Genomic DNA, 504,494 nt, shown 5'->3' with positions numbered 1-504,494 from the left:
GACCCAAAAGGCTGGAGCAATGATGTGTTCCTATTTCCTAAGTCAAGGTGCTAGACCCTCTCCACAGAACGTACTGAGATTATGAAACCATTCCATCAGTAGCAGGAATCATCCATGTCTAACAGAAGGAAGAGGTGGAAGAGGCCAGGAGGAGAGAGTTTCTTTGGAGAGAGGAAGTGGATTGTTGCGGCATTTCCCCTTCCCCTCACCTATGAAAGCCAGTGAGATAGGGGATTCCTCCCTCCTGTCAACCCCAAAGAGAGGGACTTCAAGGGTACAGTTTGGAGGCTTCACAGTGGTCCAGTCTGAATCCTGATACATGCCCAAGAAAGCAAAAAGTGAGAGACTGTGGCCTTGGGGCTGAGGGAACAGAGGAGAGGGGCAGGGCTCTGCACTTTCACTGATGACAAGGACGAGGCAATGGTGAGCTTTCCCAAGGGCCAAGTGGACCCACAGGAGGAAGGCTGCCTAGTGATACTGTCACAGGGACGGCAGGCACGAGGACTGTTTCTAGAACTGAGGCACAGGCTTCCCTGGTGGCTCAGTGCTGAAGAATCCACCTGCCAATGCAGGAGACATGGTTTGATTGTTGGTTGGGGAAGATCCCACATGCCGCAGAGCAACTAAGCTTGTGCATCACAACTATTGACCCCGTACTCTAGAGTCTGGGAACTGCAACTATTCAGCTCACACTACTGAAGACCGGTCACCCTAGAGCCCAACCTTCGCAACAAGAGAACCCATTGCAATGAAAAGCCCACGCACTGCAATGAAGAGTAACCCCCACTAGCCACAACTAAAGAAAAGCCCAAGCAGCAATGAAAACCAAAAATAATTAATTAAAAAAACTTTTTAAAGAGTTGATGCAGCTCCGAGAGAGTCAGAGTAGGAAAGCATTAGGTAAAATTTGTTTTACTGCAAATGAGGACAAATTAACAATGGCAACACTTAAACAAAAAGGAAGTTAATTTCTATCAAGTAAGTATAAGCAAATGAGGGCTGATATGGTGGTTCCACAATCATCAGGGGTCCAGGATACTTCTGTCTTGTTGCCTTGCTATACTCAATACATGGCTTGCACCAAAGGACCCAGCATGGCTCTTCTGGCTCCATCCATTACTTCTGCATTGCAGACAGCTGGAATAAAGGAGAAAAGCAGCCTTTTTGCATTTGAGGACAATTCCCAGAAATTGCAAATATTACTTTCATTTACAAATTATCAGATCGAACATGCTTATAGGCCACAGACAGCTACAAGGCAGGCTGGAAAATGATACTATTCCAAGATTCCATGTGCTCAGCTAGTTGGGGATCCTGAGTAAAAAGGGTAAAACTGATATTGGGAAATAATTGGTAGTCTCTATCACATTGGTAGACTGCCCATGATTAAGAATTGAGATATGAGTCTAGGCATATGAAAGGCATTACCCAGGTCAAAAAAAAATTGTAGGAAGCTTCCATCAAAAGCATTGCCAAGGACTTCCCTGCTGGCTCAGTGGTAAAACAAAAACAAAACATCTGCCTGCCAATGCAGGGGACATGGGCTCGATCCCTGATCTGGGAAGATCCCACATGCCATGGAGCAATTAAGTCCATGCACCACAAGTATGGAGCCTGTGCTCTTGAGCCTGGGAGTCACAGATGCTGAAGCCTACGTACCCTTGAGCTCATGCTCTGCAACGAGAGAAGCCACCGCAGTGAGGAGCCTGTGCACTGCAGCTAGAGTAGCCCCTGTTCTCCACAACCAGAGAGAGACCCTCACAGCAACAAAGACCCAGCACAGCCAAAAATAAATAACTTAAAAAAGCATTGCCAAAAACATTCTCAAAAGCACTCCTCAGTGGGAGAAGGAGAGGGTGGGATGATCTGAGAGAATAGCATTGAAACATATCTATTACCATATGTAAAACAGATGACCAGTGCAAGTCTGATGTATGATGCAGGGCACCTAAACCTGGTGCTCTGGGACAACATGGAGGAATAGGGTGGTGAGGGAGGTGGGAAGGGGGTTCAGGATGGAGGGGACACATGTATACCTATGGCCAATTCATATTGATGTATGGCAAAAACCATCACAATATTATAAAATAATTAACTTCCAATTTAAAAAAAGTCTGAGTGCCAAAGAAATCGATGCTTTTAGACTGTGGTGCTGGAAAAGATTCTTGAGAGTCCCTTGGACTGTTAGCAGATCAAATCAGCTAATCCTAAAGGAAATCAACCCTGAATATTCAAATACCCAACAATTCTGCTCCTAGGTATACACCCAAAATAACTGAAAACGTAACCACACAGAAACTTGTCTGTGAATGTTCCTAGCAGCATTATTAATAATAACTAAGAATTCTGAACAACACAAATGTACATCAACTGATGAATGGACAAACAAAATATGGTATATATCCACAATGGAATATTGTTCAGCCACAAAAGAAAGTACTGATGAAATTTGAAAACATTATGCTAAGTGAAAAAAACAGACACAAAAGGCCATGTATTATATGACCCAATTTACATAAAATATCCAGAATAGGCAAATCCATAGAGATAGAATGTTGATTAGTGGTTGCCAGGGACTAGGGGAAGGAGAAAGTGGAGAGTGACAGCTATGGGTGTGGATTTTCTTTTTGAAGTGATGAAAATGTTCTGGAATTGGTTGTGATTCATTGTAAAACTTTGCGAACATATTAGAAACCATTGAATTGTACACTTTAAGAGGGTAAATTTTATGGCATTTGAATTTTTAAAGTTTAATATATAATACTAGACAGGAAGTTATTAATCCTTCCTGAGATTTCATCCAGAGCTGGGGAAAGAATGAGCCCACAGGCATATCTAAGGGGACAGTGGGAGAAAGAGTTGTTTTTTAATTGTACTCAATAGAGCCCAGTCCTTTCAGTATAATGGTTACATCTGTGAGAGCTCATCTAGGATTCTTTGTATTAAACAGAAGTGATAAAAGTTTTTAAAAGATCACTTGTCATTCGATATTTCAAATTAAAACAATGAGATGCCACCACATACATATGGAATGGCAAAACGCCAAAAAAAACTGACACTACAAATTGCTGGCGAGGATGTGGAGTGGGAGGACTTTTCATTCATTGCTGGTAAAAATGCAAAATGGACAGCCACTTTGGATGACAGTTTGGCAGTGTCTAACAAAAGTATACATTGCCTTACCATATAATCTAGCAATCATGAGGCTAAGAATTTATCCAACTGATTTGAAAACTTATGCACAAAGGAAAGTCTGCATAGGTATGTTTATAGCAGCTTTATTCATAATTCCCAGGAGAAGGGAAGCAATCAAGATGTCCTTCAAGTCAAACTGTGGTACGTACATACAATGGGATATTATTAAGCAATACAAAAGAGCAATCAAGCCACTAAAAGATAAGGTTTAATCTTAATTTTATATTGCTAAGTGAGATTATCTGGAAAAGGCAAAACTGTAAATGAGATGGTAAAAATATCACTGATTGTCAGGTGATTGGAGATAAAGTAGGAGGTGGAATAGGGGATATGAAGCACAGATATTTTTAGGGTCGATAAATTATTATATGTGATACTGTAATTGTGAATACATGTGAATACATTGACATTAGGCACTTGTCAAAATACGTAGAACTTTATAGCATAAAGTGTGAACCTTAATGTGTGCAAAGTTAAAACATTATATAATGTTTTAGATGGTTAGATGTAATGAGGTTAGATGGGATATAAATGTGACTAAACAATCTCCATTACAGATAAATGAAGCAACTTTATTGAAGGGAGTGGGTAGGAAAGGTACCGTCCCAAGTTACTTTGGAAATCAGTGGTCCGTAAGACCTAGGCCCCATCCTCTAGCTGATAAAGTTGTTTCCTTTGGGGGTATAGGTTAACAATTTCAGTGCCACTATACAATACTGGAATTGAACAGTTAAGAAAATGATGGTATATGGTGAGAGCCAGATTTCTCACTGTTGGAGATGGAGGGGCAAGAGGAAGCCAGAGGACCCTAAGGAGACATGATTACCAAATGTAATGTGTATTTTGGATTCTGAAATAAGAAAAGGACATTAATCAATACTGAAGAAATGTGGATAAAGAGCTGACTTTAGTTAATAATCATGAATCAATGTTGGTTCACTAGTTAACAAGTATATTATACCAGTGTGAGATGTTAACAAGGGAAAATGGTGTGTGGGGTTTATGTGAACTCTCTATGACCTTCGCAACTGTTCTGTAAATTTAAATTCTTCTAAATAAAAAGTTTTTTTTGGAAAAAGCATTGTAGAAAATAAGAGTTCCTCAGAACTGTAATTAGAATAATCTAAACTGATATTTTGAAGAAGGTGATAGCAACCCACTCCAGTACTCTTGCCTGGAAAATCCCATGGACAGAGGAGCGTGGTAGGCTGCAGTTCATGGGGTCGCAAAGAGTCGGACACGACTGAGCAACTTCACTTTCACTTTATACTTTCATGCATTAGAGAAGGAAATGGCAACCCACTCCAGTGTTCTTGCCTGGAGAATCCCAGGGACGGCGGAGTCTGGTGGGCTGCCGTCTATGGGGTCACACAGAGTCGGACACAACTGAAGCGACTTAGCAGCAGCAGCAGCAAACTGATGTTTAATCTATTTATGGCAGTATAACAATAAATGAAACGATATTGAATGCTAAAATTTTAAAGAATTAGAGAAAACACAATGAAATACCAATAAGCCATTATTAGGATGACTAAGAATGTTTAAATTTGACAGTGTCAAGTGATGATCTGAAGATGTGGAGACACTGGAACTCTCATGCTGATGGGACTGTAATGTGCTACACATGCTTTGGGAAACTATTTGACTTGTTAACTTATAATAACTTAACTTATAATATATATAATAATATAATATAAATATATATTTATATTTAATATATTTATATGAAAATTTAATATATTTATATAAAAATATAAATATAATAATTTAATAACTTATTCTCTTAAGTTAAACATGCACCAATCCTATGGCCCAACAATTTAATTTCTAGGTGTTTCCCCAAGAGATATAAAAGCATATACATATACAAAGACTTATTGTGAATGTTCGTACAAGTTTTACTCATACTTGCCCAAATCTGTGACTGACTAAACAAAGTGTGGTATTTTTATGTAATGGAGTACTACTCAGAATTAAAAAGGAATAAACCTATTGTATATGCAACAAAGTGTATCAATATAAAAACCATTATACTGAGTGTAGGAAAGACTTGAGGAAAGTCAAATCTAATCTATAGCGATAGAAAGCAGATCAGTGGTTGCTTAAGGCTGAGGATGGGAGGTAAAAACTGAAAAGGGACAAAGGAACAAATGATCACAGTAAGACACAGGCAAAAAGTATTAATGCAAATAAATAAAGGCAATTTAGAATAAAGGGCAAACTGCACAATGCAGACCTTACATTTATATTTATTTATGCACCAATTATAATAATCTAATTCATAAAGCAAAAATATTAAAAAAAAAATAGAGAAATAGAAGTAGGATACTTCATCTCTTTTAGCCTAAGAGATAAAGTTCACAAAATAATAAATAAGCTAAGTAAAACACATACAACAACTTGGAACTGTACACAACCAAAGCAAATAATTATTTTCTTAAGAATCATGCAACATATGACATTCTCTAGTCCTAATGCAAGAAAACTAAAAATCAATGGCAAAACTAGGAGACAAAGAAAAACAAAAAAAATCACCAACTGTTGAATTAAAGAAAAAAATCAAAGAAAAAATTAGAGAATATTGAAAAAATAACAGTAATGAAAACATATTTAAGCTGGTGGTCTAGAGAGAAAAAGATAATATTTATAAATAATTTTAAACACTAATAATCTAACTCAAGAAATTAGAACAAAATAGAATAAATATAAGGGGAACAGAAGGAAAATCTAATTTAAAAATAGAATTTAATGTATTAGAAAGTGAAAAAGGTATAATTAATAAGTAAAAGGGGTTATTTAGAAAGAAAAAAAACCAAGAATCTAATCAAGGGGAAAAGGAGAAAGCACACACACACACACACACACACACACACAAACAAAAAATGTAAAGAAGAATGATAAAAGATAATCTTAGAGTGAACTAAAATAATTATGTCTAATTTGTTTGTTTCAAAATAAAATTATTTTCCAGGGAAGCTTGAATGTCTAATATAAATTTTAGAAAAGAAAAAAAAATCTGATAAAACCACTAAATAGAAAAAAGTTAAATTTTAAAGATTTAGTCAGCTTTCACCAAAAAAAAAAAAAAAAAAAAAAGGCCCTCATGGTTTCCCAGGGGGAATTGAACTAAAATTTTAAGGAACTGCAATGCTTTAAATTTTCTTCTGGAAAATTAAAGAATATTGTTCTATAAATGTATGCATTGAGGTACTCCTTTTTTTCCCCCCGAGATAGCAACAATGGACAAAATACTCAAACACAAAATTAAACAAACATAGCCAGATTAAAAGATGAATCAAATATGTCTTTGCACTGGGAAACAGGACAGTGATACATGAAATGCAAACCTCACCTAAAGAAACTGGCAAACTGGACCCAGAACCTGCCATGGCAGCTGAGAGTTTATCCTTTGCAGGGTTGACTGGGTCTAAACGTAATCATATGTAGTCAAGGTCATGCCCAGAAACCAGAGGCTGTATTAGGGCTCCCCCATCTGTATCAGGAGACTGAAAAATCATTGCCAACTGCTGCCTTACAAGGCTTGCATGAAGCTGTGGTCCTGGGTAGGCATGACCAGGAATTAGACCAAGCTTTCCACCAACAGCTTGGCAGCAAATTTCCATTGCTTCAATATCACCATGGGGTAGGAACCCTGCATTGCTAAATAAGACCTGATTCAGGACCAAGAAGATAGGGTAGAACTACTAGTCTGGCTGGCAAGAGAGTAGAGAAAGGGGAGGGTGGGATAGGGAATGATGGCAAAACAGACATTTTCCAACATACAAAGACTAAAAGAGTGTGTTACCCATTAAATGTGTTCTTTGTCTGTGCTGTCCTTAGTCACTCAGTCATGTCCAACTCTTTGCAGCCCCATGGACTGTAGACCACCATGGGGATTTTCCAGGCAAAAATACTGGAGTGCGTTGCCCCTCCTTCAGGGGATCTTCCCAACCTAGGGATTGAACCCAGATCTCCTGCACTGCACACAGATTCTTTACAGTCTGAGCTACCAGGGAAGCCCAAGGATACTGGAATGGGTAGCCTATCCCTTCTCCAGGGGGGCTTCCCCACCCAGTAATCGAACCAGGGTGTCTTGTGTTGCAGGCAGATTCTTTACCAGCTGAGCTACCTAACAAGAAGAAAGCTGTGGGATTCAAGAAACAATGGTGAACATAGAAATTAATAAACGTGTGGATAAACTTAATTAACTCTAGACTATAAAAGTCATTAACATTCTGTGTATAGAAAAATGAAACATTATGGGAATCAATATTAGGTGGGGTTATATTCAATGGGCGGTTAGCATGTTAAGATTCTTGTTTTATTTGTGACTCTGGGATTTGTATAAGAAAATTGACTAAATATATTTGCTAAAACATCAAGGGCAACCATTAGAAGAAGAGATATACAATCAGCACAGAGGGAGGTAAAAGAATATAGAAAATCTTATTTGTTATGCCATAATAAATTACTACAAACTCAGTAAGTTAAAACAATTGAGGTTTATTCTCTTTGGGTTCTTGAGGCCAGAAGTCCTCAATCAAGGTGTCAGTTGGGCCGTGCTTCTTCTGAAGTGTCTAGGAGAGAAAGCTTCCTTGCATCTTCCAGCTTCTTGTGGCTTTAGGAGTTCCTTTGGCTTGTGGCTACATAACTCCAACCTCTGCCTCCTTCACATGGCCTTCTCTTTTCTCTGTGTCTGTCCCCTGTATGTGTCTTATAAAGACACTTGTCATCAGGTTTAGAGTGCCTCTGGATAATCCTGGTTGGCCTTATCTCAAGACTCTAAACTTGTTTATATCTGTAAAGATCCTTTGTCCAGATGAGGTCACATTCACAGGCTATGAGGGTGAGGAAGTGGTCATGTCTTTTGGGAAGTCACCATTCAACCTACTATAAAGGTTAACTTGTTGTTCAGTCTCTCAATTGTGTGTGAATCTTTGTGACCCCATGGACTGCAGCACGCCAGGCTTCTCTGTCCTTCACCATCTCCTGGAGCTTGCTCAAACTTACGTCCATGGAGTTGGTGATGCCATCCAACTGTCTCATCCTCTGTCATCCCCTTCTCCACCTGCCTTCAATACTTCCCAGCATCAGGGTCTTTTCTAATAAGTTGGCTCTTCACATCAGGTGGCCAAGGTATTGGAGTTTCAGTTTCAGCATCAGTCCTTCCAATGAATATTCAGGACTGATTTTTCTTTAGGATTGACTGGTTGGATCTCCTTGCAGGCCAAGGGACTCTCAAGAGTCTTCTCCAACAGCACAGTTCAGAAGCATCAATTCTTCAGCACTCAGCCTTCTTTTTGGTCCAACTCTCATATCCATACACGACTACTGGAAAAACCATAGCTTTGACTAGATGGACCTTTGTTGGCAAAGTAATGTCTCTGCTTTTTAATATGCTGTCTAGGTTTGTCAGAAGTTAACTTACCTATTAACAAAGACAGAGACTATCAAATTGGATTTTTATAATATAGCTATACACCAATTACAAATCACATATAATGACCAAAAATCAAGGGATTTTTGTATCGTGGTTCCTGGTTCACCTCAGACCATTCATTCTTTGATGACTCATTTCAGCTCTGTATTAGTTCCTCATTCTTCCATCGAAGTTGAACCCTCAGTTTTTATACAGTGACATTAATGCTCAGTTTAAAAACTAGAGTTTCCAACCTCCCTTGTAGCTAAGTATGGTCATATAACAGTTCTGGGTGATAGGAGGTAAGCAGAAGCATATGGCAACTTACAGGAAACTTCTGTGGTTGTTAACCTCCAAAGATGGCCCCCAATAACTCTCCCCCTCCTGTATATGCCACTGTTCACATCAAGAGGTGGAATGTGTCCACTATCACCCTCTTCTTTGGGCTTGTCCTGTGACTGTTTTGACCAGTAGAATGCAGAGAATGGACATTTAGGCACTTCAAAGCTTAGGCTTTAAGAGGATTTGCGCTTTCATTTTCTTCCTCTTCGGATATCCATGCTTGGAGTGATATTTTTTTAAGTGCTATTCATTTTTCAAAAACAGTTTATTTATCTGGCTGCATCAGATCTTGGTTGTGACACTTGGGGCCTCTCATTGCTGTGCTAGGGTTTCTCTCTAGTCGTGCCGTGCGGCCTCAGTAGTTATTGTATGTGGGCTTAGTCGCCCCACTACAGCTTGTAGGATCTTAGTTCCCCAACGGGGGATCGAACCTGTGTTCCTTGCATTGGAAAATGAATTCTTAACCACAAGCACTGGACCACCAGGGAAGTCCCTGGAATGATACATTTTGAATGCAACTTCAATGCTGTGAGGGACCCCAAGCAGCTGTGAGGAAAAGTCCTCAAGGAGGAGAATTGAGGCTTCAGGCCATGGCCCCAGTGAGCTTCTAGATAAAAGCCAGTGGTTGGGGTCACCTTGGATCTATCTTTTGTCCCTGAATGCTGGCCAAGAGCAGGTGAGGCAGAACTGTGGTAGTCTGCTCACAGAATCATGGTGTAGAATAACTTAATAAATTATTGCTGTGTTAAGCCACTAAGTTTTGAGGTGGCTTGTTATGCTTCAGTAGAAAATAAAAACACTTTCCTTAAAATATGGTTATCATCAAAAAGTTGGCAGTCTACAACTTGGAAAAGGACTGTGACAAGAACCCAACCATGCTGGCCCAGGGATCTTACACCTCCAGCCTTCAGAACTGTGACAAATAAATTTCTGTTGTTTATAAGCCTATATACATATATGTATATATATGGTTTTATATATGTGTGTGTATATATATATATATATATATATATATATAACATATATGGTTATCATATGCTCTTTGCCTCTGTTTTTTCCTGTATCCTTCATGTATGTGGGAATATATACATTATAAACAGAGCTGGCTATGAGGTAATCTTAGGACTGTAGGTCATGCAGGAAAAAATAACTTGAAGTATCTCTACTTCATAAAAGGAGCTTCTGTCTTGAATAAGCCTCTCCATTCAAGTTGAACCTAATTCTAACTATATTGACTCATTCTTAGGCACTGCTCAGATGATAACTTTTGCACATTCCCTCAGTTTTTTTTCAATTTGCTTGTTCTTCTGTTTATTTTTAAACTCAATTTTGTTTTATCAAATATACATGTGTATACAGTTTTAAAATCCAAATAACTTGGTAGTTACAGTTCCTCACAAGATGATCGGTATAGCCTCACTAATTCCTTCCTCTAAATCCTATTTCATAAAAACCAGGAGGAGGTTGTGTGGCTCCTAACATAAATGCATGAGAGATCTCTGGTGCAATAGGAAGTGTTCAGGTCCTGATGTGGGAGAAGTGAAAACCCAGAACCGAGCATGGCCGAGCCTCGGGGATGCAAACGGGGCAAGTGGATTGCAGAGACTTTGAGATATACCTTCTGCTCTTCAACATTGTCCTGGGCAGGCTTTGCTCATCTCAACGCCATGGTGAAGCAGGAAAAACAAACAAATAACCAGTGCATACTGTCAGGACTACCAACATAACATCAGAGTAGGCACTCCAGCTAAGCTGTATGGTTAAGAACTGGTTAATAATATGTGCAAACAGACTGGCTAACTCCTTAACGTTCCTTGCTAGGGGAAGAGGGAGACATCAGGTCACAGTCTGCATCCTGTAAGAATGGGTGCATGCTTCAGTCGCGTCCAAGTCTTTGCAACCCTGCTGCTGCTAGGGACTGTCACAGCTACCAGAAGCCTGACCTTAGACTCAGAGCCCCAGACTGTGAAAAAATAAAATTCTATTGTTTAAACCACCCAGTCAGTGGTATTTTGTTATGGCAGTCTGAGCTGACTAGTTTGGTGGGAAAAAAATGGTTAACTCTATTGAAAAAAAAAAAAAATATATATATATATATATTATATATATAAAATGAACTGCAGATGGATTAAAATTTTGGATGGAATGATAAAAAGAGTAAACTAATGAAAGAGGAATAGAAACTTTATAATTTTGGAGAAGAAAAGATTTCTTAAATAAGACCATTAAAGCATAAACCACAGTGTGGGGGGAAAAATGAAGTGACATCCTACAACTTGTGCTAAATTCCATTCATTAGAAATGAGTCAATAGGTCCAGCGCACACTCAAGGAGAGAATTACATGAGTGTCTGAATTCCAGAGGTGGGGATTTAAATGTTGCTTAACAGAACAGAAATAAGCAATCCACATGGGACAAAACGTTACCATCTAATCAATACAAGAAACGGTGCTGAGCCTCACTAGTTAAAACAGCAATTGTTCACCATTTATGCTCCCCATCTGGCTAAAAAAATTTTTTAAGTGATAACATTTAGCACAAGCAAGGGCATGCATGTATTTTCATTCACTGGTGGTGGAAGTGTGAACTGTTAAACTTCTTAGGAAAGCAGTTCATCCAGGTCCTTCAAATATTAAATGACTAAGCACTCCTGTTCATGGCAATCTATTTGATAGAGTACTTAAGTACCAGTACTTAAGAACATAAGTGCAAGGAGGCCTGTTGTAGCATTATTCATGATGGCAAAAAAATAACAGCAAAAAAAACCCCAAACTGGAAACATCCCTAAAAACCTTCAATAAAAGAAACACCGGTGAAATTATAATACATCTACACTGTGAAATAATCTTACCCAGTTCATTTGTTTCTGTTTGAGCTTGGAGAAATGTGTAGAATCACATACACTAAACTATTAATATATATTATCAAAATAGAATTATGGGGGAGGGAGAGTATTAATTTTTAATACATGCTTATATATAATTTGAGTTTTTATTAAAAACATATTACTGTTGTTATTTGCTTTGTTGCTTAGTCACTAAGTCCTGTCTGATTCTTTGTGACCCCCATGGACTATAGCCTGCTAGGCTCCTCTGTCCATGGGATTTCCCAGCCAAGAACACTGGAGTGGGTTGCCATTTCCTTCTCTAGGGGATTTTTCTGACCCAGGAATCTAACCTGTGTCTCCTGCATTGACAGGAGGATTCTTTACCACTGAACCACCAGGGAAGCCCTTTTGTTATTTAGCAAAGATGAAAACTCATTTTTAAAAAAGATAAATTTACATTTCCAGATGAATTAAAATTACTTTGGTGTTTCTCTTAGAATTGAAGTGCATAAATTATTTTCTACCAATCATTTATGCCTTTTTAAAGCTTTATGTAGTCCAAGTCTGACCTGTCTACTATATGTAGAAGGACCTCCCAAGAGTAAAACATTTCATGGTGGTAAGTCAGTTCTTCTGATGAATAACAACAGGGGGAGATTTTTCAGGACTTGGGACGTGGGTCTTCTTTGCACCTGTCAAACCAAACCAAGCAACTGAGTTTTGAAGATTCTATCTTGAAAAACGGGTGGAGCACAAAGCTTTGTGCCATTCTCAGTGAATATCTTTTCTCACAAATGAACTGTTGATGGGAATCAAACAGGAGAGTGTTGGAGGTCATGTGCTTCAGCAAGGCAAAGACCTGGAGCAAAGGAATTCATGGACAAGATGTATGTTTTGTTAGTTGAGTAGAGGGTCCTTCCCACTACCCAGCATGAAGTTATGCAAGGCTGACCCTCTTTTAAATGGTATGGTAGACACTATTGCCTCCCTACCCATTCCTCTCCTTCTTCCTTGGTAACTGAACACAGATTTGGCTCATGTATCTGGTGTTTGTGTATTTCAGAGGAAGATGGACCCCTTTCTAGCCCCAGGGGAGAGTTTTGGTTCATCTTAGCCTATTATGGTATTTATGTTATTTGCCCTTTGTCTTTCATTGGTTAAGAAATAAACAGGCAAATCAATTGCCAATAGGACAGTAGGAAAAATCTTTGAAAATGTTTTTGAGAAAGTTTTCCTACTTTTAAGAAAAGACAAAGGAAGAGAGAGATCCTCTTTTCTCCTTCCTGTCTTGGCAAGAGGTTATTTATCTTGTAATTCTCTTTATTGGCAGTTCATCCCTTTCTCTTTCCTTTCCTTTCATACTTTCCAAAATTAATGACAAATACCAAATCACAGATCCAGGAAGCTCAGAAAACATCAAGCAAAATTTAAAAAACAAAACAGAAAACCACACTACACATAGGCATATCATACCCTAAATGCAGAAATCCAAAGACAAGGAAAAGTCTTGAAAAAAGTCAAAGGGGAAAATAAAAACACCTTACCTAGAGAGGAACAAGGAGAGGAATTACAATGACCTTCTCATCGATACCGTGCAAATAAGAAGAGAATGGACTGATATATTTAAAGTTGGTTTTGCTTTTTTCTTTAAAAGAACACCAACTTGGAATTCTGTTTCTAACAAAATTATCCTTCAAAGTGAAGAGATAAAGACATTGTCTGACAGGCAAAAACTGAGGAAATTCATTGCAATAAATATAAAAAGAAGTTTTTCAGAGAGAAACAACAACCAAAAAAATCAGAAACTTTGATCTGTGTATAAAACATAAGAGCATTGGAGGAGGAAGAAATACAGGTAAAATAAAATATTTTGTTTTCCTTATTTTTAATTGATCTAAAAGCTCACAGTTATTTAAAGGAATAATGGTAACAATGTAATGTTAATGATACCATATGAATAAGTGAAATAAATGCCAGCAACGCATAAGAGATGGGCAGGAAGAATCGGGACTACTCTGTTTTAAGGTGACCAATGACAACCCACTCCAGTATTCTTGCCTGGAGAATCCCATGGAGGGAGGAGCCTGGTAGGCTACAGACCATGATGTTGCAAAGAGTTGGACACGACTGAGCGCCTTCACTTTCCCTGGTGGCTCAGCTGGTAAAGAATCCTCCTGTAATGTGGGAGACCTGGGTTCGATCCCTGGGTTGGGAAGATCCCCTGGAGAACCTGCACTGCGTGTTAAATAGAATAGTGTCATTTGAAGGTAGATTAGATTAGTTAGAAAGGTATATTTAAAACTCTAGAGAAGTTACCAAAAAAAAAAAAAAATGTTTAAGGTATAATTTACTGAGAGAGGAAATAAAATGCTTAATTAAAACTTAAAAATGAAAGAAGGCAGAAAAAGAAGTTTCTGGCAATGAATAGAAAATGGTTACCAACGTATTAATGTTTGGTTGATGTCAACCCAAGTACATCAATGATCACTTTAATATAAATATTTAAACATACAAATTAGAAGACAGAGATTGCCACAGTATGTTAAAAACATGAGACTCAACTATATGTTGTCTACCAAAACACTTTAAACACTCTGATAGGTTAAAAATAGAGGGATAGAGAAAGATATAAGCACTGTGCTAACACTAATCAAAAGAAAGCTGGAATACTATTAATTTCAGACAAAGCTGACTTCAGAATAATAGAAATTATTAGAAGGGTACAACTTAATAATAAAAAGATAAATTGTCTAAGAAGCTATAACAAATGAATAAAGTTATAACAAATGACAACTTATCTACAGACACCCTTCCCAAGGAAATTTAAAACAATTATTTGTACAGTCCTTGAAAAATATGCCCTAATAACCAAATGCACCAAAAAACCTTAAATGACATTCACTAAGTACACTGTTAATAATAATATAAATATTCTGAAACTATCACACACGCACTCAACTATCAAGAGCACTGTCCGGTCATTCAGGGACTTGGGACCAAATGCAAGAGACGGACATAAAAGCTATTAATCATGGACATGACAAGTAACATAGGGTGTGAATAAGATGCTGGGGTGATAGCCAGGAGGAAACACAACTTTGCATAATAAGGTCAGGAAAAACTTCCTAGAGGAAGTAACAACTGAACCATTATTTTTCCTTCAGTTCAGTTCAGTTCAGTCGCTCAGTCGTGTCCGACTCTTTGTGACCCCATGAATCGCAGCACGCTGGGCCTCCCTATCCATCACCAACTCCCAGAGTTTACTCAAACTCATGTCCATCGAGTCAGTGATGCCATCCAACCATCTCATCCTCTGTCGTCCCCTTCTCCTCCTGCCCCCAATCCCTCCCAGCATCAGGGTCTTTTCCATTGAGTCAGCTCTTCGCATCAGGTGGCCAAAGTATTGGAGTTTCAGCTTCAGCATCAGTGCTTCCAATGAACTCCCAGGACTGATCTCCTTTAGGATGGACTGGTTGGATCTCCTTGCCATCCGAGGGACTCTCAAGAGTCTTTGCCAACACCACAGTTCAAAAGCATCAATTTTGCGGCACTCAGTTTTCTTCACCATCCAACTCTCACATCCATACATGACCACTGGAAAAACCATAGCCTTGACCTGACAGACCTCTGTTCACAAAGTAATGTCTCTGCTTTTTAATATGCTATCTAGGTTGGCCATAACTTTCCTTCCAAGGAGTAAGAGTCTTTTAATTTCATGGCTGCAGTCACCATCTGCAGTGATTTTGGAGCCCAGAAAAATAAAAGTCAGCCACTGTCCAGAAAAATAAAAGTCAGCCACTGTTTCCCCATCTATTTGCCATGAAGTGATGGGCCCAGATGCCATGATCTTAGTTTTCTGAATGTTAAGCTTTAAGCCAACTTTTTTACTCTCCTCTTTCACTTTCCTCAAGAGGCTCTTTAGTTCTTCTTTGCTTTCTGCCGTGAGGGTGGTGCCATCTGCATATCTGAGGTTAGTGATATTTCTCCCGGCAATCTTGATTCCAGCTTGTGCTTCCTTCAGCCCAGTGTTTCTCATGATGTTCTCTGCATATAAGTTGAATAAGCAGGGTGACAATATACAACCTTGACGTACTCCTTTTCCTATTTGGAACCAGTTTGTTGTTCCATGTTCAGTTCTAACTGTTGCTTCCTGACCTGCATATAGGTTTCTCAAGAGGCAGGTCAGGTGGTCTGGTTTTCCCATCTCTTGAAGAATTTTCCAGAGTTTATTGTGATCCACACAGTCAAATGCTTTAGCATAGTCAATAAAGCAGAAATAGATGTTTTTCTGGAACTCTCTTGCTTTTTCTATGATCCAATGGATGTTGGCAATTTGATCTCTGGTTCCTCTGCTTTTTCTAAAACCAGCTTGAACATCTGGAAGTTCACAGTTCACATATTGCTGAAGCCTGGCTTGGAGAATTTTGAGCATTACTTTGCTAGTGTGTGAGATGAGTGCAATTGTGTGGTAGTTTGAGCATTGTTTGGCATTGTCTTTCTTTGGGATTGGAATGAAAACTGACCTTTTCCAGTCCTGTGGCCACTGCTGAGTTTTCCAAATTTGCTGGCATATTGAGTGCAGCACTTTCACAGCATCATCTTTCAGGATTTGAAATAGCTCAACTGGAATTCCATCACCTCCACTAGCTTTGTGCGTAGTGATGCTTTCTAAGGCCCACTTGACTTCACATTCCAGAATGTCTGGCTCTAGGTGAGTGATCACACCATCATGATTATTTGGGTCATGAACATCTTTTTTGTACAGTTCTTCTGTGTATTCTTGCCACCTCTTCTTAATGTCTTCTGCTTCTGTTAGGTCCATACCATTTCTGTCCTTTATCGAACCCATCTTTGCATGAAATGTTCCCTTGGTATCTCTAATATTCTTGAAGAGATCTCTAGTTTTTCCCATTCTGTTGTTTTCCTCTATTTTTTGCATAGATCACTGAGGAAAGCTTTCTTATCTCTCCTTGCTATTCTTTGGAACTCTGCATTCAAATGGGAATATCTTTCCTTTTCTCCTTTGCTTTTCACTTCTCTTCTTTTCACAGCTATTTGTAAGGCCTCCTCAGAGAGCCATTTTGCTTTTTTGCATTTCTTTTCCATGTCAGGCTCTCTGTCTACCAGATCTAGTCCTTTAAATCTATTTCTCACTTCCACTGTATAATCATAAGGGATTTGATTTAGGTCATACCTGAATGGTCTAGTGGTTTCCCCTACTTTCTTCAATTTAATTCTGAATTTGGCAATAAGGAGTTCATGATCTGAGCCACAGTCAGCTCCTGGTCTTGTTTTTGCTGACTGTATAGAGCTTCTCCACCTTTGGCTGCAAAGAATATAATCAATCTGATTTTGGTCTTGACCATATGGTGATGTCCATGTGTAGAGTCTTCTCTTGTGTTGTTGGAAGAGGGTGTTTGCTATGACCAGTGCATTCTCTTGGCAAAACTCTATTAGCCTTTGCCCTGCTTCATTCCGTACTCCAAGGCCAAATTTGCCTGTTACTCCAGGTGTTTCTTGACTTCCTACTTTTGCATTCCAGTCCCCTATAATGAAAAGGGCATCCCTTTTGGGTGTTAGTTCTAAAAGGTCTTGTAGGTCTTCATAGAATCGTTCAACTTTAGCTTCTTAAGCATTACTGGTGGGGCATAGGCCTGGATTGCCGTGATATTGAATGGTTTGCCAAACGAACAGAGATCATTCTGTCGTTTTTGAGATTGCATCCAAGTACTGCATTTCAGACTCTTTTGTTGACCCTGATGGCTACTCCATTTCTTCCAGGGGATTCCTGGCCACAGTAGTAGATATAATGGTCACCTGAATTAAATTCACCCATTGCAGTCCATTTTAGTTCGCTGATTCCTAGAATGTCAATGTTCACTCTTGCCATCTCCTGTTTGACCACTTCCAATTTGCCTTGATTCGTGGAACTAACATTCCAGGTTCCTATGCAATATTGCTCTTTATAGCATCAGACCTTGCTTCTATCACCAGTCACATCCACAACTGGGTATTGTTTTTGCTTTGGCTCCATCCCTTCATTCTTTCTGGAGTTATTTCTCCACTGATCTCCAGTAGCATATTGGGCACCTACTGACTTGGGGGGTTCCTCTTTCAGTATCCTATCATTTTGCCTTTTCATACTGTTCATAGGGTTCTCAAGGCAAGAATACTGAAGTATTCTATTTTTCCTTAGGGGTTGAAAAATATATTATTTAATTCTGTCATTCCTGCTGCATGTATTAACTGGAATTCTCAATTAAAAATGTTTCCATCAACTGTTTTGTTGCCTTGAGATAGATTTCAGTATGGCAAAAACCACTAGAATATTGTGAAGTAATTAGCCTCCAACTAATAAAAATAAATGAAAAAAAAAGATAAAGATGAGATAGATTTCATATAGGAATATCAGGACAGATGTTTGACTTTCCCACTTTACTTACCAGTGTTTAAAATAATAATTCTATTCCCTAGATTGCTCCAAAGGTTAATCTCTTAGGGTATTTTATTGTAGAAGTGTTATGACCTCATAGCATTAACACATTTGATATGCTTCAACCCATTGTGGTGGTTTAGTCGCTAATTGTGTCTGACTCTTGTGACCCTATGGACTGTAGCCTGCCAGGCTTCTCTGTCCATAGGATTTTCCAGGCAAGAATACTGGAGCGGGTTGCCATTTCCCTCTCCGGGGAATCTCCTCAACCCAGGTATCAAACCCAGGTCTCCTGCACTGCAGGCAGATTCTTTACAGTTTGAGCTACCAGGGAAGCCTGCATCAACCCATTAAGTTATTATTTTCAAAGCTAAAATTGTCCCATTTTTAAGTTGGCCTCTGTACTTTTTGACAAGACCCTTGTGTTTTTCCCCTATCTTTTAAAAAAATCTTTATTGAATTTGTTACAATATTGCTCCTGCTTTATATTTTGGTTTTTGACCCTAAGACATGTGATATCTTAGGGACCAGGATCAAACCCACCCATTGCATTGGAAGGCAAAGTTTTAACCACTGCCCAGGGAAGTCCCAACCCTTGTGGTTTTCATAGCTTCCTTTCCCCTTTGGCGTGACCAAATGATCCAGGATCATCTTATACATTTCTTGCCCCACACATGGAATCAATCATTTCTCTAAGGAACTTTGGTTCCTTCAAGGGAAGTGATATTTAGAGCATTTCGTAAGTTTTTTTTTTTTTCCATTTATTTTTATTAGTTGGAGGCTAATTACTTTACAATATCGTAATGGTTTTTGTCATACATTGACATGAATCAGCCATGGATTTACATGTGTTCCCCATCCCGATCCCCCCTCCCACCTCCCTCTCTACCCGATCCCTCTGGGTCTTCCCAGTGCACCAGGCCCAAGCACTTGTCTCATGCATCCCACCTGGGCTGGTGATCTGTTTCACCCTAGATAATATACATGTTTCGATGCTGTCCTCTCGAATCATCCCACCCTCGCCTTCTCCCACAGTCTGTTCTGTACATCTGTGTCTCTTTGTCTGTTTTGCATATAGGGTTATCGTTACCATCTTTCTAAATTCCATATATATGTGTTAGTATGCTGTAATGGTCTTTATCTTTCTGGCTTACTTCACTCTGTATAATGGGCTCCAGTTTCATCCATCTCATTAGGACTGGTTCAAATGAATTCTTTTTAACGGCTGAGTAATATTCCATGGTGTATATGTACCACCGCTTCCTTATCCATTCATCTGCTGATGGGCATCTAGGTTGCTTCCATGTCCTGGCTATTATAAACAGTGCTGTGATGAACATTGGGGTGCACGTGTCTCTTTCAGATCTGGTTTCCTCAATGTGTATGCCCAGAAGTGGGATTGCTGGGTCATATGGCAGTTCTATTTCCAGTTTTGAAAAAAAAACTCCTCCACACTGTTCTCCATAGGGGCTGTACTAGTTTGCATTCCCACCAACAGTGTAAGAGGGTTCCCTTTTCTCCACACCCTCTCCAGCCTTTATTGCTTGTAGACTTTTGGATAGCAGCCATCCTGACTGGCGTGTAATGGTACCTCATTGTGGTTTTGATTTGCATTTCTCTGATAAAGGGTGATGTTGAGCATCTTTTCATGTGTCTGTTAGCCATCTGTGTGTCTTCTTTGGAGAAATGTCTGTTTAGTTCTTTGGCCCATTTTCTGATTGGGTCATTTATTTTTCTGGAATTGAGCTGCAGGAGTTGCTTGTATATTTTTGAGATTAATCCTTTGTCTGTTGCTTCGTTTGCTATTATTTTCTCCCAATCTGAGGGCTGTCTTTTCACCTTGCTTATAGTTTCCTTTGTTGTGCAGAAGCTTTTAAGTTTCATTAGGTATTTTGTAAGTTTTTAAATGGCAGTCTCCTATGTCTGGTTTCCCTCTCTTTGAAAGCATTCTCCATCCTTTATGCTGTCTGATGATCTTTCTCTAATACAAATTGTGTCCCATACCTGATGATAATCATCCATGCTACATCATCCTCCACAGTTTCAAGTCTCAGCCCCTTAGACTGGCACACAGGACCCTTGTTTTGGTCTGTCTTTGTGGTTTACTTTCTATCTACCTTTTTAGCCTACTTTCCTGGTCACACTCTGTCTTCCAACCATATCAAAGTATTTTGAAGCTTTCCAACTGAGATGTGCATTTTGTTTTTACAATTACATGCTTGTAACCATTTTCTATTCAATGCCAGAAAATTCTATTTCTACCTTCTTTGGTTTTCATTGATTGTTTTCTGACTATCAATGACAACTGTAGGCAGAAATCAATTTAGCCCTCAGGTGGTTCCTGAGAGGGAGCTAGGGTGTCCCTTCCTCCCATAGCAGCTACAGGCACCCTCCTTGTAGATTCCCAATCCCGCTATTTTATAGTTCTTCTTGACTCACCTTCGCTGAAACAAGACAATGTAAGATAAACACACTCTCACTGGATTACTTATCCCACTTTGCAGAGGTGTGTAAAAGGTACCCCAGCAGTGTTTGCTGAAGTGATTACTTACCTATGTCAATAACAAATGAATCATTGACAAACACAAGTTTGGGCTCATATCTTTACTACAAGATCCACAAAAACAGGGATATTGTTTATCATTTGTTTATCATCAGACCTCCTAACAGCATGTAAACTCCGGGAGGTGCAAGCGAAGGGAAGGGAAGGGAAGGGAACAGGATAGAAACTTGTCTATCCTGTTCATCTCTGAACCTCTACTTAGAACGAGACTGATTCTTCATGTATTGGCTGAAATAAAGAAAGAAAAGATGGAAGGAAGAGTCAAGGGAGGGAGGGATGACGGCAAGGGAAGGGAAGGAAGAGTGAATCTTATTTAGCAGAGCTTTCTCTACTGAAGGTGCTCTGGGCCTAGAGCCACACATAATGCAACTCTAAGATATAAGTGTGTAATTGGCAATGTTGATAGAGGAGATATCGTCTTGCAGACTTCATTTTTAGAGTCAGTTGCACACAGGGACTTCCCTGGTGATCCAGTTGCTAAGATTCTGCATTCCCAATGCAGGGGGCTCAGGTTTGATCCCTGGTCAGGGAACTAGATCCCACTTGCTGCAACTGAGAGTTCACATGCCACAACTAAAGATCATGCATGCTGCAATGAAGATCAAAGATCCTGTGTGCTGCCACCAAATAAATAAACTAATTTAAAAAATAGCCGCACAGGGCTCTGATTTACACTTAGAGCGTTTCAGTGCTGTGCCAAATGTGAAGCTCATGTCCAGGGACTTCACTGCACGAGGCAGCTCCATTAACCTGTGCTCTAGCGAGTCTGTCACCTGCAACCAGTCAGACCAGTGGACGGACCATTCACAGGGATCAATAAATGCTGTCCAGAGAGAGGAAGGACAGCAGTGAGCAAGAGGGACAGAGTTCCTGCCCTCCTAAGGCTTCTGTTCTGGAGTGGAGAGGCATACAGTGAAGAAGGAAACAAAACCGTTTTAGATGGGGGTAAGTTCTGCGGAGAAAGTGAAATCAGACAGGTAGTTACAATAAGGTGTTAGGACTGGGAAGTACGAGGCCCTGTGCAGACTGCAGCGGTGGAGGCAGAGCATCCCAGATGATCTCAGAGGCATCCGCCCTGCCCAACCTCTTCTGTGCTGCTCCTTCCTCCATTCCAGGGGCTTCAGCCGCCATCCGGGTTTACACAGCAGTGCCAACTCCGCTCTTGTGTGGGGCTGCCTGCTCTCACTGCTACTGGGCTGCTGGGAAATCTTACGAGCTCTTCGTCACCTCTCTGTTGCTGCCAGATCCTCCCTCCTCCTGCCACTCCCTCCCACAACTGGACAGGCTCTGTGAATTGTGTCAATAGACCAAGCAGGAGCCCTGGCCATCACTTCACCCTGACCCTCACCGGCACATCATCCAGTCAACACCGAGGCTGATAAATTCGACCTTCTCAGTGTCTCCTCAATTCGGTCATGCCTTCCTGCCCCTACTGCCATGCCCCTATTTCAGGCCATCAGGATTGCACCCCCCCACCCTCAGTGACCACCACCTCTAGCAGCCTCCTGTCACACTGTAGCCACGATGCTATCTGCAAAATGTGAATGTAGAGCTGACTCACTGGAAAAGACCCTGATGCTGGGAAAGACTGAGGACATGAGGAGAAGGGGACAGCAGAGGATGAGATGGTTGGATGGCATCATCGACTCAATGGACGTGAGTTTGAGCAAACTCTAGGAGATAGTGAAGGACAGAGAAGCTAATGTGCTACAGTCCATGCAATCACAAAGATTTGGATGTGACTTAGTGACTAAACAGCAACAAGTCCTGTATGTTCAGATCCCTTCCAGGATGGGGTTAGCATGACCCTCCTGATCTGATTCCCCACCTATCTCCCAAAGAAATCACCTGTTCTTCCTTCCTTCCATTCTATGTGCAGCCACACCAGGCTCCAACCCCCAAATATACCACACACTCTCCTCAATATATATATTCTCCTCAATTAACACCCTCAGTCCTCTTGCCTGGTGAATCCAGTTCCTGACTTAGTCATCACTTCCTGGAGGAGGTTGCCTTGACACCCGCCTCTCGGGCTGAGCTTCACTCCCCACTCTTGGTTCCCACAGTACCCACGCTCTCTCCACTGCCCCAGCGCCCATGCATTTATTTTGGAGGATAGGAGCTGCATCACTCATTGTATTCACAGTGCCTGTCAAGGGCAAGAGAGCTCTACACTGCACCCGAATTGTCCTCTCTAAAAGTGGGGGCAACAATAATACTTACATGTTAGCTGTACTGTGAGGGTTAAATGAGATAATGAGTAGAAAATACCTATCACAGTTAATACATGAAGAGTAAAGGATAGCTATTATTACTAGATGATGTTGCTCACACAGAATTTAAACAAGCATTGACGTTTGAAATGCATCCAGGAAAATGCATAAAATCACATGTGTACAGAGCTTAATGAAATTTCACAAATGAATGCACCCTTGTCATCAGCCCCAGATAGCACTATTTTATTTTTTATTGAAGTATACTTGATTTACAATGATATGATGGTTTCAGGTATACCGAAAAGTGATTCCGTATTTGATGTTGTTCAGTCGCTCAGTTGTGTCCAACTCTTTGAGACCCCCATGGACCACAGCACGCCAGGCTTCCCTGTCCATCACCATCTCCTGGAGTTGGCTCAAACTCATGTCCATTGAGCTGGTGATGCTATCCAATCATCTCATCCTCTGTCATCCCCTTCTCCTCCTGCCTTCAATCTTTCGCAGCATCAGGGTCTTTTCCAATGAGTCAGCTCTTCACATCAGGTGGCCAAAGTATTGGAGCTTCAACTTCAACATCAGTCCTTCCAACAAACATTCAGGGTTGATTTCCTTTAGGATTAACTTGCTTGATCTCCTTGCTGTTCAAAGGACTCTCGAGATTCTACTTTGTGTATACTAGTGTGTATCTGTTTATCCCAAGCTCCTAATATCCCTCACCCCCTTCTCCTTTTAGTAACCATAAGTTGGTTTTTTGTGAGTCTGTTTCTGTTTCTGATTGGTAAGTTCATTTGTATCTCTTTTTTAGATTCTGCATATAAGTGATATCATATATTTGTCTTTGTCTGACTGACTTCGTTTAGTATGATGATTTCTAGGTCCATCCACGTTTCTGCAAATAGGCATTATTTCATTATTTGTTATGGCTAGTACTTCATTGTGTATATGTGCCACATTTTTTTATCCATTCATCTGTTGATGGACATACAGGTTGCTTCCACCTCTTAGTTATTGCAAATAGTGCTGCTATGAACATTGGGGTGCATGTGTCTTTTCAAATTAGAGTTTCCGTCTTTTCAGGATATATGCCCAGGTGTAGGATTACTGGATCATATGTAACTCTATTTTTAGTTTTTTAAGGAACCTCCATGGTCACTACACCAATGTACATGACCACCAACAGCAGACAGCACTTTAAGGTTCAAAGGTTACCTTCTCAGAGAGGCCTTCCGTTATGTCTCGCCCCCTACATAGAACTTATCATCAGACATCCTAAAGAATTTAACTATGTATTTTATACATTATCTATCTCACCTGACTCCAACATAAACTGCAGGAGAATAGGATTTTGAGGCGGGGGATCTATTTTGCTCACTGCTGTATCCTCAGCTCCTAGAACAGCGCGAGACACAGTAGGTGTGCATTCAGAGTGAATGCATAAACGCTTATATTCATTTCTTTAAGATCCCTGGTGCTGCCGGCACTGTCATATCTGAGAAACAGTGCCCTCCCAGGTTAGACAGCGCAGGGCAGGGACTGGCTGCTCCTAAACTGCGCAGGGCACACAGCCCATCCTGCGTGGTCCACCTATGAGTTCTTTATCCTCACTACTCCCTGGCGAGCCTGGTCCACCCCGCCCCAGTTCTATGTGCCTAGTAATTAAAATAAGAATACTATCTACAGCCATCATAATAATCTGGTCCGCCTTCGAGACACTACCGGCCAGGCATCCCTCAAGGGTTCCCCCCCCCCCCCCCCCGGACCTGAAGCACTCCGGGTGGTGGTGGTCCTGCCGCCTCCGCAATGCACCTGGTCAGTCTCCCAGCCAAGAGTTCTGCCTTCCGATGGGTCGCCCATCTGGCTGATGGAGAGTTTTATCATTCACCCCATTTCGTCGGGGGAGAAGCTGAGGCTGAGAAAGGACCCGGTCACTGGGATCTTCTGACTCCGAATCCCGCGGTCTTCGCCACCACGCCCACCCCGACCACGTGCGGTGATTCACCACGGTCGCCTTTGGTTGGTTTCATACCCCTTTCCCCTTCACCAACCATCGCGGCCGGAAAGAATGTGCAGGTGCGGCTCTGGGCTCAGAGCAAACGGCTGAGAGCAGAGTTGCTGCAGAAACAAACGCGTCAGGAACCAGGCGCTGGCGGCAGCAAGAGGGGCCCCTCACACGGGGTGGTCAGGCACACTCAGGGGGCGCGAGGCTTGGCTGAGACCCGGGTGGTGGGAAGGAGCTGGTCCCGCGGGGTACGTGTTGGGGACGGGAAGATGGTAAGGAGGGGTCCACGCGGAAAGAACAGCAAGTACTCAGCCCCTTTTATATCCACTCTCTTGTTTGATCTTACCGCACACTCTGAGGGGGATATTTCGGCCCCATTTTACAGACTGGGAAACAGAGGCCCATAAAGATGAAGATGAAGACTTTTACCGAGTTGGGATTCGAACCCGGCTCTCTGAAATACACTAAGCTGAGGCTCTGTCCAGCCCGCATTCCCCGCCCCCTCCTCTCCCCGCACCGTGGCCTTAACTGGCACGTGCTGGCCCCTCGCGCTCCCCACCTCCCCGCACCGTCCCACCTAGCCCCGCTCGGGGAGGGCAGACTTGGGGCGGAGGCTCTCTCAGGGACCGCGGGAGCCGCAAGGGGCTTGGGGTCCCGGGTTAGAAACCCCTTTAGCCGGCGCGAGGGACCCCGCCGGCGCGCCCCGCCCCGCCCCTTGGGCGGCCGGCCGGAGCTGCCTCTGTCCATGGTCAGAGCAGCCGGGTAATCCGCCTTTCTCTCCGCCCGCCGAGTCCCATTCATATTCTAATCACAGCGCGGCCGGCCCGCGAACGCCCGGCCACTCTATCGGGGCCCGCGCAGACGCAGCCTGCCCCCCGCCCCACTTCCACCGCCAGCCCCCCACCCCCAGCTCCTCGCCACCCCCCCTTTACTGCACTTTACACCCGGCAGAGGAGGGGGGTGCCTGGGAAAACCGCGTCCCCCCCTTCAGACGCCGAGGCTTCTCACCAACTTCGCGGCTGGCTGGGGGCGGGCGCGGGCGGGGGAGGGAGGGAGCAAGGGCCGGAGACACAGACAGACTGACAGACAGGGTTACGGGAAGAGGCGGGGGCTGCGGGGGGTGTCCGAGAGACCAAGGGGGATAGAGACAGAGAAGGGTAGAGCCCCAGGGGGAGACAAAGAGATGAGGGAGCAGGGGCTAGACAGAGACGCAGGCAGCCCAGCCCGGAGAAGACGCGGGAAGAGAGGGACAGAGGGACCGGGGAAGGAGACAGATATTCCCAGAAGACGGAAAGTTCTGGAGGGGATGAGTCAGGCCCCCCGCCCCCTCCCGGCCAAGCGGCCTTGTCGCCGCCCAGGTTGGGGATGGGGCGGGGGTCCTAGGGCCACCGTGCCCCCTCCCCTACCCCCCTCCGCTCTCCACCCTCCCCACGCGTGTCCGTGGATCCCCGTGGCTGGGACAAGGCTTGCTTCATCCCCAAGGCTCCCACTCAAAATCTAACCCGAGACCAAACCTGGGGCGGGGGCCACAAGAGGAGAGGGAAAGGAGTGGGGCCCACTCGTGGCCGCGAAGGCGACTCCCCAGGCTCCTCCGGGTCCCCTGCCGCCGCCCCCCCACCCCACCCCCTTCTCATGCCTGCGCCTTGCCTGGCCGGATCGGGGGAGGGGTAGGCAGAGGGGGAGGGGGCCACATCTAAGCCAATTTTGATTTCGCCTGTAATGAGTGCCGGGCGAAGGCTGGAGAAGGCCTCTGGAACTTTAAATAAGAAAAACGTTGCTAATGCTATAATAGAAGGGGGAAGTCGGAGGGCTGGGATTGCGTCGCTCTGAGCCCCCCTTTTCGGAGGCGGCTTTTCTTATTCAAAACAGGCCCACAATGGGCTTCACAGTGCGCCTCGCCACGGCCCCATCTGACGAACGGCCATTCATCAGGCCGGCTGGCCTATCAATGACATTGCTCCCATCGGGGCTCCTATAAAATGATGCTTTTTCCCATGAAACATCCGCAAACATTTTGACGGGTTTGGCTTTGCCCGGCTGGATCACTGAGTGTCCCCTCTCTGGCTCGCTCTTTCTCGCTCCCCCTTCAAGCTCCTTCCGTTCTCTCTCTCTCTCCTTTCTTCTTTCTCCTTCTGCCTTTTCCTTTCCTTCTTTCTATCCTTTCGTCCCTGCACTCTCTGCGTCTTCCCTTCCCTCCTTCCTCCCTTCCTCCCTGGGCAGCTCTAGCACAGGGGATCCCCAAACATCAGGATTTTTGGGGGGCGCCTGTGCTGTCCATGGGAAGAGCATGCATTGTGGGTTACTGGAGGAACCCGACATGGATTCCACAGGTTAGTCCTGCTGGTGGGGGTTGGGGGTAGACATTGGGAGGGAAAGGAGAGGTAGAAGGGGAACTTCAGAAAGAGTCGCAAAAAGTTCAGAAGGGTCAACTTGACAGTGGAACCCCAGGAAGTAATGGAGCATGCAGAAGTTCTCAATCCCGTGCGATGCGCGATGTGTGTAAGTGGATGCGTGGAAGTGTGTGTGAGTGTGTGTAAACGTGTGATTGTGTGTGTGTAAATGTGTGCGCGCGCGCTGTGAAGTGCGCTTTCGCTTGCCCTGGACATAAAGTTACGTAAAGATTCGCTGGCTCGCGGCGAGCTCGAGGTGCCACTTGCAGAAACTTTGCGAGCCGACCGCCCCCTCCCGGGTCCAGCTCCTCCCCCGGTTTGGGGGTCCCGGAATAGCGGTGCGTTCCGGGGCTGGTGGCTGGGGCCAGGAAGCCGAGCGGAACGCCCCAGAGGCGGGGGAGGGCGACGGCTCTGCACAGCGCCTGGGAGGTGGGGACAGAGGCTCCAACTGGTGGAGAAGCGCAGCTGGAGGGAGCGGCGGAGGCGAGCCCGGTGGTCCTGTGGACTCCGCGCCCGGTCGGGAGGAGGGAGCCCCGGGCAGTCCGAAGTGCGGTGCAGCCTCCTCGTCCGGAAGGAGTACCTGGCGGTGCGTTCTGCTTGGGGACAGTAACTCTACGGAAGAGAACGGGATGCTGCGCGGCTGGCAAGGCCTGGCGCCTGGGTCTGCAAACTGATCGGCACTTTGGGGTCTGTTGGCTGGAGGCGCCAGGTTTGGGGGTCGCGGCCGTCCGTAACCACGGAGAAAGTAAGCCAAGGCATCTTTTACAACGAAAAAGCCCAGCGTCTCGGTTCTTTTTCCAGTAGAGCCTCGCAGCTCTAGTACGTTTGAGGAGCCGCCAAACTTCTAGATCAGAGTTGTGCTCCCTACGCCCCTGTCCAGGTGGAAGAAATTCTCCGGAAATTCACCTCCTCCCTCAGTCGCAAAGAGTCGGGCATGACTTAGCGACTGAACAAGGACAACCCTCAGTTGCAGTCTTCCAACCAGTGCACTCCTATCCCGGCCAGGTTGCAGCCTCGGAGTTTCTTGGAGAGGCAGAAACAGCAGTAAGAGCAGCCTGGGCCGAGACAGCAGCTAGACGCGATGCTTGGGAGAACGCCTACGAGCATCCGCTGCTGGACTTTGCCGCGCGGAGCAACAAGTGCCTTCCAGCCGCTGCCGTCCTTAACACACGCGCCTCTTCCCTGAGCAAATAAACAACACTCGACGGCTTCCCCACCTCCACCTGCAGGCTGGAAATGAATGTGGACTGGGAGTAGGGGTCATTCGGGCATCGCTCCAGATGTTCTTCTTCCCATTCTTGCAGAAAGGTTTCCAGCCCCTCCTAGCTTCTGCTGGGGCCCTGGTGGCCAAGATGCCCACCCACCTCTGGCCAGGGGTATCTTTGATTTTCCAGGAAAATTGTCTATTTCTGATGTAAAGAGATCAAACCTCTCCTTTGCGGTCCCCGCCAAGTGGGTGTGGGCCCCCTGGGAGTGGGATGGGCTGACCCCGGCAGCCTTCCTTACTACATGCAATGACAAATGAAGGCAAGGAGAGCGGTTAGGACTGGCGACCGAGTGCGGGGCCAGCCCTGACCGGGTTCTCTCCGCTGGCGGTAAAGAGGGCGCCCAGAGAGAGAAAGGATCCTTTCCCTCCATACTTCCATGAAAAGTATTTGTGCCACCATGCATGTCCTAGCACCCCAACTTTAGAGATGAATATCCTTGAACAAAAGTAAACCCATGTCAGCATGGTTTGGGGCCAAGTGTTGATATTTGAAAGGGGTCCAAGCAGGACTTGGGGTGTCTGTGCGCCACACCAGCCACAGCCCAGCTGGGGGTTTTAGCAGCCCCCTCAACAGGACTGGAACTTGTCTGTGCGTCCTGGGAGAGCTGCGGGGTTGTGGAGGCCTTCTGTTTTCTGTTCTACCTTGTGGTCATGGAGACACCTTGTCACATTTACTTAATGCAGACACCCTCAACGGGTTCTGAAAACTTTTCTCCCATCCACCAAAGGGAAGGGCGTGGATGGCTAGATGGCCATCCTGAACTCAAAAAGTTCTGGGAAACGGCAGCGAGATGAAATGACACGAGGCGCACCAAGTGACATTCTCCTGGGGGTTTGCAAAACGGACAGCGAGGGAAGTGCAGCTGGCTCGGCGCGGTCCGGTCCAGAACCTTCCCTCACCTCGCTTCCAGAGAACTTAATCCCATTAGCTTTTCTTTGGAGTTTCCCTTGTTATGTAAAGGTTCCTTTCTTCCCAGCTAGCTGGGACCAGCGCTCCTTGAAGCAGTTTGATTCTGCTCCTTTAACGGCAGATTGGGCGCAAATCTAGGGCCCAACCACTAATATTATTGTTAGTATTTCATTCCGAAAGGGCTGGCACAATCGATTAGCAGCAAGTGCTGAGGCGAACTCCGAAGCATCCCGGGCCAGAGAGGCCGGTGGGCCAGGCCTCCGTCCCCTACTCTTAAGAGGAAAATTCCCGCAACGTGCCTCGGGCCCTGCAGGACGGTTTTGCAGGGGCCGGGGCTCTAGTGTTGCGCCCGGGGGCCACTTCAGCGTGACCTGCGGCAACGCATCCCTTTGTCCCGCGCACGGAGCCGGTAATATATTCCTCGAGTTTTCCCCAAATACTCAGCAAGTGTTGGTCTAAGACAATGGCCCCGTCGGAGGAGGTTGGAGAGCCGCCGGCGCGCGCCTCTGGGCCCTGGGCTAGCCCGCCGCCGAGCGCCACAAAGCAGAGCTGGTCTCCCAGGAGCTCCGCGGCGCGGCCGAGCCCGGGGAGGCGGTGGGGGCCTCAGGCGCGCGCGTGGGGCCCGGGACGCGCCGTCCGGCCGGTGCGCTGGTGGCAGTGATATTGTTCCCGGCTCGCGCAGAAGCCCCGCACCGCGCAAAGCCTCGCGGATCCCGGGGTGGCCAGCCGTCCCCACGCGGGCCGCCGCCGCGCCGACGTGTTGGTGGCCTGTGGGTCCAATCCCGGCGGTCCTACCAGGCGAGCGCGCTCAGTTACTCAAGGTGCCTGGAGATTCGAGAACGAGAGGGGGGAAAGTAGGTCGAATTTTAGGCCACAGAGAACTTGTGCAAAGTGGGCCGGGGCCAGGTTGGTCGCCTACGCAACAGAAGAATTGTTTCTTGTTAAACGGGATGGCGCCTTAGCGACGGGCACTGATGAGCCCGACCTAGAGACGTCTGCCTCTACCCGCTTTTCACCCGGAACTCCAAAATCCAGAGCCGCCAACGCACCCCCCGAGCCTGCTTTGAGGCCCCTGGACCACAACGGCGGGAAGGCACTCTGGTCTACAGGCTCCCGGCTCAAAACAAGGCCCGACCTGGCTCCGTGGGCCTGCAGGTGGGGACATTCAGTGGCTTTGGCGTGGGGCAACGGGACAGAGAGCGCCCGGGTGGGACAGGGCTCTAGGCCTCCTCAACCCTCTCCCAGGCACGGCCCTAGGAAAAGAGCCGCCTTCTCTGGCCCTGGGACACGGACTGCGGGCTTGGGGAACAAGGATCCGAGCTCTGAACTTGGCCCTCACGTCCAAACCGGACTGTCTCGCCCTCCTTGGACCTGTGTGTGTGTCCCGTAAAGGAGGCATGCTCGCCCCACCCTCGCCACCTGCCAAGTGCCGGCGTCTGGCTTTGGCACCAGGATCCAGTAAGAGCCGCGCGGTCCCCAGGTCCCCAAGCCGTGTGGCTGCGGCACTAGGCAGCACGGCGTGCAGCCGGGGATCCCGGAGTCCAGCTGGCGACTTGGTGCAAGTGGCCCAGGACAGCGCGCTTTCCCACCCGGCCTGCAGGGCCTGGAGACCCGGAAAAGTTTGCTGTGGCCGCCGCGCGGCTAGGCCCTGGGATTTCCATAGCTGCGCGCGCCCCCCTCCCCAGCGCGTCGCCATGGAGACTGCTGGAAGTTGGTGGTGGAAAACAGACCCAGCGCAAAGCAAAATATTATGAGTGCAGTTGGGGTGACTTCAGGGGGGCAGGGGACCGGAGGGCATGAGCGGGAGCCAGAGGCAGAGGCCGACAACAAAAGGCCGAGTACGCGGAGAGAGGAGTTCGCACGGGGCCTCCCTGCCGCTGTGTGAGACCCGGACCGTCCTGCTTCCCAGAGGCCCCGAGGTCTCTAATTTCTCTCCAGCAGCTACACCTTTTCTCATCCCGCTTGCGCCCCCACCCCGCCACCCCTCCTCCTCCGGGTTCTTGTCCAGCCTCCCTCCCCATCCCAAGGTTAGGCGCCAACTGGGCAGTATGCCCACCCACCCCCCACCCCCCCCCCCTCCCCACGAGCCACAGGCTTTCCAACGTGAAAGGTTCTGGCATTTCTTCCCCAGGACCCGTGGGTCGCCCCGGATGAATTTCTCAGCCCTGCTTCTTAAACGGTATCTGAAACAGTGAGGGGTTAGAATAATGCGGGAAAGAGAAAAGCAGGAGGTGCCTGGTCAGAAATTTTGGAAGACTAGGACGGGTAGTAAAGAGAAGATTCTATGGATTTTTTTTTACTCCTTGTGCAGTGGGGAAAGCTTCAGGTTATAATTCTGTTTGAAGCACTTTGGGGAAATCTTTGAGCTTTTCCAAGATTAATTTTAATTGTCTGTAAAATGAAGGGTTAGACAGCTCCCAGACTGGGATTCTCTGACAAGTTAGACGGATCCTTTTCTACCATGGAGGCCAGGTTACCACTATCCCAACTGTGATCCACTGCACAATTAGGGAATCTCTCCTCAAACTAATAATATACTAAAATAGTTTTTACAAGTCATTTAGGATTTTAAGAGTCAAGAACTTTGGATAACCCCTTTTTAAAGGCCTATGCTTGCCTTTGTCAATTACACCTAAGGAGCATTCCTTAAGGCATTAGGTTTTATGGGGCTGTGCCCAGGGTCGATTTAAGAAACACTAAAATGCCTCTAGGTGATGAAGCCACCATCACAGACCCTCACCTATGCTGGATAAGAAGACACACTGGCCCATGTGACGAGATGCTACCATCAAAAAAACAAAAACAGACTTTACTCTCCATTGCCCAAACTTTTAGGAAGAGATGAGGTTCCTCTCACACCTGGCCACTCCTGGTGATACATTCAGCAGAGGAGTCCTTGCCTTCTCTTCAGATTCTGTGGCCTCATCTGTAAATGAACAGACTGGATATAGAGACTGCCATGGTCTGAGAGTTTGTAGCTCATTCACAGGCCTGTGTGTCTGTGAACTCTGCCTGGGACTTGGCTTATAAAGTCGTTAGTTTATCACACACTGGGCCTCATAGGCGCCCGACAAGAGGGGCATTTTTTGTGACCTGCATCAGGCACAGGGTTTCTCTTCCACTTTCAACACGGCAAGGTAGTGATTCCAAGTCAAGCTGATGCTTGTGTTTGCCTGGTGTCTGTGCAAGAAAAAGACTGAAAAGATATGGAGCAGTGACATCACAAGTTGGATGCCAGAGAGTCAGGTCTCCACTTGCCTAGGCCCCCGATTGCTTGCCCCTGCCTGTTGTACAGGCCTTTGGGGACACTCTTCAGCTGCCCCTGGGGCTCCACGGCTCTGCAGGATAGAAAGGTGTGTGTGTGTGTGTCGGGAGCGGGGGGTGGATCTCTGATGTTTCTTTCCCACTCAGTACGAGATACTTGCAGTTTTATCAAGGTTAGGGGAGAGAGTAACGCAAAGATAATGTGGAGGTGTTGGGTAAAGGTAAAAAAAAATACTTTTGATGAGTTTATCAGAGTTTTTATTTTATTTTATTGAAATTTTAGTCTGTCTCACTCACTGAGCACCTGTTGGGTGGCAGAGCCTGGAGATGAATAAGGCCAAAGTCTTTGCTGTTAGGGACTTGAAAACGTTTTGATGAGGGAAGGTATGGGCACATTTAGAGTGGTGAGCGCTACAAGGGACAGAAAAAGAGAGTCCCCTTGGGGCCTGGAGGAAAGCATGCTCTGTGTTGTTGACTGTCTACCATATGGCAGCCGTGTTTAGGGCATTTTCCCACACATTAGCCATTTATGTGTGTGCTTAGTTGCTCAGTCATGTCCAACTCTCTGCAACCCCATGGACTGTAGCCTGCCAGGCTCCTCTGTCCATGGAATTTTCCAGACAATACTGGAGTGAGTTGCCATCTCTTCCTCCAGGGCATCTTCCTGATTCAGGAAGCAAACCCATGTCTCTTGCATGGGTTGCCATCTCCTATTCCAGGGGATCTTTCCCACCCAGGGATTGAACCTGTGTCTCTTGCATCTCCTGCATTGGCAGGTGGATTCTTTACCACGGGGGCCCTTGGCCACCTAAGGCTGATTACAATTCTGTGTTGTCCCATTTTAGGATGAAAGAGAGTCTGGAACTTCCGCGGGGGCCACAACTAGTACCTGGCAGAGCTAGATCAGAGGCCAGGTTGGGAAAGCCCATTCCCTCTCTCCACCCAGGCTGTCTTAGCTGGACACTCATAGAGTGCTAGGCTGGCGGGGCTTGGTGATGACGCTGGCCACCAGGTGGGATTGAATCCCACTTGGTGAGAAGGGAAATGCATGGATGAAAGTGAAAGAGCAAGGAATGTTGTGCCCTTGCACTCCAGAGAAAACCTCTCGGAAGCTGTCATGTGATCTGGATTTGAAGAGGATTTTAGGTGATGGCAGTGATAGAGAGCAGTGCATCAAAATGGTTGAGAATAGCCTTTGGGTAAATGTTAGCTTGTTTCATTCCTCCATTCAAGAATTCTATGTGTCTTCTATGTGCCTGCCCTGCATCCTGCTAAATGCTGGGCTTAAAAAATGCCATCTCTGTTCCTCTGGAGCATACATTCTAGACAGACAAACAGATAAATACAAAAATAATCTCAGCCAGTGATACATACTATGAAGAGAAAATGTTCTCTAGATGAATGAAGATAGAGCGTGGTAGTGGGTAGGTTGCTGCCTTTTTCACAGGGTGCCCTTCTGCCCCACGGAGCTGTGTGTCTTTGGTCTGGAAGCTTGATATTGCTGGGCTTCAACTTACTTATGGAACTGACAGAATGGTTTGATAGGACTGTTGTGAGTATGCGATGTGAAAGTGGTACTAGGTAGTATATATTCAATAGTTACTATATGTCTTTGATAAGCATTTTAACTTAAATGCATTATCTAAGTAATGCTTACAATAATGCTATGAAGAAGAAACTATTATCACTCACAGTTTGAAGGAAGAAACTAACAGGCTCAAAACAAGAAAGTTTCTGAGCTCTAGAAGCTAAGCTGAGACGCACCTTGACAGCATGGGAAGCAAGATTGATCTTAATTGTGTGTGCTGTAGTTTCCTGGGAAAGAATGCAAGTAATTCATCTAGCTTTTTGTTTTCATTTTTAAAGCTAATGGTTGTCAAATGCCTTTCATATGCCAGTGCTTAGTACTAAGCACTTTAAATTCATTATTAGTTATATTTTAAAATATATATTAGGGGTACTATTATTATCCACTCCATTTTATACATTGGAAAATGAAGGCAGATAAAGGATATCCTCGAAGTGGGTAAGTACCCTAACCAATAAGTATTTCACACTGTTGGTTACAAAGCTGTACTATCTTTTTTCTTCTTTTTTGTTTTAGCAAGGGAGAGGGTTGTGTTAGACAGGATGTCCAATGAAGTACATATCATTTTAGCAAAACATGCTATTATCTCCCCATAAGAAAGTGTAAGAATAGTCCTTTATACTGTGGAGACAAAATTTTAAATTATTGTTGGCAAAAATAGGGACAAAAAAAGGACATCTCTTGGAGAAGGAAATGGTAACCCACTCCAATATTCTTGCCTGGATAAGTCCATGGACAGAGGAGCCTGGCGGGCTGCAGTCCATGGGGTTACATGACTGAGCATGCATGCATGAGGGTAGAGGGAGATGGGTTGGGAGCAATAAACTGGTAGAACTAAAAAAAGGGGACAGCTCTTTACTCCAGATGTGAAATGCACTGTGGGGATTCATTTGAAGTTTAGTTATCATTCATTTTGTCTCTGTGAATGTCTAGGCTTCATTCACGCTCATATATAGACACAACCAAAATATACCAATGAGGCAGAAGCCATTAAGTTCTGTGATTATTTATGTAGCCTTTTGGTAATTTAACAAATGATATATTGCAGCTAGAAGTCATTCACACATATGTGTGTTAATCCGTGACTTCAGGTGGATGTGGATGTGACTTAATGAAAAGGACCTGGGCTTTGCCATCAACAGACCAAGGTTGAAATCTCAGCTCAGTCACTTGCTCGCTGTGTGACCCGGGGAAAATGACCTAGCTTCTCTAAGCCTTGCCTTCCTTATTTTTGTGTGAAAAATCCCCTCCTTACCTTCCAGTGTGCTTCAGAGGATATAAGTGCCCGGGGAGGGGGAGGTTGTTGGGTGAAATAGGTGAAGGGGATTAAGAAATACAAGCTCTGGCTATAAAATGAATAAGTCACAGGGATGTAGTCAATAATAATTGACTGTAATAATTTTGTATGCTGACAGATGGCTACTGGACTTGTCATGGTGATTGTGTGGGAATGTATATGATTGTCGGATCACTGAGTTGTACACTTGAAACTAACAATATTGTATGTCAACTCTACTTCAATAAGAACAAAAAGAGGATATGATGAGATTGTGCACTTTAAGCTTGGCTCCTAGAAATTGCTCAGTAAGTGGCAGATCTTATTATTATTAAAAATAACTATCTGGTCTTTCTCTGCTAAATTCTAGGTGTCTAGTTGGGAAAAGGGGATAAGAATCCTGAAAAAATTTAGATTGTTTCGGCATATCTAGATGTTTTCTGTACTAAGTGTGGTGCGTTGCTCAGCTGCTTCAGTTGTATCCAACTCTCTGCCACCCCATGAACTGTAGCCCACCAGGCTCCTCTGTCCATGGGATTCTCCAGACAAGAATACTGGAGTGAGTTGCCATTTCCTCCTTCAGGCGATCTTCTCAACCCGGGGGTCGAACCCATGTCTTCTTCGTCTCCTCCATTGCAGGTGTATTCTTTACCACTGAGCTACTGGGGGAGCCCCCCAGTAGTCTCAATTCTCGTGTCAGGATAAATAATTCTTTACTAAGAGGATTGGACTGAGGGATTCATGTTATTTTCATTTCTCTACCTTTTCCATGAACAAGGCATTTTCATACTTCTGTTCGCCATGGTTTTACCATTGTGTTTTCCAGTTTGTTAAAGGAAGAGGAAAATGTGTCTTTGTAGAAGCAACACCTGTTGACGGGGATGAGACTCATGGAAGAGAGTTGCATGGCTCTCTCAGAGAAGCCTCTGGTAGAGGTCCTTGCACAATCCCGATGCCCTTTCAGTTCTGGGAGGTGATGGTCCACGTTCTTCATCCACCCCCTCCATACTTGTAGGCATCACTCTTCTAAAGACTGAACCATTTTACACTTGGTTTTCAAGAAGTAAAGAATTCAATTTCAAGTGAGCCTTTCTCTGAAACTCGTTTCAACAGGAAACCGTTTAGTCCTTTTTGCCTTTCTTGCATATTTTTCTACTGTGAGGAGAAAATGTCCATTTGTTCTCTTTCTGTTTTTACAACTTGATTTTATCTACGTTGTGCTTTTTTTAGTTTTTGAACTATTTAGCAGCTTTCTTTAAGAGAGAAAGAGATCACACAAAGCAGAAAAGAATGAAATTTGGCCCTTATGTTCTCACAGGGTCCAAATTTGGGCAACGAGGACTGGATTGACCTGTGCCAGTAGGTTATGTGGTCTCTGTTGTCAGTTCTGATCCTCAGAGCAGAAGTTCTTTAAAATAGGTGTATAGTTTCCGCTTTTGTGGTTGGTGAATCCTCAATGAAATATAAAAGCATAATTTGCCTCTGAGAAATCAAAAATCATTAGCAGACAAGTGAATCTGGATGTGTTGGGTTTATATTGTTGTGATTGTTTCGCTTTAATTTAAGGGGATAATGAGAAAGGCTTTGAAAAGGCTGCAACCCAGAGAAGGTTGTTTAGGGCATAGTGTCCTGCGTGTTTTCTGACTACCGATTTGTGCTAAAGGTCAGCATTGTTTAGACGCAGCCTAAGTGAGATTGGTGAATGCAGCAGGTTTTTATTTAACTGGAAAGGAGAATTACTACTTCATAAGCACTGATCCTCTGAATCCATCGTGTTGAAGGAAATGCACTACCAGTGAACACACAAGTGAACTACTCCTGAACCAGATTTTGGACTGTCATTTGAATAATCTCAAGAGTGATTAGTGATTGCTAATCATGCTGGCAACTAATTTTTGAGGCACAAGTGCATCTGGTGGAGAAACATGTCAACACGTTTGTTTTGAATCTTGTGACCGCTGTGAAGTCATTTCAAGCTAGTATTAGACTTTTGAAGAAGGAAGTGTGTCTTTGAATGTTACAATTACAAGATTTATAATTTTTCAAAAATGAGCGTGGGAGATATTTGAGATATATTGATGGTGTTCCACATCGTCTTTTTTTCCAGATGATTAGTCTAAATTAGTGTTCATGCATGTACTGTATTTATACTTTGTGTACTGCTTCTAAATGCTCGTGGATAAGTGAAATTCCTATTGAAGTTGTTGGTCTTATTAAGTTCCAGAATTGGGCCCATGGCATAAACTCACATCTGTTTATGATGGAATTGATTAATTAAACATTTTGACATGTTTCCTTTGTGGTGTTCAGTTTCACTGCTGATAAAAAATCTAGAGTTGGGGGAGAATTCGAATGCCTCTTTAAGCTCTTTATTCGACCAAAAAAAAAATAACTTATTTTATGTCATCCTTATGCAACTACTAAAACAGCTAAAATTTCTGTTTTTAGCTTTTTTTCTTTTACTTGATGACTTCTTTTATACAACCAAATAGTTTATACATAAAGCATTATTAGGCATCATAAAAAATAACTAACTTTGGCTGAAAAAGCCTTGGGAATTTTACAAGGAAAAAGATTCAAGAGGGTTTGAGGCCCTCAGTTAAAATGTTCAAATTTTTAAACATTGGAAAGAAGATTTCTAAAGTATTGAGCTGTTGTTGTGAGAGAGCCTTTGGTCTCCATGAACTTTTATTTTCGACTCAGTGGGCAAAGTTTTTGAGGTTGCTGTGGTTTGGGTAGGGGACCTTTTCAGAAATGCCAGGCTTTTAGAAAAAAAAAAAAAAAGAAACAAACCCACAGCTTTTCTTCTAATCAAGCCTCTGTTTTAAAGTTTGAAAACTTTGCTGTGATTAGAAGAATGAATTATTTCTCTGTTTCGTTGGGGTTTCCTCTGGGTGCCCAGGCTGAAGAGTGTTCTCCGCCTGTGTTACCTTGCAGGGCACCCCAGAGGCGCTGGGAGCCAGGAGGGCTGCCTGCCTGGATCTGGTCCCTGCCGCACCATACTGGGCCATGAGCATCGCTCAGAGGCAGGCTGAGCCCTGAGCATAGCTGGGAAATCACACTGGGCAGAGGGGGGTCCAGAGAGATCCAAGAGATGAGGAACCTAAAGATAGCATTCCCAGTGGGTCTCTGTTTTGTTTAAAGTTTTTCTTGGTATTGAAAGGTGATTTAAAAAGAAGAAAGGGAAAAAACACACAAAATCCATCTAATTGTACATAGTACCTGGAGACTATATATTGATACATAGATTATTTTCGGGAAGGGAGAGGGAATGACGAGAGAAAGAAGGGAGAAAGAGACAGAGGGAGGAAAGGAGAAAAGTACAGTGAAACTATTTTGGTAATCAATGGCAGGCTGACCTAATGAGCTATTTTCAAAATTATTCGTTGCTTTTTTAACAAAGTGACTCACTTTTTGAAATTGGATGACAGGTTAGTAACATTTATAATATTTTCCAATCACTATGTGAAATGCTGATGCATGTTAACTCATTTAATTCTCGTACCCAACTTGTGGCATTAGTTACCCATCTTGTAGAAGAGGAAATTGAGGTACAGAGAGCCCAGGTAACATCTCCAGGCCAAACAGCTAGTGGCAAATGAAGATTTGAACACCAATTTTTCTGATTTCAGAATCAGGCTGCCTCCTTGCTGCCTAAGACCAGGAGTTAGAAGGAGACCTAGAGGTGTCCATCCTAGCTCACCTGCTCTACTACATAAGGGAGCTCAGGAGGTCAGGTCACCCCTGAACCTGGGGGAGACAGCAGCTCACTCTGCAGTTTCCTGGAGTGCACTGTATGGCTATCCCTGGGCTTCCGGCTGCCATGGGCACCAGGACATGACTTTGGCCAAGGCTGCTGACTGAAGGCAGTCAGGGGCTCCTCCTGTGGGGGTGCCTTCATACCGTGTGTTCCTTTCATCTGAGTTCCACCTGGCACCACTGCTGGGAAGGTATTTCCCGCCTGCCAGTCACTCTGGCCAATTTGACATCTTCCATCATCACAGGCTTCACACCTGTTTACTCTCGGACTGCTTTTCCTTATAATGCACGTGTGCGTGCTCAGTCAAGTCCAACTCTGACTCCACGGACTGCAGCCCAACCAGGCTCCTCTGTCCATAGTATTTTCCAGGCAAGCATACTGGAATGGGTTGCCATTTCATACTCCAGGGGATCTTCCCGAACCAGGGACTGAATCCGTGTCTCCTGCATTGGCAGGCAGATTCTTTGTCACTGCTTGGTTCAGCATAAAAACCTTGGTTGTTAAAATAACAGCCAGCCCCTTCCATTGCATAGCATGTTATCGTTTGCCATCACTGATATAATCATTAACTGCTCTGGCTCTGGAATCCCACAGGCTTAGTAAGAACCGGATTTGCCATGGGCTAGATAATCTGAACTCAGCAAGTCACATGACCGCTCTGAGCCTCAGTTTGCTTGTCAGTAAAGTGGGGCCATGCATAGCACCTACCTTATAGGGTATTGTGAAGATTAAATGAATTAGTGCATATAAAGGGGTCTGCACAGAGCCTTTGCATGTTGTAAAATCTCAATTAACAAAGGGGTTTTGAGGACTTGCTTCTCCTTGAGTCCCTGTAATAACTTCCAAGGCCCTCTTTCCACTCCTTGTCTCTGCCCTCCTCCCAAGACTGCATAGGAGAAGAAAACACTTTCTATAGCACTTCCACTACGTTCAGTCTTTTCAACACATGACCTCCATACGCCTGTGATCTGGGCGGGTTCATTCCCATCCTGTACTTAGGGAAATTACCACTCCGTGGGATTCAATCACGTACATTGATTCATTTTTGTTGTTGCTGTTTAACTGCTAAGTTGTGTCTGACTCTGAGACATTGTAGACTGTAGCCCACCAGGCTCCTCTGTCCATGGGATTTCCCAGGCAAGAATACTGGAGTGGGTTGCCATTTCCTTCTCCAGAGGATCTTCCTGACCCGGACTGAACCTACATCTCCTGCATTGCTTCATACGGCAAGAGTATCCAAACTGAGGTTGTTATGCTACCGAAGCTAATTGTACTTTTTAAAGCCAGGCCATCTCCATGCCAATTAAAAACATACAGTTGCAGGGAAGGGGCTGGGGGTTTCTCTTGTGCCTCAAGTTCTGACGGCCTTAACTTTGCCTCTCAGTGCTCTTACCCACGTGGGCCTACAGTGTACATGCTTCCCATCCTCGTTTTCCCTGTTTCCTTGATGCTTCTTCCTTCCTCAAGATTTCCACCTGTGTCATTCTTCTCTGTGCTTAGTGAAGTGCAAAGCACCTGCCAGAGTGTCTGACACAGTCAGCACTCAGTACGTGTTTATTTAAGATGGTTATCAACACCTGTTTCATACTGTGAGGAATGCTGCATCTCTTTGCCTGCCTTCTAGAAAGCCTGACTCAAGGCTCTGTGCAAGCAAGTCCTTGATAGATTAACCTGCAGATTCACGGAGCCCCTGTGAACCAGGCATGGAGCTGGTGCTTCATTCATTTATTTCTTTCCCTTCCTCTTCTCTCTCCTCATTGATCTGCTCTTCTGTGCCAAGCACTGTCCTAAGAGTGGGGAATCAGGTACAGTCAGCTCTTAAGGAGCTTATTCTCAGGAGCATATTAGTACTAAGTACTAATATTAAGTACTAAGCAGTTTAGTACTAAGTACTAATATTCAGTTCAGTTCAGTTCAGTCGCTCAGTCGTGTCCCACTCTTTGCAACCCCATGAGTCGCAGCACGCCAGGCCTCCCTGTCCATCACCAACTCCTGGAGCTTACTCAAACTCATGCCCATCGAGTCGGTGATGCCATCCAGCCATCTCATCCTCTGTTGTCCCCTTCTCCTCCTGCCCCCAATCCCTCCCAGCATCAGGGTCTTTTCCAATGAGTCAACTCTTCGCATCAGGTGGCCAAAGTATTGGAGTTTCAGCTTCAGCATCAGTCCTTCCAATGAACACCCAGGACTGATCTCCTTTAGGATGGACTGGTTGGATCTCCTTGCAGTCCAAGGGACTCTCAAGAGTCTTCTCCAACACCACAGTTCAAAAACATCAATTTTTCGGCGTTCAGCTTTCTTCACAGTCCAATTCTCACATCCATACATGACCACTGGAAAAACCATAGCCTTGACCAGATGGACCTTTGTTGGCAAAGTAATGTCTCTGCTTTTAGATAAGCTATCTAGGTTGGTCATAACTTTCCTTCTAAGGAGTAAGCGTCTTTTAATTTCATGGCTGCAGTCACCATCCGCAGTGATTTTGGAGCCCAAAAAAATGAAGTCTGACACTGTTTCCACTGTCTCCCCATCTATTTCCCATGAGGTGATGGGACCAGATGCCATGATCTTAGTTTTCTGAATGTTGAGCTTTAAGCCAACTTTTTCACTCTCCTCTTTCACTTTCATCAAGAGGCTTTTCAGTTCCTCTTCACTCTCTGCCATAAGGGTGGTGTCATCTGCATATCTGAGGTTATTGATATTTCTCCCAGCAATCTTGATTCCAGCTTGTGCTTCTTCCAGACCAGCGTTTCTCATGATGTACTCTGCATATAAGTTAAATAAGCAGGGTGACAATATACAGCCTTGACGTACTCCTTTTCCTATTTGGAGCCAGTCTGTTGTTCCAGGTCCAGTTCATTAGGAGCATATTATTCTCCTAATCCTCATAATAACCTCATGGGGTAGATATTTTTAATATAGGAAGAAAATTGAGGTCCATGAGGTTAAGTAATTTTTCCAGGGTTGTGGAGTTTACCTAGTCCTTTTTAAGGGGAGAATTAGAATTAATGCCCTCCTGGCTTCCCAGGTCATTCACCAAGAGATCCAAGTATCAAACAGAATGATAACAGGAAGGAGCTAAAGAGTAATGCTGGGGAGGTGGGCCTGATATAAGAATTATGTAGCTAAGACTTACATAGTGCTTATCATGGAAACACTCTATGTCTCACGATACAAATCCCATGAGGTGTCATTATTACCACTCCCATTTTGCAGATTAAAAAAATTGAGGCTCAAGGAAGTGGAGTTGCTCACCCAAGGTAATCCAGTAAGACAGTCTGACTTGAACCTGGCAGTTGAGCTCATGGTCTGTGTCCTTAACTACTACAATGTTAATTCAAACGAACCAGAAAAGTGCCTCAGACATAAACAGATGCCTGGGACTCATGGTGGTTCCATGTGTCTATAACTTGCTCTGTGCCACCTGCTCTCCAGGTATGCTCTCCCCACTGCTAGAAGTAGAGAGAAAATGACATTTTTACCACCTGGTTATGCAATTATGTACATTAACTCCGGTGTTCTCAGGGATATTTTCAGAGCAGAGAGCTGCTTTTACATTGCGTTTATCTTTGACAGGGGATGGCACTGAACATCTTAGGTTTAGTTTTCTCTAGTCTCCAGAAACTGTTGGTGAATTCAGGATCTGTGAAATGTTGGCATTGGTGTATCCTTGGGCTTCCCTTGCTAATTCTTGTTATGTTGCAAATAATGACATCTTAATTAATCTTTGCTCACTTCAGAGTTTTCTATATTGAGTTTCCCTAAAGTAAGAAGGGGCGGTAACATTTTTGAGCACATATTGTGTGTCTGGTATTATCTTAGTTAGACACAGCTTAGTGCTCACAATGAGACTTTAAGGTGTGTGATTATGGGTCTCATAAGATTGCCGGGAGAAATATCAACTTCAGATATGCCAATGGTACCACTCTAATGGCAAAAAGTAAAGAGGAACCAAAGTGCTGCTTCATGAGGGTGAAAAAGGAGAGTGAAAAAACTGGCTTAAAATTCAACATTCAAAAAACTAAGATCATGGCATTCAGGCCCATCACTTTGTGGCAAGTAGATGGGAAAAAGTAGAAGCAGGGACAGATTTTATTTTCTTGGGCTCTAAAATCACTGTGGATGGAGACTGCAGCCATGACATTAAAAGATGCTTGCTCCTTGAAAGGGAATCTATGACAAACCTAGACAGCATATTTAAAAGCAGAAATATCATATAACTGACAAAGATCCATACAGTCAAAGCTATAGTTTTTCCAATACTTGTGTATAGATGTGAGAATTGAACCATAAAAAAGGCTGAACACTAAAGAATTGATGCTTTCAAGCTGTGGTGCTGGAGAAGACTCTTGAGAGTTCCCTGGACTGTAAGAAGAGCAAACCAGTTAATCCTAAAGGAAATCAACCCTGAATATTCATTGGAAGGACTGATGCTGATGCTGAAGCTCCAGTAATTTGGTCATCTGATGCAAAGAGCTGACTCACTAGAAAAAATCCTGATGCTGAGAAAGACTGAAGGCAAAAGAAGGGGGCAGCATAGGATGAAATGGTTAGATAGCATAGCTGACTCAATAGACATGAATTTGAGCAAACTCCAGGAGACAGTGGAGGTCTGAGGAGCTTGGCATACTGCAGTCCATGGGGTCGCAGAGTTTCACATGACTTAGCAACTGAACAACAACAATAAAACGTAGGTTAACGCTTAGGTTAGAGTTAGCTGGCTTGGTTGCTAGGCTGTGTGATCGTGGGCAAGTCATTGCTCTGATGATGATGTTGACGAGGATGATGGTGCTTGCTTTGAGAGGCAGCATTCCAGGAGATGGCAATAGTGTCACCTTGGACTCACTCACATCATGCAGTGACCGAGACCCCAGCAGATCAAGAAGAGACATGGGACACCGTTGCTATGGCTAGGTCGGATGGGTGGATGCAGTTAGCTAGAAAGAGGACACATTTCTTATCTCTTTTCATCTCATCTGTTCTGACTCAAGCCTTGAAGACTTAAACTCTTTAGCGGCCTCCTACTAGGGGGACATTAGGTGCCAGTTAGCCTGGGACAGTCCTGGTTCACATATAGTGTTTCAGTAGCTCAGTCGTGTCTGACTCTTTGTGACCTCATGGACTGTGTAGCAAGCCAGGCTCCTCTGTCCGTGGAATTCTCTAGGCAAGAATACTAGAGTGGGTAGCCATTTCCTTCTCAAGAGGATCTTCCCGACCCAGGGATCAAACCTGGGTCTCCTGCATTGCAGGCAGATTCTTTACTATCTGAGCCACTGTGGAAGCACCCAGTTTATGTATATGGTCCCAGCAAAATCCTTATCAGCATTGCTTTTCAATATCAGAAGTGTCCAGGTTTAGATGATAAGAGGTATGATCTCATGCTTCCCTTTCCTTCCCCAACTAAGACTGTGTTTAGTTGCCCCTGATGGAGCTGCCCGCAGAGCTGATTTGCTTCTGCCACACTCTGCTCAAAAACTTTTAGAGGTTCTCAACCCTCTACTGAATAGAATCCAGACTCCTTAACCCAGCCCTGAGTATGAAGGCAGGGCTTTTATGTGCTCATACCCCATAGCATCTTACAGAGTGCTAGTTAAACAGGATAGTCTCATTAAACACATGTTGAATTAATACCTGTTCTTGAACGTGTCATTTTCCTGCCAGCTCCAGGGCCTTTGCACATGCTGTTTCTTCTGCCATCCTCCCTCTCTTTACCTGGGGTCGTAATATGTGTCTTCTTACTATTCAGCTGCCAGTTTGATGCTACTTATTCTGAGAAGCTTCTCTGACTCTCATGGGCTAGATCAGACCTTTTTTTTCCCCCTCTCCCCTGGCTTTCTTGGTCATGATATCTCTATTTGTGAGATTATTGAATAGCTGATTCCTGCACTAAATGCTAACGTTCCACAAAGACAGAAACAGTGTCTTCTTCCCTGCTATGTTCCTACTGTCTAGTTCAGTGCCTGTAACAAGTTACCCCATAAAGAGTTGATAAACAGACAGCGGGATGTATGAATGTAAGGCCCCTCGCAGGCTGAGGCTGTCCTTTCTGAGCCAGTGCAGTTCATGTCACCTGATTAAACCCTGCAACAGAATCTTAGCACACTTGGAATACATATGAGGTTCTTACTCCGGCCAGCAAGTCCCTACAAACTTTGGGCTCATCCTAACTTCCTGACCTCATTTCCTTCGGCCTTCCCCCTTCCTCCCTCTCCCCTACCATGCTGGTTTCCCAGCTCTTCCTCACACCCTCAAGCCCCCTCCCACCTCAGGCCTTTGCACTTCAACATCACCTCCTCTGAGAGGCCCTCAGGGTCCCTGCACCTTAAAACCGCGCCCGCATCTTTCTCTATCTTAGGTTCCCTGGCTTCACTCTGTGCTGTAAGTCGTCTTGTTTATTGGTTTTCCTCTGTCTCCACCACAGATTATAAGCTCCCTGAGAGCAGGGACCTTGCTGCATGTTCCCCACTAGAGCCTCAGAGCCTGGCAAACAGTCGGTGCCAAATCACTGTTAGGTGGGCCAGGGATGGAATGAGCGCAGGGCCAGGGTGGGGCTGCCCCTTGGAGGCAGGGACAAGGGCCCCTTCCTGGAACCCAGCGGCCCCTGGGGCAAGGCCTGTGGTGTCGCCATGGCAACCCACTGACCTAGGCGCCCCCACCCTGGAGAGGCCAGGGCTGCCTGCCTCCTGGGCCCACTTCCCACACAAACCTGTGTGTCACCACCGTGGGGAGCCCCGGGGGAGAGAGCAAAGGGGCCGAGACAGAATGAGCCAGAGGAACGCACATCCTGGCCTGAGGGGGCACAGGAGCAGGCCCCGGCGGCGCGGGTCCACTGGTAATGACTGGGGTCTGGGGGAGGGGCGTGAGGGTGCGCCCTGGCACCCCCAGAGGGACCTGGGGCCCCGTCCTCCCTGGGTAGCTCCACGTGTGGCCTGTCAGCTCTTTTATGTAGCATTTCTAAAGCAGTGCGTTCCTAAAATAGGCCCCAGCGCAGCGCCCCAAAAGACTGTTGATAGAAAGAGGATGAATGCCGCCTTCTATTAAAACCCGGTGACACTTTCTAAGTCAGGCGGCGTTTTCCTCAGGTATTGCATAAGTGAAGAACTCCCTGTTCTCACCCCGTTCCTCAGAAACAAAGCTCATCGTGTTATTCCCCCACTGCTTCAAAACCATGGCCGGCTCCCAGCTGCCTGCAGGCGTCTTGGCCTGGGAGAGGGGGCAGTGAGGCCCTTGCAGTCTGCTCCTAACGGAATCCCCCACTTGTCCCCTACCATGCCTTGGGTCACGGGTCAGTGGGTTCTTCACCTTTCCCAGAGCCCATTTTGGGCCTTTGTCCGTGACGGTGGCCCTCTTCCCCAGAACACCCTTCTCTCCTCCTTGCTCTGGCGGATGCCGACCCCTTTAAGGGCCTGGTGAAATTCCCTCCCCCCTACCCTCTGTGAAGCAGCCCAGCTGAGCTGGAAGCCCCCTTTTGTCATCTAGACGTACTCCCGGTTCCCTGCTGGCTTAGCAAGGCGGGGTGCTGGGGTGACAGCCAACAGCACTGGGGTCAGACGTGTAGCGGTGACTTCACCTGGCTTGTCTGACACTCTCTTTCCTCCTTACACGTTGGAGCTGCTCAGGGCTCTGTTTCGGAACTGCTGTGAGGAGGAGAGGGAAAGCAGAGTGACCAGCGTGGGGCAGGCACTCAGTAAAGGCTGTGTGTGTGTGCTCAGTCCCGCGGGTGTGTCTGACTCTTTGCAACAGAGCTCGTCAGGCTCCTCTGTTCATGGGATTTTCCAGGCAAGAATACTGGAGTGGGTTGCCATTTCCTCCATCTTCAGGGAATCTTCCAGACCCAGAGATCAAACCTGCATCTCCTGCATTAGCAGGTGGATTCTTTACCACTGAGCCACCTGGAAAGCCCTCAGTATATGCTTGACTGTCCCCCCACGGCTGCGAGCATCTGGTGGATAGAGACCATGCTTCCCTCATTTTCCCACAAGCCCAGCATGCCAAGTGCTTCACCTGTGTCATTTTAGTTAATTTTTGGAGAAACCTGGGAGGCAGGACTTTAAAAAGGTTCACGAGCCACCTCAATGTTACATAGCTAGTAAGTGGAAGGACTGGGCTTTGAAAGCTAGTTTTTCTCACCACTGGCTCCACATTCTTCCTGGCCTGCCTCTATCTTCTCTTTCATCTTGTACCATCTCCCTGGGGTCACTCTGCATCAGCCATAGACAGGTTCCATAAACAGATCCCTCACGATCCACCTGTGAGCCTTTGTCTCTGTGGTCCCAGGTCTCAGAACCTCAGAAGTCCTCACTCCCTCACCACATTCAGTCTCTGCTCCAGTGCTGTTTCTTCCCAGAGGTCTGAGAAAGGATTTCATCCCCGAGGAAGGATGCCCTGCCCACTGCTCCCTCTTGTTTCATTCACTTCATCACAGCCATCACTGCCAGCTCTGTGCTTGACACCACTCCAGGCTCTTGGGGACGAGGCACCAAACAAGATACTCAGGGTTGTTAGAATTTACATTTTTAAGAAGGAGGGAGATGATGTTGTTCAGTGACTCAGACCTGTCTGCCTCTTTGAGACCCCATGGACTGCAGCACGCCAGGCTTCTCTGTCCTTCACCATCTCCCGGAACTTGCTCAAACTCATGTCCATTGAGTCAATGATACCATCCAACCATCTTGTCCTCTGTGGTCCTCTGTCGTCCCCTTCTCCTCCTGCCTTCAGTCTTTTCCAGCGTCAGGGTCTTTTTCAATGAGTCAGCTCTTTGTATCAGGTAACCACAGTATTGGAGCTTGAGTTTCAGCCTCGGTCCCTCAAATAAATATAAAGGGTTGATTTCCTTTAGGATTTACTGGTTTGATCTCCTTGCTGTCCAAGGGACTCTCAAGAGTCTTCTCCAGCACCACAGTTTGAAAGCATCAATTATTCGGTGCTCAGCCTTCTTTATGGTCCAACTCTCACATCTGTACATGACTATTGGAAAAACCATAGCTTTACTATATAGACCTTTGTTGGCACAGTGATGTCTCTGGTTTTTAGTACACTGTCTAGATTTGTCATAACTTTCCTTCCAAGGAGCAGGCATCTTTTAATTTCATGGCTGCAGTCACCATCTGCAGTGATTTTGGAGCCCAATAAAATAAAATCTGTCACTGTTTCCATTGTTTCCCCCCTCTATTTGCCATGAAGTGACGGAATCAGATGACACAATCTTAATTTTTTGAATACTGGGTTTTAAGCTGAGTGAGGGAAATACATAAAAAGAATGCATAAGAAAACAACATCTTTTCAGGTCCTGAGACCCTCATCCATCAGAAATATCCTGCTGTAATATATTGGTTTCCTGTTAAATAGCTTTTGTCCATCTCTTCTTTTTAAAATTATTTTATTTTATTCTTTTTTTTGGCCACACCACCTGACATGTGGGATCTCAGTTCCCTGACCAGGGATCGAACCCTTGCCCTCTGTACTAGAAGTGTGGAGTCTTAACCACTGGACCACCGGGGAAGTCCCTATTCATTTCTTCTGTTAGAACTTTACACTGAAGACCTCTGACAAGTATTTGCAAAATGAATAGATGGATGGACGAGAGGGAACAACTGGCCTGTGCCTGATCTTGGGTGGCCTTGGGTGCAGTGTCTTGAAGCGGGGTTCCCGGCCAGAGTTTGAAGTCAGGCCACGACAGTGAGAGCACTGAATCCGAGCCACTAGACCACCAGGGCCAGTGGCCAGTGACAAGGCCCTGGCCTATCCTAGAGACAGGAGTGAAACAAGTAATGTGTTTATTAGGAGGAAAAAGGGTACATGCAGACAGACACGCAGGTAGGCTCAGGGAGACAGAGTGGTGGTTTTATGGGGCACTTCTGCTGGGTTTCCTTTGGCCAATCATCTTGCTTTGCCTGGTTCTGAGTCTGTATTGGGTGTATCTTAGGGTCCTCCTCTGTGTGTGTGCACATCTCTTAGCCAAGGTGGATTCTGGGGAGGAGACCTATGGGTAGGTTGGCATCACTCACTACGGGTGGTGCCCCTTCCCCTTTTTGACCTCCAAGGAGCCTTTCTCTGCATGTGTAGTCAGGGAGGTCTCCTTGTCTTCGAGAATGAGGAATGTGTGGTCTTTTATCTTTTATCTGGGCAGGGTCCAGCCTCCTCCATGATCCTGCTGTTATGGAGTTTCTGTCCACAGGGGAGAAACTATTCAGCCTGGGGCCCATCTATCTCCTGCCTCATGCCCAGGAGGATGCAGTGGGAAGAATAAGCATAAGCTTTGGAGCCTGAAGATGTGGGTTTGAATTCTGACTTTAACGCCTTTGAACTGTGTGACCTTGGCCACACCACTGCCAACAGGCCACAGCTCTGTGCAGCTTCCTTATCTGTGCCTACGCACTCAGTCGCTTCAGTTGTGTCTGACTCTTCGTGGCCGGTCAGGCTCCTCTGTCCATGAGATTCTCCAGGCAAGAATACTGGAGTGGGTTGCCATGCCCTCCTCCAGGAGATCTTCCCAACCCAGGAATTGAACTCACATAACCTTTGGCTACTGTATTGCAGGCGAATTCTTTACCGCTGAGCCACTGAGGAAGCCATTCCTTATCTGTAACGTGGTGTAAATTTCTGTCCCATGAGGTTGACTGTGAAGCTCAGATCAGGTTCTCCGTGTCAGGGTGCCCTGTAAACTTCAAGGATTATGTGCCTTTTGACAACCAACGTGGTCGGCCCCTCCTGCCAGGCCAATGTATGTTCGTGAAGCCCTGCTCTGAGTCTTGGACGGGCTTGGATGTGCCATGCCCCCAGTGCAGCTACTTCCCCATTGTTACTTGCTGCTGCTGCAAAGGGAAGCGAGATTTCCTCCTGGGAAGCCCAATAACCATTTAAGGCTCTGCTCAGCCTCATTTTAGGAACTTGAGAAAGTCACTTCAAATTGGGGTTTCCAAATCTCTGATCTGAAGTGGGGAGGCATGAAGATCGGCCTCTAAGGAATATGGGTTAAACTCCCTGTAAGATGAAAAATCTACGAGGCATCCTCATTCCTGCCCATGATCCCAGATGAGTCAGGTGAAAGGATGCTTTGCAGCCCAGGAGCCTATGCTCACAGTCATCAGTAAATCCTGCTGGACACTTAGAGCAAGCCTGGTCCTTCTCAAAAGGTCAGATGGTTTTTATGGATCAAGTATGAGGCAGGTGGAAACAGGAGGTTATCCAAGTGTGAAACAGCTTCTTCAGTGTCCCAGAGCACAGCGCCAATACTGCTGTGCTGATCACAGTATGAGAACTTTTGTTTTTCATATCAATAAATATAGATATTAAGACATATCATATCATATTGTCCTGAGTTTTAATTTATGACTTTTGCACACATGCAAAAACTCACATAGTATCTGGCACATAGTAGGAACTTACTGTTGTTTTTCAAAAAAGTAATGCATTCAACAACATATTTATTACACTATATCTGTGCAGCCAGGCACAGTGCATCTCCTGGGCACAGGTGAACAAAAATGACAGGGTCTCAGCAATCATGAGCTGATGGAGGAGCATCCGCCTTGTTTTTTTGATGGCAACTAGAGGGCAGAAACCAGTCTTATTCATGTTTATATCAGACTCACTTGACTACAGCTTCTTGATCTACATGGGACAAAATACATTTTTGTTGAATTCTTATTTGGAAAATTGCCTTTGATGTGTTGTCCTTTTATGCTGCATGTGGTAGAAAAGAAAGCGATCAGGAAATTCTTTAGACGTGTGGATATGTCTCCTTACACAGTGTGCATTTTTTTATATCATTCATGTCAATAACATAATGTTCGTTGAGGCCAGTCTATGGGAAAAACTTTATACCAGGCACTAGTGGAGAGTCAAGAGAAAGAAAATAAAATGGACTGTGTTCTTAAGATGTTTAGGTTCTAAACTGTGGAGTCTGTTATGTAAAACAAAGGCTTGCAAAGAAACATGTAAATGAACTTAGCAAAACTTGTAATATGTAAGTTGAGTTTTAGCACAAGTTGTAATATAAGGCAGACTGTGATCATTGTTGCAATACTGGCAGTGTGTTCTGGAGACCATATGGGATATGGGATAAGGAGCGCTCAGAGCACACTTGGAGAGACAGCACTGTGGTTATGACCTGAGTGTGAATGCTAATCCTGCCTCTTACCAGCTGGATGACTTTGGACAAGTCATCTAATCTTTCTGAGCCTTAATTTCCTGATCTTTAAAATGGGCTTATTGATAGAACCTATCTTATAGGACTGTTATGAGGATTATGTATTATGGTGTACCAAATGCATTTACATAATGCTTGACCCATAAAAGCTCAGAATATGGTGGCCTTTGTTAAGCCACTTAATCTACAAATGAGGGCTTCCCAGGTGGCTCAGTGGTAAAGAATCCATTTGCCAACACTGAAAACACGGGAAAGGAGTGTTTGACCCCTGGGTTGGGAAGTTTCCTTGGAGGAAGGAATGGCAATCCGCTCCAGTATTCTTACCTGGAAAATCCCATGGACAGAGGAGCCTGGCAGTCTACAGTCCATGGGGCCACAAAGAGTGGGACATGACTGAGCATGCTCACACACACACAATCTACAAATGTATAAGATAGATGAATGCAGTGCTTCATTAAACATTCAATATGCCTGTCATTCTGGTTGATTAATTCTTGATCTTTGTAAAACCATAACCCATTATCAACAGTTTTAAAGTATGTAATGCTTACTTCAGGTGATGAATAGAGGCCTTTCAGTCCTGTGGAGCAACCTGACTTATGAGACATGAGCTGCAGTTGGTACTGTTAAGGGTCCCCCTAGGGAAGAAGACAAACCTCAAAAATCACCTGTGACTCCAAGGCCTGGGGCCTCTATAGATTTTTCAGAATGTTGCGTTCATACAGTCTGGAATGCATGACCTTTGAAGGCTCTGGAAACCCCCATGTCTAGAACAACCCGGCACTGCTTAGATGGTTCTGCCAGACCCAGCACTGCTTAGACCCCGTCTGAACCCTCAGCGCTCACCGAGCCCCACGTGTTCAAACAGACGTTGATTAAATAGAAGATGCCAGAAGCAGGAGAACTGAATGGCTAAAAAATAGAGGAACAGTTTCTCCCAAGAGAGTGCTGAAACAAGTGGGGTCCATTTTGACTAGAAAACAATGAAGACATGTGGCTTCCTCCTGTATCTGACACGTGCCTCAGAGACCAGACCTACTCTGTGCTGCTCCAGGGGGCAAAGCTGGGCAGCAGAGTGGATACACGCTTAAGCTATGGGTCAGAGGGTCCTGAGTGCGGGCAATGGATGGGGGAAAGGAGTACTTGGTGGGATTTCTTCTCTCTCCTCTCTCTCCCTCCTGTAACCTTGCTTTCATCTCTCTCCAGGGTTGGGGTTGGGCAGTGTGGGGGAGAGGGACTGCCCTCAGGACAGCTCTTTCTTGACTTGAATTCTTGTGGATGGTTGTTGCATCTCTTGGCCCACCTGGTGACCAGAGCCAGCTCCTTTCCAGAATGCTGCAGTGAGCTCTTCAGAGAGGGTTCCCCCTCCAGTTGCTGGGGATTCTCACCTGCAAGAATAGGCCCTTTTTGCGGAGTAACAACGATGATAACAAACCTGATTCTGGTACAGGCAAATGGGTGAAAGTGTTCCCTTTTACTGACGAAAGAGAATGGCGGTGTATTTGTGAATGTGTGTGCCCACACACGCGTGAGAGTGAGTAGGTGTGCATACCTAGCTAGGGAGACCAAGGGCTGGGCTCGAACAATAGAAATTGATTTTGGTGGTATGGTTAGGTGGAGGGAGGGACTGCAAATTTCATGGGATGCCATCTGACCTCAGCCACGGCTGTTGCCAGGGAAAATGTGCCAGGACTTGAAAGGGTTGGAAGATCTGAGGAGAGACATTCTGGAGAATTCTGAAAAGAATTCTGGAGATTTGTATCCAGATGTGGTTTTGCATAAGATGTGATGACAAACACCACCCTGTGTCATCACAGCTCCGAAACCCTTGCAAGCTGTTTCTTTCTACGTTGTGAATTTGCTCTCTGGAAGGGGGTAGCGTTTTCATGCTTTGAATCCCTCGCTGTTTGTTTCTACGTTGTGAATTTGCTGTCTGGAAGCGGGTAGCGCTTTAATGCTTTGAATCTCTCGGCTACTCCCTGTTTCCTTAGAAATACCAGATTTCCATATCCTCTTAACAAGCTGGTGCCTGTTCCACTCCTTGGATATTTCTCTGCTACTTATTTACAATTTTGGAAGCAGCTTTTAAAAAAGCAGTTTGTTGAAACATACAATACCCACCAAACCCCGACGTTTCTCTCTGCTGTTGGCACTTGCCTTCCCCTCACTCCATTGCTCAGGAGCCACTGTTAGCCTGGTTTCCTATAACAATATGTTACTAAGTAATGAACTTTTCCTTGGCTCTTTGAATTATGAGGCGTCACATTACTCGATTAAGCTTCAGTTGCTCTCTAGGGAAACTGGAGATGAAAATCCTTACTTCAGAGAGTTGTGGTCAGAATTCAATGAAATATGTTAACATTAAAATAGGGGTTCAGTAAATGCCAGCTCCCGTATTATGAAGAAGGCAGCAGGCAACAGCACTGCTCAAAAGTACACATTCATAGGTGTAATCAGTTCTGCTCTAGATCTAATATGCATCCCCCCGAGTTACCACCATTCTACAGAACTGCACAACAAAAAGTGCAGCATTCACTGGAATAATAAACTAGGGGCACAGCGCTTAAGAACTTTGTCAGCGACGCATGGGGAAAAAGATAGGACCCTAATAAAAAGGAAAGCACAGTTTTACACATGTTAAATGGTTAAGAGGCATATAGATACAATAAGTATGGCACTTGACCTTGAAAAAGACCTTAAATTTGCTTTTGGAAGTGGACTTTGGTAGGGCCACAGCTTGTGTTTTTTGTGAAATGGTGGAACATGGTCTATCTGGGCAGGTGTGGCTCACAACCCATGCCGTAAACTCAAGTAAGCTGGTAGATGTTTGAGGTGTGAGCACGTGTGTCTTTTGCATATTCCTATAGGGCTCAGTTCAGCTATGTGCAGTTTTTACATTCACTTCATGTTTTCTAAGAATGAAATCAAGCAAAGGCAAACAGAAAATTTGTGCTAGGCGCAAATGGTTCCCTAATGTATCACTTGCATTGAACACATTTGTGGTTTCAAAACAAACATTGTAGCAGAACTGATGTACTTAGCTGATGCTGTTGAATGAATGAATGAATGAATAGTGGATGCTCTGGATCATAGAAAAAGCATTACGCTACTTTGTGGAAAGTACATTTGTAGTGTTTGGAATTGGATTTTTTTCTTAAATCCTATGGTCTTTGGGTTTTAAAACTAATGGGGGGACTTCCCTGGTGGTCCAGTGGCTAAGATGCCATGCTCCCAATGCAGGGGACCCGGGATCCATCCCTGGTCAGGGAACTAGATCCCACACGACACAAGTAAAAGTTCACATGCCGCAATGAAGACTGAAGGTCCTGTGTGCCACAACTAAGACCCGGCAGAACCAACTAAATAAATTTAAATAAATAAGATAATAGGTAACTATCACAGACCTTCTGAAGCCTCCTCCTGCAGTGACTTTCAGTCTGGGCTTGGAAGAGCCCCTGCAGGGGTCACTGACAGAGTAGGGGTGGAGGAAGCTGCAAGTTCCCTGCCCTCCTCTTCAACCAGAACCCTCAGGGTTGTATCTGCTTTTCTTTTTGTTTTCTTTTGAATTAAGGGTTCTGCTGCTAATTCACAAGTCTCCAAACCGTCAGTGATTCAGCTGACCAAATTTTGTTTTACAAACTAGTTCTCAGGAATGTATTAATATCTTCTTTTTGAAGAAAGTTAATCCTCAGTGGATACTCAGTTGGTACTAATACTCCAAAATTAATTGAATTTGGCCAAGAAATACTCAAGTGGGCTTTCAAATTACCGTTTTGCCTCCAAGCTACTCAGCAAAGTCTCATCAGCAATGATGCATACTGGGCTTCATGTTGAGTCCAACTCCAGTCTGGGCAGATCTCAGATGAAAGTTGATGGGCATTTAAATCTAGTGCATTGATGATGTTCCTGTCTCTTTGCAAACACCAACAGTGTGATTTTCTTTATTTTTCGTTTTTAGAGAGCTGGATTGAAAGATGTCTCAACGAAAGTGAAAACAAGCGTTATTCCAGCCACACATCTCTGGGGAATGTTTCTAATGATGAAAGTAAGTGCTTAAAACTCAATCTTCCATGACGTCCTGGCTATGGGCTGTATTCTCATGAAGAATGGTGCTTCTGGAATGCTAGACTAGGGCATGTCACCCGAAACAAGAGGCTCTCCAACCGTCTATGAAATACCCAAGCCTTCCTTATAATATCCTCCAGGAGGGAGTTCAATGCATTCAGATGGATGTGGAAACTGAGGCCACAGCAAAAACTTGCTGTTTACACATTCTCATTGTCTGAGTCCCTAAAGACTCCATCTCAGTGATGCTCCAGTGGGAAAATGTGGACTTTGAATGGGAAAGGCCATTCTCTGTAGATATGGATTTAAAGGAGTGTGTCATGGGACTGTTGTTTTAAAGTCACAAATGTCTTTGGTGTTGGAAAGTAACAACTTCTCCTGCATCTTGAACTAGAGAATTGGAATCGATGGGAAGATATTAGCTGCTGTGTTTGCTCCTTTCCTGTGTTATGTCAGGCTAGGGCTTCTGGGTACCTTATATTAAGAGCAGAAGATGACTTGGGACTTGTATTTGCCCCTAAAGCATTGTAAAAAGGGGGCAGCTTATTATAAAGTCATTTCCAACAGGGACAGAATGTCTTTCTTAGTTGGTAAAGTGCATCTCCTTAGTTCAGTTTTCTCAAAGATTCAGGGAATCTTCAGGGAAGATTTAGCCGTACTGTTGTATGTCACAGTAGTTTTCTTTTTCATTGCTGCATAGTACTCCACTGTATGCTTCTACACAGCATACGTATCGATTTACATGTTGACGGATATTTAAACTGCTTTGTTTTTGGCTCTTTAAGCATCTCTGAACATTCTTTTTTAAAGTTTATTTTAATGTGGTAGAGTATGCCTGATGTAAAATTGATCATTTTAACCATATTAAGTATGTAATTCAGTGGCCTTAAGTACTTTCACCTCATTGTGCAACCATCACCACTATCCATCTCCAGAACTTTTTTCATCTCCCCAAACTAAAATTCTGTACCCATTAAACAATAGTTCTCCATCCTCCTTTCCCCCTAGTCCCTAGGGGGACTCTACGTTCTGCTATTCTTTATGAATTTGACTAACTGGAAGAATCTCATATAAGTGGAATCACATAGTATTTGTCCTTTTGTGACTGACTTATTTCACTTGGCATAATATTCATCCATGTTGTAGCATGTATCACACTTTCCTTCCTTTTTAAGGCTGAATGACATTCCACTCTATGTATATACACCACATTTTGTTTATCCATTCATCCATTGATGGACATCTGGGCTATTTCTATTTTTTCGCTACTGTGAATAATGCTGCTATACAGACAGGTGAACAAATAACTGGTTGAGTTCTGCTTTCATTCCTTTTGGATATATAACCGGAAGTGAAATTGCTGGATCATATGGTAATTCCATATTTACTATTTTGAGACACTGCTGTAATTCCATGGTGGCTGCACCATTTTACATTTTCACCAGCAATGTGCTAGAGTTCCAATTTCTCAACATTATTGCTAATATTTGTTATTTTCTGAGTTTTTTTGTAATAGTCATTCTAATGTATAAGGTAGTATCTCATTGTGGTTTTGATTTGTAGTTTCCTAATGATTAGTGATGTTGAGCATCTTTTCATGTACTAAGTGACCATTTGTGTTATGTATACTTTGCAGTAATGCCTATTCAAGTCTTTCAGCCATTTTTGAAACATAGAGCTTGTGAACTTTGAAAATTTAATTTGTTTATTTTTGGCCGTGCTGGGTCTTTGCTGCTGCAGGCAGGCTTTCTCTAGTTGCGGCGAGCGGGGTCTCCTCCCTGGTTGTGGTGCACAGGCTTCTCACTGGGGTGGCTTCTCTTGTTGAGGAGCATGTGGACTCTAGGGTGCACACGGGCTTCAGTAGCTGTGACCCAGGGACACCCCCAGGGCACATGGAATCTTCCAGAACCAAGGATCAAACCTGTGTACCCTGTGTTGGCAGGCGGATTCTCGACCACTGAACCACCAGGGAAGTCCTTTTGATCATTTTTTAAAAATCAGATAGTTTATTTCTGTGGTTGCCGAATTGTGGGAACTTCCCTAATGATTAGTGATATTGAACAGTCTTTCATGTGCTTATTGATTATTTGTTTTATTCTTTGTAGAAATATCTATTTAAGTCTCTCAACTGCTAGTTCTTTATATATTTTGTATGTTAACCCCCTATCAGATATATGTATTGCAAATATTTTTCTCCTGTTCTGTGGGTTGCATTTTACTCTGTTGATTGTGCTTTTTGATGCACAGTTTTCGATTTTAATGTAGTCTAATTTATCTATTTTTTCTTTTTCTTAAATTTATTTATTTTTAATTGAAGGATAATTGCTTTACAGTATTGCCTTGGTTTCTATCAAACATCAATATGAACCAGCCATAGGTTTACCCATGTCCCCTCCCACTTGGACATCTATTTTTTCTTTTATCTGTGCTTTGGTGTCCATATTCAAGAAATCATTGCCAAATCCAATGTCATGAAGGTTTTCCTTTGTTTTCTTCTGAAAGTTTTATAGTTTTAGCTCTTATGTATAGGTCTTTGATTCATTTCGAGTTAATTTTTGGTAACTTTTCACTTTTTTCCCCCTCAGTTTACATCTTTTTAAAATTTCATGTACTTCTGCTCTTATCTCTAGGTTTTCCTCCCTTGCACTTTGAGTTCAATTTTTGCCTTTTTCTGTTGTGAGACAGACACTTAGATCATTGATATTTCAACTTTTTCTAAGCTAGGCATTTAAAGTTATAAAAATTCCTCTAAGTACTACTTAACTGTATCACATAATTTTTCTGGTGTCATACTTTCATTATTGTACAGTCAAACTTATTTTTTAATTCCTATTGTGATTTGTTCTTTTACCCATGATTTATTTAGAAATCTATTGCTTAATTTCTTAAAACTTGGGGATTTCCTTGTTGCCTTTCTACTACTGATTGCTATTATAATTTCACCATGGTCACAGAACATACTCTGTATGACTCCAATGTTTAAAATTAGTAAGACTTGATTTTTGCCCAAACATATGTTCGATTTGGCAAATGCTCACATATGCTTGTAAGGAATGAATATTCTGCCATATTTGGATGGAATATCCTACAGGTATCGATTAGACCAGGTTGGCTAATCATGTTTTTCGGATGTTCCATATCCCTATGGATTTTGATTTTGTCTCTAAGGTACTGAGAGAGGTATTACAGTGTGATTACCTATCTTTTCAGTTTTGTTAATTCCTGCTTTACATGTTTTGAAGTATTCATTTCTTAGAAATTTAGGATTGTTGAATCCTCTTGTTGAAATGATGTCTCTCCTCATATTGGGTTTCCCAGGTAGCTCAGTAGTAAAGAATCCTTCTGCCAATGCAGGAGACACAGGAGACTTGGGTTCGATTCCTGGTTGGAAAAATCCCCTGGAGAAGGAAATGGCAATCCACTCCAATATTCTTGCCTGGAGACTCCTGGACAGAGGAGCCTGGCGGGCTACAGTCCATGGGGTTACAAAGGAGTCACACATGACTTAGAGACCAAACAACAGCATCTCCTTATGTCTAGTAATACTTATTACCTTCATGTCTATTTTATCTGATGTTACTATAACTATACCAACTTTCTTTTTTATTGGGATTGTTGTGGTATATCTTTGCCTTTTTATTTTCAACCTTTCTGAATTCAATATTAAGATTTTTAATATAGTTTTAATAAACCAGTCAGATTATCTTTAACTGGAATATTCAGATCATTTAAATGTAATATAGTTACTTACATAGTTGAGCTTAAATCAGCAAACTTGCTGTTTAGTTTCTATTTCTCCCATCTGACTTTATTTCTTTATTCCTCCCTTGTTCCTTTTTTATGGGGGGGAGGGATTAACACAGTTATATTTTTTTAATTGTTTTTCTCTGCTAACTCTCCAATTAGATGTTCTTTTAGAGTGTTTCACTGAGGGATTACATTCTGCACCCTTCCTTTCATGTCTGCTTCACATGAATCCTTCCCCCACTTCAAATACAGGGCATAAACACTCTCACAGCTTGACCTAATTGAACACTTTTCCAGCATCTGTGCCATTGCTTTAGTGTATTTTACATCTACCTATGTTATAAGCCCTATAAGACATTTTTATCATTGTTTTACACATTAGTCAATATATAATGATATTTATTCACACACTGACCCTTTCCAGGGCTCTTCATCCTTGTCAGCAAGTCTGTGTTTCCATCTTGGATAACTTTTTTCTTTTCCTTCATAGCTTTATTTATTTAGGCTGCAATGTGTGGCATGTGGAATCTTTGTGGGATCCTAGTTCCCTGACACGGGATCAAACCCATGACCCCTGCACTGAGAGCTTAACCAGTGGACACCAGGGAAGCTCAGGGATCATTACTTCTTTAACCCAAAGAAATCCCTTTACTATTTCTGGTAGGGACATATAGAGAAGTGTAGATCATGAAAACCATTGTTATTTCACCTTTATCTCTGAAAGATATTTTTGCTAAATAAAGAATTCTAGTTTGGTAAGATTTTTATTTCCCTTTCAACCCTTTAAAGTTTTCATTGCATGGTTCTCTGGTTTCTAAAAGTTAGTCATCAGACTTAATTTTACTCGTTTGAATGCAGTGTGTCTTTTTGTCTCAGACAAAAAGATATCTGTCTTTAGTTTACAGCAGTTTGATTGTGATGTTCTATCCCAGGTTCAATCCCTGGTCCGGGAACTAGATCCTGCCTGCAGCAACTAAGATCTGGGACAGTCAAATAAGTAAATAAATATTTAAAACATTTCTTACCTCTTAAAAAACAAAACTGTCTCTTCTGTAGTTCCCTGCTCTCAAAGAATTTTCATTCCAGAAAGGAAGCTAAGGCACATGTTTGCATATTTGTAAGGCAAGGTTGTATGTGATAAATTCCACTTGAATTGTGCAGGGTGTTCACTTTGCCATACCAGTTTTGTTCCTGGACTCCAGTATGACCTCACTGGAAGCTTGTTAGAAATGCAGACTCTCAGGCCCACTCCAGACCGACTGAGGCACACTGCATTTTAACAAACCCCCAGGTGATTAGAATGCCTGCTAAAGTTTGGGATCAGTCACACAGTTGGAGAATGACTAGGGAAGGCATCTTGAAGGAAGCAGCATTTGCGTTGGGTCTCCTAGGATCCATGTGGTTCCTTTAAGTTAAGGACTGGGAGGAAAAAACCCACAAGGCGTGTTTTGGACTTGAAGAGTTTCCCACATGGTCTTAAGCAGAGAGATGGAAGGGGCGTGGGGATCAGGACTGGGGAGGAGAGTTTGGGCCGTGTCGGTGAGGGACTTGGATTCTGACGAGGGGTTTGGAGCTGCAGTCACGGTGCCACTGCAGGGGCTGAGTGAGGGGTGTCAGACCCCAGTTTTCAGAAGGCGAGTGTGGTTCTCTGCAGGTGAATTGGAGCCAGGAAGACACTTCAGAGGCTCCCACCTGGTCCAGGTAAGGGGACGAGGCTGAAGCCCGGGGTGATATCAGTGGGACAGAGGGAACTGGACAGACTGGGGTGATGGGATGGGTCCGAAGAGCAGGAACCCAGTGGGATTCCTTGGGATTCCTGTTTCCCTCCATGGGAAACAGAACAAATGACTGCACAGTCCTGTAACCCTGATGGGCCCAAGTCTTCTAGGCTTCAGGTCATTGCTTCCTTAATAGCTAAATCAAATGACTTCGGCCTCTGTCTTAGATCCTGGGCAGATGTCTAGAGTTTTCCCTGTATCTCCAAGAGTTATCAGACTGTGTGTGTGTGAAAGTGTGTCAGTGTGTGTGTGTATGAGTGTGTGTGTGAGTGTGTGTGTGTGTGTGTGTGTGTGTGTATTAGTGACAGTCCATACGAAGTCCTGTTCCTTCTGCTCTTTGACAACTCCTAACACCTAACTGTCAGACCCTTCGGCAGCTCCCTCCCACCTGCCCGGGTGCAACATCCGCTTCCCTTACCCTTCCTAACCCTTCACCAGCTCATTATCCCGGTTACTGACAGACGGTGAAGGATGGTGAAGGAGGCTATTTATACCATGGGGACAGGAAGAGTTGGAATTCAACAGCACAGAGGCATAGAACTGGGGTCACAGTGGGTCACCACTTGATTCAACTCGTCATTAACATTAAAATCCCATCGAATTCCAAGGCTAGAGAGGTGTAAGTTACTTTTCTCTCCCCCCACTCGGCATGTCTGGTTATCATCCAGTTTGGTATTTTCTCACTCCATAAGACAGGGTTCCAGAGAAATGTGGTTAAACTGGTCCACATTCCCATGGAGTTGTAGGCAAAAGCCCCCAGCCCTGCCAAAAGCAGAAAGGCTTTGGGACAGCTCCTAGAGCAAGGACAGGGGCTTAGAGCCAGAGGTCTGGGGTGGGAGGCATGCCACAGAGAGTCTGCCTAGGATGGCTTTCAAAAACTGGATTGCCCATGTGGGATGGACCCTGAAGTGTTAGTCCCGGCTGAACACCTAGGTGCAGCCCTGCAGGCGGGCTTAGGAGGCCCAGTGCTTAGGTTATGATTTAAGACAACCTCCAACTCTTGCCCTTCCTTGGCCTCCATACCCATCATGGGCTGCCTTGTTTTTTTTTTTTTTTTTTTTTAATATTTTCTTGAACATGTCACATGGCATGTGGAATCTTAGTTCCCCAACCAGGGATCGAAGCTTGCATTGGAAGCTCAGAGTCTTAACCACTGGACTGCTAGAGAACTGTCCCTACAGATTGCCGTTTCTGCCCCCTGAGTGTCTATCTGTCCTCTCCTTGTGGAGAATTAGGTAGTTTCTCCTCTGTACGTGAAGCCCACTGCCAAGCCCTTCTGCACCTCCGCTTACTCCCTCCATGGCTGTCAGTCCCTGTGGGGAAAGGAGTGTGTCTGATGGACTGGGCCTCACTTAATATAGAAGGCCTGGGGCATCAGAGGTGCTTATTGAGTGCTTATTAAGTAGTGGGTTTTAGCAAAGCAAAATACTGTACAAAAAAAAAAAAATACTGTACAGCCATGCTAGATTATGGTCTGTATATGTTAATTTACTTTCAGCTTTTGGCACTCCAGGACCATTTTAACTATTTGAAGAGGTTCTTCCTCCTGATATTAACCTCCCCAATAGGATCTTTTAATTTGTTCAAAATTATAGTATTTTTGGATGGATAATTCACAATGATATGGATCTAAAATCAAAATGCCATAAAGGTACTACTGAGAAGTCTTGGTCCCTCCCTGGTCTTCCCTTCTAAGCTTCCTAATGGAAAGCATATTTGTTTATTGTGCATTCTTCAAGCATTTCCAATGTTTATTGTATATTCTTCCAGCATTTGATTTCTTTATGCAAACTAACATTCATATATATGTTCTTTTTTTTTCTCGCCATTTTCCCTTTTCTTGCCACTTTCGTACACACAAAAAATAGCACCTTATATGCACTTTGTTGTGACTAGCTTTTTTCACTATAAATCCTGGAGTGTAAGGATGGAGAGAGCATTCTCATTCTTTTCTTGGTTTTTGTCTCCTTTTTCACAGCTGTGTAGTATTCCACTGTGGTGTCATTTAGCTAACTAGATGAGCCCTGGGCTGTTTGCAACACTTTTGCTGTTATAGCCAAGTTGCAGTGAACAGTCTTGCGTCTGGTCATTTCCCACGTGTGCAGGAGTAGAGGCAGTGTCTGTTCACAGATGCGGGGCTGCTGGTTAAAGGACATGTAGGATTTCAGTGATTCTGTGAGATGTCTTTCCGCATCGGGAGAGGTCATCATTTTGCATTCTCCCTGCAAGATAGGAGTCATCTGTTTCCCACAGTTTCACAGCAGAGTTTTGTGATTGCGGTTTGGATTTTTGCCAATCTGATAAGTGAGAAATGGCATTTTAGTGTACTGTTCATTTTCATTGGAATTGATGATCTTTTCACATTTCAGGAACATTTGCATTTTCCACCAATCGTGTATCTTGTATGTATGTATCTCGTATGTACCACGTGTCTTTTTTTAAAAATATTTATTTATTTAATTTTGGCTGTGCTGGGTCTTCGTTACTGCATGGGCGTTTTCTCTAGTTGTGGTGAGCACCGACCACTCTCTAGTTGCAATGCTCAGGCGTCTCACTGCAGTGGCTTCTCTTGTTGCAGAGCACAGGCTCTAGAACTTGCAGACTCCATTAGTTGCAGCTCCCAGGCTCTACAGGACAGCCTCAAGAATTGTGGCCCACGGGGTTAGCTCTTCCGTGGCATGTGGGATCTTCCGCCATCAGGGATTGAACCTGTGTCTCCTGCATTGGCAGGCAGATTCTTCAACACTGAGCCACCAGGGAAGCCCTCTTTCTGGTTTTATTGGAGCACTTTCTAATAAAAGAGGAGGGAGGTGAGACTGCTGTCTGTGGTATGATTACAATTTTCCCAAGAGAGTACTTACGGTGTGGGTTTTTCCCCCCACATAGAGACTTTAGATTTTTCTCATGTAGTAAAATTTCTCAAAATTTTCTTGTATGGCTTTGGGCTTTGTATCAACATTAGAAAGGCTCTTTCCTGCTCCAAGATTATGAAGGAATTTACCCAGAGGAGGTGAAAGGAAGCAGGTGTGGGGCCCCCTCTGAGCGGTGCTGCCAACATCACAGTCTTGTTTGGGACTTAGCCCCATTCCCACGGGGAGAAGGGTTTGCTGCCAGAGGCTGATGCCCACTGCCAAAGGCCTAGTCCAGGCACCCTGATCATCAGCTGGTGCTCTTTGCAGGGGCTAGAAGGGAAGTAGATAAGGGGGAACGAAATGTTTGGCAGCCCCATTTGTTCCCAACAGGTGAGGTCTGGCCAGGTGCAGCCTGATTAGTATAATGAAAGGAAATAGAATTAGAACTTTGAAGTGAAACTTGAGGCTTACATAAATTTGAACCTTTCCTGGGATTTGAAAAGCAGTAATTAATTTAGAAATGTTCTCCATCCATATTAAATGCTGCCATACCAGCTCTAGGCAAGAAATATTCTAAAATAAAGTTCCCAAATATTGTGAATTCAGCCAGCATAGAGGCAGAAGACAAATGATAGGTAGGTAATACGCTCCCTAAAAGTCTTTAGTTCAGTTCTACAGGTTTGAAGGGAGAATGAGGCTTATAAGTGTTGGGGTTCAGGGAGGTTGGGGTGTCCATTAGCCTGGGTCCCTCTCCTGGCTCCACTGCTAAACTGTATGATGTAAGGTAAATCACTTCACCTCTCTGAGCCTCAGTTTCTTCCTCTGTTAAAGGGGATAATAGTCATAATTAAACCTAACATTAACTAAGCACTAAGAATGTTTCAAGTATTTGATGTTTCACATTCATTAAATTATCCACTGTCTCAGGAAGCTATGACAATTAAATGCAGTAATGTGAAGAGCTTTGCCCAGTACCTGGCACGTTATAAAACCCCAGTGAACATTCCCTGATGAAAGTGAAAGTCTTATTTTCTCAGTTGTGTCCAACTCTGCGACTCCATGGACTGTAGCCTGCCAGCTCCCCTGCCCACGGAATTCTCCAGTAAAGAATACTGGATAACCATTTGCTTCTCCAGGGGATCTTCACGACCCAAGGATTGAACCCATGTCTCCCACATTGCACGCAGACTCTTTACCATCTGGGCCACCAGGGAAGCAGTACTGTTATTTTATATGCTTACTGCAATCAGATGGGTAGACTCAGCTTTTGATTGTGGTATTATCTTAGCCATTTATTCATTCCACAAATACCTTCCATGTGTGGGTATTAGAGATACCATGGCGATTGTGGTCTGTGCCCGCAGAGCTTACAAACCCCCAAGGCAGATGCGCTGGTCAGCATGTAGTGATCGCATGCCGTGACAAGAGCTTTACTAGGGACCAGCCAGGGTGCTGTGGAGCCCAGGGGACAGAGTGGATAGCTGTCCAGGTGGCCGTGGATAACTGCCACACCCAGGCCAGTGGGCAGGCAGGGCAGGGCGGGTGCATACCTCTCTGGGGGGGGTGACAACTGTAACTACCAGGGGCCCTTAGACAGTGCACACGTTGTGCCAGGGGGGTTAGTTAGCTCTCACGGTTAGTGCTTAGAATCGTTATTACCCCTATTTTACAAATAAGGAAACTAAGGCACCAAAAGTTTGTTTGCGGTCACACAGCCAGCAAGTGACGGAGCCAGGATCTGAGCCTGGGCATTTTACTGCCAAGTTAATATTAGGACATAGATCCAGGAGGGGGAGTAGAGGCACTCACCATTGGGAAATGGACCAAGATTCCCTGGATGGGGATATTAGGAATTAAAACTGCAAGTGGGAGCAGAATAGAGGGGCAGAGAGAAGACCAGGCACTGGGCAGCATCTCAGTGGGAGGAATTTTAAGCCAATGTTGCTCTCCGGCTTTGGTAGGACGAGCAGTGTGGGCCTGGAAGGTGGATGGCTCAATGTGGGCTGTGAATGGCTCCAGGAACATTGTCGGCATGGAATTCTGCCTTACAGGGTGAATCTTATTTGGTTTGAAGCATTTCTGCCTGTTAAAATGAAGAGGTACTTGGCAAGGCTAATTCCAAAAGTCTCTATCAACCATGGCTATGTTCATTTTTCTAAAACGTGCTCTCCTGTCCTCTTTGCCTAGCTGACTCCTGCTGCTCCTTCAGATCCCAAGCCTGGGCTTATACCCTGACTCGGTGCTGCCGTAGCTTCTTGGGTCTGCCTTCTCAGCTCTTGCCCAAGACTTACATTTTATTGGCTGACAGTTTGAGCTCAAGAGAGTAGAGACCATGTCTGTTTTTTCTCTCCCTGTAGCCCCTGGCGTGGGGCTGGAACATATGCAATAAATATTTGATGAATGAGTGTATTCCCCAGCACTTCTGGGGAATTAGGATTGAGAGCCATCAGATAAGAGGATGATGCCTGAGTGTGACACACACAGTCTTTGAGGAAAAGATGCTGGGAAAAGTCTTCGAGGAAAAGACCCCAGGGGTCTGGAGGGAAAGTGCCTGCAGAGGTTGGAGGCCTCTGTTTGATGACTGAGCCAAGGGTCTCTGTTGGCTCCGGGTAGACTAGCTCTTGTCTAAATGCTTTCAGTAGCCACCTGATGCCCATCATTGAGGGAAGTCCAGTCTCCATTCATGGGGTGCATGGCTTCCTACAAGTGTTTCAGTCAGTTCAGTCGCTCAATTGTGTCGGACTCTGCGACCCCATGGACTGCAGCACGCCAGGCCTCCCTGTCCATCACCAACTCCCAGAGTTTACTCAAACTCATGTCCATTGAGTCGGTGATGCCATCCAACCATCTCATCCTCTGTTGTCCCCTTCTCCTCCCGCCTTCAATCTTTCCCAGCATCAGGGTCTTTTCAAATGAGTCATTTCTTTGCATCAGATGGCCAAAGTGTTTTAGCCTCATGCAAAGCTTGGTTTCCTTACTTATAAAAGGATATAAAACAACTTCTTAATGCTGTTGGGAGGACCAAAATAAGAGCAAATGAAAAGTAGTATACAGTGCCTGGTTTAAGTACTTAGCTGGTGAATGCTATCAGTATTTTTATGGTCCTCTTTTTAAATGTTTCTAGTATTTTTTTATCATAGTTTGTGATATTTAATCCTCAAACAATCTTTGTGACATCAGTTATGATTTTCAAGTTTTAGGGGAGGGCCCTCCAATGTTAATGAGTCAAGTGACTACTTAGGCTCTCACAGAGTTGAGGATAAAGTTGGAATTCGAACCCAGGTCTGCCTGCCCTCAAAGCCGATTCTCTTACCAGTGGTTGGTATTGGAAATGGGGCCTTAACAAAGTTTAGCTGGGGAAAAAACCTGATGCAATAGAGATAGGTAACCCCTGAATGGGCTTCCCAGGTGGCTCAGTGGTAAAGAATCTGCCTTCTACAGCACAGAGACACAGGAGATGAGGGTTTGACCCGTTTTTCAGGAAGATCCTCTGGATTAGGAAATGGCAACCCATTCCAATATTCTTGCCCGGAAAACTCCATGGACAGAGAAGCCTGGTGGGCTACAATCCATGGTGTTGCAAAGAGTCAGACAGGACTGTGCAACTGAACATACATGCATCCCCTGAACAGGAAGCACTAGGGTATAATCCTGGTATGGGGAAATTTTCTGGCTCCAGACAATGGGCCATTTGCCTTTCCCCTCCCCCATGCCTTTCCTCATTCCGCTTGCCGTCCCCCCGGCCCCGAGCACCCCCTCCCTCAGCATCCCCCTCTCAAAATCTGACCTGTTCCTGTAAGTGTGACTGAGAGAGACAGTGTACAAGCCAGGATGTGTTATGTGACCGTCACTATCCTTAAGTTAGGTGTGTTGTGTGTGTGTGCACTTGGGTGTAAAAGAGAACACTGAAAAAAGACTGGTGGTAGATAGGATAAAGAGTTGCCAACAGTGTGTCCTATTGAGAGGCACTTGGATTTCCAGAGGTTTCCATTTTCCATGTATTTTCCAAATTAAAAAAAAAAGTGTATTATTTTTGCACACAGTAAACAAAGCTGTGTTTTAAATTCGGATCATCTCTTCAAGGTCAGCTCAAATGCCACTTCCTCTTTGGAGCTGTGCTGTCCCCTGCTGTGTGTTTGCCATGCAGGGTCCCTATTAGTGCGGTTGTGTTTGCCCCCCCGTAAATTTTCCCGAGCAGAGAGGCAGCCTCCCTTGCCTGCCTCCTGCAGCAGATTTCAGCTGAACAGAAATGCTCCAAGGCCTGCGAGCCAGAGCAGCCCAGGGCAGCCTTTGCCGTGCAGCTCCGGCACTGATATTTCCCGGCTCTTAGCTCTGTGTCCTGCTGTGAGTCTCTGGCTGTGGATTCTCACTGTGGTGGCCTCTCTTATGGCAGAACACGGGCTCATGGACTCAGTAGCTGTGGTGCACGGGCTCAGCTGCCCCATGGCACATGGGATCTCAGTTCCCAGACCACGGATCAAACCAGAGTCCCCCTCATTGCAACGCGATTCTTAACCACTGGACCACCAGGGAAGTCCCTGAGTTCCTTTCACTCAATCTTCCCTAGTACCTTTCAAGATAGGCATTATTATTATTACCGTCAGGTTAGAGACCAGAGATTGTCTTAAAGCTTGAAGGGGATTACCAGATGTCATAGCACTTCTCCAGCGCCCTTGCACCCCTTCACCTCTTGACCAGGACCTTCAGCCACCTTGCTTCTTGGAAGGTGGCCTGATTTTTCAAGTGCCCACAGTTTTATCCCCTCACCTTCTCCACCCTACCATTGACTTTATCTCACCTTCCTTGACATCTGGTTCCCATCTTTGGCCCAGTCCAGGGTTTGGCTTACTTGTGGTTTCTCTTAGGAAGTCTTTCTTGATTGGCCCTGCTTTTTCATGCCGTCTGGGTTGGCAATATCCTCTCTGCCTACCCATATCACAGCATTTATCACTTCTTATTGAACCTGATTTCTCTTGCTACTGTTTGTCTCTTTTCCCAACCAGACTCTAGGACAAGAGCTTAATTTCTTTATCCTCAGTGTCTAGTTGGCATACATTAGATATATAATGAATTTTTGTTGAATTAATTAACAGGATCCCTTCAATAGCCCTTTAAAATGATTAGGTTTACAAGTGAAGAAAAAATAAAGCCCAGAGGTTGAGGGGTTTTCTCAATCATGGCCAGTAAGGTTTTGAATTTATTTTAGAATATAGATCTTTTGTGACCCACATTGACTGATGTGCTGAAATTTTAAGAAGCAGAGAAAAATAGCTACCCACTCCAGTATTCTTGGGCTTCCCTGGTGGTGCAGCTGGTAAAGAATCCGCCTACAATGTGGGAGACCTGGGTTCAATCCCTGGGTTTGGAAGATCCCCTGGAGAAGGGAAAGGCTACCCACTCCACTATTCTGGAGAATTCTGGAGAATTCCATGGACTCTAGTCCATGGGGTCGCAAGCAATCAGACACAACTGAGTAACTTTCACTTTCAGAGAAAAAAGTCCTGCCAATTCTAGGGGAAACAAAAATGTAAATCATGAGCCAGCACAAGCTGGACAGAGATATATTTAGGTTGTTTATATATTTTTCCTTGTTTAAAAAATGCAATTGCTGTTGTTTTTTAACATAGCCTTCCTTTCAGTTATTTACTTAGTGTAAGTCTTAGGAGTTGAGTTGTGGGGCCAAGTGACTGAATATTTTAGATAGCTGTCAGTATTACTGCAAAATTACTTACCAAACTATTGTACCAGTTACCACTACCTTCAGAGAAATGTGACACTGTCAATTTGACCATTTGCACACTAGCATTGAGGATTATTATTTTTAAAATTTTTGTTCTCAGAGATATAAAGTTGTGCCTCATTATTTTCTTTTTATTTCTTTGTAAACAGTTGAGGTTGAGTATTGTTCTTTGCATCTATTTACCTACGTTCTTATGAGACTCATATGTTCATGTTCCTTTTTGTGCAATTTTTTTAAGATTGTTGAAGACATTTGTGGAAGGCAGACTCAACTATTTAATTAAGTGACAATGGGAGGCATTGGCTGGAGGGAACACAGAGATGAATAAGATACCATCCTGCTTTCTTCTTTTTTAAATTGAGATGTGATTGACATACAAAACACTATATAAAGTTCCAGGTGTATAATATAATAATTCAATACTTGTATATATTACAAAATGATGACCCCAGTAATCTAGTTAACATCCATCATCATATATAGTAACAGAATTTATTTTTCTTGTGATGAGAACTTCTAGGATTTACTGTCTTAGCAATGTTCAGAGAGTACTATTAATTATAGTCACCATGTTGTACGTGACATGCCCACAACTTATTTATTTTATAACTGAAAGTATGTACCTCTTGACTCCTTTCACCACTTTCACCCATCCCCTACCACAGCCCATGGCAACCACCAGTCTCTATCTGTTCTCTTTATTTATAAGTTTTTTGTTGTTCCACATGTAAGTAAAATCATATATTTGTCTTTCTCTGACTTATTTCACTTAGTATAATGCTCTCAAGGTCCATTATTATTGTTGCAAATTACAAGATTTCATTCTTTTTATGGCTGAATAATATTCATGTATCAGTTCAGTTCAGTTGCTCAGTCATGTCCGACTCTTTGCAACCCCATAAACCGCAGCATGCCAGGCCTCCCTGTCCATCACCAACTCCCGGAGTTTATCCAAACTCATCTCCATTGAGTCGGTGATGCCATCCAACCATCTCATCCTCTGTCATCCCCTTCTCCTCCTGCCTTCAATCTTTCCCACCATCAGGGTCTTTTCAAATGAGTCAGCTCTCCACATTGGGTGGCCAAAGTATTGGAGTTTCAGCTTCAACATCAGTGCCTCCAATGAACACTCAGCACTGAGCTCCTTTAGGATGGACTGGTTGGAGCTCCTTGCTGTCCAAGGGACTCTCAAGAGTCTTCTCCAACACCACAGTTCAAAAGCATCAATTCTTCAGTGCTCAGCTTTCTTTATAGTACAACTCTCACATCCATACATGACTACTGGAAAAACCATAGCCTTGATGAGACAGACCTTTGTTTGCAAGGTAATGTCTCTGCTTTTTAATGTGCTGTCTAGGTTGGTCATAACTTTCCTTCCAAGGAGTAAGCATTTTTTAATTTCATGGCTGCAATCAGCATCTGTGGTGATTTTGGAGCCCAGAAAAATAAAGTCAGCCACTGTTTCCACTGTTTCCCCATCTTTTTGCCATGAAGTGATGGGACCAGATGCCATGATCTTAGTTTTCTGAATGTTGACCTTTAAGCCAACTTTTTCACTCTCTTCTTTCACTTTCATCAAGAGGCTCTTTAGTTCTTCTTCCCTTTCTGCCATAAGGGTGGTGTCATCTGCATATCTGAGGTTACTAATATTTCTCCCGGCAATCTTGATTCCAGCTTATGCTTCCTCCAGCCCAGCGTTTCTCATGATGTGTTCTGCATATGAGTTAAATAAGCAGGGTGACAATATACAGCCTTGAAGTACTCCTTTTCCTATTTGGAACCAGTCTTGTTCCATGGCCAGTTCTAACTGTTGCTTCCTGACCTGCATACAGGTTTCTCAAGAGGCAGGTCAGGTGGTCTTGTATTCCCATCTCTTTCAGAATTTTCCACAGTTTATTGTGATCCACACAGTCAAAGGCTTTGGCATAGTCAATAAAGCAGAAGTAGATGTTTTTCTGGAACTCTCTTGCTTTTTCGATGATCCAGCCGATGTTGGCAATTTGATCTCTGGTTCCTCTGCCTTTTCTAAAACCAGCTTGAACATCTGGAAGTTCACAGTTCATGTATTGCTGAAGCCTGCCTTGGAGAATTTTGAGCATCACTTTACGAGCATGTGAGATGAGTGCAATTGTGCGGTAGTCTGAGCATTCCTTGGCATTACCTTTCTTTGGGATTGGAATGAAAACTGATCTTTTATAGTCGTGGGGCCACTGCTGAGTTCTCCAAATTTGCTGACATATTGAGTGCAGCACTTTCACAAAATCATCTTTTAGGATTTGAAATAGCTCAACTGGAATTCCATCACCTCCACTAGCTTTGTTCATAATGATGCTTCCTAAGGTTCACCTGACTTCACATTCCAGGATGTCCGGCTCTAGGTGAGTGTGAGTGGTCATACCTTCGTGATTATCTGGGTCATGAACATCTTTTTTTGTACAGTTCTGTGTATTCTTGCCACCTCTTCTTAATATCTTCTGCTTCTGTTAGGTCCATACCATTCTGTCCTTTATTGAGCCCATCTTTGCATGAGTGTTTTCTTAAAGAGATCTCTAGTCTTTCCCAGTCTATTGTTTTCCTCTATTTCTTTGCACTGATCACTGAGGAAGGCTTTCTTGTCTCTCCTTGCTATTCTTTGGAATTCTGCATTCAAATGGGTATATCTTTCCTTCTCTCCTTTGCTTTTCACTTCTCTTCTTTTCACAGCTATTTATAAGGCCTCCTCAGACAGCCATTTTGGTTTTTTGCATTTCTTTTTCTTGGGGATAGTTTTGTCCCTGTCTCCTGTACAATGTCATGAAGCTCCATCCATAGTTCATCAAGCTCTCTGTCTATCAGATCTAGTCCCTTAAATCTATTTCTCACTTCCACTGTATAGTTATAAGGGATTTGATTTAGGTCATACCTGAATGGTCTAGTGGTTTCCCCCACTTTCTTCAATTAAAGTTTGAATTTGGCAATAAGGAGTTCATGATCTGGGCCACAGTCCACTCCCAGTCTTGTTTTTGCTGACTGTATAGAGCTTCTCCATCTTTGGCTGCAAAGGATATAATCAATCTGATTTCGGTGTTGACCATCTGGTGATGTCCATGTGTAGAGTCTTCTCTTGTGTTGTGAAATATTCATGTGTATATATATATATATATATATATATATATATATGTATGTATAAACTATTTTTTTATCCATTCATCTATGAGTGAACGCTTAGATTGTTTCCATATCTTAGCTGTTGTAAATAGTGCTGCAATAGATGTAGGATTGAAATATCTCTTCTTATTAGTGTTTTCATTTTCTTCAAATAAATACTCAGAATTGCTAGATCATGTGGTAGTTATATTTGAATTTTTTGATGAATCTGCATACCGTTTTCGACAGTGGCTGCACCAATTTACATTCCTACTAGCAGTGCATGAGGATTCTCTTTTCTCCACATCCTCACCAGCACTTGTTGTTTCTTGTCTTTTTGATAACAGTCATCCTAAAAAATGTGAGGTGATCTCTCACCGTGGATTTAATTTTCATTTCCCTGATGGTTAATGATGTTGAGAATCTTTTCAAGTACCTATTGATCGTGTATATATCTCTTGGAAAAAATGTCTATTCAGATCTTCTGCCCATTTTTGAATCAGATTGTTTAGGGGTTGTTGAGTTCTTTATATATTCTGATACTAACTCCTTGTCAGACATATGATTTGCAAATATTTTCTTCCATTCGGTAGGCTGCCTTTTTTGTTGTTGCTATTTCTCTTTGCTGTGCAGAAGATTTTTAGTTTGATGTAATCTCACTTGTCTATTTTTGCTTTTGTTGCCTTTCCTTTGGTATCAAATCCAAAAAAACCACATTGCCAAGTCCTATGTCAAAGTGCTTATTGCCTATGTTTTCTTCTAGGATATTTATAGTTTTAGGTTTTACATTCAAGCCTTTGGTTGATTTTGAGTTAATTTTTTTATATGGTGTAAGTTAGTGGTGCAGTTTAATTCTTTTGCATATTGCTATCCAGTTTTCCCAACACCATTTATTGAAGAGACTGTCCTTTTGCCATTGTGTATTCTTGGCTCCTTTGTCACAAATTACTGACTGTGCATGTGAGTTTATTTCTGGGCCCTCTGTTCTGTTCCATTTATCTGTGTCTGTGTCTGCCGGTGTTCTACTGTTTTGATCACTATAACTTTGTAGTTTAGTTTGAAATCAGGCATCCTTCTTAAGTGGGATCTTCTTAAGCAAGGTACTCAAGTCAGAGAGATGAATGTGGATATGTGTAGAAATAATAGTGTTGTACAGTTCAGATGGTTTTGGAGGCAGGGAAGTGAATAACCAATGAAAAGAGGTTTTATTAACTCAGAAAATTGTCTTATCTCACCAAACAAAGATGCAGAGATTTTTAGGGTTGGTTAATCAGAGGCCCAGCGTGATATTCAGAATCCCCAGGATTTCCCCTTGTCCTTGCTGACTTCCTTGGCATTGAATTTGTCCTCAGACTGCTCTTTTCCCAGTTGAAAGTTTGCTACCTCACTCCAGTTATCATGTCCACTCACAGCCATGTTCAAAAGTGGGCCAAGCCACGGGATCTCTCCTATTTCTTACCCTCTCCTCCCTCCCTCCCTTCCCCTTTCTCCCTCTTTTCTCCTTTCATTTCTTTTCTTTCCTTTCTTCCTTCCTCCCTCCTTCCCTCTCTCTCTCCCTCTTTCTTTCAAAAGCAGACTCCCCCCATCCCACATTTTTGGAGACCAGAAATTTGAAATCAAGGCCCTTTTCCCTTTTTGTTAGGAAAAAAATAACTTTCCCAAAAGCACCACAGGGCTTCTTCTTAATCTGATAGTCCAGATCACCATGTCACATGCCCCACCTAATCCATCATGGGTTAGAGGATATAAAATTACCATGATAGATTTAAGTTGACCAATGTTCATGTCTCTAGGATTTGGAGGGGTGCAATCATACTATTCAGTGATGGAGATAGCTCTTCAAACTATAATGTATTATGTCAAATAAAAATACAAATTGATATAAGATTTTTCTGTAAAAGTCAGTTTCTCCTTTTTTTCTTGTTAAAGTGTGATAAATCTCGTATGTTGAAAAAGCCAAAATGCCCTTGCTCTCAAAGCATCAACATTTGAGGACAATGTAGTCTTTTGAAACTTGGAAGAGGTGAAAGACCCGTGTGGTTTCCTACTGAAGTTCACTCCTTTTTCTTTTAACAGATGAGGAAAAAGAAAATAACAGAGCATCCAAGCCCCACTCCACTCCTGCTACTCTGCAATGGTAAGTTCCATTCTGAGCAAGTTTTCTCTTGATGCGAAGCTCATATAACTGGTCTTCTTGCCAATAGTACAGCATATCAGTTGGAATGTCATAGTAACTTGACCCAATAGCCCATTGCAATCAATTTAATTTTCAGGTGTGTAAAAAATACTCAACTTAGATATAGCCTGGAGATTTAAATTTTCATATTTATTTTATTTGGGAGTAGACTTATTTTCCCAACATCAAAACACTGACAAGGACTGGATTCCACATGGATGTTATTGACTTCAATAGAATCTATTATTTTAATAAATAATGTTGCAGCCAATTATAGAGGCATAGGTCTGTTCTCCCTTACCAATGACCCCTCAATAAATTAATAATTAATTGCAACTATACTACAGTTGGAGCTTCCCTGGTGACTCAGAGAGTAAAGAATCCACTTGCAATGCAGGAGATCTGGGTTCTGTCCCTGGGTCAGGAAGATCCCATAGAGAAGGGAATGGCTACTGGCTCCAGTGTTCTTGCCTCGGAAATCCCATGGACGGAGGAGCTTGGTGGGCTACAGTCCATAGGGTCATGAAAGAGTTGGATGTGACTGAGCGACTAATACTTCATACTATAATTATTTTTTGACATTAATAAAGTGAATACAAATTATCTGCCTGAGTGGCTCTCCCTTTACTATCTGGAATTCCTGGACTTGATGTAACAGTTAATGATGTGGTTTAAGTGTTTGTACTCATGTTTGATACGTACAGGTAAACGCTCCTCTAAGAGCTGGACTTACAAATTATGTTGTAGCTTTGAACACCAAGGCTACAGGAACACTTGACACTCACCCCTCAGAGGATTTTGTCAGTTAAGGGCTATTACTGCTTCTAGCAGTGCAGCCCACAAAGGCGAAGGAAGTGAGGAATTAAGGGGAAGGAGAGAGAAAGGGATGAATCTACTGTGTGCCAGGCTACATGTTAGGCACTTTGTACAAGTCTCTCATTTCATTCTTACAATTCTGTCAAGCTGGTATTGTTATGCCCATTTTACAGATGAGGAAAATAAAGCTTAGGCAGTTAAATCATTTACCCAAATATACACACAGCCATGAAGTGGCAGAGGCAGGAACCTGGCTGGATCCCTTTAACTGCAAAGCCTTTGCTTCAGAAAAAAAGGAAGAGAAAAATCAGGAAAGATGGAGAGACCAGATCAGAAAAGGAAGCAGATGGGCTTTAATGAGCAAATCATATTAGATTCTTTTGACTAATCCACCCACAGGTGAGAGGAAAACAACATTGGGAGAAAGCATTCAGGAATGCAACTCAATCTTCTCCAACAAGAGTCTCAGTAGCTTGTTTTGCTGCAAGGATAGCAAAAGTTGTTCTCAAGAGCTCCATTTCCAGGCTTTTGGGCTGCTTCTTTCAATTTGTCCCTACATTCCTTTTCTCGCTGCATCTGCTGCTTTTTTGCTTTATTTAAAATTCTACTCTACTTCCCTCTTCAAATCTCTCCCCATACCCTTCTGCCCAAATTATGGCCACACAGATTCCCACGATGCCAGCACATTGAGTGAAGGATCAACATAAAAGACTTCGGGAGTGAGAGTTTCTAGAAATGCTAGAAATCAGCAGACACTCTTGGTTTAATCATCTGAACACATTGTACATTTCAGAGTGAAAAATTTGAAAGGCAGCAGAAGAAAATCACCTTGTTCACATCTGTTTTTCTGTGATCTTCTGACATTTGCCTGGCAACAGAGAGACTGTCGATAGTGTAATCTCTTACATCAGACTGCGTGCATGCGTGTTAAGTTGCTCAGTCATGTCCAACTCTTTGCAGCTCTATGGACTGCAGCCCGCCAGGCTCCTCTGTCCATGGGATTCTCCAGGCATGAATACTGTAGTGGGTTGCCATGCCCTTCTCCAGGGGATCTTCCCAACCCAGGGATCAAACCCTCATCTTCTACATCTCCTTCACTGGCAGGGGGTTCTTTACCACTAGTACCACCTGGGGAAGACTGCCAGGAATTAACTCCCAGCTGTGCTTTTCCGTGTGACCTTGGGCAAGGTCGCTCACCTCTCTGTGCTCTCCGTCTGCTCACCTGTAAAACGGGGATGGCAGTAGTATTCTCCTCATAATGTAGTCACAAAGAGAAAATGAGAGAGTATGAACAGTGTCTGGAGAAGAGTGGGTGCTGGATAAACCTTAGCAACTGTGGATCACTCAGCAGGCATCTTCCTTCTGAGTCCCACAAGGACATCCTGGAATAGGGCTTCTCTCCTTCCTGATAAACTCATAGGCAGTTCTCCCACTGCACCTAAGTCTATACAAAATATTTCTTTTTCTAAATAAGAGGTCCCATATGTCATTCCAGAAGAAATTTCATTTTCCAATTCACAAAGCCAGGCAGTGGATTTGTTTTTGTGGGAAAAAAAATCTGTTTTCAGAGCCAAATCAGGTTTGAAAATTTGTAAAATTTAGTCTTATTATTATCAAGAGGCATCAGGTTGTTCAAACCTCAAATTTTCATATTTTTAAGATAGAATTTCAGTCCTTCACTAAATTAAGAAATATTAGCACCTACTGTTTGCTGGCCCCTTTGCTGGTCTTTGCTGACCAAGAATAGGGGCTGATGAAAGAAAAATTTGGGTGACAATTTAAAAAAGTATTAATTATAAATAAATAAACAAGGAATATACTAGAGATAAGCGCAGAGTGAAGAATTAGAATTAGCTGAGATGATAGTATCTCAGAGGCTATTTTAGGTTGAATAGTGAGGGAAAGCTTCCTTAAAGCGGTGACATCTAAGTGGACATTTATGTGACAAGAAGTCCTCACTACACCACGATAGTGTTAAAATCAGGGAAATGTTCTCAGTAGAGGGGACAGTGTGGGTCAGGCTCTCCCAGAGGCAGACCCTGAGCAGAACTATGCGTGCAGGTGGTTTATTAGGGTGCCCAGTATTGACACCACAAGGGTGTAAGGAGGGTTATTGGGCTGCAAGGGGGGCCATGGCAGTGGCGTTGGTGATCCCACAGGGAGTTCTGAGCTGGGGTGGCCCGTCAGGGATAAGCCCTTCAGAGACTAACTGAGGCGATGGATCCGGGCCTTTATTCCTGCACCTCACTCATCACAGCAGGTAGGCAGCCCCCAGGAACAGGGCATAAATTTGGGCGAGGCAGTTCCCTTCCAGTCCTGCGAAGGATGACTCCCCGGGCAAGCTTCAGCCTCAGCAGTCAATCTCTCAGCAGTGGGGAAGGACGCCTCAGTCCTGAAAGGTAACCCAGGCATGCACCGATGGCCTGTTCACTCTCTCCAGGGTGGAGCAGGCGGAGCTTGTTCAGGGAGCTGCAGAAGGTGGTCTGTGTGATGGGAGCTTAGCCAGTAAGGAAGACAGTGACACTGATGAGATGGGATAAGGAGGCAGGGAGACTGTAAACAGCAGGGAAGAAGAAGCAGGACATTTCTCTAAACTTAGGGACAGCTGTTGTTCAGTCACTAAGTTGTGTCCAGCTCTCCGATCCCATGGACTGCAGCATGCCAGGCTTCCCTGTCCTTCACCATCACCCAGAGCTTGCTCAAACTCATGTCCATCGAGTCGGTGATGCCATCCAACTGTCTTATCCTCTGTTGTCCCCTTCTCCTCCTGCCTTCAATCTTTCCCAGCATCAGGGTCTTTTCCAACAAGTTGGCTCTTCACATCAGGTGGCCAAACTACTGGAGTTTCAGATTCAGCATCAGTCATGCCAAGGAATATTCAGGATGGATTCCTTTAGGATTGACTGCTTTGATCTCCTTGCTATTCAAGGGACTCTCAAGAGTCTTCTCCAATAACACAGTTCAAAAGCATCAATTCTTCAGCACTCAGCCTTCTTTGTGGTCCAACTCTCACATCCGTACATGACTACTGGAAAAACAATAGCTTTGATTATATAGACATTTATTTGTCAGCAAAGTGATGTCTCTGCTTTTTAATATGCTGTCTAGGTTGGTCGTAGCTTTTCTTCCAAGGAGCAAGTGTTTTTTAATTTCATGGCTGCAGCCACCGTCCACAGTGATTTTGGAGCCCAGAAAAATAAAGTCTGTCACTGTTTGCATTGATTCCCCACCTATTTGCCATGAAGTGATGGGACAGTCAAGCTCAAAACAATGGTGGAGGATATGTGACCTCTTACATCGAGTTCCACATGAGTAAATTGTTTTAGACCAGAGTTTCAGTATAAAACTTCATCTCTCAGAAGGAACTGAAGACACCCTCCATTTTACAAGGGAAAGTGGCATAGTTTATACTAGGTCCCCTTTCTGCTCTGGCTGCTAAGAAGTCCAGAGCTAAATCTGATGCTAAATTTTCAACCTCTTTCCTTTGTCTAATTTTCTTCTCCTTTTTCTTATTTTGTTAGGTTTTTAGAAGAGGGCAGGATGCAAATAAATTCAACAGATACTCATTTACATTTCAATTTTATTTTCTTTACACAAAATTCATTTCCTTATTGAAAAACAAAAACATTACAGATAAGGTTAAAGTCCTTTCTTCATGTAGTTCCTTCCCTTGTCCTCCAAAGCAACGCTGTTACCAGTGAGAAATATGCGTGTGTGTGGATGTTTGTGCATACATGCATACACGTGTGTGTATATATGTGTTTGTGTGTTTACTGTCCCTTACCTATGCATTTACATCCATATGTACTGATAGGATGGACTTTCCTGGCAGTTCAGATGGTAAAGAATCTGCCTCCAATGCAGGAGACCCAGGTTCAGTCCCTGGGGTCAGGAAGATCCCCTGGAGGAGAGTATGGCAACCCACTCTGGTATTCTTGCCTGGGAAATCCCATGGACAGAGGAGCCTGGTGGGCTACAGTCCATGCAGTCACACAGAGTCTGACATGACTGAGCAGCTAACACACATGTACTGATAGAAGTTTCTGAACTGTTTTTCATTTAGTATTTTCTCCTATATACAAGAATGCAGATATATAACACCAAAAATATAGTTTGGCAGCCTGTCACACAGTCCTGATGCATAGCTGGCTTTCTTCCTCAGCTTGCTGTTCTTTTTGCATATCCTAAGCTATTCCAGATTAGTCCACAAAGAACAGCCTCATTCTAATCACGATGCAGTATTTCATGTAAGACCGAGGCAGAATTCCTTTCACCATTTCCCTCTTTTTTTGAAAAAATTATTTATTTGGCTGCATGGGGTCTTAGTTGAGGCAGGCAGTTTCTTCCCTCCGATTCTTCTGTTGCAGGTCGGGCTTAGTTGCCCTGGGGCATGTGGGATCTTAGTTTCCTGACCAGGGATCAGACAGACACCCACTGCACTGACAAGCAGAGTCTTAACCACTGGACCACCAGGGAAGTCCTGCGATTTCCCTCTGGACATGCATTTAGCTGTATCCAGATCTCACCTTCGCCATTACACGCAGAGCCCCAAAGAACGTCTTCATACGTCCCCTCACACACATGCTGAAGTGTTTCTTCTGCATGGGTATCAGGCAGTGGAAGTGCTGGATGCACAGAAAATGTTCACAGGATTGCAACATTGCCCACTCTAACAGCCTTACCATTTTATATACAGCCTCAGTACAAAATGCTTTAAATAAAAAAGAACGTTGCTCCACGCACGACAGGGCATCTCATCCTTTGAGGCATCTACATCCTTCACATCGTCACCTTTCTCTAAGGGTATTGGGCAGGCCCAGGAAGGGACCCTGGCCTCACCACCCAGGTGGTAGCTGCGGGCCTGACAATGCCCAGCTCTCCCGGGATGCTTGGCTTGTTTCTGATATTGGGTTAGGAGCCATCTGCTACTCTCGCCTTCCCCAGCCTGGCCGCAGCCCCCTCCCCACGGCCCCAGAGACCATCCCCGCTCTAAGCCAAGCTGCCGGAAATAAGCAGGGTCACGTGATCCGGAGGCACCCACCCCCACCCCCAACCCAGCATAAAACAGGCAAATATTGTCAAATGCCTTCCGCCAAACACTTTCCAGCATCCTCGGTCATGAGGTTAGTCAAGCCCAACCCACTGGGGATGCGGAGCCCTGCTGGAATCCTGGCCACACAATAACCTCTATTCACAAGGAGGATTTCAGCCGGGGAAGCAGCCCGTTCCACTGTCCCCGCCGGCTTGCGGCCAGCACATGTGCTCCTCCGCTGCTCCGCCCTCTCGCGCACTTCCCCTGTGGCCGGTGTCACTGGGAGATTCTGTGTGCCGTCAGAGTGGAGACACTTTCCCATCTGCAGTTTCTAGGGAAAGGAAGGCCCTTCCCCAAAGTAGGGGAATGGAAGACCACGCTGTCACTTGCATGGGAGACCTTTTCCTTTCTTTTAAAAAACAAAAATTAGGCTTGGATGATTGCTAGGCTTTCAATATCTCAAATCAATATGAAGCAAGATAAATTTGGTGTTTCTTTTTAAAATGCCCTCAGAGGCCAGAGGTAGAAAATCGGGCTGGGTACTGTTCCAATGCTTTGGCCACCTGATGCAAAGAGCCAACTCACTGAAAAAGACCCTGATGCTGGGAAAGATTGAGGGCAGGAGGAGAAGGGGACGACAGAGGATGAGATGGTTGGAGGGCATCACTGATTCAATGGACATGAGTTTGAGCAAGCTCTGGGAGATGTTGAAGGTTAGGGAAGCCTGGTGTGCAGCAGTCCACGGGGTCACAAATAGTCGGACACAACTAAGCGACTGAACAACAACAAAGCATAACCTTATTTTTTTCCATAATATGAGTTAGACCACCTCTTTCCAGAAAGAAAGGCTAAACATTCTTAGCTGTGAATGTAACCGGAAGTGATAGATAGTGGTGGCATCTAGCCCATGTGATTTAGTCCTGCTAGAAACCCTCACCTAGAGATGGAGAAAGATAAACAGGACAACAGGAAGGGTGTAACCATCTCAGACAATGAGACGCTACGTTGTAGAGCTAGGTTCTTACTTTTAGAAAATATTTTATGCTGTGGGTGAAGGTATAAAATGGTAAAGCCTTTTGAGTGGGCAATTTTGCAATCCCACAAATTAAAAACATGTTAATATATGCATCCACGCCTGGATACTGACATGGAGAGACACTTTCCCAGGTGTGCAAGGGAGCACGTGTGATGTTCTATGCAGTCCTATTTGTAATGGTGAGGTGGAGGTGAGTAGACAGGGACTAGATGGAAAGGGAAGAGTGAAAGGGGTGGTTTATGGTAGAGGATGGTGCCAAAATCTGCTCTGCTGCCCGTCAGGGCCACCAGCACTCTGGCTGCCAGCCCCTAGCCTAGGCCCCAACAGATGGGTTAGCAACACCAAACTTGTGACACTCTCCTATTACACTGCCTGGTTTCTGTGGAAAAAAAAAAAGACTTGATTAATCAAAAAATGAACAGAGTGATTTTGATGCCAGACCGTGGCTAATGCCAGGCCTTTCCGGAATACCAATTCGGTAGCTTGTAGGAGAGAAATGAGATTTGGATTAGATTACTCTAGATTCCGGTCCGGTTGAGTCGTTACAATAGCAGAAATAAATCCCTGATTCAGTCCATGGCTGAGCATTGACCAAACTAAACAGATTGAGCCAATACCCGTGGTGTGCCAGGCTTGCCCCAGCTGATGTCACCAGCTGAGCTCCTTGGACCACATGAATACTTGTAGAGGAGGCTGGACTGTTACCCCTCTTTGAAGAAGAGGAAAACAAAGGGGAGATTCCCAGTCTCACTCTACCCAAGTGGGGGAAATGCCTGACTCCTAAGAAGACCCTCAACCAAGGGAGACGGGGCCAGCCGAGGTCCTGGGAGAAATACCAGGGACCCACCTGAACTTGTGTTTGTCTGAAGACAGTTTAAGTGTTAGTCATTCAGTCATGTCCGACTCTTTGCAACCCCGTGGACTGTAGCCCGCCAGGCTACATGGGATTTTTCTAGGCAAGAATACTGGAATGGGTTGCCATTTCATTCTCCAGGGGATCTTCCCAACCCAGAGATCAAACCCAGGTCTCCAGCATTGCAGGTGGATTCTTTACAATCTGAGGCACCAGGGAAGCCCGTGTTTGTCTACCCAACAGCAAATCTTGATTTTAATGATTCATTTAATAAAATAGATTTGGTGGTTTTATTTGTTTGTTTTGGCCTTTTGAGGAATCTGACTCAAGCCTACCCAGAGCCCACATGAGCCACCATTTTGTACTTAGTTATCATCTGGTGATCGTCCTTCCAACTCTTTGTGACCCCATGCAACATAGTCCATGGAATTCTCCAGGCCAGAATACTGGAGTGGTAGCCTTTCCCTTCTCCAGAGGATCTTCCAAACCCAGGGATTGAACCCAGGTCTCTGGCACTGCAGGCAGATTCTTTACCAACTGAACCACAACGGAAGCTCCTTCCTCAGTGATCAATGCAAAGAAATAGAGGAAAACAATAGAATGGGAAAGACTAGAGATCTCTTCAAGAAAATTAGAGATGCCAAGGGAACATTTCATGCAAAGATAGACTCAATAAAGGACAGAAATGGTATGGACCTAACAGAAGCAGAAGATATTAAGAAGAGGTGGCAAGAATACACAGAAGAACTATACAAAAAAGATGTTCACGACCCAGATAATCACAATGGTGTGATCACTCACCTGGAGCCAGACATTCTGGAGTGTGAAGCCAAGTGGGCCTTAGGAAGCATCACTACGAACAAAGCTAGTGGAGGTGATAAATTCCAGCTGAGCTATTTCAAACCCTAAAAGATGATTCTGTGAAAGTGCTGCACTCAATATGTCAGCAAATTTGGAAAACTCAGCAGTGACCACAGGACTGGAAAAGGTCAGTTTTCATTCCAATCCTAAAGAAAGGCAATAGCAAAGAATGTTCAAACTACTGCACAATTGCACTTATCTCACACGCTAGTAAAGTAATGCTCAAAATTCTCCAAGCCAGGCTTCAGCAATACGTGAACTGTGAACTTCCAGATGTTCAAGCTGGTTTTAGAAAAGGCAGAGGAACCAGAGATCAAATTGCTAACACCCGATGGCTCATAGAAAAAGCAAGAGAGTTCCAGAAAAACATCTATTTCTGCTTTATTGACTATGCCAAAGCCTTTGACTGTGTGGATCACAATAAACTGTGGAAAGTTCTGAAAGAGATGGGAATACAAGACCACCTGACCTGCCTCTTGAGAAACCTGTATGCAGGTCAGGAAGCAACAGTTAGAACTGGAGATGGAACAACAGACTTGTTCCAAATAGGGAAAAGGAGTATGTCAAGGCTGTATATTGTCACCCTGTTTATTCAACTTATATGCAGAGAACATCATGAGAAACACTGGGCTGAAAGAAGCACAAGCTGGAATCAAGATTGCTGGGAGAAATATCAATAACCTCAGATATGCAGATGACACCACTCTTATGACAGAAAGTGAAGAACTAAAGAGCCTCTTGATGAAAGTGAAAGAGGAGAGTGAAAAAGTTGGCTTAAAGCTCAACATTCAGAAAACTAAGAACACGGCATCCGGTCCCATCACTTCATGGCAAATAGATGGGGAAACAGTGGAAACAGTATCAGACTTTATTTTTTTGGGCTCCAAAATCACTGCAGATGGTGACTGTAGCCATGAAATTAAAAGACGCTTACTCCTTGGAAGGAAAGTTATGACCAACATAGACAGCATATTAAAAAGTAGAGACTTTACTTTGTCAACAAAGGTCTGTCTAGACAAGGCTATGGTTTTTTCAGTAGTCGTGTATGGATGTGAGAGTTGGACTATAAAGAAAGCTGAGCCCTGAAGAATTGATGCTCTTGAACTGTGGTGTTGGAGAAGACTCTTGAGAGTCCCTTGGACTGCAAGACCTAACCAGTCCATCCTAATGGAGATCAGTGCTGGGTGTTCTTTGGAGGGACTGATGTTGAAGCTGAAACTCCAGTACTTTGGCCACCTGATGCGAAGAGCTGACTCATTTGAAAAGACCCTGATGCTGGAAAAGATTGAGGGCAGGAGGAGAAGGGGACGATGGAGGTTGAGATGGTTGGATGGCATCACCGGCTCTAGGACATGAGTTTGGGTAAACCCCAGGAGTTGGTGATGGACAGGGAGGCCTGGCGTGCTGCAATCCATGAGGTTGCAAAGAGTCAGACACAACTGAGCGACTGAACTGAACTGATTGTCCTTCCTGGGTTCCCACCTACCTTCTGAGAAACTGTTGGCTTCCTAAAAGCAGAAGTTTGTGTCTCCTTGCACATAGTAGGTGCTCAATAGGTAAACACTGACTTATTGAGTGGATGGATATCAGTCCCTAGCACAGAGTGAGACCTTTATAAGGGTCACCCCTGAGTTCACACTCCACAGCAGGCTTTTCCCAGCCTTGTGATTTGGGGCAAGTCACTTAATCTGCCATCTCTTCCTCCACGTCCTGGTGATAATGTTACCCATTTTGAGGGAATAGCGATAGCAAGTATGAGCATCTCTGGTACAGAGTAGGCACTTGCAAACATATATAAATCAAATCTGTTAATGTAAACAGGTTTCCCTTTGACCACCCAGGTGTTGAAGCTTTTGTAAAAAGTTTTTTGAGGGACTTTCCCTGGCTGTGAGGCATGTGGGATTTAGGTCCCTGACCAGGGATCAAACCTGCATTTGCAGGGGGTGCGGGTTTGATCCCTGGTCAGGGACCTAAGATCCCACATGCCTCAGAGTCAAAAAATAAACATAAAACAGAAACGATGTTGTAACAAACCCGTTAAAGACTTTAAACATAGTCCACATTAAAAAAAAACACACACATTTTTTTTTTAAGTTTTTTGTTTTTTGGATCTGTGCAAAACTTGCTTTTCTTTTCCCCATCCCCATTCTCTTCCTCTTTCTTCCATCCGCTGTTTTACTGACATGTTCAGGGCACAGTGCTAGGAACTACGTTGACTAAATAGGAATGTGATTTGGTCCCAGTCTTCAAAGAGCTTTCAGTCTAAGATGTGAAGCGTTACCTGAATATTCCACAATAACATAGTTACCCTCCATACCGGTAGTTACCCTCCATTGGGTGACTGGCGTATACCAGCTGGAGGGCTGAGGGCTGTGCATGGATTCTTGCTTTACCCTCACAGCAGCCTCGGGAGATGAGTATTGGATACCATCCCCTTCATCTTTACAGATGAAGGAAGTCAGAGTCTGAGGGTTCAGGTAACATACCTGAGACAGTAGCGCTTGTCAGTGATGGAGGAGGATCCACGCTCAGGGACCCCTGATGTGATACTGCTTTCTCTCAATGAAGCTGTGAGAGCCGTGAAAAGATGGGAAGAGCTCTGGAGACCCCCAGGAGGCAGTGAGAGCTTTGGGAGCAGACGATGCAGCTCCTCAAGTAAGATGCTTTCTACAGACATAACTCAGCACTCTACGTATTATCAAATGAATGAATGTGTGAATTTGTCAAGGAAGAAGTTAGTGTTTAGCAGATGGGGCTGGGTGGGAATTAAACATGGCTCTGTGGAAGAGAAATTTCAACTGAGTGTTGAAGAGTGAGGCCCAGAAGAAGGGGTCCCCTCTGGTGGTGGGAAGGCCAGGGAACATGTATAGTAGGGTGGAATGTGGCAAGGTGTGTTTGAGGAGTGGCAGACAGTCCAGGGGTCTGGAGAGAAGTGTCTATGTAGGGGAGTGAGGCCAGAGAAGCTGGAGACAGAGAAGTAGTTAGGGGCCAGAGAGAAGGAGCTGTGGGTGTCGAGGCAAGGAGTTTGGCCTTGTGTGAGAGATAGAGAGGAGTCACTGATGGGACTAGACTATTGTCTGGCTCTGCGTGCTTGATCTGTTTATTTTTCCCACTTTTTTCACAGTCTCAGATCTCTCTGATAACCTCAGTAATAAATTATGATGTTTAGCAAGTTAAAAAAAAAAGAATCGTGGCATCTTTTTGTTGTTCAGTTATTAAGTTGTGTCCAACTCTTTGTCACCCCATCTACTGCAGGACACTAGGCTTCCCTGTCCTCCGCTATCTCCCAGAGTTTGCTTAAATTCATGTCCAGTGAGTCGGTGATGCCATCCAACCATGTCATCCTCTGTCATCCTGTTGTTTTTACTTTTGGTAAAATAGAAGGAAAAAGTTTCTGTCCCAGACACGTCTACAAGGACTTGAGAAACGGAGGCTGGACTGAAAGCTCATGTGAATATACAAGAAAAATAGGTTTAAAATGAGCAGAGGGAGAAATTATGCTACAAGCTGAGACATCTGCTCTTCATTGTAAAGCGCTAATACGAAGCTTCCAGCACGTGCCCTCAGATGCTGTATGCTGAAACTTAGTGAGGAGGCCTTTTGACAATGTATACTGCAGATAATGACTTGTGTTGGCGAGTGGATTGAGGTCATTATCCCTCCATAATAGGATAGGCTCAATTCAAATATGATCAAGTTGTTAAATAGAAGATCAGAAAATGGAAGAAGTAGAATGTTTTTGTGATCATTAAAGAAAAAAAAAAATCCAGGTATAATGGAGTATTGTTCACCACGCCAGACTAATGATGTCCTGTAGAAGTGAGGAGGAAAAGGGGAAATTTCATCAGATATGAAGAGATATAATTAACTGCCTTTCTTTCTGCCATGCCTTGGGCAGGGAAGCTGGCATTCCAATTAGCAACTTCGGTACATGCATGGACCTTCTGCAGTTTGTGAGGAGGTTTGGGGAATGGTGTCATGATGCTATTACTGTAGAAAATCATCAAGCATCAAAGTCACCCTTAACGCCAATTACATCTCTTCGCTCCTAGAGCTTATTAAAATGCTTCATAGTTATAAGCCACCTAGATACCTTGAGGCGAAGAAGCTCCAATAAGGAAAATAAAACATGGATAAGAATGTGGTTATTTTAGAAGGCTGTGGTCTTTGGCAGGTAGCTGCTTCATTAGTTTAGCCTGTGTGAACTGTGACTTACACTCATATGATTCAAACTGTTTGTCGTAGCTATGTTTCAGTTAATGACATGTATTTTAAATTTGATCTCATATTTAATCCTGATTCCATAAATGACTAGATTTAGTGAGCAAACAAGCCACATAAACAACAAATAGAAATTGAGGCACAGGGGCTTAGGTCTTCCCTGGTGGCTCAGAGGTAAAGAATCCCCTTGCAATGCAGGAGACACAGGAAACAAGGGTTCAATCCCTGGATTGGGAAGATCCCCTGGAAAAGGGAATGGCAGCCCACTCCAGTATTCTTGCCTGGAGAATCCCATGAATGGAGCAGCCTGGTAGGCTACAGTCCATAGGATCGCAGAGTCGGATATGACTGAAGTGACTTAGCACAGGGGGTTAAGTGAAGTAACCAGTGAGTAGGGGAGCAGGAATTTACCTGGCAGCCCGTGCCCTTAAGCACCACATTTGGAAGCGTTATCCTCCCCACCCCACCCCCACCAGCCGCCATAACTTGCCTGCTGCTGCTGCTAAGTCGCTTCAGTCGTGTCTGACTCTGTGCGACCCCATAGACGGCAGCCCACCAGGCTCCCCTGTCCCTGGGATTCTCCAGGCAAGAACACTGGAGTGGGTTGCCATTGCCTTCTCCAATGCATGAAAGTAAAAAGTGAAAGTGAAGTCGCTCAGTCATGTCCGACTGTTAGCGACCCCATGGACTGCAGGCCACCAGGCTCCTCCGTCCATGGGATTTTCCAGGCAAGAGTACTGGAGTGGGGTGCCATTGCCTTCTCCAATAACTTGCCTAGTTGGCATTTATTAATCTTGGGGTTGGAGCCCCCTTCCACCCATTCAGCCCAGTTAAACTTGAGGGCTTCCCAAGGTGCTCTCACCCTCCTCACATCTGGAATGAGACCCACACGCTACGTGTTATCTCTGCCCCTTCAGCCTCTCCTTCAGTCCACACTCCATCATTCCCTGCCCCAACTATTACAGTCACTCCAACCTGATCTCATTTGTTCACTCATGCATTTGACAGGCACTAGTGTCAGCCACCATGTGCCAGGCTTCATTAGTCCCCCTTGTCCAACCATCACAGAGGTACTAGGTGAGTTTTCCAGAGAATAAATTCCATCACGGCACTCCCATGCTTTGAAAAGTTAAGCTTCCTCTAATTTTAAAGATCATATGCTTTTTAGAAGATGAATTCCAAATGGTTTAAAGTGCATGTTTGTTGAATGTGTCTACAGATTTTTCTTGCTGAAATTAATTTTAGGAAATCATTAGCAAAGATAAGCAAAAAGTGGTATTTCCCTGCTCTGGGTAGCTGGTTATGCATAAGGTTCCAACTGCCCAGGTTGTTCTTGTGTATGCATTAGGCTGGAAAATGTCCCACAACACAGTGGCCAAAAGAGTTGAAGTAAAGTTTTCTAAGGAAATCCCTTAATGGAACTCTCAATAGTCTAAGATGAAAATTATGACACCTGATTGGGTTGTTTTGTGTTTTTTTTTTAACCTTCTTTTATTCTCAATCTATTGCTGGCAAATACAACATACTAAATTTTCAATTAATGCTAGTTACTACTGTTGATTACATTTTAAATTGAAATATAGTTGATTTACAATATTGTGTTAGTTTCTGGTATACAGCAAAGTAATTCAGTTAAACATATATATTTATTTTCATATTCTCTTTTATTATGGTTTATTACAGGATATTGAATATAGTTCCCTGTAATATACAGTAGGACCTTGTTGTTTGTATGTTTTATATATAATAGTTGGTATTTGCTAATTCCAAACACCTAATTTATCCCTTCCCCACCTTTTTTCCCCTTGGTAACCATAAAATTGTTTTCTATGCCCGTGAGTCTGTTTCTGCTTTGTGAATAAGTTCATCTGTATCGTATTTTAGATTCCACATAAGTAATATCTATGGTATTAGTCTTTTTCTGACTTACTTTACTTAGTATAATATTATAGTCCCTAGGTCCATCCATGTTGCTGCAAATGGCATTATGTCATTCTTTTTTATGGCTGAGTGTATTCCATTGTATTTGATAACATTATTATTATTCCTACAGCATTCTATAAATACCTAGGTCTTCCTGCCTCTGAATATTTTTTTTCAGTTCTCTCAGTACCACTCCGCTGCCTTCTGAAAATAAAACTATCATAGTAACTTATTTTTTTAAATATTTATTTTATTTTTGGCCACGCTGGGTCTTTGTTGCCACTCATGGGCTTTCTTTAGTTGTGGCAAGTGAGGGATGTTCTATGGTTGCTGTGTGAGGGCTTATCATTTCGGTGGCTTCTCTTGTTGCAGAGCACGGGCTCTGGGGCATGTGGGCTTCAGTAGTGGTGAACCGTGGGCTCAGAAGTTGCAGCTCACGGGCTCCAGAGCGTAGGTTCATTAGTTGTGGTGCACAGTTGCCCTGTGGCAAGTGGATGTTCCTGGACCTGGGATCAAACGGGTACCCTTTGCATTGCAAGGTGGATTCTTAACCCCTGGACTATGAGGGAAGCCCTGACAGTTGAGGTTTTATTCTCTCTGTTTCATGCCCAGACGTTGGAGGTCCATGCTTGGAGCCGGTACTTCAGCAGGTCACCAAGGATGCAGGCTTCCTCTTGCTTCTTGCAACCCAGTCTTTATCCTGTGGCTTTGATCCTCAGAGTGGCTGGTCTACATCCGGGCACTGCTTCTGGCTGTGGGCATCCGTGAGCAGCCACTCGGGGCTCACCAGCACAGCTCCACAGCAGAGCTGGTTGCCTCTTGCTGACAGCGCACCCCGCCCACGGCCGACTGTGCCCTTGCAGTTGGTCCCATTCACCCTGATAGCTCAGCTGGTAAAGAACCTGTCTGCAATGCAGGAGACCCCGGTTCGACTCCTGGGTTGGGAAGATCCCCTAGAGAAGGGAAAGGCTATCCACTCCAGTATTCTGGCCTGGAGAATTCCATGGACTATACAGTCCATGGGGTTGCAAAGAGTTGGACACAACTGAGTGACTTTCACTTCACCTGTGGCTGCTACTGGTATCATCTGCCCTGGTATACTTCTTTGCCCCAAGTTTGAGGTCCTGGGTGCTCCCAGAGGGCCTGATGGCAGAGGGGTTGTCTCTCGAAGCAACACCATTCTCATAGTAACTCTTCAGCTCTGGAGGTTGCTAACTCTTATGCCAAGCCATATTCTCTCATGTGGCATTCAAGGATTTTCCGTGCCCCCTCTCCCACAGTTCTCTCCTTGTAGATGCTGCTTTACACACCCCATTCTCTACTCAGACCAGTGTCTCCATCATCCAAAGCTTGTGCCACATCGGTCTCTTATCCTTGCTGTTCTCCTTACCTGGAACCCCCTCCATCTACCATGGCAGAATACCACAGTGGCTCAGAGTGTGAAAAACTCTCCCATGTACTAGCTGCATGACCATAGGGAAATGAATTTCACCCTCTGAGCCTCAGTTTCCTCATCTAAAATATGGGCATAACACTTCCATCATATGATTATTGAGAGATAATCCATACCCAGTGCCTGGCACCTCACAAGAGCTCAACAGATGATACTGTTTTTGTTGTTGTTACAAAGAAGGAACCATAATCATCTGTTCCCACCTTCACAGTAATTTCTGTTTTCCCACCTTCCTCTGTACTTGTGGTTGGGAATTTGTAGTACTTAAATATTCTTATTTCTGTGTGTTATTCTCCCGCAAATAAACTGCAAAGTAAAGTAGGGCATAGATTGTGTCTTATGTCAACACAGGAGCCTACAGGAGGCAGACAGGGAACAGAAAATAGATTGGGTGTAAGAAAAATAGTGAGGAGGGAGGACTCTGGCCAACCCCAGGGTACATGTAACTCTGGCCAATTGTTGTCATGCGGGAATATGGGCCGAGTGCTGCCAGAGCTCAGCCTTTTCAAAAGAAGCCAGAAATCCAGCTTCTTATGTGAAATGTCCTGAATTTTAAAAGTTGGGCCAACACTGTTCAGGCCAAACAAAGAATGTTTGTGAGACCCCACTTTGTGAAAGCTGCATTTTTCAGATGATCCCCATGAGTTTGTGCATAAGCTGGTTGTTTGGACCTTTGAACTTCACTTTTCCAGGGAGACGATACTGTGAATGGCATTGGCAGGCGGGTTCTTTATCACTAGTGCCACCTCAGAAGCCCCTTTATCCACTGTCCACATTCATCAGTTCTCCAAGTACAAACAAGGACCATCCTGTGCACCACGGCATCCCCCGCACATGGTAGGTGATAAGAGATCAATAAATATTTGCTGAAGGAATGTGTGACTGAAACAATCTATCCAGCAAACATTTACTGAGCACCTGCTGTGTACCCAGAAGTCTGCTGGACTTTAAAAATGCAGAAGTGAATCAGACACCACCCCAGCCTCAAGGAATTAGGTTGCCTAGAAGGGATTGCATCAACTATTTCCTGGAACACTTCTAAAAATTGTCAGGCATTACTCAGCGTTCCCCTTCCCGGAAGAAGGGGGAGTGGGTGAGATGGATGACCTGGGACCGGTCAGTCAGCACAGGCGTCTTCACTTGTCCAAGCATCCCTCGGGTTGTTTGGCTGTCTGCGTCATCCACGCACTTGGAATATGAAATGATTGAACTGATTTTTCTCTCAACCACATGTTGCAATGAGCCAAAGGACCACTGCCCTTTCAAGTGGGCACCTTGGGAGGCCGTGTCCTCATTCCTCTTCAGTTACGACAGCGCTGAACCACTTCTTTGGCAAGTGCCCTCAGAGAAAGTTAGAAGCCACTTGAGGACATTTGTTTCATTGCTTTAGCATCATGCCTTATTTCTGACCCCCTAGAAAAAAATCATTGGGAGAAAAGGGTATTCCAGTCACTTAAGCCCTCAAACTTGGTTCCAAGTGACTTGGGATTGTTTCCTAAAATTCAATTCACCATCAAAGGAGAAATATTTTCTGTTGGTGAGTTTATTGAACAGTGTGTGCCTCATTCTCTGATGGCAGCTGGGCTCAAAGAGAAGTCCCCAAATTGTCATGTGCCCCAGCAGTTTTGTTGAAAAAGAGGTTTAACCTTCCAGTGTGTCCATGACAAAGGAGGCTGATTCTTTTGGATGCTTACATCCAAAATGCTTACATACATGCTTTTGTTTTATTTCAATAGTGAAAACTTTTATATTTAGACTTAGCCAACTGGACTCAGTTTAGATGATCCCAATTTTGTTGGCAATATCCAAAGCATCGTAGTCAGGAGCTGGTCGAATATATGCCTTTTCCTCTCCATCAAGTCTAATCAGGGTGTGACCTCAGTCACATAAATGTCATAGAGCTTCTTCACAGGCTGTTTTTAATTTTATTTTTTTAACTTTTTATTTTGTACTGAAAAGTGAAAGTGTTAGTCACTCAGTGGTATCTGACTCTCTGCATCCCCATGGACTGTAGCCCTTCAGGGTCCTCTGTCCATGGAAGTCTCTAGGCAAGAATACTGGAGTGGGTTGCCATTCCCTTCTCCAGGGGATCTTCCTGACTCAGGGGTTGAACCTGGGTCTCCTGCATTGCAGGCAGATTCTTTACCTTCTGACCCACGAGGGAAGCCCCATCTGGGAATGAATAGCAAATTAACAAACAATGTTGTGATAGTTTCTGGTGAAAGTGAAGGGACTCAAGCATACATATACTTACATCCATTCTCCTCCCAAAGAAAGGCAATGGCAACAAATGTTCAAACTACCACACAATTGCACCCATTTCACGCGCTAGCAAAATAATGCTCAAAATTCTCCAAGTGAGGCTTCAACAGTACATGAACCGAGAATATCCAGATGTTCAACTTGGATTTAGAAAAGGCAGAGGAACCAGAGATCAAATTGCCAACATCTGTTGGATCATAGAAAAAGCAAGAGAGTTTCAGAAAAACATCTATTTCTGCTTTATTGACTACACCAAAGCCTTTGACTGAGTGGATCACAACAAACTGTGGAAAATTCTGAAAGAGATGGGAATACCAGACCACCTTACCTACCTGCCTCCTGAGAAATCTGTATGCAAGCCAAGAATGAACAGTTAGAACCAGACATGGAACAACAGACTGGTTCCAAATTGGGAAAAGTATATCAAGGCTGTATATTGTCACCTTGCTTATTTTAACTTATATGCAGAGTACATCATGCAAAATGCCAGGCTGAATGAAACACAAGCTGGAATCAAGATTTCAGGGAGAAATATCAATAACCTCAGATATGCAGATGACACCATCCTTATGGCAATAAGCAAAGAGGAACTAAATATCCTCTTGATGAAAGTGAAAGAGGAGAGTGAAAAAGCTGGCTAAAAATTCAGCATTCAAAAGACGAAGATCATGGCATCTGGTCCCATCACTTCATGGCAAATAGATGGGAAACAATGGAAACAGTGAGAGACTTTATTTTCTTGGGCTCCAAAATCACTGCAGATGGTGACTGCAGCCATGAAATTAAAAGACGCTTGCTCCTTGGAAGAAAAGCTATGACCAACCCAGACAGCACATTAAAATCAGAGACATTATTTTGCCAACAAAGGTGTATATAGTCAAAGCTATGGTTTTTCCAGTAGTCATATATGGATGTAAGAGTTGGACCATAAAGAAAGCTGAGTGCTGAAGAATTGATGCTTTTGAGCTGTGGTGTTGGAGAAGGGAGTCCCTTGGACTCCTCCCTTAGAGGAGATCCAACCAGTTCATCCTAAAGGAAATCAGTCCTGACTATTCATTGGAAGGACTGAAGCTCAAGCTGAAGCTCCAACACTGTGGCCACCTGATGTGAAGAACTGACTCACTGGAGAAGACCCTGATGCTGGGCAAGATTGAAGGCAGGAGGAGAAGGGGATGACAGAGGATGAGATGGTTGGATGGCATCACTGACTCAATGGACATGAGTTTGAGCAAGTTCCAGGAATTGGTGATGGGCAGGGAAGCCTGGCATCCTGCAGTCCATGGGGTCACAGAGTAGGACATGATTTAGGCCTGAACTGAACTGAACTGATTCTCCTCCAAACTCCCCTCCCATCCAGGCTGCCACATAACATTGAGTAAAGTTTCCTGTGCTACATAGTAGGTCCTTGTTTGTCCATTTTAAATGTAGCAGTGTGTACATGTCCATCCCCAACTCCCTAACTATTCCTATCCCTCATCCTTCCTGCTGGCAACCATAAACTCGTTCTCGAAGTCTTCACAGCCTGTTTAATTTGGTGCTTGTTGGTCTTGACATTCACAGTGAACACCAATGTGCTCTTGTCTTCTGTTTTCTTCATGGTTGACTTAGTGAGGGGGAACTTGATGATTGGATGTCTATGTTTTGGTGTTTGGGTTAAAGAGGGAAAAAAAAAACTGTCCCGTTCACTCTTATGTCCCCAGTATCTAGCACAAATTCTGGACATGTGAGTGTTCAAAAATGTTTTATGGAGAGGGAGAGTGGATGATAATGAAGTCCAACACCTACTAAGTGCTCACCACATGCCAAGCCCCATGCTGGTTCTTGTCACACGTTACATCTGATCAACAATCAGAGGTAACAGTCTGGCAGTTACAGTTGATACCTCCAGAAGCAAACTGAGGGCTGAGGTGAAATAGCTTGCCCAAGGTCACCAAGCCAGCAAGTGCCAAAGCCGGAATCTGAACCCAGGTGGAACTTCCGTGGGCTTCCTTGGTGGCTCAGACAGTAAAGAATCTGCCCGCAGAGCGGTACCCTGAACCCCTACCCCATAGTCATTAAGAAGGTAATGGCTATGGAATCATATGATAGAACCTCAGTGCAGCAGGGAAGGTGAGCCTAAAGGAAACAAGCAGTTTAGCCCCCTGCCGTGGTCATAAAACCCCCCTCAGTGAGCATGTCAGAGTCTCTCGAGCTTCCCAGCCTGCCGTGGGGTGTTCATTTTCCCTGGCTGTCTCACTCTGCTGCTCTCATTAGCCAAGAAGCTCCAAGATATTGACACCTATTAGAGACGGCTACACAGTGGGTAGCTTGGGTAAAGGGCGGGGGGCAACTGCAAGATTCTGTATCATTGCTTGGAGTTGGGGGGAACCTGATTCACCCAGAATGCGGTCAGGTCAGTTACCCCGCAGAGGAAAGGGATTAGGAGTTTGCGTTGGGAAAATGACCTGACGTAGCACCCAAAGCGGCCAGGAGTCTGATCCCGCCAACTCCGTGCCCGATTTTAGGCAGGTGGCTTTGTCTTCTTGAGTCTCAGTGTTTCCATCTGTAGTAGAAGGGTTATTTCTCAGGCCTGCCCAGCTCTGGAGAAAGACTAGAAAGAACAGGTCCTTCTTGCTTGGGTTCTCTCATCAAGCTTTTATTTTCCCAGGCTGGAGGAGAACTACGAGATTGCAGAAGGAGTGTGCATCCCCCGCAGCGCCCTCTACATGCATTACCTGGATTTCTGTGAGAAGAATGATACCCAGCCTGTTAATGCTGCCAGCTTTGGGAAGGTGAGTCCAACCTCACCCACTTTATTCCTTTTCTTCCCCTTCTCAGTAATGGATATGTAGTTCTTAACCATGTTTTAAATAATTCAATTTTTTTTAGGTTACCAAAGTAAATACTTTGGTTACTTTGACATTAAAATGTCAAACAATTGTTAACATAGTGGTACCAAACCAAATGCCAAAGCAGAGTAATACCAAAGATTAAAGTTTTCAAACAATTCAGACATGTTGTAAAATAAAAGTGAATGTCTACCTTGAGTTTCCTCAGTACTTAATTTGCAAACAGTAACTTCTTTTCTCTGAGAGGTAGTTCTTGAGCTGGAAAGTATGTTATGTGGGTGTCAGTGGGACAGGCTTGGGTTAGCAACGCGAAAGACTTGGAGAAACTGAAGGGGCCTTGCATCATCAGCGTGGAAGTCTGGGAGTCCTCAGCTGGAGGTAGTACGATTTGCACCATCACTACAGCCCTGACTGTTCTCTATCCACTTATGATGAAAATACATTCCACACGTTTTCTGTAGTTATCTCTACAGAAAATCATTACCACTGAACGTTCATATTCAGCAGGCCAAGGCAGGCAGCTGGAACTTTCTTTAAGATTCACTTCATTGTACAGCAGAAACTAACACAACACTAAAAAACAATTGTAAAAAAAAAAAAAAAATTGTATTCCAATGGGAAAAAGAAGACTCATCGTGTTTATCTGATAGATTAAAACCTAGATATTTTACATCCTGAAAGCACTCAATTTGAGTCAATACGTCTAAACTCTTTCTCCTTTTATTAGCTTCTTTTTTACTATGTATAATTTTTTTTCTGCATCTGCCAACAAAAAACAGGCAATCTTGTCCTGCACCATTATTCCTTACCAGTGTTCTGAGTGTGAGTGTAGTGGACTGAAACAAGAAGAAGATGTTTAAGTTTCAGAAATTTCCTTCTCAGATCCCCAACAGATATATCATGAGCAAGGGAAAAAAAAACAAAAAACAGAGCAATGTTAGACCTGAAGCTACCATCCCGGAGAGTCTGAAACCAAGTGCCTGAGAACTGGCTTCACTAAAAAAATGTGAAGATGCTCGGTGGTGATTTAGGGAGGGAAAAATGTCTGTGTGATGGATTAATGCTGGTTCTCCAAAGTGAAAAGAACTTTATAAAAAAAAGTCAATGAAAAAACAACTTTTGCCCATTCATTTATTCATTGGGCAGTATTGACTGAGACATGCTGTGTGGCAAGCATTATGGCAGGCAGTGGACTTAAACGGAACCTGATCCGGGTCCCCCTGTGGAGAGGTTCCCAGTCCAAGGAGGGGGACTGTGAGCCCTCAGCAGTGGGAGAAGGAAGAATCCAGACAGAGAGCATTCCTGTTCTGTGGTCCTGCAACATTCTCTCGGATTCACACGTGCCCTGGCAGAGACTGCGATGGGGAGTCCAGATAAAGCCTCTCAGATAGGAAGACAGGTTGGATGAACCAAATGACCAAGAATCCCAGCTCTCCTGGACTTATCACATAATCTTTCTGAGCCTCAGTCCTGTCAGCTCTGAAATGGGAATTAACCCCTGAATTCTTCCCAGGGATGTTGCAAGATACACAGGAGAGAATGGCGGTGGCTGATATAACCTACTGTGGTCTCAGTCATCTGGTTGCTCAGATATTTAGTAACACCTACCATGTGCATTACAACTGTCGTTCTTATGAATTCTCCATGAGATACTTGTGGACAGATACAAGCAGCCACTGGTTAGCTTAGGTTCTGAAACAAAAACAAACCAAAAAATTTCACCATTTCTAGAAACTCCAATTTCCCTGTATAAGGACCTTCTATCCCTTTTTCTCTCAAATACTTTTGTAACTCTGTTGTCAGCTCAGGGTTTCCTTGACCTTGTGATCTAGGTAAAAGCGATTTATCTCTGACCTCTTCCTCCTAGCACCTCCTAGACCACCTCCACCTAGCATTCCAAGTCTTAAATCTGCCCCCAGGATTTCAACAAGTCGTGGGGTGTTTGCATCCTTCAGTTCAGTTTAGTTCAGCAACTCAGTTATGTCTGACTTCGCGACCCCATGGACCCCAGCATGCCAGGCCTCCCTGTCCATCGCTGACTCCCGGAGTTTACACAAACTCACCTCCATTCAGTCAGTAATGCCATCCAACCATCTCATCCTCTCTTGTCCCCTTCTCCTCATGCCTTCAGTTTTTCCCAGCAGCAGGGTCTTTTCAAATGAGTCAGTTCTTCCCATCAGGTGGTCAAAGTATTGGAGTTTCAGCTTCAGCATCAGTCCTTCCAATGAATATTCAGGACTGATTTCCTTTAGGAGGGACTGGTTGGATCTCCTTGCAGTCCAAGGGACTCTCAAGAGTCTTCTCCAACACCACAGTTCAAAAGCATCAATTCTTTGGCACTCAGCTTTCTTTATAGTCCAGCTCTCTCATCCATACATGACTACTGGAAAAACCATAACTTTGGCTATATGCACCTTTGAGGGCAAAGTAATGTCTCTGCTTTTTAATCTGCTCTCTAGGTTGGTCATAACTTCCTTCCAAGGAAGGAAGTTTTTAATTTTAATTTTAAACTTTTAATTTCATTGCTGCAATCACCATCTGCAGTGATTTTGGAGCCCCCCAAAATAAAGTCAGCCACTGTTTCCACTGTTTCCCCATCTATTTGCCATGAAGTGATGGGACCAGATGCCATGATCTTAGTTTTCTGAATGTTGAGTTTTAAGCCAACTTTTTCACTCTCTTCTTTCACTTTCATTTAGAGGCCCTTTAGTTCTTCATTTCTGCCATAAGAGTGGTGTCATCTGCATGTCTGATGTTATTGATATTTCTCCTGGAAATCTTGATTCCAGCTTGTGCTTCTTCCAGCCTAGCATTTCTCATGATGTACTCTGCATGTAAGTTAAATAAGCAGGGTGACAATATACAGCCTTAACGTACTCCTTTTCCTATTTGGAACCAGTCTGTTGTTCCATGGCCATTTCTAACTGTTGCTTCCTGACCTGCATACAGGTTTCTCAAGAGGCAGGTCAGGTGGTCTGGTATTCCCATCTCTTGAAGAATTTTCCAGTTTATTGTGATCCATACAGTCAAAGGCTTTGGCATAGTCAATAGAGCAGAAGTAGATGTTTTTCTGGAACTCTCTTGCTCTTTCTATGATCCATTGGATGTTAGCAACTTGATCTCTGGTTCCTCTGCCTTTTCTAAAACCAGCTTGAACATCTGGAAGTTCACAGTTCACGTATTGCCGAAGCCTGGCTTGGAGAATTTTGAGCATTGCTTTACTGGCGTGTGAGATGCGTGCAGCCGTGCAGTAGTCTGAGCATTCTCTGGGGTCACCTTGACTTGGGACTCCTCCCTCTATATACACCACCTCTCTCTACACCTGTGCTCTTCAATACAGTAGCCACTGGCCACATACAGTTGTTTATCTTAAAATTAAAATTCAGTTCCTCAGACACACAGTAGTCACATGTAACTGGAGGCTACCATATTGGACAGTGCCAATAGAACATACCCATCTGCACAGCAAGTTCTGTTGGACAGCCCTATTCTGTACCATCATGAGCTAGGGATGGCACTCAGGGTCTTCTTTGCTTTGCACAAAGCAGTCCACAGAAAACATCTGTGATCCTAACAGACTGAAGTTTGCAGTGGTGGTTTACACCCCAAACATTGTCCCATGGAACAGATGTCCCCATCTCAGAATGCTCCCTGCTCCTCCTCCTGCCAGTTCCCCAAAGCTGATCCCAGCCCTCTCTGCTGCTGCATCCTTCCTCCTAGAACTCCTCCTTCTGTTCCCTTCACTCTCTCCTTCTTTCTTGGGATGACCTCCACCAAATTTCCTTTGCTCTCCAATCCTTAGTTCCTGCTGACATCTATACCCACAGGTCTCATTTATTCCAAATGGCTTTTCAAAGTATTTTTCCAGTAGTGAGTTTCTTCTCTAAGAATTACAGTGCCAGCTGCTTTCAGAATAGTCATTTAAAAAAGCATCCAAATGCCGTCTTCTCTTCAGCCCCAACGCAGGGAAATTCTCTGATAGAATTAAAAGCATAAATGAAAAACTCTCTCTACAGCTGCCTTGCCATCGATTTCAAGTGCAGTGGGAAGGAGGGCTGTCCTTCCAGCCACAGAGAAGAAGGTGCCTGCTGAGGGTTTTTGCATTATGTTTCTTGAATTGAAATCCCAGACACATTTGCCCTTCCTGAAGGCTCCGAGCAAGCTGCAGCTGCCATCTCCTAGAGAGAAAGGGACTAGTTGTTCTGAAAATCCTTGGAGGGGAATCGTGGACAGTCTTCCTTTGAGCAGTTCTGTCCGAATGTATGATTCATCTCTGAACTTTTAGCTCAGAACAAGCAAAATTCACTATTTCAGCTTAGGTTTTTTTTTCCTTTTAATTTTTTTTCAGCTTAGGTTTTAGAGAAAAATTAAAATTTTTCTGGTGGTCATTAAAAATTAAACTGGTGGTCATCTTCCCATCTGATTTGTAAGTGAGCTGAAATGAAACAGGCATTGGTAGTGAAGCTCTCCCAAAGTCATCTGGCTGAGATCCTGTTCTCGATAAAGTGGACGGCAACAATTGCTCTGCTGCAAGTGAGATCTAAAATCGAAATTCTCTCTCCAATACTGTGGCCAAGCTCCAAAAGCACTGACTTCCAGTAATGTTGTATTGACTTTGGGTCCCAGAGCTAATTTAGGAATTGCAGAGAATGCTTAGGCTGCTAGCTGAACTGGTCTTGTGCTTGCTTTTGCTGTTAACTAGGGTCATGAAAGGTCACCCAACTTGGAGACATTTAACTTTTCTGAGCTCCTGTTTCCTTACCTTTCCTTGGAAGCATCCCTCACCAAAATACTGTGTGGATAAAATGAGGCTGTCCTATGAGAACACTTTTTAAAACTTAAATTCTCTACCAAGGGGAAGACATCACTATCTAGAATTGGCTCCATTCTACTCTGTCTCCTCTGTTTTATTGTGCTCTATTTTTGACTTGTCACTGTCTGAACTATTTTATATATTATGATGTTACTAGTATATATAGTTATCTATACTGTACTATAGTTATCTATGTATAGTTATCTATACTGAATTATACCGTGTGTACACTCAGTCATGCACATCTCCTTGTGACTCCATGGACTGTAGCCCACCAGGTTCCTCTGACCATGGAATTCTCTAGGCAGGAATATTGGAGTTGAGGGCCGCTTCCTACTCCATGGGATCTTCACGGCCCAGGGATCAAACCCACATCTCTTGCATTTCCTGAATTGGCAGGCAGATTCTTTATCAGTAGTGCCACCTCTATTGGATACAATATATATATTGTATGCAATATATAATTACATAGAGCTAATGTATATGTATATGTTATATCTATCTATATATAAGTTGCTTGTGTTTTGTCTGTCTCTTTCTTTAGAATGGAAGCTCCATGAGGACTTTTTTGTTTGCCATGCATGCCTAACCTCCTAGAATAGTGCCTGACACATAGTAGGTCTTCAGATATTTGAAGACTGAATGATTCATATTATTGCTATTCACCAAGAACACTCTGAATCATTTGACATATGGGAGTTTGTTTAACCCATATGGTCACCATATGAAATTGGCATTGTACCCACTTTCCATTAGTCCACTTGCCAAGTAAGGATAAACTCGTTGAGGTACCAGTGGAAACCGGTCATATTTTCACTGACTTTGAAGAGTTGCCTTCAGAGTTCTCTGTCCATCCTTCCTATTCTGCCCTCTGACAATCTCGCAGGGAAATCCTGCATCCGACCATGGCATCAGGCCATGATAAGCCATCATATCAGCCCTGGATGGATTATTAAAACTCATTCTCAGCTATGAAAAAGCCCATGCATGTGTGCTAAGTCGCTTCAGTTTTGTCTGACTCTTGGCGACCCTATGGACAGTAGCCTCCAGGCTCCTCTGTCCATGGGATTCTCCAGGCAAGAATACTGGAGTGGGTTGCAGTGCCCTCCTCCAGGGGATCTTCCCAACCCAGGGATCGAACCCAAGTCTCTTCTCCTGCATTGGTAGGTGGGTTCTTTACCACTATCGCCCACCTGGGTTCTCTCCAATTTAAAACTTCCATCTGACTTCCATGGAAGTAAGAGTCTCCCCCTCTCTATGCCTCAGAGTTTGCTCTGTGCAAGGGGAGGGGTAGTTTTTTTCTTTCCTATTCTGACTCCTCCAGGATTGGAGGAGGCGTCAGTGGGGCAGGGTGGCTAGAGGAAAGCAGCGGGAGTCACTTCGCCCAGTCGGTGCTCTCCTAAGGCTCCTCCCAGCTACCAGGGTGCTCTGCTTGGATCGCCATCTGTGTGCTGTGGGCAGGCGTCCGGCAGTGTGTTTGCGGGTACCTCCTGTGGGTCCCCCTCCACTGGCCGCAGGGCAGTGCTCTCCAGCTGCCCTCCACTGCCCATCACTCCCGCTCCTCCCCTGAGGATTGACCCTGTGGCTCTGGCCTCGTGCTGGAGGGTTTTGCGCTCCTCGTGTTGCACTCTTATTCTCAGAGACACCCGGATGAGTTCCCACAAGTGTAATGAGTGTGGAACAGGCCAAACGTGCAAACAGAAAATGGCTTTGCTTTGCTTCTCATCAGTGTTCTAGTCAAACTGCCTTCCTGGACCCCTGATGGTTTTGTGGCAGGTTGAATAGCTTTTTGGTTATCAACTGAAAAAACAAGCCTCTTTTCGATAATGTAGATGCTCTTGTAGACACGAAAGTCCAGTCCCGTGCTCCAGTTAAAACTGCAGTCTCTCGTTTACTTCAGGACTCCTTCCCCCCACCCCACCCCATGAGTGGCCAGTTGATGGGGGCTGGAAATCTGAAGTAGGGGCAGGGAGAGGAATGGTCTGACCTTCTGCTCGTCCCTGACCTTTCCTTCCTGCTGCCAGTGCCTCCAGGCTTGCCAGGGTGAGAAAAAACACTTCCCAAGGGATAGCCCTAGTGCTCCAGCAGAGGCAGGGAAATAAATATTTAGAGAACAACAGAACTGTCAATTGAAACAAACGCAAGGTAATAGGGCTCAGAATTGGCCTATACCTGACATCATACTCAGTCAAATTACCCAATCTTATTAAAGACAATTCTTTTTAACAGATATTAGAAGTATCTGGCTGGGGGTATGTTAGTCGGGGAGTCGTGTCTGACTCTTTGCAATCATGTCCGACTGTAGCCCGCCAGGCTCTTATGTCCAAATAGAATTCTCCAGGCAAGAATACTGGAGTGAGTTGTCATTCTCTTCTCCAGGGGATCTTCCCAACCCAGGGATCAAACCTGGGTCTCCTGCATAGCAGGCAGATTCATTATCACTGAGCCACCAGGGAAGCCCTAGAAGTGTCTAGCAATGTATAATTACTAATACAGCATTCATGGATGTTTAATGAAATTAATAAAATAGCAAACACTTACATCAGTTCAGTTCAGTCACTCATTCGTGTCTGACTGTGACCCCATGGACTGCAGCATGCCAGACCTCCCTGTCCATCACCAACTCCCGGAGTTTACTCAGACTCAATTCCATCAAGTCAGTAATGCCACCCAACCATCTCATCCTCTGTTGTCCCCTTCTCCTCGTGCCTTCAATCTTTCCCAGCATCAGGGTCTTTTCAAATGAGTCAGTTCTTCGCATCAGGTGGTCAAAGTATTGGAGTTTCAGCTTCAGCATCCCTCCTTCCAATGAATATTCAGGACTGATTTCCTTTAGGATAGACTGGTTGGATCTCCTTGCAGTCCAAGGGACTCTCAAGAGTCATCTCCAACACCACGATTCAAAAGCATCAATTCTTTGGCACTCAGCCTTCTTTATAGTCCAGCTCTCTCATCCATACACGACTACTGGAAAAACCATAGCTATGACTATATGGACCTTCGTGGGCAAAGTAATGTCTCTGCTTTTTAATCTGCTGTCTAGGTTGGTCATAACTTTTCTTCCAAGGAGCAAGTGTCTTTTAATTGCATGCGTGCAGCAGTGATTTTGGAGCGCCCCGCCCCAAATAACGTCAATCAGTGTTTCCACTGTTTACCCATCTATTTGCCATGAAGTGATGGGACCAGATGCCATGATCTTAGTTTTCTGAATGTTGAGTTTTAAGCCAAATTTTTCACTCTCCTCTTTCACTTTCATCAAGAGGCTCTTTAGTTCTTCTTCACTTTCTGCCATAAGGGTGGTATCATCTGCATATCTGAGGTTATTGATATTTCTCCCGGCAATCTTGATTATAGCTTGTGCTTCTTCCAGCCCAGCATTTCTCATGATGTACTCTGCATATTAGTTAAACTAGCAGGGTGAAAATATGCAGCCATGATGTACTCCTTTCCTGATTGGGAAACAGTCTGTTGTTCTATGTCCAGTTCTAACTGTTGCTTCCTGACCTGCATACAGATTTCTCAGGAGGCAGGTCAGGTGGTCTGGTATTCCCATCTCTTGAAGAATTTTCCAGTTTATTGTGATCCACACAGTCAAAGGCTTTGGCATAGTCAATAAAACAGAAGTAGATGTTTTTCTGGAACTCTCTTGCTCTTTCTATGATCCAGTGGATGTTGGCAATTTGATCTCTGGTTCCTCTGCCTTTTCTAAAACCAGCTTGAACATCTGGAAGTTCACAGTTCACGTATTGCTGAAGCCTGGCTTGGAGAATTTTGAGCATTACTTTACTAGTGTGTGAGATGAGTGCAATTGTCTGGTAGTTTGAACATTCTTTGGGATTGCCTTTCTTTGGGATTGGAATGAAAACAGACCTTTTCCAGTCCTGTGGCCACTGCTGAGTTTTCCAAATTTGCTGGCATATTGAGTGTAGCACGTTTTAACAGCATGATCTTTTAGGATTTGAAATAGCCCAACTAGAATTCCATCACCTCCACTAGCTTTGTTTGTAGTGATGCTTTCTAAGGCCCACTTGACTTCACATTCCAGGATGTCTGGCTCCAGGTGAGTGATCACACGATCATGATTATCTGGGTCGTGAACATCTTTTTTGTACAGTTCTTCTGAGTATTCTTGCCACCTCTTCTTAATATCTTCTGCTTCTGTTCGGTCCCTACCATTTCTGTCCTTCATTGAGCCCATCTTTGCATGAAATGTTCTGTTGGTATCTTTAATTTTCTTGAAGAGATCTCTAGTCTTTCCCATTCTATTGTTTTCCTCTATTTCTTTGCATTGATCACCGAGGAAGGCTTTCTTATCTCTCCTTACCATTCTTTGGAAATCTGCATTCAAATGGGTATATCTTTCCTTTTCTCCTTTGCCTTTCGTGTGTCTTCTTTTCATAGCTGTTTGTAAGGCCTCCTCAGACAACCATTTTGCCTTTTTGCAATTTCTTTTTCTTGGGGATGGTCTTGATCTCTGCCTCCTGTACAATGTCCCGAACCTTCATCCATAGTTCTTCAGGCATTCTGTCTATCAGATCTAATCCCTTGAATCTATTTGTCACTTCTACTGTATAGTCCTAAGGGATTTGATTTAGGTCATACCTGAATGGTTTAGTGGCTTTCCCTACTCCCTTCAATTTAAGTCTGAATTTGGCAATAAGGAGGTCATGATCTGAGCCATAGTCAGCTTCCAGTCTTGTTTTTGCTGACTGTATAGAGCTTCTCCATCTTTGGCTTCAAGGAATATAATCAATCTGATTTCAGTATTGACCATCTGGTGATGTCCATGTGTAGAGTCTTCTCTTGTGTTGTTGGAGGAGGGTGTTTACTATGACCAGTGCGTTCTCTGGCTTCCATAAGCCTCTTATCCTTCTTCATCGGAGAGCAGACAGACTGAAAACCACAATCACAGAAAACTAACCAATCTGATCACATGGCAGCCTTGTCTAACTCAATGAAACTGTGAGCCATGCCGTGTAGGGCCACCCAAGATAGATGGGTCATGGTGGAGAGTTCTGACAAAATGTGGCCCACTGGAGAAGGGAATGGCAAACCACTTCAGTATTCTTGCCTTGAGAACCCCATGAACAATATGAAAAGGCAAAAAGAAGGGACACTGAAAGATGAACTCCCCAGGTTGGTAGGTGCCCAATATGCTACTGGAGATCAGTGGAGAACTAACTCCAGAAAGAATGAAGAGATGGAGCTGAAGCAAAAACCACACCCAGCTGTGGATGTGACTGGTAATGAAAGTAAAGTCCAATGCTGTAAAGAGCAATATTGCATAGGAATCTGGAATGTTAGGTCCATGAATCAAGGCAAATTGGTAGTGCAAAGAGGAGATGGCATGAGTAAACATCAACATTTTAAGAATCAACTAACTAAAATGGACTGGAATGGGTGAATTTAACTCAGATGACCATTATATCTACTACTGTGGGCAAGAATCCCTTAGAAGAAATGGAGTAGCCATCATAGTCAACAAGAGAGTCCAAAATGCAGTACTTGGATGCAGTCTCAAAAATGACAGAATGATCTCTGTTCATTTCCAAAGCAAACCATTCAATATCACAGTAATCCAAGTCTATGCCCAACCAGTAATGCTGAAGAAGCTGAAGTTGAAGGGTTGGTTCTGTGAAGACCTACAAGACCTTCTAGAACTAACACCCAAAAAAGATGTCCTTTTCATTATAGGGGGCTAGAATGCAAAAGAAGGAAGCCAAGAAATACCTGGAGTAACAGGCAAATCTGGCCTTGGAGTACAGAATGAAGCACAGGTTAACAGAGTTTTGCCAAGAGAATGCACTGGTCATAGCAAGCACCCTCTTCCAACACTTACATAGGACCTTCTATGTATCTAACCCTGTTCTAAGCACTTTACATATGTCAACTTTGTCTAATCCCCCAAACAACTCTGTGAGGTGGTAACTGTTATTTTCCCCATTTCATAGATGGGTAAACTGAGTCCCAGAGAGGTTAGGTAATTCACCCAAGGTCAAAAAGCCTGTAAGTAGATCTGTGATTCAGAATGTGAACCTGAGATGTCTGGTTCCAAAATCCATGTACTTAACCATCTCCTTTACATAGAGCAAGTTATTTTGGGGGTTAGGGTCGGTATGTATAGAGGCAGGTTTTGCCTAAACAATTGTCCTTTAGACTTTGGTGTCATCATTAGCAGTCACCTGGACACTTCCACACGATCAAATTTGGGAGTGAAGTCTCAGCCTCCCTGTCTCTCAGCAGTTAAGCATGCTGGTCACTGCAATCGAGATATTCCCCCTTCAGCTCTTCCCCTCAGGGTGTTCCAGGCACTGGAAACCCCTACCAGTATTTCCCAGCCTGCCTCCCTCTCAGCCTGTGGGCTCACCCATTTATTAGGAGTGCATTTATCTCAGGAGATGGGCAAGAGGTTGGGAGTCCTCTGGGTGTGTGCACGTGAGAAACTGCAAAACAAGGTGACAGGTGTGCCCTTGAGCTCTGAGCACCCAGGGTGGGAGGGACGGGCAGAGGAGGAAACTGTCACCTCCTCAGGGGAGTGGGTGAGGGGCAGTCTGAGAACCAGGTCAGTGCAGAAGACCTCTCGGTACCCAGTAATGCCTTCTCCCAACCCACAGCCTTGTGAGGTGGAAGGTGGAAGTGGGTGTTTCCGTTTCACCAAATGCTTCTTTCTCCTGCTCTTCTACTGGTCTTTTGCGTGCCAAGTCACTTCAGTCGTGTCTGACTCTGTGACCCTATGGACTGTAGCCTGCCAGGCTCGTCTGTCCATGGGATTCTCCAGGCAAGGGTATTGGAGTGGTTTGCCATGCGCTTCTCCAGGAGATCTTCCTGACCCAGGGATCAAACCCTCATCTCTTAATGTCTACCTGCCTTGGCAGGCGGGTTCTTTACCACTAGCCCCACTGGTCTTTTAGAAGTTCTGTAAACTCCACCCAGGCCACTCTGCTTTCTGAGGTGGCCCACACTCTTGTCTGCCAAATGTGTTTCTTTCTAAATAAACCCACTTCTTACCTAGCAAAGAAAAAATTCCATCCATAAGACATCCCTGGTTGTCCAGTGGTTCAGAATCCACCTTTCAGAGCAGGGGATGTGTGTTTGATCCCCAGTCAGGGAACTAAGTACAAATGTGTAAAGATCTTTACCATATTAGCTGGAGACACTTTTCAGCTAGGAATCATGATGACAGTAACACTGACTCTTTTGCCAAGCACTGGGTCAAGCCCTCTGCATGTATTACCTCATTTAATCCTCCTACAGCTCTGTGAACTAGGTGCCTTCTTTGTTCCCATTTAAAGATGAAATAGTTGCCTCTAGGGCCACTGGAGCCTTTCCTATGAGGTAAATCCTGGGTAGAAATCAGAAGGTGTATCAGTTAGGAATGGTGTTGGGTTGTGGTTAAAAGATGCCCCTCCCCATTCCCAAACAAGGACTTAAATAAATTAGCGGTTTTACTTTTCTTCTCATAGAGCAAATCTAAAAGAAGATAACCTATGCTGGTATGACAGCTCTCCAGTAGCATCAGGGAGCTACCTGGATTACCTCTCTCTCTGTGCTCTGCCATCCCTAGCAGATGGCTTCTAATTTCTAGGTCCCCTCATGGTCCACCAAAGTGGCTGCCTGACAACAAAGCCTATGTTCCAGGCCACTGCTGCTACTGCTAAGTCACTTCAGTCGTGTCTGATTCTGTGCGACCCCATAGACAGCAGCCCACCAGGTTCTCCCATCCCTGGGATTCTCCAGGCAAGAACACCGGAGTGGGTTACCATTTCCTTCTCCAATGCATGAAAGTGAAAAGTGAAAGTGAAATCACTCAGTCGTGTCTGACTCTTAGCGACCCCATGGACTGCAGCCTACCAGGCTCCTCCGTCCATGGGGTTTTCCAGGCAAGAGTACTGGAGTGGGGTGCCATTGCCTTCTCCAATATTCCAGGCAAGAAGTATGAAAAAAGGGTGTAGGGAGAGAAAGGTCAAAACTTCAGCCGACTCAGCTCTCTTTATGAGCTTTCCCAGAGCCCCGCCCAGTGGTTTCCCTTTTGTCTCACTGGCTGCCCTTGGCTATCAGGGAGGCTGGAAAATGTAATCCATCCTGGATTAAAAATTAGAATAAAATAAAAATCCTGGAATAAAAAATTAGAGTTTGGTTAGAGAGGGAAAGGGGTAGACATGTAGCCATTTTATCCATATAAGAGCTTTTCAGAAATCCACAAAGCCCTTTTCTTTTTAAAAAAAAAAAAGAAAAAGAAAAAAAGAGCTGTAATTGACATTTAGCATTATATTAGTTTTAGGTGTACAACACAGTGATTTGATATACGTATATATTTCAAAGTGATTGACATAATCAATTTAGTTGACATCCACCACTACACAAAGGTACAAGTTTCTTTCTTGTGATGAGAATTTTTTAAAATTCATAGTTAGCATGAGAAATTTGCTTGTTTATTTTTGGCTGTGCTGGGTCTTCCTTGCTGCACGTGGGCTTTCTCTAGCTGTGGGGAGCGCAGGCTACTCTCTAGCTGTGGTACGTGGGCTTCTCACGGCAGTGGCTCCTCTTCTTGCACGGGTTCTAGAGTGCAGCCTCAGTGGTTGTGGTGCACTGCATTAGTTGCTCCACGGCATGTGGGATCTCCCCAGACCAGGGATCGAACCTGTGTCCCCTGCATTGGCAGCTGCATACTTAACCACTGGACCACCAGACAAGTTCCATGAGAACTTTTAAGATCGGCTCTCCTCACAACTTTCAAACATACAGTACAGTATTTTTAACTCTAGTCAGCATGCTGTATGTGACAACCCAGAACTTATTTATCTAATAAATGGAAGCATGCACCTTTTGATCACTTTCACCCGTTTCTCCCCCATGCGTCCTTTTTTGTGTCACAACTAGGAAATGGACCCTAGAATCCCAAGAGCGGGTAGGGGGTACTCTCAAATGTGGAGCCCACAGGATCCAATGTAGGTGGCAACAGGTCACCAGCTTAGACTGTGTGTGGGTAACATGATTTATGGTCCACGGTTTGTTGAACTTATCAGGAAGAGGCTGATCCACCAATAGGCAACTGGACACCTGTGACCACAGGGCCTTTGAATACATGCAGAGGCCCTTTGGCCTCGCAAATACCCCTCTCCACTCCCCACCCCCCAAGGGCTTGATGACTTCTCAAAATCCTTGATTCCTTTCATTTAAGGCCTTTCATTTGTCCTGCAACTGTGACAGAGCAGGATAATTCATTAATACTTACCAGTTACTAACACTTCAATACAAATAAGTTTAATCTATTAAAGGAACTTAAGAGATCTGTTGGTGAGACCTTCTCATCTTCCAGACCAGAACACTAAAAGTCAGAGGGATTGAGTGAGTTTCCTAAAGTCATACATGTAGTGGCAGGGCTGGATCTGAGCAGGTGGGGGGTCATCATTGGGTGTCTGCTATGGCAGCAACCCCCATTAGAGGTAGGAAGACTGGAGGAAGGAGATCTGGGGCAGCAGATGCACTTGTATGAATTGAATTTATCTATATCCTGCCTTTTCCCCGTGAGGCTTGAGGTGCTGGGAAATCTGGGCTGTGGGTAGCACTTACTTGAGTGTATGGCTCTTTTCTTCCTGCCATCCTCGTTTGAGCAATGCAAAACACAAACGAACAACAATGTTCTGGGACCTGTGCTTCTGTCAGCCACATAAATGGGGAACACAGATGAGGCTAAAGATTCCTCTCGTTCTAAGTGACTGCCCTCCTCCTTGAGTCCTCACAATCTGCCCTGACCCCAGGTCGCTTGCACACCTGTGGAGGGGCACAGAGACAGACAGCAGGACTCATGAGGAATCTTTAGGATTCTTCAGGGATGGTCTTTTTTCAACTTGCAGAGGAAAAAAATTAAGCACATGGATAGTTTCCTTCTACTTCAATTTCTTGCATATGTTTTTCTTAACCTTTAGTAGCTGCTATAGTGTGTCCATATTAGAATGTCTAATTTCACACCAGATTCCACATTTTGCTACTTCAGGAGTCTTTGCTGACATGCAGCCTGAAAGTTCAGAAATCAAGTTGTGTGGTTTTGAATCCCAGCTCCACCGTTTACCTGCTGCATGAACTCAGGAGATTTCTTGATAGCTCTGAGCCTCAGTTTCTGCCTCTGTCAAATGGGGACATGGTTCTAACACCTGAGGACTGTTGAGATAATGACTGTTAAAAGGGCTGCCTTACCACAGTGCCTGGTAAATATAAACTGTCAATGTGCTTCAGCTATAATTGTGATTTCAGTTTACCTTTGCAACATTTTATGACTTTAATACATCACGCTTTTAATATACCATCAGCAACATATCAATGTTTCAGCCCTTCTAGATGCTCTTCCTTCTGAACAGTTTTGAGAACAATTGTTCTAAAAATTTCTTACATTGCACACATGCTACCTTCACCACCCTCACCCTCTCTTATTATCGTCTTCAGAATTATTCCATTTTTGACTTAACCTTGTCTTATGTAACTCACCTCATTCTAGCTAAGTCAGTGTATGATGACTGTTTCCTTTCACACTCACACACATGACACATCATCCCATCAGCCTAAGGACAATGTTGGGCTCACATATGGATTTTTGGACTTCCTGGAATTGTTAGCCACAGTACTTATCAAGGGGCAACAGATTGTTAGATTGTTACCTTTCTAGCCCTGGGAGTTTTCTTGGAATTCTTCACCAGTCTGTATGCATGATTTGAAATTCCATTTCTGTCTCATTGCTCTAGATGTCTAAGTTTCTTGTAATTTTTTGAAATTTCTTTTGTGGAGTTTCCTGTGGAACCTGCAGCAGGATAGAACCTCCCTCAACCTCCAGTGCCTGGTACCCAAATATGCTACTTCTCCCCACATTGTTAAATGCATAGAGTTATAACAGTAAAATTACTCTGGCAAACATCCATTTCAAGGTGGTAGCATTGAGGTAAAGTGTTCAGGAAAACTTATTCATACTACCAGGCTTAACTATTGTTTGTTCTCTGAAAAAGGGACAAGGTCTATTGTCAACAAAGAGAATATATATCCCACTTTCAGATGTCAAGTTGTGACAATTAGAATCCTTTTTAACTAACTTCTTCCCCTAATCCTTTTTCTCTCTTGTTCAAAAAATTGTTGTGTGATTTATGAGAAGGCCCGAGACTTCTACAATACATGGTTGTAAATGAACAACTTGTCATTGTACCGAATTTATAATTTCGTACTATTTGAAAAGGCCCTTTTCTTTTCCCACACCGAAATGACCTCTGAAATAAGATGGGCAGCTTTTGTTTTAAAACTGTCTCCCACAGACTTGATTCTTTGTACACATGAATTTGCCTCCATCGGACTCTGGGGGCATCTCCACTTCATTGCACTGGGACTTCCGGATTAGCGCTTGTCGGTGGCAAATCTTTGCCTACTGAGGTGGATTGAATTTGGGGGAATAACCCAAAGCCTTTTCTCAGCGCATCCCTGATGACTCAGTTTGGAGATCAACCTGCATTGGGACCGTACGACTTGGGGTCAAAATCAAATAGGCTTCCGTATGTGGCTCTGAAGGTGTCTCTTGAGGGGACGCTCAGAGGATACTGAGGGTCTCATGCAGTTAGTGGATGCCTTGCTGGCTCCCTTGGGTGTCAGCAAAAGTGATGAACAGAAGACACCGTGGAACTGGATCCCTGCTTCTTCTACTTGCTGGTGTCTGTGAGTCCAGGCAGCCTGTATCACCATAAAGCCCCGTCTCTCATCTGTGGAATGGGAACCATCATGTTCTCCTCCACTGTGGTTTTTAGGATTAAATTTAGTGCTGAAAGTAAAATACTTCATCTAGTGTGTGGGTGTCAGTTCCTCCTCTCACTCTTCCCCTTCCTTATCTTAAAGGAGGCCCAGGGTTCAAAGATGCCATTTCAGGAACATTTGCCCCAAACTCGCTCATATCTCTTAAAAGACCACACCCACATGTCAGGAGAGGCTGTGTGCTGAGTTCCTTCTACCTAAAGCGATGTGTTGTATGGAGTGAAGAACGGCCCGTGGAGGAGATAACCCAACCAAGAAAAGTTTCCAGCAGCCCCCAGAGAGACAGCTCTCCAGAGCTTCTCCGCTTCCCACCCCCGGCCCGGGGAGCCCCCTGCCCTGCCTGCCCAGGCTGAAAGAGTGGAGGGTGGGATTCCCGAGTAATTAAAGGGAATTTGGAAGACTGGGATGTCGCGGAATGTTAGATCAGTAGCTAGAACAGCATGTGGTGTTCTTTAGGCAGGCTTCATTGAATCCATACAAAAAAAGAAAGAGGGGCTGCCTGCCGTCTGCTCATTTATCAAACGGCGAAGCTCGACTCTCACTGCTTCACAAAAGTGTTTGACTGTTTGCTGAGCCTTGCTCCAGAAATTAAAAGCTGAACAGCCTTAGCGGGGCTGAACCAACCCTGCATTTTGAGACTCCAACTAAATTGTGCTGGGCTTTCAGATTCCGGGACCAGTTGATTATTTGGTGAAAGGAGAGGAGAATAATTTGTAATTTTCAGCCCATAAGAAACACTTAAAAAAAAAAAAAAGCAAACTCCCTTCCGCACAGGTTTTTGTTGCGGCTGGAGGGAGGAGGTGCTGTCGGCAACAGCTTTCTTTGCTCAGAGTGGGAAAAGTCTTGACCTCCAGTGGGGCAGAGAGCGACGTGGTGCAGCGGGGCCTCCGCCCATCCCCCACCCCCCACTGCTAACAGACTTCCTCTCCTCTTCCTGCTTTATTTGAAAGGACCTTTCTCTCTTTTTGGAGAAGAGGATTTGGCCATCAGATATTTTTAGAGAAAAAGCATTTTCACAACCGGAACTAAAGATGCTAACAGTGCAGATATATGGCTTTGGATACTGTTTAGTCACTGAGCCATGTGTGATTCTTTTGTGACCACCCCCCGCCCCCCCAGACTGTAGCCCTGCCAGGCTTCTCTGTCCATGGGATTTCCCAGGCAAGAATACTAGAGTGGGTTGTCATCCAGAGGATCTTCCCGACCCAAGGATAGAGCCTGCTTCTCCTGCATTGGCAGACGGATTCTTTACCACTGAGCCAAGATACCACAAAAGCCTGAAAACTGGGTTAACTGGAATCCTCTGAAGATCTATCAAAATATGGAGAGATACAGTGCTACCTCTGCCAATGAAGAGAATGTGCTAGAAAAGGGTGATGGCTTGTGGAGGACATCATGAGGGAGGCAGAGATGTATTAGCAGAGGTGACCCTCCCTGGCACCTCTTCGCCTGTCCAGCCAGTGAAATTCCACTGAGGTGGATCCTCTAGCCTTCAGGTTTCTCTTCCTCCTGGCTGACAAACCTCTAGGTCACTCTCTAACTTCTCGGACCCTGCTATAAGCCTGAAAGACAGGCCAAAGAAGTGTTATTATCCTCATATGATAGATGAAAAAACCTGGTGTTCAAATGGAAGAAAAAGACATAGGTCATTTTTTTTTTTAGCTCTTCAATTTAGCATATTTTTAAAAAGTGGGGTATAGCAGAAACTAACACAACATTATAAAGTAATTTTACTTTATCCAAAAAAAAAAAAAAAGTGGTAATATCCTTCAATACTTCATGGGATGGGGAGAGGAGGAAGACGAGAGATGAGCCAGAATGAAGGAAGAACTGGTAGGTTTGGACTTGTCTGGAGGCTTCACTGAGAAGTAGTTAAGGTGAGGTGTGCCTGGCAGCAGGGGCAAAAGGAGACGGTTGCAGCAACCCAGGTGTGAGATCATGTCTGGTAAAGATGGAGATACAGGTTATGTTGATGACAGAGGGAGAGTGGAACTTGGTCCCACACTGGAAGCAGTAGGTGCAGCAGTTTGGAGACAGAAGAGTGCTTACCTGGTCAGGGAATCAGGAAAGTTGTGATGGAGGCATACGGTGTATGTGGGGTAGTGGGTTTGACGGCACAGTGGTGAGGAGGAAGAGACAGATGCAGGTGGAATATACGGAGGTACGGAGCCCAAAAGCTGTGAAGCAGTCAGAGAACTCAGCTACATGCAGTAGGCTGATCTGGATGGAGCAAGGGGCTCATGACAGGTAGTTTAAAGAGAAACAATGGCAGGAAAAGGTGGTATTGCATGGGGGTTGAGCTCCTGGTGAAGGAGCCTATGGCCACAGAGAATTGTTGGAGTCCACTGAGTAGACAGGTATTGACCGGAGTTGTCCCCTGCAGGTAAATTCACTTCAGTTCACTTCAGTTGCTCAGTTGTGTCCAACTCTTTGTGACCCCATGGACTGCAGCATGCCAGGCTTCCCTGTCCACCACCAATTCCTGGAGCTTACTCAAACTTAAGTCCACTGACCCTGTGATGCCACCCAACCATCTCATCCTCTGTCGTCCCCTTCTCCTCCTGCCTTCAGTCTTGCCCAGCATCAGGGTCTTTTCCAATGAGTCAGTTCTTCACATCAGGTGGCCCAAGGATTGGAGTTTCAGCTTCAGCATCACTCCTTCCAATGAATATTCAGGACTAATTTCCTTTACAATTGAGTGGTTGGATCTCCTTGCTGTCCAAGGGACTCTCAAGAGTCTTTTCCAATACCACAGTTCAAAAGCATCAATTATTCAGCACTTAGCTTACTTTATGGTCCAACTCTCACATTCATACATGACCACTGGAAAAACCATAGCTTTGACTATATGGACCTTTGTGGGCAAAGGAATGTCTCTGCTTTTTAATATGCTGTCTAGGTTGGTCATAGCTTTTCTTCCAAGGAGCAAGCATCTTTTAATTTCATGGCTGCAGTCACCATCTGCAGTGATTTTGGAGCCCAAGAAAATAAAGTCTCTCACTGTTTCCATTGTTTCCCCATCTACTTGCCATGAAGTAATGGAACCGGGTGCTATAATCTTAGCTTTTTGAATGTTGAGTTTTCAAGCCAGCTTTTTTCACTCTCCTCTTTCACTTTCATCAAGAGGCTCTTTAGTTCTTTACTTTCTGCCATAAGGGTGGTGTCATCTGCATATCTGAGGTTATTGATATTTCTCCAGGCAATCTTGATTCCAGCTTGTGCTTCATTCAGTCCAGCATTTCGTATGATGTACTCTGCATATAAGTTAAATAAACAGAGTGACAATATACAGTACTCCTGTATATGACAATTGATGTACTCCTTTCCCAATTTGGAACCAGTCTGTTGGTCCATGTCTGGTTCTAACTGTTGCTTCTTGACCTTCACGTAGATTTCCCAGGAGACAGATAAGGTGGTCACCTGGTATTCCCATCACTTGAGGAATTTTCCACAGTTTGCTGTGATCCACACAGTCAAAGGCTTTGGCATAGTCAATAATGCAGAAGTAGATGTTTTTCTTGAACTCTCTTGCTTTTTCTATGATCCAATGGATGTTGGCAATTTGATCTCTGGTTCCTCTGCCTTTTCTAAATCCAGCTTAAACATTTGGAAGTTCTCGGTTCATGGACTGTTGAATGCTGGCTTGGAGAATTTTGAGCATTACTTTTCTAGTGTGTGAGATGAGTACAATTGTGTAGTAGTTTGAGCATTCTTTGGCATTGCCTTTCTTTGGGATTGGAATGAAAACTGACCTTTTCCAGTCCTGGAGCCACTGCTGAGTTTCCCAAATTTGCTGGCATATTGAGTGCAACATTTTAACAGCATCATCTTTTAGGATTTGAAATAGCTCAGCCTGAATTCCATCATCTCCACTAGCTTTGTTCATAGTGATGCTTCCTAAGGCCCACTTGTCCACACTCCAGGTTGTCTAGCTCTAGGTGAGTGATCACACCATCCTGGTTATCTGGGCCATGAAGATCTTTTTTGTACAGTTCTTCTGTATATTCTTGCCCTCTCTTCTTAATATCTTCTGCTTCTGTTAGGTCCATTCCATTTCTGTCCTTTTTTGTGCCCATCTTTGCATGAAATTGTTCCCTTGGTATCTCTAATTTTCTTGAAGAGATCTCTAGTCTTTTTCTCATTCTATTGTTTTCCTCTATTTCTTTGCCTTGATCACTGAAGAAGGCTTTCGTATCTCTCCTTGCTATCCTTTGGAATTCTGCATTCAGATGGGAATATCTTTCTTTTCTCCTTTGCCTTTTGCTTCTCTTCTTTTCTCAGCTATTTATAAGGCCTTCTCAGACAACCATTTGCCTTTTTTCATTTCTTTTTCTTGGGGATGGTATTGATCACTGCCTCCTGTACAATGTCATGAACCTCTGTCCATAGTCCAAATGCACCTGGGAACCTCTTTTATCCAAATGGAAGGACTTTTTACTTTGTTAGTATTTTCATCAAGCAGAAGGAGTGTTTAGTTGCTGGATTTTCTCTTTACTGGCTGTGGGTAGATTCAACCCGGGAGGAGACCACAGTCTGTCTGCTGATGTCAGTCTTCTCCAAAGTTTCCCACCTTTCCCGCCTTTTAGGGGGCAGTGCTCTCAGACGCTGCTCATAGCAGAGGCCACCAGAACATTTCCAAGAGAGTCAGAGTTGGGGGGGGAACTGAAGAAAGAAACCTTCCTGGAAGTATAGATGGGAACAAGAAAACATTTCCTTCCTCCAACACACCTGGCATGAACAAATGCAGGAATATGACATAAAAGAAAGACAAGTATCTGTGAAAAGAAGGCATACGGGACTTTGGGGCACTTTCATTCATCCAGAGAGAACCATACTCTGTGGTAGAGAGTTGTGTCAGACTGGGTGCATTCACGTCCCAGGTCTGCACCCTGTGAGCTGCGTGGCTTTGTGCGGGTTACCTAGCCTCTCCAAGCTCCAGTTTACTCATCTGTACAGAGGAAATAGCAAAGGAACCTGGCTTGTAATGATTGACTGAGATAACATGTACAGAGTGATGGGCACAGTGCCTGAGCTACAACTTGCCTGTGTGCTTAACCAACTCACTTCCGTGTCCTACTGCTTCCCAGCTTACTAGGAAAAGAGAGGCAGGGGGCATCTAAGGGTTCATGAGTAGGGTCCCAGGGGAAGTGGGGGAGGCTCAGAGAAAGAGGAGCTCCTTGGGGTGACTGGGGAAAAAGGTGAGTTTGGCATTCCAGACAGAGGAATCAGCATGTCCCTGAAGCTCAGGGAGCACATTGGGGAAGAGGCCAGATTTGAGGCTGGGAGCTGGGCTAGGGGAGGTAACAGAGGGCTCCTGGGCTAGCCTGCAGATGCTGGCATTTTCTCCAGTGTGGGTAGTGAGGAGGCGCCCACTGTTTTCTACAAGGAAATGAAGTGATTGCACTTGGCTTTTAGAAAGATCCTGCTGGTGGGGCAGCAAGCCCGGAGACGGGGCAGCAAGCCTGGAGACAGGGAAGTCAGTTAGGAAGTTGGGTCTGTGGTCCAGGTGAAAGATCACAGGAGCTGGAGCTGTAGCAGGGCCTCAAGAGAAGTGGCTGAAATCAACTGGATGTCTTGGGCAGAACCAACAGGAGAGGGGTTGTGCAGTGCTGGGGAAAGAGTGGTCTGTCCTGCTTCGCTAGGTGACTCAGCGAAGGGTGATGCTGATCTCAGTGATGGTGAAACTGTGTGTACTGTTGTTGTTGTTTAGTCCCTAAGTGATGTCTGACTCTTTTGCAACCCCATTGACTGTAGCCCTCCAGACTCCTCTGTCCATGGGACTTCCCAGGTAAGAATACTGGAGTGGGTTGCCATTCCCTTCTCCAGGGGATCTTCCCAACCCAGGGATCAAACCTGCATTTCCTATATTGGCAGGTAGATTCTTTACCACTGAGCCACCAGGGAAAAGTGAAAGTGAAAGTCACTCAGTCGTGTCCGAATCTTTGCAACCCCTTGGACTGTCCGTGGAATTCTCCAGGCCAGAATACTAGAGTGGGTAGCCTTTCCCTTCTCCAGGGGATCTTCCCAAGCCAGGGATCGAACCCAGGTTTCACGCAGTGCAGGCAGATTCTTTACCAGCTGAGCTACCTGGTAAGCACGGGCTACCAGGGAAGCCACCAGTATCTGCACATATTTCAAAAGGAGTAAATAAAACCCACTGGCTCTGGAGGAAATTATAAGTTAAATTGTTTGTGAATTTACAGTTTCTGTTCCATGACTTGATAGTTCCTCAAGAACCTAATGCAAAAAATCACATACACACTGGTTATACGTTTTCTTGCCACACTAAGGCAGGACAAGAACAGGGCCTCCTGAAGGCCTATTCTCATTTCCCTATGCCTCCAGGCATGTCTCCGGACCAGAATCTAGGGGCCGAGAGCCAGGCACTGCTGTTTGCTTGTGGACATTATGTTACACACCATTTGGATAAATATTTAAAAAGATTTCACGATTCTGCCCATTCTCTTAAATCAAGTAAGAATCAAGCCTATCAGTTAAAAAAAAAAAAAGAACAACCCCAAAAAACTACATATTGTCTGTAGGGAGTGATCTATTTTTTAAAAAGAAAAACAACCAGTATAACATTCTTATAGATTTTTTATGCTTCCTTCAAGAATATCTTGAACTTCCTTGTCAATTAAGAATATTTCTAGGAAGAAAAATTCTTTTCTATTTCCCAAAAAGAGTTGATTTTGTACACAATGTATTATACAAAAATCTTTTATTCTCCCCACCATCCTGCTATCCTGACAAATATCCATTTTTATGTTTTCATTCCTATATTTGTACAAAAATTAACTACAACCCTAGCATAAAGTTTGATGCCTGCTGTTTCAGTTAACATTTTGTCATAAGCATTTTCTGTGTCATAGCATAGATTTTGTTACCATAATATTCTTTTGGGTGGATATGCAATCATTTATTTAGCCAGTTCCCTGTCATTGTACATTTCCATTGTTTCCAGTTTTTCAGTCTCATTAGTAGCCCTGCACAGAGCTTTTCCTTATTTTAGCTTTTTTCCTTGAAATTAGTAGAATAAAAAGTATGAATATTTTGTGGCATTTGATATTTATTGGTAAAAATGCTTCTCAGAAGGCTTGTACTAATAACCAATGTCATCAGCAATCTATGAGCTTTTCAGTTTTACCATACCCTTGACAGGACTCGGTATCATTGTTTTCAAAATGTTTGCTAATATCAGAGCATTTTTAAACATGGCACCTTACTGTTGTGCCCATTGCATAGAAAAATTAACCAGAGTGAAAAATAAAAATAAAAACTCTCTGCTTTTCCTAAGCAACTGATATGCATTTATCTTACGGATGGTGCATTTATCTTATGGATGGGCTTCCCTGGTGGCTCAGTGGTAACGAATCCACCTACCAATGAAGGAGACCTGAGTTCGATCCCTGAGTCAGGAAGACCCCTTGAAGGAGGGCATGGCAGCCCACTCCAGTTTTCTTGCCTGGGAAATCCGATGGACAGAGGAGCCTGGCAGACTATAGTCCATGAAATAAAAAAAAGAGTCAAACCTGTAGCTACTAAACAACAACATCTTGTGGATACTGGACTAACTAACTTGACTGTATCTACTTTTTTGCTTGAGTAGATAGAAAACTCAGAACCCAGATTACAGCCCACTTTTAACTAATGTGAAGAACATGTGCATCTGTCTTTATCCTCCCTACACTTTTCTCCATCTCTGCTGGCATGTCTATAGCTGCTCTGTATTGTACCCCAGGAACAGCTGCTTCGCATCTTGGCTCTGAAACCAGTCATGTGGCGAAGATCTGGAGGGCATCCTGGGCCAGAGTTAATATAAGTGACCCAAGGGGATGAGGCCACCAAACCTTGGTGTGGTCTTAGGCTGCATGAGAAACAAAGTGTCATGGGGTCAAACCCCATGCTTAGTGCTACATTTCCTTGGGTGGCAAAAATTGAGATATAGTTGGGCAAACTCGGGGGAATGGTGAGGGAGAAAGAAGCCAGGTGTTACAGTCCTTGGGGTCACAAGGAGTCGGATTGATTTGGCGACTGAACAACAACAACAAAAATAGTTGATTTACAATACTGTGTTAGTATTAGGTGTCCAGTAAAGCGATTCAGATATGTTTCTGTATATATATATAATATGTATTTTCAGATTATTCTCCATTATAGTTTATTCAGTTCATTTCAGTTCAGTACCTCAGTCGTGTCCAACTCTTTGCATCCGTTGACTGCAGCATGCCAGGCTTGCCTGTCCATCACCAACTCCTGAAGCTTGCCCAAACTCATCTCCATTGAGTCGGTGAAGCCATCCAACCATCTCATCCTCTGTCATCCCCTTCTCCTCCCGCCTTCAATCTTTCCCAGAATCAGGGTCTTTTCAAATGAGTCAGTTCTTTGCATCAGGTGGTCAAAGTATTGGAGCTTCAGCATCAGTCTTTCCAATGAATATTCAGGACTGATTTCCTCTAGAACTGATTGGTTGGATCTCCTTGCAGTCCAAGGGACTCTCAAGAGTCTTCTCCAACACCACACTTCTCCAACTTCTCCAACACCACATACAAATCCAACTTCTCCAACACCACAGTTCACAGTTATAGTTTATTATAAGATATTAGATAAAGTTTCTTGTGTTATACAGTAAATCCTTGCTATTTAGCTATTTTATGTATGATACTACACATCTATTAATCCCATATTCCTAATTTATGCCTCCCATTCCATAACCATACATTTGTTTTCAATCTTAGTTTCTGTAATGTAAATAAGTTCATTTGTACTGTTTTTAGATTCCACTTATAGGTAATATCATGATATTGTATAATATTTGTCTTTGATTCACTTCATTTAGTACAATAATCTCTAAGTACATCCATGTTGTTGCACATGGCAGTATTTCATTCTTTTTTTATAACTGAGTAATATTCCATTGTATATACACTATATCTTCTTAAATCAATCATCTGTGTCAATCATCTGTGGATGGGTGCTTGTGTTGTTTCCATGTCTTTGCTAATGTAAATAGTGCTGCTATGAACATTGAAGTGCGTGTATCTTTTTGAATCAGGGGTTTCATATTTTGGGAGTGTATGGGTCACAACAATTAGAGAGGGATGTAGACAAAGTGAGAAGCTCACATCCTTGGTTTACAGGAGTTGAGATTAAAGAAACCAGGGATGTGTTGTCTCAAAAGTGACACCCTTAAAGAATTCAGAGAAATACTGCATCGCTTTGTTCTGTATCATCACTACAAGATAACATCTTAGAAGCCCTTTTTCTTACTTCCAAAAGTGGTATCATGATGTTATCTTATTAGATTCTCTAACCATCCTTGTAAGGATTTCAGCTTTTTTCATCCCTTTTCTTTTCTTTTTTTTTTTTTTTGCTGTGCATGAGAACATTTTATTTATTTATTTATTTATTATTATTATTATTTTTTCCAGTGGGTTTTGTCATACATTGATATGAATCAGCTATGGATTTACATGTATTCCCAATCCCGATCCCCCCTCCCACCTCCCTCTCCACCCGATTCCTCTGGGTCTTCCCAGTGCACCAGGCCGGAGCACTTGTCTCATGCATCCCACCTGGGCTGGTGATCTGTTTCACCATAGATAGTATACATGCTGTTCTTTTGAAATATCCCACCCTCACATTCTCCCACAAAGTTCAAAAGTCTGTTCTGTATTTCTGTGTCTCTTTTTCTGTTTTGCATATAGGGTTATCGTTATCACCTTTCTAAATTCCATATATATGTGTTAGTATGCTGTAATGTTCTTTATCTTTCTGGCTTACTTCACTCTGTATAATGGGCTCCAGCTTCATCCATCTCATTAGGACTGGTTCAAATGAATTCTTTTTAATGGCTGAGTAATATTCCATGGTGTATATGTACCACAGCTTCCTTATCCATTCATCTGCTGATGGGCATCTAGGTTGCTTCCATGTCCTGGCTATTATAAACAGTGCTGTGATGAACATTGGGGTGCACGTGTCTCTTTCAGATCTGGTTTCCTCAGTGTGTATGCCCAGAAGTGGGATTGCTGGGTCATATGGCAGTTCTATTTCCAGTTTTTTAAGAAATCTCCACACTGTTTTCCATAGCAGCTGTACTAGTTTGCATTCCCACCAACAGTGTAAGAGGGTTCCCTTTTCTCCACACCCTCTCCAGCATTTATTGCTTGTAGACTTTTGGATAGCAGCCATCCTGACTGGCGTGTAATGGTACCTCATTGTGGTTTTGATTTGCATTTCTCTAATAATGAGTGATGTTGAGCATCTTTTCATGTGTTTGTTAGCCATCTGTATGTCTTCTTTGGAGAAATGTCTGTTTAGTTCTTTGGCCCATTTTTTGATTGGGTCATTTATTTTTCTGGAATTGAGCTGCAGGAGTTGCTTGTATATTTTTGAGATTAATCCTTTGTCTGTTTCTTCATTTGCTATTATTTTCTCCCAATCTGAGGGCTGTCTTTTCACCTTACTTATAGTTTCCTTTGTAGTGCAAAAGCTTTTAAGTTTCATTAGGTCCCATTTGTTTAGTTTTGCTTTTATTTCCAATATTCTGGGAGGTGGGTCATAGAGGATCTTGCTGTGATTTATGTCGGAGAGGGTTTTGCCTATGTTCTTCTCTAGAAGTTTTATAGTTTCTGGTCTTACATTTAGATCTTTAATCCATTTTGAGTTTATTTTTGTGTATGGTGTTAGAAAGTGTTCTAGTTTCATTCTTTTACAAGTGGTTGACCAGTTTTCCCAGCACCACTTGTTAAAGAGGTTGTCTTTTTTCCATTGTATATCCTTGCCTCCTTTGTCAAAGATAAGGTGTCCATAGGTTCGTGGATTTATCTCTGGGCTTTCTATTCTGTTCCATTGATCTATATTTCTGTCTTTGTGCCAGTACCATACTGTCTTGATGACTGTGGCTTTGTAGGAGAGTCTGAAGTCAGGCAGGTTGATTCCTCCAGTTCCATTCTTCTTTCTCAAGATTACTTTGGCTATTCGAGGTTTTTTGTATTTCCATACAAATTGTGAAATTCTTTGGTCTAGTTCTGTGAAAAATACCGTTGGTAGCTTGATAGGGATTGCATTGAATCTATAGACTGCTTTGGGTAGAATAGCCATTTTGACAATATTAATTCTTCTAATCCATGAACACGGTATGTTTCTCCATCTGTTTGTGTCCTCTTTGATTTCTTTCATCAGTGTTTTATAGTTTTCTATGTATAGGTCCTTTGTTTCTTTAGGTAGATATACTCCTAAGTATTTTATTCTTTTTGTTGCAATGGTGAATGGTATTGTTTCCTTAATTTCTCTTTCTGTTTTTTCATTGTTAGTATATAGGAATGCAAGGGATTTCTGTGTGTTAATTTTATATCCTGCAACTTTACTATATTCATTGATTAGCTCTAGTAATTTTCTGGTAGAGTCTTTAGGGTTTTCTATATAGAGGATCATGTCATCTGCAAACAGTGAGAGTTTTACTTCTTCTTTTCCTATCTGGATTCCTTTTACTTCTTTTTCTGCTCTGATTGCTGTGGCCAGAACTTCCAACACTATGTTGAATAGTAGTGGTGAGAGTGGGCACCCTTGTCTTGTTCCTGATTTCAGGGGAAATGCCTTCAATTTTTCACCATTGAGGGTGATGCTTGCTGTGGGTTTGTCATATATAGCTTTTATTATGTTGAGGTATGTTCCTTCTATTCCTGCTTTTTGGAGAGTTTTAATCATAAATGAGTGTTGAATTTTGTCAAAGGCTTTCTCTGCATCTATTGAGATAATCATATGGTTTTTATCTTTCAATTTGTTAATGTGGTGTATTACATTGATTGATTTGCGGATATTAAAGAATCCTTGCATTCCTGGGATAAAGCCCACTTGGTCATGGTGTATGATTTTTTTAATATGTTGTTGGATTCTGTTTGCTAGAATTTTGTTAAGGATTTTTGCATCTATGTTCATCAGTGATATTGGCCTGTAGTTTTCTTTTTTGGTGGCATCTTTGTCTGGTTTTGGAATTAGGGTGATGGTGGCCTCATAGAATGAGTTTGGAAGCTTACCTTCTTCTGCAATTTTCTGGAAGAGTTTGAGTAAGATAGGTGTTAGCTCTTCTCTAAATTTTTGGTAGAATTCAGCTGTGAAGCCATCTGGTCCTGGGCTTTTGTTTGCTGGAAGATTTTTGATGACAGTTTCGATTTCCTTGCTTGTGATGGGTCTGTTAAGATCTTCTATTTCTTCCTGGTTCAGTTTTGGAAAGTTATACTTTTCTAAGAATTTGTCCATTTCATCCAAGTTGTCCATTTTATTGGCATAGAGCTGCTGGTAGTAGTCTCTTATGATCCTTTGTATTTCAGTGTTGTCTGTTGTGATCTCTCCATTTTCATTTCTAATTTTGTCAATTTGGTTTTTCTCTGTTTCTTAATGAGTCTTGCTAATGGTTTGTCAATTTTGTTTATTTTTTCAAAAAACCAGCTTTTAGCTTTGTTGATTTTTGCTATGGTCTCTTTAGTTTCTTTTGCATTTATTTCTGCCCTGATTTTTAAGATTTCTTTCCTTCTGCTAACTCTGGGGTTCTTCATTTCTTCCTTCTCTAATTGCTTTAGGTGTAGAGTTAGGTTATTTATTTGGTTTTTTTCTTGTTTCTTGATGTAAGCCTGTAATGCTATGAACCTTCCCCTTAGCACGGCTGTTACAGTGTCCCATAGGTTTTGGGTTGTTGTGTTTTCATTTTCATTCATTTCTATACATATTTTGATTTCTTTTTTGATTTCTTCTATGATTTGTTGGTTATTCAGAAGCGTGTTATTTAGCCTCCATATGTTTGAAGTTTTAACAATTTTTTCCCTGTAATTGAGATGTAATCTTACTGCACTGTGGTCAGAAAAGATGACTGGAATGATTTCAATTTTTTTGAATTTTCCAAGACCAGATTTATGGCCCAGGATGTGATCTATTCTGGAGAATGTTCCGTGTGCACTTGAGAAAAAGGTGAAGTTGATTGTTTTGGGGTGAAATGTCCTATAGATATCAATTAGGTCTAGCTGGTCCATTGTGTCATTTAAGGTTTGTGTTTCCTTGTTAATTTTCTGTTTAGTTGATCTATCCATAGTTGTGAGTGGGGTATTAAAGTCTCCCACTATTATTGTGTTACTATTAATTTCCTCTTTCATACTCGTTAGCGTTTGCCGTACATATTGCGGTGCTCCTATGTTGGGTGCATATATATTTATAATTGTTATATCTTCTTCTTGGATTGATCCTTTGATCATTATGTAGTGTCCTTCTTTGTCTCTTTTCACATCCTTTATTTGAAAGTCTATTTTATCTGATATGAGTATTGCGACTCCTGCTTTCTTTTGGTCTCCGTTTGCATGAAATATTTTTTTCCAGCCCTTCACTTTTAGTCTGTATGTGTCTCTTGTTTTGAGGTGGGTCTCTTGTAGACAGCATATATAGGGGTCTTGTTTTTGTATCCATTCAGCCAATCTTTGTCTTTTGGTTGGGGCATTCAACCCATTTACATTTAGGGTAATTATTGATAGGTGTGGTCCCGTTGCCATTTACTTTGTTGTTTTGGGTTCACGTTTATACAACCTTTCTGCATTTCCTGTCTAGAGAAGATCCTTTAGCATTTGTTGAAGAGCTGGTTTGGTGGTGCTGATTTCTCTCAGCTTTTGCTTATCTGTAAAGCTTTTGAATTCTCCTTCATATCTGAATGAGATCCTTGCTGGATACAGTAATCTAGGTTGTAGGTTATTCTCTTTCATTACTTTCAGTACGTCCTGCCATTCCCTTCTGGCCTGGAGGGTTTCTATTGATAGATCAGCTGTTATTCTTATGGGAATCCCTTTGTGTGTTATTTGTTGTTTTTCCCTTGCTGCTTTTAATATTTGTTCTTTGTGTTTGATCTTTGTTAATTTGATTAATATGTGTCTTGGGGTGTTTCGCCTTGGGTTTATCCTGTTTGGGACTCTCTGGGTTTCTTGGATTTGGGTGGTTATTTCCTTCCCCATTTTAGGGAAGTTTTCAGCTATTATCTCCTCGAGTATTTTCTCATGGCCTTTCTTTTTGTCTTCTTCTTCTGGAACTCCTATGATTCGAATGTTGGGGCGTTTCACAGTGTCCCAGAGGTCCCTGAGGTTGTCCTCATTTCTTTTGATCCTTTTTTCTTTTTTCCTCTCTGCTTCATTTATTTCCACCATTTTATCTTCTACCTCACTTATCCTATCTTCTGCCTCCGTTATTCTACTCTTGGTTCCCTCCAAAGTGTTTTTGATCTCATTCATTGCATTATTCATTTTTAATTGACTCTTTTTTATTTCTTCTAGGTCTTTATTAAACAGTTCTTAAATCTTTTCAATCTTTGTTTCCAGGCTATTTATCTGTAACTCCATTTTGTTTTCAAGATTTTGGATCATTTTTATTATCATTATTCTAAATTCTTTTTCAGGTAGATTCCCTATCTCCTCCTCTTTTGTTTGACTTGGTGGGCATTTTTCATGTTCCTTTACCTGTTGGGTATTTCTTTGCCTTTTCATCTTGTTTAGATTGCTGTATCTGGAGTGGGCTTTCTGTATTCTGGAGGTCTGTGGTTCCTTTGTGTTGTGGAGGATTAACCCAATGGGTGGGGTTAGACGATTGGCTTGTCAAGATTTCCTGGTTAGGGAAGCTTGCGTCAGTGTTCTGGTGCGTGGAACTTGATTTCTTCTCTTTGGAGAGCAATGGAGTGCCCAGTAATGAGTTTTGAGATGGGTCTATGTGTTAGGTGTGACCTTGGGCAGCCTGTATGTTGATGTTCAGGGCTATGTTCCTGCGTTGCTGGAGAATTTGCGTGGTATGTCTTGCTCTAAAACTTATTGGCTCTTGGGTGGTGGTTGGTTTCAGTGTAGGTATGGAGGCTTTTGGACAGTCACTTATTACTTAAAGTTCCATGTAGTCAGGAGTTTTCTGGTGTTCTCAGGTTTTGGGCTTAAGTCTCCTGCCTCTGGATTTCAGTTTTATTCTTCCTGTAGTCTCAGGACTTCTCCAACTATACAGCCCTGATAAGAAAACTTCTAGGTTAATGGCTAAAAGATTCTCCCCCGCTAGGGACACCCAGAGAGGTTCACAGAGTCACATGAAGAAGAGGAGAGGGAGGAGGGAGATAGAGATGAACAGGAGGAGAAAAAGGGGGACTCAAGAGGAGAGAGACAGATCTACGCAGCTGTCTGTTCCCAGAGTGTTCTCCGTAGCCCAGTCACCTACAAAGATTCACAGAATTGGATTGGGAAGAGAAGGGGAAAGGAGGAAATAGAGGTGTTCTGAGGTAGAAAACAGAGAGTCAAGATTGGGAGAGAATAATCTTCGGTTTAAAAATAGGGCTTCTCTTCTTTTTTTTTGGTAAGGTTATTGTGTATTGAAAATGAAAATTAAGGAGTAGTAGAGGAGTACTAGAGGACTTTAAAAGAAATAAGAGAAAAAGAAAAATAGAAAATAGAAGAGAAAAAGGAAAGAAAAAAAAAGAAAGAAAAAGAAAAAAAAAAGAAAAAAAATTTTTTTTCCCCCTAATTAAAAAATCGTAAAAGTCTATGGAAATGAAAGCTAAGGAAGTAATGGGGGAGTAATAGGGGATTTTAAAGGAAAATAAAAGAGAAAAGAAAAAAAGAAAAAAAATTTAAAAAATAAAAAATAAAAAGAGAAAAAAGTAAAATTATATCTAGGAGTTTCTCTGGAGCTGTTGCGGTCAGCGTGGGTTCGGCTCAGTTTCAGATAGCTCCTCGTTCCAGCTTACGCTTCTCGATATCTACAGGCTCCTCCGGTGTAGTCAATGTTTCCTAGAGGGATTTTAATCTGTTGCACCAGTCCCTTCTGAAGCGGTTCCCTTTGTTTATTTGGCTTCTGTTTGCCCGTCTCTTCAGAGCCTCATTTCCGCCCTGACACAGGCGGGCGGAGGTGGACTCTTATTCAGGTAGCTAGTTCCGTCGCTCCGCGGGGAGGGGCTTGCGCTTCAGGGAGGGGCTGGCGCTGTGGGGACGGGCTTGCGCTGCCGGGAGGGGCTGACGCTGCTCTCTCCGTCTGCGCTGCTCAGGCTCCCGGCTGTTCTATATGGAGCGCGCCCCGCGCTGCGCGAGGCTCCAGCCCTCGGGTGTTCCACAAAAGCGCGGAAGGAAAAGCTGCGCCTGCTCTCTGTGCCTTCCCCGTCAGAGCGGTCCAGGCAGCCAGGGGCTTGGTGGGCGCACTCTCCCCAGGTGTGGCGCGCCCACTCCCTTCCGCGGACCCAGTCTCAGTTTCCGCTGGCGCCAGTCGGGTGCGCGCGCCTTCTGCCCTCCGCGTCCCCAGCCCCAGTCCCCGCCCGCGCCGGCCAGGTGCCTGCGCCCTGTGTCTCGCCGCGACCTTCCCCTCCCCCCTGCCTCCGGCGGGGCTGGGCCGGTCCGCAGCCTGCGAGCTCCTCTCTGGACCCTCTCGGTCTCTTTGTTCTGCGAACGGCCGGCAGTGTGTTCGGGCCGGTGAATTTACTCTCTCTCTTTTGGTCTCCCACAGTTCAAGTTGGCAACTCACAGAAGCTCCCTCCGATTGTCCTCAGGGCACTCAGGCCCGGACCCTACCCCAAGCAATGCCGCCTAAGAGCTCCCGGGACGGATCTCCGTCCTTAGCTCTTTTGTCTCACTTTTAATCTTTTATATTTTGTCCTACCTCCTTTCGAAGACAATGGGCTGCTTTTCTGGGTGCCTGATGACCTCAGCTAGCGATCAGAAGTTGTTTTGCGAAGTTTGCTCTGCGTTCAGTTATTCTTTTGATGAATTTGTAGGAGAGAAAGTGGTCTCCCCGTCCTACTCCTCCGCCATCTTGGCTCCTCCCATCCATCCCTTTTCAAATAAAGAATTGCTGTGCCATCCATTCTCTACCCTGGAGACAGCAGCTTCCTGATATACAGAAATAATCAACCTTCATGCTATCTATTCCAGATTTTCAATTTCTGTCTAATTTCTCCACTTCTTTCCACCTTGCTGATGCCAATTCAGTTGAGGCCACCAAGATTTATCCCTCTGATGAGGGGAGAACTACAGAAGACCCCGAGTCCTCAGATGCTGGAAGAGGAGACTAAGGCACCGAGAGGTTAGATAGTGAGTCCAGGTTCACATAGGACCACAGTAAATGTTTGTCGAATGAATGAGCAAATCAGTCAATGAGCGAATCAATGTAGTGGAAGAGGGTGTGAGTGGACCAACAGACATGAATGGAAAGATGCTCATAGCTCATGCCCTGCTAGTGGAAAACCAGCAACAGCTCTCATGAAGGGCAGTGTGCAGACTTGCTCTCTCTGACCACACTGGCCTGCGTGATACTGTATTAGAAGGGAAAATGAAAGTGTTAGTTGCTCAATCCTGTCCGACTCTTTGGAATTTTCCAAGCAAGAATTCCAGTATTCTTGCCAAGAGAATTCCATGGACAGAGGAGCCTGGCAGGTTGCAGTCCATGGGGTCACAAAGAGTCAGGCATGACTGAGCAACTAACACTTTCACTTTCAAGCAAGAATACTGGAATGGGTTGCCATTCCCTTCTCCAGGAGATCTTCCTGACCCAGAGATCGAACCTGGGCCTCCTGCATTACAGGCAGATTCTTTACCGCTGAGCCAGCCAGGAAGGGAGCTGAAAGAATGTAGCTAGACTTAAAAGCCCCTGGAAATGAAACAGAATGAATGAACCATCAAGATAATCACTGGTAATAATGAATAATGTTTATTGATCACTTACTAAGTGCCAGGCACTGTTGCAAATTATTTACATGTTTATGATTTAGATTTTCACAAAGATTTTCTGTGGGGTTATTATCATTCCAATTTTACAAATGAGGACGCTGAGTTATTTGAATGTTAAATACCTTGCCGGAGGGCCCTAGATAACAAATGGCTGAGCTCTGATCTAATCTAGGTAATCTAACTCCCAAACCTTTGCCCAGAACCCCTTCACCATCCTGCCTGTTCACAAATGTCATTGCTCTAAACACCAAGAAAGACGCGAATTGGTTGTGTTTTCACCTTGGCAGATGGTCCCTCCTCCTAGATTTCTGGCAAATCCTTGTAGTTGTCCTAGGCAGCAGCACTTTGCATTGTCCACTAGGCAAATGAGCAAAGGAGGCTCTCCAGACCCCTGGAGTTGGGCTTCCTGCCTTCATTCAACAAACACAGATTGAACGCTCTTCGCCTGTGGTCCCTGCCCTCGTGGAGCTTGTACTCAAGTGGAAGGAGATGTAAGAAGTACTCAGAGGATAAGAGCTCAAGACAACTTCAGAGAGTTCAAAGTGAGAGAAAAGAGGAAAGCAGGGTCTCATGATGGGGGTGGGAGGTATCTGCTTGTGTTACTCTGCACCTGCTGGGCAGAGAGGGCATAGGCAGAAGGACCTGGTCCAGAGGCCCGAATGTTGTAGGAGAAGAAGCTAATATTGTGAGGATCTGGGTGAAATGGGGTACTCAAGGCAAGAAGAATCTCAAGAAATGGGGAATCTCAAGGCACAAGCTGGAATCAAGATTGCCGGGAGAAATATCAATAACCTCAGATAAGCAGATGACACCACCCTTATGGCAGAAATGGAGGAAGAACTAAAGAGCCTCTTGATGGAAGTGAAAGAGGAGAGTGAAAAAAGCTGGCTTGAAAACTCAACATTCAGAAAACTAAGATCATGGCATCCAGTCCCATCACTTCATGGCAAATAGATGGGGAAACAATGGAAACAGTGAGAGACTTTATTTTCTTGGGCTCCAAAATCACTGCCGATGGTGACTGCAGCCATGAAATTAAAAGATGCTTGCTCCTTGGAAGAAAAGCTATGACCAACCTAGACAGCATATTAAAAAGCAGAGACATTACTCTGCCCCCAAAGGTCCATGTAGTCAAAGCTATGGTTTTTCCAGTAGTCATGTATGGATGTGAGAGTTATACTATAAAGAAAGCTGAGCACCGAAGAATTGATGCTTTTGAACTGTGGTGTTGGAGAAGACTCTTGAGAGTCCCTTGGACTGCAAGGAGATCCAACCAGTCCATCATAAAGGAAATCAGCCCTGAATATTCATTGGAAGGAGTGATGCTGAAGCTGAAACTCCAATATTTTGACCACCTGATGTGAAGAACTGACTCATTTGAAAAGACCCTGATTCTGGGAAAGATTGAAGGTGGGAGGAGAAGGGGACGACAGGGGATGAGATGGTTGGATGGCATCACCAACTCGGACTTGAGTTTGAGTAAGCTTCAGGAGTTGGTGATGGACAGGGAAGCCTGGCGTGCTGCAGTCCATGGGATCGCAGAGAGTCGGACATGACTAAGAGACTGAACTGAACTGGGTGAAATTGTATTCCAGCCAGAAGGAACTGCAGTACCAGGGCCCCCAGTGGGGAGAAAGCCTGCCATGTTTCAGAAATAAGGGGGAAAAAAAGAAAGCCAGTGTGGCTGGGATCCAGGGAATCAGGGTGAGAGTCAGAGGAGAGGAAGGCCAGGAGGTAAACACAAGCTACAGAGGCTGAGGTGGGGGGTGGTTCCAGGTGCATTGGAAGCCATCACTGGAGGGCCGTAAACAGGGGAGAGACAGACTCAGAGTCAATGTGTACACTGCCTTCGTTGTGAGCCGGAAGGGAAGCCCAAAGCAGCCAAGTGAGACCCTCTCAGGGTCCAGAGCCCCTGCATCACTCAGGTGGTCTCTTCCTGACCCCCCCGACACCTGTGGTCTTCTCAGGGGGCCTGTCAGACTCCCTCATTGCAACCCAGAGTCCACGTTTTCCTCCAGCCCAGGGTCCATGTTTTTCTCTGTTCTTTAGATTGCCGTTTGTAAACCCCGTCACTGTGCTCCCAGCCTTTTCCAACGGGTAACTGATTCTCGTGTTGACTTGCAGATCATAAGGCAGCAGTTTCCTCAGTTAACCACCAGGAGACTCGGGACCCGCGGACAGTCAAAGTAAGCACCGACGGCCTTTCCACCTGCAGAGCGCGTGTCCATGGGCCTCCAGAGACCCAGACTCCGGGCCTCTCATCCTGAGCTCAGTCTGGGGAGAAGTCTGTGCCTGGTGGGAGTGGCCCCCTCTCCCAGGAGCCCTAACAGAGATGCTGTCCAAAGACCAGCTGCTTTAAGGAATCCGACTTGATGCCACCCTGCCTGTAGGTGTTTATGTGAAGTAGTCTTGAGCATCTTCTAAAAGGAGCACCCTGTGGTCTTTTGACCAGTTTCCAGGTTACTCGGATTGTTTTGACCAGCAGACTCTGTACTCTCACAGAATCCAGTCAGCCAGAGAAGCAACACGTACCAATCCCTGCAAGGGAGATGGGCCAAAAGATGCTGTGGTACCCAGGCATCCTGCTTCCCAGTCACCCATCCTGTCAACCAACCTCCAATGTTTGCTTCTCATTTTTTGCTGTCAGATAATGGTGCTAAGTGCTGGGGACACATGAGCAGACAGGTCCCTGCACTCCTGGATGGAGCAAATATTCTCCAGGGGAAGACACACATACAAAAATATCATCAGATTGTGAAGGGGGTTGCCCTAGGGAATAACAAAAGGGTGACCTGGTCTAGAAAGGGTAGCCTAGGAAGGTCTTACTAAGGAGGTGACCCGAGGAGTGAGAAGGCTGTGCAGATGTCTGTCTCCCAGGTGAGAGTCAATGGGAAGGGAATCTCTGCCTATCCTAACCAGGCTTCACGAAAATCTAGACTTATAAAGGCTCATTTTAAAGGGTATTTCAAAATACTGTTGGAAGTGACTAGGTGTTCCATGAAGAAGGTCTGTTGACCATGAAAGTTTGGTAAACTCTGAACTAAACAGGTTCCTTTATGCAGGATTTGTCAGAGCCTTTATTATGCTAATTATACGTGGTGACTCCAGGAGGTATTATGCAGCATTTCTAAACATTTTGACCATGTTGGGTGCGGATCAACACACACTGACTTATAAAATAATGAAACTTTTTATTAAAACACAACAACAACATATAGGACTTGTAAGACTTGTCACTTAAAGTGCTTCAGAAGCAGTGTATCCAATATTGTCCCCCTCATCCCAGCCCCCAGCTATCCCTGGGCAGCACATTCCTACCCTCCAAGGGTAGGTTTAACTTTGAAGCCAAGTTGGATAAACAATGTGGAAAGTAGATGATCATACTGGGGAAACCCTTTTTAGTAAAGGTCTGAAAATCAAATGAGACTAATTTTTTTTTTTTTTTTAATGTGGCTCAGAAGTTCTGGGGGCAATTTTCAAAGAGAAAAATTTTGAGCAAGGGGTATTTTGGAATAAATTTCTAATGATTTTTCAGGGTGACTCCTCTGAAGAACAAATTTCATTCATACTGAAGAATTCAAGTATTTGTTTAAAATGAGTTTTCAGCCCTGGTAAGAGTATGGAGTAGAAAACCCAGATTCTTTCTTTCTTGTTTGCTGGTGAGCACGTGGTTGGCACACAAGGGCAATTCAATCTACAGATAAGTGGATGGTTGGAAGGCTATTGAATGAATGGAAAGGAATTATTTTTTTCTCCAGCCCATGGTCTTTTTTAGCATCACTGGCTCTAATACATTGCTGCACATTTCTGAGATAAAAGAGTTTAAGTAGATAGTAATGATAGACACATGGTAAAATTAGGCAATAAAAATAGTAAAGATAGAAGAGAAAATTTTCCCATCCTACATAAACTTGGAGAAAGTTCCATTCTGTCTACATGTAAGAGCCTGCTTTGGTTTTTGTTTTCTTTTTCTTTGACCTAGAGGTTGGCAAATGGGGCAATGTCTTTAAAACTTCAGTTTCATTGTATCCTCTCCATAAGCATCCTCCAAGGTGGGTCACACCTCCAACCAACTGAAAGGTAATAAGAAGCTCTAGTCTCCAACAGGCCACTTGGCCTTATAGAGACAGTCATGTCTGACTCTTTGCAACCCTATAGACTGTATAGGGCTTCTTCTGTCCTTGGGATTCTCTAGGGAGGAATACTGAGTAGGTTGCCATGCCCTCCTCCAGGGTATCTTCCCAACCCAGGGATCGAACCCGAGTCTCCTGCGGCTCCTGCATTGCATGCAGATTCCTTACCACTGAGCCACCAGGGAAGCCCCTTATAGCGAAGATCCCTCAGCAAATTTATCTGGATAGACTAAATGGGTGGGGGGTGGTGTGCTGGTGGAGAGTGTGTTGACCTGAAATAAAAAACTTACAGACCTGAAATAAAAGCTTGAGAAGTGATCAGAGCACTAGCGTCACTAGCTTCACTGCAGTTGGTAATTCTAGCAGTATACTCTGAAAAATCAAGAAGTGGTCTGATCTTAGTACGTTATTACCATCTTGAGCTTAAGAAAGAATAAGGGTGGACTTTGTAAAGTTAGGGAGGCGTGTCATAACAACCTTCCCACCTGGAAGGGCTCCCAGAGCAAACGGAACTCCCCTACCCCACCCACCAAAGGAGTGCCTTCCAGGTGGAAAGGCAGTTATGACAGTTGGCAAGTAGAAGGCACAGAAGATAGAAATCAGCTCAACATAAGGAAGAACTTTCTGATCACTATACTGACCTAAAATGAACTGGCCTGCCTTTGGAGGGTCCGAGTTCTTCATCCCAGCAGGCATTCAGATAGAGGCGGGATGCCCACTCAGCAGAAGTATCACAGAATGGTATCCGAAGTGGAGGGGGCGTTGGGGGGTGGGGGAAGGTTACCTGTTTGCTCAGCTCTCCCCTCCCCGGGAAGGCTCTCCCAGAACTCACAGTGTTTTCTCCTTTGGTTATTTCCTGGCTATCACCACCAAGTCGCTACCAGTAGAAAAGAGTAGTTAACACATTATACAGCACTTCTGAAATCGAGGTCCAGAATTACTTACATTAATATTGCCATGTGATTGCACAAAATGACCCTGGACCTGCTAAATGAGAATCTCTGGGGGTGGACCTGGGAGTCTGTATTTTAATGTTTTCTAGGTGATTCTTCTCATTAGTAAAGTTTGAGAATCACTGGCTTAGTGGTGAAAAGCACCTTTAGAGGTTCAAATCCTGCCTCTACTGCTTACTCACTGGATAATCTTGGATGTCTTAAGTTCTCTGGGTCTTAGTTTCCTAGTCTGTAATATGGGGATATTAATCAGTTCCAGCCTCCCAGGGATTTTGTGAGATGAAATCAGGTAATGTGTGTAAAGCACTTAGCACCTTGTTAGCAACTGCATTACAAATAAAAGATAACGATAGTCTCATCCAGCCAGGACCGTCCTGCAGGGCCACACCCAGCAGGCTTGTGGATCCCAGAGGGATGTGCATGAAAATTATCTGTGGTTTGTCTCAGTGCTGATTCCAGGGCCCTAGCCCCTGTTCTGGGAAGGGGCCTTAGAATCTGTATTTTTATTATGTTCTATAAGAGGCTCTGACAAACATCAAGTTTGTAACAGTGTGTTTCCTTAGTGCAGCACAGTGGCTCTGTGGTCAGACCGACCCACTTCCTCCCCTAAACAGCTGTATGGCCTTGAGCAAATTACTTAAGCTTTCTTGCCTCCAATTCTCATCTGTAGAAAGGTTATAATAATCTCCACTTCATAGCATTATTTTACAAATAACTGTAGGGAAAGCATTTGCCAAAGTGCCTAGCACACCATAAGTGCTGGATAGATCGTCGCTAAAATCCAAGCAAAATGCAGCCTCATTAGTGTTAATTGAAAACATTATTATTATTAAGCCCTTCCTGAGTTAATAAAAGGTTCTGGTCTTTGTTTTCCATTCAGTGTCAACTGAAACACTGAATTTATCTTTTTAGATACAGTTGTTTAAGACTGCTATTTATTGATTAAGAAAAACATAGGCCAAACGAATTTTTGTTGTTGGTAGTTGGCAGCCATGAACACCCTCTTCTTGGGTCTTTGCAGAGGGGGACATTCAGACGCTGCGCCTCTGATACAAGAGATTAAGTACAAATGGAAATTTTTTCATCCCACTTTCTGCTTTGCAAAGTATTTGACTTAACATTGTCTGTAGGAGGCAATTCTGGTTATTTTTACCTGTCTGATTGACGGCTGGCAACATGGAACTTTGTTTTAATTCTAGATTTCTAAGATGTTGAGCCTGACAGGGGAGTTAACTCTTTTAGTTCAGGGAGGATGGGTCCAAGCCATCATTGGCCTTGGGCTCCAGTGGCTTAGGATCCCCCAGCTGATAAGGGTACACGTGGGTTTCTCTCTCTCTCTTTCTTTACGGCCCAGGTACCATTACTATGGCATCGCAGTGAAGGAAAGCTCCCAATATTATGATGTGATGTATTCCAAGAAAGGAGCCGCCTGGGTGAGCGAGACAGGCAAGAAAGAAGTGAGCAAGCAGACGGTGGCGTATTCACCCCGGTCCAAACTTGGAACATTGCTGCCAGAATTTCCGAATGTCAAAGATCTAAATCTACCGGCCAGTCTGCCAGAGGAGAAGGTGAGCACACCTGCAGGACTGCTGGAGTGGGTGGGTTCTCTCTCTCTCTCACAGACACACCACACTCACACACACCACACACACACACCATACACATACACCACACTCACACACATCACACACACCACACACACCACACTCTCACACACCACACCCACACACCACACACATACACACCACACCCACACACACCACACACAACACTCTCACACACCATACCCACACACACCACACTCACACACATCACACCGACACACACCACACACACAACACTCTCACACACCATACCCACACACACCACACTCACACACACCACACACACACACCACACACATACACCACACTCACACACACAACACACACCACACACACCACACTCTCACACACCACAACCACACACCACACACACATACACCACACACACACCACACACATACACACCACACCCACACACACCACACTCTCGCACACCACACCCACACCACACTCTCACACACCACACCCACACACACCACACATACACCACACACACACCATACTCACACACACCACACCCACACACACCACACTCACACACCACACATATATACCACACACATACACCACACACACACCACACTCACACACACACCACACTCACACACACCACACACACCACACTCTCACACACCACAACCCCACACCACACACACACACACCACACACACCACACTCACACACCACACACATATACCACACACACACACCACACACACACCACACTCACACACACCACACTCACACACACCACACTCACACACACCACACACACCACGCTCTCACACACCACACTCACACATCACAATCACACACACCACACACATACACCACACACACACCATACTCACATACACCACATTCACACACACCACACACACACCACACTTACATACAGCACACTCACATACCACATTCACATGCACCACACTCATCTGCACCACACACACATGCACCACACTCACATGTACCACAAACACACAATACACACACCACACTCACACACACCACACTCATACACCACACACATACCACACTCACATACAGCACACTCACACACGCCACACTCACATACCCCATTCACACACACCACATTCACATGCACCACACTCATCTTCACCACACACACACACCACACACACATAATACTCACACACACCACACTCACACATACTCACACACACCACACCCACACACACCACACATACACCACACACACACCATACTCACACACACCACACCCACACACACCACACTCACACACCACACATATATACCACACACATACACCACACACACACCACACTCACACACACACCACACTCACACACACCACACACACCACACTCTCACACACCACAACCCCACACCACACACACACACACCACACACACCACACTCACACACCACACACATATACCACACACACACACCACACACACACCACACTCACACACACCACACTCACACACACCACACTCACACACACCACACACACCACGCTCTCACACACCACACCCACACACACCACACTCACACATCACAATCACACACACCACACACATACACCACACACACACCATACTCACATACACCACATTCACACACACCACACACACACCACACTTACATACAGCACACTCACATACCACATTCACATGCACCACACTCATCTGCACCACACACACATGCACCACACTCACATGTACCACAAACACACAATACACACACCACACTCACACACACCACACTCATACACCACACACATACCACACTCACATACAGCACACTCACACACGCCACACTCACATACCCCATTCACACACACCACATTCACATGCACCACACTCATCTTCACCACACACACACACCACACACACATAATACTCACACACACCACACTCACACATACTCACACACACCACACCCACACACACCACACTCATACACACTTTTATTGCAAAATAGTGAGTTTAAAAGTACAAGGACAGAAATCTGAATCAAGTTGGTCCGTTAGTTTTGACAAAGGTAGCTTCCCAAAGCAAGATGTCAGCAGTAGAGGTGATGGGGTGTGAGGTATACAGAGCCTGCCTGAACTACCTTCATAACTGTCCTGCAAACCCAATCCTACTCTAAAATAAAATGTTTACCCTCTCCCTATCCAGCTTGTCTACCTACCCACCCATCTACGATGCTGCACTGGTCTCATTTCACAAGGGGAGGGCCCCCTCCTCTGCATAACTCTTTCACAGGATTAAGTTTATTTTCCCAAGTGCTGCAGAGGATGTGGTGACATTGCACTCCCACAGAGAAAGAAGATTTTAAAGGTGGTAGTGATTCAGATAGTTTGGGCCATGGTATTGGGGAGAAATAATTGGAAACACCAATTTGGAGACTCTCTCCTGGGTGACACCATCCTAAGTGATCTTTTTTTTTATGGGAGTATAGTTGCTTTATAATGTGTTTCTGAAGTGAATCAGTTATATGCACACATATATCCCCTGTTGTTTTTTTATTTTCTTCCTGTTTAGGCCATCATAGAAGCATTAAGTAGAGTTCCCTCTGCTCTACAGCATAATGCATCTATCTTGATGTGGCCCAGGGTACCAGTAGGTGTTGAGTTTCTACATATCACATTGGAAAGCAGTGATGAACAAGACTTGATTCCTGCTGTCAGGAAGCTTACAGTCAAGCCAGGGAGACAGATGCTTATACAGTCAAACTAAGTTTATATGAAACGTATATCTATGTTCTCAAACAAAAAGAATAAATAAATCCTTATTTTATCAAATTTGCTTTTTATTCTCAGCACACTTCTTGCACCATTGCTTTAAAATTCTTGGGAAAGTGAAGCTAGAGATGCAATTCTTTTGCTAAGCAGATTCCAAAGAATTCCCAAATGTCTTTTTTGTGATTTTGGCAAAAGCACCTCTTCTTATAGATATAGGCTGGATGTTAACTTTTCAGTATCTCAGTTGATGAGAATTTAATCCATTAGGCCTTACTGAACTCTATCTACAATGTGCCAGACGCTGCACTAAATGCTTGATACACAAGCATGAATAATGTGCCATTTTTATTAGTATTTTCCCCAAATCCACAGTAAGGGTAGACATGGAGCAGAGAGAGAAGCCTGTGCTTTCTCTACAAGAGGGTGAGTGCTCTGAGAAACACTTGGGTGCTATGGAGCACAGAGGAGGGAGCAGAGGGTCAGAGGGCCCCACCTAAGGAAAATGAGTTTCACCGGGACCTTACAGGATGCATCCCCTCAACAGAGAATAAATGACTTGAAATTCCAAGGGCAGCAGTAATGTGTATTAATGCATGCTTTTATTGTTGATCCTTCCCCACCCCCACAGGTTTCTACCTTTATTATGATGTACAGAACACACTGTCAGAGAATACTGGACACAGTAATAAGAGCCAACTTTGATGAGGTAGGTCAATAAGTGTTAGGCTGTGAATACTCTGCATTAAAATATTATATTACAATAGCACTAGCTTTGACTAGTTTCCAGGTCTCTAGAAACCCCTGATGTACACTAGCTCTCTGAAGCCTCAGTGACCCCCGGACGCAAGCACTACCATCACCCCCATTTATGGATTTTCTGTGCGGGCAGTAGTTGGCATGGCTTTTCCCTTGTTCTAATGAGTGAACTACTTCCTGCCCAATTGGCCTGCTGGGAACCCAGTTCTGTCAAGGTATCATTATGCCAGAATTATACATTCAGAAAAACTAAAGGAAAGCTTGTCTATGTTTCGGGTTTAAACTTTTCCTGAGGCTTATCTGCTTCAGTGCATTTGGAGCTGATTAACCTTCCGTTCTCAAGTTCTGGTCCCTATGTCCATCTAACACTGCCCATAGGGCCATCTTTGAATACAAACAGTGTAAGGATTTAATTTTGATTTTAAAATATTATAGTTAAAGAATGGAGAGAAATGAGAGGATAGAAGCACTAGTTATATAAACAGAGGCAATAAAACATTCTTGTCTAAAATGCCAGCTGAAAGAACTTTCCAAAAGGATGGCAGGAAACCACACATTTCACCCCATAACGTGAGGCCGTTCTGTTTAAAGAAAATGCCTTTCAGACAAAAACAAAAACAAATAAAACCACTTGGGATCAGACGTGGACATTGAATCTGAGGGAAGATGACCTAGACTCTGGGCTTCCCGGATAGCTCAGCTGGTAAAGAATCTGCCTGCAATGCTAGAGATTGCAGTCTGATTCCTGGGTGGGGAAGTTCCCCTGGAGAAGGGATAGGCTACCCACTCTAGTATTCTTGGGCTTCACTGGTGGCTCAGATGGTAGAGAATCTGCCTGCCATGTGGGAGACCTGGGTTCGATCCCTGGGTTGGGAAGATCCCCTGGAGGAGGGCATGGCAACCCGCTCCAGTATTCTTGCCTGGAGAATCCCCATGGACAGGGGAGCCTGGTGGCCTACAGCCCACAGTGTCACAGAGAGTTGGACATGACAGAGTGACTGAGCAGAGCACAGCCTAAGCTCTCGAGGGGCTGCAAGAATTGTTGTTATTGGTGAAAAAATGCATGAGGTTTCCTTTTGTAGAGGGGGTGGTTCATGTGCTGTTGGAGATGGAGGGGACAGGATGAGGTAAGGCAGTGAAGACTTGTTGAGCTGGTGTCTGTGCTGAGCTCGTTGAGCTGGTGTCTGTGCTGAGCTTGCTGAGCTGGTATCTGTGCTGAGCTTGCTGAGCTGGTATCTGTGCGGCTCCTTATACTGTTCCCTCTGGAGCCTGCTGCAGCAGTGGTACCCCCATATATGAGCTGCCACTTGGTTCATAGACACAGCTCCAGAAGAGGGGGCCATGTGTTGATAGAGTAGGACGCTTCTTCCTGCTCTTGACTTTCATCCACTAGGTTTTTAAACCTCCCAAATTCCTTCTGTGACCATTTAAGTGGAATTTTTTGTCTTCTAGAAAGAAAGCTCATTGCTTTCTCTCCTACTGTGGTTTGGCTATTGCCTTACATATCAAAGAACCCTGAGATCTGGGCAAATCATGACTCATGATTGATTAAGAAAACACTGGCTTCTGTAACACACAAGTCCCAAATCTCAACATAATTTGACAAGACACGTCACAATCCAATGTGGACACCCTCGATTGGATGACTGGTTGCTGGGGGTGGTTCAGGGACCCAGGCTCCTCCTACCTTATGGCCGTACCCTGCCCTAGAGTCTTGGCATCTTTTTTGTTCAGCTGATGGATCCAAGAAAAGGATTACAGGGAAGACATCCTCCCTTCTTGAACTCGTTGGCCCAGAGATAAGATGCATCACTTTTGTCCATATTCCATTGGCAAGAGCAGGTCTCATGGCACTCCCCCCACCCACCTCTGCTTCTTGAGGTAGGCAGAGCTGGGAAGTGTGGCTCCTCTCTGGGCAGCAGCTTATTTACTAGAGGAGATCTAGTGGTCCCTCTCTGCCACAAGTACTCACAACAAAACTGGTGATAGTCTTCCCTTAACATTCTTATCAATACGTACTCATCGTCTCCCTTCACTGGCTTCCGTTTCTTAATTCTGACACTTATTGGGCATCTAATGACATACACTGCAAGATCCCAGGAATGGGGTGATAAGATAAGCCTCGAAGGGAAAAAAGTCATGCATACCAGTAACTCTGGAGAAGAGAATGGCAACCCACTCTAGTATTCTTGCCTGGAAAATTCCATGGACAGAGGAACCTGGCAGGCTACAGCCCATGGAGTCACAAAGAGTTGGACACCACTGAGAAACTAACATACACCAGCAGTTAGGATGCAGAATGTATGGTGAGAGGTCCAGAAACCTTGTGAGGGCTTGAGTGTTCCTGTGGGAGAAGGGCCAGACTGGGAGCTCAGGCTTGGATTCAAGACGTGGCTCAATTCCTCATCCTAGGAATGAAGATAAAAATACCATCCTGCCTATCCAGTTCACAGGATTGTTGGAAGGAGGAGATGAGACAATGCCTGGTAAAAGGTCATACAAATGCTTGCTTTTATCAGATAGGTTAATCAGAGAGTTAAGGGAGGTCACACAGTTGGTTAGATCCTTGTCACCTAACACTGCTGGTCCAGTATTCTTTCCACCCCACTGGCAGGGGTATTTGGTGGCTGTTTTTGAGGTGGTTGATGAAAATGTGGTTGATTCTACCCAAACACAAAAAGAATGAAGGGGGATATTTTACCTCTGAAGAGAATGGCTTTCTCTCCTACAGCTGAGAAAAGTCATCGGTAAATAGATGCTGGATGTCTCTGGTACATTTTGATGATATTGTTTGTTTCAGATCTTCAAGATCTTTAATATCCATTGAGGTCACAGTGTATGCTAGTATCACAGTCTTAAATTACCTTGTTTCCTTGTTCATTGTTTGTCTCCTCCCACCAGAACAGAAGCCCTTGAGGGCAGGGATCTTGTTTACTACTGTATCCAGGTCAGCTATACTCTCAGGCTCTCAGTAAATATTTCTTGAGTGGGTGAGTAGATGAACTGATGGATGATGGATGGATAGAAAACCTCCACAGACTTACAGCATTATCAGGAGGGTGCAAAGAAGCCAAGTCTGTATGTAGGGGACTTCCTGTAAAGCCTTTTCCTAACTACATTGCACAAAGAATTGTAAACTCAGATAGCCCTGTGTTTGAGTCTCAAATCCACCACTTAACAGCCTGTGACCTTGAGAAAGGCACTTAACCTCTGTGAGCCTCAGTTTCTTTTGCTGTAAAATGGAGGTAATAGCTATATCTACCTCATAGTAAAATTGTGATAATTATATGAAAATTATATAGATTAAAGTATCTAATTTCAAACTGAGAGCATAATAACTACTAGCTATTGTTTTGTCAAGTTCCTTTTAACACTATAGCAATTAAGTACCCATGACTGGAAATCATCAGATATGTTTCCAAAAGATGCCAATATACCAGGAATAAAGTAAGTATGGACATGGAAAAGAAATAGAAAACTTACCTAGGTATTCTTAAGGAAATCACCTTCTGATGCTTTATTGAGCAGAGAGGGAAAAGGCTGAGAATTCAAGGGACTAAAGTAGATAATCCAGAAAACTTGTTTTAAATAATCATTTTCAATCATTTACCTGTGATTCTTTCACCATTTTTGCTTGCAAGGAGTAAGGAGAACTTTTTCTGTCTAATTATGTTTCCATTTGTTAAATGCCTTCATGATGCCTGGCATTTTATAAATAATCTTATTTCATCCTACTAATAGGTAAACAACATCTCCCTCCTGTTAAAGCTGATAACTCTTATTTACATAATTATTTAGTCCCGAGCCCCAGATTCAACTGATTTGCCATCTAACATACATGGCCTAATCAGAGCTCTGACTTTCCACCCTAAATCTGTTTTTCCCAAGTCTTAGATAGCCACTACCACACACCCAACTGCTCAAGCCGCAAACCTCAATTCTTCGTATCTAGTCTATCAGAATGTCCTGTTGGCTCCACCTCCTGATAACACCGTGTCTGTTCATTCCACATCTAACTTCCAAGTATCAGCCCTTGAGCTTTGCGGTGTTTTCCCTCCTTCTGAGGAACCAGCCCGTCGGACGCTGTTGTTGTTCAGTAGCCCAGTCATGTCCGGCAGACATTAAATCCTCTTAAATGCAGAGTAGCAAGAGAGGCTGAAACTGGATAACACGGCATCTACAAGTGCTGCTCCAGTGACAGAACTGACGGCGGCTTTCAGTGCCAGGCAGACTTGAAAAAGACAGATGGCTGCTCGTGCGAGTGATCTTGGACAGATTTGTTTTAATGTACACAGTCGCTGATGCTTTCCAGAATTTCTGCTGGAAACTGACTCATAAAAAGAGAGTAGGGCTACATGCAAGGAGAACTTAGAAAGGCAAATGAATTCAGAATCTACCAAATATTAGGAATCAACTGGGCAGTGCTTCTTATTCAGAGTTGGAAGGCAGGCAGGGAGGTCCAGGACCTGGCCAGAGGCCAATATCCTGGGATGACATGGGATCTGGGGACAGCAGAGGGTTGTCTGGAGGGCAAGTACCTTGTCTAAGAGATGTGGCCATCTCCAGGCCCATGTCAGCTAATAGCCGTCCGATGTCCCAGTGACAACAAGGGCCTTGATAGGTGAGCAGAGCCACCATGGAGATCCTGGCTGGGTGATGCTCAGAAACTTAGGCGACGGTGTCTCAAGTGTTTATGGCAGTACAGTGATTTCTTGGGGCTTCCCAGGTGGCACTAGTGGTAAAGAACCCACCTGGCAATGCAGGAGACATAAGAGATGTGGGTTTGATCCCTGGGTTGGGAAGATCCCCTGGAGGAGGGCATGGCAACCCATTCCAGTATTCTTACCTGGAGAATCCCATGGACAGAGAAGCCTGGCGGGCTATAGTCCGTAGGGTCGCAAAGAGTCAGACATGACTGAAGTGACTTAGCACATATGTATGCACTGACTTCTTGTGCCTGGCAGTGGTAGTGCCTCCATAATATAGTAATAGTAATAGAATTTAACCTTTATTAGGCATTTACTATGTGCCGACCACTATAATAAGTACTTTGGTAGGAATCTTTACCAAAATCTAGTTAATACTATTTTAATTCCCATTTCCCTGATAAAGAAACTGAGGCATAGAGATATTACCCCTCTAGTTGGTAGTGGGAACTTTTTAAAGGCAGTCTTCACTCATCTGATTTTTTGTTGTTGTTGATTTTAATTTTCAATCTGGTTGAAAACTTTGCCACATTTTCACTATCATGGAATTAACAGAACTGTGACTTGAGTTTTACAATGTACAAACCTGACCTCATTCACCTTGATCATGTTTTTGGCAACTAACCATTTCCCCTCTAGGAAGTCAGGGGGCATGCTTTTCTCTCTGTTCCTCATCCACCAAGCTTCCCATCCAGTGTTTACACTGAGAAGTCCAGCCAGGCCATGGACATCAGGACAGTCTGTCCACCTGAGGCTGAGCTGATATCACCAGGCTGGGGTCAGAGGTAACCTGTAAAGAGGAAAGCAAGACCCCCCTCCTGATAAGGGCTTGAAGGACATCTGCAGGTTCTCAGGGTGCGGCCAGAAAGCTGGGAGGCAGGTGACAGTCCAGGAGAGCCATAGCTCTCAGGAATGGGATAGAAGTCCAGTTACCAAGAAAAGAGCAAAGTAGCCACGAGATTGATTTATGGAAAGACAGGCAGACTTGCGCTCTATCCATCCATTCCCTGACTCGCTGTCTGGCTTTGGACAAATAAGTTAATCTCTACAAAATGGGAGCAGCAATCCTTAGCTGTAGTATCAACTGAGAGTAACTGTGCTTAGTTTCTGATGTATAGTAGCACTCAACAACAACAAAAAATCATAATGCTGACACCAATAGTTACACCACCTCCAAAGTGTTAGCTTCAAGTACTGAATTACTTCCTGCTCCGGATCAAGAGTGACTTATGGAACCAGGAATTTAGGCAGTGCTGTGCTTGGGGTTCAGGAGTGCCCATCCTTGGAGGAAAGAATGATACTTGGTCTAGGAGCCAAGTCGAGCTTATAAGAATTCACAGCAATTCAGTTATTTCTTCCCTAACCTTAAGATGAGTCATTCCTCAATGTTAGTTGCGTCTGACTCTGTGACCCTGTGGACTGTAGCCCTCCAGGCTTCTTTGCCCCTGGAACTCTCCAAGTAGGAACGTGAAATGGTGTGCTGTGATTAGTTGCTCAGCTGTGTCCGTCTCTTTGCGACCTTGTGGACTGCAGCCCGCCAGGCTCCTCTGTTCATGGGGATTCATCAGGCAAGAATACTGGAATGGGTTGCCACACCTCCCTCCAGGGGATCTTCCCAACCCAGTGATGGAAGCCAGGTCTCTCACATTGCAGGCAGATTCTTTACCGACTGAGTCACCATGGAAGCCCAGAGTGGGCAGCCTATCCCTTCTCCAGGGGGCCTCTCCAACCCAGGGGTCAAACCTGGGTCTTTACGTTGCAGGTGGATTCTTTACTGAGTCACTAGGGAAGCCCCTTGAAAATGTTATTATATGCACTGAGTAAACATACTCACTTCCTTTGTCTTGTCCCACCCCTCCCCCCCTCCCCTGCTCTCTCACTGACCTCCAACTCACACCCGGGAAGACAGAGGTGTAGGGGCCTGCTATACTGGTATTTACAAGAATAATTCCATTTTGAGTGCCTACTAGATTTCTGTTCTGTGCTAGTGGTTAGAGTTGTGGGTTGGGGTGTTGTCATAGCTTACCGTCCAGATGTCACCATCTAGCATCCCATAATAACACCAGCCAGCCAAGGCTGCACCAAAGGCTCTTTGAGAAAACGGTAGACTCTGGATCCAAAGAGGCCCTTGCACTTTATCAATTTTGGGGGCACATGTCAGTTTGTGGCACCTACTCTCTTTCCTTCTAGACATATTCCTTTTACCAGCAGCTCATACACTGTTCTCTTCCTTTCCAGAACTCTTTGGGGCCCCCAGGGCACCAACAGACTCAAAGAGTAGTTCTAGTGCTTGCTCCAAGCTTTTTAGAAGCCATGTCCCACTTTCCCTTTCTTAACCTTTTTACGCAGACCCCAGTAAGCATGAAGGGGCCAATGGGGTGACAAGCTACTCCTCTCTCCCAGGGCAGAGCAGACCCCAGGCTGCCAGGCCAGGTGCTCCTCCCACAGGGGGTATGCGGACTGATGGCCAGGGTCAGGGCTTGGGATGGGAGAACCTTCCAAAGCTCCTAATCCACCCCAGGCTGAGACAGCTTCTGCGTCTGCAGGGGGAGCAGAGAAGAGCACTGTGGACTGGAGTGGCCTTGGCCAAGTCCCCAGGCTCTGCTGGGAGGGCCCTGTGTAACCTCACGGTTCTTCTCCTCTCTGTGGGTCGATACAGGTTCAAAGTTTCCTTCTGCACTTTTGGCAAGGAATGCCGCCCCACATGCTGCCTGTGCTGGGCTCCTCCACGGTGGTGAACATTGTCGGCGTGTGCGACTCTATCCTCTACAAGGCTATCTCCGGAGTGCTGATGCCCACCGTGCTGCAGGCGCTACCTGACAGGTGGGCACGCTTTTTCTCCTAGCCCCGTGTGGCAGGTCCTCGGCCACTTCTCAGTTATGGAAAGTAACTGTGCATTCTTTGGGGTCCTCCCTTGTAAAGATCATTAATTTTGTTGTTGCTGTTCAGTTGCTGTCATGTCTCACTCTTTGCAGCCTCATGGGCTGCAGCACACCAGGCTCCCCTGTCCTCCACTAGCTCCCTGAGTTTGCTCAAGTTCATGTCCATTGAGTCAGTAATGCTATCTAACCATCTCATCCACTGCCGCCACCTTCTCCTTTTGCCTTCAATCTTTCCCAGCATCAGTCAGTTCTTTGCATCAGTTGGCCAAAGTATTGGAGCTTCAGTTTCAGCATCAGACCTTCCAATTAATATTCAGGGTTGATTTCTTTTAGGATTGATTAGTTTGATCTCCTTGTTGTCCAAGGGACTCTCAAGAATCTCCTCCAGCACCACAATTTGAAAGCATCAGTTCTTCAGCACTCAGCCTTCTTTATGGTCCAACTCTAATGTCTGTACATGACTACTGGAAAAATCACAGCTTTGACTGTACAGACCTTTGTCAGTAAAATGATGTCTCTGCTTCTTACTACACCATCTAGGTTTGTCATAGTTTTTCTTCCAAGGAGCAAATCTTTTAATTTCACCACAGTCACCACCTGCAGTGACTTTAGAGCCTCCCCCCCTAAAAAATATCTGTCATTACTTCCACTTTTTCCTCTTCTATTTGCCATGAAGTGATGGGACCAGAGGTCCTGATCTTAGTCTTCTGAATGTTGAGTTGTAAGACAGCTTTTCCACTCTCCTTTCCCTCTCATCAAGAGGATTTTCAGTTCCCTTTCACTTTCTGCCACTAGACTGGTATCATCTGCATATCTGAGATTGTTGATATTTCTCCTGGCCATCTTGATTCCAGCTTGTGAGTCATCCAGCCTGGCATTTAGCATGATGTACTCTGCATAGAAGTTAAACAAGCAGGGTGACAATATATAGCCTTGACATACTCCTTTCCCAATTTTGAACCAGTCCCTTGTTTCATGTCTGGTTCTAACTGTTGCTTCTTGACCTGCATACAGGTTTCTCAGGAGACAGATAAGGTGGTCTGGTATTTCCCATCTCTTTAAAAATTTTCCACAGTTTGTTTGGATCCACACAGTCAAAGGCTTTAGCATAGTCAATGAAGCAGAACTGGACTTTAAATTTTAAAGTATAAGACATTAAATTTTATTTATATTTTTAAATATAAGTAAAGAAGTTTAATATTTTAAACCACTTATACCTTTCAAAAATCTCCTGCGGTCCAGTGGTTGGGACTTCACTCTCCAGTACAGTGGATGTGGGAGCTTCCCTGGTGGGGGAGCTAAGACCCCACTTGCCATGCAGCCTGAAAACACAAAACATAAAACAGAAGCAATATGGTAACACATTCAATAAAGACTTTAAAAACTGGTCCACATAAAAAAAGTCTTAAGAAACAAATACAAAACATTTAAAAAATTAAAAAAGTATGACATGATACACACCAAAACATCTCTGTTCTACTCTTCTTCCTGACACCCAGGTCCCTGCCCACAAAACATCAAATATAAACATTTTCTTGGGGGGGGGGGCATCCAGATCTGCTATTAACATGTACCCAGTGCATGACATATACTTTTTATTTTTTTAATTTAATTTAATTTTTAATTGGAGGATAATTACTTTACAATATAGTGATGGTTTCTGTCATACATCAACATGAGTCAGCCACAGGGATACATACCCACGTCCTCTCCCTCTTAAACTTCCCTCCCACCTCCCACTCCCCATCCCACCCCTCTCGGTTGTCACAGAGCACCGGCTCTGGGTTCCTGCATCATACAGCAAATTCCCTCTGGCTGTCTGTTTTACAACTGGTAACGTATATGTTCCAATACTACTCTCTCAAGTCTTCCCACCTTCTCCCTCCCCCACTGTGAACAGTCTGTTCTTTATGTCTGTGGCTCCTTTGCTGCCCTGAGAATAAGTTCATCTGTACCATCTTTCTAGATTCCGTGTATATGCGTTCATATACAGTATTTGTTTTTCTCTTTCTGACTGACTTCACTCTGTATGGGCTTCCCTTGTGGTTCAACTGGTAAAGAATCTGCTTGCAACGTGGGAGACCTGGGTTTGATCCTTGGGTTGGGAAGATCCCTGGAGAAGCGAAAGGCTACCCACTCCAGTATTCTTGCCTGGAGAATTCCATGGACAGTCCATGGGGTCTCAAAAAGTCAGACATGACTGAGCAACCTTCACGCACTTCACTGTGTATAATAGGCTCTAGTGACACCCTGTTTATGCTGTTTTCTACCTTGTTTCTAAAAGGAACAAGTCCTGAAGATTGTGTTGGACAGCTTCTGTGCCCTGGCAGAGGAAGGCTCCACTGTCTTCTGTGCTGCCTTCTGCCCTGGGAGGTGCAGTGGGAGAGGGTGGACGGTGTGGAGCCCCTGATGGGGCTCCATTTCCCTGTGGCTTCCAGCTCAGATCAGCCTGTGTGAGGGCTGGGGGCCAGAAGGAGGGAGAAGAGTGAAGTCAGGAGACGGCCTCTCTGCCTCCCTCCCCGTGAGGTCACCGCTGGCTGGCCACGTCCTCCTGGGGCTCTGCGCCCATTCAGGCAGCCTCTCTCTCCCTCCCTCCATGCTGTCCTTTGGCTGTGAGGTGGGTGACAGCCTGCTGGCCCTAAACCCGGGTCGCTGCAGTCAGCCTTATGGGTTCACCTATGCCTATCTATGCCTTTATGACTTGTCCCTTATAAATAAACTCCACTATTTTGAGTGGCATCTGTTTCCTGCTGGGACTGTTACAGAGAGCATTCTACATCCGCCTATAATGAGGTTTGTTTTTTTCTTCTTTTTTAACACCTGCATATTGTGCCTTTGTGTTGAGTTGAATTCGTTGTCTTGATGTTCCCAGTCTTGTCCCACTACTGTACAGGGCTGTGATGAATAATGTTCTCAGGACATTCTCCTACACGGTGCAGTTTGTTAGTTTCCTAGGGCTGCAGTAACAAAAAGTACCACAAACTGGGTGGTCTGAAAAAAAACAAATATATTGCCTCACAGTTCTGGAGGCTGGAAGTCTGACATCAGGGTGCTGTCAGGGTTGGTTCCTTGGGCTTCCCAGGTGGCGCTCGTGGTAAAGAACCCACCTGACAACGCAGGAGACATGAGAGACACAGGTTCGATCCATGGGTCAGGAAGATCCCCCTGGAGGAGGGCGTGGCTGCCCTCGGCAGTATTCTTGCCCAGAAAGTCCCACGGACAGAGGAGCCTGGCGGGCTGCAATCCATGGGGTCACAGAGTTGGACACGACTGAAGCGACTTGGCGCACAGGGTTGGTTCCTTGCAGAGACCGAGAGGAGATCTGTCCCACACCTCTCTCCCAGTTTCTGATGGCTGCCATCGGTCCTGGGCTCTCCGCGGTTTGCAGCTGCACTGCTCATCTCTGCCTCCATCTTCACTTCTCTGCCTTCACCCCCACTCTATGTCTTGCTGTCTCATGTCTTGCTCATCGGCATTGGATTTAGGGCCCACCCAGTTAATCCAAGTTTTCATCTCAAGATCCTTAATTTAATCACATCTCTAAAAACCCTTATATCAAATAAGGTCAACTTAATGGGTTCCAGTGGACTTATTTTGGGGGAAACAACCCTTCATCCTACTGCACAGAGTATACAGGATCAATTCCTAAAGGGCTCAATTCCTAGTTCAAAGCCTATGTGACTTAAACTTTTCTCAGTGAAGTTATAATCTGCATTTATCTTATTATGAATGGTGTTGAATATCCCTTCATGCCTTTAAGAGTGATTTTTATTTCTTTCCTGTGAACTCTCTGCTCTTAATCTTTGACTGTTTTTCTATTTGGTAGTTGATGTTTTTCTCATTGATTTTTAAGAGCATTTTAATTTTTAGGGACATTAACCATTTATCTGTAATGAGAGTTGCAAATATTTTCTCATTTTGTTCTTTTATTTTTGCCATACAGAAAATGTATTCGCATAGTTGAGTTTATCAGCCCTTGTTTTTATGGCTTCTGGATTTTGTATCATTGTTTTAGACCTCTTCCCCACCTCAATTACAATACAATTTTCCCATGGCTTATCCCACAAAACTTATTGTTTAATTTTGTACCTTTGAACTTTTATTCAATTTATAATTCATCCTTGTGTAAGATGTAAAGTATGCCTTTTTCCCCAGTAGTTCTTCTTATCCCAATACATATGTTAATTATTCTATCTTCTCTTCACAGATTTAAGGTGCCTCCTATTTTATGTAGTAAATGTTATACATATTGGTACTATTTCTAGCCTTCCTAGCCTATACCATTTATATTGCTGTATATTCATGTTCTGTGCTTCCCAGGTGGTGCTAGTGGTAAAGAACCCAGCTGCCAATGCAGGAGAAAAAAGAGACGTGGGTTCAATTTCTGGGTTGAGAAGATTCCCCTGGAGGAGGGCACGGCAACCCACTCCAGTATTCTTGCCTGGAGAGTCCCATGGACAGAGGAGACTGGCAGGCTATAGTCTATGGAGTCACAAAGAGTTGGACACGACTGAAGCGACTTAGTACGCACCCACCCATATTCATGTTTCAGGGTCACGCTATCTTTAAGCTCTGTGCTTTAAAATGTATTTTAATATTTGATAGGCTAGCTCCTCACACTTTCTTTTGTATAATTTTACTCTTATTGTCAACACAATGGCATGGTAGTTTTAAGTGTTTGTGTGTGCATGTATGTACACATTGAATATATATACATACTTAAAACTTTTCAGTTAGAAATGCATACTCTGTTTTTAGGGGTGAAATGATACAACATCTTGAATTTGCTTAAAACACTCTAGAAAAGAAAGAGTAGCATGTTGCAAATCAAACCAGCAAAATGTCTCTAATTATTGATGCTGGGTCATGGGTATTTGGAGGTTTAAAGTTTTTCATAATAAAAGTGTTAAAAGCAAAACTTAACAGAAAGTAGAGTGCCCACTGAAATAGAGAACACAAGAAAAGAACCGGGTCTGATGGGGAAATGATGAATTCTGTTTGAACGTGTTTAATTTGATGAATCTTTGAGGGCTTTGAAATGGCGGTGTTTGGAGTTCTGAAGTCATCTGCTCTGAAGATATGAAAGTGAGTGCAGATGGTGACTGAAGCTGCAGGCATGGAGAAACTATCTAGGGAAGGAATATAGCATGATAAGAGAAGGCTAAGGACTAGACTTGGAAGAACTGGAAGATGTAATGGCCAAATAGAGAGGACTAAGCTTTGATCTGGTCCCATCATTTCATGGGAAATAGATGGAGAAACAGTGGAAACAGTGTCAGACTTTATTTTTTGGGGCTCCAAAATCACTGCAGATGGTGATTGCAGCCATGAAATTAAAAGACGCTTACTCCTTGGAAGGAAAGTTATGACCAACCTAGATAGCATATTAAAAAGCAGAGATATTACTTTGCCAACAAAGGTCCATCTAGTCAAGGCTGTGGTTTTTCCAGTGGTCATGTATGGATGTGAGAGCTGGACTGTGAAGAAAGCTGAGCGCTGAAAAATTGATGCTTTTGAACTGTGGTGTTGGAGACGACCCTTGAGAGTCCCTTGGACTGCAAAGAGATCCAACCAGTCCATCCTGAAGGAGATCAGTCCTGGGTTGTTCGTTGGAAGGACTGATGCTGAAGCTGAAACTCCAATACTTTGGCCACCTGATGCAAAGAGTTGACTCATTGGAAAAGACCCTGATGCTGGGAGGGATTGGGGGCAGGAGGAGAAGGGGATGACAGAGGATGAGATGGCTGGATGGCATCATCGACTTGATGGGCATGAGTTTGAGTAAACTTCGGGGGTTGACGTTGGACAGGGAGGCTTGGCGTGCTGTGATTCATGGGGTCGCAACGAGTCGGACATGACTGAGTGACTGAACTGAACTGAAGATTTGTGACTGAGGAGAAAGAAGAAGGAGGGATCACAGATTCCAAGGGAAGCAAAGGTTTCTGAAAGGAGGAAGGGCTCACAGAACTGAATGCTGTCAGATGTCATGAATCAGAAACAACACGAATCAGAATGAATCCATGGCGTTTGTGTCATGGATGGAGGTTGCTGCCTGGGTGGGACCTGTGGGTAGGTGGAGGGACAGGAGTGAGGTGAGGAGTAAATAGGAGGTGAAGAAGAAGAGACAGAGTCTAAACAACTGAAGAAGTATGTCTGAGAAGTGGAAGAAAGAGAGCAGTAGCTTGAGGAGACAGAGTGATGAAAGAAGAGGGGTTTTTGTTTTTAAGATGAGATTCTTGAACCCATTAAAACACCAAAAGAAATGATGGAGAGGGAGGAAAATGTGAACAATCAAGAGAAGGGGCAGTCAGAAATGGAAGGTTCCTGAGAAGGCAGGAGGGGAAGAGATGGGGCTGGCTCCTTGATTCCATCAGGAAGGCTGACTTCTTTGGGGGTTTGTTTTCCCTGAGAAGTAGGAGGTGATGCCACCTACTGGTGGACGGGGGCGGGGGGGGGCGATGTTGGGAGATTGGAAGTGTGAGGGGCACCGAGAAGGTTGGAGTAAGTCACAGAACAGGGAAGAGTGAGCGAGCAGAGAAACACGGGACTTTCCAGCTTGGGGGAAGAATCAGAGGGAGACTGAGTGAGGGCAGGTAGGTGGTGTTGGTGGAAGGCAAGGATGGTGTGGGTGGTCAGCAGAGGGAGAAGTCCTTGTGGCCGGCATGGCTAAGGAGGACCCCACAGAGGACACCAAACCCAGCGTGAAGAGTGGATTCTTTTGATGGCAAGAGCCTGAAAATGGTGCTCATTGTCTCCTCAACGGCGAATTCCCATCTCAGATTGCAAGCAACTGCCCCCTCAACCCTTCACCCCTCTGACCCCCCTCCCACCTCCTGCCCCTAAACAGTCCTTGACTTTCCAAATAGGACATGGTTTCAAGGTCTGTGTCAGTATTGTCTTTGTCGGTTTAAAAATGCACGGTTGCTTCCCAGTTCCTGCCAAGAGGAAGCATCTGAGCAAGCCCAAGCCCAGCTGGGTGTGCAGGCGTGGCGGTAAGTGGCAGACAGGGTTCCTGCCCTGCTGAGGGGCTTGGACAAGACTGGGCAGCCCGAAGAGGAGACTGCAAATTGCAGACGGTGCTCTCAGGCCCACAGCCCACTCTCAACACCCCTCCCACAAGCCTCTTCCGAACTGTGAAGGATGGAGTCTTACTTGCAGAGTCCTAGACGCTGCCAAGCCTTGCGGCGGGCTTTTCCCCACCTGTGTACGTGTGTCTCCTCGTCCACCGGCGTGAGCACCGCCGCGTGCTCTGTCTGCACCTTTCTCCGACCCACTAGCTCTCCTCAGAGCCTGGGCTGCCCGCACTGTCCCTGAGGTTGCTGCTTTCAGTGACTCCTAATGGTTGCAGTCAAAACACCATCAGAGATCCTGAGACTCTGTAGGGCCCCACAGGGAGGCCTGTGGCCTGTACTGTGGGGAACACATGAGGCCCTTTGTTGCTATTGTTTAGTTGCTAACTTGTGTCTGACTCTCTTGCAGCCCCCATGGACTGTAGCCTGCCAGGCTCCTCTGTCCATGGGATTTCCCAAGCAAGAATGCTGGAATGGGTCGTCATTTCCTTCTGCCCGAAATCTTCCCTACCCAGGGATCGAACCCACGTCACCTGCATTGGCAGGTGGATTCTTTAACCACTGAGCCACCTGGGAAGCCCTCAAGGCACCTACCATGTGTCATTTGTCTTTCTAGCTTGACTCAGGTGATCCGGAAGTTTGCTAAGCAGCTGGATGAGTGGCTAAAAGTGGCTCTCCATGACCTCCCAGAAAATTTGCGAAACATCAAGTTTGAATGTAAGTACTCAGTTTGGAAGCAGAGGGGAAGGGAGGGTAACATTTTAGTACCAAGTATTTTACACAGGTTGTTAATAAAATAACAATTAGAGCTAACAATTTACTGGTGCCTACAAAGCACTGAGTACTATGCTTAGCAGTTTCCATGCATTAATTTAGTTAATCCTTACAAAATGTTTATTACGGGTGGCACACCTCTCCTTTACAGAAAATGAAACAGGCTCAGAGACGGAGTCAGCGGCAGAGGCAGGTCTGTCTGTCTGACATCCACGTTTCTGCTGTCACCGCCACACTTTTTATTCTAGTTAATCCTCACTCACTTGCTGATGTAGAAAACAATATCCCTCTGATGAGGCTCAGAGAGGCAAAGAAAGTTCCCCAAAGCTACACAGCCACATAGCTGGTAATTAGGGGCCAGAAGTTGAACTCACATCTTTCTGACCCTAAAACTGAGATTTCCCCGAAGCTCCTGCCCAATGGGGCTAACAGAAGACAAAAAACAGCTTCAGGGGTCCACATATTTAGTTCTCTGCCTAAGGGGAAAGCAAAATTTATATTTCTCACAGGGTACTGAGACTGTGGATCTTTTCTCTGACAAGCGTCACCACTCAGTCCACGAGCATTCATTTTGCCTGAGAAAATTGGGCCTGTTTCTCTGGCTTACTGTGTCCGTACTTGTGGGAAGTCTCAGGTGCCGTTAAGTAAAGATGAAATGATTTTAAGTAAAACAAAGTTTTGAGATATATGTTTCTTAGAGCCCCATTTGAATACAGATTGCCATTCTTGCCCGAAATAAGTGCCAGCAAGAAAAATGAAGGAGATCAAATTACCCTCTCTCCACAGGCAAAGGGGGCCCTTTCAGACTCCCTTTGAGGCCGCCTGCCGTGCCCATCACCTATTGATAAAGCCCGCTTTATTTCACGGCTCTCAGTTCTTTTCTTTTCACGAGCACTAAATTCCACATCACAAAGTTAAAGAAAAAGTAATTAAGGAGAAGGATTAACGATTGATCGCCCTGGAAAATTAGAAGTTCATCTGTCCCCCCACCCCACCCACCTACCCCTCATTCCTCCACCCCACGCCCTATTTTTCCAACCAAGCTGGCTCTGAGCACAAATTGGAATAATCCCAGGGAAATTTCTGACTGTTTCTTGACCAGTTCAGAAATTAATGAGAAGAATGCCCCGTGCCCATTTTAATTATGCTGGCAAAACAAACCTGGTGAAAGTCTGAAGCCAGGAGGTTTGTCGCACCTGCCACCTGTCCACGCCTGGAGGCACCCACTCTCCCCAGGGAGCCTTGGGGGTGCACTTGGAGAACTTACAAGGAGTAGAGACATACACCTCTCCAGAGGACTCTGTAAGGATCAAGATCTCGGACTGGCATGTGGCTTCTCTGCTTCAAAATCTACAGATCACCCCACTTCAAAGCATCAGCCTGTTATGTTAGCAGAGGACCCAGTCATCAAAACACACCAATAGGGCATGGAGACCGTTGGTTGAAAACGACAGATTGTGAATACAAAGCCATATTCAAGGTGCTGCCCAGGGTTCCATCCTAGAAGCAACCCTGCTCAATCAAGGTTTCCTAGTAGATACACTACTTTTTAAAGGGCCTTCTTCAAAGCTTCCACTTGATTCCTGCAATTATTTATGGGGAGAAGAGATTGAACTTGCAATTAGCGAAATGAAAGACAAGTAAATAATTGCTTTTACTCACGGTTGATTGACGCCACAATTTCTCACACCTGCCAGTGTGGAGTGCAGGCAACTTTGAAATATGTACCCCAAATATCGCCATCTTAGGACATAGTTGTCCAAATGGGAGAACAAAAGAGCAGATGCAGGGTTTCACCAGTGGGTAATAGAAAATAGTGTTGGATCATGAGACAAAGTTAGGCAAATAAGGAAGCTACTTTTGAAAATCGCTCCCGGAAAATCCCAGGTCAGACCATAAAGCATGCAAGTATTTCACACTCACTCTTTTCTTCTTGCAGTGTCAAGAAGATTTTCCCAAATCCTGAGACGGCAAACATCACTAAATCACCTTTGCCAGGTAGCTGTCCTGTGTTATACGTTCTAACTACTGCTAAGTCATTGCAACTGAGGGGCAAATCCACGGGAAACTCTGGAGAGGCTCCATCAGGATGTGGCTGTTTAATAGTACACTCTCATGGGACTTCTCTGGCGGTCCAGGGATTAAGACTTCACCCCCTCCACCCCAATGCAGGGGGTCCAGGTTCTATCCCTGGATTGGGAGCTATGGTCTCACATCCCTTGTGACCAAAAAACCAAAACATGAAACAGAGGCGATATTGTAACAAGTTCAATAGAGACTTTAAAAATGATTCCACATCCAAAAACGTCTTTTAAAAAACACTAGTACACTCTCACTATTATCTTGAATTTCTACAGATGAGGAATTGAAATGTCAGCCCATCACTAAATGGTTTCAGCCAACATAGAAAATAATTTCTGACGTCATTTGTCCATTAACCCTTCAGATACTCTAGGTCCGCAAGCTTGTGTTTTGCTTGAGTACGTCGGGGTTTCTCAGCCACTGTTGCCTTTTGGGGCTGGGTGATTCTTTACTGTGGGGAGTTGTTTTGTGTGTTGTAGATGTTTAGTAGCATCCCTGGCCTCTATTTACTCAATGCCAGTAAGGCCACCCACCCCCAAATACCACTTCAGTTGCGATAGTCACGAATGCCTTCACCATTGCCACATGTAACCTGGGGTGGGGTGCAGAATCACCCCAGTTTTGTTTTTGCCCCAGATTTCTGTTCTTTTTAGCATGGAAGTGATATGTACTTACTACTAAAAAAATAAAACTAATAAAAGTATATATAGTAAAAATTAGAAGATCCCACTATAGTTCTATAGTTCTAACTGAAGGCATAAATCTTTGCATTTCTGTTCATTTTGCACCTCAAGGAAGTGACTCTAAGTCTGTTAAGGCAGCCCAAAACATTCATTAAAATATGAATGACCTTAAAGCAGAGGGGACAAACTGGTGGCTACAGGTCAAATCTGGCCCTAGATGTGTGGCGTTATTTTTGTTGGACTGGCATAGGTTCAAAAATATTTTTTCATTTAGTCACTAACAGTTGAAACTAGGAGATGACAACTAAACACCCATATTTTCTGTAGAAAACTTTTAAGACCTGCAACTCCAGAACTAATTTCCCTAGGGTAGCAAGCAGCTAGGTGGGCTGAGCTTCTTCATCATCACCCCCACTTCCTCTTACGCTTGGCCCACCTCGCTCCTGAGTGTCACCCGTCTGTCTTGTTTATGTGTTCGGGTCTGTAACCTCTCCCTTACACTATTGGTTTCAGGTTGGTGCTGGTTACTCAAGGTGGTGATGGGGGTCTCTAGTTGGAGTGGCCTGAAGGAAGGCTCCAGGCCAGGAACCAGAAAGTATAAAAGTACCCCCCTCACCCACCCCCCACACACACCTCACTGTTCCAGCCCTGCCCCTGGAATGAAATGGCACAAGGGTGATTTGGAGATCAGAGGGAGACCCTCCACACTCACGCGGTCACAGAGGCCACTCCCGGGCACTGTTCCGGGGTAGGGTAGAGCCTCACAGATGAATGGGGTTCAGGAAATAAGATGAATATTAACAAAGTAAACACTGCCAGGGTTAGTTTTCAAATCCTACCTCTCTCCATCAAAAGGTTTTAGGACTCAACATAAGTCTGAGGATTCCATTAATATCACTAAACACATAACATCTACACATAAAGATCAAAAGTTTCTTGTTAAATGTTTTCTGCTAAATTTCTATTGCATAAATGTGTATCTTTTTAAACAAAAACAATAATACTTTTATAAAACCAAAATTAGCAATTTGGTAGAAGCAAACATTTCCAGCCGTTAAGGATGGTAAATTCTAGTTCATGGAAAGTCATATTCATCATGGGTATTGGGTCTTGGGAATTGTCATTTTTGTCTTTGTAGCTTACATATTTATTAAATATAAAATATTTTAATGTGTGTATAAAATTAATTGATTTGAGATATTCTTTAAAAAGGGAAAAAAAGAAACATTGTCATATTTCTGAGGGTGACTGTCTTCTGGTCCTTTTCCCCAGCTTGGAAGAGCCAATCTTAGGGTCATATCAGGGAAATAGATATGGCTTTAGGACATAGAACTAGACATTTGGGAAGTGTGGAAAGGCTTGACCCTTTAATGTACCGTGTAGTAAAAGCATCTGTTTGCATGCCCACAACAGCCTACATGCTCATGTGCACACACAGACACACTCTCTCCACTTTCCACACAGACAGTACATAAGTTAATCAGCGATTGCTACCTTTCCCATCTTCACTGGACAGCCACCAGACACATTCCTGGACCAGCCAAAGGATCAGGATTAGTAAGGGGGATGAAACATCATGTAACATCTCAGCTAATATCCTGGCGAGCTTTCCTAAACATACACAAAGCAAGTCAGACTTAACAACACCTGACCAAATGCCCACCCCTACCCCCGCCCCCTAGATACTTAAAACCAAGAGCCAAATATTCAGGCCCTTCTGGATACACTAAGGAGGCAACTTGTCATTCATATCTCAGCCATTCATCCCACAAAACCCTTTGAGTGCCTACTGTGTATACCAGACACTTATGCTTATTATATGCCAGACACTTGGCCTCAGCAGGAAAAAAAAAAAAAACAACACCAAAATAATAAAAAGTGATAAGTGTTGTGAAGGAAAGTGAGTGGAAGTAGAGAATAACCAAGCATTTTAGATGCTATTCAGATGATGTGGCTAGAGAAGGCCTCTGCATGGGCGCTGCCCTTCACTTGGAGCATACATGATGGCCGGGAGGCCAGGGCAGGGTGGGAGAACGTTCCAGCTCCTGCAGCAGTCAGTGCAAAGGCCCCTGAGGTGTCAGTGCTCTCCCAGCTGGGCTCTTACTCCCTAAACTGTGCACCTTGCAAACATTACCCCAAGGAATATCCAACAACAGCCCTCCTAAAGAGATGCATACTATTATATCTCTATTTTAGAGGTCAGGAAACTGAAATTAATCTCCTTGCCTGCCTCTGATCAATCAGCTGGTCAACAGCAAGGTCAGGATTTGAACTCAGTATGTTTGAATCCAGAATCTGAAATTTCCATATTCAGTTGTTCTCATTATCATTAGAAATCAACCCAACTCACCTCTCATGTCTTCATATATTCTGGCTGCCTATGTCCTGCAAAGCATTCTACACTGATATGAGGAAGATTTTACCTGTGCTCAGACAGTCTACATGTTAAAGGGGCTGTCAATATTTACATCGGATTGGAAATTCACGAGCATTAGGAGACTTAAAAGGTCCACATGTCTTTGAAATCTTGTTTTATTAAAGACATTTTTGAAAACATGCAAGGAAAGGAAATGATTCTGGAAATGTTTTTCTTTGCTTTTATCAATATTGTTCCAACTTGCTAGTCCCAACTATTGTTCCGAATATTGTTCCAGCTCTCAAATTTAAATTCTACTATGAGGATTGCTGGGGAAGCCACAGATTAAACACACATACACTCATATTCACACTTACATTAACAAACCACCCAGATGTAAGGTATAGTTTTCCTTTTCTTCTATCTCAATTATTCATCTTTGTTTTAGTCATTATAGTCACATAAAAACCGAAAAACAAAAACAAAAAGGTAGACCATAAACTGCTTCAGAATGTATTTAGATGAAAAATACACCTTGTAACATTTCTGAGGCTGAACTCTATCATAGTCCCAAGGGTAGTGGGACCTTTCCAAAATCTGAGCCTGTCAATCATCAGGTGCTAGAGACAGGGGTTGTTAAACACAGAGCTCTCACCAACAAGCTCCCATCAGGAGGCTGACAGATCTCTGGGCCTCATCCCACTGTTCCACCGGGTCAAGACCAAAGTTGGGATGGGAAGGTCAGGGGGAGGAGGGGTGGGGAATAGCAGGTTTGTTCTGACCTAGGCCACCATGGGGTAGTTTCTTATAAACAGAGACATGAGGAGAGAGCCACAGAAAACAGTATACAGATCTTCCAAGTTACAGACTCATCTTCTGAGTTTTCTTGAATTTCAAAGCACTTTGCAAAGCACCATGAGCAGATTCATTAAAAAGAACTGAAAGGAAATAAAGGGAAGGGTTTGAACCTAACAACCCATGAGCTAATGAGTTGATTGGATTGGATTTCCAGGCATCTCGAACAGTGATCCACAGTGCAGACATCACGTTCCAAATGCTGGAAGACTGGAGGAACGTGGACCTCAACAGCATTACCAAGCAAACCCTTTACACCATGGAGGACACTCGTGATGAGCACCGGAAGCTCATCATCCAGTGTAAGATGCTCCACCAGGGCGTGTGTCTTTCTATTTGTTTAAAAAGAAAGAGTATGTTGGTAAACAAAGTGGCATTCCCAACCTGTCCTTCTCCCTGGGATCCCATCCCTCCTGTTGTTCCTGTTAAAGGGGTCGGCCCAGGTGGAGGAGCTGGTTGATTTACAAGGACATGGGTCCACACTGCTGGGGAAAATGGGTTCTGGGATATCGGGCAGGACACAACGTCAGGCAGAAGGCCCCACACAGGACCCTTGGTGCCAGCTGCCATTCCCTGGGTGGCATCAACAAATGAGGAACAAAGCTTGCCACCTCTCTTGGCATACGGCAGCCTGCAGGCACTGGATGTGCTGCCTGCTCTTCCGTGGAGAGTCACGGGAGTCAGCCCACCTATTGGCAGATGGACCTGTCAATCACAGTAGATGCCTAAGAAGGAAGTGGATGGTGACTTACTTCTGTGAACTTGTGGCCCCTGTGGACAAAGACTGGGAGACTATTGCTCCAGATATTATCCTGATATGGTCGGGTTGCTGTTCTTAGCAGCAGAGGACATGGGAGGACTACAGAACACCACCATCCTAAACATATCTGTGCTTTCCCTCAACAGCCCATCGCAGCCTCTGCCTGGGAAATCCCCTAGGCCAGAGTCTGTTGACTTCTTCCTTCCTTTGTTCAGCTGGCCCTGCTCATGCCTCGGGGGTTAGGGGCTGGGAGAAGCGAGCATGAGGACAGAGGGTGAGTCCACATTAGCTCTCAGGCAGCTTCCTGGAGGAAGGGGATATGGCAGCTTGGGAAGACCCAAGACCTTCACAGTGACATCACTCGGGAAGCTGCAGAGTGGGGTTCCCCTGAGAAGAGGGGCCAGCTCTCCTGAGAGCCCCCAGCCCCTTCGGTTTCCACTATACCCCCTCAACACTGTTGTATTGCAGGAAGACTTTCTGCCTCCAACCTAAGTAGGTCATGTTTATAAACAGAGTTCAAAGGTGCTCCTATTAGAGACCTCTATTCAGAAGAAAACGGAGCAGCTGAAACATTGGGCCACATCCCTCAAGTTTCTTTCCTGGTGACCCCAGAGCTCCTCTCAGGTTCATATTTCTTCCTCTGCAACAGCCTCCAGCCTGCTTTCCCCTGTTGAGAAAGTTAGAGATGGTCACTAAAATCATAATTCAGCTGCTAGACTGCCTAGTTTATGCCAGGTCCTGTGTCATGAGGGAAGACTCACTTATCACCCCCATATCACAGATGAGCAGACTGAGCCTCCCTGAGCCGGTGAACCTTGCCCAAGGTAGCAGAGCTGAACCTGGAACCCAGGTCTAGTCTCCGTGTCCCTCCCATGCACTAGTGCATGCCAGAGCAGTGGGCAAGCTTCCGATGCCCCAGGACCATTCCAAGTTTTTACAGTCATGCTCCCTGTCCTGTTTTTCCTTCTAGAAGGCAATGGAGAGCATGACTGTGAGCACCCTAACAGTGCTGGCTGTACCCATGATGGTCGTGCCCCCAGGGCCTCACACAGGGCCAGGTGTGGAGGAGGGGCCCAGCAAAGTTTGTGGAGAACTGAACAGAGGGGTGAAAGCCCAGAGTGGTCCAGCCTCCTGGTTCTGCTCACCATTCCTAGCAGCATTGGACTCGGCTCTCTTCTCTCGCCAGCTTTCGTGGGGGAAGAAACTGTGACCCAGACTCGTAAGGAAACATACAATCACCACTGCTTGTTTTGGGGCCAGGTGCTGAGCCTCTGCTGGAGCGGCATGCCGGTCACTACTGCCTCTCCCGGAAAGAAACTGTTGGGCCTTTTTCTTCTTGTTTTCTTCCCTGGAGGAGGGCATGGCAACCCACTCCAGGATTCTTGCCTGGAGAAGCCCATGGACAGAGGAGCCTGGCGGGCTACAGTCCGTAGGGTCACACAGAGTCAGACATGACTGAAGCGACTTAGCACGCGTACACACTTCTTGTTTTTTCGGGGTAGGGACAGAATGTTGCCCTTTGATTCTTTGTATTCTTCTAGAGGAAGGGAGTCGTAATGAAGTTTAGGTCAAGCCACCTGGTACTTACTGAATGCCTGTCCTGGGTGGAACACTGGGCTAGATGCTAAGCAGAGAGCAGTGAATAAGATAGACACTGCCCTTCCCACACAGAGCTTAGAGCTAATGGCAAATCAGAAGTCAAACAGTCTCCAAATGGTTGCTTCTGTGCGTGCTAAATCACTTCAGTTGTGTCTGACTCTCTGCAACCCTGTGGACTGTAGCCCACCAGGCTCCTCTGTCCATGGGATTCTCTAGGCAAGAATACTGGAGTGGGTTGCCATGTTCTCCTCCAGAGGATCTTCCCAACCCAGGGGTTGAATCCCTATCTTTTACGTCTCCTGCATTGGCAGGCAGGCTCTTTACCACTAGTGCTACCTGGGAAGCCCTTCCAAATGGATGAGTTTTACCAAAGGGAACATACTAAGTGATGCAGTGACAGGATGAGGGGGATTGAGGAAGCCTGAAGGCAGATGGCCTGGCACATGGGTGTCACCCTTGCTCCTTCCAGACAGCTGGGAAATCAGTCCCTGAACACAGTGAGCTGGACCAAGGGCCAGTCTGAGAAGGACCAGGGGCAACTGTGAACTGCACTCTTCTTCCCTTACAACCAATTGACAAGTCTTCAGATTCTTGCTTGAGGGGGTTACCATGATGTCCATGATGTAGATGCTGGCTGGGGATGCTCATTTACCTTCAATTAAAAAGTGCACATAAGGGAATGCACCAGCTAATAAAGATATCAGACAAAGAGGTGGCAGGGGGAGACACCCATGCACACCCCTAACTATAACAAAGGGCTTTTCGTGATATAGTGAAGGTAAGAATACAAATAATTAAGGGCTATGAAAATATAGAGGAAGAATGATCAGCTCTGCTGACAAGGGGCATAGGAGGGTAAATAGAATTTCACAGGAAGATCCATTTCCACTGTTTTGTGATAGACTAAACAATCCAAGCAGAGGTTTGCAGGAATGACAAGTAAGCTGGGGGTGGCCATGGTTGAAAGTGTTCCTAGGCATGGAAGATGAGCCTGAAAAGGTAAGTCGGGGTGTATTCTCTAAATCCTTGAATGTGTCTCTGTTTAAACCCAACTACATGGCGTGGGGGGCGCTCCTTTGTTTGACAGTGTATCAGGAATTTGACCACCTCCTGGAGGAGCAGTCTCCCATCGAGTCCTACATCGAGTGGCTGGACACCATGGTGGACCGGTGTGTTGTGAAGGTGGGTCAGCTGAGGGGAAGGTCCCTGCCCTGGATGGCAGTCCATCACTCGTGTTGGTGGCACTTGGGTCACCAGCAGCAAGCTAGCTGAGTGTTTCCTCGGTGGCCTCAGAGCCCTAGGGATCCAAGGCAAAACTTGGGCCTCCCCTTAGGAGGTAGGCGGCAAAGAGAATCAAAGGAGGCAAGATTCTGAGGCTCCCTCCCCTGGTTCAACCAGGCCAGGATCTCTTTTTTCTGTTGTACACATTGAGTCTTGACTTAAGATTTCATTTCTTAGAGTGTACTTCTGCTGCTAAAAATAAAAAGTAAAAAAACCACCATTCCATGACGTTGAACTTAGAGACCCATAAACCTTCTTGTCATATTTTATAAGAAAGAATAATCAGTGAAGATCAAATCAACCATTTTTAAAGCTGCTCACTCTCTCTTAGGTGGCTGCCAAAAGACAAGGATCCCTGAAGAAGGTGGCCCAGCAGTTTCTCTTGATGTGGTCCTGTTTTGGCACAAGGGTGATTCGGGACATGACCTTGCACAGTGCCCCCAGCTTCGGTAAGTCTACCCCAGCCCCCTCCAAACCAAAAATGTCTTCACTGCGCTCCATGGATCAAGTCCATCTCTCCAGAGTTAGGCATGGTCTTGTCTCTAAGACCATAAGGACATTACCCAGAAACATCCTCTGTTCTGGGGGACATGATGTTAGGACTTTCGGGGAGAAAGATGGCATTGCATGCTAAAGGAGAAGTATTTATATCTGAAGATGAGAGGTTGGTACACACTACCATTTGAGTTTAAAGAGGAATAAATAGCAGTGGCTGTGCTCCCCTTTTTATGGAAGCCCCAGTCATGGCTACTTTTATAGGGCTATTTTGACAAATTTCATAGTGTGGATATGCCAAGACTGGGCACATGAAGAAGCCCCTGAGTCCAAATATTTGCAAATGGCTTAATTGACAGGCCAGCGGTGGGTAGACAAGTTTCTTTGATGACATGCCCCAGGCTGATGCCTCGTGAAGGACTTCTGCATTCATTTTCCCCTTTGCTTTACTGATCCCTTGGGTTTGCACCACCTCCAGGAGACATCCCTACCCCAAGTCCTTGTCTTCTGTTTTCCAGTGTTAACGGGACTTGAAATTTCTGCCCAGAGGTGCTTCTAATAGTCTCTGTGGGCAGGAACCTAATCACTGACTTGGGGGGATTATTATGTTTCATTAGAAAGAATGGCATAGGCACGGAGTTCAGGTCATCATTAAACAAGTGACATAGGACTTCTAGGCATCATCCAGACACTTGAAATCTCAAAAACACTCTGGCCTTCAATTTTCTAGGCATTTCAGCAAAGGGCTTTTGGTAAATTTTCAGGGTAATTGCCTTGTTCTCTGTTTAACTTTGCAAGTAGAAATGTGATTTTTGCTTCTCATTATCTCCAATTAAGTCAATCAGCTCTGGGCTTTGCTCTGGGTTTAATCTGACACTTTTCCATCTACTTTTTTATGGTCTTGTCAGTATTTTCCAGTTGTGCTATACAACGTGGTGAATATGTGTTGAAACAAAGAATGCACTATTTTTTCTAAACAGTTCAGTCCATGAAAGACTGTCTTTACCCAATTGGAGAAGTGTTTTGTTGTGGATTTCTTTATCTCAGCATTGGGAAGTTCTCTGAACCTGCCTGCACCATGGCTACAGACGGAAATTCTCTTTGAGCTGTGTATGGAAATGCTCTGGTGACTGCTACCTGGGCAGTGACATCATACACGGCATTTTGATGACTTCCAGTTCAGCATAGTTAGTGTTAGCACATGTTACCTCTGGTTCTGGGAAAACCATTTGTGCATAACTGCTTTCAGTTAAGCCAATGGGTAAAAAATACTCGAGATTTTTTCATTGCTTTAGAATCAAAGAATGAACGATGCCACACAAATAAATATGTACACATCCACAAAGCAAGCATCCTCTCCTTGTTTTAGATCTTATGCTTCAATTTGCTGATTCTTGAACTGACTATATTATCAAATACCCTTCATTAGGTAGGGAACATAGTTGATGATGTAATAGTCTTTGTATTTACTAAGTTAACAGTCGATGTTATAGACAGTAGAACAATGAGAGTTCAGTGAATAAGTACTAAGAAATACTATTCCTTAAAATGTGTTTGTTTCTTTTTGAACCACACACTATTCTAGGATACACCAGAAACTCAGGCAAATGGCAAAGAATGGTCACAAAACTTTTAGAAATGGAAAGAAAAAAGATATGAACCCAATTTCACTTTTACAGTATTTTTCAACCCTGAACAGATGGAAATAATACCTGTCTCCAAGTCTGTTTAGCAAGCTCTCTGAAATGGTCCTGCTCATCCGACTCATTGTTGAGTTTTGCAGCTTGGGGTGACAGGCAAGTTGAAAGAATTTGCGGCAGACAAAAGCCCAGCTCCCCCTTTCTGCCTGTATATGTCAAAGACACAGTTGGTGGTTGTGTTTGGGTCATGTGTTCCCTGTATAAAAACAGCTAATTAGGAAAAAGAGCCCTCTGTTCCCTGGCCCCACCCCCAACCGCAGGGGCCAGCTCTATATATCTTATAACTCCCACATGATCCTGGCCCTGTGAATGGTGCGGGCGTTTGTGTGTCTGCGTAGCAGGCTGACCGTCACAATGATCGTGTGGAATATCACAATGATCCCGCAGGGACTCTATCACCTCTTCCCAGAAGAGCCTCTTTCAAAGGTAGTTGACTCCTTTCTTCTCCTTAATTCCTTTTCACTCTTTTCTCCCTAATTCCTTTTCACTGAAAGAGCCTATGCTGTGAACTAAAGTAGCCAGACTTTCTTTCTTTGCTGCAAGCAGCACTTTCTAGCAAAATTAGTCAGCAAAGGTAGGGTGGTGGGCAATGAACTTTTCATCCTAATGGAGCTGAGGAAATTAGAGACTCTATTTAAACAACAACAACAACAGCGCATTTGCGGTTGACTGCCCTGAGTTCAGTTCCTAGGACACCTGGCTCCCGAGGCAGTGCAGGTGTCTTTACCCTTCACTCTGGGTTTTCACCAGATGCCCCTGTTTTCACTGTTTGGAAACATCCAGAAGGCAAACATAGTTCCCGGAAGTGCTTCAGCATGAAATGGTGTGGAAAGCTGCCTTGGATTTGAAGGCTAAGGGGGTGGGGCTACGTATCATTTCCCAAGTTTTCACCTCTCTACACGCTTTTGTTCTGGCCTAGAGTCAAAGCTCACCCACTCAGGCAGGGCAGGGGAAGCCACGTGGGAGCAGCACCCAGGCCAAGTGACTGTGACGGACGGAGCCTCCAGACTGCCTTCTCAAGGTTTAGATGTCCTGGCCTGGCTCTGTTACCCAGAACCGGCTAAACTGCAGAATCTTGACCTTCAAAATGTCACTCACAACCCTGCTGAGCACCAGGAGGCAGGACTTGCTTTCCCTGTATTAGGGAGAAAAAGCAGAAACCCAGGAGGTGCCAGGGCCCCAGGATGTACGCAAACTGAGCTGAGCTCCCTCGCCCAGGGTTTGATCCCACACTAGGGCCACACTGCTGAGGCTGCTTCTAACTTTCTTCAGCCAAAGAGCAATAAGAAAAACAAAGCAATGTTTATTCAGGGCCTAGTATACACTAGACGCAACATTAGGCACCTTCTCATTGAATTCTCACAACTTATGAGGTCAACATAACAGACAAGAAAGCTGTGATAGAACAGGAAGCAAAAGCAGGATGATGCTACTCTTTTTGACAAATATATAGGAAGCACACAGTACCATTTAATTCTCACATCAACTCTGCCAGGCCGACAATAATAGATATCTTTTTTACTGAGATGGAGAATTTTCTTGCCCAAAATCAATATGGTAAGTGGCAGAGCACTGTTTCAAAATCAAATCTGCCTTGCCACAAAAGCCATGCTTTCTCAATTACCACAATTAAGACAAATATCCTGGGCTCAGATGCATGGCACAAAAAAGACTAGATAAACTGTTTACCCCTCGTTGATGGTTTTCTAAAGCCATATTGATGGAATAAAAAAAAGTTTAAGCTATGAGAGAAAAGAACAATAATTAGATGATCATGAGTAATAAGAGATGCCAGAAGACAAGTGTTGAGAACAAAGAACTGTCAACCATTATTGAAAAGTGAGGGCAAAGCAATTTTCAGTTATAAAAAAACTCAGAGAACTGTGGTACCCGTAGAACTTCACTTAAAAAAATTAAAGGGTGCATTTCCATAAGAAGAAAAATAAAACCGTCACTAAGTTCTGGGATGCAAGAAAGAGGAATGTTCTAGTTATTGTTGTTTACCGAAAGTGTAGTGATTTAAAACAATATTATGCCTACAGATTCAATGGGTCAGGAATGTGAACGGGATCCAGCAGGGACGGCTGGTCGCTGTTCCATGATGTCTGGGACCTCAGGGTCCAGCAGGGATGGCTGGCCTCTGTTCTGTGATATCTGGGACCTCAGGTGGGAGGACTCAAAAGCTGGAGCTCACCCAGCTGGAGGCTGGAACCCTCTGGAATCCTCAGGTGCCTGGTGCCTGGGCTGGGATGACTTGCAGCCTAGGACAGCTGATTGGGGTGCACTCAAGTGGCCTCTCTGTGTGGCTCACTTTCCTCACAGCTCGGTGGCCTCTGACAGTTGAACTCCTCCCGTGGAGGCTCCGGCCCCCGAACGAGTGTGCCAAGGAGGGAGAGGCAGTGTCTCTTGTGACGCAGTCTCAGAAGTGAAAGTGTCTCTGCCCTTGCTCTGGTGATCAAAGCAGTCACAAACCTACCGAGACTGTAGGAAGTGCACAGACCACCCCCCTCCCCACCCTGCACAACACACACAGTTCTCCCAGGAAGGCTTGTTAAAGAATTTGGGGGCCTTCTTTAAGACGAAAGAAATTTTAAAATGTGTAAGCAAATTTAAGTAACTTTCGGTTGTAATTTAAAAACTAGCTTTCATTGTGTGTTTCAAAAAGGTAAAATCAAACTCTAAGAAACAGTAAAACACAGGGAAGTGGGGAGAGACTCTTTCAGGAATAGTTAGAGCATGCTAAAGGTCTTTGTCTTGAAATACTATATAACTTTAGATTTTGTTGAAAAGAATGTGTAGTTTGGACTTAATAGATGTGTAGGATATAGAATCATCACTAGAAGAATAGAATCATAACTTGCCAAAGAAAAATGGAAAAATGTGAAAACTTAACTGGCAAGAATTGAGAAGATAAAGGAAGTTTAGAAAAAAATATAGTAAACTCAAAACATGAAATAGGATGCTAGAAATAAGATCAACTAATAATCACAGTAAATAAAAAGATCTTTTCCCTCAAGAAAATCAGGCATAAATTGTAACTTTTACTAAACCTTTAAGAAGCATAAAATCCTTAGTTTATGAAAATTAATATGAAAATCAGTGTTTTAGAGAATAAAACAAAAGAAGGAAAGCTATATAGTTAATTTTATGACGCTGATATAATCTCAGCTTCAAAAACTTAGAAGAGCTGTAGAGGAAAAGGAAATTATGACTCAACCACACATAGATATAGATGAAAATATTCTGAATAAAATACTAGCAGATCAAATCCAGGGCAAATTTTTGAAAAATCATGGTTGATGAGTCTGATGCCAAGAATTCAAGTATGACTCTAAGTCAGAAAATTACTCATTACCATACATTACAAATTAAAGTTCTTCCCTGTTAAAGAGAAAAATCATATGAACATCTATAGATACAGAGGAAAAAATGTATTTGATACAATTCAGCTCTCAAGTATAATTTTTTAAAACTCTTGGCAAACTAGGAACAGAAGGGAATTCATTTAATATGTTAAAGAGTATTTTAAAAACCTGCAGGAAAAAAAAAACAAACTGAAAAAAATAAAAATAAAAACCTGCAGAAAACAATGTACTAAGTGGTGGAACTTTAGAAGTTTTCCCATTTCAGTCATGAATAAGAAACAAATACCTTTTGTTTCTGATAGCTATGTACTGGAGGTGCTAGCAAATGCAATAAGAAAAGGAAATGAAGTGGAACAATCAGAAAGGAAAACACAAAATTTTCTTTATTTATAGATGTCATGGTGGCTGACAAAAAATAATCTACAAACTAATAGAACAAATAAGAATTCAGGCAGGTTACTGACTTCAATTTCTAAAAAATCCTTAGCACTCTTACCATTAAATAGAAAATAGCTATCTCTATGTATCAGTCTATATGTCCATATCTATATATTGCATTCATAACAGCAACAGAAAGGTGTCCATAAAATAAGTCTAACAAAAATTATTTTAAGGCTTTCAAGGGAAAAATTTTAAAGTATTATTGACATGTACCCTGTTCATGTTTGGAAAAGAATATGTGATAAATCACTTTAAATACAATCTTTAAAGAAAATACCCTAGTAGAAAAATGGGCAAAGAATATGAATAGATAGTTCACAGGAAAATAAATTCAAATGGCAATAATCATATAAAAAGAGGTTGCACCTCTCTAAAAATTAGGGTACTGCAACTTATAAAGACAGTAACATTTCACACCCTTCAGATGGCAAATACTGTGTTGCCTACACTACCAGTAAGGCTATGGAAAATATTAGTGAGTAGTTTGGCACAGCCCATAAGACTTAAGAATGCAGGTGCTCTTGGACCCAGAGATTCTACCTCTGGTCCTAAACACAAGGAAGGCAACAGGTACAAAACAAAACAAAAAAAGATTCATTAGAGCCAGTTTCCAATAGTCAAAAATGTAAATAACCTAAATTCCATCAACAGGAGACTGGACAAATAAATCATGCTATAGTTACACAATGGCCATGGCCATTAAACGAGAGCAACGTGTCTTAGTGTGGATAGATCTTAAAAAACCCAAGGTATCAAGTGCAGGTTGCAGAATGCTCTGTAAAATATGGCACCATTTCTATCAAGTTTGAAAATAAAAAACAATATCATTTGCTTTTGTGGATATATAAATGTATGTAGAAATGTGTTTGAACAATAAATGGCAGATTTGAGACTGATTAAATAAGGGCGTGCTATGTCAGGGCATGCTATGTCAGAGCATGTTAAGGAAGGGAACACTGGGGCTTCATTTTTATCTTCAATTAAAAAAACTCAAATATGTGAAATGTTAAAATTTTATAAAGCTTGGTATTGAGTACACTGGGTGTTCATTTTAAAATTCTCTCTCTTTTTTGGAGGGGCCTTCCTTTGCAGCATGTGAGATCTTAGTTTCCCAACCAGGGATCGAACCCAACCTCCCTGCATAGGAAGTGCAGAATCCTAACCCGTGACTGCCAGGGAATTCTCTTAAAATTATTTATACTTTTCCGTATGTTTGAAATTTTTCAGAAGGAAAAAGCAATGCTTTGATTCTATAAGATGCCATTAACTATGTCATCATATAACAACAATAATCTTTTGTCTGTATCCTAATACCTTTTTCCATAACAGACTCCAATGCTCAATAGCTCTGTAACTTTAGGCAAGTGCTTTAAAATCCTCTGAACCTTCATTTCCCTATGTGTTAATTGAAGATAATATCTTCTTCACAGTGTTGTTGGAAAATTAAAAGGGCTTAGCACAGTGCATATGGTAAATGGTCAGTGCTTGCTCATTTGATTCGTTTGTCTAACAAATAGCCATGGAGCCTCCACTGTGCCTGACACGGTTCTAGACACCAAGTATAGAACAGTGGCCAGGAGGGGGAAGGGAGGTAAAAAGACATAAAATTCCCTCCTTTTATGGAGCTTACAATCTAGTGTAGGGAGGCACATAATAAAGATAAATAAGTTCAGTCTATAGAATAGCAGATGGTGTTAAGTGCTAAGGGAAGAAATAAAGCAGGAATGTTAGCTATAATTGCCCCTCTCCTGTCTGTCTTTGATGCTTCTTTCTATCTCCCTCCCCTCTTCTTCTTCCTCTCATCAGTCTTTCTGAATCTCCTTCTTTGCTTTCCTCCCTTCTATTTGAACTGCTCCCATGATCATGACACTGAACTGCTTGTTGCCTAATAATCTTAAGGATGGATTTCTGCTCACCAAGGACACTGTAGCTTTTGTGGAGTCAGTGACTGAGCTTGAAGTTTCCTTTGGACTCAAGGCACTTATCCCAGTGGTGAGTGAGCAGCAATAGCTCTACAAACTTCCCTTGTTTAAAGGATGATTGAAATTACCAGACCAATTGGGTAGCTGATCAGAGTCATTAGGAGGAGAGCTTGAACCCCCAAATCAACACTTCCCCTGGAGTACTGGCCTCCAAGCCCAGCTCTGATATCTTCTAAGAGGGTGATCTTAGTGTCTTCACTTCATCAGATCTTGTTTCTCCATCTACTAGACAGGAGTATTGTGTAGATGATCCGAGGTGCCTGTCTGTGCTAAAACTACTAAACCCATTTTTATTATCTAGGGTTTTCCATTCTAATTTGGTTTCATAATGTCTTTCTCTCTATCTATCCCTGTTGACTTAGAGCCACATCTCAGCAAATACTTCTTCATTGTGGAGACCCTTTGGAACTTTTTGGTATATGCTGCTGTCTTTTGACTTCTTTCACTCTGTGAATGGAACAGTCATTCCATAGGACTTAGAAGGTTAGAATGTTCTAATCTTAGAACATTAATAGCAAAAGGGACCTTAGCCACTGTTCATTAAACTTTTCCTCCTTATGGCACTTCTGTAACATAGAGTTGACTGTTCCCCTCACAGAGAACCTTATTGCATGATTGATTGAAGAACAGCTTCAGAATCAGTCAGACTTGGGTTCAAATCCCATGTCTGACACTTAATAACTGTGTGACATTGGACAGTTAACTTTACCCATCTGAGCCTCAATTTCCTCCATTGTAGAAGGAGGGTATCACTCATCTCAAATGGTTGTGATGAGGATTAATGCAGTAGTAAATCTCCAGCAGTTAACCCAGTGGCTGCCACAGAGCAAGAGCTCAGTAAATAGCTGGTTTTGTTTCTAACATTTCCAAGGAGCAACTCATCCAAGTCTTACTAAGTCTTACTAAGTAGCAGAGCTGGAGTTCAACCTGGGCGGTTTGATCCAGCCCCACGCAGTTACCCACCACGCTCTACCTATGGCTCACAGGACTCATTCCGGGGAAGTGGATGGAAAGTTTAGTTGTGGAAGTCTGCGTCTCACAATGACTCAAAAACACCTGAATGTTCTGAATTCCAAATGGGGTCAAAGAACAGACACAGCACCCTGGGAATGGAGGAAGAATGGGGACCAAGTTCAGGATGGGGGACGTGGTCCTGGAGTTCTGTGGAGGGACTGGAGTAGATGTGCGTGACCTGGGGCATCTGAGGGCCTCAGAGTTAAGCCAGGAATCTTATTCTGTAGCATTTCTGGACCAAAAGAATCAATCTACCTGAACTGAAAGGTATTTTGTGTGTGTGTGTGTGTGTGTGTGTGTGTGTGTATGTGTGTGTGCATGTAAACAAAGAAGCCAGGTACAACTAAAAAGGAGAAATAAATTCCACCTAGAGGAACCATTCTAAAGCCCCCAACTGGCCCTTATCAACTTATTTCTGAGACCTGTAAAAGCATAACACCCAGCTCACATGGCCCTCCTGAGGACCAAATTCTTTAATCTTCCCATCTGTGCTATGAGGAAACTGAACCAGATGGATCTGTAGGGGAAAGGGGAACAGAGTTTTGGAGCCAGACCAACCTGAGACCAATCCCTGCTTAATTCCAATGAAGAGGCTCATTTCCTCATCCATAGGAGAGTATAATGGACTTCCCAGGTGGCTCAGATGGTAAAGAATCCACCTGCAATGCTGGAGACCTGGGTTCGATCCCTGGGTTGGGAAGATTCCCTGGAGGAGGGCATGGCAACCCACTCCAGTATTCTTGCCTGAAGAGTCCCCATGAGCAGAAGAGCCTGATGGGCTGCAATCCATGGGGTCATAAAGAGTCAGATATGACTGAGTGACTAAGTACAGCACAGTTCAGTTCAGTTCAGTCCAGTCGCTCAGCCATGTCCGACTCTTTGTGACCCCATGAACCGCAGCACACTAGACCTCCCTGTCTATCACCAACTTCCGGAGTCCACCAAACCCGTGTCCAATGAGTCGGTGATGCCATCCAACCATCTCATCCTCTGTTGTCCCCTTCTCCTCCTGCCCTCAATCTTTCCCAGCATCAGGGTCTTTCCAAATGAGGATAATACCCCCTGTCTCACAGTTTGTTGAAAGAATGAACCTTCTGTCAAGTGCTTAGCAAGGTCCTTGGCATATAGTGAGCATTCAATAAATGTGTGATGACAGTCATAGTGGTGTTGATGATGATGATCAGATCACGAGATAAATAATGCTGGGGAGTCTCAGAAGGCCTCTTAAAAAAGCAAGGGAAATGGGGAAAGGAGATGTCAGTGAGAAGTGTTGGACACTTCACAGGACAGCAGGATATCCATGTGGAGATGTCCCTTTGAGAGGTGGAAACACGGGACTAGAGATGAGGGCTTGGCCCCTCTCTCTGACCGCAAACATGGAGTACCCTCCCACATGTAGACCCACGTCCATGGAGGCAGCACAACATGCAAGAAAAGAGGGTTTTGAAGTAATGTATGCTGTTATCTTGAACAACTTGACTTTGCAGAACAGAAATAAAAGCACCTACTTTTACAAGGTGGTTATAGAAATTGAATTACTGAATATAATATTTTGAGCACAAACACTGACGCACTGGAAAAATCTTTCAAAATGATCGTTCGTATCCCTTTTTATGAAATAATCTACTCTAAGTTTAAGATGAAGACTACTACTTGAGGATACCAAATCTTTTCAAGCAATACCTTTTGTAAGCATCATGTGGTAAACAGAGTCTCAGAAACACTCAAGGGAATAATTCATTTGTTGCTAACTTAGAACATCAATTATGCTCCTAGAATTATGTCACATACATTGGTAGACACCAGTGAGTTAGAAGACAAAGTCCCTGCTGTGATCCTTACAGTCTAGTCAGGGGAATAAGAAGCTTGTGGAACAGAGGAAAATGCAAGACACTATGTCCAGAAATGCTGAACAAAGTGAAGAGTGCCTGGACAAGGATGAGGACAGTGTGAGTGGAAGAGCTCAAATGCATTTTGACAGATGGCTCAATAGGTGCCATTTTTTATGACATCCTATTAATAAATTGAGCAAGGAAGAGTTCAGTTCAGTTCACTCAGTCGTGTCCAACTCTTTGAGACCCCATGGACTGTAGCACGCCAGGCTTCCCTGTCCATCACCAACTCCCAGAGCTTACTCAAATTCATGTCCTAGAGTCAGTGATGCCATCCAACCATCTCATCCTCTGTCGTCCCCTTCTCCTCCTGCCTTCAATCTTTCCCAGCATCAGGGTCTTTTCCAATGAGTCAGTTCTTCACATCTTGTGGCCAAAGTATTGGAGTTTCAGCTGCAGCACCAGTCCTTCCAATGAATATTCAGGACTGATTTCCTTTAGGATGGACTGGTTGGATCTCCTTGCAGTCCAAGGGACTTTCAAGAGTCTTCTCCAACACCTAACCTTATGCTAAACCCCAGGCTAGGAGAGGAGAGGGCAAAGGAGAGCAACTTCTGACAACAAGGTGATTTGTACCTGAGCGGGAATGAGGGTCCGGGCCAGGTGGTCAGAGCACTGCTCAACGTGTGGTCAACCAGACCAGAGGGCACCGCTGAGCTGAGGTGGCTTACCTTCCACTTGGATCTCCTCTTACCAGGGTCTTTTCATCTGATTCACTTGATGTTTGATGACTACGTGCTGTACCTGTTAGAATCGCTGCACTGCCAGGAGCGGGCCAACGAGCTCATGCGGGCCATGAAGGGAGAAGGAAGCACGGGTAAGTGGCGCTTCACTGGGGCGCGCCCTCCTTCTCACACTGACTTGTGTCTTTACGTCTGTGCTCTGCGTTTCCTCAGCTCCACACCCCAGAGAGTTTAGTTTTGGTGAACAGGTCAGACGGCGGGAAACCAACACTGTCTTCTCCTTCTTGAGAGTGGGCATGTGTGTACACAGGAATTGTCTCGTGTGCCACCATGCTGATGGGAAACCATCAAAGATTTTAATCAGAGGAGAGGCATGATAGGGGCTTCCCAGGCGGCGGTAGTGGTAAAGAACCCACCTACCAGTGCAGGAGATAAAAGAGACGTGGGTTGGATCCCTGGGTCGGGAAGATCCCCTGGAGGAAGAAATGGCAACCCACTCCAGTGTTCTTGCCATGGACAGAGGAGCCTTTTTAAAAGTCCCTAAGGGTAACTTTGGCTCTAAGAATCCACCCTTCTTCCCACAGCAGAAGTCCGAGAAGAGATAATCCTGACAGAGGCTGCCCCACCAACCCCTTCACCTGTGCCGTCATTTTCTCCAGCAAAGTCTGCCGCGTCGGTGGAAGTGCCGCCCCCCTCCTCCCCTGTCAGCAACCCATCGCCTGAGTACACTGGCCTCAGCACTACAGGTAATGAACGTCCATCCGAGGGTCTGAGCAGGGAGATGATGTGTAAAGCCAGAGCTCTACGGAAAAACATTCTCCCTCCAGCGCCCTCCCAGAACAGTGCCAACATCTGAGTATCCTCCTGGATTTATCCATTTATTCGTCTGCTCATATTCCTGATGCTTCTGTTTTCAAGTTGGCAGATTAAGTACATCTCCAGATTCCCCCACCAAAAAAGAGAAACTAAGTCACTGACATGATTGAAATGAAATAAAACATAGAACACAGACATTCTGGGAAATGAGAAAGGGTTCTCCATGAACCAGAAACTGAGAGGTATCTCTGGAAAGTGGGGAAATAGGAAGCTATATGATAAGCTGTGGCAATACTAAGGTAGGTGGGGCAGTAAGCAAGGTTCAAACTGATGCTGTGGGTCCCCAAGGAAGGGGAGAGTCCATCTAGCTGTGGAGACCTCACAAGGGAGGCGGTTTGAGCTGACACTTGATTTTAACTGATAAAGGTATTACAGAAGGGCCTCTGGGCAGAGGACAGTGTATGCAAACGCACAGGGGCAGGAAGTGTGGGACCCTTTCAGGGGATGATAAACTGGCTAAAATATGGGCGGTCATGAAGGCGTGTCATAGGCCTGGGAAGGTAAATTCGAGTCCCATCCCATAGGATATTGCATGCCAAGACAACGTTTGAAAATGGAAGAAGTGTTACAAGGATAATCATAGCTAGTTGCTAATATCTAAGTGTTACTTTACCATGAGCAAAGGACCCTCAGCATAATTGTTTCACTCGATTACAAGGTAACTATTGTCCCATTTTCTGGAGGAGGAAAAGTAAAGGGTGGAAAAGAGTTAAATTCCCGGTCCCTGGCAAGCAACAGAGTCAGCAGCTGCCATGAACAAATTTATTCATTCGGTCATTCAGCAAATGTCCTAGCTCTCAAGACTTGTGGAAATGATATATTGTATGTGGAATATGCAGTAAGTGTGAGGTAATACATAATAATGAACAGAGTGCATGTGTGTATGGGTGTGTGTGCGCACCTCCAGGTTTTCTCACGTGGTTAGAAACATGGGGATTAGATGAGGTAAGAAAAGCCTAAGTGCTTGGTTAGCAGTGCAGTGCTATCTAGACAGAAGCGGTTACCGTTCGGATTGCCTACAAGATGAGGGCTGCGGCCAAGCGGGCTGTAGGAGTTCAGAGAGAAGAGCAGACCCTGCCCATCCCACCAGAACCCGGGGCAGGCAGGAGGGAAGTCTTCGGGAGAGGGGTGAGACTCAAAGGCAGCCTCGAAAGATAAGAAGGACTCAGCTAACAGAAGAGTGAGCGCATAGGAATGACAGGCAGAGACAACTTTCTGCTGGATGGGCCTGGCTGAGGGTGGGGCAGGCGAAGAGACCAGCCTGTGGAGTGGAGAGCTTGGTCAGTCTGTGATAATCATTCATTATCTTTCCCTTTTTGTTTCTAAAATATTTACTTGGCTGTGTCAGGCCTTAGTTGTGGCACGCGGGACCTTGGTTAAGGTGCACAGACGCTCCAGTCGTGATTTGTGGGCTCAGTAGTTGTGGCACTTGGGCTCTCTAGTTGTGGCGAGTGGGCCTAGTTGCTCTGCAGCATGTGGGATCTTAGTTCCCTGACCAGGGGTCAAACCTGCCTCCCCGGCAATGCAAGGTGGATTCTTAACCACTGGACCACCAGGGAAGTCCCTCATTATCTTTTCCACCCAAACCTGCTCTTCCATTCTGCCATTTGCCCAAGTACCAAATCTGAGAATCAGCTCTCCTCTCCCTCAACTCCTCCTGGATTAGATAGGGTAGGCTAAGCCACTGTAACAGACCCGAACATGGCTGGAGTTAACACGATGGGAATCTGTTTCACACAGGGTGTCTAGTCAGAAAGGAGGCTATCTTTAATACAACCATTTGGAAATGCATGTTCCTTCAGTGTGGGGCTCCACCATACCCCAGGGCAACGCTTCTCAAAGTGTGGTCCATGGACCAGTGGTATGAGCATCACCTTGGAACTTTTTGGAAATGCTTGTTATCAGAGCCCATCACAGACCTACTGAATCAGAAAGTCTGGGTGGTGACTTTGCTGGTGGTCCAGTGGCTAAGACTCCATGCTTCCAATGCAGGGGGCCCAAGTTCAATCCCTGGCCAGGGAACTAGATCCCGAACACCACAATGAAGATCAAAGATCCCAAGTGCTGCAACTAAGACCTGGATCAACCAAGTAAATAAATAGATTTTTTTTTTTTTTTAAAGAAACTCTAGGGTGGGGCCCAGCCATTTGCTCAAGAAGCCTCCAGGTGATGGTGAGGCTGACTAGTTTGAGGACCACTGGCCTTGGGCTTTGTTAAGTCTGCAACCAGCTGAGAGAAATGGAAAGTGGATCTGAAGGAGGAAAAACCCACTCACAGAAGCCCTGGCCTGAAGGCAGCACGTGCCACTTCCCCTTACATTCTCTCAGGGAGGACTTTGTCACATGGCCTCATGCACCTGCACACAGAGGTGGGGAATGTGGACAGCGAGGCCCCAGGCGGGAGGAGGGACAGATTTGGGGGAGACAGCTGGCATTCGCCTCCACATCTCCCACCGCCAGTTGTTCTAACCCAGACGTTGACCCACCATTCCTTCCAGCCCACTGCTGCCGCCAGGTTCAGGCCTTCCCCACCCCTCATGGGCATCCACAGTGACTCTGGAGCTGGGTTCCCTCCAGGTTAGAATCTTGCTCCAGACCCTCATAGCATGGGCTTAGTTACATCACAGTTCCAATTAAAATACACTGGGAACAAAATTATGTGTTTGTGAAGATCAAATATGATGAGACTGTCGTGTTTAGGTAGGTCCTGTCTTTTATCTGTTCATTCAGTCACATGTCTGTCCATTTATCTATTCATTTATCCAATAGATACAGTGGATATCCAATAGATATTTTTTGGGGCTCAAAAATCGCTGCAGATGGTGATTGCAGCCATGAAATTAAAAGACGCTTACTCCTTGGAAGGAAAGTTATGACCAACCTAGATAGCATATTAAAAAGCAGAGACAGTACTTTGTCAACAAGGGTCTGTCTAGTCAAGGTTATGGTTTTTCCAGTGGTCATGTATGGATGTGAGAGTTGGACTATAAAGAAAGCTGAGCGCTGAAGAATTGATGCTTTTGAACTGTGGTGTCGGAGAAGACTCTTGAGAGTCCCTTGGACTGCAAGGAGATCCAAACAGTCCATCCTAAAGGAGATCAGTCCTGGGTGTTATTGGAAGGACTGATGTTGAAGCTGAAACTCCAGTATTTTGGCCACCTGATGTGAAGAGCTGACTCATTTGAAAAGACCCTGATGCTGGGAAAGATTGAGGGCAGGAGGAGAAGGGGACGACAGAGGATGAGATGGTTGGATGGCATCACCAACTCAGTGGACATGAGTTGGGTAAACTCTGGAAGTTGGTGATGGACAGGGAGGCCTGGCGTGCTGCGGTTCATGTGGTCACAAAGAGTCAGACACGACTGAGCGACTGAACTGAACTGAACTGATCCATTAGATATTTCTCAAGTGGCTTCTGTGAGCTAAACACTTCAGAAGTTGGCGACACAAACAGGTGAACTGTGGTGCCTGCCCCTGGGAGTTTATTGTTAGACGTCAGGGTTCTGATGGGGCGTCCCCTGGTAGCTCAGCTGGTAAAGAATTGACCTGCAACACACGGGACCCCGATTCAATTCCTGGGTCGAGAAGCCCCCCTGGAGAAGGGATAGGCTCCCCACTCCAGTATTCTTGGGCTTCCCTGGTGGCTCAGACAGTAAAAAATCCACCTGCAGTGCTGGAGAGAGACCTGCATTGGGATCCCTGGGCTGGGAAGATGCCCCAGAGGAGGGCATGGCAACCCACTCCATTATTCTTGCCCGGAGAATCCCCATGGACAGAGGAGCCTGGCGGGCTACAGTCCATGGGGTCACAAAGAGCTGGGCAGGACTGAGGAACTAAGTACAGCACAGGGTTCTGAAGAGCAAGACTGTAGTTATAATGCAACAACTGCTGAATTGGAAGCAGGTCAAGAGTTACGGATCACAAAGTGGGGCCTCCAGCCTGTATGTGAAGGGCCTGGGGAACCTAATAATGAGAGAAAAGGTATTCCAAGCAAAGGCTTGGAGGCAAGAGACAGCATGTCCTTTTCAGGGAACTTCAAGTATTAATATGCATCCCAGGAGACTTTTGTTTAATTCTTTCCCAAATGTTTCCAGAGCCAGAGCTACTCAGAGAGGAAATGAGCAGATACTTAAGGCCTATAAGGGGCCTGCCCTCTTTTCCACATTGCTGGGGACAGAAAACGTGCTAGCCATCCCAGTGGCCCTTCGTCAGGGACAGTTCAGGAGACTGGGTCCTTCAGAGCAGTGATGGAAAGCAGGGTTGTCCATAACTGGCATTAGATGGAGCAGTGGTTTCACTTTGGGTCCAGAACTTGAGACGGTCCTTGTCTTCAGTGGAAATTTAGATGTGAGCATCGCCACATTTATTTACGTATGTGTGTGCTCAGTCATGTCCAACTCTTTGCGACCCTAGGGACTGTAGCCCACCAGGTTCCTCTGTCCACAGGATTTCCCAGGCAAGAATACTGGAGTGGGTTGCCATTTCCTTCTCCAGGGTATCTTCCCCACCCAGGGTTTGAACGTACATCGCTTGTGTCTCTTGCGCCTCCTCCATTGCAGGCGGATTCTTTATAGCTGAGCCACAGGGGAAGCCCTTGTTTACGTAGATGCACCTCAAATCACATTTCATTTTCTACTCTGAGGATGAAGAATTTGACTCCCTCCCACCTCCCTCCCATTTTTCCCTCCACAGTAGGTTGTTGTAGTTCCTGCTTAGAAGGTTCAGAAAGAAAAGTTGTGCAGAAAAGAACAACTTTATCCACTGAAAATAAAAAGGGATGAGAACTCGAGCACTGTTCAAGCTCTGCTGCTGCTCAGGGGTTCTTTGGAGGCTGGAATCAGGGGTCTCCTGCCTCACTCAGGAAGGGCAGTGAGAGCACCTAGAAGCCACTTACCTGAATGATCCTGCCGGTGCACACCCCTCCCCCCACCACCACCGCCTGGCAGGCAAGCACGTCAGCCAGCCAGTGATAACATCCATACTTCTAAAATCAACAGGGAAATTATGCAAATAGAACGGCTGTGCATTATGAAGCAGAAACAATTTGAGTGGAATCTTTTGGCCAACCTAGCAACAGATCAAACAAGAAGACTCCAAGGCAGTAAAGGGAAGGAGGAGTGTGAAGGAAAGACTTCTAGGATCTCATCATCTTTCTCAGCCAGCTCACAAGTCTGCCGCTGGCTTTCTTTGTACTAATGTGGAGGCCTCGAGGTATGGCAGGTGTGATAGTCAAAGGCACAGGAATATCATAAATGTGTTGAGAGATTTCTGTGCAATGTGTTCAGGCGTCGTAAAAGTAGCTTCTTAGAAACACAAATGTGAAACAGGTTCTCCTCAGATGACTGTAACCTTTGAAGATTTTGGCACATTCCAGCTTTGTTCTCAGATATCTCCAGGGGGCATTAAAAATGTCATCCTGTATAAAACTATCTGTAATATTTTTCTCAAGTACCACTTTTGAAATACTCCATTGCTAAATTGGACTGGACCTTGGCATGCATTGTGGCTCATGGTCTTGGAAGAACCACAGGCATAATTTCCTAACAACATGTATGGTTTTATAGATACTATAATATAAAGCACGAGTTGTCCATGGTATACACCTGGATATTAGGAAATCTATTACAGTAGGCTTAAATTTAGGAATTTGTGTATTTTTTGAACAATATTGTACATTGGAAAGCAATTATTAGAAATCTTTTAAAATGCATTTGTCATGTTTTTTTTAAACTCAGCATATGGTTTTCATGCTCAGTTAATTTTTATTTCTATCTTTAAATTATTGCTTGATTTATATACTATTACTTTCCAAAAAGTGGTTAACAATTTAAAAAAAAGCAAAACCATTTTGTTTTTAAAAGGACCCAAACCAGGAAGCAAGAAGAAGTAGAAAAAATTAAACAAAACAACTCTTGGCTGAAACAGCTTATTAACATCTTAAATGAAATTTTGTGTGATTCAGTGACTCTGTTGGGCTTCCAGCACTCTGAATATCATTGCTTAGATGAGGTACATATTATCAAGTTCAGCTCCTTGAGTGTTAGAGCCAATCAGGTGTTTGCAGGTCTTCCACAAACCAGCATCTCACGGTTGACGGACACTTCCTCCTTTTTTCAGTTGTGAAAAAGAGAACAGTATTATGTCTGCTTGGTGAGCACAAAGAGAACATTAATTCATTGCACATAACCTTTGGGGGATCCTTTGATACAAGGAATACAAAGTAGTGTGAGAATGAGCTATGACTCACTAGGAAAGCCACATCCCATCTATATCTGTATGTAGTGCTCTGTCCATCCCTATACAGATTTCTAAATATGCTTTTTAGAAAGATTTATTTATGTATGAATTTCTGGCTGTACTGGGTTTTCACTGCTGTGCCCCGGCCTTCTCTAGCTGTGGCAAGCAGGGACTGCTCCTCCTTGCAGTGCACAGGCTTCTCACTGTGGTGGCTTCTCTTGTTGTGGCTCGTGGACTCTACAGAGCACAGGCTCAGTAGTTACGGCACACAGGCTTAGGTGCTCCGTGGCATGTGGACCAGAGATGGTCCTGTGACGGACCTCCTGGGCCAGAGATGGAACCTGTGTCCAGGCAGGTGGATGCCCAACCACTAGACCACCAGAGAAGCCCTAAATATGTTTTAAGATGGTATTTATTCATTGTTTCTAAAAGTCAGAGGAAAAAGGAAAGGCGTATCAGGCACCTCGAATTGCACCTGATGCACAGCCAGTTTTGACTGGGTATGTCAGAGTCTATGGCAATGCCTTGAGAGACTGCGTAAAGGGTTCCATTTTAACAGATTTCCACAAGGCAGAATCAAGCCCATTTATCCTTTTTTCCCCCCTAATGTTGGTGGTGTGCCAGCTCCCTCATGACCCAGCAAGGTTCAGAAACCTTAACTTACTTTAAGGAAAACTGGCACGTCTCCTCCTGAGGAGCATGGCAGGTGGTTCCAAACTGAGCAGCCCACTTAACATGACACTGGGCTGCAATTCTTGAATGTCTTTAAAAGCAAAATGTTAAGATCCCACTCTCTCCAGGTCAGGCCACCAAAGGATTCTAAGAGCTCGTTTATGATGTCATTTTAAGTATGCCCTCTTTCAGCAATAACAATAAAAGTTAACTATTAAACTCATGTTTTCAACTTCCCATCATGGGTTCCCTACAACACAAAACCAGCAAATTAAATCACTGAGATGCTAGGATGCCTAAAGAAGTAGAGGCAAATTCCTCATAAATAGCCCTAACTGTAGAACATCTGGCCTGCCCAGCTGCATTTTCTCTGCATCCGTTGAGGATGTAACAAAGATAACTGGCCCCTAGTCTTTCCAAATAACAAAAGCTCAGTTATTCTGAGGGAAGCCAAAGTGAGTGGGAGCTGGTGGTCACCACAGCCCCGCCACAGAGCTGCATGACTCACTCACAGAACTCAGAACGGTCCCTGCCAGTGAATTCCTCCTCTTCCATCCCTGTTGTTTCCTTTTCTCTAAAGCAACAGGATTAGGAAATAGAAGCTGGCATTGAAAATAGATTGTTTAATCTGCCCCTGACTTCACACCACTGAGGTCTTGGCTTCATGTTGGGATCTTTAGATTTGTTCGTTCATTCATTTGGTCATTCATTCAGTGACAAGTAATTCCGTGTCTAATCTGTGCCATGTCCTAGGGTACAAAAGTGAAGAAAAAAAAAAAAAAAACAGGTGCAGTTGCTGTCCTCATGATACTTATATTCTAGTGGGTAAGAGAGTCAATATGGAAGTTAAGCAGCAGGTAACTATATAATTTCAAACTGTCGTAAGTGCTATGGGGGCATCATCTTAGTTGGGTGGTCAGAGGAGGCCTCTCTGAAGATGTGACATTTGTCTGAGACCTGAAGTGTCACAAGGGGCTAGCCACATAAAGACTGGGGAGAAGAAAAGATCACTTTAGGTAGTGGAGAACAGCACGTGTATGGGTTTGAGGCAGAAAAGCACCTGGCATAATGAGGACTGACTGATGGGTATAAATGAGGGGGAGGGTACAGGAGAGGAAGCTGCAGAGATGCACACGGGCCAGGTCATGAACCAACTTATCTCTCTGGGAGCTGATTCATTTGCTGCCCCTGATCAGTTTTGTCAGTCTCATTTAGGCCATGGAACTATTGGTAACGTGTAATTCAAACAGATGAGCTTTTCAACTTAGAAAATATTCTCCTTAAGCACAACTACCTTTAGGATAGATGGATGATAGCCAGTGGGGGTGGAGCTAGATGTAAAATCTTTCTCTTCTCAGTTTTGAATGTTATGGGAAATGTTTGTTTAGTATCAAATACTCTCAAGCAATCCTGTCCAAATAGAACTTTCTGTGATGATGGGAACTCTTTTTTTTTTTAACCTGAGCTGTCCAAAACAGTAGACACTGGTTACTTGGGGCCACTGAGTAACTGAATGCAGTCAGCGCAATGAAGGAACTGAATTTTTAACTGTATTTAATTTTAGTGAATTTAAATTCATACTGGCTATTGTATAGGGCAGGCAGCTCTAGAATCTAGATGTACTTCTAGGAGCTTATTTCTCAGGAGGGTACTAAGAAAGGCTTTTGAAAAGTGAAAAGTGAAAGTGAAGTTGCTCAGTCGTGTCCGACTCTTTGCCACCCCATGGACTGTAGCCTACCAGGCTCCTCCATCCATGGGATTTTCCAGGCAAGAGTACTGGACTGGGTTGCCATTTCCTTCTCCAGGAGATCTTCCTGACCCAGGGATTGAACCCAGGTCTCCTGCATTGTAGACAGACGCTTTACCATCTGAGCCACCAGGGAAGCCTCAAGAAAGGCTTAGGTTGGCCCAAAACCTGAGCAACATCTGTGATGGTTCATAGAATCCTTGTGGGGAAAAGGTTAGTCTAAGACCTGAAGGGAGGGTATGACCAGATAGACTAGGACGCAGTTTAAATGTTCACAAGTCTGTACCGGAGTCACAACTTGTGATCTGTAATGGCCCCGAACATGTAAAACACATGATAGGAGGCAGTGTTTCCTAGAGGCTTGCTGCTCAAAGTGTGCTCCATGGACCAAGAGCATTGTCATCATTTCAATTCAGTTGCTCAGTCATGTCCAACTCTTTGCAGCCCCATGGACTGCAGCACATCAGGCTTCCCTGTCCATCACCAACTCCCGGAGCTTGCTCAAACTCACGTTCATCAAGTTGGCGATGCCATTCAACCATCTCATCCTCTGTCATCCCCCCTTCTCCTCCTGCCTTCATTCTTTCCCCAGCATCAGGGTCTTTTCCAGTGAGTCAAAAATATTGGAGTTTCAGCTTTAGCATCAGTCCTTCCAATGAATATTCAGGACTGATTTCCTTTAGGAATGACTGGTTTGATTTCCTTGCAGTCCAAGGGATCACTTAGATGCTTGTCATCATTTAGAAGCTTGTTATACATGCAGAATCGATGGCTCAACTCCCAGTCTCCCAACCAAATCAGATTTGCCTTTTAACAAGATCTCCACTGATCCAAATGCACATGCAAGTGTGAGAAGCAATTGTTACTGTTGGGTTCAGATCCCCCTCTGCCACTCACCTGACCAAGTTTTGGGCCTCAACTTTCTCACCTGAAAAAGGCGGTAATACTGCTTTCTTCAAAAGGTTGTTGTGATGATTCAGTGAGTCAATATATAGAAAGAAACTAATGTGAGGCCTTGTCTATGTTGGATGATCATTCATTCATTCATTAACAAATTCATTATTGATTTCCTATTTTCTTCTAAGCATTCTCCCTGTCCCGAGGCACCCCCTTTTTAAAGCAATGCCTTTCAAGAAAAGAAAAAAAACCACATATAAAAAACTCAGGGAAGAAGAATGTTTTATTGAGGATGGGAAGGAAGGAAAGTATTCCTCTCCAGTAGTCACAATATTATCACATGGACAACAACTATCATTACAGCATTCTCAAATCCTATAGGATCTTTAGAGGATTCTCAAAGATCAAGGACGTTCATCACTATTCTCAGACTTTTAATTAGAGGTGGTGGACAGAGGAGGGGAGAAGAGAAAGATACGGAAATTAGACAAACAGGGAAGGTTCGTTATTGTTTTACCAACAAATAAAAAGCATTAGAGCCGTCTTAGAAATGAGACACAAACTGTTAACTGCACAGATTTTCTTTTATTAGTTTCCTTAAGAAGCAGCAGCAATTCTCACTGGAGGTCCCACCGGTAGGAAAGGGAATGCAAGGGGTGTTCTTTTCTGCTCCCTAGGCAGAGAGGGTTTCTCACCCAAGCCAGTAGGTGTTAATCTGCTTAAGCCTGCCTGAGTGGATCTGTTAGCTTGCTGGCACATGGCCATTTAGGGGTTTTGTTTCCCAGACCACAGGAGCCCATTTTTCCAAGAGTTCCACTAGCTTTTTGTTTGATAACGTCTATTTCTAGCAGCATTTACTCCTTCAACAACAAATTCAATGGAACAAAAATTTACTGAACACCTACTATTTGGCAGACCCTCTGTTGGGGATACAGAGATGAATAAGGAGCAGTTGCCATGCTCCAGAAACTCACACAAAAGTAACTTCTGCATTCTCTCAGGTGATGGCTGTTCTCACTGCGTCTTCCTACTGCTTGAGGGTGGGTGGGGGCAGAAAATCCTTTGGCATCCTTGGTTGCCCCTCTTAAATATCCACCGACCTCACTGTGCTCTCCTGAGGGCCCCGGGGCTTTAAGGGTTAATTACTTGCTTGCTGTGGCTGGTTCATTGTTTGTCCAAACTTCTCACCCCCTCCAATTCCATTTCTAATTGTGAAATTTGCTTCATATATTTTAATAATGCTTTTCTTTTTCACAGAGGCAATATACATTCTTTATAGAAAAATACAGATAAACTAAAAGAAGATAGAATATTAAAACCGTTCTCAGCAATAACCTGTTTTTAATAAAAAGGGTACTTAAAATTATAAGTTATATAATTTTATATGAAGTTCAAAATATAGAGGAGAGCAGTCACCCATAATCCAATCATCTGAGACACGGGCATTTTGTTTTCATTTTTTTCCTTCCAGTCTTCTTGCATTTATTATAAATGACAGCTAGCATACAGCCTGCTAAAGTCATTATCTTTGTGGGGGGAAATATGGTATGGATGTCTAAACGAGGAAGGGGTACTTTTAGCTGTACTGGTGGATAAGGATTTTGTGATTTTGCAGAAAGACATGAGTTTAGAAGTTTACTCACTGTTAGTTAAGTCACTGTTGCTATTCAAACATTTCATCCCTAATGACAGAATCTGACCCAAGAAACTTGTCTTCTTTGGAATCTGAAATGGGAAATAAAGAAATGTTTACTTTAATAAAGTCTGACTTCCCCGGTGGTCCAGTAGTGAAGACACGATGCTCCCAATGCAGGGAACCAGATCAGGGAATTAAGATCCCACAGATGGCATGAAGAGGCCAAAAAAAAAAAAAAGTCTGATAGAAGAATACCTGAGTTCATAAGAGTGCTTGAATAACATTAAAAGCCTACCACGTGCCAGGCTCTTTGACATATATTATCTCAGTTAATCCTCATTACAGTCATATAAGATAGGTGTATCTATTCCTAATTTACAGGTGATGAAATAAAGGGATATAAAATTTAAGAGGCTAGCTCAAGATCTGACAACCAGTGCGTGGCAGAACTAGGACCTGGAGCAAAGAGACATTATGGTAGAATTCCACTTTTAAATGAAAACCTTTCCTTTATCTTCCCAGAAGAATTTCAAGATAAAAATGGTCTGCTGCAGAAAGTACAAGATTGGAGGACCAAACATTTCTCTTTTCAGTTCAGTTCAGTTCAGTTCAGTCGCTCAGTCATGTCTGATTCTTTGCGACCCCATGAACCACAGCACACCAGGCCTCCCTGTCCATCACCAGCTCCCAGAGTTTACCCAAACTCATGTCCATTGAGTCGGTGATGCCATCTAACCATCTCATCCTCTGTCGTCCCCTTCTCCTCCTGCCTTCAATCTTTCCCAACATCAGGCTCTTTTCAAATGAGTCAGCTCTTCGCATCAGGTGGCCAAAATACTGGAGTTTCAGCTTTAACATCAGTCCTTCCAGTGAACACCCAGGACCGATTTCCCTTAGGATGGACTGGTTGGATCTCTTTGCAGTCCAAGGGACTCTCAAGAGTCTTCTCCAACACCACAGTTCTAAAGCATCAATTCTTCTGCACTCAGCTTTCTTTATAGTCCAACTCTCACATCCATACATGACCACTGGAAAAATCATAGCCTTGACTAGACGGACCTTTGTTGGCAAAGTAATGTCCCTGCTTTTTAATATGCTATCTAGGTTGGTCATAACTTTTCTTCCAAGGAGTAAGCATCTTTTAATTTCATGGCTGCAATCACCATCTGCAGTGATTTACTTCACCTTAAAAATGACCTCTGTTTAACAAGTTCTTTAGTCTTCCATGTGCCTAAAAGGAGGTGTCTAATCCTATTCCCAGTACCTTTCAAAATCGGTTTAATCATTTCTATTGTATCAACATTCTAACACTTATCAGAAATTAAGTTGATGAATTTATTATCACTATTAGTGATTTCTTAAATTACCCTTTTTTATTCTCACCATCTCATAAAGTTCCTAAGCCTCTTGAAGGTTTTAAATTTTGTCAGGTTCTTTCCCCAATCCCTAGCACTTTCAAGGTATCCAATTAAAAAGCAAATTAATGGAATTAATAGTATGTATGGACTAGGTCAACATTAAGGTCACTGTCTAATAATCTTCAAAAAGACTTGGGTAGGTGGAGCCCAATAATCTCCTTACGTTTGTTTAAAGCAATTTGTTGGATCCTTAACACCTGTTGAGTTTAGTGTTGAGAAGTTATTCGGAGAGCCCATTGGAGCTACATCGCCCAAGCTTTTTTTGTCCTCTCTCTGCTCTTCAATCTTTTTTTCTTCTTGTTTTCCCTTTTTCTTTTTAAAAAATTTGTTTCTTTTAATTGAAGGCTAATTACTTTACAGTATTGTAGTGGTTTTTGCCATACATTGACATGAATCAGCCATGGGTGTACATGTGTCCCCCATCCTGAACCCCCTTCCCACCTCCCTCCCTATCTCATCCCTCAGGGTTGTCCCAGTATACTGGCTTTGAGTGCCCTGTTTTGTGTATCAAATTTGGACTGGTGATCTATTTCACATATGGTAATATACATGTTTCAGTGCTATTCTCTCAAATCATCCCACCCTCACCTTCTCTCACAGAGTCCAAAAGTCTGTTCTTTATATCTGCATCTCTTTTGCTATCTCGCATAGAGGGTCATCATTACCATCTTTCTAAATTCCATATATATGCATTAATATACTGTATTGGTGTTTTTCTTTCTGACTTACTTTACTCTGTATAATAGGCTCCAGTTTCATCCACCTCATTAGAACTGATTCAAATGCATTCTTTTTAATAGCTGAGTAACAGTCCATTGTGTGTATGTACCACAACTTTCTTATCCATTCGTCTGCTGGTGGACATCTAGGTTGCTCCCACATCCTAGCTATTGTAAACAGTGCTGTGATAAACACTGGAGTACATGTGTGTCTTTCAATTCTGGTTTCCTCAGTTTGTATGCCCAGCAGCTGGATTGCTGGGTCATATGGCAGTTCTATTTCCAGTTTTTTAAGGAATCTCCACACTGTTCTCCATAGTGGCTGTACTAGTTTGCATTCCCACCAACAGTGTAAGAGGGTTCCCTTTTCTCTGCACCCTCTCCAGCATTTATTGTTTGTAGACTTATTGATAGCAGCCATTCTGATCGGCATGAGATGGTACCTCATTGTGGTTTTGATTTGCATTTCTCTGATAATGAGTGATGCTGAGCATCTTTTCACATATTTGTTAGCCATCTGTAATTTCTTCTTTGGAGAAATGTCTGTTTAGTTCTTTGGCCCATTTTTTAAATTTTTCTGGTATTTAGCTGCATAAGCTGCTTGTATATTTTTAAGATCAATTCTTTGTCAGTTGTTTTGTTGGCTATTATTTTCTCCCATTCTGAAGGCTGTCTTTTCACCTTATAATCTCCTTTATTGTACAAAAGCTTTTAAGCTTATTTAGGTCCCATTTGTTTATTTTTGCTTTTATTTCCATTACTCTGGGAGGTGGGTCATACAGGATCCTGCTGTGATTTATGTCAGAGAGTGTTTTGCCTATGTTTTCCTCTAGGAGTTTTATAGTTTCTGTCTTACATTTATTTAGATCTTTAATCCATTTTGAGTTTATTTTTGTATATGGTGTTAGAAAGTGTTCTAGTTTCATTCTTTTACAGATGGTTGACCAGTTTTCCCAGCACCACTTGTTAAAGAGACTGTCTTTTCTCCATTGTATATTCTTGCCTCCTTTGTCAAAGATAAGGTGTCCATAGGTTCGTGGATTTATCTCTGGGCTTTCTGTTTTGTTCCATTGATCTATATTTCTGTCTTTGTGCCAGTACCATACTGTCTTGATGACTGTAGCTTTGTAATATAGTCTGAAGTCAGGCAGGTTGATTCCTCCAGTTCCATTCTTCTTTCTCAAGATTGCTTTGGCTATTTGAGGTTTTTTGTATTTCCATACAAATTGTGAAATTATTTGTTCTGGTTCTGTGAAAAATACCATCAGTAGCTTGATAGGGATTGCATTCAATCTATAGATTGCTTTGGGTAGTATACTCATTTTCACTATATTGATTCTTCCAATCCATGAATATGGTATATTCCTCCATCTATTTGTGTCATCTTTGATTTCTTTCATCATTGTTTTATAGTTTTTGATATATAGGTCTTTTGTTTCTTTAGGTAGATTTATTCCTAAGTATTTTATTCTTTTTGTCACAATGGTGAATGGAATTGTTTCCTTAATTTCTGTTTCTTTCATTGTTAGTGTATAGGAATGCAAGGGATTTTGGTGTATTAATTTTATATCCTGCAACTTTACTATATTCATTGACTAGCTTTAGTAATTTTCTGGTGGTGTCTTTAGGGTTTTCTATGTAGAGGACCATGTCATCTGCAAACAGGGAGAGTTTTACTTCTTCTTTTCCAATCTGGATTCCTTTTATTTCTTTTTCTTCTCTGATAGCTATAGCTAAAACTTCCAAAACTATGTTGAATAGTAGTGGTGAGAGTGGGCACCCTTGTCTTGTTCCTGACTTTAGGGGAAATGCTTTCAATTTTTCACCACTGAGGGTAATGTTTGCTGTGGGTTTATCATATATGGCTTTTATTATGTTGAGGTACATTCCTTCTATGCCTGCTTTCTGGAAGATTTTTATCATAAGTGGATGTTGAATTTTGTCAAAGTCTTTCTCTGCATCTATTGAGATAATCATATGGTTTTTATCTTTCAATTTGTTAATGTGGAAGAAATAGAAAATCTTAACAGACCCATCACAAGTATGGAAGTCTAAACTGTAATAAAAAATCTTCCAACAAACAAAAGCCCAGGACCAGATGGCTTCACAGGTTTCACAATTTTTCTACCAAAATTTAGAGAAGAGCTAACACCTATTCTACTCAAAGTCTTCCAGAAAATTGCAGAGGAAGGTAAACTGCCAAACTCATTCCATGAGGCCACCATCACCCTAATACCAAAATCAGACAAAGATGACACACAAAAAGAAAACTACAGGCCAATATCACTGATGAACATAGATGCAAAAATTTTCAACAAAATTCTAGCAAACAGAATCCAACAACATATTAAAAAGATCATATATCATGACCAAGTGGGCTTTATCCCAGGGATGCAAGGATTCTCCTTTTTCTTCTTTTAAAATTTTCATTGAAAACCTTTTGGCCACCAGTCTCTGTACTAAGCACTGGGGACCCAGTGGTGGGCAATATAGGCAAGGCTCCTACCCTCATGTAGCTCAAAGTCTGGTGGGGAGGGGATCAGACACTAATTCAATCACACTCATGAATGGCTGTAAGGTTACAAATAGTGGTAGGCATAATCATGCTGTATGGGACCTGACTTAATGGGATCTGGGTTTAGGAGACAGCTTCTTCATATTAAAATATGAAGAATGAGTGGGTACTTAGGGAAGACTGAGGGTTTCAGGCAGTGGAAATGGCTGTGCAAAGGCCTTGTGGTGCTGGGAATTGTGGTACTCTGGAAAAATGAAAGAAAGCTATGGTGGCTGGATCAGAGGTACAAAAGCAGGGAGTGAGGGATGCTTCTGGTGAGGTCAGCAAGAACCATGACACAGGATGTGTAAAGATTCTGGCTTTCAGCTAGAGAGCAGTGGGAAACCACTAGCATGCTAGGGAAGAACTGGGGGAGTGAGAACTGCTGGTGATGATGCATCTTCGCTTATCTCTGCAGGAGCCATGCAGTCGTACACGTGGTCTCTAACGTACACGGTGACAACAGCGGCAGGGTCCCCGGCTGAAAACTCTCAACAGCTGCCCTGTATGCGGAGCACGCACGTGCCTTCCTCTTCGGTCACACACAGGATACCAGTTTATCCCCACAGAGAGGAGCACGGGTAGGCGGCTTTCCTGGGATGTCGTCTTACTTTTGCTCTGAAAGGGCAGGGTTTAATCAGCAGTGGTTTCCGCAGAGGACAAGAAGGACTTGCCCTTTGTTGTGGTCTGCCCACACCTCGTACGACTATCTCACGCAGTCCCCTCAACAACCAGATGAGGTGGGCAGGTAACCCACTTGACAGATGAAAAAACTAAGTTCACTTCCTCAGACCACATGGCTGGTAAGGGTGGGGCTGATTGAGATTCTGTCTGCCTCCTTTAGGAAGGAAAATGGAAAAGTCCTTTTCACCAGCTCCCCTGGGTGGCTACTTAAAAGGCATATAACATGCAGCTTCATGGTGGGTCCAAGTCTCCATCAGCGGGGTCTTCCCCATCCAAGGCTGGGGGTCCCCGGAGGGCAGGGCTTACTCATGGGGTTCAACTCCAAGTGGGTCCCAAAGGTGATTTGGACCCTGAATAAATAAATCATTTGTTTTGCCCATGTTTTCCCCCAAATCTGTAGTGGTGTTACTGGGATGAATAAGTTACAAATCCCCTTAAAAGAGTAACCTGAATTGTAGCAGCTTTTTGCCATTTTGCATTGTCTTTATGAAAAGACCTTCCTCCTCCAGAGTCTACTGTGCACTGATCTGAGAAACACTGATGATGTTATAAAGGGCCCTCCTTCTCAAGAAGGTGAGACCCGGCTCTGAGGGCACCGTGAGCCTCACAAACCAGGTTCCAACAGACCAGCTGTGGGGGACACAGGAGGGGAGGGAGGAGGACCACTCAGGTCCCTTCCATGCAGTAACTGAGACCTGACTGTGGGCATACTTGGAGTTAATTCCAAAGGCTCAGGTGCCCCTGCAGTCAGTGGGACAGCCATTATTTTCTCAGGGGACCCCTGAGAGTATTTCCCCCACACATTCAAAGTCGGCTTAGCATTGTTTCAGAGAGCTTTTAATTCTGCAGAAATGACAGAATATAGACACTCACGTGGTCATACACCAGCATCTTTGATGTAAAGATGTTATTAAGAATAGTGGTAACAGTATTCTATGTTTCCAAAACAGTGTCCTATGTTTATAAAGTGTCTACACATATACGACTCTCAGAGAAGCCAGGTGCAGCATTTTTTACAGATGTGAGAAACAAGGATGCAAGTAGCCCAGGGCCCCACAGCTAGGAGCTGGTGGAGCCAGGCTTAGAACCGGAGGCTGACGCCTGGCTGGCCAGGGTGTTTGCCCCAGGAGAGAGCACAGAGAAACACACTGCATCCTTCCCCAAGATGGAGAAGCAGAGGCCTGAGCAAAACAAAAACATAAGTCCCGAAGTAATTTCTTTTTTTCCTGTTTGACTTCAGGCTGTAATGTGGGGCTTTTTACCACAACAGGAGACGAGGTCTCCATCACTAATGATGTTTTGCTCAGGGCTGGTTTTCATTCCCTGCACACTCACTGGGCGGTGAGGGAGGTATGCTGAGGCGACAAGGAAGAGCCACCTGGGGGTTTGACACTATCACAACAAAGCCACAGAGCGGAGACGGTAGGAAACAAAAAGAAAAACAAAAATGAAAAACAAAAAGAAAGAAAAAGAAGAAGGCAGAAAAGGAGTAGATGAGGTTGTTTTTTTAAAGGTGTCAAACTGCTCTGTTCTCCCTGCCGTTACTCACAATATTCCACGCGCCTCCTGTGTTTTAGATACACGGGCAGCTATAACTATGGGAGCTATGGCAACCAGCATCCTGCCCCGATGCAGAGCCAGTACCCAGCGCTCCCACACGACACGACCATCTCAGGACCGCTGCACTACCCCCCGTACCACAGGAGCTCCGCACAGGTGAGTCGGGGGTCCTGCCTGCCTTGCCCAGGCCTTGGTGAGCTTGGCGCCAGGTCTAGTCAACACAGTTAACAAGCACCTTCTGCATACTGTGCGTGCAACATCTGTGCCTCCAAGGGAAGGCTGGTCTTTTCCTCAGTGCCACTTCGTCCCTCCCGTGGCTGCCCGCAGTGGGTGCTCAGTCAGTGTAACCCCGACTTGCTTTCAAGGACGTGGGTACAGACCGTGTGCCTCTAGTTCTGTCCTCCCTGTGACCTCTCTCCTGGGAGCCAGTCAGCAATGAGGTCTGTTACCCTTTCTTCGGGCGGCCACCTTCAGGCTGGATCTTTTGTATCCTCTCCCATCGCCCCTTCCTGGTGCAGTCAGACCTTTTCAAGGGCTGTCAGGACGGTCATCTCGCATCATCCTAACTGGTCTCTCAGTTTCACATCTGTTCCTGTTCAGTCCAGCAGCCCAACCACAGACTCTTAGTAGAAGAGTCTTCCTGAAATGGACCCCTAACACATCATTCTCAGGCCTTTGGCTCTTCACTGTCTCACAAGCCACACTGATCCTCTGTGGCCTTGGTGAATGGGGACAGTGGCTGCCACTGTTACACCAGTGTTAGGCGCTCTACATGCCTCAGATGCTTTGCTGTCTACTGGCCCCAAACACAAGTGGTCACCAATTCCATCCAGTTCTGCACCTTGGTGTCTCTGGACCCTCACCATCCTTGCCTCAGATCAGGTCTTTATCCAACTTAGACGATGACCAAAGCCTTCCCGTCTGTCTGTCTCTGTGTCGGTAACTTGTCCCATCCTTGGTCCATCCTCAGTACTGCAGCTGTGAGAATCTTTTGGGTAAAACAAAACAAAACAAAAACCTGGCCACAACACTCTTCCTCTTTTGCGTATCGTCGCTTTGAGGGTCAAGTTCAATTCCTTAGCACGTCTGTCAAGACTCAGGACCACCTGGGCTCTGCCTGCCTTTCTGACCTACCAGCCACACCCCACCTTTGTCCCTCCATGCCAGCTCATGTGCAGCTCCCTCGGGTCTCTTCCTCAACCTCTTCTGCTTGTTGCTCAAGACAAGCATCCCATTTGCTGACACTGCCCTTGTCCTTCCTCCAGAACCATGTTAGGTGACATTCTTCTGTACTCAAATGGTGTGTTGGGCCTTCCTCTATTGGTACACTTCTCATCATTGACTTTCCTGATACCCGCAAGAGATCCCAAAACTTCTTGAAGGCAGAAATTAAGTCTAGGATCCTCGGGTCACTGCACTCATCAAAAAGAAAAGCTAACTGTTACTGAATGCTGTCCTGTGCCAAGCACCTTCCACATCCCCATGGTAACCCTTGCAGCAAGGAAGTGAGGGTAACTTGGTCGAGGACTTAACCCTGGGCAGCGTGACCCCAGCCGTACAGGCTCCTAAGCCCTCGCCTCTGTCACCATTCAGAGAGAGCACGCGCTGCTTAATTTAACAGAGGAGTGAACAGGAGGTGGGTCAACAGAGACAACTGTGGTGTGAGGCAAGCAGGGTGGGAGCCGAGTTAGGTCTGGGAGACATGATGAGAGTTCAGCCTAGGAAAGAGCTTCTGCAGCACTGCTGAGACCAGGAAGTAGAGAGGGGAGCGGCAGAACAGAGAGGCTGCCAAGGAAGCACGTGTAGGAGTCTTAGAACAGAGGTGGCAGGACGTGAGCTGAAGTGGAGGCTGCAATGACATCAGCTGTCAGCACAGACTTGCCTCTGAGGGAGGGCACCGAGCAGAGTGTATCCACAATACATGGGCACTTGGGGCAAACAGGCGTCTGTTTTGATTTCTATCTGCAATCCCAGGGGAGCCCTGGGATAATCCCCAGACAAGCCAAGAAGTTGATTCCGCTAAACCATCACCTGGGGCATTATTATAGGTCTCCATCTGCGTCACACAGAGACACCCGCTCCTTAGGTCCTGCTTCTCTTGGGACCAGGGTCTGTGCTCCCCATGGTGATCCCCTAAATGACAAAAAGCTGCCTCCATAGACTGGGTCACACTTCACAGTATAAGCAGCCCATCCATCCATCCATTCATTCATTCCCCCATGACCGTTGAGTACCTACTATGTGGCAAGCACTGCCCTAGCCTGTGAGAATATAGGGAGAAGGAGATGGAGGCAAGCCTGCTTTGAGAAAGCTTCCACTCCAGTAGGAGACCCTGGTGAGACCAAGCTGAGATCCCAAGCCACAACTGCTGGCATTATCTTCCCCCTTTCTTCACCCCCTCATCTCTCCTCATGAAACTTCTGGAGCTGGTTTTTCTGGGTATTAAATTTTTAAAGCCTTTTGTCATAAAAAGAAGCCACGGGCTCCTAAATGCCCATGCAGCCGCCAGTGGTCCAAGACAGGCCGCAGCATCCACTCTGGAAACCACAATGGTCCCCAGCTGGAGCACCATCATCTAATCACTCATCCTAATTGGAGAGCTGAGGACTAAACAAATGCCATGGAGGAGCTGCTGAACCCAGGCCGGGTGTGGGAGGCCACAGGGTCCTGCAGCGCCTTCACCACCATGTTCTGTGACTCTTGGGTCCTTTCACAACCTCTGACCCCCACCACATACTCACATCCTACACTTTAAGGTTAATGCCTCCGTCTCCATTTGTAAAGTGGGGTGGAGAGACGTTTAGTTACACCACATCTCTGCCCAGGTTGATGGATGAGGCCGGGGTTTCTCCTGGGGAAGGTACTATCTAGTACTATCTAAATCCTTGCTTTTATTTTTCATTCACTTTGATGCACTGTTGAGGCACCTGGAAATACATAGGCTCACTCAAATCTCAGAGCAACCTCCCAAAGAAGGCATTTTTCCCACTTTTTAAAGATGAGGAAAACCTCAGAAGGTAATTTGCCCCAGGTCATGCATCCAGTAAGTGACCAAGCAGATTCAAAGGCAAATTCTCCAAATCTCAACCCCAAGCCCGTGACACTGAACACTACAGGGTGTGTGTTTTGAAGGGCAGGAGGTAAATTCAAGAGGTTACTGCAGCTATTCTCAATAAGTTTCAGGTTCCCAAAGAGAAAAAACACACACGAAGATACTGTATTTCTTTCCTTTCCTGGTACTGTGATTTAAGGTTGAGCACACAGGGGAAAATCTACTGTTGGGCTAATTAGTTTTAGCTTCCCAGAGCAGAGGTCAAGCCATTCCAATCCTGAATACCAAATATCACACTTCATCATAGCAGACTCAGTGGGGAAAAAATTAGTCTGAAGAAAAATCATCATGATAAAATATGGTTAAAGAATGCAATTGGTCATTAACACAAGACACTACTTTCTGCAAATAAATGCCTACCAGGTTAGTCTTAAAGAACTAATACAACATTTTTGTGAAGTCCAGTAATTGCAGACATCCCAGCATTTATGTACTCAAAATAATGTGAAGTCATTTGTTTTTTGAACTATGGTACCATGTGCCCTTGTTTCTACTATTCATTTGTACAAGACATGCTTTCTTCATGGGTACTACAAAGGTAAACCTCCACTCCTGCTTGAATGCTCATCATTTCTCAATTAGCAAGTCCAGATGGATGAGGCTGCACAGGGAAAGGTTTGAATTATTCCAGAAAAATACCCTTCTTGCTGCTATGCTGCACTTGTCCCAGATCAAAGTAAGTGAACATGGAACAGTATCAGCTTCCCCTTCCCAGGCTCCCCATCCTCATGCCCAACCAAAAAGAAAACAAACATGGAAAACAAACCTGTCAGCAGCAGCCATGAATGTGAACTGGGCTCTTGAGCTCAAAAGCCATTAGACCAACCATAAGCAAACTGGCTAGAAAGACACTTAGAGTGAACCAGAAAATTGTTGCTCATTTCTCAGCTGTGTGGCCAAGACCCAGCCTTGCCAGCTGGTCACACAGCTCTCACAGTGTCTCCCGTGGGCCACGTCCAGTGGGTCCTTGATCTCAGAGGCACAGTGATTGCTACAAAGTTTGCTTAGCATGCTCCACTTTGGGGTAGCATCCTGGGCCAAAGGTGAGTAAAAATAGAAAAATAGATTTTCTCTGACTGTAGAGCCAGGCTTCTTGAGTTCAAATCTCAGCTTGGCCTCTAATTAACTCAGTGCCTCAATCTCCTCATCTGAAAAATGGGGATAATTCTAGTACTTATTTCATAGGGTTGTTGTGAGGGTTGACTGATTTAATAAAGGTTAGGACAGGGGCTGGCTCAGAGTTAACACTATCTGTGCATATTATTATAATTATTCTTTGTAACACCACAGTTACAAAGACCTCAGTATACAATGGTCAGTGAATGAAGGGATGAATGGATCCTTACTCTGGCAGTAAGTTGTGTGTGCCCTCAAGAAGATCATTTATCCCTCTCTTGACCTCAGTTCCCTCATGTGTAAAATGAGAGGTGGGATCAGATGGTCAATCACTTAAGGCTCTTCCTATCTTTAGTGGACCACGATCCTGTGACTCGAGGAAGAAGAATATTCATAATTGCAATTATGTTTTGAAAACTTACTGTGTGGAAGCTCTGGGGCTTCTCAGGTGGCACTAGTGGTGAAGAACCCACCTGCCAATGCAGGAGACTTGAGATATGGGCTAGATCCCTGGGTTGGGAAGATCCCCTGGAGGAGGGCATGGCAACCCACTCCAGCTTCTTGCCTGGAGAATCCCATGGACAGAGGAGTCTAGCGGGCTACAGTCCATGGAGTTGCAAAGAGTCGGACACGACTGAAGTGACTTAGTATGCTCGGACACACTGTGTGGAAGCCCCTAAGTATTTCACATGTACTAACTCAGTTAATCTCGACCCAAAAAGCTCAGCAGATGTGGACCATCTGGCACAGATTTGGGGGAGCTGTGTCCTGGGTGGGGGATGCCTGTTGGCAGGACTTTGGGCAGTGAGAGCCGCCTTTCATGGGAAAACAGGGGGCCACCTTTCACCCTTTCTCCAGTAGAGCCCTGTTTGGTGAAGGTCAGGGATAAAGGGCTCATTCTTCTCTCTCCACGTGCAGGAAAGTCAGTGCTTGGTGTGAAAAGTCACTTCTCAAAATAGTACTTCCTAATATGGTTCCAAAGAGGTTCAGGGTCAGTCTCAGCAGAGACGGACTCACACCCTGGTCCCTTGAGGGAACCTTTGCCCACTTGTGCACACACACACACACACACACATGCCCACAGGCACCCCTCACACACCTCCCACAGGGTGGGGACCGGGGACTCACCTCCATTTTCCCATCAGTAGCAACAGTCCTTGATCTGACCTAGAAAAGGGTAACTTCCAATTAGGGCCTTCAACAAAAAGTGCTTTTATCCTGGACAGAGCTCTGGGGGACCCCAGGGTTTGTGCCCAACATCTGGAGGAGCCCCGTGAACCCGGATGTGAAGTGTGAGAGGTGAGGCGGGTGCTTCAGTCCCACCGGACTGAAGAGCAACTTCACTGGTAGCTTTAACGGCAGGGCCGGGCAGCGGGCACTCCAGCCTCTCAGCTTTCAATGGTCTCTTCACCAAGGGGAAGACGAGGCACTGACTCATTTGCAATTAGCTGACCTAACGGGACAGAATTTTCCAGGCCGGATCCTGTGGTAACAGAATTTTATTGTCACACTGGAGATATTTTGAGCCCGTCTCATTTCCAGGCAATTACTCTTTTGAGCCTGTGACACAACCCCTGGGCACAGCTGCATTGAGGGGCCTTGATTTGGCACAAAAGCCACACTCTCTTGGGTTCTGTTGGGAGGAGGCTGCGAGTCCACGTGGTGATACAGTCCCTATGCAGGCCAGGCAAGCGAGGCGCCTCTCAGGAGCATCAGGCTGAGGCCTGGTTGGAGTTGCCAGACCCTGTGGTCTGCAGGGGGAGGAAGGTACTTAACGGCAGAGGGACAGATTCAAGTTTAATGTGCTGTGTTCCAAGGGAGAGTCTTCCTGTCTGAATTCTCTGGACTTCAGTTGTGTGGTGGCTCCTGCCTTGTTTGGGCCAAACTGACGTCGGGGGAAAGTGCTCGCCCAGGCCCGGGCTCCCCCGCCAGCTCATCCACTCGCTCACCATGGGCCCCGCACCTCATCCTGGTTGGATCCTAGCTGTCTCATCAGTGCAACGTGGGGTCGGAGTACATGATCCCTGAGGTTATTTCTAGTGATAACCACCTAGGGTTCATTCACCGAATAGTTATGTGGCTCCTGCTAGGTACCAGGCATCATTCTAGATGTTAGGAACACAGTGGGGAAGACAACACCGTCCCACCAGGAGCTTAGGATATAAGCCAGTGGGAAGAGATAGCTGTCAAGCAGGATGCTAAGATCCTGCCCTGAAAGGTGAGGGTGGGGCACTTAGCTTGGAGAGACAGGATGTCCAGAAAAGTCTCTTTGAGGCGGTGACATTTGAGCTGAGACCTGAAGAATGATGAAAGGGCAAGCAGAGAAGGGGCTTGGGGGGAGGGGTGGGAGAGACGTGCTCCAGGCGGAGGGAGCAGGTGGAACAAAATACTCTGAAATGGGAACCAGCCTGGCATGCCTGAGGGCCAGAGAGGAGGTCTCTGTGCCAGGGAGGGGACATGTATCCGAGGAGTTTACTAGAGAGGCTATTGGGAGGGGGGAGCAAACTTTTGGGAAAAATTAAAGACCATTTTGTAATAATATACTTTAATATTACCTGTTTAATACCTGGGGGCTCATTATCTTGGTCAGGACCCAGTCTTACCATGGTCTCTTTGGGATTCAGAGGGACTGCCCACCCCCAAAGCTGCTTTGGGGAGTATGAAAGCCTCCAGAGGCTCCCCATGGTCTCCTTGGCAACAGCCCTGGGTTCCTCCTCTCCCCCGAGCTCCAGATACCTACCACCTCTGCCCTTCTCACTCTTTTCCTACCTGTTCTTCTGACTGTGTAAGGCAAGCTGTCTGTCCTGTGGAGGACCAAGCCCTCACTACCGGACTTTGGAGCCCTCCTTAGGCTTGACCGGTGAATAGCTGGTTCTTTTCGCCTGCTTTGGGCCTAACAGCCTTCCCCCACTGCCCCTCAGGCTCCCACTCAAAAGGCAGAGAACAGTTCACTTGGCCCCCTCGACAACAGGGAGCAGCCATCGCTGTCATAACCCCTTCTCCTGGCTTGTCTAGGCTTCAGTCTGTCTGTCTCCCTCACAGGAGGCAGCCTCCCACCTAATCCCTCGGGGCTCCACTCTCCAACTGTCAGGGAAGACAGATGGGAGAACAGAAGACTTTGCACATTCGCAGGCAGACTCTCTCCCTACTCGCTGCCCTTGCCATCCTGGCTGACTGGCTCCTGTTCATGTTGGCGTGGCCCTTAACACAGCAAGGAAATCTTTGTGTTGACCAGCCTGCAAACGGAGAGCTCTAGCAAAGGGAGCCCAGAACTCCTCCCCTTCCTCCCCTCTGATCTACTAAAAGCAGCTCGTTTGCATAGCTGTCCTGGAAACTGAAGAGAATGTAAACGAAGCAGCACTTTGGGGCACTCCTCTTATTTCTGATTCTTTCTAGAACTGTTTCCCCTCTTCTGGTAGCTATTCACACCTTTTTTCCTGAACTGCACAAAAGCACCTTCCTCCCCTCCCAGAGGCTTATCTTAACCCCTTCCACATTTATACCAAGGCCAATAACTCACCATCCTATCTTCCAGGACTTCAGTGAATATGAACCCAAAAGAGATGTTCTCTAAATGATAGGCACTAATGATAACCTTCGACGCTGTTGACTTGCTTCCTCTTCAAAAACCTGCTTTTACGCTGCAGTTCATAATTGGATTCAATTGCAAAATGCTATTTTTAATGAGGTCGTTGTGTTTTTCTTGGCAGTATTGTTCTCTTGGGTTGATGGAGTGGGACCTATCACAGCTCCATAAATGATAAAATGATACAGCTCAAACCCATCCATCCATCCATCCATGTCTATTTGGACATTCTGTGACTCAGGTACACATGCACTCACTCTCTTTCTCTCTCTCTCCTGTATTCCCAGTGGGGTTATTCCTTCTTTGGGGTTTGACTTCCCCAAACATTGCAGATGAAGAGCACAAAGTCTGTATGATTGGTTGAATGAATATCAGCCCAGCTCTGGCTATGAGATGTTTTGCCCTTCTCCTGGATGCTTCCTAGACCAAGAGTCAGTCTTGCAGAATCTCATTGATGACTTCCCACCAACTTTCATTAACAGAGTCTTAAGAATTTAATGTAAACTGTGAACATGACTGATACTGTGTATGTGCAACTTCAAGCTAATTTTAACTTTGTGGAATTTCTTTCCCCTCAACAAGTACCCTTTTAATAGCCCCACTTCCCGGATGGAACCTTGTCTGATGAGCAGTACTCCCAGACTGCATCCTACCCCAGTCACCCCCCGATGGCCAGAGGTGCCCACAGCCAACACGTGCTACACAAGCCCGTCCGTGCATTCCACGAGGTATGGAAACTCTAGTGACATGTACACACCCCTCACCACGCGCAGGAATTCTGAGTACGAGCACATGCAACACTTTCCTGGCTTTGCTTACATCAACGGAGAGGCCTCCACAGGATGGGCTAAGTGACTGCTTTCATAGGAATTCATATTTAATATTAATAATAATTAATAATAATAATAATAATAAACCCATCACCCACCCACCCCCAGAAGACTTTATCTCTCTACATCGTAACTCCTGGACCCTATTCCTAGGCATCCACTTTCCTAATGAACATGAGGCTGGGTTTCAGTGCGGGATGAATAAACTTTAGTTCTGAAACGGGGCTCACTAAGAGTCAGTGAGATTGGGCTCCCGTAGCCAAGCCAGACTTGACTGTTTGTACAGAGCACTATCTCGGGCAGGCCGACCCGTGACATTTCCCTCTGTTCCATGACTTCACAACCACTCCCAGTAAACCACTTAGTTTCCTGTTGACAAAAACTCTTTAGTCTTGAAGGATGGATACTAGAGACAGAATCTTGGCACTCTTGGATGGGCACATAATTGACCAAGAGCATTCACCTTTCCATCCGGCTGTCATCTTACTGTACAACGGACAGCCTTCAGAAGTGTCTTAAACATCCCAACTTGCTGGTGGTGTCAGCACTGCTTCCTGGAACACCAGGGCTGAATGGAGGTGTCCAGAAACCCTAGAGTCCCTGTTACACTCACGCTGTCACTGTCCCTGCCTGGTCTTGGAACGTAAGCACTGTTGAGAGGGAAGGAAGAGGCCTGTTCCGTATGCCTTAAGTAGATTGAGGTTTGTAGGGGACCGGTTCTTCTACATACAAGTATTTGTCTTAAGTTTGCACAATGGCTAGTGTCAGCAAAAGGCAGAAGAGGGTTTTCTAAAGTTCTGTCAGAATGCGGACTTATGGCATTGAGTATCACATTCAGCTCTGCTGTATTAACTTTGTGAACCTGAACGGACCAAACTTGTAACTTACCAAGCACCAAGTGTGAAGACGACTTTCACGGTTCCTTCATAAGACTATAATAATTTCCGACACTTTGATAGAAAAAATTCAAAGCTGTGCCTTTGAGCCTATACTATACTGTGTATGTGTGGAAATAAAAAAAAAAATGTATTGTACTTTTGGAAAATTTTTTCATAGGCATTTTTCTGTCAGATTTGTAGCAATTTGTGAGGTTTGTTAGAGATTAACATAGGTTTTCTTTCTGTATTATAAAAAACACCAAGAAATTATGGTGGACCTATTACCCTATGGGTAAGAAATAAATGGAAATATGACATCGGATGTTTTAGCAATTGTTCTGTAAATAAAATCTTTGATCACACCACTCAGTGTGATAATCATGTCTACAGCTAAAATGGAAATAGTTTTATCTGTACAGTTGTGCAAGATATGAATGGTTTCACACTCAAATAAAAAGTATTGGAATGACCTTTCTTTTTGTTCATTTAGCATTTGATATGACCTCTGTGTGTGTGTGCGCATATGTGTTTTTTTTGTGTGTGTAATATATATGACATTCTAAATACCTAGGGTGTAAGAAGGCAAAACAAAAATAAATGGTCTTCTATGGTTGTGCTTATCCAGTTCCTTGTGATCTTGTCATTATTAAAATGTGGATAGGCCACACACACAGTCCTTAAAAAAATGACTTAGCACCTACAACCTGATTGTAAGAACCAGTCCTACATACAAGGATTGACCTGAAGTTTTCATGATGGCTAGCAAAGGGCAGAGCCTTTCAGCTCTTACAGAGGATATTATTCTTCAATGCCAGCATCATTAGGAGGTCCCCTGACACTCAGTTCATTATGCTTTAATGATCACTAGGCGTAAAGATATTTTGAGCACAGTGATTTAAATGCTAATAAACATTTGAAACAGGACAGTAATATTATTAAATAGTTAATAAATATCAACAGATTTTTTTCCCCCAGAACTGCATTTTGATTCTAGGGCTGGAAAATGAGGCAAAATGATTAAATGTTTTGCCCAAATATTAAAGAATCTAGGATCTATGAGAAATTCAGAGCCATAGATTTCCAGAAATGGCAGTACTGACTATTTTAACTAAAAGGCATGAGAATTTAACAACTCGATTTGCATTTTAAAAGGTTTATTTTTAAAACCAGGCTCTTACTTGCTATTACATAACATACATACACCTGAAAATGCTTTGGGGATTAAAACTGTACATTTTATATAGTATCCCCTTTAAAAAAATTAGCTGTGTTGTTCTAACAAAAGAAAGCAGATGTTGGATTTCACTCTCTGATGGTAATTAGTTTGATCTTTCAGCCAAGGTCCACTAGTTGGCTTTATCTGAGGAAAATAAGGGAGAGGAAGGATGAAATTTCATATTTAGTCAGTGAAAATAAGCCTGAGAATAACCAGACCTATTGCTCTCTTTACAATCCAAAGCTCATGCTCCAGAAATGAATGGGTGTAGTAAGTCTGACTTTTGACCTACTAAGCACAAAAAATTAAGCAGTTGCCAAATTCTCTGACCAGGTAGCAGCAGTACATAATACTGAAATAAACGACACCCGTGTACACAGTAACCACAAGCTCTTTAAACGCACAGATATTTTAGGCAAAAATAGTCACAACCAACAAGGGCCTGAATCCCAGAAAATACAGTGATTGCTCCAAGAACTTTGCAGAGGAAAGAATGTGTTCACAACACAGCCAAGAACCGAGAGTCATCAGCACCGCAGGAAGAAGGCAGCTTCAGGTGAGGCAAGTGGCCCCTGAGCATTTCTCTCCAGACCACAAGGTACCCATCTCTTGGGAGATGAACGGACTGCCTGTGTTCCCAACTGTTCTAACGCTTCCACTTCAGAACATAGAGGGATGTGAGTAAGAAAAGATGATAACTGCTGTGAGTTCATGACTCAGCTGCACCTTCTCTCCCTCTTGACAGTTCCTAGCCAGTCACCAAGATGGGAATGGGCAAGGTCGGCTGCTGGGAGTGGGGCCAGCCACTTGTCAGAGGAAGAACAGAGGAGTCTTGGCAATAAAGCGACCCTCCCCTCTTCAGGACACTCTCTGAAAAGGACTCTGCCAGCTTGAAACTAGCTGAAGTCATGAACGGCAGCCAGGATGGCTCACCCACGTCGCAGGCCTGTGGAGTCCAGGCATCCATCCTGCTGAGCCCTTGTCAGGCCTCTAGCATAGCCCAGGTCTGGGAAGAAAGGGGAACTGTGGCCCCTTGGAGACCACAGCCTGGTTACAGACCAATCGAAAATGTGCATCATCAAATAAACCCAACCTCACTGGAGAGAGGGCCTGAAATCATGGAAAGGTGACCTTGGAGGAGTCAGCTCCCCACTCTGGGGCTTGAGCAAGACTGCTCTATGACTATGACATCCTGAATTACAGTCTGTGTGCTGATGGACCAGGGCGGGCAGATCTGGGTGAGGAGGGTGGACAGCTTAGGGAAAAACAAAGAACAGACTGGCAGCTGGGCAGTGATTCAGGGAGGCAGCCACAAGAGAGAAGGCGATGGCTCCACCAGCTGGTGCTAAAGAAATGGCCTGAGGTTCACGTCCACGAGCTAAGCCCATATCCCTGCAGCACCATCATCAAGCAACACCCCTTCCTCGTATCTGACCCCACTCTCTCTTTCACGACTCCACTGAGGCAGTAGTCTCCTGCTATCTCCCCCACCCTGTAGATCTGTCCTATTTGCTTTAACGTGATATCAATCAAAATGAAGCAAATCTGGAGAAGTAAAGACTAAAAACGAACAGGCTATTTCTCCTAGCTTTTCATACCTCTTAAAGGCAGAATGGAAAGATTGAAAAAAAATTAAATCCTAGGAAAGGGCTAAACACTCCCTTTATCACATGGGAAAGAGTGTGGGGGTGGGGCAGCTGTAGAACTCCTGAAACTCAGAGTTCAGACTTGGTCAAGGGCCTGAAGTATGCAAATCATCATTATCATAAGCTTAAAGGAAAAATAGATGGATGTCCTCATCGGCTTCGAAGTGAGGTAGAACCGAGATTAAATCTTGGTTCCACCAGAGGTGATGTAGAAGGGGCATTCCTACTCTAAGTAGGATTAGACGTCATCTGTTCTGAGTTCTAGCTGCCCATTAGCATTACTCTATCAACTTTGTAAAAATAGGGATGTGTAGGCTTCACCCACAGTCAATAACTGACATGGAATGTGTTGGGGAAATCTTTTAAGCTCTCCAGATGATTCTAATATGCAGCCCAGGTTAAGAAACATGACCTTTGCCACCTTGAAGTTCTAAGATCCAGGGACTGCTCTCCCCTGAACAGGTACCTCGAATTTCCTTTTCATAAGGTTCCGGTCTGTGAGAGTGGCAGACACCAATCATCCACACTGTTTATAGTCTCCCCAGCTGACAAACCTCTCCCTGACAGCACTGTTTTGTTTGCCCTTCAGCCCAGCCCACCTCCCTACCACTCTGCCGCCTGCCCTCCTAACCTGGACCTTCTCTGCTTCGGTTCCTTGGCAGCGTCCCAAGCTAAGCCAGCCCTTGTGGTTTCCTCTTCTTCCAAGGAGGTCAGAACCTTTTGTGCTTCATCAGCCTCCTCCCTGAAGCTCTTCCTCCATCCCTCCTCCTGCATCTCGACTCCCCCCACCCCGCCAGCCCTCTCACCCCCATATTTTGCTGCTACTGGTGTAGGTGGGACGGAAGATGTAGGCTCAAGAGTTGAGAAAAGAGCTGTTGCTAGGAAAGGAGTGTGGTTGAAGAGAGAGGGTGGGCGGGAGAAATAGGGCTCCCCAGTTTTATTCCTCCCTTTGTCATCATAAATGCCTCCAGAGCTAAAACCAGTTGTTTTAAGAACTATTATGAAAAATAATAAGGTCTGACCATGACAGCAGGGGTGAGAGAATCAGCTTCAGAACAGATGCAGTGCTGATCCTTGATATTTATAACAGTCTCCTGATAGATGGGAAAGCCACTGAGAGAAGTTTCTAAAAGTGAATTCTCCAAGAACTACCAAACGGTGCCCTGACCAGAGACAGTATCCAAAACATCCTGGACTGTGCTACACCTTTTGCAAACAAGAACCTGCCAAACATCTTCTTAAGGAGTGAAATGTAATTACAACAGAAGGCCAAGTTTTAAATGAGGAGACACACTTCCTTCTTCTCACACTGAGCAACGCATGGTCCATTCCTGAACCAGCTCTAGAGGTTCCTGTTCCTGGGGGGTCTGCAACATGCCAGTCCCACCAGAAGCATCTTTCCCACTTCTTATAACCTCCTTGAGATGTCAGTGGTGTAGTCATTTCTGTTTACAGGTGGAGAGACAGAGGCTATGACCGGTTTAGTGTCCTGCCAGAGTCAGGATGTACAAACTGCACTGTTCCACTCCAAAATGTTTTTTCTGCTACAGCACCCTGCCTTCTTCCTCCTTCCCACTTTTGTTTCCACGCCATCCCGCCCCCATTCCTCTCTCCTAAGTGGCTTTGCAGTTTATAAATCAACCTTGACTGTGGTAAGAGAACCTGCTGGGGTTGAAGAGAGTTTCAGAAGTTCTGGGAAATTTCTGTGTGTTCAATGAAGGCAGCTTCTAAGCTGCACCAGCTCTTTCTCCCACACCCAAGGTGGCATCCACTCACTGTAAGTTCACAGCAGACACTACCTTCCCTCCATTGCTTCCCAGGGTATACACAAACCAATACATTATCAAGAATCAAGACTTGGTCATTCTACAGAGAAAGAGGAACAAAAGAAAATCAATAATAATGTAAAAAAAAAAAAAGCAGGGCACAGGAGGATTTTTATTACTAGGTCAAAAAAAAAGCTCTGCAGGGGAGATGCAATGAGCCAAGCATTCACTAGAATGAAGTCATTGGAGGGGGTGGAGGAGGGGTGCTGGCTACCTCTTGCTGATCAGGTCACTACCCTTTGACAGCAGTGGCCTCTGACCTCAACAACCCTACAATTCTGTTTGGACTGACCCTGAAACCCATGAAAGTCAGATGTAGGCAGTGCCCCAAAGTTGAGATAAAGCTGACTAATATGGGAAAAGCTCCCGGTATGTGCCCCCAGCTGAAAGGAGCTGGCAGTTCTTTGGCGGGAGATGCAATTTATTCTGTCCTCCTCCTTTCAGGGAAATGCTAATCCTTCATAGGCAACTGGAGGGGAAGACTAAAAAGTGGTGATGATGAATGACAATAATCCTTTGTCCACTGCCACCTCCTCCTAGGGCTGAACCTTAAGAATTTAATCAAATGTTGGTAAGTAAATTAATGCTTTACTGCATTAAGAGTTAAAAAGGAAGTGGCGGGAAGAAGGGTTGTGAGAAGGTATTTCCTCTGATACGTGACTCTCAAAAGCTTAATTACAAAGACAGTGGTATAGAGTGTGTGTGTGTGCACATGTATGTGTAGTGTTTTAGCCTCCTTATTTACATACACATACATACGACAGTCACTATCCCCAAACTCTTTTGTCAAAGCATATCAGTGTTAAAGACATTAACTTCAAGGTTTAAAGATCAAAGCGGTATGTTAACATTACTTTTCTGTTGTTAAAAACATCAACAACGACAAAAACTCAAGCATTTGTGCACCAATAGTAATAACATGACCTTTATTCTCACATCCTCCAGCATCACTGTGAGGGAGGTTGCATTTTTCATTCCAGTTCAGCTAACATCTGAGTGGCTACTCCATGCCAGGACTGCTGTGCTGGTCACTCGGACAGCCATCTCCTTTAACCCTTATGACATCCTGCAAAGTAGGTGTTATCATGTTCGTCACAGTTGAGAAAATCAATGTTCAAAGAAGCCAAGTAGAATCTTTTGGCTTTCAAGTTTTTCTCTGAGATACAAAAAACTGGTTGCCAGAATGGTTTTAAGGAATTTGACAAATGATGGGCTACTGAAACTCATGCAGTGAATTGGGACTAAACACCAGGTTTTCCAATTCCCAGTCCAGCTCTTTCACCACATTACAGCACTGCCACCCAAAGTGATGGGTTTTCCCAAGAGGTGTTTGGATGGGAGTCCAAGCCAGTGAGATGTAAATAGGTCTGACCCACATTCCAGCTCTTGGATAAATAAAAACTCCTAAAGGGCAGAGCCCATTTCATGTGCTTAATTGGAGAGCCCCACTGTGGACAGTCAATGAGTATTAAACAACTACAGGTACATTTGCCAAGGACTAACAGCATGGGCTCAATTTTAGCAATTAGAATACTGCAGAGGAATATTACAGAGGAAACGCATACAGGTACTGAAAGGCTGGATCAAGTAATCATAAATTTCTAAGAGTTTAAAAAGAAACCTCTGAAGTCACCTAATTAAACTCTAATTTTATAAATAAGATCCAGAGAAATTAAAATAACACACACAAGGGTTTGACACCAGTCAGCAACAGACCTTTTCCTGTCTCCCAGTTCTATTTATGTCATATGGTATTGTGAGGTAGTTTTCAGGAATGGAACATGTTGTAAGCTGAAACTGGACTGGCTGGTTATATAGAGTCATAAGTGATAATGACGTCTCCCGGATTTAATTATTCCTTATCCCACTCAACCAACTGACCTCTAAATCTCCCTTGCTGACTTTCAAATTCAGCTAAGTCGGTTTTCATTTCTGAATAAGTGTTTCATTAGTTCTGGCCTCTTGAACTTCTCTCTCGGCATTTCCCCCATCTGCTAGCCCTCTAAGCTCTCTGTAGTATTCTCTATATAGTTCTCCAAGAAGGCTTCTCTGATTACTCTTCTTCCCATAATGTTTATCTTGCTTTGATTTGCATAATATTTACATTCAATTTGTTCCTTCCTAACAGTAGAAAAGATCTCCCAACTGCCTGGATGCTTCTTATATTCCCAAAGAACAGGATCAATTGACTCTACTTGTTTTTATTTTTTATGGTACCTAAGACAATGCTTTTCATACTGTTCATGGGGTTCTCAAGGCAAGAATACTGAAGTGGTTTGCCATTCCCTTCTCCAGTGGACCACATTTTGTCAGATCTCTCCACCATGACCCATCTGTCCTGGGTGGCCCTACACAGCATGGCTCATAGTTTCATTGAGTTAGACAAAGCTGTGGTCCATGTGATGAGTTTGGTTAGTTTCCTGTGATTGTGGTTTTTCACAACAAACTGTGGAAAATTCTTAAACAGATGGGAATACCAGCCCACCTGACCTGCCTTCTGGGAAATCTGTATGCAGCTCAAGAAGCAACAGTTAGAAGTGGACATGGAACAACACACTGGTTCCAAATCAGGAAAGGAGTACGTCAAGGCCACATACTGTCACTCTGCTTATTTAACTTATATGCAGAGTACATTATGCAAAATGCTGGGCTGGATGAAGCACAGCTGGAATCAAGATTGCTGGGAGAAATAGCAATAACCTCAGATATGCAGATGACACCACCCTTATGACAGAAAGCGAAGAAGACTAAAGAGTCTCTTGATGAAAGTGGAAGAGGAGAGTGAAAAAGCTGCTTTAAAACTCAACATTCAGAAAACTAAGATCATGGCATCTGGTCCCATCACTTCATGGCAAGTAGATGGGGAAACAGTAGAAACAGTGACAGACTTTATTTTCTTGGGTTCCAAAATCACTGCAGATGGTGATTGCAGCCATGAAATTAAAAGATGCTTGCTCCTTGGAAGAAAAGCTATGACCAACCTAGACAGCATATTAAAAAGCAGAGACATTACTTTGTCAACAAAGGTCTGTCTAGTCAAAGCTATGGTTTTTCCAGTAGTCATGTATGGATGAGAGCGCTGGACTATAAAGAAGGCTGAGCGTCAAAGAATTGATGCTTTTGAGCTGTGGTGTTGGAGAAGACTCTTTAGAGTCCCTTGAACTGCAAGGAGATCCAACCAGTCCATCCTAAAGGAAATCAGTCCTAAATAGTCATTGGAAGGACTGATGCTGAAGCTGAAACTCCAATACTTTGGCCACCTGATGTGAAGAACTGAGTCACTGATGCTGGGAAAGATTGAACACAGGAGGAGAAGGGGACAACAGAGGATGAGATGATTGGATAGCATCACTGACTCATTGGACATGAGTTTGAGTAAGCTCCGGGAGTTGGTGGTGGACAGGAAAGCCTGGTGTGCTACAGTCCATGGGACTGCAAAGAGTCAGACACGACTGAATGACTGAACCGACTGAAGACAATGCTATGTTCCAGGGAGCCCCAAATTATTTGTTAAAGGTACAAACCATGTCAAATAACTTTGCTATAGAAAAGAAACTTCATTCTTAATAGAAAATGAATTTAAGGTAACTTTTAACCTCCTAGATTATTCTGATTTCTCAAAGACTAATTAATGAGTCACATGCTTAAAAGTTTGTTAGTCTACTAAAAAATTATATTCGTTTAGTGGTTGATAGTCCATCAGAATATTGGTCCAGTGATTCTCAACCCTGGCTGCTCACCTGAATCAACCAGGAAGCTTTTAAAACTACCAGTACCCAGGCCTCACCACAGATCAACTAAATCAGAATCCTTGCAGGTATGCCCAAGCCATGATTTGCATACATCACATTGTAATTTGATTTGCACATATTTATATGTAAAACCTCACTCTCATTAGTAAATTGGTCTAAAGAATGAGCATGTTCAAATATGCTTTTGTTGTCCTTAGATCATAGAATGTTAGAACTGAGAGAGAACAAGACTATCTGGATCAGTTCCTTTATTTTACAGTTGAGGACACCAGATGATGTTGAGAGAGTAGCCTCCCGTGGTGGCGTGGTGGTTGTTGAGTGACACTTTGCATCTTGAATTACTGAAATTCTCTGAAGCCCAATTCTGGAGCTGTAGTGAGTAGGCCAAGCTGTTTAGTTTTTAAATTTCTTCTAAAGAAAATGTATAAAAAATATTACATGTGAAAGACTTGGATTCTAAAAGCTGTTACCGCCAGATACTTCTATAAGACCTTTAATTTGGCACATTCCGACCAGTCCATTGTTAGGGCAGAGGAAATGCCAGCACAGGATATATCAAAGTCCAAAATAAATGACTAGTATCTATTTGCAGGGTTTTTCATTGGCCCTGACCCATGCGGTCGTAACATTTTATGCTATCAGAGCCCAGAGCATTTCTAGCCCTTAACTATACCACTTATGAGCACTTATTGCTCATAAGCAAGCTAATCCATATACTGAACTTCCCTTTTCTTTATAAAAAGGAAGATAGGGCCTATCCTACTGACCTTGCGTTTTCTAGCTATTACAAGGATTAAGTCAGATGATCTATGTGGAGATATTTTGAGAACAGTACAGCACTATCCAAACATAAATACAGAATTATATTATTATATCTTAGAGCAGTGACTTGTGAATAAATATTTGTTGCTTTGATTACCCAGACTCTAAATCCCAACTCCTTGGCACCAAGCCAGCCAAGAATCAACAGGAACTGGAGTTACTGCTGAACTAGAAACTCTAGTCACTGAAAGTATCACATAACTAAATATTCAGGGAGGTAAAGTGATGTAGTGATCCAGAATTTAGCTAGTCTAGGCTCTAGTCCCAGAGTCTGCTTTTAACTATTGACTTTGGACAAGTCACTTAATTTTTCTGGGACCAGAGTCTCGTCAGTGGTCAAAGGATGACTTGAATTAGAGTCAAAGATCCTTTTGATTTATAAAATCAGAATATTAGTGCTTAATTAAAATTACTAAAGTGCAATTTCCCAAGCCATTAATTCATGTGGTTTCACATTTTTAAAATCTCTTTTTAGAAGTAGAGGGTTGAAGCCTAAAAACATAAGCCTATTTCTGGTAAACAGACATTTCAAACACATGTGTATAAGACCCTCTTTAAAATAAATGTCTCTACTCAGATACTTTATGCTAGCTAGTATCCTGTTTAGGAGCTGTTGCTCCAAAAATAAATATACAGTTACCCAAAAACCATGTAGTACAGTACTGGACAGAGAGTAGGCAACCAAATATTATATGTTACAGTTCTTGGTTTGAGTCTCAGTAGGTGTTATTTAACCAATCCGAGCCTGATTTCCTATATGTAAATGGGAATACCTTGCTCAATGATCCACTGAGATGGTGTACAGTAGAATGCTTTGTAAACAATTAAAGATAACTGCAAGAAATTACTATTAAATGAGGAATATAGCTTACTAAACCATGGCCTAAGAAGGTGCTTTTTAAAAAGATAGACCAAAATCTTTCTGACATTATGGACACAGCACTTACCCCAATATCTGGCTCAACAAATACGCTCAATAAAGGTTTGCTGCATGAAATGTACGATCCACCAAAAGACCAAAAGCTCCATGAGCTCAGATTCCATACTTCTTATTTCTAAGTTCTCAGATCCTAGCACAACATCTGACACATATAAGAAACTCAATAATTATTAGATGAATAAATTTTTGCCCCTTCTAATTCTTCAGCACAGCTCAAGAGGGAGAGGTAAGCAGGGCTGGCATGCAAGATGATTCTGGTAAAGGAAGCTTGGAATGGAAAACCGAAAGTTACTTAGAGAATTCATCCACACTCTAGAAAATAGTTTGGGAGAATAGAAAGAGCATAGACAGGATCCTAGTTCAAATTCAGTTTTCAAATTCTGCCGTATCAGTAAATTAACTCTTCAAGACTCAGATTCCTCATCTTAAGAATAGAACCTCCCTTACAAGCTTAGGGCTTCCCCAGGGGCTCAGCAGTAAAGAATCTGCCTGCAATGCAAGAGGGGCAGGAGATGTGCGTTTGATCCCTGGGTGGGGTAGGTCCCCTGGAGAAGGGCATGGCACCTCACTCCAGTTATCATTTCCTGGAATATCCCATGGACAGAGAAGCCTGGTGGGTTACAGCTCATAGGGTCACCAAGAGTCGGATATGACTGAAGCAACTGAGCATAAGGTTAACGACTAAAATGGAAGCTCCATAATAGTAGGGACTTCATTTGGGGTCCACTGTAGACGCACTGAACTGTACTCTACTGTATTGAACAGTGTCTGGCACAGCATAGATTCTCTAGTATTTGTTGACTTGGTTTGTGAGAAACTGAGATAACATAGGTAAAGTATGTGACAGAATGTCTGCATAGCGAACACTTAGCAAATGTGAGATTCCATCATCACCATCATCATTACCATTACTAGGATAACCAGATAATGACATTTACTAGCGGTCGTAGAGGACCTGCCTTTGAGGAAAGACGTAGATACAAATATCGAATTCCCTACTTACTGGCTATGTGACTTTGGACAAATTACTTAACCTATTCGGACTCCTATATGGTTCCACAAAAATCTCAGTGCCGTGAGAAGTCACCTAACAGTGACTCTTGAGTCCCTAACACGCGATACATGGAGGCTATTATTATGAAGGCAAAAAACCCCGCCGAGTCCCCTTTTATCCGAGAGCTGCCTACCATTTCCCACATTACTGTAGCTGAATACACAGCATGACCGCAAACAAGGAAGGAAGGAAAGAACTTCAAAGAGACCGAAACCGCTAAACGAGAAAAGAGGGAATTAAAACGGTGCATGACAGTTCCCACCAAGGGGGTGCCAGTTTCCGCGGCTGTCAACCAGTCCGACCAGCCCGGGCTGGAGCAGGACAGTCAGCTCGGTAAGGAACAAAAACGAGGCAGAGCCGACGTTTGGACCCTCCCCCTAACGGTCTCCGGGCCTCTGGCCTCAGGCGGCCGCTGGACTCCCGTTTCCGGCCTTTGCAGGACCACAGTTCCCAGCATGCCTTTGGCGGGAAGTCTTTCCCGCTGGATGACTACGAGTCCCGACATGCCATTCGGCACTCCAGTAGATTAGATGGAAGAGTGGAATGACCCCGTCGCACGCAGGGAATTGTAGTTCATTTAGCTGGTGGCTCTTAGAGGGGCGGGGAAGAGCCGGGTCGCTCTCGTCAGCTGAGGAGAATGATTCATAGAGGAGGGTCAGGAGAGAACATCTCTGTCTGTGAAAGCCCACTTAAAAGGCTGGACTGTTCTCCGAGGGAGGGAGAGGCAGGGGAGCAAGCAGGGTCTCGTGCCTGACCCTCAACGTTAGGCCATCCGCCAGGCCTCTACCGAGTACTGGGCCTTGTCAGGGGTGGCGGCAAAGCGCCGGTTGCTGGGGGACCGGTGACGTCGCGGGGTGAAAGTTGAGGGGCGGTGACGTCGGGCCTGCCCGGGCGGAGGCTGGCGGGCTGGAGGCAGAGGGAGGGAGGGAAGGAGGGAAGGAAGGAAGCTGGGAAGAAGCGAGCGAGCGGGGGCGCGAGGCGTTTACCTGGAGGCAGCGGCTTGGGCGCGCAGAGCGGCCGCGGCTCCCCCGCACCTGCGGCCATGGATGAGGAGCGCGCCCTCTACATCGTCCGGGCCGGCGAGGCGGGGGCTATCGAGCGGGTCCTGAGGGATTACAGCGATAAGGTAAAGAGCCCTGGCCCCGGGCGTGCGGTGTAGCACCCTTGGGCCGCCCCCCCGGGCTTGCATATCGCATCCCTCCCAACCCCCGCCCCCCCTCACGCCGGGGATGCGCACTGCTCTCCCCCGAAAACGTTTCCGGCTTGGGCATGCGTGTTTGTGCCCCCAGCCTTTTCCATCCGTGCATCCTGTATCCCCCCTGCCCCCACCCTGGCGCCCACCACTCTGATTCCGGCCGAGCAGCTTGTTCCATGGTCCTCTTCCCAAGCGTGCAAGTCACACCCCCGGAATCCGTGAATGTCTGTCTGTGCCCTGTGCCCCACTCTTGGATGCAGAAATGCACGCGAGGCTTCCTCACCTGCATAGCATAAAAATACGTGTTTCTTTGCATAAACACGGCCTTTGACATGCTTAAGACGTATCGGCCACGATGGCAGTTCTTTATAGACGTACAGCACTGTACAGTTTTCAAGGCGTGATGTCTCATATATGGTCTAACTTGATTCTCAGAATATTTGTAGAGTAGATAGTATCAACCTTCCCATTTTCTAGATGAGAAAACCGAGGCACGAGGAACTGAAATCACGTCAAGGTCGTGGACCTACTGTGTTGTACCTGGGAGGAGACTAACTCCTAATAACACTTGTTATTTGTATCGCATTATCAGCTTTCCCATCCTTTATCTTATTTAATCTTGACAGCCGTCCTGTGAGGTTTTATCTGCGTTTTGCAATTGAGATTCTAGATCGGTTAAGTAACTTGCCCAAGGTCATACTTCTGAGCTGGGATTCCAACCTAGGTCTTCAAACCATTCATTATTCTTTCCACTTTACAACTCTACACTAAAAAGGTATCTTCTTTTATATCCCAGTCATTTCTCTGAATGTCTCTTCAAGAACCGTTAGTTCTCCATTACTTTTCCTTCCAGGAATTGTGCAAGCTCACTTCTAAAGGTGCCATACCACACCTTTATTCTTCCATTTAGAAGACTACTTTGTAGAAATGACTGACTTCTGTGAAAACACACCCAGCACCATGTCACATCCTAGATATAACATCTTTCTTCCTTTCATTTGCTTCCATTCATAATTTCTGTGTTTGCTATGTGCCCACCACTGCACTAACCTATGCTTTGCATCACGGAGCTGCCAGTATGTCATTTCTGCCCTATGTGGAGAATATCCAAAAATCAGGCAACTTCACTCCCTTTTGATCTTCTCAACAATCCTGAGGAAAGTGACGGTATTCCCCGTTTCACAAATGAGAAAATTTAGAATGTTGTTGCCCTAAGTCCAAACAGTCATTGAGAGATGGGGCTGAGATTTGAATCTCGGTTTTCTGATTGCTCTTTTACAGTACTATGCTGCTTTCTTTGGGAGGCTGCATGGATTCAGTTATCCTCATATCTTAGCTTCTTCAGTCTCTGATATGCTTTATTGTTGCATATCTGCTTAACTTAGGAGAAATTCATTTAATGCACAGGTGTACATATTGTGGAGATTATGGTCGTCCCTTGGTATCTGCTGGGGATTTGTTCCAGGACCCTTTCCCTCCCTCGTGGATACCAAAATTCATGGATGCTCAAGTCCCTTATATAAAATTGCATGTTGTTGTTGCTTAGTTGCTCAGTCATGTCCAACTCTTTTGTGACCCCATGGACTATAGCCCACCAGGCTCTTCTGTCCATGGGATTTTCCAGGCACAAATACTGGGGTGGGTGCCATTTTCTTCTCCCAAAACAGGGATTGAACCCGCATCTTCTACATTGGCATGCAGATTCTTTACCACTGAGCCACCTGAGAAGCCCATAAAATGGCATGTGTGCTGTGTGCTCAGTCGCTCAGTCATGTCCAACTCATTGCAGCCCCAAGGACTGTAGCCCACCAGGCTTCTCTGCCCATGGAATTTTCCAGGCAAGAAAACCGAAGTAGGTTGCCATTTCCTACTCCAGAGGATCTTCCTGACCCAGGGATCGAACCTGCGTCTCTTGTGTCTCCAGCATTGGCAGGCAGATTCTTTACCACTAGCACCACCTGGGAATAACCTATTCACATCCTCCCTTATACTTTGAATCATCTCTGGATTGCTAATAATACAATGTAAATGCTATGTAAATAATTGTAAATACAATGTAAATACTATGTAGCTAGTTGCCCATTAATTCAACTTTTGCTTTTTGGAACTTTTCCAGTTTTGTTTTGTTTTTTTCCTTCAAATACTTTTGATCCATGTTTGACTAAATTCATGGATGTGGAACCTGTAGATATGGAGGCCCGACTGTATATTCATGCAACTTGATTTATAATTGCTTTCCAAAAAAGACTTGAGGCAGCTACAAACAGATTTTCAAAAGAAGAAAATGCAACAGGAAACTTGGCTGTTGTGTTGAATCACTTAGTGTTTATTTAGCACTTATATCCCAGGTATCCAGCAATAAATAGAAATTTTCTTCTGTAGGAAGGGAGGAGGAAAAAACCTCTACCTGGATCTCATCACCTCCTTCAATATTTCTCCTCTTCACGACTAAAGTAGTTAGAACTCCAGATTTGCTTCCTCCAGTTTATCTCTTCCTTTCCTTGGTCTCCCTCCAGGTTAGTTTCATTTACTACTCCTGGCCAAGTGCTATCAGAGCTTAAGTTCTGAACCTTCACTTTGGGAATGGTTTTAAAGTTGTAATGCCCAATGTGTATAGTTTTGGGGTGGTATGCTGGGGGCCAGCCTTGAGAATGCTGTGACTTGATGTGAACTGGGTTGGCCAACTCCTTCAGAAAAGAGCTTTCATGTTTAATGCTGATTACAGTAGATCCAGAGAACAAAGAAAATAGCTGCGTTTCATGTTGGCAGTGGGGCTTTGCTCCTCAAGGGAAGAGACGTTAGAGGCAGATGAAGAAGAAGGGGAAGTATAGTTGCAGTGGTCTGGCAATAAGAATGAGGAGGTCAAATTAATTGTCTCACTTCTGGGAAATGCCTGGGTCTACCATGTGCCTCGTTTTCTTTATCTGGAAAAATGGATGAGAAATGTTTAGAATGAAGTGATTATGAGGCATTAAAGAGTCTAACCAAGAAGGGAAATGAAAGATTTAGAGAGAGAATGATTAGTTTGTTGTTCTCAAAAGGAGGCTCAAGTATTGTGGAAAGAAGGTTGAATTTGGAGTCAGATAAATCTTGCTTCAAATCTGCCATTTATTAGCTTCATGACTATGGCTAAGTTATTTTAAGCCTGAGTCTCAGTTTCCTTATCTGTAACATAGGGTTCCATCACCTAAATTATTATGAGGTCTAAATTAACTGATGTATAATGCCAAATACTGTACAAGGCATCTAGGAGGCATTCCCTAATGATCAAGGTTCTCAAGAGGTCCTGTGGCCAGAGCACAGGTTCTGAAGCCAAATTGCCTGAACTCTGATCCCCAATTTACCATCCATGTGGTGTAGAACAAGGTACTTAACTTTACTGTCCCTCAGTTCTCTCATTTGCCAAACACAGATAATAATTGTACCTGCATCATACATTGTTGTCAGAATTAAATAAGTTATATGTATAAATCAGAACAGTGCCTGGCACTGAAGAAAAACCCATAGCTGTTAGTTCTAAACAAAAAAGTCAGGGATTAACCCTGTGGCACGGAGTTGACGTAGCCTGGTTAAAAAAAAAAAATAGAGAATATACTTCAGTTTTTCTTTTTCCTTGACCCTTGGCACTTATTAATGGCTGGTAAAATACCTTGTACCCTGTTTAGAGCAACATTTACCTGTCTGGCTCCAGGTAACATCTAATTTCTACTGTGTTAAGGAGATTCTGATTTTCAAGCCTTCTTCTTTACTTCACTGATCTTGTTATCTTGCGGAGAAGGAAGATCTATCTATCCCAGAAAAAAGGAAATTTGCCTGTTTCTCAAGGGCATAATGCAAATTGACTCAGTGTAGGAAAGTATTTTTTAAAAATAGGAAGAGTGGTTGCCCTTTTCCTCTCCTCTCAATTCCTCTGTTAGCATGTATTGAGTGCCATGTATCTTGTTCTTTTAACAGATTTAGTAGAGATATTGGTTGCCTTCATTATGATTATCAACAATAAAGAGTGATCTGGGGCCTTGAGGTGCATAAAAGTATCTTAGTTCCTTGAATCCAGGATATTTGACCTAGAAGGAACCTCAAAGATCATTGGGTCCAATTCTCTGAATTAATAGGAGAAGAAACTGGTGTAGCATCATCATCAACTATGATGATAACTACAGAGGTGGTTTGCGGCCATAGAGGCCACCTGGGCATATGATTACCCCTTGGCAAGCTCCAGTAGAATTCCATTATGTAAGTATGACAAGTTTATGGCCAAATGAAAGGTAAAAGTTACTTAAGATACAGACAGGTAGGTAGGTCTCTGAGATGAGTCCTCATTAGAGAGGAAAACAGCACTGATAGTAGTGAGGTGTGTTTATGTGCTAGAAGAATCCAATTGATAGGGACCTGATTTGGAGACAGTTCTAGAAAAACAGCCTCCACATTTGAATAGGGTGTATAAACATCCTGGATCATGTAAGAGGACATTTTGTTTTACACTCTGAGGCTGAGTTCTGACTCTTTGGGTTCATCCTGAAGATTTCTGATGAGGAACACGTGTAGGGGCTGTCCCTTTGTTGTCCATGTTCTTATTTCCAGATTGGACTATATAATCTCAGTCACTAGGCTTTAGTTCTAGAAATAATCTCTGTTCTAAAACACAGCACCGCACACACACACGCACAGACAGACACCACTCCAGTTAGGCTGATTCCTTTGCATTGGTACTGTTTGAGTATATCTTTGGAAATCTATGAAATAAATCCTAGCTGTCTAGTGGATCAGTATTTGGCCAGATGCCTCACCATAGACTCTGCAGTAACAACAGTAGTGTCTGCTTATTGAACACCTGCAATGTGCAAGGTGCTATACACAAAGATAAGGAAACTCTTGACAGGTAGTAAAGTTGAATAACTTGACCAAGGTCACACTTTGAGTAAACAGTGGGACTGGGCTCAAACCAGTGCTTTCTGACTATTGAGCCTAGCCTATTCATGGGATGTGAAACCTGGGTAGGGGGGGAGCCGGGGGGAGTCCTCAAGAGCTGGATGTGTTACTGAGCTGTTACTAACTTACTTGGTCTCTAAAGTTTTACTGTTCAGTTCATATTTGACTTGTTGCTCCTGTTCATCTGGAAATTAAGCATATAAAGAAGGTGACGTGGTTGACTGTTGGCCAGCAGTTCTAGAAAGGCATCTACAGCCAGAAACGCTGGATCCGCTTCCCTTTCAGCCTCAAAAAGGGGAGAGAAGAGTTGTGCTGTGCTGTGCTTAGTCGCTCAGTCATGTCCGATGCTTTTCGACCCCGTGGACTGTAGCCCACCAGGCTCCTCTGTCCATGGGTTTTCTCCAGGCAGGAATACTGGAGTGGATTGCCATGCCTTCCTCTAGGGGATCTTCCCAACCCAGGATTTGAACCCAGGTCTCCCAACCCAGGATTTGGACCCAGGTCTGCCTGCATTGCAGGCAGATTCTTTCCAGTCTGAGCCACCAGGGAAGCCCGGTACAGACTAGGTTAGGTATGATCTAAGTTGGATAAGAGAAGCCTGCCTTAGAGAAGTCAACGTCTTTGAATCCAAACAACCTTAGGGATCTGAGTTTCTGAATAGATTGGCATGTTCTAAATTCAATTTATTGCCTCACATCACCAGTATATTTGCTAATTAAATTAAGTCCTCATGCTAGTTGGACAGGACTTTTGAAAGCTTTTCTTCCTCCCTTCCTTCTTCCCTTCTTTTCTTTCTTTTTTAATATTGTAGTTTTATCACAGGATCAACTTTACATTTAAAAAGCAAGAGAAAAATTAGTCCTTGGTACTATTCTAAATTATCACCTTAAAAGATTTAATTCTATGTAGAAACCTTTTAAAAAAATATTTTCATAACTTAGTGAGGGTCTTTCTAAAAGATGATTTGTTTTTCTGTTCCTTACCACAAATGCAAAAAAAAAAGTTTAGGAGGACTACTATATTGGCAACTAGGTATATTTATTCCAGATAATGTATGGAATTACTATTTCACATATGATGCAAAATTAAGCTTTCTTAGTTCTAAATGCAATTATGTATTTTCATTTGTAGTGAACCTTTACTAGGCTTCAGTTTATAACCAACAGAACAATCTACTGATTCTTTATCTTTTAATCAGTGTTAGTTTTTACTAAACCTTGGGTCTGTAAATTTCTAAGTTAAAGCTTTTGTTCTTCCTTCCTTTTCTTCTTTCTTTTCTTGTTTGTTTATTAATTCATTTACCTGTTGATTTTTTTTCTTTTAATAATAAAAACAATATACCAACAAGTTTTGTCAAAGGAACCACCAGAAATTCCACCAACCCTGTATAGTTTTTATTTTTGCACTTTTAACACTCAAGCCTTTGTTTGAATGCATCCATCCATACATTGATATAGGTACTGTCATCGGAGACATACAATTTGATATTTTACTGTTTTTACAGTTATTGTCATAAAATAATTTTCCATGTTGTTACAGAACTTTTTAGCCATCTTTAAAAAAACTGCAGTATGATAATGTTTCAGATGAATGCACAGTAATTTACTTAATCAGTCTCCTGTTGTTAGATATTCAGGTTGTCTCTTTTTTTCTTTTGTAACATTTGATAACACTGCAGTGAATATAATTTTTCTGCCCTTTGGGTGATTTCATTAGGATAAATTTCTAGGAGTAGATGTTCTGGGTCAAAGGATATGAATATTTTTATGGTTGCTATTATGTGTTGCCAAATCACTTTCGTTTTTTGAAGATGGTGTCGGTTTATACTGCCTCCAGCAATATTACACGTGGATTACTGAAGCCCATTTCTCAGAGAGCTTTATGTCCTCAGCCTTGTTCTCCTTTGATCTGGTCTGTAGGCTACTGCTCAAAATATTCTTCCAGAATAAGCTACTATTTACACCTCCTTCAGAGTCTTCCCCTGGTGGCCTGTCACCTTTATGTCAGTTCAGGTATAAATTTTTAAATCCAAACCCTCACCATCTGACATCCATTTTAATTGTTTTGCAAGCCATATGTGAGGCAGCTTCTCTTTAGGTTTCCTAAATGGCCCTTCTCTATTACCTCTAAGTCTTCCCTCTGACCATTTTGTACTTCAGAACTGCTTCTCTGTCAACATTTCTCAATCTCATTTAATTTCAAAAATCACTTCTTCTACAAAGCTGTCAATGCAGAACCACCTGTAATGATAATATCTTTAGTACTTACTGTATTTAACTCCTGATGGGTTGCCAATAAATGTTTGTCAGTGTTGCCAATGAGAAATCCAAAGGAAAGGCAGAGAGATGTTCAGTAAAGGTTTTTTTTTTAAAGGAAAACTTAGAGGATTCTTAAGCACACTTGGCTTTCTTGAATAAAACTTGAGAAGAGAATGAGGAACTTTATGCTCTATTTTTTGGGTTACTGCCACTCTCTGATGGTGGACAACTTACTCCATTCTCTGTTTCAGCTACAGAGAAAAAATAGTGTTGCCAGTCATTTCAGGAGAGTCGTGACCCTCCTTTTCTTTCAGTTATTTTTTTCTCAATATCATTGGCATCATCATCATTATCATCCTAATGCTAACTGAGTGTTTACTATGTACTAGGCACTCAGATGGTGCACTATATGCCTTAGCTGCTTTAACCCTCACAGCAGCTTTGTGAAGTAGTCACCCCTCTTTTCACATGAGAAATACAGTTATAATTTGTTACTTGCTTAACTAGTAAGTGGTGGAACCATGGTTTAAACTCTCATTCTTACAGAATTACTGTCCTTCCCTATCTACGATTCTCTGATGATTTCTTAGTGCGTTTGATATAGTACAAGCTCCTGAACAACATTGGAAGATCCTTCCAAATCTCTATCTAGTCTACTTTCCCATTCTTATCTTTCTCCACTCCTGTCATCCTCTAACATGTGTCCTGTGTTTCATTCCAACAGAGCTGCTTATTTCACAAATATATCATACCATTTCACACATGAGCCTTTGTTTCCGTCCCTAGAATGCTTTCATTTGCCTCCTGGCAAACTCCTATTCATCCCTCAAGGTCCAGCTCAAATGCTTTATACTCTATGCAAAGCATTCCAGATTTCCCTGGTGGTTTGTGGCTCGGTACTCTGTTCTTTTCTGTATATAGTTTTGCTTTAGTCTTTTTGTACTGCTTTATAGTTATTTGCTTACTTCTCGTTTTCTTTAGTAAGAATATTGAGGTGATTTGGGAAGACAACTTTTTTTTTATAGACATCAGATATTTTTTAACATAGCCAAAATGAAAAATCTGTATATTTAAAATGACATTGTTTCCCTTTTTTCCCTCTTCAGCATAGGGCTACTTTCAAATTTGAATCAACAGATGAAGATAAAAGAAAGGTAAGCCTTGGTCTTACTTTGTGTGGTGTGTGTGTCTGTATGTATTTTCATTCACGGCTTTATAACAGTGGACTTGGTTTCATCCGATGGGTTAGTTTTCAGTTTCCCTTGAGTTTGGTTTTTAGGAACTCTGAGAAGAAAGACAAGTGCCAGGTTTAGTATGAATTAGACACAACACCCTCCTGCTGCATCCCCATAGGACCATTACACTTGCATAAATCAGGGGAATGGGAAGGGTTCAGAGGGGACCCTCCCCCATATCGTCTCCTCTCCAGAGATTGGCTTTGTTTGGTGGCAGGGTTGCAGGCTGCCAAAAATTGCTAATATTATAAAGCCAAGCTTGACTTTGGGTTAAGTTTTGGGGAAACAGCTATTGATGCTGCTGTGCCTCAACCACATATTGTTCTCCGTGCTGGCAGCTTTCTTTGTAGCTAGCAATCATCTTGGTCACTGACTTCACGGGTAAAGAGGAAAACGGGATCAAGAGGCTCATCACTAGAGGAGTTACTATAAGAGAGGGTGCATCAGAGATTGGATCATGAAATGTCACATTGGCCTGTTGGGGTAGCTTGTGGTTGCTTTACTTAGTTGATTAGAACATGATGTTCAAGGAGAAGCTCACCAGTTCAGGCTCAGTGTTTCCTGGGCCCTGTACTTCTATCCTTGGCCTTACAAACAGTAAGACCAGGTGAGAGAGCATGACTGAATCTGTGTAAACCCATGATTGCGGCTGGAAAAATAGCTTAAGTCCAGTGCTTTGCTGGTAATGGTTTGATCATACCTTGAAATCATCCCTCTCTTCACATCTACTCCCATATTTAATGACAACATCCTACTCATTTTGCCTCTTAAGATTTCTCCCTACATTCCCTCTTTAATCCCAGCCCTTGTTCATACATTCATCTAGACTACTGTACCAGTTTCCTAACTGTTCATTCTTTTTCCAGTTATGTGCCCTTCCAGTCCATTGTCCTTAATTCTATAACAGCAATCTGATTGTGTCACTCCCAACCTTGAGTGACTTTCTTTGTCTATAGGATAAAGTTCAAGCTTCTTATCATGACCTCGATGCTCAGTGATCTGAAGTTTGCCTGCTTTTGCAGCCTGTTGCTTACTTCTGTCCCTTGTAATTTATGCTCTAGCAACATGAAATGTTTCCAGTTACAAACACATACATCCTTTCTGTTTCCTACTTCCTATTGTTGCATATGGTGTTTGCTGCCTGGAATGCCCTCTTGTATATTTCTTCACCCTTTCACCTGTTTAATTCCTACTCAGCTCTAGGAGCTTCTCCTTCAGGAAACCTCCTCTGGTGTTCCTATTAGGGTGAAGTGCCCCTTTTCAGTATCCCTATAAAATTTTATATAAATCTCTAATCCTATGCTTATTATTTGTTTCTTAATTTTATGTGTGTGTGTCTGTGTGTTTCTCATTGTTAGACTCTGTGAACTCCCTGAAGACTGATGCTATGATAATATTTATCTTTATATCCTCGGCATCTAGAATGCCCAGCACAGAACAGGTACTCGAAAAGTTATATTGAATGAGTGACAAGGAGTATAAACTTTGGAAGTTAAAGATTTACCCTGATTTTCTTTTGCATTTAAACAATGTAAACAAGACTAGAATACCTTTTAGAACAGGGTTCTCAGCCAGGGATGTGCTGTTTGGGGAGCTTTTTCAACAGGCCTGCTCAGGCCCCCTCACTGTCTATTGAGTCAGAATTTGGGGGATGGAATCCAGGCATGTGCATTTTGATAAACGGTCTTCAGGAAATAAGTACCTTACTCACTTGGTGGGAGTAGAAAATAACACAAGTCCCTGTGGAATAGAAGCTAGTTATATCTATCAAAATTACAGATGCATTTTGCCCTTTGACCAAGCAATGTCACTTTTAGATCTCTTCTGTAGATAGATTGAAATAAAGTAAGCAGAGTTACTCATTGAAGCATTGTACATAATAGCAGATGATTGGAAACAATAAAGCTTCCAGGAATCAGGGAATATTTGTAGAAACTTACAGAGATTTGCGTAATGGAATACTGCACTGTGTTCAAAGAGAGAGGGAGAGGGAGGAGAGAGACTATTATGTGCTAATGGGAGAGATGGTCAAGTGAGAAGAAAAAAGAAGCCAGGTGTTAAAAAGAATATATACATTTTTTAGGTATTCAGGCTAGGAAGGCAGCTGCTGTTTAGTTTAGTTGAGAGAATCCATACTATATCCATAGATTTGTGGTACCTTGTGGATCTGACACTAGAATCTTTGACAGTGCTTTCACTAGTCAAAGTAAATGCATACAGAGATTTCCCTCCCTCCATACGGCTTTCAGTTAAGGGAAGAAAAATTCCTACACAGTTGCTAGTAAAGCATGTTTATTTCCTGTAGGTTAGTAGCAAAACTTAACATTATCAAGGTATTGTCTTTTACTGCCTTTTAGATTTTTGGTGACCATAACTACTGTACTAGTGTTAATTTTGGTTTAGTATATAAATTGCTGCTTCCTGGGAGGTCTGATATAAACAGATGTCATTAGGGACCTAGCTAGGTAATCTTCATTAATGTAAAAACATTGGCAAACAAAACTATTTCAGTCTCCAAAGGTTAAAACCATTAGTGACTCTTTCATGCCTAAGGCCCATAAAGACTTTGAAATCAAAATTATTGGACTTCTCTAAAGGATCTGTATCCTAACAGCTTTTTAAGTTCTCGGTGTAGAGAGACATGGAATAATAGGCATGTCTCCACATTAAACCCAATCTTAAAATAGGAGGAACTCAAATTACCATCCAATTTGCTTTCCTGCTCTAGTTCTCTTTTTCTCTTTCCTAAACATGTCTCTGAAGCCTTCTACCAGTTTGTTGGTAACAGCATCACCCCTTTCCATAAACTGCAGGTGCTGTTGCTCTGAAAAACACACCTCTCTTATGTAAAACCTTATGACAACCAATAAGTAGATGTAAGGGAACAGAGCCTTTCAAAAAATAAAACTTGATTATGTGAACTGTCTAGGAACTGGTTATAAAGTAATGATCCTTAGACCTAATTCCTAACATTTGTGTAGCATTTTACATTTTTATAAGGATTTGCTTTTCAGTAGTAAAGTAGTAATGATATAAGTATGGAAAGACTATTGCCATACCAATTTTATGGGTAAGAAAACTGAGGCTCATGTTAATGACAACTTGCTGACACTCACGTCACTAGTAAGTGGTGGAGCCTCATGCGGAGAACAGATTTTCTTGCTATTATGTGCAGCTCCTCACTGCTTAGTGCTCCATGGCTCCCACTCGTTATCACTTGAGGTATGTTTCAGAAGGTCTGAAATTATGACTCAGTACCTTGTTTTATCTCTTATACCTTGAGAAACCATTTAGGCAACTAGACCAGACTTAAATAGGAAAATATCAAAGGAAATTACCAACTGCTGCTGCTGCTGCTAAGTCGCTTCAGTCGTGTCTGACTCTGTGCGACCCCATAGATGGAAGCCCACTAGGCTCCCCTGTCCCTGGGATTCTCCAGGCAAGAACAGTGGAGTGGGTTGCCATTTCCTTCTCCAACTAGGAGTGCTTAAATTTTTCCAGAGAAGTAAAGACAGACACATTTCTGATGTTTGTGCATAGAATGCAAATAATTCCAGGTGCATGTGGCTCATGATATATTTGGGTGTAAGCACCTGTGATTACTGAAACATTTACTTTACATCTTCTCTACCTAAATAGATGGCTATGACTATATACCAACACATAAATAAATGTATCATGCAAATATGTAGGATGGAGGAAGGTATGATGAATAATCTGAAATTTTACACCTTAAGGAAATGAAAACTCTTATATTGGTTTATGAAGCACAGCTGATCTCAAGGCCAATAAAGAGAACTAATTGCAATAAATATTGAAAAATACCTATCGTAAAATGATTAAAAGAATTGCAGCTCTTTCACCTGTAAGAATACAACCATATCAAATGCAGAAAACTTCAGTTGTTGTCTGAGATAAACTTTAAGGTATTTAGTTATTTTCCCGAAAAGAATCAAGTTAAAAATAGTTAAATTTCAAGCATTTATTTCATTAGCTTCAAACTGACATAGGTAAGTTCATATATCTGTAAAGGTATAGGGTAGTTACTGAGATGAGAACTCTTTGAGGACAAAAATTCTAACTTACTTTTCTTTGTACTTTTAGTCCTTGGCACTGCATGTGGCACAAAATAAGCACCTACAATACATACTCGTTAAATGAATAAAGGGGATTTGGGATTGAGTGGAGACCAGAATTCTTATGACTTGTACATATGGTTTGGTTTTGAGTTTGATATTTTCTTAAGTAGGCAGTAGATTCTCAAGCACTTTTCATACTGTTGTTTACTGAAAATGCAGAATACAAAAATATTCATACAGTGGGATCACAACCATGTAAAACTAATAAAAAGTATACAAAGAAAAATGTCTATAAGGAAATTCACTAAATAGTGGCTTTGTATTATCACTGTGGATGATATTTTCATTTCTCTTTTTTATATTTTAAACTTTTTCATTACAGTAGATCAGGTATAAGAATATGATGATAATATATGTGATAATATATTCTTTCAGAGTTATGTGATTCGGGATGTAAGCAAAGACCAATATATTTTTTAATCATTTATTCTCTCTAAAATTGGCCCTTTGTGATTATCTTACATACTCCTTTTGGGGGAACATAAAAGTGTTATTAGGTTTGGAGATAGTATCCCTTGTGGAGCTGGTTTATGGAGTGAAATAAATTTATTTGAACACAAAAGTCCATTCTACCGTTTGAAATATTTCTTCTTTTTTCCACAAAGTTGGATGTACTTGGCATATTAGCAGAGATCTCTGTAGTCCACAAATATTTTTTCAGTAATTCCTGTGTGCCAGGTCCTGTGTTAGGCCTTGGTTCCTAAGTTGGCTATTTTCCTATGGTGTTTGGTTTGGCATTTCTCAGCTACAGATGCATACTGAGGGTTGTCATTGTGGACTATAGAAAATGAATGGGTAATTTTCCATATTAGAGTCCCCCAAGGAAAATGTGCCAAGATAGAACCATCAGTCGTATACTGTGAGTCCATGCTTAGGGATAGCTTGAGGCATGAATGCTTGTTCTAAAAGCCTTTTACATTTAGCATAGTTGTTTGAAATTGTTAAACTCCAATTTTCACCAAAATAAAATGAGCTTTGTGTGTCTTGCAAATTTGACTCAAATTTTATTTGATGTCTTCACTTTGGGGAATACCTTGATATATGATGCAAGTTCGGTTCTCATTTAGAAACCAATAACTTTAAAGATAATCATTTTTAACATCTTGATTTCTTTAAAACACACAAACACACATATTACCAAATACATTCTAAAACTTTTATTTTTAAAGTTTCTATCCAGCTGGATCTGGCATAAAACTTGACCAGAAGGGCTGAATTATATCATAGGCCAGGATGAATGCCTCACAGTAGTTCAGAAGTAAAATAATTTAGACTTCATTCCAGACTCCATTTTTTATTTTAGATGTGTTGCCAAGGTATTGAAGGACTAAATGTAGGGAGAAAGAACAGAACAGCCTTCTGATTTAGTAAGCCTTAGATGTGACAGTCCATACATGATCTCTGTATGGATCACTTTCTGCCTGGGAATGTTAAGAGTAGTATCTCTAATTTGTACTTTAGAGTTTCAGATCCTTTTTCTTATATAAAAAACTCAGCAAGAAGTTCTGCTTCCAGCCATGCCAGTGTGAGAGCTTTATGAACCTGCTCCTCAATGAAACTGGTTATTTAAACAACAACAACAACAGCCATTTAAATTATCTGGAAATAGTCCTGAAAGCATGGAGTCAATGAAGGAACATGTATTCAGGAAAATATACTGAAAAGTCAGAAAAGTGAAAGTCTGTGGTATTTGAACTGAGACCTGCTCCCTTACTTCCCACTGTCAGTGGAGTGAGATGGAAACGCTTCTCTGAACTGAGATCAAATAGCCAACATCCCTTGGATCATAGAAAAAGCAAGGGAATTCCAGAGAAACATCTATAAAATGTTTTTGTAATATTTTCTAAATGTTATAAAATAATTCTGCTTCATTGACTATGCTAAAGCCTTTGACTCTGTGGATCACAACAAACTGTGGAAAATTCTTAAAGAGATGGAAATACCAGACCACCATACCTGCTTCCTCAGAAATCTGTTTGCAGGTCAAGAAGCAACAGTTAGAACTGGACATAGAAATAGAGACTGGTTCAAAATTGGGAAAGGAGTGTGTCAAGGCTGTATATTGTCACTCTGCTTATTTAACTTCTATGCAGAGTATATCATGCAAAATGCAGAGCCAGATGAATCACAAGCTAAAATCAAGATTGCTGAGAGAAATATCAACAACCTCAGATAAGCAGATAATATCACTGTAATGGCAGAAAGCAAAGAATAACTAAAGAGCCTCTTGATGAGGATGAAAGAGGAGAATGAAAAAGCTGGCTTAAAACAGCATTCAAAAAAGTAAGATCATGGCATCTGGTCCATCACTTCATGGCAAATTGATGGGGAAAAAGTGGAGACAGTGGCGGATTTTATTTTCTTGGCTTCCAAACTCACTGTTTGGATGGTGACTGCAGCCACGAAATTAACATTTATTCCTTGGAAGAAAAGCTATGAACATCCTAGGCAGCTTATTAAAAAACAGAGAGACATCACTTTGCCAACAAAGGTCTGTATAGTCAAAACTGTCGTTTTTCCAGTAGTCATGTATGGATGTGAGAGTTGGACCATAAAGAAAGCTGACCATCGAGGAATTGATGCTTTCCAGTTGTGCTGGAGAAGACTCTTGAGAGTCTCTTGGACAGCAGGGAGATCAAACCAGTCAATCCTAAAGGAAATCAACCCTGAATATTCATTGGAAGGATAATGCCGAAGCTCCAATACTTTGGCCACCTGATGCGAAGTGCTGACTCATTGGAAAAGACTCTGATGCTGGGAAAGATTGAGGGCAGGAGGAGAAGGGGACGACAGAGAATGAGATGAGATGGTTGGATGTCATCACTGACTCGATGGACATGAGTTTGAGTAAGCTCTGGGAGATGGTGAAGGACAGGGAAGCCTGGAGTGCTGCAGTCCATGAGGTTGCAAAGAGTTGGACATGACTTAGTTGACTGAACAACAGCAAACTGATAGAGCCAAGATCAGAGCTCCTGCTTTCCTCAGTCCTCAGTTGGAAGGCTCACTAACCAGTAGGGACATGGGTAAGGCCAGCATTCCTCATCCTGCCCCAGCCACATGTCACTGAGACAAAATTCTGGGTGAGTTATAGCTGAGAGATGGGGTCTCTCTTCTTTCACTCAGTCTCCACTTGTGGATCATGGGCTCTACCTTGAGTAAGGCAACATTGAGAATATTGGGGTATCAATTGCCCTTGCCCTGGCTGGTGGGACAAACAGATTCCACCTTGGAAGGCAAATTGAGGAGTTTCGGGCCTGCTACTCCCCTGTCTCCTCCAGTTGAACTCTCAAGGAGGTGTCACCTAGAAAGAAGCATGCTGTTGTCTCTGCCCTCAGCATCAGAACCAAGGTTCAGGAATTTTGCCAAGAGAAACAATCAGACCTTATAACCGAAAGCTCTGAATCTCTCCCCAGAGGGACCAACTTTTTGCAACAGTGTAAAGTTCCTGCCTGAAGGTACAGGTTGTGGTGAAAGGAGAAGGAGTTGGGAGACTGACATATTGATTGGAGTTATAGGGCTAACCAGAAGTCTAGCTAGTTTGCTAGAAAGGAAGGAGGAAAGACAGCTGGGAGGAACCTTCCTGTAATTAGAACAAATCTTAAATATGTACCTCAGGAACTATCTCTTCAAAGGAGCTGTAATAAATTGGTTCAGTCTGTAGAGCAATTTATGCCCCAGGACATTGTTGAAGACAATAGATCAATCATTCTGCAGTTAGTGGAGCTTAACAGCTGGGTGTGGTCAGGGAAGAGAAAGTCAAAGAGAGGCCTGCCAAAGCCACTGTCATCCCAGGATGACTATAGCACACAAAAGGGTGAGTCCCAAGAGGAGCTACATCTGCAGGGAGGAGGAGGAAAATATACTCAACTGAAATAATTCATCCAGTCACTGAGCAAATAAGAAAAATAACAATAGCAAATCTTGGATGACATAGGCAATACCCAATGTTGATGTATTATCTAAAATGTCCGGCTTCAAAAAACAAAACAAAGCTATGTGAAGAAACAGGAAAGAATGACCTATACACTGGGGGAAAGGCAGGCAGTGGAAACTGCCTGTGAGAACAACCAGAGGGTGGATTTAACAGACAGACTTCAACATACTCATTATAAATATATTCGGAAGGGACTTCCTTGGTGGTCCAGTGGTTAAGACTCTGTGCTTTCACTTGAGGGGGCTTGAGTTTGATCCCTGGTTGGGGGAAGTTCTGCATGCTGTGTGGTGTGGCCAAAAAGGAAAAAAAAAAAAAATTCAGGAAAGTAAAGGAAATCATAATTAAAGAAGTAATACAAAATTTGATGACATCACAACAAATGAAGAATATCAATACAAAGATAGAAATGATTAAAAAGAAAAGAACCAAATGGAAAGTTTGGAAGTGAAAAGTACAATAATGGGAAAAAGATCACTAAAGAGGCCCAGTGTTGGGTTCAAACTGTCAGAAGAAAGAATGAGCAAATATGAAGATAAATCAATAGTGTATACAAGGTAAAGAACAGAGAAAAAAGAATAATGAAAATGAGTGCCTCAGAGAAATATGAGATGATGTTAATGTATCAACATACATATAATTGGAGTACCAGAAGGAGAGGAGAGAGAAAAGGGAGGAAAAAATATTTGAAGAAATGTCTAAAAACGAACTTACAGGAAAACAACTTACATATCCAGGAAGCTCAATAATGTCTGAGTTAGAATAACCTCAAAAAGATCCATAGACACATCACAATAAAAATGCTAAAACTCAAACACAATGAGAAAATTTTGAAAGTAGCAAAAGAAAAATGGATCATCACTTACAAAATAGTCTCAATGAGATACACAGCTGACTCCTCATCAGAAATGTAGGCCTGTGGCAGAGGAATAATGTATTCAAAGAGCTCAAAGAAAAAACCTCAACCAGGAATCATATCCAACAGAGCTATCTTTTAACATTGCAAGGGAGATAAAAACATTTTTAGATAAATGAAAAAATGAATTTGTTCTAGACCCACCTTACAAGAAATACTTCAAACAGAAAGCAAGTTACCTCAAACAGTGATTTGAATCCACACAAAGAAACAAAAGAGAACTAATAAAGGTAATTATGTAATTATAAAAGATAATATAAATGCATATTTCTTCTCATTCTTTTAAATGATTTTAAAAACAGTTGTGTATAAAACAATGTCTTTAATATATTGTTCAGCTAGTAACATACAGAAACATGATACATTTGTCGGAAATAGCACAAAAGTTGATGAGAGCAAAGCTGTACTGCACTAAGGAAGTGACTCTAGATAATACAGTCTCTATTTGGTTCTAGAGAACCGAAAATTATAAATAAGAAGGCCAAAATAACAAAAGCTATAAGTATATACCAGCTGTCCTTTCTCCTCAGTGACTTCAAAAGACAAAATTATATACCAAGTAATCATTTTTGATATGTATAACAATAATGCCACCAAAGAGGGGAAAGGGACAGCATCATATAGAAGCAGTGTTTCTATACCTCACTGGAATTAATGTAAATTGAAACTAATTCTGTTAAAATATATACATATATAAGCTATTTAAGTCCTAGAACAACAAGTAAGGAAATGACTCAGAAAATAATTCCATTTTGTAGAAGACTACAAAATGCTATTGAAAGAAACTAAAGAAGATCTAAGGGCTTCCCTGGTGGCTCAGTGGTAAAGAATCTGCCTGCTAATCAATGCAGGAGATACAGGTTTGATCCCTGACCTGGGAAGATCCCACATCCTGTGGAGCAGCTAAGCCTGTGCACCACAACTGCTGGGCCTGTGCTCCGGAGCCCGGGAGCCACAACCACGGAGCCCGGCACACTGCAGCTCCTGGGACCAGAGTGCCCTAGAGCCCGTGCTCCACACCAGGAGAGACCAACACAGTGAGGGGCATTTGCAGCACAGCTGGAGAATGGGCCCGCTCCCCACAACTAGAGAAAAGCCCATGTAGCGACGAAGACCCACCACAGCCAAATGCAAATAAATAAGATTTAAAAAGGAATTAAACAAGGTGTAGAGAAATGAGGAAACATCCCATGTTCATAGATTGGAAGCCTTATGCTCAGATGGCACTACTTCTCATTTTGATCTGTAGATTTAACGAGATACCTCTTAGAATTCTGGGGGGCTTCTTTGTACAAATTGACAAGCCAGTTCTGAGATTCATACGGAATTTCAGGGGATGCAGAAGAGCCAAAACAATCTTGAAAGGAACAGACCTGGAGAACTTACAACTCCCAACATCGAAACTTATTACAAAGCAACAGTAATCAAGACAGTGTACTGACACAAGGATAGATAAGCATACATATGGTTGACCTTTAAGCAACTCAAGGTTTAGGGTGCCAATTCCCTGAGCAGTCAAAAACCCATGTGTAACTTTATAGTTGGTCTTTCATATCCACGGTTCTGCATCTGCAGTTTCAACCAACTGTGGATCTTGTTGTATGTATTTACTGGAAAAAAACCTGCATATAGATATAGATGTAGATCAATGGAATAGTATTGAGAGTCCAGAAATAACCAGTCTGTCTGTGATAAACAGATTTTTGACAACGGTGCCAAGATCATTCAGTGGGGAAAGAGTAATATTTTAACAAATGGCACTGAGAAACTTAGCCACATATAAAAGAATGCATTGAACCTTTACTTCACACCATGTGCAAAATTTAACTCAAGATAGATCAGACCCAAATGTAAGATCTAAAACCATGAAACTCTTAGCAGGAACGTAGGGTAAGTCTTCATGACCTGCATTTGGCAGTGGATTCTTAGATAGGACACCAAAAGCACAAGCAACCAAAGAAAAATCAATCCATTAGACTTCATCAAAGTTAACTTTTGACTTATACTGTCAAGAAAGTGAAAAGACAACCCACAAAATGGAAGATAGTATTTGCTATCATATGTCTGATAAGAGACTTGTATCTAGGATATATAAAGAACTCAATAATAAAAAGACAATTGAATTTTAAAATGGGCAAAGGATCTGAATATAAATTTTTCCAAAGAAGATATACACATTGCCAATCAACACGTGATGCTCAACATCATTAACCATCAGGGAAATGAATGTCAAAACTACAATGAGATACCAGTTTATACTCACTGATATGGCTAAAATAAAAAAAGTCAGATAATAAATGTTGACAGGGATGTGGAGAAATCAGAATGCTCAAACATTACTGATAGTTTACTGCATATAAAATGGTGTGGCCACTTTGGAAAATAATCTAGGAGTTCCTCAAAGGATTAAACCAAGTTACTATATGGCCCAACAGTTGCACTCCTAGGTATCTACAAAAAAGAAATGAAGATATGTGTCCACAGAAAACTGTGTACTTGAATATTCACAGCAGTATTATTCATAATAGCCAAAAAGTGGAACCAAACCAAATGTCTGTCATTTTGTGAATGGATAATGGAATGTATTATAGCCATACGATAGAATATTACTTATCCATAAAAAAGGATAAAAGTAACTGTTGTAAGGGCTTATAACATGGATGAACCTTGAGCATATTATGCTAAGTGAAAGAAGGAAGACACAAAAGGCCACATAATGTACAATACCATTCATATGAAATTTCTAAAATAGGCAGATCTGTAATAACAGAAAGTAGATCATTGGTTTCCCAGGGGTTAGGGAGAGCGGGGAATGGGGAGTTACTGCTAATGGGTATTGGGGTTTTTTTTGAGGATGATGAAAATGTTTGAAAATTAAACAGTGATGATGATTGCACAAGTGTGAATGTACTAAAAATCAATAAGCTGTATACTTGCTAACAGTGTAAATTTATGATATATAAATTATGTATTGATAAAGCTGTTATTAAATACTGCATGTCCACCATTCCAAGCACTATATGAATATTAACACATTTAATCCTTATAACAAAGCTAATAAATGAGCTACTGTTTTCTTACTTATTTTACAGATGAGGAAACTAAGGCACGCAAAGAAATTATTTGCTTAAACTAGTGAAGTAAATTACTTGCCTAAACTTCTGAAGTGGGAGGACATGATTTAAGCCTATGCAGTCTGGTCCACAGACTTTGTGCTGCACCATACTGCCACTCATTAATAATTGAGTTGACCTGTTGTATAGCTTATGAATTGATTCTGTTTTTTGATTGTAGGCTCCAACTCTCTCCAAAATTTGAGAGTTGTTGCAGAGCATAAACAAAACTTTGACACTGGGCTAATTAAAACCATTGACAGAAAACAGAAGCCCAGGATTTGCAGTATGACTGGATAGGGTAACTAGTGTCAGCCCTCCCCATAAGCAGCACAGTACTCGACCTATCGGAGTTAGGCATGCTGCAGATTTTTTTTTTTACGGTTATTATTTTGCCTAAAATGTAGGGTTTTGATTTTTTTTCTTCTCAGCAATTAGCTCTTCCTTACACTTTTTGGCCATGTACTAAGGAAAGGGCATAACATGTACATCTTTGGCTGATTGAAAACTCTTAGGACCTGAAAGAGTTCCAGGCTGAACAAACATTTCCAGTTCCCCATTTATAGATGAAAAACTGAGAGGTTGACTTACCTGAGGTTATGGTCAATGAGTGGAGGATCTAGGACTCAAACTAGGTCCTCTGCCTCCCTTCCTGCCTTCAGTGACTCTCATTGCAGGGTGGTTCCTCAGGAACTTACAGTATAGTGAGGGACCCAGAATATCTTCCAGGACAGTGATTCCTTCCAAGGTCTCTTGTGCTGAGGGTAATCAACCAGAATCTGACTGAATACTTTCAGTAATGGGATCTCCACAGCAGCCACTTTGCTGTTAGACAACTTTGTTAGACAGCTTTTACTTGTATGAACTCTACATCTGTTTTAATTGATCCTCCTGCTTTATCCCTCTCTGCCTCTGCCTTTGTCCACCACTTAGTTTGTCTTCTTCCTTCTTTCCCCTGCTCCATATCTTTCATTTTTCCCCCTATTTATTACCCAACACTCACATTTATCAAGAAGCTTTTTCTAGCTAAATTCTCTATATGTAGTTTATTCCTTTAATCTTTAACACACAGCTTAAATTGCTATGCATTGAAATACATTTACAGTCCTTATTCATTTTACATATGTTCAGTCTCCATAGTATTATAAGTAACTTGAGTTATGTGCTTTTATAGCCCCCTAACCCCAACTCAACCTTTTGTCACTTGGTTAGTATTTATTTCTCTTGAATAGTTTGCATGTACTTGAATTTTAAATTGAGAGAGCATTTTGAGTTTTGTGCCTGTATCAGGGCTATGTGCACAAGTGCTCAGCAATGAACTCTATAGATTCTAAATGGATACTATAGAATCTATAAAACTAATACAAAATTGCCATGTTATAGCATCCACACTTACCTTTCAAGTGGCTTTGGCATTAAATGGAAAATACAGATAAAAATTTCCTAGCCCTGTTGTGCTTGTGCACAGTGTGCCTTTTAATATTACTTGACCTGCTCGTCCACCTGGCCATCTTTATGAGGTAATGTGCATAAGTCTCTATTCTGTCCCAAGCACTGTGCTAGAGATTTTTAAATGTATCATCTCATTTAATATTTATAAGCCCTAGATGTTATTCCTGTTTGTAGAGATGAAGAAATGAGGCTCGGTGATTTAAAAAATTTGCCAAGATCATATAAGCTAGTATTTGAACCTAGGTGCTTTCCTTACTTCAGTTGTACTGTTTCCTAATAAATAACCTGTGAGATGTCTTACTCCTTACAATATATTGTCTCAGATGCTGTTCATGTTAAATAATATATAATATTAATAATATAGATAGGTCTTTCACAATAACTCTGTGAAATAGATATATTTATATCTTGCACACGATGAAATTTAGCTTCAGGTAGAATAAATAAATTGCTCCAGATCCAAATTCACAAAATAACAGAACTAGGAATTAGAAAAAACCCAAACTGTTTCTGTGCTTTTTTTCTGCTACACCACTCGTGTGTTCTTGTGCCTTTGAAGACCTCTAACATCACAGCTGTCTCATTGAAATAACTTTACTCTTGTCCTTATTCTCAGCTGTCTTAGTCTGCTCATGCTACCATGACAAAATACCAAAAACTGGGTTGCATAAGCAAAACAAATTTATGCCTCACAGTTTTGGAGGCTACAAGTCCAAAATCAAGGTGTTGGTAAGGTAGATTTCCTTCTGAGACCTCCTCTTTTGGCTTATAGTCACCTGCTCTCTACTGTGTACTCATCTGACCTCCTCTTTGTGCAGAGAAGGAAGTGAGTGGGGAATGAGTGAGCCAGCCCTCTGGTGTCTCTTATCAAAAGGATACTATTCCCATAAGATCAAAAACCTTCATGTCCCCATCTAACCTTAATAACCTTCTCAAAGCCCCATCTCCAAATACCATTACACTGGGGTTAGAACATCAACATATGAATTTAATGGGAATACAAATATTTAGTCCATAACTTCAACTTACCATCAGATCCCTTGATTATCTTCTATAGAGGCCTGGGCTACTAGAGCTGAGATCTAGGGATTTAGAGAGAGAGTATTTCAGAGTGAAGAGCTGAGCGTTGTAGAGTAGATGATGTTGGAGACAAAGAAATTCCAGAGAAACTTTATATAGGTAACACTTTAATACACTGAAAAAGACAAAAAGCTGTAGAGATCCATGGGATGAGAATCTGTACCAGTCACCAAGATATAGAGTATATGTTGTGACAGGATGTACATCTTCCAGCTTTGTTAGTGTACTTTTACATAATCAAACTATGATTTGGCTGAGAACTCAGTAAAGATTAAATGTGATAATGTTCCCTTATTTGGCAAACTAAAATGCAACAAATGATAATGCTTCTGTATTTGTCAGCATATTAACTTAAAATTCTAAAGTATGTTTTGTATAGGTAGTGAAGAAGAGCGTTTTCTGAAAAATAAAGACTCCTGCTTAAGTAGTAAGAAAACCAGAGTTGGCTGGTACTATATTTGAAGAGAAATTAAAAGTTTTGACATGCCCATTTCTGCCCTCAGTCAAGAAGGGAAAGGCAGCTGATTGGTTTTTAAGTTTTCATTTACACCTAAGCTTTGTTTCCCATCTGTTAATGAACTCTTGATGATGCATCATCATGTCTTTCTCGGGATTGCTAATTAGTAAAGAAACTTGAGCCAAACTTACGTAATTGTTGTTACTATGAACTCTCAGTCTTTTGGCAGGATCACCATGATATAGAACATAGCCAGAAGGATTGTATTACTGAAAAAAAATGTACATGTGCAAGAAGGGGAGCTAAAGGTGAAATTAAGGAAGTGAGATAAAAATTTCATTCACGAGGACAGTATCCATTAACTAAAAAGTGATAATTACTATTGCCTCCCATAGTAAAAGTAGGGGAAAAAAACCCCAAAGTGTATAGATATCATATCATATTAAACTAAATGTAATTGAAACCAGCTTCATGGGCATTTATTTAGAAAATCTCATCTTTCACTTTTTATAAAGAGATTTCAAATTTGACCTCCAGAATCCTCTCTAACGTTTCTTAGAAGCACAGTGTAGAATCCTGGCAGTAAGTCATTAATTGTTTAAGGTCTTTGTAAAATACTATTTTTTAATAGGTCTGTCTTCTGGCACTGACAGCATTGTTCCAACTATTGATTATAATAAGCTTATTTTAGAATTTAATACATCTCTTTCTGTCTTGTGCATACACGTGTGTGCGCGCATGTGCACACACACACACACACACATTACTGTGCACAGAGGGCAAAAGTTTAGAACTATCAGATTTAGGTGTCTGACCTTCAGCTCCAGTTAAGAACTAAAATTAGATCCCTGTGGAATATATATCCAGTGACATCCATCAGAGAAGAGTGTAGGCATAACCCTGAGAAGCCAGGGAGGCATCATTCAAGGGACTTTGCCTTAACTACAAAATTGTTTCCCATTTGAATTTTTATCTTAAAAATTCATGTGCTTTTTGTATTGTGAGTTGTAACACATTTGTTTATTTTCATGTAGAAACATTTCCCTGCACCCACCCTTGATAAATCTTTTAGTAAAACAGTAGTTAAGGAGGATGCACAAGGATTGTCCTGTGACTTTAAGTATCTCTGGCACTGTGCCAAATCTCCCAGATGAATGTGCCTATTTTAAGAGCAGGGTCCTATCCCATCACTCTAGGAACACTGGTTGATTGCAGTGAGAGCCTAAATCAAGCTTGTGGCTAACATTGCAGATACATATAATGGACAAGAAGGTGGGGGTGGGATGGAGAATCCACTCTTATTAAAGAGAAAGTATTTAATTCTTATTAAAGAGAATGGATAGGTATTTCAACACACAATAGAAGACCAGAAACAGTAAATAAGAAGAACCATGTTTTAGGACTTGTCTGTTTAAGGAGGAAAAAAATCAGTCCTCAGTAATTCCTTTCACAGACCTAGCTTATCCCAGAATTGCTTTGAATGTTGTAACACTCATTTTTTATTTATTTTGTCAGCAGATACCAGTAGAATGAAAAGAGAGTAGGACTGGGGGTCAAATAATAATCTTAGTCCCCTTTTCCATTGTAGCTTTCTGTGCTACTTAAGCAAATCATTTAGCTTCCTTGGGAGTCAGTTTTCATTATCTATAAAATAAATCCCCTGATCCTGAGTATGGGCTTCCTAGTTGGCTCAGTGGGTAAAGAATCCACCTACAATGCAGGAGATACAGGTTCCATTCCTGGGTTGGGAAGATCCCCTGGAGGAGGGCATGGCCACCTACTCCATTGTTCTTACCTGGAGAATCCAATGGACAGAGGAGCCTGGTGGGCTACGGTCCATAGGGTCTCAAAGAGTTGGACATGACTGAGCACACACACACAATCCTGAATATGTTATTAGGTATTATTTTCTAAAAGGATTCTATGGTCAATAAATAAAGGAAGTGTCAGCTTAAAAACATGTTTCTTTTCCATAGTTCATCTGAGAATCTTTAATACTTTAATAAGCCTTATAAATTTCCCACGTTTATTCTTCAACAAAACCCATTTTTTAATAGAACCTTTTGCACTGCTAGTGTTTATTGATGTTAAGTAGTCATTATAGCCCTTTATAACTCTTAATATTCTGATTCTGGAAATTATACTCATTTTGTTTGGCTCTTCAACTGTTTTCTGGCCTGTAGTTATCATAGGGTTACTGCCAAGTTGAACTCACTGCCTCTGCTGTGTGTGTGTGCTCTGCCTCTCTTTCCAAGTTGAACTGAAAAGTTATTGCATTTTCCTGTTTCTTATAAATAAAACAGACATTAGTTTAGTCCTTGTCTTTTGCAGTGTTCATTTTCTCTGTTCACTGGCATTTCATTTTTGATTTGGTTGTTCAGTCATTGGCCCATTTTTAGAGGTCTTGTTCTTAGAAATGTACAGTTTTGTCTCTTACTGTGTACCATCCTCTCATTTAATAAGCAGCACTGTAATATATAGGGTATTATCCCCATTTCACATGTGATGAACCTTATGCTCAGAAAAAAACAAATAACTTGCCCAGATCTCACAGGTAGTAAAATAGCAAAGTGAAGTCTCTCTGACTTGGCAACTCAAATTCTCTATTATGGCATATACATTATAGTTATAATGGTAAATAACATTTGTTGAGTATTTTATTCTAAGGCAGCACATACATATTATCTTATTTAATTCCCCCAATAGCCCTGTGAAGTAGATACTATCATTCCCATTTTATCTTGAATTTAGTAAACAGACATTTGGTGAATTGTTAATGAATGGATAAGTAGATGAACATATACAAACCAACCATGGCACAACCAGGCCAAGTTGGTCTGAGTCTTGGTATTAGATATAGAGTAGTTGCTTAGTCATTGAAAATGTTAATTGCTCAGTCATGTCTGACTCTTTGCGACCACATGGACTATAGCCCACCAGGCTCCTCTGTCCAGGCAAGAATACTGGAGTGGGTAGCCATTCCCTTCTCCAAGGGACCTTCCCAACTCAGGGATCGAACCCACATCTCCTGAATCACAGGCAGATCCTTTACCGTCTGAGCCACCAGGGAGTACAGCATCATTTCTGTCACTTATGAAATGATGGTAGGAGAGGTTCTATATGGGGCATCACTGGGACACCGTATTTCAAAGGTGCATTCTTATTTAAATTTAAAGCCAAGTTGCTGCAACAGAGAGACCCCCAAGGAAGAAGTGATTTAAGGAATATGGGCATTTATTACCTTTCCAAATAACAGTTCATAGGGTGATCAACCATGCAGGTGAGTAGCTCTGCTCCATGAGTTGATTCAGTGACCTAGCTTCTTTACAGGTTTGTCAAATCATATCTTTGAACATTGTCTTAGCCTATACTGGGCTGCCACTTCCAGGTCCTGGACTGCAGAAGGGGACAAGAAAGGGGAGAAGGCATGCCCACTATTGTAATGACCCAAACCTGAAAAGGGCATACAGTGTGTCCTCATACATTCCATTGGCAAGAGTTCAGTCATATGGCCATGAAGAAGAGCTGAGAAGTGTAGTGTAACCAGGCAGTCATGAAACGTGCCACAGTTCTCTTACTGTTTAAGAAAGGGAGGATGGATTTTGATGGACATCTGTCACTTTTTACCACAATGCCTAATAATTAAAGTCTTAACAAGTTCCCTGGTGGCTCAGTGGTAAAGAATCCACCTGCCAAGGAAAAAATGTGGGTTCAGTCCCTGGGTCCAGAAGATCCCCTGGAGAAGGAAATGGCAACCCACTTTAGTATTCTTGCCTGGAAAATTCCATGGACAGAGAGAGGAGCCTGGCGGGCTACAGTCTACGGGGTCGTAAAAGAGTTGGGCATGATTTAGCGACTAAGCAACAAAAACAGAGTCTGTTTATGAGGCTTTATAGTATTTCCTCATTACTCTGGGATCTGAGTTAATTTTACTGCCTTCATTATATATTTGAAGAAAACTTATACGGGATAAAATGCATTCTCTAGAGCAGTGCCTTCACATTATTTGTGATGAAGGACCAAGTTTTTTGCTTATTTGTTTTTTAATTTCCCTCTAATTTGTAATAGACCAGTAGTTTTGAAAGTACAATAAAAATGAATCATTAAAGAAGTAATTACATGCTTGGATAGCAAAGTCAGATCACCATAAAGGTTTCTGAATACATATTCTCAACTTTTTATGTGCTTAGTCGCTCAGTTGTGTCCGACTCTGTGACCCCATGGACTGTAGCCCACCACGTTCCTCTGTCCATGAGGATCTCCAGGCAAGAATACTGGAGTGGGTTGCCATGCCCTCCTCCAGGGGATCTTCCCAACCCAGGAATCAAACCCAGGTCTTCCGCATTGCAGGCAGATTCTTTACCGTCTGAGCCACTAGGGAAGTCTAAGAATACTGGAGTGGGTAGCCTATCCCTTCTCCAGCAGAACTTCTCAGCCTAGGAGTTGAACCAGGGTCTCCTGCATTGCAGGTGGATTCTTTACCAGCTGAGCTACCAGGGATGGTCTGATAACAGTTTGTGAACTGGCACCAATCTGCAGACACTTTTGAGTGGTAATATTTGTCTCAAAGGTATTTTCTTACTACCTCTTTGGGGTTGCCAGAGTATAATAGACTATGATGTCTGTATTATAAGCAAAGACATTTTCTTTGTATATAAAACTTGACTTTTCTCTTTTAAAAATATTTTTAGAAATCAACTTTTAGAAAAAAAAAGAAATCAACTTTTAGGACAACATATAAATCATGATGGATTCATTATTTGAATGCTCATATACATGTCATAGCCTGTTTCGCTTGTTTCATAGTTGAAGTCAAAGCTAATCCTGGTTTTACAAATTGATAGTGAAAAGCTTACCATTCTGGAGCTGGAAGAAGGTTGCCTAAAAGAGTCTTGATGCATGATATAGAGGAAGAAGAAAATCTAATAAAGTGACATGCTGAGGGTCACAGTTAAATGAGAGACAGCATAATATGATCATGGACTTAAGTGGAAATCACACTGGAGTCAGATGATTTGGATTGAGTCCTAGCCTTCTACTTCTCAGTTAAGTGTTCTTAGGTAGTCATTTAAAGAATCATATAGTCAGTGTTCAGTAAGCATTCCTTAGATTGAGGAATATATATGAAAGTTTTTTGTAAACTATAAAGCACATAAGCAAACAGTGTTACTATTAAAATTATGAAGTCGTCCCTTCTGATACTAAGTCCACTGCTTTTCCTGAACTCTGCTATATTTCATGCTAAACACCTGTTGAAAACAGGAGTCATATTTAATATTGCATCAAATTAAAATTGCTGGAGAGGGGATAGACTACCCACTCCAGTATTCTTAGGCTTCCCTTGTGGCTCAGCTGGTAAAGAATCCTCCTGCAATGCAGGAGACCTGGGTGTGATCCCTGGTTTGGGAAGATACCCTGGAGAAGGGAAAGGCTACCCACCCCAGTATTCTAGGCTCGAGAATTCCATGGACTGTGTAGTCCATGGGGTCTCAAAAAGTCGGACATGACTGAGCGACTTTCACTTTCAAATTAAAATTATGTTTATAAGGACTCTATAGCAATGTGGGAGAAGTAAATTTAAAAGACAGGAAACAAAATTATTTACACATGATGATTGTGATTCTGTAGGCTAAAGTAATGTGCTTGTTACTGATACTCAAGTAGATTGACTACTGACTCCTTCTGTCCACTGCATATAAAATGTTAATACTGCATAGTATAATTATAAACATCTTTTCTATTTTCTTTGATAGTTTAATGCATTTTACATTTTAAAGAACATGTATAAGGAATTTTAACTCTTCAGAAAAGAGAACTTTATACGAAGACACATAATTTTTGCTTCTCATATAAAAAGACTTTTTTACACCATAGGGCAAACCATCTTACCTGTACAATCATAAGAACAGCCTTTATTGCTTCTCCCATTCCTTCTTAGAAAGGGCAACTATCAGGACAACATTAGTTGGCTTCTACTAATGCTTTAAATTCAGGGAACTTCTTAGTATACTCAGTTTATATGTTGGGTGCTTATTGTGTTCTTGTTGCTCTGCTGAGGGCTGCAAGGATTATGAAGAAATAAAACATAATGATAGTCACAATTCAAAAAGTGCTTGTTATGTCCCAGAGACTGTTTCACAACAGCCCTCTGAGATGTAAGTGGTATTATTCCCATTTTACAAATGAGAAAGTGAGGCTCACAGAAGTAAAAAAATGTCTGAATCATAGTGGTAAAGCTGGCTGTTAAATCCAGGTTTTTCTGATTTAAAAGCCTCTACAGTACATTTTCTTCTCTCATAAAAGAAAGATGTCCTTTCTACCTTCAGAGAGCTTTTAGTAGTTGAGGTAAACTCATAAAAAAAAAGGGAGAATTCACTAAATACCAAGGATTGCTACAAATTTTGGTATGGGCGTTCCTTGGAGAAGGAACAACGTTGGGGGCTGAAGTAGTAAGGAAAAACTTTATATCAAAAGTTAATTTTAAGCTTAGTTTTGGAGAATGGATAAAACTTAAATAGTCAAAGAAGGAGAAGGACTGATGCATATGAAAGGGAGATGGCAAGAAAATAAACATAACAACAACAACAACCTCTATATAAAATAATTTGAAAGAAATATAATTAGGAGGGTTTGATAAGGGAGCAATATGAAAGAGAAGACTCAGAAAGCAGGTTGGAGGATCATAAATGCTAAGCTGAGGATTTGAGATTTTTTACCTTATAACAATATATAAATGATAACCAGTACTGAACACTTAATGCCTTCCAAGCACTGTTCTAAGTACTTTACATATGTGATGTCATTTAGTAACTTTCCAAGGTCACACCATTAGAAGACAGTAGAGTCAGCCTTTAAACACAAATTTAAATCCAGAACCCCTGCCCTTAATCACAACCCTGTTCTAGTTCTGGAGTCTATGATAAGTTGAACAAGTTTCAGGCCCAGGACCACTGATCTTAAACAAGTAATACACTTTACACCTCAAGTGATTTTTAACATTTATGAAAAGTAATGTGACCAGATAATGACATCCCATCCCTACTCCTGCCACCCTGATACGTCTTTAGGACAGTTGAGGAGAAGTTAAGGAGTTTGTGCTAATGGCTTTCAGCTTTGCCTGCTCTTCTGTGCTTATCTAGTCAGTTACTCTCAGTTAACCCCTGGTCCCCAACATCCAAGTTCTATCAGTCCATTGTTAGTTGTAGTTCATTGGTTCCTAGAGTGTGGCTCCTGAACTAGCAGCAACAGCAGCAACTGGGAACTTGAACGAGACCCAATTCTGGCCTCATTCCAGACCGACTAAATCAGAAACTCTGATTCAGCCTGTGTTTCAACAGCTCTCACCTAGAGATTATGATACTAAGTGAAATAAGTCCGAAAGAGAATGACAGATACCATATAATATCACTTATATATGGAATCTAAAATACGACACAAGTGAACATATCTGTGAAACAGACAGACTCAGACATAGAGAGCAGACTTGTGGTTCGCCGTGGAGGAGGGTGAGTAGGAAAGCGAAGGACTGAGAGTTTGGGACAAACTATTATATATGGATGGATAAACAACAAGGGCCTATTACATGGCACAGAGACCTATAGTCAGTATCCTGTGATAAACCATATGGAAGAGAATATGCAAAAGAATGTATACATATATATGTATAACTGAGTCACTGTACTGTAGATATTAACACAAGACTATAAATCAACTCTACTTCAATAAAATTAACAACAACAAGTAATTCTTTAAGAGATTATGATGCATGCTGAAGTTTGAAAACCATTACTATAGTATACTCTAGGGTTTCCATTCGGGAGCAAGCTACCAAAAGTTTTTTGACAATACCTGGTATTAAAATTGAGAATTTCAATCTTGAGTCTCTGCTGCTGGGTCTTGCAGTCTAACTTTATGGAAATAGCCATGGCTACTAAGCTAGTGGGGGGTTCCCAGGTGGCTCAGTGGTAAAGAATCCACCTGCCAATACAGGAGATGTGGGTTCGATCCCTGGGTCAGGAACATACTCTGGAGAAGGAAATGGCAACCCACTTCAGTGTTCTTGCTGGGATAATACCATGCACAGTGGGCTACAGTCCCTGGGGTTGCAAAGAATCTGACACTACTGAGCATGCGCACTGCAACCTAATGAGCATTTTAAAAGGGCTTTTTGTCAGCCTCTCTGAAGTAATTATACTTTATGAACACACCTAAGCTTTGCTTTATGACTTTAATTCATTCCTGAAAACCTTACCTCTTAGTGAAAAGATTTTAAAGCAGAAGATATTTCCATCAATTTTAATGGAAAAAAATTATGTGTTTCATGGTTATCTAAGATACCAAAATAGTTTTCAGATTAAAAAATATATCAGTTGAACAGTGATAACAAGTTTGTATAAATAAATACTTAGAAAGTTAATAATAACAGTTTGTACTTAAAATGTTATGTAATGATGATTTATTGTACTTGCAAAAAGAGGAAGAGAAGGCTTGATAGTGAGAGGTGGTTGGTGGTGAAGGACTACAAAGGAATTATTCTTTGGAAGGGGCTGGAGAATCAGGTAGTAAACTTTAAAGCAGATAATCTTTGGGAGTGTGTGGGTATCTTGCACTTAAAAACAGCTATAGCACACCTGGGCCTGCCAGTGGGATGCAGGTGAAACAGCCTCTGTTCTCAAGGAGACTGGAGAAGGAGTGAGATGCCCCAACATCTCACACTATAAGGAACTAAGTGCTTGTGGAAACTAAGTGCTGTATAGAAGGAGAGCGGAGGGAGCGGCCGGGGAATAGTCTAGACTCCTCAGTCTTCAAATTAAACCTTAGAAAAAGAGTGGGGTCCTAACTGGTAGAAATGGGGACAGGGTAGGCCATGCTGAGGTAATGGTGGGAGAAGGTTCAGGACTTATTGTCCTGAACTGGGAGGGACTGGGAGTCCATTTGGAGCACTTGGAAAGGAAAGAAAAGGAAGGGCGTGTGTGTATGACAGAGATATAGGAAAGGGGACACTGAGCTTATTTCAGCTGCATTCTGTGGGCCACAGGGAGCTATGGAAAGCATTTGAAGAGAGCAAGGCATGTTTTAGGAGGAGTAAAATCAACGGAAAAAAAACTAGTTATAGCACAGGAAAATACCATTAAGGCAAAATAAAGAAACAAGAGCACCTTTGAAACAGGAGTCGTGCATGCACTCAACAGATGGGGGAATCATAAGGAATGCTACCTCTTCAGTGTTCTTGCTTGGTATTCATATGCAAAGAAAAACTTCTGATTCATCCAAATGCAGTACATGGTTTAATTTTTCTTTATAATATTCTCTAAATAGAAATGATCGTATTGAGTAGAGCAATGAATGTATCTGTTAAATATCACTTCTTATATTTTGAATACGTCTTTGATTTTTTTTAAGTTGTAATACAAAAAAGGGAGGGGTTCATTGTCCAAGAAGTGGTATTACTTTTCAAGAGACATTATAACAAAAAGCTACCTAACAGTTGTCATGTGAGGCAAGTCTGTGATAAGAAATGACATGTCTAAAAACAACTGATTGAAAACTATGCTTGAAACAGTCTCAGTTGTGGATTTCCTGCAAGCCTTTAGGTGAGGCAGTTTTTAACTATAAATTTTGTAGCCCTCTCTAATCTCTTTTATGTAGCCTTCTTATGTCCCAGAGTTTTAACAGTCCATTTGGTTTACAGCCTTGGCTATTTGTATTCATACTTTGCTCTTTTTCTTTCTTGAATCTGACAGTGGAGGAAGAAAGAAGTCATTCCTACCCACAGATTTGGAGCGGGGAGAAGAGATTTTATTATTGTTTTTGGTTTAGAAAGAAAAGAACTAAAGATGTCTGTGTTTTATTAGATATGTAGAACTCCAAGTTTTCACATATATAATATTTTATAATACCTTATTTATTATGTATTTCTTAAATAGGAATGTAGATAATTCCTTCTTGGGTAAAATTATGTGGGAGCAAAGGTTATTTAACTCCACCACCCAGGAATATAGCACATAGGAAACAGTGTGTAAAAGATTTTTTTTTCTTTGTCTTGGATGTGAAAAATCTGAAATTGGAAAAATTTTCCTTTTTTATATATTTTTAATAATGGGCATATTATACTTTCCTCTATCCCAAAACAGCATTCATGAAAAAAAAATGCTTTTATGATGATATTAAAATATTAAGTGGAAGTCACTTCTAGTTATCAGGTTTGTTAAGGGATAGAGTTAACAATGTAGTGAAGTTTTTTTTAGCTTGCTAGGTTAATTTCCTTTCTATCTCCATCTAGAGAACACAGAACATTTAAAATTGACATTTCCATAGCTGTTTGACTCAGATGTACTGAGAAGATGCACATGGCCTAAAATTTCTGCCAAGATCATAATTCTTGACCCACAGATAGCCTCTTTTAGTTAAAGTCTGATGACAGAGTAATAGAAACTTTGTAAAACCTTGTATTGGTCATAGTTGTTGTTGCTTTTGTTTTTATAAAATGTAACGGGTATAGAAATGGTTGGCAGTGGAATGGTTATACCTGCTGCTCCTCATATAAGGTTTGAGGTTCAGAGACCCAGATCTACAGTTTATGGAGAAGAAAACTGGACATTGACTTTTAAGAGAATTATCCGTGGTTCTTAAATTTGGCAATGACAGAAAAAACTTTTTCAAAAAATTCAAGATAGATTACACTTTGGGTCCAAATAAAGAATTGTTTCTGATATAGCGATAGCAAGATTTGGAACCAGGACTACTAGTATATTTGTGTAATCTGTGCCCTACTCCAAGAGAATAAAGGAAAGCTAAGATCCCTGCCCACACTCTGAGCTTCCCAAGCCATATGTCCTGGCACAGGGCTGTGCAGAGGAAGAGGGTTTTTTTGGTATTTGACCACCCAGTAGGAACACTTTCTGCAGTTAGCGTGGAGAGGGGCACCTTTTTGCAATTGACTGAAAGGAATCATATATGCTAGCTGAGCCTTCTTTGGAACCCAATACTTGGAATAATTGTTAACAGTGTTGTCAGCAAAAGATCTTCTCTGGGGTCATTTGATAATTAAATGTTATTACATATTATCTAAAGAGAGTTCTAAGGTTTATATAACATGGGACTACTGCCCATAGTACTATAAATTCAGAAGACATTAGCAATGCTGAAACTGGGCAAAAATGAAGGCTTCTTTAAGTCTTTTTATTAAGAGCCTATACTTGTGGCCAAATGTGAACCAGTTCGTGAGGCATTAATTTTTATTTCCAGGAAGGGAATAGCTATGATTCAGATGATTACCTTCCATCCTCATAGTATATGTAATCTGATATTAAAAATTCTTGAGAACAAACTTATATAAAATATTTGAAACTCATCTATATAAAGTCACTAATTCTCTTTTAAACTAAGAATATTAGGCTGGAAGTTAGGAAACCCATACTCTAACTGTTGGTACCCCACTAATTCATTCTGGCCTCATACAAGTAGCTTAACCTTTCTGGCCCTCAATTTCCAAATCTGTAAAGTGAAAGAAGTGCACCAAATATAAGGTCTCTTTCAGTTCTAACATTCTGTGACTTTAAAAAAGTAAAAATCTTTTCTAGCCAGATCTTGAACTGCAATTTAATACATTGATGGAGAAACAGTCCATTTTAAATCACTTAAGCCAAATAACCATATTTTTCATACTCATTCTTGTTTTCCAGAAACTCTGCGAAGGCATATTTAAAGTCCTTTTAAAGGACATCCCAACAACATGTCAAGTGTCCTGCCTGGAAGTTCTCCGCATTCTCTCCAGAGACAAAAAGGTTTTAGTTCCTGTAACAACCAAGGAAAATATGCAGATACTGCTGCGACTAGCCAAGCTAAATGAGTCGGATGATTCTTTGGAGAAGGTGTCAGAGTTCCCAGTTATTGTGGAGTCATTAAAATGTCTTTGTAACATAGTGTTCAACAGTCAGATGGCACAGCAGCTCAGTCTGGAACTTAACCTTGCTGCAAAGCTCTGTAACCTCCTGAGAAAGTGCAAGGACCGAAAGTTTATCAATGACATTAAGTGCTTTGACTTGCGCTTGCTCTTCGTCCTGTCACTTTTGCACACCGACATCAGGTCACAATTGCGCTATGAGCTCCAAGGACTACCGCTGCTAACCCAGATCTTGGAAAGTGCCTTTAGCATCAAGTGGACCGATGAATATGAATCGGCCATAGACCATAATGGACCTCCTCTCTCACCTCAGGAGACAGACTGTGCCATTGAGGCCCTTAAAGCTCTCTTCAATGTGACAGTAGACAGTTGGAAGGTGCATAAAGAGGTAAGGTCAAGAAGAGTATTCTCATCTGCTTGGAATTTCATTGGTTTGGGAGCTGCCTGAAATAGAGGAATGCTAAACAGGGAAATGGAAGAAGTTTCCAATTCCCTCATTAATCAGTTACATGACTCAGGATACATTTCTTAACCATTTGTAACTCTTATTCTTTGCATCTGTGTGACACTTATCCAAAGAATAGGGTGAGGATGGACTGCTGTTTTGTGAGATGCCTAGTTCCTTTTCTGAGTTGTACTATCATGTGTCTTTTTTTTTTTTTTAAGTGCCTCTTTCAGAAACAAGGTTTAAATTATTAAAAGAGTTGATGGGAAACAAAACAATGATTCATAAAGGTCTAGGAATGTTCATTGCCTGCTATTTTAAAGAAACATTAAGATATTTAGGCCAGTTGAAATCAGTCAGAATGGATGTCTGCTCAGAAGAGTAAAAGACACTGTGTTTATCACCTGTCATACCAGTCTCCTGATGTGTTACTCTGTAGTATTAGATAACTATCAGAAGTGTAGGATACAGCTAGGATATATGCTGATACACAGTCTTAGGAAACCAGTATAATTACACCAGAATATGGGAAGGTTATTTTAAACCACTTGATTTATTTCTAGACTAAGATCCTTTTCTATGGCTTGGACCATCCAGCAACCCAAAGTGAGGCAGATTTGATAGTTTATATTTGAGTACCACAAGAACAGTATGCTAAACAAGATTAGTTTAAGAAAGTCAACAGTTTTCAATGAAGAGGACGAACCTTTTCTCTTGCTTCTACAATCTTAACAGTTCACATTTACCCCCTCTCTTTAACCTTAAATAACTCATAAAATTTAGTCTCTTTCTTAAAAAAAGAAAAGAAAGAAAAAAAGTATTTTGGTGCCAGAGCAAATTATCTTTTCTGACAGTTGACTTTAGGACTTCAGTTACCATTTCCCTGTGTCCATCTGAGGCAGCTCTCACCATGAATAAAGATCTGGTTTTGCCAGCACCCTACTTTGGAAGGGCTATCTCAATGCGGTGCTATAGTAGCAGTATGCAAGCATCTGAGTTTTAAAGTGCAAATAGGTCTGTATTTTGAAACCAAATATTTGAAGATCAGTCCTAACAGCTGTTTTAGATGACTGTAGTATGGTTAGTTTTTCCTGGGACTTGGCAGAAAAAGATGCAGAAAGCCCACATGCTCCATTTGTGCTTTGAAACCAAATATTTGGGAGTATTTAAAATGTTATGTCTCTATGCTTATTTGGTACCTTCTATGGTTATTTTTCTTATACTGTTTGCTTTGGTGTTTTTAAGTTCTCCATTTAGTTGCAAGAGCTTTTCTGAGACTGTTGGTTTGCCATTGTTGGAGCCCCTGTTATTTAAATTGTGTCCAAAACAGTAGCTCACACCTGTTCAGATTCCTGACAGAAAGGGTTTATAGTTCAGTGGCACATCAGCATATGTATGGAATGATGTGTAATAAATATCCGTATACCGAGATTAGCCCTAATTAGGGTGCTTCAATTATAATTAATAGCAGGGCTGGAAGAGGCTTTAGAAAATGTTGAAGTGGCAAATACGTACACTGTATTATAGGATGTTTATTTTTCAAAAGATAAATCATAAAGGATCAGTAGTCCTGAAGTGGACATCTCAACAAACCCCTCGTGAGTCATGGATCACTTGATACAACCTTTGTAAAATGTACCTAGTTAATATGCCTCTGGACTATTTTGAAGTTATCAGAAGTTGTAAACAGTATTGAAAACAGAGTCTTGCCAACCCATTTAGACAAGAGTATGGGGAAGGTTGGGCTTCCCAGGTGGCATTAGTGGTAAAGAACCCACCTGCCAGTGCAAGAGACTTAAGAGACCCAGGTTTGATACCTGGGTCAGGAAGATCCCCTGGAGGAGGGCATGGAAACCCACTCCAGTATTCTTGCCTGGAGAATCCCATGGACTACTAGTGGGCTACAGTCCATAGAGTTGCAAAGAGTTGGACACAACTGAAGCGACTTCACACGCACGCACTCATGCATGGGAAAAGTTAATTTAGACCATTTGAGTCTCCATAAGTCTCTAAATTCAAATTTTAGCAAGCATTTACTCATTCAGTTAGTCAACAAATATTTATGAACAATTGCCAGGTATTACCCAGGCATTGTGAAATATATTGGTGAATAGTACAGATAGTCTCTGCAAACTTCAGTTCTATTGGTAAGACAGATAATTAGTAAACAAATATGTAATTTAAATTGTATTAAGTGCTAGGAGAGAAACAGTATAATGATAATGATGGAGAATATTAAGTATAGTTAGAGAAGGCTTCTGAAAGTCTCTCCTGAGATCTGAAGACTGAGAAGGATTTGGCCTTTTAAAGAATGAGGGGAGGAAGCCTTTCTCAGAGATTGAACAGCATGTAAGAGACACAGAAATCATAGAGTACTTTTTATTGAGGTGTCTACAACTTGACTATGATGCTTTGGATGTGGCCAACAAAATTGGGATCATCTAAACTGAGTTGGGCTTCCGTGGTGGCTCAGACAGTAAAGAATCCACCTGCAATGCAGGAGACCTGGGTTTGATCCCTGGGTCGGGAAGATCCTCTGGAGGAGGATGTATTACTGGTAACCCATTCCAGTATTCTTGCCTGGAGAATTCCATGGACAGAGGAGCCTGGCGGGCTACAGTCCATGAACTCACAGAGTTGGACACAACTGAGCAACTAACACACTACAACTTGGCATAAAGAAAATCTATAGTAAGTGTGCAGAGAAACTCTTCCTCTTGTCAGGAAGAGTTCATTTACCTGAATTTTAATATCTACTTGATTGTCAGATTAAAGACATCTTTCTCCAGGTGAGCAATCTTCTAAAGAATTGTTAATACTTTAAAATACCAACTGAAATAAAGGGATATGGAAAGCTGACTGTATGGAAGAATCCAACTTTAAAATACAGATTTAAAAATAATACTTTCCTCATTCTGAAAACGAATACTTGCTAAATAATACTGCAAAGATCTAAGGGAAAAAGCATATGAGCAAGAAGAAAGTACAAATTACCTGTAAACCTACCACTCAGAGATAAGCCTTATTTGCATTTTGCTGTATATCTTTCTAACCATTCTTCATTGTATAATACATAAACATATATTTATTTTTTTTTTTTTTTACAAAAATGCAGTCATTTTATCATCTTGCTTTTTTTCTTTCCCACAGTAAATGTTCTTAAAGAGTAGTAGATTACATGATGTGTTCCTTGAAGCCATAAGGTTCCTAGGAGTGACCTCTGAGGTTGAGTGGACAGTGTTTCAGGTTCCCACCCTTTCTTTAAAAAAAGCACCTTTGATCATTGCTGTTGCTATTGTTATTTTTCTTTAAATTTAGATTGTAACTAGACTTCATTTGGGATATAAAGAGTTCTGCATCCAAAAAAAAATTTTTAATAACCACTTTCTTCTCATATTTGTTAAAGATAATCTTTATGAAAGAATGAAAGTGAAAGTTGCTCAATCATGTCCGACTCTTTGTGACCCCGTGGGCTATACAGTTCATGGACTTCTCCAGGCCAGAATACCGGAGTGGGTAGCCTTTCTCTTCTCCAGGGGATGTTCCCAACCCAGGGATTGAACCTAGGTCTCCCGCATTGCAGGATTCTTTACCAGCTGAGCCACCAGGGAAGCCCTTATGAAAGAACACTCACAAGTATATGTGTAAAAATACTTAAAAGTATTCCTTCATAAGGATCCATCAACCTTTAACCAATGCCCTATGTGTAAGAATTTGGGGTTTTTTGCAGTTGTTTGCTATTTTAAATAGTAATACAGTGAATTTTCTTACAAAATCTTTATAGATAAATTCCTGTGCCAAAGGATTTTTCAAAACTTTAGGGTTTCTTTTTATGTATCATACGTATTTAAATGTATATGTGTTACCAAATATTGACCTTCAGAAGAACAGTGCTAGTTTATACCTTTCAAAACCTGGGCATTTCACTTTTTAAAATCTTTACCTATTTTACAACTCAGTTGTCACAAAAAAACATGCTTGGTTTTGGTTTTAACTGTTCCAGTAGGTATTTTTATGACTGTTCATTTACAATTCTCAAAAACAGAAAATTAAATTTTTCTTGAGGTTTAGCAAATTAGTGGAATTTGTTCATTTTAGATTTATGCCTCAATGTTAAATTCCTGTCTGGAAGCCAATGCCATCAGTAGAATTTGGAGATTCTTTTCCATTCATCAGGAAATGTAGCTAGCCTTATTTCCACATGTGGTGTCTGTCTCCCTACCTTCCCCCTTGTCTCTTTCTCTCCCTTTCCTGATAATAGTGTATTTTAAATGGTCAAATGATTCCTTTTATAGGACCCAAAGTCAATTCTAGAAAAGTTCATGGAAATGATCCTGTCTTCTTCCTGTTTTAACACTTTGCTAAAAATCTCTTGGCTCATTGAGGAAAGCATGTTATTCTAGAGATCCCTTACTTTTAACACATGTTCCCTTCTGCAGTGTTTCCTAGGTATCTGTTCAATGTAATGAAAAAATATAAGAACCAGCACACATGTTAGAGCCAGACAACCAAGCACAAACAGAGAAGTGGTACAAGTGTCTGAGTATTAAAGGATGCTGTTTGAGTGAGACAAGATAGTGAATATCTTTAGGAGTCAGTTGGAATGTCACATTGTAACAGAAGAGATTGATTCCATCATTATTTTAGAGACTTGGAAGGAAATGTGAAAAAAATACATGACATTATTTAATTAAAAATAAAGCTTCTCTCTTTTAACTGAATCATTTTTTCAACAAACATTTATTTTGTCCCCAACACATGCAGAGTTTTGTATTAGGTACACAATATGCATTATAAAGCATCTTTGCCCTCAGAGAACTAACAGTACAGTAGGAAAATCAGACATGTGAACAGATGGATACGTAACTGTTTTGTCATATTATTTACTGTTCTTCTCTCCATTTTCTGTATGTTTGAAAATAAAGAACTACCTCAGAATATACAGATGCTACAAATGCCATGTATTCTAGATCTTTGGAGGTATGTCTGACCTCACTGTCTTAGTCTTTCTGCTAAGCAATATACCTAGCCCAGAGTAAATGTTTAGTGAGTATTTGTTTTATGAAAAATAAAATGTGATAGAATCTGTGCAATCTGCATAAATAGAAATATATAAGAGAAATAGCCCAAAGTGACAGGGAAGAAGGAAAGTTTATGATACCTTTAAAATTTTCAAAACTATTAAAAATTTTTTCTAGAAACCTAAAACATTTAATAACATTGTTTAGAGAGCAGATTCTAGCTTTTTTGAAGATACAGCACACTATTTTATAGCATTTATATTTCCCTTTGTAAGTTAATTCAAAAAAACATTTATTACTTTATGCCCAGCACCATGTTAGCTGTAAAAGGTGTGGAGGTAGAATACTTAATCTTTGCCTATAAAGAGACAGAGATCTTTGAACATATGTAATTTAGAAGGACAAATAACTGAAAAATAGCCTGGGTAAAACATAGGGTGAAATACTACCCAGGGCATAGCTATATTTCCAGGTTAGAGTACAAGTGTACGTTTGTGTGTGCATGTGTATTTATGTTTCACTTTTTGTAGAATTGAAATTGCATTTTCATAGGACCAGTTTCCTAAACCTTCTTGAACTAATTAGAACTACCCTGGGATAACATAGCCTGTTTAGGACTCACTGGTGTGAAGTATTCTCCTTTCAGACTTTTTCTCAGGCCTTGATTAGATCAGTTACAGCTTTCAGTGAAAAGGCAGGAAGATATTGATACCTTTACCAAACAAAAATGAAAATATTCCAGATTGCATAGTAGAAAAAAGCAATGGTACAGTTCAGTTCAGTTCAGTCGCTCAGTCGTGTCTGACTCTTTGCAACCCCATGAGCCGCAGCATGCCAGGCCTTCCTGTCCATCACCAACTCCCAGAGTCCACCCAAACCCATATCCATCAAGTCGATGATGCCATCCAACCATCTCATCCTCTGTCGTCCCCTTCTCCTCCTGCCCTCAATCTTTCCCAGCATCAGGGTCTTTTCTAATGAGTTAGCTCTTCCCATCAGGTGGCCAAAGTATTAGAGTTTCAGCTTCAACATCAGTCCTTCCAATGAATACCCAGGACTTATCTCCCCTAGGATGGACTGGTTGGATCTCCTTGCAGTCCAAGGGACTCTCAAGAGTCTTCTCCAACACCACAGTTCAAAAGCATCAATTCTTCGGTGCTCAGCTTTCTTCACCGTCCAACTCTCACATCCATACATGACCACTGTAAAAACCACAGCCTTGACTAGACGGACCTTTGTTGGCAAAGTAATGTCTCTGCTTTTTAATACGCTATCTAGGTTGGTCATAATTTTCTTTCCAAGGAGTAAGCATCTTTTAATTTCATGGCTGCAATCACCATCTGCAGTGATTTTGGAGCCCAGAAAAATAAAGTCAGCCACTGTTTCCACTGTTTCCCCATCTATCTGCCATGAAGTGATGGGACCAGATGCTTTGATCTTAGTTTTCTGAATGTTGAGCTTTGAGACAACTTTTTCACTCTCCTCTTTCACTTTCATCAAGAAGCTCTTTAGTTCTTCCTCACTTTCTGCCATAAGGGTGGTGTCATCTGCATATCTGAGGTTATTGATATTTCTCCCAGCAATCTTGATTCCAGCTTGTGCTTCCTCCAGCCCAGCGTTTCTCATGATGTACTCTGCATATAAGTTAAATAAGCAGGGTGACAGTATACAACCTTGACGTACCCTTTTTCCTATTTGGAACCAGTCTGTTGTTCCATGTCCAGTTCTAACTGTTGCTTCCTGACCTGCATACAGATTTCTCAAGAGGCAGGTCAAATGGTCTGGTATGCCCGTCTCTTTCAGAATTTTCCACAGTTTATTGTGATCCACACAGTCAAAGGCTTTGGCATTGTCAATAAAGCAGAAGTAGATGTTTTTCTGGAACTCTCTTGCTTTTTCAATGATCCATTGGATGTTAGCAATTTGATCTCTGGTTCCTCTGCCTTTTCTAAAACCAGCTTGAACATGGAAGTAATGGTACAGTAGTGGAATCTATAAATAAGAAGCAAAGTCAATATAAAAAGGTCCCCCCACCAAAAAAAGATTCCAAAGAGTTTCATGAATTTCTACCTCTCTTTTAGTGTTATCTCATTTTGATTTCCAGTGTCCCAACAAGCTTGCTTGCTTTTCTCTTTCTTCCTCCTCTCTTTGTCTTAGGGAATTTTTTTCCTTATCAATCTTTGGAGATAGTAGGATTACAGAGGAGAAAATATTGATGCCCTAAAAATATCAAATCTAAGCTCTTGAAGAAGTAAATAACAGTTTATAAGTTGTTTGTATACTGTTTTGTAATGAGCAACTATATTTAATCCTTCAAGCATCTATATGAGACAGGAGGAATATTAATCTCATTTGACAGATGAAGACAGTGAAGATCAAAGAGTTTATTTATGTAGTCACCCAGCAGAATAACCAATAGTAGGAAATCATGTCCACTCTAACCTTTGTTAAGTAAAACATCTTAAATGATAGCTCTTATTCAATAAATATTTATTGAGCCATAGACTAATAATAGAATAAAAAGTTTAGAAACAAGGATATACATATATAGTCAACTGAGTTATGATACAGGTAACATTGAAGTGCAGTGGGAAAAGGTGGGTTTTGTAATCAATTAAAAATGAATTTAGGGACTTCCCTGGTAGTCCACTGGTTAAAAATCTGCTTGCCAATGCAGGGGACACAGGTTTGATCCCTGGTCTAGCAAGATTCCCCATGCCACGGGGCAACTAAGCTGTGGGCCGCAACTCATGAGCCCACACTCTGGAGCCAGCAAGTCACAACTATTGAGCCTGTGTTATGCCTAGAGGCCGTGCTCGCAACAAGAGAAGCCACTGCAATGAGAAGCCCACACACCACAACTAGAGAGTAGCCCCTGCTCATTGTAACTAGCGAAAGCCCGCATGTAGCAACAAAGACCCAGCACAGCCAAAACTAAATAAATAAATTTAAATCTCTACCTTATACCATACAGAAAAAATTAATTTGTGATGGGTAAGAGATTTAAAAATGTAAAAGGTAAAGTAATAAAAGCTTTTGGAAAAAAGCAGAAGATTATCTTCATGACTCTATTTTAAATAAATCAAACATTTCTTAAATATGAAAGATTTTTAAAACAGTACAAAGTAAAGATCAAACCATAAAAGAAAAATTGACAAACTGGCTTTCATTAAAATGAGTTTGTCAAGAGAAGAAGGTAAAAAAGCAGGCTACCAAATGGGAAATTATATTTGTAATACATATATGCAATAGGTACTCTACCTAGAATGCTTTAAAGAAGTTCTACAAACAGTGTCAATCAGCCCGATGGAAAAATACGCAAAAAGCTTGAACAGGCACCTCGTAGAAGAGCTATACAAATTACTTATAAGAAAAAAATGTGTTCAACATTATCAGCCATCGGGAAAATGCATAATAAAACCTCTGTACATGCACCGAAGGGCAGATTTAAAAGGCTGACAGTATCAAGTGTGGGCACGGCTGTAGATGTGTAAGCTGGTACCAACACTCTGAAACACTGTTTTGTGGAACCTCCTAAAGTGTGTCTTATGTATATGACCCAGTGTACCAAATGATATGTAAGAAAGTATGTACATGTTCATAGTAGCACTCTTCAGTATAGCCCAAGTGCCCGGCAAGAGTAGGATGGATATGTGAATTATAATATACTCATATTCAGCAGTGACTTCCTAACCTAGCTATGAGGAAACAGATTGTTTTCCCTAGATGTCAAAATGGAACTCTTTTATAATACAGTATTACACACAATGTCAAACTGCTTGAAAAGTTTCTAAATGTTCAAGTGTACCTTCTGTCCTCATGGCATTGCAGATCAGTGGCAAAAAGTGCAGACCAGCACTTCGAATAACACTAATCTCAAGTGATGAAAATGAACAAACTACAACTGCACAGAGCAAAGTGGCTGAATCCCACAACCAGATGCAGAAGGGTCTCTATTTTATGATTCCCTTCACATAAAATTCATGACAACAAAAATCACTCACCTATGATGTTATTTTTTAGAATTACAATTGAGGAGCTGGAGATCTATCATTTGAAGAGGTCATGAGGGCAGTTCTGAGGTTCTCAGTCCTGGCATTGCTTTGTTTTCATGCTGGTTATATGGACGTGCTCATTTTGTGAAAGTTTATCTAGCTGTACACTTAGGATTTGAGCACTTTTTTATATTTTATTTACATTAAAAAATATTGAACATTTATTAAATATATGCCCTCTAAACTTGTGAAGGTAATAGATGGAGAAAACAATGCCTATGTAAGTATATAAACAAATGTGGAATTACAGATTATGATTCCCTGAAAGAAATCATAACAAAATACAGTGAAAGAGAATAATAAAAGAAGGAATCTACTTAGATAAGGTGGTCCAAGAAGGGGTTTCTCTGAGACCTGGAGGATGAAAAGGAATCAGCGATAACCATGGCAAAAACTCCAGGGACTTCAGTAGTTATTTTGAGTGCAGAAATAGAATTTAGTGTATTTACAGTAAAAGAGGATATGCAGACATAAGGTGCAACCTGGGAATTGGTGTCACAAAGATTGGGACAGGAGGAGAAGGGATGGAAAGAAGTAGGATTTTCACTTGCAGTTGCAGAAGTGAAAAGACTAGTGGAAAGATTAGCATGAAGTTTTGCAAGAGGCTTGTTGACATCAGCAGGAGAAAAGAATGATGTGATATTTAAAATAAAAATTTAGTGTTAAAGGAAGTGTATTCCTAGTTAATTATCCAAACCAAAGAAAATATGATCTTTTTAAGAGTTAACTGCCGTGGTTAGTTGCTCAGTCGTGTCCGACTCTTTGCAACCCCATGGACTAGCCTGCCAGGCTCCTGTCTCCATGGGGATTCTTCAGGCAAGAATACTGGAGTGGATTGCCATGCCCTCCTCCAAGGTATCGTCCCAACTTAGGGATCAAACTCAGGTCTCCCGCATTGCAAGTGGATTCTTTATCATCTGAGACACCAGGGAAGCCCAAGAGTTAAGTAATAGATGAATTTCACGTGCATTTCAGTGTGCTTCATGTAATGTGATGTATGTAAAAGTAATTTGCATATTAGAGGATTTTGATTCAGGCATTTGAAGATGGATGGCAAGTAGAACAGCATTCATTCCAAACTCTTAGCATCTCTAGCATTCCACTGGTCCCTCCTCCCCAACACACAGTAATATCCTTATCACTCATTTGAGCTCTATCAGTCTTCCCTTTTGATTTCTTCCTACTTCATCCTTTCCCCTCACCCTCAAATGTTTCATTGAATGTACTAAGCATTTTCATGTATATCAGCTTCTTTAATCCTTTTGTAACCCTAGCAGTCTCATGTTTGTGGAGCTGCATAGAGGAAACTTTGACTCAGAGAAGCTATGTGATTTGCCTAAAGTCACAACCTATACTCTTGACTCTAAGTGCAGTGCTTTTTCTATCATGCCATTGAGACCTTCATCTTTTCCAAATCAACACGTGATAGTGTTATTTCAAAATATTGAAATATTTCAGTATTGAAATATGAAATATATGAAATATAGAGATATTCAAAATATTACATTATGAGTAATGAAACTGTGCTGTTATTTGTTAGATTTTATAAAAGACATCTTTCTAGAAGGGCTAAGTTATATATAGGAATATAAGATGTTGTTGTTCGGTCATTAAGTCATGTCCAACTCTTCACAACCCCACGGATTGCAGCACGCCAGGCTTCCCTGTCCCTCACCATCTCATGGAGTTTGCCCAAGTTCATGTCCATTGAATCAGTGATGCCATCCCAACCATCTCATCCTCTGTCACCCTCTTCTCCTTCTGCCTTCAATCATTCCCAGCAACAGGGTCTTTTCCATTAAGTTGGCTCTTCACATCAGGTGACCAAAGTATTGGAGCTTCAACTTCAGCATCAGTCCTATATATGTATAATGTGTGACCATATTTCACTTTACATAGACTTGAAATCAATTATATATATATATATATATATATATATATATATAAACAAAACTTTAAAGTTTTTAATAGTTTTTGAAGTAATTGGAAACTTCCTAAAATGTTACATATCCAGGATCTGATTATAATAGATAATTATCACTAATTTCATATGTCTTCTTAATTACTAAAGATCTGAAATAAAAAAGATACGACCTTGATGCAGATGGTTAAAAAAATTGTAGTGGCCCAAGATCTCATTAAAAATAAAGAGGTAAACCAAATGATTATTCAGAGCTTAGCTTATTTCCTATTATTTGCTTTCCCTCTGACTCTGAAAGTGAAAGTTGCTCAGTCATGTCCAACTCTTTGCCACCCCCATGGACTGTACAGTCCATGGAATTCTCTAGGCCAGAATACTGGAGTGGGTAGCCTTTCCCTTCTTCAGGGGATCTTCCCAACCCAGAGATTGAACCCAGGTCTCCTGCATTGCAGGCAGATTCTTTACCAGCTGAGCCACAAGGAGAGCCCAAGAATACTGGAGTGGGTAGCCTATTCGCTCTCTAGCGGATCTTCCTCACCCTGGAATCAAACTGGGGTCTCCCACATTGCAAGCAGATTCTTTACCAACTGAGCTATCTGACTCTACCTGTCTTTAATACTACTACCAATGAGTAAACATTAGGAAAATAGGAGATTAAACTCAGATTGCTTGTTTTTTATCACCTGCTTGTCACTTTGGAGAGCCTAGGAGCAAGACTGGGAGGAACTAGGAGATTAAGAAGATTCACTAAAATGAAGTAGATAGATTAGCAGGTTTTAATCCATTGTCTTTGAAACTTAAGAGATACGATATTTTTACTGAGAACACACAACCTGCTTCTGAAATATCTGATAGTATTATATCTGTTTGAATTTTTATACTGACTTGTAAACTGGAACAGTATACTATCCAACAAAAGAATCTAGACTTTCTGGAAATGGGAAAGATTCCTAGTTGCATTGAAACTTGTGATCAGGTAGGACGGAGTAGTTGATATATGGATCTGATCATCATTCTCTTTTTCTGACATGTCATAAGGGAGAGGCCAGATCAACAATTTCTGGTTTCAGCCATTTCTGGCAGTAGCTGTAGCTGTTCATATGAGATGACTGTTCACTTAGTGTTACCTTGGAAATTGTTCTGGTGTCTATTATGTATGGCATGAGAACAGGTGTTTTGGGGGTCTGATATGCCATAGGATGGCTCCCAGGAGTGTAGTAATGTACCAGACTCTTTGTGAAAGCGTTCTTTGAATCTCCAATCTTCCTTCTCTTCTGTTTGCCACAGAGTGAGTCTCATCAGTTCCGCGTCATGGCAGCTGTCCTTCGCCATTGTTTACTAATCGTAGGTCCAACTGAAGACAAAACAGAAGAGCTACACAGGTAAGTAACCTCTGTTGGTATCTCAATGAAAGACATAATCAGTTCTTATTGTTTTTATGCATCTGATTTTAATTGTTATAAACACAAGAAAGTGGAAATGTTATAGTAAATCAGGTAGCCAGTAGGTCGAAAATCATTACTATGCCCTGATGAGAAATTTTCATTCTGTTTCCTTTGACTTTGTTATATTGAGCCCCTCAACAAGAGAAGAGAATTTGGCATTTGTTGCATTCAACAATAAAACCCAGAACAACAATAATAATAGCACACAGTTGTTGAATACTGTGCGTAGCATTATGCTGAGTGCTTTATAAAGACTAACCTCTTTTAATCATCACACCAATCTTATGAGGTAGGTACTATTTTTCCCTTTCAATACGTGATGAAACTGAGTCATAGAAAAATCAAGCAGCTTCTCTGAGATTGCGTATAAGTGAAAGAGCTTGGGGCTGAACCCTGATTTTAATTACTACACTTAAACTAATACTCTATTTTCATTGTAAGAGGGTTTATCAAAAAGTATATCTTAAGCAATGTTAATTAAATTTTAAAAGCTTATTATAAGAATTGGGTCACAGTCTCAAGTATCAATATATAAAGAAATAGTTCAAGTTTTGCGACTTGCCTACTAGAGCTATTATGGACTGCTGTTAAAAGTTATCATTCTCTGAGAACAACTGAAGAAGTATTAATGCATTTTTCTAGTTCTCTTACTTTCTATTTTATGTCAGATTAGTAGTAACAACACTTCTGACTTTAACATGAGATTGTCTATGGTGTTTTATTCTGTAAGAACACAAATGGCATTTTAAACAATTCAAATAAATTCAAATTTGTAAACTTTGGCATTAAATCTCCTTTAAAAACAATTTAAAATTGGGTTCTTCTAATAATAGAAATTACCTTTAGAAATTATCCAAAACATACATTATGTTTACAGTATATACAGTACATACAGTATATCCAAAATATATAGTATATCCAAAATATAGCTTAAGTAAAACTGTATAGAAATACAACCAGACTGTAAAATAAAACATACCCTTGTTATTTTTCAGTCATATCCATATTATTTTAGTTATGATTGGCAGTTTATCATTTGATATTGTACTCAGTTTGTTGGTGGGTTACCTTATATAGTCTGCCCTGCAAGCCTTCAAAAAATTGTTTTCTTCACAATTAAAAAAGTATACTTTTTTCTGCAGCTACAGATCAAAAGTTCCTTTAAATATCTGGAACTGTGTCTTAAAAAATAATCAGGTTAACTGCAGTAACTCAAATCCTCTAAAAAAGATTTTATTAAGCATTTTTGTCTCACTAATTTTTTCATAACAAGAAACACTGGAAACCTAGATATTAAAGCTAAAAGAAACTGGGTTTATAAGCCCAGGTATAAATTTATTTATTTTGGAAATCTGATATCACAAGTTAAATGACAGTCATACAAGGATATGAGAAGAAAGTGTTTTGATGGCAATTGTTACACTAGTCACAAAAACATTGCTAAGGATTTCTCTGAAGAGTAAATTTAATATTTTAAAACAGTACCCAGTATTCATCAAAAGAGAGCAAAACTGTATAGAGGTTTTAACAAGAAAAGATTTTTTTTTAAAGTAATCTGATATCTTTATTTTACTTTCTGATGATATTTGCTTTAAATACTTATTTTTCTTAAATTTAAAAAACACTTTTCTTTAAATTTATTTTTATTTTATAAGTTGCTCTGATAAATTATGTGTTAGCTCTACTGTAAATAAGAAGGAATGTCCCTAGAGCCACAGACAGATTTATATGTATTTCTAAAAGGCTTTCCTTGGAGATTGAGGCTGCTGCTGACATGACAGTTTATCTGGACTGGCCTTGCATGTCCCTTTAATCAGAATTAAAGTGATTAGTATCATTTGAGCAGTAATGACTCTAAGCTAATCTATTTAAATGCAGAAAAACTGTACCAGCCTCAAAGGGTTATTTTAAGAACCTTATTAGAATTGTAATATCTACTGAATTCTGCCCAGTTCTAGTGGCTCTGAAAACTGTGTGTGTGTAGTTAAAGCATCATTTTAAAGATAAATCAGAATGTTTCATATTTCAACATCTCATTCCATTTTTACCTTTATGTTGTAAATTTGTTTTTGCTTTTTTTTAAGAAGAAAAATGTAATGAAATAAGTAAACCTAGATAGTGTGGTGGATGGTTATGTATTGTCAGCAAACTCAAACGATTGTAATAGTGATCAAATGAGAAATTAGTAAAGCCATCCCTCCCTGGTATGGAGTAAGTTCTCAGTAAATGGGGGAGAAGCTGCTCCTGCCAGCACCACAACCCTACTGCCACTGCTGCTTCTGTTACTGTTATTATAATGAGCATATTGGCTTTGAGATCCAATATTTCATTCTAAATCTCTTCTTTAAAGCTTCTTCAATTTTGATATTTTGTTTAGAAAGCTGTTTCTTTGTATATATTGTGATTGTCTAGTGAAATCTCTTTTCTGTTAATCTAAGATTTTATCAAGCCAGATGCTTGGCAGGCACATCAGGAGCCTGCTAAGGTGCTCTAGGAGACAAGTGAGTAAAAATATGGCTTAGCAGCAGCTTTTTCTGATACGTTGTCTCTGTAAGACAGTGCCTTTCTTTTTTCCCCTAGAGATCAGGAGGACATGGACATAGAGATAAAATGAATTAGCTGACAAAGACAACTGACCTTGACATCAACTTTATTACCACTAATCTGAATTTTATATAGTTTCTAAAATCTATATGTTCTATTTCATTTCCTTTTGTCTATATTTATGGTAAAAAGTAAATTGTTGGTATGATCCACCTTTGTGGCTCCATTAAAGGACATCCTAATTCTGTCTATCTCTGCTATCTGCCTGAGAGTATTTTCGGCCCTCTTGTCCATAATCAGTAAGCTTATGCTAAACACTTAGCCAAAAAAAAAAGAAGAGTTGCTTGTGGATGTGGTTGTGGTTTTGTTTTATTTTGGAGAGAAGGGGGAAGATGGGGATGGCCCGCATGCTAGAGAAGAAAGGAGAGGGAAGGACCAGATCTGATTTAATTTCCTTCAACTTCTCAGCCTAATTCTTTCACTCAACACATTGGCATCTACAAAGATTTCTTTTTTTTTTTTTGTATCCAAAAGTGCCAGTGTATATTTGAAAAGTACTTGCTTCCTTGCTTTTTTTGTTGTTCTTTGTTTAGACCAATTCATTTTATCTCACATATTTAAGGGGACAGTTTAGCACCTAATGACACCTCATTACAGTGCTAAGGATAATGTCTTTTTTTTCCCTAGCTTTACCGAGTCATAATTGACATATAACATTATGTGCATTTAAGGGGTACAGTGTGCTGATTTGATACACATATTACAAATACAAAATGTTAAAAAATAAGCATAATGTCTCACACATGGCAGACTTTTGATAAATGTTTGAAAATTGGAACATTTCATTTTGGTTTATATTTATAAACTGAGTACTTACTATGTGTTAGACACTATGTTGAGCTCTAGAGGCAACAAAGATAAAGAGAGTATGACCTTTGTTCTCCAAGGCTCACCAACTAAGTTGATGAGTTGTAGTTTTGAATAGGGTAATCTGGGCAGACCTCACCTAGATGGTATCATTTCAGCGAAGACTTAAAGGAAGTGAGGGAATGAGTGAGCCCTTTGACTGTGTGGGGAAAGGGCGGTCCAGGAAATAGCGCAGAAGCAAAGGGCCCAGGGCAGGAGCAGTGGCAGGTGTGAAGAACTGCCAAGAAGTTTGTGTGGCTAAACCACCATACACATGTCCCTTTACCCTCTTGAATTTTACTCTCACACCTTTTATCGCCTTCTACGCAATCAGCTTTATTGTTTTGACTGATCTCTACATGCTAGAAAATGAGCTCCAGAAGCGGAGGGATTTACCTCTGTTTTCTTCATAATACCAGTCTAAAAATGCCTGGTATAAGTAATTAATAATTACTGAATTGAGTTAGATTAAGGTAAACTTAGGTATTTACCTCTGAAAGTCTTTTGGAGATCTTGAGATTCATATAAATAGATTTTCCAGCCATGAAAAAAGGTATATGAGCTCCCAATATAAAGAAGATACATTTGACCAGAAAAGTTTGCTAACAGCTGTAGGTCTGCTTATACTGTTATCATGCTCCTCAGTGTCATCTGGTATTAAATTATGTTTAGCCCAGCGATTGATACAGGACTGGATTTCAGATTGCCTTCCTTCTCCCACAACTAAAAAGACTTTAATCAGAGCATTAAGGAGCTCTAAATAGGCCCTGCTTTTGAATCTGCATATCAGGAGGGGTCTGGGAGCTTGAGTGGGAGGATGTCATGTCCCAGTGATTAATGATCTCTAGGAGGCTGAAAAGGGGAGAGTAATATACACAGTATTTCTACCCCCTGGAGTAGGAATGCAAACACCATTGTGCAGATCTGTGCATAGTCACTGACTTCCTGGTAGCTGGAGAATTTCATACACTCTTCTACCACAAATAAAACTGTCAGAGAAGTGACAGAACTCAAAAAGCTGGCTTTCCTTACTTAAAAAGAATAGCTCGAACACAGTGAGCCAGAAAATTAATTTTGTAGTTGTTTGGTAACCCAGTTGTTCAATAAGAAACAAGAAAATTGAACCTTTTCTTGAAAAGCCTAAAACCTCCAAATATTTGTTGACTCAAACTCGACATTTGATTTTTTAAATTTACCAAATTCCTAGAAACTGCTAATTTTAGATGAATTTAAAGGGAAGCAGTCCTTTATAATGTAATGCATCACCTTAAACTTTTCAGTGTGGTCTCAGTGTTAGATGCCAGCCTATTGCCCTCTGTGTTGAAAAAATACCAGTAACATTTCAAAATGGATTTTATGGTTTTAGAAATTAATTGAGTTCTGTTTTTTTTCTTTTACCCCCAGTAAATCTATGATATCTAATAATAGTTCTCAAATGTTTAAGTTAGGAGCAATATTTTTATCTATAGATAATTATTTACAGATAATTGCAAAAATTTTTAAAGGAAGGCTTGAGGGAAAACTATTGTATTTCAGCCAATTGTGACCATTTACAAATAACCAAAAAGAGACTTTGTTGAATAGTAGTAGCAGTGATAGAGCAGCAGCAGCAGCAGCTGTAGTAGGTTCTTTGTGGGTAGAACCAAATAACTTGTATTTTATCAGGAACCATTCATTCATAGGACTTGTTAAATTATTTTTCTTCTTGGTTCTGATTTTTTTGATGCCCTTTAACTACTTACTCTTCTCCATTGTCTACTTTTTAAACCTGGAGTTCTTACAAAATTTTTTTTCCCATAATATAAAAAGAAAGAAAAGAAATACCCATTCTTAGGGAAATGCAGCCACACTTCAGGGCAGAGGAGAGAAAATATTTTGTATTTTATTTCTGTTTTGTTTTTGTTTATTTTTTATTTTTGAGTGTGTCACTATAATCTAAATTAAAAGAAACTACTGTGGTCTAAATTAAGACTGCATCAGTTAGATTAAGCCCTGAATTTGGTTTCCAAGTGGTTAGACTTTTAAATTGCATTTGCAAGAGTTTATTTTTAGTCAGGATGTGGTTATTTTTAGATCTGCTTCTCTGTCACTAGGAAATGTAATGCCTGTCTCTCCATTGTTGTTTATCAGGAAGTTCTGAGGCACAGGCTTTTAAGATCCAGTTAGTGCAGAACACCACCTCTCCTTTTAAATGAAAAAATATGAAATAATACCTGAAGGAAAATATATTAAATAAGAGCATGTCTGATTTTTAAATTGTTAATGTCATTTTAATCTCTTACACACCAAGAAGCAGAACAAAATTTTTAGGGAATACCAAAAAATACAAGGTTTGGGTTCCCCCTACTGGTGTACATACTAGGCTCGTGATTCCATTAATACATAGCAAGAAAGGCCTAGGGGAATGAAGATTTGAAATAGCTATATTGGCCTCTTTTAAAGAAATCTGGGGATGAGAGAGGGAGAAAAAGCACCATTTACCATTTTCGGCAAATGTCTTATGAAAAAGGGGGTGATCTAAAAATTGTATTTCTACATCTAGGAAGGACAAAACTTAATCCTGCAATATTTGGCTCTTAATGCTGTTGCTGCCGTGATAAGCTGCTTATATACAGTGCTTCTCAAATGCTTTATGTTGTAATCTAAGGAATAATAAAACACCAGTGGATCCACAAAAGGATTTAAAACCCCAAGGAAAAACTGCAAGACTAGTATTGTATCATAATAAAATTAAAGAGCTAGTGTTAAAGCTCACTAATTCCTATTTTAGCATTTCAGAAAGTGACATGACATCATGTGATTGTGTATGTCCATTTAACATCTGTTCTTTCTAATTTGCCATGTGTGTATTTGAAACAATTCTCTTTATTTTCTGTCTTTTAGTCAGTAAATGCCAAATAATATTAAAGGCTTATTTTGAAAAAGAAGAATTTTAATTGACTACTAAAAGTCTTACTATGTTTGCATTTTAAAGGACTATTCAATCAAATTAAAATATTGTCTTTTTAAATTGCTTTTCAGCAATGCAGTCAACCTTTTAAGCAATGTTCCGGTCTCTTGTTTGGATGTTCTCATTTGTCCATTAACCCATGAAGAAACAGCCCAAGAAGCAACGACTCTAGATGAACTGCCCAGTGATAAAACAGCTGAGAAAGAAACAGTTTTGAAAAGCAATACCATGGTATACAATGGTATGAATATGGAAGCCATTCATGTCTTACTCAATTTTATGGAGAAGAGAATAGACAAGGTAATACTGACAAAATGGAGAAGATGCTTCTAAAGAATGTAATTGTACACATATACAAACATCACAGGATGTGATTTTTGAATCTAAATTTTTTATAGCTGATATCCTGAATAATTATTTATACTCTGGAAAGTTTTTTATTTATCATAAATGACAAATTGCTGAAACCAAGTGAATTTATTTGTTTAAAGCTGAAAATTGTGTTGATGTGACACCAAAATTGTGACTAGTGCCTGAAAACAAAGGAAAAAGTAATTTTCTAGTGTAGGTAGATATTTTATAAGTTCTAGAAGTAAAAATTATCCCCCTCCCCCCAAAAAAATTGATTATAAATACTTTCCATAACACCCAAAAGACATCTTTAAAGGAAAATTGCCACTGTAAGCTGCTTATTTTCCCCTTTCTGATCACTGTCTTTGTCAAGTAACTATATTAAAAGGCAGAAAGTTAGTTTGGGTCGGTCATGAAAACCTTTGCTGCCTTTCAGCCCATTGTCTGAGCCAGTGAGAATCCTATAAAATGCAGGAAAAATCAAGAAGGATACAAATAAGCATTAGTAAGCATGACGAAAACTAATGAAATAGAAAGTTTTTAAGAAAATAATTTGTAAAATAGTTTTTACAGCTTTGGTAACATAAAATATCTCCCCCTCAAAAAGAGGAGTATTAATATACTCAGTTATATGAAGAAAAGTAATACTGTTATAAACTAATCTAATGCAGCATGTATGGTTTTCTTTGTAGGGAAGCAGCTATAGAGAGGGTCTCACTCCAGTTCTCAGCTTGTTAACAGAATGTTCCCGAGCCCATCGAAACATCAGAAAATTTCTCAAAGATCAGGTAACTGTTTAATGCATATTTCATCTCAAAGTTAGTCTTCTTATATGTATTTTTTTAACATAAAATCAATGAATTGAATTCTTTCACAATGATTTCCTTTCAGAATGTCAGAAACTCAAAAAAGTTAAGTGTTAATCTTTGAAATCTTCCTAATCCAGAAATAAGTGACCCTGTATATTTTTTAAGTCATTCATTCATTTACTCAAATGTTTATTGAGATTTGTGTGCTGTGTTCTAAGCCTTGAAATACAAATTAAGTCTTTGCCTTGTGGAGTTTCCCTTACAGTAGGGGGATTAAAAAGTAAACAAGTAAGTATCTTGATACAATGGCAAGTAGTGATAAGTGTTCTGAAGAAAGATACAGAGGAAGGGAAAACTTAAGGGAATAAGGAAGAGCCTCTCTTGAGAAAATTTGAGCAGAAACTTGGATAACTATGAAAAAGATCTTTGAAAATATCTAGAAGAGGATATTCTCTGAGAATAGTTCTGGGAATATTCTGGAAGAGGAATGTACCAGAGAGAATGAGTTCAGAGTCTCTGGATGAGAGGATATTTTGGTATGCTTAAGAAAAAGCAGAAAAGCTGGACAATGTTGTGCCAGAGGGAGAGTGCTGGATAAAGTGCAAGAGGTAAGCAAGAATCAAACAACGCAAGGTTGTGCAGGACTTTCAGTTTTCTTCTAAGTGACGTGGGAAAGCATTGGATGGATTTGAGAAGGGAAGTGGTGTGACTTCATTTATATTTAAAGATATTCTGGCTACTAGATAGGCCAGAGGAGTGTGAGTAGATGTGAGGAGACCATCCCAAAAGAGAACTGATGCTGAAGGTTATGATGGTAGTAGTTAGAGTTCATGGTAAGAAATCATCTGTAGTCCTACCTCTGCATCTACTGTCTATCTGTACCACCATATCCTATGTCTCCCCTCTGTCACAGGGAATGAACTGTCCCTGCTTCCTTCTATGGCCAGCCTCTGTGCTCATATCCTGGAACCCTTTCCCTCTCACCTCAAGAACTTTGCTCCTACATTTATTCTCTTTCTTCTCATCTTTTTTTTTTTTTTTTTTTAATGTATTGGATCATTTTTGTCTGTACCCAAACACATCTCCCATCTTATAGGCAGAAAAACCTTCCCTTAATCCCACTTCTCAAGCTGCCTCCCCATTTCTCTGCCCTTCTTCATGCAGTGTTCCTCAGGAGAGTTTTCTGTGCTCACCTTCTCTCTCCTTTTTGCTCATTTTGATTCTTTTGTGAACCCCATGAAATTAGGTTTTCATGCTTTCCAGTCCACTACAGAGGTGTTTATCAAAAGTCATCAACCCAGTATTGCCAGATCTAATAGTTCTCAAATCTTTTTTTTAATTCCCCAGTACCATTTTGATATAATTAAGTATTCTCTCCTTTTTGAAGTAATTTCTTCACTTGGTTTCTTGGACACAACAGGGAACCTCTTCTTTGCAGTGTTCTGAGTTCCCCAAGACAGTGTTATCTTTGTCTCTATGTCTGTTCTCTTGTTGATCTCATTTAACAATCTTGGTTTTGAAAATCTATCCGCCAATGGCTCCCAAATTTCTATCTCTAGCTATGATTGTCCCCTAAACTCTCCAGACTTATATAATGTATGCCTACCTATCTCCTCCCCTTAGATGGGTAGTAGGTATCTTAAGTTTAACATATCCGAAACTAATCTCTTGACTTGTGGTCCTCCATCCCTCTATCTTTTCCTTCTTTCCTCATTCAATACATGGCACCACCATTCACCCCATTGTTTATTGTCATGTAGAATTTCTCTTAATAAATGAACTAGGTTCATTTTTCTCTGTATGTTTATGGTCAAGATTTAATAAGCACTTTGGTCTGTGTAGAGCATATTAATAGATATTGCTGATAAGGAGAGATTAGAAAGTAGGGACTCATATCTTTGAAGAATTTATAGTCCATTAGAGGACTGCTGCTGCTGCTGCTAAGTCGCTTCAGTCGTGTCCAACTCTGTGCGACCCCATAGACAGCAGCCCACCAGGCTCCGCCGTCCCTGGGATTCTCCAGGCAAGAACACTGGAGTGGGTTGCCATTTCCTTCTCCAATGCATGAAAGTGAAAAGTGAAAGTGAAGTCGCTCAGTTGTGTCCAACTCTTCACAACCCCACGGACTACAGCCCACCAGGCTCCTCTGCCCATGGGATTTTCCAGGCAAGAGTACTGGAGTGGGTTGCCATTGCCTTCTCCGATTAGAGGACTAGGTATCATCAAACATGAATAATCATTTAAGCAAAATAAATTAGATAATTGAATTAAGGTCATTCCCAAGTTTGATTATTTTAAGACATCTATTCTGACTAGAAAGACTTAGTGAAGAATAATACATGAAAATATTTTGTGTCCTATATTTTAGCTTTCCACATAGGAGATCCACTTTCCACTAAACTGTTTAGATTTTGCTATCTCTAAGCAGGATACCCCAAATATATCCTGTTTGTTAAACAAATTCTTTATATGAAGGCCTTGGTCTATACATTATGTAGGCACAAAAGACTGTGAGACCCACTGTTTGTCCTCAGAGAAATACTGCAGTACAAAGGAGACATAACAAGTAAAAAGTTAACTAGAGAAGGATAAATGGCACAATACAAAAATCAACTTTCCTTCTGAGGAAGATGTACTCTAGACTATGATGATCAAGAAGGGCAGAACCTCAAGTAACAGATGATTAGTTTTGGTAACAGTGTAAATGGAACCATGGCTAATTAGTTATTGTTCCCAGTGGTTAATACCTGCTTAAATCTACCTTGTGCATACCCAAAGTAAATTGGTCTTGAATATTCAGTATTTGGGCAGGTAGAAAGAGAATAGATGGTAGAAATTACTGATTCGGGTTGGATTAGTCTGGAGAGGCATATAGAAGAGATGGAGAGTCCATGGGTTTGAAAAAGAACTGGACAAGATTTCTCAAAAGAAAAAATTTAATGAAAAGTAGTATTTGGGGGAAAATAGAAATTTTGGAGAAAAATGATCCATTGGAGAAGGAAATGGCAACCCGCTCCAATATTCTCGCCTGGGGAGTCCCATGGACAGTGGAGTGGGACATGCTACAGTCCATGCAGTCACAAGAGTCAGACACGACTTAGCGACTAAACCACCACCACCAGAAATGACCCGGACTTATGCAGTCTGTGTGGGCATGATATATAACAATAAAAACTACAAAATTTCTTGTTTTAAGGAACTGAAAACATAGCTAATAAAATTTTTGTGTGATAACCTTTATTAATAGATGCTATGCTCTGAAACTGTAGGTACATACTACATGAAATCACTTGTTTCATGTCTCATTTCTCTAGAAATGGGAGATAAACTCAGTAGGGTTAGCTGAATCAAATAATAAGAATTTACTATGTAATTATTTTATGCTTACAGGGCACAAATAGCAATTTGCTCTGTCCTGCCAGAGATATTGAAATATGGATTCTATAAACACATGGGTAGATTATTCAGTTTTCTGAGATTTAGTTTCTGATTTTTTTTTTAAAACCTCCTGATACATGGTAGGCACTTAGTATAGAAAGAGATAAAGAAGGAAGGAAGGAAATCAGCTGAATGGATTAAATAAAAATAATATGCACATGAAGAGTCTGGCATAGTAAATTATAACTTGACTTGTGTCTATCTTCATTTCCTAGCATAGTGCCTCACCTATAGAAGGTACTTTTAAAAAGTTACTTGAATTAATTCATTCTTTCTTCAGACAGAAAATACTTATCGAAACCTGTAATATGCCAGGCACTGAGAGTGGTAAGCAAAACAGAAAGAAATCCCTGCCCCCAGACTCTTGTGGAAGAAGGTAGACAGTTAAGAAAGAAATGTATACTATGTCAGGTGGTGATAAGTGCTGTGAGGAAGACTAGACCAGGAGCAGGGGATGAGAAAAGATAATGCTGAAGGTGAATTCCTTAGGGTGATCAAGGATTGTCTTTCTGTAAATGATATTTGAACAGAGACCTGAAGAAAGGAAGGGAATGAGCCAAGCCAGTTTCTAGAAAAAGGGTTTCTGGGCAGAGAGAGCAGCAAATACAAAGACCATGAGGCAAGAAAATGCTCAGTGAGTTTAAAGAGTTCCATCTGTGAAAGTGTAGCAATGTGAGCAAGAAATTGTCAGAAAAGTAGCAGGAAGACACATTGTGTGAAACCCAAGGAATCTGCAAGGATCTCAACTTTTACTATGCATAAGATGAGAGGCCATGGGAACTGGAGGACTTTGAGAAGAGGAATGACATGACCTGACTTTAAAGGATCATCCTTACTGTTCTGTAGAGAATAAATCATAGAAGGACCAGAATGGAAGCAGGGATGACTTAGGAGACTGTGGGAACAGTTCAGGTGAAAAATACTGGTACCTTGAATTTAGTAATACTAGAGGAGGTAGTGAGAAGTGGTCGGGTTGTGGATATAATGCAAGTGTGGAGCCAAAATAATTTGCTGATGGACTGGATGTGGGATGTGAAAGACAGGAATTAAGGCTGTTTGCAGTAAACAGTTGGAAGAGTGTGTTGAGTCACTTCGGTCATGTCCAAGTCTTTGCGACCCTGTGGACTGCAGCCTGCCAGGCTTCTCTATCCATGGGATTCTCCGGGCAAGAATACTGGAGTGGGTTGCTATGCACTTCTCCAGGGAATCGTCTCAACAGAGATCGAGCCTGATTCTCTTATGTCTCCTGCATTGGCAGGCAGTTCTTTAACAATAGCGCCACCTGGGAAGCCCAGGTTGGAAGAATAGACTTGCCATTTAATGAGATGGAAAACTGAAGAAACAACTTTGTTGGGAGCTTCAATATCTGTTCAGGACATGCTAAATTTGAGAAGCTTTTTAAAGTATGGGGGTCATGGAAGAAATCAAGATAGAGATATACTTTAGGGAGTTAGCAGTACATATAAATCCATAAAACTGGATGAGATCACCAACAGAGAGTGAAAATAGTAAAGAAATGTTGCCCAAGAACTCAACCCTTGAGTATTCCAACAGTTAAAAAACAAGAGGAAAGGGATTTCCATGGCAGTCCAGTGGCTAAGACTCCATGCTACCAATACAGGGAGCCCAGGTTTGATCCCTGATCAGGGAACTAGATCCCACATGCTCCCACTAAGTATCCAGCATGCCACAACTAAAGATTCCATGTGCCACAACTAAGACCCAGCACAGCCAAAAATATTTTTTTAAAGAACAAGAGAATAAAAGAGAATTGGCTCAGAGGCTAAGATGAAGCAAGCAGTAAAATAATAGGAGAACCAATAGAGGAAGGGTCTAGGTGAGTGAGTGAGTTTTCAAACAGACAAACCAAGCAAGTTTTGTAACTCCTCTGGGGACCAGTCTGTATAATAGGAATGACAGTGTTGATACCACCTCCCTTGTGTGGTGACTGTGAGGGTTGATTACAGAGCATGTATGTATATCATCTATTACAGCAACTAGCACATAGGAAGTACTGAATAATTAATAACCATTTTATTATAAAGAAAACAACTAGAAAACATATGTACAGGGTTTTTTTTGTTTTGTTTTGTTACTAATGAAAATGTTGCAGGAATTAAAAGAAGGAAAAAATCAATGAGTCAGGGTATTAAAGAAGTCTCTGAGGGAGAAAGGGAAATTTGACCCAGACTTTAAAATGGATTTTGGTAGAGGCAGCTGGGGCATCCCAAGGTGCTGAGATGAGCAAACACCCAGGAATGGATTTGAATATGTCATGGTGGTCAGGGAAGAGCTGTTTCTCTTCAGATGAAGTTTCATTGCAGACATGAAATGAAATCATATGAAGTTTGGTTTTGTTGTTGTTGTTTCAGTTCAATTCAGTTCAGTCGCTCAGTTGTGTCTGACTCTTTGTGACCCCATGAACTGCAGCACGCCAGGCCTCCCTGTCCATCACCAACCCCTGGAGTTTACTCACACTCATGTCCATTGAGTCAGTGTTGTTGTTTAGTTTTATTTTATTTGGAAAACTATTTTTTTACTGTTTGTTCTACTCCTACAAAACTAAGCTTGGTAGACATTATAAGAAAAGACTAGTTGGATGGTACCATTCTTACTTAATCTAGCACTTAAATGATTGATGATGGTTTTGCATTTGTGCCATTAGGTTTTACCACCATTGAGGGATGTGACAAATCGACCTGAAGTTGGCTCAACTGTGAGAAATAAGCTGGTGCGCCTCATGACACATGTTGACCTGGGAGTCAAGCAAATTGCTGCTGAATTCCTTTTTGTCCTTTGCAAAGAGAGAGGTAGGTTAAACTCTTTGCCCTCTACTTTTTCACCTTTCTGAGGGTATTTGCGAAATGTTTCTGTTTTTAGTGGCCATCTTGTTCTGCTGTTTTCAGAACTTATTGTCTATCTGTTCCATTAGAGGGTTTGAGGAGATAATAAAAATTAATAATTTAAAAGCTTTTCTATACACTTCTGAATTTATTGAGGCATGCAGACAGATACACTACTAAACACACTCACACTTAAACTTTGCCTCCTGTATTCTTAACCCAGACTTCTTAATCCTTATGAGTCAGGACCTGGAGTTATTATGAAGAATCTACTTACCTTAATTAAGGTGCTACTATTTTGATAACCAGGCAAAGGACTAGGTTAGTTCCTCTTTTTAATTTCTCTTAGAATTAAAACTACAGGAGTTTTGATCTCTTCATTTCTTCTTTAATCAATAAAAAGTTATTGAATGTGAGCTATAAATGCTTAAGATACATCCCTTACCCTTGAGTTAATGGTAAGACAAAAATAGAAAGAAATTAAAAACTGTACTCTAATAAATGCTATTCTATAAGTTCATATAAAGTGGCTGTCTTCTGAAATATATCTAACAATTTAAATTACTGGGTTATTTTGCTCTGCAAAAGTTCTCCAAACAAGAACTTTAACCAAGTTATTCAGGTATTTTTACCTATTTCTTTCTTCATCTCCTAGTTTATAAAAGTACTAGTAAAAGTCCCAACTAGGCAGATTTTATATTCCACTTTTTAAAGTACCCCAGTTTTGTGAGATAGATAACTTAGAGGTGAGAAACTTCACTCACTTCTCTAAAAATCTTCTGTCAGTTGAATTCTTTTCTCCCCCACCAGTTTTACTGGGGTATATTTGACATATAAAATTGTATATATTTAAAGTATACAATATGATAATTTGATATACATATACACTGTGAAATGATTACCACTGTCATGTTAATTAACGCATTCACCACCTCACGTAGTTACGTGTGTGTGTGTATGTGGTGAGAACGCTCAAGATTTCCTGTCTTAGCAACTTTAAAGTGTACAACAGGGTATTATTAACTATAGTCATCATGCTGTACATTAGATCCCCAGAAATTATTAATCTTATAACTGAACTTGTTCATCTTATAAATTGTACCCTTTGACTAGATCTCCTTGGTTCCCTACCCTCTACCCTCTGGTAATCACTACTCTCTGTTTCTATCAGTTTGAATTTTTTTTCAGGTTCTACTTATAAGTGAGTTCTACAGTATTTATCTTTCTCTGTCTGGCTTATTCACTTAGCATAAATATTCTCTAAGTTCATCCATGTGTTGCAAATAGCAAGATTTCATCTTTGTCGTGGCTGAATAACATTCCATTTTATATACAGTTCACCATTGACCATGAGTTTGAACTGCTTGGGTTCACTTAGATGTGGATGTTTTTTAAATAAATGCACACTATAGTACTACATGACCCATGATAGGTTAGGTCCGCAGTTGGTTGGGTATGTGGATGTGGAACCACAGGCACAGAAAGCAGACTATAAAATTATATCCAGATTTTCAGCTGCATGAAGAGTGGACATCCCTAACCCTGGGATTCTTTAAGGGCCAACTCCGTGTGTCTTACCTGTTCTTCTGTTGGTGAATACTTAGCTTGTTTCCATTTCTTGGCTATTATGAAAAATGCTGCTGTGAACATGGGAGCTGAGCTCTCTCTCAGTTATTACTTCATTTCCTTTGAATATATTTCCAGAAGTGGGGTGCTGGATTATATTGTGGTTCTATGTTTAATTTTTTAGTAACCTCCACTACTGTTTTCTCTAGTTGTTCTTCAGTCACTAAGTCATGTCCAACTCTCTGTGACCCCACAGACTGCAGCACGCCAGGCTTCCCTGTCCTTCATAATCTCCCGGAGTTTGCTCAGATTCAAATTCATTGAGTCAGTGATGCTGTCTAACCATCTCATCCTCTGCCGCCCTCTTCTTTTGCCTTCAGTCTTTCCCAGCATCAGGGATTTTTCCAGTGAGTCAGCTGTTCACATCAGGTGGCCAAAGTATTGGAGCTTCAGCTTCACCATCAGTCATTCCAGTGAATACTCAGGATTGATTTCCTTTAAGATTGACTGGTTTGATCTCCTTGTACTTCAGAGGACTCTCAAGAGTCTTCTCCAGCACCACAATTCAAAAACATCAATTCTTTGGCTCTTGGCCTTCTTTGTGGTCCAACTCTCACATCTGTACATGACTCTTGGAGTAGTAACTAGTAGCTACACCAATTTCCATTCCCATCAACAGTGTAAAAGGGTTTTGTCTTTGCCGCATCCCCGCCATATCCCTGTATCTCTTGTTTTTGATAAAAGCCATTCTAATAGATGTGAGATGATCTCTCATTGTGTTTTGATTTGGATTTTCCCTGATGATTAGTGACATTTAACACCTTTTCATGTACCTGTTGGGCATCAGTATGCCTTTGGAAAAGTGTCTATTCAGGTTCTTTGCCTAATTTTTAATTGAATTGTTTGGGAACTTTTATTATTGAGTTGGATTCATTGAATTCTTAACCTTCATTTCTGACTAATTGATACAACCACTTAAGTTACTGCTAAGATAGTATATTAATAAGATCAATATCACTATAGTCATAATAAACACAACTATTGCAGTATCATGTGTCAAACATTCTAAGCCATAATCTCATTTCATTCTCATAAGGACTATAATGTAAATATTATTATTATTCAATATCATAAATGAGGCAAGGGTTTTATCCAAGGTCATGCAGTTGCTTAAAGCTAAGCCTGAATTTGAGTCCTGTCTTTCCATTCTGCCATATTTCCTTTCATAATACAGTTGACCCATAATGCAATACAAATGAACAACATGGGTTTGAACTGCTGTCTGTGGTCCACTTATATGCAGATAAATATATACTACAGTACTGTGCGATCCACAGTCAGTTTAACTCACAGATGTGGAACTGCAAGTATGGAAGGCCATACTTATGGGAGGATTTGCAACTGCTTGGAGGGCCATCATCCCTAATACCTGTGTTGTTCAAGAGTCACCAGTAATTATCCTCAACTGTTCTCATAGACTAGCTCATTTAACATCTGCTCTTTTAAGCAGTTCAATTATTTCTATGAAAAAAGATCCCATATTGTAAAATTAAGTGATAGGAATAGTGCCTTGCATTTAGTAGTCTGTAAGTACTTCCTGAATTGAATCGATTTTTCTGAGATCAGAAATTAGCTGTTTTTCAAGTATAATTGTGTGTGTGTGTGTGTGTGTGTATACACACACATAAATCTAAACCACACATGTGTATGTATTCATTAAAAAATGTTTATCAAAATATACATCAAAATCTTATCCATTGGTACCTCTAAGTAGTAGAATGCCTGGAGATTTTTTTTTTAGTTCTCTGTGTTTTATAGTTTTCTACAATGAGCATGCTTTTCTTGTGTACTTGTAAAGTTTTTAAGAGGGGAAAAATGAAGTTTATTTCATCTGTAATTAAAATCTAAATATATATAACATATCTAATTACATATCTAAATACATATATTACCTAAATACATAAATTACATTTCTAAATATACATCTAAATAATTTTATAAATCTAACTATAGTTCAGTTCAGTCGCTCAGTCATGTCCGACTCTTTGTGACCCCATGGACTGCAGCACGCCAGGCCTCCCTGTCCATCACCAACTCCCAGAGCTTACTCAAACTCATGTCCATGGAGTCGGTGATGCCATCCAACCATCCTGTCCTCTCTCTTCCCCTTCTCCTCCTGCCTTCAATCTTTCCCAGCATCAGGGTCTTTTCAAATGAGTCAGTTCTTCACATCAGGTGGCCAAAGTATTGGAGTTTCCGCTTCAGCATCAGTCCTTCCAGTGCACATTCAGGACTGATTGCCTTCAGGATGGACTGATTGGATCTCATTGCTGTCCAAGGGACTCTCAAGAGTCTTCTCCAACATCACAGAACCATCAATTCTTCGGCGCTCAACTTTTTTTGTAGTCCAACTCTCACATCCATACATGACCACTGGAAAAACCATAGCTTTGACTAGATGGACCTTTGTTGGCAAAGTAATGTCTCTGCTTTTTAATATGCTGTCTAGGTTGATCATAACTTTTCTTCCAAGGAGCAAGTGTCTTTTATATATAAATATCAATCACCTCACATATGTGTTACTGTCATAACACATATTGTATATACATATAAAATGAATTTGTTAATTATTTTTTATTTGAAATGGTTAACTTTGTTCCCCCAGGACCCAGTATTCGAGGTTTCATAGTCCTAACTTTGAGCCCCAAATGCATGTTAGCAAAACTTTATCTTTTTCATTTGATCTTTAACAATTATTTATATTCATCTGCTTTTCCTTCCAGTTAGACTTTAATAGTAAAAGTATTCTTCTGGAATACAAATTTGCTTATTCAGATTTTGAATACTTTTGAGGTAGACCCTGGGAATACAAAGGTATACATGATAAACAAGGTCTCTGCCCTCAGTATTATTTACTTTCTTTATCAAGGATTACAAATTAGGATGCCTACAAAATTAATAAAGTAAGTCAAATGGATGGAACATAAGATGATCAATGAAACCTGACACTTAGCTAATTGTTGGGGAGACAATGGGTTGGGACTGGAGGAGCAAGGGGAATGTGGGGGACTGGAAAGAGGACCTTGCTGCTATTTAGCTCCAGCTGCTTGTTACCATGAAGGGACATGTGGCCAATATTACCAAATCATCCAGATTTTTCAAGAGGAGCCAGGACTCTGGATTTTTACATAAAATTCCTCAGTTTTTAAATGCTGTCAACTAATTCTAATTTAAAATTCTAATTCTAATTTAAAACCACCAAAAAGTTTGTAGTCCATATTCAACTTATAAGTCATCATAAGATTTTGGAGCTTGGGTTGGGTTTGGAGACAGATTATATCACAATAAAATAAATTTAAAATAATTTATCAGAATGATTGAACTTGCCTCTTAAAGATGAATGTCTTTAAGCTGAGTTTGAAAGTTAAGTTACCATGATCCAGGCACAAAGGTCAGACCACTAAGTAGAAACAGCACAAGCAGTCAAATTGGGCTAGGAACACAGAGATGAGATTAAGAATGAAAACTGAAACAGAGCGAGATACAAATTCAAAACTTTATGGAAGATTTGGTACAGAAACAGCTATCCAAGTGCCCTCTGTGCCAGGCTAAACATATCTCACAATTAATAGCTGCCTCCTTGTTTTGTTGAGCCCTGACAAAACTAAATTTTTATTACCTGTTCTGTCAATTATGTATTTTATACAGGGGCCCTAAAACAAGCCTCACATAGTTTAATAAAAGAAAATAATTTGTAAAACAACAAGCCTTTGTGGGGTATTTCCCCCCTCCCCAAATCCCTCGTTTTAACACATTTATTAATTCTCAGCATGTGTTAGGCACTGTGGTAGGGCAGAGGCTGAATTGCAGAAATAAATAAGGCTTAAACTCTCTCAGCGCATAGCCCCACACCTTTATACACTTACTTTTGTCTCATTTATTTCAGTCACAGGAGTATCTAGCTTGAAACCAAGCAGTTTCCCTCTCCTGATGATCTTTTCTCTTGTCTTCTCAAAAGCCTTGCTCCATCAAGTGTTAACCCTTTGTTCCTTTATTAACTCTTCCTGATTTGTTCTTTTCAGTATCCTCATTACCCACTCAGACTTCAACTTGCAGCAAGTAAGGCATTTCCACCATTCCCTACTTCCCAGAGTCCAATGAAAATGCTTTCAGTAAGGAACGTAAGGTCACTTTTCAGTAAGGTCACAAAGTAACTAATTTTCAAAGAAAGAAAGTGTTAGAAAGTGTTAGTTGCTCAGTCCTGTCCAACTCTTTGAGACCCCCGTGGACTGTAGCTCTCCAGGCTCCTCTGTCCATGGGATTCTCCAGACAAGAATACTAGAGTGGGTTACCATTTCCTTCTCCAAGGGATCTTCCCAACGCAGGGATCAAACCCTGGCCCCCTGCATTGCAGGCAGATTCTTTACCGTCTGAGCCACAAGGGAAGCCACAACTAATTTTCAAAAGGAATGGATAGTTTTTAGTCTTTGCCTTAATAGCATCTTTCTTGTGTCACAGTTGATACTGTTGACTACTGTTTGTCTCTACTACAACACACTCCTAGATTTCCTTTGACCCACCTCTGTTCATTCCTTTCAGTCTGATTTGTTCACTCCTATCTTTGTCCACATCTAATTGGTATCTTTCTCTAAAGTTCTCATCTGGCCCCATCCTCACTTTACCTTGGTTCCTGAGCAGTATTATCCCCTCCCTTGGCTTCTGCTTCAGCCTATTTGAGCGGGATTTCCAAATCTGCATCCCTCTTAATAAACTATTAAAATAATACTCTCTCTCTGTATCTGGTCAGGTTTTCTTCATTCTGTCTTACACATGGGTGAGAGACGGACTGTTCTAGAGCATACATATCCTGTTGGCATTCCCCCTTATAAAACTTTGAATGACTCTCTGTCACCTCCATGGTAAAATACAAATTTTACCTCCATGGCCTACCTTTATAGTGTATCCTAAATCTACTCCCTACCCTGCACTTTTTGCTTAATCATACTAAAGACTTCTTACTCTTGCCTGATTATACTGCACTGTTCCTTGGCTCATCTCCATGGCTTGGCAGATGCTGTTCCTTTTGCATAGAATGCTTCTTCATCCTTGTTAGCATATGAGCTTTATGTATTCTTGAAGATCATAATCTTCATCTGTGTCATCTGTATGAAGATCATCCATTGAAGAGTTCATCATTCTCTGCTTTGTACCATTTTTACTTATTCCTCTCTATTTTTAAAATACTTCTGACATTTGTTATATTATAACTTTTTGTTAAACTTTTATTCTAGACATTGAGTTTCTTTAGATTAGCTATCTTGTCTTCTTCACCTTTGGTTCCCCAGTGATTAACAGAGTACCTTACAGGTACTAGGTACCCCATAAATGTTTAATGAAAGACCAAACATTAATGTTGTCTATGAATTCAGTGTGGTGAATACACTGTCTTATGGACTTTTCCATATAAAGGCATGATTGTAATATACTTTGGTAAGCACCATAAGAGAAGAATATGCCAGGTACGGCAGCAGCCTGGAAGAGGAAATGATTGGTTGGTGTGGAAAAGGTCAGAGAAAGTCTTCATCCCAGAGAAAAGAGAAGTGGGAAGAAGCCTTGTTCTGTACAGAAAAGAGACTAGTTCAAAATCTGCATTGCACAGAAGCAGTAGATGAGTTTGGGAAGGAAGGCAGAGGCAAGAAAATGATCCCTCTAGGCCCTGTTTTAGAACTTGAGCTTTAGCCTTTGGGGGAGGTTTTGGAGGTTTTATCCAGGAAGGTGCTTACGTCATATTTTTGCTTTACAAGGATATAAGGGAGTTGTGTGTAACCAGGAGAGGAGGGGGTGTGAGATTGGAAGTACAGAGACTAGTCAGAGGAAGCTTCTAGTACAGTATTTCAAAAAGTCACAGCATTTAGCTGAAAGGAAAAGTACTATAAATCCTTCTCTATGTAACAGAGGGAGGGGAATGGTTTCTGGTAGAATCTGCTTGTGCCTTTCTTTCTCCTCAGTAAAAGAGCAAAGCCTTTTTTTGTTGTTGTTCTTAGTCAAGTGTGATAAAACCCATGCTTTGTATAAGCAGTAATGTCATTACTACCAGTGCAGTTCTGACTTTGCCATGTGCTGCTGTGGTTGCTTTCCTCTATTCATAATGCCCTCTAGCATCTTGATAAAATCATGGTGAAATCATTCTTGTAACTTCCTGACCGTATGCTGATTTATTTCTTTTCTGCAGCAGTTTCATCTAAGTGCATGAATGAGTACTGTGACAAAGAACAAAAACATTTGTTGTGTTTCATTTTTCTTTTTCTTTTAAGGATCACTCAGAAGATCTTTTGTTTGCCTTAACAGTTCATCTTAACATCCAAATTCAGTTCATTTTCCTTTTACTACTTCCCCAATATCAAATAGGATGTTATAGAGAATATTCAAAAATAGACTAAAAAGTAATTAGAAACACTCCACCAGATATCAGTAATATAAATCAGAACTTCACAAAGAAAATGCCTCCTCACCGTGTGGTTTTTGTAGTCCATTTGTCTCCCCTTCCCAACGCCAATTTTTAAGTGTTTATCTTATTAGCAAATGTTCATTTGATTTTTAAATTATTGGCTATAGCCTTATCTACTGTTCTGAAAGCAAGGTGTGTCTGAAACAGTCTTTGTAACCCAAACTATCACAGAGTTGACACAGAAGGTTTGTTCCAGTGAATGAACAGTAAGCACAATTTTCATAAAAGTGCTAGGAATTTTTACCATTCACTAGCTTCCAGGAGGATTTTCTGCATAGGAAAGCAGGTTATTTAGTGTTCTGTTAACTTGTTTTTAACCTATTTTGGTCTTTTATAAACTATATTCTTAAACTATTTTACTGTTTAGCCACTGTAGGTGGTTATTTAAATTTTGTGTCTTTTTTAGTTATTTTTTTAGTATATTTATTTAAACCATTTATTCATAGCATCTCAATTTAGACTTTCACAATTTCAGTATTTTTTTTCTAGAACTGCTAAATATCCGTATTTGTTTAAAAATAAATCTTATCCAAAAACTTGCGATGAGAGCATCATTGTTACTGTGGGTTCAGATACATGATCCTTCAGCCTCAGTGACTTTGTGCCGGACCATGCCTAGGGTCATGAATATCAGGAATATTTGTATACACTGTTTATTCACTTCCCCTAATAACCATTAGGGCTTCCCAGGTGGTGCAGTGGTAAAGAATTTGCCTGCCAGTGCAGGAGACACAAGATACATGGGTTCGATCTCTGTATGAGGAAGATCCCCTGGAGCAGGAAAGGACAACCCACTCCAGTATTCTTGGCTGGAAAATTCCATGGACAGAGGAGCCTGGAGGGCTACAATCCGTGGGGTCACAAAGAGTTGGGATATGACTGAGCATGCACGTACAATAATCCATTAAGAATCCATTAATTTATCTAAATCACTCCATTTTGTGGAAGAACTGATGGCAAGAGAGAGCATATCACATTTATTCAGAGGGCTTTCAAATTATACCACCATGATCCCTCATTAAATTCTAATGATTCTACCCAGCACCCATCGAGAATTAGTACCAAAGAGACCACAGTTACCAATAGGTTTTAATGTAGAAAATAGTTAAAAGTGACTAGTGTAAACTTTATTTAATCTACCTGCATTATTAATCCTTATTTCCTTTTGCATAAATTTCACTGGTTTCTGTGCCCTTTGAAAGCAGACTTCCCTTTACTTGCTCTCAAACTACCTATTTTCAGTGTCGAGGGAGATACTCTGTCATTCAAGTATTTGAAAATTTAATGAACAATTCTATCCTGGACTGTTCATCCTACATCGTCTCCGCGCCCTTCATGGTACAGTGCAATGGTGGTTCAAGAAGTTTTGCAAAGAAGACAAGAACCTTGAAGGTAAGCATAATGACTGGCCATTGGAAGTAGACAGTGACCAATTGAGAGCAATCGTTGAAGCTGATCCTCTTACAACCACACGAGAAGTTGCCCAAGAACTCTACGTCGACCATTCTACAGTCATTCAGCATTTGAAGCCAATTGGAAAGATGAAAAAGCTAAGTGGGTGCCTTATGAGCTGACTGAAAAAAAAAAAAAAACAAAAAACATCATTTTGAAGTGTCTTCTCTTATTCTACACAACAACAAACTGTTTCTCAATCGGATTGTAATATGTAACGAAAAGTGGATTTTATATGATGACTAGTGATGACCAGCTCAGTGGTGGGACTGAGAAGACGCTCCAGACCACTTCTGCAAAGCCAAATGTGCACCAGAAAATTGTCATGGTCACTGTTTGGTGGTCTGCTGCCCATCTGATCTACTACAACTTTCTGAATCCTGGCAAAACCATTACATCTGAAAAGTATGCTCAGCAAATCAATGTGATACACTGAAAACGGCAACATCTGCAGCCAGCATTGGTCAATGGAATGGGCCCAATTCTTATCCATGACAACGCCTGACTGCATGGTTGCACAACCAATGCTTCAAAAGTTTGACGAATTGGACTGTGAAGTTTTGCCTCATCTGCCATATTCACCTGACCTCTCGCCAGCCAACTACCACTTCAGTCATTTCGACAACTTTTTGCAAGGAAAAATGCTTCCACAACCAGCAGAAGACAGAAAATGCTTTCCAAGAGTTTGTGGAATCCTGAAGCATGGATTTTTACACTATAGGAATAAACAAACTTACTTTTTGTTGGCAAAATGTGTTCATGGTAATGGTTCCTATTTTTATTAATAAGGATGCATTTGAGCCTAGTTATAATGATTTAAAACTCACTGTCCGAAATAGCAGTTATTTTTGTACCAACCTAATACCAGATACTTTTCTAAGCACCTTGCATGTATTAATCTGTAAGGTAGGTATTATTCCAGTTCTCTATATCTGAAAACTGGAGTAAAGAACTGCAAAATAATTTACCTAAGGTCCACCTGCTAATAAGTAGTAGAGCCATCACTAAGGTCCAGCAGTTCCTGGCCTTATACTCACTGGGTATAATGTGCTTCCATACTTTCTCTGACTTATTTGAAAAAGCAGTAACTTAGCCTACCCTGTTTACATTTGCTAATATCCTTAGGTTTTCTTGGACTTCGCTTGTGGCTCAGCTGGTAAAGAATCTGCCTGCGATGTGGGAGACCTGGGTTTGATCCCTGGGTTGGGAAGAACTCCTGGAGAAGGGAAGGGCTACCCAGTCCAGTATTCTGGCCTGGAGAATTCCATAAACTGTATAGTCCATGGGGTCGCAAAGAGTCGGACACGACTGAGCAACTTTTACTTTCGCTTAGGTTTTGTTATTCCTTATTATCTTAATTCCTTATTTCCCTCTAGTTCCTGTAAAAGCAATAAGAAAGATTTTTCATTATATGCTATATTGGTAAAATCCCAGTCTGGCTTTCATTAACTCTAATCATCATTTCTCTGAAACTGAATAAAGATAACAATTCTGTGATCAAAACCTTAAAACATCACCCTTACCAATGGCCTGGCAGTCACAAAAGCCCCACTCCTGCCACAGAATGTATTCAAAACAGCTCCACTTGAATTTCTGATACCTTATAAAAGGGTTTTGGTCCTCGGAGCATATAGGATTCCTACTACTACACTTTGACAACCTCTCAACTTTTAAGATTTACTACCATGGCTTGTATGCCCAGCTTCCCTGTGTTGGTGAGTCGCTGGTGATGACAGTGAGCACTCAAGGATTCCTGTCTAAAAACCTGTTCTGTTTTTGCAGTGGATAGTCTCCTGAAATACACTGGCTATGGGAATGCTGCAGGACTGCTGGCGGCCAGGGGCCTCTTGGCTGGAGGAAGAGGAGATAATTGGTACTCAGAGGACGAGGACACAGACACTGAAGAATACAAAAATGCAAAACCAAAGTATAGTATCACATTTCTTTTCACCTAACTTTGTCTGCCTTTGGATTGGTTATTTGCCTTTCACTTCCTTTGTCTTTCATTTTCCAAGTATTTCTCTTCTTTTGTGGATTTGGAAGCTTTCTGTTTAATATTGTTTTAGAGACGGTTGCATAGCTAGTGCCTTAGAGAATGATGTCAAGTGATTGAGGAAGGATAATATTGCAAGAAATGTTTTGCTGCATGATACTTTTAACATGCTCATTATCCTCTCCTAAGTATTAAGAGAGGTAGTGTTTCTCAACGTCTCCTGTCATATACTCAAAGGATATTGTTGCTTATTTTGTGCTCTTCTTTCCATAAGTTGAGATTTTATAAGGTATAACCAAGACCAAGTATTTAAGTTGGTTATCTGATGCTTCAGTCTTTCTCAGAAATCTGAATGTAGGTTCCATACATTCTGATCTTTCCTCTTGTGTGAAAGCCCTTATAAGTCAATCAAGTAAAGCCACAAGGCACATTACTAGCCAAAGGAAAGAAATCTGGCTCTGTGGTAAATTTTAATTAAGCAACTAGGGAACCATCTTTTAGCAGAGGCATTAGTCTGCTGGGTAGGCAAGCCAGAGACTTTTATCAAGTTTTCCTTGACTCAGTGCTTATAAGTCAAAGACACTAGTTGTCTCTCATCCCGAAACGAACCACCTCTACTCTCTTCTACCCTCTTCCCATCCTTTTCATCCCCCTCTCAACTCCAATCCCAGGTAATTTTCTTAGTTTCTACTTATTAGGAGTTATTTGAGCTCAGTTTTTTGGAAATGTTAAAAGGGTATGCCTTTCCCTATCAGTGATGGCATTGACATATGCTGTTTTCTACCCACAGTCTTCTTTAGTGTGATGTGGATCATGTAGTAGTTGATCAGGGCTGGAAAAATGATTATCTGCAAGATATGGCCCATTTTTAAAAGTGTAGATTATGCCTTGTTGAAATGAAAATAATGGGTTGTCAGAAGGTAAAAAAGATCACTCCCTAGTTTGATGTAGTTTCAAAAACAAAATCATTGCCAAAGCCAATGTAAAAGAAACAAAAAAATATCCTTCCCTAATCAGACAGGACTTATAGGGCTGGTATTCTTAGCAAATCAGGTCTGAGTAGGTGGTGTTACTTGTAGCATCCCCAGATCTTTGAGCCTTGGTAAGATCTTATAGAGTGTGTCCCAGAAGATAAAGGCTTTGGGGGAAAAAAGCTAGCAGTGACTTTAAGCATTAAATTCTTAAGACTGACACCATTTAGATGTTATAAATTGGGCATCTCTATCAGATATTTGAAGCTAAGGTAGAAAAATAATACATTAATCTTTGCATAATTATAGAAGTCATCATTCTAAATTATTCTTGCTGGCTCTTGATTTTTTTCATTTCATAAACTATATTTCCATGTCAGTTTAATATCCTCTCTCTAGCTGAGACATTAAAATATACCACTTAAAGAGTCTCATATTTTTAAGTTAAGGAAGAAATTACATTAAGTATTCAGTGTGTTCCAGGGTATATGGACACAATCAGCTAGCATAGGAAATTCTTGAGTACTCATGAGTGGTTGATATCATTGCATCGCAGTGTGTATTTTTGAATTTGTTTGGTAGATGACTTCTAAAATGGCATTGGTCATATATCAAGCAGGGCTTCCCTGGTGGCTGAGACAGTAAAGAATCTGCCTGCAATGCAGGAGACTTGGGTTCTTCCTCTGGGTCAGAGAGATACCTTAGAGAAGGAAATGGCTACCCACTCCAGTATTCTTGCCTATAGAATTCCATGAACAGAAGAGCCTGATTGGCTACAGTCCATGGGGTTATAAAGAGTCAGACATGACTGAGCAACTAACATATATCTAGCAAACACAAGAATACTACTATAATAAGAAAAACCTCAGAAGAAATACAAGAACATTGGGTCTCTCCCAATAGTACAGGAAATAGAGATGTGTTACATTATGGAAGTGATGTTAAATTTCAGGAGAGCACTGTTTTTTGAAATCAAGGACCATGATGTGTGATTTTGTTATTGTCTTGGCTCTCAACCATAGAAAGATTTTGTGCTTAGGCCTTACATCCCTGGTTGGAATCTTCTTCAGCCTTTGGACCTGGCCTGTATCATTAATAGGAATTGTGTGTTAGTGTGGCCAGAATTGTCACCATTGTGAAATCTTGTTGTGTTTCTTAAACACTGCTCATTACAAGTGTAAATATGTCTTTCTAACATAGCATCACATCTTCCCTTTTCAGATAGATCTGCATCTGTTTTTTTCTTACATCTTCCCTCTTTCAGGTGCAGCAGTGCAGTGCAATGTTTCATTTCATTTGTTCATTTAAAATACTTATTAAAATGGTTCCCATGGAAGTGGTGGTAAACAAAGTGCTTTGCAAGCAAGATAATCCTTTGTGCTTTGGACAGTGATCCACAAGCTCAAAGAACTTCTTCCTTTAAAATTGTTACGAAAACTTCTTAGCAATCTGGTCAAGTTTATAAAGTCAGCATCTGAAAGGATGACTTACTTCCCTACCGCCTGATTAATGGTCACCAATCAGTGCTCTCAGGATCACGGCCAGCTTCTCTCATGATGCACTTATTCACAAACAGTGTTAGTATTGGCAGAAGCAGAGAAATTACCCTTCATTCAGTTGGCCCTCATCCCGTTGTCAAAAATATAAGTGGATTCTGATTAATGCACCAAGGTAACCTGTAATCCTTTAGTGGAATCTGAAACTAAGAATTGTATGGAGCTTACATTTAGGCCATGAGAGACAGTTAATATCACAACAGTCCTTTCTATGTCAAGATAAATGTATTTAATGGACTGGAAATAGCTTTCTGCAGTTAACATACTTAGAGAAAATACAGTCATAGAATCAAGTATACGCCACACAGGTTTTTGGTGTATGTCTAGCCATGTTTGTAAAAAAATAATTAAATAAGCTTTGGTCCTGTATAAAAGAGAAACCACATTTCTAAATGCTAACTTTATACCTGTTTCTTTTATGCCTCTGAGCATGAAGGCCCCTTGACTGTATTGGTGATATAATGTTTAGGGCTTCCCAGGTGGTGCTCATGATAAAGAACCTGCCTGCCAATGCAGAGACTTCAGAGATGCAGGTTCAATCCCTGGGTTGGGAAGATTTTCTGGAGAAGGAAATGGCCACCCATTCCAGTGTTCTTGCATGGAGAATCCCATGGACAGACGAGCCTGGCAGGCTATAGTCTCTAGGGTAGCAAAGAGTTGTACATGACTGAAGTGATTTAGCACACATTTCTAAATTCTAACTTTATACCTGTTTCTTTTCTACCTCTGAATATGAAGGCTCCTTGACTGTATAGGTGGTATAATGTAACTGATCACTGTGGTTTGTACATCATTCCAAACATCAGTTGACAGATATGTCAACCTAGTGACATTTGACTCATTTTAGACTAGTTGCCTTCAGGCTTGATATGGTATATAGGAGCCTTTGAGTCCAAAGGGGTATCTTTAAAGAGCTGCTGTATGGAGGGGCAGAAGAAGGGAATGGCCAAAGTGGATAGAACTCTAGGATGCCCTCTTACATTCTTAATACACTACACTAGTTCATAATTACACCCAGCAGATTGAAATTATTATACTACTAAGCAATCCAGGGGTGTTTGCTTCTTGACCATGTATTTTTCAACAGTAGCTATGGCAGCAGCTATATAGATATTATAGTTTCTTCAGCACAAATGACTTTGTTTTCTTTTGTCAAGATTTTGTTATGCTGCTGTAAGTCAAGTCCCATTATAATTGTCTCCATATGTTGGGGTTATGCAAATGAAGAGATAGCTTTGTTTTTAATATTTCTTGAAGTAGATAAACCAGAACTAGGACTTGAAGATTTCTCGGGGTTTTTTTGCCTAGTTTTGACTATGATGGTATATTTATGTATAGTAGGTTGTAACTAGCCTTTCTAGGAGCTAGAATTAATTTCCTATAAGCAGTCATGAAACACAATCTAAATTCAGATCTCTAAAGACCAGAATTGAAAATAAAATCACTGCCTCTTCTGCCATGCGTACTGGTTAACTCGCCTTTGTGATGTTTACAGTCATACCAGCTATTCACTTTGAAAATTGAGTTCTCTATTTTTTCTTTTGCATTTTAATTTGAGTAAATGAGCAGCAAGAGGTGTGTTATCTGAGTCTACAGTATTGAGCTTTACTTCAGATTTTATTTCCTACAGATTTACAACCATAGTTTTTTATATCCTTTATATCAAGGATATCACTTGAAACAAACAGCCCAATATAAGAAACATATAAAACACTGTCATTTTAAAAGTATCTTGGAGCTTTTTTAGTTGCCTAGATGCAACTTGATATATATATGTGTATTCAGTATGTCTACTTATATTGCTGATCCATGATACTTAATAAATGAATTACACCACATTACCCTATGTCTTTGCATTGTTAATAGAATGCAAAATCTTTGACAAAGACATTGTTCCATAATTTATCCTACTTCTTGAATGTGGAATCAGTCTTACTTATACAGTAATTCTTAAATTTTCACCTCAGTCACCATTATTAACTGGTATCTCTTCAAAATATCTTGTGACTGGATTTAACCATATTAAACTCCACAAAAAAACCTAGTTGTTGCATGGCTTCTTTAATTAATGAAGATTGCATGTGCAGCTCCATGGTGATGATTTAACTTAATAAACTAACTCACTGGATTCAAGGACTTCTGGCTTACTTACTTCTTGACCAGTAGCTCATTTATGCTAATAATAGCTGGTATTTATTGAATGGGACTTCCCTGGTGGCTCAGTGGTAAAGAATCTGCCTGCCGGTGCAGGAGAGGCGAGTTTGATCCCTGGGTTGGGAAGATCCCCTGGAGAAGGAAATAGCAACCCACTCCAGTATTCTTGCCTGGGAAATCCCACAGACAGAGGAGCCTGGCGGGCTGCAGTCCATGGGGTCGCAGAGTTGGACACAACTGAGCAAATAAACGACATTTACTGGTATCTAATGTGTTGCATTAAGAACTTTCGTAATATTATCTCATTTAGTCTTCACAGCAAACTTTGGGCTAAAGGTTATCTGTATTTTACAGATGAGGAAAATAAAGCTCAGTGGTTTCCAGAACTTGTCTAGAGCACACAGTTCATGAGCAATCAGGTGACCTAACTCCAGAGGTGGTCTTTTTTGAGATTTTTTTTGTTTGTTTTCTTTTGAGGTAGGCAAAGCAGGCTTTATCGTACTTTTCACTTTACCTTATTTTGAGGGTAAAATATACATAAAATTTACCATCTTAAGCATACAGATCTGTGGCACCATGTACATTAATGTGTAGCCATTACTACCATCCATCTCCAGAGCTGGGAAGATGAAATCTCAGCTGAAACTTTTATCTATCCCCTCTCCCCACAACCCCTTGTAACTATTGTTACACTTTCTCTGTGAATCTGCCCAGGAACTTCTTGTAAGTAAAATAATATACAATATTTCCTCCTTTTGTGACCAAGTTCACTTAAAATGTCTCTAAAATGCATCCATATTATATAGCATGTGTCAAAATTTCCTTCCTTTTAAAGGCTGAGTAACATTCAGTTGTATGTATTTACCACATTTTGTTCATTGATTCATCCATCAGTGGATGCTTGGGTTATTTCCACCTTTTGGCTGTTGTGAATAATGCTGTGAATGATGAACATGAGTGTATGAGTTTGGGTATATACCCAAAGGGGAATTGCTAGATCATATGGTAGTGCCATGTTTAATTTTTTGAGGAACTGCCATACCATTTTACATTCCCGCCAGCAGTGCACAGGGTTCCGGTTTCCCCACATCCTCTCCAATACTTATTATTTTTCGGGTTTTTCTTTTAATATATTAGCCATCCTAACAAGTGTGAAGTCAAAGGTTGTGTTTTAACTGCTACCATATCCTTCAGGGCCGGTCAAAAGGAGAGAGAAGTTTGTCCTTCATGTAATCTCCCTGTTCTTAGAGCATCTATTATCTTTCTTTGATATAACCAAAATAGAAAATAAAATATATTTTTTATAAATCCTAATATCTCTGAAAGTTAAAAATTTTATTGAGTTCATTCTGATTCACATAAATCTATCAGGTAATTCTGGCTCTACCTTCATAGTACATTCAGAATTTAGTCACCCCTCACTACCATTACTGCCACTATTCTAGACCAAGCTCAAATTTTATCTCCCTCTGAGATCATTTTAAATAGTTTCCTAACTGGTCTTGTTGCTTCTATCTTTGTCATTCTTTACTTTTTTTGCTTTACTTTACTTCTTTACTTTTTTTTGGTCATTCTTTTAGTTCTCAACACAGCAGCCAATGTGATCTTTATAAAAATGTAAGTCAGACATTAACACTGCTCAAAACTCTCCAGTGGCTAAAAACCGAAGTCCTTACAGTGATGTACATGTACCCTTTGTCACTGTGCTATCACCACGGTGATTCGCTGTTTGTCATGCTCCAGACACACTCCTGTCTGAGGCCTCGGCATTGACTGTTCCTTCTGCCTGGAATGCCTGTTCTCCAGATAGCTATAAGGCCATTCCCTTGGCTTCTGCATGTCTTTACTCAATTATCATCTTCCTGGTAAAGTCTGTTCTGTCCCCACATTAAAATTGCCACAATCCTACCTTCACCCCTCCACCTCACGCTTGCTCTTTTTTCTTCATAGCACTTATCACCTTCTAACATACCATATAATTTACTTATTCACTTAGTCTATTTTTCCCAGTAGAAGATAAACTCCATGAGAGAATTTTTTTATTCATTGAGATGTCCCCAAAAAGTGCCTCATGTGCAGTAGACATTCAGTAAATTTTTGTTGAATACATTAGTTTTTTTAAGGTGTTAATAAATTTAAGTTGGTCAGCCCCTTCTTAGCATGAGGATAACCAAGACAGATGAGGTCCCTGCCCTCTTCAGGCTCCACATCCAGCTGGGAAATGGCCAAGGGATGGAATTCAAGAAAAGAGGGTATGGTAAATTTCCACTCTATTTATTGTTTTGTGGGTGGCAGATGTTATGGAGAGTTTTTCCTGGAAAGATAGTTCTAATTTCATGAGTACATAATGTCTCCTTTCCCATCCCACTGCCCTCTTCTTCCTTAATCTGGACTCACAAACACCTTCTCCTAAAAACCCTGATCCCTTTCCTAGAGGTTGCGATCGTTAGTTCACAGACTTGATTTAGCCCACAAGTAGGTTTTGCTTCACTTGCCTGATGTTGCATTGGTTATTTGGTTTTATGTTTTTAATATGTTTTACATAGGGCTTAAAATAATTTAGAATTCATATCTTTCAGATGAAAATTAAGATTCCTAACTTCTTTTGAAAAGGTGGAAGTTCTGATAACATTAGGCCTACAGCGCCACATGGTACCTGACTGAGTTGAGTGACTGTGGCCCCTGTCATACCAGGCATAAGCTCCTTCGATTTGATCATGTATCTTTGTTCATCTTATCTGCCTTAGCCTCTGCAGGGACTTGACTTTACAGCTTGTTAACCGGGATGCTTGGAGTAAAATTTGACCCATGTTTTTTAGAGATAGATGTTAACTTTCTTATAGCTCAGGGAACATTTAATATCTCCTTCTTTTTTTTAAAGTGAAGTAGTATAATGCAATTGCCAAATGTAGCAACAATTTGAAGAGTAAAAGTCTTAATCCTTTTGTCTCCAGACCGATAGCTGCAGTCATGTAATGGCATTATACATAATGCAAATTTCTTGATGACATATTACACAGAAGAGTTAGGATTGGAGTGATGAAAATATGGGAGCCAGGAGCAGAGACAAGGTGGGAAAAAACTATGATAAATATAAAATTACCCAATAAAATATCTACTGCAGTTAGTATACTTAAAGTATCTTAGGACTCAGAGTCTTGGACAAAAAACCAGTCCCAGAATTTCAGTGTTAAGATCCTGAAACCTGGAAAGTTACATCTCAGACTATACTCTTAAGGTTATAAAGGTGGCAAGTATTTGTTCAGCAAAAATACTCCTTAATGAGACCTCACTCTGTTGCTGTGCTGGTGACTGTTATTTGTCTTCTCTTTCTCTGGGTGGGGAAGCTGCATGAGATTGGTTTGAAGTGGAGAGCAGGGGGGAGACAGTGTCTAAGGTTGCCTCCTGCCCCCCGTATATTGGTGTTTTTGATTTTTTTTTTTTACCATAACTCTGAGTGGCAGAGTTCAGCAACTTCTGTGTGCCATGGTGGTGGTTATATTCTTCTGAGTACCGGGTTGGGGTTTGGGGCAGGGGATATTTTTTCAAGGAAAAGATTGAAAGCTCAATTCTGAGAGTGTTCTTGGGGGGTTGGAATGTTTTACTACATGGGTAAAGGATGGTAAGTTCTTACTCTTGTAAGAGTGAATTTTATGCTCAGTGAGCAAAGGATTGTATGACTGTAGTAGCTAATTTCACAGCAAGTTGTTAAATCATTTTAGCAGCAGCGGACTTGAGGTCAGCTTGTGGAAAGGAGTCATCATTTCCACTAAGCCCTTAAAAGAACCAAGAAAAGAATCAAATGTGCCCTGATCCAGGAATCATGTCCTGACTTCATGTGCTGTGGTATCCTCCTTGACAGATTTTTTTTTTCCCTGAGGCACATGATGGCCTGTGCTAATTTCATTATATTCTAAAATGGTGTGTGGATCTGATTTTTTGTCACCCTTCCATTGAGCTTGAAGACAGAAGACTTCTCTTAAGAGACAGATGAGCATGACCTAAATAGTTAATACACCTGTCTGCCTCATACCTTCTTCTAAGGCCGTATTTCTTTTATCTGCTTGGAAAGTGGCATGCGCCTTATAATAAGTACCTTTACTTACTTATTTTTAAGACTAGTTGTTTTTCTAATTTAACAAGCAGCAGAAGAGAAACCAGTGAAAATATGTCCTATTGTTTTATGCCTAAGCAAATAAGAGATGAGTGGTGGAATTACATTTTCAGTGTAGCATCTGGAGACTTCTTAAAAATTACCTTCTCAGAAGCTTTATCTGGGTCCTCTTTGTTCCTGACTTCTGGGAAATATGATGACCCCGTTCAACATTTTTGTTAATGGCCACCAACTTGAGGCCTTTTTCTTTTCTTTTATGAGTACCTGATGCTTCCCAGGTGGTGCAGTGGTAAAGAATCCACATGCCAATGCAGGAAACGAGGAGACATGGGTTCGATCCTTGGATGGGGCAGATCCCCTGAAGTAGAAAATAGCAACCCATTCCAGTATTCTTGCCTAGTAAATCCCATGGATAGAGGAGCCTGGCAGGCTATACAGTCCGTGAGTTCGCAGAGTTAGACACAACTTAGCAGCTGAGCATGCATGAGCACCTGAAACAAAGGAGAGGGGCTGGTAGCACACAGTGAGTGTCTCAGGTCGGTTCTGTCCCAGGGGTTTATAACCTCAATGTGTATCACAGTCGCCTGGGGAAAAAAAACATTTAGTTGGGTTCAGGTGAGGCCCAGGTCACGTCTTTAAAGTTTCTCAGGTGATTGCAGTTTATAGCCAAGGCTAAGAATCACTGACAAGCCCGTGGGTTTTCAGACTATTTCCCCAGAGTTCTTGAAAGTGCCATAGGGGCTGCCTTCAGAGGAAGCAAGTGAATGAGGATAGAAGGGAAGCACATAGAAGGGATTCTAGGCCCCCACTCTCCTTGGCCATCTCTGGCCCCTCTTCTGCCTGAGCAGTTCCACTTTCATCTATTTCACATATCAGCTTTCTGTGTAGATATCATTTGTTTAAAAGGGTGAGGGGTTCCTCTGCTTTGAAGGAAAAAGAAGTTTTTAACCATGGCCCTTGACCAAGGTCTTTATGCAAGAATGGTAAAATAGATGTTTGCGATCCAGTTTTTGAGGATGGTGAGCACTGAGTCCTTCTGCAAGAAATCTGTCAGGCAGCCTCTGAGAAATGTAGAAAAAGAAATATTTTTACTAACATTATAGTACCTAGCCCTTGCTTTATGTTAGAAAAGCCCTGCTTAGTTAAGGAAGTCAACTTGCCCTAGTAAAAAGTCTAAAGCCAGGCCAGCAAGCTGGCCACGTGAGGACATAATCAATCACAATGTCTTGGTTTTGGCCCACATGATTTTTTTCCCCAGTTTAGACTAGAACTGTTCTCCATTTTACCCTAGTCCACAGTACTCCACGTTACTTAACCAGTTCACTCATCTGCCTATCCTTAAGGCCTGACCCCTGAAAGCATTTGTGTGTGTAAACCCTAGAAAGTAATTTATTGGCACTTTGCTGTTTGCAGTGATATTTGATCATTAAAAACATTACTGACTGTACTTGGATGGTACAGAATATTATAACCTCTTGTCTGTTTCTCCAGAAAGATGTTTAAACCATAGATATTTGGCAGCCATTGAAAGATTTATCTTTTATTTCACCTCCTCCTCCTAAAAAAAAAAATAGTATGGCTTTTAATTAAGAGGATAGTTTGGTTTGGTATTAGAACTTCATACAAAGTTTATGGAACACATTCATTTTAAGTACTTTATTAAATCTATTTCCAGAAAGCCAGATGGCATACCTGTCTTTTGGTAGACTAGATTTCATTCCTTTTTTTTTTCATCTAGGTCAGATCAAATCTGATTAAAATTGTTCTGCTTTATCTTTTATTATTTAAACACTCATTGCCTTCTGTGATCTCACTAATGGACTAATTTCCTGAGATTATAAATTGGCATGCTTTCATTTTCAGATTCCAGCCTGTCATCATTTTTCCAATTTTTTTTGACATACTTGTTTTATGCTGTATCACAAAATAGGTTTCTTCTTCTCTGAAATCATTTGTCCCCTATATAATTAAGCTGTGCATCCAAGGATGTTTATCCTAACGGCACCAATCAAATTTCCAATTTTTAGAAAGTAGCCATGCCTTCAAAAAAAAAAAAAAAAAGCTGGCAAGTTAGCTATCACCCACTTCCCAAAGCAAATTAGTAGGAAAAGTCAGTTTTTTAAAAAAATTCTTATAGCAGTTCTATACCTAAAATTGCTACTGCCAATTTTTTGGCTATTATACTCTTTCTTATTATAACTTAAAACTTGGACCAGAAAAGTATAGAAAGAGCATAATTTGAAAACATACAGCATAACTTTTTTTTCTTTTTGTAGCATTAATCTTATCACTGGTCATTTAGAGGAACCAATGCCAAACCCCATAGATGAAATGACAGAAGAACAAAAAGAATATGAAGCCATGAAACTTGTCAACATGCTTGATAAACTTTCCAGGTATTGTATTCCCCTCCATTTTTTGCTTGGTTTCTAAAAATGTTCTATTTCTTTGTCTCTCTCACTGAGAGTTACCATAGAACAGCAACTCTGGAGATCCATGTTGATTGGAACAGGCTGGCCCAGGCAGCACTAGTTCAGACCTCTCTTGGCCACTGTGGTTCTTCTACATGTGCCGCTTATGGATGTGCGTTCCCAAACATTTCAACTCTCAAAGCTAGGAGAGCAGCTGCCAGGTCACTGTGATATTTAACCAACTAACCTCCCTGTCTTCAAAAAGATGCTGCGAATTAGGTTTGATGATTTTGCTGCTTCTTGTATTTTTTCGTTTTAGTCTGTTCTGGTTTTTGTTCCAAATCATGGTGCTTTTTATTTTTATCCATTTTTGATGTGCAAGTTTGCAATTCTTTCTTTTTGGATTGCTGCTGAAACCAAGAATTCTAAACTGTCTAGGAAAAGGTGAAAAGGAATAGCTCAAATGAAGGATTTTCTGAAAGCAGGCACTTGTATTAACTAGGGATTCTAAAAACAATTTCCCCTTCCCTTCTTGCTTCACACCTCCTTCCCCTCCAAAAATAGCCAGTTTTGAAAATAATTAAACTAAATATATACTAATAAGTAACAAGTCATCTTGGAGGAGTTATTAGAAAGTATTCCTTTCACACTTGCCTGAATTGCTCAATTTTCTAGTCATATATTGAGTCACTGTCTCCTTTAAGCCATCTTGAGTGAGTGCTTCTGTGTGTTGGTGGCAGCTGCCACCGGAAGGTGAATTTCTTCTGGTCATCCCTTTTTCACAGCAACTCTGCAAAGGCTAGTATCCCTCAGTCAAGAGAAGTAGCAACTGGAATGGTAAAGCCAGAAAGTGAACCATAAAAGGGAAAGGTATAATAAAGAAACAGTCAGAGGCTAAGAGCACAGCAGGAAGCTTAGAGCAGAAATGTTCAAAAACAGGAAGAGCTGATATGAGGAGTGTGACAAGTTAGGATATTTAGACCCTCTACAGAGCCTGAGTTTTCAAATGCTGCTGCTAATGCGATAGACTTACATACAAGTAAGTAGCTTCATATCTAAAAAGCTAGTATGACTACACTTTAGTTGACTTCCAGCTATTCCTTTTAAATTTCCATCATTTTCCCAAGCTTAGAATTTACAGCTAACCATGCTCATAATATTCAAAAGACATTGTTATCTCTTTGCATATGACATTCTTCATACTTTGTATAGAATATACATACATGTTTCTACCCTGAATGAATTTACAGTGCAAGAGAAGATATATTGTTAGAGCAAACATAGGCAGAAGAACAAGTTCTGAATGAACAAATAAAAACAAGATTTGTACTTCACAAAGATCTGATGGGGCAAGTGAAACACAGCAGTGTAACTACAGCAGTTAGGATGAGAACCAACAGAGTCCGCCTGCTAGGTGGAGGGGGAAATGTTAACCAGGACCAGAAGGGAGCATGCTAGCGTGAAGACAGTGAACTAGTTAGGTTGAATAAATTTCGTTTTTCTTAAATTGCATTTCAGTAATATGAGTTCTTAAAAGATAACACAGGTACTATCCAACTGGCCCATTTGCCCTGGATGAGTAAACATCCAGCCGACTCCCAGCTCAATCTGAAGGTGATACTGATTTTTCCATAGCAAAATATGTCTTGTGTTGGCTTTGATGGTATGAATTTCGCCATTCAAGCTAAAGTTAAGGCAATTTTGAGAATAATCCTAAATCACAACTTTTCCATGATGTGTGGTGGGTTTTTTGTTTTTTGTTTTTTTACATTGTCTGCCTTTATGTGCTTTCTAACATTTGCTCTCACTAATAACAGTCAATGACAAAACTGTACGGAGATCAGCAGTGGGCATTCCAAAGCTGGAATGCAAAGAATGAACCCATTCTTTATGCGTCGTCTTATGTGTTTGTCTTAGTTCCTTCTCTCTTTTCACTGTTGTTTTTGGTTTTTGTTTTTTGTTTTTTTTTTTTAAGATAAAAAAGATGCCATAAAGCCAAGGTAGACTAAAATCAGAAAATTCGGGGAATATTTGTTAAGCAGGTACTCTGTGCAAGGCACTGTGCTAGGAAGATGAGGAAGATTCAGAGGTGAATGTGGTATTCTCTGCCTTTGGAAAACTCACCTTTTAGTGTGGGATATGGCTATAAGCTATTCTAGAATACAGGGTAGAAGGAAGTAATGTCAAAATAAGGTCTGTATTGAACTGTGCGCCCCAAGGAAAAGGAGCAGTTCATTCTGTTGCAATGAATCAGGACTCTTTCACAGGGAGGGTAGCAATTGTGCTGATCCTTGAAGTTTAAGAGGTGTTAAATTGACAAATGGAAAAATGACCATTCATTCCAGGTGGAGGGAAACTTACTCTTGTTGATATGATAAATCTTTGTTATTCACATACTGCATCTTTCTTCCAAAGAGCTCTGGTTATTTTATCACAATCTGATTAAGTTATCAGATTTATCATTAGGGGAAGCAAGGCCCAAAGAATTGCCCCACACATTTCCAAGCTAATAACTGATGAAAATCCATTTCCTTTCACAGTTTACAAAACTGTTTACAAAATGTACACATTTCCTTTCACAGTTTACAAAACATACACTGTCTCTCTAGCTAAAGTGAGGCTAAGAACTTCATGTTTCAGATTTCAAGACCTTTGCTCTGTCCACCGTGCTACTGTGTCTGTCTGTTAAGAGTCAGTGTTCGCCAGAATATTTCCTAAATCATCCTCTTCAGCAGTGTGCTATTGGTTAGTTCCTTCAGCTGTCACTCCAAGGATGTTCTGCATCCCACCAAGTCTTACTGTGCTAAGAGTGTACTGTAGCTTTGTCTGGTTAGCTTTCCTTTCCAAAAATGAAATCATTTTCTCCTGGGCCTGATTTGAAAGGCATGTGAGTAAAGGATAGGATTGGAGGTGATGTGGCCAATGAATGGACACTAGACACTCCCTTTTTTCCATCCATAGGAGAGCAGATGTGAAGGACCTGCACCAGGATGGTGGTTAGCAACAGTGGCCCGTGCCAAAGCACTTACCAAAGTGATGACTAAGGTTGGTCATGCCAAGTACTATTACTGAGCCTGGTGTAGGGTACAGATGTTATTTACCACCAAAACTGTAAAAACCACCAGTGCAAAAATTTAAATTACATTCCCATTTTGCCTCCAGGCTGGACATAGCCACTGCCTCAAGTTGCTCACCACCTTAGCAACTTTATCTAAGCTAGATTTTTAAGGATCCTGGAGAGATCAGTGCTGAAACATTTTTTTCCCATTGAATACCAACGGACAGTGGTATTCCATGTGATTTTTCTTTTTTTAGTATAAGGATTCTGTTTGTGACAGATGTAGGTAAGGGGATTGGCAGTGGACCTGGAGGTCTTAAGAGTTTGAGAATAATATAAACCCTATAAATCCCATCATGTCTAACTAGTACAGTGCCTTGTACCCTGTGATTTTCCCAGTGTGTTTGATGAAATGTCAAAGCTGATCCCCAAATCAAAGGTTAATTTTTTTGCTCAATAAAATAGCCTACATGGTTTAAAGACTTTAAAGTATACTTTTGTCAGTTCAGTTACTTGGCCAGATGTCATAAAATTTAGGTCTGGAAAGGAATTCTGTAAAGTACTTTGGTCCATGAGTGGCTAATTTAAATAATGGGGTGCCTAATTTCTTTAATATAGAATGATAATTGTAATATTTATCAGACATAAGCATTAAGGCCTGAGGCATGGAGATTATAGAAAGCTTCATTTGACATTTTTAATGTGAGAACAGAGGTGGGAAGGAGGATGAAATTGGCCTGCCTCTCCACCTCTTCTTTCCTTTTTTGAACTGGAAAAAATATAAGTCCCTGCAACTTAAGTGGGAGATTAGAATTCGGATTGTATGTGGTTAAGCAAGTCCAGTGTGGCTAATACAATTGCATTCACCTTAGCTACCGCACACAATTTGCATATAACAGCACAGCCTCCTCCAGAAGAGGGGAGAGAGGATTGACTGACTTAAGCCTAAACTAACCAAGGGAAGTAATATTTCAAGTTTTGTTTTGACTTTTCTAATCTCCCTTAGTTTCTTAATTGGAACAGGACTGATTAATCTTCTACTCCACACTTAGCCCATCACTGTTTAACAAGGTACATTGCCTTTTTGCTTATAAATTATATCAAAATCTTCTAAAATTTACATCTATATAAATAATTGTTTTCCATTTCTTCCCTTTCTTATCTACTCCTTGTCTAATATATTTTTGCCAGCCATTGTGTAGTATTGGTGGGATATGGCTTTCTTAATAAATGCAAGTACCAAATATAGAAATAGTTCCCCTTAAGTCTCCAAATATTATTTTTAAGCTTAGTAAAGCTGGGACAGGTAGTTTATGACTGAAAGTAATAACTATATAATTTTTTCCTTATAACTAAATTTCTTGACCCTGCTTATAAAAATAACAACTGTGATTACTCCCACCTTGATGAGTTAATCAAGGAAATGCTTTGTAGGTACATTTTAGAAATATGATCCTGTATTTATAGCATTGTAAGATCTATTGTGGGTATGAAAGTGTAAGGATCTTAATTGCTTACATCAGAAAATCCTTTAGATCTGCACTGTCCAATATGGTAACCACTAATCATATATGACTATGGCTAGTCTGAATTGGGATGTCTTCTGAGTGTTAAAGTACTCAGACATTCAAAGACTCAGTACAAAAAGAGAATATAAAATACCTCAATTGTTTATTATGAATTTATGTTGAAATAATATTTTTGATATATTAAGTTAAGCAAATTATTTTAAAACTAATCTTACCTATCTTTTCTCACTTTTTTGATGTGGCTTCTAGAACATTTAAGATTACATATATATGGCTTACATTATGTTTCTGTTAGACAGCACTGTTCTACCCCATTAAAAATACACTGCAAGTTTGCTTAGAAGCTAATTAAAGGAACTTGGATCCAGTTAAACTAATATACCCTTACAGTGGTAAAGAAGAAATATGATATTGTTCATCTTTAGGTTAAAGAGGGCCTTTCCACTGGCTGGACACCTCTAAGTAGGATGTCATGCAATCTTTGTATTGCTCATTAGTAGTCATTGTCCCTTAACTCTGTAGTAGGAATGCCTATGAGCTCTTGATTTAAGCACTAGCCAAAATGACTTTTGTTTATTAGAGAAACATTAAATAAGAATAATCTCCATTGACTACTTGCTCTTAGTCACCCTCCTCCTTTAAGTCTTTCTAATCGAGAAGAGCATGTCAGAACTTCCATTTCTACTGCTTTATTCAACACTGTCAGTTGGCATGCTGACCTCTTATTAATATTTATTTTGCTAATTTTGGACAACAAGATAGAAAGGTCTGTAGAGAAATTACCAAGAAATAAAGATCACCTTCACTTAAGGGTCAGACTCAGTTTTATTTTTCTAACACTATCCCTAACCTCTTTCTCTATATTTTCTTAACTATACTCTTTAATGTGAGGTGGATAGCACATTTTTAGAAGCTTTGCATGTGATCTTCTAACAGAAATGAAAATAATAAAAGACTAATATTTTGTATATTGCTTTTAAGTTTGAAAACAGCCTTGTGAATTAGATAGGGTAAGAGATATTTTATTGAGGCATAAATGGGACCAGTGATTAAGTATCTAAACCAAGATCAGGCATCTTGTTAATAACAGTCAGGATTTGGTTCTTAGACTTCAGACTCCAAATCTTAAATGTTATTTTAAAAAATTACCAACATACAGCTCTCAAATTTATCAGTCTGATTATCTTTATTTAGTAAGATGCTCTAAATTTTAAATAGATTCAAAGGACAAAGACTGATAGTAAGCATATTTACCTGAGAAGAAAATTAAGATTTGGAAGCCATTCCTGCTTTTTCATTCCATAATTGAGCTTTCCTCAAATATCAAGTCAGGTCCTAAACAGCTTATATCAAAAACAAAAACAGCTTCATATGAAGGAAGCCAGTAAAATTGCTATAATTCTATGTTAATATAAAATATTTTAATTATTTTGAAAAGAGAATAGATATTCTGATAGATTCTTATATTCAGTGTGATCATATGAAGAAAATTAACTTTAGAAAGGCTTCCCTATTTACAAGGCTGTTGCCTGTTTATTCAACTCCCAAAGTGGAAGGACATGCATGGTGTGGACAATGTACCATATCCATTTCTCTTGGGAATGATATTTTTATGTTATATATTTTAACTTCCCAACTGTACCCAATCCCAAAGCATGACAGTGAGGCTGAGGGAAGGGTCTCAGAAATGTTTTTGAAAAATGGAGCTTGAAGACCTCATATTTGGTACAGAAAAGCCACCACACCTTTCCTACCTATTGGTTAGTGGCTTAGTAAAAGATGAGTATAACTTCAGCACTAGGAAGCCATCAGATGGAAGATTATACTAAAGATGAAGGATCAGCACAGAACATGCTCTGATGGTATATGACTAAACATTTAACTAATGCCAAAAGTTTTATTAATTTCTTGAGGACAAAGCATTTAAAACACTTCAGAGTATCACAAGTTTTGAGGAAATCCATCGTCCTTCAGTAGATTATGGACTATTCCATTGATGCTGAAATGTTGAAATAAGATGCACTGTCAGAATTACAGCAGGGATTACAGAGCTTCCTTCTCCGGGCTCTCACAGGCTCCTTCACAGCAGGCATTTTTGGAAATGCTCTGTTAATTAAAATGCCTTATTTATATACTAATTTTCATCCTATCTTCCAAATGTGAAAGGGAATTAAATATGAAATGGCTAATTTTAAATGTCAGGGTTCTTTTTTTCCAAGCCAACCTTACATTAAGAACAGGAATCCCTGTGCCAAAGAAATGGTTCCCAATTATCCTATCCTGGGTTTTGTTATACATTGTACAGAAGTCAACAAAACAAGTATGTAACAGAACCTGCCTAAATAACAGCCACCCTCATTAAAATCAGAATTAATCAGGGGGCGATTGAAGGAAGCAATGCTTCGTAGGTTCCCCCTTTTTCTTCTTTTCTAATCATAGAACAAAATATGTTACATAAAAGGATTGGAACTATTATGCAGTACTCAATTAGAGGGAGGTGAATAGGTCTCTAACATGCTGTTTTATCAAAAGAGCAGACTGGTGTTTGCATGACTGTTGTTTCATTACAGACCCTGTCATTAATTCCATGTGTCAATACTGCCCTGTAGTACACAGAGCAGACAAGAAAGAAGAGCCCTTGAAAACAAGGGAATGATTTTTGAGTCGTTATCAAGCTAAGTGGCAAGCGGGAAGCTGAAACTCGTATAGGTAAATTCGAAGGGACTCTTGGGAGATCTGCAAGTGGGAAACAAGAATGCATTTTACCAACTGCTTAATTATGTCCTGTTTTTCAACAAGTACACTTGAATTGAATGCTTTGTTTGTATTGCACAAAAACATGTGCTTTGGGCAAGAGTATTCTCTTGTTTCCAGGTCAAGTAAGGTGTCTTATACACATACACATCTGGCCTATTCTATAATGTGCTATTGGGTATGTTAGTATCTGAGCCCCAATATTGCACTGTCATTTCTGGGGGAAAGTTATGTAGGAACTAGAAGTCTAAAAAGTGGAGCCTTCTCTAAGGTCCTGAGAGATTGTATAAGCCCAGGCATCCCAGAGGAGCATACTTACAGGGCAATGGTGGCTCAGGAAAATGTGGAACTATACCTGGGGAAAAAAAGACAGACTATAAAACTTTACATATGGTATAAATTCCATAATCTCCCACCCCTAAACCTTTAAAAAAGTACTTTTTGGTTTCCATTAGCAGTCCTAAGGGTTAGGCTGGGGCAAAATAAGGTTTCCTTTCTTGGACGTGCTTTATCTGTGTCCTCGTGCCTGGCCAAGCCCTTATAGATTATGGTTCCTTATCGTTTAGTAAGATCAAATTTCTAAATGATGTTTCGTTCCAGTTGAACATTCTTGGAGGCTTATCTCTTCCCTGGCCAGATGCCTGATCAGATGAGAAGCCCGCCATGATACTGTCACAGTGCCTAGAATGGGCTCTTTATCCAGTAGACATCACTGTACTTTTTGATGATAACGAGGGCAGTCTTAACTTGTGTTAAGGCCTGTGTATAGCATTGAAGGTAAGTATGAAGGAGTTATTACTATGTGAATATCTTAACCCTGATGCACATTTCAGTATACAGTATCTTCGTTTAACCATGATCTACATGTATCTAACACCTAGCCATCCTTTTTAGATGGGACCTTCATAATTTAGGACCAGTAACTCTTCATGAAATGGCCTGTTTATTGAGGGCCATGATTGAATTTAGATCCATCCTTGTAACATTTGCCATTGCTTTGATTTATTTTTGGAATCATTCTAATCATTTGCTGGTAGCTTTGCAGAAAGGACTTGTGGTCTTGGTATATGTCAGTGACAATTAGGTAGGCTGCTGTGCTTGACTTTTAGGTTTAGAAGATCTTGATTAGAAACAAAAGCCTAGCAGTTTTAGTGTCTTAAAAACCTAGCAGCTTTTTAAGTAGATCATAATTATTTAGTAACCTAATATTTAGACTCTTGGAATTAGAATAGAATCTTAGGGATCATCTTGTCCAACCCCTTCATTTTATAGATGGGGAGACTCAAGCCCAGAGAAGGAAATGACTTGCCCAAGGACACCCAGAACATTAGTGGACAATCTGAGACTAAACCCACTGGTGCCCCATATGTATGCAGCTGAGTCTACATGAATCAGTGGTTGGAAATTCCAGGCTGTATGGCACAAAGAGGGCCTTGATTTCTGGACAATCAGAATGTCTGATGACATTGACTCATCAGCGAAATAATTACAGTTAAAATAGTATGAGGATGATTCGTGGCAAATGGTTCTCTACCATTGTCCACTTATGCTATGACCCATGTATTATATTCTTTCAGTAGAACTTTACTGAGCACCTATTATGTGCCCATCCTAGATACTGCAGATCACAGCCAGATAAGACATGGACTCTGTCCTCAAGTTGCTCAAGTCCAGTAGAGAATGAGAAATCCCTGGAAAGCATCATGCAGAATTCCCTGTAGAATGCTAATACTTCTCCTAATTGTACATCTTGGTGATGAAAGTGAACCTTTTCTCTTGGTCAGGGTTTGTTTATTAGGAGTCACATAAAACACTGTATGATTCCTTTCTGTGAAAATACAAGATAATATCAACTGCAGCTAAATTGAGTTCATAAACACGTATTGAGGATCTACCATCTGCAAGGCACTGTGCTAGACACATAGGGATATGAAAATGAATACAGCGTAGAATATTTTCTTTTTAATATGTCAAAGCAATATTGTTTTATAGCTTTCAACCTTTGTAATAAGAATTATTTTTAATAAATAGTCTTAAAATATGGGACCCTTGAAATAGAAGACAAAATATCTCTGTACTGTAACCCAGACTTGTCAGCCCAGGATTGCAAAGTCTCCATCCAAATCCTCTTTGTACCCCATATCTGTCTTGAGCTTTCTTTTTCCTTTATCTCAGCCAAGCCAGCCTGCTTGCCAGTCCCTGCACACAACTAACTCTCGCTTTTGTGCCTTTGCTTGACTAATCTTCTGCTTCGGGATGCCTTTCTCCCCATGAATCTATGTCCATCACTGCCATTACAGTCTGGCCCTGAATCCATCTCCTGCCAGGAGCCTGTGATCAGCATCCCCATCTCCTCCATGTCCCTCCCACGTGTACATACTGAGCACCGTATGACTGGTGGAATCACAGTTCTGTGGTATTCATTAATGCTTCCCATTCTCTGTCCACATCTTGCTGATCTAGATACAACAGATCTTACTAAATGAAGCAGTTTAGTATAACCAGTTCATTTTTCAGACCTTTTAGGAGTAAGTTTCTATATCAAAGAATTCATTTTGGTATTTGTGGGCTGTTACATGACAGAGAGGAAAATCAGAATCGTTAGGATGGGGGTTTGAAAAGTAAGCCTCGAGGTCCATAAGAGAAAACAGACACATATCTGTAAGTGATCCTCTCTCCTTCCATTCCCAAACAGGATGAGAAATCGCCTTTAAATAAATTTCAAATACAGTAAGGATGTATTGAACTGTCAAGCTAGGGAAAGCAGGGCTCTGCCTGTTAATCATCTCAAGCCTGTTGATCTGCTGTTCTGTAATTCCTTTAATATTGTTTAATGTGTGTGTGTTTTACCTTCTGAACTGACTAAAAGCTTCTTGAGGACAGGGACCATGTCTTTTATTTGCTTCTGCATATTCTTCCCCCACTTATTCTCAGAGTGCCCTAACAATCTTGTGGAAACCTTCCTTCCATAAGCACATAAAGGACCGGAAATGCATCTCATGGGTTCCAACTACATCCCAGCCATTGCACTATGTACTTCATATGTATAATGACCTTTCGCCCTCATGACAATTCGGTGAAATGGGTATTCCTATCCTAAGTCTATAGATAAGGAAACTGAAGTTCAGAGAGTTCAAGATCTTACTGCAATAGAACCTAGGTCTGACTCCAAAACCTTTATATGCCTTTCACTGTACCACAATAACAACAACTAACACATAGGGCTCCTTTACGGTTCATAGAACTCTTTCATCTACACTGCTATTGTTGCTGTTACTCCTGCCACCGCGAGGACGATAACCCCTGAGTCGTCACTAGGAGGTAGGCAGGTAGAGCCAGTAGTAGTATCCCCGTTTCACAGATGGGAATACAGAGACTCAGAGACTTGCCCAAGATCACACAACTGGTAAGTGCGAGAAAGAGGACTTCAGATAGGCTTCCTGACTCTAGACCTTTTTGTTCTTTCCAGTGTATCACATTGCCGCCTTAGTTTATTTGCATGAATGCATAATTATGTGGCCAGTTATCACTGACACCTCTCCTACAGGAGTGTCAGTAAGACAAGACATCCTATAGCATCCTATAGCCATGTGAGAAAGAAAATAATTCATATCCTCAGAGGAGCATCTATGTTAGTAGAGGGGTGATACATAAAATCCAAAAAATAAACCCTTGAGAAGAATAGTTCACAAGTCAGAATTAAAATATCAGCCCCTTTATTCTATAGATGAATTTTCATAATTTGGCCATAAAACTTTTGTAATGTTCTTAATTATTTCTATTATAAAATTGGATTAGGGAGTAGGGGTGAAACTTGTGGACTTTATTTGAAGATATTCCTTCTGGGTTTGGATGAGAAAGTACTGGCTACTTTGTGCAAGCTGGTAGCTAGCCCCAGTATCATTCTGTTACCAGAGAAATGCAGAAATACTAGGAGTGATGGCATGGCCCCCCTGCAGTTCATTATTATCTTGGTAGAAGTCATACAGTCTCATCTACTGATCCCATTTCCACCCACCCATACCCTTCACTCCACCCCACCTTACTGTTCCTGCAGTCACCAACCCCTTCAAACCTTTGAACTTTCTGATCCCTTAATGTTTCACCCCAGAAGGTGGTCCCCTTCTCCTTCTGTATTGATTATTAGTAAACAGTGTCCAGTATCACAAAGTCCGTCAGGACAACCAGAACTAGGAATTGTTACTAAAGTACAGATGTGTAGTATGAACTGGTGCTAGAGAGAAGTTTCAGTGGAAGCAGACTGTTCTCTAGTTCCACTAAACATTTCTACCTGGTTGTCATGCAGAGTTCTTCACTGTCCTGAAAGATGTCAGTGTCTCCCCCCGCCCCCCAAATCTGCTCCATCTGCTGTGCCCTTGCTCAAATGAATGGTCACCATCCACATGGTCATCTGAGCTGGGCGCCATAGAGACAGTCTTCCTCACTCCCCTTTACCAACTCTGCCCTCCCAGTGGATGACAGCTGTACCTTGGAAGTGACGCCTTTTCTTCCCACAACCACAGCCACAATCCAACTTTCTGTCTCTCACACGCACTGTTACAGTGACATCCTCGTGACTTGTCTTTCTGCTGCAGTTTCCCCTATTCCGATGTGTCTTTGCACTGCTGCCAGAGATTCTTCCCTGTAAACCGACCCTGGCCGGGCATTCCTTACAGGCCAGGACCCAAGCTGCTTACTTTGACATTCAAGACACTTGACTCCCAGACCCCAGACTGCCCTTGCAGACTTACTTCCTGCTGCTCCTTCATTGAACCTCACCCTCCCCAAACACAGGGCCCTTTCCCGGCTTGAGAGCAGAGAAACAAACTGACACAATCCAGAAAGGTCTACACAAACCACCACAAGTCGGTGGGACCATACAGAGCCCTCCACACACTCTCCCTTGCCGGGAAAGTCCTGTGCCATCTTTGCCTGGCACAGGACACTTCCCTGGAGGCGCCGCTCCCACCTTTCCCAGGCGATTAGATCGATGCTTCATCTCAGGAGCTGTGATTTCCTTCGTTCCTGATCCTGTTCAGCATTTACCCCATTATGTCCTAAGTTATTTTCTACATGTATGTTTCACTCCCTGCTCGAGGGCAGCAGCTGTTCCTGGCCTTCCTGCTGTCCCCAGTACATGACACAGTTCTCAGCACATAGTTGCCGGACAGCTGAACTCAGAGCGTGTTCCTCCAGTGCAGTTAGAGCAGTTAATCCAGATGTGCAGAGCCCCGGACTGGGATTCAGGGACTATGTCCCAGGCCCAGCTTTGCCACTAGATATGTGACCTTGGGTAAGTCACTCAGTCTCCTTTATTAAACAAGGGAGTTGGACTAAATGATCTCTAAGGCCGCTTTAAGTTCTATGATTCTGACCCCATTTCTGGGATCACGAAACACATTTCCTACTTTATAAATATTTAACAACCTCAATTTAACCAGTCAGCCATCCATATTAATAGAGTCTTCAGACTCTCAGCAGTAGTCTTCTGGTAAGAGCTGCTTATTAGGCTCCTGTTGGCTTATCCAGTGACCACTGAGCTGTCCTTCCCCTTCCCCAGACGTTTCTCTGCACTTGTAACACTAGCCCACGGTTGTGTGGCTGGCCTTTCCCAGGAGGGAGCCCTTCTTTGTGCTGGCCTGAGGGACAACCACAAGGAAGCAGAGGGAGAGGAGACTTTATTATTTTCCTTCACTCTAGCTCCCACCAACATTATAATTGCTGCCATCTGGGTTCTTGTTGTAGACATGTTTTTAGGGGGCGATGCCCATTTCTGTGAGAAATAAGTTTTAAGCAGCTCATGTGCCTCTTCAAGACTCCTTGTAAAGTACACTGCTGACTTTTTGGGGTGGGAGGAGGACTAGAGTTAGCAGCTCAACAGGTACATTCACCATAATCTCCATATAATAAATAAGAGCCCATGAAAAGATTAAATAAATCTTTCCTAACGCTTTTTGATTGGTTTAATCAATAATTAATCATCTTTAGATAAGGCTGTAACTTGTGGAGTAGATATAATTGGATTAGCTGAGGAGAGGCAGTTGGGGAGCTTTGAAGAGATTAAAATGGCTGTCAATCCCATAATTAAACTGCCACAAACAAAAGCAATGGTGTTTTTTTTTTTAAAAAAGGAGGAGAGAAAGAAGGAAAGAAAAGGGAGGGAGAAAGTTGGGAAAGGCCAACTGATTTGAAATCAATAAGTACTTATGTGTCACTAGAGACTGGAAAGGGAAAAATCAAATGGCAGATTTATTCCATTAAATGAAATCAATCCATATCAAATAAGCCATTTAATTACATGGCTGGTCCACTGGGACAGGTGAAATTTTGGCAGCTTCAACTTCACTAAAACAAATCCACAAAAGGAAAAAAAGTTAATTATTAAAAACAGAAGAGACCTGCTCCTTGTCCTGAGCCCATTTAGACCTTGACTTTTCATACTTTTAATTGGCTTAGTAGGTTTGGCCTGTGTGAATGAAGTCTTTTATCTCCCTCTTTTTCTTTCCATACCCCTTTCATCTTTCCTGTTACAAACACACAGAGAGAGCTTGAGGAAAAATACTTTGGTTTTTAAAGACTTTTTTTTTTTTTTAAAGGATGTGGATTTGGGCGGGGGGGAGGGTGTGTGTGTGATGCTGGTGAATACTTTTTTCTCTCTCTTTTATCTCTTTTTCCAGAGAGGAGTTGCTTAAACCAATGGGACTAAAACCTGATGGGACAATAACGCCTTTGGAGGAAGCACTCAACCAGTACTCTGTCATCGAGGAGACCAGCTCTGACACAGACTGAAAGCGTCACCTGCTCACCTCTCCATATTGCTTTTATCAGCATCTTTTCTCTGTAGCTCCAGGGGAATCTTTTCTCTAAAACATTTATGCCCTTGCTTTGGCTAGAAACACATTAACTGGTTTACTCATTGAGAATCCAGCGTATTTAAGAAGTGATCCTGTGTTTTTGCGATATTGAGGCATTCATACAGAGCTGCAGTTAGATGGAGTTGCAGGGACTAGGAACAGGAAAAAAAAATTCCATTCTGTCAAGATGGAGCTGAAGGACTTCACTCTATAAAGCAGCCCTGGTTGAATCTGGCAGTTCTGTTTGCCAAGATTCTTAACAGAAGATTTAGCTGTGTCCTTCCTCACACTTGTGTGAGCTGCCCTTTCTGAATCTCTCCAGAGATGGAGGCACGTGAGAAGCAGAATGCGCTGCTGAAAGGGGCTGAGGCGAGTGACCCTTTAGATCAGGACTGAGTGAATGGAAGCCAAGCAGCTGCTCCGTAGGCCTAGCCCCACTCTTCACTTTGTTTCAATTTTGTATAAATCCATAGAGACACACACGCGCGCGCGCACGCACACACACACACGCACACACACACAGCCCCAGACTTGCAAACTGATTACATTCAAAAAAGTTTGTCAGTTATCTAGAACTTCAGAATACATTTCTCCCTATAAAGTTACAAAGGATGGTTTAGTTCTGAGGCAGCTACCAATGCCTATTTATTCCCTAATAACCTGAACACTAGTACCATAGAACTGAACCCCCATCTGTATTGCTGCATGGGGAGCATGCATTCTGAGGTCTAACATAGGGGTGCCAGGAAAACACACCCTCCAACCCGGAAGAGGGGATGGGGATCCCTGGGTACTGGGAGTTCTTTTGCGGCCTCTGCTGAGGGTGGAGGAGACGGCAGCACCCATTTGTACATATAGGTCATTCGTATGTCACATGTTTTAAGTTGGGGACTGTGTGTGCTTGTGTGTGTTCTACCTTCCTACCATATGTGATCAGTTTAATGGTAACTTTATTTATTTAAAAAAGAAACACAGATAGTTACTGTTAAACTGATTAAGGCTGTTTTTACTTTGGTAAAACAGATTGGTCATATGAAAAAGTAGAAAATGAATCATGCAATAGACAGTGGGCCTAGTTAATCAATGGCTAAAGTTGAAAAGGGGTTGGTTTCCTCTTATATATATATATATGTATGTATGTATATACATATATATATATACACATAATGTGCTTAACCACTGCCTTTTAAAACTTTAAATTAAATAAAACATTGGGGTTGATTCAATTTAGCCATTTGTGTGTGTTTCTTTATAAACAATACTATTTATTGTTTATTGGGGTAAACAATACTATTTCACAGTTTGTTCTTTTTTAAAGTGCTTTTACATCTATTATCTCAGTTGTAATAAATAGTTTTTCTAAGGATAAAGTACACAGAGTATTAGTGAAATGTCATTTATCCAGAAGTCACTTCTCTGGCAAAAAGTACAAATCAGGAATTCAGTTTTAAAAGGCCTTTGAGCTGCCAAAAGAGATGTCAAAGTTTCTTACAATTTATTTCTACGTGAGAGCCTCAAGAATCTATCTCACTCTTTGCCTCTTTACTAAAATTTGCATATATTTCTAACATGTTTAGTTATCTTGACTTTCACGTCCACCAAAAAAGAAAAATGTCAAAGGAGGAGGCTGTTGGATGGAAGGCAGACCTACTGAAAGCAGAAAAAATCCAACTGAAAACTGGATAGGAATGTGGGGAGAATGAGAACTACTTGAGGCATCCTAAGTCTGGGACCATCTGTTTCCCAAAGGACATTCCAGTTGACCCAGAAAGTATCCATACAATAGTATGGCCTGTAAACTAATTCTCATGATGATGACCTTGTGTTTCTTTTTTAAAAAAAGTTAAATCCAGAATACTCTATAAAAAGACCAGAAAGAACACAATACATTTTAGGATTTTCATCCAAAATAACGGGAATGGAAGTTATGGGCGACCCATGTTTTAACAGTAAATAAAGTGAAACTTGGTAATTCATAATTTTAGATTAAGTGAAAAAAAGTTTAGAGAAAAAGAATTTTAAGTATTTTTGTTACTTCATTCTACAAATGCATTTTTAAGATATTTTTATAATTTCTGCAATCAAATAGCTTTGGCATGAGTGTCGCTTACCTAAGATGAAATACCATCTGGCCAGCTTTATGCAGAGTTAGTGTGTGAACAGTCTTGTTTAAGTTGCTGTGCTCCTCTGTTTTCAGTGAGTTCTGTTTCATTTTGGATTTCTCTGTGCTGGGCACTAGGCTTTGTTTTGAAGAGAGAATTTGCAGAGGGAGAAGATGAAAGTGACTTCATCTTGCACATGGAAAGAGAACCAACATCTGTCGCTTGCTTGCTCTGTGCTGGGCTTTTTATGTATCTTTATCTTGTGTATCCTCATCACATCTCATGTTAGAGATCATCTCTGGAAAGCACAGTAAGTTACCCAACATCACACAGCAAGTTAGACTCCAGGTCGGGCTGGCCTGACCCCCCCGCACCTCACCTTCCCCTTTACATTGCCCACGGGGTCCTCCTGGTGCCTCCCTATGACTCTGGAATGCTGGGAGACTGGTAATTCTCGGGCCATTTTAAGCAATAACTATTTCAGCATAACTGGTTTAAAGAACTTATTAAGTAGGGAGGTGACCCAAATGACGTTGAAGTATGAGCAGGAAACTTGCTCAGTTAGTACTGAATTTCAGATAAGGGCGTGGAATCCTTTAGGTCAGAAATTAGGGCTGCAGGCTCCCCAACACCGCCCCCCTGCCCTGACCCTCGACATGTCCTGGCTCAGTGACCTGCAATGGGGGTGGTGAGAATACACTGGCCAGCTTCGCTCTGCAGGCCCCTGTGTCCACATCCCTCCCAATCTTTAAAAACAGGGTATGGGGAAGAAAATGGCAACCCACTCCAGTATTCTTGCCTGGAAAATCCCACGGACGGAGGAGCCTGGTAGGCTACAGTCCACGGCGTCGCAAAGAGTCGGACACGACTGAGCGACTTCACTATGGAGAAGAAAGTTCGAACATAAGGCGCTTGAGCTGCTGCTTTAGAGTAACAATCAGCAAATACCTGAGGCCCTTTCAAGCCCCTTTCACACACCCACTGGTCCTGAGAGGTGGACAGGATGGACCTTACTGTCCCTCCTTTATAAACAAAGATGTGGGCAGAGGTGGTATAAGTATGCAACCTCCCCTTCACAACCATCAGTCTTGCTGCCTCCCAGTACTAGATGTCTCTTATGTTGACTTCCCTTCCCCTTTGGATTTTAAAAATAAATGTTTCATCGTGGAAAGTCTGGAGAATACAGAAAATACTAAAGTTAATCATTCACCCCACAACCCACCACCTGAGATAGTCTCTGTTAATGTTTCAGTGTATTTCCGTCCTGTGTTTTTTCTATGCGTATATAATTTATTTTACTACTAGATTGGGATCATGCTGTATTTACAGATTTGTATCCTGCTTTCTTCTTTAACATACTGTAAGCATTTTCCCATGTCAATAAATATTCTTCAAAAATTAATGGCTATATGATATTCCATTATAATGCATTGTGGTAAACAGTAGTAATTGCTTACCCAGTATTATTCTTCCTTACTAATGGAGGAGACATCATGACCTATCCCTCCTCCCCCCAAAAAATCAGTGCCTGCTGCCTTTCTGAGAGGCAGCGTGGGCCCTGTCGGCACTGCAAGGCTGCAGGAGAGGGGAATGGGCGCCAGGAAGAGCAGACTGGCTCTGCCATACACAGTCCAGCAGGAGCCTTGGTGGCACAGATCATGACACAGCTAGATTAAGTACCTAGATGATTCTATAATTTTTGTTAAGGAGAGGCATTTGAAAAGGGCTAGGTATCTAGCTGACTTTAAGAAGTCTGCATGTGATTAAAAAAAAAAAAGATGTCAATCATGTTTATGATGGTGTGATCCAGTTACTGACATTACATTTTTTTGGAGCTATTTTTCACTGCAATAGCAGAAGTGAAAGGGGCTACCCAGGGATGGGGAGAGACATGTTATTCTTTCAAGAAAAGTGAAGGGACACCTGTCAAAACTAGTGGGTATGTGATGAACACAATATGGAGAAGGAACAAATGAATGGTGTTCTAGGGACAAGTTATATGCGTGAGGGAGGCAGGAGGGAGAGATTTCTGACAACTGCCCTAAGTGAGAAGATTCAAGGAAACAGGTTTCTAGAGAGGATGTGACTGACACACTGCCGAGTCCCAGCACCCAGTCTTCAAGAAGACTCAGAACAGCCTTTTCTGCAGGGAGGGAGGGGAGATTAAGCCTCAGTTCCTGAATCATGCATTGTACACAGTGAACCAACATTCCTGTGCATCTAGAATGGCGTTAGCTACATAGCATCCTTGACAGAGAGGAAAAAATTGTCATTCTAGTCCAGAGTTCAGTGGTTCAGATGAACCCTGGTCGAGAGAGGCTGTCTTAAAAGATCAAAATAATTCTCTGAGGCTTCTGGAGTCCAATTTGTGTTTTCCTTTAATGTAACACAGGGAAGATCCTGGGCACTAATCTCCAGCTCTACTGTATCCAGGTCTCACAGACTTGTACCTTTTCTGCACTGGACATAATTATAGCTGTAATACTTCCTGAAAAATTACTGTGCCAGTTCAGTTCCATTCAGTCGCTCAGTCGTGTCCGACTCTTGGCGACCCCATGAATCGCAGCACGCCAGGCCTCCCTGTCCATCACCAACTCCCGGAGTTTACTCAAACTCATGTCCATCGAGTGGGTGATGCCATCCAGCCATCTCATCCTCTGTCGTCCCCTTCTCCCCCTGCCCCCAATCCCTCTCAGCATCAGGGTCTTTTTCCAATGAGTCAGCTCTTCACATGAGGTGGCCAAAGTTTCAGCTTCAGCATCAGTCCTTCCAATGAACACCCAGGACTTATCTCCTTCAGGATGGACTGGTTGGATCTCCTTGCAGTCCAAGGGACTCTCAAGAGTCTTCTCCAACACCACAGTTCAAAAGCATCAATTCTTCAGCGCTCAGCTTTCTTCACAGTCCAACTCTCACATACACGCATGACCACTGGAAAAACCATAGCCTAGACTAAACAACCTGTGCCAGACACTGTGCTAAATACTTCATGTGCACTTCCTAATTTCATCTTCATGACCATCTTGTGAGGTAAGTACTATTAGAATAATTCCCACTTTCCAGGTGAGAATAATAAGGCATAAAGATGTTGGGTACTATGTGCAAGGCACACAGACAATAAGTAGCAAAATTTGAACTCAAACCTACATGATAGCTGTGTAAATACTATGCTATTTGTTGCTTCTGCAATCAGAAAAAATGCAATGAAGTCTTATTTGAGAGAAATAAATTTCAGAAGAGATTGAAATAGGAAAAACAATTGGAAAATAACACATTTTTCCTCACTCCATTTCCAGATCCCCCCACTGCATACAATACCATAGCCCTACTAGTCTCAAAGAAAGGCCCATACTCAGAAGCACACCAATCCACATCGGTGTGTCCGGTAAACATTCACTGAGCATTTACCACGTAGCAGGCACGACTGAAGTGACTTAGCACGCACAGGCACTGTTCAAGGTGCTTGGGGACACAAACACAACTGAAAGTCCCTGTCCCCAAAGTGCCCATAGTGTGAGAAATCCATAACCAAAGCCTGGACAAAGTGCTCCAGGATGCCAGCAGGAATGTGGGGTTGAGTAACAGTTTCATAAGTGACATCTGAGCTAAGCATGAGTTCGTCATGTGGAGGAGAGAAAAAAAACTGTTCCCACCAGAAGAACTGGCCCCAACAAAAGCTCGTGTGTTTGATGTGTTTATAGAACACAAGCGGCTGAGTAGGACTGAAGTAAAGGCGTCCCACATCTCAAGACGGCACACGTGAGTAGCAGCATTTCAGGCGAGGAAAGGACAAACAAGAAGGATCATGCTGGCCTCCCTATGAAAACTGGAGTGGAGAAGGGACAGGAAGTAAGAAAAGAGACCAGATGGAAGGCTGCTGCAGCTATACATGACAGGTAAGCAGGGCCTGAACTGGAGTAGCGGCAGGTATAAAAAAGAAGGGATGGAGTCAAGAAATACCTAGACATTGGAATAAACACAATTTGGCACTGTGGAAAGGCAAGAAAGAGCTCATTTAAACTCAGGTGGGAATGACTTTGGGGAAAAGAACAGTCTAAAACACTGGCTCGACCAACCTGTGAGCTAAGCAACTTTGAGTTTGGGAACAGGAGGGTGGTGCTAAGAAGTATTTCAAGGAATTTGCAGATCTGTAGGGTCTCTGAGCCGGAAAAGGCAATGGCACTACACTCCAGTACTCTTGCCTGGAAAATCCCATGGATGGAGGAGCCTGGTAGGCTGAAGTCCATGGGGCCGCTACGAGTCAGACATGACTGAGCGACTTCACTTTCACTTTTCACTTTCCTGCATTGGAGAAGGAAATGGCAACCCACTCCAGTGTTCGTGCCTGGAGAATCCCAGGGACGGAGGAGCCTGGTGGGCTGCCGTCTATGGGGTCACACAGAGTCGGACACGACTGAAGCGACTTAGCAGCAGCAGCAGCAGGGTCTCTGAGCATCATTTACACATTGAATGAAAAATGTTTTGGATATCAAGTACAGCTATTTTACAAATACTATATCACATGTTGATGTGATAAGAGTTCATTGATAAGCATTACTCAATTTATAACATCCTTTTGACCATCTGTATTTCTGTCAAAATATATTAATGATAAGTAGCTATCATGTGTGGAAAGAAGATCCACAAAGTTCAGGTTTTTAAAAAACACCAAAAACCTCAAAATTGGAAAGACTTAGCTCTTGGTAACAAGTATCAGAAACTCAAATTGAACTATCCTGGTCATGAAAGCATACCAGGATCTCTCTTGGAAGGGAAGGAGATGAACAACCGAGTTGTGCAAAGATGGAGACATCACGGGGGCCGCAGTTACAACCAAAACCCAAGTCTTGCTGTATTACAGGGGGAAGATAAAGGAACTTATAGAATCCTTTTATCCACAATGAGTTATGACTTTCAAAACTTTTATTTTGTCTTTAAAGTAAAAAAAAAAAACTAAACCATTTTTCTTGCTTTTTTCTTTTCTGCTCTAATGATTCCCTCCTCCTCCACCCCTCTATCTCAAGACAGATGATAAGCTCACCAGAAATAAAGTCAGGTACTCAGTAAACAGAAATACATGTTGATAGATGTAGAACACTATTTCATTCTACCCAAAACAAACATTCCTGAAACTAAAAATTTTTACTGTTTTAATGTCTGTGGTTTTTAATGTCTGTGGTCATAAGAGTTACTATCATGGTATTAAATGAATCTATTTTCATACCAAAGGTACATTAAGCAATAGAAATTAGTGAAGTAAATTTTGTACTAAAATTTTATGTGAACCATAAAAGTAAAAATAGTAAAAATGAAAAAAAGGAAAAGGAAAAAAGCAAGAGAGAAAACCTATATAGATCAAAGAATATGGTCATATCATACATTTTCAAGCATGTACATGCAAGAAGAAATTAAAAGTAATCCCAAATAGAGACACTTCCGGTTAAACAAAGCAGTCTGAACACATGCATTTACCTTGACAACCTCCTAAACCTATTAAAATAGCAGTAAATTGGATGTTTTGGAATAAAGCTTAACCTCAGTAAGACAATGAAAATGAGAAGATGACAGCTGAAAAGAGACATCAGCAAAATTTTGGAAACTAAAAACTTTGGAAATTTTAGATGAGCAAGAAATATTTGATGTAGGAAGAAGAGAAGATGCGGAAAGAATTAAAGCCTACAACAGACAAGGGAAGCCAAAAGCAAGAGGACACAGCTTATACCAGCTGATAAGAGCAGACTGTTAAATGCTTAGGAATTTTACAAGCTGACTAAAATTGTTCATTATTTAAAATTATATAAAATTTAATTAAGTAAGTTATGTTAAAAACAAAGTTAATAAATGCTCAGAACTCCAGATACATGGATGGGGTTTGAAACAGGCAACCATGTTCCTCTCCCCCAGCTGCCTTGGCACACATAACCAGGTGATTCCCGTTTTACCTCCCCAAGATACACCAGGAATTTTCCCTCAGAAGAAGTTATTTCAAAGGGCTCCGCACCTAAGGACTCAAGCACAGAAGATAACTGAGTACTTTACTGGAAACAGAAGGATCAGGTAGAAGATCTCCTTCCCCCAGTCAACTCCAAGAACACTCGAAGCTAGTACCCTTATGGCTGGGAAAATGGCCCAAAAGAAGGATCTGAAGAGAATGAAAGACAGGGATCTTCCAACGCAATGGCCAGATACTGGTCTTCTCACACTCAGGGAGGCCACCATTCACTCCGTCATTCACGAGATATGCACTGAATACATGCTAATGTCCCAGGCCTGCTTCAGGTACACATAAGTGAACAAAATAAAGACCCTGATCTTAAGGCGTTTTAATTCTGGATAAAGACAGACAATAGATATAGTGTATCAGTGAACCTAATAAAGCACACAATCCCTGATCCCACGTCAGGCGGCAATAATTCCTATGGAAACTAAAGCAGAGTTAGGTCCGAATAGAAGTTTTATTAAAAGGTGTCAGTGAAGGCATGTCTGATAAAGTGTTATTTGAGCAGAGACCTGAAAGTAGTGAAGAAATAAGCAATGTGAACATCTAGCAGATATTCTCTCTAGGCAGTGGGAACAGCAAGGAAGTGCAAAGACCTCAGAGCAATAATACCGATATGACTGGGAACTACAAGGTGTCCAGTGCAGCTGTAGGAAGAAATGTAAAGAGCAGTCAGAGATTCCTGGGGTCGGGAAGATCCCCTGGAGAGGGAATGGCTTCCCACTCCAGAATTTCAATATTTAAAAGATCTACCCCTTAACCAATTTCTACCCTCTTGGGGGCACGCTTACCTGTGTTGAGAATGCACAGGAGACATCACAGCAACTCATTTTTTGAGCCACCTTACATACAGCATCCCAACGTCCAGTGGAATAGTACTAGTCCCTGCCGAAGTACTCTGCCGAAGACTGAACTGAGGCTGGCTTCCCTGATAGCTCAGTTGGTAAAGAATCTGCCTGCAATGCAGGAGACCCCGGTGTGATTCCCAGGTGGGGAAGATCCCCTGGAGAAGGGATAGGCTACCCACTCCAGTATTCTTGGTCTTCCCCTTGTGGCTCAGCTGGTAAAGAATCCACCTGCAACCTGGATTTGATCCCTGGGTTGGGAAAATCCCCTGAAGAAGGGAAAGGCTACCCACTCCAGTATTTGGGCCTGGAGAAGTCCATGGACTGTATAGTCCATGGGATCACAGAGTCAGACACAACTGAGTGACTTTCACTCTCATATGAAAAATAGAGACTTTGGCTCTCTATTCTGTTTCATTAATCTACGGGTCTGTCTTTGTACCAATACTACACTGCAGCTTTGTAATATAGTCTGAAGTCTGGGAGGGTTATAGCTCCAGCTTTGTTCTTTTTGTCTCAGGACTACATTGGCAATTTGGGGTCTTTGGCAATTCCATATAAATTTTAGGATTATTTGTTCCAGTTCTGTGGAAAATGGCATGATTATTTTAATAGAAAGTGCATTAAATCTGTATATTGTTTGGGGTAATATGGCCATTTTCATAATTCTTTCAATCTAAGAACACAGGATATCTTTCCATTTCTTTGAATGTCCTTCATCAATCTTTTTATAGTTTTCAGCATACAGGTCTTTAGCCTCCTTGGTTAAGTTTACTCCTAGTTTTTTGTTTTGTTTTGTTGCAGCTTTAAACAGGATTGTTTTCTTCCTCTTTTTGATATTTCATTATTAGCATATAGGGCTTCCCTGGTGGCTTGGATGGTAAAGAATATGCTTGCAATGCAGGAGACCTTGGTTTGATCCCTGGGTTAGGAAGATCCCCTGGAGGGAATGGCCACCCACTCCAGTATTCTTACCTGGAGAATTCCATGGACAGAGGAGGCTGGCAGGCTATAGTCCATAGGGTCACAAAGAGTCAGACATGAATGAGCCACTAACACTTCCACTTCATTTTTTCACTTTATTAGTATATAGAAATGCAATACATTTCTGTACATTAATCTTGAATCCTGAAACCTTGCTGAATTTGTTATTAGTTCCAACAGCTTTGGACGGTGACTTTAGGGTCCCTATATACAGTACCATTGTCATCTGCAAAGAGTGACAGTTTTCCCTCTTTCCTTCCAATTTGGATATCTTTTATTTCTTTTTCTTGTTTGATTGCTGTGACTAGGACTTCCAATACTGTGTTGAATAGAAATGATGACAGTGGGCATCCTTATCTGGTTCCTGAATTTAGAGAGAGGGCTTGGGTTTTCAGGGAGGCCTCATGACACAGGTGTGATTGATTACTTCATTGGCCATGGGTGATTGATTCAACCTGACCCCCTCCCTGGAGATCAGGGAGTGAGACTCTAAGTTCCACCCCTCTAATCACCTGGTTGATTCCCCCAGCAACTAGCCCTTATCCATAGGCTGTTTCCAAAAGTCACCTTATTAACATAACAAAAGACACATTTTTGGCTCTCATCACTAAGGAAATTCCAAGGGTTTTAGGACCCCTAGACCAGGAACTGGAAGAAGACCAAATGCAGATTTCTTGTTATAAATTGGGATATCTCAGCTTGCTTTTATCATCATCATCATCATGACCAAGCAAAGTGATAACAGTAGGACACAAACTGAGAGGACGGTGAAGGTAAAACTCAGGACAGCATTGTACGTACTTAGCAGAAGGTTCTCTCCCCTGGAAACGCTTTCAGAGTTAAACCCTAGAGATCCTCATTTATATATTCTGAAAAGAGTCTCGCCTTCATTTTCATCATCCCATATCGATATTCTATTATATTGCACACTCCTGCTCTTTCCAGTGCAAAACACAAGATAGGCAGACTCTCAGGAAAGAACAGAGGTAAAAATTACATACATTATCTCAGTCAGTATGCACATCAACAAACAAGGATTCCTATACCTTTTAACTGAGGAGAAAACTGAGGTTCAGAAAGATAACTTGTTTGAAGTCACAAAGTTGGAGGTGGCAGAGCAAGAATTTCATGCCTAGCTCTAATGACCCTGAAATTATGTTTTACCTTACTATACCACACCAACTAACAAAATGATGTACTGTTAATTCTGAAAAACCAGTCCTAAATAACTGCTCTCTTCCTTATAAAGCAGCCAGGCAGGCTGAAAGAAAAGGAAGGAAGGGAGGACATCATCAACCAGCCTCTTTTTCCTCACCTCTGAGTTCTCAGGAATAATAAGAGCTAGATGAACTAAGTAACTAAGACACTAAGGGCTTTGTGTGATTAATCTCATTTTAGTCCTCACAACAACCTGAAAGCATAGCCACTGTTGTGTTCCTAACTTACAGATGGAAAAGGCAGGCCAAAAGATTAGATCATTTAACTAGCTAGCAATCAAGCTGGGCTCCAGAAGGAAAAAGGAAATCAAGTATACCTGGGGACAAATGAAAACAAAAATACAGTGATCAAAAAACTATGGGGCACAGCCAAAGCAGCTCTCACAGGGAAGTTTGTAGCAATGCAAACTTACCTCAGGAAACAAGAAAAACTGCAAATAAACAATGTAACCTTACACCTAAAGGAATTAGAGAAAGAAGAACAGAACCCAAAGTTAGTAGAAGGAAAGAAATCATAAAGATCAGAACAGAAACTAATGAAATGGAGATTAAAAAAATAGAAAAGATCGATGAAATTAAAAGCTGATTCTTTGAAAAGATAAATGAAACTGATAAACCTATAGCCAGACTCATCAAGAAGAAAAGGACCCAAATCAATAAAATCAGAAATAAAAAATGAGTTACAACTGACACCACAGAAATACAAAGGACCGTAAGAAACTACTATGAACAACTATATGCCAATAAAATGGACAAATTTTTAGAAAGGTAAAATCTCCCAAGACTGAACCAAGAATAAATATAAAATTGAACAGACCAGTTATCAGTAACAAAATTGAATCAGTAATTTTAAAACTCCCAACAAACTGAAGTCCAGAACCAGATGGCTCACAGATGAATTCTACCAGACATTTAAAGAAGAGTTAACACCTCTTCTTCTCAAACTATTCTAAAAATTGCAGAGGAAGGAACACTTCTGAACTCATTCTATGAGGCCAGCATCAATCTGATACCAAAACCAGACACATATTACAAAAAAAGAAAATTACAGACTAATACCACTGATGAACATAGATGCAAAAATCCTCAAAATATTAGCAAACCAAATCTAGCAATACATTAAAAGAATCATACACCATGATCAAGTCGGATGTATCCTAGGGATGCAAGTATTTCTCAATATTGGCAAATCAATCAACATGATACATCAACCTAACAAATTGAAGAATAAAAACCATATGATCATCTCAACAGAGGCAGAAAAAGCTTCTGACAAAATTCAACATCCATTTATGATTAAAAAAAACTCTGCAGGAAGTGGGTATGGGGGAACATATCTCAACATAATAAAGTCCACAGCTAACATCATACTCAATGGTGAAAAGCTGGAAGCATTTCCTCCAAGATCAGGAATAAGACCAGGATACCCACTCTCACCACTTTCCATTAACATAGTATTAGAAGTCCTCCTACCACAGTGATCAGAGAAGAAAAATCAAATGAAACCAAATTGGAAAAGAAGAAGTAAAACTGTCACTATCTGCAGATGACATGATACTATACATAGAAAATCCTAAAGATACCACCAGAAAACTACTAGAGCTCATCAATGAATCTGGTAAGACTGCAGGATAGAAAATTAATACAGAAAAATCTTTGCATTTCTACAACAAAATAGCAGGAAGAGAAATATAGGAAATTTACTATTGCATCAAAAAGAATAAAATACCTAGGAATAAACTTAAGGAGGTAAAAGACCTGTACCTGGGGAATGTAGTCTTAAGGAGTCAGTCTGGACTTTTCCTATCAGCACCAATGAGGTGATCAGACACATAGTGCCCTTCTCTCCCCACAGGTAGGTTACAAGCCTGAAACAATTCGGTCTTTCCCCCTTCTGCCTGTAAGAGCCTTCTATTTTGTTCAGCTTCTCAAAGCTCCTTTCTACTTGCCAGATCATCTGTCAAACGAGTCACTTTGATCTTTAAACTTCACTCAGTTGAAGTTTGTTTTTTAACAGCCCTCATTCCAGTGTCATTACAAAACCCGGTCCTATTTCCTATGGTCCAACTGTCAACCCCAAACCCAAATCATAAGAGAAGGGAGCTTCCTGGGGGTGGATGTCAAGCAGACACCACTTGGCCATCTTCCCTGAAGGCTGTGTGTCTCATTTCTCTACCTCTGGTCTCTCTCGTCGTCATCCTAACACGCTTCCGTCAATATCACAATTTGACGATTGAAGACTGGGTGCAGCCCTAAGACGAGCAACTACTCCCCTGCCTACCCTCCCCTGCACACTCCCCTCCTGCCCCTGTGCTCTCTCCTTCACCTGGGCAGACACACACAGGCAGCCTTTGGGCAGCCCTCCATCTTTGAAACTCTCCAGCAAACACATTAAGAGTTTCCTCCTCACCAGAGCTGAGAAAATTATCCCATCTTAAAGGACCAGGCCGTAAGCCTCCTGATCTTAATGCTTTCTGCATGCGTGCATGCTAAGTTGCTTCTGTCCTGTCCGACTCTGTGTGACCCCATGGACTGTAGCTCGCCAGGCTCCTCTGTCCATGGGATTCTCCAGGCAAGAATACTGGAGTGGGTTGCCATGCCCTCCTCCAGGGGATCTTCCCAATCCAGGGATCAAACCCACATCTCCTGCACTGCAGGTAGATTCTCTACCACTGAGCTACCAGGGAAGCCCCAACTCTTTCTGAAACAGAAGCAAAAAGTAAAAAGTCCTGCTGATCTGGAGGTCACTATTCCAGACCCAGCAAACTTATTTTATGTGCTCTTTAAGGAGAAGAAGGAGTTGAAGATAACGGAAGGCCCGGGTTAGCTGGAGATACCTATCCCTGTTTTTCTTGGTGTCAATTAGCATAATTTAAAAGACAAGGGTGGGGGAACTGGATATCTGTGTGCCTGCTTTCATGCTTTGAACTTTTCTGTCCTTTGGGGCTGATTATGGCCAAGTGACCCATATTTTAAAAGCATTTACAATAAAATGATGCACTTTCTTTTGTGGCATTGGCTTTCCCAAAGAAAGGCAAAAATGTTTTTAAATTGTCCCTTTTTGTCAGCGGTAATGGCTGTGCTATATTTCAGCTCGTCCCCCTTGCGGGCATAGAAAGGGATGGGTAATAAAGGCACAGCTGTAGACACTTTATGGCCTGCTTGGGGGGTAGAGGGGGAGGAGGGGAGTGGAGGCAAGAAACAGATTGAGTGTGTGTCAACAAATGCAGCTGGGGAAAGAGAAAGCTCTAAAGAGCTCTGCAACTTAAAGTCCAAGATAAATGATGTTCCTATTTGGAAAGGGGAAAAAAAAAAAAATGGAGGTGAAATTCAATAAAGCCTGGTTCAAAAGAAAAGGTTTCCAAAGGCCTTTTTTTGCAGCTAGGCAGCTCCCAAGGGAAATGAGCAAGGGTAGCCATAGGCAAGAGGGCTGTGCAGTCCAAAGAGACAACAAAAACCCGTCCAGGCTGATGCATTACGACCCAGGCCTGGCAAAGCTGGGCTCAATGGAGCACCACCAGGCAGGGCAGGCGGGGGCGGTGGGGAGGATCTGGTTCACAGAAATGGCCCCAGGAAGCTGACACAGTCCTGTTTCAGGGCCCAGTCAGGCCTTGAAATGGAGAAAGGGCAGAAAAGAATGAGATGATGCCCTAGGTGGTGAGGCTGAGTCATGTTTTGATAGAGATCATGTTGCATTGGAGGTCAGGAGATCAGATCAAGCCCCCACTCTACACCAGCTGGCTCTGAGAGGACAGCGTGTCTATGAGGGGTGCTGGCCCTGACATCTCTGCAGCCTGTGATGGATTATGAAAACTTTCCCCTTCCAACACCTCATTTGAATCTCACAAACATCATGTGAGGTCAGTTGAGATCCTTGGCCCCCAGGTAACAGATGAGAAAGCTAAGGTTCAAGGAGATGAAGCACTTGTTGAGGGTCACACTCTACACACTGTAGCAAGTGCAAGAGTCAGGACTTGTCTCCCAAAGCACCTGCCTCTGGAGCTCATGCTCTTCCTTTTCTATCCCTTGGGCCTCAGTGAATGGAGACAAGGGGCTTTCCTTCACCAGAAGCCCATAGGGAAGACCACCAGGAAGAAGCAGCTGAGTTTTCTTCCCACAGACATTGGTGGGCACCAACTTTAAAGAAAAAGTTGTATCCATTAGGATGCAAGAAACAGAAACCTCAATCTGGTTTAAACAGAAGGGAACAAATTATCTCACAAAAACTAGAAGTCCAAGTCCAAGCTGCTTGATTCAGCAGCTCTTAAGGTTAAAGAGAACACTGCTTCACCCCAAAGCTAGCAGCAAGATGAAAGAAATCCCAAACATGACATCACATCTGGACATGATAATATCTAAGAAGATCACCTTTTCCTGTGGTTCCCTCTTAAGACTAAGGAAATGTTACCCAAATCCTCCCAACAGACTTCCTGAAGATTCTTCAGACAGGGTGGTGTTACCTGCCCATTCTCAAACTGAGTATTGCCAAGGAGAATAGGATTACCCTCAGTTAAATAAAGCCCAGACATGGAAACAAGGCCAATGCCAGCTTCTGCCAAAGCCCATGGAAAGCGATGGAGACAAAAGAAAAGAAAGGTGGATACTGAATTCTGGCAATTCTTAGGCAACCATTAGTGGCCACTAAACCAACAGCATCCACTGAAGAGGTGTAAGATACACACAGGCTTTGTCTACATACCCACCAGAATGGCTAAAATGAAAAAGATGGAAATGTCTCAAAAGATTAAACATGTTGGCAACCCAGATCTCTTAGATACAGCTGACAGGAGTGTGAATAGTACATCCACTTCAGCATTGAATAATGCTGAATATACATGTACTCTATGACCCAGCAATTCTACTCCTAGGATTGACCTAGAAAGAAACCCATCCTTATGTTCACCATAAGATATGTATAGAGTGTTAATATATTCATAAGAGCCTAAAACTTGGAAGTCACCCAAATGTCCATCAATAGTAGATCAGGTAAATACACTGAGGCAGATTCACACAAGAATGAGAATAAACAATCTACACCACATGCATATGAACAAATTGAAAGATAAAAACCATATGATAATCTCAACAGATGCAGAAAAACTTTTGACAAAATTCAACACCCATTTATGATCAAAAATAGGTCCCAGAAAATAGGTATAGAAGGAACCTACTTCAACATAATAAAGGTCATATACAACAAACCTATGCCACGTGCAAACAATATGCATGAATCTCACAATGTGGAACAAAAGTTGCCAGAGAACGTGTTTCCTCACAAAAACTGGAAGTCCAAGGTGGTTGATAGGTAGCTCCATGATGACAAAAGAAGTATCCTGTGGCATGCCATTTATACAAAGTGCAAAAACAGGCAAACAATCTAAACGGGTAGAAGTCAGGGTAGAAACTATCCTTGGAAGGTTAATACCTCGAAGGGAGCAGGAAGAGGGTTTGAGACGCATCCGTACAGTTATGACATGTGACTGTGTATATATCTCAATATTTTAAAATACAGACTCCAGAGTCATACAAGTTGGATTTGAATCCTTGATGCATCAGTTTTTTGCAGTGTGATTTTGGGCAAGTGACTTCACCTCATTTTTTCATCTATTATATGGTGACAATTATAATATGCAATAGAATATTGTGAGCAAGAAATGAGACAATACATACAAAGTGCTTAACATAACATCAATAACATAGTAAATAATCAATAAACAGTATCTATTATTTTATTATTACTACTGATAACAACAATAACAGTGCCTTCTCAGGCATTGAGGGTACAGGCTCTGAAAAGCCTCAGGAGTAGTTAGCAATTTTAGGGTCAGTGGAGACAGGAGGCCTCAATGCAATAAGCTAAAGAAGACCAGGAAGAAAATGGCAGGCTCCACAGGCAACCCAGACCAGAGCTTCTCAAACTTTACTGGACATAAACATGTACCAGGACCTGACCAAAATTCAGATTCTACATTTTTAACAAAGTCCAAGGTGAAGTTGATGATGCTTTGAATAGCACAGACCACACTTTGAATAGCAAGGCTCTAGGTCTTGAAGAACACATGAGTCAGAGGAATCTGGAGTGAGGGAGGATAATGTTCCCACTCATGGTGGAGACAGATCTAGAGATATAATGTGTGAAGCTCCCATAATGAATCCTGTCTCCCATAACATGCATGGTGACTCTGCTCTCTGATTCAACCATGACTGCTATACCTGTTATGAGGAAGAGATTTCTTTTTAAATTGAAAATATGAGACAGGTAAATTGTATAAGAAAAAGAAAGTTAATTAAAAACTCCAGGAGATAAAAAGCACTGTCCAAAAGGAAATGTAATAAAAGGCAACAACTTGACTATGCAATGAAAAATAGCTATTGATTCAAAGTATTTAGAATCAATGAACACACAAAGTATGGAAGGGTTAAGTATCACTACCCAACCCAACAGAATTTAAAAGTATGAATCCTGACAACACAAAAATAAAAGTTTATAAAGTGAAATCAAGGAGAAAAGAGAAAGCAGGGGCACTTAAAAACTCATTACAGGAAATGATGAGCAAAACAACAGTGCTAAAACTCTCTTACAGTTTATAGAAGGGGGCAGACCTTTGCCTTGTTCTCCTATTTATTCCCAATGTCTGGAATACTGTCTGGTACAGAGGTGTTCAACAATACTGGTCAAACAAAAGGAAAATGTTAAAGTCCAAAGGCACTCCAGAGGTCATCTCAGTCCATTCCCCTTACTTTACAGACGAGGAACTCAAGGAGCAGAGTATAGGTGAGACAAAAGTCTCACCACTCTTTTGTGGCCAAGCCAGGATTTAAATATAGATTCTCTGGCTCCCAAGTCTTGTGCCCCCTCCTCCATGCTGCCTTCTTTAAGTCCACTCATGGGTGGAAGAGTCATACTGAGGTTTGGCAGCAGACCCTTCCCGTCTCAAGAGTGCATCTAAGTGCTAACACTCTGGTGTCCCTGTGGAGTTCGCAGAGCAGAATCGCCACTGTGGCTGAACTTCACCAGCAGCTAAGACCAGTGATGGGAATGGAACATCAGTGGGTAGACCAATGTGCCATTCACCCACCGACCAAAGATAATCACGTGCGTGCATGTTCAGTTACGTCCAACTCTTTGCGACTCCATGGACTGTAGCCCACCAGGCTCCTCTGTCCATGAAGTTGTCCAGGCAAGAATACTAGACAGGGTTGCCATTTCCTCCTCCCAGAAATCTTCCTGACCCAGAGATCAAACCCGACCCTCTTGTATCTCCTGCATTACAGGTGGATTTTTTATCACTGTTACCACCTGGGAAGCCCAACAGAAAATAGATTTTTAGGTTTTTTTAAAAATATATATTCACAATTGTGATCATATCATATAGAATTTTATAAACTGTTTCATTTGTTACCATAACACATTTCTCCCTAAAAAATTATGTACTGAACCATTTTAGTTTTGTTTTTTTGTTTTTGACCAAGAAGCTTGCAGGATCTTAGTTCCCTGACCTCAGCAATGAAAGCATGTAGTCCTAACCACTGGATCACCAGGGAATTCCCAGAAACACTTGGTTGTTTTTGTAACTTGAATAGTATTGCTTCACGTGGCCATACTATCCTTAGCTTAAGCAACTTCCCTACTATTGGCAGATTAGGTTGCTTATTATTTAATGTTTTTATTATTTTGGGCTTTACCATAATGGCATCAGTCAATAGCTCTGTAAGACTTTTAATCTCATTACTTGCTTAAGTGGAGACTCCAAGAAGTAGAATAATGGAATAACAAGAAACAAACATTCATAAGGGGCTTCGCTGGTGGCAGAGTGGTAAAGAATCTGCCTGCTGATGCAGGAGATGTGGGGTTCAATCACTGGGTTGGAAAGATCCCCTGGAAGAGGAAATGGCTACCAACTCCAGTACTCTTGCCTGGCAAATCCCATGGACAGAGGAGCCTGGCAGGCTACAGTCCACAGGGTCACAAAGAGACGGACACAACTGAGCACGCATGCAACAAAATACCACTGACTAGGTGGCTTATAAACAACAGACATTTACCTCTCACGGTTCTGGAGGCTGGAAGTCAAGATCAGGGTGCCAGCATGGGCAGGTGAGGGTCTTCTTTTTGGTTGCAGACTTCTTATGTCTTCACCTGGAGGAAGAGGCAAGGGAGCTCACTGAGGCCTTTTCTATAAGGGCACTAATTGCATTTGTGAGAGTTCCACCTTTATGATCTTACCCCCAAAGGTCCCACCACCATCAAATTGCATGAGGACTTCAATATATGAATTTCTGAGGGGACACAAACATTCAGACCACAGCAGAGGGGACACAGACTGGAGCTGCATAAATAAATACATATTCTAAGCAGCTGCCAAGCTCCCATCTTTCCAGACTTCCTAGACTTTCTAAAGCCAGCTTACACAAGGCTTTAGAGTCAAGCCTCATTTCTGACCCAAGATTCTATGGCCCAGCTTGACCACCTACTTTGTCCAGGACACCCAGTTTGTAAGTGGCAGTGCCAGGATTCAGGTTTACAACTGACCAAGAAGCTTCCAGAGGGAAGTTTATCCTCGCCCCCAGGAGACTCACAGAGTCCCCTGTATTTTTCTTTCACAACTCTTCTCACAATTTGTAATTACATAATTATACATTTGTGAGTATGTGTTTACTGTCCGTCTCCCCAACTGGACTCTCAGCATTTTGCTTACCACTGTATTTTCAGGGCCAGGCGCTCGGGAAAGGTTCAGCAAATGCTTGCTCTTGGGTTTCCTGGGGCCAGGACACCCCAAACCCAGGCCCGGTCCGTCCACGCAACCCCCTCCACCCTCGCCACCCTCGTGGGGCCCAGCCCTTCTCCCACGTGCCCCAAGCAGCCAACCAGATGTCACCTCACCTCAGCGCGGCTCAGCCTTGCCACCCCAGGCCTGCCTATCGTCCCTGGCCCCTCTGCCACCTGCCCACCCACCGCTGTCTGGGAAGAGCTGGAGATCCAGAACGCCCGGTACCTCATCACTCCCCGAAACCTCTGACCCCAGGCAGTTCCCCTGGGCTCAGCCTGCAGGGCTGCAGGAGAAACCCAATCCTAGCCACTAAAAGAAGACAGCCTCCAGAGCGGCTCCCATGCAAAAGGGCCGCAGCAGCGGCAGGAAGGAGGCCTTGGGAGTTGCCGAGGGAGGGAAGGGGAGCGCCGACGACTGAGCTTAGAGGCTTTCTTAACTACCGGGGTCTCATGACTTTCCAAAAATGCTCTAATTTTGGTGGGCTGAGGCCTACTCAGGAGAGCCTAGCCCTGGCTGAGGCTAGGTGGGCGGGGCCTGAGGGGGCGGGGCCCCGGTCAAGCAGGCTGGATCTGGAGCAGGAGGGGAGGAGCCTAACGGTAGGAGGGTAGATGGTAGGGGGCGGCACCTTGGCCAGGGGGCAGCACCTCGGTTCAGTTCAGTTTCTCAGCCCTGGCTGACTCTTTGCGACCCATGGGCTGCAGCAAGCCAGGCCTCCCTGTCCATCACCAGCTCCCGGAGCTTGCTCAGACTCGTGTCCATTGAGTCGGTGATGCCATCCAAATATCTCATCCTCTGTCGTCCCCTTCTCCTCCTGCCCTCAATCTTTCCCAGCATCGGGTTTTTTCTAAGGAGTCAGTTCTTCCCATCAGGTGGCCACAGTATTGGACCTTCAGCTTCAGCATCAGTCCTTCCAATGAATATTCAGGACTGATTCCCTTTAGGATGGACTGGTTGGATCTCTTTGCAGTCCAAGGGACTCTCAAGAGTTCTTCAACACCACAGTTCAAAAGCATCAATTCTTCGGCGCTCAGCTTTCGTTATAGTCCTACTCTCACATCCATACATGACTACTGGAAAAACCATAGCTTAGACTAGACGGACATTTGTTGGCAAAATAATGTCTCTGCTTTTTAATATGCTGTCTAGGTTGGTCATAGCTTTTCTTCCAAGGAGCAAGCGTCTTTTAATTTTATAACTGTAGGCACCATCTGCAGTGATTTTGGAGCCCAAAATAATAAGGTCTCTCACTGTTTCCATTGTTTCCCATCTATCTGCCATGAAGTGGTAGGGCTGGATGCCATGATCTCAGTATTCTGAATGTTGAGCTTTAAGCCAGCTTTTTCACTCTCCTCTTTCACTTTCATCAAGAGGCTCTTTAGTTCCTCTTCACTTTCTGCCATAAAGGTGGTGTCATCTGCATGTCTGAAGTTATTGATATTTCTCCCGGCAATCTTGATTCCAGCTTGTGCTTCCGCCAGCCCAGCATTTCTCATGATGTACTCTGCATATAACTTAAATAAGCAGGGTGACAATATACAACCTTGACGTACTCCTTTTCCTATTTGCAACCAGTCTGTTGTTCCATATCCAGTTCTAACTGTTGCTTCCTGATCTGCATACAGATTTCTCAGGAGGCAGGTCAGGTGGTCTGGTATTCCCATCTCTTGAAGAATTTTCCAGTTTATTGTTATCCACACAGTCAAAGGCTTTCGCATAGTCAATAAAGCAGAAATAGATGTTTTTCTGGAACTCGCTTGCTTTTTTGATGATCCAGTGGATGTTGGCAATTTGATCTCTGGTTCCTCTGCCTTTTCTAAAACCAGCTTGAACATCTGGAAGTTCACAGTTCATGTACTGTTGAAGCCTGGCTTGGAGAATTTTAAGCATTACTTTACTAGTGTGTGAGATGAGTGTAACTGTGTGGTAGTTTGCGCATTCTTTGGCATTGTCTTTCTTTGGGATTAGAATGAAAACTGACCTTTTCCAGTCCTGTGGCCACTGCTGAGTTTTCCAAATTTGCTGGCATATTGAGTGCAGCACTTTCAGAGCATCATCTTTTAGGATTTGAAATAGCTCAACTGAAATTCCATCACCTCCACTAGCTTTGTTCGTAGTGATGCTTCCTAAGGCCCACTTGACTTCACATTCCAGGATGTCTGGCTCTAGGTGAGTGATCACACCATCGTGATTATGTGGGTCATTAAGATCTTTTTTGTACAGTTCTTCTGTGTATTCTTGCCACCTCTTCTTAATATCTTCTGCTTCTGTTAAGTCCACACAGTTTTTGTCCCTTATTGTACCCATCTTTGCATGAAATATTCCCTTGGTATCTCTAATTTTGTTGAAGAGATCTCTAGTCTTTCCCATTCTGTTGTTTTCCTCTATTTCTTTGCACTGATCACTGAGGAAGGCCTTCTTATCTCTCCTTGATATTCTTTGGAACTCTGCATTCAAATGGGAATATCTTTCCTTTTGTCCTTTGCTTTTCACTTCTCTTCTTTTCACAGCTATTTGTAAGGCCTCCTCAGACAGCCATTTTGCTTTTTTGCATTTCTTTTTCTTGGGGATGGTCCTGATCCCTATCTCCTGAACAGTGTCATGAACCTCTGTCCATAGTTCATCAGACACTCTATCAGATTTAGTCCCTTAAATCTATTTCTCGCTTCCACTGTATAATTGTAAGGGATATGATTTAGGTCATACCTGAATGGTCTAGTGGTTTTCCCTACTTTCTTCAATTTCAGTCTGAATTTGGCAATAAGGAGTTCATGATCTGAGCCACAGTCAGCTCCCTGTCTTGTTTTTGCTGACTGTATAGAGCTTCTTTATCTGTAGGTGCAAAGAATATATCTGCATATCTGAGGTTATTGATATTTCTCCTGGCAATCTTGATTCCAGCTTGTGCTTCATCCAGTCCTGCATTTCACATGATGTACTCTGCATATAAGTTAAATAAGCAGGTGAAAATATACAGACTTGAGGTACTCCTTTCCTACTTTGGAACCAGTCCATTGTTCCATGTCCGGTTCTAACTGTTGCTTCTTGACCTGCACACACATTTCTCACGAAGCAGGTAAACTGGTCTGATAGTCTCTTCTCTTTAAGAATTTTCCAGTTTGTGGTGATCCACACAGTCAGAGGCTTTGGCATAGTCAATGAAGCAGATATTTTTACGGAATTCTCTTTTCTATGATCCAGTGGATGTTGGCAATTTGATCTCTGGTTCCTCTGCCTTTTCTAAAACCAGCTTGAACATCTGGAAGTTCTTGGTTCACATACTATTGAAGCCTTGCTTGGAGAATTTTGAGCATTACTTTGCTAGTGTGTGAGATGAGTGCGATTGTGCGATAATTTGAGCATTCTTTGGCATTGCCTTCCTTTGGGATTGGAATGAAAACAGACCTTTTCCAGTCCTGTGGCCACTGCTGAGTTTTCCAAATTTGCTGGCATATTGAGTGCAGCACTTTCACAGCATCATCTTTTAGTATTGAAATAGCTCAGCTGGAATTCCATCACCTCCAATTTTTCATAGTGATGCTTCCTAAGACCCACTTAACTTCACGCTCCATGATGTCTGACTAGGTTAGTGATCACACCATTGTGGTTATATGGGTCATTAAGATCTTTTTTGTACAGTTCTTCTGGGTATTCTTGCCACCTCTTCTTAATATCTTCTGCTTGTTAGGTCCATACCATTTCTATCCTTTATTGTGCCCATCTTTGCATAAAATGTTCCCTTGGTATCTCTAATTTTCTTGAAGAGATCTCTAGTCATTCTACTGTTTTCCTCTGTTTCTTCGCATTGATCACTTAGGAAGGCTTTCTTATCTCTCCTAGCTATTCTTTGGAACTCTGCAATCAGATGAGTATATCTTTCATTATCTCCTTTGTGTTTTGCTTCTCTTCTTTTTTCAGCTATTTGCAAGGTCTCCTCAGACAACCAATTCTGCCTTTTTGCATTTCTTTTTCTTGGAAATGGTTTGGATCGCCACTTCCTCTACAGTATTACAAACCTCCATCCATAGTTCTTCAGGCATTCTATCAGATCTACCCCCTTGAATCTTTTTTTTTTTTTTTCATTTATTTTTATTAGTTGGAGGCTAATTACTTTACAATATTGTAGTGGCTTTTGCCATACATTGACATGAATCAGCCATGGATTTACATATGTTCGCCATCCTGAACCCCCCTCCTGCTCCCTTGAATCTATTTGTCACTTGCACTGTATAATCGTAAGGGATTTAAGTCATACCTGAATGGCCTAGTGTCTTTCCCTACTTTCTTCAATTTAAGTCTGAGTTTTGCAGTAAGTAGTTCATGATCTGAGCCACAGTCAGCTGTGGCTCAAATCCAATTGTAAATCACCCCATTTCCACCCTCTATGGAACATAATCACTTTTACCATAATCATTTCCATGTTTTTCTTTATAATTTTATAATCACAGTTCATCCCTAAACACATGCTTATTAATGAACTTCGTGTAAATGGAGGCCTACAGTAGGAAATATTTGGGCTCTGGCTTCTTTAACATTGTATTGTGACACTGATCCGTGTTGTTGCACGTATCTGTGATGTGTACATTTCCATTACTGTGTAGTATTCCACTCCACGACAACCACAATTCAATGATCTCTTCCATAGTTGGACATTTCAACTGTTTCTATATCAGGGTTATTACAGAAATGCTCTTATGAGCATTCTTGTACATGTTTCCTGTTGGTTTGAGGCTCCCTTTGTAGGCTATACGCATGTTAGTGGAAATGCTGTACCATAGCATATGGAATTTCCAACAGAGCAAGTAACGGTAAGTGGTTTTTCAAAGTGAAAGTATTGAATTATACGCTCTACAGCAGTGTGTGCAAGTTCTTGTTGTTCTCATCCTCTCTTTCTCCCTAGTCTGTTTTCCAAAGGCTTCCCATTTTGGTCATTGAGGTACCTGGACCCCATCCCAGGTGAAACAGAAACCAGAGTTCTTGGGGGCAGTTCTTGGGCTCCTAATGTCACCTGTAGCGCCCACAGGGCAGGAACTCCAGCTCCTAACTCGCATTAGACCTTTCCCGAGGACTGACCAGGGGCTTCCCAGATGATGCCTGGGTAGAGTCGCCTGCTAATGCAGGAGCCTCAGGTTCAATCCGTGGGTCGGGAAGATCCCCCGGAGGAGGAAATGGCAACCCACCTCAGCATTCTTGCTGAGACAATCCTATGGATAGAGGAGCCTGGGGTCGCAAGGGGTCAGACATGACTGAGCAACTGAGCACTGGGACTGAAAGTGAAAGAAAACTCCCTGGACGGCCCAGGCTGACTCACTTGTGGAGGGAGCAAGCACAGGCAGAGGCAGGATTGGCAAACTTGGAAACTGGACCAGCGTTTAGACATCTGTATCTTCTCTCTACTTGGCCATTAATTAGCTGTGTTTTGGGCACACCCATTTGCCTCTCTATGCACCCATTAGCTTCTTCTGGGAATGAGAAGAACCACTGATACCTGCCTACCTCCTAGGTGGGGACTCATCTGGGCATCACAAGATGACAGATAAGAAGGCCACCAGAAAAGAATTCTAAAATGCGGGTCACATTGTGGTTTTTGCATTGCTTCCTGATTTTACCAATTAGAGTAATATACAAAACCACTTCTTCCCTTTATTTCCTCCTATCTATAAAATTTGTTTGATGGATGTTTTACTTAGTTTTCCCAAAAGCCCAGCCAGAGCCTCTGGGGCTTCAAGAGGAGGAAGATGGCCATTCTGGTGAAGAGAAGACAGTATGGCTTCCTATCCGAGGCAAGTGTTACTTCCCAAAGAGTAGTTCACATCCCAGTTCCCCTAGTTCCAGCTGTGGGGTGCCCTGTCATGCCAGACACTGAGAACTGCTGGCTGATGATAACCTCTCAGGGGTTTCTATGCCACCTCTATCTCAGGAAGTGACGGGAGGAGGAAGCTAAGTACATTGGACACCAAGTTGGGGGAACTGTGCTCTTGAAACAGGCTTTCTTATCTTTATTTTCCAGTGGGGGAAACTGAGTCTCTGAGCAACAAAGCTCTCCCAAGATAATTTAGCTAATAAGAGCTGCAGAGTCTGCCAACACACCGAAGTCTATCCTGGTTCCAGAAGCCAGAGGCCTTTTGCTCTAGTTCTGTTTTAGAATTGTACTCTCCTGATTCCATATTGTTAGACTAGGAGTCTTTATGAATGGAATATTTCACAAAGTCCCTCAGTCAATAGCAAATTGGAGAATCTCCCCATAAAAGCTCTGAGCATCTATCAATGCAGGGTGAAAGTGGCTCAGTCGTGTCTGACTCTTTGCAAGCCCTTGGACTGTAGCCCAACAGGCTCCTCTGCCCATGGAATTCTCCAGGCCAGAATACCAGAGTACATAGCTGTTCCCTTCTCCAGGGGCTCTTCACAACCCAGGGAATGAACCCAGGTCTCCGTATTGCAGGCAGATTCTTTTATCGTACTGAGCCACCAAGGAAACCCAATGCAGGGTGGGAGAGGGGCTAACAGAGTTTCTATTTCTGGCCTTTTCTGAGGCTTGACCATATCTCCTGTCATTGGAGGCCATGAGATGCCCCCCATATTTTCCCACCCCTTTTATTTATTTTTTAATTATTTTTATTTTTGGCTGTACTGGGTCTTCGTTGCTGCCCGTGGGCTTTCCCTAGTTTCAGTGAGTGGGGGCTTCTCTTTGTGCAGTGGTTTCTCTTGTTATGGAGCATGGGCTCTAGGGTGCACAGGCTTCAGTAGTTGTGGCCCATGGGCTTAGTTGCCAGCGGCATTTGGGATCTTCCCAGACCAGGGATCAAACCCGTGTCCCCTGCATTGGCAGGCAAATTCTCTACCACTGGACCACACAGGAAGACCCCACCCCTCTTTTGACTAAGCAGGGAGACTAGGTTTTTGTTTCTAGCAATCACATGAACCCTGATTAAGATAGAAATGAACTGATCCAGTTCTTTAATCTCTTACTTTTCCAAACCCTTCCTTGATGCCTCAACAATGACATTTATGAAGTCTCAGACAACAAAAATGTCTCTATAGCTGGTCAAATTGAGGAGCACAAATAAGTTCTCCCAGCCTTGCCTCCTCTCGGCTCTGCTGTATACATACTCTCTCCCAGCTGCCTCCCAGATTTGCAGGAAGCACAGCCTAGTGGGAGAGGCATGGGTTTAGGTATGAGAGTGGAGTTTGAGTCAGGGATCCACAGACATGAACGAGCAGCTTCATGTCATTGAATCTCAGTGTCTCCCCAATGTACAATGGGAATAATAATATCTCCATCTGTAACAATTTGTTAGGGCTGTCCTAACAAATACCATACAGTGGGTAGATAAGCCACAAAAATCTGTTTTCTCATAGCTCTGGAGGCTAGAAGTCAAAGACTAAAGCGTTAGCAGGGTTGGTTTCTCCCAAGGCTCTCTCTGACTTATAGATGGCTGTGTCTTCACAAGGCTGTCCCTCTGTCCGTTGTCTATGTCCTAATCGCCTCACCTTATAAGGACACACGTCATATTGGGTTAGAGCTCATGCTAATGGCCTCATTTTAACTCAGTTACCTCTTCAAGGCCCCTATCTCCAAGTACAATCTCGTTCTGAGATATTGGGGATTAGGATTCGTACATAAAATTTGGGGTGGAGGGGACATAATTCAGCCCAAAACACCATTGCAGGTTGTTTTTAAGGCTTTTAGAAGATGAACCAGCACAGAGGAGGTATAAATAAGGATGAAGACCTAGAGGTTCAACCCAGCCTCATTTACCCACCCTGGGAGCCCAGAACCCACCTGGTGGAGCAATTGCATGGGAGCCAGGGTGGAGGAGATCAAGGCCTCAGGCAGTACTGCTTGCAGAAGGCCCACAAGGGTGCCCTGCTGGTCCAAGTTCCAGGGGAAACTGACCCCTTCTGGAGCCCACAACTTGGGCTTTGCTCCGAAGATGGTGGGGAAGAATTCACTGAGGAATATGTTCAAGCTCAAAGTGATGAATGACTGTCTCCACAAATTAAAAAGAATGCTTTTCTCTAGCCCAATGACTTTTAGATATTTCAGATCTTTTCTGTGGCCTGGCACTATAGCCAAAATCCTGTAGAACTTGATGAATCATTCAAATACAGAACCTGGGTGAAGGAGTAAATTTTAAAATAATAATCACCTGGTTCTTTTGGTGAAATGCTTTATACTTAAGGCAAACCAAATCATTATCATGAAGTATATCAAAATACATCTCTTTCATGAGTGAATTACTGGTGTTTGTGTACCTAGAATAACACATATATTTTGCTTATTGAATGTTTACATTATAAGGAAAACATTTTTAAAAAATTGAATGTCTGTAATCAGTTATTCCTAAGTTTTTTATACTATATCATAAATTTGTACTTTTCCTGTGAATTTACAATTTCTAAATGGGGACCAGCAAGTGTAATACCAGGGGAAGAATAGATTTTACTAATCAAATAATGTCTTTGCTTTCGTAAATGAGAAGATTGTCTTATTTTTACACTAAATCTGGCAAATATTTCTTAGAAAACGTGTTTGGAAAGATTAATGCTGTGTTGTATATTAGATTTCCCCATCTGACTTATGAAATAGATTTGATCTTTGTCTCCTTAATTTCCTCTACTTTATGACTGTGGTTGTACTCTTTAAAAATACTGTATTATTTCATGCCTTTAAAAAAATGTTTAAAATAAGACCTGCAAAACATTGCAAATGGTTAAAAAAAGTAATGTGAAAATTTTACCTCGAAGAATTCTTAATGTTACAAGTGTTTAAGTTTGATGATATCATTTTTATTTAACATGCACACTTTTAAAAGGATAGTTTATGTTATCATAAACTTTGAAGAGCTTAGAAATAAAATTTCTGCTTAATTCATGAAAAAGAGTGGTAAATATTACTTTAATGTGAACCTCGGATTTCCAGAGACAACCTTCATTAAAATAGTATTTATTCACTCCTATTGTTCATGTAAAATGCAGAGTTTTCCTGGACATTCCAATATTTTGGTATCCAATCTCCAAAACTGAAACAGCATGTTCCAGTCTTGGGTGGAAATCTGTGGTCCTTGCACTTGAGACTTGGGCTCCAGGAGGGGTGGACGGTGGCAGAAGGAACTCACTGGTCTCTAACAGAAGGACTTCACCCCTTCCAGGCTTGAGAATCCTGTTCTGTGTTGACAGTATTGTTCCTGCTGCCCCCACAGAGCCGCAATTCAGGCCCCAGGCTTGGCCCTGCCAAGTTCCCGGAGAGCCCTGGATCCTACGGAGTGGTCACTGGCCCCCAGTGCCAACCATGTGAAAAGAGGCCACTTTACATTTGATACAAAGCATCAGCCGGTCTCATTCACGGTGCCCGGAACATGCTAAGCTCCGGACGTGGAGCTGGAAAGTGGCACTTCAACACAAACTCCCTTTCCTGCCAACCCCACCCGCAAGGATTTCACAGGCGGAGAGGAACACGCAGAGGCTTGTCTTTTCCACCCCTTCTCTCCCCAGATGTCAAGAGAGGTTGTTCTGGGGAACAGCCCAAGAAAAGCCCTATTCTCCTCGCTCCTCCTCACCTGCCAAGAAGCCGTGGCCTGCAGGTGCCTGACCGAACCTCAGAGCTGCCAGGAAGTGTCCGGCCATTCACTCTGATTGAGAAGCCGCCTCCCCTGTGCCAAGTCCCAACTTTGGCAGCTCCATCCATGGCGCCGGGTTTTCATGAGCAGCACCTGTCTGCCTAGCCTCCAAACCCCAGCTCCCACCCGCCGCTTCACACAAATGCAGGTGACCCCATGGCCGGGAGGGCCTCCCTCGGAGCCATGGTGCCTTCACTTACAAAGCCCGGGCTTGTTTGAATCACTGCGCCTCAGAGAGGTCTGAGTCCCCGAAATAAGAGAAGCCAGCAGACGGATGATGATATTGCCCAAAATGCTCCTTTTTTTTTTTTTTTTTTTTTTAACAGATGGAGAAATTCAGGTGGAGCAAGAAGAGGAACCTGGGAGAGTATCATCAGGTGTAGGGGTTCTCAACTCTGGATGCAATTAGAATCAGCTGGAGGAACTTTAAAACATGAGATGTAGTCTGGTGTGGAGGAAAGGCATGACCCCTCAGTGGAGCCCATGCTGAGAATCCCTGATCTGGTTCAGCCCACTTGTTTTACAGAGGAGAAAAACTGAGGTCCTGACAGGAAGGACTTTTGAGATCCTTTTGTTGTTGTTCAGTTGCTAAGTTGTGTCTGGCTCTTTGACACCCCGTGGACTGCCACACCCCAAGCTCCCCTGTCCTTCACTACCTCCCGAAGTTTGCTTAAACTTATGTCCATTGAGTCTGTGATGCCATCCAACCATCTCACACTGTCACTCAGGCTGTTAATCTTGTCCAATTCCTCGGTTTTACAGGTGGGGAACTGAGGCCCAGAGAAGTTAAGGAGAGTCACCTGAGCCTCCATAGCAAGTAGGATGTATCTTAGTACTTCAGGCAGTTTGATTTTTGTCTTAGAATGGTTCTGCTTCTATCATATCTAGTTTTATTACCATAAAGCTCTGCTTTAAACCCATCATGCTTCTCTACTGCTCAAGAAATAAAGTCTACATTCCATAACATGTCAAAGCCCTGTCACAACCTGGCCCCACTTACTTTTCTAAGAAAAGTATTAATACTCCCTTCATACCCAGGCGAGTGGGTGGGGTCTATGCCCTGGTTACCTCACTTTACAGGGCTCCACTCTTGCCCTTTTCTATCTGTATCACACCTCACGGGACAGAGTCCACAGGCTTAAGGAATTATGCTCAATGGTGTACTCTCGACCTTGGAATATCTCGAATTTACCTACAGCACCTGTTAAGAAGACCTCTTCCTGAAAAACACAATAGTGCTGCTAGGCCTAAGGGACAGCCGCACAGCATCTGTCCAGTGGGAGGTGAGAGAGGAGCTTTGGCTCCTCCTGGCCTGATGTTGGAGCTGGGCATGCAGGTTGGATGTCGTCAGGTATGTACCCAAGTCTCCTCCCAGTGCAGGCTAGTCCAGAGTGGGAAAAGCAGAGAAGCAGGCTACAGGCTGGGAGCTGGCTCCTCTATGTTCCAGAGAATCCAAGAATTCTAAATTCAAATGTTACCTTCTTGTCATGAAGGTGTATTTGTCAAGACAGGTGGATAAAACATATCTGACTGTTTTCTTTGTAATTTTTATTTATTTTTGGCTGCACTGGGTCTTCGTTGTAGCATGCAGGCCTCCTCTAGTTGTGGAAATCAGAGGCTACTCTTCAGTTGCAGCGCGTGGGTTTCTTGTTGTGGTAGCTTCTCTTGTTGCAGAGCACAGGCTTGAGGCACATGAGCTTCAGTAACTGAGGCATGAGGGCTCAGCAGGATGATGGGCTTCAGCACTTGTGGTGCAGGGGCTTAGCTGCTCTGAGGCATGTGGAATCTACCCAGACCAGGGATCAAACCTGTGTCCCTTGGATTGGCAAGCACATTCTTATCCACTGTGCCACCAAGGAAGTCCTTCTTTATAAATTTTAAAGATTTACATATGGTATGTAGGCCTGATATTGAAGCTGAAGTTCCAATACTTTGGCCACCTGATGTGAAGAGCTGCTTCATTGGAAAAGACTCTGATGCTGGGGAAGATTGAGGGAAGGAGAAGGGGGTGATGGATGATGAGATGGTTGGATGGCATCATTGACTCAATGGACATGAGTTGGAGCAAACTCTGGGAAGATAGTGAAGAACAGGGAAGCCTGGCATACTGCAGTCCACAGGGTCACAAAGAGTCAGACCCAACTCAGCAGCTGGACAACAGCAAAGGCCTCCATTTGCATACTTGCCTTGACCCTGTGCATGCTGGGGAGGTGGGTTGACCCTTGAGGGAGTCAGGGAGAGAGGGATGGTAGTCAGCCTCGCTGTTGGAAGGTGAGTGGTGCAGCCCTCCTGTATGTACGAGATCTACACTGGCAGTTCCCGGAGGGATCACACGTGTACTTATGGTTAAAAAAAATAAAATTATATATATATATAGTGTTGACGTGATATGAAACCAGGATGTGGTTTCATTCAGGTCCTGGCTGGTGAGCACTTCCTTCCTTTCTCCCTGCAACGCAATTCTTACAAACTCATGTTTTTAAATTCTGGTGAGGGCTTTCTTCTGTGTTGCAGATGGCTGTTTTCTCATTGGATCTCCCCATGGCGGAGACAGCAGAAAGCTCTCTGGGGTCCCTTTTATAAGGGCACTAATCCCATTCATGAGGGCTCTATCCTCATGACCTAATTACTTCTCAAAGACACACCTCTTAATATTATCACACTGGGGATTAAGATTTCAACCTATGAATTTTAGTGTGTTGTGGGGGGGGGGGGGGGACATATTCAGTCCATACAATGATTAATGATTTTCAGCAGCTCAAATCTAATTTTTTTTCAAACTGAAATAACTATAATCAGTTCCAGATCCTATTGGCCAGCCCACCTTTCTCTACCGTTGTCTGCAAGGATAACTCGAGAGACCAGGAATCAGCCTGCGGTCTAGATCCGCTATGACACTGAATAGTGGAGATCCTCCGTGACGCTGCAGCGTTTGCCATTTCTGTTTACTCTCATCTTTTGGGAAATTCATCTCCTGCCTTCTTGCCACCCCTCTAGTCCCTTCTTCTCCAGTTGCACTGGCCATGAACATGCAAAGCCATCCCCACACCCTAGGAACTTTGACTCCCTGTTTCCCCTGCCAGGACCACTGACATTCTAAAGATATGTTCCTTCCCTCGCTTGAGTTTCTGTTCAAGTGTTGTCTTATTGATGATACTTCCTCTTTCCTTTGTAACTAAAGTAGCTCTTTGTCTACTTTCCCCCCTTAAGTTTTCTTCTTAACACCCCTCACTAACTGGCATTTCCACTGTCTGTAATTTACTAGTCTGTTTATTTAGTGTCTGGGTCCCAAGTGCTACAATAGCAAAGACTGTATCACTTCTATATCCCAAGTGCATGGAGGGTGCCTGGTAGACACTCAATAATCACTTATTAAATTTAATAAACTCTTATTGGTTACTCCCAGGGCTTCCCAGGCAGCAGTGGTAAAGAATTTGCCTACCAATGCAAGAGATGTGGGTTCGACATCTGGGTTGAGAAGATCCCCTTTAGCAGAAATGACAACCCACTCCAGTATTCTTGTCTGGGAAATTCCATGGACAGAGGAGCCTGGTGAGCTACAGTCCATGGGGATGCAAAGGGCCAGACACGGCCGAACACATGCACATTGGTTAATCCTATCTAGACACATTGGCACAACATAATTGCAAACATTTAGACATTTATTAATTTTCACAAGGTGGTTTTTAGATCATTAAATAAATGGTAGTTTTTACATCGTTTAGAGGCATCACAAAATGACAACCCACAAATAAGCGAATAAGTCATAGACTGAGTGGATTTCATTATCTCCCCCAGGGTCTCTAGTGCCTTCCCCAAACTGACCAAAGATACCTTTTCAGATCTGGCTTTGAAAAAAATCCAGGTTTCTCCTAAATGTGAGATAATTTCCTAAAGTTCACATAGCACACATTATTTTGGTTGTCTTGTATCAGTGATACGAGTTCAGTTACAAGTGATCAATTTTTAGCTTGAAATTTTAGTCCAAAACAATGATGAATAATAAGAAAAGCACCTTGTCACGGTTGCACAAATGCTTTCTAAATAACTCCACTTGCTTTCTCGGAAACTTCGGGGAAAGAAGTGATTAGGAAACACTAGGGCTAGAATTCAGCCACAGCCGTGTCTTTCTTTAAAAAAAAAAAAGAAAAGTCATTTGGAGGGCCAGCTGTATAGGGCTGTCCATTGTCTGAGAAAAAAAAGTTTTAACCCCGGGGAGGAAAAACTAACACTGTCACTAGGATATGAAGAAACCATGGTGAAGAACTAGCCACAGCGAGGCCCCACAGAATGGCCGGCGGCATCTGCTCCGAGGGCCTTTATCAGCAGCCTTGTATGTTCTATTCAAGACTCTCGGAACGATTGTTGGCATGATGTAGACAAATTGACGCAAATTAGTTTAGCATGGGCTATGCAAAGTTTAAGCTTGTTGGGCAACGCACGTGGACCACATAGCAACAGCTCCCAACACTATGCAAAAGGTGTTGGATGCAAAGTACTAACTACCCAGACTCTCCTCTTCCAGATTGGAAGCAGGATTTGCAAATCATTGGTAGAGGATGGGGGAGGTATCTGGGGAGTCAGGAAGCTGGTAACAGAGAGTGGATCCCCTATACTGACCTTGAAGGCCAGTGAGGGCTGTGAAAAATATCTCCTGAAAGGGCCGCTTTCCCCATCGAAAACCGACTGCCTGTTATTTCATGGCCACAAATCCTCAAAGGATTGGCCCCCAAAGATTAAGGGGATTCCGCCACTTTGCTCTTTACTTTGGTTCAAATATCTCAAGACAATGCCTTTGGGGCTGGTGTCACACAGACCACCTAGAGGGGCCTTCTAATTGTATTTACAGTAATTTAATTACATCAGGGAGAGCTTCAGAAGGCAGGATTTACCAAGATCGATACTATAGGTGTCGCTGGCAGTTTTAATCTGTTAAACCAACAGAGAAATGGTAAAAATAAAGCCACTCCAGAGTTTAGAAACCACTTCATAAACTTTCTTTTTCTCTTATTTTTTCTTTTTTCAAGAAGAATGGGAGGGTGAAGGAGACATTTTCCTGGGGTCCACAGCTTTCCCACTTTTGTTCATATTATTTTATAGTCCATGCACACATTAAATCCATCTGAACACACACACAGGAGTCTGGATATTATAAATGCACCACAGCCAAGTTTGTGTGTGTCTGCGAGTTTAATTAAATATATCTCTGGAGAGTTATTTGAGAACTTGGTGGCAGTGGGGTTTCTGGGGAAGACACCTATGGGAATACTGGGTTGGGGTGGGAGACAGACTTACTTTTAATCTCATTCCTATTTGTTTGTTCTGCTGCTTTAAAAAAGTTTTTTACACCAAATATTTAAAATAGTTTTCAAATGAATCCATAAGGAAGCTTTTGACAAATATTAAATCGCAAAATTCAGCAATCTGTATAAAATTTAGATTGTTTGGCTAACTACCTAGACTTGGTTGGTAACTTTTCCTTGGAGCTTTAGCTTTCCTGCCGGTGAAGTGTTTGGGAATGAACCAATTACCCTGGAAAGCCCCTTCCTCTCTGTGAGATTAGCCGGAGCCTAAAAACAGCATGTCCTGTTACTGCCATCTAGCAGTTCAGCTGGGACCATGCAGGTCCAGCTTTTCCTAGGCCTTTAAAAAGAAGTCTGGGGCTATTATTCAACACACAAAGACATCATTGGCTATGCGGACATCCTGCAGTCCCTAAGTGCCTTCTGGAGCAGCAGAGATTTTAAACATATAAATAAATCCTTAGATACTTAAAAAATAGTTCTCTATCTAAAAACTGTTAGAACAAATTAATTCAGTAAAGTTGAAGGATATAAAATCAATATACAAAATCAGTTGTTTTCCTTTACACAAATAACTATCAGAGAAATTAAGAAAACAATCCTATTTACAATTGCATTATAAAAAATAAGATACCTGGGATACCAAGGAGGTGAAAGACCTACATATTGAAAACTACAACATATTAACAAAAGAAATTGAGTGGACACAATTAAGTGGAAAAATCGTGCACTCATGAGTTAGAAAATTAATACTGTTAAAACGGCCACAGTACCTAACAATCTACAGATGCAGTGCAATCTGTATTCAAATTCCAATGGTATTTTTCACATAAATAGAACAAACTATCCTCAAATTTGTATGGAACCATAAAAGACCTGAAATAGCCAATGCAAACTTGAGAAAGAAAAACAAGCCTGGAGGCATCATGATCCCTGATTTGAAACTAAATAACAAAGCTACAGTAATTTAAAAAGTATGGTATTGGCATAAGAACCGACTCAGAGATAATGGAACAGAAGAGAGAGCCCAGAAATAAACCCAAGCATATATAGTAAATTAACTTATAGCAAAGGAGCTAAGAATATACAATAAGGGAGGGTCTCTTCAATAAATATGTTGGGAAAACTGGACAGCTACACACAAAAGAATAAAACAATCCCTGTCTTATATTATACACTGTCTTACATTATACACAAAAATTAACTCAAAGTGGATTAACAACTTAAATGTAAGACCTGAAACCATAAAAATTCCAGAAGGAAACACAGGCTACAAACTCTTGATACAGGTCTTGGCAATAATTTTTTGAATCTGATACCAAAAGCAAAGACAACAAAAACAAACATAAACAAGTGGGACTACATCCAACTAAAAAGCTTTTGCATAGCAAAAGAGAAGATCCACAAAATGAAAAAACAGTTTACTAAATGGAAGAAAATAATTCCAAATCATAATATGATAAGGGGTTAATATCCAAAATACAAAGAACTCAAACTGCTCAATAGAGAAAACAAAACCCAAGCAATCTGATTTTAAAATGAGCAGAAGATATGAATATACATTTTTCCAAAGATGACATACAGATGGCCAATGGGTACCTGAAAGATGCTCAACATTATTAATCATTGTTGTTATTGGCCAACTAAGTCATGTCCAAATCTTTTGCAACCCCATGGACTATAGCATACAATGCTTCTCTGTTCATGGGATTTCCCAGGCAAGAATACTGGAGTTGGTTACCATTTCCTTCTCCAGGGAATATTCCTGACCCAGGAATTGAACCCATGTCTCCTGCTTGGCAGGCAGATTCTTTACCACTGATCCACCTATGAAGCTCTATTAATCATCAGGGAAATGTTAAGTCAAAATACAATGAACTATCTACTCCACACAAGTTAGAAAGGCTATTATCAAAAAGACAAGGACTGACAAATGTTGGTAAGTGTGTGGAGAAAAGGGAACCCTATGCACTGTTGATGGAAATGTAAATTGGTACAACCACCATGGAAAATGGTAGGAAGTTTCCTCAAAAAATTAAAAACAGAACTACCATACAATCCATTTCTGGGTATTTATCTGAAGAAATTTAAAAACTAATTTGAAAAGATAGATGCATTTCCATGTTCACTGAAGCTTTATTTACAATAGCCAAGATGTGAAAACAACCTAAGTGTCCATGAGTGAATGAATGGGTAAAGAACTTGTGAATATATATACACATGCATGTATGTATATTCATAAAAAGGAAATCTTCCCATCTGTGATAATATGATAATTGAGGGCACTATGCTAACTGAGATAAGTCAGACAGAGACAGACAAATAACATGTGATCTTTCACATGTATAATCTAAAAAACAAAGACAAACCGAGAAACCCCACCAAAACCCAACCACATAGACACAGAGAATAGATTGGTGGCCGGAGGTGGGGAGCTGGAGGAGGAGGGTTGTAGGAGAAATGGGTGAAATGTGGGATTTTTTTTTTTTTTAGTTTTTATAAATTGAATTAAAAAAAAATTTAGATAGTTTTGAGCCTATAATATTTGACTAACTATTAAACCCTCACTGCAATTTACTAGCCTCAAGGGCCTCTGTTAACAAGTATTTGTTGGGTATCAACTATGTGTGGAGGGCAACATACAGATGTGCATGTGGTACGAAGAGGCAGAAATCTGGTATCCTGGAGCTCAGACACTGCAGCCCTGTAAGGACAGAGTCTCAGACCTTTTGGAGGTATATTCCTGGTTAGCCCACGCCTCTCCAGAAGCTAGCATGGTACTGGCATAAATCAGGAACTTAACAAATTCTTGTTTCCAATGAATGAATGAGCTAGATTTGAATTCATATTTTCTGCTTATGAGAGCATTTTTTTCTCTGAGCCTCCATTTCCTGGCCTGCAAAACAGAAGTAATCCTTACCCCTAATTGTGAAGGTCCAGTGATTAACAAAGGGCAATGCCTCTGTCAAATGGAAAACATTTTTTAAAGGAGATGGGGTAGGGGACTCTCCATAATTTGAGACTCATTGAAACATTTATTTGGCGTGACTAAGACATATATTCTTTACTCCCAAGGCTGGTATTTCCATTTGAGAATTAGAAAATGTTTTCCACCATGTATTCTAAGTTTACTTGATTAGCTAAAGGGGATACTGTGGAAATAACCCACAGAGGTTGTTCTCACCATCTTTTCCCCTGACTTGCCCTTTAAGCAAATGAATATGTTGTGTTCTTTGTTTATACTGCATCTCCAGGTTTCCATATAGATAAACTGGAGGAGTAAAATTAAGCTCAGCAGTCTCTTACTTTTAAAACAGATTCTAACAAGTAAAATTGTCCAGCACAGACACAAGGACAGGCCTAACGCGGTGAAGAAACCATGATATGCTGCCACCTGTCGGTGATGCATTAAATTATCTTAAATTTTAAACAAAGCTGAAGTCAAATATTAAAATAATGTTAACTACAACCTAATGGATTTGCATACATATTTACAGTTAGAAATTCAATACAATGCCAAGGGGAAAGAGATCTTTTCTCTCAAAGTAATAACAGTTGACTCTTAAGCATTTATTACCAAGTGCTTACATGTATTCTCCAAATTAAATCCTCACATCCAACTTAAGCCAAGATTCTTTGATGATGATCCCGCGCCTGCCCCCCTTTATAGATGAGGAAACTTATAATCATGGAGGTAATGACCTGGGTCACATGGCTGGGAAGTAACAGGCAGAACTCAAGTCCGATCCTTTCTGACTCCAGGGCCTAAACATTAACAGTGACATATACCCTCTGCTGGTGTGTTATTTGCTTAATTTCCTTGTTTCTGGTTAGAAAAGTACTTAACACCTTTGTAGAAATTGTATAAATTACAATGGAGATAAAAATAACTTGAGATCCTACAACTTAAAATCAATGGTAACATTTTGTACATATCAAGTATTTTTAATGCTTACACTGTATACATATTTGTACTTTCATATATAAATTTTGTCAAAACAATAGATCTCCTTTCCAGTTATTTATTTTTTTCCTTTCCTTTTAAAATTCATTCATCTATTCAATTAAACTTAGCAAATACTTACTCTGTGCCAGGTAGAGATACAGTGGATGAGATTAAAAAACAAAAAGGACATGATCATCACCCTTGTGAAGCTAATAAGCTAGAAGAAACATACAAATAATCACAGAGAGATTAAATGCTCTAGAGAAAAATTGTTTCAGGAGACTAGGTGACCAGCGAAGCTAGCCTACACTGTGCAACCACAGAAGGCTTCCTTGGGGAAGAGATGCTTAGAAAGAAAGGTATGGACAATTCATGCACCTCATTCCCCTACCCCCACAACCAACTTTTTGAGCAATCGGCTTCACAGAGGGGAAAACCTGCCTTCTCCATTCGTCTCCCCTTGGTAAAGCCTTCCCTAAGCAGACAAAAGAGTGAGAATTAGATGTTATTTTCTTCTTATTGCCGGCACCTTGATATTTGCGACCATCCTTCTCTTGTCCTTAGGAAAAACGTCTTCCCCATAAACATTGCATTTCCACTCCTACTGCTAAAGGGATCTAGAGGTCTATCCCCAGCTGTTGGGACCTCTACTGGGGGAGATCTAGAATCTACAGTTTTCAGTTGAGGTCCTAGGGTCAGTTCCTGGATGACAGAAGAAGACCTGCCTAACAATTGCATGATTGGTTCTCAATCCTAACAGTATATTCAAATCAGCAGAGCTGTGGCCCTCAGCCTCAGCGGTTGTGATTTAAGCGGTCTGGGAAAGTGCCTGGGTCTCGGGTTTTGTTTTGTTTTGTTTTTAAGCTACCAATGTGAAAAGGAAGCTGACAACACAGCTTCATTTTTTATATTTCTGTAGCATTTAAAACTGTTAATCTTCTTCCTTCTCCCACGCTCTTATAACTTCTTTCTTTGCTTGGTTTCTGACGCTTCATAGAATGTTTAATACTTGAGAGGACTTTAGTTTCCTCTCATTGTTTCCTTTTTCAGTTTTCTTGGCAACTTTTCTTTGTTTTTTATATTAATTTCAGATTCAAGTTGTATAGGTTTTTTTTAAATGGTTGATATTTTCATTGGAATCAGGTTACATGAATAGGTGAACAGTTATAATCTTTCTGATATTCAAATTGTCCTATCTTTTCTATTGAAAATCACTTTAAATTGGTTTGAATTCTTTCTAAATTAAAAGAATGGTTATAAAATATTTCAGACACACACAAAAGTGAAGAGACTACAACAACACATTACTCTCACATACACAACATCCAGCTTTAATGATTCTTAAATAATCACCACTCTTAATATCAATAAGAAGTGCTGGGGAGGATACAGAGAAAAAAGAACCCTCATATAATCTTGGTAGTAATGTAAATTAGTGCAGCCACTGTGGAACACTTTTCAGGTTTCTCAAAAAGCTAAAAATAGAGTTACCATATGATCCAGCAATTCCACTCCTGGGCATATATCCAAAAAACAGAAAATAATAATTCAAAAAGATATCTGCACTCCCATGTTCAATCAGCATTATTTACAATAGACAAGACATGGAAACAATTGAAATGTTCACCAATGAATGAAGGATAAAGAAAATGTGGTATTCTAAATGTAAGACCAGGCACTATAAAACACTTAGAGGAAAATACAGGCAGAAAATTCTCTGACATAAATTGCAGCAATATTTTTTTGATTTGTTTCCCAGAATAATGAAAATAAAAACAAAAATAAACAAATGGGACCTACTTAAACTCAAAAGCTTTTGCACAGCAAAGTAAATAGTAAATAAGACGAAAAGACAACCCACAGTTTGGGAGAAACTATTTGCAAATCATGTGACTGATAAGGGATTAGTCTCCAAAATTTATAAACAGTTCATGATGCATCAAAACAAAAAACCCACTCAAAAAATGGGCAGAAGACCTAAATAGACATTTCTCCAAAGAAGACATACAGATGGTCAATAGGCACATGAAAAGATGTTCAACACTGCTAATTGTTAAAGAAATGCAAACTAAAACTACAATGAGATATTACTCACACCAGCCAAAATGGCTATCATCAAAACTGAGTTCAGTGCAGTTCAGTTCAGTTGCTCAGTTGTGTCTGACTCTCTGCGACCCCATGATCTGCAGCACGCCAGGCCTCCCTGTCCATCACCAGCTCCCGGAGTTTACCCAAACTCATGTCCATTGAGTCGGTGATGCCATCCAACCATCTCATCCTCTGTCGTCCCCTTCTCCTCCTGCCCTCAACCCTTCCCAACATCAGGGTCTTTTCAAATGAGTCAGCTCTTTGCATCAGATGGTCAAAATATTGGAATTTCAGCTTCAACATCAGTCCTTCCAATGAACACCCAGGATTGATTTCCTTTAGGATGGACTGGTTGGATCTCCTTGCAGTCCAAGGGAGTCTCAAGAGTCTTCTCCAACACCACAGTTCAAAAGCATCAATTCTTCAGTGCTCAGCTTTCTTTATAGTCCAACTCTCACATCCATACATGACTACTGGAAAAACCATAGCCTTGACTAGACAGAACTTTGTTGACAAATAAAGAAAGCTAAGTGCCAAAAAATTGATGCTTTTGAACTCTGGTGTTGGAGAAGACTCTTGAGAGTCCCTTGGACTGTAAGGAGAGCAAATCTGTCAATTGTAAAGGAAATCAGTCCTGAATATTCATTGGAAGTACTGATGCTGAAGCTGAAACTCCAATACTTTGGCCACCTAATGCAAAGAACAGACTCATTGGAAAAGACCCTGATGCTCGGAAAGATTGAAGGCAGGAGGAGAAGGGGATGACAGATGATGAGATGGTTTGATAGCATCACCGACTTGATGGACATGAGTTTGAGTAAGCTCTGGGAGTTGGTGATGGACAGGGAAGCCTGGCGTACTGTAGTCCATGGGGGTCGCAAAGAGTTGGACACAACTGAGTGACTGAACTGACTGAAAAAATCCATAAACAGTAAATGCTGGAGAGAGTGTGGAGAGAAGGGAAGCCTCCCACACTTTTGGTGGGAGTGTAAACTGGTATAGTCACTATGGAGAACAGTATGGAGGTTCCTAAAAAAATTAAAACTAGAGCTACCACGTGTCCCTGCAATCCTACTCCTGGGCATATATCCAGAGAAAAACATGGTTTGAAAGGAAAGGTTTGAACCCCAATGTTCATTGCAGCACTGTTTACAATAGGCAAGACATGGAGGTGATCTAAACGTCCACTGACAGAGGAACGGATAAAGAAGGTGTGGTACATATATGCGATGGAATATTTATTACTCAGCCATTAAAAAGAGTGAAATGATGCCCTTTGCAGCAACATGGATGGGCCTGGAGAGTGTCACAGTGAGTGAAGTCAGTCAGACAGAGAAGGAGAAATATCGTATGACATCCCTTATTTATGGAATCTAAAAAGAAAGGATACAAATGATCTTACTTACAAAACAGAGACTCACAGAGAACAAACTTACAGTTGTCAGGGGGAACGGATAGTTAGGGAGTTTGGGATGGACATGTACACACTGCTATATTTAAAATGGATAACCAACAAGGACCTACTATATAGCACATGGAACTCTGCTAAACGTTAGGTGGCAACCTGGAGGGGAGGGAGGTTTGGGAGAGAATGGATACATGTGTATATATATATATATATATATATATATATATATATAGCTGAGTCCCTTCATTGTTCACCTGAAACGATCACAACATTGTTAATTGACTATACCCCAATACAAAATAAGAAGTTAAAGAAAATAAGAAAATGTGGTATACATATACAATAGAATACCATTCAGTCAGGAAAAAAGCCATTTGCAACAGCATGGATGGACCCTAAGAACATTATGCTTAGTGAAATAGGCCAGAGAGGGAAAGACAAAGAATTATCAGAATATTGGAGTAAGGCTGATAAATTTTGAAAATAGGGACATCAGAGTAAACTTAATAAAGAATTATGAAAAAGATGATATGAGTAAGCTCGATATAACTACTAACATGAGTTGAATAACTGCTTCTGTTTATTAACATTTAGATGAGGTGTAACAACTGTATCTTTAATTCTAGACTAAGTAATTTCCAGAATTGAAAACCCATTGTAGATTTATGGTCACTTTTGAGTAACTTTCATGCATTGTGATATTACTTTGCTCAATAATAAAATGATATAATTCTATATTTATTAATTAGCATGCTCCTTTGGGTCTCAAGTTCTCATTTCTACACACACAGCAACAATGGAAACAGTGATAGACTTTATTTTTGGGGGTTCCAAAATCACTGCAGATGGTGACCACAGCCATGAAATTAAAAGACGTTTGCTGCTTGGAAGAAAAGTTATGACCAACCTAGACAGCATATTAAAAATCAGAGACATTACTTTGCCCACAAAGGTCCATATAGTTAAAGCTTTGGTTTTTCCAGTCATGTATGGATGTATGTAGTCATGTATCTATGTGAGAGTTGGACTATAAAGAAAGCTGAGCGCTGAAGAATTGATGCTTTTGAACTGTGGTGTTGGAGAAGACTCTTGAGACTCCCTTGGACAGCAAGGCAATCCAACCAGTCCATTCTAAAGGAAATCAGCCCTGAATATTCATTGGAAGGACTGATGTTGAAGCTGAAACTCCAATACTTTGGCCACCTGATTCGAAGAACTGACTCATTGCAAAAGACCCTGATGCTGAGATTGATTGAAGGCAGGAGGAGAAGGGGACGACAGAGGATGAGATGGTTAGATGGCATCACCAACTCAATGGACGTCAGTTTGAGTAAGCTCCAGGAGTTGGTGATGGACAGGGAAGCCTGGTGTACTGCAGTCCATGGGGTCACAAAGAGTCAGACACGACTGGGCCACTGAACTGAACCTAACTGAAGATATACAGTCTATTCTCATTATTCCTGGTAGTTATGTTCTATAAAGTTGCTTCAAACACTGAATTAGTGAGTTCTGAATTAATGTCCCTAGAGGAAATATAGGATTAGGTTCTTGCAAAATGTTATTTTCATCAACTAATCAATACATAACCTTGCTTTTTGTGTGTGTGAGTTTGTTTAAAGATGCCTTATTTAAAATATATTGTTGATTCATTAAGACTGAACTCATGGCAAACAGCACTATAATTTATGCCTGAATGAAGCTTATCTAATATATGTATTTTCTCCATAAAGTACATCACAACCTCCTCATGTTTAGGAACAGTAGATAACATGCTAGTCCTATGCTTGGATGCTATTTTAAACAAAATCACGAACAAAAAGCACAAAACAGTGAAAACTATGGCAAATAGGACACTCGTGTACAGCAAAAGTGCTGAAACAAGAAGGCAGAGTGTTGCCTTGTTTGACCTCAGCTGGGAACATGTTTGTTGGGTGACTCAAGTTTTTTGCTTTTCTGCACATGTACATGTCTTTCATGACCAAGGAGTCACTGTCTTGATCTGGAGTTACAAATAAGTTTCAGCAAGTAAGTAAATATGGAAAATGTGGAATCCATGAATAATAAGAATTAACTATACTGTGTTTTATTTATTCATCAATTGATGGACAGCACCTGGACTTCGATTCACCATGTCATATTGTCTGGTCACATCATCTTGAAATTCAGGTTTAATGTACTCAAGGCTCAGAACTCTTGAAGGAAGAGGGGAGGGGTATAATTAAGGTACCCTAACAGAGACCACCTGAGTCAAGAGGATTGGAGGTTGCAATTTTCACAAGTATAGATGAACTGAAAGGGTTATCTTGCTCAATCCTGTCACTCCTATAATCGATTCTCCTAAGAAGCAATGGGCAGTGCGACTAGTGGTCTATTTTGGGACTATTTAACTAGCACGAAGGCTCTGAAAAGCTAATTAATCTCTTGGCAAATAAATGATTAGACCCTATGTAAGAATGTGCCCTCAAATCAAGGATGGAAAGTAGGTCAAGCAGTTACAAATGAGAAGTTTTTTCTTGGCAGTTTTAGATCTAGGAAGTGATTAATGTTGGCTCCTCTACACTTTGGTGAAAGATGTGTGGCTATTGCTCTCACATTCAAGGTGAGTATAAAGGACAGATTTTTCAGCCCAGGCTGGATGCATGAGACAAGTGCTCGGGCCTGGTGCACTGGGAAGACCCAGAGGAATCGGGTGGAGAGGGAAGTGGGAGGGGGGATCGGGATGGGGAACACATGTAAATCCATGGCTGATTCATGTCAATGTATGACAAAACCCACTACAATATTGTAAAGTAATTAGCCTCCAACTAATAAAAACAAATGGAAAAAAAAAAGGACAGATTTTTAAAGTTGCCCTAAAACAGGATTTTCTGAGAACTCATTTGCCTTTACATATTGTTTGGTATCAGAATTTCATGTAAAGAGAAATCCACCTACCTGGATTACAGAGAACTTGATTTAGCATGCTACTAATAGATACCCTCAGGCTTTTCATTTACCTCAGTAAAAGGGATCATACACCTTAAAATGCATACAGCACTGCCTAAACCATAGTTGCCCAACTGTTCCCAAAGACCAAACTGAGAGGTTCTCTGATTGTAGTGCACACAAATCCCAGGGAAACTGTACTGTGTTCTGGGGTCACGTGAAAAAAGTTGACATGAAAGTCTCCCATCTCATGGCAAATATACATGCTCTTTCAATCTGACTATTCCAGACAACAAAGACCCTATGGTTCATCTTTGGATTCTACTTTTTTTTTTAAAGCTCCACTTTGCCCATCTCTCTTTCTCTTTTATTTTTTGCCCATGCCACACCAAACCAAAGGTTGAACCTAGGTGATGGCAGTGAAAACACTGAGTCCTACCCACTGGACCACCAGGGAATTTCCCATTAAGTCTTTACCATTGAAAGGCTTATGCTTGGTGAGCTATGCTATCATTCTATGCTTTTTATTAGTCCCTTCCATGGGTCTACCACCTATACTAGATGTACATGGAAAACAGTAATCATTCTACTCTGCCTATGTATAAGTATCCAGCTCAAGTTCTAATAAAAGTAGGTACTTAATAATTATTTAAAAGATAACTTCCTCTCCCTTTCCTGTCCCAGAAGGTTTCTGCAGCCCACTTTCATATTTATCTTTTCTGCATTCATTTGGTAGTCATTTTATGGCCACTCATAGGGGCTTCCTAGGGGCTTCCTTGATGGCTCAGAAGGTAAAGAATCTGCCTGCAGTGTGGGAGACCTGGGTACAATTCCTGGGTTGGGAAGATCCCCTGGAGAATGAACTGGCAACCGACTCCAGTATACTTGCCTGGAGAATCCCATGGACAGAGGACCCTGGTGGACCATGGGGTCTCAAAGAGTTGGACACAATTCTCTGGAGAGAATTGAAGAGCTGGAAACAGAACTAATGCCCAAGAGGAACTTGAGTGACTAGATGACATGATATACATTATCCTTCAATGATATATAAATGCTTAATGTCCATGTCTTTCTCAATAGTGTAAACCCCTTAAAGAATACGACTTATATCATCTATCTTCTAGTGTTAGACACGTGTGTGAGAAATGCTCAGTGTTTTGCTTAGCTTCTTCTGGATACAAGAAATAAAGGCTACGTTCCCTCAAGTAATGCGGGAGACTACTGAAACAGAAGCCAGACAGTCAAATAGCCCACAGGCTGAGCAGGGCCTGTAGCACAATCAGGCGTTTGGATATTTAGTATTCTACCACTCTAGAATAGAGAACCAGGGGTAGAAGCCAGATTCAAACTGGGCTGTTTTTAGGTTATTTTCCCCAGGCATATAGACTTGGGTCCCAATCATTTTAGCAGGGAAGATGGTATGAAGCTGATCTGGTAAAGGATATGGAAAGATGAGAGTAGGAATGAGAAAGAATTCTCAAAAGAGCTAGAAGTGAGACTGAGAAAAACAGAGGGTAGTTTCCTTGATCATGGAATGCCTACCATTTCATGGTTATAGGCTCTCGTGAGGTCTTATTGCACTGTGCCTTTGTCTTCATTGAGATGTCTCTAGTTATCCTCTCAATTTTACCTCTTTTTTGACTCTAGCTTAAATGGGTTGCTCCTTTCTACAATAATATCATCCTTTTCTATAAGCCAATTTCCTCCTATAAAATGGTTCCTCATTAAGATCACAAGATGGCAGTAGTCTGTTAAAGCACCCAAATTATTCCATGAATAACGGAATTTTCCATTATTCAAATCATGAATTTTATTAAAATTGGTTGTTTACCTTTCATAACTGAAGTCCCTCCTTTTGGGAACTACTGGAAAGAGAGAATATCACCCTCAGTGTACACACTGTAGCCTGTACTGTCTCTTTTGACCACTGAGGGCTTAGGGGAGGAAATGGAAAAATGCAGACCATACTGGGCCTGAGAAAACTCTAAGTCACAAGGAGAGATGAGCCAGACAAATCTTCAATGGCTGAAAGAAGAAAAGGAGACTTAACTTAGCAATTGACAGAAAGGATAAGAGAGAATCTTTTAACAGTTATAGACTCTCTGTCACAGGTACAGGTTAAAAGACTTGGAAAGAATTGCAGAGCTGGAAACAGAACTAATGCCAAAGATGAACTTGAACTCAAGGTTAAAAAATGGGGGAGAGGAGGGAAGCCACTGTGGCTGAGCAGGAGAAAGAAATTCTAGGGAAGTCTAGCATCTAGTCTAGATGCTAGCTAAATTAAAGATGGCTGTGTGAAAAATATGGAAGTGCAACTGATTGACCCCAAAGACATCCTATACCCCAAAGCTTTACTTCATCAGGGAAAAGTTACCTTGGAAAAGTCATAAGAAGTTTCAGGAAAACAAAGACAACAGTAGCTGCTGATGCTGGAAGAGTTGGTAGATAAACCAACCTGGGTTTATCATTGAGATCCTTTAAGTAGAGAGACACTTCTGTGGCATGTCTGATGAAATTTTGTACTCACCCAGGGAACATGGGTTTGATCCCTGGGTTGGGAAGAGTCCTTGCAGTAGGAAATGGCAACCCACTATAGTATTCTTGCCTGGAAAATTCCATAGACAGAGAAGCCTGGTGGGCTACAGTCCATGGGATCGCAGAGTCAGACACGATGGAGCACACACGCAGCAGCAGAGAACAACGAGTAAGATTGAACTCTCTAAGTGAAACTGGAAGGTTTCCAAGTACTATGCAGTCTTCACTAAGGGCCTCTTAGGAGCCCGGAGCACTTAAGCGGAATGAAGACTCTGGCCACCACTGCCACTAGAGAAACAGGAAATTCGAAGTTCCATTAAAAGCAGGCCTTCTGAGAACTGATAGGTGAGCCCAGGATGACTTTGTTTTTACTAGCCAGAAAGAAGTCTCTCTACTGCGGCAGAGAGTTTTACAGACTTCCAGTAATTGAGCCAAGATTAGCATGAACTATGAAATTAATCTCAAATTAATCCACCTGTAGCTCTGCTAGATCTCTAAATCACATGATGGCGTTACAAAGTGTATTTGCACATTTTAAATCATTCTAGTTTATTCCCTCTCATTCTCATCCCCCTTCCAGAGGCCTAAAGCAGAGCAGCTATTTATGTTCCTAAAGGGTAGCACTTCATGGTAATTTCAGTAATTATAACCTCAGTTTGAAGATGCTCAATTTGCTGTTACATTTTTGTCTAATTGCTCACCACTATTTACCCCTGTTGGTTACTTCCTGCTCTCAAATGCCCTTGCCTTTACAGTAGAGTACAGGAACCTCATTTGTACAATAAACATGTTCCTGAAAAACTGTAAATCAGAGTTTTTGAAAGGCAATTTTATTTTCCCACAGTCCCAGAGATGCTTTATACTCATCTATGATTGATCATCAGTTGGCAGTGATTTTCAACTTCAGTTTTGTTATTCCACTATAAATCAAGTAGTTCCTCAATTGTAAAAAAAAAAATTTCAGTGTACTATGAACTCTGTTACCCTACAAAAAAGAATAGTTTTTTTTATAAGGTAGATTACCTGTTAATAATTTATGTTATTTAGAATTTAATATCTGGTGAGATACTCTGTTAGTGTCTTCATATTCATGGTACTGGGCAGCCCTGCCTCATCCCAACCGTTTCCCCCTTTCAACATCTTTCCTTTCTAAAGTCAAGTTTACTGAAATATAATTTACATAGAATAAAACTGCTCTTTTTAGTATATGGTTTTGTGAGTTTTGAAAGATGCACACATTGTGTAACCCACATCACACTTCAAGACATGGAACTGTTCTATCACCCCACAAAATTCCAAGCCCCTCTGCAATCAACCCCCCAGCTCACAGGCAATGACAGACACGTTTATCCCCCCAGTAATTTTGGCTTTCCCAGAATTTCATGTAAATGGAAGCAATATGTAGACTTTTTTGAGTTTGTATCTCTCACTTAGAATAACACACCTAAGCTCATTTAGGTTGTGTTATCAATAGTTGGTTCCTTTTATTGCTGAGTAGTTTCCATTGTATATATGTACCACAATTAGCTTATCTAGTCACCAACTAAAGGGCACTTAAGATTGTTTCCAGTTTTGGGCTATTATATAGCATGTGTCCAGGTTTTTGTGTGAACATGTTTTTATTTCCCTTGGGTAAATATCTAGGCATGGGATTGCTGGGTCATATGGTAATGTATATTTAACTTTGTAAGAAACTGCCAAACTGTTTTCCCAAGTGTCTCTATCACTCTGCATTCCCACCAACAAAGTCTGGGAATTCTAGCTGCTCTACATGCTCAACAGCACTTGGAATTATTTTTAAGTAAGTAGTGATACTTTGTTATGGTTTTGATGTGCATTTCTCCAATGACTAACAATGTTAAGTATCAATTCTTGTTGATTGTTCAATTATACTAATATTTTGAAAATTGACTTCTTGCCTTTTACCAAATTGTAGTTCTTCATACAGTCTGAATACAGTCATTTGTCAGATACATGTTTTGCAAATATTTTATCCTGGTTTGCTGCTTGTCCTTGCATTTTATTAAGTGTTGGTGAAAGAACAGAAGCTTTCATAAATTAAAAAAAAATTTTTTTCTTTTATGGATTGTGCTTTAGGTGTTGTAGCTGGGAAATTTTTTGCCTAGCCAGAGATGGCAGACTTCCTGTTTTCCTCTAAAAATTTTATAATTTTACACTCAAATTTATAATCTATTTTGAGTTATCTTGCATGTGGTGCAAGGCATAGGTTGACAGGTTGAAATTCTTTTCTTGCAAAATGATGTCCAATTATCCCAGTACCATTTGTCTCTTTTGACTATCTTTTGATAAGTTTCTATTAGCATAGAATCTCTATAGAATCCACTAAAAGGAAGATAATCCTCTGACTTTGGCATGACAGTCCCATGGCTGGAGATGGGAAGGCAGTCCCCAATTTCTTTGACTGGTGAGAAAGAGCAAGGCAGTATGCCTTCCACTCCATATATTATACATGCATGGTATATGACAATCCAGAAAGAACTGTCAAAGCTCTCTAGCAAAAGATCACCATGAACACACATGTGGCTGAGCAAGCTAAGTTTTTTACTCACTGCAACAAGGGAGAACATAAACTATGGTAATCATGAGGTATCTCAATAAGAGTGTTAGAAATGACCTATGTTAAGATTTGGGTTTGTTGGGTGATTTGAGGAACTCTTCTCCAAATTGGATGCTGTCAGGAAGCAGGGCTAATTCTATAATTGGGTATCTTAATAAATCTTATGTAGAAAAATGAAGACTAGAATGAGGATAAAACTGATAAAGAATAGTCACTTATACTAATCTGATTGTTTTCAGTTTGTGTCTTCCATTTGATGACTTAGATAAGGTTCATGTTTTTGTCTGTGTTCAGACATGATTATGTAGTAGTCTTATTTTTGTCCTGATCCATCACACTCATGAAATGGACTTTTCTGATGTTGATGTTCTCTGAAATAGTTTATATCCAACAGAATATACCAGAGCCCAGTTGTGCCAGGCCAATTGCTAGCAACTCCAAGACCTAGGTGACAGCATCAGACCAGCTACTTGACATCAGGAACTGTCTTTCTCTTTCATGGTTAAGAACTTAGGTCCTAGAGTCAGAAAAAATCATGTTTGATTAGAGTCTGCCTTTCACTAGCTGTGGGCCCTTGGGCAAATTATCTAACTTCTTTACGCCTCAATTTCCTAATATGAACATGGGAATAATAATAGTTCTTGCCTCACTGGAATGTTGGGGGTGCATGTCAGAAATTACATTAAGTAAGTCTTGAAAGTGAAGTGAAAGTGTTTGTCACTCAGTCACATCCAATTCTTTGCGACCCCATGGACTGTAGCCCATCCATGGAATTCTCCAGGCAACAATACTAGGGCAGGTTATCAGTTCCTCCTCTAGGAGATATTCCCAACCCAGGGATCGAACCTGGGTCTCCTGCATTGTAGGCAGATTTTTCACCGTCTCAGCCACCATGAAAGCCTAAAATAAGTCTCAGTTGTCATTATACCAGGGAAAGACTTAAGAAGGATTGGGGCAGAAAACCAAGAATAGTCCAGGTTATTGTGCCAGGAAAGTCTGCTTGCATTCACACTGGAAAGGTCATATATTAAGTGGTTTCTGTCATAACAAGAAAACAGAGTTGCTTTGTATCTTGTCACATGATGGGTAAACACAACAATGCATAGATCCTGCTAACCATCCAGATCATGTTTTAAAGTGACCAGATTATCTCATTTCTCCTTTAACATCTGGAAAACTAAAATATCTTGATAGTGTCACAACAATGGTCTAACTGGATCTAAGTCGCTGCTTTGAAAAAAAAATCAATGATTAGGCTGAAATCCACTCTTTTCAAAGACATGGCTCAAAGGTAGCTTCTTCCAGGATGCTTTCCTATGTTAGCATGTCCTTTTCTGGGCCTTGTCAATAGTTATCATTCAGTCACATCACCCTGATTATTTTGTATTCAAAAAAACACTTTGTGAGGTTAATCAGTTCAGTTCAGTCGCTCAGTCGGGTCCTACTCTTTGCGACCTCACAAACTGCAGCATGCCAGGTCTCCCTCTCCATCACCAACTCCTGGAGTCCACCCAACCCATGTCCATTGAGTCGGTGATGCCATCCAACCATCTCATCCTCTGTCATCCCCTTCTCCTGCCTTCAATCTTTCCCAGTATCAGGGTCTTTTCCAATGAGTCAGCTCTTTGCATCAGGTGGCCAAAGTATTGGAGTTTCAGCTTCAACATTAGTCCTTCCAATGAACACCCAGGATTGACTTCCTTTAGGATGGGCTGGTTGGATCTCCTTGCAGTCCAAGGGACTCTCAAGAGTCTTCTCCAAAAAAAAAAAAAGAGTCTTCTCCAACACCACAGTTCAAAAGCATAAATTCTTTGGCGTTCAGCTTTCTTTATAGACCAACTCTCACATCCATACATGACCACTGGAAAAACCATAGCCTTGACTAGATGGACCTTTGTTGACAAAGTAATGTCTCTGCTTTTTAATATGCTGTCTAGGTTGGTCATAACTTTGTTTCCAAGGAGTAAGCGTCTTTTAATTTCATGGCTGCAGTCACCATCTGCAGTTATTTTGGAGCCCAGAAAAATAAAGTCAGCCACTGTTTTCACTGTTTCCCCATCTATTTGCCATGAAGTGATGGGACTGGATGCTACGATCTTAGTTTTCTGAATGTTGAGCTTTAAGACAACTTCTTCACTCTCCTCTTTCACTTTCACCAAGAGGCTCTTTAGTTCTTCCTCACTTTCTGCCCTAAGGTGGTGTCATCTGCATATCTGAGGTTATTGATATTTCTCCCAGCAATCTTGATCCCAGCTTGTGCTTCTTCCAGCCCAGCGTTTCTTATGATGTACCCTGCATATAAGTTAAATACACAGGGTGACAATACACAGGCTTAACGTACTCCTTTTTCTATTTGGAATCAGTCTGTTGTTCCACATCCAGTTCTAACTTTTGCTTCCTAACCTACATACAGGTTTCTCAAGAGGCAGCTCAGGTGGTCTGGTATTCCCACATCTTTCAGAATTTTCCACAGCTTATCATGATCCATACAGTCAAAGCTTTGGCATAGTCAATAAAGCAGAAAAAGATGTTTTCTGGAACTCTCTTGCTTTTTTGATGATCCAGGTGATTATTTTGTATTCGAAAAACACTTTGTGAGTTATTAGGTATTTCTTAAACACACATTGATGCTTTCAAATTGTGGTGCTGGAGAAGACTCTTGAGAGCTTGGACTGCAAGGAGATTACACCAGTCAATCCTAAAGGAAATCAATCCTGAATTTCATTGGAAGGACTGATGCTGAAGCTGAAGCTCCTATACTTTGGCGACCTGATGTAAAGAACTGACTCACTGGAAAAGATCCTGATGCTGGGAAAGATTGAAGGTAGGAGAAGTGGACGACAGAGGATGAGATGGTTGGATGGCATCACCCACTCAATGGACATGAGTCTGAGCAAGCCCCGGGAGTTGATGGACAGGGAAGCCTGGTGTGCTGCAGTCCTTGGGGTCGCAAAGTGTCAGATGCGACTGAGTGACTGAACTGAAAGACACATTAGTGTATTTTTTTGTCTTGCTAACCAAACTGAAAGATTTCATACCTAGACAGGAATTCTAAGAATGAAAGTTACCCCTTTCACACCCACCATCTCTTTTCTCTCTCGAAAAACCCCTGGTGGACTTACTGTCATCTTTATTTCATAGATGTGGAAAGAGGCAAGGAAAAGTTAATAGATACCGTTTATCCAGTTCGGTACCCTTTCCTCCTGATAACCACCCGTGAGGTGGATGTCACGACTCTCACTGTGCAGCGCAGAGACACCTCACCTGACCAGGAGCAGACTGTGTTCTCTCACTGCTACCCTCAACACCTTCCAGAACAGCGAGCAGGGCCTCGGCCAGGGCCGGGAGACCTCAATGGGCGCCGTGCCAGGCGGCAGGTGGCGAGAGAAGAGCGCGAAGCCGGGTGTTCTAATTTTCAACTCACTTCTCTGCTCATTACTGAACACCCACTCTCTCCTGCCAATTTCCAGCTTCCGGCGAGCACTCGGCAATGCGGTAAGCGGTGGATGACCGCGGCGAAGCCGAGTTCTCCCAAGATCAATTCTAGGGGCAGAGGAGATTTCAAATAAAAATAACAAAAACAGTGACAATAATAAATGAGCAATGTCTCTCAACAACAAAAAATAATAAATGAGCAGCGTCTCTGTCGTCACCCCTGTCACCTGGAGAGTAAATAGAGGCTCTCAGGGAGCCCCAAAGTGAAGGGCTGAGAGCAGGCCCAGCTCATTCACCCTCCTGAGGTAAGGGGACGTCGAGGCCTCAGGCGAAGGACTGGAGAAACTGACAACCGTCTCATATTCCTTAGGGCGAAGGTTCGGAATTCAGAGCGACCGTTATCTCGGGCGCAACTGAGGCGTTGGCGCTAGGGCCGCAGGGCAGCCGACTACGCGTTCCTAGGGCTCCGCGCCCTTCGCCCGATCTGATTGGACGGCGGCGGGAAAGGGGGCGGGAGGGGGGAGCGCGCGCAGGCCAGCCAGGGGTTCTCGCGGTAGCACCCAGCGGGCGAAGGGGCTGCAGTAGGCCTGAAGCTGGGGAGCGGCGCGCGTGCGCACGTCGGGAGGCGACCGGCTGGGGGCTGCTGGGAGGGCCGGGCAGTTCGAGAAACGGGTGGGCGTGTGCCCGGTGGGCGCGGGAGGGGCCCCGGGTGCGCGTGCGCGTTGGAGCGCGAGCCGTAGGAGGAGGCGGGAGCTGAGGAGGCGGTGGAGGGGGCGGGTCGCGTCCGGCGCCACGTCCGCAGCCAGAGGCCGCCGTCGCAAACCGTGTCTTCTGGCTCCACAGCCGGAGGAGGCGTCTCCGGAGCCCGCGACTGCCTGAGGCTGTGCCCGCCGCTCAGGCCCGAAATCTCCTCGCCCTTCCTCGGTGCTGCCCGCTCCTCCGCCCGGCCCCGGCGCCGGCCCCCGACCCGGAGGTAAGTCGGTCAGGGAGGGTAGGGGGCGCCGTCCCGGCTTCTTGCCCTCCCCTCTTTTGCCTTTTTCCGTTAGCTTTTCTGCACCTCACTGCCTCCCTGCCCAGGCTTGGCTGCCCGGAGCCTTTTTTGGTGGTGATGGTGGCGGGGGGTTGCTGAACGGGGAAGGGGGAGGGGCGGGAACGTGTTGCGGACGGGTGGAGGTTAGGTGGCGGGGTTACCCTCCCCCCGCCACCTCTTTACTCGTTTCTGACTCCCCCGCCGGGGTTTGAGATTGGGACCCTCATTGGACGCTTCCTCCTGACTTCTTACCTCCTGGGGTGTCAGGCCGGAAAAATGGGGGGTGGGAGGATGTCAGCAGCCTGGGAGAGGAGAGGGATGCTGCAGAGGGGCTGCTTGCTTCCCCGCCCCACTCACTCCTAACCTGTTGATAAACGGTTCTCTTGGGTTCAACCACACAAGCCTTGGTCCCCAGTGGACATTCCCGGTGCTCTTCCCAGGTAGCTCTGCCCCCACGCCTAACCTGAGCTTGATAGTGAAGCGATGGACGGAGGTGTGACGGCCCTGGGGGATGACTGGGGACCGCTGGAGCACTCCTGAGTGCCATCAGTGCCTCCTAAGCCTAAATAAAAACCATGCCTGCTATGCACACGCACCTCAAGACGGATCCCTAAGCTCCCACGTATGATCAGATCCTCTCTCCTAAACAGACCGCCTCTTGTATGTTAGAAGACAGAAATTCTGGAACTCTGTGGGAGTGGGGTTTGCTGGGTATACAACGTGGAGCAGAGGGAGGAGGTGCTGAGCTCAGCCTCAGCCAGTGCTCCTTCAGGGTCATTTTCTGCCTCTCCTGCCACGTCACTCCCTCTGCTAAAGAAAAAAAAAAAAAAGGACTTGCTAGTGCCCAAAGGGATGGGGGGTGGGGGGGTGGGCGGGGGAAGGGGCCACTGGGAAAGGTTTAGAAACACCTAGGGAAGGAGGAGAGTTTATTTATTCTGCCCTTGTGAACACTTATGCTAATTCCAAATGAAAACACTTTATTTACTGTCTGTGATTATTTGCTGTTTGTTGTTTAACCTTTAAAACATCCACTGGTGTGGGTGCTCTCAAGAGTTCCCCGGCAATATTGATATAACATCAACAGGTATATGTCTGAGTGTATGTACTCATGTCTGTTTTCTTAAAGCAAGAAGGAAGTAACTTTTAATAAACTTATATGCATCCTGTTTTGATTTTTTTCGCTTTCATTTCTTTAGTTTTTGTTATAATGTACACTAGAAAGCAAGTGCAGTAAAAATATGCCATTATGTAGAGAATATTGTTAGATCTTGTGTGTGGTTCTTTTTTAACTCCAGGAAAATCTGTAGCTTTTTCTTGTTTCAGTCATTGAATTGTTGTTATGCTACTTCCTGAAGGTACCTTGCTGGATTATATAGAACCCCCTGCAAGGAGGGCCTTGACATGCTTGTTCAGAATGAACCTTCAGTGTCTAACAGTGTCTGACACATAGTAGGGACACAGCTATCTGTTGAACTAATGAAGTATAATTTAGTGAAAATGGCTGGTGTGCTGGTTACTTGGTTTGATAGGTTAGTGTAATTCTGGTTAATGTTTCGTTTCAGAGCAACACTTGCAAACTGCCATCTCCATACTGTGGGTTGTTACTTATCACTCAGCTCTAGGTTTTACTGGCAGATTGCTTTTCCTTTCCTGACACATTCAGTGCATTTCCTGCGTTCACTTGCTGTTGATTTAATGGGCAGGGACCGTTTTTAAAAGGAGCCTCTTGAGGAGAGCTGGTTAACTAGAGAAGCCTAAAAACAGTAAGCTGGTGTTTGAATAATATACACTGTTTGTTGGTGTGTGTGGGCTACAGCTCTGTATAAATATATTTTTTAAACTCCTTGTAGTTATTTGGCAAAGAAGCTAAAGCATAGGAGTGAGAACGTGGCAAAGTTTCTACATATATTAAAATATGTAGAATAATTTAGCTAATTGTCTTTTTTAGCTAATAATTTAGCTAATTGTCTTTTTTAGCTAATAATTTAGCTAATTGTCTTTTTTAGCTAATAATTTAGCTAATAATCTTTTTCTTATAGGGAAATTGGCACTTACTGTTTAGTAAGAAATTTTTGAAGTGTCTTTGAAGGTAACCTGTCACGCACTGCATTTTGTAGTTATGCTTCATATACAGTGTGTTAGTGCTTTTTAACTTCCCTTGGTACACAGGGGTATTGAGCCATAGGCACATTTGAGTACTATTTTCAGATTTTCTTTTCATTATTAACAAAAATTTTATATAACAGATATCTGTAAACAACACTGATTCATTTGTTTTCTTTTAAAAAAGGGAGGGGGTTCATAGAGGCATTTGTTTACTTATTTCTATTATTGGAAGAAATTACCCTCTAGAGAATAGTGTTGTTATAAATCCTTGCTCAATATATTTGCCAGCTGTTACATCTATGATATTGTTGTACTGGACAAGAATTGTCTCTCCCTGGCCTAAAATGCTTAAAGGAACTGCTGATGAATTGCAGTCTACAGTAAAGAACTCTTTCACATTTCAGTTTCTTAAAGAAACATGACCAGTTTTAGTTAGTACTGTAATCGTTTATTCACATGTCAGGACCACATGGTAAAACTGATTATGTCCTTAGAGTAAGTTAAATTATTTGTCCTGATCTAAAGGCTGTTTTCTGTCTTTATTGCCCTTCTTAGGAAAGTACTTTTTTTTTTTCTCCACAAATGAATTTATTTATTGAGTTCAAAAGTCCCAAGTTGTCTGGACAGTTCTCCAATCGTGTGTGATGTCCCTCCAAATTTAATTTATTTCTTTTTTTTCCCTAGTTTTTATTTTTATTTTTTTTCCCTTTATTTTTATTAGCTGGAGGCTAATTACTTTACAGTATTGTAGTGGGTTTTGTCATACATTGACATGAATCAGCCATGGATTTACATGTATTCCCCATCCCGATCCCCCTTCCCACCTCCCTCTCCACCCGATTCCTCTGGGTCTTCCCAGTGCACCAGGCCCGAGCACTTGTCTCATGCATCCAGCCTGGGCTGGTGATCTGTTTCACCCTAGATAATATACATGTTTCGATGCTGTTCTCTCTAAACATCCTACCCTCACCTTCTCCCACAGAGTCCAAAAGTTTGTTCTGTACATCTGTGTCTCTTTTTCTGTTTTGTGTATAGGGTTATCATTACCATCTTTCTAAATTCCATATATATGTGTTAGTATGCTGTAATGGTCTTTATCTTTCTGGCTTACTTCACTCTGTATAAGGGGCTCCAGTTTCATCCATCTCATTAGAACTGATTCAAATGAATTCTTTTTTAATGGCTGAGTAATATTCCATTGTGTATATGTACCACAGCTTCCTTATCCATTCGTCTGCTGATGGGCATCTAGGTTGCTTCCATGTCCTGGCTATTATAAACAGTGCTGTGATGAACATTGGGGTGCATGTGTCTCTTTCAGATCTGGTTTCCTCAGTGTGTATGCCCAGGAGTGGGATTGCTGGGTCATATGGCAGTTCTATTTCCAGTTTTTTAAGAAATCTCCACACTGTTCTCCATAGCGGCTGTACTAGTTTGCGTTCCCACCAACAGTGTAAGAGGGTTCCCTTTTCTCTGCACCCTCTCCAGCATTTATTGCTTATAGACTTTTGGATAGCAGCCATCCTGACTGGCGTGTAATGGTACCTCATTGTGGTTTTGATTTGCATTTCTCTGATAATGAGTGATGTTGACCATCTTTTCATGTGTTTGTTAGCCATCTGTGTGTCTTCTTTGGAGAAATGTCTGTTTAGTTCTTTGGCCTAGTTTTTGATTGGGTCATTTATTTTTCTGGAATTGAGCTGCAGGAGTTGCTTGTATATTTTTGAGATTAAAGTACATTTTTTAAAAAGAAATTTGTGTGCATTATGAGTTCCTATAGAGCAGCATTTTTTTGGTTTTTGAATGAAACTAAATAAATGATGGTAAAGTATATAACCACTGGATTGTAAACTCTGACTTATAGTCCTCTATGTGTTTAATCACACTCACACTGAAACCTGGTTTCACAATGAAACCAGGGTACCTGGCACATAGCAGGGACCCAAGTATATGTTGAATTATGCTGATGGTTTGCATAGAATTTAATAATGTTGTTTAAAGGTAACATTTTAAAATGGTCTTTTCAATACTTTCATTGTCAGTTGTTATTTGTCTTCATGTGTATACTTTAAAATTTTACTAAGTAGATTATTTACCTCTTCCAGTTTTAGAATATTAGGGGTGTATTTGTCTTTACAATTCCATATTTAAGAGATAAAAGTGTAATGATGATAATGACCAGGATGGTAATATAAAAAGTATTTCTCCTAGTGATGAAGTGATTATATCCATGAAGAGGTAATACCACCAGAAGTTTGGCACATATATGTGTGTAGAAGTTGGGAATGGTTTATGTGAGTAAAAAGTAAAGATAGTATTACAGATAGTTAAGGATTTTAGCAAAAATACCTTTATAAGGAAAAGTGGTGTGTTGGATTCAGAAAAATATATTCCATATACTTAAATATACTTAAAAAGCTTTTACACAATTTTTATTACCCTAAAGTGTTCTGTAGGAATTTTAATACTACATACTTGCTGTTAATATGAGTGACGTACAAGAAATGTAGACATTAAAATATATATATATGCAAAACAAAAATCAATCTTTATGGCCTCTTAGGGCTTTCAAAATCAAGTTGTTTCAGTCTAGATAGCCAGGTTCTGGCCTGCACAACTCTAGACTTTGTATTATTTATTGGTAATCCTGTTTGTAACTATTGATAATACTAGTAAATGTAAGTGTATATGTAATTTAAGAATGGGGTAAACTCAGGGGAGGTGGAGTGTGGTTGGGCAGGGAAAAGAACTGGTAAATCATACTCTGAAGTTCCTGATGCTGGGAAAGAGTGAAGGCAAGAGGAGAAGGGGGCAGCAGAGGGTGAGCTGGACATGACTTAGTGACTGAACACCACACCCTAAAAGAAGTTACAGGCAAGAAGGACATTTATTGGAAGTCTAGTTGTCTTAAAAAATTCCCAAGCACTTTTCATTTAGCATTTTAGTTAGTGTATATTTAAAAATAAAACTATTTTGAATTACTGTGTAGTATAATTTATGTGTTATGTCTCGCCTATGGTTCTTGAAGCTCCTGGCATACCACTGCCTATTCTTCAAGAGGTACATTTGAAGAGCATGAATCCAGCTGAAAGTTTTTTTTTTTTAACCAGAAATTTGGATCATGTATTGGTTTGCATATTTTCTTGTGATGCTTAAAGGTAGTGTGGATACAAATTATATTTTTATTCCATTTATTCCACAAATACTGTGTTTCAGCTTACAACCAAAATATGTACTATAAAATGGTAAGAATTATAAATAAGATTTTCAAATTGCAAATCAGGGAAAAGAGCTATAAGAGTGGAGGTCTTGGTGTGCTGTCAGGACTGGGGTGGGGGAGGGGGAGGGAACATAACCATGAATAAAACTCAGTGATGTCATTTTCTTCAAGTCAGCATTTTGTGATTCAGGAACAGTGCTTTTTAGATGATCAACTTGATCTAAGGATAAAAACCCTATTAGTTACAATAACTATATAGATGAACTGTGTCATCTTTAAAAATACCCTTTGTGAATATCACTGATTTCTAAGACTTAAAAATATAATTTTCTTTAATTATAAAATCAATACATGTTTATGGTAAAAAATTAAAATATATGTGGTAAGTATATGTATTTCTCTCTCTATAGAAATACTATGTATCTCTTCCTCCTCACCATATATATAATTTCTATCCCGTAGTGGCAATCTTTGTTAGCACTTTGGGGCTTCCCAGGTGGCGCTAGTGGTAAAGAACCCTCCTGTCAATCCACGAGATGCAAGAAATGCAGGTTTGATCCCTGTGTCAGGAAGATCCCCTGGAGGAGGAAATGACAACTCCATTCTAGTATTCTTGCCTGGAGAATCCCATGGACAGAGGAAGCTGGCAGGCTACAGTCCATAGGGTTGCAAAGAGTCGGACATGACTGAAGCAACTTAGCGTGCATATTTACCTTCAGTCTTTTATGTGCACTTGAAAAAAATAGTATCATGTGATATATGCCTTTTTTATCCTCTAAACAGAACATTAACAGTTCCCCATAGTATTTAATCTTCATAAATGATTTTAATGTCTGTGTTGTATGTATCTTTAGGAAGCTTACGAATTCATCTCTTGCTATCCATGAGACTCTACTCATTTATCTATCTTTAGGTATATTTTGTTTTTGCTGGTTTCTCTTGCTCACTTCTTAAATATGAACAGTCCAATTAAGCTTATCAATCTATTCTGTTACTGCACTTTTCCTTGATCATACCACTTACCCCATGCAACTTCAGCTGTCACTTCAGACCATTCTTAGGACCTCAGTTCTAACTCAGACTTCATGCTAAGTTTCAGGCCCTTTAAGTCCAATTGACTGCTAAATGTCTCCTGTGGATGCTCTGAAGGTATCTCAAATAGCTTTTCAGGAACAGGTCATAGTCAACAGTCAGTGTACACTTATTTGTTAAAGGGGAGATCTCGTGGTTAAGTGTTGTTATTGCAATAAAGTAAACATTAAAAAAAAAAAGTCCATCTCTCTCAGCATTCGTTTCCTCTCTCCTGCCTCCTGTCTTCATCATTTCTATTTCTCACACTAGAAATTTTATATCCTATATTCTCCTTCTATCTCACATTAATACCCAAGTTATGTTCTACTTCACACAAAAAATTCAAGTATTTGAGTATCCACTTAATCAGCATTGATTAAGGCTCTGGGAATGAAGGGAATGAAGCAGCGACAAAACCAAGCTTTGTTACAATAGAGCTTTCATTCTAATTGGGAGAGACACAGAGTAAACATGTATATCAAGTGACAGTAAAAGCAATGAAGAAAATAGAGCAGTGTTAGATGAAAATGGTAGGGAAAGGAGTTAGGAAGGTGCTAATCTATCTTAGGGTAGTCAGGGAAGACCTCTGAGAAGGGGACATTTGCACAGACCTGAAGGAAGTAAGGAATCAAGCCATGTACATGTATTGGGGAAGAGCCTTTCAGGAAAAGATGAGCAAAGAAACCTATGTTGTCAGGCTGGAGTGAGCAAGAAACAGAATGGTAGGAGATGCTATCAGGGTATTAGATGTTGACCCTCAAAGGCGAAGGGAAGGACTCTGGATTTTATTCTGAGAAAAATAGGAAGCAGCTGGAGGGTTTTAAGCAGAGTATGACATGGCTAGACTGAAGGAAGAGCAAAGATGGAAGCTCGGAGGCTGGTTAAGAGACTTTGTAGTTGTCCAAATAAGAGATTGTGATGGCTTAGTCAAAAGAGGTATCAGAAGAGGTGATGTGTAGTAGTTGTATCTTGGACTTATTCAGGCAACAGAACTTACCAACGATTTGATGGGAATGTTAAAGGAAATCAAGGGTGACTCCTAGGGTTTTGGTCTAAACATTTATTTAGACAAGAACAACTGACAAGAGTTCAGAGTACTGTTCTATCTCATTAGATTATAAAGTAGCCACTTGCTGTATTTAATCTCTGTCCTTCCACCTGATCTTGCTTTAGTTAGCTTCTTAAAATACAGATCTGACGGTATTACTTGGCTGATGGCTCCTCATTGCCTGTTGGCAGGAGAATAGTCACTTCATAGTATTTAGATGAATTTGCATATGTCTTTTATGCTATCAGAATAAAACAGCTCTGATCTTTTAAAATGATGGTCTTTTTCTTTTTTAAACTACAAGGTAGATAAATGTGAAGACATTACGTTTTGTTTGTTTTTTTTTAAAGGAATTCTGTATTAGGAGGAAAAGGCAAGACTTTTGGTAGGAATTTGTGGGATATATACAGAAAAGCAGTTTTAAAATGTATGTAGTTACTACCATGTCTGTTTTATAACTTCAGCTAAAATATGAAAGGTGTATGTGTATATAATATCCTTGTATTTCTGTACAGAATATTGTGACATCTATTAATTACTTGATCACCCAAATAATCTCCTGGTATACAGATACTGGGTTTAGTGCTGAGTAAGGCAGACAAAGTGTCTCTCCTTTTGAATTAACAGTTCAGTGGGGAAGAAAGTGGGTATCCCAGGTAGCTCAGTGGTAAAGAATCCACCTGGAATGCAGGAGATATGGGTTCAAGTCCAAGATCCCCTGGAGAAGGAAACGGCAACCCACTCCAGTATTCTTGCCTGGGAAATTCCATGGACAGAGGAGCCTGGCGGGCTACAGTCCACGGGGTCACAAAGAGTCGGACAGGACTGAAGTGACTACAACAATGGGGAAGAAAGTGGCTCCAAAATAGTTATTCCTCAAGAAAGGGCACACACACTCCTAGCCATTCTGCCAGGAGTTTCTGCATGTTTTTGTTTTCAATTGTTAAGTAGTATTTTCAGAGTGAGGGCTAGAATATCTTTAATTTCTGTTTCCTGAACTGCAAGGATCTGGTGAAGTTATTTGTCCTCAGCCATATAGTTTATATAGTCAAGTTGGGATTCAAATGCAGGGTCTCTGATCCCAAAACTTTAAACACTGTGCTGTATAATTCTCATGATCTTAACGTGACGATAAGTTAAAGAAATATAAAAATGAGAATGAAAATAAATTTAACTTTCTGGCTTAAGAGAGTTTCAAAATTAAAGCAAATCAGGAACTCCTAGTAATGCATCAGCTGATACTCTTTCAGATATTTAATTATTGTTGTTGTCAGAAATTACATATCTTCAGTGTTACTTTTAAAATCTTAAGTGTGTATGAAACACATTAAAGTGACAACAAGACCAGCATAAGATGAGGTGCGCTTGATCTGTGGTCTGAGTCAGGCTTTTCATTAGAGCACCTAAAAATTACTTATTTAAGCACAGGGTGTATGCTGCTGAATGCTGAGGCTGCAGTTACACACCCTTTAAGTTTTAAAGATGGTTCAAGTTGAATTAATGAAGTTAAATTACCTTTGAAGAGTCTCACTTCTCAGACTGCTACCTCTAGCACCCTCATTTACCACCAGTGTGTTTTGCCTGGCTTACTGACATATAGAAGGAAATGTGAATGACTTTTTATTTGATCAGCTGATGCTTAAAAGCAATAGGAGTCATAAAGGAAAAGGGAACTTTCCCTGACCCTCCTCTGATCCCTTAACATTAGTCTGATAAACACTGCAGTACGTGTAAACCCTGAAAACCCTAGGTTGAGGCTAACAGGTTTTTCTGTTCTTGTTTCTGATTGCTTGTTCTCCCCACACAGCCAGAATGATCTTTAAAAAGGGTAACTCAGAACACATGACCCCTCTGGTCAGTGCCTTTCACTGGCTCCCCATCTCAGAGTTATAAGATAATTGCCTCTCTGGCCTGTAAGGGACTGTGTCACCCACACCTCACTCTTTGACCTCCTTTCCTACTGCCCTTTGCTGCAGCCCCCACCACATTTTTCTGGCTGTTCCTTCCTGTTTGTGGTAAGCTCCTACTTCAGGACCTTTGCTTTTATTGTTTTTTTTGCCTTGAGGGCACTTGACTGAACTACCTTGTGTCCTTAACTCGTTTGGGATGTCACCACAACGAGGCCTTCAAAGACTCTCCCAGTTAAAATATTACATCCTCTCCCCTTCATCTTTTTTTTCCACAGCAGGTAACATTATCTGATACACAATATGAAACTGAAAGTTGCTCAGTCATGTCTGACTCTTTGCCATCCCATGGACTGTAGCCCTCCAGGCTCCTCTGTCCATGGAATTCTCCAAGCAGGAATACTGGCATGGGTAGCCACTTCCTTCTCCAGGGGATCTTCCTAATCCAGGGATTCAACCTGGTTCTCCTGCGTTGCCGGCAGATTCTTCACCATTTGAGCCACCAGCGAAGCCCCAATATACAGTATATTCTTTGCATGTTTATTGTCTTTCCCACTAGACAATATGGGGTGTTCATGATGGCAGAGTTTTGGTCTGTACTGATCACAGCTATATCCCATGCATAAAACATGACACATAGTAGGTACTCAATCTGTCAATTAATCAGCATATTAAAGTATACTGTTTTCACAATATTCTTTTTTCCTAGCTTTCTTGAGATATAATTGACATACAGCATTGTGTAAGTCTAAGGTGTATAATATGATGGTTTGATACACATTTATTGCGAAATGTTTACCAGATTAAGGTTAGTTAACACATCCTTAACTCATAATTACCTTTGTTGTTGTTGTTATGGTGAGAACTTTAAAAAATCTGTTAGCAACTTTCAAGCATACAATACAGTATTTTTAACTGTAGTTATCATGCTGTACATTAGATCCTCAGAACTTATTCCTCTTATAATGGAAAGTTTGTACCCTTTGACCAACATGTTATTTCCCCAACTCTACACCCCCAGCCCCTTGTAACCACCTTATCTTTAAGTTTGGCTTTTTTAGATTTCATATATAATTGAGATTATACACTATTCGTCTTTCTCTGACTTATTTCACTTAAAATACTACCCTCAAGGTTCATCCATGTTGTTTTGCTGATGGCAGGATTTTATAATATTCTTTAAAATCTCTATTGTATATTTACAGATTTAATAATTTAGGCTCTGTGGTTTTATGATTAGTAAATACTTATTTGACTACTGAGGTCACAACCCTAGTTTTCTGGCCAAGCGAGAAAGCTTTTAGACCAGTCTTGACTTTTTGAAATCTTTACTTAGTCAAGTGAATATTAAAGCAAATATTTTAAGATAGTAAAGAAAATTGGGCAAAGAAAGTTTATGTTTTTCATCCCAGCATAGCTTATTTTATTTCTTACTTTCCCTTATTACTTGTACTTAGACATAATCATAGTATAATGTATTTTTAATAGTAGATTTTGTATTAGTTTGCTAGTGAACACTTCTGTTTATAAGAGCTCTGATAACAATACAATCAAAATCCTTCTCTAAGTGATTCAGATTGGTGCAGTCATCTCTATAGAAGAATGTCATGTTTTTATGAAAATTTTCAGATAGAATTTTTTCTTTTAGTTCATAGTATAGTTTTTCTTTAAGTCTCTTGTGAAATAAATGATAGTTAACCAGTAGTCTGTAGAGAATACTAGATGTACTTCCAGAGGTATAAGCTGGATTTAGAAAAGGCAGAGGAACCAGTGATCAAATTGCCAACATGTGTTGGATCACAGAGAGAGCAAAGGAATTCCAGAAAAACATCTACTTCTGCTTCATTGACTACTTTAAACCTTTGACTGTGTGGATCACTACAAACTGGAAAATTCTTAAGGAGATGGGAATACCAGACCACCTTACCAGTCTCCTGAGAAAACTCTATGTAGGTCAAGAAGCAACAGTTAAAACTCATGTGGAACAACAGACTGGTACAAAATTGGGAAAGGAATCAAGGCTGTATATTGTCACCCTGCTTATTTAACTTATATGCAGAGTATATCATGTGAAATGCCAGGCTGGATGAATCACAGGCTGGAATCAAGAATGCTGGGAGAAATATAAATAACCCCAGATATGCAGAAAGTGAAGAGGAACTAAAGAGCCTCTTGATGAGGGTGAATGAGGAGAGTGAAAAAGCTGGCTTAAAACTCAACACTCAAAAAACTAAGATCATGTCATCTGCTCCCATTACTTCATGGCAAACAGATGGGGAAACAATGGAAACAGTGACAGACTTTATTTTCTTGGACTCCAAAATCACTGTAGACAGTGACTGCAGGCATGAAATTAAAAGACACTTGCTCCTTGAAAGAAAAGCTATGACAAACCTAGACAGCATATTAAAAAACAGAGACATCACTTTGTTGACAAATGTTTGTCTAGTTAAGGCTATAGTTTTTCCACTAGATATGTATGGATATGAGAATTGAACCATAAAGAAGGCTGAGAGCTGATGGATGATGGATGCTTTTGAACTGTGGTGTTGGAGGAGACTCTTGAGAGTCCCTTGGACATCAAAGAGACCAAACCAGTCAATCCTAAAAGAAATCAACCCTGAATATTCATTGGGAGGACTGATGCTGAAGCTGAAGCTCCAATACTTTGGCCCCTTGATGGGAAGAGCTGACTCACTGGAAAAGACTTTGATACTGGGAAAGATTGAGGGCAGGAGGAGTAGGGGGTACCAGAGAATGAGATGATTAGATGGCGTCAACTCAATGGACATGGGTTTGAGCAAACTCCGGGAGATAGTGAGAACTGGGAAGCCTGGCATGCGGCAGCCTATGGGGTTGCAGAATCAGACACAACTTAGCGACTAAACAGGTTTTTCTTTAGGTCTGTTGTGAAATAAAATATTCTGTAGGAGGAAGCACTTAACATTTTTGTCTGCTGACTCCCACCTTTCAACTTTATTTCAATTAGTAATTTTCAATTTAAGTTGAAGCTGTAGTAACAACATAGAGCCTGTATCATGCCTGCCAGTCTTTGCTTGATTTAAAATTTATGTTTTCAACTAGTAATTTTAAGTATTTCTCAACACCACAAAGTAGGAGACAGACAAGGTGAAGTAGTCTTGTTATGGGTGTTTTAAAATGTTGTTTATCAGGAATTCCCTGGTTGGTGGTTAGGATTCTGTGCTTTCATTGTCATGGTCTCAGTTTAATGCCTGGCTGCATAGCTTGGCCAAAATAATAATAAATAAGTAAAATGTTGTTTATCAACTTAATAAAGTTGATTAAGTGTTAATAAGCATATGATAAGAGTAGTTTCAGAGGTTGAGATTGAAATGTGTGTGTTTTTTAGGTGATCATGAATCAGACAGATAAAAATCAACAAGAAATCCCATCATACCTTAGCGATGAACCACCAGAAGGTAAGTACATATCTGTAACAGTAAGAATGAAAAAACATCCTAGTGAATTAAAGTTCAGATTGTCTTTATTAAAGTAACAACCTGTTTTGTCAGCAAATGTGTTCCAAAAATACTTAAACACTTAGCTTTTAATAAGAAAGCATAGATACTATGAATAGGGACACTATGTAACTGTTTTATTGTTTAAGATCTATTTTTCTGCTACTCTTTTCTTCTTCTAAGACCATTTCACAAGTAGAGCATCCTTTCATATGTAAAGAATTGGGTGGGGTGCAGAGGAAGGAGGGACTGCAAAAACTTAATTCAGGAGGCACTTGAGATTTGTTAAACTCCTGTTATTGACTATGTTATAATAAGTAACTTCCTTTTTTAATATATGGTCTTGGGGTTTGCTTAATTTATTTTTTAGTTTGAAAATCGTGACATCAGGAATCATTTTATTCTCATCTTTACTTCAGAAATCTTTGGAAACACTAAACGCACACCTGAATGTCCAGACTATACACAGAAACAACTAGCTGTTTTCTTTGCTTTATTTTTTAGGGACTAGAACTCTGGAGTATTGAAGAGAAAAGTTAGGGCTCAATGAGAAAGTAAATAAGGACTTGTGAGAAAGACGTCAGGAAAGAGATAAAGGCTGTCCAGGAGCATGACTGTTAAGGAAGACAACAGCCTCAGCAGTGTCTTTACATTGGCAACCTGTTAAACAAAAGTAGTCTGCAAAGTGAATAATTTATATGGTGGTAATTAAGAGCACAGTGATAACAGTATTAAAATTTGTCTGATTTGACGGAGAAAAATTGTCTTCATTAAATGCATGTACACCAAATTTAGCATAGAAGGATAATACTAATGAGGTATTCAGCATGAGGTTTTTATGTTTTATCCTCAAGTCAAGATCCCCCCCACCCCTTTTCCTAGTGTTACTAACCCTGATTACCATCATAATTTTATAATATATTCAAATGTTTATATGTGTCTTAAGTCTCTTATTTCAGCTATTTTAAAATTTATATTAACTATTATGCTTATTATTCAAAGTTTCAATTAAAAAATTGGTTTTATAAATTTAACTATTGCTGTATCTTTATAAGTGAGCTATTTTGACTAAGCAGTGAGGCTTTCTTCCTTGTAGTATGATGTAAACTCTCCAAACAATGAGAAGAAAATGTTACTCAAGGTAAATTTGTGCCTTGTGTATTTAAAGAAACTCTATTTTCAGAATTTTTTCTCTTTTAAATATTGTTGGTTTCCCAGAGTTATCTGATAACCACGATTTAGTAGCTTTGGTAGTCTTAGTTGAACCTATTTATCCATGAATTTGCCTTTCTTGTGTGAGATTATACCTTTTTAGTGGTTATAGCCTGACTTTTTATAGTTACCAAGTATTTTTTCATGAAGTTAAAAAAAAATAAAAACACCACTGCTCATGTGTTGTTGCTGCCTGAGTCACTAGATTATGAAGGAGAAAAGATCTCTGTGTATTTGAGGGTGGCAGAAACGAATTTTTATGACGTCTTCCTGCTAGTCATTTTATGCTGGGGTTTGGGTTACATGCCAATTTGAGTGCCTCTATTAAACAAACAAAAAACTCCTGACAGTAAATCTGAATTTCTCATATTGATGCTCCTTTTCTGGGAGTATATGAAGAGTTTTTACAAACTAGATGCTTAAATCACATATTCTATTCTATAAAAATTACTGAGGCTGTGGAAATATTAACCATAGCTATGGTTTTCTCATTACAAAAAAGATTTTATGTAGGTGATGAATAATTTTCCTGTTTTTACATATAGTATTAGCTCTTAAGATACATTATGAAGGAACGCATAGAATAGAAACCCGAATATACTTAAATAAGTGGTTCTCCAATTATTTCATCTTGGGATGCTTTCTACTTTCAAAACTTGAGGATTCCAAAGAGCTTGTGTCTTTGTTGGTACTTGCCATATTAACAATAAAAACAGAAACTAAGTATTTTACTATGAAGAGAATTCAACAGGCCCATATAAATATAACACATTTTTTTAAAAATATACAACTATTTTCCAAAAAAAAAAGAAAAATAACATTGTGAGCAGAGTGACATTTTGTTTGTGGCAGTGCCATGGCTTGCAGGATTTTAGTTCCCCAACGAGGGAATGAACCGAGGCCCTGGTCCTAACCACTGAACCAGCAGGGAATTCCTCACATTGTTTTAAAATTTTTGCAGATCTCTTTAATATTTGGATTAATAGAAGAGAGCTAGATTCTCATAGTTGCTTCTGTGTTTAGTCTGTTGTGTTACTGCACATCATTAAGCTTCTGGAAAATCCTGTTGTAGACTGGTGACAGAATGAAAGTGAAAAGACATGTTAACATTGATGTGTTAGTATTACTATGAAAGCAGTTTGTAACCCCTTAAATAGTCCTGGGGATACTCAGGGGTTCCAGACCACAACTTGAGAACCAGTGCTTTAAATGAGGAAGCTTTTTTCAATAATGACTGAATTCTATCAAGGAAATAAGGGCTAAATATATTTATCTTTTTTTCATCCTTTTAGGTTATAAAACAAAGCTTTTTAAAAAATTAACAGCAACAAAACTGTAAATCAAGGAAACACTTAAACTAGTTTTCTATTTTATGAAAGTTGTCAAGTCTTTAAAGCATTTCTTCTCATAGATACTAAGACTTAGCATTGGACCAAGATGTTTTAAAAACATGGACAGTTATACCCTTGAGGGAATAGCTCTTCCTGTCTTGATCAGATATGTGTTTATTTGGTTGACCTTATCAGTACAGTCTCCTGATTGTTAGGAAGTCAGGCTACTCAGTGATTTGTACTGTTTTTATAAAGACTTACATTTGACTGTCTTATATTTTCTCTCATTAGGTTCAATGAAAGATCACCCACAACAGCAACCAGGCATGCTGTCCCGTGTGACTGGGGGTATCTTCAGTGTTACAAAGGGAGCTGTTGGTGCCACCATTGGTGGCGTGGCTTGGATTGGTGGAAAGAGTCTGGAGGTGACCAAAACAGCTGTTACAACTGTGCCTTCCATGGGAATAGGGCTGGTGAAAGGGGGCGTGTCTGCTGTGGCTGGAGGTGTTACAGCTGTTGGGTCTGCTGTTGTAAACAAAGTGCCCTTAACAGGAAAGAAAAAAGACAAATCTGACTAAAATATGGAGATACAGTTGTTCTCCACAGCATTATGATGCCAGTGGCATTGAATTGCTAAATTATGGACTACAACCGAGTCACCTGTTTTGGACGTTTATCTTCTAACTGCTGTGTTGAAAGTATTGATGACTGACTGACTGGCTTTTGTCTAAAAAGAAGAGACCAATACTAGCACAGTGTATGAAGGTTTCTCATACTTAAATTCCAGCTTTTTATCTGGTAAAATGTTACACTTATTCAGTTGTAACTGAAGATATGGTGTATTTGAATATTTACTATATAAGTCTTTCAGTTTAACTAAAAATGTGAAGTTGAATTTAGTGGATGATCTTTACAGTTCCATATGTATAATGTGCCAGGTAACTCATCTGCCCCTTAAGAAGGGAACCTTGAACTACATAAACTGTACCTTTGATGTGCCTAATAGTTTCAGATGTTTTAATTAGTTTTTTTTAATAACCATAGTTGATTAGACCAAGAGGCATTCTTTTATTATTTAAGGTGGTAAAAGTAGCAGGAACTAGAGAAGGTTAAAAGAAAAGATTCATGGTTTTGTGAGTATTAACCATCTTGTATTAGACATGCATTATATTAATTTAATCATTGATGCCTTACAAAAGAAAACATCTTTTCTAATGCCCTGACTATGTGCAGTTCTTAGGATTATTATTATATATGGATTCTTTCAAAAGTTGTTTGTGAAATTAGTTTTTCCTCAAGAATCTCAGGATTAGTGGGGTAAAGGCATTTCTTGCTCTCAGCAGGTAAGACAGTGCTTGTTAACAGTCAGTAGTTACACCAAACTGTACACTTCAACCTGGGTTCATGCTCCATCATTAATAAACCTTACAGTGCCTAAGGAACATTTCTTTGCTGGTCAGAAGCTATGTTAAAAGAGTTTCATATTAAGGAGGAACACATGAATCATTTTAAGTTCTTAAGAATTATCTGAAGCATCCAAGATATAAAAAAGAATTCTTCACATCTATTTTGTCTCACATGCTTACATACTCAGTTGTGCCCAACTCTTTGTGACTCCATGGACTATAACCCATCAAGTTCCTTTGTCCATGGAATTTTTCAGGCAAGAATACTGAAGTGGGTTGTGATTTCCTATTCCAGGGGATCTTCCCAACACAGGGAGCAAACCCATGTCTCCTGCTTGGCAGATGGATTCTTAACCACTTGTGCCACCTGGCACAAGGATGGCTTAAATTATTAGCAGTACCCCTTTTAAAAAACACAGTAAAAGCAAATATGGATATGTGACTTAAATTGAGTGGAATGGGCTCCACAGATTAATGCTGAAGATTAAGTATATTGATAAGTGCTATCAATGTTTGACAGGCTTTTAAAATGTTATCTTACAGTCCTTTAAAGCAGCAGTAGACTTTGTATCATTTTCCACATCAACTTCAGGCAGGGAATTGAATTTTTTGGTTACGGATGATAAGTGTGTCATATCTTAATAACGTCTCATGCCTCGTTCATTCTAAAAGAGTATGACTTAGCTGGAATTCATCTTTGTTTCATGTTCAATTTCATAAAAATTTTTAAAGTGGAATATATATTCGGCATATATCTTAACTAAGGCTTTAATCCAAGTTTGAAAAATCTTAATTTTTTTTAAGTTTGGAAATTTGCTACCATTCTGCACTGTTTTTTTTTTTAATGAGCAAGGGGAAGAAAGGAGGTGATACTCTTAAGTCAGTAAGTCAAAATAGCACTCCTGAGAACTTAAATCACTCCAACACCCAAAGCTTAAGTGTTTGTTTGCAAACCCTTAAGAGTTTTACATTAATAATGTGGATCAACAAATGGATAAAAACAAAACTTAACTTTTAAAATCCCCATACCAGCAGGGATTTATGCAAATCCAGTTTCCTGAACCTTTCTACCATATACAAATCTGGAACGTCATTAAGGAGTTAATCAGAAATTAAATTGCCATTTATTTCATCCAGTATGATTTATCTGTTGGTATAAAGAAAGAAAGTGAAGTCGCTCAGTCGTGTCTGACTCTCTGTGACCCCATGGACTGTAGCCTACCAGGCTCCTCCGTCGATTTGGATTTTCCAGGCAAGAATACTGGGAGTGGGTTGCCATTACCTTCTCCAGGAGATCTTCCTGATCCAGGGATTGAACCTAGGTCTCCTGCATTGTAGGCAGACGCTTTACTCTCTGAGCCACCAGGGAAGTATCTGTTGGTATATTGTGATCAAATATAATTAGAAACAGGATTTAAAAAAAACTCTGAAATTAATAAACACTAAATGATCTCAATAATGGTATTGGAGAACTTTTTCCTGTTATTTGAAAGAAATTATTGCTTTGTTGCTAGTTTATATTTCTAAATTATCTTCATAGGCTCTGCTGTGCTTTGTACCTGAATTTCTACATATAGACTTTAGTTTACTGTGTGCTTGAATATTTATTTTCAACTTGGCTTGTCTTTAAAATTGCTTGAGAAAAAATGGTTGTAATTAATTTCTGCTACAGAAAAGCCACCTGGTACATTTTATTTCATCAAGCTTGTTTTAAATTTTAAACTTATAACTTTGTTCGGGAGAGGCTTTGCAATGATAGCAGAGAACTTGTACAAATGAACAGTTAGTTGTAGAGGTTCTTGTTGAAATGAACTTGCCATTTGATATGTAAAGCTGTACACTTGAGTCTTTTCCAGTTTATTTTTGTAGACTAGCAATCTGACCTGTTGAACAGTACTAGCTAACTTCAAGAAACTGAGGTTGTTGTATACACCTGGAGGCATCTGTTATTCAGCTTATCTTTTAAGTGGGTATTTGGCACAATGAGGATAAACTTGTGTGACCCACTAGAATGACTGATCTAATAATGTTGACATCATGAATCCTGTACTTAGTGAAATGTCAGATGAAAATTACTGATCATTGAGTAAATTTTTTGTGTTAAAAGAAATGGGAAAAGAATACATGAATATGTTTAATAAAGCACTATGATCTGCAAAAGATGAACTGTTTCATAAAGATCTAAGGAAATAAAGGGAATTTTAAAACAGGGTATTCTTAAAATTTTAGTTATATAGCAAATCAGCACTGTAGCCAGTTTTTAAATTTTTTGGTACTAACGCACAAACATGACAGAACATCTCCAAATATGAATTATGATGCCAACAATCAAGTCCACATATATTTTAAACAACTCTAATAAATATCAAACATGCAGATTTCTAGGTTTGACAGCAACTTGCTGAATCTCTGCAGGGTGGAATTCAAGACTGCAGTTTAACAACCTCTGCAGGTGGTTCTTGTGCACTCGTAAACTTCGGGATTTGATGGAGGAATTATAAAGTAGGGAGGGCACTTCTGTGTCCTAGGCCGATGTGGAACCAACTTAAGACTGCTTACTGGCCAGAAATGATTCAAAGGAAAGGGAACCAACTGGAAGAAGGAAGAAAACTGATACTTACTGGGCACCTACTTACCTGTCGGGAATGGTCCATAAATTCTCTTATTTAATCAGTATGAGGCCCTTAGGAAGAAAGTATCTGTATTCCCTTTGTACAAATATGGAACAAGCTAATCTCCAATGTTAGTTGAGTTTCCCATAATGCTTGAATTAGTGTCAGTCACAACCTCTCCGGCGAATGCTTGAATTAGTGTCAGTCACAACCTCTCTGGCCTATGTCCAGAAACAAAGGGGACTACTCAATAATTAGTCCTTCATTCTGCTGCTGTAGTGCTGCCTGTATGCTTGATTTACCAAGCTGTGTGATTTGAGCTAACTTCAAGTCTTCGGCGGGATCATATTTATTTGGCAGCTAATTGCATTCTGCCACAGAAATAAATTTATACATAAATTGTTTAAAGGAAATAATGTAATTTGTTGTTAGTCTTTTCTTCCACAGAGGAAATGAAATTTGACTCTAGTGTTTTATGTAATGGTATCTCCCCCTGCTACATTGTTGATTTTGAGTATCTAAAATTTTACTTGTAGGATGATCTGGGTTAAGAATGCAAGAATGGAAAAAAGCAGAGTTTCATGGGCTAAAAAGTAATGGACTAGGATTTGGTGTAAAGGAAAATAAAGCTGGTATACTGCATGTTTGACCATGAAGGTGGATTTTTTTAGTTTAAACTTTTCTAGTTAGACTAAGCTACAAATTATTTCTATAACCACAACTGCCTCTGGTTTGCTAGTGTACTGACAAAAGTTTTTATTTATTTAATTGAAGGATAATTATTTTATAATATTGGTTTTTACACAAAGCATTTTACACTAATGGCCACAAAGCACAAATGGCTCCTCAACTCTGCTAAACTTTCTTACATACTTTCTTGTTCACTTCCCTACTCCTCAAAATTAGTGTCACTCCCCCGCTTCCTATCCCTCACTCCCCCACTTCCTACCCCTCCTGCCGTATTCCCTTTCTCCCACTCTAAATCTCTCTGTAAAAAGAGGCAACCAGACAGCAACTCTTCTGCCTCTCTCAACGAGCACTCCTCCAACCTGCCTGCATGTGTTCCCATGCTCTGTGGGCCGGGCATGGGCCAGAACTAATGTCTCTGCTCTTATCCAAAGCAAAGCCCACTTAAACTTCCTCAAGGATTTTAATCCTTAGTATTAATTCATTTTCCACCTATCACCCATCTCTTTCTCCTTGGATCACACCCACTGGCATATAAACATGTTCCAGTATTTCCTTTCTTTAAAGAAAAATTACTCGATTTCATTACCTCCATTTTCTGCTTCCATTTGCAGCAAAATTTCTTGAAAAATGATATAGTCCCTGACTCTTTCTCATCTCCTATTCTCTCAGCCCACTCCAGTTGCCTTCTTACCTGTCTCATTCCACCAGAATCACTCTTGACAGGGCCAACCAATGATTCCCTTTTGCCAGATCCACTGGTCATTTCTTATCTTAGCTGACCTCCTCATGGCATTCAATATTATTGAAAATATCCTTTTCTCTTGGCAGACTTACTCTGGTCACCCCCATTCCAGACCTGGTCTGCCGCTACTACAAAGTTATCCTCTTTCTGGGCAGTCTCACCTAGAGCTGTAGCAGATAAGCAGATGATCTCCAGGTATCTATCTCCAGTCCTGATTTCTCACAACTCCAGACTTCACTATTTTTCTGTTTGAAAACTCTGCTCAAGTTGGGCATCTCAAGATTGACATCAGTAATAGAATTACCAAGGTGACCATATAATGAATAATGCATTTCAAACTGAGACACTTTTGAGGGTGAAAGAGAACACTGCTGATAATTTTGTCAGGGCAGCAAGCATAAACAAAACTCTGCCTAAGAATTTCCCATCACATTTGGAATGAGATCCTGCTCCTTAGACCTGTGCTGTTCACCTTGTCACTCTTCCCATCACTTAACTCTGCCCTGACTGTAATGACTGCCATGCTCCCCTTGAACAAACATTTCTGTGTGACTTTGAGTGAGTGACTGAGCCTCTCTGTGCCTAAGGGTCCTCATCTGCTAGAACAATAAACAGTGGTACTCTCAGCTCTTAGGAGTTGTAAAGCACAACATGCCTAGCACTTAGTAGATGCTGCAGAGAGATACCTTTCAGTCTCCTGACTAAGGAACTGAACAGATATGGACAGTAAGGGTTACTTGCATTTGCTGAAGGAAGGAATAAAGTGAAGATGTGGTCTCCATTTTTCATAAATTTTTCATTACTTAAGGGCCTTGCACACATAGTGCACATATGTTTGAGTGTCAAGAGTCAACTGTTTCTATATTTGTTACATAGTTCAAACTCCACTGCTGAAAGTGAGCCAGTCTTTATCTGGGTAGTACTTATCTTGAAACAAAACTTAGAAACTTAAAACTTAACTAAAATCAGTACCAACCATCACACACTTAATCTTTCATATATTACAGTCAGACCTGGATTCTCGGTTTCCTTAAAAGCTGTACTTCAAATGAATATGAATTCGGTCATTTTAAATTTAAGGAATTTTACAGAGACGTTTTCATAAAAACTCCTGAATTTGTAGTTGGTACTCACTCTTTTAGCATGTCAGGTAGGGGTGACTTTTTCTTATGCCAGCTCATAAGCAATCCTTTTTCTGTTCACAAGGTTTGAACAGAAGAGAGATCTCAGTAAATCTGGGCTCTGGCACTTAGCAGCTGGATGGCTCTCTAAGCTTGATTCCTCATCTGTAAAGGGAGAGTAATACATGCACACAGAAGTGTTTTATGAAATAAAACCATCAATTTTCAACAAACTGACCACATAAATAAGTTCTAATTATTCCTTACGATGGGTAATACTTGGTTCTCAAAGATACCTATTCCAACCTGGAGATAAAATCAACTTTCTCCACCAAAATGTTTTAGAGATTTGCTAATGTTTTACCAAACACTAACTACAGGATTCAGACCATAGTGGAGTGATGTTTCAGAGCTGGTGGTGAGAAAGAAGGCTGGGTCTGCATCCCAGATGAAATGTGCTATATCAATAAAAATGTACCCATAATTTGAATGAAGGGAGTGCACTTGTTAGTTTCTAAAAACTATTCACTTACAAAATATCACACTTGTGCCATTTAATAGTAGTTCGTTTTTTTAATAGCTCAAGGACAAAATTACAAACTTTATTAAAATAAATGCAACTTACATTTTCAAGTATAGCAGCTGAGTCACAGATCATCTACTTAGAGGTAATTTAAACACAACTCAGAAGCTAAGTAGGTTCTTAAAATTACTGGTACCCACAATATTCCTGAATCACTTAAGTTTTTGCTACTTGGTTTCACTCTGCACTGGTTAAAAAAAAAAAAAAAAAAAAGCAACATCAGTCAGCAAGTTACTCTTCAACATTTAATGGTGCCACAGGGTTAAATAATGGCCTTCTTTTTTTGGCCTGAATTTTACCAAAGTTAGCCTCAAATTCCTTTTTTGTTCCATTTACATTTGCTAGATGTCCATCCTTTACTGCATAGCCTAAGGAATTCAGTTTCCTTATCCTGTATTGTACTATTTGTGGAGTTAATTCAAGAACCATTGGTGTCTCTCTTATCTGAGCTATGGAAATTCCTTCTTTCAATAATCCCTGAATTCTCTCCTCCAAAACTGAAACAGAGTAATATAAAAGGGCAGGACATTTCAAAACCAACTGCTTCAGGTCATGATCAGTACATTTGAAAGCATTTTTAGAGAAAGACATACTGTTCTGTATACTTCTTGGGCTAAGTTGAAAAAGAAATCCTTTGAGCTTGGAGAGAAGCTGGAGAATTTCAAAGTTTGCGAAACCCTGCTCCTGGAAAAATTCTAGTGTTTCCTTTATAGCTGCAGAAGAATTTAACAGAATAAATGGGTTTTGGCTTAACAATTTTAGAAGCCAAACTTTCATGTTGGCCTCGGAGCCACCTAAATTTAGATAACTCTCTTGGATAATCTTTATCATTTGCTTATTCTTCTCAATAGGGTTATGAAATATATTAGATGCAGTTGTCAAAAATCTGCTAATGACCACATTTTTGAGTCCCAACTCTTGAAAGAACTGAATATTCAGCTTCCAGTTTTCCTGGTCTTTAACAGTAAAGAAAGATTCTGGAAACTGTTCTATTAACTTGACTAACTCTTCCTCATTTTTACAGACCAATTGCCAGAGCTCTCTTTGGGTGTTAACAGCAGTTGGACTGCATATAATTGCTTCTGGGCAGCGTTCCAAGATACTGGCTACAGCAGTCTCATTGGCACCCAGCTGTCGTAGAATATTTGCAATTTCTTCAACATAGGTTTCATCCTCCAGAAGTACCCAGCCTTTTAATCTTCGAATTTTCCTGATGTCAACTGACAATTTAAAGAGCTTTTCTACTGTCTTTTTATTTTCTTTCTTTGACTGACTATCAGTTGTATAGGTGAAGCATGCTTGAAAAGGTCCATATTTTGGAGCTGATTGCATTTTTCGGAAAGAACAGAGTCTGCAGGGCTGGGATCTCATCAGCAACTTCCACAACATGCCTGCAATCCACTGGCTAATTCCCACCGTCCTGAGACTCAAAATGTACAAATCATACCTATAAGAAAGAAAATACAGGTTCTCTTAGAATACAAACACAAATCTGAGCTACAAATAGTAAGCATGGAAATAAAATGGACAAATTAGGTAAACTACTCATGTGGAGTAGTAAATAGAGCTGTTTAAATAATTGATGAAGTAACTGTCATATACTGTTTCCCATCTTAAACTTAACAAATACCCTCTTTGAGCTTTGCAACAACTTGTGAAGTAGTTATTTCCATTTAACAGATCAGTAGCAAAACCACAGGGAGTTCCAAGAGTCACAAACCTCAAATGTTATTTTGACATAAATTTCGTTTCTTACAACTCTGTTTCTGTTTAGGGCATATACATTTATACACATACCCATTTTTTTAAATGTTTTTTATATTTTAAAGTTGATGTTTAGGTAAAACAAATACTTTTTAAGGAGGAGAGTCAGTTTTAATTTTATATTGTATTTTTTGCTGAATAGCTATTATCCAAAATAAGCCACTGAATTTGTTTTGTTTAAAAATGAGTTAATAAATTAATACTATTTTATGAGAATTTGTGAAAATCTTTTTTTATAAATCCAGAATTAAAATAAGTCTCAGCCAGGTAAAACAAGGAATGCCATGGGACTGCCCGGTGGAGTCATGGGAAATCATGTTAGCTGTGGAATGTCATGGTGACCATGGCTTATTTCACTTAGTGTAGTATAGCATGTGTTAGGACAAATCAGTTAATTTTAATTGGTCAAAGAGTCAGGGAAGTTTCCCTTTCCTTTAGGATTCCTACTGCTTTTATGCATCAGATAAGAAGATAAATATTCATCCCTATTTCTGTCTATATTGTTTGAATCTTAAAAGCTAGCTCCTTTAATTCATTTGAAATTTCTGGTTGTGAGCGGAGAAGGTAAATAGACTTCATCAATAGCTTAGCTATCTCTAAGCACCATTTTTGAACAATCCTTTCCTTCCCCATGATTTGTGATGTCTCCTTTGTTATGTCATATTAAACGCAGCTTCTGTTTCTAGCTAGCCTCCATCCTTGTGCGTGCGTGCCAAGTCGCTTCAGTCGTGTTGACTCTTTGTGACCCCATGGACTGTAGCCCGCCAGGCTCCTCTGTCCATAGGATTCTCCAGGCAAGAATACTGGAGTGGGTTGCCATGCCCTCCTCCAGGGGATCTTCCCCACTCAAGAGATCGAACCTGTGTCTCTTACATCTCCTGCATTGGCAGGTGGGTTCATCAGTAGTGCCACTTGGCAAAAATAGTAGGGGAATCCTCACTCCCCTACTATTTTTGCAATTCCCCAAAGGAGCCAGGTGGCTAATTTCCGGCCTTTGCTTCATACTTGGCTCCCTCTGCTAGGCCATCCTAAAACAATCTCTGGTCAGCTCATTCTTTCACACCCCTCACAACAATGTCAAATCTCAGCTCAGACCTCCAGCTTCCCCCAACACCCATTCTCTCATTCACTCTCAACCCAAATACCCTTGCATCTAACTAGTACAAAGAAAGGAGTACAATTCACCACACCAAACATAAACCTTCTCCTGTTTCCCCTTCCCTAGAGTTATTCCTTTCATCTTCCAGGTAATTTCTGCTCTTGTGCTCATCCCAGCCACTCTAGCCTGAGATCTCTAGAGCCCTTCTTTCTCATGTATTCACTCTTCAGTTGAATCCTCCTCTGAGGTTCCCACCCTTCACCTCAGGCTTTTCACCTTTTCTCACTGCCCCTCCAGCTAAAATTATTTTTCTCTTCCCCTCAATTAATTCTTGCACAGCCTCTTTTCTCTCCATTTCCTCTCTTCCCATTTACATAACTTCCCATAAAGACAACTTTCATGTGATTAAAGCCAATGAGTAGTTTTAGTTCCTCTTTTGACATCTGCAGCTTTCAGCACAGGTGACCACTTTCTTTGGGAAATAACTCACACCTGACTTTCAAGACTTCCCACTCCCCTGGTCCTCCTTCCTTCCTCTGCTTCTGACCACCCTTTATCTGTCTCCTCTGCAGGCTCATCTTCAAGGCTTGGTTCTAGGCTCTCCTCTTCTTACCTTAGTGTTTCTCCTCAGAGATCCTGTCCTTATCCAGGGCTTGTTAATCCACGGAAACTTCATTCCAGCTTCTCAAAATGTAATCTTGTCACTTCCCTGCAATAAACTTTTCAATCACACTTTAGGATAGAGACATAAAGTAAATATCTACTTAACCGTGGCCTTTTAAGGCCTCTTTTGTCTTAGGCCCTGTCATCACCCAAATCTCCTGTCCCCCTCTGCCTACACTTAACTGTACCAACTTCCTTCCAGCCCTTGGCGCTCTACCTGTTCCCATCACAGGGTCTCTAAAGACTGAGGGCTGTTCCCCATGCCCACAATCCTCCTCAGTCTAAGTGTCACTTTCTCAGGGAAGGCTTCCTGCCCTTCGTGAATAGATGAGGCCTCTTGTCTCCCAGACAGGCTGTCTTGGCCTGTTCCTCTGTGTGCTTAGTCCCTCAGTTGTGTCCAACTCTTTGCAACCCCATGGACTGTGGCCTGCCAGGCTCCTCTGTACATGGGGATTCCCTAGGCAAGAATACTGGAGTGAGTTGCCATGCCCTCCTCCAGAGGATCTTCCCAATCCAGGGATCACATCCAGTTCTCTGCATTGCAGGCGGATTCTTTACCATCTGAGCCACCAGGGAATGCCACTTGTCATAGCTGCAGTTGTTCATGTGTGATTTCTGTCTCACTCTCCATGAAAGTAGGGATGGTTTACTGCCCTATTCCTGTGATAAAATGTTTCTCTACCTTTCACCTGACTGGCACTGCTGACTCTAGGAGGCTTGCCTGGGCAGATGACTTTCATGTATGCTCTTCCCCAGCACCCTGCTCTTGACCCTACTGTGGCACTTACACTCCCATACGTTCTGCATTCTTTCAACCAGTTTTTTGGGGTTTGTTTGTTTAGGTCATTCTCTGTGACAGACATTACACTAGGCACTAGCTCTTCTGCTAAAACATTTCTTCATACCTTTGGATCACAGACCCATCATAGAATATGGTGTGAGTCAGAGGCTCTCTTTCAAAAAAATAAAAGGACCTATACTCACAACATTTTGCAAACAACTTTAGCAGGATTTGTGAGCACCCTGCAGTCTAACTATGAATAACCTGCACCAGATTGCAAGCACCTGGAAGACAGGGTCTGAGTGCAGTTCTACTTTATCCCCTGTACCCAGCAAAGAACTTGGTCCATAGAGAAACAAAGTAAGTATCTGTCAATGGAAATGCAGCGACAAACCAAGTGCACTACAACTTAAAGTAGTGGTTAAAGCTGTGGGCTGCCTCGGCCTAGTTCTGGATCATTAGTTGTGTTATGACTTGGGGAAGTCACCTCTCTGTGCCTCAGTTTGAGCATCAGGAAAGTGGCAACATTCGATGTTTGTCAAGGTTACAAACTGGGTGATTGTGAAGATTAACACCATGAATCAGAATATTCAGAAACTCATTAAGTCATCACAACAACCTATATTAAAGATGAGTTAACAGGTGAAAGTAAAGTACCCCAAGGTTGCTCAGCTAAAAAAAGACCAGATATCGCACTCAAACCCAAAAGCTTAACTCAAGTCTGCTCCTGGCCCCGTGCTCTGTCCATAGTAATAATCCAGGTAAATATCTGTTAAGTCACAAAGTGGTCTATTTTTGTGATGCTTCATTTTGCTTAATTTTTGGGGGGTGTGAAATCCACTTCTGTAATATGCACAATTTTCATAATAACGGCCCACTCGACGAACACTAGTAATTCAATTAAGTTCGACTGTTATAACACATATGATCTGCTCAGTTGCAAATTAACCCGTGTTTGTAAAAAAGAAAAAACGAGGGCCCAAGGAAGACGGTGTTGGGGAGAGACCGAAAACCACACGCCCGTCATGTGGGGCATGCGCATTCTAAGAGAAACTTCCGGCCGGCGGCGCGCCGGCGTCCACCCAGCACCCAGGCCAGCCAGGCGGAGCTGAGGCAGCTGACGGGGAGTTTGTCTTCATGGTCGACAACTCCCAACTCCAGACTGCAGCCTCTAGGCCGCTGCATGCCCGGTGACGAACACCCACAGGTGTGCAGGACCGGGACAACTCACCTGTCAGTGTCCGCTCGGTACTCGGCACGAGTTCTGGGTCTCTAGCCGCCGGCCAATTCCCCTCAGCAGCACTGACCCGGCCACCTGTGAACCCGCAGACACGCCCGCCCCCCAACGCAGCCAATCAGGACGCGAGGCGCAGGCTACGTGACCCCTCTGACGCAGCTCGGAGGGGCGGGGCGGCGGAGTTCAACCCGACCGGCTTGGTATCAGCTGTCAACGGAACTGCACCTCTGGCCAGCAATTATTGCCGCTGGCATTCTCACGCCTTTGCCCTCTGTGTATTTTAGAGAACTTGGAGTTTCAGTCTTTTTGTCCCTTGGGGAATGTCACAGCCCGCGAGAAGGAAAAAGGGCAGAAATAACTCAGAAAACCGCTATATGTTTAAGCTGTAGCCATTCAGAATTCCCCAAATAAGCCTACAGATAAAGAACTAATTTACAAAAGAAATTTAGTTAAAAAAAATCCCGAAACTTCTTTGGTACATATCTAGCCTTCCTGTCCCCCGTCCCCTGCCAGCCCGGCAGTCAGCTACAGTGCCTGATTCTTCTTTAATGAAGAATTAAAGAATAACTTTAAAGAATTAAACTGCCTCCTGACACTTTAACCCAAATACTAGCCTTTTCAGATAAACTGCTAGGTGGTTTATATTCTGATTATTACCGGTGATTGCAATCTCATAAACAAATCTCTCCCTAAAGCCAGGCTCAACGTCAGTCCCATTTACTCTCATATTTATCCATACACATATTTATGGCATGCCTATTAACTGTCAAGCATTTGCAGCAGCAATGACAATACAGAAGTGCACAAGACAAGGGGGAATGTGGAGTTCACATTCTGGTGGAGGACAAAGATATTAACAACCAATGACAGTATTAATTGCAACTATAATAGGGTTCAGTGTAAAGGACAAGGTGCCAGAGCTGGGTGTGGAGCTGGGAGGGGGAGAGCGGCGATCTACCCAGGCTCTAGGCCCCTCATTTTGTATTTCATAGTATGCTGTGCATACTTCTAAAAACAGCCTTAACACAAAGGACTGTAATTCTTCTAGACTGCCCTCTCTCCGTGTGGAGTGGACTCATTGTGGACACTGATGAATTAATTTTCCTATGAACAATGCTTGGCACATGATAGGGACTTGGGAAATGCTAACCAAATCTTTGAGTCTAGCCTTATTACCCAGTTTGTGCTCAATAGCCTTTGTTGAGAGGATGACAAGTTGTACTTTAATTCCACAGAGTAGCAGCAAGAATCCTGGCTCCTTGTCTCTAGATCAACTTTGATCTCCAGGATATTCTAGAATTAACTGAATGGCTAACCATATGTGAGGTACAGGAGTGTTTGTCCAGTAACTCTTCTCCCTCTGAGTTACCCCCACACAAGACCCCCATTATTTGGGGCTTTATTGCACTCTTTTTCCTGAAATACTAGTATTTGGGGTCCAGACTAACCAAAGTGTGTCACCTGCATCTGGGTCTGATCCCTGGGTCAGGAAGATCCCCTGGAGAAGGAAATGGCAACCCACTCCAGTATTCTTGCCTGGGAAATCCCATGGACAAAGGAGCCTGGCAGGTTACAGTCCATGGGGTTGCAAGAGTCAGACACAACTTACCAACTAAACTACCACCACAGAAAAGAGAAGGAAGTTAAGGAAGGTAAAGTCGGGCCTTAGAACTGCATGCCACAGTCACTGGTCAGGAGGGAGGGAGCAGGGATGTGTGTTAAGGAGCTGGCAGCTAGTACCAGGGCTCCACATAATTGTATGAGCAATGACAACACAACCCTGTACACTGTAATCAACACTTGAAACTGACCAATTTAGCTATGTCAGTTGTGTTAAATAAATGCCACCCAAAGTTTTTTCCATCCTAAATATTTAAAGAATTCACTTCTAGGACCATACAACCAGACAAACACTTGGATAGCAAAATGGATTACCAGATTAATAACAGTTATGCGAACAATAATTGGCAGCTAACTAGAGCTGCAGCATGCAGTTATGCAGACTATGCACTGCACAATTCAGGGGGCTACACAGTACAACCACCCTATAGCTAACATTTATTGACCATCTTACCACATGCCAGGCACTGGAGTTGGTGATGGACAGGAAAGCCTGGCATGCTGCAGTCCACGGGGTCGCAAAGAGTTGGACACAACTGAGCGACTGAATTCAATGCACTGATGAAGCAGATACTACTCTCATCCTCATTTTATAGATGAGAAAAAAGAAGGCACAAAAGGTTAATAACTGCCCAAGATCTCACAGCCGATGAATGGCAGAACCAGGCATTTGATTCCAGAGCCCACACTCTTAACTATTACCCCATACTAATTCACAGTTGTAAGGCCAATTACTTGAAAAAAAAATCTCTTTGGTTTTAAATCTTTCTTATAGATACCTTTATTTTTAAAAGTACCAAGTATTTAGAAGATAGTACTCAATTAGAATAATTTTGCAAAGTATTTTACTAAATTATAGTAGCTGTTTCTTCTTTCAGAATGGTGACATGTAGTTTACAGAATCTGTTTCTAGTCTGTGATCACATCTCACATACCAAAGCTCTCCTCCTTACCTAAAACAAGCAAAAAAATTTTTAAAAAGAAAAAAAAATCAAGTACACAAGATTCCATATATGCATATACTTTAATAACATAGTCACTTCAGCTGTAATTGAACAAAGAAAAGGAGAACAAAAAGAACTTAACACATGATACTTCCACAACTTTGGGTCAAAACAGGCATACATGAAGCTTTAAAACATATATTGTCTATGTTAACAGAGGCTATAACTACTAATTTTGATTATGCACATTTTAAAAACATTATTATCAAAGAGTGCAAAGTTAGACCAAACAATGATGTCAAGAAAAATTCTGTCTTAAAATTTTAACAAAGTCTTTTAAGAAAGTCTAAAAACCTCCTATTTTCCCACACTGACTCTCAAAACTTTGATTTTTTGTATCAGAATATCAGTTAGCCACTTTAATTTTTACCATACATGAAAAATTATCAAAAATATATTGATGGGTCTATACTAATTGTGACTATTTATATTTACATTAAGCAAATTCTTTTACCAAGTTCTTTATATACAAATTACCATTTGTCCTATGTCAAATTTATTTAAAAAGTTAAAAACCACAGAAATGTTATTAGAAATAATGCATTTCAATATGTAACTGCCTTCCATCAATGAGGAACATTTTAAAATAATTTAACTGAAAAAGTATTGAACTCCCCACCAATTTCAGCTGCAACAGTATTCCTTCTGAATGTTTTCTGTGATGTAAGAAAAAAAAAAAAAACTGCGTAAAGCTTGATTGCAAGGAATGATAAAAATCTGATGAGTGTTTACTAATCATTAAGAAATTTATAGACTAATTAGGTTCACATTAAAAAAAAACAGCAATGATTTTAAAAATGTGAACAGTTCAAGATAACTGAAGAAACAAAAGTCTTTCTGGCAAATGCACTGTATGAAATCTTTTCATATAAATTTAAATCATAAAACAGTATCCCAAAACCAATTGAATAGAATACAGGCATGGATTTTTGACATTTTTAAAAAGGACCAACATCAAAAAAAACTTAAGCTACCTATCAAACTGGAAATAATTTAGATTTCAGATCTATCACAATAGATAAATTTATAAACACAAGATATGAGGAAAAGTTCATAAAGGGATATTATTAATATCACTAAAAGTTAAAAGTCACTTTAATTGTTTTATACTCTTGGTCACATAGGAAGGAAATGAAAAGGATGGTTTTTTTCTGAGAAAAAATCTGAGCAGAACACCATAAGCTTTTCAGATTTGAAGATCATCAGTTCAGAGGACGTAAAACCGAGTATAGCACTGTGCCCAGCACAGGTGCATTTCTCCTGTCCCAGAACTGATTTTGTAACAATCACTGAAAAATTTATGCCTGGGACTTCCCTCGTGGTCCAGTGGTTAAAACTCCACACTCCCAATGCAGGAAGCCCAGGTTTGATCCTTGGCCAGGGATCTAAATCCCACAGCCACAGCTAAGAGTGAGCATGCCACAACTCAAGATCCTGCATGCTGCAACTAAGACCCAGAGCAGTCAAATAAATAAATATGTTTTAAAAATTTATGCCCCAGATTCTCTGGTTTGAAAATAGAGATAAGCTCCATTTTGGGAATTATCTTAATTTATGTTGATTACACATTCTGGCTTAAGCAAGAAATAAAGCTGTAAAATATTTACCTAATTAGTGCTTTGTCGCTGGACTTTAGGACCAATACTCTGCGTGTCCTCTTCCTGACTAGGACGTTTCCCACTGCCAAGACCAGTCCCTGTGGAGCTTCTTCCTACACATTAAAAAAAAAAAAAAAAAGTATGTTTAAGATAGGAAAGGTGAAAAGAACAGTATGCTTGAATGCTTCATTCTTACCTTGCTTTAATAGATGAGTTTGCTGACTGTCTCCATGAGCATAATGTAAAATACCACTCCCTTGAGTACAACCTGTTAGTATTTAAAAGACAGTTTTAAAAGACAGTAAAATCACTTAAGTAAATTCCAAGTTGTATGTATTAAGATTACAAATCTAATTTTTAGCATTTGTATTTCGTTTTTTAGAATTAATCCACAATGCTTCATAAGAACCAAAAATCATATGCCCAAATCAGGAAAACTTAACCTGTCCTTAAATTCAGGGACACAGAAATGCTGACTATTCCAAGGAAAAATCACTGATAATCATTTTCTAAAGAACATTTCTTTACTGGATGACAATGATTAGACACATGACCATGAAGGCAAAACACAGGGCATCAGTAAGATACACATCCTTCCTTCACCTCCTCCTTCCTCAGTACCGATGTAAAACACACGTCCTTGGAGATAAGAGAATAAGCGTCTGTCAGACGACAGCTAAGCAGTTCACACAAGGAGGAGACACAGACGAAGGTGCTACCCACCCCACCATCTTCCAAGTAAAGTTTCCTAGTTCCTTTAGCTCTCAATGTTCTTCTCCCTTGTTTCCTACTGCATGGGGAGGCAGCATCTTAACAATTTACCATTTACTTCATTTATTTTTTTCCCTTTCCACACCCCCATTTAGACTCCAAGCTCTTTGTGGCTTTTATGTCTTGTTTTTTGAAAGCCTCACAGTACCTAGCTACAAAGTATGTTATTGGCAAATATTTACATATTTAGACTACTTTCAAATTTATTAATCCTACCATAAAACATCATGTGTATAAATTTGTGAAGCTAAATCATTCCAATTTAACTTGCTAACATGATTAGTTTTGCAGATAACTTCAAATATTGAATACAGATCTGAACTAAGAAAGAGTATGTACCACCATCCCCCAGTAGCCAGGTAACTGGAGTGTGTTGCTTCCTACCCCTCTGCTGCCTGCCTGTTAGCTCAGTGTTTCACAGAACTTCTGTCCCTAAAACTCAAGTGTGGAGACAAAAGGCAGTCTGTGAACTGCATAAGAAATGTGATAGAACTTTTGAAATGATTCCTTGTTAAAGTTTATTTTATTTTATTTTTTTTTATTTTAAATTGTAGGAGACTTTGAGAAAGAACATTTCTGAAGTACACTACCATCAACAGCAATAATTTGAATGTAGGCCAAACACACAATAAAATCTTTAGTTTTATAAACACCACACATGGCATTACATTTACAGGGGAGGCCCAGTGATACAGGAAAGAGTATGAACTTTAGGACAAGTTAGACTTGGATCTGAATCTTAGCTCAGCTAATTACTAACTGTGGGATCGTGGTTAAGTTACCTAACTCTTCTAGGCTTATTTCTCCAATCACAAAATGAGAATCCGACCACCACTTCTCCAGGATATTGTGAGTATGTGGCAAAAATTCCTCATACACAAAAGTAGGCAGGTAAGATATGAGTGCTTTCATTCCTTTCACCCTAAGCTAACTGTTGATGCTCTCAAAAGTATGCAAAATATTTCTGAATTCAGAAGAGTTCAATTTGTTAAAAGATTTTATTCTTAATATCAAATTTTGAGTATCTGACATAAAAAAAAAAAAAAAGACCTGGAGCTGACTGTGACTCAGATCATAAACTCCTTATTACCAAATTCAGACTGAAATTGAAGAAAGTAGGGAAAACCACTAGACCATTCAGGTATGACCTAAATCAAATTCCTTGTGATTAAACAGTGGAAGTGACAAATAGATTCAAGGGATTAGATCTGATAGACAGAGTGCCTGAAGAACTATGGATGGAGGTTTGTGACATTGTACAGGAGACAGGGATCAAGACCATCCCCAAGAAAAAGAAATGCAAAAAGGCAAAATGGTTGTCTGAGGAGGCCTTACAAATAGCTGAGAAAAGAAGAAAAGCAAAAGGCAGAGGAGAACAGGAAAGATACACTCATCTGAATGAAGAGTTCCAAAGAATAGCAAGGAGAGGTAAGAAAGCTTTCCTCAGTGATCAGTGCAAAGAAATAGAGGAAAACAATAGAATGGGAAAGACTAGAGATCTTTTCAAGAAAATTAGAGTTACCAAGGGAACATTTCATGTAAAGATGGGCACAATAAAGGACAGAAATGGTATGGACCCAACAGAAGCAGAAGATAATAGGAAGAGGTGGCGAGAATACACAGAAGAACTATACAAAAAAGATCCTCACGACCCAGATAACCATGATGATGTGCTCACTCACCTAGAGTCACACATCCTGGAATATGAAGTCAAGTGGGCCTTAGGAAGCAACACTACAAACAAAGCTAGTGGAGGTGATGGAATTTCAGTTGAGCTATTTCAAATCCTAAAAGATGATGCTGTTAAAACGTGCTGCACTCAATATGCCAGCAAATCTGGAAAACTCAGCAGTGGCCACAGGACTGGAAAAGGTCTGTTTTCATTCCAATCCCAAAGGAAGGCAATGCCAAAGAATGCTCAAACTACTGCACAATTGAACTCATCTCACACACCAGCAAAGTAATGCTCAAAATTCTCCAAGCCAGGCTTCAACAGTACGTGAATCGTGAACTTCCAGATGTTCAAGCTGGTTTTAGAAAAGGCAGAAGAACCAGAGATCAAATTGCTAGTATCCGCTGGATCACTGAAAAAGCAAGAAAATTCCAGACAAACATCTACTTCTGCTTTCCTGACTACGCCAAAGCGTTTGACTGTATGGATCACAACAAACTGTGGAAAATTCTAAAAGAGATGGGAATACCAGACCACCTGTCTTGCCTCCTGAGAAATTTGTATGCAGGTTAAAACTGGACATGGAACAACAGACTGATTCCAAATCAGGAAAGGAGTACGTCAAGGCTGTATATTGTCACTCCACTTATTTAATTTATATGCAGAGTACATCATGAGAAATGCTAGACTGAATGAAGCACAAGCTAGAATCAAGTTGCCAGGAGAAATATCAATAACCTCAGATATGCAGTGACACCACCCTTTATGGCAGAAAGTGAAGAAGAAATAAAGAGCCTCTTGATGAAAGTCAAAGAGGAGAGTGAAAAAGTTGGCTTAAAACTCAACATTCAGAAAACTAAGATCATGGCATCTGGTCCCATCACTTCATGGCAAGTAGATGGGAAAACAGTGGAAACAGTGAGAGACTTTATTTTGGGGGGGCTCCAAAATCACTGCAGATGGTGACTGTAACCATGAAATTAAAAGACGTTTGTTCATTGAAAGAAAAGCTATGACCAACCTAGACAGCATATTAAAAGCAGAGACATTACTTTGCAATAAAGATCCATCTAGTCAAAGCTATGGTTTATCCAGTAGTCACGTATGGATGTGAGAGTTGGACTATAAAGAAAGCTGAGTGCTGAAGAATTGATGCTTTTGAACTGTGGTGTTGGAGAAGACTCTTGAGAGTCCCTTGGACTGCAAGGAGATCCAACCAGTCCATCCTAAAGGAAATCAGCCCTGAATATTCACTGGAAGGACTGATGCTGAAGCTGAAACTCCAATACTTTGGCCACCTGATGTGAAGAACGGACTCATTTGAAGAGACCCTGATGCTGGGAATGATTGAAGGTGGGAGGAGAAGGGGACGACAGAGGATGAGATGGTTGGATGGCATCACCGACTCAATGGACATGAGTTTGAGTAAGCTCCGGGAGTTGGTGGTGGACAGGGAAGCCTGGCATGCTGCAGTCCATGGGGTTGCAAAGAGACAGACACGACTGAGTGATTGAACTGATTTTTGGTTAGAACATTTGAAAATTGAGATGATTCAAATGTCCAATACATTCTGACTTCTTCACATGTATTAAGAATATGTGTGGTAAATAACTATATATATATATCACAAAGAAAACCATTACAGACTAGGCTTTGTAAGGAAAAAACTCATGCGCAAATTGACTAGCATCACTATGCATGTGTATGATAAATCTTTTGGCCACATTCACAGGGCCTCTGACCCTCTTAATTAATTACCTTATAGTTAATATATACTTAAAGAGAATAAAAAATAATGGGCATTGTGAAAATATGACATCTGAGTTTCATTTTATCGTTAATATTGCTCTCCTCATTCAGTTTGCAAGATCTTTTACCCAAATTCCACTATACGTAATGATATTTTCCATCTCCGTTGTTGTTTTTCAGTCGCTAAGTCACGTCTGACCCTTTTGCAACCCCATGGACTGTAGCCCCCTAGGCTCCTCTGTCCATACGATTTTCAAGGCAATAATACTGAGTGCGTTGCCATTTCCATCTCTAAAATGTCACTAATGGAGTAAGGGAGTGTGTATGTGTGTACATGTATGCATATATACAAGGAACCTATTACACAAATTTTAGATAGAATTTTAAAAACATATTATAGTGAGGTACAATAAACAATATATTTTATTATTAATCTCTCTATGTTACTAAGTACAGAAATTTCCTTTTTACTTACTTGCATTGCTGCTACAACCTGGGATATTTTCTCCAGGAGAATACCCCATGAGGCCTCCATTCCCATTAGGATTAGATGGCACTGAAGCAAGAAGACCTAAAGGGAAAAAATTTCCTATTAAGTTATGATCAAGATGAAATTCAAGGATGGGAACATAAACAGCTGCCTTAGAAACAATCAAAGGCATTTCCTGACATACCGAGTCCTCTGTATCGTGAAAGCTGCTGATAGATCTGTTTCATCCTCTCAATATTCAAACGGCTTGCCTCAGCATGGTTCACCATTGGTTTAGGATAATTAACTCCTATCAAACATTTGGCTACCTTTTGAATACCTTCAGGTGCATTCCAGGGATCATAGATATATTTTGCAGGGAAGCCTCTTAGAACAGGCAAATAACGCCTTTTAGAAAAAGGAAGAAAAATTATTAATAAAATGAACTGTAAGCAAATTATAACACATTATTTATTAGCTATGAATGACCCAAATCAAATCAATACCATTTGAATGATTTGTTACCCTTTTCCTCATCTCTGCTGCCCAAACAACCTTAAGCGTTGTTTAAGTATGACAAGCTCTTCCTGGATTAGCTATTCCAAACTGAATAATAATCATCCTTGATTTACCTGATATAGTCTCCATTGGGATCTGTTCTCCTACCAAAACCAACAGGGCAATAGCAGTGAAAAAACTGTTGGAAAAAGGAACTACAAGACAGCCACATCCAACTTCCAGCATTTATGCTCCAATCTGCATCAAGCAGTAATTCTTCAAATACCTTCAGAAGTAACAGTAATCAATTAGTTTGCACACACATATTTCTCAAAGCAAGCATTTTCCAGGTCTCTGTAGATCAAAAGTCAAGGTAAAGAAAATCTAGCACTGAACTATAAAATTAAACATTCCAAAGTTAGTTTCCTTATCTATGTTCTATCCTATAATGAGTTATTTCAGGGAAAGAAATATATTAGTACTATACAGATTTCTCAATAGAATTTGCCCTTGTAAGTTTGGCAGTGTTATTGGAAAAAGGGGAGGGTAAAAATTATTCAAGTCATTGATTTAAAAGGGTAAGTTAGGATATGGGAAGATTTTTTTTAAAAAAGGAAAAAAAATTGTAAACACTTTCAAGAAAGCAAAAATACTACCAAATATACCACCAAAAAAAACTTGGAAGCTTGGTACATTGGTCTACATAAATGGAACAATCAAATACAGATGACTTTTAAGATTTAATTAGAATTATGGAATCTAAATTTGGGATTCCTTGATCCAAAAGGGAAACAGAATTAAATTATTTTTATAAATTCATTAAGTGTGTGCTATGCATCTATCTCATGTATGACTTGGTGCTAGGAAATAGAGATGTAAAAAAAATAGGATCAGAAATGGTCTTTGGAAAGGGGAAATTTATGATATAGATAGGAAGGTAAAACATATTTAAGTCCTCTTATATATACCCATAAGATGATATCACAGAATGTAGTATGCATCATATTACATAATAAGACTAAAAAGCTATGGTGTTGAAGTGAGGCAAAATGATTTATATTTTAAAATTTATAATACAAAGATTGCTATTTCTAAGACTCTTTGGTGAATCCTTTATGTGACGGAAATGATCACCTATAAATATACATCAATCCACTAAGTCCAGAGTATTAAATTTTAGAGTTCCCTTGATGGGTAGGCTGATTTAGCCACTGAAATGACTTCAGGTTAACTGACTTCAGGTTAATGCAGTCTGATTATGCCCAAAAGTTGCCTCTATAGTTAAGAATTAAACGCTTTTCTATTGAAAAAAAGAAACAAGACTATAAACGAACCTATATAACTTTTAGGAACTGTTTTATATACATATATATATATATAAAAGGTATAGAAAAAGGTATAGAGTTCTTCAAAATAAAGCCATGCTACATTAGTTGGAAGAACACTTACCTTCATTCCTTCTTCCCAACTAATCCACAGGTCACCTCGTGTCAGGAAACAAGCAACTGCATGTCTGGCTAAATGATGAATCCAACCCTCCTGACGAAGCTGCGTCATGATGGCATCAATCCATGGAAAGCCCGTCCGTCCTTCTGCCCATTTTGCTAAAGCCTCAGGATTCTTATCCCATGGAATCTGAACACAAATGGGGTTTCCTTCCATTTTGTCAAAGCGTGGATTATTTGTTGCTGCTGTATAGAAAAATTCACGCCATAATAGTTGCCCATAAAGGGAAAGGGGAGGAGAACTGTTCTTCTTCACCTAAGATTAAAAAGCAAAGAAGTATTATCAGCAATTTTTTAAAAGTATTTTTTAAAAATAAGCTCCAGTTCTAGATAATACCTTTTTGTAGAGATCTGTCAGTTTGAAATAAAAGAGTCGACATGACAAACAACCAAATCGGAGATAAGGACTGAGTCCAGTAGGGCTAGCGAGCAGGGAATTTGCATTCATTCGAGGTCTTTCAAAGTTTGCCACCCAAGCCTGAAAAAAAACACAGAGAAAATTATGTTGACTGCCTTTTCCATTTTAAAAGACTGTTTGAAATTGAGCTTTTCAAGAACGTTACATAATCCTTGGGGAATAAAATCTCATTTTTTCAGCCACAAATGACAAGTTTTAATAAAAAACAAGATAAAAGTGAGCATTCTTTTGTTTTAGTCATCCTCATGTGGCAAATTCCTAACACAAGGTTGAGAGCACCTTCAACCTGTCTTTCTGACACTGAGATAAATGTGAAACAGAAGAACTCTATCCTAGCTTTAAAGTCATCAGATACCAGCTTACACAGAAAGCATAGAGGGGTAGTACTGATAGTAGCTAAAGAAGAAATAATCAGAAGAGGAGGGAGAAAGGTATTTAAATGAAGACAGTTGCTCATCTTCAATTACATCTGTGCTATTTTAATTATTTTAATTATTTCTCTTAATCCTTCTTTTTCAACAGCCTATTTTTTTGTTTTTAAAAAAGAGTGAAATTATTTTTAAAATGACAGTTTGACAATATAAACATTATCTGTATTATCATACTTTTCTTTCCAAATGCCTTTCCAAACGTGTAAGTGCTTCAGTTTCTCCACCTGGCCACACTGCAGAGGGTAAGCCATCTGTATCAAAACCTAAAAAAAAAAAAGGAAATGGAAAAAGATGTGACAGCATAAAAATGAAATGACGGCTCTGGATAGGTCCTCACAGATAAATGATATATAACATGGTCTCTATCCTTTAAGACATATATCTTAAGGTGATAACAGATAGACCATGAATTAATAGCATACATAAATAATACACAGATTCATCACTTTTTAATTTAAGCTTTCTTTTTCCTCCTTTCTTTTCCTTTTAGTGCAAAATACATATCAAATTAGAAGTGGGATTTTTCTTAATGGTTTATTAACTCTTAAGCTCCACATGTATTATTGCTTACACCTACCTAGTTCTTCCAGTGACGGGACTCCGTATTTCTCATCATGGTCATCAGACAGAGGAGTTGTGCACTTTTCTATCACTTCTGAAGTAATTGTCTCTACTGGTATTTCTAGTGGTTCCATTTTGCTGATGAGAGTCTGGAATCTTTTATAGGTAAGAGGTGGTTGACCACCATTTAGTTCTATGATCCTATTACAAAAGTTAGTAAAATGCTGTTAGTACTTTAAAAAGGACAATATAATTTGATAAACTTTGAAAAGTCTTAAAATCAGAAAATTAAATGAAGATAGTAAAAATGAAAACAAAAATGAAAAATCACTTCTATTTTCTATTGTGTATGTTTTTGTTAAATGTCAACATATGTATCTTACATATATCTTTTATATTTAATTCTGATCAATAATTTCTCAATTAAGTAATACTAAAAGGAAAGAGCCTTGCCAATGGTAATCTGAATTAGATACAATTTGGGAGTAACCCATTATTCTTTTTCATGATAGCCATCTGCACATAAGACTTCAAGGAGAATGTTAGCTTCTTATAGGACCAAGAAACTTGTTAAAACAATTAACAAATCTAAAAATCATTCTCTTCATTTTATAGACATCTATTAGATGTTGAAAATATACAGCATGCAAATATCAAAACTTTTGTGACAAAGAAAATTAAGCATACATGAGTGGAAAAAACAAGTGGGTAATAAGCCTAAAGGCAAAAACAAAAAAATAATATATATGGAAATGTAAAAATATTTTGCAACACAGCTCAAAGAAACTTGTAATCATCAATAAAAACTAAACCAGGCCAATATTATATCAAGGAGTAATTAGCAAGTTTTATTAATTAGGATCCTATATTACTATAGTGATAATTACTTGGTATTTTCTATTGTGCATGTTTTTGTTAAATGTTAGCGTATGTATCTTATGTATATATATTTCTTACATATATATTTTATATTTAATTCTGATCACTAATTTCTCAATTAAGTAATACTAGAAACAAAGAGCCTTGCCAATGGCATTTATTGCCAAATTAGATACAATTTGGGAATAACCAATTATTCTTTTTAACTATAGCTATTTGCATACTAGCATTTAGGCTTCATAAAAAATTATTGGTAAAATTACACTTTATCATTTTATGGATCAGAAACTGAAGCCTCAAGAGAATTTAATAAACTAGTCAAGATCACATAACTAATAAATAGCAAATCGAGATTTTCTTAATCCAAATAGAATAAAGTTTTCTCTATACCACATATAATGGTGAATCAATTATATGTATGGAAAGTAACCACCATAAAAACTATGCTCTGCTTTTAGAAATTTTGCTTTGATGTAATTCTTTGAGTTTATACCTAGAATCATAATGAAATCTGTCCACTATAATGATCTACAATGATACTTACTACTGAGGACATTATATAACAGAAGCAAAATAAAAATCTTAGAAAAGATATTTTCTATATGCTACATTTTTATATGATAGATTTATATAGTAAATATTTACATTCAGTCTAACAAACAATCCAATTTTATACATAACACTGAGCTTCCCACTTTAAGCAACTGCCCTTATTTTGTTTTGCCTCCTTGCTATCAGCTCTCTAAGGTTAAGAAATATGGTAAACGAGCAGGCAAGTTTATTATCAAAGGATATATGACTTCTGGCTTAATAGGAAGTAAGACTCTTGCCTCAATCAAACCACAATTTTTTGTACAACTGGAAAAGTGGAATAAAATAGCTTGTCATGTTACAGAATCAGCTTTATTATTTTGATAAAATGTGAAAATAACTAAAAAAAAGTAAAATAAAAGGTACATAAATTATGAGATTTCAGCACTTGTAAGGATGACAGTATGCCAAAGGTTAATGTTAACAAATCTTATGAATCCTCAAATCTTATAGCACGTATTAATAAAACTTCCTAAATTTAACTTAGACCACAGAATCTCTGTTGGACAAAGCATCATAAAAGACTGATATTTCATGAAGTATGCTTTGAGAAATAAGAAATCATACTATTGTTCAGAGGACTACCTAATATTACATACAATTTGCATATGAACTCAAAATTCAAACAGACTAGATATACACACATAAAATAATTTATGACAAGCATGTAAAATATACCAAGGCACTTGATGACTATGTATCATATAAACTATAAAATTAATACTGCTGAGAGCCCAGAATGGCAAGTTAGTAGGCGGAGCTAGAACAGTCAAAGATAATTTTGTGATTCTTTTAATAGTTTTGGAACTGAAATTCTGAGTATTTTTATCTTATGCACTTATGTCTGTAATTTTGGCGTCTGTCTTCGGGTAAACAAAAATTACAGAAGTTAAATAAAATGCTACAAGTTTGAATTAATTTAATTCTCCACAATTCTATTATGCATGTTTTTATTTTCACTTTTGAACTTAAGTCCCACAGTACATTGTCTTTGTACTTAATACCACTTAAATGTACACTTCAAAATGGTTAAAATGACAAATACTATGTTATGTGTATTAAAAAATCTTACTTGTCTAGATCATATAATGTGTGTGATATTCGTACAATTACTTCTACTCCAGCTTCAGTAGCCAGTTTCTTAATAGCTGCATCTCGTTCCTTTCCAAAGGGCTCAGAATCATATTCAATTGAAAGTTTAGTAATGTTCCATTCCTAAAGTAAGAGAAAGGAGCAAAAACATACATAAATTTTAATGATTATTTTTTCTACTATAACAACACAGGCTGGAAAAAAATGAAAAGCTCCAACTCTACATATCAAATGATTATACTACTTTGAATATACAGAAAGAAAATGCACAATTTATAAATTCAAAATTATGTAAATCAGAAATGCGTACTCACTAAATTTCACGCATTATGCTAGGCATTATACAAACTAGCAACATGCTTAACCTAAGTTTCCTACATTAAATGTGTTTGTATAGCACTTTACTTGTTCAAATAATTTACACTTACATTATCTCATTTGTTACTCAAAATAATCCTCAGAGTTTGGCATTTTGGTTGCTAACTCCATTTTGCAGATAAGATTATGTTGAAAATTCAAGAATTTGTTCAAGTTCAGAGACAGCCATAATACCTGAATTTATGTCTACTGATTCTAAGACTTGGTTCTTTTTTTTTTTAAATTGGAGTATAACTGCTTTCCAGTGTTGTGTTATTTTCTGTGGTACAACCACATGCATCAGCTATACTCCCTCCTTCTTGTGTCTCCGTTCCACCCACTCCCTTTTCCTCCCAGTCCAGGTCATCACAGAGGACTAAGCTGACCTGCCTGTATGCGGCAGCTTCCCATTAGCTACTTGCTTTACACATGGCAGTGTATACATGTCGAAGCTGCTCTCACAATTCATTCCACTCTCTCCTCCCCACCTTGTGTCTGTAAGTCCATTCTCCATGTCTGTATCTCTGTTCCTGCCCTGCGAATAGGTTCATCAGTAACATTTTTCTAGATTCCACTTATATGGATTAATATACGATATTTGGTTTATTCTTTCTGACTTAACTTCACTCCATGACATTCTATGTTCATCCCCATCACCACATATGACCCAATTTTGTTCCTTTCTATGGCTAAGCAATAGTCCACTGTATATATGTACCACATTTTCTTTATCCACTTATCTATTGATGGACATTTAGGTTGCTTCCATGTCCTAACTACTATTAATATAAACCTTTGACAGTTAATGTGGCACAAGCTGCTCTGCTGAGGTATTGTTTTACAATGTTTTACTTCTGATTATCAAGAAGTGTTAACTATGGAAAATACAAACACAGTTATAACAAGAGCAGATACTGAGTGCCAGGTGCTGTATTAGTAACTGTAAACCTTCTTACAATCACTTTCAGTGAAGAGACTGTGACTTAATGGAATTAAGTGACTTCCCAGGGGGGTAGTAAAGTTTTATTGTTTTTTTAATTCTAAAATCTACTCCGATATACCTTACAAATAAAAAAAAATTCACCTGTCATTCTACCATTATTTAACTGATTATATAGTTAACAAGTTGTACTTCTCCAAACCTGTACAGATTAGACAAGGGCTATTTCCAATAGTGAGTTTTTTTTTTTAAATGGCTATTATAAACCTTCCAGTATATACCTTTATACATAAATCTTAAACATTTTGGGACATTTGTCTCATTTTTTCTAGAAATAATTTTTTGAAACACAATTAATGGATACAATAAATTACATTTAAAATTTTGACAGATGTTGGCAAATTTTCCACCAGATATCCTGCACCAATTTACACTCTCAGTAGTAGTACATCAGTATTTTAAAAACCACTAATATATACACACAGCATACACAGGAAAATAATATCTCATTAAAATTTTTTTCATTTCTTGAAAGTCTTGGAGAATGCATACAAAGTTGTCAATAGCTGTTATCTTTGCAGAGTAGAATTTAGGAATATAAATAATTATTTTACACCATGTTGTATTGTTCATATTTGTTAAGTACAATCATGTACTGTTTTTGAAATTTAAAAATGAAATTAAAATGAGAATAGGAAAGAAAGCATTATATTTCTTTGTTTTATAGTGAGAGGCGGTATAGAGTAGTAGTTAAAAAACAAAGGATCTAAAGTCAAACTTCTCAAGTTCAAAGACTGGTTCAACTATCCATGCAAATTTCTAAACCTTCCATGCCTGTTTCCTTATCTTAAGATGGGTAGCATGTAAGTAGAGTGCTTAGAGAGTACCTAGTATATAACAAACATTATGTGTTTATTAGAGTAAAATGAAAAAAATTTTTTTTGTTGTTGTGAAAAGATTAAATTGAGAAAAGATTAAATGAGACAATGTATGTAAATTATTTGGAAGAGAAAAGATGGTGATGCTGGGAAAGACCGAGGGCAGGAGAAGAGGGCACCAAAGGATGAGACGGTTGGATGGCACCACCAACTCAGTGGACATGAGTTTGAGCAAGCTCTGGGAGGTAAGTGAAAGACAGGGAAGGCTGGCGTGCTGCAGTTCACTGGGTCATAGAGTTGGACACGACTTAGCAACTGAACAACAACAATGTAAATTGTTGAGTACATAGTTAAGTCCTCAATGAATGACAGCTGTTATTACTGTTATTACTAGCCATTTGTGTACTTTTTTCTTTATGAATTGCAGCTTATGTTTGCTTAGGTTTCTATTGCAATTAATTCTCTTATGGATTTGTACACTCATTTTTAATGACAAACTTTGTCACATATGTCACTTCCTAAATAGTCTGTAATTCTATGATTTTTTTTGACAAATAATTTTTTAGTTTTTGGTTAGTAAATGTTGGAGCTTGAAATAAGTCAGTAACAGTCCCTCCCCTTTTCCCTTTTTGAAGAGGAAGGGAAATATAAGTCAGAAAACTAAACGTAAGAATATAACCCACCCAGTCTTCCCAGGCAATTGAAAGAAAAACAAAAGGAAACCAATGGGACCTAATCAAACTTACAATCTTTTGCACAGCAAAGGAAACCATAAACAAAATGAAGACAGCCTACAGAGCGGGAGAAAATTTTGCAAATGATACAATCGACAAGGGCCTAATTTCCAAAATATACAAACAGTTCATATGACTCGATATAAGAAAAAACAAACAACACAATTAAAAAATTGGCTGAAGACCTAAACAGACATTTCTCCAAACAAGTAATACAAATGGCCAATAGGTACATGAAAACATGCTCAACATTGTTATTAGAGAAATACAAATCTAAATCTAAACTACAATGAGGTACCACCTCACACTGATTTTGCTGGTTAAAATGGCCTTCATTAAAATGTCTACAAATAAATACTGGAAAGGATATGGTTTTTCCAGTAGTCATGTATGGATGTGAGAGTTGTACTGTAAAGAAAGCTGAGCGCTGAAGAATTGATGCTCTTGAACTATGATGATGGAGAAGACTCTTGAGAGTCCCTTGGACAGCAAGGAGATCCAACCAATCCATCCTGAAGGAAATCAGTTCTGAATATTCATTGGAAGGACTGATGCTGAAGCTGAAACTCCAATACTTTGGCCACCTGATGGGAAGAACTGACTCACTGGAAAAGACGCTAATGCTGAGAAAAACTGAAGGCGGGAGGAGAAGGGGACAACAGAGGATGAGATGGTTGAATGGCATCACCGACTGATGGACATGAGTTTGAGTAAGCTCCGGGAGTTGGTGAAGGACAGGGAAGCCTGGCGCGCTGCAGTCCATGGGGTCGCAAAGAGTCGGACATGACTGAGCAACTGAACTGAACTGAACTGGAGAGAATATGGAGAAAAGGGAACCCTCCTACACTGTTGGTGGGAATGTAATTTGGGATAGCCACTATGGAAAACAGTATGGAAGTTCCTCAGGAAACTGAAAATAGAATTACTGTATGATCCAGTGATGCCTCTCCTGAGCATATATCCAGACAAAACTCTAATGAAAAAGACAGACCCAACTCCATGTTCACAGCAGCACTATTCAGAATAGCCAACACACAGAAACAACCTAATCGCCCATTGATAAATGGATGGATGAAGAAGATGTGGTACATATATACAATGGAATACTCCTCAGTCATAAAAACAACAAAATAATGCCATTCGCCCCAATATGGATACAACTAGAGATTATCATACTAAGTGAAGCAAGTCAAAAAGAGAAAGACAAATACCATACATATCACTTATGTGTGGAATCTAAAATATGATAAAATGAATCTATCTACAAAACATAAACATACTCATGAGCACAGAGAACATACTTGTGGCTGCCAAGGGGGACGAGGTTAAGGGAAGGATGGAGTGGGAGACTGAGGTCAGCATATGTCAGCTATTATATCAGAATGGATGAACAACCAGGTCCTACTGTATAGCACAGAGAACTATATTCAGTATTCTATGATAAACCATAATGGAAAAGAATATATAAAGAAGAATGTATATAACTGAATCATTTTATGGTATAGCAAAAATTAATACAACACTGTAAATCATATATATATGTATACACACCACATTACTAGTAAAGCTGAACTGGAAGAAATATATTAGGTTTAAGTACCGGTAAGCTTACAGATTTTTCACCACTGAATGAAACAGATTTAGCTACCCAAGGCTAAACAGCACGTTCCTTTTAGTGTGGGCTGCCCCTATAAAATTTATCACATGGAAGAAAGGAATAGGACATGTACTCTCTGCAGCTGAAGAGGTGAAAAGGTATGATCTGACCAATACTCACCTAATTCCTTCTATTAAACTCACCAGTGAGATCATTCACTTCTTCCCTGGGGATAAATTAGTGGACATCTCTCCACAAGAAAAATGAAAAGCTAGGGAAGAGAAGGTCCCCCAAATATTAAATGTATTCATTCATATTCCAAGTATTTATTAAAATTCTTAGCTCCTATTGTAGGTCCCTCCATCCTAGCACTTACTGAAGATTGGCAACACAGAGGGAAATAAATAATTAAATATATATACTATTAGGAAAAAAAGGATGTTATGATAGATAACATGGGGGTGAGGCTAAGCTAGTAAGTTAGTTATCTACTCTTAATTACACTAGCTAGACTTTCAGTAAAGTGGTGAAAAGTGAATATTCCCGCTTTGTTCTCTATCTCAGGTGTAAAGCGTGTTTCACCACTAAGTATGCCGTTAGCTATGTTTCTGTGGATAGCCTTTACCAAGTTGATATTCAGCAATTTTCTATTGCTAGTTTGCATAAAGGTTTCTAAAAAATTACAAATGGGTGTTGACTACTGTCAAATGCTTTTATCACTAAAATAATAATACCTTTTCCTTTACTAATAGGGTATATTAATTTATTATTTTATAACATTGAACCAAATTTGTATTCCGGAAATAAACTCCATTGATCATGCTGCGGCTGCTAAGTTGCTTCAGAGTGTCTGACTCTGTGCGACCCCATAGACGGCAGCCCACCTGGCTCCCCTGTCCCTGGGATTCTCCAGGCAAGAACACTGGAGTGGGTTGCCATTTCCTTCTCCAATGCATGAAAAGTGAAAAGTGAAAGTGAAGTTGCTCAGTCGTGTCCGACTCTTTGCAACCCCATGGACTGCAGCCTACCAGGCTCCTCCGTCCATGGGATTTTCCAGGCAAGAGTAGTGGAGTGGGGTGCCAGTGCCTTCGCCATGATGCAGTATTATTTTAAAATACTGTTAAATTCTCTTTGTTAATATATTAAGGATATCTGAGTTTGTGTTTATGGGGGACACCCGGCTATACTTTTTTTCTTTCTTGAAAGTTCTTCATCAGATTTTGGTATCAGAGTTATGCTGCCCTCATAAACAAGTTCAGTGTTCCCAATATTATCCTGTTTCCTGGAAGAGTGTTATAAGACTGGTATTATTTCTTTCTTAAATATATGATAGAATTAATAAGTAAAGCCATTTGGGACCCGGAGTTTTACTTATTGGAAGGTTTTTGATTATAAATTCAGTTTTGTAAAGAGAGGGCTATTCAATTTTTCTTTTTTTTCTTCTGAAATTTTAAGAAGTTGCACTTTTCAAGAGTATTTTTCATTTCATCTTAGTTGTATAATATATTGACATTCAGTTCACTTCAGTCGCTCAGTCCTGTCTGACTCTTTGCGACCCCATGGACTGCAGCATGCCAGGCTTCCCTGTCCATCACCAACTCCCGGAGATTACTCAAACTCATGTCCATAGCTTCAACTAGACTGACCTTTGTTGGCATAGTAATGTGTCTGCTTTTTAATATGCTGTCTAGGTTGGTCATAGCTTTTCTTTCAAGGAGCAAGCGTCTTTTAATTTCATGGCTACAGTCACCACCTGCAGTGATTTTGGAGTCCAAAAAAACAAAGTCTGTCACAGTTTTCTTTGTTTCCCCATCTATTTGCCATGAAGTGATGGGACTGGATGCCATGATCTTAGTTTTCTGAATGCTGAGTTTGAAGCCAACTTTTTCTCTCTCCTCTTTCACTTTCATCAAGAGGCTCTTTAGTTCTTTTGTTCATATTGACACTATGTTCTTTAGTTTATATTGACATTATGACATTTATAATATCCTTTCTGTTTTTAAAGTTTAGAGACAATCTAAAGGTAATCTGTGTTTTCTCCTCTTGGGCCCTGATCAGTATTGATAACAGTTTATCAATTTTGTTAATCTTTTCAAAAGAAAACTGAACTCTGACTCAGAGTTCAATCAGGTGACAGAAACCACATTAGTAATTTGAACAGGGAAAATTTAACCTGAAAGAACTGTCAGCAAGTAAAAGGTGGTCAACAATGGTAAGGAGTAGAAGAGGAGTTAAGGCTATACTGTCCAATACAGTAGATAACCACTAGCCACAGAAGCAGCTTCTGAGCATTTGAAATGTGGCTAGTTGGAATAGAGACATCCTATAAGGATAAAATATACTCTGGATTTCAAAGACTTCATATTGATATAAAAAAGGTTAAAACAGTATAGTTGTTTTATATTGATTTTATATTGAAAAGATAGTATTTTAGATATATTATGTTAAATAAAATATATCTTAATTAACTTCATGTTTTTCTTCTTTTTAAAATATAGATGTTAGAAAATTTTAAATTACACATGTCTGTTGGATAGTACTGTTCTAAGCAGCTACCACCTCTAAATGAAGGGAAAATAATTAAGCAATGAATTAAGAAAGTTTTCTTTCTTCCCTGGTTGAGATTCACACCTCATTATGAACGAGGTGTGCTGCCTCAGGTACAACCATCCCTATAGAGAAGAAGCCTGCCAAGGGGCTAAGACCACCAGGGAAGTCTCTGATAAACTCTTTAAATGAAGAGTTTAATATAGACTACTTACATTTAATATAATTACTGATACAGCTGTGCTTAATTTTACCATGTTGGTAAGCTGTCCTTTTGTCCATCTTTTCATTTACTCCCCTGTGCTCCCTTGTGCTCGGTCGCCCAGTCATGTCAGATTCTGTAGCCCCATGGATTATAGTCCTCCAGGTTCCTCTGTCCATGGGGTTTTGCAGCAAGAATACTGGATTGGCATACCATTTCCTACTCAAGAGGATTTTCCAAACCTAGGGACCGAACCCTTGTCTCCTGAGTCTCCTGCATTGGCAGGCAGATTCTTTACCACTAGCACTACCTGGAAAGCCCTCTGTGCCCCCTAGCTACCTTTATTTGAATGAGAGATATTTTTAGAATTCCATTTAATATTCCTCTATTAACTTTTTAGAAATAGAACTTTGTATACTGTTATTTTAGTCTACCTTCAAATAATATATTACAATTGAATGCTATTAAGAATTTACATATACTTTCATTTATCTTTTTCCTACCTTATGTGATCCTGCAATAAATTTTATTTCATATGTGTGTCAAGTCCCAAGATACTGGTATTATTCCCTACAATTTATCAATATTAGTTGGTTTTAATCTGTCAATGGTCTTCCAAAAATAAGACATATGAATGTACATGACTAAAAATAATGAAAGAAGAGGTGTTTTATATTTACCCATGTATTTAGTGCTCTTTCTTCTTTCCTGCAGATCCTGTCTTTAGCCTAGAATTATTTTCTTTTGCCTAGCAGAATTTCCTTTAATATTAGTATTTTTTATAGTATAGATATGATGGGAAAAATTATTTCTGCTTTTTTGTGCCTAAAAATGCCTTCATTGTGCCTTCTCTTTTTAAAAAAAATGAATGTTTTTGCTAAGTAAACAGGGCTATTTCTAGTTTTTTAAAGCTGCCACTCCATTCTGTAAGAAAATACTGAACACTATTATCATGGTTCCCTGAATATATCTTTTATCCTCTAGCTGTTTATAAAATTTTCCATCTTTGGTTTTCAGTTAATTGATTATGATGTGACAAGATGTGATTTCCTTTATATTTATGTTGTTTGGGGTCTGCTGAGCTTCTTGGCACTGAAGGTTGATACCTTCCATCAATTTTGGAAACTCAATTATCTCTTCAAATATTTTTTTTCTGTCCCAATCTCTCTTTCCCTCTTTTCTTTAGGTCTATAAGTACAGATATCTTAGGCCATTTTCTATTGTTCCAGAGATCTCAAATACCCTACTCCCCTTTTAAAAAAATTTTCCTTCTCTTTGTGCTTCAACTGGGATACAGACTGTCTTCAAGTTTACTGATCTTTTTTCCTGCTCTGTTCAATCCAGATATCCAATTAATGAATCCAATTAATGAATTCTTCATTTTGATAGTATGTTTCAGTTCTAAGATTTTATTTGGTCCTTTTTAATATTTTCCATTTCTGTATTAAATTACCATCTCTTCACATCGTTTTCCACCTCTTGACTAGATTCTCTACTATCCTTGTTGTTGTTCAGTAGCTCAGACATGTCCAGTTCTTTGCGACCCATGAACTACAGCATGCCAAGTTTCCCTGTCCTTCACCATGTCCTGGAGTTTGCTCAAACTCATGTCCATTGAGTCAGTGATCCAAGCAGCTCATCCTCTATCATCCCCTTCTCCTCCTGCCTTCACTCTTTCTTAGTACCAGGGTCTTTTCTAATGAGTCAGTTCTTCATATCAGGTGGCCAAAGCATTGGAACTTCAGCATCAGTCCTTCTAATGAATATTCAGAGTTGATTTCCTTTAGGATTGACTGGTTTGATCTCCTTGCAGTCCAAGGGACTCTGAAGCATCTTCTCCAACACCACAGTTCAAAAGCATTAATTCTTCGGGGCTCAGCCTTCTTTATGGTCCAACTCTCACACCTGTACATGACTACTGGAAAAACCATAGCTTTGACTATACAGACCTTTGTCAGACCTCCACTATCTGTAGAATAACAATTGTAAAGTCCTTTTTTATCCTAATCCCAAGATCCGCATGAACTGTGGGACTGTTTCTGTTTCCTTTTACTTGACTGCAAGTTATATATACTTGCTTCTTCATGTGTCTCATAATTTGTGATCATATGACAGACAATGGTATAAAAGATTAGAGACAGAATAAACAATATTTATCTCTAGAAAAGTACACAGTCTTTGCTCTGACTGATAGAAGTCAAATTGATGGAGTCTGTAATTGAGCTGGGTCTGGGCCTTGTTGCCGCTTTACTTACATTTCATTCACCACTGGCTTCAAATATTTTGAAGGCAGGCAGGATTCAGATTCTCCTTCAACAGAGCTTAAGATCTCAATAGTAACAAGACTCCAGCTGTCTCTCTCTGCTTTACAGCTCGGGCACTGGCTTTACAAACTATATGACATTTCTCTTTGCTTTGCTGTCTACCCAGCAGCTTTGCTTGCTGAGGATTTCTCTTTGTTTTCCAACCCTGTCCCCTAATTTTCTGCACCTTTGGAGGCATCTTTCTACACTGATGTCCTGTCGCCAGCTTCAGAGAACAGCTCCTTTGCACTAGGTGAATTCCTAGTGCACTTAAGAGGGATCCCTCTCAACCCTTCTGCTTCACCCCAGCCTTTGGCATGCTGCCACTGGTGCTCCATGAATGCACTGAAGAAAAGTACTGGAGAGTGGGTACAAACTTGCTCTGTGACTAGGGCTTCTTGGAATTCTAATCTGCTATGTCACCACAAAGACTTTGGTAAAATTTCAACGAGTTTCTCTTTACTCTGAACTATGGTAAATTCCCTTCTCTTCCTGCTGTGATGCCAGGGGTGTAGCCATGTGTATCTTCTTTCCCATGAAAGGCCCATCCTCTAATGGAACTTAATTTATTAGGTTTATTTGTGTCATCAACTCTCTAATAGGTTAAAAACAAACAAACAAAAACTCTATGACACTATGGCATATTTACTTTCCCCACATTATTAAGATAGGAGCGAATGGTCTACTGCAACTCTGCACATCTTAATCAGAAGTGGAAGTCTCTATCTACTCTTCACAGGTTTTATTTTTTATTTTTTAATATTTATTTATTTATTTGTCTGCACTGTGACTTAGTTGTGGCAAGCGGGATCTTTGGATGCAGCATGTGGGATCTAGTTCCATTACCAGGGATTGAACCCAGCCCCCCTGCATTGTGAGTGTGGCGTCTTAGTCACTGGACCATCATCAGGGAAGTCCCAGCATAGGTTTTATTTCAAGCAACACATGGTTAACCTTTGCATTTCAACAGTAAATATAACAATAAGACTGTTGTAGTATTAAAATATTTTCAAGTGAAATAAGTATACATTTCACAATTTTAAGCACAAAGATTCCTATCTGTTTTTGTGTATCACAATTATTTGTTTAACCACTCAGAAGGCATAATATGAACCATTAAATGGATATAAAGTTCTTACACAGTCACGAGTAATATTGTGAAAATAAGAAACATAAAATTTTAGAGCAAAACGAAGTTATAAATCACAAACTTCCTTGGAGAAAGCATTTAAAGTAGTATAATTACATTAAAAAATGTTAACTCACAAAATAACCAAAATATAATGAAGGTAAAGGTCTAAAAATTTCTGTCCATCCATCCATTACCCCTTCCTTTATTAAATAAATCTAGTTTCAGGGTTTTAAACAGAATTTATATTTAAGGTTGCTAAATTTACTGCAGACTTCTCCCCTGAGCTCTGGAGTTGAATGACACTCAACAAACACATTCATATGTCTAAAAGGCATCTCAAACTTAAAATGTTAAAAATAATGAACTCCTAATTTTTCCCATGGCAAAGAAATGCAAAAAGGCAAAATGGTTGTCTGAGGAGGCCTTACAAATAGCTGTGAAAAGAAGAGAAGCGAAAAGCAAAGGAGAAAAGGAAAGATATTCCCATTTGAATGCAGAGTTCCAAAGACTAGTAAGGAGAGATAAGAAAGCCTTCCTCAGCGATCAATGCAAAGAAAGAGAGGAAAACAACAGAATGTGAAAGACTAGAGATCTCTTCAAGAAAATTAGAGACACCAAGGGAACATTTCACGCAAAGATGGGTGCGATAAAGGACAGAAATGGTATGGACCTAACAGAAGCAGAAGATATTAAAAAGAGGTGGCAAGAATACACAGAAGAATTGTACAAAAAAGATCTTCACGACCCAGATAATCACGATGGTGCGATCACTCACCTAGAGCCAGACATCCTGGAATGTGAAGTCAGGTGGGCCTTAGAAAGCATCACTATGAACAAAGATAGTGGAGGTGATGGAATTCCAGTTGAGCTATTCCAAATACTAAAAGATGATGCTGTCAAAGTGCTGTACTCAATATGCCAGCAAATTTGGAAAACTCAGCAGTGGCCACAGGACTGGAAAAGATCAGCTTTCATTCCAATCCCTAAGAAAGGCAATGCCCAAGAATGCTCAAACTACTGCACAATTGCACTCATCTCACACGCTAGTAAAGTAATGCTCAAAATTCTCCAAGCCAGGCTTCAGCAATACGTGAACTGTGAACTTCCAGATGTTCAAGCTGGTTTTAGAAAAGGCAGAGGAACCAGAGATCAAATTGCCAACATCCAATGGATCACTGAAAAGCAAGAGAGTTCCAGAAAAACATCTATTTCTGCTTTGTTGACAATGACAAAGCCTTTCACTGTGTGGATCACAATAAACTGCGGAAAACACTGAAAGAGATGGAAACACCAGACCACCTGACCCACCTCTTGAGAAGCCTATATGCAGGTAAGGAAGCAACAGTTAGAACTGGACATGGACCAACAGACTGGTTCCAAATAGGAAAAGGAGTACGTCAAGGCTGTATATTGTCACCCTGCTTATTCAACTTATAGAGTACATCATGAGAAACGCTGGGCTGGAAGAAGCACAGGCTGGAATCAAGATTGCCGGGAGAAATATCAATAAGCTCAGTTATGCAGATGATACCACCCTTATGGCAGAAAGTGAACAGGAACTAAAAAGCCTCTTGATGAAAGTGAAAGAGGAGAGTGGAAAAGCTGGCTTAAAGCTCAACATTCAGAAAACTAAGATCATGGCATCTGGTCCCATAACTTCATGGGAAATAGATGGGGAACAGTGGAAGCAGTGTCAGACTTTGTTTTTTTGGGCTCCAAAATCACTGCAGATGGTGATTGCAGCCATGAAATTAAAAGACGCTTACTCCTTGGAAGGAAAGTCATGACCAACCAGGACAGCATATTAAAAAGCAGAGACATTACTTTGCCAACAAAGGTCCGTCTAGTCAAGGCTATGGTTTTTCCAGTGGCCATGTATGGATGTGAGAGTTGGACTGTGAAGAAAGCTGAGCGCCGAAAAATTGATGCTTTTGAACTGTGGTGTTGGAGAAGACTCTTGAGAGTCCCTTGGACTGCAAGGAGATCCAACCAGTCCATCCTGAAGGTGATAAGTCCTGGGTGTTCATTGAAAGGACTGATGCTGAAGCTGAAACTCCAATACTTTGGCCGCCTGATGCGAAGAGTTGACTCGTTGGAACAGACCCTGATGCTGGGAGGGATTGGGGGCAGGAGGAGAAGGGGACGACAGAGGATGAGATGGCTGGATGGCATCACTGACTCGATGGGCATGAGTTTGAGTAATCTCCGGGAGTTGGTGATGGACAGGGAGGCCTGGTGTCCTGCGATTCATGTCGCAGAGTCGGACACAACTGAGCAACTGAACCGAACTGAACTGAATTTTTCCCTCAAGTTGTTTCTCCTAGAGTCTTCCTCATCTCACTGAATGGCAAACCACTGGGTCACTTGCCCAGGCTAAAAACCTAGAAGCTATCCTTGACTCTCAAATACCACATATAAATAAACTCTATAGTCTCTATTTAAAAATATATTTAAAACCCTACCATTTCTCAACACCCCTACTGCTATTCTAGTCCTAGTCACCATCATCGTGTTTCTGTATAATTGCCTTGGGCCTCCTAATTGACCCTTCTGCTTAACTCTTTACAGCATTTCCATTCAATTTCTATATTCTACAGCCAGAGTGATTCTTTTAAAATGTAAGTGAAATCATGTCACTCCTCTACTCAGTGATCTCCCGTGGCATCCCATTTCACTCAGAGTAAAAGCCATAAAACATGGTAAAACCCTATGGTCTGTCTCCTGCAATCTCTCTGACCCCATCTCTTATTTTTGCTCACTGTGCTCTGGCTAGAGCACACTGGCCTCCTTGCTGTTCCTAAACAAGTCATGGGCCACATCTACACCAGGGCCTCTGTAACTGTGGCTCCCTCTGCCTGCGACACTCTTTCCCCGTGTTGCAGTTACTCAGTAGCTTAAAACAACGGATTAATTCTCCAAGACTCTCAGTTAACTAGATGGTTCTTCTGTTGGTCTCACCTGGGCTCACTCATGTGCCTGCAATCAGTGGGCAGCTTGGCTGGTACCAGATGACCTAAATGACCTCTATCATACATTTCAGGCCTTGGGGCTGGCTGCTGGTTGGCCCATTCTCTCTATAAGTGCGCGCATGCTCAGTTGCTCAGTCGTGCCTGACTCTTTGCAACCCCATGAACTGTAGCCCGCTAGGTTCCTCTCTCCATGGGACTTCCAAGGCAAGAATACTGGAGGAGGTTGTAATTTCCTACTCCAGGATATCTTCCTGACCCAGGGATTGAACCTGCATCTCTTGCATCTCCTGCATTGGCAGGAGGATTCTTTACTACTGAGTCACCTGGGAAGCCCCTCTCTACAGGTGGTCTCCCACAATTTGACATTCTAGCCCAGTCCTTACCCAGTACAAGGAGCATTCCAGTGGGCAAAGGCAGAAGCTGCAAGGTCGCTTGAAGTCTAGGATTTGGACTCCTTTGGCACTTAGTCAAAACAACATATAAGGCCAACCCAGATTTAAGGGAGTGGGGGGAAAAAAGTCTACCCTTTGATGAACAACTTGCAAGATTTTGTAGATTCAATATATCACACCCCAGATACCTGCATGGCTCAGTCTCTTCATACACTTGCTCAAATGTCACCACATCAGTGAGGCCTTCTATGACTCCATATAAATTAACTATCCTCCCCTCACCTTGGGACTTTCTTTCCCACATTTCATTTTAGCCTCTACCATCACCTGACATCACATATTTGCTTTATTATTGGTCTCTTTCCCAGCACAGTGTAAGCTCTGTGAAGGCAGGAAATCTCTCTTTGGCTCACCATCATGCCCCCAGCACCCTGAACACTGTCGTGTACACACAGCAGGTACTCAAGCACTACCTGACAAATGAATTCTCTTATTCAAATGAGCATGTACCACGAAACAATAAAGAATCCAAAGAATCCAAAATGACGCAAAAAGCATAATACAAATTTAGGCATGTGAAATGTTAGTGGCAGAGGATGAGATGGTTAGATAGCACCACTGACTCAATGGACATGAATTTGAGCCAACTCCAGGAGACAGTGAAGGACAGGCAAGTCTAGTGTGCTACCCTAGCCCTAACCCTAATACAGTCCATGGGGTTGCAAACAGTTGGACATGACTTAGTGACTGAACAACGTTAGTGGCTTTATATGTTCTTCTTTGATTTATTCTGTGATTTTGAACAAAACATTTTATTATGCTTCAATGTTTCCATCTATAAAGATTTAGACACATGTCTCTCGTTTCTTGGATCTAATGAGAATTTTTTACACCAATACTTTAAACCCTTCATTAAAAGTTTCTGCAGGCCCTAGAATATGCACTGCCTTAACAGCTTATCAGTCTGGCACCAAATGTCGACAATATAAGATTTAACTGCATAGTAATAATAATTTATGTAAGACACCTATGCTTAATAGTGTCATTCAAGTTTTGCCTAGGCTAATGTCTGCTAAGTTTATCATTCCCTCAGTAGAACATGAAAAAACTACAAGAAGTTTTAAAAAAAAGCCATCTTGTCAGCTTACATTAAGTAGAATTTAACAGAAAAATTCTAAGTAGAAAACACATAAGAAAAAACAAGTTTATCAGATACAGGTGTGTGTAAATATATGCTTTTAAAAATGCTCTGGCCCCATTCCTAAATCTATTCAGTATAAACAGAATAAAACAAATAAATGCTATAGAGAGGGTGTACACTAGAGGAGACATCAGTACTAAAATCACTGTCACTATCCCATTAAATTAAAGGCACTGTTATCAGGTCTAAATCAGTTTTATCTCCAATGTGGGAAGGAGTTGAATTACTTACCTATTAAAAGTTCTCACTATTTGCTATACTAGAATAATAAAACCAGAGACAATAATGTAAATGAGTCAGCAAGTTACTGACAAAAGAATCTTCCTCCTCAGAAAAACTGGGGGTGTAAGGGTCAGGGATAAGGAGACCTCCTTTTTATTGTACACACGCTTGGGCTCATTTCTGAAATACATGCATACAGTACCTCTAAACAAAAACAGTAAAAATAAAAACAATACAATAAAAAGAGGAGTTAACTCCCTCTATGGTTCTGACATATTAAATAAATCTGAAAGTTTTCATAAAATATATTTCATATGGGCTATATCAGAATCAAATAATAAGCACTCTAGGTATAGTAATATATATTCATGTATCTGTATTTTATGGCCTTTGTAGAAACCATTGCCTCTCTGTCAAAGTGACAAGACAGGAAGCATAGCATCTAAATTCAGAAGATAGTCTGATCCAATAATATGCTATTTCAGACAAAAGAAAGCTCAAAATAAAGAACACAAAAGACTCGCTTACTTAAACCATTTTTTTTCAAAGCAGTTAAATAAATGTTTTGCTATTTTAAAGGTACTTAAAAATCCTCAAGATTCAATTTACTTATAATACATGGATTTAGATAGTGATGAAGCCGTTATTCACATATACTTTATACATATGAGCTGCTGATCAACTATTACCATTGTTCCTGATATACTTTCTTCTTAGAGCTCTTCATGTACCTAGGTTAAATTCTGACTAAGCAGCTATAGTAGTAAGAAAACTTAGTAAAATAAATTTTCACTAGCCACAACTGTTGCATTAGTCATGTACTAAACGTTAAAAATTTCTTTCATGCTGATGAAAAAAGGCAAGGTAGTGTTAATTGAATTCCCAGAATTGGGGATATTTCCACTCAGGAAAAGGAACTGTTCTCTTCTGCATTCGAAATAGAAACAATGCTATTATTAAAATTTGATGAATCAAACTGTTGTAAGAAAAAAACAGATATACATTAGGAATTCTAACTGCAGTAAATAGGAAGAGATGAACTAAGCCAGGAAACAGCCTGAGCACTTCCATGAGCTACTTTTATGACCTTAGTCAGCTCATTTAATCTCCTTAGGACTAAATTTTTCATATGGACAAAAGGGGGGAAAATAAGATTAGGAGATCTTTAAGATTCTACCAAGTTAAAAAAAATTAGTTTTGTAGCATGTCAATTGTTATAGTCCTTTGACTCAGAAAGTCTTACAAGAGTTATCCCACAAATGTACTAGCAAATGTGAGCAAAGACATGTATATCTGAACAAGGACATTCACTGACAGCATAACTTGAATTAGCAAAAGGCCTGTGGAAAAACAACTAAGTGTTCACTAGAAAGCTAGTGAAAGAAATGATACCCTCAAAAAATAAAAAATAGAACACAGATCATATGGTAATATAATCCAACAACTCTACTCCCAGTATTTATCTGAAGAAAACAAAGACACTAATTCAAAAAGATGTATGTACCTCAATGTTCACATCAGTATTATTTACAATAGCCAATATATGGAAGCAACCTAAGTGCCTGCCAACAGATGAATAACAATTTACACACACACACACACACACACACACACACACACAGAAATATTACTCAGCCATAAAAAGAAAGAATGAAATCTTGCCATTTGCAACAGCACTGCAAATGGCAAGATCTTGAGGACACTTATGCTAAGTGATAATAACTTTGCATGGGGTATAATCAATAAAAATATTGAATCACTACGTTGTATACCTGAAATATAAATTATAAGTCAATAATAATTTTTTTAGAAAGAAACTATAGCATATCTACACGATGGAATACTATGAAGCCATTTAAAAGACTGAGAAAGTAACATGGAATAATATCCAAAATATATGATTATGTGAATAAAGCACAGCATAGAACGGTATAACAGCATGTTCTCATCTTGGTTTTAAAAACAGAGGATAGTAACACACACATAAACCACACAAATATATGTATATAAATACACATACATATATGCATTCTTCTTTATGCAAGGAATATTTCTAACACATACATAAGAAAGTGGTAGTAGCTGTTGCTTCTTGAGAGGGGAACTAGCAGTTTAAAGTAGAAGAAAGATTTAACTTTTCAATGTAAATCATTTTTTTCAGTCTGATTTCACACTGTCTGTGTAACATTTTCATTTAGAAAAAAATCCACATATATTTTATTTAAAAATTTTACATTTCCCATACTAAAATTTAAATTACCCCCCAAAACGTGTCTTCTCTGACAAAAGATTTTTCTTTTATGCAAAGATTTTTTCAATTACCTTGAAAAGCCGGGGAAACACATCTGCTGGTTGTCCACGAATCACAAATAGACGAGAGTTTAATTTTCGCAGATTGGCATCAAGGTCTTCAAGACATTGAAGCAAAAATCTAGAGAGAGGAAAATATTATATAAATTCTTCAAAATGTGTATTTAGAAGATTTAAAGTAATAAAAAGTCATGTTATTCTAAAATTTGAAATGCCATCTCATCACCTTTTTTACCTCTTTATCATCTTCTAATTTCTAGCTGATATATAAATTACTGCTTCCAGAAACCATTCTTGTAAGTTTTAAAAATTATGGGACAAGTTTCTCAGTATTTTTAAATGAAGTTCCTAAATTAAATCACTAACTGCCATTAAATAATAATGACTGTTAGCAAAGTTTAATTTGTAAACATAAAAATCATATAAAGAAATAAAATAATTAAATGAATCGATCTCATTGTTTAAACTTGGTGAAATAAATCCAAGTTAATATAGAAAAGCCACCTTGAAAAACCTAGGACACCTTTGACTGGGAAAAAAAGAACACTTTTAACATCCTATTTAATCACTCTGAAAAAGTGAACGAGAATGTGAGCCCTTTATTAGGGGATGTTGTAATCATCTAAGAGAGAGAAGGAGTAAAGTCCATTTTCAAATTTCTAATATAAAGAATCTGATAATGAATAGATGTTAAATTATGTGGCATTAGCTCTCCGAGTGTAGAGAATACCAAATTAATTTTTTCATAAAAGGTTTCTGAGGAAGGTGGGGCTGTACATTTTTTCCAATGAAATTAGCATCAATAAGTCCTATGCCTATTAGATATCTCGGGAAATTCTGGGGTGGAGGCAGAAGACTGCTTACTTTGCATCTTCCATTGTAAAGAAATGGGGCAGTCCACAAGAGCAAATCCAAAATAGATGTCACCCCTGGAAGGTTCAACCTCCTTTGCCTCATGTTAATTTTCTCTAAGATTTCATGTATATTCTGTTCCTCTCGACTCTGCTTCTTTTATGTTTTTCATTTTAAATATCTATCCATCTTTTCCACAGGCCTTGTGATCTTCCAGAATAATGACTATGCCTTACTTTTGAGGAGAAGTGGTTAAAATGAAAAGAAAGGCATGTTTCAGAATCGCACTGATCAACATGGTAGCCACTAGGCATGTGTAGCCATTTAAACTAGTTAAAATTAAAATTTCAGTTCCTCAATCACACTTGCCATATATCAAGGGCTCTCAATAGCCACATGTGTGGCTAGTAGTGACCATACTGGACAGCACACGTGAAGATTGCTTCCATCATTATAGAAATTTCTATTGAACAGCACTGTTCTAGATTATTCAGAATAGATCATTTTGTTCTCTTTGCCCATTCCAATCCCATCATTTCACCAAGAAAGTCTTGTTAATTTTCTACAGATGTAGTGATTAAGTGACATCAATATAACTAATCAAATCTGATATTCTTTCCCCTTAGGAGTCATCATCTCTATGGGCTTAAGGAGTCAGAGTGCTATATTCACAAGGGTGTTAAAGACATCCCATCATTTTACCTTAGGAAGTCTAACAGTTGTCCTTCAAGAAATAGGAAATAAACATTTATATACTCACATTTATATTACACCAAATCTTCTTTTTGTCTTGGTTTACAGTCACCTCCCTAATACACCATCCTTAACGCTCAAACTACCACACAACTGCACTCATCTCACATGCTAGCCAAGTAATGTTCAAAATTCTCCAAGCCAGGCTTCAACAGTACGTGAACCATGAACTTCCAGATGTTCAAGCTGGATTTAGAAAAGGCAGAGGAACCAGAGATCAAATTGCCAACATCCACTGGATCATCAAAAAAGCGAGACAGTTGCGAGACAAACATCTACTTCTGTTTTATTGACTACGCCAAAGCCTTTGTGTGGATCACAATAAATTGCGGTAAATTCTTAGAGAGATGGGAATACCAGACCACCTGACCTGCCTCCTGAGAAATCTGTACGCAGGTCAAGAAGCAACAGTTAAAACTGTACACGGACCAACAGACTGGTTCCAAATAGGAAAAGGAGTACGTCAAGGCTGTATATTGTCACCTTGCTTATTTAACTTATATGCAGAGTACATCATGAGAAACACTGGGCTGGATGAAGCACAAGCTGGAATCAAGATTGCTGGGAGATATATCAATAGCCTCAGATATGCAGATGATACCACTCTTATGGCAGAAAGTGAAGAAGAAATAAAGAGCCTCTTGATGAAAGTGAAAGAGGAGAGTGAAAAAGTTGGCTTAAAGCTCAACATTCAGAAAACTAAGATCATGGCATCTGGTCCTATCACTTCATGGCAAACAGTTGGGGAAAAAATGGCAACAATGAGAGACTATTTTTTGGGGGCTCCAAAATCACTGCAGATGGTGACTGCAGCCATAAAATTAAAAGATGCTGGCTCCTTGGAAGAAAAGTTATGACCAACCTAGACAGCATATTAAAAAGCAGAGACATTACTTTGCCAACAAAGGTCTGTCTAGTTGAAGCTATGGTTTTTCCAGTAGTCATGGAAGGATGTGAAATTTGGACTATAAAGAAAGTTGAGTGCCGAAGAATTGATGCTTTTGAACTGTGGTGTTGGAGAAGACTCTTGAGAGTCCCTTGGACAGCAAGGAGGTCCAACCAGTCCATCCTAAGGAAATCAGCCCTGAATATTCACTGGAAGGACTAATGCTGAAACTCCAATACTTTGGCCACCTGATGTGAAGAGCTGACTCATTGGAAAAGACCCTGATACTGGGAAAGATTGAAGGCAGGAGGAGAAGGGGACATTAGAGAATGAGATAGTTGGATGGCAACACCGACTCAATGGACATGAGTTTGAGTAAGCTCCCGGAGTTGGTGATGGACAGGGAGACCTGGCGTGCTGCAGTCCATGGGGTCGCAAAGAGTCAGACATGACTGAGCAACTGAACTGAACTGATCCCAACCCACCACTACCAATGCGTAAATCCTTTGGGGAGAATATTGTTGCTGACTATTGTTGTTAAAACAATATAAATGCATCTAAGTTTTGTAAAATTATCCATAACTATGAATAACATGTTTGGTGATAAATGTTTACTGGGAAGCAGATAATTTTCTGTATTTGCTTGGCAAAATAATTTTTAGACCCTAAGGTACTCAGATCAAAAATTAATAAGTTGAATGAACTAGCAATTTTAAAGTTTTCTTAAATTCAAACAGTACAAAACTAAAATGTCCTGGAAAGATAATCCATGGAAGAGATAATCCTCAAATCTCTTTTGTAGTGTGAGTTTCAGTATCTTCTCTACCACACCAGACAGTAAGTAGCAGAGTTCTCCACATTCTACATTTTGGGTAGAAAGGTTTTCATGTAGTACAAGTAGGTCAATGACAGATAATAAGATGGGAAAAGGAGAAAAAAAAAAGGACCTGATTAATTTATAAAATGAACTAGTAAGCCTCGATTAGTTAATAATTAGCCCTTTATTTTTCCCTTTCTTGTTCACAGTTGAATAAGCATTCTGAACGCTTTTCAATAAACACTCTATGAACCAAACAAACATTGTACAGGATGATGTGGACTAAAGCAATGGAAAAAGTTTTGCAACCAAAATTAACTTTGTTTTGGCATTTCATAAAACAAAGGAACAGAAATTGTATTCCAGTATAGTGTTTTTCTCCAGTAGATGTTATTGATGGCTTTTTTTCTTTCATAGTATGTTTTCCTTCCATGGCTATTATTGTTTATATCACTGTAATTTAACATAAAAATTACAGAGATACAGTAGATTCAAATATGTATTTCAGAAAATAATTGTGAAGGAAAGAAAAAGAGCAGCGAGGAGAACACATGGTGCTGCTTTTCTCTGTTATAAGCCTTTCTATGCTATGACTTTTAAAACTACCGCATATATTATTTTGATACAATTTACTTTGCATATATCTACTTGTTACATGTGTATAAGAAAATAACTACAAGGATAGTCATCATCCTATTAATAATAGCTACCCTGAGCACCAAAGAATTCATGTTTTCAAACTGTGGTGTTGGAGAAGACTCTTGAGAGTCCCTTGGACTGTAGGAGATCAAACCAGTCAATCCTAAAGGAAATCAACCCTGAATACTCATTGGAAGGACTTATGCTGAAGCTGAAGCTCCAATATTTTGGTCACCTGATGCTAAGAGGCTACTCATTAGAAAACACCCTGATGCTGGGAAACAGTGAAGGCAGAAGAAGGGTATGACAAAGGATGAGATGGTTGGATGCATCACTGACTCAATGGACATGAGTTTGAGCAAACTTTGGGAGATGGTGAAGGACAGGAAACCCTCAAAAGTTGCATCCATAGGGTCACAAAGAGTCAGACACAACTGAGCAACTGAACAACAACTATTAGGAAGAGGAAGTTTGGGGTGGGGGTAAAGAAGAGAGAAACATACTTTTTTAAACTTCATAAAAGGTATAAAATCGATAATTAGCATATATTCCTTCAAAGTAGAACAAAACTGAAAAATATTATATATGATGGAAACCTGGTTTAACACATAATGCCTGTTCAAAGCAACAGGCATACTTCTATGGCATCAATTTTCACAGTTTATGGTATCTCATTGCATAGATGTCCCATAATTTAATAATTAATAGCAACAAATCACTATCCCTCAACCAATCCTGGAAAGTTCTAACTTCCTCATGTGTTAAACTGGGATAGTAATAGGGCCCGTATCATAGTATTGTTGTGAGAATTAAATAAGTTAATGTGCGTGAAGCTCTTAAAACAGTGCCTGACCCACAGTAAGCATGATTATATGTCTCATCATTCCTACAATAATTTTAGTCCCCTCCTTCCTACAATAATTCTACTTCTTGTTATCTTATGCTAGTATTATTTGCTCAATGCCTTAACATAGTTCTGTCCACCAATACCAAATTTTCCTGAGGCACACTTTCCTGTAAAAAGGTCTTCAAAGGTTCATTCACCTATAGAATAAAGAACAAATTACTTTGTTTGACTAACTTAGGGTTCCAGGTTCATTTTTCTGCCACTCCTCTTTCCCTTCTGCCAAACCAAACTACTTTCCCCCACACATATTCAATCTCCTGGAATTTGCTCCATGCTCTTCCCTTGGCCTGGATCACCTTTCTAATTCCCATCTCTATTTTCTGCTAATTTTCAATCTTCCATATGAAAGTAATTTCTCCATCCCGTATACTGTCAAGGGACATAATGTACCTCATCATAGAGAAACTTTCAGATTGTATGTTACATGACAGCTATCATATAGATCACCTTCTCCTCCTGAAGGATTTCAAATTAAGTATCTGTGTCTCATGCCTAACTACACAGTTAACTTTATCTGTGTTTTGGTTTCTGCATTTGGCAAACAAATTTCAATATGTGCCTTACACAGTTTGCTGAAAAGATCAGAAATAGGAGAAAATGATCTATAGAAATGTCTGTAACAACTGTTGAAAGGATTTGTTCTTGTTCATTTTCTAAGTCACACCCAACTCTGTGACCCCATGGACAGTAGCATGCAAGGCTCTTCAGTCCACTATATCCTGGAGTTTGACCAAATTCATGAAAGGATTAGAAAAAGTATGAAATCACTAATACTTGGTAGATATTCATTAAACAGAAGTTACAATTATTCTCCCTTGGGAAAAATTTATAGTTTTGAAAAAATAACATGTATTTTTATATATAAATAACTGGGCATGACAACAGAAGACAATGAATTAGCTGGATGCCTACAACTATATACATAATCATCTTGACTCTTAACCTTCCCTGAATGTGACTTGGAACAAAGGTTTGATGAAAATCTTTTCCACAAGGCAAGCAAATGTGAATATGAATATATATACATACAGATAGAGTGCAATTAAGTCCCTGAATCAACTAATCTCTAAGCATATAATTCCTCCTTGATAACACCGAAAAATCTCCAATACACTAAGTTCAAAGTATCAACTCATTGACAGGTAAGATTTCTTTTTAGTATTGAAGGAATAATGTTACTTCAAAGAGTACTATATATATAAAGTCTAATCTTTCATCCTTGACCCTCATCAGGGAAGACAGTGAGTTCTGCTAGAGTTCAGATTCAATGTGTTCCAGATCATATCAATTTCAACCTTTATATTACAAATGCATGTACCTAAGTACAGGAATCCAGTGCTGGACTGATTTAATACACTGAAATTATACACGGCTTGTAGGATTTCAGATCCTGGATCAGGGATTGAACTTGGGCCATGATAGTGAAAGCCTGGACTCCTAACCACCAGGCCAACAGGGAACTCCCCATAAGGTACAGTTTAAATAGGAACATATTTTCAGACCTTATTCTATTTGGCGTGTTTACTGTTTTCTTGAAACCATATCCATTTGAAGGCTCAGTTAATAATGCTATTAACTACCAATACGTGCACTGGGTTGATTTTTAAACAGGACAAATGTTAGTAAAACTCACTACACCCTTTTGCATAATTGTACTGCCTAACAGAAGAATAGTTCTGTTGATATTTAATTATTGAATACAATATGAATTGCAGCACTTCACAATAAATTGAAGCGATGTTAGGTTAAGAAAATATATTTCTTCACTTTAAATATTTTAAGGATTTTTAAAAAACCTCCAGTGATCACTACCTTATTGCTATTAGAAAAAATTACATGTGGTGAGTTTCCTTATACCGGTTCCAAAAGATGATTTCAACATGAATCAACAGAAATAGTTTCTTAAAGTAGGTCATTGCTATAGCAACCAGTGGGCAGTTTGGTATACTCCCCATAACAATGACCTACTTTCCAGCCTGTGCTAGAACAGCTTTATATAACTTGAATTTCTAGTTCTGTCTATAAAATAGCCTAAAAAAGGCAATAGTAAGATATAACATAATCCCATTCCTGCTAAAAACAAGGCATTATGAATTAACATGTATCATACCAAAATAAAGCCATCTGGTTCTGTACTTTAGTTTATAAAACATATCTTTTCACATGCTCAACGATGAAAACTACACTTCGAATATCTCAACCAAAACAATTCACTGCTGACCCTAGAGAACTGATTTACAGAATATAAATTAAGATCATTAAAACCACATGCAAAGGATCTTCTCTTTCTACTCTTCCTCCTCATGAAACAACAGATTTTTAAAAATAAAAAGTCTGGATATGTTACTATAATAAAAGAAAAAATGGAGAGTCTCAGTCATTAAGCAGTCTATGGTGTTTCATTAGAAATTCAAAAATTATCAATATAAATAGTAATTTGTCTCTCCATAAATTGACTAAAGTTTACATATGCTTTTTTTCTGGTTTGTGACAAAATTTTAGTGTTCTTATCTAACTTAACTCAAATTATCAAAGTATTTGTGATATATACTTTCCCTGAAGAAAATAGTTTAATATTGAAAAAAGATTAAACATATACTTTAAAAGCAAATTTCATATTTTTCCAGGCTCTAATGGTTCATAAGTCCATGGTCTGATACCATGACACAATGTCACTTTTTATAACAAATATTTTTCACTGCCTCTTTTAAATTCTGAAATTCATAGATAATATAACATCCTTATATACAATTTAAAAGCATTAATATAATGCTCCAATGTAACACATGAAGGAAGTTTAAGGAAAGTCATGTATATTTTAAACAGAAGTAACATTTACTTCCCATAAGTATATATCTGGGGATGAAACAAAAAGACAGTGAATTAACTGGATGCCTACATACAGAATCATTTAAAATTCAACAGCTACAAAAACAGAATGACACAGCTGTATTATTGGTGACTAAAATACCATGAATAGTACTGCCTTTGGTAGCATGCTTTTCTGTAATGTTAAGCAAGCCTTAGTAAAGTTCTTGACAAAGTTCAGTCTTCTTCCCTGATTCACATGGGTGATAAATATATTTTAGGAGCACTCAATGTATATTAAAATTGTGTAAAAAATAACTAAGGTTTACACATAAAAATGAATTTAGGCTCTAGATTTTGAAGATCATGAATAAGTTTTTCACTTATATGAAACATCTAGTAGACTATTTGAAAGTTATGTGGGACTCAGAACAACTATTTATTTTGAGAGATTGTCCTGAGCATTGCAAGAAGTGTTCCATTCTTGGCCTCTCCTCACTAATTCTACTAGGACCTTGCAAACACTGTGATCCCCCAAAATGCTCCAACAAACTCCTAAAATATCTTCTAAGCAGTGACATAATTAATTATTCACATAATTTTATTGATTTGAGGAACACATGATAAATGATATGAAATGCCAACACTTATGGAGCTTAAAATCTAGAAAAGAAACCTGAAAATGTACACAATACATATGAATATAACAGAACCTGTTATGGTAGAATGCAATATATATTATAAGAGACACATATGAATATCATTAATTTGCTTTGAAAAATCAGGAGGGAGAAATCACTTCTGGATTTTTTTTTTTTTTTTGGATGGGGAGAAATTGAGGCAAAAAATTCCAAGGTGATGGTAGAAAGAGGCCTTGCAGTATCAATTTGATTGTAATAGATGAAGACAGGAAGGAAGAACTGGCTACAGAATTGTAACCTTCTTAAAGACCAGGACTAGGCCTTTCTTACCAGTTTTAATTGGTCAGAGAAAGTCCCAAGGCCAAGCCAAACTCCAAGAAGATAGAAGCATAAATTTTCTGTAAGTTAACACTAATATCTACCACAACATTCAAACCAACACTGATATATATGTATTCATATTTTTTAATGAAGGGTATATTATAGCCACACAGAAGAAATCAAACTGTGTATGGGGGCAGAGGAAAGGAGACAGGAGACATGAGCAAGAAAACATTCGAGCAGAGTTTGGAATCAATAGGTGTTGATCATGAGGATCAAGTAGCAAACGGCATTCAAAGCAGAGAAAACTGTATCCTTAAATCAAGAACTTCAAAAGAGGACTTCCCTGGTAGTCCAGTGGCTAAGATTCTATGTTCCCAATGCAAGGATCCTGGGTTCCATCTCTGGTTGGGGAACTATATCCCACATGCAGCAACTAAGACCCAGCACAGCCAAATAAAGAAATAAATATTAAAAAAAAAAAAGAAAGAAATTCAAAAGAACTGTGTGTGTTTGGGTGAGGGATGGATGGGTAGTGAGCAACTGGGAGAATGTATCATACTTTCTAACACTAAACTATTTCCCAACACAAGTGTTAACATTTCAAAAAATATTCAAAATCAATGTCAAAAGATACCTACAAATTTCTGTTGCTGACAGGACACTGGATTAAGATACTCACTAACAACAAGTTAACAAAAATAAATAAATAAATAAATAAAACTTTTAAACATAATTCACTGGACTGCCCCAAAAAGTAAGGAGTCATAAAGAGGCTAAGCAGAGTGCTAAGGCCAGCTTTAGCCTTGAGGATTTCTACAGATTCCTGGAAACCTTGAACATAATCCAGGTTGAGGAGGACAGGAGATAAAAGCCCAGGCCCATTCAACTGAAAAAACTAACAAAAGACCCTCAGTATTATGCCTGAGCTTTAAAGAGCTCCATGCACAGCTCAACTGTGCATTAGATATAAACCTTAATAGGGCAGACTAGGACAGGGAGGAAACTTGCTGGTCTCTAGTCAGTTAGAGTTGAAAGAAAATAAAATCTCCCATTCCTGAATGGAAAGGTTAAACATAGTGACTTTACAGTGGAGAAAACTGGCAAACACTTCCTTAACCACATGATCAGAGCAAACATCACCAGTGATAAGTCAGTCAGGTATTAGGTACATCTTTTTTTTTTTTTTTCAGGTACATCTTGACCTAATACGATGAGATATTTTTTTGTGATATTTTCCACAAAGCAATAATCCCACTCTAAAGACGAGAAAAAATCAGACAAAACTAAACTGACGGTGGCTATTCTATAAGACAGATGACTAAATCAAAAATGTCATAAAAAGCAAGGGACGCCTGAGGAACTGGCACAGAACAGAGGAGCCTAAGTGCAATGTGGTATTTTGGATGGAATCTTGGAACAGAAAAAGAACATTAGAGGAAATATGAATATAGTCCAGAATTTAGCTAGTGCTATGATTTGTTAGTTTTGACAAAAATGTGGTGTTAATGTTAAGATGTTAAATCGGGGAAAACTGGGTACAGAGTAATCAGGAACTCTCTATATTATATTTTCACATTTTCTACAAACCTAAAATTATTTATTTTATTTAAAAATCCTAGTGCATCCCCCCAAAGCATAATCTCAATGCAAATTCATGGAATTTAAATGGTACCAAATACCTCAAGCATATCATTGCATTTAATGTGGTCCCAGATTGGTTATGATCTGAGATAATTGCTAAAACAAAGTATAAATACTCTGGATTCTCAACTTCAACCAACACTTCATTTTCTACAGAAAAAGTTCTACCAAAAATCAATCAATCAACTAACCAACAAATCAATCATAAAATACATAAGGAAACAAGAATTTATTCCACAAGTTGCAGAATGAGAGGCCTAAAATTTACTGAGAATTTTCCAGAACCACCAAAAGATAGCAATTCAAGAAGTTCATGAATCTCATGCAGGGTAAGAAGAGAGGGACGTGGAGCTGGAGATGGGAGGTGCGATGGAAAGAAGGGAAAATAAAAATAGAAAAAACAACAGATAAAAATGAGCAGAGATACACAGATGGGGGAGGTGAGACATGGAGAAAGATCCACATCTAGATATATCATATTGAAACTACGCAAAACAAAAGAAAAAGACATAAGATATAAGGCAGTCAGAGAACACTATACCCAAAAAACAGAGAACATTTATTCAAGTATAAATGGAATACTCATGAAAATTGACCTGTACTAGGTCATAACACTATCAACAAATTTAAAGGAACTGGTATCTAGCATACATTCTGAAATTAAAAAACACTTCTTCAAACAATTTATAGGACAAAGAGCATCACAATGGATTTCAGGAAAAACCTAGAACTGACTGATAATGAGGAAAATATATCGAAAATGTACAGAATACAAAACAATAAAAAAATGGTATATAAAGGCTTAAATGCTTACATTAGAAAAAGACTTTATTGAGTTAGGAAAACAGCAGAATAAATAAGTTCTAAAAAATATTAACATAAAGAAGGAAATGATCTCTTTCCAGCCAGCACTGAGCAACAGGCATTTTTCTGGACAACTGGCACAAGCGCCACAAGACCAGGAGCAAGAAAGCCCTACCATAGGAAGCAGAAGTATGAGCTGAGAATCCCTGCTGCCAACACTAAGATTAATGCTGGCCTCTAACACACAGTCCATGTTCAGGGAGGCAACAAGAAATACCATATCTTGAGGCTGGACACGGGGAAATTTTACTGAGGCTTGGAGTGTTGTTTGTGCAAACGAGGATTAAAGATGTTGTTCACAGTGCACCCAACGATGAACACCCCCAAAATCTGATTTCTGGGGATAAGATTTCTCAGGATAGCTCTAAAGAGCCAACACAGCTTGGTAGGGACTGTACTCCAAAACAGGCAGGAGATAAATCTTCTGATCCCTGAAAAAGGAAGAACTTGAACCATCCTGGTGATGGGAATTTCCCTGGTGGCTTGGAGGTTAAAGTGTCTGCCCGCAATGCGGGAGACCTGGGTTCGATCCCCGGGTCGGGAAGATCCCTTGGAGAAGGAAATGGCAACCCATTCCAGTACTCTTGGCTGGAGAATCCCATGTATGGAGGAGCCTGATGGGCTACAGTCCATGGGGTCACAAAGAGTCGGACACAACTGAGCACACACACACTTTCACTTTTCACAGTGCATCCAACAATGAGCTGGTCAGTACCAAGACCCTAGTGAAGAACTGCATCTTGCTCACTGACAGCACACTATTCTGACAGAAGGAAGGGTCCCACTATGCACTGCCTCTGGGCTGCAAGAATGGAGCCAAGCTGACTCTCAAGGAAGAAGGGATTTTAAACAACAACAATAAAAAATGATCTAAGAAAATTCAGACGAAATATGATGAAAAGAAGAATGCCCAAATCAGCAGTCTTCTGGAGGAGCAGTTCCAGCAAGGAAAGCTTCTTGCATGCAGTTTCAAGACCAGGCCAGTGTGGCCAAGCAGATGACTATGTGCTAGACAGCAAGGAGCTGAACTTCCATCTGAGGAAAATCAAGGCCTGGAAAGGCAAACAAATCCTCCTCCCTCATACCTTAGCTCGAGTAATAAAGGTGTTTATTGTTCTAAAACAGAAGAAAAAGGAAAGGAAATGATCAAAGAAAAACGAAAAGCAGGAATTAGTGAAAAGACAATATATATATAACAGAAATAAGCCAAAATTTATTGCTTGAAGAAACAATATTATAAATATCTGACAAGGTAAATGAAGGGAAAAATTGAGAGAAGGCGAAATAAACAATATTAAGAATAAAAAAGAAGAGGGACTTACCTGGTGACCCAGTGGTTAAGACTCTGCACTCCCAATTCAGGGACCACAGGTTAAAAAAAAAATTAAAATGAGGATATAATCTCAAATACTGCAGGGGTTAAGTGGAAAATGAGACAGTGTGAACAATTTTAAGGAAATAAATTTGAAAACTTTGATAAGGTGGATAAATTCCTTATCAAAAGTTACTCAGAAAGAAATTTAAAACTTACCAGAACTGACTCAAGAGCAAAAAAAGAACATGAAATGATCTCACAGCTATTAAAGAGATTGAATTCATGGTTAAAAATCTTACATGGAAATCATAAGAGTGAGTCAGTTATACAGATGAATTGTACCAAACATTCATAAAACAGACAGTTTTAATTTTATAGAAGATTCTAACCTCATACTGAGTATAGACAAAAAGGAACACTCCTCAACTGACTTTATGAGATGTTATTACCTGGATGTCAAAATCAGAACAGATGCAGAAAGAGTAACTATTAAAATTCAATTTCCATTTTGCCTCAACAAACCAGGACTAGAAGGTAACCTCCTTAATGGTGAAAAGGGCATTTACAAAAAGTACAGAAAACATTCTATTTAATGGCAAAATGTTTGAAGTATTTCTTTCAGGACTAGGAAGAAGACAAGGATGCCTGCCACTGTTTCTATTCAACTTGGTACTAGCAGGACTAACAAATATAGTAATAAGATCAAGAGATAAAAGGAAATGAAGAAACAAAAGCACAGTTATTTACAGATGGCATGAGAGTTGACACTATCAATACACAGAAAATTATTAAAATTAATACTTAGAGTTTAAATGGGTCAGGATCACTCACTCTCTGGAATCAATTTATACTAATACAACCTATGTAACTTAAGCCTCCCTGATCTCAAAAATCACACAAAGCTATTTATAATCTAGAACTCTTACTCCTTGTCTATTTTTAGAAACCACAGCATTATGACTCTACCAGGTTAGGCCAAAATCAAGTATAAGATGTACTTCTAGGCTTTAAAGGATTTACCTACAACTAAATAAAATCTAGCACATGTTCAAAAGCATGCTTTTCCAGATCTACGTGTAATGTGTCTCAGTAGTCTGTCTTATTTGAAATTTCTCTCTCTCCAAAAAAGACTAGTTACATGTAAATTGTATCTCAATAAAGCTGGGGAAAATAGATTTAATAATATTTTTATTTTCGTCTGCGGAAAATAAGGTTCGTGGTTACCAGAGAGGACAGAGCACAAAAAAGGCAAATGGGGTCAACTGTATGGTGACTGTTTTAGTGACAAGCATGCTACAGTATACACATAAACTGAATCATAACATACAAATGAAACTTCTGTGTTATAAACCAGTTTACCTCAATAATAATTTTTAAAAGATAGGAATCCTTTAAAAGGTTTTGTGCAAAGATTGGGACACAATATGATAACTTCTAGAATAATCTCTTGGACTGATGGGTGGAAAATGAGTATCAGCAAAGCGTAGAAATAGGATAACTACTGAGGAGACTACTATACTATTCTAGTGAAGAGATGATGGTGCCGTGAATAGGAATGGTAATAGTGAAAATGGTAAGAGCAGTTGGCATCTGGGTAGATATTCAAGAAGGCAAAGGAAGTGGGATTGTTAAATCTGGAGTTTAAGACAGAAGTGTGATTGCAAGATACAAAACTGGAATTCATCAGCACATATATGGCAGTCATAAGGAGAAAGGAAAAGAAATGATGGAAGAAAAGGACCTTCACTTTGAATGGACAGAAGGAATGACAGGACAGAAAGAAGGCTGGAGAGACAGGAGAAAAAGAAGAGAAAGGATGGAATGAGGTCTGGATATACAGAAGCAGAGGATAAATATGTGTATTTCTAGAAGGAAATATGGGAAGAATGACTGATGGAAGAAAGGGAGGGAGAGAAGACAGATAAATGGGATAAAGATGTAATAACATATGAGAGAAGTAAGGATACATGACAGAAAGAAGCAAGAGTATATGGGACAGAGAAGTAAAGACTGATGGGATAAAGAAGAAAGAATCAACAAAGGAGGATAGAGAAGAGGGTGAGATGGTAAAGGGTCAAAAAAAAAAAAAAAGGGAGAAAAGATAACACAGAAATCAAACTGAAATTTGAGAATCCTAAGTCTGGTGCAATTCTCAGGAACAAAAGGGGTTACTTTTATGTAATTACTAATAAGTGAGTTATGAATCAGTCATAGACTTCAAACGCATCCCATTAATTTCATGGTTGAAAATAAGAAACGTCTCATCTTTATAGATGCTATATAACTACTTACAGAAGTTGTTCTATGCTTAGAGAGAGAACTATAAGTGAAACTAAATGAACCCAAAGTATTATCCTGTCACTTATTTGGTAAACAGACTCATTTGGGTTCACATTAACTTTTATTCTCTTTAGAGATATTTGAGAGTCAATTACTATTAGTAATAAATGTGAAGTTGTATTCTGAGGTACTTTCTTTCATTCATACAACCAACATCTGGGTATCTACACAGGAAACAAAAAAATAACTCCAGGATTCCAGTTCTTGGAGTCTCCAAGTTCAATGAGGGAGTATATTCAATAAGATATACACATTTATTATTCTATTAATACATCATATTATTAAAGTCCCTAATGTTAAAGGACATATAAAAGAAATGCATTATGCTGAGGAAGATCTTTACAAAGATATAACTGATCTGGATCTACAGTATCTATCACAGTACTCTGTGACAGCAGTTTAACTCAGTCTTTCTTGAAATATATTTTAACTTCTGAGGTTAATTTAAACTAGTATGGTTATGTAATATGTCTCCCTAATCCCCAAATCACAAAGGTACTTGAAATCTAAGACTTTTACTATTCCATGTGTATTTTTAGAAACCAGAGCATTCTAACCCTATGATGATAGGCCAAAAATCATATTGAAAATCTACTTCTAGGCTTTAGAGGATTAAAACAGAACTAAATAAAATTTGTGTAGCACATGTACAAAAGCAAATGACAGCATTACATGTATTGGTTTTCTGATGTCCCTATCAGAAAATTCTCTTCTAATAATGCTAGTTTCCTCTAGACATTAAGTCAAGATTTTTAGAGGTTTTCATGCTGGTAGTACTATGAAAAAGAAGAGGGAAAAAAGTGCCAGAGAAGAAAAAAACACTACAAAAGATGAAACAAGTACCCAGTGTTGCTTTCCAAATATCCTTCTCCAATAAGAAGAACCAGGATTCCACAGAGTGGTGCCTGATTTCAGAGCAGAGCAAAAAAAAAAAAAAAAAAAAAAAAAAAAAATATATATATATATATATATATATATATATATATATAATATATAAGATGAGCTGGAGCATCTCATGGTGCCAGAAAGTAAGGAAGTGCTAAAGAGAAATAAGATGAGTGCATATCTAAAAATAAGATGGATATCAAAGGTGGACCAATTTAAACAAAACAAATAGCATTATAACCCAAAGAACAAAACAAACATAAATCCACAAATTTATAAATTATTTAATAATGAAATATGTGGAGGGAGAAGGAACAAGTTTTCAATTACAGAAGAAATCCAACTAATAAATATAGAAGGGATGAAAAAAAATCATGATTGGAACAGCACTTAGTAATTGCTTCAATCAAGCAAGAGCCACCGATGAATATAAAAATTAGTATCTGAAATTATAAGAAGAAAAAGAATATTAATATAACCTCTGGTGGCTCAGATGATAAAGAAATCTGCTTGCAATGTAGGAGATCTGGGTTTGATCCCTGGGTCAGAAGATCTTCTGGAGAAGGGAACAGTACCCACTCCAGTACTCTTGCCTGGAGAATCCCATGGACAGAGGAGCCTGGCCGGCTACAGTCCATGGGGTCACAAAGAGTTGGACACAACTGAGCAACGAACACTTTCACTTTTCATATAACCTCAAAATATCTCTCCCAAAATATTTATTAATTACAAAGGAAAAAAACAGTAATCTTACAATGGAGAGACCCAGAAGACACTCTCTTAGCCAATGATCAATGGTAATATCACCAATAATACACATTGATACCATGTCTCCCCTTATATGAGAAAGCCACATCACTTGTGGTATTTTTCAAAAATGCAAAGCCTCAAGCACGAGAAAAACATCAGGTAAGTCCAAAATGAGGGACATCCTACAAAATGCCTAATCAGTACTTTGAAAATTCTTAAGATCATGAAAGACAAGGAAAGACCAAGATATTGTTACCAGCCAGAAGAAAATAAGGAGAAATGCAATGGAGACTTCTAGACTGGATACTGAAACAGAAAAAGATGTTAGTGGAAAAACTGTGAAATTCAAATAAAGTCTGTAGTTTCATTAACAGCACCGTACAAATGCTAATTTCTTACTTCTGATAACTATACTATGACTATATAAGATACTAACATTAAGAGATGCTAGGTGAAGGGTATACAATAACTATTATTTCTGTAATTCTTCAATAAGCCTAAAATTATTTCAAAATAAAACAAAAAAACAGATGACTTAGAGCACTGCATCCTGAAATAAACAGGTTTGGAAAGTTCCTTCCAACATGAATATTACTTTCACATCTCTACCAGTGGTGGTTGGATGGCATCACCAACTGAATGGGCATAAGTTTGAGTAAACTCCAGGAGACAGTGAAGGATAGGGAAGCCTGGCATGCTGCAGTCCATGGGGTCACAAAGAGTTGGACAAGACTTAGCAACTGAACAACAAAAACAGGTAGTAACCACTTACATTAGGGAATGCCAAGTATGGGGGAAAAGATTGCTGTTTTATGGGCTAATTGAGAAGATTTCATTAATAAGGTGATACTCAGCAAAGTTCTGAAACAAGGCTACACTAAAGCCTTTGACTATGTAGATCACAACAAACTGTGGAAAATTCAAAGAGATGAGAATACCAGACCACCTTGCCTGCCTCCTGAGAAATGTGTATGCAGGTCAACAAGCAACAGTTAGAACCAGACATGGAACAATGGACTGGTTCAAAATTGGGAAAGGAGTATGTCAAGGCTGTATGTTGTCACCTTGCTTATTTAACTTCTATGCAGAGTACATCATGGGAAATGTCAGGCTGGATGAAGCACAAACTGAAATCAAGATTGCCAGGCGAAATATCAATAACCTCAGATACTCAGATGACACCAACCTTATGGCAGAAAGCAAAAAGAAACCAAAGAGCCTCTTGATGAAGCTGAAAGAGGAGAGTGAAAAAGCTGGCTTAAAACTCAATATTCAAAAAACAAAGATCATGGCATCTGGTCCCATCACTTCATGGCAAATAGATGGGGAAACAATGGAAACAGTGAGAGACTTTATTTTCTCAGGCTCCAAAATCACTGCAGATGGTGACTGCAGCCATGAAATTAAAAGATGCTTGCTCCTTGGAAGAAAAAGTTATGACCAACCTAGAGAGCATATTAAAAAGCAGAGACATTACTTTGCCAACAAAGGTCTGTCTAGTCAAGGCTATAAGTTTTTCCAGTAGTCATGTATGGCTGTGATAGCTGGACCATAAAGAAGGCTGAATGCCGAAGAATTGATGCTTTTGAGCTGTGGTGTTGGAGAAGATGCTTCAGAGTCCCTTGGACTGCAAAGAGATCAAACCAGTTAATCCTAAAGGAAATCAGCCCTGAATATTCATTGGAAGGACTGATGCTGAAGCTGAAGCTCCAAAACTTCAGCCACCTGATGTGAAGAGCCAACTCATTAGAAAAGATCCTGATGCTGAGAGAGATTGAAGGAAGGAGAAGGGGATGACAGAGGATGAGATGGTTGGATGGCATCACTGACTCAATGGATATGAGTTTGAGCAAACTCGGGGAGATGGTGAACGACAGGGAAGCCTGGCCTGCTGCAGTTTATGGGGTTGCAAAGAGTTGGACATGACTGAACAACAGCAAAGCCAAGAGGGTATTGGGGAAGAGCAACAGCCTAGAGATTCAACAGCATGTTTGAGGAATAGCAAGATGGTCAGTATGGTTGCCACTCAGGGAGGAATAGGAAGAAGGCAAAGAAGAGAAAAGGTGAGCAAATTATTTAAGGTCTCACTGGCCATTGTAAGAGTTTTCTTTGACTTTTGCACCAAGAAAAATGGAAAGGGACTGGAAAGTTAAGAGAATAATAGCAACACAAAGGTTTTACAGGGTAGGTAATTCTGACTATCAGATGGAGAACTGGGCTAAGAGATCAATTAAGAAATTAAAGCAGTTATCTAGGTAAGAGATAATGACGGCTTAGGTCAAGCTGTAATAATGACGGGAATGAGAAACGACTAGATTCTGGATATATTTTTAAGGTATAACCTATAGGATCACATGAAAAATGTAAGATATGAGATCAAAGTTGATTTCAAATTCAGGGCACATGACAGGATAAAATTTCTACTTATTAAGATGGGAGAACAGAGGACAAAGTGCTTTGGGGATTTTGTTTTATTCTGTTTGTTTAAAAAGTTGGAAATAAACTTTCCAGTTTTAATTTGTGTTCATATTCATTATTTTCTTCCTTTCACCTTCTTGTAGTCTGCTTTATCTGATTTTTTTTTTTCAACTTCTTGGAAGGAATGCTTCTGTCTCAGATTTTTAAGTCTTTCTTCTTTTCAACCTTATGCTTTTGGGGACATAAATGTCTTTAGGTGTATTTCACAAATTTTCATATGTCATTGTCATTTAGTTCAAAATATTTTAAAATTTCCACTGTAATTTCTATTTTATTATTTGTAATAATATTGCTTAACTATTGGTATTTGGGGATTTTTTTATTAGTAATTCTGAACTTATTTCATGGTGATTAAAGAACATACCCTCTGTTATTTCAATGTTGTGAAATATTAGACTTGTTTTATGACCCAGGATACAATTAATTTTGTTCAGCTCTCAAGTGTACTCTTGAAAAGAATATGTATACTGCAGGTGTTGGATAAAATGCTCTACTTATGTGAATTAAGTCAAAGTTGTTAATCATATTGTTCCAATCCTTTAAACTACTGATTTCTGGTCTGCCTATTGCACTAGTTACTGAAAGAAGTATATATTTCTCTCTGTGACTCTAAATTTTTCTATTTCTCCTTTTAGTTCTATCAATATTGGCTTTCTGTATTTTGAAACTATATTGTACACATACAAATTTAGAATTGCTGTATCTTTCTGAAGGGCTATCCATTTTAAAGATTTCGATACTTCCTTCTTTGTCTTTAATAATGCTTCTTGCTTTAAACTCGATCTGATATTACTAAAGTGATACTAGCTTTCTATTAGCATTTGCATGGTGTATCTTTTCCCAAGGTTTTACTTCAGATCATATTTCAGTTCAGTTCAGTCGCTCAGTCATGTCCAACTTTTTGCGATAGCATGGACTGCAGCATGCCAGGCCTCCCTGTCCATCATCAACTCCCAGAGTTTACTCAAACTCAAGTCCGTTGAGTCAGTGATGCCATCCAACCATCTCATCCTCTGTCGTCCCCTTCTCCTCCTGCCCTCAATCTTTCCCAGCATCAGGGTCTTTTCTTTTTTCTTTTTTTAATTTTTTCCCCAAATTTTTATTAGTTGAAAGCTAATTACTTTACAATATTGTAGTGGTTTTTGCCATACATTGACATGAATCAGCCATGGATTTACATGTGTTCCCCATCCTGAAACCCCCTCTCCCACGCCCCTCCCCATCCCATCCCTCTGGGTCATCCCAGTGCACCAGCCCTGAGCACTTGTCTCATGCATCCAACCTGGACTGGCGATCTGTTTCACAATTGATAATATACATGTTTTGATGCTGTTCTGTCAGATCATCCCACCCTCGCCTTCTCCCATAGAGTCCAAAAGTCTATTCTATACATCTGTGTCTCTTTTTCTGTCTTGCATATAGGGTTATCGTTACCATCTTTCTAAATTTCATATATATGTGTTAGTATACTATATTGGTGTTTTTCTTTCTGGCTTACTTCACTCTGTATAATGGAAAGCTGTGGTACATATATACAATGGAATATTACTCAGCCATTAAAAAGAATTCATTTGAATCAGTTCTAATGAGGTGGATCAGGGTCTTTTCAAATGAGTCAGCTCTTCACATCAGGTGGCCAAAGTATTGCAGTTTCAGCTTCAACATCAGTCCCTTCAATGAACACCCAGGACTGATCTCCTTTAGGATGGACTGGTTGGATCTCCTTGCTGTCCAAGGGACTCTCAACAGTCTCCTCCAACACCACAGTTCAAAAGCATCAACTCTTTGGCGCTCAGCTTTCTTTATAGTCCAACTCTCACATCCATACATGACCACTGTAAAAACCATAGCCTTGACTAGACAGACCTTTGTCGGCAAAGTAATGTTTCTGTTTTTTAATATGCTGTCTAGTTTGGTCACAACTTTCCTTCCAAGGAGTAAGCGCCTTTTTATTTAATGGCTGCAGTCACCATCTGCAGTGATTCTGGAGTCCAAAAAAATAAAGTCTGCCACTTTTTCCACTGTTTCCCATCTATTTCCCATGAAGTGATGGGACTGGATACCATGAACTTTGTTTTTGAATGTTGAGCTTTAAGCCAACTTTTTCACTCTCCTCTTTCACTTTCATCAAGAGGCTCTTTAGTTCTTCTTCACCTTCTGCCATAAGGGTGGTGTCATCTGCATATCTGAGGTTATTGATATTTCTCCCGGCAGTCTTGATTCCAACTTGTGCTTCCTCCAGCCCAGCGTTTCTCATGATGTACTCTGCATATAAGTTAAATAAGCAGGGTGACAGTATACAGCCTTGACGTACTCCTTTTCCTATTTGGAACCAGTCTGTTGTTCCACGTACAGTTCTAACTGCTGCTTCCTGACCTGCATACAGGTTTCTCAAGAGGTAGGTCAGGTGGTCTGGTATTCCCATCTCTTTCAGAACTTTCCACAGTTTACTGTGATCCACACAGTCAAAGGCTTTGGCATAGTCAATAAAGCAGAAATAGATGTTTTTCTGGAACTCTTGCCTTTTTGATGATCCGGCGGATACTGGCAATTTGATCTCTGCCTTTTCCAAAACCAGCTTGAACATCTGGAAGTTCATGGTTCACGTATTGTTGAAGCCTGGCTTGGAGAATTTTGAGCATTACTTTACTAGCGTGTGAGATGAGTACAATGGTGTGGTAGTTTGAGCCCTCTTTGGCATTGCCTTTCTTTGGGATTGGAATGAAAACTGACCTTTTCCAGTCCTGTGGCCACTGCTGAGTTTTCTAAATTTGCTGGCATATTATGTGCAGCACTTCCATAGCCTCATCTTTTAGGATTTGAAATAGCTCCACTGGAAGCTATTTCTTAATCTTAATCAGCTCATCAGCTCATCTTAATCTTGTTTTAAAAATTTATTTTATGAAATTTATAGATTTTTAATATTTTATTTATATTTTGTTTAAATAAATACATAAAATAAACATAATTTTATTTTTTGTGTTATTATATGTACATGTACATATACATATATGTATATGTATTATATGTTATATTAATTTGTGTTAACTATATATTAACACAACGGAAAAATGGACAAGAGACCTGAACAAGCACTTTCCCAAAGAAAGTATCCAACGACTACTAACAACATGAAAAAACACTCAACTTCTTTGGTAATCACAAAGTAAAAATTAAAGCTATAATGAAATAACACTACACATCCATCAGAATGATTGAAAAGAAAAAGACTAACAATAACAAGTGTTGATAAGAGGATAGGTCATCTCAGACTCCCATGAACTGCCGGCAGGAATGTGAATGATATAACCACTTTGGAAAACTGGCACTGTCTACTGACAGTGAAGGAATGCCTACCCTATGACTCAGCAGTGCCACTCCTATGCATACATCCTCCTAGAATGTGTAGACATATTTACTGGGAGATGTACAAGAATGTTGTCCGTAGCTTTGTTCATAATGGTCCATCTGAGGAAAAATGGATGAGTTATGATGTTCATAAAAGGAACTTGATGGAATTCAACAACTAATCTATGAAAAAAAACAGTGATTAAAAGAAACAGTTGGATCCTTCATACTTACCTTCCATTATCATATTTTTTAATGGCTAGGAAGCTCTTATTGAAAGTTTAGGGTAGTGGTAGGAAATGACACTACAAGACAGGTAACAATTAAGTTGAATATAGTAAGTCCCCTACATACCAAACAACTTCCATTCTGAGTACACGTTCATAAGTACAAGTTGTTCATCCAATCTGTTCATAAGTTCCACAAAATTAGCCTACGTACCCAACTAATGGGGCTTCCCAGGTGACACTAGTGGTAAAGAACCTGCCTGCCTTTGCAGGAGACGCCAGAGATGTGGGTTTGATCCCTGGGTTGGGGAAAATCCACTGGAGGAGGACATGACAACCCACTCCAATATTCTTGACTGGAGAATCCCATGGACAGAGGAGCCTGGCGGGCTACAGTCATTATGGATGCAAAGAGTTGGACATGAATGAAGCAACTGAGCATGCATGCACCCAACTAATACAATCAGCTATATAGTATTGTAATACTTGTAACAATTTTTACATTAATAATGCACTAAAACAAATATAAAAAATAAAATGTTTTTAATTTTACAATACAGTATCTTGAAAAGTACAATAGAACCAGTTACATCACTGCTGCTTTTATGCTTGCTTCCAGACACCCTGGGCTTGAAATAACCATACTGTACTACTGCACTCTATACAGTACTATAAAGTACACAAAAACACAACCACTTGTAGAGGACGCATGCACATGATGATGGGCATCAGACATGTGAACTAACTTACATAACTAGACACACAAATACACATTCACATCTGTGAAAGTTTGCAACTTGAAGGTCTGTATATAAGGGACTTACTATATTAGACAACTTTACCCTGTATGTCTTCTTTGGAAAAATTTCTATTTGAGTTTTTTACCTACTTTTTGACTGTATTGTTTACTTCTTCAATATTGAGTTGTACAATGTGTTTTATATTTTAGATGTTAATGACTCATCAGTCACATCATTTGACATATTTTCTCCATCTATAATCTGTCTTCTCATTTTGTCAATGGTTTCCTTTGCTGTGCAAAAGCTTTTAAGTTTGATTAAGCCTCGTTTGTTTATTTTTGCTTTATTTCTTTTACTTTGGGAGACTGATTTTTTAAAATATTTTTATGATTTATGTCAGAGAATGTTTTCCCTATATTCTCTTCTAGGAGTTTTATGGTGTCATATCTTATATTTAGATCTTTAAACCATTTTGACTTTATTTTTGTATATGGTATGAGGGAATGTTCTAATTTCATTGATTTACATGCAGTTGTCCAGCTTTCCCAATACCATTTACTGAAGAGATTGTCTTTTCTCCATTGAATATCTTGACTCCTTTGTCATAGGATTGACTGTAGGTGTGTGGGTTTATTTCTGAGCTCTCTATTCTAGCCTGTTGAACCATATAACTGTTTTTGTACCAATACCATACTGTTTTGATCACTGCTGTTTTGTAGTATAGTCAGAACTCTGGGAGGGTTATGCCTCCAACTTTGTTCTTTTTCCTCAGGATTGCTTTGACAATTTTAGGTTATTTAGGTTCCATTTAGGTCATTTGTGGTACCATATAAATTTTAGGATCATTTGTTCTAGTTGTGAAAAATGTCATGGGTATTCTGATAGAGCTTGCATTAAATCTATAGATTGCTTTGGGTAGTATGACCATTTTAACAATACTAATTCTTTCAAGAGGATGGGATATCTTTCCATTTCTTTGAATCATCTTCAATTTCCTTTATCAATGTTTTAACAGTTTTCAGTGTATAGATCTTTCACCTCCTTGGTTAAATTTATTCCTAGGAATTTTAAATTTTTGATGTGATTTTATATCTTTTACACTCTTTTTCTGATATTCATTGCCAGTGTAAAAAGAAATAAAATGGATTTCTGTATATTAATACTATATATTGCTATCTTGGTGAATTCATTTATTAGTTCTAATAGATTCTGTGTGGAGACTTTATGGCTTTCCATATTATGTACCATGTCATCCACAAATGCTGACAGTTTCACCTCTTCCCTTCCAATCTTGAGTATCTTTTATATCTTTTTCTTGTTTACTTGTGGCTAGGATTTCCAATATTATGTGGAGTAAAAGTGGTGAGGGTGGGCATCCTTCATCTTATTCCTAAAGTTAGTGGGAAGTCTTTCAGTTTTTCACCATTGAGAATTATGTTCCGTTCAATTCAGTCGCTCAGTCATGTTCGACTCTGCGAGCCCATGGACTGCAGCATGCCAGGCTTCCCTGTCCATCACCAGCTCCTAGAGCTTACTCAAACTCATGTCCATCAAGTCGGTGATGCCACCCAACCATCTCAACCTTTGTCGTCCCCTTCTCCTCCTGCCTTCAATCTTTCCAGCATCAGGGTCTTTTTCAATGAGTTAGTCAGATGGCCAAAGTATTGGAGTTTCAGCTTCAGCATCAGTCCTTCCAATAAATATTCAGGACTGATTTCCTTTATAATTGACTGGTTGGATCTCCTTGCAGTCCAAGGGACTCTCGAGAGTCTTTTCCAACACCACAGTTCAAAAACATCAATTCTTTCACACTCAGCTTTCTTTAGAGTCCAACTCTCATATCCATACATGACTACTGCAATTATGAATTGAGAATTATGTTAACTATGGATTTGTCATGAATGGCTTTTATCATGTTGAGATGAGTTCCCTCTATAACCACGCTGGTGACAATTTTTATAAGTAGACACTGAACTTGGTCAAATGCTTTTTCTGCACCTATTAAGATGATCATGTGGTTTTTTATCTTTCCTTTTGTTAATGTGGTATATCACATTGATTGATTTGGATATACAGAACTATTCTTGTGCAAATGGAATGAATCCAACTTGACCATATTGTTGGACTCAGTCTGCAAATATTTTGTTGAGAGTTTTCTCATCTGTATTCATCAAAGACATTGATCTGTAATTTTCTGTAATTTTATTTATTTATTTTTGAGTGTGCTGTGTCTTCATTGCTGCATGGGATTTACCTAGTTGCAGTGAGTGGAGGCTACTCTCTAGTTATGATGGGTGGGCTTCTCATTGCAGTGGCTCTTCTTATTGCAGAGCACAGGCTCTAGGGCCACAGGCTTCAGCAGTTGTGGCACATGAGGTCAATAGTTGTGTCTCCCAAGCTCTAAGGACCAGGCTCAACAGTTGTGGCTCATGGGTGTAGTTGCTCCGTGGCATGTGGAATCGTCTTGGAACAGGGATTGAACCCATGTCTCCTGCATTGGTAGGAGGATTCTTTACCACTGAGCCACCAAGGAAGCCCCTGTAATTTTCTCTCTTTTTTTGTAGTGCTGTGTCTTGTTTTAGTATCAGGCTCCTGGTGGTTTCATAGGATGAATTTGGGAGTGTTCCCTCCTCCTCAGTTTTCTGTAATAATTTGAGCAGGATAGGTCTAAGTTCCTCTTTGTCTGATAAAAGTTCTCCAGTGAAGCTGTCTGGACCTGGACTTTTATTTGGGAGGACTTTTAAAAATTATAGATTCTATTTCACTTCTAATGATTGTCTGTTCAACTCATCTATCTCTTATTGAATCAATTTTGGCAGGCTATATGTTTCTAGAAACTTCTCCATTTCATTTTGGTTGTCCAATTTGTTTGCATGTATCTTTTCATAGTACTTTCCTATGATTTTTTTTTTTTCTATTTCTGTGGTATCTGTTATTTCTTTCTTTCATTTCTTATTTTATTTGGGTCTCTCTTCTCCTTGGTGCACATACCTAGAGGTTTGACAATTTTGTTATCTTTCCAAAAAGAGAGCTCTTGATTTTACTGCTATTTTCTACTTTTTAGGTCTATTTTATTTGTTTCTTCTCTGATTCTTCTCTCATCTTTATTATTTCTTTCCTTCTGCTGACTTTGGGTTTTGTCTGTTCATTTACTTTAGGTGGTAGGTTAGGTTGTTTATTTAAGAATTTCTTGATTCCTGAAGAAGGTCTGTACTGCTATGAACTTCCCTCTTAAAAGAGCTTTTGCTGTATCCCATAGATTTTTTTTAAGACTGTATTTTCATTTTCACTTGTCTTAATGTATTTTCTGATTTCTTTTTTGATGACATCATTGACCCATTGGTTTTTTAGTAGCATGTTGTTTAGTCTCCATGTGTTCATTCTTTTCCTGTTTTTCTTTCTGTGGTTGCTTTCAAGTTTCATAAAATTGTAGTCAGAAAAGATTCTTGAAATAATTTCTATCCTCTTAAATTTGCTGAGGCTTGTTTTGTGACCTAGTATGCTTCCCTGGCGGCTCAGAGGATAAAGTGTCTGCCTGCAATGCAGGAGACCCGGGTTCGATCCCTGGGTTGGGAAGATCCCCTGGAGAAGGAAATGGCAACCCACTCCAGTATTCTTGCCTGGAGGATCCCATGGACAGAGGAGCCTGGCGGGCTACAGTCTACAGGGTCGCAAAGAGTTGGACACGACTGAGCGACTTCACTCACTTTATGCTGTCTATACTAGAGAACATTCCATGAGTGCTTGAAAAGAATGTGTATTCTGGGTTTTTTTTTTTGGATGAAGTGTCCTGTAGATATCAATGAAGTCCAACTGATCTATTAGCTCATGCAGTTTCCAAAGACAGAGGAAGACAGAAACATTTCTTAAATTCCAAACAAGAGGGCCTGGACCTGTCATGGACCACAAACAAATTCTAATTGCATGTGCTTGCACATGTGAAAAAAAAAATGTTCCCTGACCGTCAGATGTTATGTAATTATATGAAAAAAATATAATCTAATTAAAGAAAAAAGCAACAATAGAAGTGTACTTAATGAACTGTGTGAACTACATTATCTTACTTAGGTTAAAAAGTCATATTTAGAACTGTATTAACTTTTACTATCTTTAGGGTCCACCAGTGGAATGGTCCACACCATTTTTATATATATATATATTTTAATATTAATAACCAGTGACACAATGTAGAAAAGTATATCTGAAACATTTTCATTCATTCATTCTTTAAATAAACATTTTGGCATTTTCCTGAGATACAAAAACAAATATAGAACTCCCATCTATCAGGCCTCCCTAGTTTAATGAACATAAGCTATAAAAAACTATTACATTTCTTAGTAAGTGGTATTATTAAAATTTGGTACTAAGAAAACACAGAGGAATTAAAACTCTGTTAAGGGAGGATCATAAAGTTTCACAAAGATGATGTTTGATATGAGTCTTTAACTATCACAGCATTTCATTTTATGACAGTAGCAGAAGATCTTTAATACAAGTATCATATATCTTTTGGAATTGAATTACACTAGTACAACTATATGTAACTTATGCTGTCCTCATTTCAAAAATCACTTTGAAATACTTGTAATCTAGGCCTCCTACTAATCTTCGTCTATTTTTAGAGAGTATTGCATTGTAACCTCCAAAGGATAGGCAAAATCAGGTAGGAGATCTATTTTGGGGCTCTAGAGGACTTACATGGAATTAAATAAAATTTGTTAAACATTTGTAAAAAGCAAACTGTCTTAGAGAACTATAAATAATGGGTTTTGTTGTCAAATAGCCTAAAAGAAATTTCTTTTCTGAAAATATTTATTCAAAAATGCTGAAAGTTATACTGATTTTGCTTATCCATGACCTAAATTAAACACAAGCAATTCAAGTTTTCCAGCTTTCTCCAATAGTAACCAAGTAAGTACACCAAGACTAACAATAATAATAAGAGAACTCTAGAAGGTCATAGAAGGTGAACCACAGTATTCTAATGTAATATGATTTGTGACTTTCCTAAAATGTCAGTACCTACTCACCATACTGACAATGCCTTGAACAATCCTATGTAACCATTTATTTATTCAATAAGTATTTATTGAGAACCTATTAGGAACTGGGACTATACTAGATATTAGGGACACAACTGTGACATTAAAAAAAAAAGACATTCTTACTATTATATAGCTATAGCTTACCTTCTAGTAGGGGATGGATGGTGACAGAATAATAAAAAAGAATCAGTCAAATGGTAATAAGTGAAAAATAAAAGGTTAAAGGGGGAATAAAGGAATGGAGATTGCTATTTTATATAAGGCTGTCAGGTAAATCCTCAGTGATAATGTAATATTCATGCAGAGATCGGAAGGGAACTGAGAGAACAAGTCACACTGACAGAAAAACATTCTCCACAGAGGGAACAGCAAATGTACAGCCCAGACTGGGAATATGTATAACACTGTAAAAACAACGCTCAAAAGGCTATGATGGCTGCAGCACAGAGACTGAAAGACAGAGTGGTAAGAAATCAGGTTAGAAAGCTATCAAATTCCCATTCACACAGTATCTGATAAACTATTGTAAGGATTATGCCTTTTACTCTTGAGATATAAGTCATCAGAAGATTGATCTTATGTCTACAAAGAATCGTTAATAGGTTGAATTGGAGGAAAGGCAGAGCCAGGGAATTCTAAAAGGGAACTATTGCAATATTCTATGTAGTGGCTTGGGCCAAGGTAGTTAATTTGGGGGTATGAGACATGGTCTGAGTTTGGATACTTCTTGAAAGCAGATCCAATACAATTTAATTATGTTTAAGCAAAAAGGTATAAATAAAAGCAGGCAAACAAGCAAAAAAAAAGACAAAAAGTTTAAGAAGAAATGGCACGTTTGAAAAAGGGACCAAAGAAAACTTCTACTTAAAAATAATTGAAATGAAACGTAATGATGAAGTTTAAAAGAGAACTCATGAAACGGAAAGCTGACATAAACAAATTTTACAAAACAAAATAATGAAAGACAAAGAGATGGAAAATAAGGAGAAGACCTTAAGAATGCAGTGAAAACATCTAACATGTACAAATAGTGTTCCGAAAGAAGGAAGAGGCGAGGGCAATATATGAAAAGGAAACAGCTGAAAAATTTTCAGAACTCATGAAAGATACCAACTCTCAGATTCAAGGAGCCTTACAAATCTAAGAAGAAGAAATGTAAAGAAACTTACACAACACTCATCACTGAAAAACTGAAGAATACATAAGAGAAAGAGAAGATACAAAATTAGACAAAAAGGAACAACATAATACCCTCAAAAAAGTAACAGTGGGAATGGTAGCTGACTATAACTATTATCTCCAGAATGCTGGGAGAAATACTGTCAATTTAGAATTTTGAACCCAGTGTAAGGACAGAAATACAATATTCAGACAAACAAAACTTGAGAGTCTCCCACTAGCACCATAGACAATGTGATTTCAAGTTGAATATATGAGATTCTAGGAAGAAAAAAGAATACAGAAGGTAATATATATGTATATAAAGAAACACTGGCTTTATAAAACAATAAAAAATAATGCATTTTGGCTTTTTAAAAAGCAAATAAACACACAAAAACAAGAAAGACAGATTTAGAATATACAAGTCAGGAGGAGACTAACTGGAGTTTAAAAGTTTTAGTGTTTTAAGGTATGATCCAATATACAAAGTCATTGATTAACTCTAGACACTCATCAGTATGGCTGCAGTAATTTCTAGGGTAAACACTAGAAGAATAGTTAAAATAATGTATGATTACCAAGCTTGTACAAAGAAATGAACAAAACATAAAATAATTAAATTTAGAAGAGGACGATTAAAAAAATAAAACAAGCAGAACAAAAAGTAAACACAAAATAAGATGGCAGACATAAATCCAACACAAAGGCAATTATAACAAACGTAGATAGGCTTCAATTAAAAACTATAAACTGTCAGACCAATTAATCAAAATGCCAAAGATATGCTACTTACAAGAGATATCTAAAACAAAGTTTCCAGAAAAAGTAAAACAAAAGGATACCAAAAGTTCACCATAAAATTATCAAAGAAAGCTGCTGTATCAGTTACAAACTAATTAACTAAAAAATACTTAGCACCATTCATGACAAACACTTCAATTAACCAGAAAAATAAATAAATTTAAATATAACACATATACCCATCACACTTCATAATGATATAAACCCTAGAATAATCCATTAATCAGGAAGACATATATTACAATAATCTTATAATGTATAAAGTAAAAAGATACAGAACTTCAAAGAGAAACTCATGACTAAATTGGGGGAGATTTTAACACTCTTCTGATAACAACTGAGATATACAAGCAGACCAAAAATAATCATAGAAGATTTGGAGAGCACATTAACAACTTTGACTTGATGAGGAAAAAAAAAAATACTTCACACAATCACAGTAGTAGACTATGGCTAGAAGAATAGTAGTAACATGAAATTAAAAAAAAAAAAAAGAAAATTGACTAGGACATTAATAAAGTCTAAACAGATTTCGTGGAATTAAATACTGCAGAGCATATTCTTTGACCTTTATGTATTTAAGCTAAAAATTAATACCAAAAAGATAATTAGAAAAACTTTATGTTTGAAATATAATAAATATTATAAATAAATTACTATAATAATACTAAAGTATATTTAACATCTAAATGCCTATATTAGGGGAAAAAAGGCGGCTAAATATTATCAGCCTAAACATGCATCTCAAGAAGTCAGAGTAAGAAAAAGATATCAGAAGGAAGAAATAAAAGTAACAGGAGCTATTAATGAAATTGAAAACAAATCTACAATAGAGAAAGATGATCAGTAAGGACAAAAGTTGGTTCTCTGAAGATAATCAACATCTGACAAACTCATCACAACAGAAAGAGAGGACAGAAATAAGCAATATCTAAGACTGAAAAGGGAAAATAATAACGTTACTTACATTTGGATCATACACAAAAATAAGTGGGTTTCAATTTCAAGTAATGGCCTAATTATTTAGATCAATATTCCCACTAAAAACATATAAAAAGTATTTTTAACATATAAAAATACAGCTTATTAAAGCAGCTAAGATCTGACAAGACAGTAAGGAATTAATAAACTAAAAGCTAAGTAGAACACATAATCAGCTTTTGCCCTAAGAGCATTTGCTAACCCTAAAGCATCTGAAGAGCAGTTTTAATCATCTCATGACACAAGGCAAATAGAAGACAAAGCCTAGGATCTGTCCAGGATAGAAGGTTTAAAAGAAGATACCCCAAAACAGTGGCCAGGATGCCAAAACACTACACAAACTCTCAGGAAATGAGTAAACATATAAAGTCCTCCTTCACACCACACAGTGGTGACGTTGCCCATGGCATTCAGCAGAACAAAAGGGAAGAAAATCAACAAAAAGAAACGAACCTTCATAAGCACTGACCAGCCCTGGGGCAGCAGATATGCAGCCCAAATTCAAATCATCAGGATAGTACAAGAAACTTCAAACCAAAATATTAAAGTGTCCCTCAAGTTGCAGTGATGGATGACACTAAGAAGTAAGTTCAAATTCTCTCCGAAGAAAGGCACCCTCAGGAGTTCCCCACCAATAATTTTCAAAGGCAATGAGAAAAGTCCTCAAAGCAGCTAGAGCATAGGGATAGATGACAGATTACCTTTAAGGGAGAAACAGTTCTCAATAGCAACAGTGGAAACCAGAAAGCAGGAGTATATTTTCAATAAGCTGGAAAAATAAAAACAACCCAAAACACAGCAGTCTAAAATTCTATATGCATGAAAATATTTTTAGCATTGAGATGAACATACAGATATACTATAATAAAAGATTAAAAGATCTGTCTATAAAAGATCTCACTAAATGAAACTCTAAATATATTTCAGACAGAAGTAAAGTGATTTCAGATGACTGCCTAGTATGTAAGAAAAATAAAAAAGAAAGTAGTAAATATATGGGTAAATCTAAATGAATTCTGACTTTACAAAATAATTATGTAATAATTACTAAAGGAAATTTTTAAAAAGGACAGAATTAAAACACAGAGCAAATGTTAACATATGGGACAGAGTAAATGAGATTTCAGACTCCCTCTACTATGCAGAAGAAAGTCAAAAGTTCTACTTTCAGTTCAGTTCAGTCGCTCAGTCGTGTCCAACTCTTTGCGACCCCATGAACTGCAGCACACCAGGCCTCCCTATCCATCACCAACTACCCGAGTCTACCCAAACCCATGTCCATTGAGTCGGTGATGCCATCCAAACATCTCATCCTCTGTCGTCCCCTTCTCCTCCTGCCCTCAATCTTTCCCAGGATCAGGGTCTTTTCAAATGAGTCAGCTCTTCACATCAGGTAGCCAAAGTACTGCAGTTTCAGCTTCAACATCAGACCTTTCAATGAACACCCAGGACTGATCTCCTTAGGATGGACTGGTTGGATCTCCTTGCTGTCCAAGGGACTCTCAACAGTCTCCTCCAACACCACAGTTCAAAAGCATCAATTCACTGGCACTCAGCTTTCTTTATAGTCCAACTCTCACATCCATACGTGACTACTGGAAAAACCACAGCCTTGACTAGACAGACCTTTGTTGGCAAAGTAATGTCTCTGCTTTTTAATATGCCGTCTAGGTTGGTCATAGCTTTTCTTTCAAGGAGCAAGCATCTTTTAATTTCATGGCTGCAGTCACCATCTGCAGTGATTTTGGAGCCCCCCAAAAATAAACTCTCTCACTGCTTCCACTGTTTCCCCATCTATTGCCATGAAGTGATGGGACCAGATGCCATGATCTTAGTTTTCTGAATGTTGAGCTTTAAGCCAACTTTTTCACTCTCCTCTTTCACTTTCATCAAGAGGCTCTTTAGTTCCTCTTCACTTTCCGCCATAAGGTTTGTGTCATCTGCATATCTGAGGTTATTAATATTTCTCCCAGCAATCTTGATTCCAGCTTGTGCTTCATCCAGTCCAGCGTTTCTCATGATGTACTCTGCATATAAGTTAAATAATCAGGGTGACAATATACAGCCTTGACACACTCCTTTCCTGATTTGGACCCAGTCTGTTGTTCCATGTCCAGCTCTAACTGTTGCTTCCTGACCTGCGTCCAGATTTCTCAGGAGGCAGGTCAGGTGGTCTGGTATTCCCATCTCCTTCAGAATTTTCCAGTTTATTGTGATCCACACAATCAAAGGCTTTGGCATAGTCAATAAAGCAGAAATATATGTTTTTCTGGAACTCTCTTGCTTTCTGATGATCCAGCAGATACTGGGATTTGATCTCTGGTTCGTTTGCCTTTTCTAAAACCAGCTTGAACATCTGGAAGTTCACGGTTCAAGTACTGTTGAAGTTTGGCTTGGAGAATTTTGAGCATTACCGTACTAGCATGTAGGATGAGTACAATTGTGCGGTAGTTTGAGCATTCTTTGGCATTGCCTTTCTTAGGGACTGGAATGAAAACTGACCTTTTCCAGTCCTGTGGCCACTGAGTTTTTCAAATTTGCTCATATATTGAGTACAGCACTTTCAGAGCAACATCTTTTACGATTTGAAATAGCTCAACTGGAATTCCATCACCTCCACTAGCTTTGTTTGTAGTGTTGCTTCCTAAGGCCCACTTGACTTCACATTCCAAGATGCTTGGCTTTAGGTGAGTGTGAGTGATCACATCATCGTGATTATTTGGGTCATGAAGATCTTTTTTGTATAGTTCTGCTGTGTACTCTTGCCACCTCTTCCTAATATCTTCTGCTTCTGTTAGGTCCATACCATTTCTGTCCTTTATTGAGCCCATCTTTGCATGAAATGTTACCTTGGTACCTCTAATTTTCTTCAAGAGATCTCTAGTCTTTCCCAGTCTATTGTTTTCTCTATTTCTTTGCACTAACCACTGAGGAAGGCTTTCTTATGTCTCCTTGCTATTCTTTGGAACTCTGCATTCAAATGGGTATATCTTTCATTTTCTCCTTTGCTTTTCACTTCTCTTCTTTTCACAGCTATTTGTAAGGCCTCCTCAGACAGCCGTATTGCTTTTTTGTGTTTCTTTTTCTTGGAGATGGTCTTGATTGCTGTCTCCTGTACAATGTCATGGACCTCCATCCATAGTTCATCAGGCACTCTCTGTCTATCAGATCGAGTCCCTTAAATCTATTTCTCAGTTCCACTGTATAGTCATAAGGGATTTGATTTAGGTCATACCTGAATGGTTTAGTGGTTTTCCCCACTTTCTTCAATTTAAGTCTGAATTTGGCAATAAGGAGTTCATGATCTGAGCCACAGTCAGCTCCTGGTCTTGTTTTTTTCTGACTGGTATAGAGCTTCTCCACCTTTGGCTGCAAAGAATATAATCAATCTGATTTCGGTGTTGACCATCTGGTGATGTCCATGTATAGAATCTTCTCTTGTGTTCTTGGAAGAGGGTGTTTGCTACAACCAGTGTGTTCTCATGGCAAAACTCTATTAGCCTTTGCCCTGCTTCATTCTGTACTCCAAGGCCAAATTTGCCTGTTAGTCCAGGTTTTTCTTGACTTCCTACTTTTGCATTCCAGTCCCTTATAACGAAAAGGACATCTTTCAGGGGTGTTAGTTCCAGAAGGTCTTGTAGGTCTTCATAGAACTATCCAACTTCAGCTTCTTCAGCGTTACTGGTCGGGGCATAGACTTGGATTACCACGATACTGAATGGTTTGCCTTGGAAACGAAAAGAGATCATTCTGTCGTTTTTGAGATTGCATCCAAGTACTGCATTCGGACTCTTTTCTTGACTATGATGGCTACTCCATTTCTTCTAAGGGATTCCTGCCCACAATAGTAGATATAATGGTCATTTGAGTTAAATTCACCCATTCCAGTCCATTTTAGTTTGCTGATTCCTAGAATGTCAATGTTCACTCCTGCCATCTCCTGTTTGACCACTTCCAGTTTGCCTTGATTCATGGACCTAACCTTCCAGGTTCCTATGCAATATTGCTCTTTACAGCATCAGACCTTGCTTCTCTCACCAGTCCCATCCACAACTGGGTGTTGTTTTTGCTTTGGCTCCATCCTTTCATTCTTTCTGGAGTTATTAGGCGCTGAGAGAGGGCATCAGAGGGCAGACAGACTGAAACCACAATCACAGACAACTAGCCAATCTGATCACACGGACCACAGCCTTGTCTAACTCAATGAAATTAAGCCATGCCATGTGGGGGCACCCAAGACGGATGGGTCATAGTGGAGAGGTCTGACAGAATGTGGTCCACTGGAGAAGGGAATGGCAAACCACTTCAGTATTCTTGCCTTGAGAGCCCCATGAATAATATGAAAAGGCAAAAAGATAGGACACTGAAAGATGAACTCCCCAGGTTGGTAGGTGCCCAATATGCTACTGGAGATCAGTGGAGAAATAACTCCAGAAAGTTCTACTTTAGGCTTTGAAAAATTAAATATATTATATTTTATCCTTTTCAAAATAAAATCCTAAAAGTATAGAATATATTTGTGGTATTTGATTAAATTTTTATATGAAAATATTCTTAGAAACTTAGAAATACTTTTTCTTAACTGGTTTACTCTGATAAAAAACTACTAATGAAAAATCTAAGCAAAATGCATACTCAATGGAGAAATATTAAAAGATTCCCTTTAAATAGTGGGCTAAGACAAGAAAAGCTACTACTCTCTGGCCACTTCTATACTTCTTAGAGATCCTAGTTAGTGCAGTCAGACAAACAAATACCAATCAGTTAAACAAATAAATACCAAATAAACAGAAGGTAGATAGATGGATTGTAAGGGAAGAAACAAAATTACCATTATTCTGATGATATGAGGTATACTTAGTAAATCTGAGACACTCTATAGGTAAATAAGAAGTAAACATTAATGGATATAAATCATCTCTATATTCTCCTAACAAATAAATTGTTATTTTTAAAGTAATAAAGTTTGGATTAAATTAAAGTTTGATCCTATATCCAATAGCATTAGAAAACATGGAGAATCTAGGAATAAGTGCAATAAAAGTACAAAAGATTTTAATGGAGAAAAATAACTTTCAATAAAATTTTAGCTATAAACAAAGTAAATGAAGAAATATACTATAGAATGAAGTGAAAGATGCCACGGGGCAAAGACATCAATTCTTCTTAATTCATATATAGATTTAATACACTGCAATTCAAATAAAAATTCCAACAGGTGTTTGTGGGAGGTGAGAAGAGGATGACTGGAGAGAAGGGTCAACAATGAGTATGTTCTGCTTTTTTCTAAAGAGCCTTAGCATTTTTTGACAGTTCAAACTGTAAGAATATTTAGCTTTGAGAAATATAAACATAGCAAGGAAAAAATATGAATGAAAATGTGCCAAAATGTAAGCAACTGTTGATTTTGGATGAAGGGATTCAGAGGGTCTCGCCTTGACTCTTAAAAAAATTTTTTTTCCATTCTTTCCAATCTTTCTTCAATGAATTCTACTCTTTATTCCCCTCAAACTGCTTCTTTTTGCCTGGGGAGAAACAAATACCCCTGGGGAAAGAGGTAAGTAACTTTGTTTAAAGAATTAAACAACCATGGCAGACTTCAAATGTTGAAAACAGTTTGAGGGCCCCAAATTGAGGAAGATTCACAATTCAAAACCTGACAGTATGCCCCCATGAGAAAAGGAATTTCCTAATCTAGATAGAAAAAACCCCAGTATAGAATTTTAACACCAGTTAACACATAGCAGAACTCAGCTCTAAAGCAAAAGGTTTAGTCTAATGGAGCTGTCCTTTAAGCAAAACACACACACACACACACACACACACACACACACACACACACACCAATGCCACCAAGTAAAGAGAAGCAGATTAAACGCAATGTTTCAGCTCCAAGTATAGTTTCCAGGGAAAACCTGAAAAGGTCTCAAATAAATAGGGAAGGAGTTAGAACACACACGTACTTTAACAAAACAGAAGGCTTCAGAACAGTTCCCAGAGTTTACATGCTGAAACTACAAGACACATGAAGGAAAAAAAAAAAAAGACCTAAATAGATGGAGAGATATACTATGTTTATAGACTGAAAGACTCAATATTGTTAAGATGTCAATTCTTTGCGAATTGAGCTATAGACTCAGCGCACTTTCAATCAAAATCCCAGCAGGATTTTTTTGTAAATATTGACCAATTAATTGTAAAATTTATAAAACAAAGGAAAAAGAATAGACAAAATTTTTTTTTGAAAAAGAACAAATTTGGAGAAATCACACTCTGTGATTTCAAGATAGTATGGTTTTTAGTGAAAGGACAGATACATACATCAATGGAACAGAAGACAGAGACCAAAAATAAATTCATTTATATATGAATACACATACACTCATTGATTTTTGACAAAGATATAAAAACAATTCAATGTAGAAAGGACAGTCTTATCAACAAATGGTACTGGAACCAATTGAGAACCATATGCAACAAAATAAACTTTGATACACACCACCACCGTACACAAAAATTAACTAAAAACAAATCAAAGACCTAAATATAAAATGTAAAACTATGAAAGTTTTAAAAGAAAACACAGGAGAAATCCTTGCATCTTTGGATTAGGCAAAGACAACACATATGGCATGGCATTAAAACCATAACCCATATAAGAAAAAATTAACAAACAGAATTTTACTTAAAAATTTTAAACAAATGGATAAGGAAGCTGTGGTACCATGGAATATTACTCAGCCATTAAAAAGAATTCATTTGAATCAGTTCTAATGAGATGGATGAAACTGGAGCCCATTATACAGAGTGAAGTAAGCCAGAAAGATAAAGACCAATACAGTATACTAACGCATATATATGGAATTTAGAAAGATGGTAACGATAACCCTATATGCAAAACAGAAAAAGAGACACAGATGTACAGAACAGACTTTTGGACTCTGTGGGAGAAGGCGAGGGTGGGATGTTTCGAGAGAACAGCATTGAAACATGTATATTATCAAGGGTGACACAGATCACCAGCCCAGGTTGGATGCATGAGACAAGTGCTCAGGGCTGGTGCACTGGGAAGACCCAGAGGGATCGGGTGGAGAGGGAGGTGGGAGGGGGGTTCGGGATGGGGAATACATGTAAATCCATGGCTGATTCATGTCAATGTATGGCAAAAACCACCACAATATTGTAAAGTAATTAGCCTCCAACTAATAAAAATAAATGGAAAAAAAATTTTTAACTGTTCTTTGAAAGGCACTGTTAAAAGAATGAAAAGATAATCTACTGATGGGGAGAAAATATTTGCAAATCATTTATCATGTATCTGACAACTTGGATCCAGAATATGTAAAGAACTCTTTAAACTCAACAATAAAAAATAACCCAATTAAAAAAAAACCAAAAGATTAGAACATACAGCTCACTAAAGATTATATGGATATGAGAAATAAGTACATAAAGATGCAAACTGAAACCATAATGGGATGCCATTACATCTTATCAGAATGCGGTGGGGGGAAGCCTGATAATATCAAAAGGTAACAAGGATAAGGAGCAACTTGAATGCTCATGCATAGCGAGTGGAAATGCAAAATGGTACAATTTGCATTTGCAAATGGTATAAAAACAATTTGGCAGTTTTTAATAAAGGTAAACACTTACTATAAGACCCAGCAATCTCACCCCTAGATATGTGCTCAAACAAAATGAAAACCATGTTCACACAAAAAAGCCTGTGTGTGAATGTTTATAGTGGTTATGCTAGAGGTCCCCAAGACAATGCCCAGGTTCAGTGATTCACTTGAAGAACTCACAAGACTCAGCACATAATTAGTTATACTTAGGATTAAGATTTAATGCAGAGAAAGGAAACAAAGCAAAACCAGCAAAGGAAAAAGGCACATGGGGTAAAATTGGAAACCTCATGAAAACTTCCAGGAGCCCTCTCCCAGCAGGATGCATGCACTTAATCCTTCCATCTCTGAATTTATGACAGTGTATGTGAAGTACTATCTACCAGTGAAACTTCCCTGACACAGGAGTACAAGGTTTTATTGGGGGCTGGTCATACAGTCACAGCAGCTTATAGCATGTACCAAAATTCCACACTTCTGTAAGGAAAGAAGGTGTTCAGCATACAGTTTAGGCATATAAATCACCCTTATCAGTTAGAGAATGGTGGGAACACTCTCAAAATCTGAGTTCCAGACAATAGCCAAGAGCCAACCTTGCAAACAGGCTTCCTAGCAACAGCAATCTTAGGCCTGTTATGTTAACTCTTTGCTATACAGTGGCTTTATTTGTAACTGCCAAAGTTGGAAACAATCCAAATAATCAATGAACTGGGGAATGGATAAACAAACTGTAGTACGTTTATACAATGGAATATTACTCAACAATGAAAAGAAATGAATTAATGCTACCTACAACAACATGGATGAATATCAAATGCACGTTTGATATTAAGTAAAAGAAGCCAAGGGGCTTCCCAGGTGGCTGAGTGGTAAAGAATCCGCCTGCCAATGAAGGAGACGCAGGAGACGTGGGTTCAATCCCTGGGTCAGGAAGACCCCCTAGAGGAGGAAATGGCAATCCACTCCAGTTAATTCTTGCCTGGAAAATTCCCATGGACAGAGGAGCCTGGGGGGTTATGATCTATGGGGTCACAAAGAGTCGGACATGACTGAGTGACTGAGCACATACACACACGTAAAAGAAGCCAAACTCAAAAGGCAACATGCTATGGCATTCTGGAAAACACAGAACAGATCAGTGGCTGCTAAAGGGCTAAGAAGCGGGGGGAGTTTGAATACAAAGGGTAGCATGATGGAATTTTTCTGGAATGATGGAGACATTCTGGATCTTGATTTTGGTGATGGTTGTAATGTTCTGTGCATTAAAACTCAGAGATTTATAAAAGTGATTTTACCAACTTTTTTGGGTAAAAAGTGATTTTTACTACATTTTAATTTACATGTTTATAAAAGTAAAATATAGTTCCCCACATTAAACATGAATAAAATCAAAAGAAGAAACATAACAATGTTAACGTAAATAACACAAAAATAATTCCAGAGCAGGCAAAAAACTACAAAACCCAGCATATTAATATAAAAACAGAACACAAGAAACAAGAAGAAAAATCTGCCAAAAAGATCTGCATTTCAGATGAACTTAAAAAGAACATCAAATTAATTTATCAAATGCTTGGAGACAAAATGACAGAACAGAAGAATGAGATAAAAAGACTGAAGAGCTATGCAAGAAAAATAAAAGCTAAGATCCAATCACCAATCTCTTTGTATCTGAATTCAAGTTATCACTTGAATTGTTCATCTCTCTTTGTTGCTGTTAAAAATAGGATTTTTCTTACTATGATACTTTCTAACTGGCTCTGTATATGTAGCAGAGGTGCAGCAAAGTAAGGCCATGGGTCAATCCAGCTAACTGTCTGCTTTGTAAATAAAGTTTTTTTGGAACACAGACATGTTCGTTTCATTTGCATATTTTCTATGGCAGCTTTCATGCTACAGCAGGAGATTTGGGTAGCTATAACAGAAGTTGTAAAATTCTAAAATATTTATCATCTGGCCCTTATACAAAAAGTTAGCCAATCTCTAATACGTAAGAAAGCTATTTGTAATTTTGTGAGGTAAAATACACATCACATAATTTTACCCATTTGAAAGTGTACAATTTAGTGGCATTTAGTTCGATTCATAATGTTGCATAATCATTATCTTTCTTCTAGTTTCAAAGTGTTTTTGTCACCCCAAAGGGAACATTGTACCCATTAAGCAATCACTCTCCATTTCTCCCTTCCCCAATCCCTGGCTACCACTCATTTGCTTTCTGTCTCTACGGATTTATCTATTTTGAATATTGTATACGAATGAAATAATTTAATGTATGATCTTTTATGTCTGACTTCTTTCATTTAGCATAATGTTTTAGACATTCATCCAGGTCATAGTTCCTTTTTATCCACTGAATAACATTCAATTGTATGGATATACCACATTTTGTTTATCCATTCATTAGTTGATAGACATTCTGGTGACTGTGCACTGAGCTGCTATGGACATTCACAAAAAAATTTTTGTTTAAATACCTGTTTTCAATTCTCCTGGTAGTCTAACAGTGAAACTGCTTGGTCACATGGTATGACTCATAACACAGCCACGAGAAATTCTGTTTACAACTTTCTATGGAAATACCAAACAATTTTTACAGTGACTGTGCCATTTTACACTTCCAAACAGCAATGTACGATGGTTCAGATTTCTTCACATCCTCACCCATATTTATTTTCCTTTAAAAGAAGTTTTATGATAACTATCCTAGTGGGTATAACGTAGATTCACACTGTGGCTCTGTTTTGCATCCCCTAATGACTAAAAGTGTTAGTCACTCAGTCGTGTCTTTGCAACCCCAGATTGTAGCCTGCCAGGCTCCTCTGACCATCGAATTCTCCAGGCAAGAATACTGGAGTGAGTTGCCTATCCCTTCACCAAGGGATCTTCCTGACCCAGGGATCAAACCCAGGTCTCCTTCATTGCACATAGATTCTTTGCCATGTGAGCCACCAGAGAGCAAACTGCCAACATCCGTTGGATCATAGAAAAAGCAAGAGAATTCCAGAAAAACATCTACTTCTGCTTCACTGACTACGCTAAAGCCATGACTGTGTGGATCACAACAAATTGTGGAAAATTCTTAAAGAGATGGGAATACCAGAATACCTTACCTGACTCCTGAGAAACCTGTATGCATGTAGGTCAAGAAGCAAAAGTTAGAACTGGAAATGGAACAATGGACTGGTTCCAAATTGGGAAAGGAGTACATCAAGGCTGTATATTGTCACTCTGCTTATTAAATTTCTATGCAGAGTACATTATGTGAAATGCTGGGCTGGATGAATCACAAGCTGGAATTAAGATTGCCAGGAGAAATATCAATAACCTCAGATATGCAGATGATACCACCCTTATGGCAGAAAGCAAAGAGGAACTAAAGAGCCTCTTGATGAAGGTGAAAGAGGAGAGTGAAAAAGCTGGCTTAAACTATTTACAACAGCTAGGACTTGGAAGCAACCTAGATGTCCATTGGCAGATGAATGAATAGGCAAGCTATGGTGTATATACTCAATGGAAAATTACTCAGCTATAAAAAAGAATGCATTTGAGTCAGTTCTAATAAGATGGATGAAACTGGAGCCTATTATATACAGTGAAGTCAGAAAAATAAACACCAATACTGTATATTAACACATATATATGGGATTTAGAAAGATGGTAATGACGACCCTATATGCAAGACAGCAAAAGGGACAGAGATGTAAAGAACAGACTTTTGGACTGTGTAGGAGAAGGAGAGGGTGGGATAATATAAAAGAACAGCAGTGAAACATGTGTATTACCATAAGTAAAACAGATGACCGCTGCAAATTTGATCCATGAAGCAGGGCACACAAAGCTGGTACTCTGGGACAACCCAGAGGGATGGGGTGGGGAGGGAGGTGGGCGGGGGGTTCTGAATGGTGCGACTCACGTACACACATGGCCGATTCATATCAATGTGTGGCAAAAACCACCACAATATTGTAAAGTGATTTGCCTTCAATTAAAATAAATTAATTTTTTTAAAAAACTGGCAGGTGGGTCATAGAGGATTCTGCTGTGATTTATGTCGCAGAGTGTTTTGCCTATGTTCTCCTCTAGGAGTTTTATAGTCTCTGGTCTTACATTTAGATCTTTAATCCATTTTGAGTTTATTTTTGTGTGTGGTGTTAGAAAGTGTTCTAGTTTCATTCTTTTACAAGTGGTTGACCAGTTTTCCCAGCACCACTTGTTAAAGAGGTTGTCTTTTTTCCACTGTATATTCTTGCCTCCTTTGTTGAAGATAAGGTGTCCATAGGTTCATGGATTTCTCTCTGGGCTTTCTATTCTGTTCCACTGATCTATATTTCTGTCTTTGTGCCAGTACCATACTGTCTTGATGACTGTGGCTTTGTAGTAGAGTCTGAAGTCAGGCAGGTTGATTCCTCCAATTCCATTCTTCTTTCTCAAGATTACTTTGGCTATTTGAGGTTTTTTGTATTTCCATACAAATTGTGAAATTATTTGTTCTAGATCTGTGAAAAATACCATTGGTAGCTTGATAGGGATTGCACTGAATCTATAGTTGGATGGCATCACCGGATATGAGTTTGAGCAAGCTCTGAGAGTAGGTGATGGACAGGGAAGCCTGGTGTGCCACAGTCCATGGGGTTGCAAAGAGTTGGACATGACTGATTGATTGAACTGAACTGATAAGTAACTCTCTCAGATGATTTTTCAAAATGACTGTTTAATTTTGAATTGACAGTAGCAATAAACGTTCTTATTGTCTTAGGCCTTCATGATCATTTGGTTTTGTCAGTATTTCTTATTTGAGACATTTTAATAGCATTAGTAATGTCGTTTAAATTGTATTTCTCTAATGATTAAAAATATTGTGTATATTTTCAGGTGTTTATTTTCCATCCTCTATCTTATTCTGTGAAATATTTGTTCTTATAGCTTGATCGTTTTTAAATTTGAGAAGTCTGTTTTCTCATTGTTGAATTTAAATAGTTCTTTGTATATTCTGGAAGTAAATCTTTTATTAACTTTGTGATTTAAAAAAAAAAAAACTGGCTTCAAACTCAACATTCAAAAAACTAAGATCATGGCATCTGATCCTATCACTACATGGCAAATAGATGGGGAAACTCTGGGAGATAGTGAAGGACAGGGAAGCCTGGCATGCTGCAGTCCAGTGAGCTGCAAAGAGTCAGACATGACCTAGTGACTGAAAGAGAAGTGAAAATGTTAATACCCTGGAAGTCAACTGGAGGCTTTACAGCATAGGAATGACCTAATCTGATCAAGGTTTTTTAAAACTACTACTCTGGCTTCCACTTGGAACAGACTGAGAAAGAAGGTATAAAGATGGAAGTAGAGAAGTTAGGAGGTTACTGCAGTAATCCTGCAGAAATGTCGGTGACCTGGACTGTATGATGGCAGTGGAAGTGTGAAATTTGAATGAATATGGGATTTTGGAGGAAAAGCCATAATAATTTCTGAAGGACTAGAGACAGGGTTGTGAGCAGGAAAAAACAAATAAATGTAAGACGGTTCCTAGGTTTTCGCAGTGCAATGAGGTGAATGTTGCCATATGTGACACAGAGAAACCATGGGAGGGGGGAGACAGAGAGGCAAAGTTAAGTTTAAGATACTTATTTGAAATCTGAGTAAAACTACTGGATACCTAGGTCTATAATTCAAGACAGAGGTCAGGGTAGGACATGCATGAAGTATTCAAGTATGTGACTAAGTTAAATCACCTAAGGAGCAAATGTAGATAAAGAAGAGACAGAGAATTGAGACCTAGCATTTCACTCCACATCAAAAACTGTCAAAATAATGTATATTTATGCTATTTTTTATACTTGTCTTTTTCAAATAACTAACTACTAGTCCCAATGATATCAGATAAGAGGGCTTTTATTTTTTTAGTACCTCCCTCTTCATATTAGGATAATCTTAGCACAGGAGAGAGACAACCCTGGTAGAGGAGAGGAGGGATTAGGAGAGAGGTGGTGAAGCGGGGTATGTGCGAGGGAGGAGGAAGGGAAATATTGGTTTGAGAGAGGAGGAGTTCCAGATGTTTCAGAATATTTCTACAGAAGTTCTATTTAACATCCTATATTCTAATGATTTGTCCTTGAGTGGTATGAAAGTTTCTTTATGGGCAAGAATTATGACCTTCATCTTTGTGCCCTGCCAAGTGCCTGGCAAATAACAATCTTTTAATGAACATTACTGAATGACTATAAAGGAGTGACTTACTCACAGTCAGTCCAAATGCTACTTAATAGGAAAGCAGGGACTAGTATCTAGGTTTTAGGACAGCCAGATGTTTGTTCTAAACTCACTTCAGCCTGTCATTCAAAGGACTACACATTCAGACAGTCCACTACTCACCCTATCTATATATTTTATTTTCTCTTTATCATCCTGTCTGGACTATACGTCTGGTGATTTCATTGCCTTGACTGTAAATCTAATGATCTACCCAAAGTTCACTTTGCCTCAGCCTGTCCAGAACCTGTGCATCCAGCTTGTCTTACTTCTCCCATAAAAATTCTCTCCACCAGTCCCTCAAATATCACCATCCTCCCATACACCAGCCAGACACACACATACACACTTTGTGTAACATCCTACACAGTCTGATATCTGTCCTTACAACTACATTAGAGTTGCTTTCTCCAAGTTTACCAAAGGCCTTTGTAACAGTTAAAGTATAATTTGCAAAATGGTCAAATCGTGACTCTCATTATCCAGTCACTCAGTTGTGTCTGACTCTTTGCAACCCCATGGACTGTAGCACGCCAGGCTTCCCTCTCCTTTACCATCTCCCGGAGCTTGCTCAAACTCATGACCCTCCCTTGAGCCAGTGATGCCATCCAACCATCTCATCCTCGTCGTCCCCTTCTCCTCCTGCCCTCAATCTTTCCCAGCATCAGGGTCTTTTCTAATGAGTCAGCTCTTTGCATCAGGTGGCTAAAGTATTGGAGCTTCAGCTTCAGTATCAGTTCTTCCAATGAATATCTAGGATTCATTTCCATTAGGATTGACTGGTTTGATCTCCTTGCAGTAGATTCTCATGCAGACATGAAATGAATATGAGAAAGGTGTTACTTAACTCATTAATAAATGAAGCAACCAGTAAGATGTTAAATCTGGTTCAAATGAGAATCTGACACTCAGAGGTTTTATTGTCCAGTCTATGAAATTCATTTGCATGGCATGAACAGGAATAACTGCACTGGTACGGGTAGGGAACGTTTGTTCCTTATTGGTTTTCTACAACTTAACTTTTGCCCCTTTTTGCAGAGTTGTAAAACAGTCTAGTCAACCAAGGACAAAAATACATATCTCTAAATCAAAGTAATATAATTCTTAGAGGGCCCTCTAGGTCCTAGAGAGTCCAATGCCATTCAGATACACAGTATCTAGGGCATTCAGATACACATAATTTCTTCTGCCCATTTTCAAGTCTTTGACAAATTTTTCTTGCATAACTGTCAAAACTCATTCTAACCTGCCTTCTTTAGCACAATGAAGGAAAATTCTTAGCACCTTTGGTTTCCATGATACATCATTCTCCTGACTCCTCTGATTTTCTTCAGTCTCACCAGTTCCTATTCATCTTAAAAACAGTATTCTTCAAGCTACTGATGGGTCTGATTCCATCCAGTATCATCAGTTATGCTTAACCTATTAACTGTATAGGAATTACTCCCATGACCACAGCTCTAACGTCTATGATCCCTAAACTTGAACTTCTATTTTCTCCATTTCCCATGCTGGTATCTTAGCAGCATATCAAATTCATCATGAGCTTAGGTGATACATATTTAGACAGCTCATCTAAGTATGACATATGCCTGTGTTCTCTAACTTAACTAATGTCTAATTGTCATAGAGGCATATAACATGAGAATCTTATATTCTACTCTCTCCCTCACACTCCACTATGAAAACTGCCTTTTACAGTCACCTGAACTACCTAGTGCACCTCTACAGTTACTCTCTTGCAACCTTCCCCTTCCTTACAGCGATTTCCCTAATTCAAGTCTGTATTATCTTTCAACTGAACTGCTGATAAAGCTTCCACACTGTTATTGGGTTTCTTTCCTCCATCATTCACTCAGATGCCAAAGTTATATTTCCTTAAACGGAGTCAAAGTTTTTCTGACTTGGTCCTACTTTCTGATCCAAGTTTTCATATAATAGACCTCTGTTGTTTTAGGGCATCCACCTACTTCCTATTTATTCAACTTCAGCTCATTTAAGCTGAGGCATACAACTTCAGCTCAGATATCAGGTTCACAATGACTGATTCAGAATTGGCCCAAACAGAGCCAGTGAAGTTCCACAGACTTTTGCTGCTACTTCTGGGACAGAAGCAAATGCTTTTTTATTCTATATCTGCTATTGTTATTGCTATATTTTACCACCAGAGGACAGACTGCCTGAAAAGCCAGTGTAGAAAAGTAAAGTTTGGAGATGCTGAGACTTTAGCCCTTCTGAGCCCTAGCATCAAGCTATGTCTGAAGCCAATTTCCCTTGGATCATTCGATTACACTTGGCAATAAACCCTCTTTCTGCTTAAGCCCATCTGAGTAAGGCAACCATCTAAAGCACTGAACCAAAAGAATACTAAATAACACCTATATTTTTATGCACCCATATGATTCACTTACATCAACCTCCTTACCAGTATCGACATATAGAACCTTCCCTTATGTTATTTCCTCAGTCTGGAATTCCCTTCCCTCTTTCCTCTGTTTAATAAGATCCATCTCCTACTTCAAGGCTTCAAATGCCTCAGTGAAGCAAGAGGCTGAGAAAAGCAGAAGACCAGATTACACAGAGATTTAAACCATGCTATGGCTTTTTCAACCTTTGTGTGTGCTTAGTCGCTTAGTCGTGTCTGACTCTTTGCGACCCCGTGGACTGTAGCCCACCAGGCTCCTCTGTCCATGGGGATTTTCCAGGAAAGAATACTGGAGTGAGTTGCCATGCCCTCCTCCAGGGGATCTTCCCAACCCAGGGATTAAACCCAGGTCTCCCACATTGTAGGCAGATTCTTTACCAGCAGAGCTACCAGGGAAAACCCCATTTGAACCTTTATGTAAGGGTAAATAAATGCCATCAAAGGTTTAAAATTAGTAAAGGACATAATCATATTAGCAATTTTAAAAGTTTACTCTGGTTGTTGTGTAAAGGAGGAATCAGAGAAGAGCAAACAATAATTTGTAAACTATGAACAATTTATGCAAAAAGATAGCAGTATAGGCTGAAGTGGCAATGGAGACAGAAAAATGTATTTCTGTGATTATTTCTGAATATATCCCTCCTATGTTGTAAATGCTCTGAGGACAGAGAACTTATCTGTTGACTACCATTTTATCCAGATAAATTAGCAAAGTGATTGGCATACAGTGAAAGTGAAAGTCACTCAGTCGTGTCCGACTCTTTGCGACTCCATGGACTATACAGTCCATAGAATTATCCAGGCCAAAATACTGGAGTGGGTAGCTATTCCCTTCTCCAGGGGATCTTCCCAACACAGGGACTGAACCCAGGTCTCCCGCACTGCAGGCAGATCTCTTTAGCAGCTGAGCCAGAGAAGCGCAAGAATACTGGAGTGGGGAGCCTATCCCTTCTCTAGCAGATCTTCCCAACCCAGGAATCAAACCGGGTTCTTCTGCTTTGCAGGCAAGTTCTTTACCAACTGAGCTACCAGGGAAGCCTGGCACACAGCAGGAGCACACATTTATTTGTTGAATAAATACACAATTAACAACCTAATATGTAAACTGTATGAGCAACTAAGCAAATGGCAATGTTACTTATGAAGATAGGAAACACAAGAAAAGTCAGTTTAAGGTTTTTTTTTTTGTTTTTGAGAAAGAGGTAAGGGAAAAGACGAACTTGGTTTTGAGCAAACTGAGTTTAAGGTAATAAACCCTCCATAAGATTCAAATATGGAGGGAATATTATAGTGGACACATATCTGGGGATCAGGTGAGAGATCTGGGCTGAGGATACTAATTTGTGAATTCTGAGCATATAGATGGTAACCGACTTTATGAAGAGAGAAGATTACCTCGAAATGATGAAAAGAGGGTAGAGACTACAGATTTAAGGAGCACTTAAGGGTTGAACAGAGAGAAATAGAAGTAAAGGAAGGTTCCTAACAACTCTGGCAGAAAAACAAACACAGGAGAGTCCTCTAACCAAAGTAGAGGGAAGAACAGGATGGTATGGTCAAATGTGTCAAAAAGTAAAAAGTCCAGGAATGAAAAGTTTTAAAGCATCCTTTGATTGAAAACAGTTCTGGTGGAGAAGGTGAGGGTGAAACCAAGTTTAGAGTGGGTTCAAGGTTGAGTAGGAGATAAAAATATGGAGTCAGCCAGTATTAGACCCATGTTTGTGTTAGACATTCTTGTTCAGGAAGTGTGGCTATAAAGGAATTGAGAAATAAAGCTTCAGGAGAGGAATGTCAAGGGTAGGTTTTGTTCCTGTTTGGTTTTTTTTGTTGTTGTTATTTCTTCATCTCTTTGTAGAATTTGTTTTTAAGCATGTTTAAATGTTGTTTGGAAGCAACGTAAAAACAGGACATGGTTAAATAAAAGGTGAAACAGAATAATAAAAAATGAGCTTCATGATGTATACATATATCAAAATATCATATTGTATATCTTAAATATATACACTCTCAAATTTGTCAATTATACTGAGTTGGCCAAAAAGTTCATTTGGGTTCTTCTGCATGTCAATAATATGGCTAAAAAAAATAAGAGCGAAATTTATAAAACAGAGTACAGATAAAGAAATTGGGATTTTTAAGGCATTTACTTTATTTTATACAATTTTTAAAGGTTACACTCCATTTACAATCATTACAAAATACTGGCTATTTTCTCTATGTTGTACAATACATCCTCGCAATGTATCTTACACTCAATAGTTGTTACCTCCTCTCCCTTCCTACTAGTAAATACTACCTTGTTATCTATATCTGTGATTCTGTTTCTTTTTTGTTATATTCACTACTCTGTTGTATCCCTTTAGATTCCATATATACAGCATTTCTTTCTCTGACATTTCATTTAATGTAACACCCTCCAAGTCTATCTATGTTACTGCAAACACCAAATTTTCTGAATTTTTAATGGCTGAATAGTATTTAATTGTGTGTGTGTGTGTGTGTGTGTGTGTGTGTATACATACCACATTCCACATCTTCTTTATCCATTTTTATTTATTCAGCTTCTGAGGAACACTTAGGTTGCTCCCATATTTTGGAAACTATAAACAATGTTGCTATGAGCACTAGATTCATGTACCTTTTCAAATTAGAAAATTCTAAAGACACTACCAGAAAACTGCTAGATCTGATCAATGAATAGGATTAAAGTTGCAGGATACAAAATTCATGCACAGAAATCTGTTGCGTTTTCATATACTAACAACCAATAGCAGAAAGAAAAATTAAGAAAGCAATCAAATTTACTATTGCATCAAAAAGAATAAAATACCTAGGAATAAACTGACCTAAGGGGGCAAAAGACATGTACTCCAAAAACTATAAGATGCTGATGAAAGAAATCAAAGATGACACAAACAGATGGAAAGATATACTGTATTCTTAGGTTGAAAGAATCAACACTGTCAAAACAACTATATTACCCAAGGCACTCTACAGATTCAGTGCAATCCCTATCAAATTACTAATGGCATTTATCACAGAACTAGAATAAACATTTTTACATTTGTATGGAAACAAAAAGACTGTGAAGTACATCTTTCCATCCATTTGTGTCATCAAACTATGCTGAATAAGGGTGGTGAGGGTTGACATACTTGTTTTGTTCCTAATCTCAGAGGAAAAGCAGCTTTTTACCATTGAGTATGCTAGAGGGACAGGGCGGCCTGGCCTGCTGCAGTCCATGGGGTCACAAAGAATCAGACACGACTGGGCAACTGAACAACAACAACATGCTAGCTGTGAGTTTGTTATATATGGCCTTTAGTATGTTGAGGTATGTTCCTTCTATGCCCACTTTCTGGGGGATTTTATTATAAACGGATGTTGAATTTTATCAAAAGTTTTTTCTGCATCTTCTGAGATGATCATATAGTTTTTATTCTTCAATTTGTTGATGTGGTGTATCATATTGATTGATTTGTGGATATTGAAATACCCATGCATCCCTGGATACATTCCACTTGATCATGGCATATGATTCTTTTAATGTTTTGTTGGATTCAGTTTGATAGTCTTTTGTTGAGGATTTTTCCATCTATGTTCATCAGTGATATTGACCTGTAATTTTCTTTTCTTTTTTTTTTTTTGTGGTGCCTTTTTCTGATTGGTATTACCGTGATGGTGGCCTCACATAATGAGTTTGGAAGTGTTTCTTCCAGATTTTTGGATTTGTTTCAGAAAGATAACTGTTAAACTCTTCTCTGAATGTTGGATAGAATTTGCCTGTGAAGCCATCTGGTCCTGGACTTTTGTTTATTGGGAGTTCTTTAATCAATGACTGAATTTCAGTACTTATAACTTGTCTGCTTGTACTTTCTATTTCTTCCTGGTTCAGTCTTGGGAGATTCGCACCTTACTAAGAATTTGCCAATTTCTTCTAGGCTGTTCATTTTATTGGCATATAGTTGCTTGTAGTAATCTCTTATGGTCTTTCATACTTTTGTGGTGTAATGTCTCCTTTTTCATTTCTAACTTTACTGATTTAAGCCCTCTCCCTTTTTTTCTTGATGAGTCTGGTTTGTTGTTGCTGTTTAGTCGCTCAGTCACGTCCAACTCTTTGCAACCCATGGACTGCAGCACACCAGGCTTGCTCAAACCCAAGTCCACTGAGTTGGTGATACCACCCAACCATCTCATCCTCTGTCACTCCCTTCTCCTCCAGCCCCCAAGCTTTCCCAGCATCAGGGTCAGCTCTTCACATCATATAGCTAAAATATTGGAGGTTTGGCTTCAGCATCAGTCCTTCTAATGAATAGTCAGGGTTGATTTCCTTTAGGATTGAGTGCTTGATCTCCTTGCAGTCCAAGGGATTCTGAAGAGTCTTCTCCAGCACCACAATTCGAAAGCATCAATTCTTCAGCACTCAGCCTTCTTTATGGTCCAAATCTCACATCTGTACATGACTACTGGAAGACCCATAGCTTTGACTATATGGACTTCTGTCAGCAAAGTGATGTCTCTGCTTTTTAATATACTGTGAGTCTGGCTAAATGTTCGCTAATTTCATTTATCTTTTCATTTATCTTTAGCTTCATTGATCTTTTCTGTTGCTTTCTTAGTCTATTTCATTTATTTCTGGTCTTTATGATTTTATTCGTTCTGCTAACTTTGGGTTTTGCTTGTTCTTCTTTCTCTAGTTGCTTTAGAAAGTACCCTTTTAAAATGAAATTACAGCAACATCAAAAGATAATTTTGTTAATTTTCTTATGCAAAAAAGATTTTTAAATTTTTCTGTTAAATCCAAAAATCTAGGAAATTTTGTTAATTAAAGGAAATGGTACAAAGGAAAGAAGACCAAAACCCACAGGATAGCTTAAATGCCAAGTTAAGGAGTTTGCACCTTATTCTATGGTCAATAAGTAAGGTAGCAAAGTTGTTTAAACATAAAACTATTGACTCCAGGATGTCATTTCATTAACAAACAGTAACTGAGTTACCACTATATGAAAGCACTGAATATGATGCTGAAAGAAAAGTCTAAAACTCTGTCCCTCCTTTTTATATAGCTGTCAGTGGAAGAAAGTCTGTCTCTATTCATTATTTACACCTTTACCTATCAATTACTCATCAAGGACAATATTTAGTAGTAAAAAAAAATCCTTTTTAAAAAGGAAAATATGGGATTCCTATTAGTTCAGTTCAGTCACTCAGTCGTGTCCAACTCTTTGCGACCCCCATTGACGGCAGCATGCCAGGCCTCCCTGTCCATCACCAACTCGCAGAGCTTACTCAAACTCATGTCCATTGAGCCGGTGATGCCATCCAACCATCTCATCCTCTGTCGTCCCCTTCTCTTCCTGCCTTCAATCTTTCCCAGCATCAGAGTCCTTTCAGATGAGTCAGTTCTTCACATCAGGTGTCCAAAGTATTGCAGTTTCAGCTTCAGCATCAGTCCTTCCAGTGAATATTCAGACTGATTTCCTTTAAGATGGACTGGTTGGATCTCCTTGCTGTCCAAGGGATTCCTATACTTATCAGTTTTATTGCACCCACTATTTAGCAATGTGAGTTGTTGGGTGTACAAAGTTAAGCAATACACAACCCCTAATTTATAGGACTCAATAGTCTAGATGTCATAAATGTATGAATTACTCTAGAAGAAACTGACTGTATGCATTTAAGTAGATACTATTTACCTAGGACTTTCAATTTACCTAGGACTTTCAATTTAAGAGCAAACAGCAAATAAGCACTTCCTAGTACCACTCACATTTTAAGCATTTTACAACTTTTAACTGATTTAATTCTCCTAACAATATTATGAAGAGAGACTTATTACTATGTTATTAAGATAGGAATAGATTAGAATATATAACATGTATTATCTTTTTCCAGAATCAATGATGACACCAATTCTGCTAATGAAAATGTTTTATATACAGTTGCTGTATTATTCCCATGAGCACACAAATATCCTGTAATTTCTCTCATCTTAAAAGAAAAAAATCTTGAGTTCACCTTCTTCTACACCATTTCTCTGATCCCCCCAATGGAAAACTTAAAAGAGCTATCTGTGTGAGTTATACCCACCTTCTCTCCTCTCAGCCTCTCTCAAGCCAGTCCAAAATGGTTTTTGCCCCTGACACTACTGATACCACTTTAGTCAAGATTATGATCTCAAAATGCTAAATATGATTTTTAATTTTCAGTCCTCATCTCACAAGACGAGCAACTTGACAAAAGTCAAACATCTTCTTTGAGCCACTCTCCTCCTTTACTTGGCTTCTATGACACCATTATCTTTAGGTTTTCTTATCTTACCAGATGTTCTTTCTCAGACTCCTATGCTACTTCTTCCACAGGTCCACAATTTAAACACATTCAAGTACCCAGGGCTCAGTTCTTTTCTATCTACACAAATTTTCATAATGTTTTCATATAGTCTCATGGCTCTACTAGAAGCTTCAACACAGCAGAGATTTTTTTAGCTATTCTGTTTAAATGCCCTGCACCTAAAAGTGTCTAGCACATAGTAGATGCATACCATATATTTGATCAATAAATGAATGGATTAATAGTTTTAAATGTTATCTATAAAGTGATGAATCTCCAATGTATACCTCCTGCCAGGATCTCTAACCTTAACTCTAGACCTATCTATCTGCTATTTCCACTTGGATGTGTAATAAACATCTCATACTAACCAAGTTCAAGAGAAAACTCAAATCATCCTCTCAATGGTTTCTTCAACTGACCACTTAGCAAAAATCAGTTCCACCCTTCTAGTTTCTCAAATCAAATTTTGAAATTATTCCTAATTCCTTCTCTTTCTCTCACACCAGACCTGTCAATAAATACTGTGAATTCTGCCTTCAAAATATACTCAGCACTTGACTTCTTCTCCCTAAGTCCACCACAATCACTATGGTCCAAGCCATTATCATATCTCACCTGGATGAATGCAATTGACTCCTAACCTGTCTTACTGCTTCTTGTCCACCTCCACCCCCACAATTTGGGCCTGTTCTCAGAACCACAGCCAGAGAAGTTAAAAAAAAAAAAAAACTTCAGTCAAACCACACCACTTTTCTGCTCATAATCTTACAATTATTCCCACTTTCGTCTGAGTAAAAGCCCAAATCTTGACAACTGCCTATAAAGCTCTACTCAGTCTGGCCCTATTACATCTCTGACCTCATACACTACTAATCCTCTCACTCTGTTCCAGTCACATTGGTTTCTCCTGCTGTTCCTTCCAAAGGTTAAGCATATTCCACCTCAGGCCCTTTTTCTTACAGTTCCTTCTCCCTGGAATGCTTTTCCCTAGATATCTGTAATCTACTACTTGTTTCATCATCTTGCTCAACTGTCACTTTCTCTGAGTTTTTCCCTATCACCATATTTTAAACTCCCGATTCCAATCCCACTCTCTTGTACACATAAAAGCTGTATTTCCGCACATCATTTATCATCACTACATACTTTCTGGCACATGTGCTAGAAAAGAACAAGAATTTCTTTTTGTTTCATTTACTACTGTATCCCTGGTGTTTAAAGCTGTGGCTGGTATACAGTGAGTGATAGTGAGTGAAATTGCTCAGTCGTATCAGACTCTTTGCGACCCCAAAGACTATACAGTCCATGGATTTCTCCAGGCCATTATACTGGAGTGGGTAGCCTTTCCCCTTGCCAGGGGATCTTCCCAACCCAGGGACAGAACCCAGGTCTCCCGGTTTGCAGAGGGATTGTTTACCAGCTGAGCCACAAGGGAAGCCCTGGTATACAGTAGGTGAGCAATACTCTGTTGAAAGAATGCTTTCATTTCCACCACGGGACCTAATAACCATCTGGCCTGGCATTTCAGGAAAAGATCATAAAGCTCTAAGATTTCTTCCAGTGCTCTAAATCCTGGAAGGATTACACTTTGCCTAGAAAGAAAGACTGTGCTTTGTGTAGTCAACCACAAGGAGGAGCTGAGAGGAAGAGCTGAGCAAAGAAATGTTTCCCTTGCTTTTCCTCTGGCAACCTCAAGGTGGAAGAAAACTAGATTTGGAGGGGACTCTACTGAATGAACTATTTTCTCCATACTATGAGTTAACACACAAACGTAAACACTAAAGACCGCAATCCCAAATGCCACAGAGGCCAAGGAAATCAACACACGGGCCACTGAGAACTGGAAGGGTGTTTCTTTAACTCCACCACTAAGAATTCTCCATAAATCCAGGGGAAGAATTCCTACGAGCGCTGAGACACGTAACTCACACCTGAAGGCCAAGGTATTTCAGGCTGCCGGAACTCTCTCGCCTCAGGGCTATTACGTCCGTTCTATTTAATACTTAAAGCACCTGCAATAATTAAAACAGTACGGGCAAGGCGGTGCAAGATTTCAATTCTCAGTCTGGCTGATGGCATGTAAAGTCTTGATTCATTAAACAGCGAAATCAATTTCCCACAGGATTTTGACTCACCGCCACCTGTTGATCCCCACGTTGGAGGAGCCGGCGAACCAGGGGTCGAGGATGTAGACGCAGCGGATGGTGTCGGCGCCCTGGATGCACTCCTTCAGGGCGGGGTTGTCGTGAAGCCTGAGCCCCTTTCGGAACCAGTGCACGGCGTTCACCCCCATCCTGGGGGCGGGGGTGGGAGAGGGGCGCGGTGCGGCGCCGCCGAGCTCCTCCGCGGAGAAATTCAGGGTAGGAGGGTCCGGCTCATAACCGACACCTCCGATCGCAGGAGAATCGCCGCACCCAAGGAGTGAGAAAGCAGAGGAGGGGAAGGAAAAGATGAGTCCGAGGAGGGGACCAGAGAGGGAGAGGGCGCTGGCGGCGCAGCTGGAAGATGAATGGAGGTTGCCCAGTCAGCGGAGTCCCGGTGTGACGCCCTTTAGGAGCCGGCACCCGCCGCCACCGACTGGAGAGGACGCATAACTTCGAGGTCCCCGGATCTCCGGAGGCTGACCAAGTTCCACAAGCCCGAGACTCCACCACGGCCCGCGCGGGCGCGGGGAGCCCCAAGAGGTTCTCTGCACGTAAACCTCGCCCACCGAGACGGCCCCTGCGGAGCAGACGGCCCCGCCTGAGGCAAGCCACCGACAGGGATGAGAGAGAATTCAGTCACTGTCGGCCACGCTGCCTCTCGGCCCGGGTAAGAGAAGCGAGGACAGAGCACGCAAGAATGTGGTCGAGGCCGCTGGACGGCTGCCGGCCGGTGACCCGTCCCGAGGCTGCCCGGGTGACTCCGCCGCCACCGCCGCGTCAGCGGCTTCAGCCCCGCCCTCGGCTCCTCATTGGAGGGCGCATTCCCCACGTGACCACCGGCACCTCACGTTTCTGAAGTGTGTTTACTACAGCGGCTCCGACTTGGGAATCAGCTTGCACTTCAGTCGCTTCTAGGGGGCGGCAGCTGCTCCATGTCAAAACCATCGATCCTCTCCCAGACGCTAGATACTTTGCTTCTGTCCCTTCGACAAACCGCGGATGCCTGAAAGCGCCCAGAGTGAGCCGAGGCCCCATGTGAGGGAAGGCTTAGCCCCGCCCTCGGGGGCTGTGAACGTCCACCATTGGCTGAGACTCGCGGAGACCCGGATGAGCACGGGGCTACGGGGAGCTTGCGACCGCGCGCTCTGCCCGTGAGGGCGCGCGTGCGCTCTCGCTGCATTTCGGAGTCAAGGAGGGCGGGGCCGGCGAACCGGCGAGCGCTCGGGCATTCCTCCCGCGGGGTTCGCGGAAGCCGTGGAGACATCACGGTGTCTTCCAGGAGTCGGAGCGGGGATCCGGCGGGGAATGAGTGAGGGCAGGATGGAGTGGAAAGAGCAGAGTAGGAGGCTCCGCATTGACTTAGAGCCCAAAACATGTGTTTCCATCCAGCTTTAACTGGAGAACCCAACCCTGTTTTGAAGTGTATAGAGCTGGCTCCCTTCTCATTCTTGTGGCCCTAGCGGTGCTAGATCCTTATACGAGCTCTGGGGAAGAGGATTAATTGGCAGGGTGGTGCCAGGCAACCCTGGAATTCCTTAATACTATCTGTGTGTCGTCAACATTTCAGCCTTCCTTTCTTACACCTAGTGCGGTTTACAGGACTCTTTGCGATGGGGACTTTGCCTACCTTTCTAAGGACAATGAACTTCAGGCTTTGCTGTCCCTTGGTTTAGTCGCTAAGTCGTGTCCGACTCTTGCGACCCCATGGACTGTAGCCTGCCCTGCTCCTCTGTTCATGGGATTCTCCAGGCAAGAATGCTGGAGTGGGTTGCCGTTTCCTTCTCCAGGGGATCTTTCCCACCCAGGAATCGAACCTGGGTCTCCTGCATTGCAGGCAGAGTCTTTAGGGACTGAGCTACAAGGTTGAATCGTTGTTCCTTAGGCATGCAATAACTTTATGTTCATTCAGCAATCACTTATTGAATGAAACTGGCACTATTCAAAGTACTGGAGGTACACAGAGAAAAAGAGGAAGAGAAAAGCCCTCTTGGAGGTCACGATGTGTCTCCTAACCTTTATACGTGCTATTTTTCGCTCTATAAATGCTGTTTAGAATCTGCTGCTCACTACAACACCTTTGAGCTAGGGAATATATTTCTACACAGTCAAATGTTTATTGAATGAATGCTGTTTGTCACCAGTGTATTTGATAAGGTTAAAAGGAGGAAAGACATGGCAATTATTACAAATCGAGTTGTGTACCTCTAAAAGTCATGTAACCCCTAATACCTGTGAATTTGACCTTATTTAGAAATAAGATCTTTGCAGATGATGAAATTAAGATGAGGTCATTTGGAGACCAAATCCAATGAGTAGTGTCCTTTATAAGAGGGGAAATTTGGATGCAGACAGCAGACTCATACTCGGGAGAGAAGGCCTTATGAAGGTTGGACTTAGACTGCCATAAACTAAGGACCTGCTCAAAGCTAGGAGAGCAGCCTGGAACAGATCCTTCCCTAGTGTCTTCAGAGGGAGAATGGCCCTGCCAACGTTTTACTTTCAGACTTCCAGCCTCCAGAACTGTGAGGCAATAAATTCCTGTTGTTTTAAGTCACTCATTTTGTGGTACATTGCCACAGCAGCTCTAGCAAACTAATACAGCTGCAAAATAAATTTCATCATCCAGTGAGCCAGTATGTCTGGATGTCTTTCCTAACCCTGCTTTTGTTGCCATAGGAAGGACATAGCATCCTCTCTTCAATTTGCTAAGAACATTTAAAATTATATAGTATGTGAAAGCCTGTTGTTCACTATGAAATATTAAAGTTATTTTTATCAGTGAGGATGAACCTTGATTAATTACCACTCCAAGGGGCCGATCACTTTTGTAAAGGATGTGGCAGACAGAGCTATGCCTTCACTTGGATTGTCTCATACTCCAGGGCCTAACATACTTTTAAAAATGCAATGTTTCATGTTTCATTTTAGGCAGTTTGAAAATAAGCCGAGTATGTCTAAAGACATAAGCATTATTTTCAAGCAGTCAAATGAAACAGTGGGAGGTATTTGTGTGGAGTTGGTTTATGTTTGCCAATTGTCCATTCAATAAAGATGGATTTTTTAAGCAGACAGCTATATGTGGATATGTGTGTAACTTTCATTTACACATGAAAGTACTAAATTATGAAAATGTCAGTACTGTCAACCATGCATTCCTCAAAGAGTGAGGGGGTTTTTATGGCATGACATCTGGTCCCTTCTATTTTCATGGCAAATAGAAGAGGAAAAACTGGAAGCAGTGACATTTTATTTTCTTGGGCTCCAAAATCACTGCGGATGGTTACTGCAACCTTGAAATTAAAAGACGTTTGCTCCTTGGAAGAAAAGTTATGACAAACCTAGACAATATATTAAAAAGCAGAGACTTCAGTTTGCTGACAAAAAGCCATATAGTCAAAACTATGGTTTTTCCAGTAGTCATGTACAAATGTGAGAGTTAGACCATAAAGAAGGCTGAGCACCAAAGAACTGATGTTTTTGAATTGTGGTGCTGGAGAAGACGCTCAAGATGCCCTTGAGCTACAAGGAGCTCAGTCAACCCTAAAGGAAATCAACCCTAAATATTCATTGGAGGGACTGATGCTGAAGCTGAAACTCCAATACTTTGGCCACCTGATGTGAAAAGCTGACTCACTGGAAAAGACCTTGATACTGGCAAAGATTGAGGGCAATAGGAGAAGGGGGCTGCAGAGGATGAGATGGTTAGATAGTATCACCAACTCAATGGACATGAGTTTCAGCAAACTCTGGGTGATAGTGAAGGACAGGGAAGTCTGGCATGCTGCAGTCCATGAGGTTACAAAGAATTGGACACAACTTAGCAGCTGAACAACAAGATTATTACTTTAATATATTTTTGCAACAATTTAATAAAAGCCATGATTTTGAGGTGGAGAGTTGTGGGTGGGAGGGGGGATTCAAGAGGGAGATATTATATATATGTACAGCTGACTCACTTTGTTGTACTTCAGAAACTAACACAACATTGTAAAGCAATTATACTTCAATGAAATAAAGCTGTGACTTATTAAACATCTACTGTATACCAGGTACTTTATATAGGTTATTATTAATCCAGTAAGACCACTTATTATTACTTAATAATAGTTTATGCTAACTGTGCAGATGAAGAAGCTAAAGCTCAAATACAAATAAGTAGTAAAATCAAATGAAAAACCACGACTATTTCTGAACCCAAAGCTCTTTCCTTATCACATACTATCCCTCAGTGATACCACCTCTCCCTTTCTTTTTCAGAGTGTTTATGGGTGAAGAAGAAAAGAAGGTATGGCTACCTTTTTCAGGAATCTCTTGTGAAGTTCTGGTTGCTTCCAGCTTCCTGGTGGTTGAACAGGTATGGGACTAAGAAGGAAAATGCTGGGTTATATCTCAGCTTGCAGTTAATTAGTTGTTGATCTTGAGTGAGTCATTAGGGCTTTCCTGACCAGCTTAACTCATATGTAAAATGGGGGTTTCAACTAGATGATTTCTAAGTTTTGTATACTGTTTTAAAATGCTAAGATTCTATAAGCACAACCCTACCTTGGGCTCAAAAATATCTATCAAGAGTCCTATTAAATGTTCTTTTAACTGCCAACAGTGTTAGAAAAATCAGTATCTCTTTGACTTCATGAGCAGTCTTGATAAAACTGCATCAGCCTCTAAACTGAAAGCCTGTGTTCTTCTTTGACCCCATCTTGTAGCTGTGATTCTGGGCATGTGTTATCAACACACAAATAATGAAGTAGTAGAGAGTGTGATCAGATCATTCAGTCTTGATGTGTTGTGAATATTAGGCTGGTGGCCCCTGGCTGAGTGAAACCCAGCATTAGACTCTTTGGATTTAAATGTATTAAAGGATCTTTTCTTAAAAACTGAAGTATCATTGTTTTATAACATGATATAAGTGTCAGGTGTACAATGTCATATTTTGACTTCTTTATGTATTATAGCGTGCTTACCACTAAGTTTCCATCCATCATCATACAGTTGACCCCCTTTACTCATTTTGCCTTCCCCCCAAAATTGTCATTTTTTAAAGGTAAATTATGCCTCCCATACGAATGTAAAATGAATCCATGTCAAAGATTTCACTTAACTTGTTAATTAATGAGAGAACCAGGAAGATGTTACAATGAAATAGAAGATTCCAAAGAGCAGTTACATATATAGGCCATCAGAAATGCTAAAAGTAAATTTGCTTAATATATGCAAAACACTGTTACAGAGGCTGGGTGGAGGGAAATCAATTTCACTTTCACAGAACAAAATCCTATGAAATTCACTTGCATATTTATAGTGAACATTCATTTGTGTTGCATTGATTATCTACGGAGTTGTTAGATAGTTTAAACATAATAAGAGGCAGAGAATAACTTGAAGGGTGCTCTGGACAAGAGACCTTTGCCTATTTTAAAAATTATTAATAATGTTTGTCACCTCCTCAGAGAGGTCTTCCCTGTCAGCCCATTCTAAAAAGGACCCCTTCTTAGTTTCCATTATAGCCCTCTGTTTACTTCCATCATAGAACCAATTGTTATCTGCATTTTTAAATTATTTACTTATTTAACTTCAGGCAATCTATGTCTGTCCCCATCGCATATGCAAGCTTCAGGAGGGCAGATATTTTGGTCTGTCTTGTTCTTCATTACACATTAGCACATGCCACAGTGCCCGGTACCCAACAGACTCTCAGTCACTGCTCTTCTACAGACCACTATAAACACCCAAGTGATCACATGAATGCGGTACCTCACTCACAGGTTAGTTATCAACATAGTGCCTCTCAACTCCAAATTCACCTTTCATGCCTCCTAGGTGTTAGTGGAACTATATACTCTTTAAGGATTGCTCCTTCACCACTGGTGCCATGTAAAACACTGTCAGTAGAGGGCGCTGGAGGAAAACTGAAGGAGAAAGGGTCTTTTCCTGTTTTGGTATATTGGTTCCTTCTGTTCATACTGTAGTTCTTCCATTGATACCACAGGTGCTTGGGGGAGGAACATACATTAGCCTCCCTGGATCCAAGGGTTCCACATCCACAGATTCAACCAACTGCAGATCAAAAATATTAAAAAATCAAAAAGATTCCGAAAAGTTAAACTTGAATTTACAGTACACAGGCAACTATTTACATATCATTTACATTGTATTTACTTCTATTTGCACAGCATTTACATTGAATTGTAAGTAATCTAGAGATGGTTTAAAGTATTCAGGAGGATGTGTGGACATTATATGCAGATACTGTGTCATTTTATACAAGGGACTTGAGCATCTCCAAATTTTGGTATCTTGGCAGGGAGAGGTGACCAGAGGGGTCCCAGGGGAAATCCTCCAGGATACTAAGGGATGACTATACTGTGGAGTTCACATCTATCAAGTTTTGGTAGCATCCATGCAGATGGATTCCCAGTTACTCTTGTAGGCATCTCAGCCAGCAGCTACACTGCCTCAGCCCCTACATTCTGGCCTTGTGTTTCCTGTGGGCACTCCCAAATGTTACTCAGTCCAAGCTCACTCTACACAACACACAACAGACCAATGAATATGAGAGATGAGGTTCTGAGGCCAGGAATATGACTTTATTGGAAAACCAGAAGACCAAGAAGATCACAGACTAATGTCTCAAAATAACTCTCTTATTGGGGTCTGGATGCCAGGTCCTTTTATAGAACAGAGATGGGGAGAAGTGAGGAAACAAAGTAAAAAAAACATCAATCTTCCAAATATCTCCTAGAATGGCAAGCCTGGGGCAAGAGATATGTTGATTTATTCTTTTCTGCCACCCACTGGTGGACAGGGTGCCGAACATAAGCACTGTAACAGTCAGACAGAGGAGCAGGATTCTCTGAGACAGACCACTATGTATGATTATAATAACAAAAGCAATGAAAAACAAGTCAATGAGGTCTGAATCCCACCTTTGAAAGTAGCTCCTGGCACTTTCCCTTCCAAATTTGTCCTTCCTTGGTTACCCTCCCTAAATCCTGGGGTTTTCCTGCTAGTTCCTTTTCTCCCTTTATTATTAATCACCTGTCATTGTTGGGGCTTCCCAGGTGGGGCTAGTGGTAAAGAACCCACCTGTCAATGCAGAAGACTTAAGAGACATGGGTTCAATCCTTGAGTCTGGAAGATCTCCTGAGGGAGGGCATGACAACCCACTCCAGTATTCTTTTTTTTTTTTTTTTTCCAGTGGGTTTTGTCATACATTGATATGAATCAGCCATGGATTTACATGTATTCCCAATCCCGATCCCCCCTCCCACCTCCCTCTCCACCCGATTTCTCTGGGTCTTCCCAGTGCACCAGGCCAGAGCACTTGTCTCGTGCATCCCACCTGGGCTGGTGATCTGTTTCACCATAGATAGCATACATGCTGTTCTTTTGAAACATCCCACCCTCACATTCTCCCACAAAGTTCAAAAGTCTGTTCTGTATTTCTGTGTCTCTTTTTCTGTTCTGCATATAGGGTTATCGTTATCACCTTTCTAAATTCCATATACATGTGTCAGTATGCTGTAATGTTCTTTATCTTTCTGGCTTACTTCACTCTGTATAATGGGCTCCAGCTTCATCCATCTCATTAGGACTGGTTCAAATGAATTCTTTTTAATGGCTGAGTAATATTCCATGGTGTATATGTACCACAGCTTCCTTATCCATTCATCTGCTGATGGGCATCTAGGTTGCTTCCATGTCCTGGCTATTATAAACAGTGCTGCGATGAACATTGGGGTGCACGTGTCTCTTTCAGATCTGGTTTCCTCAGTGTGTATGCCCAGAAGTGGGATTGCTGGGTCATATGGCAGTTCTATTTCCAGTTTTTTAAGAAATCTCCACACTGTTTTCCATAGCGGCTGTACTAGTTTGCATTCCCACCAACAGTGTAAGAGGGTTCCCTTTTCTCCACACCCTCTCCAGCATTTATTGCTTGTAGACTTTTGAATAGCAGCCATCCTGACTGGCGTGTAATGGTACCTCATTGTGGTTTTGATTTGCATTTCTCTAATAATGAGTGATGTTGAGCATCTTTTCATGTGTTTGTTAGCCATCTGTATGTCTTCTTTGGAGAAATGTCTGTTTAGTTCTTTGGCCCGTTTTTTGATTGGGTCATTTATTTTTCTGGAATTGAGCTGCAGGAGTTGCTTGTATATTTTTGAGATTAATCCTTTGTCTGTTTCTTCATTTGCTATTATTTTCTCCCAATCTGAGGGCTGTCTTTTCACCTTACTTATAGTTTCCTTTGTAGTGCAAAAGCTTTTAAGTTTCATTAGGTCCCATTTGTTTAGTTTTGCTTTTATTTCCAATATTCTGGGAGGTGGGTCATAGAGGATCTTGCTGTGATTTATGTCGGAGAGGGTTTTGCCTATGTTCTCCTCTAGGAGTTTTATAGTTTCTGGTCTTACATTTAGATCTTTAATCCATTTTGAGTTTATTTTTGTGTATGGTGTTAGACCACTCCAGTATTCTTGCCTAGAGAATCCCATGGACTAAAGAGCCTGGTGGGCTACAGTGGATAGGGTCGCAAAGAGTCAGACATGACTGAAGCAACTTAGCATGCACTCATGTAATAGTTAATAATTCTTTTTATGAAACATTCCCTGTTGGGCTTACTGTGTAGTTTCTGTCTCCTCATCAGACACTCACTGATACAGTCCGTTAACTGATGGAATCCACAGAGACATACTTGTAAAGCTTTCTTGCTTGTGCTCCTTTTTCTTGATCAAGTGCATTTAGAAAGTCAGTAGTTACAAATGTGGTAATATATATTGTGACATATTAGTTTTTCCCCCCCACAGTTTTTTTTTTTTTTTCGTCCTATGATCATCTCTATTCAGGTACTTGGGTCTAAGTCCTCTGTTGCCTCAGAATGGCACAATTAGACTAAGGTGGCCCAATGTTTTTGTTCTAAATACAAGAACCTTGATCCAGATGTAAATTGGGAAAGATTTGATGTTCCCCACCCCTCCCCTCATCACTATCTAACAGTTCTCTCAGCTGGGGTGGGATAGGAATGCCATTTGAGGGAAATGAGGTAGATAAGTATCTTTTTCTAAAATTAGAAGATAGTGTCAAACCTACACTTTTTGGATTAACTCCAGATTTCTAGATAAGTTTAGGGTGATGTAAGAGTAGAAGAGTTCTTGTGCTAACTTTCCATCTGAAATTTGGAGGCTGACCCCCTCATGAAAGTTCCATTACCACTTTACTGTGACTCAGCACAAAAACTTAAGAGGGATGCCACTGGACAGAGAGGGGGCAGCGGAGCCCTACCATGCATTCTGCCATCCAAGAGAAGAGCTGGATTTCTTTCCGTAGGGGGCTGTCAAAGTTAGCTGAAAGAGAAAACCAGTTACCCAAGGAGTTTTGCCAAAGGGTATCACGTGGGCAAAATGTCACAAGAGATTGTGACCAAGGACTAGATGGGGATGTGAGCATCTCAACAGATGCCATCCAGAGAGATGACAACCTCTGAGAACCAGACAGGATCAGACATTCTGCCGATGTCAGTGCTGGCAATTGAGGAATGACAAGTTAGATCAGCACCCCTCCTTCCCCAAGAGGCACTGTCTTTTAAATATCTGGAAACTTAAATGATTCAATGCTACTCTGGAGAGAAGCAGGAGTTTTTTGTGTTTTTTTTTTTTTTAAGAATTGATTGGTTTTAAACTTGGGATGACAGGAAAATCCAGAAATGATCAAGTAAACCTGAAACTGATTGGACCAGTTTTTAACCAGTGAGCACCAAACTGAGATAAAGTTTAATAAGATAGAAAAATAAAGACTTTTGGACTAGAAATAGTTAATTTTGGATTATGTTTTGCAGACTATACAAAATTACACTTGGCACAAAATCCAGTCAGTTATTGTAGAAACTCCAGAGACCTTTCACAAGCTATCTGGCCCTGAGATCTGCTCTGCACCCCTACTAGTCTGCTTCTTACTCTCTCCTTGCTGTTCCTCAAGCAGGCCAGGAGTTCATCAAGGACTTTGCACTTGCTGTGTTCCCTTCTTGAAACATTCTGGCCCAAGATATTCTCGTAGCTCCTTCCTCATTCCCTTCAGTGGTCTGCCTCAGTGTCGCCTGCTCAGGGTGGCCTTTCCCGTCCACTGAAACTATACTTATCCTAAAACCCACTCGCCCAGCTGTGTTTTTCTTCTCACACTCACCTGTACCTGAACTATATATCTTTTTGGTTATATGTGTATATTAGTTGGCACTAGTGGTGAAGAACCCACCTGCCAGTGCAGGTTAGACGTAGGAGATGCAGGTTCGATCCCTGGGTCAGAAAGATCCCCCGGAGGAGGGCATGGCAACCCACTCGAGTATTCTCGCCTCGAGAATCCCATGGACAGTGGAGCCTGGCAGGCTGCAGTCCGTAGGGTCACACAGAGTTGGACATGACTGAAGCCATGTAACATGCAAGCATGCACACATATTAGTCATCTTGGGCTGCTACAACAAAATATCATAGATTGATGGCTTAAACAGTATATTTTCTCATGATTCGAGATGCTGTAAGTCCAAGCTCAGTCTAAGTCCAGTGCTAGTATGGTCGGGTTTTGGTGAGAATGCTACTCCTGGCTTGTAGACTACTTTCTTATGTCCTCACGTGGCAGAGAGAAAGAGAGAGAGAGAGGTGGGGAGAGAAAATTACCTGGTGTCTCTTATAAGGACACTAATCCTATTGATTCAGGGTCCCATATTTATGACCACATTCAACCTTAATTACTTCCAGTAAGGCCCTACCCCATCTCCAAATGAAGACACATTGGAGTTTAGGGCTTTAACCTGTGAATTTGGGGGGAATACAATTTAGTCCATAGCAATATGCCTCTCCCTACTCTGGTGGGTCTGTTAGTAAAGAATCTGCCTGCAATGCAAGAGACTGCCTGCAGGAGACCTGAATTTGATCCTGGGTTCAATCCCCGGGAGGATCCCCTGGAGAAGGAAATGGCAACCCACACCAGTAATCTTGCTTCGGAAACCCCGTGGACAAAGGAGCCTGGCAGGCTAACAGTCCATGGTGTCATAAGAGTCAGACATGACTTCGTGACTAAACTACCATCACCGCTCTATAGAGTAAGCCTCATGCTACGGAACATTTGTGTACCCTTCCCCCCTCCCCTAAATTCATCTTTTGAAATCCTAATCCTCTTCATGAATGGGACTAGTGACTTATAAAGGAGGCTCCAAGGAGCTCCTAACCCCTCCTATCATGTGAGGACACAGTGAGAGGTCAGCAGTCTGCTACTGGGAAGAGGGCCCTTCCCAGAGTCTTACTGTGCAGGCACCCTGACCTTGGTGAGGTTTCACAGACTTCCAGCCTCTAGAACTGTAAGGGATAAGTATTTGATGTTTATAACCCACTTAGTCCATGGCTTTATGTTCTAGTAACCCAAATAAATTAAGACACTCCACGTCATTTTTAAAGTAAATGAATAGATAAATATCCTAAATACTATTAATAATATCCAAGATCAATTCAAGTTCTTAATATGTGCCAGACACAGAACCACTGTAGTAGGTACTGTGCTAAGATCCTTAGATACACAATTTAATTTTTACAATGCCATATGAGATAGGTTCCTGTTCAAGAGATGAGACAGTTGGTGCCCCGAGTAGTTAAGGCTTCATATTGTTGCAGTTCAGTTGCTAAGTTATGTCCTCATGTCTGACTCTTTTGTGACCCCGTAAACTGTGGCCCACCAGACTCCTCTCTCCTTGGGATTTCCCAGGCGAGATTACTGGAGAGGGTTGCCATGCCCTTCTCCAGCGGATCTTCCCCACCCAGGGATCAAACCTGTGTCTCCTGCCTTGGCAAGTGGATTCTTTACCTCTGCGCCACCAGGTAAGCTTAAGGCTTCATAACTTGCCCTCAAAAGTGGAAAAGACAGGAAGCAAACCCAAGTTCTCCCAAATGCAGAGGCTGTGGGTTGCCCAGGATACACTTCTGCCCTGGCAACAGGTGCTTTTATATAGATGTAGGACAAGGTCTTTCAGACCGTGGGGAGAAGGCTGAGTAATTCTAGTTAAGATGAATCTGGGTATGCTTTTTGTAGAAAGTAGTATTTGAACTGGGGGAAAAAATAAATGAAGAAAGGATTCCAAAGAAGTAGATGATAATGCAATATAAGGCAATATACTTATTTAAAATGTTCATGTGGTACAGTAAGTGTATAGAGGAGAAATAGCTATCAAGTATAAACTGAAAACCCAGTGAACAGTAGCAGAAACCTGGAGGATATTTGCTATAACTGCAGCATCAATATCAACAGGAAGGAGAATGGAGATGGAAAGAAAGGGCAGAAAGACTGCACTGAACTATGCTGCATATTGCTCAGAGCTATCGATGGGCTTTTAAAGGGCTCATCTCCACAGTTCTTGAGCATTTAATGAGGATTAAACCAGCCTGGATTGCCATGATAGCACTTCAAGAAGGGTCAGGATAGAAAAGTGGATTTAGGAGTTGGTTCATAAGTTAATCAAGGCCAAAAAGATCGGCCAGGAACTCTATAAAGAAAATACCCAAAAAATGACAAGTATTATGAACTCAAAGCAAAAGAGTGAAGAGCAATTCTTCTGTCCTTAACGTTAGATTTTTAAGTAAGAGTAGTTAGCAGGCAAGACTCGGACAAGTTGGAAGAGGCAAGGCGTGGAAACAGGAATACCTGCTACTTTCCTGACCCTCAGCACTCAGAATTCCTGGAAAGCAAAGTTGCCTGGGGCAGCCACCTAGTGATGCCACCTGGTGGCTAGTGCAAGAACACCTCAAGCAGTGCCACAAGAATCCGAGAGACATATTCAGAAAAGACTCCATTCTGCAAAAAAGCACAGTTAAAACAAGTCTTAGAGAAAATGGTTGGGACAGACCACTTAAAATGTATGCAACTTAATAACCACAGTGCTAACAACAACAGACCTGATTCTAATAAAAATACAAAAAAGACAAGTTTAACCCATATTATGATAGTCGCTCGGTCGTGTCCGACTCTTTGTGACCTCGTGGACTCTACAGTCCATGGAATCCTCTGGGCCAGGCTACTGGAGTGGGTAGCCTTTCCCTTCTCCAGAGGATCTTCCTAGCCCAGGGTTTGAACCCAGGTCTCCTTCATTGTAGGCAGATTCTTTACCAGTTGAGCCACAAGGGAAGCCCAAGAATACTGGAGTGGGTAGCCCATCCCATGTCCAGAGATCTTCCTGACCCAGGAATTGAACTGGGGTCTACTGCATTGCAGGTGGATTCTTTACCAACTGAGCTATCAGGGAAGCCCCAACCCCTATTATAAGAAATTATATATTGGGCTTTACTTTATTTATTAATTTTTTTTTTGGGGGGGGGGCTTTACTTTAAAAAAGTGAAGCTAGCTTGATGTAAAGGGTATAAGAACAGGTTGAATACACACACTACTATATATAAAACAGATAACTAATAAGGACCTACTATACTATACTGTACTGTCTGTAATGACCTATATGGGAAAAGAGTCTTAAAGAGTTGATTTATGTGTATGTATACCTGATTCACTTGGCTGTATACCCGAAACTAACACAGCATTGTCAATCAGCTAGACTCCAATTAAAAACAAAAACAAGTTGGAGCTGTTGATTCATGGAGACAAGAATTCAATATACAAAAATCAGGGAGAATTCCATCTCTTAGACTGAAGACGTGGCTAAATCAAGGCAAGAGAAAAACATTGGATGAATCATGGCTATTCTATATAGTACTGTATTCCTCTGTGGCTTAGTATATTTAGCTATGTGCATCTACGTTGCCATTGTCTATGTTACCTAGTGGAACAAAGTGGAATAAATTTTGTGGAGTAAAACATTAACCTATTGGGTAAAATTTCATGAGTCAAAATACCTTTTACCACTTACTGTTATCATTTCTCTATTAGGCAATCACATATAGACTAATTTGCATATTCAGAAACACTTGTGGTTTTCTGTAGTGCAGAAAGGTTGTAGTGGAAGAGCTTGTAAGTTACTTTCCCTTCCCCAACCCTTAAGGGGAGCTTCACCTACTGAGCATTCTGCATCCAATCCCTACCAATCAATCTCCCACACTCTGCTCACATTCCCTCCAGTATTCAAAACTCAAGCCTACCTCAGGCAAGCTCTTTATCACTCTTGTTTAGCTGATAGGAATCCCAGTCCACAAAGCCAGGTGTACTGAAAAATGATTTTCTGCGCATCAACTTGATTTTTCATGTCACGCTCCTACCCTTGCCAGGTTGGCAGGAAACTGATCACGGTCATTCTTGGAGCTTTCCTTTCCCTTCCTGGGAGCCAAGCCAAAGTTATGTGGCCTCATGCAGGACCCACATTTTGGAAGCCCTCAGTCAACTCTCCACACTGGCCTCTGTGGAGATGGCTATTGTCTCTCCCCCTAGTCCATTCAGATCTGGATGCTGTCTACTGATTTTTGTGCCTCACTTACGGAATGATGGTTTGACTTTTGCTGCTGGAATCTCCCCCAACCTCAGCCAGGCAGCCACCTCCCTTGGTCACCACTCCATCCCTCTGAGGCCTTTCCATCTCCTCAGGGCACTGCCACCAAAAGGCATGTGGGATCCATCCCTGCTTCTCCTCCATCACTAAGGACATCTCTTCCTAGTCTCTGGTCATCTGAATCCCTCTTCTTTCTTCTCAGAGATGCTTTATTCTCTCTTTACACCCTGATCTCTCTCTTATCCATTAAGAATCTTATAGTTGTAAGCAACAGAAAATACAGTTCCAACTGGCTTATAAGTAAATATATAGGCTCAGATGACTGAAAATCCAAATGCAGGTCTGGTTTCAGGTTGGGATTGATCCAGTCAGCCAAAAAAAATTGATTGAAATAGATTCCTAGTTCCAAGTCCAGTTAGAACTAGTGATATAGGGGTGAGCATGTATTTTTCTTTGCCTCTAGTCAGATGCCACATGGAACACAGACAGCTGTCCCTCCAAGCCCTTCTCAAATTGTGTACTTGTTAGCAAATTAGTGAGTATTGCTGTTTTAAGCCACTAAGTTTTGGAGTAATGAAGTGACTTCAGGTTTTTTCCTAATCAAATTTGAGTAAATGTGGAAGCCACTGTTAGGGGACACAGGGGGATCTTCTGAGGTGCTGGGAATGTTCTGTTTGATCTGGAACTAGTTACATGAACGCTCATCAAGCTGTACACTGACTTGGGCACTTCTCTGTATATTAATTTCAGTATAACGTTGCTCTCTATATATGTCAAATTTGAAACAGTCAGAAATCTTTTTCTTATGATTCCATTTTTCCTTTATTATTTTTATATTTGATACACTAACTACAACATATCTAATACATATAGAATTCTGTAATAAATGTTAGGTATAAAGCATAATGGTCTTCCCTGGTGGCTCAGTGGTGAAGAATCTGCCTACAATGCTGGAGATGCAGGAGAAGTAGGTTCGATCCCTGAGTTGGGAGATCCCCCGGAGGAGGGCATGGTAACCCACTCCAGTATTC

At 41.1% G+C, this 504,494-nt stretch overlaps 5 protein-coding genes, 1 long non-coding RNA gene, 1 other non-coding gene and 1 pseudogene across 19 annotated transcripts; 4 read left to right on the top strand and 4 right to left on the bottom strand.

Moving 5' to 3' along the window:
* The first annotated feature begins 46,211 nt into the window (after positions 1-46,211).
* RFX4 (regulatory factor X4) lies at positions 46,212-205,151 on the top strand. The gene is made up of 18 exons (XM_061125442.1): positions 46,212-46,281; positions 55,559-55,645; positions 74,985-75,045; positions 96,189-96,312; positions 132,811-132,872; positions 137,127-137,340; positions 140,736-140,813; positions 148,229-148,392; positions 156,138-156,238; positions 158,235-158,293; positions 162,429-162,573; positions 165,718-165,812; positions 166,243-166,360; positions 177,498-177,617; positions 178,068-178,229; positions 194,657-194,819; positions 196,500-196,638; positions 204,879-205,151. The coding sequence occupies exons 1-18, from the start codon at positions 46,212-46,214 to the stop codon at positions 205,149-205,151; spliced, it is 2,235 nt and encodes a 744-aa protein (XP_060981425.1).
* TRNAY-GUA (transfer RNA tyrosine (anticodon GUA)) lies at positions 130,500-130,570 on the bottom strand. Its single transcript has one exon. It is a non-coding gene; the product is annotated as a tRNA-Tyr (tRNA).
* LOC133043962 (uncharacterized) lies at positions 163,646-219,348 on the bottom strand. Of its 3 annotated transcripts, none has more exons than XR_009689804.1 (4): positions 218,602-219,348; positions 218,247-218,365; positions 189,555-189,636; positions 163,646-163,698 (listed from the first exon to the last, which is right to left on the bottom strand). It is a non-coding gene; the product is annotated as an uncharacterized LOC133043962 (long non-coding RNA). The 3 variants fall into 3 exon arrangements; XR_009689803.1 differs by lacking the exons at positions 163,646-163,698; positions 189,555-189,636 and adding exons at positions 194,773-194,856; positions 201,839-201,877; XR_009689805.1 differs by lacking the exons at positions 163,646-163,698; positions 189,555-189,636 and adding an exon at positions 194,189-194,856.
* RIC8B (RIC8 guanine nucleotide exchange factor B) lies at positions 218,169-320,988 on the top strand. Of its 8 annotated transcripts, XR_009689800.1 has the most exons (13): positions 218,169-218,386; positions 226,749-226,796; positions 253,650-254,258; positions 266,600-266,694; positions 273,229-273,457; positions 274,201-274,296; positions 280,421-280,565; positions 291,907-292,051; positions 303,189-303,308; positions 306,285-306,368; positions 310,481-310,619; positions 311,265-311,441; positions 317,342-320,988. XR_009689800.1 is itself a non-coding variant. In XM_061125444.1 (10 exons), the coding sequence occupies exons 1-10, from the start codon at positions 218,303-218,305 to the stop codon at positions 317,451-317,453; spliced, it is 1,683 nt and encodes a 560-aa protein (XP_060981427.1). In that variant the 5' UTR covers positions 218,169-218,302; the 3' UTR covers positions 317,454-320,988. The 8 variants fall into 8 exon arrangements, 4 of the variants coding, with proteins under 4 accessions (XP_060981427.1, XP_060981428.1, XP_060981429.1 ...); XR_009689802.1 differs by lacking the exon at positions 306,285-306,368; XR_009689801.1 differs by having other exon boundaries at positions 306,285-310,619; positions 311,302-311,441.
* A 50,828-nt stretch (positions 320,989-371,816) lies between these two features.
* TMEM263 (transmembrane protein 263) lies at positions 371,817-392,334 on the top strand. The gene is made up of 4 exons (XM_061125441.1): positions 371,817-371,942; positions 372,114-372,243; positions 385,023-385,092; positions 387,966-392,334. The coding sequence occupies exons 3-4, from the start codon at positions 385,029-385,031 to the stop codon at positions 388,250-388,252; spliced, it is 351 nt and encodes a 116-aa protein (XP_060981424.1). The 5' UTR covers positions 371,817-371,942; positions 372,114-372,243; positions 385,023-385,028; the 3' UTR covers positions 388,253-392,334.
* Positions 392,335-395,021: 2,687 nt separating this feature from the next.
* Positions 395,022-400,506, bottom strand: MTERF2 (mitochondrial transcription termination factor 2). 2 transcript variants are annotated; one of them, XM_061125439.1, is made up of 3 exons: positions 400,367-400,506; positions 398,305-398,400; positions 395,022-396,275 (listed from the first exon to the last, which is right to left on the bottom strand). In XM_061125439.1, the coding sequence occupies exon 3, from the start codon at positions 396,215-396,217 to the stop codon at positions 395,060-395,062; it is 1,158 nt and encodes a 385-aa protein (XP_060981422.1). In that variant the 5' UTR covers positions 396,218-396,275; positions 398,305-398,400; positions 400,367-400,506; the 3' UTR covers positions 395,022-395,059. The 2 variants fall into 2 exon arrangements, with proteins under 2 accessions (XP_060981422.1, XP_060981423.1); XM_061125440.1 differs by having other exon boundaries at positions 398,305-398,410; positions 400,367-400,490.
* Positions 400,507-402,722: 2,216 nt separating this feature from the next.
* Positions 402,723-490,042, bottom strand: CRY1 (cryptochrome circadian regulator 1). 3 transcript variants are annotated; one of them, XM_061125437.1, is made up of 13 exons: positions 488,994-490,038; positions 433,027-433,135; positions 415,211-415,353; positions 412,685-412,869; positions 412,282-412,370; positions 411,596-411,736; positions 411,203-411,514; positions 409,888-410,039; positions 409,461-409,663; positions 409,262-409,357; positions 404,791-404,862; positions 404,604-404,707; positions 402,723-402,945 (listed from the first exon to the last, which is right to left on the bottom strand). In XM_061125437.1, the coding sequence occupies exons 1-12, from the start codon at positions 489,149-489,151 to the stop codon at positions 404,604-404,606; spliced, it is 1,764 nt and encodes a 587-aa protein (XP_060981420.1). In that variant the 5' UTR covers positions 489,152-490,038; the 3' UTR covers positions 402,723-402,945. The 3 variants fall into 3 exon arrangements, with proteins under 3 accessions (XP_060981420.1, XP_060981421.1, XP_060981419.1); XM_061125438.1 differs by lacking the exon at positions 402,723-402,945 and adding an exon at positions 402,998-403,652 and having other exon boundaries at positions 404,604-404,703; positions 488,994-490,042; XM_061125436.1 differs by lacking the exon at positions 402,723-402,945 and adding an exon at positions 402,998-403,652.
* Positions 441,858-445,292, top strand: LOC133044048 (small ribosomal subunit protein eS8-like; annotated as a pseudogene).
* Positions 490,043-504,494: the final 14,452 nt, after the last annotated feature.

The sequence above is a fragment of the Dama dama genome, chromosome 22 (genome assembly GCF_033118175.1).
Source record: "Dama dama isolate Ldn47 chromosome 22, ASM3311817v1, whole genome shotgun sequence".
Taxonomy (NCBI): domain Eukaryota; kingdom Metazoa; phylum Chordata; class Mammalia; order Artiodactyla; family Cervidae; genus Dama; species Dama dama.
The sequence above is the reverse complement of the archived record's forward strand: the minus strand, read 5'-3'. Positions and strand labels throughout refer to the sequence as shown.

Excerpts from the sequence above, each read along its gene's own strand:
- RFX4 (XM_061125442.1), top strand. The coding sequence starts at position 46,212 with ATGAGCCAGAGGAACGCACATCCTGGCCTGAGGGGGCACAGGAGCAGG. Across the intron at positions 165,813-166,242 it reads TGGACCGGTGTGTTGTGAAG|GTGGCTGCCAAAAGACAAGG; the intron begins GTGGGTCAGCTG and ends ACTCTCTCTTAG. Across the intron at positions 178,230-194,656 it reads CACTGGCCTCAGCACTACAG|GAGCCATGCAGTCGTACACG; the intron begins GTAATGAACGTC and ends TTATCTCTGCAG.
- RIC8B (XM_061125444.1), top strand. The coding sequence starts at position 218,303 with ATGGATGAGGAGCGCGCCCTCTACATCGTCCGGGCCGGCGAGGCGGGG. Across the intron at positions 273,458-274,200 it reads TGGAGAAGAGAATAGACAAG|GGAAGCAGCTATAGAGAGGG; the intron begins GTAATACTGACA and ends TTTTCTTTGTAG. Across the intron at positions 292,052-303,188 it reads TACAAAAATGCAAAACCAAA|CATTAATCTTATCACTGGTC; the intron begins GTATAGTATCAC and ends TTCTTTTTGTAG.
- TMEM263 (XM_061125441.1), top strand. The coding sequence starts at position 385,029 with ATGAATCAGACAGATAAAAATCAACAAGAAATCCCATCATACCTTAGC. Across the intron at positions 385,093-387,965 it reads TAGCGATGAACCACCAGAAG|GTTCAATGAAAGATCACCCA; the intron begins GTAAGTACATAT and ends TTCTCTCATTAG.
- MTERF2 (XM_061125439.1), bottom strand. The coding sequence starts at position 396,217 with ATGTTGTGGAAGTTGCTGATGAGATCCCAGCCCTGCAGACTCTGTTCT.
- CRY1 (XM_061125438.1), bottom strand. The coding sequence starts at position 489,151 with ATGGGGGTGAACGCCGTGCACTGGTTCCGAAAGGGGCTCAGGCTTCAC. Across the intron at positions 433,136-488,993 it reads GTGGGGATCAACAGGTGGCG|ATTTTTGCTTCAATGTCTTG; the intron begins GTGAGTCAAAAT and ends TCCTCTCTCTAG. Across the intron at positions 412,371-412,684 it reads CCCGTCACTGGAAGAACTAG|GTTTTGATACAGATGGCTTA; the intron begins GTAGGTGTAAGC and ends TTTTTTTTTTAG.